This window comes from Spermophilus citellus, assembly GCF_964194105.1.
Source record: "Spermophilus citellus genome assembly, chromosome: 6".
NCBI lineage: Eukaryota > Metazoa > Chordata > Mammalia > Rodentia > Sciuridae > Spermophilus > Spermophilus citellus.
Window position 1 is genome coordinate 107,877,237 of NC_138187.1, and position 576,716 is coordinate 108,453,952.

The 576,716-nt window shown below is 38.0% G+C and overlaps 6 protein-coding genes across 11 annotated transcripts; 4 read left to right on the top strand and 2 right to left on the bottom strand.

Moving 5' to 3' along the window:
• The first annotated feature begins 59,008 nt into the window (after positions 1-59,008).
• Positions 59,009-80,391, top strand: SPMIP3 (sperm microtubule inner protein 3). The gene is made up of 4 exons (XM_081297305.1): positions 59,009-59,072; positions 68,627-68,722; positions 73,566-73,738; positions 80,278-80,391. Exons 1-4 carry the CDS (start codon positions 59,017-59,019, stop codon positions 80,382-80,384), a joined length of 432 nt encoding a protein of 143 aa, XP_081153431.1. The 5' UTR covers positions 59,009-59,016; the 3' UTR covers positions 80,385-80,391.
• Positions 80,392-88,543: 8,152 nt separating this feature from the next.
• On the bottom strand, positions 88,544-132,627 carry ADSS2 (adenylosuccinate synthase 2). Of its 4 annotated transcripts, XM_081298077.1 has the most exons (13): positions 132,220-132,616; positions 122,453-122,555; positions 121,297-121,365; positions 119,227-119,277; positions 114,056-114,122; positions 113,724-113,831; positions 112,747-112,828; positions 110,792-110,918; positions 109,502-109,656; positions 108,856-108,980; positions 107,522-107,619; positions 91,486-91,635; positions 88,544-89,646 (listed from the first exon to the last, which is right to left on the bottom strand). In XM_081298077.1, the coding sequence occupies exons 1-13, from the start codon at positions 132,400-132,402 to the stop codon at positions 89,594-89,596; spliced, it is 1,371 nt and encodes a 456-aa protein (XP_081154203.1). In that variant the 5' UTR covers positions 132,403-132,616; the 3' UTR covers positions 88,544-89,593. The 4 variants fall into 4 exon arrangements, 2 of the variants coding, with proteins under 2 accessions (XP_081154203.1, XP_081154204.1); XR_014022512.1 differs by lacking the exons at positions 88,544-89,646; positions 91,486-91,635 and adding an exon at positions 108,018-108,156 and having other exon boundaries at positions 107,523-107,619; positions 132,220-132,627; XR_014022513.1 differs by lacking the exons at positions 88,544-89,646; positions 91,486-91,635 and adding an exon at positions 108,041-108,156 and having other exon boundaries at positions 107,526-107,619; positions 132,220-132,627.
• A 1,793-nt stretch (positions 132,628-134,420) lies between these two features.
• Positions 134,421-329,028, top strand: CATSPERE (catsper channel auxiliary subunit epsilon; the record flags this gene model as incomplete). The annotated part of the gene is made up of 19 exons (XM_081298205.1): positions 134,421-134,485; positions 168,159-168,228; positions 170,027-170,097; positions 174,265-174,367; positions 221,222-221,331; positions 232,291-232,783; positions 245,242-245,722; positions 259,281-259,723; positions 274,763-274,821; positions 277,915-277,990; positions 280,815-280,867; positions 289,953-290,003; positions 291,335-291,368; positions 291,438-291,517; positions 299,764-299,863; positions 305,589-305,675; positions 315,424-315,581; positions 324,464-324,517; positions 328,875-329,028. The coding sequence occupies 19 exons, from the start codon at positions 134,421-134,423 to the stop codon at positions 329,026-329,028; spliced, it is 2,742 nt and encodes a 913-aa protein (XP_081154331.1).
• A 7,529-nt stretch (positions 329,029-336,557) lies between these two features.
• On the top strand, positions 336,558-386,432 carry DESI2 (desumoylating isopeptidase 2). Of its 2 annotated transcripts, XM_081299895.1 has the most exons (6): positions 336,558-336,989; positions 340,223-340,283; positions 366,847-366,919; positions 370,061-370,154; positions 371,936-372,077; positions 383,741-386,432. In XM_081299895.1, exons 3-6 carry the CDS (start codon positions 366,853-366,855, stop codon positions 383,972-383,974), a joined length of 537 nt encoding a protein of 178 aa, XP_081156021.1. In that variant the 5' UTR covers positions 336,558-336,989; positions 340,223-340,283; positions 366,847-366,852; the 3' UTR covers positions 383,975-386,432. The 2 variants fall into 2 exon arrangements, with proteins under 2 accessions (XP_081156021.1, XP_081156020.1); XM_081299894.1 differs by lacking the exon at positions 340,223-340,283.
• Positions 386,433-488,487: 102,055 nt separating this feature from the next.
• COX20 (cytochrome c oxidase assembly factor COX20) lies at positions 488,488-492,566 on the top strand. The gene is made up of 4 exons (XM_081298081.1): positions 488,488-488,649; positions 491,626-491,740; positions 491,832-491,895; positions 492,316-492,566. The coding sequence occupies exons 1-4, from the start codon at positions 488,608-488,610 to the stop codon at positions 492,455-492,457; spliced, it is 363 nt and encodes a 120-aa protein (XP_081154207.1). The 5' UTR covers positions 488,488-488,607; the 3' UTR covers positions 492,458-492,566.
• Positions 492,567-498,540: 5,974 nt separating this feature from the next.
• HNRNPU (heterogeneous nuclear ribonucleoprotein U) lies at positions 498,541-510,345 on the bottom strand. Of its 2 annotated transcripts, none has more exons than XM_081298080.1 (14): positions 509,354-510,345; positions 508,321-508,432; positions 508,160-508,233; positions 506,105-506,244; positions 505,698-505,797; positions 505,233-505,345; positions 504,572-504,835; positions 504,246-504,365; positions 503,590-503,718; positions 503,319-503,487; positions 502,781-503,035; positions 502,326-502,510; positions 501,889-501,960; positions 498,541-501,459 (listed from the first exon to the last, which is right to left on the bottom strand). In XM_081298080.1, the coding sequence occupies exons 1-14, from the start codon at positions 509,979-509,981 to the stop codon at positions 501,406-501,408; spliced, it is 2,415 nt and encodes an 804-aa protein (XP_081154206.1). In that variant the 5' UTR covers positions 509,982-510,345; the 3' UTR covers positions 498,541-501,405. The 2 variants fall into 2 exon arrangements, with proteins under 2 accessions (XP_081154206.1, XP_081154205.1); XM_081298079.1 differs by having other exon boundaries at positions 509,297-510,343.
• Positions 510,346-576,716: the final 66,371 nt, after the last annotated feature.

Consider the following 576,716-nt stretch of genomic DNA (forward strand, 5'->3'; position numbering starts at 1 on the left):
TCATGCATTTTAACATTTGCCTGCTCCAGTCAATGTAGGCTGTTGCTGTCTTAAAACGTAGCCTCTTATTCCCTCTTCAGAACACTCTTTGGGTTTTACCCAAATCTCCATCTCTTAAACTACAATTCCTAAGACTGCCCCCCCAAAAAAATAAGGCTCTTATGTATTTTATAGACTTGATATTGATTATTGATAGACTTAATTAAATTTTATTGTAAATACTCCCAGTGTAATAATCTCTTCAGGTTTATCTTGCTATTTCTCCCTTCCCCAATTTTTTTTTCTTCTCTGTGATGCTGCGAATTAAACCCAGGGCTTCACACATGCTAGGCAAGTGCTCTACCACTGAGCTACAACCTTAGTTCTCTACCAATGTTCTTAAAGGTAGAAAGGAAGATCAGGTGGTGAGTCCAACACAGGCCCCTGCCATTTTATTTTTGGGTGGTTTGTTTAGCAAATAAAAATAAAGGTGCTGAAGGTTAAATTTGAATGTCAAATAAGCAACAAATAATTATTAGCATAGGTATATCCGAAATATTATGCCATTCTGTATTTATCTGGCAACTGTATTGTATTTTCAAGTGAACACTGGTTACGCAAAGTGACTTGCAAGGTGAGGAGGACCAGCAATGTGGCTGTCAATAACCATATCAGAAAGGCTCAGAGAGTAGGGCCAGTGGTGCATGCCTGTAATCCCAGCAGCTGGGCTCGGGAGGCTGAGGCAGGAGTTCAAAGCCAGCCTCAGCAAAAGCTAGGCACTAAGCAACTCAGTGAGACCCTTTCTCTAAATAAAATACAAAATAGGGCTGGGGATGTGGCTCAGTGGTTGAGTGCCCCTGAGTTCAATCCCTGGTACCAAAAAAAGGGGGGAGGGGGACTCATTGAGCCCAAAGACCATAGAAGGAGAAGTAACAAAGAGGAAGCTAAAACTGAGTTAGTCACCCAAAATTGGACTGCCCAATTAAATAAAAATAAATTTAAAATGGAGTTTACATGCCAAAATAGACCAATAGAATTGTCTTGGCAGTCAACTAAGACAAAGTGCAAATGACCGCTTACAATGAGCAAGTCCTCATTTGTATCCCAAAGGAGTAGGAGTGAGCCATGATAGAGTCACCATGTTGATTTCTAATGAGAAATGGATAATGTTAATATGAACTTGTGGTTTTAGAATTTTAAAAGGATGAATAAGCCTCCACTGTGACTAATTTACTCTCTTTGGTGAGATCTGGCGGAAGGATCCATTGGCCATGGTCAAAAAAAAGCAAAAATAAGACACACTTCAACAATGCTTTGTAGGTCCTGATGTACCCACTAGACCATTCCAAGGTACGAGTGCTCATGGTCTCTCAGGGCAACAAATAATGTCTCAACATGGTAATAAGGAGAACTTGTCCTATAAAAGTGTAAAGGGATAAATAGATGAGGATGGTGGGAACACAAGGTTAAGAGAATAATTCTATAAAATGAGCCCACCGTACTGACTCCCCACATGCTTTCTTTGCCAAAAAACAATCTGCCTGCAGTCCTGTCTGGCCCAAGGAGACAGGATACATCATATTCCTCAGCAAACTGAGGCAGGGGGGCGAAGGCATGGCAGTAGTGTAGGTAATGAATGAAGGGGATCCATAGGATGAGGGCTGGTTATCAAAGAAAAAACAACAGGCTGGTAACAGCTAACACTTCCAGGGATCACACTTCCCAACATAAGCAATTACCCCCTGTGCTGCTCCTTCCTGCCCTTAGGCATATATGTGGACAAGAAACAGAAGGGGGGTCAATTCCGAGGACTATTAAAGAGTAAGACACACCCATACCCACAGGCACCTAGATTTGGGCCCCCTTCTCTACAGATAAGTCTATTAACTCTGTCTCTTTCTTAAATAAAACTTGCTTTCTACTTTTGTCTAAGTGTTTCTTCAGAGTTTAATCTTCAACACCAGAGCAATGAGGACCTGATCCTGATCTCCAAGACCGGTATCAAAAGTACAATAATAAAACAGTATACAACAATTTCAGGATGAGAGACTGGGGACACAGCTCAGGAGTAGAGTGCTTACCTAACAGGAGTGAAGCCCTGGATTCCATTCCTAATCTGCAAAATAAAACAAAACGAATTTTTTTTAAGTTTTTAGGATTAACAGATTTAATAATATTAAAAGTCTCTCTCACTTTCTGTGATATAATCATATAATAAAATAAAAGCATATCATGTTATAAATAATAGTGGGACATTTGGCTCACTGAAGAAAATAATTAGTTAACCCACCTTCTTTTTGAGAATTAACATAGCTGTCTTTTCACTTGGTCATCTAAACCAAGCAGCTATCCTTCTCACAAAAGTGAACTTCAAAGTGACATGTGGGTCCCGATAGTAACTCCTAGGAGCTCTGTAGTCCTCCAGTCTTTCTTTCTGGCTCAGTACTTTCTGGCTTTAGGACTGATGCTTCTCCAGCAGGGTCCTGATTCAGTGAGGTGGGTAGATAAAAGCACTACAAAAGAAATATTAAGAGCTGGCAGGATGGTGCAGGCCTGTAGTTCCAGGCACCCGAGGTAGGAGGCTCCACTGAGCCTAGGAGTTGGAGGCCAACCTGGGCAATACAGAGACTCCATCTCTAAATATATAAATAACTATCATTATTTGTTGAGGACATGATTCTATACTTAGAAGGTCCAAAAAAAAACTCCCAGAAAACTTGTAGAATTATTAAATGAATTCAGCAAAGTAGCAGGATTTAAAATCAATACCCATAAATCAAATGCATTTCTATATATCAGTCATGAATCCTCTGTAAAAGAAATTAGGAAAACTACCCCATTCACAATAGCCTCTAAAAAATAAAATAAAATTATTGGGAATCAACTTAACAAAAGAGGTAAGACTCTGTAATTTTCTATAATGAAAACTACAGAACACTAAAGAAAGAAATTGAAGAAGACCTTAGAAGATGGAAAGATCTCCCATGCTCTTGGATAGGCAAAATTAATATTGTCAAAATGGCCATACTGTCCAAAGCACTATACAGATTCAATGCAATTCCAATCAATATCCCAATGTTATTCCTTATAGAAATAGAAAAAGCAATCATGAAATTTATCTGGAAAAATAAGAGACCCAGAATAGCCAAAGCAATCCTTAGCAAGAAGATTGCAGTAGAAGACTTCACAATACTAGGCCTTAAACTATACTACAAAGCTATAGTAACAAGAATAGCATGGTATAAGCACCAAAATAGACTCATAGACCAAAGGTACAGAATAAAAGACACAGAGACAAACCCACATAAAACAGTTACCTCATACTAGACAAAGGCTCCAAAAACATACATTGGGGAAAAGATATCCTCTTTAACAAATGGTGCTGGGAAAACTGGAAATCCATATGCAGCAAAATGAAACTAAACCCCTATCTCTCACCATGTCCAAAATCAACTCAAAGTTGAATTAGACCAGAGACCCTGTGCCTAATAGAAGAAAAAGTAGGCCCTAATCTCCATCATGTGGGATTAGGCCCCAACTTCCTTAGTACAAAAATTAAAATCAAGAATCAATAAATGTGAAGGAATCAAACTAAAACTTTTCTTCACGGCCAAAAGAAACAGTCTGTGAGGTGAACAGAGAGCCTATACCCTAGAAGCAAATTTTTACCCCTCACACATCAGATAGAGCACTAATCTCTAGGGTATAGAAAGAATTCAAAAAGTGATGCCACCTGCTTCACTCTTCCTGCTAAGGATTTCTTTATTCTGGGTCTCTTATTTTTCCAGATGAATTTCATGATTGCTTTTTCTATTTCTATGAGGAATGCCATTGGGATTTTGATCGAAATTGCATTAAATCTGTATAGTGCTTTTGGTAGTATGGTCATTTTGATATACTATGGTCATTAATTCTGCCTATCCAAGAGCAAGGTAGATCTTTCCATCTTCTAAGGTCTTCTTTGATTTCTTTCTTTAGGGTTCTGTAGTTTTCATTATATAGATCTTTCACCTCTTTCATTAAGTTGATTCTCAAGTATCTTATTTTTTTTGAGATTATTGTAAATGGGGTAGTTTTCCTCATTTTCTTTTCAAAGGATCTGTCACTGATATACAGAAATGCCTTTCATTTATGGGTGTTGATTTTATATCCTGCTACTTACGAAGTAGAAGGTAAGAAATAATTAAAATTAGAGTTGAAATCAATGAAATCGAAACAAAATAAACAATTCAAAAAAACAAAAGTTGGTTTTTTGAAAAAAATAAATAAAATTGACAGACCCTTAGCCATGCTAATGAAGAGGAGAGAGAAAACTCAAATTACCAGCATACATGATGAAAAAGGTAAGTAATATCACAACAGACAATATAGAAATATAGAGGATAATTAGAAATTATTTTGAAAACTTATATTCCAATAAAATGGAAGACATTGAAGGCATCAACAAATTTCTTACGTCATACAATCTGCTCACATTGAATCAGGAAGATATACACAATTTAAACAAACCAACATCAAGTGATGAAATAGAAGATACCATCAGAAGTCTACCAACCAAGAAAAGCCCAGGATCACATGGATACACAGCCAAGTTCCACAAGACATTTAAACAAGAACTAATACCAATACTCTTCAATTTATTTCAGAAAATAGAAAAAGAGGCAGCACTTCCAAACTCATTCTATGAGGACAATATCACCCTGATCCCCAAACCAGGCAAAGACACATCAAAGAAACAAAACTTCAGACCAATATTTTTTTTTTATTTTTGTTAGCCTTTTTTTAAATTTTTTTAATTTTTTTAATTGTTGGTTGTTCAAAACATTACATAGTTCTTGACATATCATATTTCACACTTTGATTCAAGTGGATTATGAACTCCCATTGTTACCCAGTATACAGATTGCAGAATCACATCAGTTACACTTCCATTGATTTACATATTGCCATACTAGTGTCTGTTGTATTCTGCTGCCTTTCCTATCCTCTACTATCCCCCCTCCCCTCCCCTCCCTTCCCCTCTTCTCTCTCTACCCCCTCTACTGTAATTCATTTCTCCCCCTTGTATTATTTTCCCCCTTTCCCCTCACTTCCTCTTGTATGTAATTTTGTATACCCCTGAGGGTCTCCTTCCATTTCCATGCAATTTCCCTTCTCTCTCGCTTTCCCTCCCACCTCTCATCCCTGTTTAATGTTAATCTTCTTCTCATGCTCTTCGTCCCTACTCTGTTCTTAGTTACTCTCCTTATATCAAAGAAGACATTTGGCATTTGTTTTTTAGGGATTGGCTGGCTTCACTTAGCACAATCTGCTCTAATGCCATCCATTTCCCTCCAAATTCTATGATTTTGTCATTTTTTAATGCAGAGTAATACTCCATTGTGTATAAATGCAACATTTTTTTATCCATTTATCTATTGAAGGGCATCCAGGTTGGTTCCACAGTCTTGCTATTGTGAATTGTGCTGCTATGAACATCGATGTAACAGTGTCCCTGTAGCATGCTTATTTTAGGTCTTTAGGGAATAGACCAAGAAGGGGAATAGCTGGGTCAAATGGTGGTTCCATTCCCAACTTTCAAGAAATCTCCATACTGCTTTCCAAATTGGCTGCACCAATTTGCAGTCCCACCAACAATGAACAAGTGTACCCTTTTCCCCACATCCTCGCCAGCACTTGTTTGACTTCCTAATGGCCTCCAATCTTACTGGAGTGAGATGGTATCTTAGGGTGGTTTTGATTTGCATTTCCCTGACTGCTAGCGATGTTGAGCATTTTTTCACGTACTTGTTGATTGATTGTATGTCCTCCTCTAAGAAGTGTCTGTTCAGGTCCTTGGCCCATTTGTTGATTGGGTTATTTGTTATCTTATTTTCTAATTTTTTGAGTTTTTTGTATACTCTGGATATTAGGGCTCTATCTGAAGTGTAAGGAGTAAGATTTGTTCCCAGGATGTAGGCTCCCTATTTACCTCTCTTATTGTTTCTTTTGCTGAGAAAAAACTTTTTAGTTTGAGTAAGTCTCATTTGTTGATTCTAGTTATTAACTCTTGTGCTATGGGTGTCCTATTGAGGAATTTGGAGCCCGACCCCACAGTATGTAGATCGTAGCCAACTTTTTCTTCTATCAGACGCCGTGTCTCTGATTTGATATCAAGCCCCTTGATCCATTTTGAGTTAACTTTTGTGCATGGCGAGAGAAAGGGATTCAGTTTCATTTTGTTGCATATGGATTTCCAGTTTTCCCAGCACCATTTGTTGAAGATGCTATCCTTCCTCCATTGCATGCTTTTAGCCCCTTTATCAAATATAAGATAGTTGTAGTTGTGTGGATTGGTTTCTGTGTCCTCTATTCTGTACCATTGGTCCACCGCCTGTTTTGGTACCAGTACCATGCTGTTTTTGTTACTATTGCTCTGTAGTATAGTTTGAAGTCTGGTATCGCTATACTGCCTGATTCACACTTCCTGCTTAGCATTGTTTTTGCTATTCTGGGTCTTTTATTTTTCCATATGAATTTCATGATTGCTTTCTCTATTTCTACAAGAAATGCCATTGGGATTTTGATTGGCATTGCATTAAACCTATAGAGAACTTTTGGTAATATCGCCATTTTGATGATGTTAGTTCTGCCTATCCATGAACAGGGTATATTTTTCCATCTTCTAAGATCTTCTTCTATTTCTCTCTTTAGGGTTCTGTAGTTTTCATTGTATAAGTCTTTCACCTCTTTTGTTAGGTTGATTCCCAAGTATTTTATTTTTTTTGATGATATTGTGAATGGAGTGGTTGTCCTCATTTCCATTTCAGAGGATTTGTCACTGATATACAGGAATGCCTTTGATTTATGTGTGTTGATTTTATATCCTGCCACTTTGCTGAATTCATTTATTAGCTCTAATAGTTTCTTTGTAGACCCTTTTGGGTCTGCTAGGTATAGAATCATGTCATCTACAAATAGTGATAATTTAAGTTCTTCTTTTCCTATTTTTATGCCTTTAATTTCTTTTGTCTGTCTAATTGCTCTGGCCAGTGTTTCGAGAACTATGTTGAACAGAAGTGGTGAAAGAGGGCATCCCTGTCTTGTTCCAGATTTTAGAGGGAATGCCTTCAATTTTCCTCCATTCAGAATGATGCTAGCCTGAGGCTTAGCATAGATTGCTCTTATAATGTTGAGGTATGTTCCTGTTATCCCTAGTTTTTCTAGAGTTTTGAACATAAAGGGATGCTGTACTTTGTCGAATGCTTTTTCTGCATCTATCAAGATGATCATATGGTTCTTATTTTTAAGTCTATTGATGTGGTGAATAACATTTATTGATTTCCGTATATTGAACCATCCTTGCATCCCAGGGATGAATCCTACTTGATCATGGTGCACAATTTTTTTGATGTGTTTTTGTATTCGATTCGCCAGAATTTTATTGATGATTTTTGCATCTAGGTTCATTAGAGAGATTGGTCTGTAGTTTTCTTTCTTTGAAGTGTCTTTGTCTGGTTTAGGAATCAGGGTGATGTTGGCCTCATAGAATGAATTTGGAAGTTCTCCCTCTTTTTCTATTTCCTGAAATAGCTTGGAAAGTATTGGTATTAGTTCCTCTTTAAAGGTTTTGTAAAACTCTGCTGTATACCCATCCGGTCCTGGGCTTTTCTTAGTTGGTAGTCTTTTGATGGTTTCTTCTATTTCCTCAACTGATATTGGTCTGTTTAGGTTGTCTATATCCTCCCGACTCAATCTGGGCACATCATATGACTTAAGAAATTTATCAATGCCTTCACTATCTTCTATTTTATTGAAGTATAAGGATTCGAAATAATTTCTGATTATCTTCTGTATTTCTGAAGTGTCTGTTGTGATGTTGCCTTTTTCATCCCGTATGCTAGTAATTTGAGTTCTCTCTCATGTTCTCTTCGTTAGCATGGCTACGGGTCTGTCGATTTTATTTATTTTTTCAAAGAACCAACTTTTAGTTTTGTCAATTTTTTCAATTGTTTCTTTTGTTTCAATTTCATTAATTTCAGCTCTGATTTTAATTATTTCTTGCCTTCTACTTCTTTTGCTGTTGCTTTGCTCTTCTTTTTCTAGGATTTTGAGATGAAGTATGAGATCATTTATTTGTTGGTTTTTTCTTTTTTAAAGGAATGAACTCCAAGCAATGAATTTTCCTCTTAGAACTGCTTTCAATGTGTCCCATAGATTTCGATATGTTGTGTCTGTGTTTTCATTTATCTCTAAGAATTTTTTAATTTCCTCCTTGATGTCTTCTATAACCCATTGATCATTCAGTAACCTATTGTTCATTCTCCAAGTGATACATGATTTTTCCTTCCTTCTTTTATCGTTGATTTTCAGTTTCATTCCATTATGGTCACATAAGATGCATGGTATTATCTCTACTCCTTTATATTGTCTAAGAGTTGCCCTGTGACATAATATATGATCTATTTTTGAGAAGGATCCATGTGCTGCTGAGAAAAAAGTGTAACTGCTTGATGTTGGGTGGTATATTCTATATATGTCAATTAAGTCTAGGTTATTAATTGTGTTATTGAGTTCTATAGTTTCCTTATTCAACTTTTGTTTGGAAGATCTGTCCAGTGGTGAGAGAGGTGTGTTGAAATCTCCCATGATTATTGTATGGTGGCCTATTAGACTCTTGAACTTGAGAAGAGTTTGCTTGATGAACATAGCTGCACCGTTGTTTGGGGCATATATATTTATGATTGTTATGTCTTGTTGGGGTATGGTTCCCTTGAGCAGTATGTAGTGTCCCTCTGTATCCCTTTCGATTAACTTTGGCTTGAAATCTATTTTATTTGATATGAGTATGGACACTCCTGCTTGTTTCCGAAGTCCATATGAGTGATATGATTTTTCCCAACCTTTCACCTTCAGTCTATGTATATCTTTTCCTATCAAATGCATCTCCTGTAGGCAGCATATTGTTGGGTCTTGTTTTGTGATCCATTCTACTAGCCATGTCTCTTAATTGGTGAGTTTAAGCCATTAACATTTAGGGTTATTATTGAGATATGGTTTGTTCTTCCAGCCATATTTGTTTATTTATGTTACTAAACATGGTTTGTTTTCCTCTTTGGTTATTTTCCCCCCTTTACTGTCCTACCTCCCACTGTTGGTTTTCATTGTTATTTTCCATTTCCTCTTCCTGTAATGTTTTGCCAAGGATGTTTTGAAGAGATGGTTTTCTAGCTGCAAATTCTTTTAACTTTTGTTTATCGTGGAAGGTTTTAATTTCATCTTCCATCCTGAAGCTTAATTTCACCGGATACACGATTCTTGGTTGGAATCCATTTTCTTTCAGTGTTTGAAATATGTTATTCCAGGATCTTCTAGCTTTCAGAGTCTGTGTTGAAAGATCAGCTGTTATCCTGATTGGTTTACCCCTAAATGTAATCTGCTTCCTTTCTCTTGTAGCTTTTAAAATTCTCTCCTTATTCTGCATGCTGGGCATCTTCATTATAATGTGTCTAGGTGTGGATCTCTTATGATTTTGCACATTCGGTGTCCTGTAGGCTTCTAGGATTTGGGATTCTGTCACATTCTTCAAGTCTGGGAAGTTTTCTCATATTATTTCATTGAATAGTTGCTCATTCCTTTGGTTTGGACCTCTATACCTTCCTGTATCCCAATGACTCTTAAGTTTGGTCTCTTTATGTTATCCCATATTTCTTGGATGTTCTGCTCATGGTTCCTTAACAGTCTTGCTGAGCTGTCTATGTTCTTTTCAAGTTGAAATACTTTGTCTTCATTGTCTGATGTTCTATCTTCTAAGTGTTCTACTCTGCTGGTAGTATTCTCAATTGAGTTTTTAAGTTGGTTTATTGCTTCCTGCATTTCTAGGTTTTCTGTTTGTTTGTTTTTTATTACCTCTATCTCCCTGTATAGTTGATCTTTTGCTTCTTGGATTTGTTTATGTAATTCATTGTCGAAGTGATCTTTCATTGTCTGATTTTGCTGTCTAATGTCTTCCTTGAGACTCCAGATCGTCTGAAGCATGTATATCCTGAATTCTTTATCTGACATTCCATCTGCTGCAGCTATTACCTCTTCTAAAGTTGAGTTGACCTGCATTGCTTGTGGTCCTTTCTTTCCTTGTCTTTTCATACTGCTCGAGTTTCTTTCTGCTTGGTGAAACTGTTGTGTTTTTGAAATTTTCCCCCTATATATTTATATTGCTCTTGTATAGTTAAAAAGTCTCCCTTGCAGTGCGGGCAGTGGCTGTGCTCCTCCTCCAATTGGGGAAATGTGTCTACCACGCTGGCGGGCCGCTGGATCTGTTCTGCCGGTCAGTCGCAGGTCTGCCTACCTTGTAGGCATGGGCCGCGGCTCTGCTCTGCACCTCCTCCAGTTGGTGTGACGTGTCTACCATGCCCGTGGACCCCTGGGCCTGTTCCGACGGTCGGTCACAGGTCTGCCTACCTTGCAGGCGCGGGAGGCGGCTCTGCTCTGCCCCTACTCCAATTGGGATGACATGACTTCCACGCCGGCGGGCCTCTGGGCCTGTCCCCGGCGCAGGCAGCGGCTGCTCTGCTCTGCCCCTACTCCATTTGGTGTGACGTGTGTACCATGCTGGCAGGCCGCTGGGCCTGTTCCTCCGGTCGGTTGCAGGTCTGCCTACCTTGTGGGCACGGGCGGCAGCTCTGCTCTACCCCTAGTCCAAATGGGGTGACGTGTCTGCCGCGCCGGTAGGCCGCTGGGCCTGTTCTGCCAGTCAGTCACAGGCCTGCCTACCTTGCGGGCGCGGGTTGCGGCTCTGCTCTGCCCCTACTCCAATTGGGGTGACGTGACTATCATGCCGCTGGGCCTGTTCTGGGAGTGGGCGAAGGCTCTGCTGTGCCCCTCCTCCAATTGGTGTGACATGTCTACCACGCCCGCGGACCGCTGGTCCTGTTCTGCCGGTCGGTTGCAGGTCTGCCTACCTTGCGGGCGCGGGTGGCGGCTCTGCTCTGCCCCTACTCCAATTGGTGTGACGTGTCTACCATGCCGGCAGGCTGCTGGGCCTGTTCCGCAGGTCGGTCTCAGGCCTGCCTACCTTGCGGGCTCGGGCAGCGGCTCTGCTCGGCCCCTACTGCAGTTGGGGTGAAGTGATACCACGCCGGCAGGTCGCTAGGCCTGTTCCGGGCGCAGGTGGCGGCTCTGCTCTGCCCCTACTCCAATTGGTGTGACGTGTCTACTACGCCGGCAGGCCGCTGGGCCTGTTCCGCTGGTCGGTCGCAGGTCTGCCTACCTTGCGGGCTCGGGCAGCGGCTGTGCTCGGCCCCTACTGCAGTTGCAGACCAATATTTCTAATGAACATAGATGCAAAAATTCTCAATAAAATTCTGGCAAATAGAATACAAAAACATATCAAAAAGACTGTGCACCATGATTAAGTGGGATTCATCCCAGGGATGCAAGGTTGGTTCAACATACAGAAATCAATAAATGTAATTCACCACTCAATAGACTCAAAGATAAGAATCATATGATTATCTCAATAGATGCAGAAAAAGATTTGACAAAAATACAGCACTACTTCATGTTGAAAACACTAGAAAAACTAGGGATATCTCAACATCATAAAGGAACATATCTCAATATCATAAAGGCTATCCACACTAAGTCTCAGGCCAACATCATTCTAAATGGAGAAAAATTGAAGGCATTCCCTTTAAAAACTACCACAAGACAGGGATGCCCTCTCTTACCATTTCTATTCAACATAATTCTTGAAACACTGTCCAGAGCAATTAGACAGATGAAAGAAATTAAAGGGATATGTTTAGGAAAAGAAGAACTTAAATTAGCTCTATTTGCTGATGATATGATTCTTTTTATACTAGAAGATCCTCTGATTAGCTTTTCCTTTAGTGTAATACCTCCCTCTGCTGATTTTCATCATTGTTTTTTATTTCCTCTTCATGGAATATTTTGCTGAGGATGTTCTGTAGTGCAGGCTTTCAAGTTGTAAATTCTTTTAGCTTTTGTTTATCATGAAAGGTTTTTATTTCATCATCAAATCTAAAGCTTAGTTTTGCTGGGTATAAGATTTTTGGTTGGCATCCATTTTCTTTCAAGCTTGATATATGTTGTTCCACGATTTCCTGGCTTTGAGGGTCTGTGTTAAAAAATATGCTGAGATACCAATTGAACTCCCCCTATATGTGATCTTATTACTCCCTCTTGTGACTCTTAAGATTTCTATCCTTATTCTGTGTGCTAGGCATTTTCATTCTAATGTGCCTTGGTGTAGATCTGTGGTAATTTTGTACATTTGGTGTCCTGTATTCGGTTTTACAATTCGTTCTTCATGCTTGGGAAATTTTCTGATATTATCTCATTGAAGAGATTGTGTTTTCCTTTGGTTTGAAACTCTGTGCCTTCTTCTGTCCAATAACTGTTATATTTGGTCTTTTGAGGCTGTCCCATAATTATTGGATGTTCTGTTCATGGTTTCTTACTATCTTCACTGTGTGATCAGTTGATTTTCCAGATTGTATACTTTGTCTTCATTATCTGACGTTCTTTCTTCCAAGTGATCTGGTCTGTTGGTTATGCTTTCTACTGATTTTTTAAATTGGTTTATTGTATCCTTCATTTTAAGGATTTCTGACTGATTTTTTGTTTTTGTTTTTTACAGAGTCTCTCTCTCTCTCTCTCTCTCTCTCTCTCTCTCTCTCTCTCTCTCTCAGTAATCTTTTGCTACCTGTATTTCTTCTCTTATCTCATTGTTGGAGTGATCAATTTTTCTCTGTATTTGCTCATTTAGGTCATTCTTTAATTTACAGATTATTTTAATTATGAACCTTCTAAACTCCTTCTCTGACATTTCATCAACTTCACTGTCCATGGTTTGTTATTATAGTGTCCTGGTTTGTTTGGGGCATTTTCCTCCCTTTTTTTTTTCATGTTGTCTATATGTCTTCCTTTCTTGCAGTGTGGATCTGAGATATTACAGTTTCTACCCTATATTCTTGTAGTACCCATGCGGACTATCTGTACATCACCTTCTAAATGTTGGGCTTTTAGACCCTGCTGGTGTCCCTCAATGTATGCTACTGCATCTAAAGGTGTGTGTGTGTGGGGGGGGCAATAGCCCAGGTAACTCGACCTAATAGTTAAGGTGCTCCAAGATGGAAGCAATGTCTTATAGAGATGGGGCTAAAAGGTTGAGCCTCACACTCTCTTTAGGATGCCTGCTCTGAGATGCAGCTGCTTCTAAGGACCTGTCTGTTGTCAAAAAGTTAGGGGTTACTGTGATGACTGAGTGACTCAAGATGGAAGTGGGTTAGGCTTAGGTTCCCAGGTGGTGGGGGGAATGAACTGTGGGAGCTAAACTGTGGGACCAATCTAGATGACCTTCAATAGAAGAATGGATAAAGAAACTGTGGCATATATACACAATGGAATATTACTCAACATTAAAAAAGAATAAAATCATGGCGTTTTCAGGTAAATGGAAATGGATGCAGTTGGAGAATATCATGTTAAGCAAAGTAAGACAATATTTCATATCAAATATTCTCTCTGGTAAGTGGATGCTGATTCATAATTGTGGGGAGGGGCATGGGAGGAACTTCAACTGGGCAAAGGAAAGGAGGAGGAATGAGGGCAGGAAAGATAGTGAAATCAGATGGACATCATTACCCTAGGTACATGTATGACTGCACATATGGTGCGACACTATATCATGTACAACCAGAGAAATGAAAAGTTGTGCTACAATTGTATACAATGAATCAAAATGCATTCTGCTGTCATATATACCTAATTAAAATAAATAAATAATTTTTAAAAATAAATAAGTAGATGTAGTGAAGTTCAGCCTACATGTCCTCAGAAAATTTATACTTGCCTTTCTAGGCCGGTATATAAGCCAAGTAAATTCAAATGTATCAAGGGTTTACCTGATTTCTAAATTCCTGGAAAGGTTCATTTGTGCCCCAACTCTAGATGTGATCTGACAATATTCTAATGGGAAAAAAAACTACATAGAACTATTTTTTAAAAAAGCGTTTCTTACTCCTCACCTTTTATTGTTTGCAAATCTTTACCTTACTGTGAGATTTAATCATAGACATTCAATACAGAGAAAATTATAAGGTCTGATTCACAGGAAGAAACTCTGTGACCTTCATAGATCATTGCTGTTTGCTTAGCTCCTGTCTCTTTTAACACCAGGGAAGGGTTGATGGACCATCTACGATTCCATGATCACTGAGATTGCCCTGTTTGATGGCCCAGTCTACATTCCAGGAAGGAATATCAATCTCTTTATTTTAAAAGTGTCAAGTATAGGGTTATAGCTCACTAGTAAAGCATTTCTCTGGCATCCATGAGGCCCTGAGATGGATCACAGAATTGCAAAAATACAAAACAAAAACATATTAATAAAATAGTGTCATTATCATTAGCATCTCTATGTAATTAATGTTCCTGGGTCTGGAAAAACTAAAAAAATATTAACAGAGAGGATTTTGAACTTCCTCTTCCTTCTCTGGATTTTCTCTGTCCTCAGGCCTGTTTGGACTTTTTGGATTTTAGGAGCAACTAAGAAAGACCCGAGGCAATGTTTACAAAACCACAGCTTTCATATCAATAATCAGAGATGAATAATCTCCCACGTGAGTCTCTCCCTTCTTCCTCTCACACTGAGGCCCACTGAACTGGTTTGCCCAGTTTTGGGAATTTTAGTAAATCTTTATTAACTTTTGAGAATGTATTCAAAGAGTGGTGCCGCAGAACAGACTGGAAACAGTACAAAGCTACCTCCAAGTGTGGAGAACATTCAGTTGTTCAAACTCTGGCAAACAGAATAATATCTGAAAGTGAACACTTCAAAAAAATCATGCATCAGAGATGACTAGAGGTCATTTATTTTATTGATACATTTCCTTGGTGGCTTAAAAAACAAAGTTTGTTTTCTGGCTGGAGAACATACCGCAGCTATGACTCAATTTTGACTCAAAGCTCCCTAACCAGTCTTCTTTCAGGACAGGAAAAAAAAAGAAAAAGAGAAAAGAAAACAATTCAGGCTGGTTAATGAGGAGTCCTGTTGAGCCAGCTTCCCTGCACCATGGAAAATGTGACTTTAACGTTTTCCTCTAAGAAAAAGAAAATTTCTTTTGGAGACATTTTAAGAAAGTCTCAAAGCTAAGCAAATTAGGCTCCTTGTGCCTCAGTTTCCACAACTATAAAAAATTAGAAGAATTGAAAATAGGGGCGTGTGAATGTAGCTCAGTGGTAGAGGGCAAGCTTAAGTGTGCAGGGCTTTGGGTTCAATTCCCAGCACCAAAAAAGAATGAAAAGATGAGAATTAACTATTTTAATATACATGAGGCAAGAGGATAGTATCTGGAATGACACAATTGCTCCAACAATCTTTGCCATAATTATAATTATTATTATTATCAGTAGTATTAGTATTTTATTAAAAAGCTTGCCAAAGTCTCTCTTTCTGGTCTCACTTTGACCCCAACATATCAGCCACATTATATGCCCCACATATAGTGTTAAGAGCTAAATTGTGCCCTCTGTCACTCATACTTTTTTTTAATTTAATTTTTTTATTTTTTTATTGGTTGTTCAAAACATTACAAAGCTCTTGACATATCATATTTCATACTTTAGATTCAAGTGGGTTATGAACTCCCATTTTTACCCCGTATACAGATTGCAGAATCACATCGGTTACACATCCACATTTTTACATACTGCCATATTAGTGACTGTTGTATTCTGCTACCTTTCCTATCCCCTACTATCCCCCCTCCCCTCCCCTCCCATCTTCTCTCTCTATCCCATCTGCTGTAATTTAATTCTCTCCCTTGTCACTCCAATACTTTAAAATGTGAACTGATTTGGAAATGGGGTTGTTGCAGAAGGAATCAATTAAAATGAGATCAGTAGGGTGGACCTCTAATGCAATATGACTGGTATATTTATAAAAAATGGGAAATTTGGACCCAACAATACCCACAAAGAGAAAACCATGGGAAGATATAAAGGAAGAGGAAGGCAGAGATCAGGGTGACACTTATACAAACTAAGGAATGCTGAAGATGGCCAGCAGCCACCAGAAGCTAAGAGAGAATCATGGGACAGCTTGTCCCTCACAGCGCTCAGGAGGGTCCAGCCTTGCTGATACCTTGATATCAAACTCCAGTCTCCAGAACGGTGAAACAATAAATATCCATTGTTTAAGTTACTCTACCTGTGGCATTTTGTTACTGTAGCCCTAGCAAACAAATACATGGTACTTGGCTTAAATTTTCCCACCGCTATATTTCTACCAGTGCTAGAACCTTTAACTGGAAAAATCTCTTCCATAGAGAAGAAAAATCAAATGCCAGTGAAAAATCAATCCAAATTTAAAATGCAAATTCGCCTGCTCAGATATCTTAGATGAGAATTAACTCATTTGGGGCAGAGGGTGTGACATATACTTAGCATGAGCAAGGCCCTAGGTTCAATCCCCAGCACCAAAACCAAATAAGTAGACTTAAACATAGAAAGAATGGACCTACTTCCTATTGTTCTCTATGGGGCTCCCTCCGGCCAGTTGTCTACAAACCACTCTCCATGTTATCAAAAGCTTGTTCCTTGTCCAGTACAATAACAAAGACATGGTGTTGAGAAAAGGGAAAACGTTTTATTTCTTTGCTAGCAAAGGAGAAACACGGGGGACTTCTATCCCAAAGGCTGTTTCTTGCCCATCAACAGGAACAGGGAACTTTTATAGAGGTGACTCCAAGTCTACATTCCACGTGTTCTCTGTCTGGAGTTGTAATTCACTTGTTAGTTTGGGAGGTAGTCATTTCTGAGATCTTCTCATGCCATCCCTAAAATCTGGATCACTTTGTTCCTATGGCGAGTGTGCCCTCAGGGACAGATTACTCTTCCTAGGAAGGGAGAGAAAGGCAACCTTTTTCCCCCTGAGATTAGGGAGGGGGAGAGATTATGGAGGAGCAGGGAGAGAGGAAAAGAAAGAAACATGTCCATTTTAAGAATACACTGCAGTGGCAGAGAAGCAAGGATTATATTCAGAGCATAAAGCAGACCACTGTTACATCCACACCCCAAAGGACAAGTTTAATCACACTATTATGTGCTAGAGAACGTGGAAAACACATCACTTTCTTAATCCTCACAACAGTCAAGTGAAACTATTTCCTCTTGATAAATGAATGAACTACTGAGCACTTCTGGAACTTTCCCAAGTTTCACAGTTAAGTGATAAAACTGTTAGCAGTTACACAGGTACTATAAGGGACAATCTCCCATACTGGTAGGCTTGAAAGGGAGCTGCTACCCTTTAAATGACTGTTAATGGTCCTTCTTAGTTGGGGTCTTTTGTCTGTTTCAAATAAGACCCTCCAGAGAACCTTACAAGATTGTTCATTATAATACTACATTTGTTCATTATAATACTAAATTCTCCACCCAGAAATGTTCCCATCTGCCATTTTTTTTAAAGAACATATGATGTATAACCTTGAACAGAGCATGCTCAGAATGTGTCTGCTTCTGCATGTGATCATGAGTGTTTCCTACATGAATATATAAGTTTCCCCAATTATAGTCCCTTGCTTTCTTTTTGGGGAGGCCCCACTTTGAGAATCCTCTCCACTGCGCACCTTACTTGTCATAAGTAACAAACCTCTCTGCACTTTTATCTCTTGGTTGTATTCATTGGCTTTCATTTGCCAAGGGAGCAAACCCATTGCATTTGGTTACAAAGCCAGGATTCAAATCCATCTTGGCTCCAAAACCCAATGAAGTACTACATTGTGTTACCCCTTTAGTCATTCTTCAGGGACTTCAAAATAAAATCTAAACTCTTTAATGTGACAGAGGTCTTCCATGATCTAGCTCCTGGCTCTGTTTTATTCTTTTCCCTCTTCCATGTTTCCTCCAGACTGAATACCCATTTGCCTCTGCACAGGCTGCTTGCTCTCTCTGCAATGTGCATTCTACCTCTCCTGCCAGCCTCCTTTTATCAACATGGCTTATGTGCACTGAGCTATTATTTGGTGGAAGGTATATTAATTATCCCATTTATTCATCATTATAACATCAAAGGTAAAATAAATTTCCCACTGACTTAAGTGATAAGTCAAAGCAGGCTTGTGTGATTAAGTTTTTGCCCAATTACTTAAATATATATATTTTTTTAAATTTTAAGATATGTTGGGACCCAGAAAAGGATGCCCCAAAGACCAGCATTTTGACATACTCAGTAGCTTTAAAATCTATGTCAGAGTCAAGCTCACTCTATCCTTATCTGGTTTCTCCCCACTAAGCTCAGGGAGGGTCTCTCTCTCTGTGTCTCTGCCTCTCTCTGCCTCTCTCTCTCTCTCTCTCTCTCTCTCTCTCTCTCTCTCTCTCTCTCTCTCTCTCTCTTTCTCTCTCCACCTCTCCCTCCCTCCCTCCCTCTCTCTGTCTCTACCTCTGAAATTCCCTTATCTGACTTAGAAAGATAGCTTCTTCTAAAAGAAAGGCAACTGGCCTATCCTCCTCCCTAGAAATTTTATTAAATAACCAGGAAAGATTGCCACATGAGAAAGAGACCGAAAGTCTCCAAGCCCAGCACCCCCACCCCCACAAGGCAGGCTTTTCATCTATCTTACTGAGGACTGTGCGGGGGAAATTAACTAAGAGGCCTTATCTACATAATAAAAACAATTTTTGTTCACCCCTGTGTTCCTCCCCTCAACCTTCTCAGAACTTATCCCAAGATACCCGTCCTCTCCCTATCCACACCCTTCTTCCTTTCTGTCAGTCTGGAAGTTATTTCAGCCTCTTCCATCTGGCTCTTGGAGAGATCATATTTCCTGTATGAGTCTCCTACTGGGATCTTTCTTTATGTGTGTTAATAAATGTAGGTGTCTTGTTCTCTGATTAATCCGCCTTTTGTGAATTTATTTTAGAGAAGCTTTGGAGGGTGAAGAGAAGACTTTTCTTTTGCCCCTATAGGTATTACACACACACACACACACACACACACACAGAGAGAGAGAGAGAGAGAGAGAGATTGGCATCTGTAGATTGTTTTTAAAATAACATACTCTTAAGATGGAGAAGATCCCTTTTTTCCTTTCTGTTTTTAAACTTAAAACTTTATTTATTTATTTATTTATTCATTTAATTTTTTTAAGGCAGGATCTTGCTATGTTAAATTTAAGTCTGGCCTTAAATTCCTGGACGCAAGCAACCCTCCTGCCTCCTCCTCCGGTAGCTAGAAATCCCCTTCTGTTTCCTAGTTTCCTAAGAGTTTTCATTTTGAAAAGTCACATGTTTTCTCTGCCTTTGAAGATGACCCAAATGATTATATGATTTTTCTCCTTTATTCAATTGATAGTGACGTACATACATTTATTTTTAGGTATTCATCAATTCTATATTATCCAGGATAAATACCACTTGGTCATGATGTCTTATGCATTTTTATATATTGCTGCATTCAATCTGGTAATATATTTTGAGGATTTTTATGACTGGGTTCATAAGAAGGATTGTTCTGATGTTATCTTTTTATCTCTTGGTCTGGTTTTGAAATTGGGATAACCCTTGCTTCATAAAATAACTTGGAAAGTATTTCTTCATCTATTTTCTGAGTTTGTGCAAGATTGATAGCATTACTATCTTAAGTATTTTAATAAAAAGAAAAAAGAAAGAATTCACCAGTGAAGCAATCGAGACCTAGAATTTTCACTGTAGAAAGATTTTAAATTACAAATTCAATTTTTCAATTGAAAATTTGCTGTTCAAGTTTTCTATTTTTTCTTTGGTCAGTTTTGGTAATTTGTGTTTTTTAAAGACCTCGTTCATTTCATCTAGGTTATCAAATTTTTCAGCATAAATTTTTTTAATAATATCCTCTTATTTATTTTTTTGATCTCAGTAGGACCCGTAATGATTTCTCATGTTTCATTTCTGACATTGGGGATTTATTTATTTTTTTCTTCACCTGTCTGGCCAGGGGGTTATCACTTTTATGAATCTTTTTAAAGGCTTTGTCAAATTTCTCTATTTTCCCCTCTACTAATTTAAGCTTTGGTTTTTAAAATTTCCTTCTTTCAGCTTACTTTGGGTTAAATTTGTTTTTATTTTTCTAATTTCTGGGCTCATAATTCAGAGCATTGATTTGAAGCCTTTCTCCTTTTCTATTATAGACATTTCAAGCGCTATATTTCCCATGAAGTACTACCTTAGCTTCCTCTTGCATATTTTGATGTGTAATATATTCATTTTCTTTCAGTTCAGAATATTTTACAATTTATCCTATAATTTCTTCTTTGATCTAATGATTATTTATGAGTATATTGTTGAATTTTCAAGCATTCCATTTCATTGGTTTGTAATTAATTTTACTGGTGAGCAGATAGCATATTTAGTTTAATTTCAATATTTTGAATATTATTCTGGTTATTTGTCCTCTAGAATATGAACTATCTTGCTGTGGCAGTCAGCTTTACATTGCTGTGACAAAATATCTGAGAGAAAATAAAATGAGGAAACATTTGTTTTGGTTCACAATTTCAAAGATTTCAGTCCACGATTGGCTGACTCCACTGTGTTTGAACTTGTACACAGCAAAATATCCTAGCAGGGAGAATGTAATACAGCAAAACTTCTCACCTTTTGCAGACACACACAGAGAGAGGAAGCAGCCAGGAACAAAATATACCTTTCAAGGGGACACCACCTAAAACCTACTTTCTCCAAATAGACTCCACCTCCCAATAGCCCATTAAGCTATGAATCCACAAATGTATGGATCCGCTCATGAAATCAGATCCCTCATGATGTAATTACCTACCAAAAGCGCCACCTCTGAACACTACTGCATTGGAGACCATACCTTCAAAACAGGAGTTGTGAGGGGGACTTTTAAGATTCAAACCATAACACTTACTAACATAACATTTGCACTTGAATTTATATTCTGTCACTATTTGGTTTAGTGTTCTAGCAATATCAGTTAAGGTAGTTTAGAGTATTGTTTGGATCATCTATCTCATTGATTTTTTTTTTTTTTTTGGTCTGATTCTATTAACTGCAAAGCAAAAGGCATTAAAATCTCTAACAATGACTTCAAAAAATTTTACTTATCTTTTTTAATTCTGTTGATTTTTGCTTTCTACGTGTAAAACTCTCTTACTTAGAGCCTACAGACTTGCATCAATTAATTAACTCTTTTATCAATATAAAGGTCCCTCTCTATCCCTGGTAATACATTATGGTTTTTTTTATCTAACTTAACTGATATAAATATAGCTATTTCAGTCTTCTCATACTAACTGTTGGCATGGTATATCTTTGTATGTGCTTCTGCTTTTCTATTTGTCTATTTATAGTTAAAGGAAGTTCTCTCTAAGTAGCATATAGTTGAATCTATTTTCTCTCTGAGATTTTGGGAAATAGACACTTGGTCTTTGTCTCTATTTCTTTGCACACAATTTCTACAATTCTTGGGATCTCCAAAGTGATGTGTCTTTTATATGCTAGTGGAATTGACCAATGGCTAGAGGATCCTGTAGAACCTGAGGATGGAGGCTAGTTGCCAGGGGACTCAACCATGTGATTAGAACCCTCACTCCACATCCACATCTACCACTCCAGTCTCTCAGGAGGAGAGAAGGGCTAAAGGATGAGCTGAACTCCCATGGTCAATGATGTAATCAATCATGCCCAATACAATTTCTATAAAAATTCATAAGTATTGGATTTGGAGACCTCTCTTTTAGCTAAACTTATAGAAGTTCCTGGAGGGTGGAGTACATGGATAGGCCATGGAGCTCTGTGCCCATTCTACTTATCTGGCCTTATGCATATCTTCCATCTGGATAGTATATTTATTCTTTGTTATATCCTTTATATTAAAACAGTAAATGTATGTAAGTGGTTTAGCTAAGTTGGTGAGCTGTCCTAGAAAATTAATCAGACAGGAGTTGGGAGTGTAGAAATTTTAATTTATAGTTGACTGATCAGATGTTGCTCAATCCAAACTCAGAAACGGTAAAACTTAAAAGGACTTAAATTGAGTCCTTAGGAATTGCAATTCAAGACACACAGGTTCGGGCTGGGGATGTGGCTCACCTGGCATGCGTGCGGCCTGGGTTCGATCCTCAGCACCACATACAAATAAAGATGTTGTGTCTGCCGAAAACTAAAAATAAGTATTTTAAAAAATAAAAAAGACACACAGGTTCACATAACTCTTAATCAGTATTCTTAAGAAAGCAGGAAAAATGGAAAGTTATATGGACAATTGAATGTTGAAGACATGGGGTACATGACAAATAGAAGATAAAGAAGAGAATGTATAAACACAATGGAAATGTCCATAAAACAAAAGTCTGATGACATCATGATATTCATCTTGAGCCTCTGGAAACGTCAATCTTGTGGATTCCAGTTGCCTGTAATCAAAGGGCAGAGGTGACCCAAGTTGACATTCCTAGGCAGCAACTGGAATCATGCATAAATCCTGCTCCTTTAATAGCCTCCAGACTCTGTTTTGAAAAGCTCTTTCAAGATTGTTTTCAGTGTAATTTTCCTATCATTTTCACAGTGACAACTTTCTACTCATGAATGGTGTCTGATGTGGGGGGCAATCTGATGGGACTGAGTCCTCAACCTTCAGGATCTCATGATACCTACAAGTAAATAGCCTCAGATTTGAATGACAGGATACCCAGCTAGTGTCCACTGAAGGATTTACCAGAGAATTGGTTGCCAGTGGGAATAAATACACACACACACACATTTTGATGACCAGAGGTGACTACTAAATTGCCAGTCTCGATTTTTTTGTGGTTTGAGGCCATTATTCTAATGGATATAATGCTGTTGATGAAAGCTTTGTTTTGGGATTTTTTCCTTAATCTTTATTTCACATTGAATGTGTTTGTTGCATTTAAATTCTGGATATAATACCAGATAGAAATTTTAATATTTTATGTTAAAATAGGGATTACTTAAAAACAAGTACTGCAATAACTAAGGCAGTTGATCTGAACTCTGAGAAGGCTACACAGTGATTAATGGATGGGCAGAGTATACAGAATGGATATGCTGGACAAAGGCGTGATTCATATCCCAAGTGTAACTGAGGAGGATGGAGTAAGTGTTCTTCACACTACTCAGAATGGCATACAATTTGAAACTTGTGAATTGTTTATTTCTGAACATTTCATTTAATGTTTTTAAACCCTGATTTACCATGAGTAACTAAAACTGTGGAAAGTTAAAAAAAAAAAAAAAAGAAAAGATAAGGGGGGATTACTAAATTTCATGAAATTCTGATTATATTTTGATTGTCTGAATGGAATTTTAGATGTATTATGCCTTTTGTGTGTGTGTGTGGTTAGCATTTTTTTTTGTGTGTGTGTGTGTGTTCTTTTACAGTTAGTATGTACTGTTTTATGTAAAATACAGATCTCTTACAATTATATAGAACCTTACAATTCCTAGGACCTTTTAGGTGAGTTCTCAATGTACAGATTGGTGGCAGAGAAGCTACCAAGAACCTACACTCAAACCACAAGGAAAAACATTTGTTACCATTTAATGAAATTGTGTGGCTTCAAGCCACCAGGCCTAGGCACCTCTCCTCCCCACTCCTAACACCCTTAATTGTCTCAGCTTTTCTGCAAAAGAATTTGACCTTCACAATGACAGCCTGCTTTGGGAACTTTCCCTCCCTCAGAACTGTGTAGTAGCCCAACTGTACCTCATCAGTGATAGGAGCGCCCCAGCCTTTATCCATGTCTTCCTTGTTACTGGAAGCCAAGCCTGGATGCCATCTAGCTGGATTGGCCACCCACCCATGTAAGAAATAAGCAAACCATGTGAAAAGGAAAAATGAATTTTATGCAGTTTGATCAAACTGGGAAGAAGCAGCTAGATTGTTTCTCTGTGGGTCCTACAGAAGTTGTCATAATTTAAAGAAACAAAAGCCAGGTGATAGATGTATGTAGATTTAGCTAGGATGCACTAGCCAGAGTACAGCTCAGGTCAGGGGTGTTTTTTTTTTTTTTTTTTTTCTTTTTTTCTTCTCAGCATGAAGCAACTCAGGAGCTCTCTGTTTCATATTCATTGACCAATGTCTGTAATTTCTCAAGATTGACAGTTAAGCAAACTCTGGTTCCTCCTTAAATGGTAATGCCTCATACCAACTTCTTCAAAGAAACTTAGGTGGTATTTGTCAAAACTGATTCTGTGGTGATGCACACCATCAGCATTACCCCAGCCTCTGGTAGGCTTCCCATGCTTGCTGACAGAGTCCTGGCCCTGGCTCACCTGGTTACAAAGTTTCCAGGCCTTCCTCAGTCTGCATAGCATGTTGCAACTGAGATTGCAACTGAGAGCTGTATATAGATTTTTAAATCCCACAAGACAATATGTTTCTTGCTGTTATCAGGCATATAATTTATAAGCAAATTTAGAGGGAAAGGCAAAAAGAAAAATAGGATTTTCATTTGTTTGCTTTTTGCATTTTCCAAGTATTTACCTTTCCAAGGTTCCTCTTTCATTCCCAAGGATCCACATTTTTCTCTGGTACTATTTCCCATTAAGTTAAAGAATTTCTTGTAGAAAATGTCTATTGGTGATGAAATCTCTGTTATTATTATTTTAAACCTCTATTTCACTTTGGTTTTTGAAGAATATTTTTGCTGGATATATTCTGGGTCCAAAGTTTTTATTTCAGCATTTTAATGGTATAGGTCCACTTTATTTTAGCCCTCAGAGTTTTTTTATGAGAAATCTGATATTAATCAAATCATTTCTCTGTATCACATATCATTTTTCTTTTGTGTCTTTGAAAATTTGCTCTTATCTTTGGCTTTCAACAGTTTAGGATGTAGCTAGGTTTGGGCTTCTTTGTGTCTATTAGTTTTGTGGGGGTTGGGGGGAGTTGTATTTGTTTTGAATCTTGTAGTTGCAAATTTGTATCTTTCATGAAATTTGGGGAATCTCAGCTGTTATTTCTTTAAAATGTTTTCCCTATCTTTTTCCTTTCCTTCTGATATTCCCATTACATCTATGTTGGATCATTTAATGGATCCCCAAGGATCTGTTTGCTTATTTATTTTTAAATCTTCCTGTTTTATATTTTGGATTATTTCTATTTTCTATCTTCATGTTCATTTACTCTTTCTTTTGTCTTGTCCATTTTGATGATAAATTTATTCAGTGAATTTTTAGATCAGAAATTTTATATTTCAGTTTAGATTTTCCATCTTGTTCTTCATTGTTTCTATATTTTTTGCTGAGATTTCTGTTTTTTCTACTAAAAATTTTTGTTCATTAAAACATGTTGCTTGTTTCATTTATGTGATAGTTATAATGGAATTTCAAAATCCTTGTCTATTCATTTGACTTTTTTTTTTTTTTTTTTTTTTTGTATTAGGGATTTAACCCAGGGATACTTAGCCACTAAGCTACATCCCCAGCCTACCCTCCTCCTCCCACCACCACCTTTTTGTTGTTGTTATTGTTGCTGTTATTTTGAGACAGGGTCTAGCTAAGGCTGGCTTTGAACTTGAGATACTCCTGACTCAGCCTCCTGAACTGCCAATTTTTTTTTTTTATATATATCAGGGCATGACTTGATTGATTGTATCTTGGGCATTATGAATGTTAAGTTGTAGAGATTCTGGATTTTACTTCTTATTTTCCTCTGATGAGTATTATTTCCTTTGTTTTATTTATTTTATTCTTGGCTGCCTTCAATTGCAAACTTAGTCTTTGAGTAGCAGCTCTGGTCTCTGTTTATATCTTTGGCTCTAACTGAGCTACTTTGAGTCTGTTCCATTCATTCCTGCTTCAGCAGTCAGTCAGAGATATAAATAGACTGATTTAGCAGAACCTCTCTATGGCTTTTCCTGAGAGCCTTTCCAGGATTCTCCACCCCTATCCCACTCTATTTAGCAGATACTATTTTCTGATAGCTGCTCTTTGTATTCTTTTGATTTCCTAGACCAGCTGCTGTTTTATTTTCCCAGCCCCATGAGGGTCCTAAACTCTGCTCCTAGCCTGCTCTCAGTTAACTTGTCTACCCTATTCACCAGAGTCTGACTGCTTCTGTTACTCTCTTTCTCCAGTACTTTCTGGTAGTTGGAGAATTTTTGTTTAGTTTTGTTGTTTTTATGCCCAGGTTTTGCCATTGTTTTCTGCATGGAGAATCACTTAATGGAGTGTTAGTTATTGCATTTAAATGCAGAGTTGACTATCCTTACTTATGGTCATTTTTCAGATCCCAGGGATATTAACTTTCCATTACTGTGTTGCCTGAGAAAATCAACTTATAGAGAGAAAAGGGTCATTTTGACTGATAGTTTTAGAGGTTTCAATCCAGGGCTGATTTGCCCAGTGCTTTGGGGCCTGTGGCAAAGCAGTACTTTATGGTGGGGAGCACATAATGGAACAAGTTGTTCACCTCATGATAGCTGGGAAATTATCCAACCCCCAATGACCTGAATATTTCCCATCTCTTAAATGTTCTACCACATCAAAATATAAGCTGGGGTTAAGCCTTTAACACATGGCGGATTTTCCAGATCCTAACTATAGTACCAGGCACTCTGGGATGCACTTGCTGACTTTCAGGCCTGAGGTAACTCAACTTTCTATTTGCCATGCTAGTTCCCTGTGCTTTCCTATTGTGAATAAGAAAGTTTACGTTTTCAAAACATATACTGACTAATGGGGAAAGAAAGACTAGAAAATCAGGCATCTACCATGACAATTATGACATGTGATCCAACCTTTACCGGTCATGGAAAGCTTTCTAGAGGACAGAAATAATATGGGTAAACCAGGCAGAGAGAACTTATTCATGTGCCTATCTCCCTTTTATTCTTTATTGATTTTTAAAAAAATAAATGACAGTGGAATGCGTTACAATTCTTATTACATGTATATAGCACAATTTTTCATATCTCTGGTTGTATACAAAGTATGTTGACACCAATTTGTGTCTTCATACATGTACTTTGGATGATGATGTCTATCACATTCCACCATCATTGCTAACCCCCTGCCCCCTCCCTTTCCCTGCCACCCCTCTGCCCTATCTAGAATTCATCTATTTCTCCCGTGCTCCCCCCCTCCCTACCCCTCTATGAGTCAGCCTTCTTATATCAGAGAAAACATTTGGCACTTATTTTTTGAGGGATTGGCTAACTTCACTTAGCATTATCTTCTCCAGTGCCATCCATTTACTTGCAAATGCCATGATTTTATTTTCTTTCAATGCTGCCTACCTACCTTTTTAGATTCTGAATTCCTTGAAGCCAAGGTCCATGTTTTATTCATAATTCTATTCCCAATACTTAATAATTATTTACATAAGTGAATGAAGAAAACTTAACAACTGAAAAGTGAAAGAAAGGGCACATTAAGTTGATGAAATAAAGGCACTTAAACTGTACACTGTGTTCAGAGAACTACAATTAGTCTGGTGTGTGTGTAATATGGTGACTATGGAAAGATGGAGTAGATGATACAGTAGCCAGCTGATTGAAGACCATACATGTTTGGTCCTACAGACAGCAAAAGATGCACAAAAAGAGGTTAAAAGGAAAGTAGCAAGTCAGTTAACAGGATCAGCTGTCTCCAAGTATCTATTGCTTAGGAGAGAGACCTTGAGCAAGTAATTTCCACAGTGCATTTTCCTAATTTCGACAACTGCAGCTAAAATGTATTTTTAAAATAAAGCATTTTTAGCTTCACAAATAAAGAGTCAATTATCTCTCTGTGTCTATTTAAATGCTTGAAGTCCCAGGATAGTGACATTTCTCTGCTTGACTGATGAGGACCACACCTGTTCTCTACAGTTACCTCTCCCAGGGTACCAAGACAACTTCCACCACAACCCAGTCCTTTAAGTCCTGGTAATCAGCTGGGAGTGCTGCATGCAGAGGTAGAGAGATGGTTATGAACCAGCTGAGGGTCCTCATCTGTGGAAAGGGCGGGATTCTCCTGGGTATTCTGTCATTGCCAAAGAGACAGTGTAGGACCCTAGAAGAAAATAGCAGGAAAGGACAGGGCTATTTACAAGTCTCAGCCAGGTGAGCTTTCCTTGATATTTGAAGCCTCATGTCTTCAGATGTTGAGGGCCTACTTAACATACCACCTGGAAGGAATTCTGCTTATGGAGTTTTACTACTAAATCAAAATTTTAAATTTTATCACTGAATAATTGACCTGGGAACTGATTTTACAGCAAGGAAAACACTAGAAAAACAGAATGTGATTAAAGAAGTGGATGGGGGAGCAATTTGTTTCTCTTTGATGCATTTGAGTCATTTTTAAAACTTTTAAGTTACAGGGTTGAACACTGATGGCTGATTGTATAAATTTAACTGTACGCTCTGATCAGCTTACTCATTGTACTAGAGGTCAAAAAAGTTCCCTTCACAAATACGTTTTTTCTTGAAAAATAGAAAGTCCTGGTGACACTGGCCTCATTTTTCCACAAAAGCATTGTTAGGGTTTGGATCTGGAATGTGTCCCCATAATCCACCAGCTCCCCACCCCCATCAAAGCTCATGTGGCAGAGTTAAGAGGTGAAATAGTTAGACTGTGAGGACTAGAACCTCGCAGGTGGATTAATCATTTTGATGGATTAATAATTTACTACTGGGTGGTAACTTTAGGCAGGTGGGATGTGGATGGAGGAAGTGGGTATCAAGAGGCGTGCCCTGGGGAACCCTATCTGTCCCTGGTCCCTTCCTCTCCTATTCTTTCCTTCTCTCTGCTTCCTACCTGCCATGAGTAGCAGATTTCCTCTGCCACATCTGTCCACCATGATGTTTCTGCCTTGGAGCCAACCAACCATGGACTGAATCCTCTGAAACCCTAAGTCAAAAGAAATCTTTACTCCCCTAAGTTGTTGATGTCAGTATTTTGGTTACAGCAATTAAAAGCTGACTAACAAAGTACCAATAGTTTAGAGTGGAGCAGCTGACCCCTTTTGTGGGGTTAAATGAACTCCAATCCCTAAAGCATATCTTTGTTCTAGTCACTGACAACTTCCACTCAGTTATGCACATCTGCCTGGCTCCTCAAGTAAGTGAGTTTTCTGACCCCATTTCAAAGATTCCTTAAATCAGGGTAGAGGGGTAGGGAAGAAAAAGTAGAAGGGTGGGTAGACACGATCAATTCACAATATATGCTTGTATGAAAAATATCACAGTGAACCCCATTAATTTGTACAATATGTCAATTATTATAATAAAAATGATTCCTTAATTTTTTTTCCAACAATCTTCTCTTTCCTCTCCATCTCTTTCTAGCTCTTTTGCTCACAGTAGGTAAAGTGGTTTTCCTGTCCCAAGAAACTTGTCAATTTATTTTATAAAACATCTCAGACAGAGCCTTGACAGCTATCACTGACTTTCACATACAATATGAAAAAGTAGAAGACCAAAGGTCTTTTGGCTCTGTAAAAACTTTCAGTTTATGTTCTGACCACTGTGTACATGGCATCTCAATCTTGAGGTGAATGATTTTGCCACACATTCCCTGCTACAATGGGTTGCCTTACCACAGACCCAAAAGCCATGGGGCCAATCAACTATGACTAAGACGTCTGAAACTCTGAGCCAAAATAAGCTTCTCTTTACAAGATGATTGGCTCAGGTATTTTGTTACAGTGATGGAAAAACTGACTAACACAATTTTCTCATTTAACCACATGGTGTCCTCATTATATCCACCTCTACTTTCTGTGATTCTATGGGCAAGGGGGCTTTTCTTAATACAACTCAATGGAAGAATAATGGACAGATACCCTAAACTGTTCAATGTTAACTTCAGGTAACTGCAGCCTGTAAACATTTGCTGTTTCTGTGCTTAATCTTGGTATAAGAAGTGTACAAGATGTAGAGTCTGCCTTCCCTGAATTTATGGTTTTCTTTCTGCAAATGATGAATAAGAGACAATTATTTTAAGATACTGGGGAGTACCTATATAATCACCCTATTTTCCTGTTTCTGTCTTCCATTCTCTGCACCATCACCCCCTTATGCTGTTTGGTCTTCTGTTTCCTTCTTTTGGGAAATTACTAGCAACTCTCTGAGAGAGTGCCCTGCATCACATCTCCTGACTGGGCACTCTGCTGCCAGTCATTAGACAAGTGGAGCCCCCACAATTAAGTTGGTCATAAATGAAGACACTAAATGTTTGCTCCCCCAAAGATCACTCAAAGCTGAGATCACATTAAAGCCAAGTGCCTGACATCTGTTTCTTCCTTCCTTCCCACTGATGTTGGTCAATGGAGTGAACAAGAGGACAAGGGAAGGCATACACATTAGTGCCTGCTATTGTTCCTGCTGAGATTCATGAGTAAATTTAATCTCAATACAACAGTGTTGGGAGATGTGGCCGTTGGAAGGAAGCTGAGTCATGACACTCCACCCTTATGAATGGGCCATATAAAATGACTAAACAGAGAGAGTTTGTCCCTTTTTTGCCCTTCCATCTTTTGCCATGTGAGGACACAGTAATCTTCCATCACCTTGATACCATCACCTTGATCTTGGAATTCCTGACCTCTAGAACTATGTGAGATAAATTTCTGGTTTTGTTTTTTATAATATAAATTACCCTGTCTCAAGTATTCTATTTTTCTAGCATAAAACAGACTAAGACAGGGTCCAAAGCAGGGCCCAAATCTGTCTTTATAACACAGGTCACCAAGTAACTCTCAGTTGGATCAAACTCTTATGTGAAGATATTTACAGGCATAAACTTTAGTTTCATGTAACTTTATCTCTGCATTAATGTATCATATTGAAGATTAATATCTTTTCAAAAGAAAGATCAAAGTTCAATCAAAGTTTCAAACGAACTAGACCAAGTAGGGACTTGCAAGCACAGAGCTGCACCTCTCATTTAGTGCTCTCATCAAAACCATTGCAATATCTCTGCAGGCTACCAAGACAGTGAGTCCAAGGACTTGCCAAGAGCTTGCCAAGACAAAGTCCACCCTGGAGCCACACTGCCAGTGTCCTGGATCCTGGAGCCACCCTGCCCTACAGCTCAGCATCCCTCCTCGCCCCATAGATGAGTCATTTAGTCTCATGAACAGTTCTTAATATTCATGCTGTCCAGGAGGCCTCTGACAGTCTCCAACTCCACTTTCAGGGTCTCCCCATGAAGTCTTTGGTCCTGGTTGTCCAGCACTAGTGTGGTCCCTGGTGATGATAACGAGGCATCATCTTGTTCTTAAGTGTCCCTCTCTTAACATGTGCTTTTAGTTCTTTTCAAAAACTCCTGGACTTTCTTTTTTTATGGTAACCGCCCCCCACCCCCCACCCCGCCGCCCCAGTGCCTCCCATGCCTCCTAGATCTGAGGCTCTGCCCAGTTACTTTCCAGGGAAGAGAAGGTTATGCTCTAATATTTGCCAAGTGCCTTTAATGCACCAGTTGTTATTCCAGGCCATGGGCTGTGTGTCATCCCTTTATATCCTTATAGTAGTTGTACAAGGTTGATACAACCTTGTACATATAAAGATGAAGATGGAGGACATTGGTGCTACTGAAGCTCAGAAATGTCAAGGACATTTCTCAAGTTCACCTGTCTGGGAAGCAGAAGGGGAGGAGGAAGGTTTGAAGCCTACTTAGTCTTAGTCTTGAGAGCTTTGTTATCACCTTGGAGCCTCCCAAGGCCTGAAGCACAGCTCCAAATCACAACTGAATCTGGGCCTTTACCTGCCAATCACCTTCTCTGCCACTCAGTGACTGTTTTAGGGAATGTTGGGAATCACACTCAGGGCCTTGTACACACTAAGCTCCACACCCCAGCTCCTGCTCAGTGACTTCTGAATGCTGCACATCCTGGATTTGCCATGACTGTGTCCTCTCCCCTGGTAAGGGTCCTTCATTTACATTTCACATTTTTAAAATATTTTTTTTAGTTGTAGACAGACACAATACCTTTATTTTTATATATTTATTTTTATGTGGTGCTGAGGATGGAACCCAAGGCCCCACGCATGCAGAGGAAGTGCTCCACCACTGAGCTACAACCCCAGCCACATTTTTATCCAGCATTTAGAGAAAAAGTAAACTCTGGGTCACACCAAAAAATTAACTTGGCCCAAACAGCTTCTTCTGCAACTCTGAAAAAGTTTTTCTGAGCCTTGGTTTCCTCTAGTGTAAAGTGAGATGATAAAACCTACCTCACTGGGTGGTGGTACAGAAGCAAATCTAATCACCCCTTTGAAAATCCTCAGATTACAAGCTTGTTTCTTGGTCCATGAGCCTGGACTCATTGTTGAAAACTCTTTGTTTTAAAGCTGAGTTAAAAAAAAAAAAAAAAAAAAAAAAGAACAACAACAAAACAAAACTGAGATGACACTTGCAGAGGGTTTCACAGATGATGTTGCTATTGAAATCAGTAAATTGCATTGTCTACAAAATAGGATATAATAATGTCACTCTGACACTTATTACAAATGCAGTCATTAGGCAACAAAAGCAATGGAAAATCATAGCTGTTCTGTAAGCACAGCTCACAACAATGCCTCCTCTCAGGAGGGGCCCCTGCGACCACCGCTGAAGATTTTCTTCAGGCCCCATCAATGTTTTCCGTTGTTTAAAGACACACATTAATTTAAAGTCTCCTCCCATTCTCTCTGTAAATTACAGCATTCAGAAGAAGTGGCAGCTGCTGTAATTAAGACACAGTTAATTGCCTATCTCCTTAATTGCAATGATAGGATTTTGACAGTTTGGTAAATAAGAATTGTTTGGTTTCCTCTGGCAACTTCAGCCTCTGTTAAACTCTCCCCTGCAAGTGCTGAGTCACCCACTTCTGGGACAAAGGGCTGCAGGCCAGCAGAGAATGAATGGGAGGGGAACCCCCAGTGGCCAGGGGTGGGGTGTTGATGATTTACCTGCAGTCTCTTCTCTCGGTAGGAACCTCCCCAGCATTGACTATTCCACTGCCGGATGAAATCCTCCCAGGAGTTTTCTCCCACAGTCATCAGTCATTGCATGAACCTACACGACAGGAAACCACAGAAGCAGGATGCTTGAGTTGTGGGGGATGATTTCCTCCTGCTAATGGGCATAGGAGGACAGGATGATGTCAAAGGAGGAAACAGAAGCACCGAGAAATTGAACACATTCAAAGTCAGGGAGCTACGGCCTGAAAAGCCAGGACTCCAATCCAGGTCTCCTGACCCACTGTATAGTCCCACTAGTCTCAAAGACTCCAGAGGCTCTGGAGTCACCAGGAAGTGAATTCAGAGCTATGTGAATCACCTTTCTCTTATTGTAACAAAGTAACTGAGATAAGCAACTAACAAAGAGGAAAGGTTTATTTTATTTTATTTTATTTTAAAGAGAGAGAGAAGAGAGAATTTTTTAATATTTATTTTTCAGTTTTTTCGGTGGACACAACATCTTTATTTTATTTTTATGTGGTGGTGAGGATGAACCCAGCACCCCGCACGTGCCAGGCGAGCGTGTTACCGCTTGAGCCACATCCCCAGCCTGGAAAGGTTTATTTTGGCTTGCTGTTTTGGAAGTTTCTGTCCACGGTCAGTTAGCCCCATTGCTTTTAGACCTGTGGTGAGGCAGCACGTCATGAGAGGAGCATGTATTGAAGGAAAAAAGCTTTCATCTTCTGACCAGGATGTAAAAGACAGAGGAAGAGACCACAGTCCCTCTGTTCCCTTCAAGGGCACGCCCTAATGACCTAAGACCTCTCGCCAGGCCTCCCTTCTTAAAGTTTCTACTGCCTCCCAGTAGTGCCAAGCTTAGGACCTAGCCTTTACCACATGGGTCTTTGCGGGACACTTATCCAAATTATGACAAGAGCTTACCTTGACCTTGACTGATTGTGTACCTATGGGTCAGATATCAAATAATTCCTGGCCTCAGTTGCTTCTGTTACAAACTGGATTCTGCATTACCTTCCTCCTAACATTGTGACAACTCAGAAAAATAACCCTACAACGTATTTAAACAACACATTAGGCTTGTGGCAAATCTCAATAGATGGAAGTTATATAGCAAGTATGAATTTTGTTCTAGAACTGACTTAAATAATATTTTTACATTGCTCTAATTCCTATAAGCTTAAATTTATGTGGATTACGGCAGTCCACATTCCAGGTCCCTGCTTCAGGCATGTATCTAGGGCCTTATACATTCCAATGACACCATATCAAGGAGTCAGGATCCAAGAAAACATCATGCGAAAAACTGGATCTAGTTTCCCATTCCTCCAGGAGGTCAGAAATATTAGCATGTGCCTACTATCCTATAGGGTTCTGGGGACAAAAAAAAAAAAAGAGAGAGAGAGAGAGAGAAGAAAAACAAACATTTCCACACTACAATGGTATATGTACTCATATCCTATCAAGGTTATGATCAGCACTAAATCATGACTAAACACTGGTGTGTTGTGGAATCATGCTATTTAGTCCATTCTGCTTCCAAAAGGGCACATGAGACTTGGGAACTAAAAGAAAAGATGTCAGTGACAACAACATCTCCCCTTTCCTTAGTGCCACTCTTTTTTTTTTAAACTATTTCTCTTATTCTTCCATAAGCACAAAGTGAAGGAACTACTTGTATAAAATAATTAACATTTCTTTCAGGGCTGGGGATGTGGCTCAAGCGGTAGCGCGCTCGCCTGGCATGCGTGCGGCCCAGGTTCGATCCTCAGCACCACATACCAACAAAGATGTTGTGTCCGCCGAGAACTAAAAAATAAATATTAAAAAATTCTCATTCTCTCTCTCTCTCTCTCTTAAAAAACAAACAACAACAACAACAAAAAAAAAACCCACATTTCTTTCAATGAACAAATGTGTGAGGTGGTGGGGGAGTAGGTAGGTAGAAAAATCCTGCCTAAAAACGGGACTGCCTTTAAGATCCGTGGATCTTTTCCTGCTAGAAACATACATGAGTTTGGCTCTGCAAAAATAGGCTTGAACACAAGAGAGGCTTACTGCTCTTTCATCTAAACAGTCAAGACTTGGTTTGGTGGTTCCACAATCATCAGGAATCCAACCTTCTTCAAACTTACTATTTTACCGTCCTACACATATGGCTTCCATCTCTTGTGTTGGGTGGATATGGCGATACTATGTCCACCCAACACAAAGGAGAAGACCATGCCTCCTGGAGACAGCATAAAGCACCCAGTTGCATGTTCTTGGTCATACTTAAATACATAGTGTAATGCCAGATTCGTGGGACCCCAATAGACCTCCAGGAGCCGAATCAGATGCAATCACACAAGAGTCTTTATTGCAAGCTCAAGCCTGGACTCACAACCGTTCCCCACACAGGGGTCCCAGGGAGTGAGTCCTGGTCCTTGGTCCAGTGAGATTTTATAGGTTTTGGGGGGACACTCTATGCATCACAACATCACACTGCAAATCATTCCATACCACGGGAAAATCAAACAACAACTCTTAACATTGATTAGCACATTCACTGGTAGGAACAAGTTGGGTAGGGGTGATTGGTTAGTACAAGAGGGGGATTCCTTTGAACTGATTGGTTTAGGCCATGAGGAGTGTACGTGCTGAACTACATGGTTTCCCAACATGTTATCAACCACCATAAACTCCTGGGGGGTCATCTGGTATCCCAGGTATTTCCCTGTCTCATGCTGATTGGTGGTTGCTAGGGGGTTGCTATGGGTCTTCACCTAGCCTGAGTCAGGGACACCTGGCACCACAGATCTCTATTGTTATTTGCAGACAAACAACTCAGCAGGGTGGGTATGTGCTGAGGAGTGCTCTGTGGGTTTTTTCCCAGGACAAGGATCATGCCCCCTTCCTTAGGACAGGCCTTGAGGTAGAAGCTGATTTCTCAAAAATGGAGTCACATCAGTTTCTCAATAGGAACACTTAGATGTGACAAATATGAAAACCTGGTTACCCAGCCTACTTATGCTCGTGCAGTCTTCACTGAGTACGATGATGCTCACTTGAGCAGACAGAAGCTGCTGGGAGCCATCATCCCAGCTTCCGACTGCGCAGCTTCCAACCAGCCTGGGGCTTCGTCGGCAACCCAGCAATACACAAACGCTGATTATTCTAAAAAGGCAAAAAAAATACTTCTTAATTTCTAAGAACCTATTGCATTTTGCCTCCTGTGAACCTAATTCCTCAGAGCCTAGAATCTGTGCTAGATCAGGTTCCTTGCTCAAAAGTAAAACTTTCCCACAATTTTACCTTCCCAAGAGACTGAAGGTAAATCATAGTGCATTATCTGTACTCTCTTTATATTCTTTTTTCTTGAACAAATGAAAAGGCTTTATTTGAGTCAATCCTGTGCTCAGTTAAAAATCAAGAGTTCTATAAAGACAGAATGGATATTTGAGGGCAAACTGCAGTCTCAATTACACCCATAATTGGTTTTGAAAGTGGAATATAAAGTAAAAAATGACATAAAAATATAATCACACTCCTGCTGCCTCCCCAACCCCCAATTTGTTTAAATTTGGGGAAGGCTTTGGATTTATTGTGAGTTTGAGACAATTTTATTCAGATCCTAAGGGGCCACATAAGGAAGTGACAAATGGGTCAAGGGCCCTAGGCCATATGCAAATGTCACTATCCAGCTAGCAAAGCAGCACAGGTGGCCCTTGGCTGGCAGGACAACATGTGCTTCTTTAACTCCTAAACTTCAGTCCAGTAAAGAGCACCTGGACTTGGAGTCAGGAGTTCTGAGCTGAATTAGGAATCAGAACTCAGGTAACCAGTAAGTGATTGATTTTGTGCAGGTGCCAGGGATAAATAATAACAGTAATTCATGCCTAATGAGATGTCACCCTGTACCAGGCATTCGCTAAGCCATTGATTCTGCATTTCCTATAATAATTCTCTGATACAGATAACAATCATTTTTCAAATGAGAAAGTTGGGGCTTTGAGACTGTTTTTGTCAGCTTTTGCTTTGCTATGACCTAAATACTTTTGATTTCAGAAGCCTCAGTCCACAGACAGCCACCAACTCCATTGCTCTGGGCCCAAGGTGAGGTAGCACACCATGGGGGAAGGGCATGGCAGAGAAAAGATGCTCAGCCCATGACAGGGTCAGGAAGCAGAGAGAAAGGGGAAGGAAGGAGTCACAGGAAGAACAACCCTTCCAGGGAGAGCCCACTGTGACCCACCTCCTCCAGCCACCCCCACCTGCCTGGAGTTACTAAAACTATGATGGTCTGATTAGGTTAAACTTCTCGTAACTAATCATTTTACCTTGAATATTCCTGCATTAACAGGAGCTTTGGGGTACATCTTATATCCAAATCGTTAACAGAGTGAGGAATGACCAATGGAATCAGTACAGTTGCACAGCAGGACTTTGAACCTAGGGCTTTGTGGTCCTTAACTCTGAGTTCTTGCTCTTAACTAACTTATGCTGCTTCTCACAAAGAAGAGAAGATATACTTTCTGGCCTTAAAAACATCAGGTGTAACTTGGCAGACACACGGGTAGACAGTGCATAGTGACCACTACTGCAGGAGAAAAAAGCACAGAGTCAGGCAGATACCTGAGATAATAAAAAGGAAGAAAGGTCTATTTTGACTCACATTTTCAAAGGTTTCAGTGCATGGTTTGTTGGCCCTGTCACTTTGGGGCCTGTAGTGAGGTAGTAATCATGGTAGAGAATATACAGTAAAGGCAGTTGCTCACCTCATGGTATAAGGGGACAAATAGATGAGGATGGTGGGAACACAAAGTTAAGAGAATAATTCTATCAAATGAGCCCAATATACTGACTCCCCACATGCTTTCTTTGCTCAAAAGCAACCTGTTTGCAGCTCTGCCTGGCCTAAGGGAACAAGAAACCACCTTCCTCAACAAACTGAGGCAGGGAGCTAAGGCCTGGCAGTTGGTATAGGTAATGAATGATAGGGGTTGAGAAAAGAGGGCTGGTTATCAAAGAAAGGAAATGGGTTGCTAACAGCTAACCTCCAAGGGATTGCACTTCCTGGACACAAGCAATTATCCCCAACATGGAGAAGAAAGCAGGGATTCAAAGGGGGCTTCTGGGGTCTATAAAAGAGCAAGATACTCCCACTTCCATGGACACACGGCTCTGGACACCCTTCTCCCTGGAGAAGCCTGCTGCTTCTTATCTCTGTCCCTCTCTTAAACAAAACTTGCTTTCTATGCTTGCCTTGGTGTTTCTCAGGCATTTATTCTTCTAGGGGAGTCAGGAGCGGGGCAAGACCTGATCCTGATCTCCAAGACCATAACAATGACAGTCAAGAAGCAGAGAAAGAGAGAGAGAAAAGGGAGCTGGAGTCACAATATGCCTTTTGAGGGCACATCCCCAGTGACCAAACTTCTTCCTATTGGGCACTACCTCCCCATAACATCATAGCCCTCACATGAGCCTTTGGAGGACTTTCAAGATCCAAAATCTAGCAGGAGGGGAGGCTCTATAGACAAAAGAATGAACAAACATGAGTCAGGCGGATGAGGGTGGGGAGAGTTCCAGACCAAGGAAACAGCACAAGTAATGGCACAACCTTCCTTGCCCAGTGGTTGCTAGGCTCCAGACATTGTGTTGTCAATCAGGAAGAAAAGAAGCAGTGGGTGGAAAAAATGTCTCCTATGTCAGCAAGGAAAATATTCCTCAGCAACTCCCTAGCAGATTTCCCTTATATCCCTTTGTCAAGTCACAAGGCGGCTCTGAGTGAGATGCAAGGAAAGGCAGAGAAGTGAGCCTACAGGGACAAGGAAGGGCATGGTCAGGCGTGGCTGAGATCAGCTGCAGTCATCCAGCATGTCTGGGGCCCATTGCAACCTACACGAATTGGGGTTGTGTTCACAGAGAAGAAATGGGAAATGCATGTGTTGGGGACATGGGGGTGGAGTAACCAACAATCTCAGCCCACAGTCTTTTGCACCCATGAAAGCAAGAGGCAATAAAGGAGAGAGTGAATTGGGAACAGCCCAGTGAGACTATTAAGAGGTGAAATTAAAATTCCTTATTTAGCTACTAGAGGCAAGGATTGAGGGAGGAAGATCCTCAGGGGATTCTCAAAATTTATGGCTTGGGATGTCTGTGATTTAAGTAATCAGCAGGCAGAGAGACGCTAATGAGATGCATAAAGTGATTTTGTGACTTAGGAGGCATTCTATTGTTTGGGGATTCTTCAGAGACTTTCCTGCCTCTTGACTTTGGCAGTATCAAACAAATAAAGCAAGCTAACACCTTTGTGTATAAGCCTCCTAAAATAGTAAATTGTCTTCATCGCTTAAATAGAAAGCAGCTGGTGTGGCTGCCTGATATTATTTTCTCAGTGGCTTTGTCCAGACTGTGTGAACCGGACCTTGCTGCACAGGCTGTCCTAGAATCCCAGTAACATTAATGGTGTATGTATTCAGGGAACCATGAACCCCTGCTTTCAGGGCCCCAAGACCTGCTCAGTACCTGCCCTACTAAGGCTCAGTAATTTTCATCCTTTCTTCAATGCTATTGTCTACTCGAAGAAGTAGTCCTCTGAGAAATTAATATTTCATCAAGTTAATAACAATTATTTTGAAAACTTAAAGCCAAGAGAACTTTATCCAAGGTCTTGGGGTAGGTCTTAAAAAAGTACACCATATACCACAACATCCCATTTTGGCAAGTACCCATGCCAAAAATGGTTACTTAGTATAGGAAATGAGAAAAACAACATCACTGTGAGACTTTCTCCAAAATGACTCATGTGGACTTCCAAAAGAAGTCATCATCATGAAAAGCAAACAAAAGAATGAGGGGACTTGAATAGACCAGAAAGGTAGAAAGAGAGGAAGGAAGTGGGGGAAGAAAGTGAGGGAGGGAGGGAAGAGAAGGGAAGGAAGGAAAAAGAAGATAAGATTTGGATCAATTGGGAAAATTCAAATTTGAACTGTATATGAGATGTACTCTAGGTTTACATACTGGGCTTAATAGAAAATGCCTGAATCCTTAGGAAACACATGCTAAAATGCTTAGGATTAACTGCCATGATGTCTAGTTTCAAAAGGTTCAGGAAAAAAATTAAATAATATGAGGGGCTAGGAATGTAGCTCAGTGTTACAGTGCATGCAAGAGACGTTGGGTTTGATCCCCGGCACACACACAAACTTACATGACATGAAAAAGACTGGTGAAGCTAGATGAAAGGTACACAGATGTTCACTGTCCTGTTCTTTCAAACTTTCTGTAAGTTTGAAATCTTCTATATAAAATGTTTGGGGAGAGTATGTAAGATACAGCTGTCCTGAAGGTCAGATTCATGTCCATGAGTCAGAGTGAGGCATCCATGTCCATGAGTCAGAGTGAGGCATCCTAGTCTGAATAGGTTTTGAGGTTCATCTCTGTCCTCGATAATTATAATGAACATTTGCAAACCAACCAAGGTGCAGTCACAGGCGTTATCCCTCAGAATCCTAATGTGAATGAGCCCTTTTGTGGTAGGTTTTATTGCCCTGTTTTGTAACCAAGGTACAAAACTGCAATTTTCGCCTATGGGTTTTGTTTGTTTGTTTGTTTTAGTTTTAGTTGTTGTTTTTATTCTGGGGAATAAACCCACAGCCTTGTGCTCAAAGCCCTCCGCTACTAAGCTACACCCCCAGCTTCGGCCTGTGTTTGCCTCCTAGTCTTGTTCTGTGGTTACCTTAGGTTTTCCTGTATTTTCCCTTCTGGCCAGTATAGTCATGAGAACCTGGCAGGTCCTCCTGAAACACTATGTATTATTTGCCAGATAAAAAGAAAAAATTTAAATGTCATTAAAAGTATTATATTAGATAGTTCTGATAAATTTAGATTTTTAGTGAAGATTTCAGGACACCAGCAACTTGAAAATAATGTTTAAATCACTGGGAAGAAATTTGTTCTTGGTCCCTCCACCCTCCCACCAAAAGCCTTCTCCTTAGTCACCATCTCTCTCATCCCCTCCCCCACTCTAGACACACACAATGTGACATGCTCCAGTGTAAACATTGCAACATTTGGGAGTCAAGCTGCATTGGGGCTGCCTGGCTTAGGTGGCAAGAGGAAATGAGGAAGGAAGAGGTAGTAACAGTTTCACCCTGAGATGATCCATTCTGTAAACCAAGTCCTAGCACTCTAGGGTCATGCAGAAAGAGGTGGCAGCTGCCTTCATTGAACATGAGGTTGAAGGAATAGGAATGCCCTCCTAGGAAGGTATGTAAGGGTTGGAATTAGAGAAATAATTTGATCATAACTGGGAAAGAGTTCGTGTGTGTGTGTGTGTGTGTGTGTGTGTACACGTGCATGCATGTGCAGGTGTTGCTGGGAATGGAACCCACAGCTTCCTGCATGCTGAGCATGTGCTTTACCACTGAGCTACATTCCCAGCCCCAAACAGCCATCTTTTTCATTTTAGCTTTCAATATGGGATGAGGGAGAGTCGGTCGTATTTCAAGGACTTAGAATAGATTAATTTATACATTTCTGCCTCATTTTTATAATGAGCTGAGCTTGTATATTTAGCAAAGCAGGGAAGGGGAAAGATCATAAACATTTTCAGAGCTGGATTTACAAATCACCATTGTAAAGGTTATTTGATGGAAGTGTGTCTAAACAACAGCAACATTGCAACATTTGACTGGAGACTGCGAATGCAAGGATTGTGGTTCTTGTGAAGAGAGAGTTCTTGGCCTTAGGGTTGGTCTCTTGGATTATACTCCCTGAGAAACACACTGAGATGGAAATTGGAGGTGGTCTACTGGGATTTGGCCATGTAGCAACACATGTGAGAAAGGGAAGGAAACAGGATTGGGTGAAGGTATAAGTAGAATTGTGAGTCGTTTGCAAGGAATGGTTCAGCCAATCCCATGAGGGCTCCAAAGCAAGAATGGAACTCCAGAGAAATCCCAAATTTGGGAAAGAAGGCTGCACTTTTTATTTTTAATTTTTAATGTTTCTTTCATGGCGTTGGGGGTGGAGCCCTGGGTCTTGTGCATGGTAAGCACGTGCTCTAACACTGAGCTACCCCTCCGGTCCCAAGGATGCACTTTTGGATCCCCATACTAATCTGTTATTGGTTGTGGGCAGCCCAGCAATGGTATATAATCTTACATGATGCAAATTCTTGGGGAGCAACTGAACCATGATCTGAGAATAGGTGATACACTCAACTGAGAGAAGATCCGTCACTCATCTATTCTGCTGCTGAAGAATGCATTTTCAGTCTGGGTCAAGACCCCATCCAAGTTCATCTATTGCTCTCTTTTCTCATAATTCTTCAGTCTCCTTTAATCTAGGAGAGTTTCTCAGAATTCCCTTATCTTCTTTGCTTTCTCTTATCTTTCTTAATTTTACTATTTTTAAAGTTCAGGCCAGTTATGTTGTAAAATATTTGAACTTTTCTAATATTTTCTTGTTTATATGTTCTTTTTAGTTATACATAATAGTAGAATATACTTTCACATATTTATGCAACCATGGGGTTCATCTTATTCTAAGTAGGATCCCAGTCTTGTGGTTGTACGTGATGTGGAGATTCACTGTGGTTTATTTACATATATATATGTAGGAAAATTATGTCAGAATCATTCCACTGTCTTTCCTATTCCTGTCCCCTCCTCCATTCCCTTCATTCCCCTTTGTCTAATGTACTGAAGTTCCATTCTTCCCCTCCTTCCTACCCTTGTTGTTTCTTAGCATCCACATATCAGAGAGAACATCCAACCTTTGGTTTTCTGAGATTGGCTTATTTTGCTTAGCCTAATAGTCTCCAGCCAGATATGGTGGCACACTCCTGTAATCCCAGTAACTTGGGAAGCTGAGGCAGAAGGATCACAAGTTTAAAGCCAGTCTTAGCAACTAAGTGAAGCCCTAAGCAACTTATTGAGACCCTGTCCCCAAATTAAACAAAAAGGGCTGGGGATGTGGCTCATTTGTTAAACACCCCTGGGTTCAATCCCCACTACAAAAAAAAAAAAATACTCTCTAAACCAATTGATTTTCTGGCAAATGTCATAATTTCATTCTTCTTTAAGGGTAAGTAATATTCCATTGTGTACATATACCATATTTTCTTTTTTTTTTTTACAATTTTTTTTCTATATTTATCTATTTATTTTTTATTTTTTATTGTTGGTTGTTCAAAACATTACATAGTTCTTGACATATCATATTTCACACTTTGATTCAAGTGGGTTCTGAACTCCCATTTTTACCCCATATACAGATGGCAGAATCACATCAGTTACACTTCCATTGATTTACATATTGCCATACTAGTGTCTATTGTATTCTGCTGCCTTTCCTATCCTCTACTATCCCCCCTCCCCTCCCCTCCTCTCCTCTCTTCTCTCTCTACCCCCTCTACTGTAATTCATTTCTCCCCCTTGTATTATTTTTCCCCCTTTCCCCTCACTTCCTCTTGTATGTAATTTTATATACCCCTGAGGGTCTCCTTCCATTTCCATGCAATTTCCCTTCTCTCTCGCTTTCCCTCCCACCTCTCATCCCTGTTTAATGTTAATTTTCTTCTCATGCTCTTCGTCCCTACTCTGTTCTTAGTTACTCTCCTTATATCAAAGAAGACATTTGGCATTTGTTTTTTAGGGATTGGCTAGCTTCACTTAGCATAATCTGCTCTAATGCCATCCATTTCCCTCCAAATTCTATGATTTTGTCATTTTTTAATGCAGAGTAATACTCCATTGTGTATAAATGCCACGTTTTTTTTTTTTTATCCATTCGTCTATTGAAGGGCATCTAGGTTGCTTCCACAGTCTTGCTATTGTGAACTGTGCTGCTATGAACATCGATGTAGCACTGTCCCTGTAGTATGCTCTTTTTCGGTCTTTAGGGAATAGAACGAGAAGGGGAATAGCTAGGTCAAATGGTGGTTCCATTCCCAGCTTTCCAAGAAATCTCCATACTGCTTTCCAAATTGGCCGCAGCAATTTGCAGTCCCACCAGAAATGTACAAGTGTACCCTTTTCCCCACATCCTCGCCAGCACTTGTTGTTGTTTGACTTCCTAATGACTGCCAATCTTACTGGGGTGAGATGGTATCTTAGGGTGGTTTTGATTTGCATTTCTCTGACTGCTAGAGATGGTGAGCATTTTTTCATGTACTTGTTGATTGATTGTATGTCCTCCTCTGAGAAGTGTCTGTTCAGGTCCTTGGCCCATTTGTTGATTGGGTTATTTGTTATCTTATTGTCTAATTTTTTGAGTTCTTTGTATACTCTGGATATTAGGGCTCTATCTGAAGTGTGAGGAGTAAAGATTTGTTCCCAGGATGTAGGCTCCCTATTACCTCTCTTATTGTTTCTTTTGCTGAGAAAAAACTTTTTAGTTTAAGTAAGTCCCATTTGTTGATTCTAGTTATTAACTCTTGTGCTATGGGTGTCCTATTGAGGAATTTGGAGCCCGACCCCACAGTATGTAGATCGTAGCCAACTTTTTCTTCTATCAGATGCCGTGTCTCTGATTTGATATCAAGCTCCTTGATCCATTTTGAGTTAACTTTTGTGCATGGCGAGAGAAAGGGATTCAGTTTCATTTTGTTGCATATGGATTTCCAGTTTTCCCAGCACCATTTGTTGAAGATGCTATCCTTCCTCCATTGCATGCTTTTAGCCCCTTTATCAAATATAAGATAGTTGTAGTTGTGTGGATTGGTTTCTGTGTCCTCTATTCTGTACCATTGGTCCACCCGCCTGTTTTGGTACCAGTACCATGCTGTTTTTGTTACTATTGCTCTGTAGTATAGTTTGAAGTCTGGTATCGCTATACTGCCTGATTCACACTTCCTGCTTAGCATTGTTTTTGCTATTCTGGGTCTTTTATTTTTCCATATGAATTTCATGATTGCTTTCTCTATTTCTACAAGAAATGCCATTGGGATTTTGATTGGCATTGCATTAAACCTATAGAGAACTTTTGGTAATATCGCCATTTTGATGATGTTAGTTCTGCCTATCCATGAACAGGGTATATTTTTCCATCTTCTAAGATCTTCTTCTATTTCTCTCTTTAGGGTTCTGTAGTTTTCATTGTATAAGTCTTTCACCTCTTTTGTTAGGTTGATTCCCAAGTATTTTTTTTTGAGGATATTGTGAATGGAGTGGTTGTCCTCATTTCCATTTCAGAGGATTTGTCACTGATATACAGGAATGCCTTTGATTTATGCGTGTTGATTTTATATCCTGCCACTTTGCTGAATTCATTTATTACCTCTAATAGTCTCTTTGTAGACACTTTTGGGTCTGCTAGGTATAGAATCATGTCATCTGCAAATAGTGATAATTTGAGTTCTTCTTTTCCTATTTTTATGCCTTTAATTTCTTTCGTCTGTCTAATTGCTCTGGCCAGTGTTTCGAGAACTATGTTGAACAGAAGTGGTGAGAGAGGGCATCCCTGTCTTGTTCCAGATTTTAGAGGGAATGCCTTCAATTTTTCTCCATTCAGAATGATGCTAGCCTGAGGCTTAGCATAGATTGCTTTTACAATATTGAGGTATGTTCCTGTTATCCCTAGTTTTTCTAGAGTTTTGAACATAAAGGGATGCTGTACTTTGTCGAATGCTTTTTCTGCATCTATCGAGATGATCATATGGTTCTTATTTTTAAGTCTATTGATGTGGTGAATAACATTTATTGATTTCTGTATATTGAACCATCCTTGCATCCCAGGGATGAATCCTACTTGATCATGGTGCACAATTTTTTTGATGTGTTTTTGTATTCGATTCGCCATAATTTTATTGAGGATTTTTGCATCTAGGTTCATTAGAGAGATTGGTCTGTAGTTTTCTTTCTTGGAAGTGTCTTTGTCTGGTTTAGGAATCAGGGTGATGTTGGCCTCGTAGAATGAATTTGGAAGTTCTCCCTCTTTTTCTATTTCCTGAAATAGCTTGAAAAGTATTGGTATTAGTTCCTCTTTAAAGGTTTTGTAAAACTCTGCTGTATACCCATCCGGTCCTGGGCTTTTCTTAGTTGGTAGTCTTTTGATGGTTTCTTCTATTTCCTCAACTGATATTGGTCTGTTTAGGTTGTCTATATCCTCCTGACTCAATCTGGGCAGATCATATGACTTCAGAAATTTATCGATGCCTTCACTATCTTCTATTTTATTGGAGTATAAGGATTCAAAATAATTTCTGATTATCTTCTGTATTTCTGAAGTGTCTGTTGTGATATTGCCTTTTTCATCCCATATGCTAGTAATTTGAGTTCTCTCTCTTCTTCTCTTCATTAGCATGGCTAAGGGTCTGTCGATTTTATTTATTTTTTCAAAGAACCAACTTTTAGTTTTGTCAATTTTTTCAATTGTTTCTTTTGTTTCGATTTCATTAATTTCAGCTCTGATTTTAACTATTTCTTGCCTTCTACTTCTTTTGCTGTTGTTTTGCTCTTCTTTTTCTAGGATTTTGAGATGAAGTATGAGATCATTTATTTGTTGGTTTTTTCTTTTTTTAAAGAATGAACTCCAAGCAATGAATTTTCCTCTTAGAACTGCTTTCAATGTGTCCCATAGATTTCGATATGTTGTGTCTGTGTTTTCATTTATCTCTAAGAATTTTTTTAATTTCCTCCTTGATGTCTTCTATAACCCATTGATCATTCAGTAACCTATTGTTCATTCTCCAAGTGATGCATGATTTTTCCTTCCTTATTTTGTCATTGATTTTCAGTTTCATTTCATCCCTGGGCCTGTTCGGGGTGCGGGCGGCGGCTCTGCTCTGCCCCTACTCCAATTGGGGTAATGTGACTACCACCCCACATTTTCTTTATCTATTCATCTGTTGAAGGGCCCCTAAATTGGTGCCATAGAAAGATATTGTGAATTAAGCTATTAAAAACATTGATGTGGCTGCCTCTGTATATGCTTGGGTTTTTAATATACCTTTATTTTTAATTTATTTTTTTACGTGGTGCTGAAGATGAAACCTAACGCCTCCCACATGCTAGGCAAGTGCTCTACTACTGAGCCATAACTCCAGCCTATATATGCTGGTTTTAAGTCCTGTGGGTATATACTGAGGAGTGGGATAACTGGGTTAAATGGTGGTTCCATTCCACGTTTTCTGAGGAATCGCCATACTGCTTTCCAGAGTTGTACCAATTTGCAGTCCCACCAGCAATGTATGAGAGAACCTTTCCCCCCACATCCTTGCCAACATTTATATTTACTTGTATTCTTGATTGTTGCCATACTGATTGGAGTGAGATGGAATCTCAGTGTAGTTTTAATTTGCATTTCTCTAATTGCTAGAGATGTTGAACATTTTTTTCATACATACTAATTTTTTCTTAGGATGGAATTCAGGTTATAGTACTTTGACTCAAAATTTCTTTCCTCTCTTAACAGCCCTTCTCCTGCAGCTTATGTTGTTCTGTGATCTAATTATTGCTGGGTCACCAGAGAGAAGATGGGGCTCAGATGAAGGCAAATCGGTAGAATAAATAGTAGATCTGAGTCAATCAGTTAAGGCAATGGATCCCCCACGAATAAAAGGCTTCTCTAAGTAATGTGGAAAGCACAGTCTGCTCCATAGAAATGGATTTCCCTTTAGAAACATTCTAAACATCCAGTCTACTCCTTTGTCCTAGAAAGGGAGGAAAGGGAAAGCCAGATGTACCTGAGTGAAGGTTACAGAAAATTTCAAACTCAAGGACCAAAAGGGCACAACCAATCAGAATGTCACAGACCTAACCAACAGCCTTCATGGTTTCCCAAAAGTTGATTAGCATAACTATTGAGCAATGCCCCTACCCAGCAGCCACAAGACCCCTTAGACTAATGCACTTCCCACAATCAGGACCCCCTCACATGGTAAGAGCCCTGTTTCATTTCTTCTAGCCTGAATAAATCATTCTCTTTCCCACTTACTCTCCATTGTCCACGGAATTCATCTTTCCAGTTCATGAGACAAGAATCTAGAAAGGAATCTCTGGCAGAGCTGCTACTCATCAGTAACAGTAGCAGGTGTGGCCTGCCGTGGAGCTGAAAGTTCTCTAACATGAATGGAACCTGCTCACAATGATTTGATTTAACAGCAGAAAACCCAATTTCAAAGGGGACTAGATATCCCTGTCAAGCCATTGAACAAGGAAGGAGTAACAACCCTAAACACAGAGGAAGTGGACCAAATCTGCAGGCCTGGAGAATAGGGGGGAATCTGAGCTTTCAGACTCTCAGGGGCATTGACTCCTCTCTCCTCATTCCAAATCTTAGGTTACTGCTTTTTTTTTTCCCCCAACCATGGCCTTTACATTGACTTGGCAGATCTGCAGAGTCCTTTGCCAGGGCTCCACTACCATTAATTTAACTATGATCCTCATCTTTTTCTGCCCTCCAGGTTCAGGCAACACAAGTCTCTCTATATGCTGCAAAGGAGGTCCTCTTCTTTCACACTTTGCCTGAATTAATGATTATGTTCTCTATCTCACTGCAAAGGTTCATTTGGATTCATTGAGAGCCATCCAATTTCATTGCTCTCATTACTTCTCCAGCCTCTCAAATGCCTGAACAACTATTCCTGCCAGTTCTCTTCTACTGCTGTTCTGTCCTTTTGTAACATAGAAGAAGGCTTTCCCAGTTGCTCCAGGGACTGGGAGTGTAGCCCACTGATAGAGCACTTGCCTAGCATGCATGTGTGGTCCTGAGTTTGATCCCTAGCACTGCAAAGCAAATGAACAAAAATAAACCCACAATTGCTCCTATTCTACCTCTCACTAGTGTTGAAGACCTTCCTGGTAGCCTGCCGTTGAGGAATGGAATTTTAAAACTCATTTTAAAGTCATTCAAATCAGTTTCACTGAGAAACAGAGGTGGTTTTTAGGAACTATCTCCATAATGAAAGGAAATGAGTAAAATTGAGTAGAGGGAGAAATTGAACTGAGATGGAGTGAAGGTCTTCCTCAGTCAGGTGATTACACAGGGAGCTTTGAAGCTAAGATTACCTTTCACAGTTGATCTGAACCCAGGCAAGGGGACTGGATCTGGGTGTCTTCATATTGACAAGTCATTGGATGTGGACTACCTACAGGTGGGAGCATAAACCGTGGACCCAGTGTTCTTTGGCCAAGAGAAACAGTGAGTTATTAAAAGCAACATATACTAAGCAGATGTGGAAATAGCTCAGACCTGAAGAGTAGGATCATGGCCCAGAAATATATATTTAGGTTTTTAAAAATTAATACTGAAATGCTTTTGGCTTAGTAAATATTTCTTTCCAAGCACAGTTTCAGTTGTTAATAAGTTTCATTTGCTATCAAAGAATGCTTCAAAGGAGGTTGTAGTTTCTTTTTGTTGTTGTTGTTCCTGTCAGTGAGATGAGATTGAATCTAGAAGCTACCAATTATTTTGGGAAAAATTTTCCAACAATTCAGAGTAGTTTCTACCAGGTGGTTTTCCTTTCCCTAGGGTTGCAATTTAAAAAAAAAATAGGTTGCAATTAAAAAAAAAACCCACATTTTTAAAATATTCCCTATAGACACATTAGTCTTTATTTATACTTAAGGTGCATTTGGGATAAATTAAATGAAATAACATGATTTATAGAAATAATTTTTTAAAATATTTCCTCTATTTCAGTTATGGGCTTTACTCTTTAATGGCTCATAAATTTCAGTATATCATCTGGCCATGGGTTTCATCTGCTGGCTGTATACCCTATATTCTTTCATCCAGTTAAGCCCTGATACTCTTTTTAGTATTTTGTTTTGGCTGTATCCTCTTTTCCATCTAGTCAATAAAACTAGCACTACCATAAAAATTTTAAAAATTTTTAAAAATAGTAGGATCATGGCAGAGCACCACCTTCTCCACTACAGGGATCCCTGCACTTTATGGCTATAGGGCTCATCTGTTTTGAAATGTTATCATCAGGCTATCAGACTATATTTATAAGTGTTTCCAGATTGAAAATTTTCATATTAACTTTAATGTTCCTAGTTATGTTTTCTTTATTATCTGAATCATGAGAACATGCATTATTTTTCAAAAAATATTTAGATAAGGAATGTGCAGATAAGGAATGTCTCTGAGCTCTCTGATGTCACCAGGGAAGAACTATGACATTTCAGTGGAGAGAAGATGATCCCCAAACAGAGGTTGTCAGTGGATCCTGGGGAAGAGAACCTTAAGGATCATGCTTCCAAACTTGAAAATTCTGAATAGGAAAAAAGCCCTGGCTACTTTCCTGGATGCTGGTCAGAATGACCTGGCCATATTTTGCCTTTTGAGAGTGTCAAATGACAGATGACATGGTAGAAAGATAGTCTGAGAGCCTCATGATCACATTTTACAGGACTATTCCATTAACATTCTTCTAAAGAAGCATTAGCTTGCCATTTACAACATCCAGGAAGAGGTTTGGAGGATATTTTAAAGCTGAAGATAATGGAGAACTATGTATTAGAGATAGTTGTCATTGAGCTTGTCACAAGTTTGAAGAAATTTGTGTCAATTAGTATCTTCATGCAAAAGCAGCACCCCCCCCCTTGTTCCAAGGAACTTCTGATGACCATTTCACACAATCTCTTATACTCTGTAGGTAAGTCATGATTTTTATTTAACACTTTAAATAATTTAACATCTCCTTATGTTATATACACACGTGGGTATATAACATGTATAATATGATCTCAGTTTTCTAAAATCACTTCTGTCTTTAAAATCATCTCACTCTTTTGTTGTTATTGTTTTGTTTTTTGAGATACTGAGAATTGAACAGGACCCTGTCTACTTGAGGCACGTGCTCCACCATTGAGCTACATACCTATCCCTTTTTTCTATTTTATTAAAGACAGGGTCTCACTGAGTTGCTTAGGGCCTCATTAAGTTGCTGGGATTGGGTTTGAACTTGTGATCCTCCTGCCATAGCCTCCCGAGTCACGGGATTGCAGACAAGCCACACCAGCTTGCTATCTCACTCTTAATGTCAATTTTTTTATATTTCTAGCAGGACCCTGAATTGAGGTTCACTAATTCTTGACGATGATAATTTCTGACTAGTGAAATTTGTGTTCATTTTAAAACTTTTCTTCTATCTATTTTTCTTTTGTATTGCCAGGTGTATTCTCACAAAGCAGAGGGGGATTTATTTGTTTGCTTCCTCTATTTAAAAAATGTGAGTTATTATTCTTAAAATGAAAAATTAACATTTTAATGAGATGTTATTCATCCTGGGCTTCAGTGTTAAACAGAACTGGATTAAAAGCCTAGGTTCATTACTGTCTGGTTGTATGATGTTAGGCAAGGTCCTTAGCTTCTCTTGACCTTTATTCCAAATGGAGATACTTACCTCCCAAGGTCATCATAGGGACTGAGACTGTAGGAGTCAAACAGCAGAAACAGTGCCTGGCACACTGAGGGTGCTTACTCAAAAAAGAGAACCAATTTATCATTTCTGTTTGTGTGGACCAGTATGTTGCTTCTGTTCTTAGATTTAAATGTTCCCTAGCTTATCTGCCTCAACAAAATGCCGTGTCACTGGGACTCTGGTATTAAATTATTCTGGGTCTGTTTATCTAGGTTAAGCTTCCAGTGGGAGCCCAGCCTCGATCTGGTCTGTCCTAAGTGCCATCTGGATCTGATGGAAATATTTTACTTCTTACTTGCCAACTGTATTCAATTGAAAGGTGCCCATATCTCCAGGTCAGCCTATTATAGAGAATTCCAGGGTTTTTTTTTTTTTTTTTTGCTTGGCTTTTGTTTTTGTTACAGGTTGGTCTAAATGAATACTTTTGCCCTTCTGTTCTCAGGTTGTGATTTGCTGATCTACATAGTAATGCTATTGTAATGCTTCATGGATTGGTTAAAATTATATTTTTAAACGATTAAAGCTTCCTTTTATGCCTTCAATAGCAGCAGTATGGAGCCTAATCTAGTCTTAGACCAGACAGAGCTGGACTCCTTTGTCCTTGTGCCAACCCCACTCCCTCAATTCTCGCTTGTGGAAGGCAGAATCACCAGTACAGCACTGCCCAGATCCTTGACCTTGTGAGGTCCTTGGAACAATCTTTATAGAATAGAAAGCTTTAGAGATTAAAGAGTCTGGGGTTATTTGCCTGTATGACTTCTCCCTTTACATAATGTTTGCCCTTTCTTTCAATGTGCAGCTAGGCTCCCCATAGAGACCAAAAATCTCTACTTTTTATAAGCCTGAGTGAGCTCTGAAAGGCATTGCCTAGCAAAACTTTCTAACCCACAGTGCATCACAATACTCTTTGAATGATGTAAAGGGATCAAGTCCTACAACTCTGCAGTATGCCTTTGCAGTCTTTCCAATATGAGGAGGCAGCTGAAATAACTGCTACCCTCAGAAGACTGCTATTAAAAACAAGGAGGTCCCTACCCACTGCAGCCCAAGCAGGTAACAATGACATGGTTGCTACTGTCTATGCCTCTCTCTCCTCTGACATGGTGGTTGCCTTACTAAATAGCTGATAGCATTTTGAAGGTTCTAGAGACAGGCACTCACAACTTTAAAAAAAAAAAAACCTTTATGGCAAACTTTTATATAAAGCCTAGAAATTATTTTAGAAAATGAATATTTATCCCTCTCAACTTAGAGTCATTTTAACAGTTTAAGCTCGACATATTGATTTATTTTTAAAGAAATGGAGTATCTTGCTCTCTATGATGCAAGAAAAGTTTTAAAAACCAACAGATGACCAGGTAACTGAGTTGACTTATTAATTGGTTCTTTCATTTATTCTCTCATTCCAAAGTATGTGTCAAGCACTACTCAGATGGAGAACACTTTGCAAGACAATGAGATAGGAGAAGGATAAGGAGAACAAAGAGAGTAGTTGCCAGAACGATATGCTTTAATTTTATGTTTACCAATGTGACTCTATGATGAATGTATGACTTCATCTCCACTAGACTGTAAGCAATATAACAGCAGAACCATGCTTGTCTTGCTAAAAATCCCCCCCCCCCGCTCCCGCCAATGCGTAGCACTATCAGGAAAAGATAGATTATTAAGAAATATTTGTTGAATCAATGAGTCAGTTGTAAGGCAGTGGAAGGAACTTAGGTTTTATAGTCAGACAGAATTGGTTGTGACTTTAAGCATGTAATTTAACATTTCTCACAAATTAAGAATAATAACTTGCAGGACTTTTGCAAAGACTGAGTGAAATCACATATGTGAAAAGTCTGTTAGGTGGTGCTTTCTCCTCCCTTTCTACTAGAAGGTGGTTGTTCTTTCTCAAAACTGCATTAGTTATTTTATTTCTCCTGCATTTCCAAATAGACAAGATAAGCTTGTCTGTGTCTGCAAAATTAAATCCTGCTGGTACATTGATAAAATAAACCTGATAATTTGAGAGAATTGTTTTCTTTGCCCTGTTTGGTCTTCCAATTCATGAACATAGTATATCACTCAGGTCTTCTTTGATTTTTTAAAAATAAGTCGTTGATTGACATTAACTTATTTATTTGTTTGTTTATATGTGGTGCTGAGAATCAAACCCAGTGCCTCACGCACGCCAGGAAAGTGCGATACTGCTGAGCCATAGCCCCAGCCCCAAGTCTTCTTTGATTTAATTCACTCACTTTTTGTAGTTTTCAGCATACAGATCCTGTACCTGCCTTATAGATTTTTACACAATATTCCAATCTCCTGAGTGATTATAAACTATTATGTTTTAAATTTTGGGTGTAATTTTTTTTATTCATAGTGCAGTATAAAAATGATTTTTACTATATTACAGGAGTTTACTCTAGGTTTCTTGAGATTTTCTGCATAGACAACAACATTATTTGCAAATATAAATAGTTTTCTTCCTTTTCCATCTATATTCTTTTCTTTTCTTTCCTTATTTAAATGGCTAGAAATTCCAGCATTTTGTTAAATAGGAGTGATGAGAGTAAACATTCTTATTTTTTCCCACTTTTTGAAAGAAACTATTCCAGTCTTTCACCATTAAGTATGAGGTTAACTGTAGGTTTCTATACATGTTCTTTATTAAGTTAAGAAAGTTTCCTCATAGTTTGTTCTCAGATTTTGCTGTGAATGGGCAGATTTTTAGTATTTTTTACTGTTATTTATATTGTAGAAATCTTACTTAATCAATAATATGTCATACAATACCAAAAAGTTGCTGAGAAAGTTGACAAAATACATCTTATATGTTGGTTTCCACAGTGACCATGTGAAACATTAAACTTTAAGAAAGTGTGTTGCATTGTACATTTTTAAATTTATTGACCCTAGTTCATCTTCTGAACACTAGCATAAATAAAAGTTTCTAAAATTAAATTTTAATTTCTGTGCACTGGGAATGATATCTTCTTGCCCTCATGCACTTCACTTTCTAACAAGGTAGCAGGACAATAAAAACAACATACATAAGTAAATATTCAGTATGGCAGAAAATCCCAAGTGCTTTGGAGAAAAATAAAGCATATAGCAGGAATAAGGAATCCCAGGGGTAAGGGTAGAGATAGGTCTCATTTTAAATAAGGTCATGAGGGTGGGGTATAGGTCAGTGGTTGAGCAGGTGCTTAGCATGTATGAGGCCCTGGGTTCCATAACTAGCACCAAATAAATAATAAGTAATAAGGTGATATATGACCTCACCAAACAGCATAAAAGAACATTAAATATTAGAATTAAGAACATGCTGTAGCAATGTGGGAAAATTTTTCATTATATATTGTTAAATTAAAAACAATATAAAGTAGAAAATCTTCTGTGATTTCAACTATATAGATATGTGTGTGTGTGTGTGTGTATATATATATATATATATATATATATATATATATATATATATATATGCACATACAGAATATAAAAAGCATGAGAGTAGCCATTATTGGGTAGAATTATGGATTGTTTTACTGTTCTTTAGTAACATTATGTTCTCAGGACATATTATGTTTTGTAATTTATTATGTCTTAAAAAAGAAAAATGTTTTAAGGTTTCTATTAGTCAGCTTTCCACTACTATAAAAAAAAATACCTGAGATAATCAACTTATAAACAGAGAAGACCTAGTTTGGCTCACATTTGTGGAGGTTCCAGTACATGACTGGCTCTGCTTTGGGCCTGTGGTGGGAACACTTGGCAGAGCAAAATTTTTTGACTCTTTGGCTGAGAAAGAACAAGAGAGAAGAAGAAGGGTTCAGGGCCCAAATATCCCCTTCAGGGACATGCTCCCAATAACTTGAAGTCCTCCCATAAGCCCCACCTCTGAAGGCTCTACCCTCTCCCAGGACCACCAAGCTGTGGACCAAGTCTCTAACACATGGGTCTCAGGGAACATTCTACATCCAAACCACAGCAGTTTCTTAGGGTTAATTTGAAATCAAATAAAAGGTAAGGGATGGAAGATTAAGCTTGAATTTGCATCTGCTCTGGAAGAATTTTACATGAGGCACATCTAAGAAAAAAAAAAAAAACAGTTTTCTTGGCAGCACTGGAGATCAAACACAGGACCCTGCACATGCTAGGCAACAGCTCTACTACTGAGCTACATTCCCAGCCCCACAAAATCTTTGAAGGTGACTAAGTAAAAGCTGTAAAGATTTGCAGGTGAAACAGAGAGTTCCCAAACTTCCTCATGATGAGGCTAGAAAGTTTAAAAACTAAATCCTGGCCCTAAAAGGCGCCAAGGAGGTCAAAACTGACATATGCTCTGGCTAAGCACAGCCTGAGTAAATCCACACATGCACATCTCCTGGCTTTTGTTACTCAAAATTGCAATGGCTTCTACAAGATTGGCAGAGAGACAATAGCTACTTCTCCCAAGTTTGCTTAAACTGCATTAAATACATATTTTCTTTTTACATTATTAATTATTTCATTTGTGGGCTGGCAGCTGCATCTGGCCAACCAGGATCCAGGCAGAGTCTCTGGCTTTGCTGCCAGTAACAAAGGACAGGAGAGTTACATTTTTCTCGGTTCTGAGTACAGCTGTGGAACAGGCTGTGGATATGGCACTGATAAATTAACTACAAGTTCATGCTTGAGAAATCACATTCAGATTTGGTGGCTATATTTTTTTAAGATTGACTAAAACAAAATGTATTGATACCTCTTATTACCATCTACATTTTCTTATGTGTTTAAGAGATGCAGAATGTCATGCCACAGTCTGGCTGGGCACAATTCACGAGCCACTTATCAAGCAGGAACGAACTTTATTTTTAGAACACACGCCCACCACATGAGTTCTTCAGGAATTCCCTCAGAGCCCAACTGCCACCTCAGGCACTCCCTACGAATATCTCCTCCAATCTCTTCCCGCTCTTGAGGCCGATTGGCTGGGTTGCATAGGCAGAGCCAAAAGAGTCCTCCAATGAGCAGCTCTGAGATCTGAAAGGGCCAGGAAACAGCCCGATGAGCATCACCGCAGAGGAGCCAATCAGCTGGTTGCTGGGGCACTTCAGCTGTGGCTCTCAACAATGTCAGATCTATAACTACAATCAGACAAGGGTCTCTGATTATTCTGAGCATTTCATCTGAGACTCAGATTGTCAATGGGTTCCTCCAAAACTGACTGTATGGCATGGCCAAAGCATGGCAACCTACAATGCTGATTCAGAATTTCTAGGCCCTGAGCAATCCCTGTATCATCAAAGGCAATATCAGTGCTGTCTTTGGAGCACAGATATTAGGTTTTCTCTAGCATATCACTTCTAATGAAGTAAAACCTCACAAAGCTTTCTGTTTGTACCAAATTACACAAGAACTCAATTGTGTATAACCAAACTTTCTTTTGTTCTCTCTTCTTTTTTTTAAAAAAAAACTAATCACAGCAGTGCTAAAGGTTAAAAATACATTATATAATGAATAGGCTCCTATGGATAGCCAACTATTCTGTTAGAATGTAATGTCATTGTAAATTTCCAAGTTGCCTTGAAAATGATCCTCAGAGGTGAAATAAATCAGCTTGCTGGCTGGTAGGCAGTGAGTTAAGTTTTGACTATAAAAAGCAGGAGCGGGAGACATCACACACTTTTTTTTTTTCCCTAGTCCTTCCTCCTGGTTTCTTTTCTCTTAGCTTCTTTTGAACAGTCCTACTTTTATTTTGGCTGATGGTCTCAGTGCTCTGGATTGTTTAAATATAACACAGTTGTTAAGATTAATGTTTCTGGAGCCAAAAGATTCTAATCCTGGTTTCCCTGTAAACTGGTACAGGCTACTTTACTTCTTAGTACCTGTTTCCTCGTGAGTAAAATAGTTTCACTGCTTTGCAGGGTTGCTGGGAGGCTAATGGGAGCTAATGCATGCTATTCAACACATAATGTACACTCTAAATAGAAACTCATATTTTCCTTTCTTAAAGGTGCTTTTAAGGTTACAGAACACTCACACACATTATTGCCTCATTTAATCCTTGGAGAGGTTCTGTAATCAATATGCATAACCAGGAAATGACTTGCCACAAGAGTCTCAGTCCAATGTTCTTCTGCTGTGCTGGTTGCCATATTTATGTAAATCAGAGCCCAGCTGTCTTCATATATAGAAAACGTACCATATACATAGAGCGCAAAATAAGGCACAGAAGATACTCCATAAAGAGCATGGCTTTCTCATATCTTTGTCCTCCTCCCCAGTTTCCCTTCCTATTATGGATTTGTGTGTGTGTGTGTGTGTGTGTGTGTGTGTGTGTGTGTGTGTGAATATTTAATTACAGTTGTGTGCTCGTGGTAAGCTATTCTCTGGTAAATAATCAGACATAATATGAAATGTTAGACAAGAAACAATACATGTTTAAGTCTGAGATCAGAATGGGAAATAGAATGGAGCTTAAAATAGAGAATGAAGAGTTTGCAAAATCATTGGGTAGGGCCTCCAAGAATCTTCTAGAACAATTCCACAAAAATCAGGAAGCTGCTTATAGAACAATCAAGTTCAAGAATCCACTCCCAATGCCACTACCATACTACTACAGCTCCCTCTGCACACCCATGAATCTGGTGTTTGAACAGTGGAATGCGGTTCAGTCACTGTCTTTGTAGCAACGGTATCTGGACATCCCCAAAGCTAGAGATTAGACACTGGATTTCTGCTGCAGAAAACCATCATATCTTTATAGCCTTTATTTTTTTAACTTATTTTTTAGTTGTAGATGGACAAAATACCTTTATTTTATTTATTTTTATGTGGTGCTGAGGATCAAAACCAGTGCCTCACATGTGCTTAGGAAAGCACTTTACCACTGAGCTACAATGCCAGCCACTATTGCCTTTCTTGCCAATGGGTCAAAGCAGCAAGATATTTTCTCTGCCTCTTTTTCTTTTCCCAAGTCCATGCAAACACATCTGATTGAAGGACAAAAATTCACATTCAGAATTTTAGCTGTAGAGACTCTTGGAAAGGTTGTGCTTATTTGTAAGCTTGTGCAGCAGGAAGGCCCACTAAGAAGTGAGAAAGGAGACTGTGCCCAACTAACATTCGAGAACAGGGTTTTTTTGTTTGTTTGTTTTTAAAGAAAAGCATACCTGTACTTATTCACTTATACTTTCCACTTCTTTTTTGCTTCTTTACTAGTCTTCTTTTGTTTTCTTCCCTAAAAGAGGATATGGATAGACCTTCTACTGTGTCAATGTTATTACAATTTTTCTTTCCAGATGGACTTTATGGTGTTAGATAGCTGTGTTATTCAGCTTTCCAACACTGTAACAAAATACCTGAGATAATCAATTTATAAGGGATAAGGTTTATTTTGGCTCATAGTTTGAGAGGCTTCAGTCCGTGGCCACTTGACTCTGTTGCTTTGGGCCTGTAGTAGCATAGTTCATCATGGCAGGAGTGCATAGTGAAGGCCTGTCTACCTCACTGCAGCCAGGAAACAAAGAGAGAAAGAGGAAGGGGCCATGTTTCCAATAACACCTACAAGGGCAGGCACCCAATGACCTAACTTCCTGCCATTAGGACCTATGTCCTAAAGGTTCTACTACCTTCCAATAGCACCAAAGGCTGGAAAACCTTCAACATATTGGTCTTTGGGGAACATTCCAGATCCAAACACTAGTAATAGCTTATACCTGGAAATGTGTATAAACTGACAATATTAAATTTCATTCTATATATATTTTTTTCAGATTCCCATCCATCATGACTGCCATACGACTACGTGAATTTGTTGACCGTCGCCCAGGGATTCCACCCAGGTAATGATCTTACAGATGCACAGCCTTCCAGAGCTGAGGCAAGGCCAGCAGGCACCTAGTGCTTTTGCCTAACATGTGTGAGGTCCTGGGTTCAATCCCCAGTACCACAAAAAGTAAAAAGCTATTAGGATCTGTCACCCTGCTGCTCCCTTATTGAGAAACAACTGCTGCCAGAGAAATCTTCTTTGGATTTAGGGAAAGTGGTTAAAAAAAAAAAAGAAAAGAAAAAGAAAAAGAAAAGAAAAAAAAAAGAAATCCCATACAATCTGCAGAATCCAAGTAAATAGGTAGCTCCAAATTTCCAAGAGATCAGGAGGATTTTGGTTTTTCTCTGGGGAAGGGCTTTTAAAAAGTTGGAATGACCCAAATTTTGGATGGGAGCCTTTTATTCTGCTTGAGGTAAATTGAACCACCCCTGTGCTTCTGCAATATGGGAGCTGACTGCACAGATGGAAACCAAGGAGCAATTTCACTCCTTCTCCAAGATCATCTCTAGCACAGGAATAAAAAGCCCTATACATGTTTTATTGTGCCGAATTCATCTTGCTGAGAGGTATTGGATAACAATCTGTAAATCCTAACCCCACTGTCTTTCACCTTCTACCGAGATTTGTAATTCAGGACTCTGGGGGAGCAACACAGTGAGACTTTCGGGTCAGCTTCATTGGCTTCATGGATTTGAGCAACCTTTATGTTTACTTTAGTGTTTAATTATTTTAACAATGTTTGGTCAATAGAGAAGTCCTTTGAACTCATAAATTACCAAAGGAGGGGTGAATGGAATTCTCTTAAGAATCCTCTTTTCAGAAAAAGTACAGGTCCCTGAAATCTACCTGAGGAGGAAACAGGGTAGAGAGGAACAGGGACTGGTTCTAGTATTTTCTGATTCCTCCCTCCCCACAAGTCCTTGGTCTTTTTGTGGGTAGGTAAGACTGTTTTGTCTCCTGTGGGGCCCATTTAGCTGTGGTCTTGTCTCCTGGAGAAAATGGAAACAAATCTTTGTTGGTTTCTAATGCTTGGTGTTTCATGGAGCCAAATCAGTCACTGGGTCTGGAGGAGCCTGGAGGTTTGGGGGAACAGAGCGCAGCAAGCCCTGGGGCCCACCGGACTGTGTTCAGCTCACTTGTGCTTATTATCAGAGCCACAAGAGGGGAGGCATGATCCAATAGCTCCATCTCTTCTTGCACCCGGTATAGCTGGTGCCCCACCTTTCTCCTGCAGTGATTACTGGGGGCCACGTCTATGCCTACCTTATGCCTTATCAAAAACTATAGGCCCAATCCCTCAGCAAGATACATCAATTCTATGTCCAGGAGGACAGATCTCTCATCAGAATGCCTTGTATCCCTGTGACAGAACACCTGAGATATACAACTTATAAAGAGGAAAGATTTATTTGAGCTCACAGTCTTAGAGGTTTCAATCCAGGTTGGTTGGCCCTGTGCTTTGGGCCTGCGGCAGCACCATACATCATGGCTGGAGCATATGGCAGAGAAAGCTACTCACCTCATGGTGGCCAGGAAGAAGACAGAGGGCCCTTCAAAGGCACAATCCCTATGAACTAACTTGCTCCACTGAGGCCCCACCTCCTAAAAGTTCTACCATCTTCCAATAGCACTATGAGCTGGTTTTATGGTTTGGATATGAAATGTCTCCTAAAGGCTTCTGTATTGAAAATAGCCATGTTCAGAGGTGGGGATTTTAAGGAAGTGAGTGGATTATCAGACTTTGACCTCATCCTCGGAATTAACCATTGATGGATTCGTGATTCATTGACAGTGAGAGGTGGTGGAACCTTTAGGAGTGGGACTTTTGTTGGAGAATGTAGGTCACTGGGACATGCCCTGAAGGGTTTTTCTCTTCCCTGACTTCTTCCCACCTTCTCCCTGCTTCATGGCTGCCATGAGGCGAAAAGCTTTGCTCTGCCATGCCCTTCCATCATGATGTTTCTGCCTTGAGTTAGTCGACCATGGACTGAAACTCTGAAAACAATGAGCCAAAATAAATCTTTTCTCTTACAAGTTGGTTTTTTCCAGGTATTTGTCACAGCAACAAATCTGACAAACACAGCTGGATACCAAAACTTTGAACACATGGGCCTTTGGGAGACACTCCAGATCCAAATTTCATCAGTTTGACTCCAGCTCACTGCCTTGACATGGGCTAGAATACCACTGCCTCTCTGCTTATCTATGACAACTCCCACTCTTCTTCTTCAACAATCTGTTCCCCAGAATGAGCTTCATAAAATGTTAATTGGATCACAGCCCTACCTTGAATAAAATGGCTCAACCTACTGCATTTATCATAAAATCTAAACTTATTGCTGTGGCCTACAAGAAAATACCCCTGCCTATCTCTTCTTCAATCTTCTCCAGGAGGCCATGCTTCTTTCATACCTGGGGGCTTCAGATAGCATCTTCCTTCTGCCTAGACTGTTCCCTTCCCCCACCCTTTCATCCAGCATGTCTCAGGGGTGTTGCCAACTGGTCAGACAGCCATTGCTTGGCCCCTCTGGCTAGAAGAGACCTTCTTCCTCTGCCTACCTCTCCACTTCTGTTATTCCCTACCTCACACCCTTTTTCTTTATTATCGCTATCACAACTTCTGATTACTTTACTTCCTTCCTTTCTCACCACTGGAAGAATAATACTCATACAGCTCCTATTGTGTGCCAGACATTATTCTGAGTACATATTATCTCATATAATTTTTGCAACAACTGTGAATTCCAGATGAGGAAATTGAAACATCATGTGAGTAAGTGATTGTCCCAAGGTCCCATAGTACTTGGCAGTGATGGGCCTTATACCCACTGGTTTGGCTCCACCATTGTTTCTTGTCTTCACTGCAATTTGCGACATCTCCAGATTAGCCCCACTGGTGTGGGGTTTGCTTACCTTTGTCTGAAATCCACTATCATAACCTCTGCTCAGCAGATAGCCACATATGGTAGGCCCCCTGTGTACAGTTCTTGAATAAACTAAAATGAATGAATGAGAAAACTATTCTGTCCTTGTCCTTTATTTGTGGTTTGGCTTCCTGTGACTGGCAGAACCTAGACCTGCCCTTCTGCTCTTCTGCATAGCATTCATCCAACTCATCTTTAAATGCCTAACCTCGAGGACTATACCATACCAGGAGAAACCGAATTGTAAAGCAGTAGAGGCACCTAATAAAAATAAATATTAAATGGCTCACAAGTAATTTGGACCACATATGATTCTCATTAAAAGAATAGTGTTAAATGCAACTGTTAACTGGGACTAAATCCAAGCCACGGGCTGGAGAGTTGTCATTCAGGGGCAGGGCTGTTTGTGGCATTGGTTTTTGGAGTTCAGGATGTTCCTGAAAAGATCATTTCAAGTGCATTACATTTAGTGTGGTGCAGAAGATAAAAGATAGCAACATTGTGTCATATTTAAATGGATTTTTAAAATATTTATTGGGTTGTGGGGGTAGCTCAGTCATTAGAGCATGGGCTGAGGCCCTGGGTTCAATACCTAGCCAAAAAAAATTTTTTTTTTTAATTGGAGCAGTCTCTCAGATGTTGGGTCAGCTTATCCTGCATAGGAAGATAGCAATACCTAACATAGAATATTATACTCACCAAGTACAAATATCTCATTTACTCTCATGTAATCCTTAATGGAAATGATAGTTATTGTGCCTATTTTATTAGTGAGAAATCTGAGGCTCCTCCTTTCCTTAAAGAGATAATATGGAGCCAGAAGAGACTGAGAGGCAATAGGATAGACTGCTGGTCTCCCAATCCCTGCCTTAATCCCATTTTCTGTGTTAGCTTGGCCTTAGCTGAATTACTTATTCCCTCTAAGCCTTAGTTTCCCAACTTGTTATAGTACTCACCACACTGTTTATGTTTAGTTAGCTGCCTGAATGCGGTTTTCATTACCAGATGGGGAACTTTGGGTGAACAGAACATGTCTACCATCACTGTATCCCTAGTACCCAGCATACTGGAGACACATTAGAGTTTGCATAAGTACTTTTTATTAAATTGGAATAACAGCCCATCTGACACTGCTATGTCTTTATTGGTTTTCCTTTCTTTTTGCTACATCATAGTACTTGCTGTCTATCCATAAGTAGGAGAATCACCAAGTTCATACAGAAATAGTGACCAACTCTTTTGGATGAAAGGATGAACATCCTTTCATCGTGCACACACACAGATGACTCTCTGGGTGTGACATGGGGTTTAGGGAACTGAGTTTGATTCATGGCTTTGGCATTTACTAGGGTGATATTTAGAAAGTTCACTTAACCTCCCTGAGCCTCTTTTTACTCTTAAAACACAGAAAGTTAATAATATTTACCTTGCAAGGTCACTGTGAGAATTAACATGAGATCATCTCTGTAAAAGTGCTTTATAAAGCATAGGCACAGCCCAGGTGCAAAGACTTCTCTTTACAGAGTCACAGTGACTCAGGCAACCTCACGCTGTGGTCCAGCCTCTGGAGGGATGAGCACCTCTGTCCTTGCCTGTGCGTATTGAATTTTGTCTGAGACTAAACCCAGATCCTGCTCCAGTTACAGTCACCCTCCCAGGGAATAGGTTTGCTCTTCTGCGGACTGAACACATCATCTCAAAGAGCCATGCTGTCGGGACTTATAAATAATACACGATGGTATTGGACTCGGCTGGACTGCCTGCACCCACCCTAGGCAAAGGAAAGTGCTTTCCACAGCTAATTCAAAAATCTTGAAAGCCAAGTCAATAGGAGTTGGTCTGGGCAGAGCCCTGGGCAAGGCTCCAAGCCAAGTCTGGAAAGTTGGTTCATGCACTCACTTAGATCCATCGATTTTTGCCTCAGATCTAACCTCTAGAGGACAGGCTAGGTACTGCCCCCGCTAAGCATTTCTCCTTAGGAGGTAAAAGTTTTCCTTCAAAATACTGGTATTTACATTTATCAATTGGTAGCTGTTGTGTTTGAGATGAAAGTCATATGGAGTAGCTTGGAAAACTGACCCAAAGAGATTGAGGCAAAGTGTACCATCCTTTCTCAAATCTCTCCACCTCTCCACCCTGCCTGCCCTCCCTCCAATAGCCACCTCATAACACGCACTTTCCCACTCTCTCCACTCCAACTGAGACCTACCAAGAGACACACCCAAGGGACCGCAGGAATGTTACTTGGTGCTGGGGGAGGCTTCTCAATTCTCACAACAGCTTTACACACTGCTCCTAGGGAGCAGCACTTAGTTCGTTAGCCTGTATTTCGCTGGCATTTGCTGATGCATGCCAGCAAAGAACCCACAGGCAAAACACAACCTACTGCAAAAGCAGAATGTGAGAGACCACAGTGCCCCTTTGGAACCTCAGCAGATTCTTCACAAACTCCAAGGTGTTGCTTGGATGAGCACTTAAGAAAGCTTTGTCTCGACTCCCATGCATTCAGAAATGCCATTTGTTCCCTATTTGTGTGCCAACTTCTCTTTCCTCGTATGACTTAATCCCTTGCCGTTATTTACTATTCAGGGTTCAGTCATATTATCCCAGCCACTGGGCAGGCCCAGACAGCCTGTGGTTTTTCTGAAAATCAGAACTCCCTGAGGTCCTGTTTGCATAGACAAAGACACAGACACAGCTGCCCTGCTCAGCACTTGTCCTTCAAACTTGACAGGCCCACTCTGGTCCCCTGTTATAGCTTGGATCTTCAGTGTTCCCCAAAGGCCCAAGAGTTAATGACTTGTTCCTCAGTCTGTGACACATACTGAGAGGTGTTGGAACATTTAGGAGGTGGGGTCTAGTGGGAGGAGGTTAGGTCACTGAGGGAATGTCCTTGAAGGAGATATTTGTACCCTGGTCCCTCCTCTTTCTTCTCCTTCCTTCCACCCACCACAAAGTGAGCAGCTTTGCTCCCACTACGTTTCCATCATGATCTGCTATGTTGCCTCAGATCCCAAAGCCATGGAACCACCTGATCATGGACTGAAACCTCCAAAACTATGAGCCAAAATAAACCATTCTTCTTTTTAAGTTAATTTATCTCAGGTATTTGTTACAGCATTGAAAAGCTGACTAACACACTCCCCTGCACACTCTACTTACCAAACTCTGTCTGTCTCTTGGCCTCTATAATTCCCCTCTCCTGGAGTATCTTCCCAGTCCTATTTTCCTGTCCAAACCCTAGACACCTCTTCCTCCTTGATGCCCCATTGGCCTTTCATTTGGGTCACTATTTCAGCATGTAAAGAAGATTTTTGAGAACCAGGACTGCTTCTTAGCTTTGTATTTGCAGACCCTAACAGAGCTCAGGTACCTTATCTTCATTCAGTAAATGTTGACTAAACCTAAGGCATAGCTTGCATGCATCATCCAATATATGTTTAGTGAGCTTAATTTATGCAAGCCATGTGCTACTTTCAACTGACTCTCCTTTTGTATGAATTCTCATGGCATCTACAGAGTGCTCAGAATTTGTGGAGGGTTCAAAAAGACCCCACATATCCAGGCATCACAAACTCTATAATTACATTTTCCCAATGATGGACACTTTCCTACATTCCTCCTCCAGGGGAAATGACAATGTTCTTCTCAATTCCTTGTCTCAGATACTTCTCTTTTTATCCTTAATCCCACCCCCTAAAATATCCCCAATCAGTCCTCTCTCTCCCCCTCCTTCCACATTTCTTTTTTTTTAATTTTTATTCTCTTTTTTTTAATTGACAGAAAACACTGTGTGTTTTTATCTTGTACCACACTATGTTGTGAAGTACACATACATTGTGGAATAGCTAAATTTAGGTAATTAAAAAAATGCACTTCCTCGGTTACCATTTTTGTGTGGTAGCACATAACGTCACTCTCTTGACATTTATTAATCCATCATCTCCATACACATTTCCAACACATTGTTCAGAATTCCATCATATCCTAATAGTCTTTCTACTTCTATTCAGAGTGTTCTCAAATTTGAGAGCTTTTCTGGAAGTTCTAGCAGGGGAATGCAGCTACTCAAATGCCTTTGACTGAAGAACGGTCCTCTTCTGGGAAGGTCCTCCTCTTTGAGTACACTGCTTCAAGAGGGACACACATGGAGAGGTGAGGGAGGAAGGGGACACCCACTTAGCTAGCCAGATCAGGTGAATCAACCCTGGCAATCAGTGGGGTGACAGATGTTACAGCCAGATTGCCTTCACTTCCAAGCATTCTCAATTTGTTAGCACCACTGCCATCAGAGAAAATCTTTCTGTACCATGTCATTAATCTTTTTAAAAAATATTACAAAGACTCTTGACATCAGGTGATTCTCAAACTTTCAGACACAATACTTACTTTCTTTGAAAACAAGTTTATTCAGTATGAAAATGCTGTCTTGAGCACTAATCTCCAGGATATATATAGAACTCAAAAAACTTAAACAAATAACCCAATCAACAAATGGGCTAAGGAACTGAACAAACACTTCACAGAGGAAGAAATACAATCGATCAACAAACATGAAAAAATGTTCATCATCTCTAGAAATTAGAGAAATGCAGATCAAAACTACTCTAAGATTTCATCAATCTCTAGTCATAATGGCGTTTATCAAGAACACAAGCAACAATAAGTATTGGCGAGGATGTGGGGGAAAAGGCATATTCATACATTGCTGATGGGACTGCAAATTGGTGTAACCACTCAGAAAACTTGGAATGGATCCACCATTTGACCCAACTATCCCACTCCTTGGTTTATATCCAAAGGACTTAAAATCAGCATACTGCAGTGGCACAGCCACATCAATGTTTACAGTAGCTTAATTTACAATAGTTAAACTATGGAATCAACCTAGATGCCTTTCAAGAGATTAATGGATGAAGAAAATGTGGTACATACACACAATGGAATATTACTCAGCCTCAAAGAAGAATGAAATTATGGCATGTGCAGGTAAATGAATGGAACTAGAGAATACTATGCTAAATGAAATAAGCCAATCCCCCCAAACCAAAAGCTGAATGTTTTTTTCTGATAAGTGGATGCTGATTCTTAGAGGGGTGGGGGGGTGGGGATAGGGAAGAATGAAGGAACTTTGATTTGTGTAGAGGGGAGTAAGGGGAGGGGTGGGATTGTGGGGATGAGAAGGAAAATAGAATTGAGATAGGCATTATTATCCAATATACATGTATATTTACACTACTGGAGTGACTCTGCACCATGTACAACCAGAGGAATGAGAAATTGTGCTCCACTTGTGTACAATATGTCAAAATGAATTCTATTGTAAAATAAATTAATTATTTAATTTAAAAAGAAAATGCTGTCTTGAATGTTGCTTCTATAATTCAACTCTGCATAATAAAGAGTTGGTGAAGAAGTTTTCTTCACACTGGTTGAAGAAATTTCAATTAGAAAAATAACTGGGACAACACTGTCTTTTTATAACAAATATTTTGCAATGTCTTGGTATATTTTTGAAATAAAATCCATTAATAATATAATGTACCTATACATAATTTTAAAATATCAATATAGTATTTTAACTATAAAAGGAAATGTAATTTATTATAAAATAAGATACATTTCAGAATATAAACCTGAGCACCATGACCCCTCTAGCCTAGTCTTCCCTGACACCACTTGTATTAGTCAGCTTTCTGTTACTATAACAAAACAATTGAGATAACTAATTTATAAAGAAAAAACTTATTTTAGCTCATTGTTTTGGAGGGTCCAGTCTAATATGGGGCAGACCTGTTGCTTTGGGCCTCTGGTAGGTGTACCAGATGGTAATGGCAAAGGAGTGTGTAGTGTAGCACACTGCTTACCTCATGGCTAGGAAGCAAAAGAGAGGTGAAAGGAAAGAGATAGAGGTCACACTTCCCATAACCTAGGGACCCCACCTCCTGGAGACCAAGGCTTTAATCCATGGACCTTTGGGGAACATTTAACATCCAAACCGCAGCATCACTATATTCTGGTTGGCAAAATCATCTCATGTTCACACTCCCCACCAGCCCTCACCCCATTAGCTCATGTTTATGCTTCAAAACTTCCTCACAACCAGTGCCTCCAGGTGGGGTAGAGTCCCTCATCCAGGCTTATGAGCACCTCATGCTTTGATGTCACAGTGCTGCTCTATTTATAGCTCCTTTATTGTTTTTTTTAACTTAGGAAAATATACAAATTTATCAAAAGTAGAAAAAATAGTATAATGAGTCCATTTGTTTCCTTATTTCTATAATTATCAACATTTGTCCTACATATTTTATATATCCTTTTCTTTTTCCTAATATTTTGAACCTAATACCTGACATCTGAAGTATTTCCTTATGAATCCTGAAAATAAATTTCACTTTTTTTTTTTAACTGATCTTGGAGGTTGTGGCGAGGGGAAGGGAGGCCTGCAGGTGCCATGAACTCAGGTATGGTGGAAGGAGTTCGTTATGTCAGACACTGTCAGGAAATTTTGCAGGTTTTAGTTGCCAGAAACAGGGGACCAAATCCAAATGTATTTCTATCATATAACTGCCAATGTTCTTCCTTTAAAGAACTCATTGTAACAACTGCTTTTTTTAAAATCAATTCTTTTCCTTCTCCATAGTAACTTCATTGTTCACAGAGGAAAGGATCTCCGAGGCTACTACCATGGGCAACTGGCAAGAGTTCATTATGATGAAAGTGTGAAGAAAACACCCAGGTGAGACACATCCTAAGTATTAATTTCCAAGAATGTCACCAAAGCTAAAATGATTTTTATGGGTGACATGATCTTAATAATGGTAACAATAATAACAAGTATTACTTCATGGTAGAAAAGATTTAGAAGGAAATACACCAACTATCAAAAAAGTTGGGTTTTGGGGCTGGGATTGTGACTCAGTGGTAGAGTGCTCGCCTAGCATGCACGAGGCACTGGGTTCAATCCTCAGCACCACATAAATGTAAAATAAAGATATTGTGTCCACCTACAACTTTAAAATAAATAAATTTTTTTTGAAAGTTGGGTTTTGTTGTTGTTGGGAGTGGGTGGGGAGGTCTTTTCTTTCTTTTTTTCTTTTTACACTGGGGATCATCAAACCCAAGGCCTCACTCATGCTAATATGAGCTCTATTACTGAGCTACACTCGTCTTTTTAAATCAGTGGTAAGATTGATAGTATTTTGTATTTTACTTTTTAATCTTTTTTTATTTTCCAAATTTTTTTATTTCTTTGATTTTTATTTTTTTGATTTGTGTGTGTGTAGTGAGGAGGTTACTTGTGGCACTTTATCAGTGCACTGCACCTCAGCGCTTTTTATTTTTTACTTTGAGACAGGGTCTCAAAATTGCTAAGGCTGGCTTTGAGCTCATGATCCTCCTGCCTCAGCCTCCTAAGTCTCTGGGAAAACAGGCATGTGCCACCACATCCAGCTTTCAATGTTTTTTCTAATGAGCACACGTTGTTTTTACAATCAACAATAAACAAAGAATTTTATTAAATCATTATTAAAAATCCCATGTCTTTAGGATTTCCAATTGGCCAAATAACTGAAACTTACTGAGATTCAGTTTCTTTCTCAGTAAAGTTACGAATTTGACCTAAATGTTTTCTGCCCTTCTAGGTCTGGTTTTCATAAAAAGAAAAAACTAAATCAGAGGTACTTTGATATCTCTCTCTCTCTCTCTCTCTCTCTCTCTCTCTCTCTCTCTCTCTCTCAGCTTAGGGAAGCAGGAAACTATAAAGGCAGCAATTTGAGTAACTTATGAACTGTTTGATCTTAGGCAATCTTCATTCCTTCTCAGTATTAACTGCCTTAATCTGCTAAACAAAATAATGGATATAAAATTCCATAACACATTAAGCACTCAACATACGATTACTATTACCCCAAGTTCATCATCTAGTATATGGTACAGATTTCTCCTCTCCCAGTTGACTTTGGTGTAGCCAAACTCCAATTATTTTCCATGCAGAGAGAAAAGAGCCATGGCACCCATACTTTGGAGCAGCATATAGTCTATATTTATATGATGATCAAACTGGAAGTAACTTTGAGGTCATCCTGGTCCAATTAGATGAATGAAAAATAGCAAGAGAAGTGACATCTTGCCTGAGGTCACACAGTATAAATGTTATACTTGAATTTACCCCTATTTCCCCATTCCCAGTTCAAGGCTCTTAGTTCTAACTCATATAATTATAGTCAACTGTACTTTTGTTTTCTGTTATTGTTTTGTTTTGTTTTTGAGACAGGGACTCACTCTGTTGCTGAGGATGGCCTTGAACTGCTGGGCTCAAGGGATCCTTCTGCTTTTGCTTCCCAAGTAGCTTGGGTTACAGGCATGCCACTCATTACAGCAACATCCTCTACTAGGGTACTGACAAGAAGGGAAACAGGACCCAGAGCCAGAGCTGTGCAAGCCACAGGGGCACCCTCTGAGTTTGTTCTTTGTGCAATCTGACAATGTCCTTGCTCTGCTCACCACCACACCACCACCAAAACCCGTCTGACTAATGCCCAAACATCAGTCCTACCAGGGCATGGCTCTATGAAAGGAACCTGATTTTACTTGGCTCTTACAAGACTTGTGCCTGCCAAAGTTCAGCATTAAGATGCAAATGTCAATCTATAAGTTTATTAAGTGTCTAGTGAAGAATAAGAATAAAAAGTAAAAATCTAAACAAAATGCTACCAAAACAGGAAATACTGTGGTTCTTAAGACCATTCTTAGGTACATTTTGGAGGGAGCATTTGGGGGAGGGGGATTTTTAAAACAAGAAAGTTATTATTCATGTCCAATTTTGTTCCAAGGTGAAAAAAAATCCTAAAAATAGAATGGACTGTTTCATGAATTGGCAGGTCAGTCTATGCACAGGAGCCATGCTTTACTTCCATTGTTGCATATGTGCTGCCTGAAGCAAGTATCTAAATCTAGTTATTGTAATTGTGGTGTCACCTGATAGTTGTCTAATGGCTTACCTTCCCCAAATATCTTCCTCCACCAACGTGGCCTTTTAGATTATAGTCTTTTGAGTGAAAGTCAGAAGGGTGCTGTTGTGTTATTTGAAAAGGTAGAATGTTCTAGTTCTTGAGAAAGACTCCAGGCAAAGGTGGAGGCAAGCTGGCAGTTCATCAGGAGTAGATCTAGGGGGTGGTCCCCAGGATCAGAACCCCCAATGGCACAGAAGTGACCAGACTGACAGCAATGGTCACACAGAACCCAAGCCCACAGGAAACTGATACAGACACCAGACAGCTAATGTTCTCATTGACAGCAGGGACAGCAGGAGACTCATTCCATAGGAAAAGGAGTACTACCATCCACCACTTAAAGCACCCACTTCACAAGGCCAAATACCTATTAAGCATGAAAGAAGAACAAGCAGAGGTGGGTGGGTGTTCCTGATGCTTCTCCAAGCCCATCCACAACAGATCACTCTCACCCATTCAACACGTTTCCCACGGCACGGTGAGATTCTTACTCTTGCCTTTTTTTAAACTTCAGACAGCGTCACTCCATTTCCACCTTGCAATCAAGTTTTTACACAATCAGGAAAAGATTATGAATTTTTTGTTTTTATGCTGAGGATGGAAGCCAAGGCCTCATGCACACTAGGCAAGTGTTTTACCACTGACCTACACCTTCTGAACCCCAACATTTTTATTATTATTGAGTAGTTTTGATCACCTCTTTGTATGATGTGGTCACAGTAAATGATATAAGACTATCCTACTCAATCCTGATTGAATTTAGATGTTCCAAAATAACAGTCAACATTTAATACTTTACATCTATAGCAGCACACCTCACTTATTTTTAGCATATATAAATACATACTATAATATATCATATAAATTATATATATGGTGTGTGTGTGTGTGTGTGTGTGTGTGTGTGTGTGTGTGTGCGTGCGCGCCTGGCACAGTGATGATGCACACCTAACAATTTCAGTTACTTAAGAGGCTGAGGTAGGAGCATTGCAAGTTCAAGACCAGCCTGGGCAACTTAGCAAGACTTTGTCTCGAAGTAACATTTAAAAAGAGCTAGACATGTACTTTAGTAGTAGGGCATTTGTCTACATGAGTGAGTCCCCAGGGTTCAATCCCTAGAATCATACACACACACACACACACACACACACACACACACACATACACATACACAAAAAATATTTAATAGAATATTTAAAAGATACTGATGGCAAGCTGTCTGTGTGGTACACACTTGTAATTTCAGTGTCTCAGGAAGCTGAGGCAGGAGGATTCCAAGTTCAAGGCCAGCCTCAGCAATTTAGCGAGATCCTGACTCAAAATAAAAAATAAAACAGATTGGCTATGTAGCTCAGTGGTAAAGCACCTCTGGATTCAATACTCAAAAATAAAAAATAAGGAGGAGGAAGAGGAAGACATTGATAATAAAAAATTGAAAATTACCAATAATGGTATCACCCAGAGCTAATCATGCAGATCCGCACCAAAATAGGATGAGACAGGGTTGGGAATGGTATTGTGGAACCTTTTTTCTTTCATAATAGCTTTATTGGAGTAATTTATATGCCATACAACTCATCCATTTAAAATGCATAACTCAAATCAAAACCTTTGTTTAAATTTAATAATATATTGTGGACGTTTTCCATCTCAAAATTATAATTCTACTGCATTAGTTTTCGTGGTGGTATGGCATTCTCTATATATGTCTATCTTAGTGACTAAATAATTCCCTATTTTTCTTTTTAAAAATATATCCTCATTTGTAATTGACAGTAGTCGAACATGTTTATGGGAACCATGTGATATTTCAATACATGTCTACAATGTGTGATGGTCAGATCAGGGTGATTGGCACCTCTATCCCTTCAGCTGATTCCTTTTTTTTTTCCACCTGAAAGTTCTTCTCTCTCTATCATTATAAAAACACTTTGTAAGCATTCTTAGAACTAAGTCTTTGTTAACATTCCTAATTGCTAGAATTGTTGAGACAAAATATAAGTTTATTTTCAAGGTCTTAATACCTATCACCAAAGTTGTAGGTGAATGTATACTTACATTCATATCTGAAATACTCTACTGATAATGAAGGTTCCCATGAGGGTACCCGAAGGTATTTTGCCATTACATTTTGATTATTGTTTACTTTTGACTTTGGAGAGTGTTTATAATAGAGGTACAAGAAGGTTGTGATTAATTTGAGGCCTATTAAACACCAAGATGCACCACTGTGCTGATCCACCTAAAAGAATTCATTGGTTTCTTGAAGGACCCAAACATGCATAGAAAAATTACAATGGGCAAAGGCAGAGTGGGGGGTCTATCTGGCCCACAGGACACAGCTGTGGGTGGGCGGAGTCAGTGGAGGTTTTAATGCAGGTTCCCTTCTGTGACCTGCACTGGGGAGGAGGAGAAGGAAGGATGCTTAAAGGGAAACTGAAAGCCCTGCACTATCTGTTGCAATTTTGGCAGGCCCAACATCACTTCAGGGAGTGGGCTGTGGCTGATGAGAAAATGGACCTCTTTTCTTCCAGTGGGTACTCATCAACTATTTCTCTTTACATTTAGACCACTCATAGACTTGGCAATTCCAACCGAGAGAAAAACTCCGTATCAGCCTCAATTAGACCAACAAACGCTCATTCGATATATTTGTTTTAAAAGTCGTTCGAAGCCTGTCGACTCGTGGTATAAGGAAACCACTTACCAGAGAAGCTATTCTCTGCCATTTTACGACATTGGTGAGTCAGGTCAAGTGATCTTGACCACTGAGTTAACCCTGCCTGGGCCACAGATCAGCACATTCCCTGGACTTGCTGACTCAGAGAGCCCGTTTAGGACCCGGCTGGGGGCAGGGATATGTATGTGAGGGTCTGGATGCAAAAAGAAGTTAGAGGGGTGCCGAGGGTCCCTCCTTTCCTCCTTTCCTGGCTCCCTGCATCTGGGACTTCAGGGATGAAAATCTGCAAGTGTCCTTCTTAGGAAGCAGACTCCAGTCTGAGCCCTGAGTCCCTGTCCCACCACAAATTGTGAGTGGGCCTAAACACATTGTTGAGGGAACTTCTTTTTCTTTCTCTATTTTAAATGATGTTATGACAATTACTTGACATATATGGAGGCATGGTTCAAAAATTCCCAACTCCCCTCACTGTATTTCTCTGTTTCAGCAGGTGGGCAGAGGGATCCTGAGCGTGTACAATGATGCCAGCTTAATATTATTGACATAGTCATTAGTGCTTTGGGTTTTTGTTTGTTAAATGAATTATCTCATTTGGAAGACTTTGTAAATGAACAAACCCCAACATTTTGGGGGCTCTTACATGGTGTCAAGGACATACTTAGTCCTACGGCAAGCTCTCTGAGGTGTTACCATCCCATTTTACAGTAAGTTGCAGGGACCATTCATTAACTAGCCCCAAACCACATAGCCAGGAGGTGAGATCAGCAGGATTCAGGACCCAGAGCATTTCACTCCCAAATGTGGCCAACTGTGAAGCTATAGTGCTTCTGTCACAGCTGAGTGTCACCTGCATGAGTTACTATTTAACAATTTTCTTTAAAGAGAGTCACATGAGAAATGGTGGGAGAAAAAGGATTTAGCCTTCCCTCACTCCTCCCAGAGTGATCTGGAATAAGCTGGAAGGGCAGAGAGATGGCCCCAGCTGGGTCCCAGGTCCCCAAGGAACAGCCAACAGTAGCATCAGGAGGAGTGGGAACCAGGCAGAGACAGGCCAGTCTTGGGAGAATTGAGCCAGGGACTAGGTGGCAATAGATGAAGCTAGGATAGGGCCAGCGATTGACAAGAGGTTACAAGCAGGGCAAAGCTGGGTTCTGAAAGCAGGAGAAGGTTGGAGTCTGAGAAGGGAGGGAAGTGAGAGCCAAGAAGAAAGATAGGGGCTGAGATGAAGGTCATTTAGAGAAGGAGGGGCAGGGAGGGAGTGAAGAGTGGTTGGGGTGGGGGTGGCAGAGCCCCCTTGAGGAGGTTGTGGTAAAGGAAAGTAGGGGGGCTAGGGGTATAGCTTAGGGCTGAAGAAAGTGTGAAGCCTGGGAGGTGAGGAGGGGTGGAGAGAAGAGGTGGTCAGGATGTGCCAGTAGGACTCCTGCCCTACAGACTGACTGTAAAAGTGCAAAATCTGTTGCATGAGGGAATCCGGTGGATTTCCAAAACAAGAGAAAACTGGACCCTTGCCAGGCATGGTGGTGCACACTTGTAATCCCAGCTGCTCCAGAGGCTGAGGCAGGAGGATTGCAAGTTCAAAGCCAGCCTCAGCAAAGGCGAGACACTAAGCAAGAACCTGTTTCTCAATAAAAATACAAAAAAAAAAAAAAAAAAAGAGAGAGAGAAGGGGGCTGGGGATGTGGCTCAGTGGTCAAGTGCCCCTGGGTTCAATGCCTGGTACCAAAAACAAAAAACAAAAAAACAAAAACTGGACCCTTGTTATAATTCTTCTGCTAGGAGGAAACCTCATTAGATAGATACAAAAGGTATTCTCCCTCACTTATTTCAGAAGACAGTTTTTAATTCTTTCCAAATCTACAAAACCAAATGAATGTTCAGCAGAACAATTAAATGTTTACCATCTGCTCGGTACCTTGTCCTCTGCTAGATAAATAGAAAATCCAGGCAATGATCTCAGCCACAGGGACCTTACAGTCCAATAGGGAAGAGGACCTCAATCTTTTAGAGAATGACCGAATACCAACTAAAGAAGTAGGAGTCCAAAGATGAGTTTACTGGAGCCTCACTACAGCCAGTTTCAGCTAGGAAAGCAGCATGCATGAACGGGGCCTGAGTTGGGCTGTGTGATGGGTCTGTTGGGATGGGCCACCAGGGACAGTGGATGCTGTGGTGAGATTTGTTGGGACTGGGGGAGGATGTTGGCCTGACTAGGGCAAGGGAGAAGACTTTTCCCTGGAAGCCTAGGGAAAATCAAATTTGGACAATCAGAGTCATAGTCAGCCGAGTGACCCAGTTCTGCTCAGGACAGGGTAGAGAAGGCAGGTGCTACAGACAAGAAGAGCAGCCAAGAAGCTGTTACAGTGGTGCCACGTGTGATGGTGTGAAGTGGGGCACAGGATTTAGGCATCATAGTGCCGCAGGCCTGGCACCTTCTAGCTGTGTGGTGTTGGGCTAGATACTCAACTTCTCTGAACCTTTTTGCTCCTCAGTAAAATGGAGACTCGAAGTCTATCTTTAAGATAGTTGTTAGGATTTAAAATATCTCATGCCTGGAACTGTGCTAAGTGACATTCATGTATGCTCATCATTAACATTAGTTGTAAATGTCTCCATGAAGTAGGTATATTAGAGATCTTAATCACCTGCTAAAAGTTGGGCACAGTGGTGCACGCCTGTAATCCCTGCAACTCAGGAGGCTGAGGCAGGAGGATCGTGAGTTCAAAGCCAGTCTCAGCAACTTAGCAAGATGCAAAACAACTCAGTGATACCCTGTCTTCAAATAAAATACAAAATAGGGCTGGGGATGTGGCTCTGTGGTCGAGTGCCCCTGAGTTCCATCCCCAGGACCAAAAAGAAAAAAACAACCTACTAGAGCAAGTAACTGTTGTCGGTTCAGGTCAAACCTAGATATGTCACACTCCAAAGACAGTGCTCGTAAATTGAGCTGGGAAGGTTTGAGTAGAAATGGAGTGAGGATTTATATGGCAGAGCACTGGAAGTGAGGAAAGGTGGTGCCAATAAAGAATGTGCAAGAGAGGAACTAAAGATCACTCCACAGTGTTTCTGCAAGATTATTGGTACCTCTGATAGAAATAGTGGTTTGAGGCAAATATGATCAAGTTGGGGTCTGTAGACAATTGAAAATATGGTGCTAGAAAGTGCAGGCTAGGCAACAGAAGATGAAGAACAGCTTTGGATATCCCCTACTTAGTGAGGTTTGAAGCCTGACTTACTCCAGTGTCATTTATATTGAAATATTCACTGCTCTGTTCATTGAGTCAGTGATTGAATGCATATTAGTTGTCTATTACTGAGGAACAAATCATTCCAAGACTTTGTGGGTTAAAACATGAATGATGATTTTTTTAAAAATGTCTTAGGGGTTTCCATGGGTTGGGAATTCCAAAACTGCTCAGGTGGGCAATGGTGGCTGAGGCTCTTGAGATTTCAGTCAGAAGTCAGTGTGGCTGCAGTCTCAGCTGAAGGCTTGATGGCTGGAGGATCCAACCCAAGGTCGTTTAGTGACAGCATTGTACTTTTCCATGTGGGCCTCTCCATGGGGTTGCTTGAGTGTGCTGATGGCGTGGAAGTCAGCTTCCTTTAGAATGAGTGATTCAAGACTGAGGTGGCAAAATGCAATGGCTTTTATAACCTAGGCTCAAAAGTCATACTCTGTCACCTCTGATTTATCCTATTAGTCACATACAGCCACCACTAAGGTCGGGTGGGAGAGGCACAGATATCCTCAGAAGCTGGCAAACACAGTGTGACTATTGTGCACCAATTATAAACGAGACACTGTGCTATCCTGGGGATACAGTGACCACAATAGACAGGACACCTGCTTCCAGAGAGCTGGCATTCTGCTGGAGGACACAGGACATAGCCAGATACACTTTTTTTAAAGTTATAGATTTTGGTAGAGCTATAAGGGAAATTAGCAGGGTGATGAGCACAGTTGAAGGAAGTTCCTTTAAATAGAGCTGTCAGGGAAAACGCGACATAATTTTAGCTGAGCCCTGAAAAATAAGAATGAGTCATATAAAGAACACTTCAGGCAAAGGGAACAGTAAAAGCCAGATCCTGAAAGCTGGAAAAGTCTTTCAGATTTGTGGAACAGAAAGAAGGCCATTGTAGTTTGGTGGGTAGTGAGTTAGGGGTTAGAATAATAAGGTGATTGAATTTTATTTCAAGAGCGATGGAATGTCATCAAAGGATTTTGAAGAGTGATATATTATTTAAATTTGGGGGAGGATGGTCCTGGGGATGAAGCCTTGTGTGTGCTAGGCATGCATTCTTCCCTCACCCCTTCTATTCTGGAGAGATCACTCTGGGTGCTGTTAAGACAATGGAAAGAGACAAAAGGGAGGGTATGCAGACCACTGAGGAAGCTATTTAGTGGTTTAGACCAGATATGATGATGGCTCATAGCAGCAGAGAAGATGAAAAGGAATAAATGGACTCTACAGAGACGTGGAGGTGACATTAGATTGGACTGGTAACAGATTTGATGTTAGGCACATTTTTATTTATTCATACTTATTCCTTCAGTAAATAATTTGAGAGCCTATGTGAATGCCAGTTGGTATGCTATTTTCACAATATAATGTGAGCTGAAAACAGACACAAGTTTTCTACACTCAGGGAGATTTAGTAGAACTAGCATGGAAGTAGCCATAGGTTCTACCCTCCATAAATGCTGGGAAGCAGTTTATGGGATGCTATAATGGCATACAGCAGACAGGAGGTTTCCCTGGGGAAATGAGCCAAGAGCTGAAGGATAAGCTAACTAGGCAAGAAGGGAAACACATTCACAGAAAGTAGTTTGTGCAAAGGCCCTGTGTTGGGATGGAACATGACATGTTTGAAGAATTAAAAAAAATAAAGAGATCTGGGGACATAGCTCAGTGATGAGTGTGTGCTTAGCACATACAAGGCCATAGGTTCAATCCTCAGCAGAATAAGAAAGACTTTACTGGCCATATTCAGGTTTGGGGTCTTTAGCCTCAGAATGGGACACAGTTGAAAAGTTTTAAAAAGAATAGAGATAATGATGAAATTTTCATTTTGAAAAGATTACCCTAACCATGAAGAAGAAAAGGAGAGGTAGGGAAGGGAATGGAGTAGGCCAAAGATTGGTTATGGAGAGCCAATTGTTGTGATTTGGTTGAGGTTCTTAATCTTGGCTATATCACTTGAAGAGTTTTCAAAATATCCAGATGCCCAGACTATACCCACTATTACTGAAATCAGAATCTCCCAGTAGGGGGTGGTTGGGGTGACCTAGGCATTAATAGCTTTTAAAACTCTCCAGATAATTCCATTGTGTAGCCAAGTTTGGGAACCAATGATTCAGGCAACTGGTGATGGGTTGTATCGGTACAAAGACTGAGATGGATTTGAGAGATACTTAGATGGAAACTGTTTTATAAACAACAGGCAGGCAAAAGGTTGGTACATAAGAGGCCTAAGAGAAGAACATTACAGTCAGAGCACTGGTAGAGAAAAGAGCAGAGACTGAATCAAACATATTCAGATCAAGGCACAAACTCCTTCAGGAGTTTTGGGGAAGGGCTTTTCACAGAATAAGAGAAAGCAAGATTAAGTTGTTTATCTAGTCCTCGGGTTGTTGAGCTTCACCATTAGGCCAGTCTTTGTGATTAGATTCTTTTTACATTTATTTATTTATTTATTTTTTGCAGTCATGGGGTTCAATCTGCATGTCTTGCACATTCTAGACAAGTCTTCTACCATTGAGCCACACCCCCAGCCCTGTGATTAGATTTTTCAGGGCTGAAATCATGTGTAGATTAGTAATCTCTTGCATTTCATGTTCCCTTCTCTGAGGTTTCTAATTTGGCAAATTGTTTAGGAACAGAATAAATATAGACTATGCATGATAGGTCATGTTTATTGCTTTAAAAAATCTTCCTCCATTAAAATTCTTTCTCAACACACATCATTTATTTACTTAGGAAACACTTATTAAGCACTGACTATGTGCAGGCCACATTGGAGGATATAGAGCAGGCTGTTCTCAGAACTTACAGCTTGGTAGGAGGAGGCATCCCTCAGAAGAAAGTTGTCCCTGAATTACTAACCCTGGTACCAAATAATTAAAGATCATTCTTCCAAACTAAAAATAAATGCTTTTAATAGCTGCGTGACTCTTAGGTTCTTTGACCCTCAATTTTCTCACCTGCAAAAAGGATAAAAATAATATCTACCTACTAGAATTGAGATATATGTATAAAGAATTTAGCATTGTGTTAACAGCAGCAGTTTGATACAAAGTGGTTCCCAGATAATGTAGTACTAAAAGGCTTGGGGGGGGGGGTCTAGAATTAGGCTGTCAAAATGCAAATTTGTGTGATTTATTCATTTTATTTACATTTTGGTATAAAAGTAGGCTTCTTAACTGGAGACTGAGCCAAAGAAATATCTTCTGGCTAACTAAGTCCCTTTTTCCATATTTTAAATACAGCCCTTTGCCTTACATGCCATAAATTATTATGTTATTATGCACAATTGCTAAAATAACAGTGTGTTAAAATTAAGGAGTAATCTTATAATAAATCATTAATTTGTTTTAAATTCCAGGTTGGGACCAGAAATTAGCCACCATTTCACTGAATCCTAGACCACTGAATTCAGTGCCAGAGTTCTACTGTTATGAAGACAACAGTGGCTTCGAAAGATACTTTTAAACTAAAATAACCTTGGCCTTGGAACAAAATAACTTCCAACATTCTTAGAAGACTCTTGAAATAAACTGATGGTAGAACTATTTTTAATTTAAGTGTGTATACAACAGCTCTAAGCCTAAAACATTTACATGTTACAAATTCTTTTCAGATTAAGTTGATCACCCTACAACTGGGAATCAAGATCCAGCCTTAAGAAAATGTGTCATGGGTTAAGGGTACATAGCTCAAAGCACTTGGCTAGTTTGAGTAAGCTCTGGGTTTGATCCCTAGCAACACAGAAAAAGGAAAAAAGGGAGGGAGGAGGGAGAGGGAGAAAGCAGGGGAGGGAGAAGAGAAAGAGAAAGAAAAAAAAGACAACTTGTCATATGACTAATACCAGTCATTGATGATGCAGACAAACCATCTTATAATGGTAATATTTGGGACTAGGTGAGAACATATAGTAATTGCATCTGCTCAATATCATTGTTGAGGGTTGGGGGAGAACCTGGAGTATATAGCTAAGTAGGAAAACAACTGAAGGGGCTCTAGATGAAGAAATCCAGGAAAAGCACAGGTCTGCAGTAAGAGGCAGAGAGTGTTTGAAAAGAAGACTGTCTTTGTATACAAGTTTTAACATCCCTATGGCAGCAAGAAGAAAGCTTGGTGTAAATATGCATCAATTCCACAGGCAAAAAGCCAGAGGGTCTTCTTTAAAGAAATGATCTCAGAGAAAAGAATCTTACATTCTGACCACTAGGGAATTCTCCAGCATACTAATTGGCTTCCTACTCAATCATCCTGGAGTAAAGCCTAGGGTTAATAAACTTCTTCCAAGAACAGTTCCATATAGCTTTCCACTGCCTTAGTTCTTGACACTGTCCGCCAAGCCATCACTAAGCGGTCTGAAAAAATAATGCAACATGAAAGACAAAGACCCAGGGGGCTTGGGTCGTGGCTCAGCGGTAGAGTGCTCGCTGTGGTAGAGGGCTCACCTCGCATGTGCGAGACCCTGGGTTCGATCCTCAGCACCACATAAAAAATAAATGAATAAAGTAAGAGTATTGTGTCCAACTACAACTAAAAAATTAAAAAAAAAAAAAGAAAGACAAAGACCCAATTAAAAAGAAGAAATGACATCAGATGAAAGAGAATTCAGGAGACACAAAAGAACATAAAATAAATAACAAAACAGCTGAAGTTAGGGTTCTCCAGAGAAACTGAATGATTTATTTATTTATTAATTTATGGCTCATGAGATGATCTATCATCTGCAAGTTGGAGGCTCATAAAGCTCATCTGCAAGGTGGAGGGGCTGGGGCTGTAGCTCAGTGGCAGAGCTCTTGCCTTGCACCTGTGAGGCACTGGGTTCGATCCTTAGCACCACATAAAAATAAATACAATAAAGGCATGCTATCCATCTACAACTACAAAAATTAAAAAAAAAAAAAGATTTGATGAAATGGTTCCAATCCAAGACCAATGATGTAAGTTCTGGTCCAACTTTGAAGGCTAAGAATTAGAAACCCTGTTATCAAAGGTCAGGAAAGAACCTCTTTCAAGCAGAGAGCAAATTCATCCTTCTATTCCCCTTTTAGTTCTGTTCAGGCTTCAACAGACCCAACGACATCCTCCCATGTTGGTGAGGGCAATCTTCCTTGCGCAGTCTACTAATTCAAATACTAATCTCTTCCAGAAATACCCTCACAGATAAAACACAGAAATAATGGACTGAGAATTCCCTAGCCCAGTCAACACACTAAAATTAACTATTACATGTCCACCCACCCCTTGTCAACTTGGCACTCATAAAACATCTTCTTAGACCATAACCTCCAAATGAAGACCAGTAACAAGTTCATAATTCTGCTTAACATAATAAACTAACGTAATCTCGCCTTTAAACACCTTTGCTTTCTGAGGTTTCAGTTATCTAGGGTAAACCTCAGCCAGAAAATATTAATGGGAAAATCTAGAAATAACTCATAAATTTCAAATTGCATGTCATTCTGAGCATCATGATGAGAAATCATGCCATCATGCTCGGTCCTGCTTGGATGAGTATCATTCCTTTGTCCAATATATCCAAGTTATATATACCTGTATGTGTGTATACAGTCACATGGCAGCTAGCTTATTAGTTTGACCATCACAGTATTGTGATGCTGTGTATAGGGTTTAGTTCTATGTGTGATTTCAGACATCCAGTAGGGGTTTTGAAATACATCTCCTGAGAATAAGGTGGGACTACTATATCCTGTGTCCAACCAAAAACAAAAGCACTACTCCCAATGTTTACCACATGGAAGAGGAGAAAAAGTCCTTGAATGAAGTTTACTCTTCTCCCGATATCTGGAAACTTAAAATTATCATGAAAAATTAACCAATATTCATAGTATTTGTATTATGCTACATAAGGGAATAAGAAAACAGATATTTTGCTTAACATAAGTATAGATACAATCATATTTATTAAAAAATAATATGCTCATGACAATTACAGTCCTCATTTGGTCATGTAGTTGTACTGCTATTTATAACTGCCTTCTACAACACATTCTGTATTCCCTTTCCTTTCAGCAAGCAATTCAGTCATGTTTCTTTGCTCAGCTGGATAGTCCAAATTTTCATTCCTGAAGGGTCTGGGTCATTAGTAGTACTACCTAGATGCTGGATGGGTGGCTGTAGGTTTCCATTGACCTCGAAGAGTAAACTAAGAATTGTTCCTAACGCTCTTTCTTCCCTCCATTGTTGAGCAGTAGTCCAATTCCCCTGTGATAATCTAGATCAATCAACCCCAACCAACACCATCTCTTCATAGCATATTGATTCAGAGGCACAAGGAGCCCAAAGTGGCCAGGTGGCAGTCTTAACTTCCATTTCAATGGAATTATTGTGTCTCCTGGTGGAAGTATTCCTCCCTTTAGAATACAGACCTCTAGGCCAGCAGAACATAAATCGTGGGAACAGGAAGCAAACATTTTGTAATGGATCTCTAGGTGTAAAAATGAGTGATCCCACTCCCACTTTCAACCCTTGACTCCTGAATCTGTAAATCCTAGCTACTAGAGAATTAGAACCATATTTTAGGCATGGATTGAGTATCTGCATCCTTCTGGAGAACTTTGTCCCAAACCTACAAGGTTTGCCACCCAGCTAGTACTTCAATCAATTTTTTCAAAAGGTCATTTCACTGTGTTAACACAACAGTTGTTTGAGGATGAGGGAGAACATGGTAATGCCAGTGAATTCCGAGAGTGTAAGCCCAAAGCTATGCTTCTTTTGCTGTGATGCTGAGTTCCTTGATCAGAAGTAATGCTGAGTGGAATACTGTGATGATGGATAAGGTATTCAGTAAGTACACAGATGGTAAATTTGGCAGAAGTGTTGCATGCCAGAAAGGCAAATCTGGATCCAGGAAAAAACACTGCCTCTTCCATGATAGAAATATATCAATTGTAATCAATCTGCCACCAGGGAGCTTGATGATCACCCCAAAGAACTACGCCATATTGGGGGTTCAGAGTTGGGTTTTGCTGCTGGCAGATTGGGCACCCATCAGTGGCCAGTCAGGGTGATCTTGGTGAGTGGAAGTCCATGTTGCTGAGTGTATGTGTAAAATGCATAACCTTCATCCCTGCCGCAATGGCTGCTTTGTTCATACACCCTCTGGGCAATGACAAAGTTTGCAAGGGAAAGAAGCTAAGTGGTTTCCGAAGAATGGACCACCCAATTCACTTATTATTAAATCATTCCTCTAATGAGGTCATCTTTTGATGAGCATTCACATGCAACACAAATGTCTCCACATTTTTTGCCCATATAGGAAGATTTATCAGTATACATATCTCCTCTTCCAAAAGTTTTTGTCATTAATTTTCCAATTGTCTTCCTTCCAACTCCCTCAATAACTAGCCAAACCGCTGGCTACAGCTCATAAATCTGTATATAATTGCATGCCTGGCCATTTCTCTTTGTAAGCAAAGAACATAACCAGATGTCTGAAGTTCTGATCACTGAGGTTTCCCTTCACCACTGTCCTTCAGGGTTGTCCGAGAAGGGCTGTAGTACTAGAGCTGTCTACATTCAGGTGGTGATCATATGTCATGGAGAACCTTCTGTAAACTAGGCCCAAGTGTTTCCCTGTCAACTGATCCTAGGCAATTCCCCATGAGGCCATAGATACAGGCTAGAAGAGAAGGCAGGGTAGCGGAGAAGAAGGGGTACAATAGACATTTGGGCCACCACTTTAACTTATTTGTGCTCTTCACAGGCACAATTCCTAACAGGCCCCAATTCTGTATGTACCATTTCCATTAATGTATTGTTGTACATGCCCCATGTAATTGCTTAGAGGATCAGGTAACAGTTCTTGATAGAGAGCTTGGGTTGCATTCTAACTGGTGGCCCAAGGTCATGTTCAGTCTCTACTGAGGTTCAGTAGCAGCCAATATCTGTCTCACAAAAGGACAATAGTTATCTGAAGATGAAGGCAAGGCCTGGCTCCAAAATTCTAGAGACCTGTGTTGTGATTCACCTATATGGACCTGCCAAAAGCTCTAGGTAGATCACCACCTACCACTGTCACATTTGCTGGATCATGTAGCAGCTTGCACAGCAGCCTGGTCCATTGTAGAGCCTTCTCTTATCCTGGGACCCATTCAAAACTATCAGTTTTTCAGGCAAATGGCCTGGAATAACACACCTAAATGAGGAATATGTTGCCTCCCAAATCCAAGGCATTGTGCCTCTTCATTGGTTGCAGAAGGTGTCAGATTCAACAATTTGAAAGGTGAAGGCCCCACACCACTAGATGCCTAGAAATTTCACTGAGGTAGAAGGCCTCTAAATTTTTGTTAGATTCATTTTTCACTTTGATATGTAAATGTCTTACCATTTAAATCTAGAGTGTTTGGTAACCCTTGCTAATCAGCTTAGGTTTGGTACTTCTGCTAATCAGATTAGAAGAACAGCATTATGTCATCGACATAACAGACCAGTGTGATTCTTTTTGTTTTGCAGCGCTCAAGAGTTGATCAGGGCCTCAGGCAGGTGCTCTACCACTAAGCTATATCCCCAGTCCTGGATCAGTGTGATATCTAGCAGAAGGGAAAGGTGATTAAAATCCCTGCAAACTAAACTATGACATGGGGTAAAGTTGATATGCCCCTTAGGTAGGGCAGTGAAGGCATACTGTTGGTCTTGCCTACTGAAAGCAAACTGATGGTCCTTAATAGGGATGGGGAAAAAAGCCTCCACACCCCAGTTCAATGGCTGCATATTATCTAATGAGGGATGTGTTAATTTATTTAAGTAATGAAATGATATTGGGTACAGCAGCTGAAAATGAGTAACCACCTGATCAAGCTTATGACAATTCACTGTCATTATCAGAGGTCTATCTGTTTTCTGCACAGGCCAATCAGGAAACATGTGGTTGTGGTGGGAATCACTACTCAGGTGTCTTTCAAGTCCTCAACTGTGGCACTAATCCTTTCTCCAAGAATGCAATATGCTTTTGATTTATAATTTTCCCAGGCAGAAGCAGTTCTACTGGCTTCTGCCATAATAGTCTTCAATCCACATGTCAGGGTACCAATATAGTTTTTCAAGCTGCCAAGTATTATTTCAATTAGCTGTTCTAGGGGGCACAGGGGGGAACAACCACATCATTGGTTTAGGAATGCACTCTGAACCACACTTGAGAGAAAACACTGCTGATCCCCTGATCCATATAAGCTCCTACTGTAACTGGAGAATCAGTGATGTTTTGGATCTCTTGGGCTCAATGTCAGTTCAGAACTAGAAGTCTCCCAAAAGATAAATTATTTCTCTTTCCCCCAAGGCACAATTACATTATAGTAAGAGCCCACAAGAACCCTTTGGGAAAGGTTAGGAGAAAGACTAATAGTATATTTTTGTTGGTGTACCAGGGTCCTTACCTAAGGGGACCGGGAATCCTCCTTTTAAAAAAAAAAAATTTTTTTTTTTTAGTTGTAGTTGGACACAATACCTTTATTTATTTTTATGTGGTGCTGAGGATCAAACCCAGGGCCTCGAACATGCTAGGCAAGTGCTCTACCATTAAGCCACAACCCCAGCCCCTGGAATCCCTTTTACTCAACCTATTTGTAACTTTGGATATGAAGTATACTGTTTGTAGGAAGCATGTAAGTTGGTTCACATTTTTGTTTTTGTTTTTTAATTCCTTCCAACACTTTTTGCCTTTTGATTATATTTAATCCATTTATATTTACAGTAACTGCAAATAATGAAAAATTCCTCCCGTTATTCTGTATGTCTTATACCTTTTTTCATTTCTTATCTCTTCCGTTTTCGCCTTCTTTTGTATTGTTTTTTTTTTGGTGGCATTCTGTTTTAATTCACTCATTTCCTTTGGTATATGTTTTCTTGATATGTTCTTACTGGGGGATTACATATAAATACTCTAAATTTTATGAAAACATGGTGTTAATACCAACTTAGATTCAATGACATACAACTCTGCTCCTCTCCTATTCAGTTCTGAACCTGGCCTTTTGTTGTCATTGTCAAAAATTATATTTTTATACCATGTACCCTGTAACAAATTTTAATTTTAATGTATCTGTCTTTTTAAATTATATAAAGAAAAAATGGAATTATAAACAAAAAACACATTAATACGAGCTCTTAATAGTTACCTTTACTGGAGGTCTTCATTTCTTTCTATTGATAGAGGAAAAAATGGACCCTTTTTCATGTTTTGATCCACTTATTCCCCACCACCACCCCACCTCTGGATTATCTTATATCGTTTTACTCATTTTTCTACTTCTTATCATTTTCTTATTTGTGACACTGAATATTAAAGGCATATATTGAAATACTTCTAAGTTTTTTGTATCTCAGGCTTTTAAAACATTTTACCCCTATGTATTTGTTCTTTCTCATGACAATGCTACATATTTCAATTATATCAGCTTTATGATGATTTACCAACTGGTGAAGGAAAAACTTCCTCTCTCATGTTACCTTTTCATATACGTCTTAGAAATTCTTGCATTTCTATTCAAATATCAATTAATTATTAATTGATGAATATATCAATTAATATCATTTATACTAAATAGCCTGTCAACTATTGAAATATCTTATTCTATCATGAATTTTAAAATTTGGAGTATATGTTACAGCATTTTTTCCTGTGCATTTGGACCTATAGTACTCTTCTTTCATATGAAACATGTTTTGGTTGTCCAGCCTTGTGTTCCTTGAACTTGCTACCTACTTTACTAGCACATTGCTCATTTTGTTTAGTTGCTCAAACTGTTCAAGTTCTTTCCAGCTTCTTGGCCTTTGCACATTATGTCCCTTTGACTATTAATCTAGCTGATCTGTTTAAATACTCACTAACGCTTTCTCTGACCCTTTCCACATTTAAAGGTGTTCATTCACTGCATCCTATATTTTTCCACTATGGCATATAATATCATTCATCGATACATGTTTATTTAACATGCTGTTCTCACTATAATTAATTTCAGGAAGGCATACTTTACGATCCCTGCTGCATAGCATATCTAACACCTAGCAGAATCTGGTACAAAGGTGCACATGTGCATAAACACACAGTATTCAATAATAAATTGTTATTAGTGCCTTAAACAATTAACAGATAGCTTACTTTAGAAGAAAAACAGAATTACCCAAATTGGCTGAAAAAAAATCAGTAAAAAAGATCAATAGGAATTTTTTGGTCAAAAATAAAATAAGCCTACTTCTGACTTGGGAAGAAAAATGGGTTCTTTATATTTGCTTCTGAACTTTTATCAAAAATGTTTCAATGATGCAATGCTTGTAATAATGTGGACTTTAAAAGCCCTTTCAATTTCCACTAGAATAAGCAATTTATTATACATTATTATTTTTACATGTTATTATTGATCTGTATAATCATTTGTATTATTCTTTATCATCCAAGAGCTACTTTCGAAATTTTTTTTCAAACCAAATATTAATAAAAATACATATAGTGAAGATAACCATTTAGATTCTTCCAAAATTTCTGTTTTTGATCTCTTCCTTCCTTTCCCCCACACTCTACAGGGATAAAACTCCTTCCTATATACAAAGATTATGAGAACAAAAACACAATACACAAAGCATACTAGAAATATTTGATTCTTTTTAATCAGCTATTGATGGTATAATAAAATAAAGTGGCACCTAATTTAAACATTTATAGTTCATTGAAGGATAATCTACAACACAGTATGCTAAGCCTAATTGCCAAAATAACATTTTTTTTATTCAAGAAAGGAGAAATGAAGGCATGATCAAAATTATGGCCAACAATCTGGGTTCATTTAGACACTTGTAGATGCGTTTGTACGTATATTTGTAGGCACGATGTTGAAAAATCAATCCAACTAGACTTAGAAATAATGATATGTTAAAAAAAAAAAAAAAGGAAAGATACATTTCAGTTAATGTCTAAAACTCAAGAAAAATACCCACCAAATATCACAACATATCTTTTAATGACCACTTTTTTTTTAACATTAAGATTGCTGTTTTGGGGGAACATTTTTTCTCTTTGAATATTTAATTAAATGTTCAATGTATTAAATAATTTACAGAGAGAAATAAGTTGTATATTCTGTACAAATTAAAGGACCCATGAATAAGCTCCCTCCCCCTGCCAATAGCTCAACTTTGCAATGATTTCAGCAGAAAATGAACAGTTCACAATTTAAACTGAACTTATAGCATTTATAGCATTGCAAAAGTTTACAGAATCCTATCTCTTCATCCTTTTTTCTAACTGCAAAGATTACAATGACAGAATTGAACGATCAGAATGTAAAAATATTTGTGCAAAACTGCATTAATTGTTCTTACCATGGTAAAACCTAAGAACATACAATGACAATAATGAAGAAAAACTACATTTAAAGTAACTTCTTTAGATTTCAAACAACATGAATTTACTATTACTAAACACTGAAAGAAAACGTGGCACCATGAGCAGCAGGAGCAACAAATGATTCGGCAATTATGCCAGCTCAGGAGAGCCGACACTGGAATATGCCAAAGTCAATCTCCACAATAGCCATTCTTCCTAAAAGACTGGAAACAATGGTAGGGCTTAAAACTCACATCAATGTCTTTATTCTTGAATTTGCAGGTCATAAAGAAATATTTAAGAAAGTTTTCCCCCTCTCTCTCAAGGAGTGTTTCTGGAATCCTTAAAACAGTTGAATCATGGATTCTCTGGATTTACCTACACCAATCCATTTAACTGGCGGGGGAAAAAGAAACACAATAAAAGAATATCATCAATTTATTTGTAATATTAAGTCTTTGTGATTAGGAGATAGGTAGCCTCCTCGCCTTTTCTCAGACACACCATTTAATATTTCCCTATGTGCCTTTCATTGTCTGTCATTTCTGTTGAAGACTGTGTCCATTTCATTTTTTTTTTTTAAAGAGAGAGTGAGAGAGGAGAGAGAGAATTTTTAATATTTATTTTTTAGTTTTTGGCGGACACAACATCTTTGTTTGTATGTGGTGCTGAGGATCGAAACCAGGCCGCACGCTTGCCAGGCGAGTGCGCTACCGCTTGAGCCACATCCCCAGCCCGACTGTGTCCATTTCTAAACAGGATGCACAGTCAAGATCCAACACAGAGCAGTTTGTCTTACCATTCCATTTTAACTGCATATTTACAATTTCTTAATTTCCAATGACTGGGATAGTGAAATATTGGCCCAAAGCAGCAAAAACATAAAAAACTTTTAATCAAGTCCCTGATAACTGCAAAAGATAAGACCTTCCATAAATGTACTAAGTGGATACCTGAAGCGCCACTATAAATTTTACGTATCAGAAAAGGTAGAAATATCTAGGCGAACACAATTCGAATCTGCACAGCCTTAGGCACTGCCTACAGCACCAGTCTAGGGAATTATACTACATGAATTTAGGTTATTTGCAGAATTATTGGTTTCCATAATGTACTTTAAAAAATTTTTTTATTTGTTTTAATTAGTTATACATAACAGTAGAATGCATTTTGACACACTGTACACAAATGGAGCACAACTTCTTTTTCCTCTGGCTGTGTGTGGTGCAGAATCACATCAGTAGTACAATCATACATGTATAGTAAATAGGGTAACAATGTTTGTCTCATTCTACCATCCTTTCCATCCTCACAGCCCCAACCCTCTCCTCACTTCCCTCTGCACAATCCAAAGTTCTTTCATTCTTCCCTCTTCCCTGTCTCCCATAATGTACTTTTAGGATAAAACTTTATGGTATTTTTAAGAGGTCATTGTTAAACTTACTGCTATTCATATTTCAAAAACTGCTGAATATGCTTACTAAATTTGACATCAAGCTAGAAAGAGCTACTAGCAATTTGGAAAACAAAAGTCATATTTAAAATGAACCATAAGTACAAATGAAGCACAATACCAAATTCAAAAGAAGTATATCATAGATTGTATATGGAAGATACCCACTACTTACTTTACTTTCTCACATCTCAAATTTACATCAATGTAAATTAAAAAATGAAATGAAAAAGCAATCTGTTAAAAGACTTCACATAACTTCATTATGCCTAACTACCTGGCCATCTTACATTTATTTCTAATAAAGAAGTTTACTCCATTCTTTATTCTTGTTTTTCACTTCTTTCTAAATGAGATTTCCTCTTTTCTTGTATCTATTATTTCCTAATGTCTATTCAAGATATACCCAACTCTCAAGGGTAGTTTAAAAATTTAAAAAACTATAAATTAAAAAAACTATAAATCATTGTTGGTGATAAGTGAAAATATGGAATAAACTTTAATAATAGAGAGAAATGACAAGAATGAATGTCAGAGGGTAAAATAACAGAATGAGATTAAATGACAATCTGGATCTGTCATCCAGAAAGGGTAAGGTAATCTATTATCTTCCACTTAAAGATGAATATTGTATTTATTCTTAAAAATATATATATCTTCCTGAGCATTTATGCAAATCATGAGCACTCTTCAAAGTAATATAATCTTTTATTTTATTTCAAAGGTAGGCAGGTTAAGATAAAAGTAAAGAAAAGATATTTGTTCATAAAATGTTTCTTTACCTGGAATTTGAAGCTCATCTTCAATAAATCGAACATAATTTTGTGCATTAACAGGTAGTTCTTTAAAAGTCCGTGCATTTGATATGTCTGTATTCCATCCTGGGAGAGTCTTATATTGAACTTCAACTTTATTTAAGACTTCTTGGTTTGCTAAAAATAAAGGAGTATATTTGTCCATGATACACAGTACCTATTGTCAAACAACTTTTTGACAAGACATTCCACAGACATTTATCAAAATCCTTGAAGTCTCAGATGTGTTTCTGAATTTAAAATTTTTGATGTTTTATAAAGGTAATGTAACAGTACACAGACCATCAGGGGTAGTATTCTATAATCAAACATTTCTGCAGCAACATATGAATACTCACTATATGTGGACAGAGTTCAAATCAGGTTTTGCTTCAAATGAGTTTTGGTACCAAACTTCCATTTAGAGCATTCTGAAATTCTATTCTCTCAATTGTAAATTATGAATCAATATAATAACAGCAACCTTAAAGAAAAAGGCTTGCATATCTGAAATCTTCTGAGAAATCCTGTTGTTCTGATTGAAATTTTCTTCATTATTCCATGTAACCATTTTCTCTATATCCCATACTAGAAACAACATGCAACATGAGTAATGACAGCAGTTTCTTTGACTAAAAACTGGCTAGTGGGTGCCATGGCACACCATCCAGATTTCCTTCTTGAGGACTGAACCCTATAGGCCTGATGACCACCCACAGCTCAGAGTTTCCCTGCTCCGCTGAAGGGAACTGTTCCCCTGGGAAAGGTCATATACAGTGACTTGTCATTGATGTGGGAATACAAAGAACCTTGTCCTTTCTTAAATTTGGTCCAATTTTGAAGGGTAATTTTAGCTTCAGAGTTCCCCAAGAGATCAGCTGAGGACTTCTTTTGTTGTTGTTGTTGTTACTTATTTGTCTAAAAATTTTTTTTTTTTTTAGAGAGAGAGTGGAGAGAGAGAGAGAGAGAGAGAGAGAGAGAATTTTTAATATTTATTTTTTAGTTCTCGGCGGACATAACATCTTTGTTGGTATGTGGTGCTGAGGATCGAACCCGGGCCGCACGCATGCGAGGCGAGCGCGCTACCGCTTGAGCCACATCCCCAGCCCTGTCTAAAAATTTTTACAATTTATTTTATTTTATTTTATTTTATTTTATTTTTTACCAAGTGGTAATTGTGACTGAAAGAAAAAAATGTGCAGACGGGCCTCAATCAGAGAACTTCTGTGTTTCCTCTAAGCTTTACACATCAACTTTTCATAACTTCACCAACATAAAATCAGAGACTATTCCCTATACTTCTCTTGGATTTACTGAGTCACAAAACAGTGAAGTGCTAACTGTGTATCAGTGACTAGACTAGGTAGTGAAAATTCCAAATGTTAAAAAATGTCTATTACAGAGAATGCTTGACATATACACAAAAATAATACAGAATGCTTTTAATACATCTCCATGTGCTACAATTACCAGCCACCCACATCCAGCTGCCATACCCACATGCCAGCACCGCCTTCTCTGACTCCCATGATATTTTCAATCAGAATCATCTTTAATAGATAATGTTCACCAAAATATAAGAAGTCCTTTTAATAACCACCACATTATCACTTCCCCCAAATCAAAATCCTTAAAACAAACAAGAGTGAGGAATCATATTTGAATTAAAGATGGCTCTTTCAAGAAATTGATAGCCTAGTGGAACAGATGGATAAGAAAATCAGTGATGATACCACAGTAGAGAATCATATGCCCAGGTATGTTATCTGAATTATTCATTCTATGGAGATGAATTATTCTATGGCAGGAGAGAAAGGGACAAAGAGCAAGAAAGGAGAAGTACAAGGAGAAAGAGAATATATGAAGACAGTAGAAAAGAAAGGGAGGAAGGGAGGAAGAAAAAGAAGAAAAAAGAGAAAATGAATGAAGAGAAAAGGGAAAAAATAGCAACTTAAATAGCAGGAAGCATTCTTCTCTTTTGTCAATGAGCATGACTAACGAAATTTCCACGAGAGAGAACCTGCATTGCTTAACATGATAATCTCTAGTTCCATCCATTTTCTTGCGAATGACAGGATTTCATTTTCCTTTATAGGTGAATAACACTCCATTGTGTATGTATGAATATAAATACACACACACACACACACACACACACACACACACACACTAACCCTGTGTCAAATTAAGAGCTGACAAAGATTTTCTCCCATTCTGCAAGCTGTCTCTTCACTTTGTTGTTTGTTATGCAGAAGCTTTTCAATTTGCTGTAATCCCATCTGTCATTTTGTAATTTTTTACTTTTGGAGTCCTACCCAGAAAAATCATTGCCTGTACCAACATTTTAGGGTATTTCCCCTGTTTTCCTCTAGTAGTTTCAGAGTTTCAGGTATTATGTTAAGGTTTTTTTTTTTTTTATTTATCTTGACTTTTGTACAGACTGAGACAGGCTCCAGTTTCAATATTCTACATGTGGACATACAGTCTTGCCAGCACAATGTGTATATTTTCGTTAATGTGTATATTTTGGGTATCTCTGATGAGAATCAATTGACAGCATGTTATGGTTTAAGATATGAGGTATTCCCCCAAAGCTTATGTTAGACAATGCAATAAAGTTTAGAGGTGAAATGATTTGGTTATGAGACAGCCTTAACCTATATAAGTCATTAATCCACTTAAATGGCCTAACTGGCTGGTAACTGTGGGCAGGTATGGGTATGGCTGGAGCAGGCAGGTCATTGGGAGCATGACTCACAGCAGTGAAAAAGGTGACTAAAACACTAGATGTATTTATTTCTAGGTTCTTTTTTCTGTTTCACTGGTTTGCGTCTGTTTTAATGGTAATACCATGTTGGTTTTATTACTATTACTCTGTAGTATGTATTAAAATCATCCCCAGCTTTGTTCTCTTGTCTTCAAGGCTTCTATGTGAATTTCAGAATTTTTTTCTAGTTCTGTGAAAAATGTCATAGGTATTCTGATAGAGATTGCAATGAATCTGTAGTATGGACATTTTAAATAATATTGAGTCTTCCAGACCATGAACAAGCATTTTCACCTTTCAGTTTCTTTAATTTCTTTCCCCGACATTTTGTTTTTCACTTCCTTAATTAAGTCTATTCCTAGGTATTTTATTTATGTATTTATTTGTATGGCTATTGTGCATAGGATTATTTTCATTTATTTCTTTTTCAGCAAATTATTTGGATCTTTTCTCCACCTCTTTCCCATTCTACCTCTCTATCTGTCTACCTAAAGGCTTGTCAATTTTATCTATCTTTTCAAAGAAATTCACTTTGTTGTTAGATACTATAATTTGTTATTTCTGCTCTGATCTTAGTATTGCTTTTGCTGTATCCTCCAAGTCTTGGTATGTTGTATTTCCATTTTTGTTTGTTTCAAGGAATTTTTAAATTTTTCTGACTTCCTCATGGAGCAACTATTCATTCAAAAGACTGTAGTTCAGTCTCTCCTTATTGATTTCTAGTTTCATTCTACTGTGATAAGATACAGAATATGACTTGTTTTTGAATTTGTTGAGATTTGTTGGTACCTCTATTCAGTCATTTTGTTTGCCCTCCAAATATATCTCAGCTGATGACTTTTTATGGCCTAATATATGGTCTATTCTAGGGGAAGTTCATGTGCTAATGAAAAAAATATGAGTATCTTGCAGCTATTGAATGGAATGTTCTATAAGTCTTTTATGTCCATTTAACCTATAGGGTAGTCTAACTCTGATGTTTATTGATTTTTTTTTACCCCTGGATGATCTATCCATTAGTGAGAGTAGAGTACTGAAATCCCCAACTATTATGATACTGGAGCTAGCCTTTCTCCCACTTTAGGTCTAATAGTATTTGTTTTATGAAATGAGTGCATTCAAATTTATAATCATTTTATGTTCTTGAATTGAAACCTGATCATTATATAGTGACTTTCTCTGTCTCTTCTTAGTATTACTGTCTTAGGTCTATTTTGTCAGTACAGTATAGCTATTCCTGCTTGTTTTTGGATTCTATTTGTTTGGAATATCAGTTTTACATTCTTTCACTCTGTGTCCTTACTGGCAATTTGAGTTTCTTGTAGGCAACATGTTGGTTGAGTCTTGATTTTTAATCCATTCAACCCATTCAACCATATGTATCTTTTAACTAGAACATTAAGACCACTTATATTCAGAGTTTATTAATGAACGTATGAACTTTTGCTGGTCATTTTGACTTTCTCAGTTCTTTTGAATATTCTTTTCATTCCTTCTCTCTGATCCGCTCCATGTCACAACACCCATTGCCCACTGTGTAGCACTTTCAGCAGGTTTATGTGGAAGTCACTCCACCAGGTCAGGTCTAGTTTGTGAGGCGACCACCTGATGAACCAGTGCCCTACAATGTATGTGGGGTTCTAGAGATGGGGATACGAAGGGTTTTTGAAATCTCAGAGCAGTCCAAATTCAGGCAATAGTTCCCTTCAAAGCCAGACTACCATGCAGATTTCAGATTTCCTATCTATTTGGGCTGTAACCCTGCAGGGGTCAAGAAACTTTCCAATAGCCAGAACTGCTAGTTTCTGCACTGAGTATGCTGGGACTCTCTTTGACCTTTACCCCTATAGAGGGGAGATTCACACATTCCCTAGCTGTGGAGCCTGGGCAGTAGGTGATGGGATGTTTTGTTTCTCTTGATATCCTGCTGTGTTAGGTCTCTGAATTTTAAAAGGTTTCCATTTTTCTAATAGTGTCTTCCATAGTTACTCATCTCCATATGCAGTTACACGCCTGCTACTTTGGTTCTTCTTTGTGAGGAAGGAGCACGTGAGTGCTTGGTACCTCTATTCAGTCATTTTGCTTGCCCTCCAAATATATCTCAGCTGATGACTTTTTATGCAACTTAACTGCAATTCAACTCCTCCCTCTGTCTAATCCTGCTTCTCTCACAGATGTTCTCAGAGCACTTTCGAACCAGTGTGCAAATCTTTAAAGCAGAGTCTGTTTCCTAGGAAACTCAATCTAAGACAATTGGAACTCAATCTAACACAGCTGGTGCTAGTAGTCTGAGAAAAAGGCTCTAAAATGGGAACTTAGAGCTGGATCATGGCCAGCTGTCTGGCAGTGACAACCATTAGTGATGGCAGGTAGAGTATGGTAGGCACCTTCCGTCATGTTGTAGTAGTACATTTGCTAAAATAAAGCTTTCATGGGAAATGAACTAATGCCATCCAAGTAGAAAGTAAAGCAATGACAATAACTGAGGCATTAATAAATAAGCACAATGGAAATGGATGGCTCCTGATGAATGCCTTTCATGAACTGGAATTGTTTAAAACAAACTGAAAGTCAAGAAGGCATTCCTGGTATCATTTAGAAAATCTTATCTCCTATAGCACAGAGCAGAAAAAGAGAGGGTCAGGCTCCCAACTCACACAAATAAAACTCCAGGGAATGTTGTATTCACAAATCTAGCAAGTCTGCTATGGAAAAGACTGAGACCTATTTGGTAAAAGTGAGATTCAAAGATTTTGAATGGGATATAAGGGTTGATGGAGTTGAAATCCTCAGGAACTACAGAATGTCCCACTATTTCGTACTAAAAGGCTAAGGCCTCCTCTTGTTCGAAGATGATGCAGAGGCCTATGCCTTGCAAAGCATATGCATGCCTCTGTTCTATCTTTACTTTGCCTCCTCGTCAGTCCATAATAGCCAGGGCCAACTCCCCACAGAACTGGGCCAAGAAAATACTTGGGAGGAAAGGGGACTATACTCTAAAAGTTCTGCAGTTTTAAGCCAATATTTACCAATAGGAACTAAGAGAGTATTTTATGGAACTACATTCTAAGGATGAGTGTGCCAGATCAAGGGAAGAAGCAAGTAGAACATAAAGTTGAATTAAGAGATTACATTGGTATGGAGTACTCTTACATGATGCATGACACAAAAATGATGAAAACATACTACTGGGAATATCCTGGAAAGTTTAGATAAAGTGATGAACTAGACCAAGTAGATATGTCAGAATTGTTGTAGTAGATGGTAGAAGAATGAATAAGAGACTCTGTGAGGCTTCAATTTCTAGCTATGATTGAAATATACAGTTCCAGACTAGCTCTCAAAATATATGACAACTCCTAGTGGAACAATAAACAGAAACTATAGTGCCTGAGATAAAGGAAACTCACAAGCAAGTCCTGAAATCACTCAATTCTTTCCCTTGGGACAATTTCCTAACCACTGTTTAGAATATTGGAGTCACCAGAAAATGGAAGCTCCACTGACCTGAGGAGGTAGATATCAGATATCAGGAAAGCAGAAGCAACTGGAATCAGCAGGGTGAGGCATCAAAGAGGGAGCTACAGAGGAAGGGACCCCCTCAAAGTCCATGAGAGAGAATCCCTTAACAGTGTGACCACTGTTGACAGTAGCAACTATAAAGTTTAGGGCAAGTCAAAGATTCTATAGATCAAGTAATACCAGTAGAGAGGAAGGAACAGGGTACAATGGAGCTCCAGTACTGCTGGATTTTGACAAAAATTCATTATTACATCTTATGAATTTCCTGACATCTGGCTGAGACACCAGAAAGGCTGTTCTTAAGAATAAAAACCAGGGATTCGCACGGCCTGCCCCGCGACTACAGAAGGCGGGACGCCGCAGAGAAGCGATTAATTAGCAAGCAGGGAGGAAAGTGGCTGCCATTTGGTGGAACCTCGCCGGCCAAGCCTGCACTGACCCCCGGGCTGAGTACGGGATTTCAGACGGGGAAGGAAGCGATACAGTCCCGTCCCCCACAACGGAAACTCCTCCAAGGCAATCAGCGGCCACCATCTTGGAGAGCTGAAGTATCCACCGCCACTCTCCGACAGACTGCAACAATAAGACAGGTCTGTGTCTCCTAGGCTCTCCTAGGCTTTCCGGGGGAGGGAGTATCAGAGTGAGCCCACATAAAGACTAGGGGAAAACTAGAGACACCTGACCTTCAACTCCCCCTCCCATCAGCAGCCAAAATGAAACCTGTCTAGCCAGCGCTGGGGGAGGGGCAAGCAGAAAAAAACAAATGATAGAGTGCCAGGGATCTCAATAGGCAATTGTGTGACCCCGGGGATCCGGGCTGACGGATTCGCCCGGCCTGCCCCACAGCTACAGAAGGCGGGACACCGCAGAGAAGCGATTAATTAGCAAGCAGGGAGGAAAGTGGCTGCCATTCGGTGGAACCCCGCCAGCCAAGCCCGCACTGACCCCCGGGCTGAGTACGGGATTTCAGAGGGGGAAGGAAGCAGTACAGTTCTATCCCCCACAACGGGAACAAAACAATAGAGTGCCGGGGTCCCCAATAGACACCCTCCACACCCAACAAACGGCAGGTCCAGAGTACAGTTTGAACTGGTGAGAGCCATCACTCAGGGGAAATCTGGTCTAGCAGGAGAAACCAAGACTAGCAGGAGAAACTAGGGGACTAGAGGCCAGGCCCTCACGACTGGGCGGCTGGAAACCGCAGGCCCGCCGGCGACAGTTCACCCACTGCCCGCGTAACTGGGCGGTAGGAGAACGCCCGCCCGCCGGCTACCGACCGCAGGACGGGGTGCCTAGAGATTGCCCGCCCACCGGCGACAGCCGGCCCACTGCCCGCGCGACTGGGTGGCTGAAGTCCACTTCCCCGCCGGCGACCGATCACCAGCCCACTGCCTGAGATACTGGGCGGCTGGAGACTGCCCGCCTGCCTCAACGGGGAGCTGAAACCAAACAGAGACAGTCCAGTCACACAGCCCCATTAGGACACCCCAGCAAGGAGCCTGGGGCCCGTCATAGCAGAGTAGTGACGTCACTGGAGCTCGGCCGTCGGAATTCCTTCCCAGCAGAATCCACGTTAGCAGGCACAGTTAAACAACACAAAGAAGAAACAACAGAGTAATACAGAACCAAAACAAATCTATAGAAGAGAGCAGAAACACGGCAATCAAATAGAGCTGGAAAGTAACGTGGACAACATGAGAAAACAAGGGAAAAAAGGAGTACAAACAATACAGGACAATTTAATTCTACAGGAGGACATAGAAACATCAGAAGCAGGGATAGTGAATGAACTCAAGGCCTACCTAACTCGAATGGAAAGGAATATTAGGGAAGACATGAGACAGCAACTCCAAGCAATAAAAGTATATTTTGAAAACGAATTAAACAAACAAATTCAAATGGCAAAGAACGAGTTCTACCAGGAGATAGAGATCTTAAAAAAATCAAACAATAATCCTAGAATTGCAGGAAAATATAAACCAAATTAAAAACTCAAACGAGAATATTACAAACAGACTTGATCAAGTAGAAGTCAGAACATCAGATAATGAAGACAAGGTTTATCAACTTGAAAAGAATATAGTCAACACAGAAAAGATGCTTAAATCCCATGAGCAATCTATTCAAGAGATACGGGATGTCATAAAAAAACCAAATTTGAGGGTCATCGGGATAGAAGAAGGCACAGAGACTCAAACCAAAGGAATGGACAGCATATTAAATGAAATAATTCTAGAAAACGTCCCAGAGATGAAAGATGAAATGGATTGCCAAATCCTGGAAGCCTACAGGACCCCAAACATTCAAAACCATAATAGACCAACTCCAAGACATATAATTATGAAGACAGCCAACGTACAGAACAAGGAGAGAATATTAAAAGCTGCGAGAGAAAAGAGGCAGATTACATTCAGGGGTAAACCAATTAGGTTAACAACTGATTTCTCATCACAGACTTTGAAAGCGAGAAGATCCTGGAACAATGTATTTCAAACGCTGAAAAATAATGGATTCCAACCAAGAATACTGTATCCAGCAAAATTAAGCTTCAGATTTGACAATGAAATTAAAATCTTTCATGATAAACAAAAGCTAAAAGAATTCGCAGCAAGAAAACCAGCACTGCAAAGCATTTTGAGCAAAATACTACAAGAGGAGGAATTGAAAAATAGTGCCCAAAACTAACAGCAGGAGGTGTCTCAATAAAGGGGGGAGGAAAATAACCAAAAAGTAAAACCAGCCAAACTAAAATAAATAAATAAAGAAGCATGACTGGAAGTACAAATCATATCTCAATTGTAACCTTAAATGTTAATGGCCTAAACTCACCAATCAAGAGACATAGGCTAGTAACCTGGATCAAAAAAACAAATCCAACAATATGCTGCCTTCAAGAGACTCATATGATAGGAAAAGACATACACAGGCTGAAGGTAAAAGGTTGGGAAAAATCATACCACTCACATGGCCCTCGGAAGCAAGCAGGAGTGGCCATACTCATATCGAATAAAATCAACTTTAAACCTAAGTTAATCAAGAAGGATAAAGAAGGACACTATATCCTGTTAAAAGGAACCATCCACCAACAAGACATAACAATTATCAATTTGTATGCACCAAACAATGGAGCTGCAACGTATATAAAACAAACTCTCCTCAAGTTCAAGAGTCAAATAGACCACAACACAATAATTATGGGTGACTTCAACACACCGCTCTCGCCATTAGACAGATCCTCTAGACAAAAACTGAATAAAGAAACTATAGAACTCAACAGCAAAATCAATAACCTAGACTTAACCGACATATATAGAATATATCAACCATCATCAAGTGGATACACGTTCTTCTCAGCAGCACATGGATCCTACTCAAAGATAGACCATATATTATGCCATAAGGCAATGCTTAGTAAGTATAAAGGCGTGGAGATAATACCATGCACCATATCTGATCACAATGGAATGAAATTGGAAATCAATGATAAAAGAAGGAAGGGAAAATCCTACATCACATGGAAAATGAACAATATGTTACTGAATGATCAATGGGTTACAGAAGACATAAAGGAGGAGATGAAAAAATTCTTAGAGACAAATGATAATACAGACACAACATACCGGAATCTATGGGACACAATGAAAGCAATTTTAAGAGGAAAATTCTCAATAAAATTCTGGCGAATCGAATACAAAAACATATCAAAAAACTTGTGCACCATGATCAAGTAGGATTCATCCCTGGGATGCAAGGCTGGTTCAATATACGGAAATCAATAAATGCTATTCACCACATCAACAGACTTAAAGACAAGAACCATATGATCATCTCGATAGATGCAGAAAAAGCATTTGACAAAGCACAGCATCCCTTTATGTTCAAAACACTAGAAAAACTAGGGATAACAGGAACTTACCTCAACATTGTAAAAGCTATATATGCTAAACCTCAGGCTAGCATCATCCTAAACGGAGAAAAACTGAAGGCATTTCCTCTAAAATCTGGAACAAGACAGGGATGCCCTCTATCACCACTTCTATTCAATTTAGTTCTCGAAGTACTAGCCAGAGCAATTAGACAAAAGAAATTAAAGGCATAAAAATAGGAAAAGAAGAAATTAAATTATCGCTATTTGCGGATGACATGATAATATACCTGTAACAGACCCAAAAGGGTCTACAAAGAAGCTGCTAGAGTTAATAAATGAATTCAGCAAAGTAGCAGGATATAAAATCAACACGCATAAATCAAAGGCATTCCTGTATATCAGCAACAAAACCTCTGAAATGGAAATAAGGAAAACCACTCCATTCACAATATCCTCAAAGAAAATAAGATACTTGGGAATCAACCTAACAAAAGAGGTGAAAGATCTATACAATGAAAACTACAGAACCCTAAAGAAAGAGATAGAAGAAGATCTCAGAAGATGGAAAAATGTACCCTGTTCATGGATAGGCAGAACTAACATCATCAAAATGGCGATATTACCCAAAGTTCTCTACAGGTTTAATGCGATGCCAATCAAAATCCCAACGGCATTTCTTGTTGAAATAGATAAAGCAATCATGAAATTCATATGGAAAGACAAAAGACCCAGAATAGCAAAAGCAATTCTAAGCAGGAAGAGTGAATCTGGAGGTATAGCGATACCAGAGTTCAAACTGTACTACAAAGCAATAGTAACAAAAACAGCGTGGTACTGGTACCAAAACAGGCAGGTGGACCAATGGTACAGAATAGAGGACACAGAGACTAATCCACAAAGTTACAACTATCTTATATTTGATAAAGGAGCTAAAAACATGCAATGGAGGAAGGATAGCATCTTCAACAAATGGTGCTGGGAAAACTGGAAATCCATATGCAACAAAATGAAACTGAATCCCCTCCTCTTGCCATCCACAAAAGTTAACTCAAAATGGATCAAGGAGCTTGATATCAAATCAGAGATTCTGCGTCTGATAGAAGAAAAAGTTGGCTCCGATCTACATATTGTGGGGTTAGGCTCCAAATTCCTTAATAGGACGCCCATAGCCCAAGAGTTAATAACAAGAATCAACAAATGGGACTTACTTAAACTAAAAAGTTTTTTCTCAGCAAGAGAAACAATAAAAGAGGTAGAGAGCCTACATCATGGGAACAAATTTTTACCCCTCACACCTCAGATAGAGCCCTAATATCCAGAATGTACAAAGAACTCAAAAAATTAAACAATAAGATAACAAACAACCCAATCAACAAATGGGCCAAGGACCTGAACAGACACTTCTCAGAGGAGGACATACAATCAATCAACAAGTACATGAAAAAATGCTCACCATCTCTAGCAATCAGAGAAATGCAAATCAAAACCACCCTAAGATACCATCTCACTCCAGTAAGATTGGCAGCCATTATGAAGTCAAACAACAATAAGTGTTGGCGGGGATGTGAGGAAAAGGGTACACTTGTACACTGCTGGTGGGACTGCATAATGGTGAGGCCAATTTGGAAAGCAGTATGGAGATTCCTGGGAAAGCTGGGAATGGATCCACCATTCGACCCAGCTATCGCCCTTCTCGGACTATTCCCTGAGGACCTTAAAAGAGCGCACTATAGGGATACGGCCACATCAATGATTATAGCGGCACAATTCACAATAGCTAGACTGTGGAACCAACCTAGATGCCTTTCAATAGATGAATGGATAAAAAAAAATGTGGCATCTATACACAATGGAGTATTATGCAGCACTAAGAAATGACAAAATCATAGAATTTGCAGGGAAATGGATGGCATTAGAGCAGATTATGCTAAGTGAAGCTAGCCAAGCCCTAAAAAACAAATGCCAAATGTCTTCTTTGATATAAAGAGAGCAACTAAGAACAGAACAGGAAGGAAGAGCATGAGGAAAAGACTAATAGTAAACAAAGACGAATGGGGGGAGAGAAAGGGAGAGAGAAGGGAAAGCATATGGAAATGGTAGGAGACCTTCAATGATACACAAAATTATAAGAGGTTGTGAGGGGCAAGGGGGAGGGGGGAAAAAGGGGAGAGAATTGAACAACAGCAGAGGAGGTAGAGAGGGAAGATGGGAGGGGAGGGGAGGGGAGGGGGGATAGTAGGGGATAGGAAAGGTAGCAGAATACAACAGTCACTAATATGCCATTATGTAATAATGTGAGTATGTAACAGTTGTGATTCTGCAATCTGTATTTGGGGTAAAAATGGGAGTTCAAAACCCAATTGAGTCTAATGTATGAAAGATGATATATCATGAGCTCTGTAATGTTTTGAACAATCAATAAAAAAAAATAAAAAATAAATATTAAAAAATAAATATTTTTTTTTTAAAAAAAAGAATAAAAACCATACCCTTGAGTAAAACCCACTATAAACACCCCCACACTTAAGCCTAAAACCAACCAAACTCTGCCAAGATCCACAGTGGAGACAGAATTTGAAGAATGACTCATGCCAGGCGAGAGAGGTTTGGGGAACATCCTGGATTTCTTATCCTGGACTAATAAAGCATAAAACCAGGCTATACAAGTTCAAGATGATCAGTCATCAATTCATTGTCCCCTAAAACAAGAATCTATACTATTTAGAGGAATGTGACAATCTAAATCTCTGATCTACAATTAAGGAAAAGAACAGTCAAGGGAAAACAAACTCAAAACAGTCCAGATGTTAGACCAACAGGGAAAAAAAAGTAGCTAATATAAATTATAACAATTCAGTTATTATATATGAACAGATGAGAAAAGTAGAGAAGAGAATGTATAGAACACCAAACAGAAATTATAAAAATGAAAACTCATTGGACGAGTTTAAAAGCATATTACAGAAGGGAAGAAGAAAAAGTGAACTTGAAGACAGATCAGTATAAGCTATCTAATCTGAAGAACAAAGAGAAATAAGAACAATGAACCCCAAGGGTTGGGGGATGTTACGTCTAATATACACATAACTCAAGTCCCAAAAGGGACTTGAGACCAGAAACCCCACCAGAGGACAAAATAATACAAAAGTGTCTAAAAGGAATCTTTTTTTACAGTGAAAGAATTGCTCTGGTAAAAAGAACGACAATATTATTACAAAGCTCAGTGATGACTGTCCTCTAATCCCTAGGGCTGATGGAAGGGGAGGCTATTATATGACTGAGACATCTGACAGCAGTAGCATGACAGGATCCCCCAAAATTAAAAGTCAGTTAGTAGTACCCACCCTTCAGAAAAAAGTGGGCTTAATTATCTTTATGAATAGCATTCAGAGATAAGGAGTTAGAAGACAGACTGGTAGTCAAAAAGGGTCATAGTCTATAAATGACACTTTAATTTCAAAATGAAGAATGGATTATTGAGGAACTGAAGGCAGTGCTCTAATAAACAAAAAAATAATAACAGCTTGACTAAACTGAACATGAACCAGTTTTCACATCTGGCTATCGATGTCTGAAAGGCTAAGTTTCCAGAAGGCCTGCATGACTCTGAAAAACAGGTAAGTATACCTAGTAACGATAACCCACCATTCATTGAGGAAAGGGGAACACTCAGTCATTTTGAGGACTATTAAACACAAGGTTCAAGTTGACACTGACCCCTATTATATGCCTTCATGGGGTGGGATTATAAATGGAATCTTGGCCCAAGTCCAGCTCATCACAAGTTCACTGGGTCCACAGATTCACCCACTGATCATTTCTCCAGTCACCAAATATAAAATTGGAACAAACATTTGGTAGGTGCCAGTACCCCATATTGATTTCTTGGTCTATTATAATGGAAAAAAAAAAAAAGTCTTCAAAAAATGCACTACACCACGTAAGCCACATAGACCAGTAGATGTGTTAGCTGTCAGTGATGACTATAAATCTAGAATTAATAGCAGAGGAGGAAAATATTCAATAGCAACTGCTCACCATACATTTTCTCAAGCTTTAACTGATTTATTTGTCCATTTACTATGAGTGAAGTCCTAGGGAACACTAAGAGATGCCAAGTACCATTCAGGTGCCAAACATTCTTACCACATTGTGTGACATCAGCCCTATCTCCTCTTGATAATTAATTACCCCTTCTAGTGACTCCTTTCATTACTTGATTTTTGGAATATGAAATCCAGTCAGATAAAGATTAAAGCTTATTGATACTGACTTTTTACTTTCCTACTGTGATGGCCCAGTAGGGGATAATTTATACTACTAATCTTTCTCTTGTACATTTCCTTAGGAAAGACACCCAACAAAAACCTACAGAAACTCTTCCCAAATAGTGGTGAACTTACCTTGCAGTGTTAAGTAAATCCAATCAGCACAAGAGTGAACTGTATTGTGATGTGGTATACAGAATATTGCCTTTCAGACAGATAATGCCCTGCTGCTAGAAGGGAGTACTGTGTGCCAATGATTTATAGCCCAGTCCCTCACCCAGGGACTGCCCTTAGACAAAGAGAGCTACTTCACCCATTGAACAGCCCTCAATGGCTGGCTGCTAAGAGGTACAAAGTTCTTTCAAGTACAACTTGAAGGGCCCCCCTAGCTCTACAGCTCCTCTTAAGATCAGCCACACTACATTTAATTACTCTTTTTGTCCCCTTCACAGATGATACTGCTGAAATATTCTCCAATACACTTCTTGAATGCAAATTTGACCAAGAACCTGAGTGTTCTGGAGGAATCTGACCCAACTCAGCTAACTCAGTTTTAAAAAGAACTTGTAAAATTGACAAGCTTCATCTGTTTTGTCAGTTTTTAATATTTTAATTAGAAGAGTCTGCTGCTCTGTTAGATCTTACCACATCATTACATCTGTATTCTCCATGGTGCTCGAGTTTAATAACCCTTGAAATAACTGTGTAAGTAGAAACAACAACCAGGACCTAACATTTATTGGAACAACTAGTTTTCCAAATGAACTGTATTCTACAATGTTAACAGATACTGTTTTTTCCATAAGCAAACTGAAAAAATAATACAAATTTATTTTCTAACTTATAGCTCTCCTGACTTCCCAAAGAACCAAATCATAAAACCTTCCAACCTACCAAGTCTCATATAGCCAGTCAATATTCCTTCATTAGGCATGATTAAACTATTCTATTTCTGGAAGCTCTAAAACATTTTTCAACTGTATAAATCCCGTGACTAAAGATATACCTCAAAAAATACACTGCCTCAAGAAGGAAGTCACCCTGTTACCATTCACTTTAAACACAGAACAGAATATCACTCATAGGGTTCAGGAAGAGTTAATGCAGTGAAAGCCAGCTTACCACAACAAGCAGGGAACTTTTCTCTTACCCCACTATTCCCAAGGAAGAGAGGAATGCCTCCATGGAAATTTACATATTTACTTACTTACTTTCTTTTTTTTTAAGAAATAGGATCTTACTATGTTGCCAGGCTGGGCTCAACTCCTGGGCTCCAAGCAGCTGGAACTATGGGCATGCACCACCATGCTCAGTTTATATTGTGGAAGTTACTTTCAAAACAGGAAGGAATAGACTTAGGAGCAGCATGGTCCAGAAATGTCCTCTTTCTCTCTTTATTTTGAGCACATGCTTATTGTGACTAGCACCCAAATGAAGAGCAGTTATAAATCACATGCCAATAGTAAATATATTGGCACTACTCATAAAGGTCATATCAAGCCTATGGCTATACACCATGAATTACACAGAACAGCTTTAAAAAACTGCTCTATTACATTCACCTTATGATGTTCTTTAGACAGCCTAAAAAAAGAGTACCTGGGAAATGAGGTATGATTTCACCATCTAGTTTGTAAGCAACTCCAACTTTGATTTCCATAAACATGTCCAAAATATCCAACTTCGTAAGGGCCAACCTAATTTCAGAAGAAAACACAATATTAAAATAGAAAACTCTTAAAGTCCCTAAAGTCTAATTTGGTTGATACAGGAGTAAAGGAAAATTCATGCAAAGCTCAAAGTTCCAAAGCATTTCTGAAAACTTGTTAGGATTATATTTTAAAGCGTGCCACACATAAAACAACTAGAAAATGACATACTGATGCATATTTTTTATATAGGCAACTAAGTTACTTTCTAGAAATTACAATAGATTTTTACTGTGACTCCACACACCCTTACTCAGCTTTCTTATGACCAATCAACAACACATTTGTGGGAGGGCTGCCTGAAGTTAAGAATGCATTCTGTGGCCATGGAACACATGGATATCATAAAATATAAGTACTTTTACACACATGCCATTATCCCTCACTTTTTCACTCTGGTTACCATCACCTCCACCCTTCTGGTCAGAAAATGCCAAAGAGTGAGGAAACCACATCAAGGACTTCTTCATGATACATCAAAAATTCCCAGTAAACTGACTGGAAAACAGGTTTTTAAAGGAAAATCTGTGGAAATTAGATAGAACACTGCATTTGGGATTCTTATCCACAAGCTATTTTTTTTTTTTAATCTTATTCTGTTGTTGTTGTTTTTTTTTTTTTTTGCTAGAAATTCAGCCTAATTAATGTGGATATGAACACATTTATTTACATATTTATGTATATATGTTAATAACTTTTACTAAGCATTTTCAATGAGCCAGTGCACTATACATTCTCACTACATTTCTTACCGCATTTTCAAAACACCCCATGACACAGGTAATAGTATACCTCCATTTTAAAGATGATAAACAACTATAGTACAGAAAGATTAACTCACCAAGTCACACAAGCATGATACCTGGATCTGAGATTTGAATCCAGGAAGTCAGACATTTGTATAGGCACACTGTGCTTATTCTACGTACCTATACATCCTTCCACCTACTTATGTCTTCCTCTCTATACAAAGATGTGAGACCATCATGATTCTTTTCTATCAACCTTAGATATCTACCAAGTTAGCTTGGGGTCCCTGTCTTTATATATCCTTCCACTATTTTTTGGTCCACTTCTACCTGGAACTATCATTTCAGTTTGGAGAATAAAGAGTGAAATTTTTCTATTAAGATACTACCCCAAATTTATGCTCCACAAAATTAAACCTGTGGTCATGAACTGTCCTATTATTTCCTGAAACAAATGTTTCTGAAGACAACTCACGCAGTAAATCCATTGATCATATGAGCATATTTGAGTAAAACAAGGTCCAACCATCCACATCTTCTTTTCCTTCCTGTAGTCACACCAAACTCCCTACCCCTTGTTTGTAATAATTCTCCAATTTCCTAGAAAATGGAAATTAAAACCTATGAATTAGGATATTAATATTATAAATGAATTGTATTAGAGTTTATATAACAAGATAAAGTCTCTTTGTGATAAACACCTTACAGAAAATACTTAAGCTAAAGGTAGAATTACAGAAAAATAGTACGTTTTACCTGAGGTAGACTCTAGTTGGAATAGATTCACTTTTTGTTCTTTAGTATTTTTTAAGCCAATATTTCTTATGATGTTATATAGATAAAAATGAAAATTGGTAAGATTTTCAAAAAAGAAAACTAAAATGCTATTAAAAATGAGTCATTAGTTTTTATTAAAATACACAAATCCAGCAGAACATTCCAAGAACCACTGAATTTGATGTTTTCATGAAAACTGTAAGGCAAACATATCTAATAATCCTTGTAAATGAACTGCAAGGCACAGGAGATAAGAACTTATTAAGAAAAACAATAACAAAAACCAAAGCATGACTTTTTCTTCCCATATTTTTTGAACTGAATTTACTGGGAAATAGGCTTACATTGTCTTGCTCTGTAGGAAAGGCACCAATACCAACTCTTGTGGTATAAGCTTTCACAACTCCATACACTTCACCAACATTTTGAGGTGGCATACCCAAACCTGTACAAACACCTCCAACAGTACAGTTTGAAGAAGTTACAAAAGGGTAAGTCCCTAAAAAAAGAAACAAACATCAAGATACACAAATGTATATATACAATTTAAAACAGAATTATTATTAAAATTCTTCATTTTCGTATATTCTATTTAACCAACGGACTTGATCATAACTGATGCTGACCTCTCTCAAACCTTAATGTTTCATTTTTGACTCTTTGTAATGAGATAAAATTGTAGGTGGTTAGAACTTTAACTAAAATGCTTATACTGGAGAGGATTCATGAGTGAGTGCATGCAGTTGCTGAATCAACTCTGTATGATAGGTATTCACTTAATGTATTGCAAAAGAATTTAATGCAAAAACACATCTACATATTTGAAGAGTCTCCTGTTATTTTAAAACAAATGACTCCCTGACATGAATATTTAAGATGCAGCAGCAACCTGGAGTGGTAGCAACATACTAAGAATTGTGTGGTATTCAACATTTCCCAAGCTTTTAATCTTTATTCAAGGAATAATCCCTGAACTACAAGATAAAATTTAAGAATGGTGAACTTTTCTCTCCCTTCAAACTTAACTCTTTGCCAATTAGACACCAGTTTCTTTCTTGATTGACTAGCCACATGATAGTATCAAAATCATGTACCTACTATATCAAAATACTTTCTTTGGTTTTCTTAAAGTCAATGAAATATCAGTTAAAGCTGAAAACAATAATAATAATCATGAGAGATTATGTTTAGGTGCAACTACCAACAAACTAATGGGGCAGGAGGTTGAAGATATTAAATATTAACCTTTGAGGATGGAGGAAATACTCTGAATCCATCTTACAAAGTCTCATGCACAGGAAGTGAGTCAGTGTAAGCAGGCTTTCACAGATCTTAGAATGCACAAATGTATACTTATTTTTAAAAAGGCTGAAATTCATAACTTATGGAACCCAAATCTATTGAATCCAAATGATTTCCTTTTTTTCTAAATCAGTATAAAACTTAACATTATGTGTTGTGTTTTCAATAATATTTCTTTTAAAAAATTTTGGCATAAATTGACAAACTTTCGTAATTCCTGAATACCACAAGCTAACAGTATCACTTTGAAACTCCTTAATGCTAATATTAATTATTTATATCTTAAGCACGTTAGGCTTAGTCAAGCTGCCTATGAATTATATCTCACTTACCAAAATCAATATCTAACAATGCTGCATTTGCACCTTCTACCAAGATTTTCTTTGGTGGTCCATGTAGGGCCTCATATAGGAAATAAACTCCATCTCTCACCATTGGTTTAATCCTTTCCATATAACCCTATGTACAAAGACAAAAACCAATTTCCATGTATACTAATACACTTACAATTAACCAGTATAAGTATAAATTACTTGACTGTATGATAATGAAAACTGACAAATGAAAAGACAAAGAGGCTGGTGACAGTGCTCATCTTATTGCAAAATTTGGATTAGCTTTGGTCTCTCATGTTGATTCACTAGGACCAGAAAAGAGACATTAGATCAAGAACAATTATATAGGACTGGCATATGTTTCAGTGGCAGAGTGCTTGCTGTTTGCTTAGCACAGGTTCTATGCCTAGCACCACCACCAAAAAAAAAAAAAAAAAAAACCAACCTTCTACATTAACCTCATTGTAAATAATGAAAATCTTCCAAGTAACAAAGAATTCGTGCTTCATAAACCAGCTTTCAGGAAAAATTTTGAACTGATCTTTTAAATTTTATAAGATACTTTAAGAGCTGCATTTATAATCCATGTAACCAGGAATTTTGAAATATGCTTCAGAGTAATTATCAAAATGTGGTGAGGGCCACAAGTTATATTGCCAAGCATGCAAATATTAATAGCTGATTGCTATTATTCTTTTTCATTGTATTCTATTACCGTAAAATATCTACACAATATTAATATCAAATATTATTTTATGTATAAGCATTACAAAGAATCTTCAAAACATTTAAAATTTTAGAAATACTATTTAAATTCAGAATTCAGGTAAAAATGTAATATAAACAAGAACTTCCCCTAAGTTCTATAGTGTAAATGCACTAAAACCTAGTTTCAACTATGGAAACATGTGAGTATGTTAAACCCACTGATAAATGTATGGCCTCTCCTTGGCTCTAGTCTAATTCCTTATTTATTTCTGTTTTCAGTTCTTTTTGTATGGCTAAAATGACCATTCTATTCTTCACGCCCCTTATTCCTTATAGACCTGGTTTAATATAACTTTGCCTATAAAAATTTTCTTACCCAATTTTATTTATTATTCTTCATCTACCTTACATTCACACAGAAGATTTGTAAAATGGAAATGAAAGGTCATACCCATACTATAGTGCATAAATATTTCCAAGCTGTTAAAGAAAATGAAGGTCTTTTAAAATTTTGGGTTTTTTTTCTTGGAAACCAATGAGTGAACAGATCAATGTCTATGACTATTCTGGAATACCATACTGTTTGTAGATTCCTGTTCAGTTCTAGAAGTGAGGTTGATACTTTAGAGAAGTAAAAATCAGAAACACAGGAAACATGTGAAATTTATCAATGAATATGGAGGAACAGAAAGACGGAAAGGTAGAATCCTATACTGATGATCAATTTTAGGCATCACTGACACCTAACATTTATCCAATGTGGGCCTCATCTTTGGCCAATTACCTTATTTGTCTCTTAGGAATACAGAGTGCTAAAGAAATTGATCCTATGAGCTATCAAGCCTAAAATGGGTTGGTTAACTTTGAAAATTATCATCCCACACTTGTCACTTTGCTGAACTATACTCTAATTGCTGAGTGGTTTTTATATAATGCAAATCTAGGCTTCCTTCTGCTCAAAGTTATCAGAGAGCTTTCCATTATCTCCAGGATCAAAGTTAAATTTCTTACCATGCATATAAGATCTAGATCTATGATCTTTCTGGTCCCTAACTTAAGTTAACCTTCCTACATTACTCTTGTTCCCCTCCCAATATTTTGTGTAAGCCAAACAGGCTGTCCCCAAGACAAACTGGTAAATATCCTTTATCAGTTCTTACACAAAACTGTAATGAATGCAAGACCTAGAGGCTAATTTGGCAAACAAGCATTAAAAGGACATTAAAGAGGTCAGAAAATATTACCTTGAGTTTTTGTAATTCACCTTCAATGTCTATTTCCAAAGTAGGATATATAGATTTGTACTGGTTAGCTAGAACCTTGAACCTGAGAAATACAGGTTAAATCAATCTTTTAGCTCTTATAAAAATGTTTCAAATAATATCATTCAATTTAAATGATTTCTGTAGATTATAAGTGGTCTTATCAGCACATTAATCCTAACACTGATATGTGTATAAAGAGGGAAAAAGAATAGTGGGAATGAAATCTGTAAACACAAAAGACTTAAATCTGTATTATACTGAATAAAAACAGAAGGAAATGGTTTACATGATGTTTGTAAAAGAGGCAGACATTAGCAATTTGTCTCTTAAGAGCCTTCTTAGGTATCTTCCCTGTACAAACAAATATAAACTTAATAGAAAAAAGATGTAGCACATTATTATAGCCTTGATGTCACATATTAAACACAACCTATCACTGAGTTACTGTATAGCTGTTTGATGATTATCAGGTTTCCCATGAAGATTTTTCTATACAGAGTATGTGTCAATGTGGCATTTCTATTTTTCAAGGTGCACTTGGTACATAATAATTTACCAGGACCTGAGAGGCTAATTATTTCTGGGTGGGAGGACACATGGAATTTTTGATATGAAAATCCAAAGATCAAGACTGTAGATCATGGTGATTTACATCAAAGTACTGCTACACCCACTAAAAACATTGTTTCTCAGCAAACCATCCCATTATCCAATCCTTAAATAGAATTCTTATGTTGTCTTCTTGAGATACTACTGATGTCATTAGCATATTGTTTTTCATGAAATAAATCTGAAATTAATGACCAATTAGCATGCAAAACAAATAATGCCGGTACTTCATATAATAGTCATAATAAAGCCAACCATCATTATTGAACTAGAACACCGATTATACCATTTTGTAACCAAGGTTTTGAAAATTCTAAATATCCACTTGTGAAACACAAGTTAGTTACCTCTCAGAGAAGCCTTCAAAGTCAGAAACAAGATCGCACATCCGAAGTCCACTCCGAGCAGCTTTGGAAGAATAAACTGGGCCAATGCCCTTTTTTGTGGTACCCAAACTTAAAAACAAATTAAAACAAGCTTTGAGTTAGATAAGAAAGATACATAGGTCTTATGGCCAAATCATCACAAGGAATGAAGTTACATATGAGTATTTATTTATGTTATTTCCTGTGAGTTTATTTTTATAATTCTATTGAAAGGGCATTCCAATATTTTTTGAAAGTTCTGTCCTAGAATTTAAACATAAAGGTGCTCGAATGGTAAAAAAAAAATATCATACTTTTTTCCTGCTTGTTCTTGTCTCTGTTGTTCCTGGATACCATCAGCTGCTTGATGAAAATCAAATACTGAAGAGAAATAAAACAAAACCATGGCTGTTATTGAAACAAAAATAATATACAAAAATAAAACATACTGCATTTCAAATTACTGTAGTTATAATAGGTCTCATTTCATAATGCCTATATAAATTGTAAAAAGTGATAATGGTAGGGATAAAGATTATAATGCCAACTGGCACATTAATATGAAAATATGCCTCTGATTGATTGCAGTCTACATGATTTCAAAAATGAGTCATTAAGAAGCTAATTTTGGAACACCCTACCCTATAATTCTATAAACTCAGTTTACAAAGATATCCTTTTTTCTTCAAGTTCTAGACTCCAGAAATCTAGGAATCATTCAACACCTCCTTCTTCCTCACTAGTGCCAAGCTTCCATTACCTTTCACTAAAAGTAGACTAATGTGTGTATCTATTCTCACTCTTGGATATCTCTAACCCAAATTCTTTAATCTACCAAAACCATTTTTCCAAGACATAAAAATAACATCAACACTCCCTTGCCCTTAAAAAAACTCAATGGCTTTGACGCTCTGCCACTTTCTTTGCCCTCTGGTCACAATGGCATACTTTGCAGTCTTAGACTAAAAGGTATATGCTTCTCCTGCAAAGAATTCACCTCTTCCTACATCTACACTAATTTGTTTCCCCTACCAATCGTCTTCAGTATTTGGACAATGTTAGTTTAGCTTGCTGGTTAATTTCCTGTCCCAAAAAGTTCTCAAATATTTACTGACTGAATGAATAGCTGGTTTATAGATGAGGCAGGCCCAGAATTTGTCTATAAACTTCTAACCAAAGTTTCTTGGGTTATGTTTTATTTTTAAATATGGGAATATAATCTATAGACCACAAAACTCACCCATTTTTAAGCATACAATTCAATGAATTTTAGTATAAATAACTATGGTTTCTTTTCACCAATGATACTATCATTTCCAAATAAGTAGAAATGAGTGTAGGTTTTTAACAGAATGACTGATAGAAGTTTCTTAAAATTAGTGGCATTTAAAAAAACAACAACAAAAAAACTATTTAAAAGTTTTAGAAGACTAACATTGTAATTAGAAATAGTGAAACTCAAAAAGCTTGATAAAACCTAGCCTAAAACCACCTTCTGACTAACCATGTAAATTAATCATCCCTAATTTCTTCCGTTTAAGGTAACTGTCAAGGCAGTATTCTCCCCTACTTGACAAGGTTTATAACCACCCTTTTAACCTCATAACAGGTTTCTCTGGTGGGGGAGTTCTGACATTTCGTACAGTAGTTAAGTTACATTAAAGATGCTAAATTTATATTGTGTGATTTTAAATTATCCAGTAAATCAAGATTACTCTCAGTGCCACAGAAGTAATAACAACATCCTTAAAATCACACTAGTATACTATGTACCAGAAGACATCTATAAATATATTCATAGCACCATTTGCCCAATATTGGAAACAAATTTTCATCATGGTACTGTGGGTAATTGTGGTATAGCCATATAATGGGATACTATACAGCAATGAAAAACTTCTTTGTGTAACAATAAAGATAAAAACTCACAAAATGTTTGTGGAAGCCAAGGGATTGCATACTATAGAATTTTATATAAAGTTCAGATAAAACCAATCTATGAGAACATTAACCAAAACAGCTAATATACTAAAACATAAACATTTCTCAGCAAATTTTAAAAGACTGGAATCATACAGAGTATATCTTTTGTTCACAACAAGTATATTAGAAATAAATAACAGAAATCAGGAAAATCTTCAATATTTAGTAACATAAATATGGTCAATAACTCATGGGTCAAAAAATGAAATGAATGAAAATGAATATGCAGAATGTCCAAATTTGTGGAACATAGCTAAAGTAATGTTAGAGGGTCATATACAATTTTAAAAGCTTGTATTAGAAAAGAAACATCTAAAATCAATGATCTAAGCTTCTAAAGAGACTAGGAAAAGAGCAAATCAAAGAAAAAATGGAAAGAATTAAAACTAATGAAATAGAAAACAGAAAAAAATCAACAAAACCAAATGTTTATTTTTAAAAAATCAAAAGTGATAAAATGGAAAAAGCTCTAGTTAGACTAACAAGATAAAGATGGAGAAAATACAAATGACTAATACCAGAAAGAGGCATATTACTAAGAGTCTACAAAAGTTCAAAGGCTAACTTTTGGGGAAAAAAAAAAAAATGGAAGGCACTAAAAGAAAACTCCAGACAAATGGAAAGAAAGAAAAGAAAAAAGTACATTTTGACAAAGTGGGGTAAGGTATCTGAGTTAGTTGCTGAGCATCAATATGAATAAAACATAAAAATTCTTTCCCACATGGTCACAACCAGGGAATAATGCCCAGAAGATAAATGACTTGCCAGGGGACATACAATTAATATTTGGATCCAAATCCCCCAAATTACTAAGTTCATAGTTCCCTCTCTTATACTGTGCTTCATATTATCTAACACATTTTATACAAGCTTAATCTCATGACATTATGGAAACTTTTTTTTAAAAAGTCTTGGAAATCATTTAGAGTTTAGGGAACTGTCCTTTCAGTCACATGAGAGGGAAGAATCACTGAAGCAAAGATTAACGTGGTTTCATAGCAATGATTCTCAGCCAATTTTCCAGTTAGCTATTTGACTTTTTTTAAATGATAGTATTTATTCCTCTTCACCATTATAGAATCGATCATATTAACATATGTAGATTTTATTATACAGAACTATATAAATAATTGTATTAACATGCTTATTTCATACAGCCTGTTTAATAATATGCATTTTAATGCATTCTATGTACTATTATCCATATTACTACCAACAACTGAATTTTAGTTAGCTCATCTTCTCTAGGACCACTTCTCCATTAGAAATTATTCCATTTAAGAACAAAAATAAATGGAAAAGAAAAAATCATTATTAAAGAAACATAATAAAATTATGATCAGAAATTAAAAATAGTGATTCACATTGGTAGTGGTCTATTCTTGTCACTCTGAGCATTTTGACCCTTTTGCATATCTACTGTCTTTTCTTTTTGGTAGTCTAAAGCAGTTAAGTGACTTGATTAGCCACTGTGCTATACCTAAGCAAACTGTCAGTGAAGGACCCAAAGCATTTACATGAAAAAGGAAAATGGAGACACTGGGCAGAAACACAGTTTTATCTCTTAACACTTTGCTCTTTCCAACAGACTAATAGTATCAGAGCATTCATATTTACATACAGCCAAACTATATCATATGTACACTGAGATTAAATGTTACTCAAAGGGCAGTTATTAGTTATTACCTATTTTAAAATCCTAAATTGTGGTATACTGATTAAGATAAAAAAATTTTCATAGCAGATCACAGAGAACCACTGGAAAGTTTTGAAGATAAGTAGTCGTTTTCATCATCTAACATAATGGCTTACTTTATAAATAATGTAGGGGCAATGGATAACAAAATGGCTACATATAAAAATAATGAAGGCGGAAGTTAAAGATGACTTGTGCTAACATAATCAAATAAGTTTAATGAGTAGTTGAGTATAAAAAGACAAAAATATCACAAAAGTACTTCATAAAAAAATTTTTTCCTTATGTATCTGAGACAGTAAGAAAAAATTTATTTCTTTGTATATCAGAATACATAAAAGTTTAAAATAAAAGTTCTAACATAAGCCAATAAATAAAATATATTGTTAAAAATCAGATTCTGAAAATGGACACCATAAATGACAGATTTACAACCTCCTTCCTCTGAGAAGCAAGCAAAATAATACCTTTGTCTTTATCCAAATTACATGCTATTATGGTCTATAAAGCTTGTTCTTTCTTTGTTATCTTGGTTATACACCTAAGTTATCAATTACTCTGGAAATACTAAAGGTTTCCTTTAAATCCAAGTATTACTGATGATTAATATTTTCATAGTTTAAACATTGTCAGTTGAGATAACTACTACTCACAAGCATACTTTCATTTTTAGAAAATACCAGTTTTCCTACAGTTCATCTAGTTACACTAACAGCTCTCAAAATCTTGAGTACAGAACAAGAATAACCATTCTACTCATAGATAACATACAGGATAATTATATTAATGTAAAAATGTTTTGCTATTCTAACACAAAATTGTTCTTTTCAGAGTTTTATATTAAGAAGCCTACAGCAAACACTGTAATGCAAAATAGAACATTTTTACATAATACAGTATGTTAATTCAGCACAGTATACTTCAAACAAGCTATTTTATTGGGTTAATAAGATTATGGACAGGATTCAAGTCTGTGGCTGTTATACGAAGATATCATTATTTGACTTTTGCACTTGTCTGAGAAATACTGTAAGAACCTCAATGAAAGCTGCCTTTTAAGTAGAGGTCAATGGTAAAATTTTAGCAGCTACTGCCTCAGGATACATACATATTTAAATACAGTTTGAGTTCAGATCTATCATAGAAGTTTCTCTGTGTTGATTATTGTCTCTTAACTATGTCACTGCTAATTAACAATTCTATTAATTTAGAAATAACAGGGAAGAAAACCCCAAATTTATTAGTGGTGCTTAAAATTAATTTTAGACTTGAGTTTGCTGTAATTAATGGAGGAAGACTAGTCTGGATGAAAAGCAGTAATACTGTAGGCACAGAGTCACTCTAAAGATTTGCCAAGGGGAAGATGTATTTTTACTCAAGTATTAATATGTACAAATAACTAAGTATTCCTTAGTTTTTTGTTGTTGTTGTTTTTTACATAATATCTTTATTTTTATGAGGTGCTGAAGATAGAACCCAGTCTTCATGCATGCTAAGCAAGCACTCTACCACTGAGCCACAACCGCAGCCCAGGCTTAGTTTTTAATAGAATTAAAGATGTCCCGTGAAATACTGCTTATGTATTCATTTGCTTGGCTAAACCTGTCTACATGTTTATTTTAGCCTAGCCCTTGTCAAAAGAAAAAAAGAAAAAAAAAAATCAGTAAAATCTGGTATATTTGGATCAATTACGATCCATCTTTCTTAGGTTAAATAAAACATTAGAGACAAAATTAGGTACTAAATGCTTTCATTTTATAAATCCAGGGGAAAAATAGTTATAAATAAATGTTATGTCCTCCTTACCAATATGAGCTCTGTCAGATATGATAAGCCTCTTTTCCCAGCCTTCTAGACCTAAAAGGGGAGAAAAGATACATTTTATCAAGCATTTTGGGTAACAGTTTTGTTTTGTTTTTTTTAATCTTAATTTCTTTATAAACAGAAGGTCTAAAACTGTTTTCTTTTGGGTATTTTCTTCTGCATACGAAAATCATGTGTAACAAGTTTTCTCACCTCACTCATTCAATATATAAACTCATTTACTCTTATCTCTTCAAATGTTTTGCTCTACAAAACTCTAGTTCCAATTCAGTTATATTCACATAAAATACTTCCAGGAACCCCAAAAGCAAATGATAAGAAAATATTTTGATGGACATGGGGGTGGGAGATAGGTACTTAGCAAGGGAAGAAATAGAGAAGGGAATTAATTTTAAGAATAGCACCCTTACCCAAAAAACATTTAATAAAAGTGTGACTAAACAAAATAATGGAACTTTCTAATTGTTCTAAAGTACTGTCAATTATTGAACTGAATTATAACTAAATATATGCATATTCCCCACTTAACTATGGATATTTGAGAGCAGGGGTTGTGAGATTTCATGGCAAAGGGCTCTTCATCCAATGTTTATATTTAAAAAAGGGGGGAGGGAGGACAACACTGTTGGATGACTGGATAAACAAATCCAAACAGATGATTTTCTTTAAAGGCAGTATATTGGTAGGCTATATATGTATCCTAAAGATAAACCACCAAGTTCCAAACATTTTCAAAATTATTATTTGATACTACGAATAAGTTGTATGGGTTGAGGGTATAGTTCAGTCATAGAACATTTGTCTAGTACATGAAAGGCCCTGGGTTCAATTCCCAACGCCATAAAAAATTAAATTTAAAAAATAATAAAAATTAGTTGCTTCTTTTGATAATATCCAAGATTTGTTTTGAAAGTTTATTCTGTGTAGATAAAGGATAAGAACCACCTTCTCCGGGCTGGAATTGTGGCTCAGTGGTAGAGCACTTGCCTGGCATGTGTGAAGCCCTGGGTTCAGTGCTCAGCACTGCATATAAATGAATAAATTAATTAAATAAAAGATCCATTTACAACAACAACAACCAAAAAAAAAGAACCTTCTTCTCAGTAAGTAATGTGCTAAAAGGTAAACCTCCTTTACAGTTGTTTTTGACATGTAAATATGCATTGTAAAGCTAGTTTAGGGAATGTCTTAAGAAAAATGTTACAAAGAAGCCCAGGAAAGGATTCAGCATGGTGAAATAGGCCAGAAGGAAAAAAGAGAGTAGGAAAAAATTTTAAAAGGACAAAAAGAAGGGCAGAGACCAGCATCGGAACCCCAAGTTGACCAATTTAGAAAGCCCAGACTAGGACAGTTTTTGTGAAGAGGCAGGAAAAAACAAAAGATGGAAACAAGACAGGGTTCTGTAAGGTTCAATCCAGTTTTTAAGAACACTTGAGAAGGACTGCTGCTTTTAAACCTGAATAATAAACTTCAACAACAATAATCAAAGTATTTTAAGTTTAAGGTCATCTAAAGGGAAACTCTACTAATGATTTTCCTTAATCATGCATTATTATTAAATTCCCTTCATACCTCAAGGAGTTTGCTAAGTTGATCAGTAAAGGGTAAAAATTCAAGGGTATTTCTTTAAAGGCAATGGGAATGGGTATAGTGCACAAAAGAAGCATTCCCTTCGTTTGAAGGGAAAAAAAAACCCTTTCATCTTGGGGTTGCAGCAACCAGGGAGAGCTCCATAACTAGGAAACAAGAATGAAAGTAAGTAACTCATGAACTTACTAGAACTGTGCCATGAACATACAGTGATTCTAGATATCTTAACATAAAGTTTGCAGGTGAGCAATGTGTCAACAAATCAGGACCTACACAAGGGCATTATGTTTGGTCCTTTTGTTTGTTTAAAATACTAATTATATTGAATAGAATTTAGTAACTGACACCAAAAAAAATTGTTACTATAATTTTACGACAGAAATGTTAAGTTTGTCTGGCATGAGATCCTAATAAACCTGTACAAAAAATAACAGGTTATCAGTCATACTCATTCTTTCCTACCTTTTCCTTTTTGAACATTTTTCTCTGCTTCTTCAAACAATCCAGGTAGATGAATTACCACACCATTTCCTAGAGGAAAACAAATAATCCTGGACCTTAAACATCTATAATTATAGTGTATAAAATATTAAAATATAGACAGCTATAATAACCATTTATCTACAATAATAGAAGAATTAAGATACTTTAATTAATAAGGCATTCTAACTTATCAAGGAGTTACCACAGAAATATTAATACATTTTATACAGTCATATAATGTAAACACATGTATAATATAACACACACAATTAGAATATAAAAACATATAATTAGAATATAAAAGTACTATAATTACAATCAATGTAAGTTAAAAATTTCTTTAAAACAAAGTGAAAGGTCTGGGGTTGTAGCTCAGTGGCAGAGCACTTGCCTACTAGCATGTGTGAGGCACTAGGTTCGATCCTTAGCAGCACTACCAAAGTGAAGGGTCTGGGGTTGTAGCTCAGTGGCAGAGCACTTGCCTACTAGTATGTGTGAGGCACTAAGTTCGATCCTTAGCAGCATTACCACATAAAAACAAATAAAAGTTAAACAAAGTGAAATGTGTTATTTTGAATAAAACTAGTTATGTAGTTTTGGTCATGGTAGACTCTAGACCAATGTCTTTCAAATTGGAAAATCACACTCTACTTAAATGGTCATGAAATCAATTTAGTATTGAACAGCCTTTAAAAAATTTTTTAAAGTAGAAAAGAAAATACATTGTATCACTTGTCACAGAGTTCAGAATTAAATTCTACTTATGGTGAGTCACAGTTTAAAGTGTTTAGAAAAGAGACTCGGTGATCGAATTCTTCTATAGAATTAAGAAACTGCCAAGGATCACAGATGCATGCAATATAACTACTTCAGAAAGTATTCCTGCTAAAGGATCTGAAAGAGTTACAAAGAGCCAAAGCCAGTGTATTCCAGAGGGTACCATGGTCAGTAAACCATATGGTGAGAAATAAAATCAGTTTTGATAACTAAATATGAATAGCGAAGGCTAGGGATATAGCTAAGTTGGTAGAGTGCTTGCCTTGCATGCACAAGGCTTGGTTCAATCCCCAGCACCACACACACAAAAAAAAGAGTAGCATTATCAATTCCCATACATTTCAGTTTAAATACTTACCAATGAATGCTGTGACATTTGGATTAATTATCCCACTGGGTAAAAGATGAAAATCATATTCCACAGAATCTACAACAACTGTATGGCCAGCATTATTTCCTCCCTGAAATATAAAAGAAAATTGAGCCTGGTAATAAATATAATATATTTCCTTTCAAAGTGAATTAATGAATTCCTGCTTGAATGTCAATATCACTTAATTAAAGAAGCTCAAATATTTGTCAACTATACTGCCTTCATTAAAGACTTTAAAATAGTTTGCTTTTTTTCTTCCCCACTATAGTACATGTGAGTGATTGCCCTAAAAGGATCTAGAAATTGGAGAATACAGGTTTCTGGAAGACAGGGAAGTCTTTGTAAAAAGGGGCGGGGGAGACAAGTGAAAAAGTACACAAAACAATTTGTTCATTAGTCTCTTTGGCATTATGCAGGGTGTGTGGCAATCTAACTAATTATCCATGATATTTTATTTATACAAAAAATATCTCTAAGATAAAAAGGAATAGTCTAGCCAGACCTGGTGGTGCATGCCTATAATCTCAGTGACTAAGGTAGGCACATCATAAGTTTGAGGCTAGCCTCAGCAATTTATAGAGACTCCATCTCAACATAAAAAATAAAAAGGGGTGGAGATATACCTCAGTGGTAGAGTGCCCCTGGTTCGATCCCCAGTACCAGGGGGAAAACAAGTTACCCTAACTTGATGTAAATATTTATATAACTCCCACTGTCCTTAAAATATGTTAAGCAAGCAAATTTGTGATCTGAAATTTGTATTCTTATATGGATTTAACAACTAGGATGTTGGATGTTTCCCAAGTAACTCCCCCAAATATTGTTATCCGAAGATTCTAATGAGTAAATCAGCCTTCTGCATCTAGTTTAGTGACAGACAGATCCCTAGAACTTTAGATAACATAATAAATGGAGTCAAGGAATCTTTTATGTTCAGAACCACAGTACAAAGCCATGATGAAATTTCCACTTTATGAAGCTTTTGCCTACATAATCAATAAAAAACAAAATGTCAAATTACAAAATTAGGTCCAAGGAAGACTGAAAATATGAGTGATCAGATAATTTTTCTGTTATAAAGCATGAAAAAATACTTAGAAAGTTTTAAAAGTAAATAGCAAACTAGGACCATGAAAAACAACCTTAACAACACTGCTGTTGTGACACGTAAAAAGAAAAGTCAAAAAGAATGACTAACTTGATTACAAGACTACTTTCAAAAACATGAGTGTTTACTTTTTATGAAATCATCATAGAAAGTGAATTCACAAATACACCAGAAAAACAGGTCCAATTCAAACAATCTTCAGAAAGCAAATGCTTATTTACACTGTTTTTCATTGTTTAAGTAAAGAACCTGCTTGAAGACCAATATACCTCATATACATCAAAAAATATACATCAAAAAAAAAAAAATCCAACAACACACTTGACGGTTTGTGGCTGTGTAGTCTACAAGATGGCAGGTGGAGAGCAAAACAAAGAAGACAGAGCAGGTTTTTTGTTTTTTGTTTTTTTTAGTTGTTGATAGATCTTTTATTTTATTTACTTATATGTGGTTCTCAAATCGAACCCAGTGCCTCACGCATGCCAGGCAAGTGAGCTACCACTGAGCCAAAGCCCCAGCCCAGAGCAGGTATTTTTAAGCAACATCTCTTTCACATGATATCAAAAGGATACAGATGAATGTTTTTTGCTTTTTTTTTTTAAACAGAAATGACCACATATGATAGATTCCAAAAGATGCAGAAGCATGAATAACAAAATAGGAAGTCTTCTCATACACCTGAGTCTTCTCATACACCTGTTACAAGACAACCAGTTAACACAAGTTTTTGGTGTCCCTTCTGAGATACTTTGATATATATATATATATATATATATATATATATATATATATATATATATATATATATAACACACACATACACACACATATCCATATATACAAAGGATAGTAAACAATATACACCTGAACAGCTTGCTCTTTTTTTTATAAATAACTAAAGTAAAGTTATTTTTATAAATAACTTTAGCTTAATTCCTTTAAGTTTGTACAAGTTAATACATAGTTAATTTCAGGTTGGAAAAGTTCAGCTATAAAAGACTAAAAATTACACTCTGGTGTAAGGCTTGCTCACTCAAATATTAACCAACATTTTTCAATAACCAATACCACATTAAGGATCATTTTATGGTTTAAATATCACTTAAAATATTTAACTGAATATGGTAATATGATTAAGTATGTTCAGAATAACCCTAGATCATTCTATTAACGACTTGGGAGAAAATATAAGAGCTTATTTACAACTGGTACTAGTGCCCTGTGGGGAAGTTGGGGCATGAAAAATTAATCTTGAAATACATACTATGTATAGAAAGGGTATTGAGATGAAGTAGTAGGAGCAACTCATAAGGAGTTTCTTGATGAGGTAATCTATGTAGTAATAAATTTCAGTACATTGTCATAATTGCAAAATTGACCTTGGGTGCTCAGGCCAATTGACCTCAAAGATTGGCTACGTTGGTCCAAGGAGAGGTCACATCCATTAGCAGATAACAAAACAAAGAGGTTCCAAACATGAACACCATTGCTGACCACCACCTTAAGCTCCCAACCACAAATTACAATGGCAAAAGGAGCTGCTTCTCACCTGGGCAACTCTATGAAATGTGTGTCAGGATGAGCAACAACAAGGACATGCTTGTTTAATCATGTTTAAGGATTCTTGTAACACTGGGGAGGCCAGATTGTACTTCATAAAAAGACAGAGATAGTTTGCTGCTGTCTTGCTTATTTAAGAGTTGTATTCCTCCCCTCTCATTCCAAATTTTCCCTAAACCAAACTTGGTAAGTTATACCAACAAAAGCACTAATAATATATTAACAATTATATGTAAAACAATTATATGTAATTATCTCTTGCTGCTTTGCTAAATTCCTATAACTCTTACAATCCCAGACACTCACAGAGCATTTAACAAATATTTTATTATAGTTACATGTTCTATACTAAAAAAACAATTTTAATTAACTCATCACAATCACAAAACATACCCTAATATGGATATTTATTTCACCAATTCTCTTGTATTACTATTCATGCATTAAGATTAAATGTTCAAGAACCTAGTTTTAATCCCCAGCACAAAAAATAAAATTTAAAAAAAAAGACAACCACATAAAGATTAAATATTTTTAAGCTTCTCAATGACCAAGAAAAAAAAAATGTATCCCAGGGTACAGCCATGTGAAATAAACTGGAAATTATGAGAAAAATAAAAGCAAAAGGCAGAACTAAAAGTCTATGTTCTCAAAGCTGAAAAGCAGTTTCTGATAAAACTTTTAGCTTTCAAAATTAATACACAGCTAATTTTCATTATTTTAATTAGAGTGAAAATCATAAAAAAAAAAGAACTTAACTCCAAATATTCTTTCCCCCAGAAAAGCATTAAGGATCTATGGGTGTATTATACTACTGAAAAATAATTTCCAAATCTAATAACAACCCAGAACAAATACTTCCTCATATCTATCTTTCTTGATGAAATTAACGCCAGGTCAGCTAAAACTGTTGAACAAAGTTTTCCCCTCCTCTTCCCCCTTAATTTGCAAACATTTAATCATCCCCCTTTCCTCAGTGATTGATGCAGACAGAGAAATCTGATCCAACCTGAGCCAAAGAGATCCTCTCCCTGGGGAATTTGATTCTTATTAGCAAAGAAAGTGAGGTAAAATGCCAGTCACCTAATAGAAACATCCCAAAGAGAAAGGCTACCAGTTCTGGCCTCCTAAGATCCCAGGAATAGCCTTGGTCTCTAGTCACCCTAAGTCCTGGCTTTGCTGCTAGCACTTCATCAAACAAATCTCCATCTTGCTTAAGATAAACTCTTTCCACTGTTTGCAAACAAAAAACCCACGATTCACAAAAATAAACTCATTACAACATAGTATGTGTATACTTGGTTCTCTTGAGCTCACATTTTGTACTAGTGATGACTGGAAATAAATGATTAAGTGCTAATTAATTATTGTTAACATTTTATGCTGTGAAGGACAATATTTTAAAACATGGTACTGTAGGATCCAGGGATAACTGTACCTAGTTATTGTGTAAACTGTTGTCAGTTTTTCAATGCATGCCCCTTTCTTCCTAATTTGATTTAACATTTAAGTCAGAAGACAAATATTTTAGAATTTCTTTGTGGCTCCTCAGAACCACAAGGAGGTCAACAAGCTCAATCTTAGACCAAGAGTTCTAACCAGGAAATGCTGATATGTATATAAGTTTCTAATTACAAAGTTTCATGGATCTAGGAAGGAAATGAAATTAGCATGTAAAGATGACTCTTTTGATTTTTAATTTCATTTGCTACTAGGCCTTTAGCCTCCCCCAAATCTCTCCCCTCTTCATACCAAGAGTGTTCAGGCTGTGAAAGAGGAGATGAAGGCAATGAACAACTTTTCAGTGTTATAAACTAAAAACAATGGCATCTTTTACAGCAACAGTACAGGCCCAAGTGTCAAGAGCTAACAATTTCATGCACAAGGTCCACAGGCATTTCTCAGGCCACTTAGGCTTCTAAAATCCTCTGTATATCTTCCCTTTGTCCTTTTTTCTCTGAATACATGAATAGCATACTGTAATCATAGAGCTCCAAATAAACCTCAATCAAGAAGTCAAAAAGTTAACCATTATGGGTTACAGCAGAGAGCAGAAATGCTTCTTACCCCTGAGCTATCTCAGAAGCTAAAAAAGGGTGCTATTTCTTGTCTAGAATCTTCGAGTTTCTTAATAACCTAACATTTTTTGAGCCAATACTTATCACCTATGATGTTTTCTTGGTAAAGTTTAAGATCTGGACCTCCCCCTTTCCAGATGAAACATTTCACTATTCACCAAAACCAAAGTAACTGTCAACTCACAACAATAAAGGACCTAAAAACAAGAATGACTCTGCTTTTTTATGAAAGCATTCATATAACTGCAATTAGGTTATGATTGCAAAGTAGATCAGGTTAAGTTACTACCAGTAAGTTGATCAAATTAAACTATTGAGCAGTAACCAGACACACTGGACGAGAAGCGAAAACATATACAGGTATCTGGATTTCTTTTCAGAAAGACAGACACCCAAGTACACTGTGTAATTATCCTTGAAAGGCTTAAAGATATCCTCTTTATATTACTATGGTTACCTTCCAGTTTCATACACACACAAATGTCACACAAATGATGACACTCTCCAAGGTGCTTTATAAGTTAATCTGCCAATTATGAAACAACTTCTCACAATGAAAATGGAAAAGGGCATTGCCTTGAAAGGTCTTAGGTTCCTAATAAAGAAACTTTAGACTATAGGTACCAAATTCTATGTACTCACTAAATCATGATCATGGATGAGAGAATGGACATATACAGCAAAAAAGAAAAAAATATATAAATCTATAATGTTATACAGTTTTTTGTAAATACTTCATAAAACTCTTTCAATCATTATATTCATGAAGGCATTTTCTTAAAAACACTTGAAATTGAAGTACTTTTCTAAGTCAAAAGATTACCAAAAAAAAAAAAAAAAAAAAAAAAACCCAACACTTCCTTTAAAAGGATTTTAAAAGCCTGACATAAAATCTCATTTTTAGAAATTTCATGGGGCCTCTTATACTTTTTAAATAATTTTATTACATTGAAATAAATATAATTAGCCACTCCATCCTGGAGTCATCTAGCCATAGGAATTCGCCTTCATTCACTATTCCTTTCTCACTAGGCAATACTTAATAATGTCTCTTTTTCTATTGATAAAAGCATTCTAATAACCATCAATCTTAACTTACCAATAAGTAGCTTATCCTCATTAATCTTTGATGTCAAAATCTGACATTTTTCCCAAAAGATAATATAGCTAAATTCGGTACCCAGTTCTAGTAAGCAAGCTGTTAGGTACCTATCAACTTACGGGTTCACTTTAAGTTTGTTCTAGGCAACAGCTTTTCCTAATGATACTTTATCCAACCAACCCACTCATTTCCATCAAAATGAAAGAAACTATACTTTAAATCAGATACTGACATGGCCTCATATAATTTAAAAATTCACACCTAGATGATGGTATATCTTATATACTAATGCAATAGATTTAAATAGGGAACAACATTCTCATTGAATGACCAAATTTTGAGAGAATTATTAATTCTTTGAAATTATGGGTTTGTAAGATAACTTTAGCTGTACAAATGTTCAAGACATTATATAATACTGAAGTTACTTCCTTTTAAATTTATCTTTTCTGATTATTTCAAGAAGAAAATCTGTGTTATGTCTTTTATACTTCTTTATTACTTACTAATAACTGGTTTCAGAGCCTTTTACAAGCACCAGTATCTAGTTACAAATTAGAAACATTTTCTTATCTTGTTTATTTTTATAGTAAGCTTTCATATGTAGCAAGTGACAGGATACATTCCCTTAAAACTAACATAGTTAATACTTTATATTACTTTAAAACACTGGGGGTGGGGAATATAAAGAAAAAGATGACTGTTTTAGCTTTCCCTGATCACAAGCAACTGCATGCCTATCTGTAACCAAGAACACCAAGCTTTTTTTCTCTAAGAACAATAAATAAGCACTTGCTTAAGGCCTGGTAAAAATGTTACAGTTTAAAAAAATCTCTGTAGTTTCTACTCAATAAACAAAGTATAATATTTAATTCCAGAGAATCGGGAGAGTGGTGGATAACAGACTTCCTAACAAAACTACTTTTGTACTGCCAAAAAGAAGCCTTTCAGTTTCCATATTTTAACCCCTTGAAAAACCTATACCAGTTCGTTTTCCATCCCTACCCTAGCAATACTTGTTTACATAGCAGTGATCCACTAAACTGTGAGCTCCTTCTGGGCACAATCTTGGCCTTTTTCAGCTTTTCACTCCAGGGATAAGTGGTCTCTTGTAGATACTCAAGATGCATTTGTTGGATGAATGATCATAGTATGGAGTTGGTCCTATACTTAATCCCTCTCTTTTTCTTAAAAGACATATTAACTGACAAAGGGCATCAGTAGTGATCATCCTTTGTTCCAAGTCCTTATTTATGGACCTAGAGTACCTATAAAGTTATAAGTAACTTCCCATAAATCCTGAATCTGAAGACACAAACCTTAAGAGCTATAACAATGAAAATACCATTAGCATTGCATCTATCTTTCCAAAAGGGCATTTTATATATTCAAGTGTATAGTTTAAGAAAATGTCATTTTTTTCTTTTTAAAACTGGGTAAAATTCCTTATTTTATGATTTTATGTTGAAAATATGGACAACCATGCACACCTGTAATCTCAGTGGCTGGGAGACTGAGGCAGGAGGATGGAGAGTTCAAAGCTAGCCTCAGCAACTTAGCAAGGTACTTAGCAACTCAGCAAGACCCTGTCTCTAAATAAAGTATTTAAAAAGACTAGGGATGTGGCTTAGAGGTTAAATGCTTCTGGGTTCAATCCCTGATTAAAAAAGAAAGAAAATATGGACACACTTTTATGTGTCCTCTGGAGGAACAATGCTATATAAATTTGAGTTGGTGGCATAAATGACGAGAAAAAATTTAAATTCTAACAACATTTTCAATAACACACAAAATTGACACAAACAAAGCAATCAATCTAAGCTAACATAGACTTTTCCAAGTTCTCCATAATGCTTATTAAGAAGTTCAAGATTCCATATTCTTCAATTTTATAACCTAGGAGAACTTCATTAAGTAGATGCCAGGTTACTAGGGCTGACCAAATAATGTAAAGTTACCAAGGTGAATCACAAAAGAGATATGCTTAAGTCTATTCCTTACTAGTGGCTAGCCAGACACTTAATAAGAATCCTACTGATGAGCTCTTAAATGGAACAAGAATATAAAGATTACACAGGAAAGTAGTCAACAAAAAGATAACAAGTGAAGGAAGTCCTCCTAGCAAACTTATTTCTTTCTCCACTATCTTCAACTAATATTTTGAAGGCAAACATGGCTCCTGCTCAATCACTTTTCTAGACTTTCCAAGGGCATTAGATCATATTGATCTATGGCCTCCCTTTAAGACTACTTTCTCAGTTACACAGTAACACCTCTAGTCTACAAACTAATTCTAATAACTTTCAAAGGAATATTAAAATTGAGAATATTTTAGAACAATGCTATCATTATTAAATTTCTCAAATCTTAGAATAAGTAACGTAGCTCAACCTGAATGTATTATTTTCAAATAAAGGGGATGTCTGAGTAGAAGACAACAGGCCTCTCCTACCCAACAAGAGTTAGGTCTAAGTCCCCTCCACCCCCACCCCCTGCATGGCCAGATCTAATTTTAAGGGAAAAAAAAAAAAAAAAAGATAAAGGTCAGGCTTTTTGGAGTAGCCCCTAAGGTCACAGAGGCATCAATTCAATGCCAACACCTTTAGTAACAGCATTAAGTTTGTATGCTGTCAGAAATGCAGAGGGAGAGAAGGCTGGAAGGGAGGTAGAGTTGGTGGTAAAGTGGTACAGTTGACAAAACTCATATATTAGCCAAGAAATGGGCAGGGTAGATTCTGCATGCAAAAACAAAAACCGCAAAGTCAGAGAATACTTACATTTAGCTTTTTTACATACCTGTAATTTGTTTCTGAATGCACAAGTGGTATTCAATTTTAGGCAGAAAACTTCCAGTCAAGCAGGCCCAATACTAACTTATTAGAAAATCTACACCATGGCATCATCGCATTGTGTATTTACCTTCAAGAGCTATTCTTGCAACCTCCACAAACTGCAGTTAACTTCAAATACTACATTTGGTTTTGAACGTGGAGATTGCTCATCTATTTGGAATTTTGAACCTGAAGGTTACCTAAGAGCCTTTACAAAGGCCTTGCCTCTAGGCTGCTTCAAAGCAAACAGCAAATAGGAAGAAAGCTCACCCTGAAAACCACGTGTCTCCTGGTAGGAAGTACACAACCACTACATTTCCCGAAAGTGAACTTTCTATGTAACGGTAACAACTTAGATATTTCTAAATATCCGATTTGACATCCATGCATATACTTAAGGCTTCAGTCTTTTTACAAGAGCGGGGATTTCTTCCTTTAGAACCAGTGAGCAAAAATAATCTCCCCTTAATATTAATTAATGGGGTACGGAGTAAAAAATTGTTTAAACAAACAAAGCCAGGATACTTTAACAGTCCCAATGACCCCAGGTGGGTTCTGATGTCAACAAAGTACACCGGAGGAGGCAAACCTCTTCACGCCTAGGGCCTGCAGGTGGGGCAGTATTGATTCTGGATTTCAGGGCATTTCGGAATAATCACTCCCACTTGGCTGCCCAGGGTGGGTGGGTGATGGGTAGGTTCTGCGGCCGCGCCAGGTTCTCACCCGGTCCCCACACGGAGTCCGGAACAGGCCTCGGCGGTGCCTTCTCAAATTCCGACCGTATCCCACCTCTCCCCCGACCTAGTCCTGAGGCTCAGCACCGGTCCCCAAACTGAAAACAGCAACTCCCCAGGCATCGCGCATCTCTCAGACTCCCCATCGACCCGTATTTTCCTCCAAAGCCACCCAATGTGTCCAGGTCAGGGGTCCCTGACCTCCCGCCATTTCTCCACATCGCCGCAGCACACAGCAAAAGGAGAGAACCTCAAGGTGACACCTCATTTGGGCCAGCGGATCCGGGTTCTGGGCCCGAGCTCCCCGGCCCGACTTCCTTTAGAGCCAAATCGCCTCACCTGGCAGCGGCATACGATGTCGGCGTCCTGCGCCAACAGATCCACCACCTTTCCTTTGCCCTCGTCGCCCCACTGCGCGCCGAGCACTACGGTCACTCGGTTCCCTCCGGGCCGCGCCCTGGGACGGCCGCAGTCACCGTTGGGCAAAGAGGAAGCCGCTGGGTTGTTCTCGACGAACGACATGGCTCGGGTGAGGCGAAGCGAGCCCGAAAGAGAAACGGCGGGCGAAGAGTGCGCGAAATGAACTGCTCGGCTGCCGCCAGCCACATGCGGAGGAAGAAGAAGCCAGAGGCCGGCCCCGCCCCCGCCCCCGCCCCCGCCGGGCCACCACCCTCCAGCCAGGCCCCGCCCCGCTCTCTGCCACCGCCTGCTCACAGGGGGAACAGGACTGCCCCGCGCAGGCCAGGCTCTGCAGCACCGCCCGCAGGAACTGGCCTGGCGGCGGCAACCGCAGCCACCCGGGACCCAGGCCACGCCTCTTCCGCGTCCCGGAACGGCGCTTCAAGGCGAAAGGGGCAGGCGCAAGGGAAAGGGGCGGAGCTTCCAGTGCGCTTTCCGCCTACCCGCCCTTCCTCTCTCTTTCAAACTGCAGAGGCGCGAGGGGGGTCTGCTCAGCGTCGGACTACGACTCCCGGCATGCAACACTCTGCACTCCAGCTAGGTTGTCTGGTGCCGTGTTGTCTGAGGTCTGCAGGTTTCAGTATCTGAAAGCTGTTTTCTGTTGCTTTTTTTTTTTTTAAGATGTTTTTGTTGAGTGAGGGTGTAAAAATTACAGAGAGGGGAATTTCGAGATACAAACTGTATGGAATTGGGCTGTTTACGTTTAGAATTGAAAATTAAAGTTTTAGAAGAGCAGAGATGGAGAGGGATCAAAAAGGGCAAACTCAAAAAGTAAAAGCAACAGAGGTGGAGGACATTAGACCGGGAAATTCAAGGAACAAATAGAGTCCTAACCCTTCTCATTTTACACATTATAATAGAGGCTTAGAGAAGAGGAGTGAATTACCTACATCATAGAGTATGTGCAGATACTGTAAAGCATTTGGGTTTTTTAATGCCAATTATATAAGGGAGATAATACTATCTTATTTTATAGGGCTTACTTTTTTTTTCCTTTTTTTCTTGCAGTGTTGCAAGATCAAACCCTGGGTCTAATACATGCTAAGCAACTACACCCCTGGCTCATCTTATAAGGTTTAAAAACCAGTTAAGTAACTTGATCCAGTGAGGCTTGAATTGGTACCTGGACAGCTGAGTCTGGACTCAAGTCTTTACTGGGTATTCCACGCTCTTAATGTTTCCGTTGTGGCTAGATTCAAGTATGACTACTTTTGATCTAATGCTTTTCCAACTACACAAATTAACGAAAACATCTAATTTTGATTAAAAATTGCTTCAGAATAAATGTGGGACTAGAGTGTAGTATCTGCCAAATCGCATGTATTGTCTGTTCTCTAATGGTCCTTAGAACCCATGTTAGTATTTTACTATGTACTTTCAAAGCATTGCCAATAAACATTGAACGCCTACAACAAACTAAGACTCCTGGGTACTAATTCCTAGGACGAATAAAGATGCAGTTGCAGCCCTCAAGGATTCAGAATATTTGGTCTGCCGATAAGTAAATTATAATCTTGTAAAATAACAGGTGTTTATCTCAGCTTTATCACAAAATTACAAACCCTTCATAAACAAAAATGCAGTCATATTCCTTTGTTCTTAAGTGTCCGAGGTTGTGTTGAGCATATAGTAGGTACTCAATAAGCACAGGTGACTATTCATTTCTATTCAATTTTTAAAACATTTATGCTATGTCTACTTGGAAAGTACGGTTAGGTATGTATTTGCTATGGCAATTGGTTACATACAGTCACGCGAATATTTGGGCTAAAAGATACGCTAACTTAAGTTTCATCTTCATTCACTCAACTCTTGATTTTTCGAAGTGGTTTTGCTATCCGCTTTCCTGAAACCTAGTTCTCTTTTCCGAACATCAGCTAACTTTCAGGGCGGCACCGGGAAGCCCAGGTGACTGCGCGCTTTGCACGCGCACTGGCCCTCGCCGCTCCACACAGCTCTTCTGTCCAGCTACGCCAGGCGGCAACCGTGCCTGCAACCAGCCGCGTGGCCGATGGCCCCCGGGAGCGCGCGTGGCTAGGCCGGCTCGGCGGAGGCGGTTGGGTTGAGGTGCAGCTGGCGCCATGTCGGCACGGGGAGTGGCAGTGCTGCTGTCGTGGCTGAGCTGCTGTGTCTCAGCCCTGTGGAGGTAGAGAGATGCCAGTTTCCGGCGGGCTGACCGGGTCGGGGTCTCCTTGGGGGTTCCAGCGGGCGGGGGCCCAGCGTCCGGGGCCACTGGCCCTGGTTCTCCACCGCTTGGTTACCCAGCTCGCGCAACACGCGTACCAGCATCCAGCCGCGCCCACCTGAGCGTTTTCGGTGAATAAGGGGACGCCCTCAGCACTTGACTACTCTCTTCCAGTTCCCGCAGTTCGATGATGACACTTTTATGTTGCTGTGCTCTGGACAGCTGAGTCCCTTCAAATTTTTTTTTAATGTATTTGCATTTCCGTGCCAAGGATTGAACTCCAATGACCCCCCACCACACACACACACACACACACACACACACACACACATGAATTATTTCCCTATTGCACCTTTCTTCTGCCAGAAAGGAGAGAAGGAGAACCAAAGTCACCAGCAGAGACTAGCTGGGAAGGAGGTGTTGTTCTAGGATAAGTAGGTAGTTGATGGCTCATATTAGGTTGTTGAAGTGGAGTGATTTGTGAGAGTTTTATAAAATATAAACATTGTACAAGTGTCAGGAAGTGTAATTCCTGGGTAAAGTGAGTTGATCTGAAGAATGAAAATGTTATAATGTTCTGAGAAATCCTTAATGCAAGTTTAATTTTTGTTCAGTATTTGCTAATTGCTGTGTTGAAAAGGTATCGAAATATTTTAGATAAATTTCAACATAGGTTAAAATTGGGATGATTAACCAGAAAATCACATTTCTTAAATATCCCATTTTTGCTCTAAAAATAATCATTACCCTCTGGTATTAACTACCAATATCAATAAGAAATCAAAACATTGTAGATGTTTTCTTACAATGAGGACCAGGGTTCCCCTTCCCTCCAAGGGGAACAGACTCATTGGACAGATATAGGGGTCAAATTAAAAGTTAAGAGTAGCTTTAACAGGGGTTCACTTGATGCTTTGACTATAACCCTTGTGGCTTTGAGACTTACACATTTTTTTTCTTTTTCCCAATCTTTTCCCTAAACTTCTCCTCCCTGGTCTTCTTTTCCCTAAACTTCTCCTCCTCAATCTCATTTTCTCCGAATCGCCTCTAAAAGCCTCCATGTTCCTGTGGATAGGCAGAATTACTGCCTTTGGGAAAGGAGTACCCTGTGTTTCTCCTTTGCTAGCAAAGCAATAAACCTTCTTTTTCTTCGCCTCAAGACCTTGTCTTCGTTTATTGCATTGGTGTGGAGGACTAGGACTGAGCTTTTAGTTACATAGCCATTGGAAGGGGTCAATGAAATAGAGCAAAAAATGTATTCTGACAGAACTTTGTAAGCCTTTTCTTCCCTACAAAATAATAAAACATCTTGTAAGTGAAGGGAGAGTGGAGAACGAGAGACAGGTAAGCAAGAAATGAAAGATGGAGATGAGGCAGAAATACACACCAGAGTTTGTCAGAGCTGAAAAATAAAGTCCATCTCTCTATAGCCAAGAGAGGCAAAACAGGCTTGGCTTCCCGGACTTTTATGGGGCAGGCTCAGGAATCAGAGATGGGCAGGTCCTAATGTGGGCAGTTAGGGTTTGGGTTGGTATAAGGGAGTAATGAGCCTTTCTCAGAAACGCCCTTGGGCGAGAAAGTGAAACTTTTTCCTTAAAATGTCAGCAGTCACTTAAGATGGCCATTCAGATGCTAAGCAAGGACCTTATATTCCCCCCCCCCTTTTTTTGTTTTTTATTGGCCCCCTTAGGGAACAGGGACATAGGTTAATCTTCTGTAGCTGTTTCCTGCTGGGAAGGGGTGATGTTTTGAGTTCCTCATTAGGGGCACAGGATGTCATTGGATTGATGAAGGAGGTTGAGTAGTGGTGGAATGCTGGCCCCAGCAGACCAATTTTGGTGAGGGATTGGTATTCCTGTAACAAAAGCTGGTTTATAGTTTGGTTAGATTTTTGGATCTGGTCTTAAACAAATCTTATGATGCAGGAGGCAAGCATTAACAGAAAGCCTATGACAAGGAGAGGGGTCAGGAAAGGAAGTGCCCACTGGAGAAGGGGGTTACTTAGCTGAGTACTTAGCAGTACTTAGCAGAGGAGAGGTGTTGTTTCTGACATTCAAGGTACTGTTGGAGCTCTTTTATCTTGTCCTTTAGGTGAGGAGTTCCTTTAGGTGATGGGGAGCCAGGATGGTGAGTGGGCCCCAAAGGTGAATTTCTTTGACTCATTAATAAGTAGAGAAGCTGCAATCAACATTCGTAGGCAAGGGGCCCATCCCTGAACAGTAGGGTCAAGACCCTTCAATAGATAGGCCCCAGCATGTGTCCGAGGACCCCTAGAGCAAATCCTTGCTTTTCAGCCACATAAATGTGAAATGGGCATGCGAGATCATGGCGATGGAGAGCAGGGATCTGGAGGAAGACCTGCTGGAGCCTAGTGAAGGGTTTTATAATAACAGAGTGCAATAGGGGTTCAGAGTGGGCCCTAGGGAGCATCATATAGAATAGTTAGGAATCCAAGCTCTGAGGAATCCTGCCATACCTAGAAAGGAGAGGATTTCTTCCTTAGGAGAGGGCATTGGTATATTAGCAATCAGGCCCTTTCTATGATCCGTAATGGCTTTGTGTATAGGGGTCAGGAGGAAGCCTAGGTATGTTACTATTGCCAAGGAAAGCTGTACCTTGGACCAAGAAACTCTATAGCCATGGACAGAAAGGAAGTTAAGTTTACAGGTGTCCTGATGACTGACCTCAAAGAAGGGACTGCAAAGAAGGACATCATCAACATAGACTAAGTGAAATTTATGGAATGCTAGGTCCTTAGCCAAGGCCTGTCTGAAGATATGAGAGCTGGTCTCAGAACCCTTGGGGGAGAACTGGCCATGTTAGCTCAGTGGAGTTATGTGACTCAGGGTCTATCATGTAAAGGCAAAAATGTCTTGAGAGTCAGAATGGAGAGGAGGCATCTTTCAGGTCTAGCACTGAGAAGTAAGAGGTCCTGGAAGGAATGGTGAAGAGAAGGGTATAAGGATTGGTTACCACAGGATGGATTGGGACAACCACAGAGCTGATAGAATGGAGATCTTAGACCACGCAGTAGGAACCATTGTGCTTTTTTACTGCCAAGATGGAAGTGTTAACAAGGGGAATGAGTAGCTCTAAGGAATCCCTTTCACAAGAGGTCTTGAATGATAGGCTGTAAGCCTGGGAGATTTTGTCAGGAAAGCTGGTATTGTGATTGGGCCAGAAAATGGAGGGGGTTTTCAAGACGGATGCGAATGGGCTCATGATGTGAGGCGATAGAAGGACTTGAAACATCCCAGACAGTAGGGTCCACCTTGGAAATGGGTAATGGGAAGGCACTGGCAGGCAGAATAGGGGATAGTCCTAAGGTAAGGGTGAGGATCAGGGGAGCAGTAGGCGAGTATGGATGGAAGCGCATATGAGGGGAGAAGGAAAGCGTAGCCCCCAACTTTGTATTTCCCTTCCCACAAGGAGAACAGGGCACTGTGGAATGACCAAAAAGGAGTGGGTAAAAATTAGAGAGCCAAAAGCGCAAATAAGGCTAGGTGTGTGTCTCTGAGGGTTGGTAAGGTTTACCATCTACTCTTACAGTAGAGGTCATAGAATGAGTAGTAGGCCCCCAGGACTTCTTGAGGACTGAATATGTATCCCAACCATCTAAGAGGAAGGAGACAGGCCTACCTGAAATACACAGAGTTACCCTGGGTTCCTGTGGAGTTATGGTAGTGGTTAGGTGATGGGAACCTGGGCCTTGTCAGTCCTCTGTGGCCAGTCCTAAGAGTTGGAAAGGGGAACCAGAAGGGCCAGATGGCTGTTGGCCCCTATGGGCTTGGGGATAGTCAATGGCCCAGTGTCCCTCCTGATGGCATTTAAGACAAGAGCCCAGAGACTTGTGAAGCTTGGGATATGTACAAGCCCAGTGACCCAGGATCTGGGTGGATCTGAGGGACCCTTCCACAGGCCAGTGGAACCAGGAACAGATGCTGAGGCTAAACAGACAGCCTGAGCGAGCATCTGATATCTCTGCTTCCAGGCCTTTTTGTCTCTCCTATTATACACCTTAAAGGCCACTCCCAGAACCTCAGCTTAGGAGTTAGGGGCCTCCTCTTGAGGTGTCTTAGTTTGGCCTTAATATTGGGGAAACTCTGGGAGAAAAGGTAGGTCATTAGAAGTTGTCTCCCATCTGGAGTCTCAGGGTCCAGATTAGTATATTGTCATAAAGCCTTGGTCAGGAGGTCTAAAAATACTGAAGGGTTTTCATTCTTTTCTTGGATGATTTCCTGGAGCTATTCATAATTGATAGCCTTATGGGTTGCCTTTCTACTAGTCACTCCTCCAGACAAATTATAATCCCAGTTGGGGTCCTGATCAGGGACTGCTTCAGTGCCAATCAGGTGGGCAGGGGAGGTCTGATTACCTCATCAGCATAATTTCTAGCTTGCTCCCAAATCTGCCTGTGCTCCTCCAGTAGTAATCAGATGGGCAGGTTAGGTCTGATTACCTTATCAGCATAATTTCTAGCTTGATCCCAAACTTGGCAGCACTCCTCAGGCAGGAGGGTGGTAGATAAGATCATATGGACATCGTGGAAGGTTAAACCCTATGATTGAGTCAGATATTAAAACTCTTTGATATATGTAGTGGGACTTGAAGTATAGGACCCAAGCCACTTTTGTATCTGTGAAAGATCTGACAAAGAGAAAGGCGCAAGAACCCAAATTACACCATCTACCCCAGCCACCTCATGTAGAGGACACAGAAATGCGGGTTGGGCAGTGGCAGCCCATGAGTGTGTGGGAGGAGGAGAAAAGGGCAGAGGGGCCAAGGGGACAGTTGCTGTGGCAGCTTCATCTGAAAGAGAATTGTGGTATGGTGGGGGCTTATCTGCTGGGTTGAAGGAGGAGGAGTCCTGGGTAGGATCTTCTGTACCTTTGGAAGCTGGTGTAGGGCAGGTGAGAGCTAAAAGGACTTGTGCGGGAGAGCAAGAGTTACAGAGAGAGGGCTTAGAACATAGAGAGGAGAAGGCCTGAATATATGATATCTCTTTCTATTTTCCCAAATGCTCACAATAGTTGAAAAGATCCCTGATAATATTGGGATCTAGAGAGCCATTAAGTGGCCATTTAGAGTCCTTATCCAAAGGATATTGAGGCCAGATCTGATTTCACAAGCAGATAAGTTTGGTGGAGTTTAGATCCAGGGTGAGAGTGAGAGACTCTAGGTTAGCCAGGAGGCAATCTAGGGGACTATGGGAGAAAATAAATGAGGAGCTGCCCATGGTGAGATGAAGGAGATGAGTTTAGAGGTGAGACGTCCCCCAGTCTCTAGTATCACCTAGTCAAGAGGACAGTTACACTCAAGGGGCTCTCACCACTGCTGGGTAGGCGTCGGGGCAGGAACCTGGGCGCCAGGATTACATAGAAGGGGCAGAAGCCATAGAGATTAACCCAAGGCTAAGAGGTTGTCTCACTAGGAACAACACCCAATCACTCTCAGTGGTTTTTTTCTCAAAACCCATGACCCAAATAAAAGACCACCTATAAACTTGGTCAACAGTAGGGATCAGCCATAGCTGTGAAAGCTGGGGCAGCTGTGGCTGGGGGTGCCCTCGACCACACAGTAACCCTGGGAATGCTAGTCGTTCAACAGTCATTTCCAGGGACCTGTAGGTCATTTAGGTCTACCAGAGACGGGTCTTACCTGCAATGTCTGGTGATGGGTGCAGAGAGGGCATTCAGCAGAATGGAGGGCTTGGTCCCATGATAGAATTCAGACTGGGGCCTGGGGACTCTCAGTGGCCCCCAAAGAGGGGAGTGGGCACACCAGGGAAACTGATCCTAGGTTTTGGCACCAAAATGAAGGAAAAGTGAGGAATGAGAGACAGGTAAATAAGAAATGAAAGATGGAGACCAGGCAGAGATACACACAAGAGTGTCAGAGCTGAAAAATAAAGGCCATCTCTCTATACGGAGAGAGGCAAAACAGTCTTGGCTTCCGGGACTTTTATGATAAGGGCAGGCTCAGAATCAGAGCTGGGCAGGTCCTAAGGTGGGCAGTTAGAGTTTGGGTTGCTATGAGGGAGTGGTGAGCCTTTCTCAGAAACACCCCTGGGCAGGAAAGTGAAACTTTTTCCTTAAAATGTCAGCAGTCACTTAAGATGGCCATCCAGATGCTAAGCAAGGATCTTATATTCCCCCCTTTTTTGTAGTGAGGTTTGAATGCAGTGATACATTTACAGCTCAGCCCATTACAAACAGTGGCTCAGTAAATAATGATAGTTGAAATTATTAAAGATGGCCTATGAACTGAGAGAGTTTTAAAATTTTTTTTAAATTTTTTCATTGTTGATGGATCTTTATTTATTTACTTATTTGTATGTGGTGCTGAGAATTGAACTCAGTGCCTCATGCATGCTAGGCAAGCACACTACCACTGAGCCACAACCCCAGCCCAAAAAGTCACCAAACATTTCTGTAAAGCACCAGATAGTAAATATTTTAGGTGTTTTCCAGCAATACCATCTGTGTTACAACTGCTCAGAGCTCTGCCGTAATAGGGGACGAGACACACTTATAGTAAACACATGGGTGGCTGCTTGTCAGTAAAAAAAGTCTTTACAAAAATGTGGAATTTGGCTCCCAAGGTATAGTTTGCCAACTCTTATCTAAATTCTTGATTGAAGGGAACACTAAAGTTAAAGTAGATTTTAGTGAAAACAAAAATGTTATTCTTTTATCATGGAAGTCCTGAATTTTATCTCTTAATAAGGTGTTCTTTTAAAGGATAAAATTTGGGGTCTAGGGATGTCGCTTCGCAGTAGTCAACTTGCCTAACATGCACTTGGCCCTGGGTTCAACCGCCAGCACATAGATAAATGAAGGAATTAGCACTTAGAATAAATAGAAGGTATTAGATGGAACTTCAATAGCACTTAGATTACATTAGCACTTAGATAAATAAAGTAATTCTCTTTACTAATGTAACGGGTGTTCACTTGATGCTTTGACTATATCCCTTGTCGCTTTGAAACTTACATGTTTTTTTTTCTTTTTCCCAATCTTCTTTTTTTTTTTAAAAAAAAAAAGGGGGGGGGAGAGAGAGAGAGAATTTTTTTTAAGTATTTATTTTTCAGTTTTTTCGGTGGACACAACATCTTTATTTTTTTTTTAATGTGGTGCTGAGGATCGAACCCAGCACCCCGCGCATGCCAGGCGAGCGCGTTACTGCTTGAACCACATCCCCAGCCCCCCAATCTTCTTTTCCCTAATCTTCTCCCTGATCTTTTTCCCCCTGAACTTCTCTTCCCTCATTTTCTTTTTCCTAACCTTCTCCTTCCTGATCTTCTCCCTCCTGATCTCTCTAATCTCATTTTCTCTGAATCACCTCTTTAAAAACCCCCTATTCCCAATGATGGCAGAATCCCAGACTCTGGGACAGGAGCCCCCTGTGTTTCTCCTTTGGTAGCAAAGCAATAGGACATTTTCCTTTTCCTCAAGACCTTGTCTTCCTTATTGGATTGCCATCGGAGACAAAGACGGAGCTTTCTTTACACTAAGAGAATTAACATTTTGTTTTTGACATTACAGTTTGTTAGATAAAATTCATGGGAGACCATTGGTTTGGACTGAGCTCCTGCATTAGGCTCAACAGAACTAACCAAAATGGATTCATTCATTCATGCTGAATTTTCGGGTCACCTAAGTTGTTATTGACCTGAGAAATCAGGAGAGAATAGTCAAATTACCAAATGAGTCAGTTCCAGTCAGCATGCCACTCCCTCTGTTTTAATCCTTATAAAAAAGTAACAAGGCTGGGTGAGATGGCACACACCTGGAATCCCAGCAATCAGGAGGCTGAGGCAAGAGGATGGAAAGTTCAAAGCCAGCCTCAGCGAGGCCCTAAGCAATTTAGTGAGACCCTGTCTCAAAATAAAATATTAAAAACGCTGGGGATGTGGCATAGTGGTTAAGCAGCCCTGGGTTCAATCCCTGGTATAAAAAAAAAAAGTAACAAGAAGTAACTTGATGTTAACCTGTTATTTTTCTATTGTTCTATTCCCCAGTTCCCATTTTACAAGTAAATTTAAAATTACCAATCCTTTTTTTTTTTTTGTTATTCCTGCTTTCTTCAACTCTTTTCTCTCTGTAAAATCAATTTTGTCTGCTCTGTTGGAACACTTATACAACTTTATGGAATAAAGGATTGCAATTTTGTTTTTTGACAAATTCTTAGTCCCAATGGAGTTGGTTTTCTAAATGATAAAAGATGGTGATGCAATTTCTTCTTTTTTTTTTCATATAAATCCAGACCCAGGTAAATTTGTTATTGTGTTCTCTTCCATTTGGTCAGTTTGCCTGTAGCTGCACCAGTAACACCTGTCTTAATTATTATAGCTTCATTATAAATCATGATATCTCACATAGGGTAAGTCTCCACTCCCAGAAGTGTTCTGATCATTTTCAGACCTTTACACGACCCCATCAATTTTACAGTTAGTTTATTAAGTACCATGAAGAATTCTTAGGATTTGGATTATAATGACTCAAAATGACATCATTATGAATATTAACGCTTCCTGTCCAGGAACATTATGTCATCTTGATTTAGATCTTTTGCAGAAATGGGTTGTATTTTCTTTCACTGTCACTGGGGATTGAACCCAAGGTCTCATATATATAAAATGCATGCTCTACCACTGAGCTAAACCCTCAGCCTGCCTTTTTAATCCTGTGCTTTTAGTTTATTTTTCTTATTGCATTGTCTAGGACCTCTAATTCGATGTTGAGTGAAAATGGTGATTGTGGCATTTTTCATCCCAGGTTTTTAAGGGAATGGTACCAGTGTTTCCTTATTTAGGGTATTGTTTGTGCTAAGTGTTCTGCAGATATTCTATCATTGTTAAGGCAATTTCTTGGCATTTCTGATTTGATTTTTTTAAATTATTGATTTATATGCATTCTTATCATTTTTCATCTCTTAAAACAATTGTATGTTTCCTTTTTAATATGTGTGGTGAGTTCATCTGTAGACTTTTCTAATAGAACCATATTTGCATACACAGTATAAATTTAACATGATTTAGTTTATAAGCTTTTCATGCCTTGTTGTATTCAATTTTCAAACACTCTCTTCAGGGTATTTGTATCTATATCTGTGTATTTTTGTTTGTTTATAAGATGAGTCAGAGGATGTTACCTTTTTTTCCTTGGAAGAGTTCATACAAGTCTAGGATACTTGAAAGTTGTTTTGTTTTGTTTTGTTTTTTAAGACATGGTCTTGCTAAATTGTCCAAGCTGGCCTTGAACTTGCAATCCTTTTGCTCAGCCTTCCTAGTAACTGGAATTATAAGCATGTACCCAGTCATTCCATGAAATTTTGATAAAACACTTAGCTAGTATTTTAGGTAAATTTTTGAACTACTGCTTTATATCTTTTAATACTATGCAACTATTTAGGCCTTTTATTTCTTCTGGAAAAAATAAAAATAAAGATATCAAAATTCTCATTCCACATAATTTTTCAAAGCTCTTATGCAGTGTGTTTTAGTTTTAATATTTGCTTAATATGTGTCTGTAATTGTAGTCCCTTTTCATTAAAATTATTTAATTTTACCCATTTTTTTGCCCTTGTTATAAACTTGTCTGTGTTCCTCATATTTGTATTTTTGTTTCTTTTCATATTTTTATCTTGTCTGTTTTCTTTGGGCATACTCTGATACTCTTATCTCTAACATCTGAAGTTAGACTTTAATGTAATAGTTTTTAGTCTTTACTCTTTTCTAATACGATATTTAAAGATATTAAATTATCTTAGACCACTGCTTTGCTGTATTCCATAAGAACCAATATCTATTTTTTTTATTATTATTCATTTCTAGGGAGCTTTAACTTTCATTATCATCTCTTCTATAACCCTCGAATTACTTAACCTTTTTAAATTCCAAATATGCAAGAATTTTGACTTACCTTTTGTTAATAATTTCTCTGTGTTGATTATGTTATATAATCAGAGAATATGGTTTAGCTGAAACCTGTTCTGATAAATTTTTTGGTGCTTTGGACCAAATAACTGATCAATTTTTACAAATATTCTAAATGTGCTTGAAAAGAATATACTTTTTCTAGTGGTACAGTAGGTCTATAATGATTATAATGATTTTGGACCTTGTCTCAAAGTCTTTCGTCTTATATTAACATACTTCACAGTATATTTAGTGGGGTTGGACTGGGACTTTCTGTGGGAATCCTGTGCTTCTTGTAATTGTCCTACATGAAGGGTTTAGCACATTTCTATCAGATGTCTAAGAGCATGACCTACCCAAGACCATTCTGGATAAGTATAGTAGAATTAAGGGATTCAAGAGAATATAGTTTTCCCAAATGCCATATTCTATAGGCTGGATAGAGAAAAAAGTGAAGTTAGGAAGGGACTTAACTATTAAAGAAAGAATGCTCTTTGATGTTTTTTTTTTTGTGTGTGTGTGTGTGTGTGTGTGTGTGTGTGTGTGTGTGTTGCTGGGGATTAAGCCCAGGGCTTTGTGCATGCTAGGCAAGTGCTCTACCATTGACCGATAACCCCAGCTCCTTCTTCTTGATTTTGAAGAGCTGAAAGAATGGGAATACACTGGAGAGAACAGGAAAGATATATTCTTGTGATCCAAGAGTGAAATGGCAGTGCCTTTTTCATTAAAAAAGATAGCACATGGTCCATCTGCGTACTCCATATCTATGTGCCTCTCAGATCTATTTCCAACAACAATACATTTAATATTTGACATAATTAAGAAAGCAAGGATGAGAGACATCATAGCTGTCTTGGTCTAAATAAGATAAATGTGGCATTTCTTTTCTTTTTTGTTAGTACTAGGGATTGAACCAAGCACCTTGCACATTCTAGACAAATATTCTACCATTGAGCTACATCCTAGTCCATCCCCTTTATTTTATTTTATTGGACAGGGTTTCAATATGTAGCCCAGCTGGCCTTGAGTTTGCAATCCTCTGTCTCAGCCTCCTCAGTAGCTAGGATTATAGGTATTCATACCCTGCTGAAATATGCCTCTTTAGATGCAGTTTCCTCCCTTGTATTCCCAGCCCCAGTATAAATTGGAAGCTGATGAAAGTAGGGAAAAGAGCCTGCTCAGAAAAGGTAGTTTTATCATTTTACCCACCAGGTTTCATTCACAAATTAAATTGTAGACTTTAACCTTAAAAACTAAAATCCAAAATCTTCCACTCGTATTTTTCTCCCTCCTGAGGTTTTTGTCTCATTATGTAATGAAAAGGATATTATAATAAGTTCATAAGAAGTGGGAGGTTGTTCCTACTTACTAGGAAAAAAAAACTTGCTAGTTATATTTTATTTTAATTTATAGGAATAAGTAACAATACATGAACATATCTTCTTATTTGATCTATATGTTTGTTAGTCAGCTTTTGCTGCTGTAACAAAGCACCTAAGAAAATTTAACTTAGGAGAGAAAAGGTTTTTTTTGGCTCATGGTTTCAGAGGTTTCAGTGCATAATCAGCTGGCTCCATAGCTTTGGGCCTGAGGCAAGGCAGAACATCATGTGGGAAGGGCCTGGCAGAGGATAGCTACTCACCTCATGGCAGCCAGGAAGCAGAGAGAAAGAGAAAAGAAGGGGCAAGGGACAAGATATACCCTTCCAAGGGCATGCCCTTGATGACCTACTTTCTCCAACTAGGCCCCCACCTCATATAGTTTTCACCACCTCCAAATAGTCTCCTCAAATTAATTAATACATCAATGGATTGATGCACTAATGAAATCAGACCCCACATGATCCAATCACCTCTCCCCAAAGGTTCTACATCTGAACTTTGCTGCACTGGGAACCAAACCTTCAACATAGAAGCATTCGGGTAACATTCCAGATCCAAACTAACATCCATCTATCTATCTATCTATCTATCTATACATACATACATACATACATACATACATACATACACATACACACTATGTTTGATTATACTGATGACTAAGATTTATTGAAAATAAGAATTTGGAGCATTAGTAAGGCTTGTTTAATTCTGGTAAAGGAGTTACATAATAATATCCTAGCAACTTTCCTGCTGCACACACACACACACACACACACACACACTGTCTCTGACTTAAAATTTTAAGGATGGAGAAATTACAAAGGCAATTAAGTATACAGTGTAGACATGAAGTATATTATTGAAGTGAATGGAAAGTGAAGGAATTTTAAGGTGCTGCTTTATGATAGTCACTGACCACATATGACTTTTGAGTACCTAAAATTTAGTCAAAATTGAAATGTGTTGTAAGTATAATACACAAGATTTCAAAGATTTAGTACAAAAAGGAATGTAAAATAACTCACTAATCATTATTTAGTACTGATTACATGTTGAAAAAAATACATTTTTCATTTAAAAAAAATTGTAGTTGTAGATGGACAGCATGCCTTTATTTTATTTGTTTATTTTTATGTGGTGCTAAGGATCAAACCCAGTGCCTCATGCATGCTAACTAAACACTCCGCCACTGAGCTATGGTTCAAATCCTGAATAAATGTATTATTAAAATTAATTTCATCTGTTTCTTCTGTGCTTTTACTGTAGCTACTAGAAAATTTTTAATTACATGTGCATAAACAGCTTGCATTATATTCCTATTGGACAGTGCTGTTTTAGATGCATTAGAAAGATGAAAAAAATTGAAGTAGCCTAAACTCAATCATAAACAATAGTCACAGAAATTTGCTGTTCAATGTCCTAAATGAGAAAAACTGCTTTTCCAACATTGCAATCCTTATTGTTTTCATTTTAACTTAGTTTATAAGTAAAGGAGTTAGAGTTAATAATTTTCAACAGTGTTTTTTAATATATATTTTTTTTTTGGTGTAGATGGACACAACACAATGCCTTTATTCTTTTATGTGGTGCTGAGGATTGAACCCAGTCCCGCCCGTGCGGTAGAGTGAATGCTCTACCGCTGAGCCACAATCCCAGCCCTCAACAGTTTTTACGCTACAAAAAATATGTAAAGAGTATTTACTTACCATTTCTTTTTAATGTCTTTAGGTACTGAGCAATGTAAAAAGGTTAGTAGAGCTCATTGATTACCTCCACTTTAGCTCTGAGTTCAATTTGCAGGAAGGGGTTTGGGTGGAAAGGTAAAGTTCGTGGCAGCCCATACTCTGACCATGTAGAGAACCCCTCCTATTTGGAGGAGAAAATAGTGTTAATGTTTATATTTGGCCTTTTCCTCTACAGGTATTACAGTATCAGCCCACACTACTTCGTTTTTAATACTAGAAGTGCTGTAAGTATTGACTCTTTAAAATTACAGTTAATTATGAATGTAATTCATTCCTCTATTGTGATGTATGTAAGAAATAATAAAAATAAATAAATAAATAAAACTACAGTTGAGTATTAAATATTTTTGAACCTTCAAACAGAGAGTAGAGTTAATCAAACTGTTTTCTAGCTAACCATCACTTTTATTTTTATTTAATTTCTTTCATCCTATTTATCACCCTAAAATAGGTCTCTTCTCCAATATATGTCCTTAAATATGTGTGCCCTTAAATAATATGTAGCAAAATAGACAGTGTTTTGTGTGTTTTTTATGATTTAATATTCACAAAATGATGTTATGATACAGACAGTATATTGTCCAAACTATTGAGAATAAAAGAGAACGCTACTAATAATTATTCAATAGGCATAACCTTACAACAAGTGTAAACTAGAACTATCTAGACTAATATAGATGTGGGGGTGACCCCAGCTTTAGACCTCATTCTCTATATTACTTTTTTCTTTCAATTCTACACTTTGTCTAGTTCATTTCTTTTTAATGCTGCCTAATTACTAGTATATATCAATTATATTTTATTTATATATTTCCTTAATGATGGCCAAATAGCTTTCTACCACCATAAACAACACAGTGATAAATGCTTTATAAATTATAAGAGTCCTTTTACATATCTACACAAAAATTTTTCTACTGTATGTAGCCAAGAGAGGAGTTGATAGGCCACAGGGAATACAGATTCCTAATTTAACTAACTTCTACAGGATTATTTACAGAATGGAACTTATGCTGTCACTCAATGTACTTCACCAAAAAATTAGTATGATTAAATTTTCTATTTTTTACTCCTCCCATTACTACACAATAGTAGCTTATTGATGGTATTTCAATTCTATGATGACTTGTGATTTAGAACACATCGTCACATATTTATGTAGGGCTCTCCTTCTATGAATTATCTGTTTATATCCTTTGCCCACCTTCCATTCAATTTTCTGCCTTTTTCTTGTTGATTTACAGAGTGCTGTCTGCATCCTACTCTATATTTTAATGTTGGTTTCAAACACTTCAGTTACCTCTAACTAACCATTAACTTTGTCCATGAATACTTTATTGGGAGAGGGGGGTGATTTTTGATAATCCAAGTACCTTTCCTCCCATTTTGCTTTGGTGATATAAACTTTGGGGGTTGTCTTTATCTAAGAAAAACCCTTGTTCACCTTGAGTTGTGAATATTTTTCTCATACATTTTCTTTTATATCCCTTACATTTTTACATTTAAAATACATGTCATAAATCCATCTGGAATCCACCTTCTACATAATATTATAGGCATTCACATAAATACTTTTTCCATATAGTGAACCAGAATTTATTAAACAACTTACTGTTTCCCTATTGTTTTTCTGGTGTTCTCTTTGTTCTATATAAAGATAGCTTGGTTTTTTTTTTAACATTTATTGGCATTTTTTCATTGGTATATTTATGTAATGTTTTGAAATGTAACTTTATCGAATACTTAAATCTCCAGGGACACCAACTGTGTGATCTCCATTATCTTCCACTGCCGCAGTCTTGGCTGGGCAAAGAATCACGAGCCACTCAAGCAGGAACAAAACTTTATTTTTGAAAAAGCCGCCAATACTCCGTAGGTTCCGGCAAGCCAAACCCGGTCCTCCCATGCGGGCGTCTACCGGCACTGGCCGGCCCCGGAACTGGCCCCCCCCCCCGGACCTCCCCCGGAATTCCCTCCTACTATCCTTCCCCAACCAATGGGAACTCTCCAGGAGTCCCGTAACATGAGTCCCGTAGCAGGCCAAGGTGAACAGCAGGAGTCCAATTTCCATATGAATGTAAATCTTAACATAATCATATCATCTCAGTGGCTAGCTGGCCTCACTTTACAACCAAAGGTGCCATGCATCATATTATTTGCTTGTGGCTCCTAGCATCTGCCCCCTTCTGTTTAATTAAGCAACAAGCAATGTGGCTAGGGACCGTGTTTGGTAGGTTGTCCAATTCAACATATGGTTCTTACCCGTCATGGGAGAATTGACCTTTAGGCATCAGCTTCCTGTCTTAGGTTGAATCCACTGCAATCAGATCAACCCGTCACTGACTACCGGTCCAGCATTCAACCATGCTTATGGATAGGCCTATGCACCAGTGGGGGCGTGAGGTTCTTGCCTCACCTCTGTTGGCCCCCAAATTTTGCCTTGGTGCCAGTGGGGGGGTGAGGTTCTTTGCCTCACCTCTGTTGGCCCCCAAATTTTAGACCATCACTAGTAGAAGGGGGGAGGATACAGAAATGCCACGACACCAAGCCAATTGATGGCTCCTTTGGAAAAATTGCGTCACTGGTGACACCATCAGCAAAGATATGCCAGCAGTACCACAATTCGGTGCACCAGATGATATTTCACAATGCATGCAACTGATATATAGTCCAGGCAAGTTCTGCAAGCAGTTCAAATTGAAGGAGTCTATCAATATGTCCATTTCCTCCCAAAGTAAATCAAGTCCTTGATTGAGCATTACTTGTTGAGTTATATTCATTGATGCATCAGTTTATACAGTTTACTGTGATAGCTATCATAGAAGCTGTAGTTTGGTTTTATCTTAGTCTTCACCAGAATTGGGATGGAGATGGAAATTCTGGCAATGATGCTAAAGAGACATTATCCTGAACAGAATTATTAAATATAATGAAAAGGAAAGGTGAAAGTAAACAAACAGATCTGTTAAACTCCTTTAAAAGCAATCCTTAACAGCTGTTTACCTAATTTAAATTAGTAAACAAACAGATCTGTTAACCATGTTTAAAAACAATCATTAACAGCTGTTCACCTAATTTAAATTAAACCATATAAATCACGTGAATAAAGAAAAAATTCGGATCCATTTTTTCATGAGCGCTCCTCATATAAGAAATATGGACATACACACATACAGACATACAACACAAAACAGAAGTGTGCACACAACATACAACACATAAGACAATAGTAAATAAAGGCCTTGTAGCTATACCTAGGTGAAATCTCCATTGTAATGTTTAAAAACTCCACAGTCAAAAAATAAAACACAGTCAAAAAATAAAACTGATCAGAAAAACATTAACCTAGGTTTGTATGAGCTCAAAAATAAAATAGAACTTTATGATGTGGGAAAAATGCAATAATAAAATAGATATTGAAAAAAACACCTTGGTTAATCACTATCACAGATGTAAGAATAGTCAAGCTGGAGCTCTGGATATCAGCTGTTATGGATTTGAGTCAAATCATCTTCTTTTTCTGTAGAAATTGTTTTAGTTAATCTCTCTGGAATCCAAATCGGTTGCTGTTCCTCCTGTGGAAAAACACAGACACAGCCCCGATTCCAGACTATCACTGGATCCGGGCCTTTCCATTGTCCTGTTAGAATATCTTTCCAAAGTACCTTAGGCTTATGTTCATTTTTTGGGTACAAATGTCTTTCCGCAGCACTAAGTCCCGATGAATCCAAATTTAAAAAGTTTAGAGTAAAAAGGGTTATTTTAAGTTTATCTTTGGGGGATATATACCCCTTTCCAATTCCCTCCTTTTGTTTTAATAAGTACATTTTAATAGTTTGATGAGCTCTTTCAACTATGCCTTGTCCTTGTGGATTGTATGGAATTCCTGTTATGTGAGTAATGCCAAATGATGAGCAAAATTGTTTAAAAGAGGTGGAAGTATAACCAGGACCATTGTCCGTTTTTAACTGTTTTGGAACGTCCACAGTGGCAAAATTTTGTAAGCAATGAGCTATAACATCTTTAGTTTTTTCTCCGGCATGAAGGGAGCCCATCAAAAATCCAGAAGAAGTATCAACTGTAACATGTAAATATTTTAATTTTCCAAATTCTGGCAAGTGTGTGACGTCCATCTGCCAAATATGGTTAGGTATCAGTCCTCTAGGATTGACTCCAAGGTTAATTTGTGGTAAAAATGCCACACAATTTTGACATTGTTTTATTATATGTCTGGCTTGTTCTTTAGTTATTTTAAAACGCTTTTGTAAAGTATTAGCATTGACATGGAACCTTTTATAAAAATTTATAGCTTCTTCTATTGTGGAGAAAATATGTATGTCATGTGTAGATTTATCTGCTAGTTCATTGCCCAAACTAAGGGCTCCAGGCAATCCTGTATGTGCCCTGATATGACCTATAAAGAATGGATCTTTTTGGTCCCAGATTAGACTTTGTATAGCGGAAAACAAAGAGAAAACAGTAGAAGAAGGTGAAATCCTACCAGCATCTTCAAGGGATACTATAGCATTAACTACATACTGACTATCAGAAAATAAATTAAATACAGAATCTTTAAACATCATAAAAGCTTGTAATACTGCATTAAGCTCTACCTTTTGAGTTGATTGTTTGGGTACTAAAAATGTAAGAGTTTGATCAGGAGTAACTATTGCTGCTGTACCATTGTTTGACCCATCAGTGAATATATTTGGAGCATTTATGATAGGGGTTTTTCTTGTCATTTTTGGAAAAACTACAGGATGCTTAGACCAAAAAGACAACAAAGGATTAGATGGTAAGTGATTATCAAATGAAACACTAGTTTTACACATGATTATTGCCCAAGTATTTAACTCATTAGCTAACTCATCAATTTGATCCATAGTATATGGAGTAATAATTTTATTGGGAGAAATCCCAAACAATCCCTTTGCTGCTTTTATTCCTTTGAGTATTAATTGTCCTACAGCCTCAGGATATCTAGTAAGAATAGTGTTAGGAGAATAAGATAAATGTATCCACAATAATGGACCTTCTTGCCAAAATACTCCTGTAGGAATATTTTTTGTTGGTAGTACAATAAATAATAAAGGCAAACTTATATCAATTCTATCCAAATGCATATTTTCCATATATGTTTCAATGATTTTTAATGTTTTTCTTGCTTCAGGCGTTAACATGCGGGGTGAATTTGGATCTGATGGACCTTTTAGAATATCAAATAAAGGTCCTAACTCTCCTGTTGGTATGCCTAGATAAGGCCTTATCCAATTTATGTCTCCCAATAACTTTTGAAAGTCATTAAGTGATTTGAGTTGATCTACTCGTATTTGAATTTTTGGTGGACGGACCATGGTTGAGGATAATAGAACTCCTAAATAATTAATTGGAAGATTTAATTGTACTTTATCTATTGCTATCTCTAGATTATAATTTTTCAATAAGTTTGTAAGTGTGGCATAACATTCTAGTAATGTGTTTTTATCTTTATGTGCCAATAACACATCATCCATATAGTGAAATATTTGTAGTTCAGGATTTTGATTTCTAAGTGGCTGGATTGCTTTATTAACATAAATTTGACACACAGTTGGGCTGTTAGCCATCCCTTGAGGGAGTACTTTCCATTCATATCTCTGATCAGGACCTTCATGATTCAGTGCAGGGATAGTAAATGCAAAATGTGGACTATCCTCGGGATGAACTGGAATTGAAAAGAAACAATCTTTAATATCTATAGCTAAAACATGCCAGGTTTTTGGTAAAGCAGACAATTGAGGAATCCCTGATTGAGCAGGTCCCATAATAACCATCTCATTATTAATGGCTCTTAAATCTTGTAATAATCTCCATTTACCAGATTTCTTTTTAATGACAAAAATGGGAGTATTATGGGGGGATACGGAAGGTTGTATATGTCCTTCCGCTAATTGTTGTCTGACCAAGTCATGGGCTACTTGTATCTTTTCTTTAGTCAGGGGCCACTGAGGAACCCACACTGGTCTTTCTGATTTCCAAGTAACTTTGATTGTCTCAGTGGCCCTTCTGAAAACCCAATGCATGTCTAATTATTTCTTGATCTATTTGAATAGGTGCTGTCATACCTTGTTCTTGTTCTCTTAATCTTTTTTCTTTCCTAAAGCCTTGTTTAGCCCTAGTAGTGGGCGCGTTAGGATTGATGTTATTTGTTAATGTCAATCCTAATTGATCTAGGACATCTCGTCCCCATAAATTTACGGGAAGATGATCTAATACATAGGGCTCTATAGTTCCTTCACATCCTTCAGGATCCCTCCAATCTAATACCATAGCACTTCTATGGGGATTTGTTGCCACACCTAGGCCTCGAAGCGTTTGAGTGGCTTGTTGTAATAGCCAATGTTTTGGCCATTCTTGACGAGATATGATGCTGAGGTCAGCTCCTGTGTCCAGCAGCCCATTAAAGTCATGTCCTTGAATATTTAATTTTAGCATTGGGCGAGAATCTAAATTTAAAGACAGCATAGCCCAATCTACACCTGTGGAGCCTAATCCCTTGGAACCTCTTTCTACATTACAACTGGAAAATTTATCATGCAGGCTGGGTATTATTAATAACTGTGCTATTCTATCTCCTGGTGAAATTACTGATATACCTCTTGGAGAACTAGCTATAATTTTTATTTCACCCTCATAATCGGGATCAATTACCCCTGGACTTATCATAAGTCCTTTTAGTGTAGAAGAACTGCATCCCAATAATAAGCCTACTGTTCCCTGGGGAAGAGGTCCTTTTACTCCTGTGGGAATGATTTGAACTCCCATCTCTGGAGTTAGTACTGCTCTGGCAGAGGCGCAGATGTCCAACCCTGCGCTCCCTCTAGTTTGTCTGATGAGGGATTTAATGGATAATGCGTCCTGGGCACTACCTTGATGGTGCTGCTGGGTTCCTCCATTGCCCCATATATTTGTGGTTTTGGGCCCCGGCGCATTGGGCCCTTTAGTCCGTTTTTTGGCAATGGAGCCTGATACCTTTCTCCACGATATTGTGGGTAAACACTTGGTCCTTGTCCGTTTTTTGATAATGGAATACCCTCTATGGTGGTTTGAGAACGGCATTCATTAGCCCAATGTTTCCCTCTATGGCATCGTGGGCAAATACCCGGTATTCTATTCCTTTGATACCCAGTTTTGTTAAACCCTCCTCTTATGGGGCAACTCCTTTTAAAATGTCCTGTTTGATTACAATTATAGCATGTTTTTGGCCTGGCATCTAAAGCCTGTTGTACTGCTGCTAAGACTTGCCCTTGTTCATTAATGTCTCTACATAATTTAATATATGTGTTTAAATCTTCATGTCTCCATGGTCTAATGACCTCTCTGCAGCAACGATTTGCTTGGTCATAAGCCAGTTGTTTTATAAATGGCATTACCTGTTCTGTATTTCCAAATATCCTAGAGGCTGTCTGGATAAGTCTATCTACAAATTCAGCGTAAGGTTCATTAGTTCCTTGTATTACCTTAGATAATTGACCTTGTAAGTCTCCATGCCCCTGTAAAGTTTTCCATACCCTAACTGCATCTACAGCAATTTGTGCGTATACGCCAGGGTCATATTCAATTTGCTGTCTTTGACCCTCATAAGGTCCCTTTCCCAATAGCATATCTATATTTCTTTGAGGGTACCCGGCTTCTGCATTTCGCCTAGCTGTCTCCATGCAAAATTCCTCATTGGCAACCTTCCATAACAAATATTGTCCTCCGTTTAGCACAGATCGACACATGGTAGCCCAATCTGCTGGTGTCATGTCCAAGTTGGTAATAGATTCGACCATGCTTACCGTGAAGGGAGCTTGCGGCCCATAGGTTGTTACAGCCTCCTTTAATTGCTTTACTGTTTTGAAATCTAAAGCACGGTGAATTTGTTGCCCTCCTGCCTGCTCAAGTACAGGGCATGCTAATCTTTGGGGTCCTGCCTCAGAATTCCGTCCATCAACTACGGGAGTTGAGGGCCGCTCAGTTGTAGATGGAGCTGTTGGTTGAATTACGCCCTCTGGTGATAGAACGGAGTTAGTAGCAACCTCCTGTTGTAATTCACCACCTGATGGCTGTTTTTCCTCTAAGCTTTCTTTCTTTAAATTTTCCTCTGTCTGACTAGCTTGAGAGACCTTCTCTTTTGCTTGACCTAGCGTTTTTTCTACCATAGTTTGGACCTCTAACAATTTACTTAACAGTTTTTCAGTTTGTTTTTTACTAGATTCTAGTCTACTATAAAGGTAACGTAACCCAATAAGATAGGATAAAACAAAGCCGAAGCAGAATGAAACAAAAACGGAGCAGAGAATGGTTATATCAATTTTCTCTTTCTGAGGGCCGAATAACTTCAAACCTTGAGCCAACCATTTTTCCAAGTTCGCCTGAGAAAATTCTAGGGCTAGGGAGCTTGAAATAAAAACAAAATAAATCAAAACAAGAACACATTGTTTTTTGAAATGGTCACCCATTCTGTCGCCTTCCCTCAGGGGCAAGCAATTTTACTCACCTCTAGGTTTCAGGCGTTCCCCGCACGGGCCACCAAATGCCACAGTCTTGGCTGGGCACAGAATCACGAGCCACTCAAGCAGGAACAAAACTTTATTTTTGAAAAAGCCGCCAATACTCCGTAGGCGCCGGCAAGCCAAACCCGGTCCTCCCATGCGGGCGTCTACCGGCAGTGGCCGGCCCCGGAACCGGGGGGCCCCACAGACCTCCCCCGGAATTCCCTCCTACTATCCTTCCCCAACCAATGGGAACTCTCCAGGAGTCCAGTAACATGAGTCCCGTAGCAGGCCAAGGTGAACAGCAGGAGTCCAATTTCCATATGAATGTAAATTTTAACATAATCATATCATCTCCGTGGCTAGCTGGCATCACTTTACAACCAAAGGTGCCATGCATCATATTATTTGCTTGTGGCTCCTAGCATTCCACTTCTGTAATTTTCTTTATTCAAATTTACTTTTCCATTTCATTTTGCTTACTTTTTCCACCTTTTCTTCCTGCCCCTGTCTGTTTTCAGCAGGGTCCAGTCTGCTTTTAATTGTGAATTTCATAGTCCTGGGTTTTATTTTCTTTTCCATTTTTTAAAAGCTCTTCCAACTTCCTGTCTGTCTATCTCCTTCCCTCCCACCCTCCATTTAATGATTTTATTTTATGTTTTTTTTCTTTTTTTATTGTTGGTTGTTCAAAACATTACATAGTTCTTGATATATCATATTTCACACATTGATTCAAGTGGGTTATGAACTCTCATTTTTACCCCGTATACAGATTGCAGAATCACATCAGTTACACTTCCATTGATTTACATATTGCCATACTAGTGTCTGTTGTATTCTGCTGCCTTTCCTATACTCTACTATCCCCCCTCCCCCTCCCATCCCCTCCCCTCTTCTCTCTCTACCCCCTCTACTGTAATTGATTTCTACCCTTGTATTATTTTTCCCTTTCCCCTCACTTCCTCTTGTATGTAATTTTGTATACCCCTGAGGGTCTCCTACCATTTCCATGCAATTTCCCTTCTCTCTCTTCTCTTCTCCATCTCTCATCCCTGTTTAACGTTAATCTTCCTCTCATGCTCTTCATCCCTACTCTGTTCTTAGTTACTCTCCTTATATCAGGGAAGACATTTGGCATTTGTTTTTTAGGGATTGCTATCTTCACTTAGCATAATCTGCTCTAATGCCATCCATTTCCCTGCAAATTCTATGATTTTGTCATTTTTTAATGCAGAGTAATACTCCATTGTGTATAAATGCCACATTTTTTTTATACATGTATCTATTGAAGGGCATCTAGGTTGCTTCCACAGTCTTGCTATTGTGAATTGTGCTGCTATGAACATCGATGTAGCAGTGTCCCTGTAGTATGCTCTTTTTAGGTCTTTAGGGAATAGACCGAGAAGGGGAATAGCTGGGTCAAATGGTGGTTCCATTCCCAGCTTTCCAAGAAATCTCCATACTGCTTTCCAAATTGACTGCACCAATTTGCAGTCCCACCAACAATGTACAAGTGTACCCTTTTCCCCACATCCTCGCCAGCACTTGTTGTTGTTGGACTTCATAATGGCTGCCAATCTTACTGGAGTGAGATGGTATCTTAGGGTGGTTTTGATTTGCATTTCTCTGACTGCTAGAGATGGTGAGCATTTTTTCATGTACTTGTTGATTGATTGTATGTCCTCCTCTGAGAAGTGTCTGTTCAGGTCCTTGGCCCATTTGTTGATTGGGTTATTTGTTATCTTATTGTCTAATTTTTTTGAGTTCTTTGTATGCTCTGAATATTAGGGCTCTATCTGAAGTGTGAGGAGTAAAGATTTGTTCCCAGGATGTAGGCTCCCTATTTACCTCTCTTATTGTTTCTTGTGCTGAGAAAAAACTTTTTAGTTTGAGTAAGTCTCATTTGTTGATTCTAGTTATTAACTCTTGTGCTATGGGTGTCCTATTGAGGAATTTGGAGCCCGACCCCACAGTATGTAGATCATAGCCAACTTTTTCTTCTATCAGATGCCATGTTTCTGATTTGATATCAAGCCCCTTGATCCATTTTGAGTTAACTTTTGTGCATGGCGAGAGAAAGGGATTCAGTTTCATTTTGTTGCATATGCATTTCCAGTTTTCCCAGCACCATTTGTTGAAGATGCTATCCTTCCTCCATTGCATGCTTTTAGCCCCTTTATCAAATATAAGATAGTTGTAGTTTTGTGGATTGGTTACTGTGTCCTCTATTCTGTACCATTGGTCCACCCGCCTGTTTTGGTACCAGTACCATGCTGTTTTTGTTACTATTGCTCTGTAGTATAGTTTGAAGTCTGGTATCGCTATACCGCCTGATTCACACTTCCTGCTTAGCATTGTTTTTGCTATTCTGGATCTTTTATTTTTCCATATGAATTTCATGATTGCTTTCTCTATTTCTACAAGAAATGCCATTGGGATTTTGATTGGCATTGCATTAAACCTATAGAGAACTTTTGGTAATATCGCCATTTTGATGATGTTAGTTCTGCCTATCCATGAACAGGGTATATTTTTCCATCTTCTAAGATCTTCTTCTATTTCTCTCTTTAGGGTTCTGTAGCTTTCATTGTATAAGTCTTTCACCTCTTTTGTTAGGTTGATTCCCAAGTATTTTATTTTTTTGAGGATATTGTGAATGGAGTGTTTTTCCTCATTTCCATTTCAGAGGATTTGTCACTGATATACAGGAATGCCTTTGATTTATGTGTGTTGATTTTATATCCTGCCACTTTGCTGAATTCATTTATTAGCTCTAATATTTCTTTGTAGACCCTTTTGGGTCTGCTAGGTATAGAATCTTGTCATCTGCAAATAGTGATAATTTAAGTTCTTCTTTTCCTATTTTTATGCCTTTAATTTCTTTCATCTGTCTAATTGCTCTGGCCAGTGTTTCAAGAACTATGTTGAACAGAAGTGGTGAGAGAGGGCATCCCTGTCTTCTTCCAGATTTTAGAGGGAATGCCTTCAATTTTTCTCCATTCAGAATGATGCTAGCCTGAGGCTTAGCATAGATTGCTTTTACAATGTTGAGGTATGTTCCTGTTATCCCTAGTTTTTCTAGAGTTTTGAACATAAAGGGATGCTGTACTTTGTCGAATGCTTTTTCTGCATCTATCGAGATGATCATATGGTTCTTATTTTTAAGTCTATTGATGTGATGAATAACATTTATTGATTTCCGTATATTGAACCATCCTTGCATCCCAGGGATGAATCCTACTTGATCATAGTGCACAATTTTTTTGATATGTTTTTGAATCCGATTCACCAGAATTTTATTGAGGATTTTTGCATCTAGGTTCATTAGAGATATTGGTCTGTAGTTTTCTTTCTTTGAAGTGTCTTTGTCTGGTTTAGGAATCAGGGTGATGTTGGCCTCGTAGAATGAATTTGGAAGTTCTCCCTCTTTTTCTATTTCCTGAAATAGCTTGAAATCTATTGGTATTAGTTCCTCTTTAAAGGTTTTGTAAAACTCTGCTGTATACCCATCCGGTCCTGGGCTTTTCTTAGTTGGTAGTCTTTGATGGTTTCTTCTATTTCCTCAATTGATATTGGTCTGTTTAGGTTGTCTATATCCTCCTGACTCAATATGGGCAGATCATATGACTTAATAATTTATCGATGCCTTCACTATCTTCTATTTTATTGGCGTATAAGGATTCAAAATAATTTCTGATTATCTTCTGTATTTCTAAAGTGTCTGTTGTGATATTGCCTTTTTCATCCCGTATGCTAGTAATTTGAGTTCTCTCTCTTCTTCTCTTCGTTAGCATGGCTAAGGGTCTGTCGATTTTATTTATTTTTTCAAAGAACCAACTCTTAATTTTGTCAATTTTTTCAGTTGTTTCTTTTGTTTCGATTTCATTAATTTCAGGTCTGATTTTAACTATTTCTTGCCTTCTACTTCTTTTGCTGTTGTTTTGCTCTTCTTTTTCTAGGATTTTGAGATGAAGTATGAGATCATTTATTCGTTGTTTTTTTCTTTTTTTAAAGAATGAACTCCAAGCAATGAATTTTCCTCTTAGAACTGCTTTCAATGTGTCCCATAGATTTCGATATGTTGTGTCTGTGTTTTCATTTATCTCTAAGAATTTTTTAATTTCCTCCTTGATGTCTTCTATTACCCATTGATCATTCAGTAACCTATTGTTCATTCTCCAAGTGATGCATGATTTTTCCTTCCTTATTTTGTCATTGATTTTCAGTTTCATTCCATTATGATCAGATAAGATGCATGGTATTATCTCTACTTCTTTATATTGTCTAAGAGTTGCCCTGTGACATAATATATGATCTATTTTTGAGAAGGATCCATGTGCTGCTGAGAAAAAAGTGTAACTGCTTGATGTTGGGTGGTATATTCTATATATGTCAATTAAGTCTAGGTTATTAATTGTGTTATTGAGTTCTATAGTTTCCTTATTCAACTTTTGTTTGGAAGATCTGTCCAGTGGTGAGAGAGATGTGTTGAAGTCTCCCATGATTATTGTATGGTGGTCTATTAGACTCTTGAACTTGAGAAGAGTTTGCTTGTTGAACATAGCTGCACCGTTGTTTGGGGCATATATATTTATGATAGTTATGTCTTGTTGGTGTATGGTTCCCTTGAGCAATATGTAGTGTCCCTCTTTATCCCTTTCGATTAACTTTGGCTTGAAATCTATTTTATTTGATATGAGTATGGACACTCCTGCTTGTTTCCAAAGTCCATATGAGTGATATGATTTTTCCCTACCTTTCACCTTCAGTCTATGTATGTCTTTTCCTATCAAATGCGTCTCCTGTAGGCAGCATATTGTTGGGTCTTGTTTTGTGATCCATTCAACTAGCCTGTGTCTCTTAATTGGTGAGTTTAAGCCATTAACATTTAGGGTTATTATTGAGATATGGGTTGTTCTTCCAGCCATATTTGTTTATTTACGTTACTAAACATGGTTTGGTTTCCTCTTTCATTATTTTCCCCCCTTTACTGTCCTACCTCCCACTGTTGGTTTTCATTGTTATTTTCCATTTCCTCTTCCTGTAATGTTTTGCCAAGGATGTTTTGAAGAGATGGTTTTCTAGCTGCAAATTCTTTTAACTTTTGTTTATCATGGAAGGTTTTAATTTCATCTTCCATCCTGAAGCTTAATTTCGCTGGATACACGATTCTTGGTTGGAACCCATTTTCTTTCAGTGTTTGAAATATGTTATTCCAGGATCTCCTAGCTTTCAGAGTCTGTGTTGAAAGATCAGATGTTATCCTGATTGGTTTACCCCTAAATGTAATCTGCTTCCTTTCTCTTGTAGCTTTTAAAATTCTCTCCTTATTCTGTATGCTGGGCATCTTCATTATAATGTGTCTAGGTGTGGATCTCTTATGATTTTGCACATTCGGCGTCCTGTAGGCTTCTAGGATTTGGGATTCTGTCACATTCTTCAAGTCTGGGAAGTTTTCTCGTATTATTTCATTGAATAGTTGCTCATTCCTTTGGTTTGCACCTCTATACCTTCCTGTATCCCAATGACTCTTAAGTTTGGTCTCTTTATGTTTTCCCATATTTTTTGGATGTTCTGCTCATGCTTCCTTAACAGTCTTGCTGAGCTGTCTATGTTCTTTTCAAATTGAAATACTTTGTCTTCATTGTCTGATGTTCTATCTTCTAAGTGTTCTACTCTGCTGGTAGTATTCTCAATTGAGTTTTTAAGTTGGTTTATTGCTTCCTGCATTTCTAGGTTTTCTGTTTGTTTGTTTTTTATTACCTCTATCTCCCTGTATAGTTGATCTTTTGCTTCTTGGATTTGTTTATGTAATTCATTGTCGAAGTGATCTTTCATTGTCTGATTTTGCTGTCTAATGTCTTCCTTGAGACTCCAGATCATCTGAAGCATGGATATCCTGAATTCTTTATCTGACATTCCATCTGCTGCAGCTATTACCTCTTCTAAAGTTGAGTTGACCTGCATTGCTTGTGGTCCTTTCTTACCTTGTCTTTTCATATTGCTCGCGTTTCTTTCTGCTTGGTGAAACTGTTGTGTTTTTGAAATTTTCCCCCTATATGTTTGTATTGCTCTTGTATAGTTGAAAAGTCTCCCTTGCAGGGGCGGGTGGCGGCTCTGCTCTGCCCCTACTCCAATTGGGGAAATGTGTCTACCACACTGGCGGCCCACTGGGTCTGTTCTGCCGGTCGGTCTCAGGTCTGCCTACCTTGCAGGCGTGGGCGGAGGCTCTGCTCTGCCCTTACTCCAATTGGGGTGACGTGTCTACCACATCGGCGAGTCGCTCGGCCTGTTCCGGGCGTGGCCGGCGGCTCTGCTCTGCCCCTAGTCCAATTGGGTTGACGTGACTACCACACCGGCGGGCCTCTGGGCCTGTTCCAGGCACGGGCGGCAGCTCTGCTCTGCCCCTACTCCAATTGAGGTGACATGTCTACCATGCAGGCAGGCCGCTGGGCCTCTTCCTCAGGTCGGTCGCAGGTCTGCCTACCTTGCGGGCGCGGGCGCGGGCGGTGGCTCTGCTCTTCCCCTACTCCAAATGGGGTGACGTGTCTGCCGCACCGGCAGGCCGCTGGGCCTGTTCCTCTGGTCGGTCACAGGCCTGCCTACCTTGCGGGCGCGGGTGGAGGCTCTGCTCTGCCCCTACTCTAATTGGGGTGACGTGACTACCACGCTGTCTGGCCGCTGAGCCTGTTCCGGGTGCGGGCGAAAGCTCTGCTCTGCCTCTACTCCAATTGGGGTGACATGTCTACCACGCCCACGGACTGCTGGGCATGTTCTGCCTGTCGGTCGCAGGTCTGTCTACCTTGCAGGCTCGGGGGCGGCTCTGCTCTGCCCCTACTCCATTGGGGTGACGTGACTACCACGCCAGCGGGTCATTGGGCCTGTTCCCGATGCGGGCGATGGCTATGCTCAGCCCCTACTCCAAATGGGGTGACGTGACTGCCACGCCGGTGGGTCTCTGGGCCTTTTCTGGGCGCGGGCGGCCGCTCTGCTCTGCCCTTACTCCAATTTGGGTGACGTGACTACCACGCCGGCGGGTTGCTGGGCCTGTTTTGCGCGTGGGTGGCGGCTCTGTTCTGCCCCTACTCCAATTGGGGTGACATGACTACCACGCTGGCGGGTCGCTGGGCCTTTTCCGGGCGCAGGCGGTGGCTGTGCTCTGCCCCTCTGGTTTGATGACAAAGTGAGAGAGACTCGGGTGTATGTGACTCACTTTCTTTACCAGGAGACCAACTATTTCTGTCGCCGCTGGTATCGATGAAGTTATCCGATAGCTTGGTTTTAAAACTCTCATCTGACTCAGTGCCAATTCTATACCCTCTTACTCTATAGCTTGTTACTGAATCTTCATACCTGTTAATGTGAATGATTTGATTTGTTCTTCCATGAGACTGATTTGGATATTTCTGTCTCTTTGCATTTTTATGTAAATTTTAGAGTAACACACACACAAATATGTTTAGATTTTCATTGGGTTTGCTTTTGGGAAGAATTGATAATTGGTTATAATGGGAATCGGCATCATTATAATATAGAATCTTCCAACTGATGGAGAATGATGCCCTCCAGAGTTGTCCTGTTCGTCTTATTCCTAACTTTAGTAAATTTCTCTAATTTGTCCCAGTTAAACATAATGCTCACTTTTGAGCAGCTATATATATATATGCTTAAATATTATATACATTAATTTATAATTAATTTATAAATTAATTTATAATTAAATAAATTTTATATATATATATATATATATAATTAAATTAACAAGGTATCTACTAACTCCTAATTTATGAAATATTTGTAGCAAAAAAATAGTTACTATAAATAGTGACGTGTATTATAGTGAACTTTTTAATATCTTCATGATCTACAGAAATAACCATATGAACTTTTCTCCTTAGGTAAATTAACATAATAAATCATGGTAATATATTTACTTATATTGCATCATCCATTATAGTATTATTGCATTTCAGAAAAAACTTTCCCTTGGTACCAGCGTATTATTATTTTAATATGCTTCCAGATTCCATTGTTATCATTTTATTGAATATTCTTTTAATAGTATTTACCAGAGATTACTCCATAGCAGTGATGCCATTGAAATTGTGGAAATTTTTTTCTTGTGTGAGTCTATCCCATCTTTTGCAGGATAACTTGCTTCTCTTGTTCTCAAACACAAAATGACAGGAAAAGTCCCAGTCATTGTGTAACCTAACACACTCCTCCATATTTCCGAATACTGGCGAGGCAAAGCAGAATTCAGTTAGTGTGCAAATTGTAGCATACTGTTTAGTACCTACTTGGAATTGTCAGTGCCTGTGCTGTACAATTTGTTAAATACTTGTAATTGTTTTCCCTGCCTTCAAGAGGGAGTATGTAGCAGTCAAGGATTAATGTGGACAGCAGCAAGCACTCTTTTTGCAGGCAGAAACTGATGAATGGATAGATAAAATGTGGAAGAGCTATGTAATGAAATATTATTGATTAATAAAAATGAAGTGCTGACACGTGCTCCATCATAGATGAATCTTAAAATCTTTTTACTAAGAGAAATAAGTCAGTTACAAAGAACTACTACACATTGCATTATTTCGTTTGTATGAAATGTCTAGAATAGGAAAATCTATAGACAGTCACTTGGTGATTACCTAGGGCTGGGAGTTAGGGGTTGGGTGGTAACCTCAACCCAGTATCACCAAATAGCTCTTGGTATTCAAATTTCCAATTGTTTTGCAAATTTCATTTTTGCTTGCTTATGTATATCTGGATCCAGATAAAGGATATACACCATGCATAGTTTGTATATATCCTTAGGTCCTTTTATAAACAGGCAAATTTATTGAAATTTTATACAGAATAACATTTATTTATGTTAAGCTTAGAGTTCGATGAGTTTTGGAATGCCTACGATTGCATAATCACAACAATAATAAAGGTACAGAATGTTTACATCTCCCCCAGAAGTTCCCTCAGGCCCTTTGCAGTGAGGCCACAGCCTCTCCCACCCCAGCTACTGGCAATCACTGTCTTCCTGTTCCTGTAGTTTTCCCTTTTCTAGATCATCAAACATAGATGAAATTGTATAATAGTCTTTTTTGAGTCAGTTTTCTTTTCACTTAGCCTAGTGCTTTCAGATTCATTCATAATGTTACATAAGAGTACTTCATTCCTTTTTAATGTTGAGTAATATTCCTTTGCATTTGTGGGTCACTAATTTAGGCCTTTTTCCCTAAGATTTAGCTTGTCTGCTTTCTCTTTGCTTCCTTATACTGATTTCACCTGAATCTGCTGAATTTTGGTCACTTATTTCAACCAACTTTTGGGATATCAAGAGATACCTTGTCATTGAGTTTTCTAATTGATGCTGTCCAGTGATTTTCTTGGTGGTATCCTAATTGTCCTTTCTATGTTTATAGGGAAGTTTGAGTATATTGAAAAAACACATCACCACTGTCCTTTCTCAATGTTCTTTCCATTGTTTCTTTCCTTCTTCTCCTCTTTCTCCTCCTCCTCTTCTTTCTTCTTCTTCTGGTAGTGCTGGGTGCTCTACCACTGAGCTATATTTCCAGTCCCTTTTTATTTTTTTATTTTGAGACAGGGTCTCACTAAGTTGCTGAGACTGGCCTCAAACTTGTGATCCTCCTGCCTTATCCTCCTAAGTAACTGGAATTATACTTGTGTGCTACCACACCCAGTTTCCCTGGTTTTCTAACTTCCTATTTTTTCTTATTCCTTTCATTTTTGACATTTTCTTTCTTGTTGTTTCTTAAATTTTCATCTTACACTGAAAACTGAGTTTATTCACTTTCAAACTATCTTATTTCTTCTGAATACTTTCAAGGCTATACGTCTCCTCCTGGAGACTCCTTATACTCACATATCACAAGTTTTGATAATATCAAATGTGTTTATTTATAAATATTTTGTAAATTATTGTTATGTCTTCTTCCATGAATCATTTAGAAATACAGGGTTTTTTTATTGTTGTTTTTGTTTTTGTTTTGTCTTTGGTTTGGTTTGTTGTTCTTTTAAGATAACAAATATCCTGGGATATTTTTCTGGCTAACTTTATGAGAAATTTTCATTAATATAAAAAGGCATGGTATATGAGAAAATGATTCATTGAGATTATTTAAGACCTTCTTTTATAAATATGATCAATTTGGTAAATGCTCTATGTGAAATTGAAAAGTATGTGCACATTTTATCTTGGTTAATTTTAGGAATGTATATATTTTAAACATACGTATCATGGCCCTTGTTAATGATGTTTTTCTAGTCTGTGAGTATCTTTTTTTTCAGTTTATCTATAGTTTGAGGAAAATATATTAAAAACCTACCACTATACTAATGACTAAATTTTTCTCTTAGTAATTCTATCAAATTTTGTCTTATATATTTCAAAATTATTTTCTATTTTCTGATTGATTTTTCTCTTTTTTTCTTATACATTGCCATTAAATCTGTAACATCAAGTCTATGAAACAGTTTATCCCATATTACAAATTAGGAAACAATATTGACATACGCATGTGTGCATAATTTTTGTGTAATAAAGATAAGAGGGTGACCTAGGGTTCCAACTCTAGCTAAACACTACCATACCAATGCTGAGCCTAAGACTAACAATGCCAGAAAGTATATCGCTATATTTCAGGAGGTGAAAGAAAGAATTTGTGAAAGAAAGAATCTATAAACAAAAGAACTGAAAGGCAAGGTACCTAAACCGGTCAGGATTACTCCAGGAGAACTGGGCTGGAATGAAGTAATGACACAAAGACAGACAAACACCTTTTTCTTTGGGTTCTGCAATGGCCTCTCTGACCCAACTCCCACCAAGGAGGCAAGGCAGGCAAGAAAGAGAGGGAGCACCTCGAACCGGGGTTGTACTAATGGGGGGAGCTAATCCATAGAACATTCTACCCAAAAAAAGGGCAGAAGGGTAGGATTACAACCAACAGATGGGTGTAATTCAACCCCATCCAGTAACACTCACTCCCAGAGCTATACCTGTCTTATCTGAGCGGAGGTAAAGACCAGTTGCATTGCAGGGTGCAATACCAGTCCAGTACCTCTTTACTTAGAACTTAAAGGGGTGTACATAGCTCCTGAACAGGGTGGCCTCCGGCAGCAAGGTGAAAAATAGCTGCAGAAATAAGGAGAAGGTGACCAGTGAAGTTATTATGGTCATTGATGATATGTAAATAACAGGACCTCAGAATGAAATGAGATTTGTTTTTTTAAGTAAAGGATTATGTCTTTCTTACCCTTTTTTAATCCCCAGAATCTGTCAGTCTGCTCCTAGCTGCTTAATAAGTAAAATAAAATTAAGTGTACTAGGGATGGGAATATAGCTCCATAATAAAGTACTTAGCATAAGCCAGGTCCTGGGTTCAATCCCGAATACCCACTCCCAAGTTAAAAGTTTATAGACTTAGGGGAAAAGTCCTACTGAAAAGTCCCAGGAAGTTACTTTTCCTTTGTCATATTACTTTGTACAATTTTAAAGCAATTGAATTTTAGTTATTCTATCTTTAAATAACAAGGTCTGAGAATACAATCAAACACTGAGGTGTGAACATTTTGAAGCTCATTTTTCATTTGAACTCTGTAATTTTCTTTACAGATTAAGTTAGAGTATGAAGGAACAAATTTTTCTGAGTGGAATGTGCCAGAAGATTGTCAGGTTGAAAATAACAAGTAAGACTTTTACTGTGAATGTAAATTCATATATGTATTTACACTTTAAAAAGCATTCATAGCCACAGTGTGGCATGTGCCTGTAATCCCAGCAACTCAGGAGGCTGAGGCAGGAGAATTTCCAGCTCAAGATCAGCCTTGGCAATTTAGCAAGACTCTGTCTCAGCCTTGGCAATTTAGCAAGACTCTGTCTCAAAAAAAAAAAAAAAAAAGAGAGAGAGAGAGAGAGAGAGAGAGAAAATTTGCTATATTTAAAATTTTCTCTTAGCATTCAATTGAAGATTTTAGGGTTAAAAAAACAGTGAGGCAATTTTTATTCAACTTGTTTGCATCTGTTATTTCTTCTTTCCTATTCTTTTTAAACACTAGATCACCTGTGACAGAACTGCGTTGTACTTCTCCTGGTTCTTATATTATACAACCAATTGTTACAGGCCCAGTAAGTTGATTTTAATGATAACTTATTGACACTTGAATAATCATTCCTATTTTGTTTTATTTTTCTTTTGAGTTTTTCAACCAAATTTGTCTGTTTTAAATAATATTAAATAAGAGAAAAACTTAAAAATTATTGTTGGTATGTCATTAATTTTTAGATATATCTCATGTCAAATAATAAGTTATGAAATGGTATCTGATTTTACCTTGTTTATGGGCATAGGAATTAAACAAGGGTCTCAGGCCTGCTAGGCAAGTGCTGTCCCACTGAGCTACATTCCCAACACCTACATTAGCCTTTTTTATTAATAACAATTATAAAGTCCATAGGCAGCACCTTAAGATAACAGTACTCTCAGACGAATGAGTCTTATGTCATGCACTCTTGTGGCAATACCCAGGATTGAAAGGAATTTCTAGCAGACTTGTTTAATATTCTACTGCATTTTCTTTAATTCAAGAAAGCATATGAAAATGCAAATGAATGAGAATGATGTTGAGTCTTCTCTAGTTTACCAAGTAAAATGTTTATAAAGTAAAGCATTATAAGGCATTGGCACTTTAATGATTAGTAACAAAGTACTGGCCACATATCTGACAGCTGATGTGCCCACACAAGTATATCTGAATCTATTGCTATCTGAAGAGAATCCTTGTGACAAAAACCTGCTTTTACTTTGGGATTTAAGACTTCTCTTTAATTAATTAACTTTCTTTTTGAGATACAAATAGACAGAATGCTGTGGGAGTGGCCAGATGAATATTTATTCATTTTTAAATCCCTAGAGAGTGAAAAATATTTGTATTTGTCTTTTTTGAGTCTTTAAGTAAATGTACCAGTTTTAAGAACACAATTCATGAAGAAGTAAAGGGCTCCTCTCCCTTTTATGTTGTAAGCCCATATGTTTTAGTCAGCTTTTATATCACTGTGACCAAAACACCCAACAAGAATAACTTAGAAAAAGGTCAAGTTTATTTGAGGCTTGCAGTTTCAGAGATCTCAGTCCATAGGAGGATAGCCCCATTGCCCTGGGCCGACAGAGTCAGAACATCATGGGGGAAGGGTGCAACTGAGGGAAGATGCTCTCCTCATGGCAGCAAGGAAGCAAAGAGAAAGAGAAGGGGCCCCGGGGAAGATGGGGAAGATGCACCCTTCCAGTGCATACCCACCCACTCCAGCCACGCCCCACCTGCTTCGAGTTCCATTCAAACTTGAATGGGCAGATGAGGTCACAGCTATCATAATCTAATCATTTCATCTCTAAATACTGCTAGGAGACCTCTCAGAGCACCAAATAAATGTACAATGTTGTGTAACAATATGCATACACCCATTCATGTAGGAAGATCTGTGTCATTTATGTGTCTGAGTGTCATTTGATTCTGTAACCCAGCTAAGGAGATATATCAAACTTTTGAAATGTACTCAAAAGCACTGAGTTTTGACAACCAAAAGCATTTCCAGGTATTGTAAAATGTCCCCTGGGGAGTAAAATCACCTGAGAACTTTTGAACCAAGAAATTAATTGAATTATATATCAATAAGAAAGAAAAATACAATAATAATAATGTCTTTTAATTTGTCATTCATGATAGTAAATTCTTAATTACAGGGAGTAACTAGAGAATTGAGCTAGAATCATATGTATATTTATCCTGTTCTGAAATTTACTTATTCACCTTTATCTGTTCTTAGAGAAGTAATTTAGTTCCTCTATGACTTTTATGCCAATGTTCATAAGTGTATTTATTTTAAAGTTAACTTAGTACATTCTAGTTTCTTCTACATTTTCTTTTAGGAAAAAGAAGAAAAACGCTATTTGACAGTGGATTCTTCTAATATTTGTTTTCTGTGGTATTATAAAGTTATGTAAGTAATGCCATTTGAAATACAAAGAATTAATGCTTTTAGAGTATTCAGCTTCAGTGTTTAATTAATCACAATTGCATTGCCTCTATTATGGTTTTCATACAAACTTTTATCTACCCACACCTTGGTTGCCAAAGTAATACTGAACAACAAATAATGAAAATACCAACAGTAACCACTATTTGAACACAACTATGTCTACATGTTCATACTTACGTACATTGTCTTTCTCAACTTTTATAATAACCATAAAATGGTTATTGCAAGCACTATTTTCTTTAACTGATAAGAAAACATAAGATAAGTTAAATGATTTGAACAAAAATACAAAACTATATATCTAACAAAAAGGCTCTCTTTGTCTTGTGTAACTCTTAAAATTATTTTTTAGGGGGCACTTGGGATTGAACTCAGGGGCACTCAACACTGAGCCACATCCCCAGCCCTATTTTGTATTTTATTTGGAGCCAGAGTTTCACTGAGTTGTTTAGCACTCACTATTGCTGAGGCTGCTTTTAAATACTCGATCCTCCTGTCTCAGCCTGTCAGGCTACTGGGATTACAGGCATATGCCACCACACTTGGCCTTCAAATTAATTTTAATGTGAGTGAATGAATATAACTAAGAAAGCGAAGCATGTACGAATACATAATTAGGGCTGGGGATGTGGCTCAAGCGGACGCCCGCTCACCTGGCATGTGTGGGGCACTGGGTTGGATCCTCAGCACCACATTAAAAATAAAATAAAGATGTTGTGTCCTAAAAAATATATATTAAAAACTTCTCTCTCTCTCTCTCTCTCTCTCTCTCTCTCTCTCTCTCTCTTTCTCTAAAAAAAGAATACATAATTAACTGTATTGTAAAATTAATCATTAAGTTAAAAAAGTGTTCATAAATCAGAACATAGTCAAGGCACTATCACAAGCAGTCTTGCATCCCTTTGATGAACCCCACTTGATCATGGTGCACTATCTTTTTAATATGTTTTTGTATGTGATTTGCCTATATTAAGAATTTTTGCTTCTATGTTCATCAGGGATATTGGTCTGAAATTTTCTTTCCTTGATGTGTCTTTTTCTGGTTTTGGTATCAGAATGACACTAGCTTTCTAGAATGAGTTTGGAAGGGTTTTCCTTCTTTCCTTCCTTCCTTCCTTCCTTCCTTCCTTCCTTCCTTCCTTCCTTCCTTCCTTCCTTCCTTTCTTCCTTTTTGTTTTGTTTTGTTTTTTGATACTGGGGATTGAACTCTCAGGGGCAAATGGCCACTGAGTCACATCCCTAGGCCTATTTTATATTTTATTTAGAGACAGGGTCTGACTAAGTTGCTTGGTACCTCGCTTTTGCTGAGGATGGCTTTAAACTTGCAATCCTCTTGCCTCAGCCTCCTGAACCGTTGGTTTACCGGCATATACCACTGTGCCTGGTGGTTCCCTCCTTTACTATTTTATGGGACAATTTGAAGAGGATTGGTGTTAGTTCTTCTTTGAAGATCTGGTAGAACTAAGCCGAGAACCTGTTTGGTTCCAGGCTTTCCTTTATTGGTAAGCTTTTGATGGCATCTTCTATTTTATTGCTTGAAACTGGTAAAATTTTCTATGTCCTCTTGATTCAATTTGGGTAGGTCATATGTCACTAGAAATTTGTTGATTTCTTCAGATTTTCTATTGTATTAGAGTATAATAGTTTCTGTTTATCATCTGTATTTCAGTAGTGTCCATCATGATATTTACTTTTTCATCATGAATTTTAATAATTTGAGTTTTCACTCTTTTTCTCTTTATAGGCTTGGTGAAGTTTTATCAACTTTATTTATTTTTTCAAAGAATCAACTTTTTTGTTTTGTCCATGTTTAAGTGTTTTTCTTTTTGCTTTAATTTCATTGATAGCAGCTGATTTTAAGTATTTTCTGTCTCCTACTTCTTTTGGTGTTGATTTGTTCTTTTTTTCCTAGTAAAATGAATGCAAAAATTGTTGCAGCTCTTTCTGTACATGGGAATTTTACTTCTGGCTCCTAATACGCTCCCAGGACTTTGAGATTGTAATGTTAGGTTATTTATTTGTTGACTTTCTATCTTTTTTAGTGAATGAGCTCAGTGCATTGAACTTTCCTCTTAGAACTGCCTTCAAAGTGTCGCAGAGATTTTAATATGTTGTACTGCTATTTACCTCTAAATAATTTTTTATTTCATTCCTAATTTTTCTGCTATCCATTGGTCATTTTCTGCTATCCATTGGTCATTCTTAAGTGTTCAGGTGGTAGAGTAGATTATATTTTTTATTTTATATTGATTTTTAATTTCATTCCATTATGATCTGATAGAATGCAAGGTATTATTTTGTATTTGCTTAGAGTTGCTCTGTGGCCTGAGATATGGTCTATTTTAGAGTAGGATCTGTGTGCTGTGGAGAAGAAAGTGTATTCAGTCATTGGTGGATGAAATATTCAATACATATTAGTTAAGTCTAAATTATTAATTGTATTTTTTTAGTTCTATAGATTTTTCATTTAGTTTTTGTTTGGTGGATCTAACCAGTGGTGAGAGCAGTGTGTTAAACTCACCCAGTATTATTGTGTTGTGGTCTATTGGTATGTCATGCAGTGTGGATTTTCCAGGCCTGTACTGCAGGCCAAACTAGGGTTTTCCCAGGAATTGGCTCCCTCACCTGCCAGGCCTGCCACTGTAGTGGCAAAACTGTTCTTTCCTCTTCCCTCTGCACATAGCTGGTAGAGATGGAGCTTCTTTCCCTCAGAAGACAAGGATATTGCGCAGCAAGTCTTGATCTCTAAACTTTCCATACCCAGACATGCCTCAGGCCTCCTAAAAGTGCAGAATCCTTTAATTCCCTTTTCTCTCCTCTTTACTCACAGAGGGACCACTCTGGCTGGTACCTCCAGCCATGACAGCAGCGGTGGCACTGAGGATGTCTTCCTCATCCAATCTCTTAGGTCCCTGATCTGCTTTGAGCTTCCAGCATTAAATTCAAGTAAAGTTCTTCCCCATTTTTTTCCCATTCACCTAGCTTTCTGAGGAGCTGCCAGTCTGCTTTCTTGGTTGCACGCCGTGAAGCAACCAGGAAAGCAACCTTCTCTATTCCACCATCATGAAAATCCCCTACTCTTCAGTTTTCTTGTAATGCCTGGTTTTTGTATTAAGATGATATTGGCCTCATAGAATGATTTAGAAAGTATTCCCTCTACTTCTATTTTCTGAAAAAGATTATAGATAATTGGTGTAATTTTCCCATTGTTTGATACAGTTTTCCAGAGAACTAATTTATACCTGGAATTTTTTTTGTTTAAATTTTTAAGGTAATTAGTTATTGATTCAAAATTTTTAGTAGATATATTATTCACATGACTTTCTTCTGTGAGTTTTGGCAGATGGTGTCTTTCAGGGAATTAGTGTATTTCATCAAATTTATGGGCAAGTTGTTAAGGGTATTTCTCACTTTTGCTGAGGCTGGCTTTGAACTCAGAATCCTCCTGCCTCAGCCTCCCAAGCCACTAGCTATGTGTCATATTTTTTTACACCACTACTAAAATGTTTTAGTTATTATACCTTGGTGGTATATTTTGTGATCAGGTATTGTGATGCCCTCTGCTTTTTTCTTTTTGCTCAAAATAACTTTGAATACTAGGGGTCTTTTGTGGGTTTTCTATGAATTTTAGGATTGTTTTTATATTTCTGTGAACAATGCCATTGGTATTTTAATGGGAATTGCATTGTTTATGTAAATTGCTTTGGGTAATATGGACATTTGGACTATCAATTCTTCCTATCCATAAAGATGGAATGTCTTTATATCTTGTGTGTTTGTGTCCTCTTCAATTTCTTTCAGCAACGTTTTGTAATTTTCATTGTAGATATCATGCATTTGTGTCTAAAACTCTTTAACTCCTAAAACTCTATGACCCAGAAGCAAACACCATTCCATACTATTCTGCCGCTTCTGTATCTCTTCATCCTGATGCCAAATGAAAGTATAGGATCTTTTCCAAAAACAGGGGAAAACACTGTTTAAAGTATTAAATGTAGATCTTATTCTTCAATAGTCACTTTTATTACCTGTCATGATTTTCTTTTATTTGCAATATAATGTCATGTTGCTTGGACATGGTAATACTCATGGGACCAGTGCAGACCTTTTACTCACCTGGTGATTCAGCATGGGCATGGCCCACCAGCTGCCAGCTTCCTACCAGTTTCTCCTCTCCATAGATCCATATATCATACCCAGAACAATGGTGGCATCTGAAAAATCAAGCCAGGTATGACATAATGAGAGCCCCTAAGATTAGCACAACCTCTGCACTGAAATATGCTAGATACCTGAATTGGAGGTGCCCAAGAAGCTCACTCCTGCAATGATGAGGGCTCCATCAGCCACTACATGGTACTACCAGCCAGAAATGGGACAGCTGCTTCCATGTCTTAATCCAGGATGCTGCAGAGAACATATCCCTTGTACTAATCATTCCCACACCAGATGTGCCCAGAGTTCACGCATCTAGACCCTTACCAAAGTCAAAAGTAAAAGCAAGTTTGGGGAGGGAGACAAGAGGGAAGAAGAGGATGGCCAGTCAGGACCCAAAATGCCAAAGCATGGAGGAATGAGTGTCACAGAAGCTGTCCCAAAGAGGCAGAGAGGCAGCAGGAGGTAGGACTGTGAATGAGCCAAAGCTCTAAAACCCCAACTCATGCTCCATTGTTCTGTCATACTTATTTAGAAAATACAAGTTTAAAGATGAATTTACTAAAATTCCAAGACAAACAATGCAGAGCACAGGGTCCTTCTGAGCACTGTGTCTTTTTTGGGGGGGCTCTTTAAACCCACTGACTCTGTTTGCCCACAAACCAGAATTCCTGGAACAAGTATCATGTTAGCATCTTAACTTTCTTGCTTTCTTTACCCACCCCCACCTCAGGGTTAGAATACAGAATAGAAAGGAAGAATAATTCAGGGGGTCATTCTTGTCTGTCATCTTTCATAATTTCACTGAAATTTTTGGTTTTTTGTTGTTGTTGCTGTTGTTTTGTTTTATTTTGTTTTTTGTTTTGGGGGGTTTGTTTTTTGTTTGTTTTTATTTTTGGGTTTTTTTTTTGTTTTTTTTGTTTGGTTTGGTTTGGTACCAGGGATTGAACCCAGGGGTGCTTAACCACCGAGCCACATTCCCAGCCCTTTTTTAAATTTTGAGACCAGGTCTTGATGAGTGGCTTAGAGTCTCACTAAGTTGCTGAGGCTGAAAAGTTTCTGAAATTGTGATCCTCCTGCCTCAGCCTCCTAAGCAGCTGGAATTACAAGCAGTGCTCCCAGCTTCACTGTGAAGCTTTATCACTCTGTTTCACTACTGTCTACCTACCTATTTAAATTGCTTTAGCAAAGTCAACGAAGTCAATTGCCAAGGTTAATAGGACTTTTTTTCCCCTTACTGTTTGACTTCTATACCACATCTAATATTGCATTCATTTCTTCTTGAAACTCTTTCATTCCTTCATTCATTCTATACCACTATTTTTATTTCTATGTTAATTCTTTCCCAGTCTCCACCCCCATTCCCATTACCCTTTGGTGTTTTTTTTATCATCTGTTCTTAAATGTCAGGTTAATCCAGGATTCTCTCCTTTGCTTTCCTCTCTCTCTACACTTGAGATCTGTGTACCAACTCAAGAAAACCAAGCAGACTGATACAGATACAGCAGAATGCAGCTGTTTTTCCTCTCACGGTAGGAATAAGATTGTTCAGTTAATCATCCACCGATACTGACTCCCTCTCTACAAGGTTACGAAGCTACTTTTATTACCTACATATTTCTCTTTCTGCCTTCAAATTTTCCTTTCCAGATGCACTGGTAATTCATTCAGCGGCCAACTTCTTTCTTCCTGCACCTTTGACAAGTAGCATTGCACAAAGCAGATCATATCAGTTCTGGAGCCAGGGATCTTTTTAATCAACCTTGAACTTTGTTGAGTCCTGGGCACAGTACACTGGCCAAGATTTATAGTACTTATTTTCAGTAATTCTCTACCATATTTGGCTAGATATATGAACTATTATGATCGTTATACAGTCTCAGAAACTAACTGCAGGGGCTGGGGTCATAGCACTTGCCTACCACGTGAGGCACTGTGTTTGATCCTCAGCACCTCATACATACATAAATAAATTATGTCCATCTATAACTAAAAAAAATTAAAAAGAAACTAACTGAATACTGGTTTGCTGATTCTGAAATATTTTCATTTTTGTTTTATTCATAATAAGATATTTGGTACTGTGTCATGTTCAGAAAATGGAAGAGGTATATTGAATTTCAAAGATTATATGATAAAAATAGACACAGATTACTTTTAAGTGAAAAAACACTTCTTAAAAAGCATACAACTAAGTATACAAATGAATATTGTTCCTTTAGGACTGATGAGTGACATAAATTACAACATGAATGTGAAATAAAAATATCAAAATTTTAATGAAGATTAACCATGCAATTTTGATTACATGAACTTGTAATATTGTTAAGAAAACATACAGATTAAAGCTCCTTAGTCTTATGCAATGACAAATGGGTCACTTAATACATTGATAAACAAATAGATATATGTAGGGGCTTTTTTTGTTTGTTTGTTGGCTTGTTATATTTAGCCTGTTTATATATTTGCAATGGCATATAAATAGAATATTCAAAGGTTTAGAAACATGTATTGGAAGTAGAACATCCAAGTTAATATTAAATATGCTGTTTACTAACATATGTTCCTTTTTCCCAACAGTAATTTATTTCATAATTTAACCCAGGTAAAAGATTTTTTTAATGTTTTATATCTATAATATATTGCTAATATATTGTTTCCTTCTTATCTTTCAAATCTATCAAATGAGAAATTTTCCAAAGTGATTTTGTGATAAACTTTGCTTATAGCAGTGGTAAATAATGTATGTTTTGAGTACTCTTAGAGGGTACCATAAGACCAGTTTTAGAGGGTCCCTAAGGTCTACCCTTTTCCAACTATGTATCTGTGTGAAGGTGGGTTTTTTTTCTAATATACTTCCAGCAAAACAATATATACTAAACAGCAAAAGCTGAGATAGTCATCCAGTTATCTTCTACTAGTATCAATAATAGATTTCAAAAATATTAAATAGCTATGTTTCTTTATTTTGGAAAATACAAGTATTTTTTCATAAAAAAATGTTAGCTTCAATTATAATAGGCTTATCAGAGTTTTAAAAATTAGTCTTTAAATATTCTCTTTTTAAATTTGTAACATGGTATATGCTGATAAATCAAACACACAGAAAACAAAAGTGTTGCAGTGCCGCAGTCTTGGCTGGGCACAGAATCACGAGCCACCACACAGCTTTGTAGATTCAAACAGCAATTCTTTATTCCCGAACTCACACCGGCCTCCACACACGTTCTGGGGCAATCCCAGTTCTGCTGCCACCCAATTCACCTACTCCACGAGGCTTATTTCCCAAAAATGCCCTCTGAATCTCACGAGAGTTCAACAGGAGCTTAGGCAGCAGGAACGCCCTAATTCCAGCAGCAATAATCCTCAACATCGAACTTCCCTAAAATCCAAGGTCTTAAACTGGGAACGCCTTAAACTTGTCTTAAACCGGGAACGCCCTAAACCCAAGGACTGGGATACTTCCTCAAACTGCAGGATACACCCTAATCCTGGATCCACCCTCGTCCTTGGGCAGGGTCACCTAACATGCAATGTCAACAGCGAAATTAACATGGGGTACGCTGGCAAGGAAATTTCCTACTTGGTAATGGCCCTCAGCATCTCCCCCCTTCTGATTAATTAAACAACAAGCAATGTGGCTTAAGGACCGTGCCTGGTAGGTTGTCCAATTCAACATATGGTTCTTACCCGTCATGGGAAAACTGACCTTTAGGCGTCAGCCTCCTGTCTTAGGTTGAATCCACTGTAATCAGATCAACCCGTCACTGACTACCGGTCCAGCATTCAGCCATGCTTGTGGAAAGGCCTATGCACCAGTGGGGGGGTGAGGTTTCTTGCCTCACCTCTGTTGGCCCCCAAATATCCTTGGTGCCAGTGGGGGGGTGAGGTTCTTGCCTCACCTCTGTTGGCCCCCAAATTTTAGACCATCACTAGTAGAAGGGAGGAGGATACAGAAATGCCACGACACCAAGCCAATTGACGGCTCCTTTGGAAAAATTGCGTCACTGGTGACACCATCAGCAAAGATATGCCAGCATTACCACAATTAACATGGGGTGAGCTTGGCAAGGAAATTGCATCACTGGTGACACCATCAGCAAAGATATGCCAGCAGTACCACAATTCGCTGCATCAGATGATATTTCACAATGCATGCAACTGATATATAGTCCAGGCAAGTTCTGCAGGCAGTTCAAATCGGAGGAGTCTATCAATATGTCCATTTCCTCCCAAAGTAAATCGAGTCCTTGATTGAGCATTACTTGTTGAGTTAATTTCATTGATGCATCAGTTTATGCAGTTTACTGTGATGGCTATCATAGAAGCTGTAGTTTGGTTTTATCTTAGTCTTCACCGGCACTGGGATGGAGATGGAAATTCTGGCAATGATGCTAAAGAGACATTATCCTGAACAGAATTATTAAATATAATGAAAAGGAAAGGTGAAAGTAAACAAACAGATCTGTTAACCTCCTAAAAAACAATCCTTAACAGCTGTTTACCTAATTTAAATTAGTAAGCAAACAGATCTGTTAACCACCTTTAAAAACAATCCTTAACAGCTGTTTACCTAATTAAAATTAAAGCATTTAAATCACGTGAATAAAAAAAAAATTCGGATCCATTTTTTCATGAGCGCTCCTTATATATGAAATATGGACATACACACATACAGACATACAACACAAAACAGAAATGTGCACACATAACATACAACACAAAGACAATAAAGGCCTTGTAGTTTTACCTAGGTGAAATCTCCATTGCAATGTTTAAAAACTCCACAGTCAAAAAATAAAACACAGTCAAAAAATAAAACTGATCAGAAAAACATTAACCTAGGTTTGTATGAGCTCAAAAATAAAATAGAACTTTACGATGTGGGAAAAATGCAATAATAAAATAGATATTGAAAAAAAACACCTTGGTTAATCACTGTCGCAGATGTAAGAATAGCCAAGCTGGAGCTCTGGATATCAGCTGTTATGGATTTGAGTCAAATCATCTTCTTTTTCTGTAGAAATTGTTTTAGTTAATCTCTCTGGAATCCAAATCGGCTGCTGTTCTCCCTGCGGAAAAACACAGACGGAACCCCGATTCCAGACAATAACTGGATCAGGACCTTTCCATTGTCCTGTTAGAACATCTTTCCAAAGTACCTTAGGCTTATGTACATTTTTCGGATACATATGTCTTTCCGCAGCACTAAGTCCTGATGAATCCAAATTTAAAAAGTTTAGAGTAAAAAGGGTTATTTTAAGTTTATCTTTGGGGGATATATACCCCTTACCAATTCCCTCTTTTTGCTTTAATAGGTACGTTTTAATAGTTTGATGAGCTCTTTCAACTATACCTTGTCCCTGTGGATTGTATGGGATTCCTGTTATATGAGTAATACCGAATGATGAGCAAAATTGTTTAAAAGAGGCAGATGTATAACCAGGACCGTTATCAGTTTTTAACTGTTTAGGAACACCCACAGTGGCAAAATTTTGTAAGCAATGAGCTATAACATCTTTAGTTTTTTCTCCGGCATGAAGGGAGCCCATCAAAAATCCAGAAGAAGTATCAACTGTAACATGTAAATATTTTAATTTTCCAAATTCTGGCAAGTGTGTGACGTCCATCTGCCAAATATGGTTAGGTATCAGTCCTCTAGGATTGACTCCAAAATTAACTTGTGGTAGAAAGGTCACACAATTTTGACATTGTTTTATTATATGCCTGGCTTGTTCCTTAGTTATTTTAAAACGCTTTTGTAAAGTATTAGCATTAACATGAAACCTTTTATGAAAATTTGTAGCTTCTTCTAATGTAGAGAAAATATGTACATCATGTGTAGTTTTATCTGCTAAATCATTGCCCAAACTAAGGGCTCCAGGCAATCCTGTATGTGCCCTAATATGTCCTATAAAGAATGGATCTTTTCTGTCCCATATTAGACTTTGTATAGTGGAAAAGAAAGAAAAAACAGTAGAGGAAGGGGAAATCCTACCAGCATCTTCAAGGGAATTAATAGCATTAACTATATATTGACTATCAGAAAATAAATTAAATACAGAATCTTTGAACATCACAAAAGCTTGTAAAACTGCATTAAGCTCTACCTTTTGAGCTGATTGTTTGGGTACTAAAAATGTAAAAGTTTGATCAGGGGTAACTACAGCTGCTGTACCATTATTAGACCCATCAGTGAATATATTTGGAGCATTCATGATAGGTGTTTTCCTTGTCATTTTAGGAAAAATTACAGGATGCTTAGACCAAAAAGACAACAAAGGATTCGATGGCAAATGATTATCAAATGAAACATTAGATTTACACATGATTATTGCCCAAGTATTTAGCTCATTAGCTAACTCATCAATTTGATCCATAGTATATGGAGTAATAATTTTATTGGGAGAAATTCCAAACACTCCCTTTGCTGCTCTTATTCCTTTGAGTATTAATTGTCCTACAGCCTCAGGATACCTAGTAAGAATAGTGTTAGGAGAATAAGATAAATGTATCCACAATAATGGACCTTCTTGCCAAAATACTCCTGTAGGAATATTTTTTGTTGGTAGTACAATAAATAATAAAGGCAAACTTATATCAATTCTATCTAAATGCATATTTTCCATATAAGTTTCAATAATTTTTAATGCCTTTCTAGCTTTAGGAGTTAACATTCGGGGTGAATTAGGATCTGATGGACCCTTTAGAATATCAAATAAAGGTCCCAACTCTCCTGTTGGTATGCCTAGATAAGGCCTTAACCAATTTATGTCTCCCAATAACTTTTGAAAATCGTTGAGTGATTTGAGTTGATCTACTCGTATTTGAATTTTCGGTGGACGGACCATGGTTGAGGATAATAGAACTCCTAAATAATTAATTGGAAAATTTAATTGTACTTTATCTATTCCTATCTCTAGATTATAATTTTTTAATAAGTTCATAAGTGTGGCATAACATTCCAGCAATATGTTTTTATCTTTATGTGCTAATAATACATCATCCATATAGTGAAATATTTTTAGTTCAGGATTTTGATTTCTAAGTGGCTGGATTGCTTTATTTACATAGATTTGACACATAGTTGGACTGTTAGCCATACCTTGAGGGAGTACTTTCCACTCATATCTCTCATCAGGACCTTCATGATTTAATGCAGGGATAGTAAATGCAAAACGTGGACTATCCTCGGGATGAATTGGAATCGAAAAAAAACAATCTTTAATATCTATAGATAAAACATGCCACGTTTTTGGTAAAGCAGACAATTGAGGAATCCCTGATTGAGCAGGTCCCATAATAACCATCTCATTATTAATGGCTCTTAAATCTTGCAATAATCTCCATTTACCCGATTTCTTTTTGATGACAAAAATGGGAGTATTATGGGGAGATACGGAAGGTTGTAAATGTCCTTCCGCTAATTGTTGTTTGACCAGATCATGGGCTACTTGTATCTTTTCTTTAGTCAAGGGCCACTGAGGAACCCACACTGGTCTTTCTGATTTCCAAGTAATTTTGATTGTCTCAGTGGCCCTTTCTGAAAATCCAACCCATGTCTGTCTGTTCCTTAATCTAATTGAATTGGTGCTGCTAAACCTTGTTCTTGTTTTCCTAATCTTTTTTCTTTCTTAACACCTTGTCTAGCCCTAGTAGTGGGCGCATTAGAATTGATGTTATTTGTTAACATCAAACCTAGTTGATCCAGGACATCTCGTCCCCATAGATTAATAGGAAGGTGATCCAAAACATATGGTTGTATAGTTCCTTCACATCCTTCAGGATCCTTCCAATCTAATACCATAGAACTTCTATGGGGATTAGTAGCCACTCCTAGGCCTCGAAGCGTTTGAGTGGCTTGTTGTAATGGCCAATGTTTTGGCCATTCTCGACGAGATATAATGCTAAGGTCAGCACCTGTGTCCAGTAGCCCATTAAACTCGTGCCCTTGAATATTTAGTTTTAGCATCGGGCGAGAATCTAAATTTAAAGACAACATAGCCCAGTCTACACCTGTGGAGCCTAATCCCTTAGAACCTCTTTCTACATTATGACTAGAGAACTTATTATGTAGGCTGGGTATTATTAACAACTGTGCTATTCTATCTCCAGGTGAAATTACTGATATACCTCCTGGAGAACTAGCTATAATTTTTATTTCACCTACATAATCGGGATCAATTACCCCAGGACTTATCATAAGTCCTTTTAATGTAGATGAACTACGTCCCAATAATAAGCCTACTGTTCCTTGGGGAAGAGGTCCTTTTACTCCTGTAGGAATGATTTGAACTCCCATCTCTGGAGTTAATACTGCTCTGGCAGAGGCGCAGATGTCCAACCCTGCGCTCCCTCGGGTTTGTCTGATGAGGGATTTAATGGACAATTTGTCCTGGGCACCACCCTGATGGTGTTGCTGGGTTCCTCCACTGCCCCGTATATTTGTGGTTTTGGGCCCCGGAGCATTGGGCCCCTCACTCCGTTTTTTGGCAATGAAGCCTGATGCCTTTCTCCACGATATTGTGGGTAAATACCTGATCCTTGTCTGTTTTTTGATAACGGAGTACCTTCTATGGTGGTTTGAGAACGGCATTCATTAGCCCAATGTCTCCCTCTACGGCATCGTGGGCAAATACCCGGTATTCTATTCCTTTGATTTCTAGTTTTGTTAAAACCTCCTCTTATAGGGCAACTCCTTTTAAAATGTCCTGTTTGTTCGCAATTATAGCATGTTTCTGGCCTGGCATCTAAAGCCTGTTGTACTGCAGCTGCCAAGACTTGCCCTTGTTCATTAATATCTCTACATAGTTTAATATATGTATTTAAGTCTTCATGTCTCCATGGTCTAATAACCTCTCTGCAGCAACGATTCGCTTGGTCATAAGCAAGTTGTTTTATTAATGGCATTGCTTGATCTGTATCCCCAAAAATTTTGGCGGCTGTTTGAATAAGCCTATCTACAAAGTCAGCGTAAGGTTCATTAGGTCTCTGTATTACCTTAGATAGCTGACCTTGTGAATCTCCATGTCCTTGTAAAGTCTTCCATGCCCTAACTGCGTCTACAGCAATTTGTGCATATACAGCAGGATCATATTCAATTTGTTGCCGTTGACCCTCATAAGGTCCTTTTCCTAAAAGCATTTCTAGATTTCTTTGAGGGTAACCAGCTGCTGCATTTCGCCTAGCTGTCTCCGTGCAAAATTCCTCATTGGCAACTTTCCATAACAAATATTGTCCTCCATTTAGCACAGATTTACACATGCTAGCCCAATCTGCTGGCGTCATGTCCAAGTTAATAATGGATTCGACCATGCTTACCGTGAAGGGAGCTTGGGGACCGTAGGTTGTTACAGCCTCCTTTAACTGCTTCACTGTTTTAAAATCTAAAGCACGGTGAATTCGCTGCCCTCCTACCTGTTCAAGTACAGGGCATGCTAATCTTTGAGGTCCTGTCTCAGGATCCCACTTATCAACTACGGGGTTTGAGGGCCACTCAGCTGTTTCCATCGGTGGGGCTGTTGGTTGAATTACGCCCTCTGGTAATAAAACAGAGTTAGTAACAGCCTCTTGTTGTGGCCTTTTTCCTAATAACCCCTTTTCCTTTACATTTTCTTCCTCTGTCTGACTAGCTCGAGAGACCTTCTCTTTTGCTTGATCTAAAATGTCTTTCTCCATGGTCTGAATCTCTAACACTTTGCTTAACACCTTTTCGGTTTCTATTTTACTAATTTCTAATCTTCTATAAAGATAACGCAACCCAATAAGATAACACAGAACAAAACCGCAACTGAATGCAACAAAAACTGAATAAAAATTCGCTGTATCAATTTTCTCTTTCTCTGGGCTGACAAACTTCAAACCTTCAGCCATCCATTTTTCCCAGTTTGCCTGAGAAATTTCTAGGGACAGGCAGCTTGAAACAAAAACGAAATAAATCAAAACAAGAACACATTGTTTTTTAAAATAGTCACCCATTCTCTCGCCTTCCCTCAGGGGCGAGCAATTTCACTTACCTCCAAGTTTCAGACGTTCCGCGTACGGGCCACCAAATGCCGCAGTCTTGGCTGGGCACAGAATCACGAGCCACCACACAGCTTTGTAGATTCAAACAGCAATTCTTTATTCCCGAACTCACACCGGCCTCCACACACGTTCTGGGGCAATCCCAGTTCTGCTGCCACCCAATTCACCTACTCCACGAGGCTTATTTCCCAAAAATGCCCTCTGAATCTCACGAGAGTTCAACAGGAGCTTAGGCAGCAGGAACGCCCTAATTCCAGCAGCAATAATCCTCAACATCGAACTTCCCTAAAATCCAAGGTCTTAAACTGGGAACGCCTTAAACTTGTCTTAAACCGGGAACGCCCTAAACCCAAGGACTGGGATACTTCCTCAAACTGCAGGATACACCCTAATCCTGGATCCACCCTCGTCCTTGGGCAGGGTCACCTAACATGCAATGTCAACAGCGAAATTAACATGGGGTACGCTGGCAAGGAAATTTCCTACTTGGTAATGGCCCTCAGCATTGCAGGATTCTCAACTATTTTTAAGAGTACAAAGGGTGCTGTAGCTTAGTAGTAGAGCCACTTGCCAAGCAAGTGTGAGGCCTGGGTTCAATCCCCAGCACCAAAACAAAAAACAAAAAAAGATTATAGAGAAAGAAGGAGTCATGAGATCAAAAATATTTTAAACTCTGGAATAGAGAATGATTCAAAATATAAGTACAATGGAGAGATACAGTCAAAATTTTAGAAATTGAAATAGGGTGATAATATTTAGAAATTTAAAGTTAATTTTTTTATTTTTTAATATTTATTTTTTAGCTGTAATTGGACACAATATATTTATTTATTTTTTTAAATTTTTTTATTGGTTGTTCACAACATTACAAAGCTCTTGACATATCATATTTCATACATTAGATTGAAGTGGGTTATGAACTCCCAATTTTACCCCAAATGCAGATTGCAGAATCACGTCGGTTACACATCCACAATTTTACATAATGCCCTATTAGTTGTATTCTGCTACCTTTCCTATCCCCTACTATCCCCCCTCCCCTTCCCTCACATCTTCTCTCTCTACCCCATCTACTGTAATTCATTTCTCTCCTTGTTTATTTTCCCATTCCCCTCACAACCTCTTATATGTAATTTTGTATAGCAAAAGTTAATATTTTAATTTTCTAAAAGCAATGATTTGCTGGAAAGAGGAGATAATAAAAAGGTAATGAACTCCCTATAGCAGATACAGATGGTTGAGTAAGCAGGTGTGTCCCTCGGTACTCCTACCCCAAATCCCATTGATGTCATTGCACTGATTTTTAAGCCTATACTCATAACAATGTTCAAAAGCAAGAAAGAATACTAGTGTTGAATACAGAAGTTTAAGATAGAAAACAGAGAGGAACTTTCAAAAGAGGAATCTATGTTGCAGATCCAAATAATATGTCATTGAGAATACATAGAATTGCCTGGAGAAAGAATATGTATGTTTGTATAAGGGCTAGTAAACATGTACAGACCTTTACATTGATACAGATGCAAATGGGTGTATAGAACTTAAAAGGATGGATGTCCTGGTTTTATAGCCCAAGAGATTTAAAATCCTAGAACCCAGAAATAAATGCAAAAATGAGTTTGCAAATAGTAAAATATAGAGCTCAGGCAAAAGTGATTGAAAAATCTATTTCCCTAACTAAGAATATGCAGGATTCTCAGAGAAAATGGGTGTACAGAACTTAAAAGGAAGAAAAGGCATCTCTCCTGGTTGTTCAAAATAATTAAGGTACCCAAAGCTAGAGCTCTGAGACTGAATCCTGAGCTGAGAACAAAATACAAGCCCTCCTGCATAAGGAATGATATTTTAATGTGTATATCAGAACAAGAAGTGAAACCTCTGGACCATAAGAGAAAGCGGAACTGAAACTAATTTCCTTATAAGCAGTTGGGATTTACAAAAGGCTAGTAAAATGGAGCCTGATAAGCTCTACTGATTGGCTTAGATTAACTACAAATAATTGATACTTCTCTTTGGGCTATAAATAGACAAGGCATTGTCATAACTATACAAAATCCAGAAATTGAAAGCTAATCCATTAAAATGTCTTAAGCTGACAAAGAGTGTGTCTAAAAATCAAAAGTCAATACAGCATACTGGATACAGTTGAAAAGAGTAGAGAATTAGTGATTTGAAATGGGAATCATGCAGAATACAGCACCTAAAAGGTGAAAAGATAGAAAGTACCTAAAGAAAATTTGAGGCATAGAGAATAGGTTGAGACACGTCATCATACATAAAATAGGAATTTCAAAAAAGGAAGAAAGGAATTGGAGACAGTACTGAGAGAGATAAGGCTAGTAACATGTACAGACCTTTACATTGATACAGGTGCAAATGGGTGTACAGAACTTAAAAGGAAGAAAAGGCATCTCCTGGTTGTTGGAAATAATTAAGGTACTCAAAGCTCGAGTTCTGAGACCGAATCCTGAGCTGAGAACAAAATACAAGCCCTCCTGCATAAGGAGTGACATTTTAATGTGTATATCAGAATAGGAAGTGGAGAATAGTAATGGAGAATCTTCCACAACTGAAAATATGATTTCTAAGAATGAAAAACTAAAATGCTCAATGCAACAGATAAAATTGAGCATATAAACTATATAATATGCAAGTAAATCTAATCTAAATAAGCCTTGAGAAAACATTTAATATCTTTTCAAAGCAAACCACTAGTCAACAAAACAATGGAAAATAGAGGGGGATTTTAGGTTGAAGCTATCTAGGCACTTATAAACCCACATGATAATTATATTGATTAACTTTAGCCTATATTAAATATGCATGTAAAAATTTAAGGCTGTGCATTAAAGTAATAGAAATAAATACACAAAGCCCAACATAGTGGCACATATCTGTAATCCTAGCTATTCAGGAGGGTGAGGCAGGAAGATCACGTTTGAGGCTAGCCTAAGTAAATTTTGAGACCCTATCTCAAAAATAAAATAAATAGAGCTGGGAATTGTAGTTCATTAGTAGAGGACAAGGCCCCAAGTTAAATCCCCCGAACAATAAGAAATGGAGAAAAGAAAAAAATTATACAATTCCTAAAAAATAATGCTCTGGAAGAAGTAAGAAAACATCATCAATCCAAGAGAAGGCAATAAAAAAGAAAAATGAACTGAAGGGAAATTAAAAAAAAAAACAAACAGGAACACTAAATAAAATTTAAGAAATCATCTTAATTAAATCACTAATCAATAATCAATGTGATTGAATTAAACACACCTTGTAAATGACAAAAATCTTTATGTATCTGATTTTTGTAAAACTTACATGAAGATTAACAAAAGTTGGACAGAAAAGAACAGAAACATGTTAATACTGTTAAAACTGGATGACAATATGAATATGAAACAGATATATGGGTATAGCTCAGTGATTAAGTGCTTTGTAAGTATGTGGGAGGCTCTAGGTTCATTTCCTAGCAACACACATACACGATCACACAATAAATAGGTATAAATAAGGGAATTACTTCATGAAAAAGGAAATCTAAAAAGTAGGTAAATAATTTAATTCATATTTTATTCACCTAAAAATAGAGTTTCACCCAATCATAAAGATGAAAGTTCCCCTAATTCATTTTCAGACTTCAACACAACTTCAATAACAAAAGTAAGTAATGAAAAGGGAGGAAGGAAGAGAGAGAAAAAAGAAAGAAACTGGATAAATACACTTATATATATATGAACAAAAATTCTACAGAAAATATTAATAAATGGAATCCAGCAATGTAACAAAAGAATAACTTGAAAAGCACCAGTATCTGCCAAGAATGCAACATTGATACCACATCAGAAAAATTGACAATTCATTACATCAACATAATAAGAAAATAAATGATCACATTAATAAATTAATTAATAAATTCCTAATGAAAACACTAAATTAAATAGTTATACAAAGCCTAATAAAAAATTTACTTCCCAGATAGTTACCAATGATTATTATAAATTGTGAAATACTTATAATTCAATTAAAATCAGGAAATGGATATACTTACTAGCATTGTTATTTAATATCTCAACAAATTAGGAACCAATAGGAATTTCCTTACATGATAACTGCCATCTGTGATTACCTGTAACAAATCTAAGATGATTGAAACATTGTCTTCGAAGATTGGGAAAAAGGCAAGGATTTTCTTCTCACCAATTTATTCAGCATCGTAGTGGAAACTATTCAGTACAACAAAGCAATAAAAATATACGTTTATGCAGATTGGTAAAGGAAGTAAAACTGTCTTTATTTGTATATGATCTGTCTACATATGCAGAAAATTCTAAGACATCTATCAAAACACAAAACAAACAAAAAAACCCTACTAAAATTTAAAAGCAAGTTTCAGATCGTTGCAGGGTTCAAAATCAATGTACAAAAATCAATGGTATTTTTATATACTAGCCATAAACCATGGAAAATAACATTTTAAAATACCACGTATGTTAGCATCAAAATACGTTAAATACTTTGAGAAATTTTAGCAATGTATGTTTCTGATCTGTTGACTGAAAAATATGAAACATTACTAGGAAAAATTATGGAAGACTTAAATAAATGTTTATAGATCTTAGGACAGAGACTCAATGTTATTAAATGTCAGTTCTCTCCTCAAATTCATTTATAGAGTCAATGCAATCCTAAACAAAATCCACCAAAAGTTTTCTTGTAGAAAATGATGAACGGATTAAAATGTTTATATGGAAAAGCAGAGGGTTTGGACTAGCCAAAAAAAAAAAAAATCTTTAGGGAATAACAATGTTGGAGGGTTTCACCTCATTTCAATAATCAGATAGAGGTAATGGCATAAGGTTAAATAAATGTATTAATGGAATAGAAAAGGAATTATAGAACTATACATACATGGTCAATTGATTTTTTTAAGTTATAGCAAAATGTGTACAAAATAAAATTTACCATGGGAGAGGGTGCTCTTTTTCCCTCTATCCTTCTGTTCTCAGCTGGATTCTCCATATTTAAAAAAAAGAAAGAAAGAAAAGAAGAAAGAAAGAAAGGAAGGAAGGAAGGAAGGAAGGAAGGAAGGAAGGAAGGAAGGAAGGAAGGAAAGATAGATAGATTACCATAAGTTTCACATAACAAGTGAGACTTCATAAGGTAATGAGAAGTCCCAAAGGAACTATTAAATTTAAATGATTTTATCATTGGTTTGATGAAAAGTGAGGAATTATGCAGAAATTCGATAAGGCCAAGGGTAGGATCTAAGGGTCATAAACTCGGGGAGATGTAGTAAGTTTGTTTGTTCATATTCTTCTCAATGTCCTTTCATCTTCAGAGGCAGGAAGAGTAACTCTCACATGAACATCTTACAACATGCTTTAGGGGAAGGACAGACAGTTCTTGCACTTGTCTTTTCTCAAATTCCTTCAGCTTGAAATATTTTATATGCCAAGGTAGTGTATTTTCAAGCAGCATATCCCAAACCCAATCACCATCAGATCTCTCTTTTTTTAAATTGCTTTTATTTTTTAAATATATGACAGTGGAATGAATCTCAATTCTTATTACACATATATAACACATTTTTTTCATATCTCTGTTTGTATATAAAGTATGTTCACACCAATTCATGTCTTCATACATGTACTTTGGATAATGATGTCCATCACAATCCACCATCATTGCTAACCCCCTGACCCCTCCTTTCTCCACCCACTCCTCTTCCCTATCTAGAGTTCATCTATTCCTCCCATCCTCCCTCTCCCTACCCCACTATGAGTCAGTCACCTTATATCAGAGAGAACATCTGCCATTTGTTTTTTGGGGATTAGCTAACTTCACCAGATCCCTTTTTTAAGTATATAGTTTAGTAGTTTTGAGTACATACACATCATTGTACAACCAACATCCAGAACTCCTGCAAAATGAAAAATATCATCAAATAACAATTCAGTACTCCCCTCTCCCCAGTACCTGGCAACCACCATTCTATGTCTATGAATTTGACTACTCTCGGTACTTCATATAAGTAGAATTATATACTATTTGGTTTTTGTGGGTTGCCTATTTTACTTAGCATTGGATGTTAATTCATAGCATATGTATGGTATGCTCATCCTTATTGCATGTTTCATAATTTCCTTACTTTTTTTTTACTTTTTATTATTATTTTTTTTATTGTTGGTCATTCAAAACATTACATAGTTCTTAATATATCATATTTCACAGTTTGATTCAAGTGGGTTATGAACTCCCATTTTTACCCCGTATACAGATTGCTGTATCACATCAGTTACACTTCCATTGATTTACATATTGCCATTCTAGAGTCTGATGTATTCTGCTGTCTATCCTATTCTCTACTATTCCCCCTTCCCCTCCCCTCCCCACCCCTCCCCTTTTCTCTCTCTACCCCCTCTACTGTAAATCATTTCTTCCACTTGTATTATTCTTCTCTTACCCCTCATTTCCTCTTATATGTAATTTTGTATAACCCTGAGGAACACCTTCCATTTCCATGCGATTTCCCTTCTCACTCCCTTTCCCTCCCACCTCTCATCCCTGTTTAATGTTAATCTTCTTCTCAAGCTCTTCGTCCCTACCCTGTCCTTGGATACTCCCCTTATATCAAAGAAGTCATTTGGCATTTGTTTTTTAAGGATTGGCTAGCTTCACTTAGCATAATCTGCTCTAATGCCATCCATTTCCCTCCAAATTCTATGATTTTGTCATTTTTTAATGCAGAGTAATACTCCATTGTGTATAAATGCCACATTTTTTTTTATCCATTCATCTATTGAAGGGCATCTAGGTTGGTTCCACAATCTTGCTATCGTGAATTGTGCTGCTATGAACATCGATGTAGCAGTGTCCCTGTAGCATGCTCATTTTAGGTCTTTAGGGAATAGACCGAGAAGGGGAATAGCTGGGTCAAATGGTGGTTCCATTCCCAGCTTTCCAAGAAATCTCCATACTGCTTTCCAAATTGGCTGCACCAATTTGCAGTCCCACCAACAATGAACAAGTGTACCCTTTTCCCCACATCCTCTCCAGCACTTGTTGTTGTTGGACTTCATAATGGCTGCCAATCTTACTGGAGTGAGATGGTATCTTAGGGTGGTTTTGATTTGCATTTCTCTGACTGCTAGCGATGGTGAGCATTTTTTCATGTACTTATTGATTGATTGTATGTCCTCCTCTGAGAAGTGTCTGTTCAGGTCCTTGGCCCATTTGTTGATTGGGTTATTTGTTATCTTATTGTCTAATTTTTTTTAGTTCTTTGTATACTCTGGATATTAGGGCTCTATCTGAAGTGTGTGGAGTAAAGATTTGTTCCCAGGATGTAGGCTCCCTGTTTATCTCTCTTATTGTTTCTTTTGCTGAGAAAAAACTTTTTAGTTTGAGTAAGTCCCATTTGTTGATTCTAGTTATTAACTCTTGCGCTATGGGTGTCCTATTGAGGAATTTGGAGCCCGACCCCACAGTATGTAGATCATAGCCAACTTTTTCTTCTATCAGACGCCGTGTCTCTGATTTAATATCAAGCTCCTTGATCCATTTTGAGTTAACTTTTGTGCATGACGAGAGAAAGGGATTCAGATAATAAAATTTTAGGCCAGAGCAATTAGACAGACGAAAGAAATTAAAGGCATAAAAATAGGAAAAGAAGAACTTAAATTATCACTATTTACAGATGACATGATTCTATACCTAGCAGACCCAAAAGGGTCTACAAAGAAACTATTAGAGCTAATAAATGAATTCAGCAAAGTGGCAGGATATAAAATCAACACGCATAAATCAAATGCATTCCTGTATATCAGCGACAAATCCTCTGAAACGGAAATGAGGACAACTACTCCATTCACAATATCCCCACAAAAAATAAAATACTTGGGAATCAACCTAACAAAAGAGGTGAAAGATTTATACAATGAAAACTACAGAACCCTAAAGAGAGATATAGAAGAAGACCTCAGAAGATGGAAAAATATACCCTGTTCATGGATAGGCAGAACTAACATCATCAAAATGGCGATATTACCAAAAGTTATCTATAAGTTCAATGCAATGCCAATCAAAATTCCAACAGCATTTCTTGTAGAAATAGATAAAACAATCATGAAATTCATATGGAATAATAAAAGACCCAGAATAGCAAAAACAATGCTAAGCAGGAAGTGTGAATCAGGTGGTATAGCGATACCAGACTTCAAACTATACTACAGAGCAATAGTAACAAAAACAGCATGGTACTGGTACCAAAACAGGCGGGTGGACCAATGGTACAGAATAGAGGACACAGTAACCAATCCACAAAACTACAACTATCTTATATTTGATAAAGGGGCTAAAAGCATGCAATGGAGGAAGGATAGCATCTTCAACAAATGGTGCTGGGAAAACTGGAAATCCATTTGCATCAAAATGAAACTGAATTCCTTACTTTTTAAGAAAGGAAATATTCTAATATTTCTAAATAATATTCTGTTGGAGGTTAATACCAATTTTCCTTATCCATTCATCCATTGAGGGTTACTAGGTTTGCTTCCATATTGCACTTATTATGAATAATGCCGATATGAACATATGTGTACAAATACCACCTTAAGAACTTATTTCCAATTCTGTTGAGTATAAATCCTGAAATGAAATTTGTTGGGTCATAAGGTAACTTTATTTTTAATTATTTTAGTAAGTAGTCAACTGATTTTTTAAGTCTCATTTTAATTACTGGGTGGAGAAGTGGCAATGATAATTTTTTTTAAACAACTGACACATCTGTAAAGAAAAGGAACCTCAAACTTCTGCCTGCCGCAGTCTAGCTGGACACAAATCACGAGCCACTCAAGCAGGAACAAACTTTGTTTCCGAACTCATGCAAACACCATCCACGCAGTCCTTCCAGGAACACCACACACCAACCGGAACTCCCTCCACCGGAACTTCACCAACCAACGTGAATTCTCCAGGATTCCCCACGAGAACTCCAAAATAGTGGGCACCTGAGGCAGCAGGAGCCTCCTATTGCCGGAGGTCAGGGGTCTATATACGATTGAATACACAGCCTGTTTCAATGCAGCATCATCCAGTCACAGCAATTATACACAGCTTAACTTAATTGGCATCATCTTAATGGCTCCCCTCTCAACCATTACTTCTGGCAAAATGCCAGGGGCCATTCCAACTAGGCTGTGACTCTCAACATCTGCCAACACAAAATTGGCTTGAAATGGATCATGTACCTAGTTGTAGGAAAAAAAAAATATAAAAATTCTTGAAGAAAAGTTAGGAGAAATCAAATCACCAACTTTTGGAGAAGGAAAAGACTTCTGAAGGCATAGAAATCATCGAACTTGTATCCAGGGGGATTCAGCTCAGAGATACAGAGGAGAGTACAACTCACTTTGCCTTCAGTCTGGAAGCTCATACAACTACCTAAAAAGGGTTATGAAATGAAATGAATGGGCATGATTACATTCAGGGACTGACCCTTGGAAAGGTATAGTAGTGGGCAGTGGATGCCTGAGAACTGCTGTACCTCATCCACCCATGGTGGCTGGTTACTTCACCCTATGAGTAGAATTCTCAGGAAGCCCCTTGAGATCCAAACACCCAGCAGAGATCACAACTGTCCAGCCCTTGGGGTGTGTTTATCTAAAGTCTCCAGAATAGATACTACCCGATAAAGTTCCAAAAAAGTTCTGATTAGAGCCAGGATTTCCTTTTTAAAACACTACATCAGTCCCATCCTGGGTGTTCATCAATGAAGTCTACCCAGAGAAAACTCCAATAGATGGTCCTTCTCATTGTATAGGTGAGCAGGGAAGCTGGGAACCCTTTCAACAAGTTTCAGTTCTATGCCACTCCATCCAGAAATTTGGCAAGCAACACAAAAGAAGGAAGAGTTTAATGATCCTAACCCTGGTTCTGAGGGATGCTTAACCCAAGAATAAATGAAAATAAAGGAAGTCTGGCATAAGCAATGAAATTTATCCTTATCTCATTTTGACAACCTCAGTGGAGAAAATCATATTATATTAAGAATATTTTTTAAGAGAGAGAGAGAGAGATAGAGAATTTTTTTAATATTTATTTTTTAGTTTTCAGTGGACACAACATCTTTATTTTTTTTTTATTATTATTTTTATGTGGTGCTGAGGATCGAATCCAGCACCCTGCACATGCCAGGCGAGTGCGCTACCGTTTGAGCCACATCCCCAGCCCAAGAATTTTTTTTGTTCTTATATTTGCTTATTTGTTTGTGTATATACATATAAAGATGCTTAGTTTTCCTTTTTATCATCGCTCCTTTTTGTTGTCCATTTTATTTTGCTTTTTGAGTGTTAGTAGGTTTTTTGTGCTTCTGTTTTTTTGTTTGTTTGTTTGTTTGTTACTTTCACTCCTATCTTTTTCCTCTTAATAGCTAAGTCTTTCTTATTCTCTCTTTATTTTTCCTCCTTCCTTATACCTTTACTTGTTACCTATCTTCTGCTTTCTCTCTTTTCAACTCTTCAATATTCTGAATTTTATTTTGTGTTCCTTCCCCCATCCTTTCTTCTTAGTAAACTGTATTTTACTACATTTTAAAACTATTTAGTTTATATAAATTCAGCCCCCACCATTCATGTTGCAATAATTAGTATTGTAGACCTCATAGTTGACATGGTATTTACTTTAATGCTAGATCAATTTTTTTGGTTTTTGTTCATTTCTGAACCCAGTATTTCTGGTTTTGTGGTGCTTGGTGTCATGGATGCCATATTTGGCCCCTGCTTATCTATTTCAATGCTTGTCTATTGCTCACTGCTGTTGTTGCTATAGTTTATTCCCCCTTTTCTGTGAGGTGCTGGGAAACTAGGATGATACTAAAAGTTCATGGGATACATACTTTGCTGCTAAGCTACACAGAACACCTCACTCCCCACACAACCTAATGCTGCTCAAACTCCAGCAATATTTAAAACAAAAAATAAGAAAGACAAAAACCCCAAGCCAATGACCAGGCCCAAGTCGGAATGGTTAGAGAGGGGCCTCAGTTCCCAGTCATGGACATTCTCTGTTACAGCAACAGCAAAGAAAAATAACACAAAGACTGTGGATACCGCACCTATGAGGGCCCTCAAATTATGTTGCTCCCAAACCCTAAGAACATACAGAGTTATCAATTCTAGAAGATCAATTACAGAAACTGTACCCCATATGCCTTGCTCTATACAGCACAATTGCCTGACCTACTAGAAGGACCCCATTTTGTGAGATCTGTAGAGAAAGTGGGATCTGCAAGATGTAACACAGTATACACTGTATCCAAGTACATTTATCACTAAATAAATTGTTTCCCCTGGGGCAGGGAAACAATACTATGAAATCCACTGGAAATACATTCAACAATTCACAATAAGCTAGTGTCTCAAAAAACTTTTCCAAGAGAAAACTGTGCCCTAAGAGGGCCCTTGCATAAAAATGGAAGACTATCCCAGTAGGCACAAATTTTAACAAAGGAATATAAGAAATATTAAAAAACAGGTAGCATTCATAATTCACCAGCAACTTACTGCATACATATTGAAGTTGATGAAATACTGGATAAATAATTCAAAAGACTAATTATAATAAAGATTAATGACTCCAAAAAAACACATTTTAGAACAAAAAGAAAGTCTTAGAAATACAAAAAAAATTATAGATAATTCCTTGCATCCTATCAGATCACAATGCAATGAAATTAGAAATCAATAACAACAACAAAAAGGGGCTGGGAATGTGGCTCAAGCGGTAGCGCGCTCGCCTGGCATGCGTGCGACCCGGGTTCGATCCTCAGCACCACATACCAACAAAGATGTTGTGTCTGCCGAGAACTAAAAAAAAATATATTAAAAATTCTCTCTCCTCTCTCTCTCTCTCTCTCTCTCTCTCTCTCTCTCTCTCTCTCACTCTCCTCTCTCACTCTCTCTTTAAAAAAAACAACAACAACAAAAAAAACCACTTTAACACATAGAGAGTAAGTAATACACCTTTGAATGAGGACTGGATCATAGAGGAAATCAGGGGAAACAAAACATTATTTGAAACAAGTACGAACAGAGATACAATGTACCAAAAGCTTTGGGACAGTATGAAGGCAGTTCTAAGAGGAAAGTTTATACCATTGAAAGCCTACATTTAAAAATATATATATTCAGAAAGATCCTAAGTATACAATCTAATGTTACTCCTCAAGGCCCTAGAAAAGCAAAATCAACACAAAGGATCAATGAAACAAAGAGTTGGTTCTTTGAAAAGATAACATTGATAAGCCATTAGTCAAACTAACCAAAAGAGAGAAAAAACTAAATCAACAAAATTAGAGATGAAAAAAAAAAGAAAAATCAACAGAGATACCTCTAAAATTCAGAGAATTATTAGGAACTATTTTGAAAATTTATACTCCAATAAGCTGTAAAACCTAGAAGAAATTGACACATTTATAGACACATATGACCTACCCAAAGTGAACTAAGAGAATATAGAAAATTTAAACGACCAATCTCAAGCAATGGGATTAAAGTAGTATAGAAAACCTTCCCACAAGGGAAAATGCCAGGACCAGATGGATTCTCAGTTGAGTTCTCCCAAACCTTTAAAGAACTGATGCCAACATTCCTCAAATTATTCCATAAAAGAAAAAGGGAGGGGCTGTGGTTGTGGCTTAGTGGTAGACAGCTTACCTAGTATGTGTGAGTCACTGGGTTTGACTCTCAGCACCACATTTAAAAAATGAAGATATTGTGTCCATTTACAACTAAAAATATTGAGGGGGGGGGGTAATGCTACCAAATTTATTAGCTACTATCACCCGATAACAAAACCAAAGACACACCAAAGGAAAGAAACTGAAGACCAATGTGTGTGTGATGAACATAGATGCAAAAATCCTTCATAAAATATTAGTAATCCAAGTTCAAAAACACATTAAGAAGATAATATAACATAATCAAGTTGGTTTCATCCAAGGGATTCAAGTGGGTTCAACATGGAAATCAATAAATATAACTCATCAAATGTAAATAGAATTAAGAACAAGAATCACATGTTCATCTCAATAGATGCAGAAAAAAAGCCTTCAACAAAATACAGCACGCAGTTGGAAATACTAAGGAAAATAGGGATAAAAAGAAACTGCCTCAACATCATAATGGCTACATGCAACAAATCCAAAGCCAACATTATACTGAATGGAAAAATCCTGAGAGCATTGGTTTTTTATTCATTTCTGAACCGAATATTTCTGTTTTTGTGGTGCTTGGTGCTTGGTGTCATGGATGCCATATATCAGGGACAAGAGCAGGTTGTACATTCTCTCCTATTTAATATAGTTATTGAAATTCTAGCCAGAGCAACCAGGCAAGAGAAGGAAATTAAAGGGATACAAAGAGGAAAACAAGAAGTCAAATTATCTCTGTTTATGACATGATTCTATAACTAGAAAAAAAACTCTGCCAGAAGACTTGTACAGCTGATAAACAAGTTTAACAATGTGACAGAACATAGCTCAATATACATGAATTCAATAGTTTTTCTATACCCCTATAATGAATCTGATGATCAAGAAATCAGAAAAATAATTCCATTCACAATGACCTCAAAAAAATACTAGGGAATAAATCTAACCATGGAGATGAACGACCTCTACAATGAAAACTACAGAACACTGAAGAAATAGAATATGACCTTAGAAGACAGAAAGACCTCCCATGTCCTTGGACAGGCAGAATCAATATTGTAAAAATGGCCATAGTACCCAAAACAATATACAGTTTCAATGTAATTCCTATCAAAATACCAATGGCATTCTTCACAAAACTAGAAAAATCAGCCCCAAAGTTCATAAGGAAGAATAAAAGAACCAGAATAGACAAAGAAATACTGAGCAACAAGAGAAAAACTGGAAGGCTTACCATGTATGGTCTTTAGAGGCAAAAACATGATGGTATTAACATCAAAAAGATATGAGAACCAATGCAATAGAAGACAGAAACCTATATAGATACGATCATCTGATACTTGACAAAGGTGCCAAAAACATGTTGGAGGAAAGGTAGTCTTTTAAACAAATGGTGTTAGGAAAACACCATTTCACCCTTATGTGAAAGACTTAAACTAGATCCCTATCTTTGGTCTGGTACAAAAGTCAACTCAGAGTGGATCAAAGACCTATGAATTAGACCAGAAACTTTGCAACTTCTGCTAGAAGGAAACATAGGCTCAACACTTGAACATGTTGGTACTGTGACAAATCAACTTTTTAAACAAGACCACTACAACTCAAGAAATAAAACAAAGAATCAATAAATGGGATGCTGTCAAATTAAAAAGTTCTGCACAGCAAAGGAAACAATTAAGTGCATGAAAAGAGAGCTTACAAACTGGGGGAAAATCTTTGCCAGCTATTCTTCACACAGGGGATTATTATACAAAAACTATGAAAAACTCAAGAAATTTAGCACCAAACAAATAAATAACCCAAACAATAAATGGGCAAATGATGTTAACAGAAATCTCTCAAAAGGATAAATACAAATATATTTTAAAATGTTCAACATCCCTGGCAGTCACAGAAATACAAATCAAAACTACATTGAGATTTTTTTCTCAGTGCAGTTAGAATGGCAGTCATCAAGAATACAGATAATAACAAATGCTGCTAAAGATGTTGGGGGAACTGTACATTCAAACATTGTTGGTGGTACTGCAAATTAGTACAACCACTTTGGAAGGCAGTATGGAGTATTTCTCAAAAGACTTGACGTGAAAACATCCTATGACCCAGCTATCCCCACTCCTTGGTTTTCATGCAAAATAACTAAAATCAGCATACTATAGTGATACAGGCACACCAATGTTTATAACAGTGCAATTCACAATAGCCAAGTTATGGAAGTAGCCCAGGTACCCATCAGCAGAGGAACAGTTAAAGAAAATGTGACATAAATACATAATTGAATTTTACTCAGCCCTTAAAGAATGAAATTGTTGTTTACTGGGAATTGAATGGAACTGGAAAATGTCATGCTAAAAAGTGAAATAAGCCAAACTTCGAAAGTCAAGGATCTAATATTTTCTCTCATATATAGAAACTAGAGCAAAATAAGGGGACAAAAAGTAGAGGGGGTTATCCCATGAAAATAGAAGGGAGGACAGAAGAGGAACAAACTTGAGCCATAGAAGCCACTGCTGAGATGAGGTAAATCCAGTTGAACTTTTGCCTACCATGTGAGCTGGTTTATCTGATTTGAACCTGGTACAATTCCCACGGCAAATTATATCAATCTACTTGTCAATCTCTCATGTTGAATTTACTGAGTAAAGTATAAGAGATCCATATGAAAACTCTTCAGAACTCTTCTTTATTGATATATGTGTTCTACCACATAAACATATGAGGGAAATTCATAAATACAATGTCATCTTAATAAAAACTGCGTTAGTTCAGAACTTGACAGGTGTGTTTTAGTCAGCTTTTTTGTTGCTGTGACCAAAAGGCCTTGCAAAAGGTGGAAAAGTTTTATTTGGGGGTTCACAGTTTTAGACGTCTCAGTCCTAGGCATTAATTCCATTCCCCAGGGCTGGAGGTGAAACAAAAGATCATGGTGGAAGAGTGTGGTAGAACATCACAGAACATCACACCAGGAAGTAGAGAAAGACAGCTCCCCTCACCATGGACAAAACACAAAGCTGGAAGGCATGCCCCCAGGGGCCCACCTCCTCCAGCCACATCCTACCTGCCTACAGTCCTCACCAAAGTAATCCCTATCAGCAAATGAATGCGATGATTAAGTTAAGGCTATTATAACCCAATAATTTCACCTCTAAACCTTCTTGTAGTGACTCACACATGAACTTTTGGGAGACACCTAATATCAAAACCATAACAAGATGCTTCCAGAGTTCCTATGGATAACCAAAATCAAACAAATAGTTTCCAGAAAAATTTAATAAGAAGAAAAGGGAGAGGGTACAGGTTATACCAGGAAATAAATATATCATGAAGCCTCTGTATTTATAAACTGTGAGATACTGACTCTTGGCAAGGAAATCAAGATCAATGGAAAGCATAGCAATCTAGAAATAACCAAAATACATTTCAGTCTTTAATAAACAATTACATATAAGATGACTAGTCCATCTTCTTCGCAAATTAGTGGGGAAGAGATAGACTAGTCAACACAGGTGGTAAGATCATGGAATAGCCATTTAAAAAAAAAAGATTCTAATCAGACCTTACATGATACATCAAAATAAATTTGAAATGGGTTAAATATGTAAATATACTGAAACCAGTAACAACCAAAGAAAACAGATGAATTATCTTATAATCAAGAATTGGAGACCTTTTAAACTATACCACAAATTTGAGAAAAAAATATGGTAATTTTTACTCCATAAAATTAAAAGACAAATAAATGATAGATAACATACTAAAAAATTATCATAAGTCAGGAGAAAATGAAATATAGGTGGAAAAATACAACCTAAATCATTAAAAAAATTAATTCTTAATATGGAAATAAATTTTCACAAAATTTTTTTTAGTAGTTAGAAATGTAATTTTTTTAAAATATTTTTGTGGGGGGTACCAAGGATTGAACTCAAGGACACTCATCCACTACTGACCTACATCCCCAGCCATATTTTGTATTTTATTTAGAGACAGGGTCTCACTGAATTGCTTAGCGCCTTGCTTTTGCTGAGGCTGCATTTGAACTTGTGATCCTCCTCTCTCAGCCTCCCAAGTCGCTGGGATTACAGGCATACACCAATAGCTCAGCCAGAAATGTAATTTTTAAAAGCAAAAATCAAAACAAAAACCTTATAGTCTCAAATTGCTCACCATTCTATTCCCTTTTTATATCTTATATAGTGCTATTTGAGAAAACTAAAGTCCATTTTGTGTGTGTGTGTGTGTGTGTGTGTGTGCATGCGCGCGCGCACATATGCCTGAAAATTTTATTTGGCTTTTAAAATTTCCTTTCTTTTTCGTGAAATCTTTTTTTCTTTTCTTACTTTTTTGTGTTTCATATCAATTTAAACATAGATTCTTTTAAATCACATATTCTTAAGGTACTGATTCTTCTGTTTACCATACTTGCTTACTTGTGATAACAATTTTGATTGTCAGCTCAGCTTTAATAAGGGTATGATTTTTCTTTAGTTGATTTCTTTTTTTTATTAGTTGATTTTAGTTTTTAAATACATGACAGTGGAATGCATTACAATTCTTATTACACATATAGAGCATAATTTTTTATATCTCTGTATATATGTTCACACCACTTCATGTCTTCATACATGTACTTTGGATACTGATGTCTATCACGTTCCACCATCATTGCTAACCCCCTGCCCCATCTCTTCCCTTCCCACCCCTCTGCCCTATCTAGAGTTTGTCTATTCCTCCTATGCTCCCCAGCCCTACCCCACTGAGTCAGCCACCTTGTATCAGAGAAAACATTTGGCATTTGTCTTTTGGGGATTGGCTAACTTCACATCTTATCCAACTCCATCCATTTACTTGCAAATGCCATGATTTTATTCTCTTTTATTTCTGACTACTATTCCATTGTGTATATATGCCACATTTTTTAATCCATTCACCTACTGAAGGGCATCTAGGTTGGTTCCACAGTTTAGGTGTTGTGAATTGTGCTGCTATAAACATTGATGTGGCTGTGTCCCTATAGTATGCTGTTTTTACGTCCTTTGGGTATAGACCGAGGAGAGGGACAGCTGGGTCAAATTATGGTTCCATTCCCAGTTTTCTAAGGAATCTCCATATTGCTTCCATATTGGCTGCATAAATTTGCAGTCCCACCAGCAATGTATGAGTGTACCTTTTCCCCCACATCCTCATCAACACTTACTGCTGTTTGTCTTCATATTAGCTGCCATTCTGACTGGAGTGAGATGAAATCTTAGAGTAGTTTTGATTTGCATTTCTCTAATTGCTAGAGATAATGAACATTTTTTCATGTATTTGTTGATTGACTGTACATTCTCTTCTGAGAAGTGTCCTTGGCTGATTTATTGATTGGGTTATTTATTTATTTTTTTTTGTGCTTAGCTTTTTGAGTTCTTTATATACCCTAGAGATTAGTGCTCTATCTGATGTGTGAGAGGTAATAATTTGCTCCCAAAATGTAGGCTCTTTATTCACCTCACAGATTACTTCTTTTGCTGAGAAGAAACTTTTTAATTTGAGTCCATACTATTTATTGATTTTTGGTTTTAATTCTTGCACCATAGGAGTGTTATTAAGGAAGTCGGACCTAATCCCAAATGATGAAGATTAGGGCCTACTTTTTCTTCTATTAGACTCAGAGTCTCTGGTTTTATTCCTAGATCTTTGATCCACTTTGAATTGAGTCTTGTGCATGGTGAGAGATAGGGGTTTAATTTCATTTTGTTGCATATGGATTTCCAGTTTTCCCAGCACCATTTGTTGAAGATGCTATCTTTTCTCCAATCATGTTTTTGGTGACTTTGTCTAATATAAGATAATTGTAATTTTGTGGGTTAGTCTCTGTGTCCTCTATTCTGTACCATGGGTCTACCAGTCTGTTTTGGTGTCAATACCATTCTGTTTTTGTTACTATTGCTCTGTAATATAGTTTAATATCTGGTTTAGTGATGCCACCTGCTTCATTCTTCCTGCTAAGGATTTCTTTATTCTGGGTCTCTTATTTTTCCAGATGAATTTCATGATTGCTTTTCTATTTCTATGAGGAATGCCATTGGGATTTTGATGGGAATTGAATCAAATCTGTAAAGCGTTTTTGGTAGTATGGTCATTTTGATAATATTAATTCTGCCTATCCAAGAGCAAGGTAGATCTTTCCATCTTCTAAGGACTTCTTAGATTTCTTTCTTTAGGATTCTGTAGTTTTCATTGTATAGATCTTTCACCTCTTTCTTTAAGTTGATTCCCAAGTTTTTGTTTTGTTTTGTTTTGTTTTAGGCTATTGTAAATGGGGTAGTTTTCCTCATTTTATTCTCAGAGGATTTGTCACTGATATACAGAAATGCCTTTGATTTATGGGTGTTGATTTTATATCCTGCTATTTTGCTGAATTCATTTACTAGTTCTAGAAGTTTTCTGGTGGAGCTTTTTGGGTCTTCTAGGTATAGAATCATAGTGTCAGCAAATAGTGCTAATTTAAGTTCTTTTCTTCCTATATGTATCCCTTTAATTTCTTTTGTCTGTCTAATTGCTCTGGCCAGTGTTTCAAGAACTATGTTAAATAGAAGTGGTGAAAGAGGGGATCCCTGTCTTTTTCCAGTTTTTAGAGGGAATGCCTTCAATTTTTCTCCATTTAGAACGATGTTGGCCAGAGGCTTAGCGTAGCTAGCCTTTACAATGTTGAAATATGTTCCTGTTATCCCTAGTTTATCTAGTGTTTTCAACATGAAGGGGTGCTGTATTTTGTCAAATGCTTTTTCTGCATCTATTGAAATGATCATATGACTTTTATATTTGAATCTATTGATGTGATAAATTACATATATTGATTTCCATATGTTGAACCAACCTTGCATCCCTGGGATGAATCCCACTTGATTGTGGTGCATGATCTTTTTGATATGTTTTTGTATTTAACTTGCCAGAATTTTATTGAGAATTTTTGCATCTATGTTCATTAGAGATATTGGTCTGAAGTTTTCTTTCTTTGATGTGTCTTTGCCTGGTTTTGGAATCAGGGTGATATTGGCCTCATAGAATGAGTTTGGAAATGCTCCCTCTTTTTCTATTTCCTGAAATAAATTGAAGAGTATTGGTATTAGTTCTTCTTGAAAGGTCTTGTAGAACTCAGTTGTGTATCCATCCGATCCTGGGCTTTTCTTGATTGGTAAGCTTCTGATGGTGTCTTCTATGTCATCACTTGATATTGGTCTGTTTAAATTGTGTATGTCTTCCTGATTCAATCTGGGCAGAAATTTGTCAATGCTTTCAATATCTTCTATTTTATTGAAGTATAAGTTTTCAATATAATTTCTAATTATCCTCTGTATTTTTGTATTGTCTGTTGTGATATTACCTTTTTCATCACGTATGCTGGTAATTTGATTTTTCTCTCTCCTTCTCTTCATTAGCATGGCTAAGGGTCTGTCAATTTTATTTATTTTTTCAAAGAACCAACTTTTTATTTTGTCAATTTTTTCAATTGTTTCTTTTGTTTAGATTTCATTGATCTCAGCTCTAATTTTAATTATTTCTTGCCATCTACTGCTTTTGCTGATGATTTGTTCTTCTTTTTCTAGGGCTTTGAGATGTAGTGTGAGGTCATTTATTTGTTGACTTTTTCTTCTTTTAAGGAATAACTCCATGCAATGAATTTTCCTCTTAGTACTGCTTTCATAGTGTCCCAGAGATTTCTATATGTTGTGTATATGTTCTCATTTGCCTCTAAGAATTTTTTAATCTCCTCCTTGATGTATTCATAACCCATTGTTCATTCAGTATCATATTGTTTAGTCTCCAGGTGATGGAGAAATTTTTATTTTTTATTTTTTCATTGATTTCCTATTTCATTCCATTATGATCTGATAAAATGTGTGGTAGTATCTCTACTTTGTTGTATTTTCTAAGAGTTGCTTTGTGGCATATTATATGGTCTATTTTAGAGAAGGATCCATGTGCTGCTGAGAATAAAGTGTATCTGCTTGATGAAGGTTGAAATACTCTATATATGTCAGTTAAGTCCAAGTTATTGATTGTATTATTGAGTTCTATAGTTTCTTTATTAAACTTTTGTTTGGAAGATCTACCCAGTGGTGAGAGAGGTGTGCTAAAGTCACCCAAGATTATTGTGTTGTGGTCAATTTGACTCTTGAACTTGAGAAGAATTTGTTTGATGAACATAGCTGCACCATTGTTTGAGGCATATATATTTATGATTATTATGTCTTATTGGTGTATGATTCCCTTGAGCAGTATGTAATGTCCATCTTTGTCCCTTTTGATTAATTTTGGCTTTAAGTCTACTTTATTTGATATGAGGATGGAAATCCCTGCTTGCTTCCGCAGTCCATGTGAGTGGTATGATTTTTCCCAACCTTTCACCTTCAGTCTGTGTATGTCTTTTCCTATCAGATGAGTCTCCTGTAGGCAGCATATTATTGGGTCATTTTTTAAAAATCCAGTCTGATAGCCTATGCCTTTTTATCAGTGAGTTTAAGCCATGAATATTCAGGGTTATTATTGAGACATGGTTTGTATGTCCAGCCATATTTCTTTATTTTTGTTATTTAACTTGACTTGATTTTCTTCTTTGATTAGTTTTTCCTTTAGGGTACTACCTCCCTCCACTGGTTTTCATTGTTGTTTTTCGTTTCTTCTTCATGGAATATTTTGCCAAGGATGTTTTCTAGCTATAAATTCTTTTTAACTTTTGTTTATTATGGAAGGTCTTTATTTCATCTTCAAATCTGAAGTGTAATTTTGCTGGATATAAGATTCTTGGTTGCCACCCATTTTCTTTCAGAGCTTGATATATGTTGTTCCAGGATCTTCTCTAGCTTTCAGGGTCTGAAAAATCTGTGCTGAAAAATCTGCCATTATCCTAATTGGTTTTCCCCTATATGTAATTTGATTCCTTTCTCTTGTGGCTTTTAAAATTCTTTCCTTATTTTTTATGTTGGGCATTTTAATTATAATGTGCCTTGGTGTGGATCTGTTGTGATTTTGTACATTCTGAATCCTATAAACTTCTTGAATTTAGATTTCCAATTCATTTTTCATGTTTGGAAAATTTTCTGATATTTCATTGAATAGATTGTTCATTCCTTTGGTTTGGATCTCTATGCCTTCCTGTATCCCAATAACTCTTAAATTTTTATGCTTTTTATGCTATCCCATATTTCTTGAATGTTCTGCTCGTGGTTTCTTACCATTATCATTGTGTGTCTATGTTCTTTTCAAGATTATATATTTTATCATCATTGTCTGATGTCCTATCTTCCAAGTGGTTTACTCTGTTGGTGATGCTTTCATTTAAGCTTTTGATTTGGTTTATTGTTTCTTTCATTTCAAGGATTTCTGTTTGGATTTTTTTTAGAACTTCTATCTCCCTGTTGAGGTGATCTTTTGCTTCCTGTATTTGTTTATGTAGCTCCTTGTCAAAGTGATCTTTCACTGCTTGTATTTGCTTTCTTATATCTTCCTTGAGTTCACAGGACATTTTAACCATGTACATCCTGAACTCCTTCTCTGTTATTTCCTCTGTTGTGGCTGCCAATGATTCTAATGATGTGGTAACTTGGTTTGTTTGGGGCACTTTCTTCCCTTGTCTTTTCATGTTGCTTGTTTGTCTTCCTTTCCAGCTCTGTGGGTTTGGGATGTTATTGTTTTTACCCTATAGGCTTGCAGTGCTCTCGTAGGAATCCAAGACCCCTCCTCTGTGGGGAAGGACAATGTTAACAGATCCCAATATCAACAATATACCACCTATAACAATTTGTTGTTATTAAGACGTTTACAGTTTAGTCTCAATAAAGAGGGTTAGTAGCAAGAGAATAGACAGGAAGTAATTTAGGGTAGGCAGGTACATGGGAAGACAGTAGAGTGCATAAAACAAACATACATATGTATTTACAAAAATACAGGATGTTAAAATGGTAAAATCTGGAGAGCAAAGAAAATGAAAGAAGAAAAAGGGGAAAGGGGCATACACAACACCTCTATATTATATTATTCAGATGTCTTAGTCCGTAAAATTCTATTTCATGCAAACTTATTGGTTTCACATATGTTGGGGGTGTGAGGACCGGAGAATAAAGGGGTAGAAGAGAAAAAAAAAAACTCTGAAGGAAGAAATCAGGGTTGTTGCTAGTTTTAGAGATCCATATCTTTCCTTCCTGCTTCTCTTCTCATCCAATAGGTGGGGTTATCTGTTGTAAGCTGGTGTCTCTGCCATCAGGCTGGTGGAGGTAACCAGGGTGGGAAGGCTGGTCCTGGTGTAGGGTGACTGGAAGCGGGAGTGGTACCTGCCAGTCCCTGCAGGAAGACTGCACCTCCTGCACCTCACGGGTCTCTTTTGGGGACTGCTTGTATGACTTGAGCACCCGGTACTATCTCCCTATCTTGCCTGGAGATTTCCCAATTCCTGGTCTCTCTGTTAGGCTCCAGACTTTAGCCCCATCTCCCTCTCCCTTAGCAATTCCCAATTGAGTAACCTCTCACACCGGGACTCCTGTGGGCAGCACTCTGGTCACAATGCACACCTGTGTTGGGCAGCTACTGTGTTGGGTTACCACCACTGGGGAGAGAGGAAGGTTGAAAACCTGGTACCTGGCTGCTGGAGATTCGATCTGGGAGCTGCCTCCACCTAATATGGCAAGAATGTTGAGCCAAGATGGAAGCGGTCTGCTTTCAATGCCGGGGTATCTGATGAGGTGGGGGGAGCCAGGCAATGGCATTGTGCTGTGGGTAGGTAGCAGCTGAGTGACCTGCATGGGAGCAGAGCAAAGCCTTGGAGATCTGCAGATGTGTTGATCTGCTAAGGAGCTCGGGAGCCCTGCGTTAGCTAGAATTTTGGACTTGAGCATTGGGAACCAGGGGTCCTGCTCTAATGCTGAGGCCCAGAGCCCTGCACGGGGTCACAGTGCTGGTGATTTCTTCAGAGAGCAGCTGTATGGGGGTCCCCTAACACTCTCAGAGATGCAGTATTCCAACTAGGTGAGATCTGGATCACAGAGTGACACAGAATGCTGCCTCCCTCTGGCCCATCAAATTTCACCACCCACAAATAAATTTTTTAAAATTAACAATCTAGGGCTTGGGATGTGGCTCAAGCGGTGGCGCACTTGTCTGGCATGCACGGGGCTCTGGGTTCCATCCTCAGCACCACATTAAAATAAAGATATTGTGTCCACCTAAAAAAAAAATCTAAAAAATAAATATTAAAAAAATAAATATTAAAGTTAACAACCTAATAAAAAACAGGAAAAGGAAATAAAAGTGAAACATCTATGGTTTCTTCATGATTTAGAATAAAAATTAATGAAAATTTAACAAGAATATGTAAAGCTGAAAAATTAATGACAGTGTGTAAAGAAAAATTAATGATAACATGTAAAAATCTCTAAAATATAATTAAGTGAAAAAAATATATAAGGTTCAAAAATGTGTATTTAGTAAGCTAGCATTTGTATCAAATGGAGGAAAAATTATTTACTATTCACAAAAATTATGGGAAATGAGTAATGGAGTACAGGGTAATAGAAACTGCTTTTGCTACATATTTTAATATAATTCATTTTTAACTATGCAAATAAATTATCTAGTTAATAAAAAATAAACAATTAGATGTCTATTGAAATGGCCAGACTGTGCCAAGTGACAAAATAAGTTATAATTAACATGTATAGAATGTTTTTTTTTAAAGTGTGTTAGTATTAGGAATTGCTGTGTCTATGGGTATAAAGAAAGATATATAAACATTTGTATAAAACTTTAACATTAGTTACTTAAGGATGTAAAGGGATATTTTTAACCCTTCATAGGTCTTTGACTTGTTTCAGTGATTAAATGCTGCTTTGGATTTTTTTAAAAATGGAATAATTCAATTTTTTAATAAATGAAAATATTTTTGGATTATTTTGCCACAACTAAAAACTAATTGTGTACAAAATATAAATAAATACAAAAACATTTTCTTTTCTAGAAGGTCATAATATGGGTATATGATCCAGAAAATTCAGACTCTGAGGAAGTACAACTCATTGCAAGTGAACCCTCACTGGTAGGTGGAAAGATTTTTGTCATTATTCCTGCTTTCTTTTTTTTTTTTTTTTTTTGGTATAGAGATTGAACCCAGGGTTCTTAACTACTGAGTTAAGAACATACCCAGTCCTTTTTATTAATTTATTTTTTAAATTTTGAGACAGGATCTCACTAAGTTGCTTAGGTCCTCACTTAGTTGTTGAGGCTGGCTTTGAACTTGAGATCCTTGTGCTGCAGTCTCCCGAGCCACTGGGATTACAGGCATGCACCACCACACCTGGCTGTGCTTTTACTTTCATCTTTCTGTATCCTTATATTTTCAACATATGTCCTATAAGCACCATAAATTTTTTTTATGGTTTTATCTTGACCAACATTAAGTATTAATAATTAGATCATTAAGTCCAGTTACATTTAATATAGTTACTGATATATTCTTAGTTTTTGCTTTAAATTTTGTTCTCCCTATTTTATTTTCTTTCTTTTGTTGCCTGTTGGCAGTTTTTAATCTCTCAACACTTCATCATTTCACTGTCTTAGGAAATTGTCTTTCATCCTGTGACTCCTTCAAAAGCGTTTTAGCCTAGGTTCAAGAAAAGTGTAACAGAGAAGGAAAGAAATATAGTTACTGTTCTAGGGTTGTAGCTCAATGATAGAGTGCTTGCCTACTATGTATGAGGCACTGGATTCAACCTTAAGCACCACAAAAAAAATAATTAATTAATTAATTAAAAATATTGTGTTCATCTACAACTAAAAAAATTTTAAATATACTTATTAAATTTTTTTGGTGTTTTGTTTTGTTTTGTTTTGTTTTGGTATGTGTGTGGTACAGGAGATTTAACCCAGGACCTTGCACATTCTAGCAAGCGCTGTAGCCTCCAGCCTCCTGGAAATCTAGTTTTTAAGTTGTCAGTACAGTAGGACATCAGAGCAGAGTCTCACCAAGTCCCTCCAAGGAGTTATGCAGAATGTATCTTAAAATTATTCACCAAACGAACAGAATACACCTGGGCATTAGCTTCACAAAGTAACAGAAAAACCCCCATTCTCCATTGGTCAAAGGTTGTTGCCAAAGCAATGGCTAGATTAAAAAGTGGGAGTAGAAGAAGCAGGTTACAAAAGGTAAATAAGTAATAATCCAATATTTTTTCTTCCAGCTACTTTAAAATATTTGTCTTTTGTTTTCTTCAGTTTTATTATGCTGTGTCTAAATGTAAATTTTATTGATTCTTTTTAGTCATATAAAACATTAGGATACATTTTGACATAATCAGAATATTGTGAAATACATTTGCTGTAATTCAGTCCTTAGCCATTCCACCTCCCCCATTCTCTCTGTTCCCCTCCCTGTATAATACTGATCTCTCTACAATTTATTTATAGTATTTTTAAAAATTAGTATCTTAAGGATATAATTGATGTTGGAATTCATTGTCCTATATTCATGCATTCATTTACAAAGTTTGGTTAGATTCATTCCACCATCCCCTGCCACCCCATGCCTCCTTCTCCCCCTTAATTCCCTTCATCTATTCTACTGATCCTCCTCTATTTTGATGAAATTCTCTCTCCATTTTTTTTCTTTTTCCTCTCTCTTCTCCTGCCCCTTATTTTGGATTATCTTCTGCATATCAGAGAAGACATTCAATCTTTGACTTTTGGGGATTGGCTTATTTCACTTAGCATGATAGTCTTCAGTTCCATTCATTTACCAGCAAATGCCATCATTTTATTCTTTATGATGGAGTACTACCCCATTGTGTGTGTGTGTGTGTGTGTGTGTGTGTATCACATTTACTTTATCCATTCTTCTGTTGAAGGGCACCTAGGTTGTTAGGTTGGTTCAATAGCTTGATTATTGCAAATTGTACTATTGTAAATATTGATGTGTCACTATAGTATATTGATTTTAAATCTTTTGGATATATACTGAATATTGGGATAGCTGGATCATATAGTGGTTCCATTCCTAGTTGTTTTTTTGTTTTTGTTTTTGAGGAATCTCCATACTGCTTTCCAGAGTGGTTGTACTAATTTGCAGTTCCACCAGCAATGTATAAGTATACCTTTTCCCCCACATCCTCACCAACATGTATTATTATCTGTAGTCTTTAAAAAAGAAAAAAAGATTTTTTCCCCACACTGGTGTTTTTGTTATAGCAATTCTTTATTTTTTAAGTTATTTTATTTATTTATTTTTATGTGATGCTAAGGATCAAACCCAGTGCCTCTCACATGCTAGGCAAGCACTCTGCTACTAAGCTGCAGCCCCGGCCCCTATTATTTGTGTTCTTGATAATTGTCATTCTGACTGGAGTGAGGTAAAAATCTCAATGGAGTTTTGATTTGAATTTCCTTAATAGAAGACTTTTTCCAATATTGGTTGACTATTTGTGTTTCTTTTAAAAAAAAATAGAAACAGTACTACTTTATTAAAATACTGAATTTATTTCACATGTATATTTTTGTCTCCCCACCATTTCCATGTCCAACCACCATTACTACTATGTCCTATCATAACATTCCATACATACTTAAAAACCAAGCAAAGGGTGGAGTTCTATCTTGAAAAACTAAACAGGCATTTTGCACAACACATTCTTGGCAAGGGAACCTGGACAACATTTGTCAAACACAATAGGGAAAGTTCTCACTTTGCATTATAAAAAGGACAGCCAGATACCAACTGTTTACAGAAATGAAATAAGACAGAAAGTTTTTACAAACTGTTTAAACTATTTTCTTTTTTTTTAAGAGAGTGAGAGAGAATTTTTAATATTTATTTTTTAGTTCTCGGCAGACACAACATCTTTGTTTGTATGTGGTGCTGAGGATCGAACCCAGGCTGCGCGCCTGCCAGGTGGGCACACTACCGCTTGAGCCACATCCCCAGCCCCTAACTATTTTCTTAATGAGACTTCCTCCACTGCCAGAGATCTTGAATAGCCTACGGGTTAGTCATCTGGAAGCAATTTTTCACATCATTGATGAACTTGGCTTCCACTTTGGAAAGAGAACCACCTTTCTCTATACTTGCTTGCATTTTTGCTTTAATGTCTTCTACAGAACTAGTGCCTTTTGGTGTTTTAGGAGTTTGGTTTTTTTTCTTTTTTTTTTTTTTTTAAGGATCTTGGTGTTGATGATTTTGAGTCTTTTCCACTCTGCTTTTATATCTGTGCATTTTTGACTGGAGTATCTCATAGATTTCTTCAATGGAGCTTTTTCTTCAGTTTCCTCATCATCAAAATTTTCTTCTTCTTCTTCTTCTTCTTCTTCTTCTTCTTCTTCTTCTTCTTCTTCAGCAGCAAGCTTTGCTTTTTTTCTGTGGAACCTTGCTACCACCTTGAGGGGCAAATCTCTTTCCAGATACACTTAAGAGTTTTATATCCTCCTCCTCTTCATGTTCTGTCTTTCTCCACAGCTATTAAGTATTGTCCACTAATATGCACAGGCCCTAGACTGCACTTCAACCTTAAGACCACATGATTTCAAAGCCCAAATTTCCTTTGCCCATTTTTTGATTGGGTTATTTGGGGATATTTTTAGGGGGGTATGAATTGGTTATGAGTTTTTCAGTTTTATTTTCATTATGCTGTGTCTAAAAGTAAATTTTTTTGAAAAAAAAAATATTCTTCCTGGAATTATTTGACTGTGAGAATCTGGTTTGGACTCTTCTGATCTTAGCCATATATTTTCAAGGTCTCAATTTTTTTTCTCCTTTCCTCTAGTATTCCAAACAATAAACATGTTAGGGTTTTTTTTTACATATTTTTTACATATTTTTGTGGGATGGATTTTTTCATTTCATTACATGGGATTCCATTTCAATGTATATTAGACTATCTGACTTATCTGCTATATCTTTTACCATCTTCTTTCCATATTCTTTTTTAAACTCTCTGTGCCACATTTCGCATAGAGATTTCTTTCAACAAACCTCCAGGTCACTAATTCTTTCTACTCTGATATCAAACCAACTCATTGACCTCTTTATATCAATTATTGTAGACATTTTATTTGATTGTTTAACAAATCTTCTATTTTACTTTTATAGTTTTCTATTCCCTGTAGATAGGCAAAGACATCAACAGACTGAAGGTGAAAGGATGGGGGAAAAAAACATATCATTCACGTGAATCTCATGAATAAACAGGTGTTTCTATCCTCAAATCACATAAAGTAGACTTCAGGCCAAAGTTAATCTTAAAGGACAAAGAAGGATGTTTTATACTTCTTCAGGGAATCATACATCGATGAGACATAACAATCATATACATTCATGCCCCAAACAATGGAGCATCTATATACATCAAAAAAGCCCTTGTAATTTCAAGAATCAAATAAACCACAACACGATAATACTGTGTGACTTTAACATATCTTTCTCATCACTGGATAGATCCTCCAAACAACAACTAAATAAAGAAACTATATAACTAAAAAAATACAATTAATAATTTGTAGTTAACTGACATATATAGAATATTTCATCCATCAATGACTGAATACACTTTCTTCTCAGTAGCACATGAATCCTTCTCTAAAATAGACCATATCTTAGGCCACAAATCAACTCTTAGCAATATGAAAAAAATAGAGATAATACCTTGCATTGTATCATCTATGAAGCTTGTATCACTTTAATACCAAAACTAAAAAAAGATACATCAAGGAAAGGAAACTTCAGACCAATATCTCTGATCAATGATAAAATAAAAATAGAAGCTATTCTAACACCTAGATACTAAAGAATACACTATTGGAGGACAAATGTATAGCAAAATAAATCAGGAATGAAATAAAAAAAATACAAAGAGAAAGAGAAAACTCAAATTACTAAAATTCCTTCTGCAAAAGAAAATATCATGAAGGACACTACTAAGATAGAGATGATAATTAGAAACCATTTTGAAAGTTTATACTCTAATAAAATAGAAAATCTTGAAGACATCAACAAATTTCTAAAGACATATGACCTACCCAAATTGAATCAAAAGGACTTAGAAAACTTAAACAGATTAATTTCAAGCCATGAAATAGAGATGCTATTAAAAGCCTACCAACAAAGAAAAACCCAGAACTGACGGATTCTCAGCCCAGTTCTACCAGACCTTCAAAGAAGAACACACAACAATCCTCTTCAAATTATTCCATGAGACAGAAAAGGAGGGAACCCTTCCAAACTCATTCTATGAAGCTTGCATCACTCTGATACCAAAACTAAAAAAAGACACATCAATCATGAACACACATTTGTTCATCAATATCCCTGATGAACAAAGACACAAGTTGCATCCCAAAATATATTTAAAAAATAGTGCACCACGATCAAGTGGGGTTCACCCAGAGATGCAAGGTTGGTTCAACATACAGAAATCAATAAATGTAATTCATCACATTAATAGACTTAAAGACAAGAATCACATGATTATCTCAAGAGATGCAGAAAAAGCATTTCACAAAATACAGCATCCATTTATGTTCAAAACATAGAAAAAACTAGGGATAGTAGGAACATGCCTCAACATTGTAAAAGCTATATATGCCAAACCCAAGACCAACATCATTCTAAATGGAGAAAATTTTAAAGTTTTTCCTCTAAAAACTAGAACAAGACAGGGGATGCCCTCTTTCACCACTTCTATTCAACGTAGTCCTGGAAACTTTAGCCAGAGCAATTAAACAGAAGAAAGAAATTAAAGGGATTCAAGTGGGAAAAGAAGAACTCAGACACCCTATTTGCTGAGAACTTGATTCTATATTTAGAAGACCCAAGAAACTTTATCAGAAAAATTCTAGAACTCATAAATGAATTCAGCAAAGTAGCAATATATAAAATTATCACCCATAAAACAGTTGCATTCCTATACACCGGTGATGAATCAACTGAAAGAGAATAGGAAAACTATCCTATTCACAATAGCCTCAAAAAATTGGGGAATCAATCTAACAAAAGAGGTAAAAGACCTCTACAATGAAAACCATAGAACACTGAGGAAAGAAATTGAAGAAGACCTTAGAAGATGGAAAGATCTCCCATGTTCTTGGATAGGCAGAATTAATATTGTCAAAATGGCCATACTACCAAAAGCACTATACAGATTTAATGCAGTTCCTACTACAATTCCAATGATATTCTTCACAGAAATAGAAATGCAGCCATGAAATTCATTTGGAAAAATAAGAGCTCCAGAATAGCCAAAGCAATCCTTAGTGAGAAAAGTGAAGCAAGAGATATCACAATGCTATCCCTTAAATTATATCACAGAGCTATAGTTTTAAAAAAAGTATGATATTGGCAACAAAACAGACATGAAGACCAATGGAACAGAATAGAAGACCCAGAGACAAACCCACGTAAATACAGTTATCTCATACTAGACAAAGGTACCATAAACATACATTGGAGAAAAGATAGTCTCTTCAACAAATGGTGCTGGGAAAACTGGAAATCCATATGTAGCAAAATGAAATCAAGCCCTCTCTCTCACCCTGCACAGAACTCAAAGTAAATCAAGAACCTAGGCATTAGACCAGAGAGTATGCACCCACCAGGAGAAAAAGTAGGCCCAAATCTCCATTATATTGGCTTAGGAACCAAATTCCTCAACCAGACTCCTAAAGCCCAAGAAGCAAAATCAAGAATCAATAAATGAGATGTTATCAAACTAAAAAGCTTCTTCATAGAAAAGGAAACAATCAAGAATGTGAAGAGCCTTCAGAATGGGAGAAAATCTTTGCCACCTGTGCCTCAGAGCATTAATCTCCAGAATATATAAAGAACTCAAAAAACTTAACACAAAAAAACTCCATCAAATAATGGGCCAAGGAACTGGCCCATTCTTCTTCACAGAAGAAATACAGTCGACCAACAAATATATGAATAAATATTCATCAACTCTTGCAATTAAAGAAATGCAGATTAAAACTACAATGAGATTTCATCTCATTTCAGTCAGGATGGAAATGATCAAGAATCCAAGTAACAATAAATGTTGGCAAGGATGTGGGAGAAAAGGTACACTCATACCTTATTGGTAGGACTGCAAATTGGTGCAACCAATCTGAAAAGCAGTATGGAGACTCCTCAGAAAACTTAGAATGGAACCACCATTTGACCCAGTTACCCACTCCTCGGTTTATACCCAAAGGACTTAAAAATCAGTACACTAGGGGCTGGGGATGTGGCTCAAACAGTAGTATGCTCGCCTGGCATGCGTGTGGCCCAGGTTCGATCCTCAGCACCACATACAAACAAAGATGTTGTGTCCACCAAAAATTAAAAGAATAAATATTAAAAAATTCTCTCTCTCTCTCTCTCTCTCTCTCTCTCTCTCTCTCTCTCTCTCAAAAAAATCAGTACACTACAGTAACACAGACACATCAATGTTTATAGCAGCTCAATTCACAATAGCTGAACTATGTAACCAAACTACATGCCCTTCAACATATAAATAGATAAAGAAAATGTGGTATATATACACAATGGAATATTACTCAGCCATAAAGAATAATGAAATTATGGCATTTGTCAGTAAGTGGATAGAGGATATCATGCTGGGTGAAATAAACTAATCCCCCCAAAAATCCAAGGCCAAATGTTTTTTCTCATCTGCAGATACTAATTTACAATAGTGGTGGGGGTTATGGAAGAATAGAAGTACTTTGCATTAGACAAAGGAAATTGAAGGGAAAGGAGGTGCAATGGGAATAGGAAAGATAACTGAATGAATTGGATATTACTATATTATGTGCATATATGATTATATGACCAATGTCTATACTCATATAAAACCAAAAAATGAGAAGTTATATTCCATTTATATATGATGTATCAAAAAGCATTCTATTGTCATGTATAATTTAAAAGAACAAATAAAAAAAATTAAAAGAGTTTTATTCTCTCACAATTCTGGAGGCTACAAGTCCATGATCTGATTCTAACAGCTTAAATTTTTGGTGAGGGATTTCATCCTGGCCTGTAGAGAATTATTATAAGTAAAATAATACAATATGTGCCTTTTTGTGACTGATTACTTCATTTAGTGTAATATATTGAAGATTCATCCATGGCATACAATGTTTCAGAATTTCCTTAATTTTTGAGGCTGAATAATATTACATTGTGTTATATGCTATGTCCCTGTAGGATTTCCCCAAAACAATAACATTTTGAAAGTGGCTTTTTAACTCTGCATCTATCTAAGTTTCTGTGTTTATCAATAGTTCAGTCCTTACATGTAAAAACTAGGACTATAAAACCCTTAGAAGTAAAAAGTGAAACATTTCATGACATTAGATTTGGCAGTGATTTCTTGGCTATTACACAAATGGCACAAGCAACAAAAGAAAAAATAGCCTTAGCCCAAGTTAAAATCTTTCATGCACTAAAGGACACTATCAGCAGAGTAAAAAGACAATGAAAGAAAATATTAGTAAATCATTCATCTGATATTATTATCCAGAATGTGTTGATAACAGTCAAAACTCAACCACAACAAAAAGAAACTTAATAATGAGCAAAGGAATTGAACACACATTTCTCCAACGACTATATAAATGACAAATAAAGGCATTAAAATATGCTTAATATTAATTAAGCATAATGCTTAATATTATTCCTAACTAATCATTAGGAAATTTTAAATCCAAACCATGATGAGATATTACCTTATACCCATTGGGGTGGCTATTATAATATCCCCCAAACAAAATAATCCCAGAAAGTGTTGGAGGGGCTATAGAAAAACTGGAATATTTGTGCACTGTTGGTGGGACTATAGGATGGTTGCAGGTACTATGGAAACAAGTATTTTAGTATCTCAAAAAAAATTAAAAATGTAGTTACTATTGGGTCCAGCAATTCCATTTTGGGGTATACATCCAATGCTTTGAAAGCAGAAACATGAGGAGATATTTGTACACTTCTGCTCAAGGCATCATTCTCAATACCTGAACGCAGGAAACAGCCCAAATGTCCATCGATGATGGATAAACAAAGGATTGCACAGAATACAATTTAGTGAGAACTTATGACAGAAGCATGGTCAAGGGTAGTGGCAAGCCCAGGGGATCCTTACAATTTGGGGTCTGAGGAAGTAGGCTTATTTTGTGGTCAGGACAAAAGCGACTTTCATCCAAGTCAGAATACATTGTTTATCTCAAGCTAATATCAAGGATTTAAGTCTTTTCTGGCACTGTGGGCTCTACTTTCTGGTCAAAAGTTCGACATACTACTCTAATTGTTTTTTTGTTGGTTGGTTGGTAGGTTGGTTTTTTTGTAGTAAACTGGGAAACCATGCAGGGGAAATCAATCAGGGTTCCTCAGTGGCAATTATGGCAATTATGATTCTAAATGGCTATAGTTAGATCAAGCAAGACACATGTAGTATATAATTACATTTATTTTGGAAGTGACAAAATTGTAAAAGTGGAAAACAGATAACTGGTGTCCAGTGGTTACGTTTTATAGGCAGTTATGGCCCTTAAGTGGTAACATAAACGGGTTTCTACTTTGTGACACATTCAGTTCTGTGTTCTGGTGGTAGTAATGGCCACACGAATCTACACATGTGTTAAAATTTCACAGAACTATGCAAAAAAGAAAAAGGGTGCCTGTAAAATTTGGTGAAATATAAATAAGTTTGGTATCTAGGTTAAGAGACTTGTAGCAACATCAATTTTGTTATGTTGACAACAAACTAGGAGTATATAAATTATTGTCACTGGGGAAAGTTGGGGAAAACTTTTTGTGAATCAAAGTATTTTCAAAAAATCAATTAAAAATCCTATATAAAATATCTTCATTATTTGCTCATTGTACTAAGAATGAAAGCCAAAATGTTTTCCAAATGTGCAGAGCTTAGCATGATGTTGTCCCTGCCTATCTTTTCTCTAACCTTTCTACTTACTAGTCATCCCCTTCTGCGACACTCCTTATGTCTAGAATGCTTCTGTCATAGCTGTAAGAGAGCTGTTCTCTCCTCTGAATGAGGCAACACTTTTTCCTTTGTTCATTCAATGAACGTTTATAAATGCAGGCTTGAGAGGCAAAGCCTTAAGGCAGCAATTCAGGTTTGGACATTGGTTTGAAGTGCTTGTGAGACAGTGAAATGTCAAGGTTGCCATTATGATTTCAATCTATTATGTCCCCCAAAACTTCCTGTGTTTAGAGGTGGGGGATTTGGGGAAATGATTGGATCATGAAGGCTCTGATCTCATCATAGATGAATTCTTTGATGCCTGAACAGACTACATGGAAGTGGGTACAGGTTGAGGATGTAGGTCACAGGGGGCGTGCCCTGAAAGGGCTTTTCTCTAGTCCCTTTCCCCCCACACACACACTCCTTGTGGCTGCCATGAGTTGAAAGTTTCCCTCTGCCATGCCCTTTGCCATGAAAGTCTGCTTCACTTCAGGGGCAAAGCCATGGAGCCTGCTGGACATGGACTGACTCTTCTGAAACCATGAGCCAAAATAAATCTTTCTTTCTCTAAGTTATTCTTCTTGGACATTTTGGTCACAGAAAGTGAAAAGCTAACAAAGTTAAGAATCTAATTAGATGCTTGGATATAGAGCTAGGTATAAAACTTGGTATCTGAGCTATACAATTTGAGGAGTTGTTCAAAAATTATATGGTACTTGAAGCTTTGTGAGTGCATGAGATCTCCTAGGAAAAGGATGTAATAAGAGAAGAAAGGAGGATCTAAGGCTGAATGCTGTGTTTCAAATGGAGAAATCAGTCCAGTGTATCAAATGCTGCTGAAAAATCAGGTAAAATGAAGCAAGCTAGGTTTATTATATTTAATAACATGTACAATCATCACATATTGATAAAAATACTTTAAAAATAATAATACAAGCATTAGCAATACTGTGGTGAAACGGTCTGTTACGGATTACTAGTAATAAAATGGATTAAGATAATTGTTTTAGAAATTATTCTGTAACATGTATCAAGAGTTTTAAAATGTTTTTAACTTGGTCTAGTAATCATATTTCCAAGCATCTTTTCAAAAACAATAATCCTATTTATGGGAAAAAATATATATAGTATTTTTTCTGTATTTATGAAATTATCTTTAATAACCATGAATTAACTTTTTAATGGAAAAATAAGTTTTAAAGTTTGTTTACATAACAAACTCTTTCTTGGTCTTTTGTTCTGAAATTTTCTTGTGTTATTTTATTTCCAAATTATTCTCTGCCTCATTAAGAATGCTATAACAGTTGCATAAAATGTAGCTTTATAAAATCCTGAAAAATAAATAAGATTCACAGAAAACAATTAAAATATCTATCATTCATTAAGTGTTTTCTAGGAAAACCTACATTTCTCTATCAGATTTATTAAATGTATATTATTTAAGGGGCCTTCCTGGACCATACCATTTCTTTATTCCCAGTAGTTAGATTCTCCTATTTGATGGCCCCATATCCTGTGACCCTATTGACACTCATCATGGCAATCTCAAATTCTCTTTGTGGGTGGTTGACATATTTCTATGAAATTAAACAAGAGCAGTATTAGAGGATTAGGGCAAAAAGAAGCTATAAAATTGTAGACTTGCTCTCATTATCTGAGATTTTATTCAAGGAATTCTCATAATGAAACAATTGCCTTTATTTCAAATATGCTGCATTGGGAATAATTCTGGTTCAATTCAACTTCTATTTATATCTCATGAGAAAAAGAGGGAAGGAGCATGTCAGACCTATCTGAATTTTAAGAGAATTTTTCTTAGTTTCCAGATATCATTTGAAACCTGCCTTAAAAGAGTATGTCATTATGAAGTAGGCTCCTATAGAAAAAATTCTAAGACTGATTCTAGAAACTTCATTATGTAGTTCATAGTGATAAAAACAAAGGGTTATATATTTAAGGATCGCCATAGTGTCAGTTCATGAAGGATTCTGATAATTCATGATTTTTTTGATATGTTGGAAACTGTATTACGACTTATAATTCATAAATTTATAATGGGGAGTAAGCTAAATGGTTTTAAAAAGCTAGATATTGAAAGTATGGTAAATTTAGAAATGTAAAGAATGTCTAAACTAACAAATTCAATATATCGTGATGTAATTTACAATATTTTTGGTTATAAAAAGACTAAAAGAGAAATTTTATTTTGTTTTTACAGAATTCTATAATACTAAGCAGGCAGTTGGCCACTTTGGGACAGAGGCCCACCATATATACAGTTTTGAAGAGAAAGGCTTATTTTTCATATGAAAACCAGAAGATAAAGGGGTATTTTATTTTTTTTAATTCCAAATATACAATTCAGGTTTAATTTAAAAAAAAAAATCAGAAACTTTTAAAAGACTTAAAAACCCTGGTGGAATTTTATGTACTATATCTTCTAAGTAATATCCAAAGAGACTTCTTTTATGATAGAAAAAAAATTGTGTGATAATCAGGACTAATTACCAACTCACAAAATGCCAAGCCAAACTCTTGGGTGATAGTTTCACAATTTGTTAAAACCTAAACTTCAATCCAAAAGCCTTATTGGGGGTGGTGGCAAATCCTGGCAATATTTCTTAAACGTTTTCTTCTAGTTTCTGAGAGTGAGCCACAATGGTAGAATGGTGTTATGGTTTGGATATAAGTTGTCCCTGAAAAAACTCATGTTAGGCAATGTAGGAATATTGAGAGTTGAAATGATTAGATTATGAGAGCTATAACCTCATCAATGGATTTGTCCACTTGATGGATTAATGATTTGAAAGGACCACACTACTGGGTGGTAACTATAACCAGGTGACACATGGATGGAGGAAGTAGGGCACCGGGGTCATGGCTTTGGAGATATATACTTTGTCCCTAGTTCCTCCCACTCTCTGCTTCCTGGCTATCATGAGCTGGGGAGCTTTCCTCCACCATGCCCTTCTACCATGATGTTCTACTTTCAGGCCCAGAGCAATGGAGTCTGCAAACCACAGACTGGACCTCAGAAAATGTGAGCCCAAAATAACCTCTTCATTCTTTAAGTTGTTCTTATTAGGTACTTTGGTCACAGCAATGAAAAGCTGACTAACATATATGGATGTTATAATCACCACTACCACCACTGCACACACATTTGCATGTGCACACACACATAAACACACTAAAAATTCTACCCGAGAAGTAGCATCTATTGTTACTGTTAAACTTAGTAACAAGATGTGGATGGCCTTTCTTAATCCATTGAGCCACCTGGATACAGGGTAAGGTTCTTATAACTAAAGGATATAGGTTACTGCCTTTGAAGAACTTACAGTAGTGAGACAAGCAAACAGAGATGTTATGATAGAAGTGAGCCTAGGGTGGAGTGGGACACATAGAGGGTATACCAACTCAGGCTTGGAGGAGAGGAAATTGGGGAGGGCTTTCCTAAAAGGATAACATTTGCATTATTGAAAAGAAATGTTAGCAAATTGGGAGAACATTCCAGGTAGGGGGAGGGAGTGAGATATGCCCAGGTTTCTAACTGAGACCTGAGAAACATGTGCATTCTAGTAGACACATAAAAGTGAAATTCATGGGTACCATAAGATGTAACATTCCAGGGGATAAAATATCTTTAAAACGATCATCTGAAGCTTAAATTCCTTCTGACTTGATAAAACTTGGAAAGTAGGGAGGTAGAAAAAAACAGTCCCTATAAAATCAAACTAGAGGCCTTTTATGATTAATCAGGAAGGTTATAGATGCCATTTGTTTCTTTTCTATTTTAAAAAGCTTTATTGAACTATAATTTATGTCCTCCCTTTAAAACTATAAGAATGGTTCAAATCAATTCAATGGTATCAGTACATTTACAGAGTTATGCATCTATCATCACTATCTAATTGTAGAATGTCTTTATCAAGTCAAAAAGAAACCCCATTTCCTCATTCCCATTAGATTAGTAGCACTATTAATCTATTTTCTGTTTCTACAGATTTGCCTATTCTGGGTATTTCCATATCAAGAGAATCATACAATATACAGTATTTGTAACTGGCTTTTATTTCAGCTAGCATCATGTTTTCAGGCTCTGTACATGTTGTAGTACTTTATCAATATTCCATTCCATTTTATGACAAATAACATTGTATTATATGGATATGTCACAATAGATTTATTCACTCTTCATTTGTGGAGCTATTATGAAGAATGCTGCTATGAACATTTATGTACCAGCCTTTGTGTGACCATACATTTTCATTCCTCTTAGGAGTAAAATTTTTGGGTCAAATGGTATCTTCATGGAAACTGCCAGACAGTTTTCTAAAGTTGCTGTATCATTTCACAGTTCTATTAGCAGTATATGAGGATTCCAATTTCTCTACATCCTCACCAACTCTTGTTTTTTGACTGTCTTTTAAACTATAGCTACTGCACTTGGTGTGAAATAGTATTTCATTGTAGGTCTGTAGTTCTCTCATAACTTATGATATTGAGCATCTTTTCATATGCTTATTTTTTCATTTATATGTCCTTTTTTCAACTCCTTTCCCATGCTATAGTCTGGTTGTCTTTTTATTATCGAGTTATAAGAATTCTTTATGTATTCTAAATGCAAGTCAGATACACAATTTACAAATATTTTCCCTTTTTCAGGTTGTCTTTTAATGCTTTCTCGTGATATCCTTGAAGCCCAAAAGTTTTTAATTTTTGTGAAGTTCAGTTTATCTATTTTTATCTTTAGTTCCTTGTACCTTTGGTGTCACATCAAAAGAAACCATTGCCAAATCTAAAGTTAGAGATTTACTAGTATTTTCTTCTGAGTCTTAGCTTATATGTTTAGGTCTTTGATTTATTTTGAGTTCATTTTTGTGGTGTGAGATAACAATCCAAATTAATTAGAAATCTAAAGATGTAGTTGTCCCAGCACAATTTGTTGAAAGACTATTTTTCCCCATTGTCTTGTTTGGGCACTCTTTGTTGAAAAGTCAAGTTATAAGCTGGGCATTGTGGTGAATACATGTAATACTGGCTACTCGGGAGGATGAGGCAGAAGGATCACAAGTTTGAAGCCCACTTGGATAACTCAGCGAGTTCCTGTCTGAAAAAAAAAATTTTTTTAAAGAGTCACAGATGAAGCTCAGTGGGAGAGCACTTGCCTAGATTGCACAAGGCCCTGGGCTCATTCTCAGTAACAACAACAACAACAACAACAACAACAACAACAAAGCCATTTATTCCAGGATTTTTCCATTTTATTCTATTGCCCTGTATGTTTTTACTGATACCACCAGTTATCAGTGACAAGTCCTGCTTCCTCACATGTTGAAGTATAACATTAAAGAAGCACCCAGAGGCAAGCATATAAAGCAGGGTTTATTTAAAAAGGGGTAACCAAGACTTCTTCTGGGAGAAGTAACCTGCTATCACAAGAAGTGAGAGCTTTCTTCCTTTTTTATATGCCCTAGGATCCTTTTGTTCTCCTGCTCTTTACCCCTTATCTCTCTCCTTCCTGCATAGGTGACCAGGCCCAGGAGATGCTGGACGGAATGGCCAAAAGATGAGAAGCAGACGGGCGGGAGGGGCTAAGCAGGAAGGGGGCCCAGGTTGCATTAATTACCAACTTTTATAACTCTCTGTAGGGAGTAACAATCCGTGGGACAGGTTACCTTAGCAACAGGTTGGAGCCAGGGCAGGTTTTCTTGATACGGGTAGAGGAAGGGCTCTGAAGGCATTAACATTTTAATCCCTCTCCAACTTCCCAGATCCAAATTGGCCTCCCGCATCTGACCCGATTTACTTATCTAAACTGACTACCTCTTTTATTTCTGGCTTCAATACTTATGCCAACACCACTTTTTTTTTTTTTTTCAGTTTATTAGTGGGTTTTAAAATCAGGAAGTGTCAATCCTCCATCCTTGTTCTTCTTCAAGACTATTTTGACTCTTCGGGGTCTCTTGAGGTTTATAAAAAATTTTAGGATCAGCTTGTCAATTTATGCAAAGAAGTCATCTGGGATTTGTAAGGAATTATATTGAAAAACTGATCAATTTGGGGTGTATGTTATCATAACAATACTAAGTCTTCCCACTCATGAATATAAGCTGTCTTTCTGTTTATTCAAATCTTTTTTCAACAACATTGTGTAGTTTTCAGAGTATAAGTTTTATGCTTCTTTTGTTAAATTCTTATTTTTTATGTAGTTGCAAATGGAATGGATTTGTTCATTCCTGGATTGTTTATTGCTAATATACAAAAATATGATTGAATTTTTCTACATCAATATTGTATCCTGAAAACTTGCTGAACTTGTTTATTAGTTCTAACCAGTTTTGTGCACTCTTCAGTATTTTCTTTATACAAAATTATGTCATGTGGGAATAAAGATAGTTTTACTTCTTCCTTTCCAAGCTAAAGGTTGTTTCTCTTTTTTCTTTACTGATTGCCATGGCTAAGAACTCTACTACACATATTGAATACAAATAATCTTGTGAAGGCAAATAATTTTGTTCCCAATATTAGAAGGCAAATATTCAGTTATTTGTGGGGTTTTTTTTTTTTTGGAAATATTATTTAACTTTTTAGAGTTTCTGGGCACAATGAATTCTCCAAAAATAAGCAGTGTTTAAGAAACATGTAGCGGGGCTGGGGATGTGGCTCAAGCAGTAGCATGCTCACCTGGCATGCGTGCGGCCCGGGTTGGATCCTCAGCACCACATACCAACAAAGATGTTGTGTCCGCCGAGAACTAAAAAATAAATATTAAAGAAAGAATTCTCTCTCTCTCTCACTCTCTCTCCTCTCTCACTCTCTCTTTAAAAAAAAAAAAAAAAAAAAAAAGAAAGAAAGAAACATGTGGCTACAATTTTTTTTCCATTTGTATTTTCTCTCACCAGTATGTATCCCCAGGTGCTGAGTATTGCTGAATAAATTTTACAGGCATTGTCACATTGTCAATTTTCACATTTCAAAATTTTCTCTATGCTATGGTTATTGTGGTGAGGATTAAATGTTGTCCCTTTCTTAGAGTAATGGTACAATGGTCTCATTTGTAGAGCTTCTCTCCAGTGTGTTTTCTCTGATGCCTAGTAATATATGATATATAATTTAAAATGTTTCTACATTCTCTACATTTAGTTGTCTTCTTTCCAGAATAAGCAGCCTAGTGGTGAAAAGAATTGATTTCTTATTAAAAGCTTTGCTGCATTGTTTCAATTTGTAGGGGTTCTTTTCTGTATACATTCTGTTGTTAATAAGGTTTAGTCTTTCTTTTTTTTTTTAATGCTTATTTTTTAGTTGTAGTTGGACACAATACCTTTATTTCACTTATTTATTTTTATGTGGTGCTGAGGATCGAACCCAGGATCTCAAACCTGCAAGGCTAGCACTCTACCACGGAACCACAACCCCAGCCCCAAGGTTTAGTCTTTCTTTAAAAGTATTATTACTTTATTCACATTTCAAATTCACCAGGATGTCTTCTGCTGTGGTGAATAAAGTTTTATTTTTTATTAAAAGCTTTTCCACATTATTCACTTTTATAGGGCTATTCTCCATTGTGAGTTCTATTTTGTTTTATTGCTAAAAGCTTTGCCACATTCCTTATATTTGTAAGGTTTCTCTCCATTGTAAATTCTTCTGTGGCAAATAAGGTGTAATATTTGAGTAAAAACTTTGTCACACACTTTGCATTTTTGAGGCTTTTCTCCAGTGTGAGTTCTGTTGTGGCAAAAAAAGGTGTGATTTTTGACTGAATGCTTTGCCACATTCTTTAAATTTGTAAGGCTTCTCTCTAGTGTGAGTTCTGCTGTTTCAAATAAAGCCTGATTTTTGAGTAAAAGCTTTGCCACATTCTTTACATTTGTTGGGCATCACTCCACTGTGATTTCTGCTCTGGCGAATAAGGTTTCATGTGTCACCAAAGCTTTGCCATATTCTGTACATTTGTAGGGCTTCTCTCCATGTGAGTTCTGCTGTGGTAAATAAGGTCTGATTTTTGACCAAAAGCTTTGCCACAATCTTTACATTTGTAGGGCTTCTCTCCAGTGTGAGTTCTGCTGTGGAGAAGAAGGTATGATTTTCGACAAAAAGCTCTGCCACATTCTTTACATTAATAGGGCTACTCTCCAGTGTGAGTTCTCCTGTGGCAAATTAGGAGTGATTTTTGACCGAAAGCTTTGCCACATTCTTTACATTTGTAAGGCTTCTCTCCAGTGTGAGTGTGAGTTCTGATGTCACAAGTAAGGTATGATTTTTGACCGAAAGCTTTGCCACATTCTTTACATTTGTAGGGCTTCTCTCCAGTGTGAGTTCTGTTGTGGCAAATAAGGTGTGATTTTTGACCAAAAGCTTTGCCACATTCTTTACATTTGTAGGGCTTCTCTCCAGTGTGTGTTCTGCTGTGGTAAATAAGGTATGATTTTTGACCAAAAGCTTTGCCACAATCTTTACATTTGTAGGGCTTCTCTCCAGTGTGAGTTCTTTTGTGGCGAATAAGGTTTGGTTTTTTTCATAGATTCACTTTACTATTAGGTTGAGAAAGTTCTCTTCTATTCCTAGTTTTTTAGTATTTTTATCATTAAGTAGGATTCATCCATGAAGCCATCTGGACCTGGGCTTTATTTGTGGGTAGTTTTTTAAATTATTAACAATTAAATTTCTTAACTTGCTGTAGGTCTGTTCAGATCATTGATTTCTTCTTGAATCAATTTTCAATACTTTGTATCTTCCTAGAAATTTGTCCATTCATCTGATTTATTCCCTTACAATTCTCTTTTATTTCTATAATTTTATTAGTTATATTTTTTTTTTCATTCCTGATTTGAGTGATTTAAATCTTCATTTTCTGACAGACAAGTTAAACATTATTCAATCTTGTTGATCATTTCAAAGAACCAACACTAGCTTTCACTGATTTTCTTTATTTTCTTTATTCTTTATTTCATTAATTTAAGCACTAATCCTTGTTATTCCTTTCCTTCCATTTTTTATAGGCTTAGTTTGCCCTATTTATTCAGTTTCTTGAGGTGGAAAATTAGGTTGCCAATTTTTGTCTCTCTCTTTTTTTTTTAATTCTACTGTCTTTCTAATTCCTAGCCCCTCCCTTCCCTTCATTCCCCTTTCTCTAATCCACTGAATTTCTATTCTTCCCTCTTATCCCCCCTTGTTGTGTGTTAGAATCCACATATCAGAGAGAACATTTGACCTTTGTTTTTGGGGGACCAGCTTATTTCACTTAGCATGATAGTTTCCAGATAGGCACTTACAACTCTAAATTTCTCTTTGTGTGCTGCGTTAGCTGCATCCCATACCTTGTGGTATGTTATGTCTTCACTTTCATTCATATTAAAGTATTTTCTGATTAACCTTGTGATTCCTTCCTGGACCCATTGGTTATTTAAGTATACATGGTTTAATTTTTGCATACATGGGAGTTTTCCAAGTTTACTTTTTATTGATTTATAATTTCACTTCTTCATAGTTGTTTAGTCAGCTATTTCACTGCTGTGACTAAAAGACCCAACCAGCACAACTGTATGGGGAGGACAAGTTTATTTTGGGGCTCAGGGTTTCAGAGGTTTCAATTCAAAGACAACCACCTCTATTCCTCCAGGGTCAAGGTGTGGCAGAACATCATGACAGAAGAGTGTGGCAGAGGGAAGCAGCTCACATGATGATCAGAACCAGAATAATAGGTCTTCACTTGCCAGATAAATATATACTTCACAGCCACACCCCCAGCAAACTACCTCCTATAGCCACATCACACTAGATAATCCCATCAGGGATTAATGCACTGATTAAGTGAAAGCTATCATTTCTCCTCCAATCAGTCATTTCTCTTCCAAATCTTCTTACATTATATCACATGTGAACTTCTGGGGGAGACCTCACATCCAACCCATAACAGTAAATAAAATACTTTTAAATTTATTGAGACAATGTTCCCTGTATACTTACGAAGAATCTGTGTTCTGCTATTTTTTATTGGAGTATTCTACAAATATCTGTTAGTACTAGTTGATTATTTATAGAGTTGTTCAAGTCTTCTGTTACCTTGTAAGATCTGTTACTAGTTGTTCTATCCATTACTGAAAAGCAGCTCAGGACCTGACACCAGGAAACAGAGGGTGTGGGGGGAAAAAGAGAAAGAGAGGAAGTGTTTCCCTCACTACAGCAAAATACAAACCCCAAAGGCATACACTTAGTGACCTACCTCCTCCAGCCACACCCTACTTGCCTACAGTTAATCCCTATCAGAGGATTAATACACTAATTAGGTAATGCTCTCAAAACTCAGTCATCTCACCTCTAAACTTACTTGCATTTTCTCACACATGAGCTTTTGAGGGACACTACCTCATATCTAAACCATAACTCAAATATATATATATATATATATATATATATATATATATATATATATTCCTTGTTTTCTTTCCTCTTATTATGTTATCATATAATTTAAAATTTATTTATTGACTTTGTCTGAATTTAAGTGTTGTTAGTTTTATGCCATATTTTTATGCCATAAATTGTAAGATATCAGAAAAAAAAACTATCACTAAATGACTTTACTCCCTTTTCTGGGGAAGGCAATAGTGCAGTTTTGGTTGATAAACATCGATGGATACTTGCATCATGTTAGATAGTATCATCAACTTGTTGGCTTTATTTAGAAATTAAGTATGATATACAGAGATACTTATGCTACCAAGTTGATAAGGGATGGACTTACGATCGTTAATTTTTTGTGTTAACTTGATGGTTAAGGGATGCCCAGATTACTGGTAAAGTATTATTTTTGGATGTATCTGTAAAAATGTTTCTGGAAAAGATTAGCATTTTAGTTGGTGGACTGCATAAAGAGCATCACTCTCACCAGTGTGATTTGAGCATTGGGCAATCCCCTGAAGTCCTGAATAGAACAAAGGGGTAGAGCAAGAGTGACTTTACTCTCTGCTTGAATTGGACTTCCATCTTCTCCTGCACTCACACATGAGCTCCCCTAATTCTCAAATCTCAAGACTTGGACCAGAATTTTTATCATTTGCACCCCAGTTCATGAGTCTCTGGTATCAGACCAGGATTTACACCATTGATTTATGTGGTTCTCATGACCTTTGAGCTTGGACTAGAACTACTGTAGTCTTACAGCTGGCACATCATGGGGCTTCTTACCTTCTATAATCATATGAGCAAGTCCTTTATAATAAGTCCATTTGTATGTATCTCTCTATATCCCATTATTTCTAATTTTCTGAAGACCTCTTGACTATTGTGAATAGCATCTTCACAAAAATATGATAAGATGTATTTGTAAAAGAATATTAGAGTGTTAACACATAGGAAACTAAAGAGAAAGTTGGAAAGTGTACAGTCACAATAAAAAAGTCAAAAATTTGAAAACAAAACCATAAGTATGGAAAAGTGAAAGGGAAACTATGCTCTTGATAAGTCTTTGGGACTAAGTCTTTCCTAGGCTTGTGGATAATCAATTGTTCACTCAAATAAAAGAGTGTCAAACCTAGTTGTAATGCAATGACATATATGAGATTATTATCATAATCAGTAGACAGTCTTAACATTTAAGAAATCACAATTGGAACCAATGTTAGAGCCAGAGTGATGTGGCTTTCAGAAAGCAGAAACTGTACTGAGTTTCATGGTGACATGGTTTAGAGCACAAGAGGTTTGATAGCAACCTTAGGACTACCCTAATATGGAGTCCAATCAACTTACCAGGACCTCATTCTGAGTGGACAGAAGGCCATCATTACCAACTTAAATATGTATCCATTGAGGAAATGAAACTCAAGAAGTACTTAACTAAAAATATTCCACATCCTGAGATTGGTTATTTGGATTCCCTTTTGAAACTCTCCTAGAGATTCTCATCACTTCTACGGTCTGTGTCAGAATGTTTATTTTCACAAATCACTTTGTGTCCACTTTAAAAGATAGATTTATCCATATCAAATTTCAGATTACCCAGGAGAAGTAAAATATCCTAAAAACTTATAAAAAGATAAGATTTAAGTAATAACAAAAAAATCAATCTGTCATCTGACTTCCTCATTAGTAATTTGGAATAGAAAAGGCCTGGTCAAAAAATGCCTTCTCCCCACCCTGCTATCCATCAGGTGTGTAAAAGAAAGATACTTTCAGATACTCAGGGTCTCAAAAATTATATATGTTCACGGAGGGAGGTTGGGAGGGCAAAGGGAGGTATTGAGAAGTAAATTTAATCAAATTATATGTGTGTGTGTGTGTGTGTGTGTGTGTGTGTGTGTGTATATATATATATATATATATATATATATGCCACTAGGAAACTATTTTGTATAATTTATACAATAAAAAGTATGAATTTTTTTAAAAAATGTATATTTACACACTGATTCACAAAAGGTACTGAAGAATGTACTTAGCTAAACAAGAAAAATCAAGCATTATCCAATAAATAATGGCTTTGACCCCAAGAGTTATAACGGAAAATACCAGGAGAGAAGTACAAGATTACATCTGCATTTACCACATGGAAGTTATTGTGGAACACTATTTCAATTATCTATTGGAAAACAGAAAAACTAAACTTTTGTGTGTGGAGTAGGAGGTGGTACTCAAGCCCATCTAGGCAGAGTACTTGTCTAGTACTCTGCCACTGAGCTACACCCCAGACCCTAAACAAAAATTGAAATTTTTAAAATAAATAATTATTAACTCTAGGAAAAATTATATATGTAATATCTATGTGGAAGAAAATATAATCATAGTATAGTTTATTATACTATAATTATTACTATTTACATATATATAAATATTTACATATCTGTACTATGGTCATTAATACCCAAGTATTGATGACCATATAAAGACTCCACTTATTTAACTAATCATTGTGGTATAATTTGAGAGATGAGAAGAAAAGACCTATAGGTAGGCATGATATACAAGAAATAAATCTTTATCTTCCATATCAGAAGGCAATAGATAATGTATAAAGATTACATGTTAATAAAGAGCAGTATAAGAATATTTAGGAATATGGAAACATATTGCAGAAGAAAGAGCTTTAAGACTCAAGATCATTTTCCTTTGGGACAAAAATGCAGAATGAGAAGAAATGGAGCAGTGGTCGAATTTTAGTATTATTTGCCTTATCTAGATTTCTATTGATAAATATTAAAAAAAATTAAAGATGATACTCTGCAAGATGGATGAGAGGAGAGAGAGATAATTTTATTCTTAATTTTTTCATTTTTCTCTTCTTAGGCTGTGGTATATTAATTTGCCAATGGCTGCAGATGATATAATAAAGGAAATTAAAGGAAACGAAGTGACTTTTCAAGACTGCTTTGTTGCAGATCTTCCTTTTCTGCTGACTGTTCCTTTAATGACCATACCCGAGGATCCTGGCTTTTTACCAATCTCTTCGCCAGCTGGGAGTCAGTTAAAGTATTCCTGGCTTGCTTGTGTTCCTTCATTTATTGTGGTGGTAGCTGACATGGAGACCTTTCAAACCAACGATTCATTCCACACTTGGAACAGAGTCAGAGTACCTCCAGAGGTTCTGAGTAATAATGAAAGGCACAGCGTGGAGCAGGTGAACCTTTCACATGATGGGATATTTTTTCTGATAAATGGTGTTCTTTACCTGAAAAGTCTTAAAACATTTACAAAACTAGGAAGAAATGAAGAACTTCCTGAAGGTGAAATTATTGGCATTACATCAAGAAGATGGTGTTGGATCAAGTTTATATTTAAGGTTAGTGAAAGATTTCATGTATATATTATACATAGACATTTAGATATATGTACCATACCATTTATTAAGTGATATATCAGAAACTATAGTACCTACACTGGATTTCACACAATGATATTTTTTCTAAGACTGTGTAAACAGCTATATCTTTCTGATGTAGCTATATCTTAGCAGCCTCTTTATAACAAAGATGTGCTTCCAACAACAAAGAATAAAAATGATCTTGTATATTGTTATACAGAGTAGTTCAGTTGTATTATGAGGGCTTTTTTACTTTGATATGGGCAAAAGACACTCCAAAAAAATTTCCCCAAAGACTGTGTACTATAAAAAATGAACCAAATCTTCCGTTTATGACAATGTAGTGAATAAGATACACTGAAGCTTTCTCACTACAAAACACTTAAAATGCTATCCCCAAAATTTAAATATTCTTTTAAATACATTGTTGGGCTTATAGGGAAGTAAGAGAAATCCTCAGTGGTCCTGGAGCACTAATCCAGAGGAACAAGCAAACTCCAAAATCTCAGCTTCCACTAAGGACTGACCCCAGATAATGATAACTCAGGTGCCAGGAGACAAAATCCTCTGGCCTGACAAAGTAGGAAATCTAATAATAACATTTTTCATAAAATAAGGATCTTCAAAGAGTTCCAACTCACATTCACATTGGAGCCCAAATTTATAGTGCCTATTTGGAGAAGGAGGAGAAGGAGAAGGAGAAGAAAAAAGAAAAGAGAAGAGAAAGAAAGATTAAGCCAAATATCAAACAAAAGCAAACACAAATCCTTTTTGGAAGGATAAATCCTGAAGTCAGTGATATGAGTACCAGAAATAAACAGGATTATTAACTGTTGATTATATTAACTAGCATGTGTGTTGGATAAAAACAGGCTATAAGCAATATGTCCATGATGTAATGTGAACTGCAAAATTTAAGATAAACTGCAGAACTTAGATAGACTTAAGTTAGTGATGCAAGAATCTACAACCTGGGCATACACTCTAGGCCTCACCCAGTTACAGTTGCGAGCAAAATCGAACTAGGACTTAAAAACCCAGACTTTTGGGGGCCGGCAGAACTAAAAGGACCTGAACAGATAGACTGAGACATCCGTTGCTGTTGTTCCCCCTTGCACCAGACTCCTCCAGCCGGGATCAAGTTCCAGCAACCTGGACTTAAGACACGTCAAAGGTGAGTATCTGGGACCTTCGGGTGTAGAAGCAGTTAGGAATTAGAATTAGGATGTGTGTCTGAAATGTGATGAGCATTAATAAAATAGATTTGGTTGAATCTAACTGTGCCTCAAACTGAGTCTGTAGAAACCTCTCATGATAGTTAGGCTTAAAAAGATGTCCACAAATAATGTCCTGACAAAATTGAACTCACAGCTGGGTGAGGTGGCCCACACCTGTAACTCCAACAGCTCCAGAGGCTGAGGCAGGAGGATCGTGAGTTCAAAGCCAGCCTCAGCAAAATCGAGGCACTAAACAATTCCGTGAGACCCTGATCCTGAATAAAATACAAAACTAGGGCTGGGGATGTGTTTCAGTGGCCTAGTGCCCCTGAATTCAATCCCTAGTCCCCCCGTCCAAAGAAAACTTTACAGTTTTATTGTAAATGAGCAATTATATAAACTCATGGGATACACAATGTTTGATTTATAAATACTGTGTAGAATAATGAAATCAAGCTGTTATCATATCACCTTTAATACTTAATTTTTGTTGTTGTTGTTGTTATTGTTGTTATAAGCACATTTCTTACCACATTTGAAATGTACAAAACTATTTACCATGGTGGGCAATATGCTTCAAAAATAAACAAAAACCAATATTTTCCTGTGTGAGTTTTATTTGTTTGATTGTTTGTTTGTTTGCATATCATCCTCCCATTCCCTCTACTGGCCAGGCTCTGTAATCACTACTCTACTCCCTGCTTCTATGAATTCAATTGTTTTAGATTCTACATATATTTGGGAAGAGGTAGTATTTGTTTTTCGGTGCCTGAGTTGTTTCACTAGGTATAATATCCTCAAATTCCATCCATGTTTTCCCAAATAATGAATTCCTTTATTTGTAAGGCTGAATATTATATATATATATATATATATATATATATATATATATATATATATATATATATATAACGTTTTCTCTGTTCATTTGATGATGTTCAATTAGATTGATTCCACATCTTGAATATTGTAAATAATGCTGCAGAGAACATGGGAATGCAGATATCTCTGATAAACTGACACACAGACCAATGGAACAAAATAGAAGGCCCCAAATCCACTCATAGTTAATCTATTTGTAAAAGGAAGCCAAGAACATATACTGGAGAAAAGATAGCCTCTTCATAGGATGTTGATAAAACTGGATACCTTCAGAAGAATGAAATTTTACCTCTTTCATCACATGCAAAAGTGAAAAACGAATTAAAGACTTCAATGTAAAACCCAATAAAATGGGGAAAAGTCTGTGACATTGGTCTGGTCATTAATTTTTTTAAATAAGACCTCAAAAGCACACATACAATGGCAAAAATAGACAAATGGGATACATACAACTAAAAAGTTTCTGCACAGCAAAGCAAACAATCAACAGAGTGAAGAGACAACCTACAGAATGGGAGATAATATTTTAAAACTATATATCTAATAAAGGGTTAATATCAAAATATTGAATGAAATCAAACAACTCAATAGGGGGAAAAAACCCCAGTTTTTAAATGGGCAAAAGATCTGAACCAACATTTTTCAAAAGATGTACAAATGCCCAACAGATACATGAAAAAAAAACTTAAAACTAGTCATCAGAGAAGTACAAATCAAAACCACAATGAGATATCACTTTACTTCAGTTACAATGAATAGTATCAAAAAAGCAAAAGAAATAAGTTTTGATGACAAAGTAGAGAAAAGAGAACCCTATACACTGTTTTTGGGAATGTAAATTAGCATAGCTATTATGGAAACCAGTATGAAGTTTCCTCAAAAAAATTAAAAATGGAGCTACTATAGCAATTTCCCTAATGGCTATTTTTCCAAAAGAAATGAAATAAGTAACATATTTGCACTCCCACGTTTATCACTGTACTATTCACATGTTTTCTATGGTCTAGATACAGTTTAAGTGTATCCCCTCAAAGTTTCATGTGTTGGAAGTTTGGTCCTGGGTATGGCAATTTGAAGAGGTATAATTTTTAAGAGGTAAGTTCTAATGAGACATCTTTAGGTCATTGGGTGAGCTGCCCTTGGCAGGAATAAGGTAGTCTCCAAGGACCTCTGAGCTCTTGGGAGAACAAGTTGTTATAAAAACCCAAGCCTAACTCCAATAATTCCCTGCTTTTCCATTTGGTGATGTGAACTCTCACTCCTATTGCTCCCACCGTGATGCAATCTGCCATGATGTGATACATCCGAAAGGGCCTCCACCAGAGCTAAGCCAATACCAGTGCCATGCTTTTTGAACCTACAGAAGTGAGTTAAATAATTCACTCTCTCCAAGTATCTGGCTCAAATATTTTGTTATATGATGGAAAATGGACTATAATGGTGTTCATCAACACATAAATGGATAAAAATTATCTAGTGTATATACACAAATGTGTATTCTTCAGACATAAAAAAATAATGAAATCCTATCATTTACAACAATATAGATGAATCTGGAGGATTTTATGCTAAGTAAAATAAACCAGTCTCAGAAAGACAAATACTGCATATCACTCATACGTGGAATATAAAAGTGTTTATCTTGTAGAAATTGAGAAAAGAATCTGGGTTACCAGAGGCTGAGAGTGGAACTGGGGAGAGGTTGGTCAATAGATACAATGTTATAGTTAGAGAAGAAGAAAAAGTTCTGGTGTTGTATTACACAGCAGGGTGACTATAATTAACAATAATGTATTATACAGTTCAAAATAGCTAAAAGAGAGTATTTTGAATGTTTTCATCACTAAGAAGTGATAAATGTTCAAGATGATGAATATGCTAATGCTAATTAGCATCACACAGAGTGCTAATAGCTATGCATATGTGGGGAAACTGTCCAAGCCTAGATTTGATCATTACACATTATACTTATTTTTACTTGTTATACTTATTATACTTACATTAAAACATCACAGTTGTACCCCATAAGTTTGTATAATTATCATGTCAATCAAAAATAAAGCTTTAAAATTTTCAGATTAAAACCTCAAATCTTCTGAAAAAAGAAATATTATTAAGCCTTTAAAATGAAGGAAATCCTTCTATTTGCAACATTGTGAAAGAACTTAGAGGATATTATTCTAGAAAAATAAGACACAAAAGGAAAAAATACTAGATGAATACACTTATGTGAAGGATCTAAAAATAGGAAGACTCAACTTCATGGTCCCTACAGCATAGAAGTAAAAGAAGGGATAACACTAATTAAAATAAAGATAATAGCTATAATAATATAATATAATAGCTATAATAATATAATAATAATTTTAAAACATGAAATATTACCAGTGATAAAGGTCATTTCCTATTAATAATAGGGTCAATTTATCAAAAGCATAAAATCATCAATATTTATGAACCTAGTATCAGAGCTTCAGAATACATTGAGCAAAAAGTAATGAAACATCAAGAAATAGATAAAATCCATAAGTTTAGTTGTATATCTCAATATCTCTTCAATAATTGATAGAAGAAATAGAAAATCAGTAAGTCTGTTGATGAATTAAACACTCTCAACCATCTATGTCAAATTGGTATTTATAGAACACACTGCCCAACAACAGCACAAAATTCTTTCCAAATAAACATGGAACATTTACCCAACATAGGTCATGTTCTGTGCCGTAAAACAAACCTTGGTATAAAATTAGTCATTTCATACAAACTACAGTGAACTTAGAAACCACAACAAAAAGATGTCTGCAATATACAAATATTAGGAATTCCAAATATTAGGAAACTAAATAACCTACTTTAAAATAATCTATGAATCAAAGACAATTCAAAAGCAATTAAAAAATATTAACTGAAAGGAAATGGAAACAGAACATATCAAAACTTATGGGATGCAATTAAAGATGTACCAAGAGGAAAATTTATAATGTATTAGAAGGAATGTCTCAATTTTTCCACTTCCACAGTAAGGAACTGGAAAAAAGAAGGGCAAGTTGAAGATAATAAAAAGAGTAATGTAAACAATAAAAACCAGTGGATAAATAATGCTATGGAAAACTGTAGTAAAAAAATCAATGAAATAAAAAACTGGTTCTATGCAAATGTCAATAAAACTAATGATAACTCTTTAGCTAGATTGATAAGGATAAAAAGAAAGAAAACACAAATTATCAATATCACATTTGTAAGCAGTGATATCACTACAAATTCTATTGCTATTAAACAGATGATATATTCTGAACAACTTTTAATAAAAATTAATTAAAACAATTAATTCAAAACAAATGAAATGGACAAATTTCTTGAATGACACAAATTACTAAATCTTACTCAAAAAGAAAAAAAAATAACATGAATAAGCTGTGTCAATTAAAGAAACTGAACTTGTTATTAAAAAAAAAATTCCCCACAAAGAAAACTCTAAGCCAAGGAAATTTCACAGGTGAATCCTACCATATATTTTTAAAATAAATACTACCAGTTCTCAGCAGCCTTTCAGAATACTAAAAAGGAAAAAAATAATTTCCAACTCATTCTGTGAGGTCAGCGCTATGTGATACCAAACCAAAAATAATACATTATAAAAGTGTAAAACAGATTCATCTCTCTCATAAACAACAATTAAAAACTTTTAAACAAAATATTAGAAAATCAAATACATTTTATTTTATTTATTGGTTATTTTTAGTAAATTCTAAGGTTATGAGAATCTGCATAAGGCCTATAATTGTTGAATAAAGTCTCCACATACCTAAAAAAAAAAAGGAAAGAAAGACATTCAGCAATGTATAAAAAGGAATATATGTCATGACCAAGTAGGGTTTATCCTAGGAATGAAAGGATGATTTAGGATGGAAATTAATCAACCCAATTTACCATATTTGCAGATTAAAAAAGAAAAGCCATATGATCATCTTAATAGATGCACATAGAAACATTTAACAAACTGAACTGATTTTTTTTAAAAAGCAAATGAGGAATAAAGGGACCTTCCTCAAAGGACATTTAAGAAAATCTTATGCTAATATGATACATCAAGGCAACGTATATTTAGCCCATGTAGATTTAATGTAATTTTTGCTATGTTTGCCATTTTTGTATTTATATTCTAGTAATCCCATTGGTTCTTTGTTTCTTTCTTTCCTTGTTTGTTTAAAATAAGGAACAAGGCAAGAATGTCTGCTCGTATTGCTTGTATTCAATATTGTACTAGAGGTTCCAGAAAATACAATAGTTAAGAAAATCAAAGGTGTATCTAGATTGGAAAGGAAAAGGTAAAACTATATTTACAAAATTTTTATTAGTTGTAGAAGACTTAATGGAATCTATTTTTAAAAAACCTACCAGACATCTACAAGAATGGGGTCCTAATTAGAATATTATATATTCCATGCTTGTATAATTGTATCAAAATGGATTCTACTGTCATGTATAACTAAAAAGAACCAATTAAAAAAAAACCTATCAGTACTAATAAAAGTTTATGTCAAGATTACAGGATGTAAGATGCACACTCTAAAAATCAATTACATTTCTATATGAATAATCATAGGTGAAATCTTGCTTAAAAATGCTGAAATACTGCTTGAAAATTGTTGAGATTTTAAAATATAAAATATTATGGAAAAAAGCAACAAAGGATTTTCAAACTTGTACATTAAATAGTACAAAACATTACTGAATTTTTAAAAAGACAAATAAATGGAGTAATATATCATGTTAATGGGCAGAAAGACTTAATACTGATAAGATAAATTATTGAGAAATCCAGAAAAACACCCATTAAAATCCTAATGGGATTTTTATAGAAATTGGGAATATGATTTGAAAGTTCATATAAGAATTCAAAGTAGAAAAAAGTTAAAGTGTTTAGAAATAGGTCCCACTAAAAATGTACGAAATCTTGGCTAAGATAAAAATAAAATATTATGAAAATAATAAAGAAGACCTAAATAAATGGATAGCTATATCATGTTCATGGGTAGGGCATACAACATTGTAAAATTTTTAATTCTTTCAAATTTATTTATGAATTACGTTACTTTGTGGAACTCAGCAATCTGATTCTAAAATATATATGAGAAAATAAAGAGCTGAGGGTTGGGAAGTATTTTTTCCATCACATAGCAAGGTTTATTTAAAATGTATAATAATTAAGGCATTATAAAATATTTATAGCAGCTTTTTTCATAGTAGTTCCATACTGCACCAAAGTTTGGTGTGTCTTTTCTTTTATTATTTAAACTCCTTTCATGGGTATAAAATGATATTTCGTTTTTGTCTTAATTTTATTTAATAAAGCCGACTTTACTTGCTTGCTTTATTTTTTCAGTGCTAGGGATTAAACCCAGGAATTGCACACTCTAGAAAGCCCTCTGCTACTGAGATACATTCCCAAGCCCTAGATTTCTTTTATATAGTTATTAAAAGGTACATGGTTTTCTACTCTTTTACTGTCACCCTGTATGTGCCTTTATATTTAATGCATGTTTCCTTACACATCACATATAGATTTTGCTTTTTTTTTGGTCTGAGTAACAACATCTGCCTTTAAATACTTTTAGTCTACTTAGATTTAATGTAACTGTTGTATGGTTGAGTTTAAGTCTATTTTGGCATTGGTTTTCTATTAATCCCATTTGGTTTGAGTTCCTTTGTTTCTTCTTTCTCACCTCATTGTGGATGAATCATGCACGTTTTGGTATTTCTATATTGCCTTCTTGTTATCAAAACTACTTTTTAATGGCTGTATTTGGATTTACAGTAAGCATACTTAATTATTAGAGTCTAATTTCAAACAATATACTACTTCATATCAGTGTAAGACCTTACAAGTATATAAACCCTTTTATACCTTCATCCATTCTTTGTACTCTTGTTTCAAATTTTACCCATAACTATGCTTAAAGTCCCACTATATGTCATTGATATTCTACTTTAAGTAGTCAATTGTCATAAAGATAGGTAGATATAGATATGAACTGATAACAAAATAAAGCATTTTATCTATACCCTGCTGGGTGTGTATTCTTGTTTTCTGCACATCCAGAGGTCCTCACGGTTCCGTTTTCCTTTACCTTCAAGCTTTAAAATTTCTTAAATTGAAAGTTCTCTCAGCATTGTTTGTTTGCTGTTGCTGTGGGGTTTTGTTTTGTTTTGTTTTGTTTTTCTGAGACAAGGTCTCACCCAAGCTGGTTTTGAACTCCTGGGTTCAAGCATTCCTTGTGCCTCTGCCTCCCAAGTCCTGGGACTACAGATGTGCACCATCTACCCAAATTCCATTTGTCTGTATAAAGGTGGTTTTCACTCTCATTTTTTAATATAAAATGATAGGATCATAGGTGATTTTTTTGGTTTGTTTTTGTTTTTAAAACAACTTGTAAAAATGTCATTCTATTATTTTATGGCCTCTATCCTTTTTTGGTAAGAAACCAGTTTTTATTTGTATCATTTTTCTCAAGTATATGATGTTTCTTTTTCCATCTAGCTGTTTTTATGATTACTCTCTTTCTTTGGTGTGAAGCTGCTTCATGATGATCCTCAAATATGCTTTCATTTTTATTTATCCTATTTAACATTCTATTGAGCTTTCAAATTTCATTGATTTTGGGATGTCCTTGACCATTAGCATTTCAAGTCTTTTTACACCCCATCCTCTTTTTCCTCTCCTAAGATTTCCAAAACACATTTGTGGGGCCATTTCATATTATTCCATAGATCTCAGACAACCTGTTAATTATTTACTATTTTTTAAATTTTGGTTTCATATACAGGCTATTTGTTAATCTTTCTTTGAGTTCACTGCTCTTTTCCTATACTTCTTCCAGTTTTCTCTTAAATCCATATGATAATTTTTTATTCCTGATATTTTTTATTTCAAAATTTTACTTTTTAAATTTTTGGTTGATTGTTTGCTCTCATTTTCAAATCTTGACTGAAATGCTCCAAGTCTTCTCTTATGTTGCCCATCTTTTCTGTTAGATCCTTCATCACTTTTGCCATATTTATTTTCTCTTTAGCTGTGCTTGGAATCTTAGCACTGATAAGATTCCAGACATCTCTTCATGGTTTATAACTGAACCACCAACTTTCTAAGCCCTGAGACAATTATCTGTACTTTATATGCTAGTTTGTAGGTTTTTTGCTTCCTGGATAATTATTGTTCCTTTCTAATCTGCTTCTGTTTGTCGTGCATTGTGGAGATATTCTCATTCTTCTTTCTTTCCTCCCTCCCTCCTTCTCTAATCTTGGCAAGGATATATGCTACGTGAAGGCCAGTCACCTCTCAGAGGGAGAGTTACTCTCAGCTTATCCCAATCCCAGCCATAGAGCTGAGCATCCAGATGAAGATGGGTTCCTCTCAACTTTCCTGTCTTGCTGCCTGCCTGCTCCCTACCTGCAGAGAGAGTCACTGCCCTGTATTTGGGTGAGGTCATGAATGCCTCGGGAGGATCTCTCAGCTCCCCTACCTTTTCTGATGTCCTTGGAAAGAGTGTCTGAATGAAAACTCACTCCATGACTGAGGCTCCTTGGCATTCTCATCTATCATGTGTTTAGCATGTTCCCATTCCTCTACCAAGAATGAGAATAGCCCTGGGCATGGTGGCACATGCCTGTAATCCCAGCAGTTTGGGAGGCTGAGGCAGGAGGACTGCAAGTTCAAAGCCAGCCTCAGCAACAGTGAGATGCTAAGCAACTCAGTGAGAACCTGTCTCTAAGTAAAATACAAAATAAGGCTGGGGATGTGGTTCAGTGGTGGAGTGCCCCTGAATTCAATCCCCAGTTTGATAAAAAAAAAAAAAAAAAAAAAAAAGAGTGAGAATGACAACGGCTCTTTTCTGTGAAACACTCATTATTTTGGCTCTATTTCCTCTTTTAAGGGTTTCATACACTCATTTCCAAAAACATACTCTATACTTTAAAAGGAATGTTCATTTTGTAAAGTGATATTTTAACCCAAATTATCTTTTCCTTTGATCCCCAGATTGACATCTGCCTAGATTTTGTTTCAGTACAGGCTATTACATTAAAGTAATATACTTCATGTACTTTAATTAAAATTAGGCAGACAAGAGATGCTCAAAAGACTCCTTTGGGTTGTCATAAACAAAGAGATTACATTTTAAATAGAAATTCCTAAGAATTAGAGGTAGACGGGGTGATGAGACAGGGACCTTGGTTCTGTGGTGAAATGAGGTCCAACAAATTTCAGATTCTGAATGCCCCTTCCCTCTTACTGCCTGTGTCCATAAAAGGATAGTACTTGAAAGAACGAACAAGGCTTATCATGGGAGCAAATGCCCGTTTATTGAGGAACAGCTCTGCATATTTATAGAGCCAGGGGTGGTTTGACTGTTGGCATGCTTTTTGATTGGAGGGTAAGGATCAGGTGAGCCAGCAGGGCTAGTCTGATTGGTTAGTAGGATCAGGTGAGCCAGCAGGGCTCTAATTAGTGGGTAAGGATCAGGTGAGCCAGCAGGGCTCACCATTGGACGGCTCTTCTTGGGGGATGGGGAAGTTAGTCTTTGGAGCCGGGGCGACTCCCAACAGTACTGAATAGTCTAAGGTTTTAATTTCTCCCTTCTATCTGATATCCAAGGAATCTAGAATTCAAAAATTGAGGTGTTCTTATATTTTGACTTAAATAAACATCAAGGTCAAAGGGGCCCCCCTAGCCAGATGATGCATTAAAGATTTTGTATTAAAGAATGAAAAGGAAATTGGGAGGGTTTCAAGATGGCAGAATAGAGAAGGTGACCTTCCTGGTTGCTCTGTGGCATGAAACCAAGAAAGCAGACAGGCAGCTTCTCTGCAAGGTGGGTGAACAAAAAACGGCAGGGGATGGGGCTTTACTGAAATTTAATACTGGACAAAGCAGACTGGGGACTCAGGAGATTGGATATAATAAAATAAAGAAGAAACCCCAGCACCACACCACTGCCATGGCCAGAGCAGTCCCTTCATGAGCAGAGTGGAAGGATAAGGGAATTAAAGGAACCTGTATTTTTAGGAGGAATAAGGCGTATTTGGTTACAGAGTGTTTAGAGATCAAAGGCACTGGCTGACAAACTGAAAGTCACACAAGTCATATTGTACAATATCCTTGTATGGGAAAGAAGCCACGTATCTCACAACAGCATGCAGAGGACAGAGGCGGAAAAAATTTTCATCTCTAGCAATTAGAGAAACCCAAATTAAAACTACACTGAGATTTCATCTCACTCCAGTCAGAATGGCAAATATTAAGAACCCAATTAACAATAAATGTCAGAAAAGTTATGAGGAAGAAAGGTATACTCATACATTGTTAGTGGGACTGCAAATTGGTGCAACCACTCTGGAAAGCAGTATGTAGTTTCCTTGGAAAACTTGGAATGGAACCACCATTTGACCTTGTTATCCCACTCCTCAGCATGTACCCAAAGGACTTAAAATCATAATAGCCAAGCTATAAAGTCAACCTAGGTGCCCTTCAAACAGATGAATGGATAAAGAAAATATATAATGGAATATTACTCAGCTGTTAAGAAGAATGAAATTATGGCATTTGCCAGTAAATTGAAGGATCTGGAGAATATGCTAAGTGAAATAAGACAATCCCAAAAAAACAAAAGGCCAAATGTTCTCTCTGATATATGGATGCTAACACACATGGAGGGAGGATAGAAGAAATGATGGGAGGGGAGAGGGGATGGGAACAGGAAAGACAGTAGAATGAATTGGAATTATATTTCCTATTTTTCATATATATATTACCAGTGTAATTCCACATCATGTACAACCACAAGAATGGGAAGTTATATTACCTGTATGTATAATATGTCAATATATATTCTACTGTCCTATATAACAAAAGAACAAATAAAAATTAAAAGAAAAACTAGTTAAAAGGGAATTCATGCTTATTAATTGGATAGAAACAGCATATGGAAGAATAAATCTAATGGACAAGTTTTTATGATTTTATGTAATGTGATGTATTTTTATTAAATAAAATGTGATACATTTTAATTTAATGTACTTCTCTGCCTGAAGTATTGTTACAAAATATACTAAAACAAAACTGAGCTTGATAATTACTACCTTTCACTTTGTCAATTTATGTTTTGGTGCTGGGGATTGAACCCATGTTTTCATGCATGCTAAGTACCCTCTCTACGACTGAGCTATACCCTCAGCCCCCTACCTTTTATTTTTAAATGTAGTAAACTAGAACATAGGAATTGTTAGACTTATCCCTAAAACTGAAGATTTTTCTAATCGTTTTCAATTTTGTTTTCACAGACTAAAGGGAAAAAAAGTGATATAGCGATCTGGACAAAAAATGAAATTTACCTTGGATATTCTCCAGATAGATATATGAAACTGACAACTACTACAGACCTGAAAGCTCTTTTAAATCTCCCACCAACCTGTACTCTGACAATACACAATCTTGAATATACAGGGCACCCTCTGGAAATTGCCGTGTTTGTAAATTACTGCAGCACAACATGCACTGCCAATAAGAAGATTTACTTAGTGACGTATAATGAAGATTCAAAAGAGTGGGTGTACCAAGACTTTATGTTAGATGTTCCCATTGACACTTTTTTAATTCCACGTTTTCTATTTTCAGCAATGCCAAATTTAATACTATGGGATAAATATAGTATATACTATTATTATCAAAATTTCACCAATGCCGGAATTATAGAAACAAATGCAGGGGTTAAAAACCTATCAACATTATCAGATGACAGCATTATTCATGATATTTTTTTAGGTAAGTTATTCTCAATTCTTTCTGAAATTATTCTAGATTTTATTACAAACATCTTCCTTATGAAGATGTGGCAATTTTAAATGTTCCTGTATGATGTGGTACTTTGGATGGCAAATGGTGCACTTTTTACCATCTAAAAATGAATAGATTTTAAATTCAACGGTTGTTGATGATGTGTTCACATAGCAGAACAGCAAACTCAGGTTCTTTCTTTCAGAGTTTCATTTTGGTCCATCAGAAGATACTAACTAAGCAATTTATATTAGGTATTGTCCGTGTGGGAGGTACCATTGTGCTGCCTTAATTGCCTGGGATCCTTTAAGACAATACCACAAAGGAGGTTGTGTAAAACAATAGAAATGTATTGTTTCATAGTTCTGGAGGCTGGAAGTCAGAAATCAAGGCTCAAGCTGCCCCGTGCCCTCTGAATCCTATAGGGGAATCTTTCTTTGCTTCTTCCTAGTTTCTGGTCCTTGCTCGCCCTTGTCTTGAAACTGTCATTCCAATCTCTGCCTTGTCATCATAGAGCCCTCTCCCTACTTGTCTCTGTCCTCATATGGCCACCAGTCACATTGGATTAGGGGCCTGCCCTACTTTAGTGAGACTTTATCTTTACCATGTCTGTAATGATCCTATTTCCAAGTAAGATCACATTCTGAAGTGGTCCTAGAGGTTAGAACTTCAACATATCTTTTTGGAGGAACATAGTTCAACCCATAAACAAGCATAGTTGATTTAGGTGGACCTGAATTCAAATCCATGAACAAGTCATTTAAGTCATTTAACCTATCTAAGCGGCAGTTTCCTAATCTATCATATATGGGACTTTTGTGTTTAGATAGAGGATTGTACAAATATGCCTTGAGAAATACTGCCAGACTTCAATTAATAGTATCCATGATTTTACTTGTCCAAGGTGGAAATGAAAATACCACCTTAATTTGTACTCTTTCTTGACCCCATGTTACTCTTCAACTGGCTAATTTTCTGTTTCCCTTTTCTTTAAAAAGTATTGCCTAGTTTCATTTTTTCTCTTTCCTCTCATTCCCTCTTGAATCTGCTCTGATCAAACGGTTCCTAGAAACTGTTCTACCCAAGTTTTTTAAAATTTATTTATTTATTTATTTTACAGTAGAATGCACTTTGACATATTGTACACAAATGGAGCACAACTTCTCATTCCTCTGGTTGTACATGGTTCAGAGTCACTCCACTAGTGTAATCATACATGTAAATAGGGTAATAATGTCTCTTTCTACTGTCCTTCCCATCCCCACAACCCTACCCCTCCATTAACTCCCCTCTACACAAACCAAATTTCCTTCATTCTTCCCTATTCCCCTGCCCCACTATGGATCAGCATCCGTTTATCAGAGAAAACATTTGGCTTTTGGTTTGGAGGGATTGGCTCACTTCACATAGCATGATATTCTCTAGTTCCATTCATTTACCTGTGCAGGCCATAATTTCATTCTTCTTTAAAGCTGATTAATATTTTATTGGGTATAGGTACCACATTTTCTTTACCCATACCTCTGTTGAAGGGCATCTAGGTTGTTTCCATAGTTAGATATTGTGAATTGAGCTGCTATAAACACTGATGTGGCTGCGTCACTGTAGTATGCTGATTTTAAGTCCTTTGGGTATAAACCTAAGAGTGGGACAGCTGGGTCAAATGGTGGATTCATTTTTGAGGAATCTCCATACTGCTTTCCAAAGTGGTTACACCAATTTGCAGCCCCACCAGCAATGTTTGAGTGTACCTTTTTCCCCACATCCTTACCAAAACTTATTATTACTTGTATTCTTGATAATTGCCATTCTGACTGGAGTGAGATGAAATCTTAGAGTAGTTTTGATTTGCATTTCTCAAATTACGAGAGATGATGAACATTTTTTCATGTTTGTGGATTGGTTGTATTTCTGGTTCTGCAAAGTGTCTGTTCAGTTCCTTAGCCCATTTATTGATTGGTTTTTTGTTTTTTGTTTTTGTTTTTTGGGGGTTTTTTTTTAATGTTAAGTTTTTTTTAGTTCTTTATAGATCCTGGAGATTAGTACTCTGTCTGAGGTGCATATGGTAAAGATTTTTTTCCTATTCTGTAGGCTCTCTCACCATGTTATTGATTGTTTCCTTTATTGAGAAGAAGCTTTTTAGTTTGAATCCATCCCATTTGTTGATTCTTGATTTTATTTTTTGTGCTTTAGGAATCTTGTTCAGGAACTCAGGTCCTAAGCCAACATGATGAAGATTTGGGCCTACTTTTTCTTCTATTAGGTGCAGGGTCTCTGTTCTAATGTCTAAGTCTTTGATCCACTTTGATTGATTTTCATTCAGGATGAGAGATAGATGTTCAATTTCATTTTACATATGGATTTCCAGTTTTTCCAGCAGCATTTATTGAAGAGGTTATATATTCTCTAATGTATGTTTTTGGCACCTTTGTCTAGTATGAGATAACCATATTTATGTGGGTTTGTCTCTGTGTCTTTTACTCTGTACCATTGGTCTACATGTCTATTTTGGTACCAATACCATGCCATTTTTGTTACTATTGCTTTGTAATATAGTTTAAGGTCTGGTTTTGTGATGCCTCCTGCTTTACTCTTCTTGCTAAGGACTGCCTTGACTATTCTGGGTCTCTTATTTTTCCAAATGAATTTCATGATTGCTTTTTCTAGCTCTATGAAGAATGTCATTGGGATTTTTATAGGAATTGAATTAAATCCATTGAACAGTTTTGGTAGTAAGGCCATTTTGACTATATTAATTCTGCCTATCCAAGAGCATGGGAGATCTTTCCATTTTCTGAGGTCTTCTTTAATTTCTTTATTTAATGTTCTGTAGTTTTCGTTGTAGAGGTCTTCCACCTCTTTTGTTAGATTGATTCCCAAGTATTTTATTTATTTTTTTAGGCTATTGTGAATGGGTGTTTTTTCTAATTTCTCTTGCAGTGGATTCATTGCTAATATATAGAAATGCATTTGGTTTATGGGTATTAATTTTATATCCTGCTACTTTGCTAAGTTCATTTATGAGTTCTAGAAATTTTCTGGTGGATTTTTTTGGATCTTCTAAATATAGAATCATGTCATCAGCAAATAATGATAGTTTGAGTTCTCCTCTTCCTGTGCATATTCTTTTAATTTCTTTTGTCTGTCTGTTTGCTCTGGCTAGAGTTTCAAGGACTATGTTGAATAGAAGTGGTGAAAGAGGACACCCCTGTCTTGTTCTAGTTTTTAGAGGGAATGCTTTTAATTTTTCTCCATTTAGAATAGTATAGACCTTGGGCTTATCATAGAGATAGTAGAACTAGAGATAGCTTTTACAATGTTTGGGTATGTTTCTACTATCTCTAGTTTTTCTAGTGTTTTGAACATGAAGAGGTGCTGTACTTAATCAAATGCTTTCTTATCATTTATTGACATAATCATATGATTCTAGTCTTTTAGTCTATTGATGTGATGAATTACATTTATTGATTTCCATATGTTGACCCAATATTGCATCCCATTTGATCTGAAGTTTTCTTTCTTTGATATATCTGTCTGGTTTTGGAATCAGGGTGAATCAACCTCATCGAATGAGTTTGATAGGGTTCCCTCCTTTTCTATTTCATGGAATAATTTGAGGAGTATTGGTATTAATTTTTCTTTTTTTGTTTACTTATTTTTTTATTGGTTGTTCACAACATTACAAAGCTCTTGACATATGATATTTCATACATTAGATTCAAGTGGGCTATGAACTCCCAATTTTTACCCCAAATGCAGATTGCAGAATCACGTCGGTTACACACCCACAATTTTACATAATGCCCTATTAGTAATTGTTGTATTCTGATACCTTTCCTATCCTCTACTATCCCCCCTCCCCTTCCCTCCCATCTTCTCTCTCTACCCCATCTACTGTAATTCATTTCTCTCCTTGTTTATTTTCCCATTCCCCTCACAACCTCTTATATGTAATTTTGTATAGCAATGAGGGTCTCCCTCCATTTCCATGCAATTTCCCTTTTCTCTTCCTTTCCTTCCCATCGAATGTCTCTGTTTAATGTTAATCTTTTTTTCCTGCTCTTCCTCCCTGCTCTGTTCATAGTTGCTCTCATTATATCAAAGAAGACATTTGGTATTTGTTTTTTAGGGATTGGCTAGCTTCACTAAGCATAATTTGCTCTAGTGCCATCCATTTCCCTGCAAATTCCATGATTTTGTCATTTTTTAGTGCTGCGTAATACTCAATGGTGTATAAATGCCACATTTTTTTATCCATTCATCTATTGAAGGGCATCTGGGTTGGTTCCACAGTCTAGCTATTGTGAATTGTGCTGCTATGAACATCGATATGGCAGTATCCCTGTAGTACGCTCTTTTAAGGTCTTCAGGGAATAGTGGTATTAATTTTTCTTTAAAGGTCTTATAGAACTCAGCTGAGAATATATCTGGTCCCAGACTTTTTTTGGTTGGTAATTTTTTGACAGTGTCTTCTATTTCCTTGCTTGAATTGATCTGTTCAAATTGTGTATGTCCTCCTGATTCAGTTTAGGTAGATCATATGCCTCTGGAAATTTGACTGTGTCTTCAAGATTTTCTATTTTATTGGAGTATAAATTTTCAAAATAGTTTCTAATTATCTTCTGTATTTCAACAGTGTCTGTTATGATATTTCTTTTTCATCATGAATTTTAGTAATTTGAGTTTTCTCTCTCCTTTTCATTAGGGTGGTTAAGGGTTTATCAATTTTATTTATTTTTTTCAAAGAACCAGCTTTTTATTTTGTCAATTTTTTAATTGTTTCTTTTGTTTCAATTTTATTGATTTCAGCCCTGATTTTAATTATTTCCTGTCTTCCACTACTTTTGGTATTGGTTTGTTTTAGAACTTTGAGATGTAATGTCAGTTCACTTATTTGTTGCCTTCTTATTCTTTTAATTAACAAGCTCAATGCAATGAACTTTCCTCTTAACATAGTCTTCATACTGTCCCAGAGATTTTGATATGTTGTATCAGAGTTCTCATTTACCTCTAAGAATTTTTTTTATCTCCTTCCTGATATCTTCTGTTATCTGTGCATTATTCACTAATGTATTTTTTAGTATCCAGGTGTTGGAGTAGTTTCTATTTTTTATTTTACCATTAATTTCCAATTTCATTCCATTATGGTCAGAAAGAATGCAAGGTAGTATCTCTATTTTTTAATATTTGCTAAGACTTGCTTTTTGGCATAACATATGGTCTATTTTAGAGAAAGATCCATGTGCTTCTGAGAAAAAGGTATATTCACTTGTTAATGGATAAAATATTCTTTATATGTCTGTTAAGTTATTGGTTGTATTATTGAGTTATATGGTTTCTTTGTTTAGTTTTTGTTTGGAAGATCTGTCCAGTAGTGAGAGAAGTATGTTAAAGTCACCCAGTGTTATTGTGTGGTGGTCCATTTGATTCTTGAAATTGAGAAGGTCTTGTTTGATATACATAGATTCTCCATTGTTTGGGGTATAGATATTTATGATTCTTATGTCTTGTTGATGTACGATTCCCTTAAGCAGTATGAAATGACTATCTTTGGTTTGAATTCCACTTTATCTGATATGAGGATGGAAACTGCTTGTTTCTGCAGTCTATGTGAGTGGTATGTTTTTTCCCAACCTTTCACCTTCAGTCTGTGGATGTATTTTCCTATGAGATGAGTCTCTTGAAGGCAGCATATTGTTCGATCTTTTTTTAAAAGCCAATCTGCCAGTCTATGTCTTTTAATTGATACGAGTTTAGTCCATTAACATTCAGGGTTATTACTCAAATATGGTTTGTATTCCCAGTTATTTTGATTTATTTTTGGTTTTGAATTTGACTTTCTCTTTTGATTGGATTTTTCTCTCATTTCGGATTTTCATTGTTGTTTTTCATTTCCTCCTTATGGAATATTTTGCTGAGAATGTTCTGTAGTATAGGCTTGCTAGTGGTAAATTGGCTTTTTGTTATTATTGTTGTTTGTTTGTTTCTTTGTTTTAGATATTCAATTTTTAGTTTGTAGTTGGACACAATACCTTTATTTATTTATTTATTTTTTTTTTTTTTATGTGATGCTGAGGATTGAACCCAGGGCCTTGCACGTGCTAGGAGAGCACTATACCCCTGAGCCACAACCCCAGCCCATGATAATTTGTTTTAACTTTTGTTTATCATGGAAGGTTTTTATTTCATCATTAAATCCGAAGCTTAATTTTGCTGGATGTAACATTCTTGGTTGGCATCCATTTTATTTCAGTGTTTGGTATATGTTGTTCCAGGATCTCCTAGCTTTGAGGGTGTGGATTGAGAAAACTGCTAAAATTCGAATATATGTAATCTGAAACTTTTTTCTTGTGGCTTTTAAAATTCTATCCTTATTCTGTATGCTAGGCATTTTCATTATTATGTGCCTTGGTTTGGATCTGTTGTAGTTTTGTACATTTGGTGTCCTATAAGCCTCTCGTTTGAGAAATTTTCTGATATTATTTCATTGAAGAGATTGTGCATTCCTTTGGTTTGTATTTTTATGCCTTCCTCTAACCCATTAATTTTTAGATTTGGTCTTTTCATGTTATCCCATAATCCTTGGACATTCTGTTCATGGTTTCTTATCATCTTCATTGCGTGGACAACTTTATTTTCAAGATTATATATTTTGTCTTCATTGCCTGAGGTTCTGTCTTCCAAGTGATTTAATCTGTTGGTGATGCTTTCTATTGATTTTTAAATTTAGTTTATTGTTTTCTGTATTTTAATGATTTCTGTTTAATATTTTTTCAGAGTCTCTATCTCTTTCTTGAAGTTATTTTTCCTCTTTATTTGCTCTCTTTGTTGGAGTGATCAATTATTGCCTGTATTTGCTCTCTAATCTCTTTGTTGGATTGCCTGTAACGCCTCTCTTATATTTTTCTGTGTTTCACAGATCATTTTAATTATGTGCATTTTGAACTCCTTTTCTGACATTTCATCTACTGTACTGTCAATAGATTCTATTATTGTAGCATTTCGGTTTGTTTGGGGCATTTTCTTCCTTTGTTTTTGTCATGTTGTTCATGTGTCTTCCTCTCTAGTAGTGTGGATCTGAGGTAGTATGGTTTCTACGCTCTAATCTTATAGTGTTCCTGCAGGTTACCAATACCTCACCTCCAGTGTAACCAGGACTGCAGGGACCTTGGTGATGGTCTTCCAGGTCCTGGCTATTGTCCTAGACAGAAGCATTGACCCATGTTTTTCAAAAACCTCTATGTTGCTCTTCCAGAGGTAAGTTTGCAGTCATCTTGCATGACCTGTCAGCAGCATTTGAAACAGCTCAGTATGGCCTTTTCTTTTTTTTCACTTGACTTCTAGGAAATAATTGGGGTTCTTTTGTGTGTGATGTTGGTGGAAGAGTCTTCCTTCTACTTCACTGGTTATTTCTCCTCAGCCTCTTTTTTATCCTGGTCATCATGATTCCTAAATGGAGAAGCATCTTTAGAGTTTGGTCTTCAGATGTCTGAGCTATGTTTACATTCACTTTTTGCCCTGCAGCTGGGACCCCAACCTGATCTCCTTACTTCTCTTTCTAATTGCCTCCTGATACCTTTGCTTAGATGACAAATGGGCATCTCAAACTTCACATATCCAAAAATGAGTTCTTGACCCCTCATCCCAACTTCAGCCTGCTCCTTTTACTGTCCTCCTCATCCAGCAAATGGCAGTTATATTTTTTCAGTCCTATAGGCCACAAATCTTGACCTCATCCTTGAATTCTCCTCCTTCTCATCCCAAAGCCAATCCATTGGTGAATCCTGTTGGATTTATCTAAAAGGTGTTGTTGTTTGTTTGTTTTAAATATTTAATTTGAAAACTAACCATTTTTTTTTTGCTGCTCCCAGTCCAATCCCCATCCTTTCTAGCCCATATATGCAGTAGATTTTATGAAGTCTCTATTACCATTTGTTATGATTTGTATCTAGAATGTGTGTGTGTGTGTGTGTGTGTCCCGTCCCGTCCCCCCAATCTTCCCCCCTCCAGCAAGATCAAGCAATATCTAGAATGTTGCAAGTATAGACCCCCCTGTAGCAAGTTTCAAACCAAGTGGATTTGTTGACAGCTAAATGGAATACTGAGAAGTGTAACCTACTTGGAAGAAGGAGGTCCCCCAGGGCATGCCCTGAAGGAGTTAATCCTCTCCTTAGCTCCTCCCCACTCCCCAATTCCTGACTACCATGAACTGAGAAGTTCTGCCATCCCTTCTGCCATGGTGTTTCTATCTTGGAGTCGTCAACCATGGATTGAATTCTCTAAAACCATGAGCTAAAATAAATCTTTCTTCCTTTAAATTTTCTTCTCAAGTATTTTGGTCACAGCAATAAAAGCTGACTAACACAGAAATTTATATCAAGAAGTAGGGTCATTGCTGTGACTATACCTGACCATGTAGTATATTTTGGAACTAGTTTATGGGAGGAGTTTGAAAAATTTTGCAGATGGAGGCTGGAGAAGCCTTATAATGTTGTAAGCAGAGCTTAATGGACTATTCTGATGTAATCTTGGAAGATCAGAATGCCAACAGGAATGTGGACAGTAAAGATTGTGTTCATGAAGTTTCATATGGAAAGGAAGACTCTATTAGGACTAGAGGCCATTTATTTTACACTTTGGCAAAGAAGTTGTCTACATTTTATCCATATCCTGAGACTTTGTGTAAGACCAAATTTTCAAAGTGATGAACAATTAATCTGGCTGAGAAATTTTCAAGGCATCACAGCATTCAGGTGGTGGGGTGGGTATTTCTGAAAACTTTTAACCAGGTTTCCTGTGAGGATTAGGAGCAAAAAGCAGAAGAGAAGGATTTGAAAAATTTGCAGTATGGCCAGAAAAAAAAATGCACATAAAATTGGGGCCAAGAAAGATGTGATTGTTGAAGAGATTAGCCCACTGAAGAGACACCAAGGACTTTTCAAAGAGACAATAGAAAAGATGCCTTGAGGGAATTTCAAGAATCAACACGAATCCTCCCACCCCTGCCCCATATCATAGGCTCAAGGGCATAAAACAGAAAACTCATTTGAAAGGTTTTGTTTTAAGAGATAACACAGGGATGCATAGAAAATTATTTCCCCAGGATTTGTTTCATCAGAGGCTAGTGGAGCCATGGTTCAAAGGGTACTGGATACTGTTTGAGCTGGTGGTAGACCTTTGCATCATCCACATAGTGTTGATTTTGCAAAAATGCAAAATACTGGAATTATGGACCATGGAGGCCTCCACCAAGATTTCAAAGGAAGGTCTGGGAGACCAAGCAATGTGTGTCAGGATTGGCATCCCTATAAGAAGTCCCAGAGAGGATTGATTCATGAAGCTGTGAAAGTAAAGTCAAAGCTGCAGTGGAGATACCAGGAATTAAGAGATACCAGGAATGTGAAATATCTACTGAAGAAAGCTTCAGGAAATGAGCAGAGCCAGGTCAAGAGAAGCCATGAGGGCTGCAAATAGCAAAGCCATAAATGTGGGGTTGCCTCATATCTTTGGATCCCACATCTCACTATGTAAAGGAAAATTTCTAAGCTGATTCGAAGCTGCAAAGCCTGAGTTAAAGTGTAAAAGACCGGGCATTGTAAAGTTTCCAAGCTGCAGGGCTTGGGTTAAAAAGTGAAAGACTAGGTATTGTTAAAATTCCCCTGCTACCCCCAAAACCTGTAATCCCTGTAGCTGTTAGGACAATACCCGAACTGCCCAGTAAATATTCCTCCTGATCCTCTGGTTGTTTAATAGCTAAGGGCTCTGAGTAGCTCGGCACGTAGGCATCCAGGCCCCAAAACCAATCAGTTTGAATGTGTACCCCGCTTAGAAGTGACCAATCACCCCTGCCCAGCCTGTTCCCGCCACTGAATGTACTAATCATGTCTCAGAGTTGTTGTTCAAGTTTCCCACGCCTCATGATGATTTGTTCTGATGTATGCAAAGCCCCCGCCCTCTCCAAAAAGTGTACTTAAGCTCTGCTTGACCTCTGCTCTGGGCTCTGGGCTGCTCTATCTTCCTGAGTGAGCCTGGAACCTCAGCATGCTGAATTAATAAATCCCCTTTGCCAATTGCATGAAGTCAGTCTCTTGTGTGGTCTCTTCCTCTGGCGCTTTGCCGGACCCTTACAACTACTATGTGCCCCAGATGCTGGATACAGAGATATGAGACTTGTTTGTCCTGCTGGGTTTCAGCCTTGATTTGGTCTCATCTCTCCTTTCTATGTCCCTGGGAATGTTTGCTCTGTGCCATTGTATGTTGGATTTATGTAGCTTGCTTTAGGAACTCACAGTTAAGAGTTTGCCTTGAGTCTCAGAGGAGACTTTGGATTAGGATTTTTTGTTAGGTCGGTGGTGGCGACTTAGTGGCAACTTAGAACAAAGCATCCCCTGCCGGAAAAGAACATCAATCAGATGCCGGCGGAAATGCCTGTCAATCAGCCAGATCTTCTGACTAACGCCTGTCAATCAGCAGGACTCCCTGGCCAATCCTGGAGTTCAGCCAATTCCCCTGACCAACTCCAAGGGGGCAAGGGACTCTAAGAACACCTTTTCCTGTCCCAAGCCCTTCCCTTCCTGCTGTAAGCCCCATAAAAGTCCAGTCCGGTTGAGCTTCCACGCGGTTTCTCCTCAGACCCTTCCCCGTCCCCTCTGTGGGTCTGATCGAGCCTGGGAGTGATATCTCAATAAAGCCTGTTCAGCGGCCCTTTTAAATCTGCCTCCTTTGGTCGCTGCCTGCCCCGCCTGATCTGACATTTTTGAGAATACAGGAATTATTAAGTTTACAGGGATTCTTGGAGATGGACTGAATGCACTTTGCATTGTAAGATAGGCATGAGCCTTTGGGGGATCACAGCAAAATGTTACAGTTTTGATGAGAAATGTCCCCCAAAGTCTCATGTTGTAAGCATAGACCCCAGTGCAGCAAGTTTCAGAGGTGAGTCTTTTAGACAATGATTGGATCATGAGAGCTCCTGAATAACTGAATACAATATCAGAGAGTATAACCAATTGAAGGAAGTAAACTATTGTGGGCTCACCCTGGGTAGGTTTATCTTCTCCCCAGCTCCTTCCCCCACCCACCCACCCTACTTCCCCCACTTTCCAACTGCCACAAGCTGAGCAGATTTCCTCCTCCATGCCATCCTGCCATGATGTTTCTGCCTTGGAACTAGCTGACCATGGACCGAATCCCCTAAAATTATGAACCAAAATAAATCTTTCCTCCTCTAAGTTGTTCTTGTCAGGTATTTTCATCACAGTGGTGAATACTGTCTCTTGCATCCCCATCCTCCACCAAATTATAGTCCATCCAAACCAGAGTGAGACTCTAAAGTATATGTTAAATCATTTTACTCCTCTGCTTAAAACTCTTACTAAGGGTGGGGTTGTAGCTCAGTGGTAGAGCACTTGCCTAGCATGTGTGAGGCACTGGGTTCAATTCTCAGCACCGCATATAAATAAATAAAGTCCATTGACAATTAAGAAAATTTAAAAAAAAAACCCTCTTGCTAGGCTTCCTATTTCACTCAATAAATCCAAAACTCTTACCATGGTCTGAAAATCTGTAAGTGATCTGATCCCTGGACTCAGAAGCTGTTGTCATTATCAGTTCTCCATATCTGCTTTCTCTTTATAATTTTGGTGATCTGTGGCTGCTTCTTAAATGGAATAACTAGGGTATTTGTTTTTAGTCTTTTTCTGCCTTCATTTAAAGCTATAAACAAGAAGAAAGCTATGACTTCACTATAAATTCTTCATCCCATCAGAATTTACATATAGTATTCTTATTGTCATTTTCTTCTAAACATTCTTAATTTTCTTTGGTTATTTAATAATATTTTTAAGTCAGCAGTGTGATCTGCAAAAGGAAATGTGCTATGAACACTTATAGGAAAAGCCTTTAATCAAGATTTATGGGATCAGAAAATAAGGTGTGGAGGAACTGAGTTCTAAATTGAAACAAGGGGTAGAGCATAGATACTAGGAAAATGGAGTTACTGACTGAATGAGGGATTGAGGGAGCATTCCAAACTGAGAACACAGCACATGAAAAAAGGACTGTTGGCAGAAAGAACATGTCTGATTTGTTGAACTGAAATTAATTCAATGTGAGTAATAAAGCATGGGGCAAAAAGTGGCAAGAGAAAAACCTTGCTGCATAAATAGGGACCAAGGCTAGGGGTGTGCCTCAGTGGTAGAGGCATGTTTAGCATACATGAAGATCTGGGTATAATCCCTACCATTGAAAATTAGAGAGACCATATTGGTAAGCAATTTGGATAATAAATATATTCTTAAAACCATATATGGTTTTATTTTATGAGGTTTTAAATATTAGCTATCATTACAGTGTATGTATTCTACAATTACTTTTTCATTCAACAAAGAGTATATCATGTCATTCTCCCACATTGCATCTATTTCTGATTAGGTAACTTTGATCAGGACATAATTTATGGCAATGTATTAAAATGTTAATTACTTAGTTTCCAAATGTAAGGTGCATAGGCACAACATATCCCTGATCCTATGGACCCATCCATCTTCCTCCTGTCAACCAGTCATCTCTGGTGTCCTCTGAAAACACCTCTAGAGGCATACCTAAAAGAAGATATTCCCCTAAAGGGTATACAAGAGAATGTCACATCTTGAAAGAAAAAACAGTCCAACTATTCTTTTACTTACCCATATGGCAACAAAACCAAAGAGGGTAAGACACTCACACTCCATGACCTGCTCTGTCCTATGCACAACACTCTATTAAGGGAGGGAAAGTTGGTTATTACCTGCTATGAGTGAACCTCTAGAGGAGGGCTTTGCTTTATACCATTCCTACTCACTCTCACTCCTATTCCTTTACTCTAATTATATTAGTCTGCTAGGGTTGCCAACAAAATACTGTAGGCTAGGTGGCTTGAACAATAGAAATTTATTTTCTCACATCTCTGTCAGTCAGAGATCAAGGTAGTGTCAGGACTAGATTCCTGTGAGACCTCTATTCTGGCTTGCAAACAGCCACTTCCTCACTGTGTCCTCACATAGATTTTCTTCTCTGTGGGCACAGAGAGAGATCCCAGGGTACTCTTCCTCTTACAAGGACCTGTGTCCTTGTAAGGGACTTCATTTAATCTTAATTACCACCTTAAAGGACCTACCTCCAAATATAGTCATAATAGGGATTAAGGCTTCAACATATGAATTTAAGGGAAACCCAAATCAGTCTATAACATAATCCTTCCTAATAATACTATTCTTGCCATGGTCTTACTATTACTTGATACATTTAATTCCACATCTTTTTCCCCTATGTAAATGATGCATATTATCACATATCTGGAGATACAGTACATATAAGGAGAAAATGGTTTCTAGAAGTAGGAAAGAAGTTCTCTAATGCAATGTCAAGTTATGATTCATGATTCCACTCTCTAATTTTCTCAAAGTATATGAAGAGTCATTATGAAAAAAATATTTAATTAAAAGTACATTTAAATAAAACAGTCTTATATTTGCTTAGAATAAAAAAACTTGTCTCTTTTTTTCAGATTATTATGGAAACATTGTGGTAAAAATGGAAAACAATATAATGTTTTATTTCAAGATTAATATTAGAAAAGCAGTAAAGCTACATTCATGGACACCTAAAACGACAAAATCATTATTGTTGATTGGTACATCTACTCAAGTATGTCTTGCATATGTTCTTGATGATGGCACAGTACAATTAAAAGAATATCCCTTAGATCTGGAAGTAAAAAGTGTAACTCACCTTGAAAAAGATAACTGCCCATACAGGGCATTTCATAATAATATTTCCCATATGTTTTACTTTCTGGACAAGGGAAGTGTCCTGTCCATTTGGGCTCAAATAGTTTATCCAGAAAACTTTGGTCTACATATTATAATGGAACAATATGGCCCAAAAATATTAGAATGGAAACAAAGCATTAATTATGAAATTGCCTTAGGACACTGCTCTAAAAGTCTGGTAAGTAAATATTTTAATTTTCTTTATTTGATTGTAATAAATACAAATGTATAATATTAACATTTTTACACATAGATTTTTATTCTAGATTTAGCTGGGGAAATGTTGAAACATATATATGTTTTTTAATAAATTACAATGTGATAAATCATCAATTCCTGAACCACAGTTTTTACTTTCAATATTTAAGGCCTCGCCACCTAAAAACATCCTTTTCAAAACTCTTTTTTGTCACTTATATGTTCATTTCTGGCTTAGTCATTTTTAGGTGAATATCTGAGACTGGGTAAGTCATAAAGAATACAAATTTATGTACCTCTCAGTTCTAGAGGCTCCAAAGCTGCAAAGCATGGAGCTGGCATCTGGTGAGGATTTCTTCTGCATCATAACATGGTGGAGGGCAACACATGGCAAGACAGAGCTAGCTCAACTCTCTTCTTGTAAAGTTACTAATTTCATCATGGAGGTCTCATCATCATGAGCTCATCTAATCTTAATTACTTCCCAAAGGTCTCACCTCCAAATTACATTATTGTGAATTGGGGGATTATATTTCTAACAAACAAGCTTTTAGGAGACACACTTAAACCAAAGCTTGCCCTGCCCCAGCTCTTTTTGTAGAGTTCTGTTATGTATTATAGTATAACAACCACCTTAAAACTAATGGCTTCCAATAACAACCAGTTCAATTCTGTAGGTCAGTCATTAGGCTCTGAGTAGCTGAGCTGTTCTGCTTGTTTCATCTGGGCCCACTCATGTGGCTCTAGTCATCTGGTTGTTCATCTAGGACCGGATGATCAAAGACAGCCTTATTGACATGTCATGTGATTGGTGTTAGTACTAACATGTTAGTCTAAAGAGGCCTCAGTCCCCTGCTCCACACAGTTTCTCAGTCCTGGCTCCTTTATGTGGCAGTCTCAAGGCAATGTGCAAAGACAAGCAAAAGGTATAAGAACTCCTGGGGTCTAGGTTTGACCACATTCTATTGGTCAAAGCAAGTCACAAAGCCAGCTCTAATTCACAAGATGGGGAAATAGAATCTACCTCTTATACAGTAATAACAATATTACACTGTAAAGAAATGTGTACACAGGAATGGGGGGAATTATTACAGTCATCTTTGGAAATAATCTACCATCATAGGTATCAATATACTGTATATATTATTTTATATACTGCTTTTCCAATTAATGTTATAACATGAACAGGTGACATCTTCAGTTTCTTCGCAAGCACTGTATAACAGTGGCAGTTTTTGTTCCCTATTCCTTTTTTTTAGACACAGCTTCTTCAAGCATATACATTTATGCTTTATATATATATATATATATATATATATATATATATATATATATATATATATTTTAGTTGTAGATGGGCACAATACCTTTATTTTATTTAGTTTGGTTTTCGTGTGGTGCTGAGAATTGAGCCCAGTGCCTCACATTTGCTAGATAAGCGCTCACTCTACCACTGAGAGACATCTCCAGCCCCAATAGTGGACATCTTATGTAATACAATGGAATGGAAAATGTTTCGTTAATTCCAAAGTCAGTTAAAGCAGGGAATCATTGTGTGTGTGTGTGTGTGCGTGTGTGTGTGTGTGTATAATGTCATACACACACACACACCTCACACATAAACATTTCATGTTACCTGAAATAAATGAATGCACATTAGTCTATTTTTAATAGAGGACCAAAATCTTTTCTTTGAACTCAGTCTTTTTGAAGTTCCTCGTCTCTTTTCTTACATTACTCGTAATGCATATCTGTGAGTTCCTATTTCAGTTTCTTTGATAAAAAGAAAATTTCAAAAGCATGTAAAGATACTCACAAAGAAGTGAAAGTTGTAGACTTTTATAATTTTTCCCACTCTTCCACCGTCAGCTCTTGTTCTTTTTTTTTTTTATTGGTTGTTCACAACATTACAAAGCTCTTGAACATATGATATTTCATACATTAGATTGAAGTGGGTAATGAACCCCCAATTTTACCCAAAATGCAGATTGCAGAATCACGTCGGTTACACATCCACAATTTTACATAATGTCCTATTCGTAATTGTTGTATTCTGCTACCTTTCCTATCCCCTACTATCCTCCCTCCCCTCCCCTCCCATCCTCTCTCTCTACCCCATCTACTATAATTCATTTCTCTCTTTGTTTATTTTCCCATTCCCCTCACAACCTCTTATATGTAATTTTGTATAGCAATGAGGGTCTCCCTTCATTATGCAATATTCCTTTTCTCTCCCTTTCCCTCCCATCTTATGTCTCTGTTTAAAGTTAATCTTTTCTTCCTGCTCTTCCTCCCTGCTCTGTTCTTAGTTGCTCTCATTATATCAAAGAAGACATTTGGTATTTGTTTTTTAGGGATTGGCTAGCTTCACTAAGCATAATCTGCTCTAGTGCCATCCATTTCTCTGCAAATTCTATGATTTTGTCATTTTTATTGCTGCATAGTACTCCATTGTGTATAGATGCCACATTTTTTTAACCATTCATCTACTGAAGGGCATCTGGGTTGGTTCCACAGTCTAGCTATTGTGAATTGTGCTGCTATGAACATCGATGTGGCAGTATCCCTGTAGCATGCTCTTTTAAGGTCTTCAGGGAATAGTACGAGAAGGGCAATAGCAGAGTCAAATGGTGGTTCCATTCCCAGCTTTCCCAGGAATCTCCAAACTGCTTTCCAAATTGGCCGCACCAATTTGCAGTCCCACCAGCAATGTACAAGTGTACCCTTTTCTCCACATCCTCTCCAGCACTTGTTGTTTGACTTCATAGTGGCTGCCAATCTTACTGGAGTGAGATGGTATCTTAGGGTGGTTTTGATTTGCATTTCTCTGACTACTAGAGATGGTGAGCATTTTTTCATGTACTTGTTGATTGATTGTATGTCCTCCTCTGAGAAGTGTCTGTTGAGGTCCTTGGCCCATTTGTTGATTGGGTTATTTGTTATCTTATTGTTTAATTTTTTGAGTTCTTTGTATACTCTGGATATTAGGGCTCTATCTGAAGTGTGAGGAGTAAAAATTTGTTCCCAGGATGTAGGCTCCCTGTTTACCTCTCTTATTGTTTCTCTTGCTGAGAAAAATGTTTTTAGTTTAAGTAAGTGCCATTTGTTGATTCTTGTTTTTAACTCTTGTGCTATGGGTGTCCTATTAAGGAATTTGGAGCCCGACCCCACAATATGTAGATCGGAGCCAACTTTTTCTTCTATCAGATGCAGAGTCTCTGATTTGATATCAAGCTCCTTGATCCATTTTGAGTTAACTTTTGTGCATGGCGAGAGAAAGGGATTCAGTTTCATTTTGTTGCATATGGATTTCCAGTTTTCCCAACACCATTTGTTGAAGATACAATCCTTCCTCCATTGCATGCTTTTAGCCCCCTTATCAAATATAAGATAGTTGTAACTTTGTGGATTAGTCTCTGTGTCCTCTATTCTATACCATTGGTTTTGGTACCAGTACCATGCTGTTTTTGTCACTATTGCTCTGTAATATAGTTTGAAATCTGGTATCGCTATACCGCCTGATTCACACTTCCTGTTGAGAATTGCTTTTGCTATTCTGGGTCTTTTATTTTTCCATATGAATTTCATGATTGCTTTATCTATTTCTACAAGAAATGCCATTGGGATTTTGATTGGCATTGCATTAAACCTATAGAGAACTTTTGGTAATATCGCCATTTTGATAATGTTAGTTCTGCCTATCTATGAACAGGGTATATTTTTCCATCTTCTAAGATCTTCTTCTACTTCTCTCTTTAGGGTTCTGTAGTTTTCATTGTATAAATCTTTCACCTCTTTTGTTAGGTTGATTCCCAAGTATTTTATTTTTTTTTGAGGATATTGTGAATGGAGTGTTTTTCCTCATTTCCGTTTCAGAAGTTTTGTTGCTGATATACAGAAATGCCTTTGATTTATGCGTGTTGATTTTATATCCTGCCACTTTGCTGAATTCATTTATTAGTTCTAGTAGTTTTTTTATAGACCTTTTTGGGTCTTCTAGGTATAGAATCATGTCATCTGCAAATAGTGATAATTTAAGTTCTTCTTTTCCTATTTTTATGCCTTTAATTTCTTTCATCTGTCTAATTGCTCTGGCCAGTGTTTCAAGAACTATATTGAATAGAAGTGGTGATAGAGGGCATCCCTGTCTTGTTACAGATTTTAGAGGGAATGCCTTTAACTTTTGTCCATTCAGAATGATGCTAGCCTGAGGCTTAGCATAGATAGCTTTTACAATGTCAAGGTAAGTTCCTGTTATCTCTAGTTTTTCTAATGTTTTGAACATAAAGGGATGCTGTACTTTGTTGAATGCTTTTTCTGCATCTATCGAGATGATCATATGGTTCTTATCTTTAAGTCTATTGATGTGGTGAATAACATTTATTGATTTCCGTATATTGAACCATCCTTGCATCCCAGGGATGAATCCTACTTGATCATGGTGCACAATTTTTTTGATGTGTTTTTGTATTCGATTCGCCAGAATTTATTGAGGATTTTTGCATCTAGGTTCATTAGAGATATTGGTCTGTAGTTTTCTTTCTTTGGGGTGTCTTTGCCTGGTTTCGGAATCAGGGTGATGTTGGCCTCATAGAATGAATTTGGAAGTTCTCCCTCTTTTTCTATTTCCTGAAATAACTTGAAAAGTATTGGTATTAATTCTTCTTTAAAGGTTTTGTAAAACTTCGCTGTATACCCATCCGGTCCAGGGCTTTTCTTGGTTGGTAGTCTTTTGATTGCTTCTTCTAGTTCATCTATTGATATTGGTCTGTTCAAATTGTGTGTATCCTCCTGACTCAGTCTGGGCAAATCATATGATTTAAGAAATTTATCGATGTCTTCACTATCTTCTATTTTATTGGAATATAGGTTTTCAAGATAATTTCTAATTGTCTTCTGTATTTCTGTAGCATCTGTTGTGATATTGCCTTTTTCATCCCGTATGTTAGTAATTTGAGTTCTCTCTCTTCTTCTCTTCGTTAGCATGGCTAAAGGTCTGTCGATCTTATTTATTTTTTCGAAGAACCAACTTTTAGTTTTGTTAATTTTTTCAATAGTTTCTTTTGTTTCCATTTCATTGATTTCTGCTCTGATTTTAATTATTTCTTGCCTTCTGCTACATTTGCTGTAGTTTTGCTCTTCCTTTTCTAGGGCTTTGAGAGGAAGTGTGAGGTCATTTATTTGTTGGTTTTTTTCTTTTTTTGAGGAATGACCCCAGGCGATGAATTTTCCTCTTAAAACTGCTTTCATTGTGTCCCATAGATTCCAATATGTTGTGTCTGTATTTTCATTTATCTCTAAGAATTTTTTGATTTCCTCCTTTATGTCTTCTGTAACCCATTGATCATTCAGTAACATATTGTTCATTTTCCATGTGATGTAGGATTTTTCCTTCCTTCTTTTATCATTGATTTCCAGTTTCATTTCATTATGATCAGATAAAATGCATGGTATTATCTCCACCCCTTTATATTTACTGAGGGTTGCCCTATGGCATAATATATGGTCTATTTTTGAGAAGGATCCATGTGCTGCTGAGAAAAAAGTATATCCATTTGATGATGGTTGATATATTCTATATATGTCAGTTAAGTCTAGGTTATTGATTGTGATATTGAGTTCTATAGTTTCTTTATTCAACTTTTGTTTGGAGGATCTGTCCAATGGTGAGAGAGGTGTGTTGAAGTCACCCATAATTATTGTGTTGTGGTCTATTTGATTCTTGAACTTGAGGAGAATTTGTTTTATGAATGTCGCAGCACCATTATTTGGTGCATAAATATTGATAATTGTTATGTCTTGTTGGTGAATGGTTCCTTTTAACAGTATATAATGTCCTTCTTTATCCCTTTTGATTAACTTAGTCTTGAAGTCGATTTTATTCGATATGAGGATGGCCACCCCTGCTTGCTTACGAGGACCGTGTGCATGGTATATTTTTTCCGATCCTTTCATCTTCAGCCTGTGTATGTCTTTTCCAATCAGATGTGTCTCCTGGAGGCAGCATATTGTTGGATTTGTTTTTTTAATCCATGATACCAGCCTATGTCGCTTTATTGGAGAGTTTAAGCCATTAACATTCAGAGTTACTATTGATATATGGTTTGTACTTCCATCCATGTTTGATTATTTATCCATTTTTTTAAAAATTTAGTTTGTTTCTCCATGATTATCTTTCCCCTCGCCCTCTGTCTTTACCGAGGCACTTCCCACTGATGGTTTTGGTTATTGTTTTTCATTTCTTCCTTGTGTAGTGTTTTGCTCAAAATGCTTTGCAATGCTGGTTTTCTGGCTGCAAATTCTTTTAACTTTTGTTTATCATGAAAGATTTTTATTTTGTTGTCATACCTGAAGCTTAATTTTGCTGGATACAGAATTCTTGGTTGGCATCCATTGTCTTTCAGTGTTTGAAATACATTGTTCCATGACCTTCTTGCTTTCAGTATCTGTGATGAAAAATCTATTGTTAACCTTATTGGTTTACCCCTGAATGTAATCTGTCTCCTTTCTCTTGTAGCTTTTAATATTTTCTCTTTGTTCTGTATATTGGATATCTTCATAACAATGTGTCTTGGCGTTGGTCTACTGTGATTTTGTGTGCTCGGTGTCCTGTATGTATCTTCAATTTGTATATCCGTTTCCTTTTTTATTTCTGGAAAGTTTTCTGTAATTATTTCATTCAGCAGGTTACTCATTCCCTTGGTTTGAATCTGTGTACCTTCTTCTATCCCAATAACTCGTAAGTTTGGTTTTTTTATGTTATCCCATAACTCTTGGATGTTTTTCTCGTGATTTTTTACCAGGCTTTCTGAGTTGGCTAGACTCTTTTCAAGATGATATATTTTGTCTTCATTATCTGACGTTCTGGTTTCTACTTGCTCCACTCTGTTAGTGATACTCTCAATTGAGTTTTTAATTTGGTTTATCGTTTCCTTCATTTCTAAAATTATTGTTTGATTATTTTTTATAATCTCTATCTCCTGATAAAGATGCTTAACTTCTTCTTTTATCTGTTTATGTAATTCATTCTCAATGTGTTCTTTCGCTGCTTGAATTTTCTGTCTTGTATCCTCTTTAAGGTTCCATTCCATCTGTCTAAGGTGTTCCTTGAGTTCTTTATATGACCATTTTTCTGATGACTCTAAGTCCTCCTGAATATTTAGGCTGTCCTGCATTATTTGTACTCCTTTTCTTCCTTGCTTTTTGAAGCTGCTCATGTTACTTCTTGTTCTGTTTGACTGCTGAGTTACTGTTTACTCCTATAAATTTATTTGATGCTTGGGAGGAAAGGTATTAGAAGGGAAGGGAAGAAGTCACTAAAGAGAATGAGAGTAAGCAGGTAGAATTCAAGGAAGGGGGGATAAGATAATTGAAAAGAAATGAAAAGACAAAAGAAGAAAAAAATAGGAAATAAAAAAAGAAAAAAATTTTTGTAAAAAAAAAATTTAAAAAAACAACAAGAAAGAAAAATGAAAGAAAAACCCAAATCAAAAAAAAGAGAAAAGAAAAAAAACACACACAAAAAAAAATTAATAAATGCAGTCTTAGAGTTTGATTAACTTCTCTTCCAGTAGGTGGCGCTGTGCCCACCAGGCCAAGTTTCTCCTGTCAATACGCGGGAACCAATCACTGTGCAGCAGCTCCTCCCAGACTGGGCGAGTCTCCAATCCTGAGTGCCTAGGGCCTCCTCTTGTGTCTAGTCACTTCCCACTTTTCCTCTAGCCAGGCCCCTCTCACGGGTGCAGCTCACCACAATACTGGCTTCACGCCAGGTCTGCTGCTTCCGGGAGCCCTGTTTTCATGAACGACTGGGCACACTCTTCCAGTTTGCCATTCCCTCAGACCCTAAGTTTGTAGAGCTTGGGGCTGAGAATCCTCAGTGAATTTTACTTGCCCTCCGGTAGCCACGCCCCCGGTAGCTGGTGCAAGAGACCTCAGCTGTCAGCCCTGGTGGGAGCGGTAGTTCCGCACCGTGGGTCCCGCGCCACCTCTGATTCCCTCTGTCTGGCTATGCGCTCACGGGAGAGCTGGGAGGGGCCCTTACGGGAGAGCTGGGAGGGACTCTTAAGGTTTCCCGATGTGTGGAGAGGGAAGGCTAGGGAATTACACACCTGTAGCCGCAGGTTTCAATGAAGTTATCTCCTCCGCCGCAGTCTGATGACGTCAGTTCTCTGCCATGGTGGTATCTCTTGCAAATGGTGACAGTTGGTTTCCCTTTGCCGGGTGACCAATGCAACGGGTGGGTCCTGACTGTCTCTCCCAAGCCCCGTTTCAAACCTGTGGCCACTACCTATGAAGGCTCAGTAGGCATTTACCTCCGTAGGATCAGAAGGGCTGACCAGTTGTTTCAGCTGGATGGATTAGTGCTGAGTCACAGCTGTTTGTCTGCGGGAAGCAGGCGAACGGGAGCTTGAATTCAGCCGATCCGGGCTCAGTGTGTGTTCTGAGAGGCCCAGACTGTTCGCCCCAGATCCACGTCAGCTCAGCATTGCCTAGTGATCCTGAGCAAACAGATTTAGGTTGTTTACGACTCCCTATGCCTGCACAGCTGAAGAGGTCAGAGACTTGATCTCTCCGCGCCCGCCGCCATGTTGGAATCAGCTCTTGTTCTTACCTAATCTAGCCATTGCTTCAGTGACTTGCTTTATCAAACTCTTCCAGAGAAATCAATTTAGTTCCCCAGGGAAACACTCTACTTTCATTTTATTTTATACTCATTTAATCCATTTTCTTCAGAGTTTGGTATATGTTGTTCCACGATCTCCTGGGTTTGAAAGTCTGGGTTGAAAAATCTACTGAGATATGAATTGGTCTCCCCCTGTATGGGATCTGATTCCTCTCTTTTGCAGCTTTTAAGATTCTATCCTTATTCTGTATGCTAGGCATTTTCATTATAATGTGCATTGGTATAGATCTGTTGTAATTTTGTACATTTGGTGTCCTGAAAGCCTCTTGTATTTGGTTTTCCAATTCGTTCTTCATGCTTGGGAAATTTTCTAATATTATCTCATTGAAGAGATTGTACATTCCTTTGTTTTGAAACTCTGTGCCTTCCTCTATCCCAATAACTCTTTGATTTGGTCTTTTGATGCTGTCCCATAATTCTAGTTGTTCTGTGATGGTTTCTAACTTTCTTCACTGTGTGATCAACTTTATTTTCCAGATTGTATACTTTGTCTTCATTATCTAATGTTTTTTTCTTCCAAGTGATCTAGTCTGTTGGTTATGCTTTCTATTGAGTTTTTTATTTGGTTTATTGTAGCCTTCATTTCAATGATTTCTGACTGTTATTTTTTTCAAAGTCTCTATGTCTTTTTTAAAAATATTTTTTATAGTAGATGACACAATATTTTATTTTTATGTGGTGCTGAGGATTGAACCCATTGCCTCACACATGCTAGGCAAGCACTCTCCAACTGAACTACAAAGCCAGCCTTCTATCTCTTTCTGGAAGTAATCTTTTGCTACCTGTATTTGCTCACTTATCTCTTTTTTGGAGTGATCAATTTTTGCCTGGATTTGCTCATTTAGGTCATTCTTTAATTCACAGATCATTTTAATTATGAACCTTCTGAACCCCTTCTCTGACATTTCATCAACTTCGCTGTCCATGGGTTCTGTTATTATAGTGTCCTGGTTTGTTTAGGGCACTTTCCTCCCTTATTTTTTCATGTTGTCTATGTGTCTTCCTTTCTTGCAGTATGGATCTAAAATATTACAGTTTCTACCCTATATTCTTTTTATTTTTATGTGGTGCTGAGGATTGAACCCAGGGCCTCACATGTGCTAGGCAAGCATTCTACTGCTGAGCCACAACCCTAGCTCTCTTCTTGTAGTAGCTGTGCAGATTGTCTATACCTCACCTTGATGTTGGGCTTCCAGACCCTGCTGGTGTCCCTCAATGTATGCTACTGAATCTAAAGGTGGTGGCAGCCATAGCCAAGGTAACTTGAGATAATAGTTGAAGGGCCCCAAGATGGAAGATGGAAGCAATGTCTTACAGAGATGGGGCTGAAAGGGTGGACCTCACACTATCTTTTGGATGCCTGCTCAGAGATGCACCTGCTTCTAGACCCTGTTGTCCAAAAGTTAGGGGTTACGGTGTGGGGAAGGCTATGGCGGTGACTGCAGTGTCCCAAGCTGCAAGTGTTTTAGGCTTAGGCTCGCAGGTGGGAGGGGGGAAGGTACTTGGACCTACCCTGGATCTGGGTCCTATGCAAGTTGGTATGGGCAGATCTGGGCTGCTGGGCTTGACCTCCCGCAGTAGTCCGCTGGTTTGAAGAGGTGGTTCTGTGCCGCAGGCTGGGCTCAGGTAGGTGCCTGCAGGTGGAGGGGTGGACCCAGGCCTAATGTGAGCCTGGGTCCTGCGCAGGCTGGTGTGGGCGGACCTGGGCTTGGCCTGGCTTCCCACCATAGTCTGCTGGTCTGAAGAGGTAGTCCTGTGCCTCCGATGGGTGTATGCCCCACTGGTGGAGGGGATGGACCTGGACCTACTGTAAATCCTGGGTCCCGCGCAGGCTGGTGTCTTGACTATTTGTTTTCTATCTGTCCCCTTTGTTCTTTCTTTTTCCACTTTTTCTGCATTCTTTTTTTTATTTAATATTTTTATAATTCCATTATATTTTATGTGAGACATTTTAGCTATTGCTATTTGTTTTGTTGGTTGGTTGCTTTAGAATTTATGGTACATCTTCACTTACTTTCTGTCTACCTTCCAAACCAGCATATCACTTCATGTATAGTTTAAAAGCTTTGTAATGGTATACTTCCATTTTTTCAAGTCCTGTGTGCTATTGATGTCATAATGTATGAATATTTTCAGTGTTTATTGATGTCATACATTTGACTTCTACATATTTTATGAACTTCACAGTGCATTACTGTTATTTCTGCTTTACATAGTCAATTGTCTTTTCATAGAGACTTAATTAACAAAAAGCATTTTATATTGATGCATGAATTTGTTTTTTCAGACAGGGCCTCCCTGAGTTGCTGAGGTTGGCCTCAAACTTGCAGTCCTCCTGCCTCAGCCTTCCAAGTCACTGGGATTATAGGCATGCACCACTGTACCTGGTTAAAATTTAAAAATCTCCTTTAATTTTAACCTTTCTTTTGTCTTATATTTTAGATATATTCCCTATAAGTATCACATATTTGTGTTTTTTAATTTTTTTCTATTTTTATCCAATCTGAAATATTTGACTTTTATCCATAGTATTTAATCTATTTACATTCATTGCAATAAATGCCATATTTGGTGATTTGCCTTCCACTTATTTTATATTCTTTTTTTTCAATCTTTTTACATACCTTTTATCATTTCATTTTCCTCCTACTTCTATTTTAGCAGTTACATACTCTATATTTATAATCAGGTTTCCTTGGAAATTTTGACATAAATATTTAATTTATACAAGTCCAAATTTAAATATTTTACTCTTTCCCATACTCATGTTATCATAGTCATAGATTTTTAATCCTATTTTATTTTTATACTAGTAGATAATTTTATTATAATTTTATACAGCAGTGTGTATTTACCCTATCTTCAAAAAAAAAAATTGTGCCCCCATCCTGTATTTCTTTTCTTTTGCTTTAGGTACATAGCGAGCAGCTATTTGTGATTAAATACTCAATATTTTTTTGTCTGAAGACATATTCATTCTTGAAAAACATTTTTATGGCTATAGAGCACATTAAAAATATCATTTTTTTTTGGCCTGCATTGTTACTGTTGAGATATCACTTGTAATCTTAACTTTCATCCCTCAGAGAGCTTTTAAAATTTTGTTCTTTGCTTTCTGTAGCTTTACTGTAATGTGTATAGATTTGAGTTTCTGTACTTTTACACTGCTTAGAATTTCTTGGGCTACTTTAATATGTAGATCATCATTTTCATCAGATAGCTTGTCATATACTGTCTGTACCTCTTTCTCCTTCTTCTTCTCTTCTATAATATCAGTTAGTCATGTTAAACTTCCTCAATCAATTTCCCATGAGCCTTTAACTCTCTTTCTATATTGTTCATCCTTTCCTCTCTCTAGAATGTATTCCTATAGTTTCTTCTGATCAGTCTCCCACTTTAGAGCTTTTTTTTGTTGCTGCTGTTTTACTTAATTTTGGTTATGCCTAATCTGCTGCCAAAATTATATTTGACATTTAAAAAATTATTTTTTTATTAAAATTATAGTTGCGTACTCAATTTGATTGATTATTTTTAACTATTAAAAGATCTATTTATTGTTTTAAAATAAATACACTGACACATTTTATAGTTTCTTCAACAGTGGAGATATTTTCTTTTTCTTTTTTTTTTAATATCTTGATTTTATTTACTTATTTTTATGTGGTGCTGAGGATCGAACCCAGGGCCTTGCACATGCTAGGCAAGCACTCTATCACTAAGCCATAACCCCAGCCCCAGTCCAGATATTTTCAATTTTGTCATTTATTTCTGCAAAACCATTTCTTCATTATTTTTAAGTAGAGGATTGCATTCATAGAATATATTTTTAAATAGTACCATAATGTAGATATATTTTATTATGTAAAATAATATGCATATATGTAGGTTGAATTGCCAACCCAAATTTGAGCATAATTTTTCTCCTTTTTTTTTCTTCTTCTTCTGTGAAGAGCCTGTTTAGTTCCTTTGCCCATTTATCAATTGGGTTCTTTGTTTTTTTGTTATTGGGGGGGTTGATTTGGGGTGTGTGTGTGTGTGTGTGTGTGTGTGTGTGTGTGTGTTAAGTTTTTTGAGTTCTTTATATATCCTGGAGATTAATGCTGTATCTGAGATGCAGACGGCAAAGATATTTTCCCATTCTGTAGGCTCTCTCCTCATGCTCTTCGTTATTTCCTTTGCTATGAAGAAACTTTTTAGTTTGATAACATCCCATTTATTGGTTCTTAATTTTGCTTCCTGTGCTTTAGGATTCTTATTGAGGAATTTGGTTCCTAAGCTGATATGATGGAGCTTTGGGCCTACTTTTTCTTCTAGTAGATGCATGGTCTCTGGTCTAATGCCTAGATACTGGATCCACCTTGAGTCAAGTTTTGTGATTTAATTTCATTAGGGGTTTAATTTCATTTTGCTACATATGGATTTCCAGTTTTCTCAGCATCATTTGTTGAAAGGACTATCTTTTCTCCAATGTATGTTTATGATGCCTTTGTGTGGTACAAGATAACTATATTTATGTGAGTTTGTCTCTGTATCTTCTAGTCTGTTCCATTGGTCTTCTTGTCTGTTTTGTTAGCAATACCATGTTGTTTTATTACTATAGCTTTGTAGTGTAATTTAAGGGATGGTGTTATAATGCCTCTCACTTCACTTATGTTACTGAGGATTGCTTTGGCTATTCTGGGCCTCTTATTTTTCCAGGTGAATTTTGTGGCTGCTTTCTATTTCTATGAAGAACTACATTGGAATTTTAATAGGAACTGCATTAAATCTGTATAGTGCTTTTGAAAATATGGCCATTTTGACAATGTTAATTCTGCCTATCCAAGAACATAGGAGATCTTTCCATCTTCTAAGGTCTTCTTCAATTTCTTTCTTTAGTTTCTATAGTTTTCATTGTACAGGTTTGTTAGATTGATTTCCAAATTTTTTTTAGGTTATTGTGAATGGGATAGTTTTCCTAATTTCTCCTTCAGTTGACTTATCAGTGATTTATAGGAATACAGTTGATTTATGGGTGTTAATTTTATAACCTGCTACTTTACTGAATTTATTTATGAGTTCTAGAAGTTTTCTGATAAGAGTTTTGGGGGGTCTTCTAAATATGGAATTATGTTCTTAGCAAATAGGGGTAGTTTGAGTTCTTCTTTTCCTATTTGTATCCCTTTAATTTCTTTCTTCTGTTTAATTGCTCTGGGTAGAGTTTCCAGGACTATGTTGAATAGAAGTGGTGAAAGAGGGTATCCATGTCTTCTTCCAGTTTTGAGAGGGAATGCCTTCAGTTTTTCTCCATTTAGAATAATGTTAGCCTTGGGTTTAGCATATATAACTTTTACACTGTTGAGGCATGTTCCTACTGTTCCTAGTTTTTCCTAGTGTTTTGAGCATGAATGGATGCTGTATTTTGTGAAATGCTCTTTATGCATCCCTTGAGATAATCATGTGATTCTTATCTTTAAGTCTATTGATGTGGTGAATTACATTTATTGATTTCCATATATTGTACCAACATTGCACCCTGTTGAGCATAATTTAAATGACAAGAATAATCGAAGCTTGGAAACTATAGCTACATTTCACTAAAGACAACATAAAATTTTTGGTGCCTAATTATAAGCAAGAGCATTTTTGTAAGGTTACTTACAAAAAAGCAATACAGGGATATAACTATTTCCCTTAATATACTTTATAAATGTATGGCTTATTATTTTTTGCCTCTACTATAATGTATATTCTGTAAATGTTTTTTTTTTTTTAATGCTGAGCCAACAGCAACCTTATGGAATGCTAAAGATTGAAATGAAACATAATCCAGAGGGAAGAAAACAGGAAAAATATATGCAAAAGGCAGATTAACATTGTAAAAACTACTCAAAAACAACAGAGGAAATTATCAGGCAAATAATTACACGGCAAACTACAGACAGGATAAACAACCAAATCAAAGAAGAAATGCTTCAGAGACAAGATTATTAAAAAACAGATGAAAAATTAAAGTCTTCTAAGCTCCAGAAATGAATGAAAAATAAAAATAAGAGAAAATTCAAATGAGGGGGGGGATAGAAGATATATAAATAAAAAACTAAGATAATAAAAAATTTAAAGGGAAAATAACAAAAATGTAACTAAGTTGATTAAGGTGTACCTAATTAGAATTTGTGAAGTGGAAAAGAAATTTTAAAGAATGCTAAGTATATCATTTTCCTTTTTTAAAGAAAGATTTAAATATATCTTGAAAGAATATATTGTCATACACAGATGTGGAGACAAAATGCTACTAAAGTAGAATCCTAATCCCTAATTCTGCTTTACATAAACTTAAATTTTCTTTTTTAGGCAATAGCCTTTTCTCAGAGTGTAAATTATGAGGCAGTAGATGATTACCACAAGCTCCAGTAAGTATGACTTTTTAAAGAACTTTTAGACATATTACTTGGATTATAGGTATTACTTTATTTAAATGACCTTATATCCTTTAAAATACCAAATTTCCTTTAAAAGTATATATATATATATATATATATATATATATATAAAATTAGTATTTAGCTGCATGAAAATATGGAACACTCCTTGTAGTTCAATGGAAGGTTCTCATTTGCCCTAGTGAAATGAATAAAACAGACTTGCATTAGTCAACTTTCTATTTGTAACAAAATACCTGAGGCAATTAACTCACAAAAAGAAAAGATATATTTCAGCTCATTGTACTGGAGGTTCAAGTCTGTGATTGAATGACCTCATCGCTTTTGAGACTCTAGCTTGCAGTATATCATGGCAGGAGCATGTGGTAGGACAAGCCTTTTAACACATGAGCAAGGCAACAAAGAAATCAGGGTACCCCCTTGAAAGATGCCCCTCATGTCCTAGGGATCTCCAAAAAAGGTTGACTTTCTAAAGGTCCACTACCTCCAAATATTGTCTTTTTGGGAACCAAGCCTGTTAACATACGGTCCTTTGAGAGATATGTTATGGTTTGGATGTGCTGTACTCACATGTGAGACAGTGAAAGAAGGTTCAGAGGAGTATTGATTGGGTTGTAAGAATCTTAACCCAATCAGTGGTTTAATGCCCTTATTGATAGGGATTCACTGAGTGGTAATTGAAGGGATAGGGTGTGGCTGGAGGAGGTGGGAATTGGGGTGAGACTTTGGGTATATATTTATATCTGGCAAGTGGGCTCTTTCTGCTTCCTGATCACCACATAAGCCACTTCCCTCTGCCACACTCTTCCACCATGATGTTTCTGTCTCACCTGGAGCCCTGAGGAATGGAGGCAGCTGTCAATGAATTGAGACCTCTGAAACCATGAGCCCTCAAATAAATGCTTCCTCTGCTACAATTGTGCTGGTCAGGTCATTTAGTCACAGAGGCGAAAAAGCTAAATGAAACAGGATACTTAACCAAACTATAGCAAGGTTATTTTTTAGTTCAGTAACTTCTAAGCATGTTTATCATTAATTCCCATCTCAAAATCTCTTTATACTATCCTCAAGCAAAAACTGGAACTCTAATTATCACAAAGTCTTTTTAATTATAAATGAAGTCAGATAAAACACCATCTTTGACTCTTATACAAGGTAGTCAAAGCACTTAATGTCTGGAGAATGACAACCAATTTGGAATTCTATGTGTAATAATCAGCTTTTTCATGACTATAACAAAATACCTGACACAGGTTACTTATGAAGAAGAGGTTTCTTTAGCTCACAGTTTTGAAAGCTGAAAGTCCAAATAGCATAGAGCAGGCTTGGCAAGAGCCGCTCATGCCTGTATCACTCCACAGCAGATAGCAATGGTAGGAGTGCATGCAGGAGCAAAGAGATTATATATTGAACAACAATCAGAGAAAGCTGGCAGGGTAGGAGGACCAGGCTTCTATTTATAACAATCCTTTCTGGAAAGCTAACAAGGGTTCACATGAGATTTTCTGCATGCCACCAGTGACTAAGGACTTCCCACCAGGCCCCACCTCTTAAAAGTTCCACAGTGCCTTCCAATATTGCTCACAGACTAATCACATGAAACTTTGGGGGAAGAAGAACAATTAAACAGCCATATCCAATTCCTGAAAATACTGTACTGAAAATGACCAAATTAAATAAATAAATAATTCATACTAAATAATTATTTATAATTATTATATAATTCCAATCAAGTTTTTAAAAATAGTTTTAGCAAAACAATTTCTAAATCTAAAAAAAAAAGGTAAAAGTATATCCAAAGCATAGCACTGCATGAAGGTATTTTATAATTATCATTATGACCTGACTGTGTTTTTTAGAAAAATAGAATTTTTTCCCTAGGAAAAAGTCAGTTTTCTTTATTTCACTACTACTCCAATTGAGTTTGAGTCCCTGCTGTATACCCAGCACTCCCCAGGTATTCAAAATACATGGTAAACAAGGATGAAGTACTGGTATCACTGGAACATATCTCCAGTGGCAGAAGACAAACAGAAAGTCATCAAATAAATTAGGTAATTCCTATAATTTTTTTATTTATATAATTTATTATAAATAAAAGAAAATACTGATAAATGATAATACTGATAAATGTTATTATAAAGAAAAGAAAACAAAATAGTGAGATAATAACTTGGAAGGATAAGAAGAAAATGCTCTCTTAGACCCAGTATTCAGTAGAGGCTTAATTTATTACTTGCCCTTTTCCCCACTGGACTTTTCTTTTTATCCTTCAAATGTTTTTGGTTCTGTGAATTATGAGAATTAGATTCCAAGAGAATGCACATCAAACTGCCCAGGATATTTTGTTCTATTTTGTTTTTTCATTATTATTATTATTATTATTATTATTATTATTATTATTTCGGAATGTAAACCCTTAGCAGGGGGTAAGATATGAACCAATCTTTCAAAATGTCATTTTCTTTCATTTATGAGCCCTCACATTTGGCCTGAACACCAAAAGATTCATGTGTACTTGATTTTCAGATAAGACATATATCTGACGTCCCTTTGTATTAGTCAGATCCTACTAGGCAACTTAATGTGATTCAGAAAGCTAAGTACTCTTTTTTTTGTCACAAAGGTGTTATCAGTTCAAGGGAAAACATATATAGAGGCTAGAGGAGGAATTGCTGCAGTGGCTACCATCTTGTAATATCATCAAAAGCAGGCAGGTCAAGATGTCACCCACATAACCCAAATGTCCAGTGACATTCATGAAATAAGGGATGGGGATTTGAAGTGCTGACAGGATTCTCATTTGTTTCCCATTGTACCAACCATCTGGTGACTATAACATGGGTTACACCAAGAGATGGGAGCCACTTCATGACATGACCACATTTCAGAGCTGCCTGCACAGAAGCAGCCACCAGTTACCCCTGGCACCACCCTCCAGGCTGTAAGGAGGTTCAGTCACATCATGTACATGAGACTTTGCATTTGCTATACAGAAAGACAGAGTCATGTTACCACATTCGTGATTCTTAATAATTTGCATGGATTGATTGTTTTTCTTAGAGAGGAGAACATGGGTATTGTGCTTATTCAACTTCGACCTAGTGAATATGCAAAAACGTGCCCAATAGCCCAAAAGGTAAGTGACAAAGGTTGAAGATCAAAAACTTTACTTCAAAAATGTGTAGGTGGTAAACTAAGTAATACAATAAGTCATACATATTACCTCCATAATGATACCACTCCCCTCTACTTAGCAACATTTTGCAATGTTTCACTATGAAGGCAGCATTATTTTATTTTATCTTTTTAAATTTTGGCACACTTTTTTTTTAGTTGTAGTTGGACACAATACCTTTATTTTGTTTATTATTTTAATGTGTTGCTGAGGATGGAATCCAGTACCTCACATGTGTTAGGTAAGTACTCTATGGTTAAACCTTATTTTACTTTAAAAGCAAAAACACAATTTCTGCTTTCTATGAGTTTATCATCTAATGTAGGAAATATTAACATACACAAAAGTATAGAATTATTTGTTTTTGAAGTTTTGTAGATAAACTATGTAAAGGATAACTGAAATTAATGGGAATAAATAAAGTTGGGTATGGTTTGTCAAAGAAGTCTGCCCGTCATGTCCATATTTATCTTGCATTTAATCATTCAATGAAATTCAAGTATTTCTTCATTCAAAAACATCTATTATATACCTGTATTCTGTGTTTCAATTTGTATGCTAGGTAATAGGAGTTACAAAGATGAAAATATAGAGTGCATTCCCTAGAGGTAGAGAATATGGCGTAACAGTTATCAAATAGCCCATGGGAAAGAGAACAATTTTGATTGGGAAGGGAAAGGTCAAAAGAAACCAATACATAAATGACTAAAATGACCATCGAGAGGGGCTAGGGTAGTTACTCAGTGGTAGAGCATTTGCCTAGCACATGAGAGGGTTCGATCCTTAGCAACACATAAAAATAAATGAATAAAATAAAGGTATTGTGTCCATCTACAACTAAAAAAAAATTTTTAAATGACCATTGAGAATAAATTAAAACAACAGGACAAGGCAGAGCCATAATTATTATGAGGTTAAATATAAACGTCTCTCAGTTGAAGGATACTAATAAAAGTCATGACTCCCTGACTGAAACATTGGCAGTTCTTCGGTTCTTATGAGTAAATCCAAAGAACACAGCACTCATCCACTTTATTCTCAAATCTTGCTGTCTTTTTAAGCTTTTTTTTTTTTTTCTTGGTACTGGGTATTGAACCCAGGATCATTGAGCTGCATCTCAGTCTTTTATTTTTTATTTTGAAATGGGGTCTCACTACTTAACCTGTATATTACTTTTTAAGCAACATAAATCTAAACATTTACTATTTGGGTAAGTCATTTGGCATTTTGAATGGTTTCTAAGGACATTTACCTAATGATAGAAAGTAAATAGTCTTTCGACTTTAAATATAATGTGTACCAGCTGTTGGGTACAACCTCTCTTCTCAGCAAAGCCTCACAAAAATTCTGATTTTCATATTCATTCTACTCTGCTCTTTCTGGAAAAAGATCAAATTTGTTAAAAGGAGATGTGAACTATTGGTACTAACAGTAGGGGTGAATTTGGGCATAAGTGCAATACATCAGGGCCTAGTGGGTGGTGCATACCTGTAAGTCCCAGCTACTTGGGAGGTTGTAGGACAATCACTTGAGTTCAAGAGACTAGCCTGGACAACATAGTGAAGCACTGTCTCAACACACACACACACACACACACACACTCCCCTCCTCCTCTCTCATCACATCAGACTCCAGTAGGGTTTTATTTGTTTGTTTTAATATTACCTTTTCCATATCAAATACCTTCTTTGAGCATTTTCAGTCTATGAAACAAGGCATCATGGTACAGCATGTCTACATGATGCCAATGTTGGATTTTTACACTTGCTTTTCTCCACAGAATCCCAAAGTTTACTTACAGGAAACATAGGTTATGTTAACAAAGCATCTCACAATCCTGTGGCAGGCACTATATTAATTTTTTTATGTATTATGCTATAGTATCCACAAGTAGTTTGTTTCAAAAATGAAAGAGTGAAAATGGGCATTTCTTTAAAAAAAGCAGTTATGAATATGTTTAAGATAAATATCCACAGAACTAGGTGGGGTTCATTAATAGTTGGCCTTTTGGCTCTGCTCCTTTGGATACAGAGTAGTGCTACTTAAATCAGGAATAACCAAGTTACATGTTGCTACTCAATACCCTGAGAGGTAAATTTCTGGTTTACCAAAGTGAAAAGAATGTCAAATTAGTAGGCAGTTCAATTATAGAAACCTGGTAGCTGAGTCAAAGTGCAAGCTGAAAGTGTGGAGTTGATAGTCTTGGTTGTAGAACTGCATGTAAAAGAAGAGATGGGATCAGCTCCCTGAGATACTAACATAAGAAAGTAGAGAACCAACTTTTGGGCTTTCTGAGCAATAAAGATGAAAAAAAAAAAAAAAAACAGTGATCAAAGAAAAAGAAGGAAAACAGCACAGACCAGTATATAACAGACCAATTAAAAGGTTATTAACAGGTTGAGCATCCCAAACTTAAAACCTTAAAATCTAAAATGTTCCAAAATCCAAAACTTTCTGAATGCTAACATGACAACTAGGAACAGAAAAATCCACACCAGATCTCACATGATTGGTCCAATCAAAATGCAGGCATAATAAGAGCATTTTATAAAATCACTTCATGGTTAGACTTGGATCCCAACCCCCAAGATATTTTATGTTCATCCAACTATTCCAAAATCCATAAAGTCAGAGAACCAAAGCACTTACAGTGACAAGTATTCTAGCTAAGGAGTACTCAACCTGTATTCCAAATTTAAAATGTAACTGCTTTTAGTGGTGGTGATATCTCAGATCATGTAAATCAGAACAACTGAACTCACTACCTAACTTACTTCATTTTTAGGTGTTCCAAATAGCTGTTGGCTGCGATAATAATAAATTCATTGCAGTGAAAGGGCAAGTATATTTTCATTTGACCTGTCTTACTCTTTTAAGTTTTAAAGCAAATGGTGTACTGAATCGATAATTACTAGTGATAATATTAGCCTAATGACTGTCTATAATAAAATCTAAAGTAACACTGACATTGGTCTCCAGTTCCAATTGGTTTGAACTTATTTTCAAGTCAAATATTATATTTGAATCATACTCAAAAGGAAAAGAATTAATCTTTGTCTTTATTACCAGCATTTCTTCCCTTTTAATAAGCCAGTTTCTATCTTTTACCCCTACTTCTCTTGGCTCTTCAGTCCACAGCACATTTCCAGTTTTTACTTCACTTTTTTTAGGGAGTTGCTTACATCAATACCAGAGAAGCTCAGCTTCCCACACCAGGAAACTTTTTTAGAGCCAATTGAACAGAACCACCAGTATTGTTCCTATAGAGAATCTCAAGGAATGGATTTTGTTGACCTCACTATGGTTCACAATGAGACACGCTGTATTTTGTGTCTTCCATTATCATAGCTTTTTCTTTCACATGGGAGAAAATTAAGGTCAGTATGCACAAATATGAATGAAGTCAAACATATCATGGAGGCAACAATTTGTTGTGATTCCTTTCCTTTGGTTAGGAGTGGAGGATCATTGACTCTTACGTGAGTTTTTATGAAATTACATGCTTTCAACCAAAATGAATGTCGACTCTTCCATCATTCTAATAATCACTTGATTTTTTACTGAATTGTAGTAATGACTTACTGGATTGATAATTAGAAATTCCTATCTCATTGAGTATTTCCTAAATCTGCATGTCTTAATACCTTTGCAACCATAATTTCTTTCCCAGGAAACACAAAAAGGCTAATTGATTTAGATACCCTTTACCCTCCTCAGTTCTGGTGTGGTATGTATCTTTGATCCTCAGAATATGGTGCATGGACCAGCATTGACATCACCTGAACATCATTTAGAAATGCAGCAGTTCAGCCTTTATTCAGACTGTGGGTCACTACCTGTATTTTAGAAAAATATCCAGAAAAATAGTAGAGGAGTATTATAGTTCAAGAATAACTGCTATAAGCAGTGTATTACTAAAATCAATTTCTATACCATCACATGCAGAATTCCCTCTCAGACCCTTGATCTCCTTCTGCAGTGAAATGTAAAGCAGCTTGAACCAATCTATATCTGGGAGGATCCATATAGTAATTGTCAACCTTGATTGTTCATCAGAATCACCTAGAGAGTAGTTTTCTACCCACTGCCAGCACTGATTTTATTTCATGAAAACTCTGGTGCCCATTCAGGGACAGTCTCTGCTGTGCACATGACTGTATACATGCTCCTCCCCCAGACTTAGACACTTCCATTCCTATAAGTAGCTTTGGCAGAGCTCAGAAGTATTCATGGGTATAACCTTTTTTCTTTCAAAAAACAGATGTTGGATTTGGCAAGATGGTGGGTCAGAGGAACCCACAATATTGTAGCAGGATCCCCAAGATTGAATTAAAATAGCAGTTCTGCAGCAGCAAAGTGAGGTAGAAGACTGTAGGAAAACACTGGTAGGCAACCCAAAGTGCTGGGTGAAAAGCAAAGAAATTAGTTTCCAGAACAGAACAAGAATTAATAAAAGCCGCATAGTGGCAGCATCCAGCAAGCAGTGGTGCAGTGGGGGAGGGGAAGCTCCCCTTCCACAAGATGAAAGAAATTCTTCCACTGAGTTTAAGAAAAACAGGCACCACAGCTGTCCAGCACATTCTCAATCCAAGCAGAAAACAAATTCAGAAATGGTGAACTGAATAGGCACTGGGGAAAACCCTGGCACTCCCCAGCAGAGACAGTTAAAGCAGAAGTTGCAACAGCTTAAAAAGTCTCTTTTTCGGACCTCCCATGCAGCAGATTAGAATCCCTGAAATCTACCTTTGCTTTTCATATTTCACTCTCTAATTTTTTTCTCTTTCTTTATTTTACATGTTCATGGTACACTTGCTTTTTGAATACCCAATCATACAGTCATTAAGGCTCTACTGTTCATGGTAAGCCATGAATAAGTCTGGGCATAGGATACAGACTAGAGAGAAACTCAGGGCAGCGACAGCAGCTGCCAGTCTTTAGGTCTGCAGAGTGGAGAAGAGCATTTGAAAATAGTAGTCTGAGCTCTGGAATAAAGAGCATGGCTGAACTGAGACTGATCCGAGTCAGATGGAAAGCAGTGACCCCCACACCACCTCCCCCAAGCTCAGATAGGGCTGGAGGATAAACTGACACACCCCACACACCTCCTCCCAGCACGTGGACTGAAGTACTCAGAATGAGGGACATAACACAACCCAAATTGGTCTACAGGTGGAGCAGATGAGAGGGCTGGTTTATATCTCTGACAGATTGTCATTCCCACCACCAGACACAATAACAAAGCCATTCTGAGGGGAAAATCTGCTTTGAAGTATCCACTATCTCATATTGACCAGCAAGAAGAGGGTGGAATTCAGCATACAGATAATAAGTTTGGCTAGTTTAGGTCAGAGAAAAAAAAAAAAAAAAAGCATGGTATCTATATCTTACAAAATTCCTCATAGTTAGGAGATTCTAAAATCAAAACTGCAACTTGATCTGTTAAGATTGGTCTCCTAATCAGAATATACCAGAATACTGGACCAAAGGACTTTATATCTAAAGCTCCAACAAGAAGAAAACTGGATCTATTGGAGTGGCACCCCCTCCTTCACAGAAAATCTTAATTAAGCTTCTTCAGAGACCCTCATCATAATTGTCCTTAGACTATCAGCAAGAATTTCTGCAAAAAAGTTCAAATGTGGTTAGGCTTCCTATTTCATGTTGCTTGATCTTGCAATAACTAAATTTGGCTGTGGCCCCAGAGGAGATCAGCACTCCAGATTCTGAGCACCCCTTACTAGTTTTTCACAACATTGGTAGGCTACCTACTGTCATCAATTTTCTAATCTAACACGAGGTATGATTTGATTGTTTGTAAAAGTTTACAACAGGGAAGTGTGTTTGTGTTTACAAAAGCAGAATGTGTAAGGGAGACTGTGGAGACCTCCAGCCTTGGGCTTGGAGCCTTCACAAGGGCATTTACACTTCAAAGGAAAGTAGTTAGATCCTAGGGAAAGTCCTTTACAATCTAAAAGGTAAGAGTGAATGGTGCTAATTAGGTTCCTTGAAAACCAGCTATGGGGTGAGGGGAACCCTCTTTTTCCCAAGCACTAATTTTTGCAGAGAGTGTCCTTGGTTTATTTTTGTATTCAGGCCTGGGTTAGTTACCCACTACAGTAAAAAAAAAAAAAAAAAAAAAAAAAAAAAAAAAAAAAAAACTACTTTTATTTATGAAGGGAGGGAAATCGAGGAAGAGAGCTGGGTAAGCTAGAAATGAAAGATGGAGACCAGGCAGAGATACACATGAGAGTTTATTTGTCAGAACTGACAAATAAAGAACGCCTCTCTATAGGAGAGAGAGGCAAAACAGGCTTGAGTTCTGGGACTTTTATGGGGAGGCTCAGGAATCAGAGTCAGGTGGGTCCTAATGTGGTAGTTAAGGGTTGGATTGGTATGAGGGAGTGGTGAGCCCTTCTCAGAAACACCCTTGGGTGGGAAAGAGAAACTTTTTCCTTAAGATGGCCATCCAGATGCTAAGCAAGGATCTTATAATGTAGACTTCTGCAAATTGCGAGCCTCTGAACCCCACCACACCCCCCCCCCCCCCCGCCACACACACACACACACTAGGTATGAAGTTCTAAAAATTTCTGGTGTAGAGGGATGAATTGATTTAGGTGAAAACTCCCCCCTCTGGACCAGCTGCAGTCAATAAACCTGCTTCCTGCTGGTTCCTCGGTGTTCAGCCTCATCTGTCCTACATCACTATCTATGACAGAGATTATATTAACTGCTTGATAGTAACTGATTCCACAGTGACTTCCACATCTTATGTATTATCAAAGTTCTAATTTTATGTATTTTGTCAATTAACTGGATTCCCTCTCATACCCGCTTTTTTTCCTTCTTTTCCTTTTTCTTTAGACCTTCCTCCAATTCAGTTTTGTATACTACCATTAATGCTTAATCCTCTCAATCTGTTCTAAATTATTTCTCTCCCACTTTTCTCCCTGGTCAATGGAGTTGTAGATATCATTAGTAACAATTTTTATAGCATATGTTGATATATGATTTACTCTTAAATTAAAAAGTGGAATTGGTGGTTGAAAATAGCACTTTATGCTGATCAGATGTGTTGAAGTGAAAATGTACACTAAGCCTGGGACTTAAGATAAAGAGATAACTGTTCACAAAGGGACCCCCCCCCCATACAAAAGAAGAGGAACACATCTCAACAGATGTGCAAATATAGGACCTCAGAAAACATGCCTCCAAAAATTTATAATGTTCCCCCCTCAATAACTGAATTCACAGATGTTAATGTGGATAAAATGCCAAAGAATTCAAAAAGTTGATAGTTAAAATTATCATTGAATAAAAGAAGATTTAAGAAATAAACTAAAAAAGAAAATACATAAAGTGGAAGAGAAATTCAATAAAAAGATAGAAATTCTGAAAAAGAACCAAACAGAAATCCTAGAAATGAAAGACTCAATAAATCAAGAAAACAAAAAGTTTAAAGTCTCACAATAGATTAGATCATGTCGAAGACAGAATTTCAGGTATTAAAGACAAGGTATAGGGGCTGGAGTTGTGGCTCAGCAGTAGAGCACTCGTCTAGCATGTTCAAGGCTCTGGGTTGGATCCTCAGCACCACATAAAAATAAATAACATAAAGATATTGTGTCCAACTACAACTAATATATATATATATATATATATATATATATATATATATATATATATATATTTTTTTTTTTTTAAAGACAAGATATATGAACTTCAACATTCAATTGGCAATAAAGAAAATAATAATCTTTTATTAGAACATATAAGAACTCTGGGACAACATTCTGAGAACAAATTTAAGAACTACTGGAATCAAAAAGGAATCTGATACAGGCTTATGGCCTGGATAACCTTTCCAGGGAAATGATAATAACAGAAAAATTTCCAAACTTTGAGAATGAAGTGAACACATAGACACAAGAAACATTCAGAAGCTCAAGTAGACAAGATCAAAAAAGAACCTCTCTAGGACACATTATAATTAAAATGCCTAACATACAGAGAACAAGGATAGAATTTTTAAACTCATCAAGAGAAAAACAACAGGTCACATTTAGAACCCTAAAGCAAGCAGGAGTAAGTGGCAACTCTACAATCAGAATCTGATTTCTCAGCACAAACTCTAAAAATCCAGAAGGGCTTGTTACACATCAATCCAAAGCCTGAAAGAATATAACTACTGACCAAGATTGCTATATCCAGTAAAGCTGTCCTTCAGAATTGAAATAAAAACCTTCCAAGATAAGCATAAACTAAAAGAGTTCATGACTACTAAGCAAGCACTTCAAAATAAAATTAAAAAACACTTGAAAATATTACACAGCAAGGAAATTAAAAACAAATTCCTGAGATTACAAATGAGAAACAGGACTGAATTAAACATTAGAAATAAATCAAAATGGCAGTAATTAATAAACAACTCTCTATAACACTGAATATAAATTATCTTACCTCTCTAATTAAGGCATCGACTGACAGAGTAGATTAAGAAAATAAGACTACATATTATTTGCAAGAGATTCATCTTAGAAACAAAGACAGTCACAGGCTGAAAGTGAAAGAATAGAAAATGATATTTAGAACCCCAAAGCGAGCAGGAGTAAGTGGCAAGTCTAATATCCAAGAAAGCAAACTTAAAGACTCAAGTTAATCAGAGGAGACAAAGGTACAATCCAAGAAGAAGATATAATAATGGTAAATATTTATGCCCCGAATTTCAGTGCACCTCATGACATAAAACAAACACTACTCAACATAAAGACTCAGATAGACCCCAATACAAAAATACTGAATGATTTCAACACATCTCTTTCATCAGTAGATAGGTAATCCAGATATAAAAATCACTAAACTCTACCAATTTTATGTAGGCCAATGGAATAGAAGACCCAGAGACAAACCCACATATGTACAGTTATCTGATGACAAAGTTACCAAAAACATACACTGGAGAAAAGAAAGTCTTTTTTAACAAATGGTTCTGGGGAAATTGGATATCCATATGTAGAAGAAAGAAACTAGATCTCTATCCTCTCACCTTACACAAAAGTTAATTCAAAGTGAATTAAAGACCTAGGAATAACACCAGAAACTTCAACTGCTAGAAGACAATATAGGGTCAACATTCCAACAAATAGGCACAGGCAACACCTTTCTTAGTAAACATCCTAAAGCTCAGGAAATAAAACCAAGAATTAATAAATGGGATTGTATCAATTTAAAAAGCTTCTGCACAACAAAGGAAATAAGAGTCTGAAGAGCGAAACTACCAAATGGGAAAAAATCTTTGCCAACTATTCTGCTGACAGAGAATATATAAACAACTCAAAAGCTTAACATCTAAAACCCAAATAAACCAATTAATTAATGGACAAATGAATCAACTGATATTTCTCAAAAAAAAATAGACAAATGACCAACAAATATATGAAAATATTTTCAACATCTTTAGCAATTAGGGAAACTCAAATCTAAACTACACTGTGATTTCGTCTCATTCCAATCAGAATGGCAATTATCAAGAACTCAAATAATAAACATTGGCAAGGATGTGAGGAAAAAGGAACCCTTATAAAAAGAGGTGGGACTGTAAATTAGTACCACTATGGAAATCAGAATGAAGTTTCCTCAAAAGACTAGGAACGGAACTACCATATGACCCAGGTATCTCACTCCTTGGTATTTATTCAAAAGAATTAAAGTCAGCAATACATGGATACCCATGTTCATCACAATTCATGATGGCCAAGTCATGGATACAGCCTTAGGTGTCTGTTAACAGATGAATGGATTTTTTAAATGTGGTGATAACACACACACACACAGCCATAAAGAAGAACAAAATTATGTCATTTATAGGAAAATGGGTGAAACTAGAGAATACCATCTTAAATAAAATAAATCAGATTCAGAAAGTCAAGGATCACGTATTTTTTCTAATATGTGGAAGCTAAAAAGAAGGGAGAGAAAGGGCATCTTGTGAAAATAGAATAGAGAGCAGTAGAGAGGATGGGGTTTAGAGGAAGGGAAGAGGAAAGGGAAAGAAGAGTTGCTATATGCAGGTGCAAATATATCACAATGAAGCCTGCTACTCGATATAGTTCTTTAACAAAAATATATTTTTAAAAAACAGATGTTGATGACAAGTCTGGAGAAGACTGCAAAAAGGAGACGGGGGAGAAGTCATCTGGGTTTCAGGACCTTACTCTGGATCTTTTAGTCAATGATCCACTGCTCCAGAACCTAAAAGTAGCTTGAGTATCTTAGGTTGTAGGCAGCCTACACCTTCATAATTACCAAGGGAGACCAGGGCTTTCTAGGGTCCAAGGTACTTCAGAAGATCTGTCAATGAAGGAAAGTATTTCCAATTTGGGTTCAGAGTGAGTGGTGGTCAAGATCTCCAGTGTCTATCTAAAAATGGTGGTGACTAGTGTTCCTTCAAAGTTACATTGGAAGCAGCCAGCTAAAGTGATCAGATGTATAATCATTATAGCCCTCTGTCCACATGAACCCTAAACAGAAATTTTGTGCATCCTTGAAATAAGTTCTAATCTACACAATGGGGTCTCTGGTAGCAACTAGAAATCTCTGTTTAAAAGAAAAAAATGTGAAATAAAACAGTTCAAAGAATTTATCATTTTGATAGATTTTCTAGGAATTTATTTTTATTATTCCGTGTATGTGTGTTTTAGCATAGTAACTGTTTATTGTGATAAAATTCACATAACAGCATGTGACGTTGATCATTTTAACCAATTTAAAAATGTACAATTCAGTGGAATTAATTATCATCATGATGTTGTATGGTTTACACCACTCTAGTTCCAAAATATTTTCATCATCCCAAAAGGAAACTCAGTACCCAGTAAACAGTGACTTTTATTCTCTTCCCCCATCCCCTGGTGACCATCAATCTGTATGAATTTGCCTAATCTGTATGCTTCATATAAAGGCAGTATATTATATGTTATATAAAATATGACCTTTTGTGCCTGGCTTCTTTTCCTTAGCATTTTTTGAGGTTCAGTTGCTTTCATGGTTGACTAACACTCCCATGTATTGGTATACCTTATATTGTTTTTCCATTCGTCAGTTCATAGACATTCAGAATGTTTCCACCTTTTGGCTTTTGTAAATAGTACAACTGTTAACATTTGTGAACAAGTTTTTTGTTTGAACATCTGTTTTCAATTAGATTGGGTATGTACCTAGAAGTGGAATTGTTGGGTGGTATGTTTAACTTATTGAGGAACCACCTAATTCTTTTCACAATGACTGCGCCTTTTTACATTGCTGCCAGCAATGTATGAGGGTTCTAATTTCTCCACATCCTCTAAGACTTGTTGTTTTCTGTTTGGATTTTTTTTCCTCGTTTTTAAATAGATAAAATTGTATGCATTTAGTGTATGCAACATGATGTTTTGAAGTACGTTTGTGGAATAGCTAAATTTAATTAACATAGGCATTACCTCAAATAGTTTTCATTTTATGATGAAAACACTTTATATCCATTCTCTTAGCATTTTTCAAGAATATAATAAGTTATTAAATATACCCACCATGTTGTACAATAGCTCTCTTGAACTTATTTCCCCTAACTAAAAGTTTCTATCCTTTAATCAATCTCTCTCCAACACTCCCCGACATTCTATAAATGTTTAATAAACATGTATCAAATATAAATAGTAAGTCAGTAGATTTCATGTTCTAGTGTCTTCAGAAACAATGTGAGGCTGGCTGTTTGTTTTTTAGTAGAAATTCTAGGGCCACACACTAACCCCAGAAATTCTAATTCAGTAAATGATGATTTTATGACACTCTTCAGTTTGAGAATCACTGAGTTAAATCATTAAATGCTTGTGCAAATATATAAGGAATGATATTACAACTTTGTTGTTTTCTTTTCTTTTTTTAGATTTCTGAACAAAGAATGTATTCACCATGATTTTTCTTATGTGATTGACAAGTAAGGAACATTAGCATTGAGGTTTTTATTAATGTTATAATAGTAGTTTATAATCAGTACTTATTCATTGAATCCCTGTTAATATCTATGTGTTTGGCTTTATACTTTATAGTCATTTTCAGTATTAAGCCAAACATGTAGACAATATAACTAACCTCTGAAATGTACAAGAGAAAGATTTAGTCATAATCTCCTCCTTCAATTTATTTCGATAAACAAAGCAAGCCTCATATTTAGTCTCTAGTTTCAAAATCATTCCCTCTAGTTTAAGGAAGATACAGAAGATTATTTTTTTCTAACATCATTTTTCTCTAATTCTAGTAAAGGATTTACCAGGAAAGTCCTGACACCAAATAGTCTAGTGACTGAACTTTTATACTATATTTTGTATTTAATTTTACATATTTTAATAATGTTATTTATTGAAGACATAACTAAACAAAATATTTTACTTTTGTAAAATGAAGATCTTTGTAAAAATAATCTTTAAATATATACAGGTCTATCAAAAGTATAGAAGTCCACAGCCTCTAACATACTTATAGGAATCTTTTAGAAGTTATGAAATTTGGGGTTGGGTGTGGTGGCGCATTCTTATAATCCCAGTGACTTGGGAGCCTGAGACAGGCAGATCACAAGTTCCAGGCCAGCATGGTCAACTTAGTAAGAACCTGTCTCAAAATAAAAAATAAAAAAAGACCAAGGATGTGGCTGAAGTAGAAGGGATGAGGAGAAAATGTGTAGTAGTTGGTGAAGGCACCACCTTACAATGTCTATGTGGCAGCTGGACCTGACAAGTAAGAATATGAAATAGGTTATATCCACCATGGCAGGAATTTCTTGAGTCTCTCTCCTGGAGCATGGTTTAGATACATAGAACAAGTGAGAAGTTACAAGTGATTCAAGTTAGAGACTGACAAGACAGAAAATATGTGAGAGAATATGGTTTTAAAGGAATAAACTCTTGAGTTCATGAAAGGGGAGGAGAACTGCAACGGAATAGAGCAAAGAACATGGACTTGATAATCATGCAACTTCTTAGTAGTAAGGCAAGATTTGTAGCCTTGAACAAGTTTTGTACAACTTCTGAGAATGATGCCATACACACAAATGAAAAACAATAATTCATACCTTTTGTTGTTACAAGAATATGTTAATATATGTAGAAAGTATCTGAAACATAATTAAGCACCCAACAGTTTATGCTTATGTTTACCTATTTGACTTTCATGACATCTTCTTACCTAAGCAAAGTGTTGGTCTTACTTTTTTATGTTTTAAAAAAGGAGAGAGAAATAAATAGTGAAGAATGTCATTTTTTTTTTTTGCAGGTCATATCTGAGAGATAAACCACCTAAAAACTTGGTAAGAAAATTGTAATTTTTGTCAGTGAGTCAAATATATACAATAACTAAAGTACTCTTCCTTTTCTAGAAAATAAGCTATAACTGGTCACAATATGGTTGCCCATTGAGACTTGATTCCAGAGAAGAGTTTCAACCTTTCATTCAATTGTAAGTTTATCATTAGAATTTTTAACATATTTTATAATTTCAAAATAGAAGTTTGAAAACAAGAGTAATTACTCTTGCACGTAATAATAAACTTTTTTGAGTACTCAGTTCATGCAAGACTTGGTTTTCAGTATTAATTATATGAAGTTGGACAAACGGCTTCTGCATGTTGAGAGAGGTTACAGTTTAGCCACTGTGACATAAGAGGGTAAGAACTGAGAGCCCTCTCAGGCATGCAGCAACCCTCCCTTTATCCTCTCCAAATGTCTCCCCAGGCAACCCCTGCCTGGATACTGCCTTATGAAGGTGACATGACTTCTCTTCTCATAAGCTTATAATAAGTGGAAGTTTGTAAGGAAAGAATTTTGAGTACTCATATTGAGGAGATCTCAAAAATATCATTGCTAACTTTACTCGTGTGTGTGTGTGTGTGTGTGTGTGTGTGTATGTATGAACTGAACTCAAGGCATGGTGTATGCTAAGCACATACTCTACCACTTATCTGTAGCCACTGCCCCTGATTTGGTTCTTTTATTCTTGATTTATGACTATAAAAGTTAAACAGATTATTACAAAATTTAAAATACAGAAAAATGTAAGAAGTAAATGACGGCGTTTCTAAATGTTCTGTTATTATAAACAAAATTATGTTGAATTTTTGTTTATGTACATGGATATTTGGACACTAGTCCAGTTATGCCATTAGGATAAGCTATCAGAAGTGAAGTCCCTGGATCTAAAACATCAAAAGTCTAGTGACAGCTTTCAGATTTGGAGGACCACTTAGGCCAAAGACAATGTGAATCTCTCAGGGTGGATAGGTGTAGAAGTAATGAATCCGGTGCTCCAATTTAGTTTTGTTATCAGAGCTCTCCCCAGTTAGGATCCAGAAGGCCTCTGCTAGCATGTTGCACCCCCATTTCCATCTTCCTGCCCCCAAATTGCCACCCATAGCTCTTCTAAGTTTCTAACCTGTGCTCTTTCTCTCTCACATCACAGTCCTATAATCCGGTCAAAATTCTCTGTACTCTCAGGCTAAACTGTCATCTTCCTTTGTTTGGTTCTCCTAAACATATAATCATACCACTGCTTTTCCTGGGCACCTAAGGCACTCTTTTTCCTACTGAGGCCTGGATTTTGTTCTTGCTTACATAATGCTTAATCCCTCAGGAGTAAAAATTTTAAATCTGGATGTTCTCTCCCACTACAGTACACTCTTTGGGTCAGTTCATCACAATTACATACCTATTTTTTACCAAGTACTGTGCCAAGCACCCTTGAAAGACATACAGGATTTCTACCCTCAGAATTAAAGAGTCTGATAAGTAGACAAACATATGAGTTGGTATGCTAAGCAGAATGATAGAAAGGGATGTGGCATGGGTGTTGGTATTGAAACTCAAAAGAAAAGAATCTAACCCTGCTATTGTGGGAGATGGGTTCTGGAAAATGTTCTAGAAAATTTACATTTCAGCTGAATCACTGCGTCTTAAAGTTAGCTGAGCCAAGGGAGGAAAGAGGAGAAATGGGAAGGATAATATAAATTCCACTAGGTAAGCCTTTCAAGCAAAAGTGGTATTTTAGGGAAGAAAATTTATTGTTCAACAAGTATGATGCTGTTGGAACATAAAGTGTCAGCATAAGAGGCTGGTGAGCAATTCCAGTAAATTTCTATCAGGATATTTTAGAGAATTTGACAATCAGACCCTAAATTTTTTATGGAAAAAAAAAGGCCTAAAATAGTCAAATATCTTACAGAATTCAAGTTCTAGAAACGGCAGAGTGATCTTATTTAACATAACCTCTGCCCAGTGATAATTACATGCTGTGATGTAATTATGATGGAGGGCAAAAACTGGTAGGGATATTATCCTTGAAAGAAGATTTTCCTGAGGTTACTTCCCACTTTTCGACAGGATTGAGAGAATATGGCTTTAACAGAAAGTGACAGTCCTAGTGGACTCAAGAGATAGAAACTGAAGTTTAGGACTGCCAAAGTAGCTATAATTTTAGATGAAAAATCTTAGAAAGGAGAGTCATTTCAAGGGAGAAACGAGACTTTTGAACTGTGCATGTATGGGGAATGGCTCCTCGGAACCAAGCACAAAATAACTGTTTGGAGGTAGAGATGATAACAACTGTCAGATGCTGGGAAAGAACTACTAAAGTTTCAAATCCTAACACCTTGGAGTGGGAAACACCTTGGGCTTTCCATTGACAACAGAAGAGCCACACCTGATAATTAAGCCAAGGACAAAATGCTAAGAGTAAAACAAAACAAAACAAAACAAAAATTTTAAAGTCCTAACAAGGCTTTAAAGTAAATTTCATTAGGATCAAAGAAATCCACCAGTTAATTTGTATTGCTCCCAAAACAGAAATACAACTCTTTAAAGAAAATAATAAAATCCAGCATCTCATGAATAATTTTTAATGTTCTACTCAAAATAAAAAATTACCAATCATCCAAAGAAGCAAAAAAAAAAAAAATGACCCATAATCACTAGAAAAGTCAATAGCAGCAGACCAGAGATGACCCAGACACTGACTGACATTTAGTAGAACAGGACTTTAAAACAGCAATTATAAATATATTAAAGAATTCAGAGGAAAAGTACAGAGTATGGCCTAACAGATGGGGAATGTCAGCAAAAAAAATTGCTAACTAACTAAATAAATAAATAAAAGAAACAAATTAGAATGTTAGGATTTAAAAATACAGAATTTGAAATTTAAAAATAAAAGTTTTAAAGCAAATTGAGCAAAGCAGGTAAAAATATTGACGAAACTAAAGGGAGCTCAATGGAAATTATTCAAAATGAACCACAGGGGGAAAAAAGTTTAATTAAGTGCCTCCACAGACTATGGACAATATCAGACAGTTGGCCTTAAATATTTTTAGAAGGAGGAAAATAAGAAAGAATAAATTTTTAAGAAATATTGGCTGAAAATTGCCCAAATCTAGTGGAAAGTATTAGCCCACAGGTGCCAGAAACTCAGTAGACCCCACACAGGATAATATGAAGACCACACAAAGGTACATCAGACAAAATGATGAAAGGTAAAGATAAAATCATTAGAATCTGCTGGAAAATCATTCAAGAAAACACTGATAAGAAGGATAACCAACTTTTTGTCTAAAATAGGGCCATGTGACAAAAGAATGGCACTTTTAAGTGCTGATGGAAAAAAAAGAATTATTAAGTTAACTATCAAGTTAAACATAGAATTACCATATGATCCAACAAATCCACTTTGGGGTATCTAACCCAAGTAATGAAAGACAAGATCTCAAATAGATATTTGTACATCAAAATAGCAGCATTATTGACTCTAGTTCATTTTTTGGAAGCAACCCCAAGTGTCCATCAATAGATGAATGGATAAGCAAAATATGATACACAGATAGCCTCTGACCTATGAGAATTTGACTTAAAATTTTTAACTTTGTAATGGTACAAAAGTAATATGTATTCAGTGACTGTACCTCCAATTTTGAATTTCAGTCTTTTCCCAGGGTAAAGAAAGCCATTCCATTTTTCACTTTCAGTACAGTAATTAATAAATTGCATGAGATATTCAATGCTTTATTATAAAATGGGATTTATTTTGATGATTTTGCCCAACTCTAAGCTAATGTAAGTATTCAAAGCACATTCAAGTTAGGCTAGGCTAAGCTATTATGTTCAGTAGATTAGGCATCTTAAATGCATTTATGTATTTTCAACTTACCATAGGCTTATTGGGACATAACATCAAAAGTCGAGGAAGATCTATATACACACAATAGGATATTATTTGGCATTAAAAGGGAAGAAAACTCTGACATATACTGAAACAAAATCTTTTTTGTTGTTGTTCTTTTTAGATTTACATAACAGTAAAGAGTATTTTGACATTCTATACATACAGGGAATATAACTTCCCCTTCCTGTGGTTTTATATAATGTGGAGTTACACAGGTTGTGTATTCATATATGAATATAGGAAAGTTATGTTTGATTCATTCTACTGTCTTTCTACTCCCATCCCCTCTCCCTTCCCTTCATTTCCCATGTCTAATCCGGTGAACTTCTACTCTTCCCTCCCCCACACCTCATTGTGTGTTAGCATCCCCATATCAGAGAGAACTGAAATTCAGCCTTTGGTTTGAGTGGATTGGCTTATTTCACTTAGCATGATAGTCTCCAGTTCCATCCATTTATCAGCAACTGCCATGATTTCATTTATCTTTATGATGAAGTAATATTCCATATACCACATTTTCTTTATCCATTCATCTGTTGAAGGGCACCTAGTTTGGTTCCATAGCTTGGCTACTGTGAATTGAGCTGCTATAAATATTGACATGGCAGCCTTACATCAATATTTTGCTGATTTTAAGTTCTCTGGTTATATATTGAGGAGTGGGATAACTGGGTCAAATGTTGGTTCCTTTCCAAGTTTTCTGAGGAAACTGCATTCTGCTTTCCAGAGTGGTTGTACCAATTTTCAGTCCCACCAGCAATGTCTGAGTGTAACTTTTTCCCCACATCCTGCCAACATTTATTTTTGGTATGGAAGATTATTAGCGTCTCATTGGGGTGGGTGCTGAGAAAAACAGAAAATAAGAGACTAGAAATTTCAAAGGCTGTACCCCAAAGCCTAATATTGAATGGAGAAGAGTAGACAAAATGTAATATCATTTGTGTATGTTTTCAAATCCAAAATGTAATACTACATAGGATTTATGGGTCCCTGCGTGTAAGTAAAGCAGAAAACATGGGTAGAAATGAGATGTAATGATTTTTACATTATTTTCTGTTTTTCTGCATATTTGAAATATTTTCATAATTAAAACGTGCTATAGGAGCAAGGCCCATGAAAAAACTGAGGAAATAGGATCAAAAGCCAAAAATCAAGGTTAAAAGGGGAAGAACTCATCCTTTAAGACTTGCGGTGGGAGATAGTAAAAATGAATGTAAAAACTGACTGGTTTGGAGATAAGAATGCAGGAGTTGAGAAAGATCATGTCCTATAGCCTCAGCTTCCTCATATAACGTAGAAAGGAGAGTCCTCTACAAACTGAGAAAGGGGAGGCATTGAGGAGGGGCCTTGAGGAAGATGTCAAAGGTTACTAAGGATACTATGAGAAGGGGCTAAGGAAAGACCAGTCAAAAGATTACAGGAGAGCATCCAAGGCACAGTTGAGGTAAGATCTCTTGAATGGGTCCAATCCCCATGGATGCTGACTTTCTAAAGAAGTCATATTATAACAACCAAGGTTTGGTTTAGATGTTGATTACAAGAGGAAGAAGAAGACATGAGTGAATTTAGGAAGCTGGTCAGAGAGGGGGTCAGATAACCTGAGATCCTGACTGAGTAAGGAGCAGGGGACAAGAGTGTTAGAGGGAACTGCCACTCGAGGAAGGGAGGCTTGGGAAACTAGCAGTCTCTAAGAGGTCAAGGACACATGGATGATGGAAGAAGTTGAAGTTGAGGATAGACCATTGGAGCAGCACTATTTTGGAGTTGCAGTAGCACTTTTTTCTAAAGGCAACTTATTCGTGTCTCTGCTACTCAAAATAACTTGATAGAGCTTTTGGCTTCCAATTCTCCTAGGATAATCAACCAAATATTAGAGGCCAACTACTGTCAGATTAATAAAGCTTAGTGTCCAGATATATTGAATTACAGCAAAACATAGATGCAAACAGAGTATTCAACCAGGTATTCGTCAGACATAGATTCAGGTGCTAATTAATTAATTAGCTTTGAGAATCAGTGGAACTGTGACCACTGGGAAATTATTAGTCCACAGGCTAAGAGAGAATGGCTCAGGAACAAGGTTGGGCAGAATTTTACAGATAAAAGGATAATAAATTTACCATTAAATGCTAATAAGATTCGAAACAAGTCCTGGGAATGTGACCCCACTGGGAACATAAATTATCCCAGTTGGATCATACATCCAGCTTGAAGGATAGAGGTGATAGGGGGTATGCGGTGTAGATTGCTTGGCTCGCATTTGAGAGTTCCTGGAAGGTTTTTTTTTTTTTTTTATTGCTAGGAACAGGCTAACCCTAGGTAATCCCTCCAGTGTCAGCAAAGTCCAAGATGTTAAAGCATCCAAATACAGAAAATAAAAGACATAGTGAATATAATGGGATATCCACAAAGTTTGTGTCTAATGAATGTAAATCAACAACAAGGTTTCTTCAATACCAAAAGAGGAACTACCATAGTGAAAAAATTATCAATTGTCAGAAATAAGCCCAAACTGTGCATTTCTGAATTTTTCAGGTTTCATTAGTATTCTATTTTACACTAATGAACATTAATGAACAGAAACAATACTTACATTGGCAAGTACTTTTGTCATGTATTCTCAAAAATGAAATAAATAAAACATTATCAAAGATCATTATAAACCCAGAAATTATGGCTCATGCAATGCATCATTATTGCCACTAGATGACACTATAGCTCATTGCTCTTGTGAGAGTTGGCAGTTAACATGGTCCAAATCGATTTTTATTTATTTATTTATTTATTTATTTATTTATTTATTTATTTATTTATTTATTTATTTAATGGACACAATACCTTTATTTTGTTCATTTATTTTTATGTGGTGCCAAGGATCAAACCCAGTGCTTAACATGTTCGAGGCAAGAGCTTTATCACTAAGCCACAGCCACAGCCCTTCTTGTTTTTTTTAAGTAAAACATGGCTTTGCAACCAGTTCGTAATGTCAAGAACCTCATGATTTTCAGAAGATAAAACAAAAATCCTTCTCCTCAAAAGCTGCTAGAATTAAAACTTTGCTAACCCTGACCCAACTCTGAAACTACAAAAGTGTGTGTGTGTGTGTGTGTGTGTGTGTGTGTGTGTGTGTGTCCATAGGTTTTTTTCTGGAAAGACTCCAGAGCTTAGAGTTTCAGAATTCTCTGTGACCCTCCTCTGACACCAAGAAGTCAAGCACCAATACGCAGTTCCTAGCTAGTCATGCCTGTTTGAGTACTGACCTTCTGAATTAATCTCTTTATGATTTCTCAAAACTAATTAATATGGAAATAAAAAAAAACAGCTTCTTAGATATCACTTTTTGACACTTAAACTTTTTTCACCCAATTTGTGAGAATAGGTCAATAACTGCTTCTTATAACCAGGCTTGAATGATAGCCATTTATAGCAGATCTGAAAGCCAGCCACAACAACTACAAGATGATTTGGACAGGGGAAAAAGGAGACACTGTTAAGGACGTATTATTTTCTGTGAATTGCACAGAACTGTCAAATGAGAAATTATGTCAAAAAGTGAGGCAACACTGCAAAATTTGGTAGCCTAGAAGAAAGTGCCTGAGACCAACATCCTAAGTGAAAATTCCATCCAAAGGGTAAGGGGACAATTTCCTTCAGAAATATGAGCAATAACTGATGGAGAAAGAAGTCATATAACTATTTTTACAGTCACCAGTTCTAGTATGCAAAGGTATGGCTTTATCAATAATTTCACCTTAGCTTTGTTCTTGAGCCCCTATATTTACATGGTAGTAAGGGGGAAAAAAATCTTTGAAAACCACATCTCTTTGAAAACTCAGAGTCTCAGGGAAATATTCTAAGCCCAGCTGGGCTTGTGTACCCAGACCCGGAATTAGGGAAGGCGTATCCTGCTCATGTAGAGCTGTGCTGGTGTCTACTGCTGGTAGAGACTAGCCCCACTCAGGGGGTAACCTTGCTGAGCCTTTGAGACTCAGTCATACCGTCCAGCTGGTTTCTCCTGGGAAATATACAACATCTCAGTGCTCATAGTCTTTCTGTGATTTCATTCTCTAATGTGTAATAGGCAACTGTCAATTTTTTTTTAATTAAATGACCTCAGGGATATTTGCCTTGCTCTCCCCTCCATTCCTCACCTCCCGTCTTAGGCAGCAGGCCTCAGCTACCCTTGTCAACATATGGTACTTACTAAAGCAAAAGGAACTTGTAGCTACAATTTTATATTAATTTATTGTTAGGGTTTTTATCTTGAATAATACCTGTGATTTCATTCGTCTGTTAAAATAGACCTATATAGCAGGCACTAGTATTTGACAGATAAGAAAAACTGAGGCTTCAAGAGTTTAAGTAACTTTCCCAGGATCACAAAGCTAATAAGTGATAAAGACAGGATTCAAACTTGTGCCCATTGGACTTGAAAGCCAGGACTCCTAACTCCTCTATTTCACACTAATTATTGTTTTTGTCTTTGATCTTTCTTTTAGATTTGATGATAATGGCTTTATTGAAGATATCCAAGTAAATTTCATATTGTGGGAAATCCATGGCAGGCATGACTATAGTTTTACTAAAACTATGAAGCAGGTATGATATCTTTGAATTTAAACAGGATTTAGCATGTAATTAGACATGTCTTTCTATTTTAAATCCATATGTAAAAGATCTAAAGAAATAGAACCAGGATGCAGTGGGTCAAAAAAAATCACTTCTATATTAAATTCATCGACAACTAAAATTTTATTTATGAAATGTATTGTCATATAAAACACATATAAGGGAGTGAGGGAAAAATGATGTTTATACAAGAGTGATGCAATTATATATGAGTATTTTCTTTTCTCTCCAAACTCTATTTAATGTTTAATGGATCAAACTTCGGCTGTGGGATGTTTGTCACATTTGTGCTAAATCAAATGGAGAATCTCAGGCTTCAAATTTCTTAACTTCTTTGCATCAATTGCCCCTTCTGACCTTGGTTTCAATGTCTTTCCATCTCCTATCCTCCATGACCAGTTAATCTCAGCCTTCTCTGTGAATTTCCCTTATTTTATCCTTTCAATTTGTAGGGACATGGCAGAGAGGCCTTACAACTCCCACTCACCATACTTTATCTCCCTGAATGGGTCTTTTAGCCCTTGAAGGTCTCTCATCATGAAGGAACCCCTCCAGAAGTTATCAGCATTGATTCCTAAGATTGGCCAGAGATATCAGGCTCAAACAAAACCAGGAATGACTCCTTCCAAACTGGTCTTCTTCTCCACCAAACACTTTAATATCCAAGAGGTACAACTTACCTACATGGCAGCCAAGAGAACTGAGCTCCACTTGCCACTTCCCAGAATACTGTAAGAACTTATTGTCTTGCAGTATGTAACCAAATAAATCCGTTTAACCACACATTCCTCCTATACTGTTCAACACCCAACATGTCATACCTTCTACCTTACTTCCTCCTCAGAGTCTCATCCTTAAACTGCTGTAATCTTCTATTACCTTGGCTCAGAATCCCATTACTCTCTTCCTTCTCAAATCTTTTCATTATACCTTAGGGTTAAGTGCTCTTCCATCCTTCTTCAGTAGAATCTCCTGAGAGAATATCCCTTTGCTCTCTCTTACCCCATATATTTAAATGTGAGGTGTGGAGCTGATGCTCTCCCTAACTCATGGTATCATTGGTTTATCATTATATTTCCAGTTTGTTTGAGGCTCCCACCAACCAGTTGACATCTGTCCTACCTCTGCTTGCTGTTGTCATATACTCAGAACTTATTTTTTCTCATGCCCTGAAAACAATTATAGTTGATTTCTGAATTCTGTCATCCATCACACAAGGGTATTGCTGGAAAGTTTTCTAAACAGGGACTACACTTCCCAGATCCATTTGCATTTAAATGATGACATAAGAGAGGTTCTCATGACTTAAATATGTGCAGAAATTATGTGTGTTGTTTCCAGATGAAATAATTAAGAAGGAATTCCATTAACCTTTGTGTTTCCAATCTTATCTCATAACAGTATGTTACAACAATAATTAAGGATAGGATAGATCAGAGCGTTATAAAAATAATCCAGTGGAGGAACTTCAAGGAGCCACTAGATTAAAAAAAAAAAAAAAAGCCTAGGTTCCCAATTCACAACCATCTAACCAGAGACATCTGCATTGGGCTATGCATAATAAAAATAAATTAAACTTTTAATGTGTAAACTCTGAGGGTTGGGGTTTATTATTGGCAGCACCACAGAGATAGCTCCTCCTATTAAAATAGCACCTAAATTTAAACACTCCAGCCTCTGACTTCAACCCCCAATTCTTTAGCTCTTTCATTGTTATTCCCAATGATCCTAAGTCTTTTACTTTTTCCTCACATAAACTAGACATAACTATATTGTACCTTCTGCCTTCCTTTCCCATTTTTCTTCCCTTCTTTTTCTATCCAGTTTGAGCTGCATAGTTTCATTCTCCTGCTCCTGTCTTGCCAATGCCTATATCTCACTTCCTCAAGAGTTATTCCTGGACATTGTCATAACAACTTAAAATAGCCATCTTTCTGCCTTATCCTAACCTATATCTGACTGCTGATCACTTACAGGTCTCAAAGATCCATCTGTACACTCATGTTATAATGGTACTGTATATAAGAGCCAAAAAGTGAAACATACCCCAAATATCCATTAGTTGAAAAGAAGATAAGCAAAATGTAAACTGCACATGCAGTGAAATACTATTCAGCCTTAGAAGGAAGGAAATTCTCACACATGCTACAAGTTCAATGAATCTTAAAAACATAATGCTAAGTGAAACAAACAGTCACAAAAAGACAAATACCACACATACTACCTGATTTCACTTATATTTAGAGTAGTCAAAAGTTACAAAGACAGAAAGTAAAGTGGTGGTTGCCAAGTGCTACAGGGAGGTGGAAATGAGGACTTATTGTTTAATTAGTATAGAGTTTTATTTTTGCCACTGAACTGTACACTTAAAAATGAAAGCAGTAAGTTCTGTTATGTGTATTTTGCCACAAAATGAAATAATTGGAAAAAAGTTTGATTACCATAAGGCATTCTTAGAAATATTTTATGTTGGGAGAAAATGTAGTAACATATTTAAGACACCAAAAGAAAGTACATTTAGCCAAGGATTTTATATTAAGCAAAAGTGATCTACACTATAAAGGTCACAGACTAAATATAATTAACATGTAAGAAACTCAGGAAATATTACTCCAATTAGCCCTTCCTGAGGAAGTTACTAAATAATAAGCTTCAGATAACCAAAATTACTGTTGATTCAAAGATATTCTAAGAACTAGAGAAAAGTATTAAATATTTACATTCCAACGTATAAACAGCACTATTCACAATAGCCAAATAGTAGAAATAATCCAATGCCATCAACAGAAAATGTGACATACACACACACACACACACACACACACACACACACACACAAATGAAATATGGTCTCACCTTTAAAAAAAGAGAAAATTTCATATACACTACAATGTAGATGAACCTTGAGAACATCATGCTAAATGAAACAAGCCAGTCATAGAACAGATAATGTATGATCCAATTTGTACAAGGAATTATTTCTTTTCTTTTTTTTAAATTTGTTTTAATTAGTTATACATGACAGTACAATGACCTTGACATATCATACATTTTGTACAAGGTATTATCAGTAGTCAAAAATCATAGAGACAGAAAATAGAATGGTGGTTGCCAGCCACCATGGGGAGCAAGGAATGAAGACTTGTTTAAATTGTATAGTTTCAGTTTTGCAAGATGAAAAGAATTCTGGAGCTAGATGGTTAGAATAACAATATGAATGTACTTAATGCCACTGAATTGAATGCTTAAAAATTGTGAAAATGATAAATGATATATATTTTACCACAATAAAATGAAAATTTAATTATTTTGATTAAAAATGTGATAAAAGACATTTTTAGACAAAAATTGAGAAAATTTGTGATGAACAGACTTGCACTTAGGCTTACATCAGATTTGCACCAGACTTCTACCAGGGTGCTATTCAAAATAAAAATAAGATTCAGCTCACTGGGAATCTATATAACAATTATAATTGAGACGTATAATTTTTATTTATATTTATAATTATATTAATTTAAAACATATAAATAGAAAATTGAGATAACTAGAAATTAACAAATCCACAAACATCATAGGAAATTTTAACCCAACTCCCTCAGTAACTATTGCATCATGGGAGACAAAATTTTAAATAGAGGAGATTTGAACAACATGCTTAACAAACTTGGCCTAATAGACTAAAACACTGTACCAACTATTTCAGAATACATATTCTTTCTCAGCACCCACAAATCATTTATAAAAATTAACCATATGTCCTCTTTAAAGTAAATCTCAAGAAATTTAATGAGATTGATATTACATAGTATATATTCTGACTAGAAATCAATAACAAAAAAGAATTAGAAATTTCCATACATATGAAATAAACCAGACATCAAAAAATACATGGAAATTGAAAATGTCTGGGAGTTAATGATAATGAAAATAGCAAATATCAAAACTCACTGGATTTATCTACAGTCATGTGCAAGGGAAAATGGATAGGCTTATGTGTGTGTATTAGAAATGAAAATCTGAAAAATTAAACAGTCACATCAAGAAGTTAGAAAAACATTAGAAAGTTAAGCTCAAAAAAAGTAAAAGAAAAAAAATAATAAAGTTAAAAACACAAATTAAGCTGGGCATGGTGGTACACACCTGTAATCCCAGCAGCTCAGGAGGCTAAGCAACTTAGCAATGCAGTAGGCAACTCAGTGAAACCCTGTCTCCATATAAAAATATAAAAAGGGCTGCAGATGTAGCTCAGTGGTTAAGCACACCTGGGTTCAATTCCTAGTACCAAAAGAAAAAAAAAGGGAAAAACCCCAAATTAATAAAATAGATACAAATATAAGATAAAGTAGTCACAAAGACAAAAATTGATTCTTTAAACAAACTAATAAAATTAACTCACCAACGAAAATGGAGAAAAGATTATAAATAGCTAATATAAGGAGTAAAATGAAAATTCTACAAATTTTATAAACATTAAAAATGTATTAGAGGTTATTATAAACATTTATGTCAACAAATCTTACAAGAACAAGTAGATAAAATAGACAAATGCCTTAAAAATACAACCTACTAAAATATCTTCTGTTACAAGAATAAAAAAATAGAAAACTCCAAGCCTATAAGTCTTTTCTGATGAAATCTATCAAACATTTAAGGAAAAATTTCTTCAGTTTTATTTTCAGTGGCATCACAATATATTTTCCAGAGAATGGGAGCTGGAGATGATTTTCCAATTCATTTTGTGAAACCACAAGGAGTTGCTAAGAATCTTAAAATAAGAGAGAATTATGGGTCAGTCTGACTCATAAACACGCATACAAAACACCAAAGCAAAACATTAGTAAATCAAACCCAGAAATATATCAAAGAATAATACATCCAGACCAAATGTTATTTATTTCACAAATGAATGAATGGATGGTATATCATCTGAAAATGGATTTGGTATATCAAATTCAATGTATTAACAGCATAAAGAAGAAAGAGCATAAGATCATTGTAATATTTGATGAAAAGTTAGGCAATTAAGAATTTATTATCTACACATAACATTATTTTTACAACAAAGCTTATAAAATGAATAATAACTTTCTTAACCTAATAAAATTTAGATTAAAAAAATTATAGCAGGGCTGGGGTTGTGGCTCAGTGGTAGAGCGCTTGCCTCAAATGTGTGAGGCACTGGGTTCAATTCTCAGCACCTCATATAAATAAAAAATAAAGGCCCATCAACAACTAAAATGAATAAAATAAATAAAATTTTTTAAAAAATATAGCAAACATTATATTAATGGTGAAAATGAAATGCCTCCCTCTGAAATCAGGAACGAAACTAGGGTGGCTATGCCACCATTTTTATATAACATTGTTCCTGGAAATCTTTGTAATATGGTAAAGGATAAGCAGCAAAGAATAAATAAAACTTATAAGAATTGGAAAGGAGGGAGAAAACTGTCACATTCACAGGTAGCACAGAGATTCATGTGAAACACTCAGAATTAACAAGTGAGTTTAAGAAATTCCTCCAACTCAAGGATACTAAAGTCAGTTGTTCCTTTGTACATCAGCAAGCAAATACATAATGAAAGTTTTTAAAAACATAAAATTTTCAGTGGCATCACAATATATTAGATACTTAGGAATAAATTGACAATGAAAACTTTAAAATATCCATATATATGTCATCTTTTGACAGAGTGGTTGTTTAAATGAAGCACAGACTTGGAAGACAATGACAGAGCTTAACAAGGACGTCCCATTAGAAGATGTGTGGGGACCAGAGGTAAGAAAAACATCTATCTGGAAATCACAAATTTGCCCTTAACAAAATCTTTGTGGAAACACTTTGGATTTTAATTTGCTTTGAATCTATTTTTCTCTTATTTTAAAAACACTCTGATTTGTTTTATCTTCTGTCGATTCTGTATTGCATGCCTATAATCCCAGCTACTTGGGAGGCTGAGGCAGGAGGATTGTGAGTTCAAAGCCAGCTTCAGCAAAAGCGAGGCACTAAGCAACTCAGTGAGACTCTGTCTCTAAATAAAATACAAAATAGGGCTGGGGATGTGGCTCAGTGGTCTGGTGCCCCTGCATTCAATCCCCGGTACCCACACCCCCAAAAAAGACAACCTACCTCCTTTACCTGTCTCCCACCACCACTGCCATGCTGGGGATCAGTTATTTTTTTATTTAAAAATCAAGTAGTCAACAAGGACTTACTTGGATACCCTACTGAAATCAATCCCATGACAGCCTATGTTTCCCTCCCCTATTTTCTTTAATATGATGAATATTTACAACTCTCTGACACATTTGTCAAGTTGAGGCTCAGATCCAAGAGGGAAGGTTTGGAACTCCCACAGCTGAAAGAAGATACAAGGTACAGTTGGGATAGCAGACATGCTTTATTCAGAGACAGCAGCATCCCCTACCAGCTCCCATTCCCCTGAGCCATTTCCATAGGCCTCTTTTAATATGCATGCCAGACAAAGAAGGCACATTGCCAATAGGTTACAAAAGTACTCAGAAGCAAATGTTTATGTCCTTGACTATGTACTAAAACATAGCCTTCCAGAAGTGAGGGCCATCTTGGGCCTGCCATATAATACACCCATTTAATATTCCTTGCCATACAATCTATATGTGTATGTCTTCTGCAATTATCTCTTAGAAAGTAGAACCCTGCTTCCTATAGGACACAACAAAAATATGAGCTGCACTTAGAAATACTAACAACCATTACCAGTTTCATCCCATATTGAGGTGACAATGCAAGTCTTTCCCAGGCACATCCAACCATCAAGGGACATAATCTGGACTCACCAGGGTACTTTGGCAATAGAACTCACAGGCATTTTAATGCATACCCAGCAGGCAGAGATGTGTGCTATTCTGGCGTAGGCATGTGTCCAGTTCCCAATAGTATTGGCAAGAACATACCTATGGACAAAAGGACAAAGTTACAGGTACTAATATAGATAAATCATGTCCTTCAGGGAGAATTCATGCCAGTTTTCAGTTCCAGGAAAGCACAAATGCTGCCTGAGGTGGCTTTGCTGGGCAGGTGTTACCACACTTATACAGCTTTGTCCTGAACTTCAACAGGTTCTATGTGCACCAGCACTGGGGAATCCTTAATTGGCCAAAGGAAAATTTTTAAAAAATGCCCTTTAAAATCTATGTCTCATCTGTGGGACCTGGCCAAGTCATATGTGCGGGGCAGGGGGCATTCATTAATCACCCATGGTGTCACAAGATCACACCCAACCCCTTTTCCTATGGGGCTAACGGGGCTATCCAACAAAGTGGGGGAGCTTTATTGTCCAGGACCATATCCAATTCACAATTTACCCCCTATTCAATCCAATGGGAGCAGGTAAAAGAACATCCCCTGCCTCCCAAACCCAGGCTTAAGTATAACATCCTTTGTTGTCACCTGGACCTGTATTAGGGTCACTGTGTGGTGTAAACAAAGCCTCCACAGGATTGGTCCCCCTCATCAGGGATGCTCATTCAGAGCTCACACAATTGTGAAGAGAGACTATACCTGCCCCTTCATAAAAGGTGGGTTGACTGAACTCCTATGTCCTCGCTTAAGCAGACAATCATGTCTTTCTATCATGATTCAGTCTGTGGGTGATATGGGACAGGAAGCTTCCATTAAATCTGTAACTGAGTTGCCCATTACTTTATATCCTGACCCATGAAATGGGTACCTTGATCACTCTCTATTGTGATAGGCCAGTCTTACAAGGTCATTAACATTGTCAGGGCACAAATCATAGTAAGCTAATTCATTTGGCTACTAAGTCAGGCAAGCAATAAGCCTGTGGCTAAACCAACTGCTGTCAAGGCAAACATGGCCTCCTCTGACTTCAATAAATGGCTGATGTAGTCAGCCTGCCATCATGTCAAGGAGACACATCCATGCATTACCTGGCCATTTGCAGCTCCAAAGCATCAAGGGTGTGGATGTTCCTAAGCACAAACCACATGCCTGGCAAGCTTCCACCAGAGCGTTCCACATTAAAAGCAGGCCCCATTGTTTGACTACATTCCACATGTTTATCACATCTGCATGCTATAAGTGATGGTACAACCAAGCCACTAGGTCAATGGGAAGTACCCATTCTAACCACTGTACTTTAGCTAAAACATCTGCTTCATCATTCCCCAGGATACTTAGGGGGCCAATAACATGCTCTATAGCCCCTTGTGTGTTCCTGGTGGCCTAGATCCCAGAGCTCTTACCATAGAACTTGCCCCCATTACACAGCATAGTTGTCAGTACCTATCACTATGGGGGATACTTCATTTGTTACCATCATCCAGACAGAATGTAGCTAACTAAGCTCACTGGCTATTTTGTCCTGTACTGGTATTAAACCAGATAGTATCTGTCTTTGGCTCCACAGCCACCATTGCCCACACAGACAGTTTTCCATGGCTGGAGCTATCAGTGTACTGATCACTAGACAGGATAGGTGCCTTACCTCCAAATTATGGAGGTTTCTGGTTCTACCTAAGTGACAGGCCCTAGCACCTCTTGAAGTCTTTTGTTCCTGCTGGCTCCTAGCTTATCTGGGCTCTCTTGGCCCCTCTAAATGCCTCTTTGGCATTTACTATTTTATAACCTCTGCTGCAAGGAGAATTTCTAACCTCCCATTTTTAAGGCACTACACATAATGTGCCTAAATCTCACAGGCATAGTAACAAAGCAGCCAGGGGCTCTCCTGATCTCTGCCCAAATTATTTTCCTAAGTCCACCAACTCTGCTTGACAGGCAGAAATACGGTGAACTTGGTTCCCCGGGCCAGCCCTACCAGTGGCTGCCCATGGGAGCCATTGGCTGCTGCTGTTTTCATTTTATGCATTACCACGGGCTGTGCTTACAGGTGTTAGGCCCCCTCCTCCTCGTCTTCTTAGTCTTCTTACTCAGTCAGTATGAAGAAAGCTGGGGGGTATTTTCAAAGTACTGAGATCCTCCTCCAGGGACCACACTCCAGTTTTCAAGGCCTCTTCTTTATCTTGTAGCTCCCTACTTTTGGCAGTCTCTCATAAAGCTGCATAAGTTTTTGCTTTCAGGGTTATAAGAAACATCCATGGCCCCAACAGTCATCTGTGTGGCTCCTTAGGCCATTTCTCCATCCAGTCTACACCACCACTGCCACCTTTCTCCTTGGCCAGGGGCCAGATCTTGGGCTTCACCAGTCCTTACACAGCCCACTCTGCTGGGTCCATGTTCATCACAGGGCAATCAGAAAAACTTAATCCACTTGTCTTCTGATTGCTTGCTTACAGACAAGAGCTAACTGCTTGTAAAACCTTCTCTACGCTCACAGGGAACCCATCCACCATATCCCAACTCTCCGCAGGACTCCATACTAATAGAACTGTGGCAACCAAGTGCTACACGCTGTTCAGGAGCCACAGGTTCCTCTGTCTGAGAGAGTTGATGCATCTCTCACCAGCAGAAGATCCTGCTGACTATGCCAGTTGTCTGGTTGAGGCTCAGACCTGAAAAGGAAAGTCTGGGGCTCCAGCAGTTGAAAAAGGAGTCTAGGCACAGTTGGGTTGGTAGACATGCTTTATTCAGAGGTGCCTCTAGTCAGCATCCCATCCCCAGCCATTTCCAAAAGCCTTTTTCATGTGCAGGCCAGACAAAGATGGCATAACAGTTTACAGTGAGCACCTGCTCACAAGCAAATGTGTATGACCTTGAGTACATATGCTGAATCAGAGTATTCATGACCTTGGCTACATACTAAAAACAGCCTGTAGGAAGCCTCAACGAGGGATCCTATAGCCATCTTGGACCTGCCCTACAACATTATACAGCCTACTTTTGTATCTTACTATCTGGCCCCCCAACAAAAAGGTTAGCTCCAAGAAGGAAAGGAATTTTGTTTACACTGCTGTATCTCAGCATCTATCCCATTACAGGTGCTCAATACATATTTATAAATCTAATGAATTAACTATAGATCATCTTTTCATTGCAAAGATTTCATTCTACTCAAACATCATAAGCAACTAAACTAGTAATGGAACCAATTCAAACAAAACTTATCCTCCTGACTTTTGATTGAAAGGTTTCCAGAGGTATGAAACTGATGGATGTAAATGATACTTTCTCTATCCTCAAAATTCTCACAATGGGCACCTAAACATTCTAAGATTTTGTGAAAATAGCATACTCCGTGGAAGCAATGAACCAGCTGGGTAATTAACAGTCATGGAGTTTGCCTCAATCAGCATGAAATGGTGCTTGTCTCTCAAACTTTAGTATATATCAGAATCATCCGGAGGACTTATTAAAGTAGATTGCTTGGTCCCCTCCCCAGATTTTCTGATTCAGCAGTAGGAGGTGGGTCCCAAATTATTTGCATTTCTAACAAGTTCCCAGGTGATACTAATGTTCTGGGAACTAATTAAAGAAAACATTGAAATAGTAGTTTACAATCTAGAAAGATTTTGGAGGGCCCAGTCCAGGCCCTAAATGTTCAGTTCTGCTGTGTGAAAAATAAAGTTCACCTCAAAAAGGATGAATTCAGTGTGTGTATGTGTGTGTGTGTGTGTGTGTGTGTTTGTGTGTATTACAGAAAGCAGGTACATGCAAAGACTAGTTCCATGCTGGTGAACAAGGTTACTCTAACTGAAGGGTATCACTGTATATTAAGTCAACAGGGCGATCAGGGGTGCTTTTTCCTTAAATGTATGCCTAAAATGAAATAGAGAACCTTACAATTTTTGAGGCTTCACTGACTGCTACACAGTCCTGCTTCTGCAAGAATAGATGACACTTGCATAAAAGTAGCCCTAGGGATTGCGAATTCTCAGAGGAGAGTGCAATGGGTTTGCAAACTGAGACCCATAAACAAAAATGTCATTTTCACAGATTCTTCCAAGTTAATGTTGGAGATTAAGAAGTAAAGGGAGAAAATATGTTCAGAGTTGCTGGCTACAAACATATAATACAGGATGGATCTTGAGTTTTGACCATGGCTGAAAATAATAGACTGAGAAGTCATTGGCTAGGAATGGAGTGCAATTCACAAGACAAGGGGACATTGATTAAGTGAGATTTCAAATGAAAAAGAAGGGGGAAATGACAATAACTTGGAGCAAGAAGAATCTAATAATATAATGGGATATCAGGTGTGACACAAAAAAAGTAGTAGGTATCAGTATCCCATTATTAAATAACACAGTAGGGAATTAGAAACCATATAGATTCTGGGATGTCTATATGCAAAAAAAAAAATACATGTAATGATACAAGGTAAGTTAAGTCCTTATCAGCAATGCTTAGTTAGGATTATGTATGTCTAGTTCATGATCTTAATTTAGCAAGGGTCACATATTCTTTCAGTAATGTTCATGGGCTCCTATTTTGACCAAATTGGTAAAACAAGAAGTTTGATAGTCTAATGTTGACCCAGAAGAACCCTTCATCAAAAAATATAAACTGTTTTGTATTTTTCCAGTTAATAGACACCAGAAAATAATGAGACCTTCACTTATTTTTCATTAATCTATACCCAACATTATTTTAAAAATGCGCTAGAGATTGCAATGGTAGAAATGTAGACAAAGGTAAGAAATGGTAAAAGATGTATTTTTTTAAATAATTATCTTTGCATTTTATCAAGACATAATAATACTTCATTAAATTGAACAAAATTAAGAATTTTAGCAGTGACACTTAGGATTAAAATAATTATAAAATGACCCACCTATATAAAAGAAAGTGACCTGCTAGGAAGGGAAGCAGAGGAATTTCCAGTGTGATTGCAATACCCACCTCTAAAAAGGAATTCACAAACCAGAGGGTAAATACATAAGTGTATGAAAAGAGGGAGCTATACAAGGGATTGCTGTAAATACCAGAGAATCATAGTCTATGTTCCTAGCTACCTTCAAAACTTAGCAGAGTTAAAAATAGAATATTATATCCACAATATCATTGTATGGATGAATGTCAAAATATAGGCAAAATAAGAAAAAAAAAGAAATAAATGCCACCAGGTAAATCCAGTAAGTGTTACTTATTCAAAGTTTATAATAATAATACATGATAAAATAACATGACCCAGGATAGATGAAAGTGCAAACTTTCTGACCCCAAAAGATTTACGAGGCACATGGTTGTTCTCTGAATGAGAATCATCTCAGTTCTTGTAGAAACACAGCAGTCTTTCTTTGGGTGCAATCTTTTTTTTTTTTTTTTTTTTTTTTTTTTTTTTGAGAGAGAGAGAGAATTTCAATATTTATTTTTCAGTTTTCGGCGGACACAACATCTTTGTTTGTATGTGGTGCTGAGGATCGAACCCGGTCCGCAAGCATGCCAGGCAAGCATGCTACCACTTGAGCCACATCCCCAGCCCTGGGTGCAATCTTAAGTACATAAAAGGCTGGAACCATTTCACATATAAGCTAGTCTGTAATAGCAGTTACCTGCTATTCGCCCATCTTCATGGCAAACCCATAGATTGACACCCTTTTCAATCTTTATCTAAACCTTAGAACAATTAATCATGATTTGTACCCATTGAGGCTCCTGATTCTAGGGCCCCACACCCAAATCTGGTCTTTCATCAAAGTAAAGATTCACTAGCTTATTTGCAGCATCCCTTCAAAAATTCCTCCCTGGGTGGTTAGTTCTGGTAATTGGTATTCCAGGCACTCAGTGACAATTAACTCCTCACCCCAGCTCAGCACAGGTTGTTCAGGCTGTGTTCTCAGAGCTTCTGCAGTTCACACTACCCTGTGCAGAAGCCAACTCGTAGAGTCTGCTTCCTTAGTGTTTCCTTCCAGGAAAAATTACCACCAGACAGGGTGGGTTATGGCACAAAACATTTGGATTCTTTACAATGACTCTTAGCTAAAACCAGACAATATATAACAGATCTGTTTTATCCAAAAATTTCTTGACAGTATAGCTCAATACAAATCTCTTGTGCACAACCTGGTTCTGTCCCCTTGTGATCTCATCCTTTGTTTATCATGCAAATATCTTCCAAGATTTTCCCAGACCTTTCTCAAAGTGGAAGTAGAACATATGCGTTCTCTGCCCCTGATTGCTGTTTATTTCATCTGATCTTTCATATCACAATATCATTAACATGAAGAGGGAAACTACAGCCAAGACAACCAGCCAGTGGTATATGCACAGCTGAGCATCAGCTGGACCTTCTGCTCCATTTAATCAAACTGTTCTTGGCTCAATTCATACTTGTCATTACTGGAATATAAATGGTAAGCAATCTTCTCAACATCACCCTGATAGCCTGTGCGTTTACTTTTAACTCAGTGACTTAACCCGTTGCATTCTTGCATGAAATGCATTTTAGTCTCAAATTTCATTACTTCAAACAATTCTTTCAACCTGGTTAGGGCACTTCCACTGGGATGAATTACCTCTAAACATTACTCCCATTGCATCTCCTCATTTTTAATTCAAATTCCTGTGCTACCCAATTCCAGCGAAGTCCTAGGGGTAAGAATATGTGCCTGTCAGCTTCTATAATGAAAGGTAAGGAATTGGAATTACCCTCCCACTTTAGTGACATCCAAAAGGAATCAATGTTCTATTGATAATGACTGTGGGCAGACAAAGGGGGGGGCAAATATCCATAAATGCTACTCTCAGGAAGAGGTGATGCTAGAATTCTCATTTAATTAAAGTTGTACTGTTAAATTAGCTACAGACCCTTGATAACAATTTTATTTCCTTGAAAAAAATGAAGAATAATTGATTATTAGAATGGAGGTAACAATAAGTAGGATAAAGTATCCATATCCTCATAGTTTCATGATATCCAGGGAAGTAAGAATAGACATAATCAGAATTGTACCTCACACTTGAATAAAGCAGTTTCCTTTTTTTTTTTTTTCTGAGAAAACTCTCCAGGAGGCATAGTTGATAGAAAGGTCTCCAGAGAAACTAGGGCTTGGTTGCCTAGCATACCAAATAGCCATGAACAAATAGCACTCAGAGAAAGTTTCTGAGTGGATGGATAGAGCCAACCTAAGACACCTAAGACACTGCAGACCTAGCTCTTGAATATTTAAAAACAAAATAAAACACTTTAACAGCATTTCAAATTAAGGATCAACAAATATGCCACCTACTGTGTGCCAGCCTAGAGATAAAGCAGTAAGTTTCACTCCAGAGCTTATCATTAACACCATCTAATCATAACATGGAGTTGCCATGGGGAAGTTCTTTTGAGACTGTGTAAGAGCAGACTGATCAGTTGACTGGGAAATTATTCATTGAAGAGAAATACTTTAAGAAGAGTAGAAAAAAAAGAAAAAGACCATTCTCTTAGTACATTTTGTGCTGTTATAACTGAGTAATTAATATAAAGAAAAATTTATTGGCTCACACTTCTGAAGACTGGGAGGTCTAAGGGCATAGCGTTAACATCCTGCAAGGGCTTTCTTATAGCATCAAAGGTGGAAGGTTCAGGGTGAGGGGGCAAAGAAGAGGTCAAGGTCAAGAAAGACAGTGAGCAAGAGGCATCCAAACTCATTCTTATAAAAGGAATCCACTCCCAGGATAACAAAAACAATCCCACCGTAATTACATTAATCCATTCATGAGCCAGGTACCCCCATGACCCAAACACCTCCCATTATCCCTACCTCCCAACACCTTTGCATTAGGGGATCAGGTTTCCAACTTTGGGATACACATTCAAACTAAAGTTTCTTGTTTCCTTCAAACAAGAAGTTTCCAGAGAGCAGGAGTGGTAGAAGAGAAGAACTTTATGTAGGTTTTGAAAGTACACAGGACCCAAAGGGATTCAGAAGCAGTCAGACATGGATGGTGGATGCCTGTAATCTCAGCTACTGAGAAGGCTTAGGCTGGAGGATGCAAATTTGAGGCCAGCTTAGGCAAATTGGCAAAATAAAATTTAAGAAAACAAGGGCTGGGAGTGTAGCTCAGAGGTAGAGCATAGCCTAGGGTGCATGAGGCACTAGGTATAATCCCTAGCACCATAAAATAAAACAAAACAAAAAGAATGCAGAAACAAGGATATACATTATAGGTTGTTTCATGTGTGCTTTGAAAAGGGAAGCCAGGAATGGGGGTGGGGGGAGTACTGTTTTTAGTGTCTATCTTGAGACCCACATACCCCCCAGAGAGAGACACTAATAATAATGGGAATAAATAGAAGTCCCAAAGGAGGATAAGAACCCAAGGATGTAACAACTCCACTATTGTGTCTTTGCAAATTAGTTTCTATCCCAAATTAGAATCTTTGGAGGATTTTATGCTTTGTTGATTTATTTGTATTTTTAAATACAAAATAATTATAGCATTTGCTCTTACTAAGTTTCCCTTTTCACAAGTTTTTCCCAATGTAGCCTCTAAAAATGCTACAGAGCATTGCAATGGTAGAATAGAAGAGACTAGCCATTACACCTCTAAATAATTATTCAAGATAAATATATTAGAATATAATTTTGTTCGTTAAAGTCAGAAAATGTTCTTAGGATTTTGGTCTTTGTATCTTGTTCAGAACTATAGGACCTGTTTTTCTTATGCTGTTGGAAAACCAGGAGACTTAAGTCAACCATATGAGATTATCAACAGTTCTAATAATAATCACATATATTGGCCCAATGGCCACTCTGGAATGTATATATTTCGTGTGAAGATCCTGGACCCAAACTACAGGTGAATATAAATGTTTTATTGCAATAGTTTTAGTATTGGTTCCTCAAAATTAATTTTTTGTTTTCTTGATTTAATTTGATGCCATCTACAGATTCAATTGTTGTTATTCTTGCTAGTTCTATATTTGCCTTTTCATTTTGTAGCAATCTCATTCAACATCCTATGGGGGTAGGAGATTTTGTGTTAAACGTTAACTAAATGACTCCATTTAAAATTACATTCTGGGGGCTGGGATTGTGGCTCAGTGTTAGCACACTTGCCTAGCATGAGTGAGGCCCTGAGTTCGATTCTCAGCATCACATATAAATAAATAAAGGTCCATCAATAACTGATAACAATGTTTGAAATAAAATAAAATTACATTATGAGTACTTTACTGTGTCTCATTGCCACAATAGATCCAAACATAAGATAGATGCAAACCTAGCCTTCAAGGTGCTAATACTTAGGCTGCTTAGGGAAGCAAGTGTGAGTGTACCCATGCAAACCAAATGAGGTGAAATCAGAGAAAATTCATGAGAAATTTTCTAATATAATCATTTGTATTGTTAACAGGCATAATAGTAATTCAGAAATGGGAAAAAATAATGTTATTTTGAGCAGTAAAAGAAAATTTTCTGGAGAACATGGAACAGGTTTTGGATAAGTAGCCCTTATCCAAATTGCTTGGGACCAGAAGTGTTTCATATTTCTGGTTTTTTGGGGGGTTTGCTTTTTTTTGAGAAAATATTAGTGATAACACCCAAGTTTAACTAGGAAAGTAACTTATATTTCACATATACCTCTGCACATAAGCTGAACTATAATTTTATACAATGCTTGTATTGGGCCAGTGTTAGATTTTTGTTGGGTTTTTTTTGTTGTTGTTGTTGTTGTTGTTGTTAGTTTTGTTTTAATGAATAATGGTTTGTTGTAAAGGATATTACAAAGGATACAGATGAAGAACTCACAGGGCAAGGCATGTAGGAACAGGTGTAGAGTTTCCATGCTGTCTGGGTGTACCACCCTCCAGGAACCTCCACATGTTTGAAAGCTCTCTTTACTCTTTCGGGGGCTTTTACAAAGGCTTCATTACATAGGCATTATTGATTAAATTCTTAGTTATTGGTGATCAACTTAACCTACAGTTCTTCTCCCTTCCTGGAGAATGGAAGGGGGACAGATTAGAAGTCCCAACCCTCTAATTTGGCCTTGGTCTTTCTGTTAAGAACACTCATCCTGAAACTACCCAGGGTCTGCCAGCCATCAATCAACCCCTTAGCATATCAAAAGACAACTTATAATTTTGAAGATTCCAAGGATTTCAGGAGTTGTATGCCAGGTCATGGGGGGAAGAATACATTGGGATATTATTTCACAATATCACAGCCTACCCTCTAGTCTTCAAACAGGAATTCCTTACATCAAAAGAACATACAACTTGAAAAACAATGCTGCATTACTAAAACCCCTATCATATTGTATGAATAAATCTCCCAGAGTAAAACTACTCATGTTTACAGGCTTCTAGTCCAACTTACTGAGTTCCAAAAACAAGAGTGGTCTTAACAAACATAAAGCTTCATCCCTTCAGGCATCTGGTGTAATTGAACTAAGAGATAATGCCATCTCTTGCTCTGAATCTCTTTCAGAGTGTTCATATAATACTGGATTTCTCTCGTTACATAACCCATTTATTCGTTTTCTTACTCTCAACTACTAATCTTCCTTCTTTCCATTAATACTCTAATTTTCCACCTGTGGAAACAAAATCAGGTTTGTGCTTATCTAGACTTTAGGCAGCAATTGTAAAGGATTTAAAAAAAAAAAAACTAGTCTAACCTAGCTTGACTTTGACCCATCATATGAAATCAGGTGTGGACTTTTCCACTGTGGTATCATGACAGAGCTCAAAAAGTTTCAGATTTTGGAGCACTTCGGATTTGGGTTTTTGAAAATAGGGATGCTGACTCTGTAGAATTTACATTGACAATGGACTAAAATAGACACTTCAGGTGAAAGAAATTACATTAATAATGAAATGAAGCTAACTGTACATTATCTTCAATTCACAGAGTCATAAAGTCATGTGAAAAGTTTCCTGAGTGAAAGGAAGGTAGAAAGCAAAAAGGGGGACAATTTTAAGGCAATTCATAATGTTTAAGTAAATTTCAACCCATGTCCAAGGGAGTTTCTTTAGTTTCTTCACTAGGGGAAATTCTGGAGAATTTAGCCTGGAAATAGAATAAAGAATGGTGCAGAAGGAGAATAAACTTCAATCATATAAATGAAAAAAAGTTATATTAACAAGGCAAGAGTTAAAGGAAGGCCTAGTGACAGGAAGTATGGAAGAAAAAATTAGGGTGTCATGCATTAGAAAATGAGTGATTATCTTGACCTAATGTGGGAAATGAAGGAAAAATAAAGAATCTATATGGTTTCAAGTTTTCTAGACAGGTGATTAAATAATGGTCTATTCTTTGACCATTAAGGTAATGGGTATTATTTATCTTTTGGGGAGGTATTGAAATAAGTGTTCTGACTTTGAATTTGAGGAGTGTGTTAGGTTTTTATCTCTGTGACCAAAATACCCAAACAAGAACAACTTAGAGGAGGAAAAGTTTTTTTATCGACCATGGTTTCAGAGGTCTCAGTTCGTAGCTGGCTGACTCCATTACTCTGGATCTGAGATGAGATGAAGTATCCTGGCAAGAAGGGCATGGCAGAGGAAAGCTGTTCAGGAAGCAGAGAGAGGGCAGAGGAGCCAGGCACAAGACATGAACCACAAAGTCATATCCGAATGACCCATTTCCTCCAGCCCTACCCACCTGCCTACAGTTGCCACCCAGTTAGTCCCTTTAAATTATTAATCTATCAAATGGATTAATCCACTGATTAGGTTACAGCTCTCATGATCTAACAATTTCACCTTCTTCATTAACACAGGAGTTTTGGGGGACACCTCATATCCAAACCATAACAAAAGGGCAATGTACTATGTAAGGAAAGTTATCCTATAAATAGTTTAAAATTCTAATTTGAGCCTGGAGTTGGTGGGGGGGAAGAGCTGATGACAAAACGTTGAAAATACAAACATGGTTATCTTCTATAGTGATTCCATGAACACATGTGAGTTAACAGATCATAAAGAGAGAAGAATTTGAGGAGATACACATGCTTAAGGAATTGAGGGTAATAAGAAAAGGGACAGAGCAGTATGCTGTTCAAATAAAAGAAAAATTTGTAGAGAAAAAATTTGAAAGTTAATAGGAAAACACAGTAAATTGGGTATTCAGATGCAATTCTCTCTGTCTTACAGTTTGGGTAGAGACCCCAAAGTCAATTCTTCCCATATTCTAAAGTCATAATCACCAAGGCAGGACTTTACAAGAGAGTGTTCCCAAACTGGTTCCTTCCCCCAGTAACCTGCAATATATTTGAAAGACTGGGAGTTCATAAGAAAGGCTAGTAAGGTGGTAGAGGTGCAGCGGGCGACCCTCTGGACCCTTGCAGACATGGCGCTGCAAGAGGCGCGGTGCGCGCTTGCTGCAGCCTGGAGCAGCCCCTGTGCCCGCTGCACTCTGCCCGCCAGCGGCCGTGGCGGGTGAGGGTGGCGCTATGCGGGCGCTGAGCACATGACCCACTCTGCTCTCCGTGCGAAAATTCACAGAGAAACATGAATGGATAACTACAGGGAATGATATTGGAATACTGGGAATCAGCAATTTTGCACAGGAAGCTCTGGGAGATGTTGTTTACTGTAGTCTGCCTGAAGTTGGGACAAAATTGAAAAAACAAGATGAGTTTGGTGCTTTGGAAAGTGTGAAAGCTGCCAGTGAACTCTATTCTCCTCTCTCAGGAGAAGTAACTGAAATTAATGAGGCACTTGCAGAAAACCCAGGGTTTGTGAACAAATCTTGCTATGAAGATGATTAGCTGATAAAGATGACACCGAGTGACCCTTCAGAACTAGATGACCTAGTAAGCAAAGAAGCTTATGAGAAATACATAAAATCTATTGAGTGGAAATGGCACCCTAAAGAAACCAGTGTTTATAACTTCTGCAGTTGTCTTAAATTAGTGGTGGATAGAACACTTAAAAAACTACTCTCAACACTGCTACTGGAAGAAGATACCCCTTAACTTCCCAATGACTGCAGATAAACACAATATGCATCTTTTTTATAATTCCTTATTATTTTTAGAGTAGGAATTAGACTGATATCAGAATTCATGAAATTATCTGTGGCAAAAACTACTTATAAAAAGTATGTAACTCAAGGATAATCTTGTTATAAGCCTAATATTATATTGTAACTTGCTTTCACCCATCCCTGGATTTGGGTCAATATACTTAATGATCTTCCTTTGGAAAAAAAAAAAACTGGGCATGGAAGAAAGTGTGTGTTGTATAGTGTCAGAAGAACAATACTGTCTTAATTTTATAATGTACTGCATTTACTGGTGTTACTCTTATACACTGAAACAACAGCTTTCAACAAAATAAGAAATAAAATATTCAACTTCATTTAAAAAAGAAAGAAAGAAAGAAAAGCTAGTAGAATTTCTCTGGAGAGAGTTTTCTGAGTGCTGTGCCTCCTTCCTGCATGTGGGTACTCTCCACAAGTAAAAGAGGCCTCAGAGAACCACATGGGGAAGCTAACTGGGTCTCTTGGTTTGTGAATAGGGAAACAAGGACTACTTTTAACTATGATCTAGAAAATTTGAAGACTGTAGGCTGCTTACAGGTACACTGACAATAGGCTAAAGAGTGATGTGATGGACAGAAATAGGGCCAAAGTGGGGAGGGGGAGTGTTCACTTTCAATGGATTCAAATATGCACACCATTAAAGGAAATTAGATTTTGCTAGGTATGCTGGTGTACACATGAAGTCCCAGCTATTCTGAAAGCTGAGGCAGAAGGATCACTGAACCCAGGAGTTTGAGACCAGCCTGGGCAACTTAATGAGGCCCTGTCTGAAAAAAAGGGAAATTAGGCCGGGCGCGATGGCGCAAGACTGTAAATCCAGCAGCTCGGGAGGCTGAGACAGGAGGATCACGAGTTCAAAGCCAGCCTAGGCAAGGCACTAAGCAACTCAGTGAGACCCTGTCTCTAATAAAATACAAAATTGGGCTGGGGATGTGGCTCAGTGGTTGAATGCCCCTGAGTTCAATCCCTGGTCCCCCCACCAAAAAAAAAAAAAAAAGAAAGAAAGAAAAGAAAAAGAAAAAAAGGGAAACTATACTTGAGCTCTCATGAAAGGCACCACCCCTGCCTACATAAAGGGTTAGGTGACCCCAAAAGAATATGTGTGGGGAAAAAAACATAGGAGTCCATGATTGGTGGGTGATTGGTAAATACAGAAGGCATCACCTGACTCCCAGAACTTTAGGTGACACTTCTCAGTTACAAGATAAAAATATCTGAAGAACCCAGTCTATGTGTTAAAAGTTGGAATGCTAGCTCTCTCTCTCCTCAAAAGAAAAACCTAATATTGAGCATTCAATACCTAAGTACTTTTGGCCAAGAAAATAGTCACATAAAATTTTTTTTTTTTTTATTGATTATTTATCGCATTACATAGTTCATGATATATCATCTTTCATACATTAGACTCAAATTGTGCTTTGAACTCCCATTTTCACCCCAAATACAGATTGCAGAATCACATCTGTTACATATTCGCATTTTTACATAATGCCATATTAGTGACTGTTGTATTCTGCTACCTTTCCTATCCCCTACTATCCCCCCTCCCCTCCCCTCCCCTCCCATCTTCCCTCTCTACCTCCCCTGCTGTTGTTCAATTCTCTCCCTTTTTTTTTTCCCTCCCCCTTGCCCCTCATAACCTCTTATAATTTTATGTATCCTTGAAGGTCTCCTACCATTTCCATATGCTTTCCCTTCTCTCTCCGTTTCTCTCCCCCGATTCGTCTTTGTTTACTGTAGTCTTTTCCTCATGCTCTTTCTTCATGTTCTGTTCTTAGTTTTTCTCTTTATATCAAAGCAGACATTTGGCATTTGTTTTTTAGGGCTTGGCTAGCTTCGCTTAGCATAATCTGCTCTAATGCCATCCATTTCCCTGCAAATTCTATGATTTTGTCATTTCTTAGTGCTGCATAATACTCCATTGTGTATAGATGCCACATTTTTTTTATCCATTCATCAATTGAAGGGCATCTAGGTTGGTTCCACAGTCTAGCTATTGTGAATTGTGCCGCTATAATCATTGATGTGGCCGTATCCCTATAGTGCGCTCTTTTAAGGTCCTCAGGGAATAGTCCGAGAAGTGCGATAGCTGGGTCAAATGGTGGTTCCATTCCCAGCTTTCCCAGGAATCTCCATACTGCTTTCCAAATTGGCCTCACCATTTTGCAGTCCCACCAGCAGTGTACAAGTGTACCCTTTTCCCCACATCCCCGCCAACACTTGTTGTTGTTTGACTTCATAGTGGCTGCCAATCTTACTGGAGTGAGATGGTATCTTAGGGTGGTTTTGATTTGCATTTCTCTGATTGCTAGAGATGGTGAGCATTTTTTCATGTACTTGTTGATTGATTGTATGTCCTCCTCTGAGAAGTGTCTGTTGAGGTCCTTGGCCCATTTGTTAATTGGGTTATTTGTTATCTTATTGTTTAATTTTTTGAGTTCTTTGTACATTCTGGATATTAGGGCTCTATCGGAGGTGTGGGGGGTAAAGATTTGTTCCCAGGATGTAGGCTCTCTATTTACCTCTTTTATTGTTTCTCTTGCTGAGAAAAAACTTTTTAGTTTAATTAAGTCCCATTTGTTTATTCTTGTTGTTAACTCTTGGGCTATGGGTGTCCTATTGAGGAATTTGGAGCCTGACCCCACAATTTGTAGATCGTAGCCAACTTTTTCTTCTATCAGACGCAGTGTCTCTGATTTGATACCTAGCTCCCTGATCCATTTTGAGTTAACTTTTGTGCATGGCGAGAGAAAGGGATTCAATTTCATTTTGTTGCATATGGATTTCCAATTTTCCCAGCACCATTTGTTGAAGATGCTATCCTTCCTCCATTGCATGCTTTTAGCCCCTTTATCAAATATAAGATAGTTGTAACTTTGTGGATTAGTCTCTGTGTCTTCTATTCTGTACCATTGGTCTACCCACCTGTTTTGGTACCAGTACCATGCTGTTTTTGTTACTATTGCTTTGTAGTACAGTTTGACCTCTGGTATCGCTATGCCTCCATATTCACACTTCCTGCTTAGAATTGCTTTTGCTATTCTGGGTCTTTTGTTTTTCCATATGAATTTCATGATTGCTTTGTCTATTTCTACAAGAAATGCCATTGGGATTTTGATTGGCATCGCATTAAACCTGTAGAGAAGTTTGGGTAATATCGCCATTTTGACGATGTTAGTTCTGCCTATCCATGAACAGGGTAGTCACATAAAATTTTGATCCTCTCCTTCTATGTGTGTCTAACCTCTAGAAGGTTTGAAAAATGGTGAGTGGGAGATCAAGTTTAGTGATAAAAACAAAATGAATGATCATACCTCTCTGTTCAATGGTACCTCTTGAGTGTGATTCAGGCCCAATCTTTGGGAAGGAAGAAGTTTTTAAATGTTTGGAGACTAAAGCTATGTAAGTAGACTGGGATAGACTTTTCATCACCTGGAAATTAATATTACCTGGAAATTTAGAGCATTTATTCATATCTGAAATCTATACTATCAAAAGCACTATACAAATGCAATGCAATTCCCATCAAAAGTCCAATGACATTCCTCATACATAGAAAAAGCAGTCATGTAATTCATTAGGAAAAATAAGAGGCCCAGAATAGACAAAGTAATCCTTAGCAAGAAAAGTGAAGCAGGAAGCATCACAATAGCAGCCCTTAAATTATACTATAGAGCTACAGTAAAAAAAAAAAAAAAAAAAAAAACCAGCATGATATTGGCACCAAAGCAGGAAAACCAACAGGATAGAATAGAAGATACAGAGAAAAACCCACGTAAATAGTTATCTCATACTTGACAAAGGTGCCAAAATATACTTTGGAGAAAAGATAGCCTCTTTAACAAATGATGCTGGGAAAATTGGGAATCCATATGTAGTAGAATGAAACTTAACCCCTGTTTCTTACCCTGTACAAAATTCAAAGTGAATCAAAGAACTAGGAATTAAACCAGAAATCCTGCACTGCTAGAAGAAAATGTAGGCCCAACCCTCCAACATATCTGCTCAGGAACTGACTACCTTAGCAAGACTCCTAAAGCACAAGAAATAAAATCAAAAATCAATAAATGAGACATAATATGAAATTAAAACCTTCTTCACAGCAAAGAAAACAAGAGCATGAAGAAAGAGCCTACACAATGGGAGAAAATCGTTGCCACCTGCCCCTCAGATAGGGCATTAATTTCCAAGATACATAAAGAACTCAAAAAACTGCCAGGACAGTGGCACACACCTGTAATCCCAGCAGTTCAGGAGGCTGAGACAGGATTAGACAAAAGAGAATGAAGGGAAGGGAAGAGGGATGGAAAAAAGAAAGACAGTGGAATGAATCTGACATAACTTTCCAATATACAAATATGAATTTAACACAGTGAATCTCAACATTGTGCACATCCACAAGAATTAATTTAAAAATAAAAACTATGAGTAAATGGCAGAAAGATCAATAGAGGAAAGGGAATGGGGATGGAGAGGGAAGAGGAAGACGAGATAATGGGGTCTGAATTAGAAAAAAGATATATTCCATGCTTTTATAATTATGTCAAAATGAATTCTACTGTCATATATAACTAAAAATATTTAAAAAGAATAGGACACCTTAACTAAGATTATGTTACTGTAGAGATGTAGAGGAAGTTTTAAATATATTGCATTTAATTTACTCTTTAATGTTATTTTTCTGATTTGCAGTTTCTGTAATCTAATGGCTATATTTGCAATAGAGACCTATGGCATCATTCCCAGGTAAGGAGAGGCTTTAGTGAAGGAATTTCTAAAATATATGAGTAGTGGCTAAAAAGGAAAGGCACCCCAATATTCCCCAAAACAGAGCCTGAGCAATCACTTATCAGGGTCCCCAGCTTAAAATCCTATTATCCAAAATATCATATGACATGTAATTGAACCTAATCCTAAAAACAAACCCACAAACAAAAGACTCAAATGAAGTGTTTATAAATCTATATTTAGATTTTTTTTTTTTTTGGTTCTCTGTGAAATTTATCTTCCCAAGTGACAGGCTTGCTATTTTCCTAAAGCACTAATATCTCTGCCTTTACATGATCTTCTAAAAACAATATGTATGTACTATGGGTACAACAGGAAGGAGTTCCTGAAAAATCCTATTACTACACCCAGTATCCCCTGCCTTCCTATTAGACATGTCCCTCGACTCCACCTACTTGGTAGGTGGTAAAATATTGCAGTGGAGACAGTGCACTGACCATCATTCTGATGCATCCAGGAAACAACTAGTAAAGGCATGTGCCTGGTCTCAGTTCCAGTTCCCTTAGAGGACACTTAGAAAAAGTCATAATATATAAGTTAGGACATTAAATGACATTGCTTCTGTCCTGGGTCTGGTATTGTAGGGGGTTGTTTTCTTTTGTGGTTTTTTTTGTTGTTGTTGTTGTTGTTGTTGTTGTTGTTTGTTTGTGGTTTTTTTTTTTTTTGGTAAAATGTTAATTAAAAGTAGAAGACAGATTCTGGGGTTATATCTCAGCGACAGAGCGCTTGCCTAGCATGTGCAAGGCCCTGGGTTCAATTCCCAGCACGCACGCGTGCGCACACACACACACACACACACACACACACACAAAAGGTAGAAGCTATTTATGGCCTATTTTCAGTATTACTGATGATTCAGTGTTTCATGGTCATGGAAGGTTAATGGTATGAATAATCTGTAGATAAGATAAAGCAAGTGTCATTTCTAACTTAACTTTGGGAAACATACATAACTGCTTCACAATGACTTCTCTTCCTCATTACATTGGCATGTTTGATTTAGCTGAATAGAGGGTGGTAGTGTTCACCTAAGTACCCACTAACATAAGAAGGAGCCAAGGGAGGAAAGGAAGAGAGGAGAAAGAATAAAGTTAACCCATTTGCCCCAGCTCTCACCCACAAGCAGCTGAATTCCAGCAGCCAAAGCATACCAGTGTGGCATTGGGAGTGGTCCACTAATTTAGTAACTATAGTTTAGCCTCTGTTAACACCTGGACCCTACAGGATACCAGAGACAGATAGGGGCCAGCTGGGGGTGAACATCTTCCAGTAAAAGAGCCCTTTCTGTGAGCAGTTTTCCCAATTTTTCCATTCTATCCTCTGAAATTGCCACCACTGAACTAGTCTCAACTGTCCTGAGTCCTCCCTCTATCCCCTTAGGTGAAACCAGCCTTCTCCTGAGGATACTGCTTCACCTCCAGCCGTTCTTTGTAATGCTATTTTCTTACACTCTCTTTGTACCTCAGGGAATAATTATCCTTGAGGTTCAGGGCCTCTGCTGTAGCCCTAGCTCATTGTTTATGTCCTCCCTAAATTCTCCTTCATTCATCAATAACTGGCCCTGTCACACTGATTTCCTCTCCATAATGAACCCCACCATCAGTGTCTACATTACCAATCCTGCTCAACATCATGGCCTTTCCTCATGCTTGGTGACCTCCTCCTCTACTGCACCGCAGTTGTCTGCTCCCATAGTCCCACTCTAGACACTGTTATTACTGGTAACTCTTCTGTTTCCTAAAGCATCATTCCAGGAATCACATTTTGGACATGTCCAAAAGTGAATTCATGATCTTACCACACACTCTCCTACTCAATTATCTGTCCCACCTTACAACTGATCCATCTGGGTCATCACACACAGTCCTGTGGATTGTCCTTGTGCAGCTCCAGGAGGGTTAATTCATATAACCTACCGTGTTGATTGTGCACTCTGGAGTTCAACAAGGTGGCAACCCTGTTTTCCAATTTTCCCTCTTCCAGGAAATAGTATATCTGACTATGTAAGCTTACAAGTCAAAAACAAAAATGATAAACCTAACATTCATATTAAAACCACCATTAGCTCCCACTCATTTAATCTCCTAAGTAGGCCTTGAATAGATCCACTTCTTACTAACCATCACCACTACCCCAATCCAAACTACCATTATTTCTGAAATGGACTTCTAACCAAACTCTCCTTATTCACTCCTACTTTTTTCTAGTTCTTTCTCGTCTTTGGAGCCAGAGTAATATTTTCAAAATGGTAATTGTAGTAACTTTGAACACATTAAGTTTCTTTGTATAGAAGTAAAATTCCTTCATATGGTCTAGAAGGCCTCACATGATCTACCCACTAACTACTTCTCCTTATCTTGGATCATGCACTTACTTAGCTCCAGACCCACCAAACTTCTCTCAGTCCCTAGCTTCTCTGAACTCTGTCCCATAGCAGGAACTTTCCACATGTTATTCCCTGTGTCTGGAATCTCTTCATTTCCTTCTTTATTATTCAACTTTACCAACTTCTGTTTATTCTTCAGATTTGGGGGATAATTATCTTTTTCCCAAAAAGGCACTCTGGATTCCATTTACCACATTAAATCCTACTACAATGAGATTTCACTGCACTATATATCTCTCCTTCTTAGTTCTTTATCACAGTTGCAGTTTTAGATTTATTTTCTCCTTGATCATTTGATTATGTCCCCACTAGAAGAGACATGGGGCCCATGTCTATTTTTCCTCATCATTGTCCTGCCAGCAACTTGTACAATGCCTGAAAGGTATCAGATGGTTGTTATATTATTTTGTTAAAGAAAAAAAATACATTCTCTAGAGCCCAATAATGTTTACAGTCACAGATGAGAATGATCAGACTAAGGCAACTATGGGAACTTACAGAAACTGTAACACTGATAATGATAATTATGGTTTAAAAGGGAACCATAACCTCAGATACTAGGACACCAAATAGAAAGCAAATCTACCCTGAAGGGAGGCACCCATGCAGAGTCCTGAGTGAAGAGGCACATGTACGGCACCCACCAAGAGTAACATTTAATAAATGATGTATTCACTCACACGCGCGCGCGCGCACACACACACACACACACACACACACACACCCCTATCTGGCTGACTTTCAGGTACCTTAAATTCAAAATTCCCCAAAGTAAACCAGCCATATTCACACACACAAGAAAGACTCTAAGCTGGACATGGTAGAATGTACCTATGGCCCCAGCTACTCAGGAGGCTGAGGCAAGAGGATCCCTTGGTCCAGGAGTTTGAGACCAGCCTCAGGAACATAGCAAGACCCAATTTTTTGACGGGGGTGGGGGGGTGGAGAGAAGAAGGAGGAGGAGAAAAATGTTCTTCCATTTGAATCCTCTATTTGTGGATTGTGATGCATCCCTTTGATAAGCTATCCTGAAACTTGGGCAACATCCTTTATTCATGTTTCTCAAACACCACATCTTAAACCATCATGGAAATCAATCCAACTTAACTGCCAAACATATGTCCACTTCTCTCCATTCCTTCAGCCACTAATTAAGACCCATATCATAACTGAATTATTACAGATATCTCAGAACTGGTTTTCCTGTCTCTGCACTCAGGCTTCCCTTTTATCCATTCTTCACACTACTATCAGAATCATCTTTTTAAAATGTCAATCCTATGTCATACCCCCTGAAGTTCCCTTTTGCCTTTCCACTAAAATCCACGCTCTCTAGCCTGATGTAAACTGTCTTTCTCATCTGACCCCTGCCTACCACCTATCTCTAACTACTCTACCCAGCACCTGAGTTCCAGAAAATTGAGTTATCCAGAATGTTCCAGGAGTGGTCTCAAGGTTTCCTCACACTTTCATGGCCTTCCGTATGCTTCTCCCTTTGCTTGCAATGCTTACTTCACTCCCAGGTTTCATCCACCCCTACCCACATGTTCCAGGGTTCCCTCCACTAGAGGACCTTCTGTGAGGCATGGCTCCCACAGAACTGCATGCTCTGCTTTATCATACTGATCACATTATTTTCCTCCCTGGTCAGCCTCAAATTTATTTATTTTTGTGTGGTGCAGAGGATTGAGCCCAGTGCCTCACACACGCTAGGCAAGCCCGCTACCACTGAACTATAACCCCAGGCCCAGCCTCAAAACACTTTAATACCTTGAGGATAGACACTATGTCTTATTGATCTTTGTTCTCAGTCATTGGCATAGTAATTAGGTATTCAGAAACTATTTGACTGAGTAAATTAACAATGAAAGTGTGAACAATGACTTCTAACAATGACTTCTAATGATTTTTGTTGTTATTGTTTTTCAGCCCAAGCTTCTATCTGGTTGCATCTATACTCTTTGTCCTGATGCTACTGTTTTTCACGATTCTAGTTCTGAGCTACTTCCAGTATATGAGGGTTTATAGATACTATATTTATAAACCACTTAACAAACCACCAGGAAAACAAAAGAAAAATTAGTTTATTCTGAATATGTATATGAGGAAAGAATGTATGTGTGTGCGTGTATGTATACACACATATATATGGCTATATTGAGAGTGTATGTTTAACCAAAAATACTAAATAGAAGCCCAAAATATTATCAAACTCAAAACCCAAAAAGTGTTCTTAAATTACCCATAAACAGAAATATTTTTATATATAGTATATTATTAAATTTAAATATTTAATGTGTATTAATTTGAAAGATATTCTATATACTCTTATAGGGCATTTAAAAAATTAAGTTTGGCTATTATAATCCTAAGTATAAATTAAATATTTGTAAAAATGAAAATGTCAAATATTATTTTGCATGAAACTTTATATGATTGTAATTAATGTAATATAATGTAATGAAGGACTTAATAAAAGTGTGTGAATTTAAGAAATCTTTCTTAAGCAGATTTCAGAAGTTTTCCTCATAGTAGATTCATATATGAAATGTAAAAGTATTATATTGAAAACGAGGTAGCTGACACTCTAAGTTTTATTTCTAAGTTTTAACATTTAAGTTCAATGCTTAACATAAACTTCTTAATTTGTCCAAATATTATTGTATTTGTATTTGTATTTGTTAGGGTTCAACCACAGAAGCATAACCAGAAGGAGGTGTGTGTGTGTGTGTGTGTGTGTGTGTGTGTGTGTATGCAAAGAGATTTATTGAAAAATAATTGGCTATGTGATTGTCTGAAATCTGCAGCATAGGCAATCAGGAATAGATCACAGGCAAGATGAAACTCCAAAGGCAAAGACCTGTCCACAGATCTACAGATTAGGAATAGGAATAAGATAGGGATACCTGCTACTCCTTTCTGTTTTGAAAGTTCTGACATTATCATAATGAGTCTAAACACTGGTGGGGAGAGAAAGATAAAAATTCTTTTTAAATAACAAGATTATATGCCTAAGAAAACCAAAATTCAAGTTTTTCCAGACTTGCAGATTGCTGAGAAACTATTGAGAGACATAGCAGTAAATAGCTAGGCAGAGGAACCAGGTGTCTCAGTAGTAGCTTATAAAGATTATCATCAGTAATGGAAGGGAAGACATAATTGAACAATAAACTAAAGACCTGGGCATCACAGGGCTTCAGAAATGTTTGAACACAGCCAAGGCATGTTATGGGAAGGTTGGAAGCCCTGATATGGAAAACCTGTGATCCTAAAGCATCACTAAAACATTTAGTGTTAGCTCTCCTCTGCAGGTCAGGAATAACCGCAGAAGAGGTAGTCACAGAACTGTGTCATTAATATTCATGGGCAGGTAGGTAAGAGATGCCTGGTAGTGATGCTATACTTTCAGAAAGCCTACATTACCATAAAGACATGAGCAGCCATGGGGACTGCTCAACTCGTAGGGAGTAAAGACAAGAGAATGAGGTGTTGTTAGAACAAAAATTGTTGGTTATTCTATAAGGTTATTGATTAACATCTATTTTTTAAAAAAGATATGGAAGAGGAGACCCAGGGAAGTTGTCCCAATAAAAATTCATGGTCCCTTGCAAAGTATCCCAGACCTGAGTAAAAGTTCAGATCCAAAACTCATTGACTGAAGAGGTGGCAGGGGCCTTATGCAACACTGTGGCAAATGGAGGCACCTGAAAAGTCTCCCAAAAAACTATGACCATTTATTCAGGTGACTGTATTGGGGAAAGGGAATAACCAGACATTTTTGATGACTATTATACACATGTCTGAGTTGATAATACTCAGAGGCCCTAAGTGTCATCACTTTCTCCTTTAGAGTTAGGGCCTATGAGAGCCACAGTGGCTTCTCTCCTACAAGAGTCATTGTCTCAGTCTTCAACTGCACAGTTGGAATTGATATACCTAGAAGTTGGAGTAAAGCCCCCATGGGGACTCTGGTCTATGAAGTAGGAGCAATCACAGTGGAGAAGACCAAATGGAAATCTCTATTCTGCCCACACACACACACACACACACACACACAGCTTGACAAAATGAGAAAATCATTATTATTTTCCAGGGGCTAGGGAGAGGAAGGTAGCAGAAATTAATGGTACAATTAGAGACCTAAAAGATACAAGGTTGTTGGTCTCTGACATATCTTTATACTTGCCAGTCTTGACCCTTACAGAAAATGGGTAAATCGTGGAGAATACCATCAACTCCCACAGATTTAATCAAGTAGTAGCACCAATTGCAACTGGTATGCCAGATGTGGTAAACACTGCTAGGGCATGTTTGTCAGACTCCAGGTATATGCTATGCAACTGTCAACTTGGAAAATGTGTTATTTTCCATCCCAATGAGAGAAGAGTATCAGAAATAGTTCATATTCCCAGACAATATTAAATTATCTGCCCATTTGCTAGAATTCTAAAGTATACATCCTCATATAGATGATGTTAAGACAGCAAACCAAGTTCATGTTTGACCTGATCATCACATTAGGGTTGCAATGATGTTGTAGGCCCAGGTCATGTTGCACCAATTAAGAATGAAGCAGTTGGGCTGGGGTTGTGGCTGAGCGGTAGAGTGCTTGCCCAGCATGTATGAAGCCCTGGATTCAATTCTCAGCACCACATGAAAACAAATAAATAAAATAAAAGTACTGTGTCCAACTACAACTAAAAACTAAATATTTTTTTAAAAAATGAAGCAGGGGGATGGGATTGTGGCTCAGCCGTAGAGCGCTCACCTAGCAAGTGTGAGGCCCTGGGTTCGATCTTTTGCACCACAAAAAAATAAATTTCAATGAAGATTATCTCCATCTTATCACCAATATGAAATAATTTTCCTGGAGAAGCATAAAATTGGCCAATGAGCTATGCTGAATTCTTACCACATAACCAGGAAAAATTATATGCCTTGGGTGAAGCCATCACCTGCTCCAGATATGGTATAACAGTATTGGCCTGGGTAACTTCCACAATTATTATTATCAAAGACCTTGCTAATAATATACACTTGCATTTAGACAAACTTGTATAATTACCAATGGCTTAAAAAAATCACCCTATAACTAAAGACATCTAATACAAAGAATATCATTATCCTTTGAATTTTCCAATTCTGTTATCTCCTCAGCTGGCAATTTTGAAATGGAAAAATCAACTAAGAGCTATTGGAGAATTCCCCCCAGCGCCACCTTTTAACACTGGCTAGCTGGCAACCTGAGCTGGGTTCACAAGAGCTGGCTGCACCAATAACTTAAGAAAATGGCAAAAGAAGCATGCAACACACAGAAATTCCTTTTGCTTGCAGGAATCAGGGATGGTTCTCAACTTTAAGGGTCCGTTGGAAAGAGACAGCTTGCACCTGGATTCTTTATTTTTATAGAAGACAGGGGAGCTCACAAAGGGAGGTTCAATGGAATGTTCTTTCCAAATAAGGCAAGGGGCCAGGTTTCAGGGGATTGAGTCTAGCCTTGTGATGTCTTAGGTCAGCAGATTGACATCTTGGAAGGCCACACCCATCTCAGGTGCTGTGTGGGATCAAAGGCAGAGCTAGCGTGGGGTGCGGGGGGAACCATGTTGCACAGCCCAGTCAGGGAAGCATGCGCTCAAATGCTCACAGCTCTCACACACAGCCCATGGCTAGCTCATGACAGGACTACATGTCCAACCAAAGTACTCAGTGTAGTCAACCAATGACAACTGATCTAGCAGAGAATGAGCCAGGGGGTCTGGGAGAGGAACTGAGGAACCTTCCTCACGATGGATCCAAAAGACCAGCAGTACTCTGAAACACATAAGCCATTCTTCACTTTATTAATTTAGTGGAGGTAACAGAGTTTTATATAGCCATCTGTAATAGCCAGCTTCCAAGATGGGCTCCAATAATCACTGCCTCCTGGTATTCACATCCTTGTGTAGCCTCCTCTCACATTGCTCCAGAGTTGTTTAACATGACCAATAGCATGAAGCAGAAGTGATGGATAAGATTGTAAGACACTGTGGTTTCCTTCTTGGTCATGCCTCTGCTTTTTTTGCATCAATTGCTCTGAAAGTAATAGCTACCATGGCATGAGCAGCCCTACCAAGAGGCCCATGTAGTGATACTAAAGCTTCCTGCCTATTATGATATGGGTAATCCTGGAAGCTGATCCTCAGGCCCCAGTCAAGTCATGAAATGATCATAGCTGCACCAATATGATGGACTACATACAACTCCACCAGAGACTGAAGTTAGTTGAAAAATACTCACTTAAACTGTTCTGGATTCCTGGACCCTAGCAACCATGAAATAATTAGTGTTTGTTTTAAAATGCTGTGTTTAGAGTTAATTTGGTACACAATAAAAACAAAGCTTTAAATTTTATTTTCCTTTATCATGGCTTGGACACCTTATAAGTTACCAATTTTTTCCATTTCAAAATTGCATGTGACTGTGTGTTTAAGCACCCCTAGGTTTAATCCCTGGTACCAAAAAAAAAAAAAAAAAAAAAAAAAAAAAAGTCACACCATAACTAAAGACATCTAAGACAAAGAACATCATTCTCTCCTGAGTTTTCCAGCTCTGCCTTCTCCTCAGATAGCTGACAATTTTGAGGGACTTCCTGTTTTCTATCCTGTCAGCATGAATTCAGCCAGGCTTCTTCATTATAGCAGTAGCAGTTGATCAGTTGCAGTGGTTAGTTTCTAGCTTGATGTTTTAAAATTTTTTCAGGAGCAGCATCATTATGCCTCTTGAGAAATACCAGCAGTTCTCCTCTTCAGAACTTTGAATTCCAAATGCAAAAATGTTTAAATTCTAACCTCTTTCCTTTGTTCTTTCAGGCTCTGATACCTTAGTGATCCCTTTTTGTCTTTTTAGCTCTCCAATATCCAACTTATAACTTTATATTTTCCTTTTATAATCAGTCTTCTGACATCTCAAATATCTTCCTATTATGCTCTATTACTGCTCATCTCCTTCAATTTAAATTATAAATTTATGAGGGACAATATATATTCATAATACATTATCTTCCATAGGATTATAAGCTTCCTGAGGATAGTAAAATTTCTGTTTTATCATGGATGAAATAGTGATACACAATGGCTGACACATAATTTTATACTTGTTCAGTGACTGAACAATGAACAATGAATGATTTCTCTTACTGTAGATCAATACCTCTTCTAATTTTTATGCCCCTTTTTTCATCTCTCTCTACGTAATCTTGCCTCGAAATTCATTGAGAAAATCAAAGTAAACCAGAAAATAACATCTCCATTTCCCACATCCAATATTCCTAGCCTGCCTTTCTTCATCCTTCTATTCCATCACTATGCACCTGCATGTGACTTCTATGTTGTCACTATGGATGAAGCATCCCTCCTACCAAAGGCCAGCTCCTCCCATTAGCTCCCTAGCTCCCTCCCCCTTTGTTGCCCTTGAAAATCTCCTTCCTCCTAAATAATAATTTCTTTCTCTTTACATATAAATGTGCTCTGAGTACCTTCCATCTTTAAAATACCTTCTTTCAACTACACTGCCCTATCTAGCTATTGCCCCAAGTTTTAGAGTTGTCTCCATTAATTTGCTTCTCAAATCATTTCATTAAATCCCAGTCCTCCATGATTCTGCTCACCAGGCTATTTATCTCTATATTGCTGAGTCCCAATCTTGTGACTACTTCATTACTATGTTCTTTCCGATTTCCTTCCTGTCCCCATGGCTCCTCTTCCACCTTTTCTTGGCCTCTAAATGGTAAAGGGTCCTAGAGCTTTGTCCTTGGAGATCTTATTTCTTTCTATTTACATATATCCAGTCCTAAGTCTTCAAAGTCTATTTATAATGGCCATGACAATACTTTGTTTATGCAAATGCATCTTTGACATGGATATCTAAAAGACATCTCTAAATTAATATGACCAAACCATAACTCCCCCCCAACCATGTTTCCACATATTATAAATGGCATTCCCATCTACCCAGATGCTCAAGGCAAACATCTAAAAATTCTCAAAGTCTCTTCCCAACTCAGCAGCCAACTCATTAGCAAGTTCCATAGACTGTACCTCCAAAATATTTGAATTCTAATTTTCTCAGTCTCCTCCACTATTAGCAACATCTAAGCCACCTTCTGAATGCACTTCTGGAATAGCTTATTAATTGGTTGAACCAATTAGCTTTTCCCACATAACCACTTCCCAAACATTGCAATTTAAAAGATTTCCCACATTCTTTGGGGCATTGTGGGTGTTTCATATGGTTGCATGTGCTCAGCTAAAGCAGGATGGACTCAGATAGCCTTACATATTTCACTGGTTTGATATCAGCTGGTGGGTAATGACTATGTAACCTGCATCATGAGGTGGTGATCAGCTAGAAGGCAAGCCCCAATTCAAAAGTGCTTTTCAAGTCTCTGTTGCATCATATTAATTAATGGACCAAAGCATGTCATATGCCAGCCCAGAATCAGGGGAGACACCAAAAGTCTTGTAATTTGGGACATTGGTTATTTTTACAATCTACCACACTGATCTCCTCTTTGCCTCTAAAACACAGCAACCCAAGTAATCTTAAAAATACACTCCTTTCACCCCCTTATCCAATCTCTCCTAAATCTTCACTTTAAATCAAATCCTATCATGAATTTAAAAACCCTTTCAGGATCTGGTTTCTGACTACCCATCCAATTTATTTCATACCATAGCTTTCTTGCCCATTAGCTTTGGGTCACAAAGGTCTCTTGTTTCCTTGAATACAGAAAATACTTTAATACCTTAGGTCTTTGTATTTCTGTTTCCCTTGACTGATATACTTTTTCCTCTGAATATGTGCGGGGCTGATTTTGTCATTAAGATTTCATCTGAGAACTCACTACAAAGTCCTTCCCCCGTGCAGCCAGTCTAAGATCATTCTCTATCATTTTAATTTTCTACAAAGCACTGATACTTTGCTTGTGCTCCCACCCCCTCCTGTTTAATCACTGCATTCCTCAGAGCCTTACAACACTGTGTGACATATGTCAGGCACACAACAAACATTTGCTGAATGAATGTACAAGCGCCTTCTGTTTCCTAGGATTCTGCTAATCTACGAGTGCAGTACTATTCCCATTGGTCAGAAGAGTCTCACAAAACGTAAATTCCACCCTGAGAATTAACTGGATACGTGTCACACCCCACCCTACACCAGCAAATTGCCTCCTCTATTTCTTCACTCCTGCCCTGGGCGGGGGGAGGTGTTCGGAGGAATTTGGAAATTTTAGGATCATCACTTTAGTCTTTTGTCACATTCCGTTGACTTCATCAGACTCAATGCGACGTTAGCAGGGGCAGAGGTAGCGCTTGAGAGCTTTAAGGCAGCAGAGTTCACCGCTTGTCAAGGACGAACAGCAAAAAGGATCCGAAAGCAGATCCAAAGCAGTGCGTGCTGGAATCTGTAGTTTCCCAGGGAGATCTGCTGAGGCTCGGGACCCAGAAGCATGCTGGGAGTTGTAGTCGAGACTGTAAAGACTCCGCCTCTGTGCTTTCAGTAGCGAAGGGGGCATCCCGCTCTGCATGCTGGGAATTGTAGTCTCTGTGGGACCTCGCGCCTCCAGGGTGGAGAGGCTTCGAGGCTTGCCGCCATTTTAGGTCCCAAGGTGCAGCGACCAAGAACTAGAGCGCAGGCGGGCTCAGCCCCGGCGCCGGGCCGGCCCCGCCTCCGGGGCGCCTGGCGCCCGCCCCTCTCTCAAGCCCCGCCTTTCCCCACGTGTCTGTCGCCGAGGGGAGGTGCCTGAGCCCGAGCGGGCCGCCACCGGCCCGGCCCGTTCCTCGCACAAGAGTCGGCGGCGCCCGGGAGCGGCCCGGCTGCCCGATGCTTCAGCCCTGGCTGCGGCGGGCCGGGCTGTACGTTTAGTGCCCGGCGCAGGCCCCCTGAAGCTCCCGCGGGGGTGGGAGCGGCCTCCGCCCCGCGGAGACTGAGCGGCTCGAGGACGAGGCGGCGGCCGCGGGGAGGATGGGGGCTAACCAGTTAGTGGTGCTCAACGTGTACGACATGGTGAGTGCTGCCCCTGGCGGCCCCGGCCCAGCCTGGCGTCCTCTCGCGGGTCGGGTTCGGACCCCGGCCCCGGGTGCTTCCTCTCTGGCATCCCCGCCTCCAGCTTAGTTTTCAGGTTGGGGGGAGGGGAGAGTAGTAATATTTTCTAATCCTTGTATTAGTCGACGCTCCTGTTAGTGCTGCCCGGTCAGCCGAGGGCTTCTGCCCAGGCGCGGGAGGCTTAAACCGCTCGCTTCCTCTCGGCTTCCCTGGCCCTGGGCCCGACCCCTGGGCGTTTGAGCAGTGTCCTTTCCGCAAAGCTTCCGTCGTGGTTCCGACCTTTGTGCCACCTCCTGGCCGGCGGGATGCCCCAGTCCCGCGGTCTTGATCCGCCAGCGCATCCCGCTCCTCTGCTTCTGCGGAACCGTACATTCTAAATGCTCTCAAGTCTTCAAAAACTCCCGAGCCCCTCTAAGTCCAGAAAGTCGCAGCCAGCTGTCGACATCCCTGGTAGCTTCTCCCCAGGGGTGAACCAACACATCCTTGCCTCCAAGGCAACCTTATTAAAATTAATGAGGCTAAAATTTATCAAGAAAATAGCCCGGCTGAATTATTTAGAGATCACAGTGGGGCTCCTTTCCTAGATTCTGAAGACCACTTTCCAGGTGATGCAACAGGTGGATGACGTGACCACAGGAGAGGGAAGGGAAGAACTTGTTTATTAGGTTATCCAAGTTTGAAGTACTGTGAGCGTACAGACTTGAATGCAAGGACTGGTTCGCCTGATCATTGCTATTGAAGTACCTCCAGAAAAAGCATCCGGTAGACAATTATCTTTCCAGTTGGATGCATGCTTGGGTTTGTTGGCTTGCCTTTGGTTACTTAGTTTTTGTTTGTAAAGAATTACCTCCGCCAGCACCGTATAAAATTTCTTGTAAGTGGACTGACAGATGAAAAATTTCCCGTCATTATTTTTGTTGGCTTAAAGATCCAGAAAAGCAGAAACTCTGCAGTCGAGTCTTGATTCTTATTTACAGACCTAAACATTTTATTCTCTCATGTTCTTGTGTTTCGAATGTAATATAGAAAGGGATTCTGCATGCCACATCTGGGAAGTATGTCAGCGGGGCATAAGGTTTACCTCTTTAAGCCTGGAGGTGAAAAATAGTGGGTTAACATACTAAGAAAAGTGAAGCGTGATAAGAAAATTAAAGAATAATCAAAAGATCCTAAAAGCATGGCACTTTGTAAGGTCTATAGCCTGTTGTTGCTTAAGAAATAAGTTTTCAGATTTAAACGTCTTGTGTTATCTGGATACCTTTCTTTATTAAAACATTATATTAATCTTCTTTATTTTAGTGCTCCCCATCTGAATTTGTTAATTTTTTATTCATAAATACTATAGCAACTTGACCCTTTAGTATATATTCTACTCTTGAGAATATATCTTGAGATATGTCTTATTTTTTTGTAAACAGTTCATTCAGTGGTCAGAGACCACTGTTTCAGAGCCTAAATTCTGTGAACTTAGAGGGAGTATTGCTTTTTAAATAAAATTGATTATACTTTCCTTAGCATATATTGGGGTATTCTGAGAATCAGGAAAACAATAGCTAATTGTGGTAAACTGGGAAAGGCTAAAGAGTATATCCAAGTCAATATTTTTTAGGGGAAAAGTGTTCCGAACAATGTTAAAATATCAACTTAATTTACAAAACTTTATTCCTCCATCACTTTTGTAAAGTAGGTAGATAAACAGGAAGCAGGCAGAGAAAAGGGTGAGTTGGCCAGATAACTAAAAATAGGATCTAGAATTTCCAGACTATAATCTTGATGCATTATTTTCTCTACTGAATAATTCTGGTGATTATTTTTTTATATATTGCTTTTTCTATCAATTGGAAGAGACACTTAGAATGAATCAGAATGATAGTTGAATTATTTGATTTTAAGAAAACCTGCCCTTGTATGTTCCTCTCAGGGATTTTGGTCTATTGAGTTTTTTATTTCACTAATTCAGCAACTTATCATTACTTATTTAATTTTGACCCTGAAGAAGCCACAGGATGAATTAGTTATTCATTCTTCTTTAAGGAGTTTTGAATATCATAAGGGTGCCACAATAATAATAACAATTTAAGACACACCAACCTGATTTTGATAAGAGCAAAGGATGGTTATAGGATCAGAGGATACTGATAGATAGGTGGAGTGAAACTTGCTGAAGGGTTGGTAGGATCTCCAGGGGCAGAGAACAATCAGAATGAACAAAATGGCAAGAAAAGGAAAGCACAGGCTGAATTTGGGAAATATTATTTGATCCAGTGTAACTAGAGTCAGTTTGGGATGCATGAAAGAAGACAAGCTGAAAGTTACACAAGAACTTCATTAGATGGTGGACTTGAGTGAAGGGCTGAGGGAGCTCTGTGAGCCAGGAAAAACCATTTTAAGGTTTTCCTGGATCAGTTCTGTTTTAGAATGAAGACCAATGGGTTGAGGTACAAATTTCTGTCTGTTATATTCATTTTCCTCAAATCTGTTTTCGTTTTTGATATAGTTTTGTTTGATGCCAAGGGCAAATTACTTACATCTTTGGATATAATTCCTATTCCTCATTGTGCATCAACCATCTGTTCCAAACTTAACATGAAAAGTTAACCATTGGTTTGCAGATATAATCATAGTTTATAGGGACCTGTTGCTGTGTAGCCTCATGCCTTTTTGTCAGATTGGAACCTGCTTCAGCTATATTTTTCCTGTACACTAGAGAGGATGTCTGTGGGTCAGACCTTTCTTCTATAGCCTCCACATGTAAATGGTTGTGTTGGGGTCACCTGTATTAACTTCCTTCTCATGGTAGAAGAGTATAATCCTCAAAAGATTACTTAATCATGCATAGTGCTGCTAAATTATTACTTGTTCTGTTCTCAGTGATTATATTTTTGTGTACTTTGGAATAATCTACCATTAATAAAATACATCCTGGAGTTATTTTCTGAGTCTTGGGAATGAGGTTATTCACCTATTCCCAATTTAGTAGCATACATAGCAAAGCAAGTGATTCAGATTAGTTTCAATTACTGGGACAAATCTCAGGTATAGTTGCTTTAACTTAAAGTCTTCATTTCTCATAGATTAGGATTTTGTGCATTTCATATTATCCTGGCAACAAGTGAATTTCTTAAAAATACGCAGGAGTTTGGTAATGTTTTTAAATTCATTCTATTAACAAGTTTCCTCCTGTTTTTAAATAGTACCTATACATCTTCAGAATCTTAAAAGAATAGAAAAGAAAACACTCTCTAGGACTTTCAGGTAAGGACATTTTTACCTGGACTCCATTCTTTCAGCCTGCATGTCTCCATTAAGCTGCTCCAAGAGAGTGTGAGGTTATGTAGACATGATAGGTCTGATTTCTCATATATCCATAACTAAATTCAGACTTTGGAGCAAGTTCCAGATTCATACATGTAAATATTTTCATTACCTAAGTGATTCCACAATATCTCCAAATCTACATGGTCAGGAACAATCTTCTTCCCTCCTTTCCATACCTCATACTCTTGCTTCTCACCTCAGGCCACCCCCGCAAAACACTTCCACTTTTGTTGTAATTTTATCTCGATAACTAGCACTTTGGTTTACTCAGTTTCCCAAATCAGAAACTTGGGAGTAAATCTAAATTTCTCTTTGTTACCAACCCTTCACAGTCAGCAGGCCTGGGCTCTTTTAGTTTGGTTGATTACTTGGCATATCGTGGGTAATCTGTGATCAGGAAATCATTGCAATTGTGGAAACTGGGAAAGGCTAGAGAGTATACTTAAGCCAATATTTTTTAAGAGAAGAAAAGTTCTGAATGACATTAAAATATCACCTACTTAACAAAGCGTTATTCTTCTGATCACTTGTGTAAAGTAACAAAATTTTACAATCAGTGGCTTAAACCAGAAGTATGCTTAAACCCAGAGATAAATTGCCCCAGGGTTATTTCAGTAGTTCAGTTATGTCATTAAGAGCCAAGATTTTCCATACTTCTACTCATGGATAACTATACTTATTGGTCCTTGTCCTTGGTTTGTCCCCTCATTGTTGTAAAATTATTACTGTAACACTGAACATGGTATCTTCATTCCACAGCACAATGTAAAGGAAGATAGAAAGGTGGGGCCTTTCTCTACATGTACCTCTCTCCTTTAACAGAAAGGAAAAGCCTTTGTCAGAATCATCCTTCCCCAAGAAATTGTCCAAAGTTTAGTCACATGTAACTTCTCAAGCGAGTGAATATCTGGCTTTTCTGGCCTGTATGGTAAGTTGCAAGGAAGGAAGGAAGAAAGACTGTTGGAAATGACAGTAAGGATGTCTGTCACATATTTTACTTTATGAATATTCTTTAAATTGGTTATTCAAGTTTCACTGTTGCTTATCAAGTTCAGGCCCTTGTTATTGCTTTTTGTATAATGATGGCCTTCTGACTAGTTTCAATCTCTGGTATTGCTTTTTTTTTTTTTTTTTTAATTTATCTTCCATTCTGTTACCAAAGCAGCCTTTCTGAAACACAAATGATTGTGCTATTCCTCTGCTTAAAATTCACCTATAAAATAAAATTTAATGCTTTTTATGTTGGGCCCCTACCTGACAGTTAAAGGCCCATCTTCTCCCCCTGTGTGTGTGTGTGTGTGTGTGTGTGTGTGTATATATATATATATATATATATATACACACACACACACACGCGCGCGCACACACACACACACACACACACACTCTGTGCTCTCACAATGAAAGTTTTTATTTATCCAAAAAGGATATCTTATGCCACTTCACACCTTGGTGTCTTGACACTGCTAGTCCTCTTGTCTGGAAATGTCTTGGTCCAGCATTGATGAGCTGTACCTCCTGCTCCTTCTGGCTATGGCTACATTGATCAGACTTGGGTGTATTTCTGTGCCCTAGTTGTCCTTTCTGCATGTCTCAATTGCTGCATGTATTATAATCCTGAGCATCCTATTATGCTATAAATTCCTTGATAACATCATGATTACCACCAGAATAATATGGAATAATGCTTGTCCTTAGAAGATGTTCTATAAATATTTGCCAAATAAATGGAAATTTAATTAGCCATTTTTTTATCAGAATTGATAGTACTTAAATGGCATGAAAAAAATCACATGATCCTCCTCTTTATGCCAAATACTTATTTGTGGGGTGTTTTGATTTGGTTTGTTTTTTTTAATTGATTAATTTATTCTAATTAGGTATATATGCAGCAGTATTATTTTGATTCATTGTACACAATTGTAGCACAACTTTTAGTTTCCCTGGTTGTACACTATGAAGGGTTGCATCATATGTGCAGTCACACATGTACCTCAAATAATGATGTCCATCTCATTCCACCATGCTCCCATGCCCCCTTCCTTCCCTTTAATCCCCTTTGCCCAATCCCCCCATCATGGATCAGCATCTACTTGTCAGAGAAAATATTTGGCCTTTGGTTTTTTGGGATTGGCTTACTTAGCTTAGCATAATATTTTCCAACTCTATCCATTTACCTGTAAATGCCATAATTTTATTCTCTTTCAATGTTGAGTAATATTTCATTGTGTACCTATATCACAGTTTATTTATCCATTCATCTATTGAAGGGCATCTAGATTGGTTCCACAGTTAACCTATTGTGAATTGAGCTGCTATAAATTGATATGGCTGCATTACTATAGTATGCTATTTTTAAGTCATTTGGATATAGACCAAGGAGTGGGATATCTGGGTCAAATGGTGGTTCCATTCCAAGTTTTCTGAGGAATCTCCATACTGCTTTCCAATTTGCAGTCCTACCAGCAATATGTGAATATGCCTTTTCCCCCACATCCTTGCAAATTCTTATTGTTTGTATTCTTGATAACTGCCATTCTGACTGGTATGAGATGAAATGTTAGAGTAGTTTTGATTTGCATTTCTCTTATTACTAGAGATATTGAACATTTTTTTCATATATTTGTTGATAGATTGTATATCTTCTTCTGAGAAGTATCTGTTCAACTCCTTAGCCCTTTATTGATTGGGTTGTTTGTTTTTTGGTGTTAAGTTTTTTGAGTTCTTTATATATCCTGGAGATTAGTGCTCTATCTGATGTGCATGTAGCAAAAATTTGCTCCCAAAATTTAGGCTCTCTATTCACTTCGATGTTTCTTTTGCTGAGAACCTTTTTAGTTTGAAGCCATCACATTTATTGATTCTTGATTTTATTTCTTATGATTTAGGTATCTTGTTAAGCGAGTTGGGGACCTAAACCAACATGATAAAGATTTAGGCCTACTTTTTTCTCTATTAGGCACAGGGTCTCTGGTCTAATGCCTAGGTCTTTGATCCACTTTGAGTTGAGTTTTGTGTATGGTGAGCTATAGGGATTTAGTTTCATTTTGCTGCATAGGGCTTTCCAGTTTTCCCAGCACCATTTGTTGAAGAGGCTATCTTTTCTCCAGTGTATGTTTTTGGTGCCTTTGTCTAGTATGAGATAACTGTATTTATGTGGGTTTGTCTCTGTGTCTTCTATTCTGTACCATTGGTCTACATGCCTATTTTGGTGCCAATATCATGCTGTTTTTGTTACTTTAGCTTTGTATTATAGTTTAAGGTCTGATATTGTGATATGTCGCCTGCTTTACTTTTCTTGCTAAGGATTGCTGTGGCAATTCTGGGTCTCTTATTTTTCCAGGTGAATTTCGTGATTGCTTTTTCTATTTTTATGAGGAATGACGTTGGGATTTTAATTGGAATCACATTGAATCTGTATAGCGCTTTGGATAGTATGGCCATTTTGACAATATTAATTTTGCCTATCCAAGAGCATGAGAGATGTTTACATCTTCTAAGGTCTTCAATTTCTTTCTTTAATGTTCTGTAGTTTTCATTGTAGAAGTCTTTCACCTCTTTTGTTAAATTGATTCCCAAGTGTTTTATTTATGTATTTATTTATTTATTTATTTATTTATTGAGGCTAATATGAATGGGGTAGTTTTCCTAATTTCTCTTTCAGAGGATTCATCATTGATGAGTAGAAATGCATTTAATTTATGGGTATTGATTTTTATATCCTTCTACTTTGCTGAATTCATTTATTCTAGAAGTTTTCTGGTAGAATTTTTTTATTCTCGAAGTATAGAATCATGTCTTGTTAAGGAAGTTGGGGCCTAATCCTATGTGATGAAGATTTGGGCCTACTTTTTCCTCTATCAGGCACAGGGTCTCTGGTCTAATGCCTAGATCTTTGGTAATAATGATAGTTTGAGTTCTTCTTTTCCTGTTCTTATCCCTTTAATTTCTTTTGTTGTCTAATTGCTCTGGCTAGAGTTGCAAGGATTATGTTGAATGGTTTTAGGTATTTTTTTTTTTAACCCTTGTATCTTTTCTTAGTATACTGCTAGACTTTAGCTTTGATTATGGGAATGGAGGACCAAATGAAATATTTGACAAAACATTTTGGTGGATTAAAAAACATCAATGGAAGTGGCACATACCTCTAATCCCAGCAACTCTGGAGGCTGAGGCAGGGGGATCACAAGTGTGAGGCTAGCCTGGACAACTTAGCAAGACTGTGTCTCAAAATAAAAAGGTCTGGGTATGGAGCTCCATGGTAGAGCACCCCTGACTTCAGTACCCCGTACCACCAAAGGATGAGGGGTGGACTGAGGAAAAGGAAATGTTTTTAATCTGTTTATATTTTGAAGTTAGATCCTACTTAAAAGGTAACCTTTCTAAAAAATATATTGTTCTTGAATTTTAGCATAGATTAGTTCCTAGGAACTAGTCTTAATTTTCTTGTAGCAAGTATGTTTCTTGGACCAGTGCCATTTCCCATCACTTGCCATAGAAACAGTTACCAATTAGTCTAGCTAAGCAAAAAGGACAATAAGAAATCTGCCTGCTCTGCCTTCCTCTCATATTCATGGCATTATCATTTTTCTTTTATTCTTTCTTTTTTGTAGTTTAGTATATGAGAAAAGGCTTTCAGTCTCCTTTTTTTTTCCTTCTGCTACAGTTAAATTGACAGGAACTTAAGAGATTTAAGACAACACAAATTTGTTTAGCTCACACTTCTTCTATAAGAAGTTCAGGTAGGCTAGATTGGTTTTTCTGTTTCAGACTTCACAGACCAAAATCAAGGTGTTAGACCTTTGCTGCTTCTAAGCTTCTTCAAAACGTTAATAGAAGTCAGTTGCTTTTAGTTTTAAGTCTTGGGTTCCATTCCTTGATGGCTGTCAGCTGATGAAGTGGCTCTGTCTTCAAACCAGCAATGGCATATTGAATCCTCACACTTCAAGTATCTGTGACTTTTTCTGCCATATCTCTTCTACCTGCAGCCAGAGAAAGTACTCTGTTTTAAAGGGCTTATGGTAATAAATGGGACACACCCCAATACTTCATTTTAATTTACCTATTTTTAAAAATTAATTATATTTGCAAAGTCATTTTGCCATGTAATGTGACATATTCACAGATATGGATGTACTTTGGAGTCAGTCTTTCTACCATTCCAGATATGAAAGGTATATTATAAAACCAAAAATTTTAGTGTTCCCTTTTAGCAGTTACTTGACTTGGTAGAGGATAAATATTAACTAGTAACTTAAAATAGAAAATGCAAAGTATTGAAAAAGTATAAAAACTTTTATGATTGGCAGCTACTCAGATGTTAATAGGGTCCAAGCCTATGAGTAACTAAAGCATCAGTGGTATAGTGTATGTCATGTTTATGATGATGAATAAAATTAACAAAATAGAACTTTTAAAACTTGAAAATTCAGTGCCTCTAAAATACTAAAGAGAGCCTTTTGTTTAGGTTAACTCTTTAATAGGTTTTCTTAAGACTCAACATTATACTTTCCATTTGCTGACTGTCAAAGATTATTTAAATTCATAGGAACATTATTGTTCAAGTGTCTTCAGCCAATTGGTAAATGGGATGTAAAGGGAAGACCTCCAAAACAATTTTATTAAACTAAAAGAAAAGTAGAATAACAATAAAAAGAAACGAGGAAATGGAATACATGAAAATAATTTCAACTCCGCATTCCACCCTTTCTTTTAACCCCTGATACCTACCATTTTACTTTGGCTCTCTATAAATTTAACTAGGTACCTCATATAAGTGGAATCATGCAGTATTTGCCCTTTTGTGACTGGCTTATTTTACTTAGCATAATGTCCTCAGATCCATCAGTGTCATAGCATGTGTCAGAATTTTGTTCTTTTTTAAGGTCAAATAGTTTTTCATTATATGTATGTACCACATTTTGTTTATCCATTCATCCATTGATGTTACTTCCTTCTGCCTTTTGGATATGGTTAATAATTCTGCTATGAATATGGGTATACAAATATCTATTTGGATATATGCTCAGAAGTCTGTAGGTTTTTAAAAATTGAACTTGGGCTAAACCAATAATTAATTTGAGAGGCTTTGGCATTTTTATATCTTATTTCTTTTCCTCCCCGTTGATGAAAATGGGATTTTTGTTTTGAAATTTTAATCCAGAAAATACATGCAAAGAGTTAAACAAGTTTAATGCAAGCTCTCCTATCTAAGCCACCTGTTAATAAAATAAAACTAATAAATAAGAAAAATACATGGTATATTAAGAAGCAATAAGTGCTGATGAGGAAACTGGGCAGGAAAAAAAGAGAGACAATGTAGGTAAGGCTAATATAGTTGTAATTTATCCTGCAGTTTTAAATAGAGTCAGAAGGACCTGACCAACAGGAAAGAAAGACAAAAGAGTGCAGCATGTGGGTACCTAGGAAAAGAGCATTCTGTCAGGGGAAAGTGAGCTCAGAGGTACTCAGTCAGGTCACATGGTGCCTTGTAAGTATAAATGTACACAAGAAATAAAAGTTTTTAGAGGAATTTCTGACTTGTATTCCCAAGTAGATTCATGAGGATCATTGAAAAAAGGGCAAACAGTACCAAAGAGGGAAACAATCATAAATTAGATTTAGTAGATTCCACAAACAAAACGAACAAAAAAAATGCTCAATTTAAAACTAGTGGTAGTCTGTGAACAGCTATTCAGAACCAAAGAGAAACAGGATTTTAAAAGTTTCTTAGAACTCTGAGTAGAGGATGAAAAGGATTAAGCACTAGGCAGAATTTTTTAAGTTAGGAAAAGTAACTAAGACCTGATTTAATTTTCAAATTTCTAGAATAAAACAAAAAAAGTTTATAAATACACAATGGCAAAAAAAAGTTATTATAAAGGGATTAAAACCAATCCAATTTTAGATTTCTTTTTCATGGTACCACAGCCTCAAAGTCTCTTGATTATATTGACCAAACCTTGAGTGAGTGGGAAAATAAAAGCAATGAACAACCCTGCAGAGGCAAAGGTTAGTCAACAAGTGATTCTTGTTGGTATTAGAAAATTATATTTGAGTATATGTGTACATTTTTTTCACTAAAATATAAGTGTTGTTGTGATAAAATCAGACCAAGAAAGAGCATAGAAAACATTTTCATATGACAGAGAAAAATATAAAATGAAGGCAAGTAGGACCAAGCATTTAAATTATGAAATAACAATAATAAATTTAAATTCCCTATTAGATTGGACAATTATATTTATACTGTGTTAGTCTGCTTTTTGTTGCTGTGACAAAAACCTGAGAAAAATAACTTAAAGGAAGATGATTAATTTTGATTCACAGTTTTAGAGGTGTCAGTCCATGATTGACTGGCTGCAAGGGAAAAAGATCATAGTGGAAGGGGGCAGGTAAGAAAAGCTATCAGCTCATGGCAGCCAGGAAGCCCACACAGACTGAGGAGAAGCAGCAAGCACATTGAGCATACATGGGAGGAGCCAGGGATAAGATATTGTCCCCAAATTCATACCTACAGTGACCTATTTCCTTCAACCATGCTCTGCGTGCTTGCAGTTTCCACCATTTCCACCACCTCCAGTAGTCTGTTCAGCTATCAGTGTATTAATGCGCTAATGCAGTCAGAGCCCTCATGATTAGCTCTCTTCCTTAAAGCCCCACCTCTGAATATTGCTGCATTGGGGTCCAGCCTCGAACACATGAGCTTTTGGTGTACAAACCACAAGTATCCTCTGCATTACAGAAGTTTTAAAATATATATGATCAAAACTCTTGGCCTTTTATGAGCTTTTAGCTTCTTGTCATCCGTAGGAAGATTATCTCTTATATAAAATTACAGAAATAATTTGTTTCCAAGTAGAACACCAATTATCCCAACAGTATACTGAATAATCCACACCTCCCTATATTAATTTGAGGCACAACTACATTTCTCCTATATTAATTACTGTGGATATATAGATCTATTTCAAGACTTTCTGTATTCTTTATTAGGTTAGTTGCCTCTTCCTGCACTATTATTAGATGTTTAATTGCAGTAATCTTCTACAGTGTTTTGGTATCTGTTTATGTCAGTTTCTCTTACTTCCTTTCAGAATTGTCTTTATTTTTCTCATATTCACTTTTTCAAATTGAATTTAGAAGCAGTTTGTGGGGAGAAAAAGTGTAATAATAAGTGTAATGATACTACAGTTAGGAATAATTTGAGGGAATGAATTGATAGAATTATCGTATTGAGTTGTCCTGTAATAAGAGTTAACATTTTTTAATGTTTTCTGTTTGCCAGCCATTGTACTAGGATATTCCCTAATATTTTTATTCCTTTTTAAGACGATGAAACTGAGACTTAGCTGAAAAACCTGCTCTTGACACTAAAACTGTACTCTTAACCACTATATTATATTTCTCCTTCCTCATATCATCCCATCTCTCAAGAAAGTATTATGAGGGGATAGGGATGTAGCTCAGTGGTGGAGTGCTTACCTGACATGCATGAAGCCCTAGGTTCAATACCCAGCACCTCAAAAAAAGAAAAGGGGAGAGTGCCTTTATTTGTCCTACCCTCACATCCTTTGAAATAATTTCTGTAGCACTCTTTGGAACTCATGGATAGACAGTGCAAAAACAGGTAAGTCCTACATATCCTAAACCTTTTCTATGAATATTTCTGCTATAGTTGATGTAAGTGTCAACTTGTCTAGGGCATGTTACCCATGTCTGATGTTGCTGTGGAGGTATTTTTTTTTTTTTTGTATATGATTAACATTTAAGTAAGTAGACTTTGAGTAAAGCAAATAATCTTCCATTATATGGGTCTCATCCAATCAGTTGAAGGTCTTAATAGAAAAGACTGAGTTCCCCCAAGAAGGAATTCTGCCGTCAGATAAGTTGCAGTATCAACTCTTCCCTACAGATTGGAGACTTGCCAGTCCCCATAGTCATGTGAGCCAGTTCCTTAAAATAGTGACACCCTTATTTTCCCCACTTTATCTGGGTTAGATTCTAGGTCTACCATTATAATCAGTCCTTCTATCATATACTTATCTAGCAACTCTAATTAAAAGCAACTGTCCATTCTACACCTCAGCAGCTGGATGCAGCTAGAGAAAAACATACAAGCAATCCTAACTGATCTCACTTTAAAATTGTGACCACAAATCCTAAGAGGGCACTAAATGCTATCTGGCAATGCTTCTTTATTCCTGTGGTCAATTGACATTCCCACTCTCCAAAGCAACTGCAATATTTTTCGTACCCTCTTCTCATTTCTTATACCTAGCTTACTTTCAGAGATGACCTCAAAGTTTATTTCTTTGAAGAAGGAAAAAAAAAAGATAAATGAGAATTTTCTCATGCTTTCACCACCACTGTTTTATTATAATCTCCCTTTCCTCCTATGATATGGAATGAATTGTCCATGTTCCATGTGGGTGAAACCTTCCAGGAAGGTATCATAGATTCCATATCTTGCATATCTATGCAAGCATTTCTCAGAATTGTTAGCACTCTTATCTGCCTTATCAGTTTTTCTTTTCTAGTATATCATCCCATTGGCAAGTGAATATACTGTAGTATTTTCCAGTCCTCATCCCTTTAAACAGAATTAGTGGTATACTTTAGCATTACCTTTACTTACTATCCCCATATTGTAACATGCTTACATGGAGGTTTGTCTTTTTAAATCAACTTCTTCAAAAATGTTGAAAAAAGTTAAATGTTAGTCTTTATTTTAAAAAGACTAACAAAAAAGAGAAAGACCTGTGTTGTTTCAATTCCATCTTTCCTAACCTGTTGTTCTTTATCTGTGGACACCAAACGATAACATAGTAACAGACTTTGAAGTTTCTCACTCTGACCTTGAGGCAGATACTTACTGTTCTTTTTCTCCCTAGAAGCATAGTAATTGCTTTAAAAATGTTTGTTGCACTTGCTTGACTTTCCCTAGAACTTGTCATCCTGAAACAATTCCTTCCCCTACTGTGTCTTTCTGTTAGTCCCTTGCTGCTTCTGGGAGGCTGCTGTAGAAATCTGCTGATGGGGATCATCAGTGGCAAATCTTCCCCGCCCCCCCTTTCTGGCTGACTCCTCACGGCTGGAAGCCTGCCCCTCTCTACTATAGTGTTTACATGTTTACTTTTTTTTTTTTTTTTTTTTTTTTTTTTTTGAGATTAGGTCTCTCCATGATCCCCCAGCTGGTCTCAAACTCCTGGGCTCAAGTAGTCCTCTTACCTCAGCCTCCCAAGCACATCACCACTAGCCTCTGCTGTTGTAATAAATCTTCTTACCCTGTCAGGTAGCAGATGATAGCCCTTAACCATCTGCATGGGTTTAGAGTAAGAGAACTAAAGAGGAATAAGGACTGAGGAAGGGATAGCAAGAGGCTATAGATGACCTTCTCATTCGTCAGATTTGCCCTCTGTTATCTGTTACAAGAGATGTGGTATAATACAATTCTTAGTGGTATAACCTGGAATCAGGATGCATAAATTTTTATCCTACCTTCTGCTTTATAGCTGTGTGACCTTGGGAAAGTTAAATAGGAATAACAATTGTTTCTAACTCATAGGGTTATTGTAAGGATCATGTGAGTTAATTTAAGTAAAATACATGGAATGATAATTGACACATGATAAGCACTAGAAAGTGTTAGCTCTTGTTATCACTAGTGTTATTTACAGGATTATATAAAATAAGGGAGCTTCCATTTATATGCTTTAAACAGTTGCAACACTTAGTAACTTGATGTTTAGAATTTTCTCGTTTAAAGGAGTGTTACACAACAGAGAATACTGCTACTCAGAATGAAGTGGTAAAATTAGGGTTTTATGTTTGACATTAACTCTGAAATCTCCATAATGTATGTAAAGTTAGGGTTACTTGGGATTTATAATTCTTTTGAATATTTGTGGATCTTGCAAAAACAAAACAAAAAGCATCCTGAGATTGGTTCATGTATACCGTGATATAATTTCTAGCTCTTCATTCAATAGTAAGTTAAAAGAACAACAGGTAATGTATTTAACATCTTTATTCTGTCTCAATATAATCTTTGTATTCTAATTTACTGAATAGAGTAAAAAGAGTTGTGCAGTTGAAGTTCTAGTTTCCAGAAGGAACATATCTTCTAGATTTTCCTTCTCCTTTAAATTTGGAATTAAGTTACTGGAGTAGAGTTTCTACATTATTAAATTAGTGATAAAGTGAGCAGGTTATATGATATTTAGACAAATAGTAGGTGATAGCAATTTCTTTTTATTTCTGTGGTACATGAGGGGCCACCAATAATTTTGCATTTTAGGGAAGATGATGAATTAACTTCCATCTAATGTTGTTCGGGATATTTCTAGATCATATAAAGAAAATTAGGGTCATTTAAGGATTTCTATTAGAAAGTACAGCTGTATTATAGAAAATCAGTAAGAAAAAGCTAAGACTCCTGAGCTGTATTGTGACCACTCATTATGTGACCTTGAGTAAGCTGTCCAAATATCCCTAGCATAATTTATATATTTTACATTGCCAAAAAAAAAAAGTAAAACTACCTTTTAGAATGACATCCCGAAAATAAGTTGTCAGTTTACTGTATGTGTACATGTTTCTACTTTGTTACCAAATTGTGATTATTTATATTCTTAATGAGATCCTTATGGAAAAAGACTAACTTAATGATCCTTGTGTCTCCACTCTCTCTCTGATACAATGTAGGAGGTATGTGTATATTTTGCTGAATCAAAGTTGCTTTGTTTATAACTTTGCTGGTAAGTAGACCTTTAAAATGAGATTTAAACTAAGATGCAGTATAGAGGACTCTTGTAGAACTGTTGTTTCTCAATTTTATCCTGAATCAACTAAGAAATATATTTTATATCACACACCCATTGTACATACTCATAACTAAAACCACATGTTTAGAGAATGCCTTCTTGTTTGTCCTCAAGTTCTGTTCTGTTATGTTTCTTTCATTTAAAATAATGCTGGTGCAGCCCACTGAAATAATTTCAGGATTCACTGATAAGTTGTGACCTGCAGTTTAAAAGATACTGCTCAAGAAGGTGAGCTCCATGAAAACAGGGACATTTTGTCATTTTCACTTTGTATTAGTGCTTGGTACATAGTAAGTATTCATTAAATATATGTTGAATGGGTCAAAAAGGGAGTTTTCTTTTCCATAGGTCACATTTAAGGACAAGGGGACTCAGGGTGCTCTCCAGTGGTAGAGCATATGGTTAGCAGGCACATGACCCTATGTTGGATTCCTAGCACCACAAAAAGAGAGAGAGAGAGAGAGAGAGAGAGAGAGAGAAAGGACGACAAGGGGAAAATATTATGTCCTTCTTGCTAATTTCAAATCATTAGTATTTGAGTGGTCTACTAAGTATAATACAAAACATTAAGCAATAAGGAGGATACAGAATTTAAATAAGGCTATCTCCAGCCTTCTGCAGTTTTCCACCTAATCCAAAGGATTAGGCCTTTAAAGAAATTTCGAGATTTTATCAAAAGATTTTACATCAACCATAGACACAACCAACATGAGAAAGAGTTTCCAAGAACTTGATTGACAATATCCTGCCCCACCTATTTCTCATTACTAGTAGAGTCAAATTGTGAATTCCATCAAATAGATTTAGTCTTAAAAATATTCAAGGGACACTTGATTTGCTGTTAACTAGATTTTTTTTTTATTTTAGTTTTTTGCAGTAGTGGAGTTTGAACCCATTGGTTCTCTACCACTGAGCTACATCCCCACTTCTTTTTGTTTTTAATTTTAGGATCTTGTTAAGTTGCCTGGGCTGGCCTCAACTTGTGGTCCTCCTGCCTCCTGAATCACTGGATCACAGTCCGTACAACTGCACCTGGCTTCATTAGACCATTTAAAATCTGTTTTTTAACAGTTTACAATGATCCTGGGTCTAGTTTATTATAGGTCCTAAAAATTAGATTCTTTGACAAATATAATTAGTTTTTAAAAATTAATTTGCCTAATGGTAAAGAGAAGGAAACTCTACCCAAAATATACAGGAGCCCACTTCCTTAATTTTAGCCTATCATGTAAACATAATGTGTCATTTTGTGTACTTCCCCTCATGAATTCAGGACAAGAGCTTTGGCACTATTAAGAGTCAAAGTTTAAAAAGTAAAAAAAAAAAAAAAATTAAAGACTCAAAGTTAAGTACAATTCTTAAGAAGACTGACTTCAAATTTGTCATCAGACTTGGGTCTTGAGAATAAAATAGGGTGCAGGCTGAATAATTATTCTAAAACAGGTGTAAATGGGGTTAGTCCCAGCAAATAAGGGATTATGAGATTATATATATATATATATATATATATATATATATATATATACACACACACACACACACACACACACACACATATACACAACACACACATTTGTAGTCTCAAAAGGAAAAAAGAAACATCAGAGAACATTTGCAAAACTTAAAATAACATCAACTAAAAATTTACTGCAAATAATTTAGAATGCCTTCTCATGTGTCCTCAAGTTCTGTTGAAAGTGTTCTGTCCCCTAAGTACCTTTTCAAAGATCAAACACTTGCTTTAACCTACTTAGTATATAACATAAACACTGGTTCTAGTATTTTGGGGGAAATAAATCATACTTTTTACTTATTCAGATTATTTAATACTGCCTTTTATATGAAATTAGGCCTAGGCCCTAAGTGGTTAGTATTTTAAGTTCCACACTAGGAAGACAGCATCATTATCACTTTCAAACTGGAAGCATAACATTTTTATAAATTGATAAATCATTGACTAAAATGAAATTTAGTGAAAGTTCTCTATCCAAAAATAACATGATAGTAATATAGCACAATCAATTTGCTTTTGTACACAGTGCTTTAAAAAAAAAAAAAAAAAAGAATAGGAATATTTAGGCCATTTTTTTCCATTGAGGCAAGACAGAGCCCAAAAGCAATTGTACTAATTTATGTTTTTCTTGCTTTCCCACATATTTTCCCCATGAAGAGTTTCCTTTTTTTTTCCTATTAGATTAATAGTTTGGTAGAATACCTTTTTAAAACCTTCTAGACTTCAGTGACACTGGTTGGTATTCGAGGAGATGAAGTGTGTATGAGAGATCCTTCCTTGGTCCCCTTCTAAGTACTTTACCATCTCTACTGACTTCAAGAAGTAAGTACAGTACTGTAAGATTGTAGGACCAAAATGAGATGAGGTTCTCCAGCCTTTACTCATGTTCCTCACAGATACAGGCATCCTATAAACAACTGCCTTAAAAAGTCCTTGTACTCAAATTTGTACTTCTCAAGAATAAAATAATTTTAAAGTAGACTCAAATTAACTCCACCATTATTTGCCATTCAATCAATGAGTCACCATTCTTGGTAATATGACATCAGCTCCCAGAGATTCTCAAAAATTCTGAAACTTCACAGATAACCAAACTGTTTATGTACACATGCATGCAACTTTTCCCAATATGTAGAGCAGAAACATTAGAGATGGATCATATTGTCAATAAATACATGTTTGCTACATCTAACATACTAATGTTTACCTTGGGTCAAGCACTCTTTCTAAGTACTTTATATATGTTAATTCAGTTAATCCTACAACAGTCCTCTGAGGTAGACTCTACTTATCCATGGATTAAAAATTAGATTTTAGACATTTCTTTTTTTGGAAGGGGACTGGTAAACAGTATGCTGTGGCGTTTGTAGGCCTGGGACTAAAGTCTCAAAAAGAATTTTATTCTAACTCCAAGTCCTGGAGCCAGAACACCTTGGCTCAAATTGTGGTTTCACCATTTACTAGGCGTGTGATCTGAAGAGATTTATAGTAGGTTGCATGCCTGCTGTATGGATTTTCTCAGATATTTTATGAGTATATTCTTTTACTTTACAAACAAGATCACTATAAGGGAAGTAGCCAGCTTCCCCTCTCTATTTCCTTCATTATCACATTTTCTTTAGAGTCCTAGGCTCTACTGATTAAATGTTTAACCCAAAAGACAGATTGAGTACCTTAAAAAAGTTATCAAACATGTAAAAACTACGGCAAGTTCAATGCTTATATTCATGTTCATTATAATATTAGATAATTTTTTAATCCAAGCAATAATCTTTGAGATTAATTCAAACGTTGTAGAAGAAATGCCCTTGTGATCTAAACAGGAGTGGAGAAACACTGTGGACTTCCCAGTTTGAGCACCAGGGGAACAGATCCTTAGATTAAACTGACCCGTATGATAACCTCAGCTCAAATGGTTGAGATAGGTGGTTAACATGGGATATTGTGGTGACTCCTTTGTTGTTTAGTGGTTTGAGAGAGACTATTTTGTGGTAGCCTCTGGCGCTGGTTCACTGTTTTTCCTTTGGTATGATGTTCAGAAGGGTTTGAGAAGAGTCAAACTGTAAACTAACTTTCATATGAAGATGTATGATTTCTCTTATTATATCTGAGGGTTTATATAGTTGTCAGTACTGGGTAAATATGTACATAGAACCTCTGTTAGTGGATCTGCCCCTAATGTTCTGGTTTTTGCACAGCACTGCCTTTTTTTTTTTTAATGCTTCTTTATTTAAATAACCTCAAATTCTAAACCACTTAGAATTCTACTTTAGAGAACATTGCATTTCACTGCATGCAAAAGGAGAAACCAAGGTATAATCTGCAGTCCTGGGTTACTTCTCCCCACTGTGAGGCAGTTAATGTCTGTACAATGGTTTGGCAAAGCTGCTATGCCAGAGTGCCTCTTTGTGGCCAGACATATGCCAAATGAGTGGGCTGTGAACATTAGCACAGCCAGACAGCGCTGCCTTTGTGTAACCAATTTCTTCTGCAAGGCTGGTCCTTGATATTTCATGTAACTCTCACCCTTATTGTCATTATATATAACTCTTCATCCTATCTTCTACAGTTGTTTCAGAGCAATAGTCCTTAAAATAATCTATTAAACACTAATTGTACTCTTAAACTTGGACCACCACACTCTAGGAATAAAAGTGGTCATTCCCTAGAAGTTAGCTTCTAGGCCTGTTGTTCTACCCCAGGGTTGCAAATGGCCTGAGAATACTGATTACTGATCCCAAAAAAAGAACTTGGAAGACTTAACATTATATTTTTATTTTGTACATTTTATTACTCCTCAGCAACAGACCAGGATAGAGTGGAGGGCTGCACTATACCTCCAAACAGCAGGAAAGTATATAAGATATTGTTGCGTGCACACTGCGCAGGTAGATTTCTTCAGAGGTTTTATATTTTACTTTATAAAAAACGTCACTCTGTTTAGATCCTCACCCAAAGATTGGAGATGGGGGAAATTGGCCAGCTTCCCCTTTCCATTTCCTTCATTATGACATTGTTTAGAGACCTTCTTATCTCACTGCAAGTTTTCCTGGTCACTGATTAGTGTTTAATGCAACAACTGTATTTGGATAAAATATCCTAGATTATTTGTTTTTCCCCAAGTCTGTATTTTTAAACTTTTGACATCTGTTACTATTGAGACAACAAAATAAAAGACACATCCAACACAAATTAACAGGAATCTTGCTAACATCCAGTCATAGCTACTTCAGTTTGTTTGTTTTTAGTGGATACATGTTCTTGGCCATGATTTCATTTTGCATATTTATAATATTTTCATATTTTCTGTTAGAAAAAATTGTAGTTTGTAAAATGAAGTTAAGCAGATTGGTGTTACATGGTGTTCTACAAAAACATGAATTTCCACATAGCAAATATGAGATGGCTCTTTGAGCTTTTTAGGGAAACAATTGCTCAAGAAGTGCTATGTGAAATGTTTTGATAAAGTAAAATAATTCATGAAATGACAAAGAATGGAAACAAGTTAGAGCATCATTGGAAAGCACTACTACTAATTTTCACAAATTTTAACGGTATAGCAATTACTTCAGTGTGAATAACTAGCAACAGTCATTATCCTGGGGGAGTTCTACAACTGGAATCATTCAATAAAAGCTTGGTCTTCATATGTTTTTTGTTTACTTAAAATAGGTGCCATCCATATTGTCTACATAGCCTTGGCAGGACTTAGAAGCATGCTGACCTTGAATTAAACTCATGTCTTCTGCAGGCAACCTGCCCGGTGTATAAAGATTGAGCCTTCCAGGCGTGTTCTCTAATAATAGATCTAGGAAGCCCTAACAGGAGTAGAAACATTTGGAGGGCATATCTTTATGTGACCAATTCTCCCTGAAGGGCTTACTCTTTTTTCTTAATCTGTCACATCAAATAAAAGCATCTGATTTACTCACTTCACAATGTAAATTCTAAAAATTTCTTCAGAAATGTGCTGCTATTCATGTATGAAAATGTGGCACACCAGAATATATATTTGGAATTGTTTTTTCCTGCAATTGTTGAAGTGTTACTTTTTATTATATCCTGTTTTCCTTGTAACTAAAAGCAAAGGTTGAAGGCACCTAGTTAGAATTGGAGATGCAGTTTATAAGAAGTAATCTATCTAAAGGTCTTTGACTGGGAATAGAGAATTCAAGAACCAACTTGTGGTTTATCTTTCATTGTGTTTTTAAAATGTTTTAGGGTACCTAGTACTTTTGGTTTTTCACCTTTATTTTTTTTCCTTGAGAGTTCCATGTCCATAATCTGCATATAGACATACATTGCTTAACAAGGGAATACACAATTAATTGCCTGTTTGTATTATCAGGCATTTTTGTTGTGCAGACATCATAGAGTATACTTACACAAACCTAAATGGTTCAAGTCAGTCACTCAGTCACTGGCCTGTCTTTTGGAGGTTAAGGTGGAACCTAGGGCCTTATGTCTGCTACAAATTAAGCAAGAGATGTATGAGACTCCTGTCCATGTAACAGAGGATCTGATTTTTTATAGTAAACCTTTTTTCTTTGAAAAGTAGTAAACCCGGACTGGGGTTATAGCTCTGTGGTAGGGTGCTCACCTCACATGTGGAAGTCACTGGGTTCGATCCTCTGCACCACATAAAAATAAAATAAGGTATTGTGTCCATCTACAACTTAAAAAAATTTAAAAAAGGAGTACACCCTAATATAATAGTAAAGAGTATAGTATAATAAAAATGTAAGCCAGTAACATAAGCCAGAGTCATTTATCATCATTTATTTACTATGTAATAATTATATGTACTATACTTAAATACAGCCAGCAACTCAGGTTTGTTTATACCAGCATCACAACAAGCATGTGAATAATCTGTTGCACTGTGACCTTAATATGGTTATGATGTCACTTGGCAATGGGAATTTTTCAGCTCTCATAAAATCTTATGGGATCACTATTATATATGAGGTCTGTCTTTGAAGCATCGTTATGCAGCACATGACTGTCCCCCTCATAGTAAAGTTTACGTTGGAATGCATCTTGTAATAAGAACAAGGAAATGGAAACTTTTTTCTTCATGACTTTCTTGGTTCCCATTTTGCTGAAAGTAGAAAAACCTAATTATGATGCCAAATTACTTTGTTTTTTTAAGAATAAAGAATGTATTGTATAGGAAGGAAATTGTATCTTTGAAGGGACTTAGGATATACACAAAATACTTTTTGTTTAGTGAAATATATAGTTTGCCAGTTATAAAGCAAAAATGAAAATTAGTAAATCCTTTACTTCAATAAACTAATGTTGTTTTTTATTAACTTCTTTATTAGTTCATATAGCATTCATATACCAGTGGATTTTAGTATATTCAGAATTGTAGAGCCATTATCACCAGAATTTTAGAAAATTTTCATCACCCAGGAAGAAAAATGCATACCCATTAGCAGTCACTCCTTGTATCTCCCTCTCCTGCCCCACAAACTTTCAGTCATAAGTAACCACAAATCTGTATTGATTTATCTATTTGGGGTATTTCATATACATAGAATTACAGTATGTGGTCTTTGATAATTGGCTCCTTTACCTAGCTTAATGTTTTCAAGATTCATTCATATTGTAGTATACATCAATACTTCATTTTATTGAGAAATGGTACTGTATTGTATAGATGTGTCACATTTATTATTTCCACTTTTGGACTGTTATAAATAAATGTTGTTGTAAACATTGGTTGCAAATTTTCATGTGACTATTTATTTTCATTTCTCTTGCATATATACAAAGAAGTAAAATTGCTAGGTGACATGGTAATTCTAAGTACGGTTTTTTAACAAACTGCCAAACCATTTTCCAAAGCAACTGTACCATCTTACATTCCAACCAGTACAGTGTAAGGGTTCTCATTTCTTAACATCCTTGCTAACATTCTTTTATTACTTGCCTTTTAAAAAATTATACTCTTCTGAATGCGTGTGAAATGATACCTAATTGTATTTTTGATTTGGGCGTCTTCTTTGGAGAAATGCTTTTTTAGATCTTTTGCCCATTTTATTTTAGCAGTCCCTTATCAGAGAGATGATTTGTCAATGTTTTCTCTCAATTTGTGCATACCTTTTCACTTTTTGTTTGTTTTGTACTAGAGATTTAATCCAGGGGCACTCTACCACTGAGTTACACTCCCAACCCTTTATTATTTTATTTTTAGACAGGATCTAACTAAGTTGCTGACGCTGGCCTTGAATTTACAATCCTCCTGCCTTAACCTCCCCAGTCACTGGGAATATGGGTATGCGCTGTCAACGCGCCTAGGTTGCCTTTTCACTTTCTTGATAGCAACATTGAAAAAAAGTAAATTTTGCTGGCTTCCAGTTTAACTACTTTTTCTTTTGTTGCTTGTGCTTTTAGTTCCAGAGCTAAGAAGCCACTGCATAATCCAGTATCATGAGGATATGCTTATGTTTCTTCTGTTTTAGTTTTTACATTTAGGCCTTTGATCCATTTTTAGTTAATTTTTGTATATTGTGTTAGGGTAGGACTCCAACTTCATTCACTTGATGTAGGTATCCAATTCTCCCAGTTCCATTTGTTGAAAAGACTGTTCTCCCACCCACTGAATTGTCTTGGTAACCTTGATAAAGATAATCTATAAATGTAAGGATTTATTTCTGAACTGTGAATTCCATTCTGTTGATCTATATGCCTCTCTCCATGTCAATAACATACTGTCTTGATTACTATAATTCTGTGCCAAGTTTTAAAATCAGAAAGTGAGAGTTTCCAGTATTTTCAAGATTATTTGGCTATTCTCAGTCCTTTGAATTTTCACATGAATTTTAAGATTAGTTTGTTAATTTCTGGGGGAAAAAAAAAGACAGCTGGGATTTTGATAAAGATGGCAGTGAATCGTCAGCTCATTTGGGGGAATATTGCCAGTATTAAGCCTTCTGGTACATGCACATAGGTTATTTTTCCATTTAATTCTTTAATTTCTTTCGATAATGTTTTATAGTTTTGGGGTACAAGTTATATAAATTTATCCAACTTTGGTTTTTGATACAACTATAAATGGAATAACTTTGTTAATTTTACTTTTGGGTTATTTGCTAATATATAGAAATAGTTTGATTTTTTTTAAAGAGGGAGAGAGAGAGAGAATTTAATATTTATTTTTTAGCTTTCGGCGGACACAACATCTTTATTTGTATGTGGTGCTGAGGATCGAACCCAGCGCCACACGCATGCCAGGCGAGTGCGCTACCGCTTGAGCCACATCCCCAGCCCTGATTTTTTAATATTGATCTTGTGTTACAACCTTGTTGAACTTGTTTTATTACTTGTGCTACAACCTTGTTGAACTTGTTTTATTAGTTTTAATAGTTTTTCAGTGGAGATCCTTTTTTTTTTTTGTACATAAGATGTCATCTGCAAAGATAATAAAATTTTACTTCTTTTTTCCCATCCTCTGCCTTTTACTTTTTCTTTTCTAATTGCTCTGGCTAGAATCGCCAGCACATATCTAATAAACTTGGCAAGAACAGGCATCCTTCCTAATCTTAAAAGGAAAGTATTCAGTGTTTCACTGTTAAGTATGATGTTCTGCATCTGTTGAGATGTGGGCTATTACATTGGTTGATTTTTTTTTTTAATGTTAAATCCTTCATTCTTGGGATAAATCCCATTTGTCAAATCCAGGTTTGATTTGCTAGCATTTTGCTGAATGTTTTAAAATCTGTTTTTATAAGAGTTATTTGTGTTGTGATATCTTTGCTTCAATATCAACTTAATGTTGGCTTCAGAATGAATTGTGAAGCATTCACTTCTATATTTTAGAAGTTTGTGAAGAAATGGTATTCATTCTTATTAATCTGATAGAATTTGCCAATGAAATCATCTGGTCCTGGCCTTTTCTTTATGGGTAGTTTTTAAATTACTAGCTCATTTTTCTCATTTGAAGTCTTTTCAGATTTTCTGTTTCTTCTCAATTTACTTTTGGTAGTTTGTGTCTTTCCAGGAAATTTGCCCATTTTGTTCATTATATAATTTCTTGGCATACCATTGTTTATAGTATTCCTTATAATCCTTTATATTTATTAGGCTAGTAGAGCCATCTCTTCATAGAGATGGTTAATTCCAACCAGTAAGTAGATAGTTACTTTAACCTCACAAAGAAATTACCTCTTGGGCTGAGGTTGTAGCTCAGTGGTAGAGTGCTTGCCTAGCAAGTGTGAGACATTGGGTTCAATTCTCAGCACCACATACAAATAAATAAAATAAAGGTACATTGACAACTAAAAATATTAAAAAAAAAATTACCTCTTAAAATTTAGAGGCCTTGCTAGAGATAGAAAATTCAAAGAAAATGTGAAAAACAAAGAACTATTATTGCTACTAGTGAATAAGTAACATTATTAATTTCTGCCTAGCCCAGAGTATTGAAAGAGCCATCAAAAAAGAAAAATCTAGATGTGGGCAGTGTACATCATAGGTCTTTAATTCTACCCAAAGGATTATCTGGGTTAAAAATACTTTCTTAACAACTTGTAGGCTTTCTATAACCTTGGACAAAATAGTTGGCCTGATTGTGCAACTTTCTATCTGAAAATGGAGAAAATACTACTACTTGCAAAGCTATTCATTTCTTATTGTACTTTTATTGTACTGTACTTTATTGTACAGTTCATTTTTTTAATTGTACGGACTCAGCAATTCTTTAGGAACTTTATATAGGCCAGAGCTAATTATAGTAAATTTGAAAGTACTGACCAAATTTAGGGATGATACCTTCTTTCTTGTGCATAAGTTTCTTCCATTTAACAGAAAGATGTGTCAACACATACCATTTTTTTAGAATGCAGAGTCCTTTTTTTTCTTTTATGCAGTCCTGAGAATTGAACCCAGAACCCCACACTCACAACAAAAGTGCTCTACCACTGAGTTGTATTCTTCCAACCTGAATGTGAGGTCTTGAATGCAAGGAAATTTCCAACTGAAGTCGTACAGTACCCAGGCAACATTTAGGGAATTCTAAGCGTAGGATCCCTGAGAAGAGAATAGAGGAAACTAATTTGTAAAAAAGAAGAAAATAAAAATTTTGTGAGTTCACGGTCCCCATTCTGACAAGAGCGTTTCCATCTAATCAACTCTTGCCAAAAGTCACCATTTTTTCCCATGAAAATCTTTAAAAAAACATTTTAGATTCCCTGTATCCCTGTATAGAAATATGTTATAAAGCACTTTTAGAAGCTGTATACTGCTTAACTAAAAGATTGTTAAAATTAAGTGATTCTGAACAGTAAATGAAAATGGAGTTTGAAACCTTTCAATTATTGCATGCAAGCCATTATGTATATATCTCTTTTAGGGGGAAATATTCTGTATTTGAAGAAGCACATATGAAAAAAAGAGGAAAAGCTACTTTAAAATAGAGCTGTCTCCTCCCAGAACAAAAATCCTGTTAGTGCTATTGTTAAGGAAGGCAGTAGCAAAGTATTGGTTGCAAGGTGTATAAACAAAGGGATTTCTCCATGGTGGGGGCTGGAGGGATTTGAGTCCTAGAAGCTGACTGCCAAGGAAACCACTGACAAGAGGGAACCAGGCTAATTCTTTGTGGTATTTTCTGCTCTTTTAATTTGAAATGGGGGAGAAAATAAGAAGATGGTTGAGAAACTTAGAAAGTTATCTCTTCTATTTTAAGGAAGCAAAGGACTAGATCATTCTCAATAGTCTCCCCCTTTTTATTTTGAAAAATTTTAACCTACAGAAGTGAAAGAAAAGCACAACCTATATGCCTTTCACTTTGATGGATTAGTGTTTAACATTTTGTTGTATTCGTTTTCTTATACATAGACATAGAAGGGAGTCATATAGAAAGTAAGTCACAAACACAGTAATTCTCTAACTACTTTAGCATGTGTTTTCTGAGAAGACAATCTATGCCTAAACACAGTACTTTTATCACACCCAGGAAATTTTTAATTACTGCAATATTATCTACTATGTAGCTTATATTCTTCTTTCCCCCAGTTGTCCCAATAATGGCCTCCTTAGTTTGCTTTTTTTTTTTTTTTTAATATAGGATCCAGTCAAAGTTCATTCATTGCATTTAGTTGTCTTATAGTCACCAGGCTAGGTCTGATGGTGCATGCCTGTAATCCCAGCAACTCACTCAGGAGGCTGAGGCAGAAGGATTGCAAGTTTGAGGCCATCCTCAACAATTTAGAGAAGCCCAAAGCAACTTAGCAAGACCCTATCTCAAAAATAAAAAATAAAAATTTAAGGACTGGGAGTATGACTCAGTGGTTAAGCACTGCTGGGTTCAATCCTGGACACTGAAGAAAAAAAAAAAAAACGTAAAAAAAGAATAGGGGCTGGGGATGTGGCTCAAGCGGTAGCGTGCTCACCTGGCATGCGCACGGCGCTGGGTTCGATCCTCAGCACCACATAAAAATAAAGAGGTTGTGTCTGCCAAAAACTAAAAAATAAATATTAAAAAATTCTCTCTCTCTCTCTCTCTCTCTCTCTCTCTCTCTAATAAAAAAAAAAAAAAAAAAAAAAAAGAATAGCCACCGTTCTTCTGCCTGAAAGGACCAGGCCATTTTTCTTATAGAATGTCCCACTATGTCCAGACTTACCTGATTTTTTCATTATGATTATATTCTATTTAGCACATTTGACAAGAAAACTAACAGAGGAAATGCTATAGCCTTTGGGTTTTCATCACATCTGGAGGCATATGGCATCAGTTTGTCCAACTACTGACTATAACCAGTTTAGTCATTTGGATAAAGTGATATGCACCATATTTTTCCATTGCAAAGGTATGCATTCTCCTTGTAATTTAGGGAAAATGGGAGGAAAAGGATACTTTGAATCCATGTGAATATCATTTATCCACCACCCTTCTTCCAATAGTTTTATCATCCACGATCTATTCACTGAGGGCCGCAAAATGATGATTACCAAATTCTCTGCCCTTACATCTATGTTTAATCATTTAATTAACTGACTTTTTTTTCTTTTCTTTCTTTTTTGGTACTGGGGATTAAACCTGGGCACTCTCCCACTGAGCAACACCCCCAGCCCTTTCTATTTTTTTATTTTGAGACAGGATCTCACTAAACTGGTGGTACATGTTTACTGGTGAGATTGCTGAGATTACAGGAGTACACCACTGTGCCCAGCTTTTTGTGGATCTTTATTTTTCAACATCCATATATATTATTACTTTATTCCTTCTAGTAATTGTATGATAGTCTGACATTTAGATTATTTCTACTTTCTTAGTATTATAGGCAACTACAGTTAATATTCTAGAAGATGTCTTTGCATGTTGATCTATAGACTAGATCCCAAGAAGTGAAATGGTTAAATAGCCCTTACTGATTTGCACTTGTGCAAGGTCTTCCTCATGTCTTTACCAACACCATTAACATTTTTGATGTTTTTCTGTTTACTAATAAGATTGTTACTTCGTTTTGGTTGACTACTAATTTCTTCTAAGATTGCTCACATCTGTAGGAGTTATTTTTCTAGTTGAGGTTTTATTTACAGGTAATTTGGCTGTCTGAACTTTTACTGCCCAAATTCTGGTATTAAATATGTTTGGGTAAATGTTTTATGAAATTTCTTGCTATATGCATTAGTGATATACTCCCTTTAAAATTGCTTTGATTCACTTTCCTAACTTGCTTTTCAAATTCTGACTGTCTAAAATTAGGAATCCAGTAGGTTCACATAGGGAAGAACACTTTGAAGTCTCATATTAATGTTTGTTACATGTATTAAATTTTTCCCCTTCTATGTTTTGATATTATATGTATAGTTTTACACAATAAAAAGTTGTGCATTTTATATTAAATGTCTTTTGATGTTTTTCCCTATAAGTTCTAGGTTTTTTCGCTTTATTTAGGTTGGCCTTTCTTATCTAGCATTTTTTTCTAATCTTTTATTCTAGTGTATGGTTATTTGTAGACACACTAGAATCTTTTGGATACATGAAGTTCATTTTTACTCATCAATTTTGTCAACACATTTTTAATAATTTATCCTTTGTCATTAATTTTAAATGCTGTATTATACACCATGTTTTTATATATATACAAGGATTGTTTGAGGATGTTCTTGCAATAGACCATATTGTTGAAGTGAATATTTTGATATCTAGTTGGGAAAGTCCCTTATTGTTTGTCAAATATTACTAATCATGTAATTTTATTCCCATTTAAAAGGGGGAAAATCAACTTTTCCATTTATGCTTCCTCCAACAATATGAGAATGCATAGTTTTCCAGGCCTGGGAGAAACTTGCTAGAATATAGAGCCAAGGTTAAGTAAGACTTGAATAAACTTAGATAACACATCTTTAATTTTTATATCTGTTAAACCAGGAGAAATCAAATAGGTTTTTAATATTGTTGAAGTGTTACCCTCTTGTTTAATGAGCTGTTAACTACTACCCCTTCTAGTTTTAATCCTCTCTGGTAATTTGGAATCGTATTACCTATATACATTTCCTTTCCCCTTCCAGCTTCCTAGCATTTCTTTTTCCTCTTCCCCTACCCAATCCATCCAGTTTTCTGTCTAGAGAAATCTCATTTGTTCCTAAAGACCCAGTTTGGATAGTGCCTTTTCTAGGAAGTTTTTCTTTATGCCAATGATAGGAAGATTGTTCTAACCTCTGTGCTTCATATTATTTATTCCTGTTCTTTATCAATGTCAAAGTTTAGGCCAGATCAGGATATATGACACATGCCATAAAATGATTGTTGAAAAGAATAAAATATCCCTGCCTTCAGAGAGCTCACTAGAGAATGAAACTAAAAGCTTAGAATTAAAGAAAAATAGATAACAAAAGCAGACATTATATATATTTTTTTAAAAAGCACTGACAGATGAGGTTTTATGTAAAATTTTTGCCAACCTGACCAGGTTTATATTTTATTGCTTATGTCCGAAGCTTTAGATAATGTGGTTTGAACACAGGAAGGCCTTCCAGATGAGATGTGGCACAAACCTTAAAGACATGCATGGGTCCAAATGAGTTGTTATCGTGGGAGTTTCAGAGTTGTAAAGGAAAACATTAAGAAGTGAGATTACATGCTTCTTATAATGTGTAGTTGAGTTGTAAGTGAATGGATATTTGGAATCTTTTCTGTTTTTTTTCTTAGTACTGGATGAATGAATACACCTCATCTATTGGAATTGGAGTTTTTCATTCAGGAATTGAAGTATATGGAAGAGGTACGTGTACACACAGTTTAAATACTTTTCTGAATATTTTGTCCTTTAAAAAATTGCAAAATTGGGCTGGGGATGTGGCTCAAGCGGTAGCGCGCTCGCCTGGCATGCGTGCGGCCCGGGTTCGATTCTCAGCACCACATACCAACAAAGATGTTGTGTCCACCGAGAACTAAAAAATAAATATTAAAAATTCTCTCTCTCTCTCTCTCTCTCTCTCTCCCTCTCACTCTATCTTAAAAAAAAAAAAAATTGCAAAATCATGATTATAACTTTTTTCTTTTTTTTTAAACCACTCCCATATGTTATTGCAGAAAGTGAAGTGAGGGTGGAGGGAAAATCCCCATATTTGTTTGTACTGTTTTGGAAAATTTTCCAAAATAGAATGTATCTAGGGAGAAAGTTCTCAAAATACAGAGGTGTACATTCATTTTATCATCTTTTATTCTAAATACTATGTGTTAACAAAATACTTCCCTTTTGAGATCATTTTACTATGATAGTTTGTTTTGCTCTAATGTATATTGTTAAGAGTCCCTAAGAAACTTTGCATTATGAAAACAATCATTTTGTCTGGAACAAAGTGTTGTGTTAGACAGTGTCAAATTTGAAATACCAATTTCCTGAGGGAATTTCAGTAATAAATTTGGTTTTGTAAACCTATAAATACACATCTATAAAGTCTAAAGACTTTGCTGAGCAAATCCTGCTTTAGATTACATCTAGATTTTGCTCAAGAATGATGGCCTTTGTCATAAACTCAGCCTTTTTCATTCTTGTTACCTTTATTATGCTTCATTATGATAAACATGACAGGAGTTATTTAAACCAAGCAGCTGTGTTTTCAACAGCTTTTTTCTTTGTTCTGGTTCCCACTCTCGGTAAAAGATGATCTATTCCTGATCAGGTTGTAACTGGTAACTAGTAATGATCTGTCCTTAAGATAGATCACATTGCCCACTTCATGAGGGTTATGATAATATACCAGTTTGAAGCATAAACTTAATCTACAGCAGAAATGCCCGTATTTACATCAGCGAAACAGTCTTAATAAACTCTTAAGAATGTTATTGTGGCTTTCTCAGAGTTACTCCTGAGATTACATGTCAGCTTTAGCTAAAATAAATAATGACCCATTTTCTTAAATGTACCAATCCTTTTGTTTTTTGTTTTGTTTTTTTGATGGTGAGGATGGAACTCGACCTGGTGCATGCTGAGCAGGTGCTCTAGCACACAGCTATATCCCCAGCCCTGCCCCCTTTTTTATTCCACATTAGCTGCCTCTAGATACAGTTTAGCATATTAAATCTGAGCTATAAAGATCTTCTGTTTAAGCTCCATTTTATTTGAAAGGCTGCACCTACCAAATAATCCCAAGAAACAATGAGATGGGCTGAGGTTGTAGCTCCGTGGTAGAGTGCTCGCCCTGCACATGGAAGGTACTGGGTTCAATCCTCAGCACCACATAAAAATAAAGGTATTGTGTGCATCTAAAACTAAAAAAAAAAAAAGAAACAATGAGATGTTTGGGCTGAAAGTTTTAATGATTAGAGTATTGCTATAGGTGCTATCATGGTGTGTGCATTTGTTCTCTTGATTTGTGTGGCTTTCACCAAAATTGTACTTGTATTCCTTCTTGACTGAAATTTGGTTCATATGCTACAGTTAAAGTGCCATCAAGTTTTGAACCACATGAACTACTGTGCAGTAGTTGATGGCATGTAGCATTTTCTGTTTTTCAGATGAAGTAACTGAGGCTCAAACCTGCTGAAAGTCATATGCTAACAAGTAGGATTTGAAAATTTGAACCCAAATGTTCTTATATGCTGGGCCATTGTTCTGTTACTTGCATAATTATTGTTCCTCTTCATAAAATGATTTAGGAATAATTAGAAGCATGATTCAAAACATGTCCATGTAAACATAGCAAAACTATGACCAAATATATTCTTGAAAGTGGATGATTGCTTCTTTTATAAAAGAATAAGTGGATCTTTGTCTTTCCTTACTATAATTGAAAGAGTTAAATCTAGATGTGATTTTTCTTATGTCCAATCTGATTATCTACAATATCTCTATAAAATTCTATCATTAAAAAGTGTGAAATTTGGGGCTGGGGTTGTGGCTCAGCAGTAGAGCACACACCTAGCATATGCAGGGCCGTGGGTTCAATCCTGAGCACCACATAAAAATAATAAATAAATAAAGATATTGTGATCAACTACAACTAAAAAATAAATATTTTTAAAAATGTGAAATTTATATTTCAGAATTAAATACTAAATACTTTCTCATCTACGTAATTTTTTTTCTGAAAGATCTAAATCCAGAGTATACTTAGTATCTGCCTTGTTCTTTCCTATGCTTTGTTCTAAGACCTTTTAAGATTATATTTAATAAATCTTAAGTGATTAGATTAATTTAAATATTGTTTGGAATTCTTTGTATCTACTAAGACTTAACCACTTAAAAATCTGCCTGAGAAAATAGAACTGTGGTCAGAAATTTTTCCTCCTTTCTGATTTGAAACTATTCTCTGCTTTTGTTCTAGAGGAGAATTTATATCTGATGAGGTGGTCATACATGCAGTGTACTCCTAGCTAAAAGATTATTGTGCAGAGTGTGACTGTATGAGGGGTGGGTGTATATGTTAATTTTGATAGCTTATTTTTGGAACAAGGGAAATTAAATTCACTGTTTTAGGTTTGATGTTTCACCTTTACTCCAGCATAAATCCAGTGTTGATCCCAGGAACCATGAAAACTCATGCCATTAGACAGTTTCTCCACTCAAGTGTAAGTTTGAAAAGTGACAAAACACTGAGCTGACCATCTACTTAGTTTGGCATGATGCTTTTGCAGAGAGACTGTTCACTTTTGAGTTTTGGTCACTCCTTTTTTGTGAGTACAAAGTAAATATAATAGTCAAGATTACCTTTGAGTATCTTTTATTATTCAAGTTTCAGATCTTTGTGACAACTGTTTCTCTACTAGTAATAGTTAAATGAGATGATCATGAAAGCATTTAATAAACTGAAAAATATTTAGATGTTATCATTATCCTCATCATTGATTAAAGCTAATTGAGCATTCTGGTTAAATTTTATGTGATAAATACTAAAAATCATGAGTTTTCTCTTTGCAGAATTTGCTTATGGTGGCCATCCATATCCTTTTTCTGGAATATTTGAAATTTCCCCAGGAAATGCTTCTGAACTAGGAGAAACATTTAAATTTAAGTAAGTAGGGAGGATAATTTTCATTACACTGTCTTAGGAACCAAAGCTTGTTCTTTAGGCATATAGAATTCATTCTGTAAAATTGAAACCTAAAAAGTTAAAATGTTTGTTTTATTTGCTGACATAATATATGTGTATGTATTTATTTAAGTTGTTTTGCAAAGGTGAAAATTAGTCAAGTAAAGTGTCTAAAATAAACTTCTGTTGGTTTTCTTCAGGACCTATATAGGTTATTCTGTCTGATTTTTAAATATTTGTGTCTTTGTATAACCCAGGTTCTGCCTCAGAAAACTCCTACCCAATTATCAGTCCCCATCTCCCAAAACGGGAAAAGTTTTATTGTGACCTAAATTTATCATTATTTAAAATACCTTCATCTTCCCAATGAAAGTAACACTATACATTTGAAATAACTAAACATCTGATTAGCCTGGAAACTATAATTAAGATACAGGTGTCACATATAATGATAAACCTCAAACATGTGGATGTCTGTAATCCCATCAGCTCAGGAGCCTGAGTAGAAGGATGCCAAGTTCAAAGCCAGCCTCTGCAACTTAGCAAGGCCCTAAGCAACTTAGTGAAACTCTGTTTCTAAATATAAAATGGAATGGGAATGTGACTTAAGTGGTTAAGCGCCCCTGGGTTCAAGCCCCACTTAAAAAAAAAAAAATGTGTGTGGATATAAGTGTTCTCCAGAGCCTTACAAGTGATAAACAGCAATGAAAATCTAAATACTAATAATCAAATTTCTATTTCTTAATTAAAGAGAAATAATTTGTACTAATATTTAGAATCTTAGTTTCAAGAACCTTTAAAGAAACTTGTGGACCAACTACAGTAATCCCAGTGACTCAGGCAGCTAAGGCAGGAGTTCAAAACCAGCCTCAGCAAGTTTGTGAGGCTCTAAGCAACCTAGCAAGACCCTGACTCAAATTTTTAAAAAGGACAGGGATGTGGCTCAGTGGTTCAATCCTGGTACCCAAGGAAAAGAAAAGAAACTTGTGGGCCTATGATAGTTAACTTGCCAAGTGAAAAATAATGACAAAATGAGGTTATAACATAGAGAAGTTCAGTACAGGGCTTACTGCAAAGTTGTAACTCTGAGCTTACCACTGAATCAAACCATTTAGGTATAGAAGTGCTATAATGTATCTTGAATCCATTCCTTAGGTCTCCTTTAAGCAAAACTGCTTGATAATAAAACAACTTTCTAATTATTTTCAGCCTTCTTTGACACCTACCTTGTATCTGACTAAAATTCTGCCTTTTATTGAATGAATAATGTCTATTGCATTTTCCAGGGTAGTACTTTCTGGTTATTTTTGTTTCATATTTTTTATAATGCTTTTAAAAACGTAGTCAGGTTTGAGAGTTCATCTCACTGCATAGTGGCAGCAGATAAGTTAAAAGATTATTTCTAAGTGAAAATATGGCCAGCCCTTTGCTGATGAGTATAATTAAGCAAGAATATTTTTAGCATGGAACTCGTTCTCTAATGACATACATTGTTTCATAAAGAAGACAACTTGTATATTTGTATAATATAGAAAACAGTGTACTTACAAGCTTGTTGCAGAAAAGTTGGAGCTAAAACAATTGAAATTTTAAAAATATTTCATTTACCTTTAGTCTTATTGATCCTGATTTATTACTTCAATCATAACATTCCTGGAAATAAACAAGCTTTTAAATATGCTTATAAATAACTGAACCTCACACAGCTATGTTCTCTTTTTCTTCCATTTTTTCATTTTTATCTTTTCTTTCTGTTCTTTAAGAGAAGCTGTTGTTTTAGGGAGCACTGACTTCCTAGAAGATGATATAGAAAAAATTGTAGAAGAACTGGGAAAAGAATATAAAGGCAATGCATATCATTTGATGCATAAAAACTGCAATCACTTTTCTTCAGCTTTATCAGAGGTAAATTAAATTTTATTCTAAAAGTTCTTTGGATAAATAATAATAAAATAATATACTTGCTGTTCCACTATATTCAGTCTTGTTTCATTTCTTTTTCTGATTATCCTTGTTGTATGAAAAATAGTATTTGTATTTCTTTCTCTTGTATGATCTTTTCTGAGTTGGCAACTTCCGAGTTAGTACATCTTTAAATGGTAATTCTTTTCATTCCCTTACCATCAGGACAGGGTACAAGTAGTTGTCTCTTATTCTTACTCATTTTATTGCAATATCATGTTAATGTTCCTTGGAAGTGACGCATATCCAAGAAAAACAACTTTAAAATGGGAAAGGTTTATTTTGGCTCATGGTTTCAGTCCATGGTAGGTCAGCCGTTTTGGTTTTGGGCCTATGGCAGCATAGCACATCATGACAGGGAACATGTAGTGGATTGAGCTGTTTATCTCATAGTGGCCAGAAAGCAGAGAGAGAAAAAGAGGGCCAGGTCCTATGTCCTCTTCAAGAACATACCCCCAATTATCTGATAACATACTACTAGGACCCACATCTTAAAAGATTCTGCCACATCCCAATAGCACCTCACACTGGTGACCAAGCACATGAACCTTTGGATATTTAAGATCCAAACATATCTTACCTGAAATTTTCACTTTAAAAAAAGAAATGCTGGCCAGATGCAGCGGCACCCTATAATCCCAGAGGCTGAGACAGGGAGAGTCACGAGTTCAAAGCCAGCTTTAGCAACAGCGAGGTGCCAAGCAACTCAGTGAGACCCTGTCTCTAAATGAAATACAAAATAGATCTGAAATGTGGCTCACATCCCCAGGGTCAATTGCCTCTGAGTTCAATCCCCAGTACTTTAAAAAAAAAAAAAAAAAAAAATGCCGGGCTAGAGTTGTAGCTCATGGATAATGTGCTTGCCTGGCATGTGTGAGGCACTGGGTTCGATCCTTAGCACCACATAATAAATAAGTAAATAAATAAATAAATAAAACAAAGGTTTTGTGGCCATCTACAACTAAAAAATAAATGATAAAAAGAAATGCCTAGACTTCTGTTTCTTAGCTACTAGGGTTTTGCTGAATTTCACTTGCCAAGTGAAGAATAAATTTTAAAATGAGGTTATAATATAGAAATTCAGTATAGGGCTTAAAATTTTGCTAAATTTTAGTTGCCAACATGAATTTTTTTCCTGGCTCTTATTAATAAGAATTCATTTCTCCTATCTTGATTTTATTCTGCAAACCTATGATAGGCACTTGCCTTTCCAATCCTTGAATCCCAAGCAGAAGACCAAAACTATATAAAATTAAAGGACCATAAAGAGAAGGTGGAGGGAAGGAATAAAGAAGATTATAAAATAAGATCTAGAGAATTAAATAGCACTTGAGATGGCACCCCAACTTTATCTCTCAGATCATTACAGCGACAGCATCAAGGTAACACAGAAATTGTGGAAGGTGTAAAGGAGAAAATGAGCTGCTATTTCAGTGACCCTCTCTACTGAAATGCTTGGCTCCTGGCCTTTTTCACTTCCCTCATGGCTTCTATAGCATTGCTTTCGAAGAGGGCTATAGGGATCTGTAACTGTGCAAGCCAAAGTATGTGTCATTAGCTAGCAGTGTTACCCATGACTTTGAAACATGTGGTATCCTTGCCCCACTATGAATGTACTAATCCAGGTCTTATTTTAACAAAATCCTCAGATGACTCACATGAAAATAAAAGTTTGAGAAGCACTACCAATAGTCTAGTACTTGTATTAATACCGTAGAGGTGACCTAGTTGATTTTCAGGAAAGGGAGGGCAGGTGGATCTGAGCTGCTTTTTTTCGCCTTCCCAGTACTGGGGATTGAACCCAAAGGTAATTTATCACTGAACTACATTCTCAGTCTTTATTTTAAGACAAGATTTCATTAAGCTGCTGAGGCTGGCCTCAAACTTAAAATCCTCCTGTCTCAGCCTCCGTAGTCACATCACAGTTGTAAGGTTTTTTTACTTCAGATATTACATTTTTAGGGAATTCATTCAAAGATTCATAGGATGTTAAAATGGGCAGAGATAATAGCATCTAATCCAGTGTTCTCCTTTTATAGGCAAGGAAATGGGTTCCAATTAGAAAAAGATGTATCAAAGATTGTTATGAAGAACTCATTAGATCCTGACTTCTTATTCAAGTGCTTGTTAAGCTTTATTATTACTTCCTCTGATTCTGATTTGTTCTCTCCCCAAAATAAATTGGTAACTTTATTGAACACCTATACTACCACCTCAGCCAGCCCTGACATGCCCCTGAAACCGTGTTAAGGTTGGGAGCCATTGTTTTAGGCCACAGTTTTCATGTTTTCTTCTTTATGAATGCTAAATTGTTAAAGAAACTAAGACCCGGAAGTTAAGTGATTTAACCAAGGCCACCCAACTTGTTTCTGGCCGTGCTGAAATTAGAATTCAAATGGGAAGAGATATAAGAAGCTATTTTAGTGAACCCCATATAAATGGAAGCAAACAAATTTAATATTAGGGCCTTTAAAGACAGGTAATAAAACTGTTGTGCTTTTACATTATTAACAACATAGTTGAGGAGGTGTGTGTCATATAACCAGTTGCAGAGAGACAAAATCATCGACAATTATATTTGATTGTTTATATGTATACTTTTAGGTAGACGTTCCAAAAATTCTAAGCATGATCACCATTTAAATACAATGTTAGCAGTAAAGGTACTTTCTGTCCACAGGGATTAGCAAACTATTATGGCCTGCTACCCAATACCAGCCTGCCATTTATGTTTGTGCAGCCTATGAACTAAGGTGGTTTTTACATTTTTCAGTTATTGACAGATCAAAACAGGGATATTCACATAATGACACATATAGAATATGTGAAGTTCAAATTTCAGTATCTATAAAGTTAACTGAAATACAACCATGTTCATTCATTTCCCTGTTACCTTTACAGCTCTCATGCTGAAATGGGAATTGAGTAGTTACAACAAAGACTTTATGGCATTAAATGTAGAACATGTATTGTTTGGGCCTTTACAAAAAAGTTTGCCAACCTTTAGTCAATAACTGAGATCCATTTGAATCTGATTTAGATTGGCTTAAACATAGAGAAAACATTTTATCTCCCAAAACACGAAGTACAGAATACGACAGGCTTCCTGTCAATACGGTCACTGTCTCAATTTTAATGTGACAAGAGGCCCCTAATGTCTTTCCACCTCTTGAAACTGCAATCCTTAGACCACTGACTGCTCTCAGGCTGTGGCTCCCCTTATAGTTTTCAGATAGCTGTAGTAATATTAGGCACAACATCCAGAGAATGAAAAAAAACTGTCTCTTCCTTCGGTTTTCTCTCAGAAACAGTGAAACCCCCCCCCCCCACCCTGTTTATCCTCCTCTTCCAAAAACAGGCCATATTTCCTGAAATGGGGGCAAATGGCCAATTCTAAAATAGTCATTAGCATTACCATAACTAAATGCCACTGGCCTAATCTAAATATTTTACTTTTAAATATATATAAAAGTAGGATAGTATAATAATGAGTCCTATATGCCTGTTACTGCTTCAAAAATTATTACTTATGGCTAACTTTGTTTCATCTATGAGCTCCCCACTCCAGAATACCAGGACCAACCTCAGATTTTGAGAAAAATCCCAAATATTGTTTTATTTCAGTTATAAATATTCACTCATAGCTCTCTAAAAGATGATTATTTTTAACATCAAAATGTTATTGGACCTAAAAAAAAAAAAACAATGTCATTCCTTAATACTATCCAATTATACAATGTTCAAATTTCCCCAGTTGTCATGATTTTTTAATAGTTAAGTTTGAATCAGAATCTAAACAAAGTTCATTCAACTGCACTGTGAATGAGGTATATTCCACATAGAAAAAACAGGATAGATCTTTGTTTCTTTTTCTTTACTTATTAGTTTTCAAAAAATAAGTTGGGAAGGGGAGGGAAAGAAGTACCAGGGACTGAAATGGAACAAATTTTATTCCGTGCATGTGTGATTATGTCAGAATGAACCCCATATTTTCTGTAACTATAATGCACTAATAAAAAATAATAAATTAAAAAGGAAAAAAAAAGTCAGTTTCTATGCAGGAGTGAGTTAACATCCCAGACTACTGTCTTTAGAAAGGCCTGCCTATAATGTTGACCCCCCACTCCCCAGTCTGGAAACTTGGATTTCAGGAGGGTTCTCAGTTTCTAGAACTGGTGGAAGTGACTTCACTGCACCTAAGCTATTTATACAAATCACTTGGTTTATGGTATATACTTGCTTTTTATCTAGGAATCTAGAATTTTGTTACCAGGTTGGCAAAGTATATGACCAGGACCCTACAAAAACCTTAGGCACTAGTCTGGAGGAGGGAACAAAAAACCAAACATATCACCTGGGGTGATGGTGCACACCTATAATTCCAGCTACTCAAGAGACTGAGGCAGAAAGATCGAAAGTTCTGGGCCTGCCTCAGCAACTTAGAAAGACTTAGGGTAGAGTATTCAATCCCCAATACCAGAAAAAGAACTAGCAACATGTTCCATCAGCCTAGCTGCTGCTGAGATCCACATGCACACCCACCAACACAATTTCATGTAGAATTTCCCAAAGCAGCTATGTTAAACCTGTAAATACTAAATTTACTGTTAGGGGTTTGAATACATTTGCAATGGAAAAAAAAAAACGGTAGGGAAGTTTTTGTTTGTTTTTTAATGGTTTTGTATTTTGTGGTTTATTGAATCATGAATATATGATAGAAATTGAGGTAAAATGTTTCATGCTTATAATTTTATAAGTGCTAGAGGGATTTTCTCACCAAGGAATATTGCAAAGCAAAAGTGTTAGTAGGACAACTTCCTTGTTTGCTGCTCTAGGAAGTTAAATCCTTTGAGTATTAAAAGCAAAAAATGTCTGCATGACCCATGATTTTTACTGGATGGGGGGGGGGGGATTCTTTTGTTGTTGTTTTGTTTTGTTTGCCTATTGGAGCAACTGGGAAAAGAAAGAACATGAAAATAGAGACACTCTCCAGATGTAAATATTATTATTAAAAGTTTTTAAAAGCAGTTTTCAGTTGTTAATAAACTTATAAAATCTAATGGTGATTGGCCATCCCAGAGTGCCTATGATGTGCCTGTGTTTTAGTAGATTTTAGAAAGGGCTTAGGAAAACCTTATTTAATCACTTGAACTTAGAAACTTGGCTGTGTAGCCCTCTCACATCTTTTGGCAGCTTTTTTGTTTGTTTGGTATCCTGAATTCACAGATCCTAATTGCCTAGACTTGTTTCTTAAACTAAAACCTGACATTGATTGTTATATTGTTTGGGCCTCAGCACAAGCTGAGTTAAACTGAAAGGTACAGGCTCAGGGAACAAGACTTCTATTTGGAAATCACTGTAGATTTAGAACACCCTTCTGTGAGGCTCTAACCTATAAAAACATGAATGTTGGCTGAATCATCTGGGCCATTTGCAGGTGTCCATAGGAAAGGCCTTCCCTGGTGAAATCAAGCTGTTAATTAGCTGGGTATTTCTAGTACAGGGACTAATTGCCTTTCTGACTTTTGATTATTGCCCAAAGTTACAAGGAATAGGGAAATCCCACATCACCAGAACTGTGACCCCTGCACCCACTCCTCACATGGATGTTTCACTGCAGTCTAATCTAAGGACTTTCTAGATTAATTGCTGTGTACTGATAGCTAGCTTTCTTCCTTCACCTCTACCTTTCTCCTGGTACACATACCTTAGTAAGATGATTACTAAATGTAACTCCCCCAGAAACAGAATAATCTTCTATTGGCTATTCAGTAAATATATTTATCAGGAAGAAAGTGGAGCAGACGATTCTATAAACCCATTTTGAAATTTTCTGAAAATTCAGGATTTAATTCTGACCCATCCCTAATGGGTCAGAATGATAGATACATCTTTTCTGATTATGGTACATAAAAATATTTTCCTACAAAAGCTTTTACCTCTTTAATATGTCCCTTTCAGACAAAAGGTCTCAATGAAAGTAAAGAGACCATTTTTAAGATGTGAGGTTATAATTGTTCAATGAGACGTACTGATTTTTGTAACAACATCAAAAAACCAAAACCCTGGTACCTGAGGAGGCTCTAAGGAAGAAGACTTGTCTTTTAATACTGAGTCTTTGTCTTTCAATATGCTTCTTCCTAAAGAAAACCTTTCCATGCTGCCTTTATAAATTCTACATGACTTGGAATTCATACAGACTGCTGACCCTGTGCACACACCTTGCTGCTGACTGCAAGACAGCAGGGTGGCTTCAGCTCCTGCACTTCCCACACAACACCTACACATGTCATCCACACTCTGAATCTAACAGATGGATCTGGAACTCACTGCCTTTGAGTAGTCCATCTGAAAAAAAAAAAAAAAATTCAACCTGTTTTTCTATCTGAAACAAAGACTCAACCAATTTTTCAACTTGATTGGAAACCTAGAGGCTTCTCCAGGCTTTACCCCATGTTCCTTTTCCTTGCTAATTTTGTTTTATGTTCTTTTATATCCTTTCACTGTAAATGAAAATACAACTACATACCGAGTCTTAACGTATCTTAGCATATCATATACTCTTAGCATATCATCAAAACTAAAGGTAGTTTTTAGGAACAGTTCCCTCCCTAGAATTCTCCAAAGGTTACCAATTTTATTCTTGACCCATCTTTGATCAATGGGATCCTCTTTGAGAAGGCTCCTGGTTTGTTCTAAATAATCTTTGATTACCTTTTTGTTTCCTAGTATAACAAGATATTCCAGGCTTATTTCTGATAAGAAATACTTAGAAACTTTAATCTGCTCATTACTACTAAATTGCTAGTAGATTCTAGATTTCTTTTTTCCCCTAGTAGATAGAAGTAGGACTTTTTGTAGATTCATGGTAATGTTTTTACCACAAATTCAGGCCATAGGGCTTTAACTTAACCTTATCAGTATAATGTCTGTGTGTTCTCTATCTCAAGTCAAAAAATCCAAGTTGTCAGCAACAAGAACATAATTACTCATTTTGTTTTATCTTTCCATACCTAAAGCAGCTTTAGAATAATAGCATCACCACTGCAGTCAACAACAATATCATTACTAGAAAGTTGTAGGTTTGGGGAGTTTATTCAGTCCTTAAGAGTATAACTTATTTAAAGACATACAAATTTGTGTTTCACAGTAAATTAGAATCATTTCTCTATTTAGTTTTACCACCAACTCAACTCAGTAATGAATTAATCTCCTTTGTTCTGTTACCCCTTTGTTTTTTTTGCAGATCAAACCCAAGATTTACACATGCTAGCCAAGTGCTTTACCACTGAGCTGCAGATTTATCTGTTTATCTTTTTTTTTAAGAAATAGGGTTTTAAAATTTAATTTTGTTTTATATAAATTCTTTCCATGGTTCCAATGTCAGATCTAAAAAATGTGGTAGTATATTCATGGAAATCTAACTTCCATTTCACTCCCCTGTACCCTTCTTTGACTTCCAGAACTTTAATTTATGGTATTTTTTTTAATTTGTCACATTTTAATCTACCAAGTTTCTGTAATTTGTTAAAGCAGCCATAGGGTGCTAGTACAAATGTCAGTACCTGGAAGTATAGGGTGCTATAATAACAAATACCTAAAAACATACAAATAATTTTAGAATTATTAAGGGAGATATAAAGGCTGGAGTTTGAAGTGTTTGACAGAAAAAAAGCCTAGCCTAGATTAACCTTGTATAGACTATTAATAGAAACATGGATATTAAAGGTGCTGCTAGTCAAGGCTCAGAAGGAAATGAGGAACATGCTATTGAAAACTGGACAAAAGGGTATCCTTGATACATGGTGGCAGAAAGCTTAACTGAATTTTTCCTTATAGTTGTATGAAAAGCAGAACTTGTTAGCAGTAAACTTGGATATTTAGCTGAGATTTCCAAGCAAAGTATAGAAGTGCCACCAATTTTCTTTTTTTTAATATTTTTTAGTTGTAGATGGACACAGTACTTATTTATTTAGTTATTTTTATGTGGTGCTGAGGATTGAACCCCAGTGCCTCACATATGCGAGGCAAGTACTCTGCCACTGAGCCACAATCCCAGCCCCCTACTTTCTTCTTAATGCTTATATTAAACCATGAAAAGATTGATAAGTTGGGAAAACTGTTACGCAAAAAAAAGGAATCATTACTTGATGATTGGGGAATCCTCATCCTATGCAGATTGCAAAAGATGCTAAAATCTAGAACTTTACTGTTAGGAAAGCATGCTATAGAAAGAAGTCTAAGGTTATACTAAACTGCCTTTCCAGCTGCTACAGGGATTAAATGTATGATTCATGGATCCTTTCAACCATCTCAGCAGAAACCAAAAATAGCGATGAATTATCCAGAAAAGATCTGCGAAGGGATTCTCTTGTCTAATGGAGGCAATCCCATGACAAACAGGAGGTCTGCTGGGCACAGTGGCACATGCCTGTAATCCCAGCAGCTCAGGAGGCCAAGGCAGGAGGATTACATGTACAAAGCCAGCCTCAACAATTTAGCAAGGCCCTGAACAACTTAGTGATCTCAAAATAATTAATTAATTAGTTAATTAAGTAGGTCTGGGGGCTACTGGTGGCTCAGTGGTTAAGACCCCTGGGTTCAATCCCTGGTACTCCCATCGCGTCCACCCCACCCCACCCAAAAACAACAACACACAAGAGACCTATTACATTTATATTAACAGGAACACTGGCAGCTTGGACTGAAAGTATAGAGGGAGGACAAAATGAAAACAAGAGTCGAGACTCTGAAAATTCTAGACATAAAATAGACCAGAGAAAGTTTGACTCCAGGGACAGGATCAGGGGCCCAAAGGGCAGAGTGAGAAACCTATGGAGGTTACACAGTTGGACTTCAAAATTATTTGGACAAATGACTCCTTTCTTCCTTTCCTTTTCTCTCTTTTTGATTTAGAATGTCAATTATTGTTATTCTGTCCCAACATTATATTTTGGGAGCATCATATTCACAGTTTTCTCCACTTTTTTTTTTTTTTTTTTTTTTTTTAGCAGTACAGCAATACCCCATTTTCCAAGGGAGATACATTCCCAGAGCCCCAGTGCATGCCTGGAACCACAAATAGTACCAAATCCTCTACTAGTTTTCCATGTGATCAAGTTTGGTTTATACATTAGGCATAGTAAGGGATTAACAATACTAATAAAATAGAACAGTTGGGATAGTATACTATAAGTTAGGTAAACATGGTCTCAAGACATATGTTAATATTTTCAGACCTCAGTTGACCACAGGTAACTGAAACTGTGGAAAGTAAAACTATGGATAAGGAAGGACTCCTAAACAGCCTAGATTCATTCTGCAACAGAGAAATTTCTCATTTCTTTTCTCAGCTGAATAGTCCTATGTGGATATACCACAATTTATTCAACCAATTCCCATTAATGTTACTTGGGTTATTTTAGTCTTTTTCTATTGCAGAGAGTGCTATAATGAATATCTTATGCATAACTCTTTATTTTTGCCAGTATATCTCTGAAATGGATTCCTAGAAAAGAGGTTTCTGGATTGAAACTTAAAAGCAAAAGTGGTCATGTTGTTTAAAACAAATACTTTTTGAATCCTAGCCATAGTAAGAAGTAAATTTTATATTATGACTCAGTTTATACATATAATATCAGTTTCATCACTATCAACAACAGTTTTTGTTTTGTTTTAAAAATTCAGGTTGTAATGCTAAGTGACCTACTAATAGATCTGGACCCAAAGCTTTCAAAACTTGACCCAAGTGTTGTCACTTTTTTTTTTTTAAAGAGCCAGATAGTAAATATTTTAGGCTTATAGATGAACTGTTGTTCATGGTCTCAACTCTGCCTCTGCCTTAATAGTCCAAGAATCATAGGCAGTACCTAAATGAGTTAGACATGGCTATTCCAATAAAATTTCATCTAGAAAATAGGTGGCTGTATATTATGTAACTATTTCAGGCTAATCAAGCCAAAGATTGGGATGAAGTCAGCTTTGCCTGTAACACATGGAAAAATATGAAAGAATAAAATTCACACTCAAAAAGAAGAATGATGAGGGAAATGACTTAAACAGCAGTGGCTAACACATTAAATATTTTTAGTCACAAATTGATTAATCTCAAAGTATGTAGATATCCCTAAATACCTTTCACGTTTACCACTGCTTTTAAGAATAGACAGATGTCACAAGGCCCTGGTTTCAATTCCTAACACCACATAAAAAAAAAAAGAGTAGATAAGGCTAGGATTGTGGCTCATTGATAAAGCCCTTGCCTAGCATGTGTGAGGCACTGGGTTCCATTTTTAGCACCACGTATAAATAAATTAATAAACAAAATAAAGTTCCATCAACAATTTAAAAAAAATTTTTTTTAAAAAAGAGTAGACAGGAATGGTATCATATAAGGTTGTTGCCCCTTTTCTCCCAGATCTAGTCCGTGTACACATTCTTCAGACATTTTAAATACTGTCTGCCTCTCTGTACTCTCAGGCACTGGGATGGGTGTTAAATAATCAAAAATTAGCAGAACACACTCCCTTCCCTCAAGTGAAATTATCTCACTTTTCCTATTCAAAATACCTGTAGTGACCATTAAGGGGTACAGCTAAATCTCTGGTGGGGTGGTGGGGTAATGTTGCATAATTACTGATGCCCATCTTTTTTCTAAGTTTTAACTCATTTTTGGACATAGGTATTTTGAAACTCCTTTGCAAGGTCATTAACTAAAGATACACAGATATTTAAGATGGCAATTTCAGATCACATGATCATAATCTTTGGCATGACTGGAGGCAAAAGCACCAAAGTGGAAGTGGAACCAGGGACTCAGTTAGGGTTGTGTGCAAGAGGGAGAGGATAATAAAAGTAAATTTAGCATTATAAAAAACCTAGCTTACTGTTTGAAGTGAGGGGAAAGGGCTCAGGTGCACTGAAGACAAGAGAAAGATGATAAATGGGCAAAGAGATGTAGCAGATCATCAGTTGAAAGGGATTCCTCCTGGCACTAGAGCCTTAAGACAAGCTTGGCCAAATTTCCATGGCTTGTTCTGACCATATATTCACTGGGGATATTTCTTTATGGAATAGTATGAGCTTCTTTCAAACAAGTGGATCAGGCACAGAAGTAAAGTTTCTGGGGAAAATGGGGTGAATACAGAATGGAGGAATGTAGTAAAGAATCTATGAAAAAGGAAAATTGACAGGAAAATACCCAAGATTAACTCTTCCAACTGCCTGGGGCTTTAATTGCTCTAATAATATCTTGTATTAACGAGTGTCTCTTCTGTGTTGTTCAAAGTACTTTTACATGTGTCTCAGAGAAGTTCAAGAATCAAAGAAAGGAAGCAGCCCAGTGGAATTAACTAGATTTTACAGGCGTAAAAAGTAAGCAGCTTGACAAGGCTCTTCAGAAAGGAAGGAGTGGAATTGACAGAAGGGACCCCAGGCTCCTGAGTTAAGGAGCTGCTTCTCATCAAAAGCCAGGAGTGACAGCACTGAAGGCTGGTCTGCAGTGGCTTTTCTGTACATTCACCTTCTTCCTCTCCTCTCCTTCCTTGGCTGTTGACCAGATAACCTTGACCTCTCTTACCTAATACAGAACTCTTTCTCCTCGGTAGATTCTTTGTGGGAAAGAGATTCCGCGCTGGATCAATCGACTTGCCTACTTCAGCTCCTGTATACCCTTTCTACAGAGTTGCCTCCCAAAGGAGTGGCTCACTCCTGCAGCCCTGCAGTCTAGTGTCAGCCAAGAGCTCCAGGATGAACTGGAAGAAGCAGAAGATGCTGCAGCATCTGCTGCCATGGCAAGTGCTACAGCAGGCTCCAGACCCGGGCGCCACACTAAACTATAAATGTCTCCAAAGTCACACCTTCAAAACTGTCACTGGCAGTTGAATATCACTAGAGAAAAGTAAACAGAGTAAGCATCCTTTGGATATTTCGTATGCAAAGATGGCTCTCCCCCAAATCCCAGTTTTTCAGCTCAGGATTATATTTGTAATCAAAAACAAATCACTTGGCGCAGGAGGGAGAACTTTGTATGAAGCTGCCCTCGGTTTTTTTTACCCACTTGTAAATTTGGAGTTACTTCTTGTTTTATACAAGCTCTGTTAAGTTATGTTTACAGTATTTTGTATTGCTGTTTACAAATCTTGCATGGACTTCTGCCACCATGAAAGAAGAAAATCTTCGTCTTCAAAAATTAGGCAGGTAATCTTTGTACACTTCCTGATAAATACCAGAGCTACAGCATAAATTTTAGGCACACAAAAAGGTACTTACACAATTATAGTTACCATCACCTGCTTAAGAATTGTCTTTTAGACTTGTTTTTGTTTTATTAACATTTTTGGCACCAGGATGCAGAGAACCAAACTGGCCTGATATGAAGGAGCACATACAGCCCCGAGGGCTCGGGACCCTGGGTCAGTTCCTTTTTACACTCCTCCCACTCTGAGTAGCACAGCTCCCAAGGTGCCCATGAAACCATTGGTTTCATCCCAAATATCCATCCACCTGGGCAGGGTGGAGTTCTTGTGTCTGTCTGGCTTTGATGCCTCTGATTCTATAATTAAGATGTTTTTGTTGAAGATAGTCTTCTTGTAACTGACAAGTGTTTTTGCACATGTGTTGGGGGAGGGGCTTCACTTTCATTTTAATACATTATAATTTCCTCCCCACACAGGTTTTTGTTGATGGGGTAGGAATATCCTAAGTGGTAGCCATCGAGTAGCAGTTTGAGTTAACATTCAACTGCTCTTAACTATTCAGGCTGCCTTTTATACTAGACCTTGAAAACTAGAATCTAAAGAAACACACCCCAAAAAAAGGTAATTCTTTGATATTTCATACTTTTTTATGTACTATATCAGAAAGGGTATGTCAGAGTTTGTTAGTTTGTCTTGGGAGTAGTTTCACCTCATAATAGAATGCCTGTTCTCATTGACCTCTTTCTAAAACCATATTTGTATGTCTCAAATTTATCTATGTTCTTTCAAATGTCTGTCTCTTACCTAACATACTCTAAGAATGAAACTGTTGCCACAGACAAATCCTCATAGCAAGGAAGAGCTGTCTGCTCGAGTCTACTCCCAGTTTGACCCTTGGATGTAAGAAGCAAGTCATTACATGTCAAATTCAATTTTTCTGCCTTAAGAATGAATGTCCTAGGTAAAATATTGGATGTAGTATATAAATGATCCAAGGCAGTGACTTCAGCTTTATATATATTGTTAGTTTTGAAGTTATTTACATTTATTTAAACTTTCAGATTCGATTATTTACTATTGCTCTATGTGACGATACATAGCTTTCAGTAAACTACATTTTTAACTTTTAAATAAGCTAATTTTGATTGATTTTTTATCAACTTAAGCACACCCTCTTAATAGGGAAAATAAACCTTGGGTTATAAGCATTGGCCTGAGGAAAATGAAGCCACTCTACTTTTTGACTGTTCTGTTTCCAGAGAGGAAAGTCTTTACAAATTACTCTCAGTAATTTAAGCACCTCTTTCAAAGATGTGATAGAAAGAAGAAGTATATGATCTTTATGAAGTGTTGACTTGAAAAAACATTAAAGCTCTAACAGGAAGTTGTTCACTGAAAGTACCAAAACCCATGTTAGTAGGAAATGTTTGATGCAGTTGGCTTGGGATTTTTATAACAATGTGGATTACAGTTTTCTAATCTATTCAAATGTACATGTTTTAAACCTGGGTACTGACCCACAGGACTAGGCATTAGTTGGATACCTCTTGGTGAACAGACAGAAACATCCCATCTGTGTTTATCCATATTTCAGCAACACAGCACACAAATGAATTTATTGTTATTTTGTTGTATTTACTTTCATCTGCATCTGCAGCATTTGGAGTTTAAAAATAGTATAAAGGGTCATTGTAGAAATAATTAGTGGTCTTGGGCCACACTATCAGCAGATAAAATTCTGGACCTGAGGTTCCTTGCAATCTAATTGTACTTGAGTTTGAGAGAAAAAAATATATGTTACTTCAGAAAATCTCTCAAGGTCCTTCTCTACAGTTCAAATTGAGAATGAATTTAATTAATTTAACCCACTTTTCCTCACCCTTAGAGGAAACAAATCTTGTTCTCAATCTGATCTCTAAGAAGAAATCTCATGTCAAAAATCTAGTTATTAATATACATGCAATCAGTTTAGTGGAATATACTTTTTGTTGTAACCAAGTGAAACATATCTCTCCTGGTGGGTTAGACGGTAATAATAGTATTAGGTCAAAAGTTTCTGGTTTCTGCTGTTTGTTTTAAATACCCTAGGGGTTCTTTAACCCTAAGAAGGGAGCATCAGCTTTGGAAAGTGTGACTTGTGGAAGTGTAGAAGGCTGTGTACAATCCTAGAGCGCCTCCACTTGACGCCTGAACTCCAGCCAACTATTGCTCTGACCCACAGCAATAGCATAAGTTACCCATCACCAGCATTTGTACAGAGCAGGGAATTCTGGTTTTAGTCAATTGATAGCATTGTGTGTATGGGGAGATTCAGCACCACAGACAGCTGCAGGACTATTTCCATGGCTTCTTCCATCACGAAACGGGTAGAAACACATTCGCTGCTTCAGGGTTCTAATCTGTATGTCTTATGGCTCCATTTCTGTAAAATACCCTTTAATTTTGATACATGCTATATTTTCATTAAATGACTAAGTTTAAAAGATTTCAGATTTATTCAACAAGTTGGCCATCTGCCATTGTATCCTCTTTTCTTCAGTATGTTTTAAGAATGCAGCTCAATTGTTAGACTTTAATTGTCTACTCGGTCCATACACATACATCTTTACTATCAAAAGGTGTTACAGCTGTCAAAGAATCTTCATAGACCTGAAGATAATTTCTTGTGAAGTTGAATGCAAACGTACTGTCATTCATAGTGTTTATATAAAATACCAGGAATCTTCACTTTTGCTACCTTGATATAGCATTGGGCTATCATGTTACAACATTGAAATACATCAATTTATTAAAAAATACTTTTATAAGAAATGTTTTATTGTGCTTTCTTACTTACAGGAGACTACACTGTTGTGTATTTGTGTTGGGGGTGGAGTGGGAGGTTATTTCTAAAATCCAAGAACCCTATCTACAGGAACATGGCCGCCCCCTCTCCATCATGTTTTCCTACTATATTTATTCACATATATTCCTCTTGCTCTCCCTCAAGCCCAAGGGGCCAGCACCCTAACTCTAAAAGAGCACATAGCCATGCCTGCTCACAAGCCACAGATGCCTGCTCAGACTTCTTGAGGAGTAGAGGCAAGTGGGTAGGCTGGGACTCCCCAAGAACACAAGGAGAGACCTACAGAGGAAGAGCCCTACACACTCACCCATCTTAAAGTAGCAATTGAATAGGAGCCTGGGTGACTGAGTTCCTTATTTCCCATGAACCTGTTGTGCTTGGCCCCTCCAACCTGACTCTCTTCCTTTCTCCCCCACTGACTTTTGTACTAGCTGTCTCCACTAATTTAAAAACTTCCTTTGAACTAAGTATTGTTAAGTAAACAAATAGCAGTCTTTTGTGGTCTGTCAATGCTCATCCACTCTTTGCTATGTAAGAATGAGTTACAATTCATCAATTCTCCCCTCAGGAAGAAGAACTAAAGGGGACCTGTCACCCTAGTCTAATATAGTTTTTTAAAAGACTGCAATAAGGTTACCAACTCAGATCTGGTAAAGCAACTTCAGTATCTTGCCTTCAGAAATGATGTCAAGAATACTGGGGAACAGCAGCCTTCCCCTGCCCCCATTATTATCTGTTTCTGAAGTTGTTCTTATCACCCAGGTATTAACTTTGTTCAAACCTTGCAGAAGTGTGTACTAGTAAAAATTAATGACTTCTTGCTATACTTTGCAAAAGGTAAGTTGGTGACAAACAACTACTTATTTCTTTATAGATTCAAAATCCAGAGAAATATGAAACCTTCTCAAGTCTGTCCACTTTAATATATTCCTCAAAGGAAGAGTCTTTCCAAAGAGGATCATAAACTACACTGGCAATTTGAATAGTTACCCTCCTGTCAAGGCCAAAGGGAACATGAAAGAAATATTAGGAGCCTCCTCTCAACCAGGTCAGGGAGTCAATTCATTTTCCAGAGACCCTATGAGCCCACCAGTACTCTACAGCCTTGTCCTGATCTGGGAAGGTTTCAAGGTCCCAATAAGAATTTACCCACTCCTATACTGTTGGATGGAGTAGGTAGGGCTGCCATCTTTAAGATCCGGGACACCTGACCCCCTTTTTCAGGAACCGTTGCATGGTTCTACATACATTCACTCCAACCCCCTTAGCACCCCTTATTGGGGAAGTCATTGGCTGCCATATTGTTTCTACCACATCCCAAACTCCCAGGTGGTCCGTGGGATTTATTACCTGGAAAATCTTCAGGTGCAGAAGCCATAGCTATACATTAGGCTGTCCTTAGCACCTTATAAACATGTAGACTCAGGAATAAAATTATCAGTCACAAAGCTAGACTTCTCAAGTGGCATGAGTGAGGCCTGCTTTACTCACTCTGCACTGGAAGAATACTGCTCCATAGGAATGAAGAACAAATTAGGAAAAGTAATTTTGGTCTAGGTGCAAATGAATATCCAAACAATTTGGAACTTTTGGACTGCAAAGCTAGAATAATGTCTTAAAGAGAAGCAGGCCTTCCATGCTTGCTCTAAAGTTAGAAGAAAATTAATGTCTTTCTCTTCTGCCAGATCAGTGAGTGAGTGCCACAGAAATGCCTTGGCATTGCCCCCTGGCAGGCAGTTGATAATCCACAAAAGGCTGATGTCCCCACAAATATAGAAAGGTCATCATCTCAAGTTTAGAAACAGCTGGTTTTGAGGACAAAGGAGGAAAAAAAGTTGTCTGTACTGTATTGTGCTATCTATGTGCTTGGGGCTTTGCTGGGTCCTTCATATCATTAATTGGCACAACAGCTTCTGACATTATCCCTGCTTTACACAAAGAAAGTTGGAGATTATTAGTGCAAGACCCTCTAGATGGCATAGAAAAGAGTCCATATTTAAACCTAGCAATTCTTTTTTAAAATATTTTTTAGTTGTACACAATACCTTTATTTATTTTGTTTTTATGTGGTGCTGAGAATCAAACCCAGGTTCTCGCACGTGCTAGGCGAGCACTCTACCTCTGAGCCACAACCCTAGCCCCTAAATCTAGCAATTCTAAAGCTTTATATTCAAGCATACTACTCTCGAAATGGAGACTGGCTCACTGCAAGCCTAGTGAATTCGAATCAGCATCTTAGCAAGATCCCTGAGTGACTTGTGTGTACATAATCCAAGCAGTGCTGCTTTGTTCCATAAGACTTGATTCTATATGGCTTAAGCCTGCTCTGCCCAGAGAGAATTTCCTGGATGAAGTGACTGTCAGGCAGTTTGGACAGGAGAATGTCTGAAGGACCTGATAGTTGGTTCCTCTCCATATTTCAGTAGAAGTGTGGTTAAATTCTCTAAATCTCTACTGGGTTTAACTCAACCCATAAAAAATTCTTAAAGAAGTAACAACCCCAATAAACAAAGCATTAACTTGAACCCTCTTGAGTTGCTACAAGAAATAGTTACTGGTCCCTGACCCACGCTCTAAGGTTTCTGGACTATTGTTTCAATTGATAGCCACCTTCCTTCCTGTGAAAGACGTCATGTACCCAATCCTCTTTACCTCAGTCAACACTGAAGAGCCTGAGGGAGGCCTGCTTTACTCACTCTGCACTGCAAGAGTACTACTCCATAGGAATGAAGAACAAGTTAGGAAAAGTAATTTTGGTCTGGGTGCAAATGACTATCCAAACAGGCCATCCGGCCCTGGACCCTTGTGCCCACCTATTCTGTACATGCCCTCATCTGGCCAGCACTCTATTCATTCTTTACTGTCCCATTGTCCACTGTGCCCCAGAAGCTAAATCCGCGACAGGCAATACCCCCACTGATCATCACTTTTTTAAATGCTTCAAAAACATTCTGCTGTATCTGAAACCTGGCTATCCTTCAAGCAGTGCTCTCCCTCGGCACCTGTGCCCTCCGTCTCCATTGCTGCTTCCATAGCATTGCCCTCTCCCTCAAAATCTCCAGGCCCACTGAAACCGTGCTGTCCCATTCTGCCAGCTCCTTCTCCCACTCCTCCCACTGTCACCTGCTGCTCCCCGACTTCCTGCTCTTATGCCTTCTTCTCCAGCCTTTTTCTGTCACCATTCCTCAGTGACTGCATTCACACAGATCCCAACCCTCTAGCTTGGTGTTTCTCAATGGGGCTCTCAGATGGCAGGACAGTTTGTAGTAGGCAGTCCTGCACATGACAAGACTTCTTGACTTCTCTACACCCTGTCCCTCAGTTACCAGCATTTCACTCCCTCCACAGTCATTGCCACAGTGAATGTCCCCTTGCACCCCTTTCACACATCCCCAGGGGGAGGCAGTCCTGTCCTCAGTTGAGAACCCCTGTCAATGTCCCAGTCTATCTTCTCAAGTGGTGCACTGAAAATTTCAACTAGTCATGTTCTAAACCACTTCCGAAATTTTAGTTTCAAGCATTTTGCTCCACTAATTTCCTAGTTCGCCCCAGCACCCTACGCTGGTCTTTGTTTGACCTTATCAAGATCCCAAATTCATTAAATCCAGCACTTTACTAACATCGCCTCTCTCCCCACCCCCATTATTTTTCTTCTCCCCCAGCCTCAATTTCATGACCAATGTGTAAGTCACATTTTTGTCACTGACTAAAATACCTGGTAAGAACATAGTAGAGGAGGAAATGTTTACTTTGGCTTACGGTTTCAGAGGTCTCAGTCCGTGTCAGCCAGTTCCACTGCTCTGAGCCCAAGGTGAGGCAGAACATCATCATGAAAGCGTGTGAAGGAGGAAAGCTATCAGTCATGGCAGCTGGGAAGCCAAAAGAGAGACAGGAGAGAGAGGAAGGAGCTGGGACAAGATCCTTCCAGGGCTTCCTTCTACTTCCTCCATTGTTGAGAGCCACAGCCGAGTCGGAATGGTCCCTGGCATTTTGCCAGAAGTAATGGTTGAGAGGTGATGCCAGCGAGCCATTAAGATGATGATAATTAAGTTAAGCTGTGTATAATTGCTGTGACTGGATGATGCTGGATTGAAACAGGCTGTGTATTCAGTTGTATATTAGACCCCTGCTGGCCGGCAATAGGGCTCCTGCTGCCTCCCGCACCCGCTACTTTTGAGTTCTGTGGAGTTCCCGTTGAGTTCCGGTTGAGCTCTCGGGGATTCCTGGAGAGATCACGTTGGTTGGTGGAGTTCCGGTGGAGGGAGTTCCGGTTGGTGTGTGGTGTTCCTGGAAGGGCCGCGTTGGTGGTGTTCACGGGAGTTCGGAAATAAATTCTGTTCCTGCTTGAGTGGCTCGTGATTTGTGCCCAGCCAAACTGCGGCACTCCATCTGGGCCCATCTCCCACTATATCATTCAGCTATCGGTGGGTTCATCCACTGACGAGGGACGAACCCTCGTGATCCCATCACTGACTCAAAGCCCCACCTCTGAACCTTGGTGCACTAGGGACCAAGTTTTCAATATGTAAACTTCTGAGGAACATTGCAGTCCAAACTACAACAGTCAATAATCAAATCATTTCCTCCTCAGGACCCTCCATTTACATCAAAACCCCTTTGTAAAGTATAATGGCAGGCTCTGTGTCTAAGGCTGATGTGCTGAAAGTTGCTAGAGGGAAATCACACAACGGGGCTGACTGGCTTAATTTGAACAAGCCTCAAATGGGCACTCAACACTCACCATGGTTTACTCCAGCTCCCTGGTAGGGCTGCCTTCCCACTCCCCTGGATGTCACTCAGACCTCTCTCTCGAAGTCTCACCCATGTTCCACACATAACTTTTAGTTGAGAACCTCACTTTATACCTCCATAAAAATATAGAGATAATTTGGGCAGTTGACCTTCAGTCTCCCAATCTACAAATTCACCAGATTGTACCTCGAGTCACTAGGCATGTTTCCATGGGAGAAGCTTCCGACTGCTGTCAAGCCAGCCCCTTCCTGCCCCTGGATCCCCTCTCCTCCAGGCCTTGGTTCCAACAGTTATTTCTTCTGTCCTTTGAACATCTGATTTCTTCTCTCCACTAGATCACTCCTATCAGCATTAAACATGTTATATGGTAAAGCATTTGCCTAGCAGGACCTTGACCATTAGCACCCCCCCACACACACACACACACACACAAATACAGAATGTGGGCTGGGGTTGTGACTCAGTGGTAGAGTGCTCGCCTAGCATGTGTGAGGCACTGGGTTCAATCCTCAGCACCACATTAAAAAGAAAATTAAAGGTATTGTGTTATTGTGTTCACCTACAACTAAAAAATAAATTTAAAAAATATAGAATGTGTATGTACAATTTCACAATGATAAAATGAGCACTACTCAGAATGTTATGAGCTAACCAAATTTAGCAGGACTGTAGAGTGCACCTAAGGCCCTCTCCAGGGACTTCCTCTTCCCTCCACCGGAAGGATGACCCCTATCCTGAAGTTTGTGTTAGTCATTCCCTTCCCACATACGCATGCCTAGATAATAAATGAATATTTTTGAGCTTTATACAAATGGAATCATATTGTATATATTCTCCCATGATTTGAAAATTCTTTATTTTTGTAATTCATGCATATGAGTATTGTGATAGTAGGAGCAAATGTGACTCCATTTTGTTTTATGACTTCATCCTGTAAAACAACCATGTCAAGTAGAAGAATCATGACTGGAGCAAGATGTTCTTTTCCTTTTGCTATAGAAACCTTTAAGAACACGGAACTACCTAATGGGGTATTGTTTCTGTAACTAGGGTAACGGGGCTCTGTTTCTGTAACTGGGGTGACTGGGCTAACTGTGATTGGTTAGGCTTCCCTCCGCTTGACTGCACTGTCCTGCTTTTGTAATCTGGCTTGCTTGCATTGGCTAGACCCCCTGAACATACCTTTTGCAGTTTTCAGGCTTATAAGGAGTGCCCTTGCAATTGTTCGGGGCTGATCAGGGGAACGGTTTTATGTTCTGGTCAGCCGCCACTGGTGTGCTTCAATAAAGCCTTGATTCGATTATACGTGAGTGGTCTGGAAGTCAGTTTATGAAACCCTGGGACCAAGCTTTAACTATAACAGTATGATAATTGTAATTCATTTTCACTGTTATATCATATTCTGTTGTATAAATACTCCACAATTTTTTTAAGAGAGAGTGAGGGGGGGGGAGAGAGAGAGAGAATTTTAATATTTATTTTTTAGTTTTCCGCGGACACAACATCTTTGTATGTGGTGCTGAGGATCGAACCTGGGCCGCACGCATGCCAGGCCAGCGCGCTACCGCTTGAGCCACATCCCCAGCCCCACTCCACAATTTTTATTTATATGTTTTACCTCTAATGGACATTTGGACTGTTGTCATTTTTATCCCAATGATGAGCAGTAGTTTTATAAACATTATACTGTATGTCTCCTGCTACAGATGTGAGGATCTTTCTAGGAAATGGAGCTGCTAGGGTGGGAAATATGCATGTTCAACTTTATTAATGTAGAAAAACAATATACTCTCATGACACTTCTATTAAATAAAATCCCATTCAGTCCTCTAGCTGCTAACCAAACAGAGCTCCAAAGCTAGTTATTCCCCTGTAATGTCATATAATGAAATTTCTCAGTCTTGCCTTAAAAATGTTTTCATAATTAACTAAAAGAATCAAAGAGATGAAAACCATGCCAACCTCCCACACAGCCACTGGGAAAGATAACATTCAACAACAATGAGCAGTCTTTAAAAATCTGAATGTCTTGTTTTTCAATGTAGAGTGGACACCCAGGTGAATGTTTGTTATTATTGTCAACTCTACCTGAACAACAGAGTCTGTTTAGCCTCCTAAAACTTTAGGAAATAAAAGTAACAAATAAAAAATAATTGTGAATATCACCTCCAAAAGGAACCTCCACTTGACTGCTTATCTTCTGTGATAATTCACTGCCTTGGTTATAACATTGTAAATGACATCTGGATATTTCTGAAAGTTAAACCTACTTGCAAGCCTTCTCTCACAGATCAGAAGAGGGCTGCACACTTTTCTTCCACACACATGATGTAAAAATCAAAGCCCTTGACACTCTACAAGATGTATTATTTATCACATCATCTGAGAACCTGTGTTTCATCTGATCCACACTAGGTAATCTAATCGTTTTTCAAAGTAGCTGTAACACTCCCACCAGCAAATTTTAGTTCCCATTACTCCATAACCTCACCACCTGATATTGGCTGAGTCTTTAATATTTGCCAATCTGGTAAGCATAAGTTGGCATCTAGCTGTGCTTTTGATTTACATTTTCCTGCTTATTAATAAGGCTGCAAGTCTGGGCCACTTAAATGTTTTCTGTGAAATGTCTCTCCTGTCTTCTAATAGATTATTTATCTTTTTTGTACACATTTGTAGGAATTCTTTACTGGCTACCACTCTTTAACAATTCTGTACCTACAAATACCTTCTTCCCAATTTTGAGGCTTGTATTTTTAGTGTCTTTAAGGTGTTTTGATAAACAGAAGTTTCATTTAAAGTAGTCAAAAATATCAATATTTTCTCTATGAGAAATAACTTGTATCTTAAGAAATCTCTCTCTGGGGAAACTGAGGCAGGAAGATCACCAGTTCAAGGCCAGCCTGGGAAACTTAGCAAGACCCCGTCTCAAGATAAAAATTAAAAAGGGGTAGGGATGTGGCTCAATGGTAAAGTGCCCCTGGGTTCAATCCCCAGTACCTAAAAGAGAAAAGAGAGAGAGAGAGAAATCTATCTCCTTCTAAGTCATAAGTCTCCTATAATTTCTTCTAAATATTTAAATGTTTTATTTTGGATTTAAGTCTCAAATCTGATCAAAATTGGTGGGGACAGGGGGTAGGTATCTAACCTACTCGTTTTTTTCCATATGGATAACTATTTGTCCTAACATAATGCACTGAAGTCTGTACTTTACCCACTAATCTAAATTTCTACTTTTCCATTAGTCAGATTTCCGTGTATGTGTGACTGTTTTCAGAGCTGTCTGTACTCCTTCTGATCTATTTACTATCTCCAGATCACTGACACACTATCATTAATTTCTAAAGCTTTATAAATGTCAATATGATGCAAGAAATGATAGTGCACACCTGTAGTCCCAGCTACTCCAGAGCTTGAGGCACTAGGATCGTGAGTTCAAGGCCAGCCTGGGCAACTAAGCAAATCCCTGTCTCAAAACAAAAAAACGTCTCGACATATCGTAGATCAAGTCCCCTAAATTTCTTCAGGGTGCCTTTGACATTCTTGGCCTTTTATTCTCCCATACAATTTATTTATTTGTTTGTTTGTTTGTTTGTTTGTTTGTTTATTTAATATATGACAGCGGAATGCATTACAATTCATATTACACATATGCATACAAATTTTGAATCAGCTTTTCAAGCTAAACACACACCCTATTAGAACTGCATTGAATGTATAGATCAACTTGCAAACAATCAACTTCTTCATGGTATCACATCTTTATCCAACAATATGATACATATTGGTATCACTCCACATAAACTGATTTTCATGTGCATGTGTGGTGATGGGGTTCAAACTGAGGGCCATGCACATGCTAGGCAAGCACTCCACCACTGAGCTACACCCCCAGCCCAGGAAACTGATATTTAATGTCTTTTAATAAAGTTTTATAAGTTTCTCTATAAAGAGCTTTCATGTATTTTATTAGCTTTATCTCTAGGTCTCTTGTATTTTTTGTTGCTAATGTAAATAGTACATTTGATTTCTTAGTTATATTTTCCTAGCTGTTCCTTATCTGTAAAAGTGCAGTCGATATTGTTTTCTTTAAAAAAAAAAATAGTCCAGATCTAGGTCTATAGAAAAGTTGAGCAGATAGTACAGAGTTCTTATATGCCACCTCTCCCCCACACACAATTTCCACCATTAACATCTAGCATGAACCAATATTAATACGTTATATTTTACTAACATCCATAGTTTACATTAAACTATTTGTGCTATGAAGTGCTATAGATTTTGCTAAATATATAGCGTATTTACCATCACAGTAAGATACAGAACAGTTTCACAGCCCTAAAAATGCCCTCTGCTCCACCCATTCATCCCTCCTCTACTCCCAATCTCTGGCAACCACTGATGTTTTTACTCTTTATACAGGTTTGCTTTTCCTACAAGATCACATTGTTGAAATCATACAGTGTATAGATTTTCCATAGTGGCTTTCTTGGAGCAATAGGCATTTTAAAGTTCCCCCATGTTTATTTCTGCCTTGGTAACTCATTTCTCTTTATCACTGTTTGATATTCCATTGTATGGATGTGCCACAGGTTGTTTTCTCCAGCCACCTGTGGAAGGACATCAAGCCACTATCAACGTTTATTTGCAAGTTTATGTTTATGTATGTCTTCAACTTATTTGGATAAACACCAAGGAGTTCAGTTGCCAGTTCATGTGGGTCTAAGGTAAAGGCACAGTCAGCCCTCCGCACTCACAGGTTCTATATCCATGGACTTTACTAACTACTGATGGAAAAAAAAGTTTTTAAATTATATTTGTGCTCAACATGTGTAGACTTTTTTTTTCTTGTCATTATTCCCTAAACAATAGAGCATAACAACTGTTTTAGTCATATTTTTCACTTAAGCAACCAAAAGACTTGACAAGAACATTTAAAGGAGGAAAAGTTTATTGGGGCTCAGGGTTTCAGAGGTCCCAGGCCATAGATGGCTGGCTCCATTCGTTAGATCTCAAGTGAGGCAGAAAATCATGGCAGAAGAATGTGGAAGAAAGTGGCCCAGGACATCACACCAGGAGGCAGAAAGAGACTAAGCTCTGCTCACCCCAGGGACCCACCTCCTCTACCACACCCTAGCAGCCTACAGTCACCACTCAGTTAATCCCTGTCAGAGGATTAATGTATTGATTGGGTTACGACTCTCATAACCCAATCATTTCACAATGTATGCATTGTCTCATACATGAGCTTGGATTAGGTAGAGATAACAACATATAGAGGAAGATGTACATAGCTTAATTGCAAGTACTCTAACATTTTCTATGAGGGACTAAGCATCCACAGATTTTGGTATCCTGGGATTTCAGTGTCCTAGAAGCAATCCATCATGGATACAAAAGGACAGTGGTATGTTTAGTTCTGTTAGAAATTGCCAAACTGACTTCCAGTAAGGCTGTACTACTTTGAATTCCTACTAGCAATCAATGAAAGTTCTTGCTACCCCACATCCTCACCAGCATTTAGTGGTTGTTTTGTATTTTAGACATATTCCTAGATGTGTAGTGTTTTATTTTACAATTCCCTAAGTACACATGATATTGAGCATCTTTTCATATGCTTGTCTTTTGTAAATCTTCTTTAATGAGTTGTCTGTTCAGATGTTTTGACAACTTTTTAATTTGGACTGTTTCAGTTCTTTATACATTTGATACAAGTCCTTTACCAGATACATGTTTTGCAAATATTTCTCTCAGTCTGTGGCTGCAGTTGACTTTTATAAATAGTTTTCATCCAACAATCTTGCTAAACTCTGTTAGTTTAGTAATCCGAGATTCTCTGGAGTTTTCTATTTAATTTTATCATCTGCAAATAAGGGCAGTGCTATTTCAATCCCTATACCTTTTTAAAAAATTTATGTATTTTTCTATTCATTATTATTTTAATCTATGCCTTGAGTTAAGACCTCTAAAACAATACTGGCTTCATCTTAAAAGGGGAACATTTTCAACATTCAACTTTTTGTCAATTTTTTTGACATTTTGAAGCTCTGTTGTTGGGTACTTACACATTTAGAATTTTATCTTCTTGATAAAGTGACCCTTTCATTATTATGAAAATCTACATGTTTATCTCTGATTATATTCCTTGATCTTAATTCTATTTATATATATATATATATATATATATATATATATATATATATATATATATATAGCCACACCAGCTTCATTTCTTTTTTTTTTTTTCATTCTTTATTTTCAATCTATGAGGGCCACTGTATGTTAACGGGGTATTTTTGTGTACAACACATTTGAATATTGTATTTTTATTCCAGTCTGACCATCTCTGCCCTTTAGTTGCAGTCTTTAGACATTTACATTGAATGTAGTTACCAATATAGTTGAATCTAAATATATCATACTTGATATTTATGGTCCTATATTTCCTTTGTTCTTCTTTTCCTGTCTTATTTTTGGTTAATTCAATATTTTTTATTGGTTCCTTAACAGTAGAATCCATTTTGACATAATTATAAAAGCATAAAATACGTGGGTACAGTGGCGCAGGAGGATCTCAAGTTCAAACCCAGCCTAAGCAACAGCAAGGCACTAAGCAACTCAGTGAGACCCTGTCTCTAAATAAAATACAATATAGGACTGGGGATGTGGCTCAGTGGTCAAGTGCCCCTGAGTTCAATCCTCAATACCCACCCCCAAAAGCATAAAATGTATCTTATTCTAATTCAGTCCTCACTACCTGTCCTTCCCTTGCCCTCCCCCACCCCTTCTCCTTGCTCTCTACTGATCGTTCTGCCATTTACTCAGTTATTTTTTAATTAATTTTCACAACGGTGAGATTCACTGTGGTATATCCATATACGTACATAGGAAAGTTAGGTCAGATTCATTCCACTGTCTTTCCTTTGTCTATCCTTCCTCTCCTCCTTTCATTCCCCTTTTGTCTGCTCCATTGAACTTCTTCAATGCATTTTAGTCTTCCATTGCATCTACTTTATTAGCTAAAAGTCTCTTTGTCTTAGTGGTTGCCCGTGTTTTTCAGTGTACATCTTTAGCTTATCACTGTGCTTTCAAACACTCTCATACACTTCATGGATACTTCAGGTCCTCTCCCCCAGTCTTTATGCCATTTTTATACATTTGACTTCTACGTAGGTTAGAAGCCACACAGTGCTTTTCTTTGTTTGGGCTCTAGTCAACCATCTTTTAAAGACATTTTCAAATTTTCAAGCAAATTTTGTTTAAAAAACAAAAAATATGTCCTTCCTACCTTCCCACATATTTACCATGTCCAGTGTTCTCTATTCCAGTTCTTTTTCTGCCCAGTTCCACTCTGCCCCCCTCCCCTCTCCTGGAAACTCCAGTTTCAAATAAATCAGAGTGTTTGATACCACCTCAAAATTCATGGCTCACTGATGCTCTCTTTCTTTTTCTCAATCTCTTTTTTTTCTTTGTGTATGGATACTTTCTATTACTTGTCACAATGATGACTGATAAATTCTTCTGCATGTTTCATCTTGTATAAATTCCATCCAATGAAACTAAAAGAACAAATAAATTTTTTTAAATCCCATACAATTAATTTTTTATTTAAGACAGTATAGATTTTTGTCTCTGAAATTCTTCCATTTTCTTCCCATTCTGTTCCTGTTTTCTTTTGAATCTTTGAGCATATTTACAATAATCATCTTGAAATTATTTTTTTTAATATTTATTTTTCAAGTTTTCGGTGGACACAACATCTTTATTTTATTTTTATGTGGTGCTGAGGATTGAACCCAGCATCCTGCACATGCCAGGCGAGCGCGTTACTGTTTGAGCCACATCCCCAGCCCTTGAAATTCTTATTTGCTAATTCTATCACACTTTTCATTTCTGGATCTATTTTTACAACTGATTCCTTTTCTGATTATGGGCCATGTTTTCCTGCTTATTGACATATATACTGATATTTGATTGGATGGGGTATGTGTGTGTGTATGTGTGTGTGTTGGTACCAGGGATTGAACCCAGGGGTGCTTAACCGCTGAGCCACATTCCCAGCACTTTTTTAAAATATTTTATATTGAGACAGGGTCTCACTAAGTTGTTTAGGGCCTCACTTTTGAGGCTGGCTTTGAATTTCTAATCCTCCTGCCTCAGCCTCCTGAGCCATGGGATTATAAGTATGTGCTAGAGCACCCAGCTGAAAGCTATATATTACAGAGGATCTGTTGGGATGTTTTCTGGTTGTCAGTTAAATTTTTGTAGACCAGCTTTATCCTAAGACCTTTTTTTTTTTTTTGAGGGGGGTACTAGAAATTGAATCCAGAGGTGCTCTGCCATTGAGCTACATCCCCAGCCCGCCCTTCCTTCCTTCCTTCCTTCCTTCCTTCCTTCCTTCCTTCCTTCCTTCCTTCCTTCCTTCCTTCCTTCCTTCCTTCCTTCCTTCCTTTTTTTGAGATAGGGTTTTGTTCAATTGTGGAGGTGGCCTCAAACTTGGATCATGAATAACTGGGATTATAGGCCTGCATTGTGCCCCAGTCCTTCTTCAGGTTTTCAAAGCTTTATTGAAGCAGGTTCACAGTAGCCTTTGCCCTAAGGGCTGGTTTAGCCTGCTGTTCAGATATGACCCTTCAGAGGTTACTGTTGAAAGCACCGGAGGACGATTAGCAAGGCCTTTCTAGTCTGGCTGTTCAGAACTTAAAACTTTCAGCTCATTCTCTGCCTGGAGTCACCAAGCTTCACCCTACTCCTTTGTCCCGTAGTATTAGCAGTCTCAGGGGGACTCCTTATGAGACTGTTGCTCCTCTATTTTCATGTGGCTTTCTCAAGTTGTCTGGGATTTGCCTCACAATTTGTAGCATTCTCTGCCTTCCTGAGGTTGGTTCTCTACTGTCACTTCAATAATACCACCAATCTCTGCTTGGGTCCCTTCTCCTTGCACATGGGCCAGAATGCACTTGGCAGGAGTCCAAGACAAATATAGGGTTCACCTCACATTTCCTCCCCTCTCTCAGGGATCACAGTCCTGCACTGAGTAATTTTCCAACGTCTGAAAACAGGTTTTCACAGACTATGACCCATGTGTTAGTTGTTTACAACAGGAGAGCAAGTTAGGACTCACTATTCCATAATGTCCTGAATCAGAAGTCTCTTTTAATGTCTTATATGGTGAATCATATTATTTGATTTTCTAAATAATTTATTTTCATCTCACATTTCTTGCGTACCTGACATAAATCCAATTTCCAACTTGGTCACAATCTCTTTATTCACATAGTACCACTTTAAGACACATGGAGGTGTTTACAGATATTCTATAGTCTGAGTGAAACTGGCCTGTAATTTTCTTTGTCTAATTTTGGATTTAAGATTGTGCTAGCCTTATAAAATTAATTAGGGGAGAAGCATTTTCTAGAAAAGCATGTGTATGACTGGAATGTGTTCCTTAAATTTAGTTTTGTAGAACCAGACTGTCCAGCTGACTAAACCTGATGGGTTTGTGTGTGTGTGTGTGTGTGTGTGTGTGTGTGTTTGGTGGTAGTGTGCTGGGCATTGAACCCAGAGCCTTGTGCATGCAAGGCAAGAACTCTACCAACTGACTCAATTTCATTAATAATTATGAGATTATTCAGACATTCAATTTGTTTCTTAAGCATTTTTTTATTTTTTATTTTTTTAGTTGTAGATGGACATAGTACCTTTTATTTTATTTCTTTGTATGTGCTGCTGAGGATAGAACCCAGTGCCTCACACGTGCTAGGCCCTTTGCCACTGAGCTACACCTCAGCCCCTCTCAAGTATATTTTTATAAGTTACATTGTGTAGGAATACATCCATTTTACCTTATTTTTCAAATACAGACTGAGAATCTATTCTGAAAATCTGAAACCCAAAATTTGACACATTGCTCAAAATATGTCAGAGTTGGAAGCATTGTGGATTTGGGATTTGGAGCATAGGGCTGCTCAACCAGTAAAGTCTATGCAAATAGTCCAAATTCAAAACCCTCCAAAATATGAAACGCTTCTGGTCTCACGCATTTTGGATAAGAGATACTCAACATATTGAATAAAACTAACAATATTCTTTTGTTACCACTTTAATTTCTGCTAGATATATAGTTATATCCTATTTTCACAATTTATTTATATTATTTATATTCACAATGTATTTGTGTTTGTGTGCACACATGCTCTCTGTTGCTCTCTCCTGACAGAGTTTGGTTGGTTTTACTAGGGTTTTTTTTTCCCAAAATAATTAGCGTTTGGTTTTATTTGCACTCTATTGTTAGATTATTTTCTTTCTTTTTTTAAATATTTTAGTTAGACACAATACCTTTAATCATTTATTTATTTTTCTGTGGTGCTGAGGATCGAACCCAGCGACTCGCACATGCTAGGTGAGCACTCTATCGCTGAGCCACAACCCCAGCCTAATAGATTATTTTCTTTGTCATTAATGTTTAATTGACTTTTCATTTAGTCATAACATAGCCCAATAATGTCGATTACATACCAATTCTTGAAAATTGTTAAGATTTATGAGCCAGGTACAGTGAGACATTCCTGTAATCCCAGTGACTCAGAAGACCAAGATAGGAGGGTCACAAGTTCGAAGCCAGCTTCAGCAACTTAGAGAGGCCCTAAGCAATTTAGCGAGACCCTGTCACAAAATTAAAAATGAAAAGGGGCTGGGGCTCAGTGGTTAAGTGCCCTATTCAATCCTTATACCAAATATGTATATATACAATCTACACACACACACACATATTCTTAAGTGTTCCACATATGTTTACTCCCAATTGTTGGGTACATTTTCCTCTAGGATGTCAATTAGATAGGGTTTGTTAATTGTACTGGTCAAATCTGTAAATTTACTGAATTTTTTCACCTACTCAGTTAATTACTAGAAGAAATGTCTTTAAGATCCCCCATTATTTTGATGGTTTTTTTAAATTTCTCCACCTTTTTCTGCCAGATTTTGCTTTATATATTTGGAAATGTTATTAAGCACCATGCATACTTAGAATTTTTATAATTTTCTGGTGAAATACACCCTTTATCAATATGCAGATTGTTTCTACATAATACTCTGTTTATTTCTTATGAAGTTTCTTTGCTTGACCGTCTACACTGGCAGATGCAGTAGCACACACCTGTAATCCCAGCTACTCAGGAGACTGAGGCAGGATGACCATGAGTTTGAGACCACCCTGGACAATTTAGTGAGACCCTGTCTCAAAATACAATTAAAAAGCCTGGGGATGTAGCTCAGTAGTAGAGCACTTTCTTAGCATGCACAAGACCCTGGGTTCAGTCTCCAACCTCTTCTCCCAAAACGCGCACACACACACACACACACACACACACACACACACACACACACACCAGGCTTCTTTTGGGGTAGTATTTGCCTGGTGTTGGGAGTTGCCATATAGGAGCTGGGCACCCCCTAGCTTTGAGCAATGGAAATGTGAGAGTGGCTTCCCTGACTAAGAAGCATGTAAATCCACATCTCTGCTCAGCAGGGGAGCAAAGCTTTGGGAGTGGGCACTACCCAGTTGGAGTGGGCTGGCCCTTATAACATTACCCCTCTGCCTTATATGGATGGAATGTTCTTTCAAACAGCTACCCCCAATAAAACTAGGGTTTGAGGTGTGCTCTTTCTTTACAACGGATCCCTAAGGTCACAGAGCCATCCTAGATTTTGAAAAGGTAATTCTGTGTGCTTGTGTGCTGTCTTCGACGTTTTCTAAAGTTATTGGAGTAGTCAGATTTTGTGAAACGAGCATGGATCGCCAGCTCAGATAGTTGGCGGTAACCTGGCACATCCTTTTCAATACTTTGACTTTCATCTCTCCCATGTTCCCCTTTATAGAAGTGTCTCATGAAGTTCGATTGTCCGGTTTTGTTTTTCCTGAATCTTTGTCTTTTAGCAAAGTTTAATACATTTTTTGTGATGACATATAATTTATTATATTTCATCCTTTTATTTTGTGCTTTTTTATTTCCCCCAGTTTTTAAAGTTTCCCCCTTTCTTTGTTCTCCTCTGCTTTACCAGGTTTCTGTTGAAAAATCAACCATCAGTGTAATTAATTGCTTTTCCTCTGTAGGCAATTGATTTACTCATTCATTCTTTGTATCCATGAGCATATACTCCATGCCAGCCACTCTTCCAGCTGTAGATCACAAACAGAAAAAAGTAAAACCCCTGTCTGCATGGAGTTGACATTCTATTGGTGGTGGCCACTTTCTGGCTGACAGATCTTTGGTGTCCTGCAGCATCACTACAGTGTGTCTAGGTAGAGAGTTCTCTTTCCAAATCTGAAGAGCAATGTCTTTCAACATTTCTGGAAAATCCTCAGCTATAATTCCTTTGAATATTTCTTCTTATCTCTTCTTAGAATTCTAACTAGACTTCTGTTTGAACCCTATTCTCTGTATCACTTAACTTTTTTTTAAGAGAATGAGAGAGAGAGAGAGAGAGAGAGAGAGAGAGAGAGAGAGAGAGAGAGAGAATTTTTTAATATTTATTTTTTAGTTTTCGGTGGACACAACATCTTTGTTGGTATGTGGTGCTGAGGATCGAACCCGGGCCGCACGCATGCCAGGCGAGCGCGCTACCGCTTGAGCCACATCCCCAGCCCTTCTCTGTATCTCTTAACTTTTTAAATATTTTCCTACTTCTTTAGCTCTCTGTTCTTCACTCGGGTTATTTTACTTGAGTCTATCTTTGGGTTTACTATCTCTATTTTTAGTTGGTTCCAATATGCCACTTAATCCATTGAGTTTTTTTTTTTTAATTTTTTTTTTTTTTTTTTTTTTTTTTTTTTTTTTTTGGTTTTCGGCAGACACAACATCTTTGTTGGTATGTGGTGCTGAGGATCGAACCCGGGCCGCACGCATGCCAGATGAGCGCGCTACCGCTTGAGCCACATCCCCAGCCCCTCCATTGAGTTTTTAATTTCAGTTATTAGGTTTTCATTCAGGGATTTCTATTTGGTCCTTCCACAAATAGAAATGCTTTGATCATTCTTTATCATCCTGCTTATATTTTCAATCTCTTTAATTTTTTTCTTTAATCATAGTAAATATTTTTTTATTCCCTATATAACCATTTAAGTGTTTAAAATCTCTCTGTGCTTGTTGCTGTCGGCCCTTCCTTCATTCTCTTTCATAGCTCCTGATTTGTTTGTGTAGTTTATAATCTTTTTTTTTCCTTTTCAAACCCAGGAACTTGCACATACTAAGCACATACTCTACCAAAAAGCCATACACTACACATACACTACCAAAAGCCACACACCCCCAACCCTGTATTTTTTTAATTTTTAAGGTAAGTTTATGCTTGTTTATTTGTATCAGGGATTGAACCCAGGAGCACTCTACCACTGAGCTAAGTTCCCAATCCTTGATATTTTTTGAGACAGGATCTCACTGAGTTGTGGAGACTGGCTTTGAGCTTGAGATCCTCCTGCCACAACCTCCCAAGTCACTGGGATTACAGGCATGCACCACCATGCTTAGCTAAGTTTGTTTCCTTTTACCTGTAGAGACTCTTTCAGGCCAAGAAGAAACTGTGCTGCTCCCCTAGAGCATTTGTATGCAGTTCTGTCAGTTGCCTGTGGGAACAACCCATTCAGGATCACTTTAATTAAGTTCTCCACCTGTTGTTGTTGTTTTTTTTTTAATTCACATTGCTGCATTAGATACAAAAGTATCACAGGGTGGCCAGCACCTGCCAGGGCAGTTTCCTGATCAGGAAGTAATAAGCCACCTGAAAAAAAAATGAAAGTCTGAAATATTTAGTAAATATTTAGACAGAGCCAGAATTTAGATTTAAAAGAGAAAGCAGAGCTCCTGATAGATTCTCCAGTCCCTGGAGGAGTTGGAACAGAACCAACTAGAAAATTACTCCAATCCTTTATTTAAGGGAGAGTGCATCAAAGGCAGGGATAAGTTTTCAGAGGGTGGAGTCTTGCTTCGTGGTATTTTGATTGGCATCTTGGCAAGCCACACCAATCTCTGAGAAGCTGTGTGGCTATGTGGCTCCAGAAGCTCACCCCATCTCTGGTGCTGGGAAAAACCCTTGGCAGAGTTAGGTAGGACATCATATGTACTGGGTGATCTCAAACCAGCATGAGTGATGCTGTGAGTTCCCAGATACCAGACTTTCCTACCCAATGGCTTCCATGTCAATTGGGTTCATGCACATTTCACAGATGGCTTCCATCACAAAACTATTTAGAAATATGAAGACTCAGGGAGCAGAGGTAAAGGTAAGAAGGGAGGAATAGAAAAATTTAAGAAGTAGTTTTTTTTAAAGGCATTTTATTATGATTATAAAAAGAAAAAAATTATATCTTCAAATATAGTTAATAAAGTATCTGAGGCATTCATAGATCATGACCCAGCCACTACTTCCTCAAAGTTAATTCTGAACCTATAGTAACAAAATTTGGGGGTAATATTATCTACAGGTGCAGATCATTTGGGAGGAAGTGGCAATGTCATCCTCTGGTATAAAGAAAGATCCATTTCCCTCCTGCAGACACAGAGAAAAGAGGGAGGAGGAAGGGACACCTACTCCACCAGCCACTGTGGCTAACCCACACATGTTGCCATTTCCCACTTCTCAGCTTTTCATCTGTAACACGGGCATGATAATGACATCTCACTCAAAGGGCCATGGTGAACATCCAATTGACTTAAGTTACAAAAGTGCTAGGACCTCCTGATGCCTAGTAAGTGTCAGGTACTAGTGCCAACCAGTGTTGTGAATGTTGTACGACCTGGAATAAAGCTTCTCAAACTGGGGTCCCCATGTTCTTTAAAGAAGCACTGCTGCTTTTGTGTGATCATAATCCAGAAAATTGTGTTATGTGATATCATGATATAACAAAAAATGTACATTTGGCTTCTGCTTTCTGGTCCCTGACACAGTACTCCTAAGACTGTTGTGATTTTTTGGAGTGATAGGAATATCTGACCCAGAGCCCTAGGAGTTTCCTAGCAGGATAGGAGCATCTTTCATTCTACTGAAGCAAATCTTGGTGGACTCCTACATGCCTCAGGACGGGGCTGGTTCCCAGAGAAACTCCCTATAAGATCAGAGAATTAGAACTTTCAATCCCATCCCCAATTTCTGGGGAAAAGAGAGAGCTGAAGATTGAGTTGGTCACCAATGGCCATGGATAGAGTCTTTGATGCCTATGTAATGAATCCTCCATGAATATCCAAAAGGACAGGTCTCGGATTGCTGAACACAAGTTGGTTCCTGGAAGGTGGTATGCCCAGAGAGGGCATGGAACTCTGCACCTCTTCTCCCATACCTTACCTCTGCATCTCTTCCGTCTGGCTGTTCATGTGTATCCTTTGTAATATATTTCATAATAAACCAGAGAACATAAGTGTTTCCTTGAGTCCAGGTAGGGAGTCATAGAAACTGAATATATGACCCCAAGCACAAGCTGCAGCCTAGGGCTTGCAATTGTCATCTGAATTGAGAGACAGTCTTGTGGGACTGAGCCCTGAACCCCTACTATCCCCAGGTAGATAATATCAGAATTGAGTTGAATTAGAGGATTCCCAGCTAGTATTTGCCAGAGAATCACTTAGCAGTCTCAGAGTGTGGAGTGGAGAGGAGAGAGTAGGAAAAACAATTCAATGATCAAGTAGGATTCATCCCTGGGATGCAAGGATGGTTCAATATACGGAAATCAATAAATGTTATTCACCACATCAATAGACTTAAAGATAAGAACCATATGATCATATCGATAGATGCAGAGAAAGCATTCGACAAAGTACAGCATCCCTTTATGTTCAAAACATTAGAAAAACTAGGGATAACAGGAACTTACCTCGACATTGTAAAAGCTATCTATGCTAAGCCTCAGGCTAGCATCATTCTGAATGGAGAAAAGTTGAAGGCATTCTCTCTAAAATCTGGAACAAGACAGGGATGCCCTCTCTCACCACTTCTATTTAATTTAGTCCTTGAAATACTAGCCAGAGCAATTAGACAGACAAAAGAAATTAAAGGCATAAAAATAGGAAAAGAAGAACTTAAATTATCACTATTTGCAGACGACATGATTCTATACCTAGAAGACCCAAAAGGGTCTACAAAAAAACTACTAGAACTAATAAATAAATTCAGCAAAGTGGCAGGATATAAAATCAACACTCATAAATCAAAGGCATTTCTCTATATCAGCGACAAAACTTCTGAAACGGAAATGAGGAAAAACACTCCATTCACAATATCCTCAAAAAAATAAAATACTTGGGAATCAACCTAACAAAAGAGGTGAAAAATTTATACAATGAAAACTACAGAACCCTAAAGAGAGAAGTAGAAGAAGATCTTAGAAGATGGAAAAATATACCCTGTTCATGGATAGGCAGAACTAACATCATCAAAATGGCAATATTACCAAAAGCTCTCTATAGGTATAATGCAATGCCAATCAAAATCCCAATGGCATTTCTTATAGAAATAGATAAAGCAATTATGAAATTCATATGGAAAAATAAAAGACCCAGAATAGCAAAAGCAATTCTAAGCAGAAAGTGTGAATCAGGCGGTATAGCGATACCAGATTTCAAACAATATTACAGAGCAATAGTGACAAAAACAGCATGGTACTGGTACCAAAACAGGCAGGTGGACCAATGGTTTAGAATAGAGGACATAGAGACTAATCCACAAAGTTACAACTATCTTATATTTGATAAATGGGCTAAAAGCATGCAATGGAGGAAGGATAGCATCTTCAACAAATGGTGTTGGGAAAACTGGAAATCCATATGCAACAAAATGAAACTGAATCCCTTTCTCTCGCCATGCACAAAAGTTAACTCAAAATGGATCAAGGAGCTTGATATCAAATCAGAGACTCTGCCTCTGATAGAAGAAAAAGTTGGCTCCGATCTACATATTGTGGGGTCGGCCTCCAAATTCCTTAATAGGACACCCATAGCACAAGAGTTAATAACAAGAATCAACAAATGGGACTTACTTAAACTGAAAAGTTTTTTCTCAGCAAGAGAAACAATAAGAGAGGTAAATAGGGAGCCTACATCCTGGGAACAAATTTTTACTCCTCACACTTCAGATAGAGCCCTAATATCCAGAGTATACAAAGAACTCAAAAAATTAGACAATAAGATAACAAATAACCCAATCAACAAATGGGCCAAGGACCTGAACAGACACTTCTCAGAGGAGGATATACAATCAATCAACAAGTACATGAAAAAATGCTCACCATCTCTAGCAGTCAGGGAAATGCAAATCAAAACCACCCTAAGATACCATCTCACTCCAGTAAGATTGGCAGCCATTATGAAGTCAAACAACAACAAGTGCTGGCGAGGATGTGGGGAAAAGGGTACTCTTGTACATTGCTGGTGGGACTGCAAACAGGTGCGGCCAATTTGGAAAGCAGTATGGAGATTCCTGGGAAAGCTGGGAATGGAACCACCATTTGACCCAGCTATTGCCCTTCTTGGACTATTCCCTGAAGACCTTAAAAGAGCGTACTACAGGGATACTGCCACATCAATGTTCATAGCAGCACAATTCACAATTGCTAGACTATGGAACCAACCCAGATGCCCTTCAATAGATAAATGGATAAAAAAATGTGGCGTTAATACACCATGGAGTATTACGCAGCACTAAAAAATGACAAAATCATGGAATTTGCACGGAAATGGATGGCACTAGAGCAGATTATGCTTAGTGAAGCTAGCCAATCCCTAAAAAACAAATACCAAATGTCTTCTTTGATATAATGAGAGCAACTAAGAACAGAGCAGGGAGGAAGAGCAGGAAGAAAAGATTAACATTAAACAGAGACATGAGGTGGGAGGGAAAGGGAGAGAAAAGGGAAATTGCATGGAAATGGAGGGAGACCCTCATTGTTATACAAAATTACATATAAGAGGTTGTGAGGGGAATGGGAAAATAAACAAGGAGAGAAATGAATTACAGTAGATGGGGTAGAGAGAGAAGATGTGAGGGAAGGGGAGGGGGGATAGTAGGGGATAGGAAAGGTAGCAGAATACAACAGTTACTAATAGGGCATTATGTATAAATGTGGATGTGTAACCGATGTGATTCTGCAATCTGCATTTGGGGTAAAATTGGGGGTTCATAACCCACTTGAATCTAATGTATGAAATATGATATATCAAGAGCTTTGTAATGTTGTGAACAACCAATAAAAAAGGAAAAACAATTCAGGTTTTTTTCATATAATTATTTCATAAGATTATTTCATATAATTATTTGTTATTTGTGTTCATTCAAATTGCAGCAAATAAGTGTAATAACACAGGTTACTTTGTATTCATTGAAAGTCCTTGATCATCAATGCCCTTGATTAGTAAAATGGAAAAAATAAACCTTAGTAGAATATTTTTAAATATGAAAGAGCAAATGAATAAAAACAGCCAGGTAGATTTAAAGGCTTTGAAGTAGGGGCCACAGGAGAAAATATTTAAAGTAACTCTTGGTGATAGTTCCATTGAGAATCAGGAGGTTCAGGTTAGTGGATCTGTCCCTGTCACAACCATGGGTAGAAAGTCTACCACACACCAGGACTCTAATCCTCCTGACAACTTAGTGAGGGATTCTATTACTCCATTTCACATGTGACCTTGCAGAGCACAGTTCTTGTCCAAAGTTCTGTGTCCACCTGGCCACCTCCAGATCACAATGCTCACTGGCCCCAAAGGATTCATTTCTACTTATTTTACTGCAATTTGAGAGATTTCCCATCCTCAGACTTGTGCTTTCTCCTCATAAATGGATGTCCTTATGACAAGCTCTGGCCCATCTTATAGGAAAAAACAGTCAAAGTCTATTGACAAGAAGGATTTACCTTAAGGAAAGAAAGAACCAGGTCAACTGATTGGAGCCATCTCATCACAAAGTCATGAAAAGTTAATTTCTGTTTTACCATAAATTACTGAGATTTCTAAATTTGTTTGGAATTGCTGCCCATGCTCTGAACTTATCCATGCCTGGCTCTCCTTGACCAGATAACAACCCTCTCTAAAAACCTTAGTGGCACCTCATAAATCCTGGCTCCCCCTGAGCAGATAACAACCCTCTCTGAAACCTCAGCAGCACCTCATAAATTCTGATGTTGGGATCTAAATTTACTCCTTACCTTGAAATATCATCCACGCAGATCATTAGTCTGCTATCTGCCCTTGTATTATGTTTGCCATAACCCTGTTAGCTGTAAGTTCCCAAGACACCCCCACTGTAACTTTTTGTGCTATAAAAACCTTCTCTTCCCTGAGAGCTGAGCTGATCTCTAGCCTAGTTTTGGGAGAGACAGTTGCTGGTGGCCAGCTCTTGTGTACACAATACAAACTTGCTTTAATTTGATTTAAAATTGGAGTCAATGTTCTTTTATTTGAATCGTGGTTCAATACAACCAGTTTGACTTAGCAACTTAATGAGACCCCCCCAGCAACCAGACCCTATCTCAAAAATTTAAAATATATTAAATAAAATCAAATAAATATCTGGGGATGTGGCTCAGTTGTAAAGCATCTGGATTCAATTTCCAATGCAAGAAAGAAAAGCACAATCAAGGAGACATTTGTACACTCACCATATTTATAGCAACATTGTTCACAAGAGCCAAAAGGTGGAAGCAATCCATGTGTCCATCAATATATTTAAAATGGAAAAGTATCAACCTTGAAAAGGAAATTCTAACATGTTATAAGATGGATGAACATTGGGCACATTATGCTGAATTAAATAAGCCAATCAGAAAAAGTCAAATATTGTACAATTTCACTCACAAGTCATCTATAGGAGTCAAATTCACAGAAGACAGGAAGTAGAATGTTGGGTGCAGGGGCTGAAGCGGGAGTAGAGCTATTTAACAGGTGTGAAGCTTGAGTTTGGGAAGTCGAAGAGTTCTGGAGGTGGGTGGTGGGGACAGTGCTAAGGGCTGGGAGAGTGGCTCAGTGGTAGAGTGCTTGCCTAGCACACACAGGCCCTGGGTTCACAAAACACAGCCAAAACAGTGTGAAGGAACACAATGCCATTGCCCTGCATGCTTAAAATTGACTAAGATGGTGAATTTTACGTTACATGTATTTTACCACAACTAAAAATATTTATTGGTGCATTATAATTGTACAAAACAGTGGAATTCATTGTGATATTTTCCTACATACACATAATTTGGTAATTCATTGCCCAGTACCTTTCCTTCCCCTGTTCCCTCCCCTAAACTTCATTCCCATCTTCTGTTGGTCTTCCTTCTATAAAAATATATTTTTAAAAAATGATCCAAGTTACATAGTAGTTACCAGGAGTATAGTGTTATATAAAGTCAAGTCTACTTATACCTGTAAAATCAAATTTGGAGGATATCTTAAACTTTGCCTCTCTTCCCTGGTGGCAGAAGGCTGCCTCACTGCTGGGACCTGGTCCCATGTCCATACCCAGGCGCACATGGCAGAGCAACCAGGTTGACCTAAGGGAAGAACCAAGGCTCCCCCTCATCAGTGGTGACACAGATGGATCACCTCCCTTCCTTTCTCTTCAGAGGACAGTGCCCTAACTCACAACGGTTATTTCTTGAATTCTCTTCTCCAAGAAGAACCCTCAGCATCATGGAGCTTCCCCTATTATTCCCACTCCCACATGAGTTGCCCCAACTGCTGGCAGTCACCACCCTCATTTCAGGGTACCCGAAATGCTGATGTCCTTCTCTCTGGAGACAGTAAGGGGGTGAAGTGGGACAGGCCTCCCTCATCAACCCCTTCTTTGGGTCCCCAAGACCACCACACCAGACTATGTGGGTCCTATGGTCAGGTAGGAGGTAGAATCCTGCTAAGTCAGGGCTCTTTTATTTATACACAGAGGCTCATGGCATCTATTTAATAAAGTACAGATAGCACTTTCTTTTTTTTCCTTTAAGATGAAAAATCTAAGCCATATTGAAAAGGGAAGTAATTCTTCACATACCAACTTGCCTCACTTTGTCTCTGGAGTCAATGTGCTTCCAAAACTGTATACCCTGACACAATGTCTTTCCTGCTCTAAGTGTAATAGAGAGAGCTTCCTTCTCAATTGGCAAGTGGCAGCTCTGTTACTTGAGAAAAAGCTCTGATGTTGATGACATTCTCCCTTCAGGAAAGGGAGCTTTCCACAGGGAAGAACGCCTATCATTTTCCCCAGAATTCTGTCATTTCTTGATTCATGCAATAGGCACACCTACCATGCACAGGTAACTCAGACATAAAATTTTCTACTTACAAGGCTTTCCAGCATTGCAGCATTCTTGATCTATAAATTGCACTGGACTTAAAATAAAAAAATACATCTAAATCCCTGCAACCTCTCTCAGCAGTGTAGTTCTTGTTTTAAAATACAGTAACTCTCTCTCTCCTGCTAAATTCACAAGATTATGTTCACCTGAGAGTTAGAAAGAACATGGATGTAATGTTGTCACTGTTAAAGATTTATTGTTGGGACTTGGGATGCAGAGCACTAACCTAGCATGCTTGAGTCCTGGGCTCCACCCAGCAATATATATACATACTGTTAAATAGAAAGTGAGAAGTGACAAAGCAGGACAGAAAGGCACAGGATGCAGAATTGATAAGGATATCCTCCCTCCACTCTAGGTGCCTACCTCAGGGCTTAAACACAATGACAACCATGAATTTTATTAATACAAACTGGACATGTCTATCAGGGTCCCTGCCTGACCCAACAGCCTATTCTAACAAAAACTATGCAGCCCCCAACCCACCCTCACTGCCTTTCAATTTTTTTTAAATTTTTAAGTGATATATAAAAATTGTACCTGTTATAAGGTATATCATGTGATGTTTCCATACATGAATACATTGTTTAATCTTTAAATATATATTCTCAAAATTTTTTAAAACTATATCCTCAAGCTTATATCATTTCTTTAGGGTAAAATCATTTCTCTAGTTTTTTTTAAATACACAGTACATGATCATTGCCTGTAGTCACACTATTGCACTGTGTACACCAAAATTTCTTACTCCTATCTCACTGTCACTTGGCACCCTTTGATCAACCTCTCCCCAACTTTTTCAAAGAAGCAATTTTATGCATCTTTTACTTATTTTTTAAATTTTGGAATTCCATGTTTATTCTTTTTTTCTTTATTTTTATTGGTTCTTTTTAGTGATACATGATACTAGAATTCATTCAGATATCATTATACAAGCATGTAGTATATCTTATTGTAATTAGGACTCCATTCTTATGGATGCTGGTGGGACTGCAAATTGGTACAACCACTTTGGAAAGCACTACGGAGATTCCTCAAAAAACTAAGAATGGAACCACCATCTAGGCATCTTTTAACCAGTGGCTCAGACCAAAAATATGGTCCTGATCTAAAGGCAGCTAAATTCCAAGCTAGCTGTCTACCCATGAAGTAACCTGGCTTCACCAGCAGGAATGGTGATAATTATCTAAGGCCCTGAGACCAAGTACTTCAGATCTAGCCAGGAGAATACAGAGTGACTGGCTATGCACAACATAGTCCACACACAGCCCACACATGGCTCATGACAACTGGCTATACACAATGAGAAAGGAAGAGGGCAGACCTGAACGTGGGTTACCAGAAGACTCAATTGAGTCAGTGGGAAGAGCCCATTCCAGAGCTGCCTCAGGGCCTGTCTTCTGGCTCTATTTCCAGTACAGGATTTCCTTACAACCAGCACTTCTGCCTTTAAAGTGGCTTGAAGCTTAGTGGGAATCTAAGACTAGATACAAAAATCTCTGAAAAATTCAACCTGACTTACCTCCTCTGGCCATGAGATATGTTTCTGGAATATCTACACTCAACCAAAAATGGCTAAATAATGAGGCACTGCATTGAAAAAATATTTTTAATTGACTTTCTGCTAAAAAGAAGATGGGTATAGGAGAAAGAACAAGTTGCATGCTGATACTATCCCTGGAAGATGGAAATACTGACAATTCCTAGAATTGAGAGAGTAGGGAGAGGAAAAGGGAACAACAGCAGGTACTCAGTCCCAACAGCCTGATGCAGCCTCTGCACCCAAAATCCATGTTTCTGCTGAACTGGGGCTTCAGTGGGAGACAATTAACAGTGTAACAAACCAGAGCTAGTAGAAGCCACCATTTCTGAGAGGGATCCATTATAATCAATAGGAGGAACTGATGGAAGGCTGGCAGCAGTACCAAAAATGTAAAGCTTTATGTGGATAGCTAATAGGGAACCAGGAAGTCAGAGGACATACATCAAGTTACCATCGTAGGCCAGGCATGGTTCTGCACACCTGAAATCCCAGTGACTAGGCTGACACAGGAAGATAGAAAGTTCAAGACTAACATGGACAACTTATCAAGACCCTGTCTCAAAACAAAAAGGGCTGGAAACATAGCACAGTGGTAGCATCCCTGAGTTCAATCCCTAGAACAACAACAAAAAAGTTACCATAATAGGATAATAGGTCCTCTCAATAAGTTAAGCATTATGTTATGGGGTGTGTGTGTGTGTGTGTGTGTGTGTGTGTATGTATGTGTGTTAGATGAATCCACACAGACTGAGACTTGGTCTTGGCCAATTTCTTTACTCAGGGAAGAGGAAGTACTATGAAGTCCCTGAAATAGTCAAAATTAAAAGGCACAGGTGTATTCAAATCAAGTGTCAGAGAATTAGCTGTGATTTAGTTTGGCTTTTTCCTTTCAGAAAGAAATAAATCCAGAAAATATTAAATAGTTGGAATTTGTTACATATTATTCAATAACACTTCCTTTCTGTTACTTGAGGATTTAGAATTTGGTATTTTTCTAGCGGTCTCTTCTTTTGGGGCCTCTTAGATTCAACATCTCTAACAGAGGATTCAATTAATCAAGCTATTGCCTATAGAATATTTTTGTTTTCTTTCTTGTTTGTTTTTTGGTACTGGGGATTGAACCCAGGACCTCCTACATGCGAGGTAAGCATGCTAACTCTGAGCTACATCTTCAGCCCCCAGAACAGTTTTTAATTCAGGCATCACAATATTCCTGGCCTAATCAGCTATAGGTAAGATAATAGGATTGGGTTCTTTATAAGAATGGGATTTAATGGCTTTTCTGATAAAAATGTCTTTCCCTATCACTGCCTTATAGAATAATTTAGGCTATCTGGACAATAGCAAAAAATAACAGAAATGCAAAAGACACTACTCAACCCCAAGTCACAGAATTACAAAGAATTCTTCCCTTTAGGGCTTTGGTTCATGGACCCAGATTTCCAGCCTATGCCTTTTTTTTTCTCTCTTCTATTTTCTTTTTATTTTCTGTATTTCTCAGTTTTCTAGGTTTCTTGTCCAGAAAGCTCCTGTTAAACAAAAAAAAAAAAAAAAAAAATTATTTGAGGCTAAGCTCATGCACTAGGCTCCAAAGGCCAGACCAAAAATAAAAACAGAGTAACTTATTCTAAAATTCAGTGCCACCAAACCAAAACTATCACTTGACCTTTTGAAAAAACAGGAGAAATAATAGCCCAAATTTCCCAAACAGGTCTATTTCAATCAAGCATGATAATGAAGTTCCCCCTGCTTTAATTCTTATTAAAAAAAAATAACCTGATGTTAACCAATTTTTTTAAAGTTTTATCTCTCTTCTCTAACAACCAGAGTAACCTTGAAATGACCAATCTTCTTTCTGCTCTTTCTTTCTTCAGTTCTTTTCTATATATAAAACCAAATTTCTTTGCTGAGTTCATGGGAACACTTATTCTGTTTTATGGAATGAAGTGTTGTCTGATTCCAGTATAGAAAATAAAGCCAATTAAGTTCTTTAAACATGTTGTAATTTTGTCGTTGACACACCCCTACAACTGCACTCACCCCTCCACAGTGTAGGATCCAGCATCATGATCCTCCCATTCCCCAAAGACTGACTCCCTAGGTCAAGGGGGTCGACCCCTGCTGGGAAGGCTTCAGGAACTCCAAGGCCACTGGACACTGGTAGCAGCAACATGAGGCAGAAAATTTCTCAGCCCGTTGATCAGCCTGATTAGCCTGCTAGCACAAAGGGCAGTCCAGGTCAGGTAAGGGCAGTAAGAAGGAAGGTAGGTGTGGATTGGGAGCAGCCCCAGCAACGATCGTTTAACAGCTTAATAAATACTTCTAAGGCATACAGCCCTTTCAGGGTACTTAGCACACTTTCACTTCTAAGATTTTACTTTCATCCTGACAGGTGTTTGGAGAGCCGGAGTATCATTAGCAGGTTTTTGTTGATGAGGAAAAGGAAGACATTAAAAGATGCACCCATGTCTCCTGGAGTCCTCTCCTTTTGCTTTTATCTCTATTTTTAGCCCACCCCCACCCCACTCCCATATACACCACCATTCCACCCAAAGCCCAGGTTCTGATGTTCTTTTAGTGGTTTCCTGCTTCCTATATGCCTGTAAACAAAGATAAAAGAATTAGCTCACATAGATAAGGGTTGAGGAGCTCCTAGATCTACATTAAAAAGAAAAAAAGACCTGAGGGCACTGCAGGGACTGAAAACTACTGCTCCCACCCTCTTCCCTCGAGTGTTTAGAAAAAAAATCTGGGCCTATTCACTGAGCTCCGTCCCTTCTGGCAATAACTGACCTACCACACGCCACAGGAGGGTCCTGGTAGCGCCCACTGCCTCCCGGACCTCCACTGCCTGGAGGCGCTCAGATGGGAAGAAGGGCGGAATGGGGCGGAGGCCAGTTCACCTCATCCCAGACAACGCGACACCCTGGGTTCCTCGTGCGGTCCCCAATGATCCACGTTCTTTCGTTCATACGGAGTTGGGTTTATTTTCATTTCTTGCTTTTGTTTTACAAAACAAAACCAACCCTTAGGTCTGCGGCCCGGCCGCGGCCTAGTCACGGTTCTGCGCGCGATCCAGCACCAGCAGCGGGATCTCCTCCAGCCTCTCGGGCCGCTCCCTGCGCCGCAGGTAGCGCCGCCTCCACGACGCCAGCCTCTGGAGCAGCCTCTGCAGGCTCGGGTGGCCCCACAGGCCGCGCTCTGAGGTCGCCTTGCCCGGCCGCGCGTACTTGCTCTTCTTCCTGCGCGGGCCGCGCGCCGCTGAGATCCGGAAAAGCCGCCGCCAGCACCAGCATCCGGAGCAGGCGCCGCCGTCGCTGGAGGATGCACGCCGCCCCGTCGCCTCGGCCTCCCCGCGCTGCGGGCCGCTCCGCTTGGGGCGCACTATCTTCTGCAGCAGCTCGTGTTGCAGGCCGCCGCGCAGAGGGCCGCTGGGACCCTCGTCCGCCATGCTGGGCCTAGACCTCTCCGCGGAGCGCGCTGGCCGGGCGGCCAGGGCCCAAGTCTCTGGAGCTGACGAGCTGGGCAACTCTGCGGTGGCCTGGGGCACAAAAGGGCCCTTTGCCTCCTCTTCCAAGGCCTCCCGACGGGTTGTGCCCCGTGGCCGCTCCCTCAGGTTTAGGTTACCAAGGAGACTGGAACAGTGACCCCACAATGCCCAGCAAAGGCCAACCCCGGCCCAGGCCTGGGACCCACCCTCAGCCACCGGAGAAGGAGTCACCAGAATCTGGACACCCAAATAATGCCCCAGGCCACACGTAAGTGGGCAGTGTTCAATGTCAAGTGACTTTCAGACTTGGCCTAGGTAGGCAGAAGGGTCTTGGACGTTCCTAGGGGTCGATCTCCCCTTTGCTAACGTACTAAGCATCGACTGCAGAGGTGGCTGCAATAGCGTCTTCATCAAGACTTGAACTTCAGGCCCAGGCTTGCACTGCCCCAGAGAGATAGATAGATAGATATTCAGATACTCCGTACTTGGTTTGTTCACTAACAGGGAAGTCGAATTTCAGGCTAAATCCCCAAACCTGATTTTCTTCATCTGGCCTCACCCACCTAAGATCTCTTCCTTGTAGGATTGTGATTTTTCAAATTATTTTTTCCTGATTACAAGTATAAGATTTTGTGGAAATTTTGAAAAACACTCACACAAAGAAGAAAGAAAACACCTTTTTTCTTCTTTATATACTTTTTTTTTCAACACAGGGCCTCCTGCATGCTAATCACCAGTTCTACCAATTGAGGTACACCCAGCCAATGTACCATCTTTGCACTTGACAATTTTCTCAAGTTCAAAGTTAAAATAATGATAGCTACTATGTGTCATGCTTATTATATGTTAAATATTCTACTTACCATTTTGCCTAATGTTTCTCCCTAATTTTGTAGCCCACTGACAAGTGAGCAGGCCCTGGCACAAGTCTTCCTGAGCTTGAATTCTGGCTCCAACAGTTACTAGATTTAATGTTAGACAAGTTACTTAAACTGTCAGTGCCTCAGTTTATTCAGCTATAAAACTGAAATACTCTACTTCAGAGGGTTGTTGTGATGATTAAATGAGATAATATGTGCAAAGTAATAGCATATGTTTAGCACATAGTAATATATTATTATGCAATCCTCACAACACAAGTGAAGTGGTTCTCAAGTAAAGTAATAGTCCCAATTGGCCAATTGGGAAAACTGAAGCCTAAAGAGAGTAAATTATTCACCTGAGAGAGTATAACTTGTCAGTTAATGATGAGGTTCAGAATGTCGTCCCAAAATATGCCCCTGAGTTTTCAGACACCTGTCAGCATCCACAGCTGCTCAGACTAGTCCTAGAGGACCCTGTGTCCAAGGTTTCCAGATAAAATACAGGATGCACAGTTGAATCTGAATGTCAAACAATACATACTGTTTTAGTATAGCTATATCTCAAATATTGCATAGGCATTTATCTTGGTCAATTTTCTGTTGCTCAAATAGAATGAGAAATTCATAAGGATAGAGGTTCATTTTTGCTTAAGGTTCTGAGGACCAGGAAGTCCAAGAGCATCACATAAGCATCTACTCAGCTTCTGGTGAGGATCCCATGCTGCTTCAACTGATGGAAGAAATCAGAAGGGCAAGTGGCACTTGCAAATGACAGATAATGCAAGAGGAAACCTCGTGTTAGACACAGGAGAAAGGAATTAATCCCTCTTGATGACCTAATCACCTCTTAAGGCCCTACCTCCCAACACCACCACAATGGCAAATCTCAAAGCCAGGTCTCCAGCTCTATCTGAGATTGCCCAGACTTTCACTGTTAGACTGGGGACACAGTGGGCTGCAAGCATCAGCAGATGTACAAGCCTGGCAGGAGGTACGCAGAGAGTACCCACAGAAGGAGTAGTTTTGGCTTAGAGAAACCTGAACACTGTGCCAAGGAAGTGCCTTCTGGTGTCTTGAGAATGGAGTGATCTAGGACTGAGAGAGGGTTATGAGACAAAATAAACTAGGAGGCAAATTACATATGTAATGCAATATTTTATTTATATATATACACACTCACCTGAAATTCAAATTTAAGCCCCCCGAGAGAAGATGGTGGCGGGAAGGGAGTGAGCCGCTCCATGCCCCGCACCGTCGCGCCTGCAGTGTGTGCTGCCACGTCTTAAAAGAAAAAGTAAAGATTGTTAAAGGAGATCTGTCGACAAAGACTAAGCACCGTGTCAAGAAAGGGGCCTAGGTGGAGTGAGTCCGTCACGACTCCAGCGCAAGCAGTAAGGCTGCAGTCCCCGAGCTGCCCGGCTCTCTCAGCCCCTTTTCCCTCTCCTCTCCGCCTTTCCGCCTTGCTTCTCTCCCTCCGTCTCTCCTCCCACGCTCACTCCCTGAATCTGGATCTCAATTTCTTTCCCTCGCTCTTCCCGCTCTCTCGCATGCCCAGTCACCAGGCCCGCGTGGGCCCGCGGCGCTGCCTCCCCTCCCCCAGCCCGCACCCCCTCCCCGGGTGTCCCGAGGGCCGCAGCTGGGCCGCTGCCGCCCCCGCCGCTTCCTGCCGAGCACGTTAGAGCAGACTCTTCACCGCGCGAGTGAGCCGCCGACCCACCAAGCAAAATGGAACAGCTGATGAGTGACAATTTAAAATCTAAGTGATCCAACATGGCAGCGGACGCGGAGAGATCAAGTCTCTAACCCCTTCAGCTGCACGGGCATAGGGAGAAGTAAACTGTCAAAATGCTGTTTGCTCAGGACCAATAGGCAATATTGAGCTGACGTGGATCCGGGGCGAACAGTCTGGGCTTCTCAGAACACACCGAGCCCGGATCAGCTCCATTCAAGCTCCGGTTCGCCTGCTTCTCATAACTCAGCACTAACGATCCCGCTGAAATAACTAGTCGGCCTGCCTGAACTTACAGAGGTAAAAGCCAACCGAGCACGATAGCCAGACCGAGGGAATCAGGAGTGACGCGGGACTAGCTGCGCAGAACTCCCGGCTACCGCTCCCACCTGTGCTAATAACTGAGGTCCCTTGCACCAGCTACCAGGGGAGTTGCTACCGGAGGGCAAACAAATTCGCTGGCGGTTCTCAGCCCCAAGCTCTACAAACTTAGGGTCTGAGGGAGGCAAACAGGGAGAGTGTGCCCAGGCATCCATGGAAACAGGGCTCCCAGGAGCAGCAGACCTGGCGTGTAGCCAGTATTGTGGTGAGTGTCTCAGGTGAGCGGGGCCTGGCTTGAGGAAACACAAGAGAAGGCCCTAGGCACTCAGGATTGGAGACGCGCACAGTCTGGGAGGAAGAGCTGCTGCACAGTGATTGGATCCCACCTATCGAGAAGAGAAGCTTGGCCCAGTGGGCACAGCTCCACCTACTGGAAGAGAAGTTAATCGAGCTCTATGACTGCATTTATTATTTTTTTTTCTTTTATTTTATTTTCATTTTTTTGTTGTTGTTCTTTAACTTTTTTATTAAAGTTTTCAATTTTTTTAATTCTTTTTATTTTATTATTATTACTATTATTTTTTAAACTTTAATTTCCATTTTTTTATTATCATAATTTTTTTTAATTTTTGTTTTTTCTTTTTTTCTGTCTTTCTTCATTTTCAATTTTTTTCCTTTTGTCTTTTCATTTCTTTTCAATTTTCTTATTCCCCCTTCCTTGAATTCTACGTGCCTACACTCATTCTCTTTAGTGACTTCTTCCCTTCCCTTCTAATATCTTTCCTCCCAAGCATCAAATAAATTTATAAGAGTAAACAGTGACTCAGCAAACAGAATAAGAAGTAACATGAGCAGCATAAAAAAGCAAGGAAGAAAAGGAGTACAAACAATGAAGGACAGCCTAAATATTCAGGAGGACCTAGAGTCATCAGAAAAATGGCAATATAAAGAACTCAAGGAATACCTTAGACAGATGGAAAGGAACCTTAAAGAGGATACAAGACAGCAAATCCAAACAGCGAAAGATCACATTGAAAATGAATTACATAAACAGATAAAAGAAGTTAAGCATCTTTATCAGGAGATAGAGATTATTAAAAAATTAAACAATAATTCTAGAAATGAAGGAAACGATAAACCAAATTAAAAACTCAATCGAGAGTATCACTAACAGAGTGGAGCAAGTAGAAGCCAGAACATCAGATAATGAAGACAAAATATATCATCTTGAAAAGAGTCTAGCCAACTCAGATAGCCTGGTAAAAAATAACGAGAAAAACATCCAAGAGATTTGGGATAACCTAAAAAAACCAAACTTACAAGTCATCGGGATAGAGGAAGGTACAGAGATTCATACCAAGGGAATGAGTAACCTGCTGAATGAAATAATTACAGAAAACTTTCCAGAAATAAAAAAGGAAACAGATATACAAATTGTAGATGCATACAGGACACCGAGTACACAAAATCACAGTAGACCAACGCCAAGACACATTGTTATGAAGATATCCAATATACAGAACAAAGAGAAAATATTAAAAGCTACGAGAGAAAGGAGGCAGATTACATTTAGGGGTAAACCAATAAGGTTAACAACGGATTTTTCATCACAGAGGCTGAAAGCGAGAAGATCCTGGAACAAAGTATTTCAAACACTGAAAGACAATGGATGCCAACCAAGAATTCTGTATCCAGCAAAATTAAGCTTCAGGTACGACAATGAAATAAAAATCTTTCATGATAAACAAAAGCTAAAAGAATTTGTAGCCAGAAAACCAGCATTGCAAAGCGTCTTAAGCAAAACACTACACAAGGAAGAAATGAAAAACAATAACCAAAACCATCAGTGGGAAGTGCCTCGGTAAAGACAAAGGATGGGGGGAAAGCTAATCATGGAGAAACAAACTAAATTAGAAAAAAAAAGATAAATAATCAAACATGGCTGGAAGTACAAACCATATATCAATAGTAACTCTAAACGTTAATAGCTTAAACTCTCCAATAAAACGACATAGGCTGGTAACATGGATTAAAAAAACAAATCCAACAATATGCTGCCTCCAGGAGACACGTCTGATTGGAAAAGACATACACAGGCTGAAGGTGAAAGGTTGGGAAAAAATATACCACGCACACAGTCCTCATAAGCAAGCAGGGGTGGCTATCCTCATATTGAATAAAATCGACAAGACTAAGTTAATCAAAAGGGATAAGGAAGGACATTATATATTGTTATATATTCACCAACAAGACATAACAATTATCAATATTTATGCACCAAATAATGGTGCTGCGACGTTCATAAAACAAACTCTCCTCAAGTTCAAGAATCAAATAGACCACAACACAATAATTATGGGTGACTTCAACACACCTCTCTCACCATTGGACAGATCCTCCAAACAAAAGTTGAATAAAGAAACTATTGGCCTCAATATCACAATCAATAACCTAGACTTAACTGACATATATAGAATATATCAACCATCATCAAGTGGATATACTTTTTTCTCAGCAGCACATGGATCCTTCTCAAAAATAGACCATATATTATGCCATAGGACAACCCTCAGTAAATATAAAGGGGTGGAGATAATACCATGCATTTTATCTGATCGTAATGGAATGAAACTGGAAATCAATGATAAAAGAAGGAAGGAAAAATCCTACATCACATGGAAAATGAACAATATGTTACTGAATGATCAATGGGTTACAGAAGACATAAAGGAGGAAATCAAAAAGTTCTTAGAGATAAATGAAAATACAGACACAACATATCAGAATCTATGGGACACAATGAAAGCAGTTTTAAGAGGGAAATTCATCACCTGGAGATCATTCCTCAAAAAAAGGAAAAACCAACAAATAAATGAGCTCACACTTCATCTCAAAGCCCTAGAAAAGGAAGAGCAAAACAACAGCAAATGTAGCAGAAGGCAAGAAATAATTAAAATCAGAGCAGAAATCAATGAAATTGAAACAAAAGAAACTATTGAAAAAATTAACAAAACTAAAAGTTGGTTCTTCGAAAAAATAAATAAGATCGACAGACCCTTAGCCATGCTAACGAAGAGAAGAAGAGAGAGAACTCAAATTACTAACATACGGGATGAAAAAGGCAATATCACAACAGATGCTACAGAAATACAGAAGACAATTAGAAATTATTTTGAAAACCTATATTCCAATAAAATAGAAGATAGTGAAAACATTGATAAATTTCTTAGGTCATATGATTTGCCCAGACTGAGTCAGGAGGATACACACAATTTAAACAGACCAGTATCAATGGATGAAATAGAAGAAGCAATCAAAAGACTACCAACCAAGAAAAGCCCAGGACCGGATGGGTACACAGCGGAGTTTTACAAAAACTTTAAAGAAGAATTAATACCAATACTTTTCAAGTTATTTCAGGAAATAGAAAAAGAGGGAGAACTTCCAAATTCATTCTATGAGGCCAACATCACCCTGATTCCGAAACCAGACAAAGGCACCTCAAAGAAAGAAAACTACAGACCAATATCTCTGATGAACCTAGATTCAAAAATCCTCAATAAAATTCTGGCGAATCAGATACAAAGGCACATCAAAAAAATTGTGCACCATGATCAAGTAGGATTCATCCCTGGGATGCAAGGATGGTTCAATATACGAAAATCAATAAATGTTACTCACCACATCAATAGACTTAAAGATAAGAACCATATGATCATCTCGATAGACGCAGAAAAAGCATTCAACAAAGTACAGCATCCCTTTATGTTCAAAACATTAGAAAAACTAGGGATAACAGGAACTTACCTCGACATTGTAAAAGCTATATATGCTAAGCCTCAGGCTAGCATCATTCTGAATGGAGAAAAACTGAAAGCATTCCCTCTAAAATCTGGAACAAGACAGGGATGCCCGCTATCACCGCTTCTATTCAATATAGTTCTCGAAACACTGGCCAGAGCAATTAGACAGATGAAAAAAATTAAAGGCATAAAAATAGGAAAAGAAGAACTTAAATTATCACTATTTGCAGACGACATGATTCTATACCTAGAAGACCCAAAAGGGTCTACAAAAAAACTACTAGAACTAATAAATAAATTCAGCAAAGTGGCAGGATATAAAATCAACACTCATAAATCAAAGGCATTTCTGTATATCAGCGACAAAACTTCTGAAACGGAAATGAGGAAAAACACTCCATTCACAATATCCTCAAAAAAATAAAATACTTGGGAATCAACCTAACAAAAGAGGTGAAAGATTTATACAATGAAAACTACAGAACCCTAAAGAGAGAAGTAGAAGAAGATCTTAGAAGATGGAAAAATATACCCTGTTCATGGATAGGCAGAACTAACATCATCAAAATGGCAATATTACCAAAAGCTCTCTATAGGTATAATGCAATGCCAATCAAAATCCCAATGGCATTTCTTGTAGAAATAGATAAAGCAATTATGAAATTCATATGGAAAAATAAAAGACCCAGAATAGCAAAAGCAATTCTAAGCAGAAAGTGTGAATCAGGCGGTATAGCGATACCAGATTTCAAACTATATTACAGAGCAATAGTAACAAAAACAGCATGGTACTGGTACCAAAACAGGCGGGTGGACCAATGGTACAGAATAGAGGACACAGAGACTAATCCACAAAGCTACAACTATCTTATATTTGACAAAGGAGCTAAAAGCATGCAATGGAGGAAGGATAGCATCTTCAACAAATGGTGTTGGGAAAACTGGAAATCCATATGCAACAAAATGAAACTGAATCCCCTCCTCTCGCCATGCACAAAAGTTAACTCAAAATGGATCAAGGAGCTTGATATCAAATCAGAGACTCTGTGTCTGATAGAAGGAAAAAGTTGGCTCCAATCTACATACTGTGGGGTCGGGCTCCAAATTCCTTAATAGGACACCCATAGCACAAGAGTTAATAACAAGAATCAACAAATGGGACTTACTTAAACTGAAAAGTTTTTTCTCAGCAAGAGAAACAATAAGAGAGGTAAATAGGGAGCCTACATCCTGGGAACAAATGTTTACTCCTCACACTTCAGATAGAGCCCTAATATCCAGAGTATACAAAGAACTCAAAAAATTAGACAATAAGATAACAAATAACCCAATCAACAAATGGGCCAAGGACCTGAACAGACACTTCACAGAGGAGGACATACAATCAATCAACAAGTACATGAAAAAATGCTCACCATCTCTAGCAGTCAGGGAAATGCAAATCAAAACCACCCTAAGATACCATCTCACTCCAGTAAGATTGGCAGCCATTATGAAGTCAAACAACAACAAGTGCTGGCGAGGATGTGGGGAAAAGGGTACTCTTGTACATTGCTGGTGGGACTGCAAACGGGTGCGGCCAATTTGGAAAGCAGTATGGAGATTCCTGGGAAAGCTGGTAATGGAACCACCATTTGACCCAGCTATTGCCCTTCTTGGACTATTCCCTGAAGACCTTAAAAGAGCACACTACAGGGATACTCCCACATCGATGTTCATAGCAGCACAATTCACAATTGCTAGACTGTGGAACCAACCCAGATGCCCTTCAATAGATGAATGGATAAAAAAATGTGGCATTTATACACCATGGAGTATTACGCAGCACTAAAAAATGACAAAATCATGGAATTTGCACGGAAATGGATGGCACTAGAGCAGATTATGCTTAGTGAAGCTAGCCAATCCCTAAAAAACAAATACCAAATGTCTTCTTTGATATAATGAGAGCAACTAAGAACAGAGCAGGGAGGAAGAGCAGGAAGAAAAGATTAACATTAGACAGAGACATGAGGTGGGAGGGAAAGGGAGAGAAAAGGGAAATTGCATGGAAATGGAGGGAGACCCTCATTGTTATACAAAATTACATATAAGAGGTTGTGAGGGGAATGGGATAATAAACAAGGAGAGAAATGAATTACAGTAGATGGGGTAGAGAGAGAAGATGGGAGGGGAGGGGAGGGGGGATAGTAGAGGATAGGAAAGGTAGCAGAATACAACAGTCACTAATATGGCAGTATGTAAAAATGTGGATGTGTAACCGATGTGATTCTGCAATCTGTATTTGGGGTAAAAATGGGAGTTCATAACCCAATTGATTCTAATGTATGAAGTATGATATGTCAAGAGCTTTGTAATGTTGTGAACAACCAATTAAAAAAAGAAAACTCAAATTTAACTGGACATCAAGTATTTTTGTTTGTGATCCTACCAACATTATGGGGAGCTTCAATGTGTGAAAGCACTTGGGGGAGTTTTCCTCCAGGTTCCTTGGAAGATCACCTGGACTAAAAGCTGTCCAGAAGTCGGAGAACTCTCCACATCCCCTAATTCTTAGCAGAAACAAATTTCCCAGCCCACCTTGTCCCAACCAAAGAACCCAAAATAGCACCAGAGACCTAGAGTCTTGAAAGTTGAGAAGAACTTTCTCTATAAAATAATGGTGATGGGAACCCCATTCTCCCTTCTCAGAATTTTAAGCAGATTTGAACATGGCACCCCCAAATCCAGAAAAAGAAGCAGGATAGTATAATCAAGAGCATAAGTTTCGGGATCATACCGACCTGTTCTAAATTAACCAGTGATAGAGTGAGTCATGGACCCTCTGTAAACTTCAGTTGTTTCATCAGAGAATGGGATTGCTATTCCCACTTACAGTATTATAGTGAGGAGCAAAAAAGACCAAGCACACACAGGTTTAAAACAGTGCCTGGCACAAGGCAAATGCTGGACAGATGGTGGTCACTGTGGCTATGGAATACTCTCCATTTTTGCCTGCTCGAATCTCCTATCCCAAACAGTCCCCAGCCCATTTAGGGTCTCATGAGTCCCAGCAGTGCCTGGAGCTAATGACAAGCTCTGTGATCTGAAACTCCTGGAAACTCTCCCAGGAAACTTGGAATGCAGAGATAAGTGACAGAAGAAAACAGATGGCTTCCGGCTTTTTGTGGTCTGAATGGTGAAAGATCAGTGAGCTCCGTGGGAGAAAGCCCACTGCCAATGGGATCTGATTCAGGAGACGGCCTTCCCCACCTCTGCAGGCAATCCCTGCCCCTGTCTCAGGCACCTGCTGACCCTTCTATCAGGTACAGCAGCAACAGTCATGCCATGGGATTAGGAGATTCAGTCAGTGCTGGGTCCCAGCAAGATGGGGTCAGTGACATCATTCCTATATGAACAGGGACACATTTGTAAGCAGAGACATGAGGTGAGAGAGGAGAGCACCTGCAGTGATACCTGCCATTACTCAGATAACTGGGCCAGAAGAGGAGCATGGACCTGAAACAAAAGAGAACAGATTTTTGCCTCTGCTCTTTACAGATATTGCCTTCATTCTAGTATACAGACTTTGCAAGGGGAACATTTTATAATTGCTCTTTGTTATAAGAATCTGTCTTCTTCAGAAATTTTCAGATAAAATGTTGAGGAAATTAATGTGTCCTAGAAAAGGCTTGGTTACTATATTAGGAAAGTGAATTCTGTATCCAAGGGCATTGGTAACTATATTCTTAAATGTTTGTTTGTTATTGTAGTGATCTTGAGGGAACCAGATCCCTCCCTTTTACTGCATAGGTAGATACTTTCATCAGTATTTCAAGGTTACTGAAATGTCAGTAGTTTAACCTTCATGTCAGCAGAGACTTCCTCTGGAATACGCTAGTATGGCCTGTGGAAATCCAACACATTTCCAAAGAAAGAAATCTAAAGATTTATGCAAATCCTGTTCTCCTAATCCCTTTTTTATATGTACTTCTCTCTTTGCCCCACTCCACTCTAACATTCTCAAAATCCCTCCTATATAAAGCACAAAACATTTTGAAATTAGTAGACTTTAACGGAGGCTAGAAGGGAGGGAAAAGAATGGATGAGAGCCCTCACAATACAAAAATACCAACAACTTCCAGAAAAACACTAAAAATCACAGTTCTCGAGGTGTCCTTTCCCTCCCTCCCCCTCCCTCCTCTCTCTCTCTCTCTCTCTCTCTCTCTCTCTCTCTCTCTCTCTCTCTGGAGCCTTGGCGAACTTCCCTGATCAAACCCCAGACTTTCTCACTCTCCCTGGCTCCTTTCAACTTTGGCACTCTCCTCTGCCTCCTATTCTCTTTTCTTCTTGTTATGGTTTGGATAAACATCTCATAAAGGCCCATGTGTAAAGGGCTTTGGAGGTGGTGGATCCTTTAAGAGATGGAGCCTAGTGGGAAGAAGTCAGGTCACTGGGGATATGCCCTTGAAGGGGGTATTGGAACCATAGCACCTTCCCCTTTTTTGTCTTCACTTCCTAGCTGCCATAAGGTGAGCAGTCTCTTCCATCACATACTCCTGGTAAAAAGTACTGTTCTACTATAGGTCCAAAGCAATGGGAACAAATGACCATGGACTGGAACCTCTGACACTGTGAGCCAAAATAGCCTTTCCTCCTTATAAACTGGTTATCAACAGTATTTTGTTGCAGTATCAGGAAGCTGACATTCTCTTTTTTTTTCTTTTTTCCTTTTTTTGCAGTGCTGGGGATGGAACCCAGAACCATGTGCCCACTAGGCAAACACTCTACCAGTGACTATAGCCCTGAGAACTTTTTATTTTTATTTTGAGACAAGATCTCATTAAGTTGCCAAGGATAATATTGAACGATGATCCTCTGCCTCATTTCTCAAGTAGCTGGGATTACAGGAGTGTGCCATTGAACCTGGTCGCACTCCTTCTTTTAAGAAGGAAAATATATATTCCCTCCCCTTCTTCATGGCAAAGGAGTTTTCCCATTTCACTGATTATCTTGACACTTGTAGACAACTGACTCCAGGAGTTTGCCCATCTCAAGCATGCTTCATGTTTTCTTTGCAATAAATATTTCTACCTAACAAATTCTCTTTTAATTCTTTATGTTTTATTGTTGTAATATACATGTTTTCTGTTGCAATGACAAAATTCCTGAGACTTTGTTATTTAAAGAATAGAAGAATTGGTGCTGGGGTTGTGGCTCAATGGTAGAGCACTTGCCTGGCATGTGTGAGGCTCTGAGTTTGATCTTCAGCTCCATATAAAAATAAATAAATGAAATAAAGGTATTGGGTCCATCTACAACAAGAAAGAAAGAATAGAAGAATTTCAGGATTCTGGAAGCTGAGAAGTTCAAGAACATGGTGCCAGCATCAGATTAGCATCTGGTGAAGGCCTTGTGCTGCATCATAATATGGCAGAGGGCATTGCATGGATCAGCAGAATAAGTAAAGCAGAGAAAGCTCACTTTTATAAAAACATGACTCCTGTGATAGTCTATTAATCCTTGAATGGATTAACCTGTTTGATTGACTCAATCACCTCCCAAAGGTTTAACTTTCCAAATACCATTAATGTATGACTTTGGAGGGGGTAGAGAGTGTGGCTCAGTGGTATTGCACTTGTCTGGCATGTCTGAGGCACCACATAAAAATAAATAAATGAAGTAAAAATATGTATCCATCTACAGCTAAAATATATATATATGATTTTGGGAATTAAGATTCCAACACAAGAAATTTGGGGGAACACAAATTTAGAACACACTCAAACTATAGCAGTAGACCTTTGCAGGACTATTTCCCTGTAAGGTCAGGTGGTAGGTGGATAAGTGGGGAGAAATTCTTGAGTGGGCATCATCAGTATCATCAGCATTACCACCACCACCACCATCAGTGTTGCTACCATTCATTGACAGCATTAAATGGAGAATCTCATTTCAGCCTTACAGCAAGTCTGTGACTGAGTTAGCTTCCAGCACTGTGACAAAATGATAAGAGCAACTTAAAGAAAGAATAGTTTGTTTGGGCTTATGGTTTTAGAGGTTTCAGTTCATGATCTTTGGTCCTATTGCTATAAGTCTGTGATGAGGCAGTACATACATCACGGCAGAAGGATATGGAAGAGCAAAGCTGTTCACCTCATGGCAGCTGGGAAGGAGAGAGAGAGAGAGAGAGAGAAACAATATACCCTTCAAGGACAGGTCCACCTCCTCTGACTAGGCGCCATCTCCTAATATTCCATTCAGTTATGAACTCATTGATAGACTAATCCATGAATGAGGGCTAGAGGCATAATTCAGTGATAGAGCACTTGCCTAACAAATGGGAGCTCTGGATTTCATCCCCAGGAAAGAAAGAAAGAAAGAAAGAAAGAAAGAAAGAGAGAGAGAGAGAGAGAGAGAGAGAGAGAGAGAGAGAGAGAAGGGAGGGAGGGAGAGAGGGAGGGAGGGAAAAAGAAAAAAACCTAACCTATAGATGAGGTTAGCCCCCTCATCATCCAATCACTTCCCAAAAGCCCTACCTCTGAACACCATTGCACTGGGGGACATTTGAAATACATGAGCCTTTGGGGGACATTTGAAATCCAAACTATAACAATGGCATAGACTGCAACAGATGCCCATTTCATAGATGAGGACACTAAGCTATGAATTGCCACTGAATGTTTTACAACTAAGCAAAGATGACAGACTAGGCCAAGATAAGTCCTCCCTTATGAATCAGTTGAGGGTTTGACTTGTCCTCCCAGATGAAAAGCCAGAAATTCCCAGGGAGGGGAAGAGGGATGTCAGGATGATTTGAATCAGGCAAAAATATGGGATTTTTATGAGGAAAGTTCTTGTATTGTTCTTAGGGAAGGGCAAGATGTTGTCTTGTGTTGGGAAAAGGAAGGCTCTGGCCACATGGAGATAGGTAGCTGGAAGGAAGGAAACCCACACAAAGCTGTATCAGGTTCCTGGAAATAGAAAATAGCTCTTAAACCAGGATGTGCAAAGAATACTCCTCTGTTAGCTTACTAATCATATTAGCTATTGTAGGGTCAATAACTGGTTTGTGAACATGATGTTATACACTCTGGGTTCTTTTCTGTAGCTTATTATTTTTTATTTTTCTTTTGATGTCCATAATGTTCTTTAAATGATGCCAGCTACTTCATTTATAGTAAGGAAGACATAAAAAGGGAGGACTTTTCTATAGCTATGGACACAAATATTTAAATGGGAACTGTAGGTAACTTGTATCCAGATAAAGTAATGGCAGAGAGAATCCACAGAGAATTTCTTTCTTTTTTTTAATATTCATTTTTTAGTTGTACATAATACCTTTGTTTATTTACTTATTTTTATGTGGTGCTGAGGATAGAACCCAGGGCCTCGCGCATGCTAGGCACACGCTCTACCTTTGAGCCACAACTCCAGCCCGAGAATTTCTTTTTTTAAAAGGAAAAACTCATTGAGAAAGAGGTAGCCACACTCCTCTGCCCTATGGCCTCTGTTCTCCTATTCAAGACTTCAAGGTTATACAACCCATATAATGAATAGGTCTTGTTGGGATCACCAATTTAAATAAATGGACTGTAAAGGGGAAATTTTTGAACAGGGAGTTGGTATAGATTGCACCAAGGAACTATTCTTGTTTGTTGGTTTGGGAGTGGTCAACACTGAGATGTATTTTTCAGAGATGCAGCAAAACAGTAGTTGTTCGCTAGTGATCAAAATTCCAATGTCTCTGCCTCTCCGGCATAGCTTTGTGAACCTAGGGCTCCAGCCCTCTAGTCCTCATGCTCCAGATGGTTCTTATGGTGGGAAACCTGGGATCAGTGTGCCAACATGCTTGAATCCTTGGTGAGGACCGTCCTCCTGGTTCTCAGATGGTTGCCTTCTCATTGTAACTTCACATGGCAGAGCACGTGAGGGGGACAGGAAACCATCTTTCTTGTGTTTCTTCGGAATTATGGCAGCTGAGAAGTTCCATGACAGGTCATCTACAGGCTGGGATGCTAGTAGCATGGCTAGTATTATTGTTAATTTTGGAATAATGTCATTATAACTTTCCCCAAGAAAAGCATACTGAAGAATTTAAACATGAAACATCACAATGTCTAGAATTATAACTATTCAGGGCAAAAAGGAAAAGGGATGAATAGATGAACCAAGCCTGACAGAATGCTAATGATGGTTGAAGCTGAGGTGATGTTAAGCATATTTGGAGACTTTCCAAAAACAAGAGAGTTTGGAGAGCAAAAAGAGTCTATCCTTATGTCCACCTAGTGCAGAGTGAAGGGGAAATAGACACATTTATCCCAGTGATTTGACATAAGGTTGAAACTACCTACCTTAACTTTGAGCCATTTCAGGAGAAAGAGATTTGCCTAGGCTATTAACCTAAGTCAATTTGCCACCTAATTTGGCAGAATCTGCAGCCCACAGGAAATTCCAAGAGGCAAAATTTCAGAAGAGGAATAGTATCCTCCACATTTTACCACAGGAGGGCCACAGGTTACGAGGGCTGAGCCAGCCTACTTCCAGAAACCCAGCAAATGACAAAATAAAAATTATTATTATAAAGTCACATTACTTTCTCTTGGTGTCTCATTTTCCACATCTTGTGGGGGGATTGGGGGGAGTGACATAACAACCGAAATGGGAATAAACAAATTTGCTCTCTTCCAAGGACAGCAGCAAATCTCCCAGTCATAGCCATGATTCCAAAGCAGCAAACTGGAAAATGATACCCAGTCACATGACAGCCCAGCTGCCTCCCCCGTGGCCATTGGTGCCTTTTGGGACAGTTAGGTCAAAGTCTTTGCTGCCAAAGTCAAGTGGGCCATTTGCTGCACGGGTTTGTCAGCAACCCCTGAGCTGTCTGCACAGAATGTCTAGGTGATCCCAATAAGATAAGAGACTCCATTCCAACTGCTTTGTTGAAAGAAATTTGGCCAAAGGATGCATTTAATTTGGCAAATGTTTTATTTGAGAGAACCTGAAACATTTGTTTCAGTCAACAAATTCCATATTGAATAAGCGACAGTCAACACAACTTCAAAAGAAAATATTTGGGTGGATACTTCGTATTGTTTCTGTAAAGAAACAAAGGCTTCTGTCTCTGTGTTTTAGATGGTGGCCCCTAAAATGCTAGGGCCAGCTGGATTTTCAGGAGTCTCCCACCTGTGGAGGTGTAGAGAGGCAAGAGACTCTGGAGGACACCTTCTTACCACTTCTTTTGCCTCTAAAAGCCCTGTTCTCTCAGCTGAGGAGGTGAGTGACTTGAAACTACTGCAGACCTCCGTAGACCAACAGTCCCCCAGCAGGAGGGAGTCAGTTTGGTTCTTATGCAACCCATTCTCCCTCCTCAAAGATTTGTTCCACGTCCTCAGCCTTCATCTAAATAACCTGCTTCTCCCAGACTAGAGGACAGAACCCAAACTGCAACAGAGAAATTTTCTGTCTCAGAAACCAGGAATTAGGATATAGACAAGTAGAAATGCAGAAGCTGGGGGTCATGTTGATTCAAAGGTGAGGACACTTTCGCACTCACCATTAGACCCCCCATTATAGCCAACCTTCACACATGTGGGGGTAACTAGAATAGAATAACAGAGATTTTCATCCCTTAAATGTACTCAAAACCTTTTCAAGCAAAAAATATTCATCATGTTGGGTAGAACAGACGGAGGGGTTTATATGTGTGTGTGTGTGTGTGTGTGTGTGTGTGTGTGTGTGTGTGTAAAACAATTTTCAAGGTCATATAATTATATACTAGAAATTTAACTGGAATTTAGCTTTGTCAAATCAAAGGCAGCTTATACTCTATGAATGAGATTTTTCTTCCTCCCTTGGAATGCCACATATACAACTGACCCTCTATATCCATGGCTTAGATCCATGGTTTCCATCTCCTGTGGATTTAAATTTTTTCCTGATTGCATCTGAACTGAACATGTACAGACTTCTTTTCTTGGCATTACTCCCTAAATAATCCAGTGTAACCACTATTCACATGTACATTGTATAAGGCATCATAAGTAATCTAGAAATAACTTAGAGTATATGGAAGGATATAAATAACTGATAGAAATAAACAAATAACTGATAGAAGCTATATGCAAATACTGTGCCATTTTACATAAGGGTTTTGAGCATTCATGCAGGGGTCCTGGAACCAATCCCCTGAGGATACTGAGGGACTACGGTATTTGGTCTCAACCACTAAAGATAAGATATGAGTTAAAATGCTTGACAGTGTCATGTGCTAAGCAGCACTGTAACCTGAAAGATCTAGAGGATCATTAAAATAGCTAGCATTCAGCAGAAAATCTCCAGCCCTTGAAATCACTGTGCCCAGCAGACCTTCACAATTTTGTATATTTTAAGTGATGGATGTTATTTTCATCTCTATTTTTAGCTTTCCAATCCTGCAAAAGCATTTGCAAGAACAGAGAAAACCTCCGTGATAGAATCTATTAAGTGTGAACTGCTCACCTGATATTTCAGTGACAGGGTTGGTACAGTTTCTAGGATTGCACTTTCTTTTTTCTGGAAGGCAACAAAATTGATTTTTAAATTTTTTACTTCATAGTAGAATACGTAGCACTCTTTGTAACTGGAACATTCCTCGAGGTCTGCAATTAAATCATTAACACTTAGTCTTTTTATAGGTCTGATCTTGTTGAGACAACCAAAAAAAAAATAGAATTTAGTTTTCCTGAACATCCAAACTTTAAAAACACCACAGAATCATGTTTGTAACAAGGTTCAAGTTGGCAACTTAGATTTCTTTAAGTACTACATTTGTCTTAGTATCTCTATGTAATGTGATTGAATCTGTCTTACTACTGGGCAAATCACTTGAGAATTTCCATAAATTCAGATGTCCCAAGCTGAATTAATCCTCTTCTATTTCAGCCACATCAACACAGATAATCAGTCTATAGAAGTCAACCACTGTTTCAGGGAAATTAAAATAGCAATTAGAAGGTTAACTGAGAGGCAAAATGAATTGGGTGATATTATTAGTCAGTGTCCTGTCACTACAACAAAATAACTGAGATAATATAATCAACATATAAAGAGGAAAGGTTTTTGTTGGCTCACAATTTTGGAGTTCCAGCCCATGATCAACTGGCCCTGTAGCTTTGTGGCAAGACAGTAAGAATATCATAGCAAAGCGGGTAGCAGAGCAAAACCACTCTCCTCGCGGCCAGAAAGTAAGGAGAGAAAAGACTGAGATTCCCCAATTCTCTTCAAGGGCATTCCCTCAATCATCTAAAGATCCTCTACAAGGCTGAACTTCCTAAGGGTTCCTCTTCTTCTCAACAGTGTCACCCTAAGGGTCAAGCTTTTAACATATGAGCCGTTGGGGACATTTAAGATCTAAACTATAGCAGAGAGTCAAATGAAATATTTTCCCCAGACTGAAGTAGGCTCAGAGAAATGTATCTCTTCCATTATGATATACCTCTCTGGAGGCCGTGCTACCTCCCCAGATCCTAAAGTGCAAACAGAGTTAGTAATTTCACACTACATATTGAGGATTCATTCTGCAGAGTTCTTCCTGAGTTTCTCCAAATTCCCAGGTGGTTGTCTCCATCACATGTGACCTCTGGGCTACTCTGATGTGGCTTAACTAAGAAAGTTGGGGCCCTGACAAAGCCACAAACCACACCTGTACCCAACCACTATCTCGGGGTAAGCCAATAACATGGGCACCAGAGAAACTGGTCCCAGCAGCAGGTCAGAGGGGTTGTCCCCACACCAAGGCATGGCACAAGTTCCCAAACCCACAGAAGCAGCACATGGGGTTCACTTTCAAGGCCAGGTTCTGCCATGAGCCATGAACACGTTTCTTCCCTTTTCTGAGCCTCAGCTTCTTCATTTGTAAAACAGGGGTTATTTTATCAACTTCAGAGGTGTGAGAATTAAATTACAAGTATGAAAGTACTTTGTTAGCTGTAGATTGTACGAATTCATGAGGAAACTGAGGCTCATCATGAAATTTTTTGCACCAAGCACATGCCCTTTAAATAGGAAATAAATAAATATTTTAAGCCAAGGAGGGTTGTTACAACTCTTCCAAAGTGTGCTGATCCCCCTGATGTGGGGCGGGAAGAGTGCCTTCTGACTACTCTTTAGGGTGGAGATTCCGAAGGGTGGTCTTTTTTTTTTTTTTTTTAAAGAGAGAGTGAGAGAGGAGAGAGAGAATTGTTTAATATTTATTTATTTTTTTTTAGTTCTCGACGGACACAACATCTTTGTTTCTATGTGGTGCTGAGGATCGAACCCGGGCCGCACGCATGCCAGGCGAGCGCGCTACCGCTTGAGCCACATCCCCAGCCCCTGAAGGGTGGTCTTTTGAGGTATGTGACAGCAAGAAGCTTACCTTAGCCTTATATCGGCATTGCACAGATGCTTTCTTTTCCTTTAAAAAAAAAAGTAATAATCTCATTGGGTTTCAGTCTCCAGGCAACCATACTCCATTGAGTCCCATGTTTTGACAGTTCTTTGATGAGTGAGTCATATTTACAGTGTATTGCAGAAACTCCATGCAAAGGAACACAGTTTAGATCAAATTGATGAGAACTTAGTGGGTTTCTTAACCTTCTTTGGTAGTCTGGTGAAGTCTACAGACCTTCTCACCACTATTATGTTGCCCAGGCTGGCATTGAACTCCTGGGCTCAAAGGAACCTCCTGCCTCAGCTTCCTGAGTATCTGGGGCTATAAGCACATGTCACTACATCTGCCTATATGCCTCTTTTAAGGATGCTTCTATATTAATTAAAAGTAAAATACATAGAATTAGAAGGGAAAAAAACATTTGTTTTAAATTTTTGTATTTAATTAACACATTAAATAACAAGATTGTCATCGGGTGTAATATAACTATGGGTATTATAAAGGAGCAATGAGTGCAAAGGATAATTCAGGGTATTAAAAAAAAATAATGCGACAGAAACATCTGTGATGTCTACCAGTGACAAAGTCACAGAGACTGATAATGCTAGAAGTTAGTACATTTCCTAAGTCTGTGGACCTCCTGAAATCCATCCCTGCTTCCTGGTTAAAAATCCCTTTCTTACCCTAGGTACATGGATGACTTCACACAGGGTGCAATGCTACATCATGTACAACCAGAGAAATGAAAAGTTGTGCTGCAGGTGTGTACAATGAATCAAAATGCATTCTGCTGTCATATATACCTAACTCAAATAAATTAATTCATTATTTTTAAAATCCCTTTCTTAGGCTGGAGACGTGGCTCAGTAGTGGATGGAGTGCTTGCCTAGCATGCATAGGCCCGGGTTTCAATCCCCAGCACTGTAAAATTTTAAAATCCCAGCACAAGCAGCATACACCTGTAGTCTCAGCTCTGTGGAAGGCTGAGTCAGGGGGATCCCTTGAGCCCAGGAGTTCAAGATCAAACCAGAAAGGAAGAAAGAGAGAAGGAAGAAGGGAGGGAGGTGAATCCTTTCTTTAGAGCAAACAACTGTAGGTTCTCCATAACACAGAGAGGATTTCCTTCCCAGTATGACACAGGCTCAAGTCACTTATTTATTCTCAGTATTACCAGGAGCCCTTCAGCCCTTGTCTAGGCAGAGCTTCAGGGGGCCATACGGCTGGTGGTGTGTAGAGGTCATGGTAGGAATGAACCCAGAAGATAACAATAGGAGGGCAAGAGAGGAACTCAGAGGAAAAGGTGAATACCTCAATGAAGAAGCACATTAAACAATTAAACACACCCAGGGCCCACCTCACTAAGGTCGTGCCCCTTTTCTTCGTTCCTGCAACCTACTGGACATTGAGTTTGACAATGCCTCCTTTTCTCTCAGGTTTGCCTTTTAATCTCCCTGCTTGCTATAGTTTGGATCTGCAGTGTCTCCCCAATGCCCATGTAACGAGAAGCTTTGTCCCCAACATGGCACTATTGGGAGGTAGTGGAACCTTTCAGAAATGGGGCCTAGTGGGAGGTCTTCCGTCACAGTGACCGTGTCTGCGACTGAGGCAGAGGCACCCATGCCCCGTCTCCCTCCCCTTCTTCCACTTCCCAGAGGTGAGGTGTGAGGCGAATGGCTTTGTTCTGTCACCTATTCCTGCCATGACAAGCTGCCACATGCCCCAGGCAAAAGAAGCAATTGATCATGTCCCCTCCAAAACTTCAAACAAACTTCCAAAACTGTGAGCCAAAACAAAACTTTTCTCTCTAATTAGCTGATTTGCCTCAGATACTTGTTAAGTAATGACTGTCATTCTTGGAACATGTCCCTTTTCTTCATTCCTGCAGTCAACTGAAGGTCGAGTGTGACAATGCTTCTCTTTTTCCCCAAACTCGGCTTGTCATCTGCAGAGGTTCCTCCTAATCCATCTGCTTGGGTGATGGGCTGTGGCAGCCTCCCTGTCCCTCCAGGGAATCATGCACAGCTGTCCCAAGGCCTCCAGATGTAGTTTCCTGCCTGTACTTTTCTGCTCAGAGAACCTCCTCAGGAAACCTCCATTATCGCTGGCCCCAAGGTCCACATCTCTCTGGCTTTTGGTGTCCTTCCTAATTTCACCCCATCATTCCGGCTAAGTGTATCCTCACAGTACTCAGCAAGTGTCCTCCTGGTAGACACTCATACATGCTGACTCCATGTCCTGACCCTAAACTGCTCCCCTCCCACCACTCAGCCAAATCAAACCCAGCCCCTCCTAAAAGAAATCCTCCCTCACCTCAGCCCTCTCAAACCTCCACTCCCACCCTTTGCTGCTGACTCCAGATGCCCATCTCTCAACCCCTGGCATGGACATTACCACAAACAGCTTGGCATCAAAGCATTTCCCAAGGACTTCATGCAGATTAATTGTCTCTCCCTTCAGACTCTAAATGCCTTGAGAATAGGAAATCTTCTCCCCACTACCACCACCACCTTCCCCAGGTGCTAAGGCTTGAACCCAGGGTATGCTCTGTACACATTGGTTGAGTGTTTCCACACCATGCTAAGCCCCAAGGATGTAGTATTGTGACAGGCAGTCTTGTCCTTATGGATCATGGACTTTTTTGTTGTTGTTTTTCTTTTGTGGTGCTGGAGATTGAACCCAAGGCCTCACTAAGCACTGACCTGTACCCCCAGCCCAGGAATCATATCTTATATTTTTCCCTATGTCTAATGTTGAGTATATAGAAATCATGTCATCAGTTATGATATAAAAGATGAAGAAATTTTTATTTCATAGGTCTCTCCGGGAAAGTGTTGTATGTGTTAGCAGAAACACTTGGGTGAAGCCTGCTGTGGTGGCATACACCTGTAATCCCAGTGACTAGGGAGGCTGAGGCAGGAGGATTGCAATTCAAAGGTCAACCTCAGCAACTTACTGAGACACTAAGCAACTTAATGAGACCCTGTCTTAAAATAAAAAATAAAAAGGGCTGGGGATATAGCTTAGTGGTAAAGCACCCTGAGGTTCAATCCCCAGTAGGAAAGGAAACAAAGAAAGAGAGGGAGAGAGAGAGGGAGGGAGGGTGGAACGAAGAAAAAAAGATAGACTTGGATGAGCTTATAAGCGTGAGGATAAGCAGGCACCGTGGTGTATGCCTATAATCCCAAGGGCTCGGGAAGCTGAGGCAGGAGGATTGTGAGTTCAAAGCCAGCCTCAGCAATTTAGTGAGGCCCTAAGCAACTCAGAGAGACCCTGTCTCTAAATAAAATACAAAAAGCGCTGAGGATGTAGCTCAGTGGTGAAGCACCCCTAGGTTCAATCCCTGGTACCAAAAAAAAAAAAAAAAGAGGAAGGATAAGAGTGAGACCTTTCAGGGTATTCTTGTTTCTAACCAGGAAAATAATTTATAGGGCTTCTAAGAAAAAGAGAAAGCAAAAAGGGAATGAGGATTAGACAAGATTACTGTGCACGATATTACAATGAGCCACCCTTACCCCAAACCTTCAGTGAAATTCTATTAAAACTCACAAACACCTGGCATAGGTGGTTTTCTGGTGGGAACCAGTGAAGAGGCCAAGTTCTGTGTCAAGGATAGTGTGAGGTTTTGAGATATTATAAGAATGCAGGGACAGATGGACAGGGAGGTCTTGGCTGGCATTTGGATTGTAATTCAGTAAATGATTGATTGGTTGATTAGTGTGGGGAATTATCATGGAAATGCCTGGGGTAGCCTAGCAGCCCCAGATGTATTTCCTTCCTGCCTCCTCCACCCGACTCCTATTTGAGGAAGGATTAAACTGAAGCTGGGCTTTGCAGGATGACAGGGAGTCACAAAGTCTTTATTTGATAAAACTCATTTCACATTTGTTATTATAAGTAGGTTAGTCATCCACTCCCTAGGTGTACCTCTGGCTATTAGCTTGGATTCAGGGTGCCGCTCCAGGTATATTCAGGGTGCTTGTAGAATCTGGCATTCCCTGGTTCAGTCATTTGTAATCATCCTCATTTGTGAAGGTGTAGATTCTGTCATCTCAACTCAGCTTGATTGAAAAATGGAATGTGTGGTCCTATAGAGACTTTGATTTTCAGCAATATTATAATCCTAGGAAAATAAATATTTCATTTATAAGACATGCCAGATACCAGCTAAGTACTCCAGATACCATAGATGCAGTGGGAGGCCATCCTCGCACATGATTTGAGTGACCTCCCTGGCTGGGTGAGAGGCGCTTAGACACAGCTGTGTTAGAGCCTTCCCCACCCTTCTCCAGGTCCGAGGGCTTGTTCGTGCAGAGGAGTGCCTGGCCACTGACCTGAAGACCCAATCATCACCCCTTACCTTGAGATGCTGCCCCCCTCATCCTTCATGGATGGGATTTTCCCTGGAATTTTTTTGTTCCCCTATAAAAGTCCACTTCCTGGCGTGCTCTCCCTCTCTCTCTAGTCTCTTCTGTAAACCTCGCTACTGCATTAGGTGGCTGGAGGTGGGAGCTAGGAGCAGCCGTCCCGGAGCTGGTATTAAAAGTAATTAGAGTCTTGTCTCTTTAATTTAAAACTCCCTAGCAATTAATTATGAACCGAACCTTCTTTCATGAAGCCAGCACTGGTCAGGTGGCAGAAGATGCTCTGTTCAATGTCTGTTAATTTGCACAGACTTTGTTCATTACATTAAATAAAAATACAGTCATGTGCCACATATTGTCATTCAACAAAGGACCACAGATATGATGGTGGTTCCATGAGATTACAATATAACTATGAAAATTCGCAGTGATATTGTAGCTGTTTTCTCATGATGGCACAAAACATTACTCACACATTTGTGTTATGATGGATGTGTAAACAAGCCCACAGGGCTGCCAGAGTACATAAAATTGTGTGCAGTAAATAACACTTGATAATAAGCAACTACATTATTGGTTTTTGTATTCCCTATACTATACCTTTTATTGTTATTTTGGAATGTACTGCTTTTACTTATTTAAAAAAATGTTTACATAAAACAGCCTGCCGTGTTACACCAGCAGCAACCTTGTGATCAACTCATCTTTTGGATATATCAAGAGGCTACATTAAGCCATGCATGATGTCACATGCTCATAATCCCATTGACTTGGGAGGCTGAGACAGGAGGATCGCAGGTTTAACACCAAACTCAGCAACTTAATGAAACCCTTAGCAACTTAGTGAGAACTTGTCTGAAAATTTTTTAAAAGCCTGAGGATGTAGCTCAGTGGTAAAGTACCCCTGGGTGTAATCCCCAGAACCAAAAGAAAAGAGGCCACATCAATTGACCTGTACCATCCAGGTTTGTGTGAGTACCTTCTAGCATGTTCATCATTAAGTGACTCCTGGCTGTATTGCAAAAGCAAGGAGGTATATATGAAAGTTCTCCAAAGGGACAGAACCAACAAGGCATGGATATAGATGTAGATATAGCTATAGAAAAAGATTTATTATAAGCAATTCATTCATGCAATTATGGAGGCTAAAAAGTACCAAGATCTGTAGTTGGAAAGTTGGAGACCTAGAAGAGCTGATGGTGTTTTCCAGTCCAAAAGGCAGTAAGCTCAAGACCCAGAAAGAGCTGATATTTTAGTCCAAACCCAAAGGCAGTGGGGGGTGGGGGTGGGGCGACAGGGGACCTACATCCCAGTGCTCAGACAGTTAGCCAGGAGGATTCTCTTTTGCCCCCAGGAGGGTCTGCTGTCTGTTCTACACAGGCCTTCAACAGCTAGAAGTGACCCACCCACACTGGGGAGGCAATCTGCTTAATCAGTCTACAGATTCAAATATTCTCATCCAGAAACACCATTACAGATACACCAGAATAATGTTTCATCAAATATCTGGGCATCCTGTATCCAAATCAAGTGGACACATAAAATTAACAATTGCAAGGGCAACACAGTATTACAATTACATGAAAAGAGCCTGCAGAATGGGAGAAAAACCTTCTCCACCTGCACCTCGGAGCATTAATCTCCAGGACATATAAAGAACTCAAAAAACTTAACACCCCCCCAAAAAAAACCCCAAATAACCCAATCAAAGGAAATAAACAGACACTTCAAAGAAGAAGAAATATGATTGGTCAACAAATATATGAAAAAATGTTTAACTTCTCTAGCAGTTAGAGATATGCAAATTAAAAGTGCACTGAGACTCCATCTCACTCCAGTCAGAATGGCAATTATCAAGAATTCAAGTAACAATAAATGTTGGCGAGGATGTGGGGGAAAAGGTACACTCACACATTGCTGGTGGGACTGCAAATTGGTGAAACCACTCTGGAAAGCAATATAGAGATTACTCAGAAAACTTGGAATGGAACCACCATTTGACCCAGTTATCCCACTCCTTAGTTTATACCCAAAAGATTTAAAATCAGCACACTACAGTGATGCAACCTCATCAATGTTTAGAGCAGCTCAATTCACAATAGCTAAACAGAGAATCAGTCTAGGTGCCCTTCAATAAATGAATAGATAAAGAAAATATGGTACATTTACACAATGGAATACTACTCAACCATAAAGAGAAATGAAATTATGGAGTTTGAGAGCAAATGGATGGAAATGGAGACTATCATGCATGCTAAGTGAAATAAGCCCATCCCAAAGAATCCAAGGCCAAATGTCTTCTCTGATGTGTAGATGCTATATCACAATAAATGGGGGGTGGGGGAGATTAGAAGTACTTTGGATTAGACAAAGAGGAATATAGGGAAGGGAGGGGGAATGGGAATAGGAAAGACAGTAGAATTAATCAGACATTACTTTCCTATGTGCATAGTTGAATACACAACCAATGTAATTCCACATCATGTACAAACAGGAGAATAGGAAGTTATACTCCTTATATGTCAAAATAAATTCTATTGTCATGTGTAATTAATAAGAACAAAAATTTAAAAAAAAAAAAAAAGAAGCAACATGAATCTTTTTTGTATCAAAGTCAGGAAAGTGGCTACCCTGAAGGGAAAGTAGAGGGTCTGGAAGGGGCTTCTAGTTAGTGGTATTGTCTTGTTTCCTGCTTTCGCATTGGTTACACAGGTGTGTCTGCATTGTGAAAACTTATTGAGCTGCACAATTGGGATTATATCCTTTTCTGAGTTTATTGAAAACCCACAATATTTTATGTTTTACATGAAATATTTAATATGTTTTAGAGAGGAGTAAGCACTTGGTTTATTAAAAACTTCTGTTGAAATCTCTTAGAAGACAGTGCTACCATAAATTTCTTCCAAGAAACTAAGGTTTTCTTGGCAAGTGCCCTTCAGCTTCTCAGAATTCCTGCATAGGGAATCAAATCAAATGGCTTCTGCACTGGTTCCATTAAATTAAAACCCAGTTTGGTTTCAGGGCACCTCTTTTGCTTCCAGGAGTCCCTTACAGGAAGGACAATGGCAAGTGTCCAGGCTGTGGACACTCACATCACTGTCAAAAGACAGGAGTCCAGGCCAACCACAATAGAAGCTGCAACTGGGAAATCTAGGAAGAGCTGACCCAGTGGAGGTGACATCATGTGAGGACCTTGCAATCGAGCTTTCCCATTTTTGTTGCTGCCCATTTGCAGTCTCCTTCCAAATGTTGTTCTTGGAAATTTCCAGGTAGAGAGAAATTGATTCAGGGCCTGATTCATATCTGACACTGGGGGAGAGCCACAACCCAAAAGGGCTCTTTGAATATTTTTTTGAAATTGTGTTGTTCAAAGGAATTTTTTTTCCCCTTCCAAGTGCATGTTCTTCAAGACCCAAATCCATAGGTACCCAGTGAAATAGAAATTGACTGGTTAGGTTAATCAAGACAGAATGCCAATCTAAATGATTGAGGCTCCAAATTAAAATTTTGGCCTGCATTGAATATCTTCTTAAAACCCTTCCAATTAAGCTTATCCATTTGTTTGGTGGAATATTTATTTAGGTGTCATGTCATAAGTTGGAAAGAGGTCAGACTGGTCAGTCTTCTACTGAGTGACCTTTGGCATGTCATTTAACCTTTTTGAGGCTGTTTCCTCAAACTTGCCATATCTTAGAATGGATTTCAAATGCTTATATGCAAAGTGAATAACGGACTGTATTTCCTTGGATAAGTATACATTCATTCTCTTCCTCCTCCTCATATGTTTGAAGTCAATTTAAATCTGGCCTAATGAAGTCAAGACAGTTGAACTAAAAATGTGCATGAATTCCTTCATTCTTCAGGAAGTTCACAGTTTACATTCAACAGGAGACATACAGAGAATCTTACAAGGTTCAAATCACTAACAGGTTTTGAATCTACCAGATTAGAATATGTATGAGTACAAAAGCTTAAGTCTTCAACAAAATGGAATAGATGAAATGTGCTTTAAAGTAATTTAATATGATTGGCTTAATGTATTATATTTGTTTGATCCTTTTGGTAACATGAAAAGAGTGGGAGGAAAATAGTGTATTGTGTTTCAATGAATTGGCTGATTTTTTAAATTGATAGAGTTAGGAGTACAGCTTGGTGGTAGAGTACTTGCCTAGCAAGTGCAGGGTCCTAGGATCAATGCCAGGGGAAAAAAATCTTGTTTTTTCAATACTAGAAGAAAAACCTGATAGATATAATTCAAAATAACAAATATAATTTTAAAATATATAAGAAATATATTTTAGAATTACTATTAACAATAATGAAATCTTTGGAGATGAGGGCTCATATCAATTTTGATTTTTTCCTAGCCTTAGAAAAATTAATTTCTTACATAGTAGTTTATAAAGCATAATCACAAAAGTACTGAAGTTGGTGCTGTGGGTATAGCTCAACTGGTAGAGAACTTACCACTTACATAGCATGCACGTGGCCCTGGGCTCCATCTCTAACACCAGGAGGGAAAAAAGGTACTAAGGTTGACAAGCATCTGAAGAAAGCAAGGAGATTTTTTTTCTTTGCAAGGGGTGAGAAACTTTCTCTTCCTGAAATTATTGTGTCAAATAAACCCAAAGTATCAGCTGAAATAAAAAATAATTATGCAATCTCTCTCCTTCATCTTATTTCCTTTTTAAGGAATATAAACTATTAGTAATATATTAGAGAGAATTGTAACATGTGAGTCATAGTCTGTGAATCATGGCAACACATCAAAAGACTCTGATAGGAAAAACAGAATTATATTCCTTTTCCTGCACTAAAAAAAAATACCCACCCTCCCACAGAGGTTAAACAAAAAACATGGTTTTTCAGCAATGAACTTTAACTTCTTTTCTTTATTTCTTCCCATTTTGATTTTTATGGGAATCTGGTCTAGAATGGCTGGCTCCTCTAAGAATTACACTATTAAATAGAGTCCCTTCCCACCCCACTCTCTCTCATCTTTCTTGAACTCATTTGTACCTACCATGATAACAAAAAGTAATAAGTACCATACTTTAGAGCTTTACAGTTTACAAAGCACTTTCATAAATATCTCATTTAAGCATTTTAGCCACTTCAAAAAATATATAAATAATTTTCATTTCTACACACCAGGAAACTCAGGCTCAAAAGAGGTTAAACTATGACCCATTCATCTAAACTCTAACACCCCATTGTACCCCGTCAAGTAAATCAAATCCCTGGACAGCTTGATGCTCACCAGTCGGCTTGGCAGACAGAGGGAGAAAGGGATGGGAAAACACACACACACACATACACACACACACACACACACACACACACACATACACAGACAGTGAGAGCACAGGTTTTTTTTTTTTTCCTGGCAAAGAAACTTAAAGAGATGATCACATACTGCAGAAAACAACACACCCAACTCCCCAGAAGAGCTAGGAGCTGCGTAAGTCTGCAGTTCCCAGGGAGGGACAGCCATGGAAGACACTGGTTATTTTAGTAAGTTTTTCATCACTGTGACCAAAAGACCTGATAAGAACAATTAGAGGAGGGAAGGTTTATTTGGCGCTCACAGTTTCAGAGGTATCAGTCCTTAGACAGCCGACTCCATTGCTTTGGGCTTGAGATGAAGCAGAACATCATGGCAGAAAAGTGTGGCAGAGGAAAGTGGTTCAGGACATGGTAAGCAGGAAGCACAGAGAGTTCTGCTCATCAGGGACAAATATAAACCTCAAAGTGGCCTACTTCCTCTAGTCACTCCCCACTTGCCTCCAGTTACTGTTCAGTTAATCCTGTCAATGGATTAATGCACCGATTAGATTAAAGCTTTCATGACCCGATTATTTCACCTCTAAACTGTTTTTGTTTTTGTTTTTGGGTACCAGGGGCACTTAATCCTGATCCATGTCCCCAGCCCTTTTTTATTTTTTATTTTGAGACAGGGTCTCAGTAAGTTGTTTAGGCCCTCGCTAAATTACTGAGACTGGCTTTGAACTTGAGATCCTCCTATCTCAGCCTCCCAAGCCACTAGGATTACAGGCATGCACCATGGGGCCCAACTTACCTTAAAACCTTCTTGTATTCTCTTACACATGAGCTTTTGGGTGGGGGGACACCTCATATCTAAACCATAACACTCTTGCAAAGTGAAGCTCACCTCAGCCATCCTTACAGAGTAGGGTGGGGCTGTCCCTGTCTATTCCTGTCCTCAAAGGGCACACAGGCATGCTTCCCTCCCCAGCCTTGTCTGTCTATAGGGAACAGAATAAATACCTCTGTGCTTCCACCTGCAAGTTACCAGTGCTAAACAAAGTCCCATGAAGTCAAATAAAGGGAAAATTCATTTGCCAGGCACAGTGTCCTTCAGCAGGCCCTGGCCTCAAGACTGGCTATGGCTTCAAGGTTGCACACTCACACAAAATATCTGATTGAGTAGAGCAATCATTCCATATTGCTGATGACTGTACAGTGGGAGATAGAATTAAACAGTCAAAATTCAAAGTTCAATGTGAAACAAGATTCTTTGTTCTTCTCCCTTCTCATCCTTTATGTCCCCATGGAGCCCCTTCCCCGAGCAAAGCTGCAGCACCTGTACCTGGACAACATAATGCTTACTAGATGCTCTGTGAGGACCAAGGGTCCAGTCTGATCTACAGGAGCACTGGCCAGCTTGGCCTGGGCAGCCTGGACCTCCTCCCCTCCTTCCTCAGCCGCCTTTGGAGTCATGCCTTTAACCTTAAATTCAAATCATTACCAACACCTGCAGCTCCTCCATACCCCACTTTGGGTTTTTTGTTGTGTTTTATTTTTTGGTTCCGGGAAATAAACCCTGGGCCTGGCGTATGCTAGGAAAGCCCTCTGCTGCTGGCCCCATGCCCACTCTGGAGCCACTCTCGGTCCATATCCTCTGTCTATCTCACTCCCCCAGGACCCCAATTCCAACAACTCTATGACCCCCTGAGACCCACAGTCCTATAGAGTAGATCCCTCACCATCTCGTGTCCCCCAGCATCTTCATGTCCTCTCCTCCCTTCTTGTATACTTTACTCCACAGCCAATCTCCACGAGCACTCGTTGGTGGATACCCTTGACTCCCTTGTCCCTTTCTCACTTTGAGGTTCTCTCCCAGTGACACTACAATCCTGGTTAAATCTGTCTCTCCATCTGTTCTGTCCTGTATCTCATGGTGGTTAGAGAAAAACAAAAAACACCCAATTCCACTCTCTCTAGTGTTTCTGTTCTCTCCCCAAAACTGGAAAACAGCCCCCAACCTTCCCTCTCAGTGGCCACATCTCTTACCTCACCAAGAACAACAAAGAGATGATCATAAAGGGACTACATGCTCCCACCACCACTTCCATGCATCTCTAAGCATCTGTGTCCCTGGCCCTGGCCAACTCTGCTGGGCAAGTGCCCTGCCCTGCCAAAGCCAATCCTGTCATGGGATAGCAGCCCCCAAACCCCATGATTCCAGCAGCTCTGTCTTCTGACTCTTGCACCTTCACATTCACTCTTTCTATTGAATTAGTCATATCAACTTATGAGCATACTATGCTCCCATCTTAGAAAGAAAAAGTCTTCCCTCTCCAACTACTACTCTTTTCCTCTTTTTTTTGAAAAAAAAATTAAATCAAAAGTATTGGACTCTGTGACAAATCCTCTGAAATGGAAATGAGGAAAACTACCCCATTCACAATATCCTCAAAACAAAATAAAATACTTGGGAATCAACTTAACAAAAGAGGTGAAAGATCTATACAATGAAAACTATAGAACCTTAAAGAGAGAATTAGAAGAAGACCTTAGAAGATGGAAAGATATACCTTGCTCATGGATAGGCAGAATTAATATTATTAAAATGGCCATATTACCAAAAGCACTTTACAGATTCAATGCGATTCTGATCAAAATCCCATTGGCATTCCTTACAGAAATAGAAAAAGCAATTATGAAATTCATCTGGAAAAATAAGAGACCCAGAATAGCTAAAGCAATTCTAAGCAGGCAGAGTAAAATTGGTGGTATCGATATACCAGATCTTAAACTATACTACAGAGCAATAGTAACAAAGAAACAGCATGGTCCTGGCACCAAAACAGGCTGGTGGACCAATGATATAGAATAGAAGACACAGAGAACAACCCACAAAATTACAACTACCTTATATTAGACAAAGGTGCTAAAAGCATGCAATGGAGAAAGGATAGCATCTTCAACAAATGGTGCTGGGAAAACTGGAAATCCATATGCAACAAAATGAAATTGAATCCTTATCTCTCACCATGCACAAAAGTTAACTCAAAATGGATCAAGGATCTAGGAATCAAACCAGAGACTCTGCGCCTAATAGAAAAAAAAGTTGGCCCTAATTTCCATCACATGGAGACCCCAATTTCCTTAATAAGACACCTATAGCACAAGAATTAAAAACAAGAATCAACAAATGGGATGAATTCAAACTAAAAATTTTTTTCTCAGCAAAAGAAATAATAAGTGAGGTGAATAGGGAGCCTACATCCTGGGAACAAATTTTTACCCCTTACACATCAGATAGAGCTCTAATCGCTAGGGTATACAAAGAACTCAAAAAAATTAAACACCAAAAAAAACAAATAACCCAATCAACAAATGGGCCAAGGACCTGAACAGACACTTCTCAGAAGAGGATGTAAAATCAATCAACAAATACACGAAAAAATGCTCATCATCTCTAGCAATCAGAGAAATGCAAATTAAAACTACTCTAAGATACCATCTCACTCCAATAAGAATGGCAGCCATTATGAAGTCAAACAACAACAAGCGCTGGCGAGGATGTGGGGAAAAAGGTACACTCATACATTGCTGGTGGGACTGCAAATTGGTGCAGCCAATTTGGAAAGCAGTATGGAGATTCCTTGGGAAGCTGGGAATGGAACCACCATTTGACCCAGCTGTCCCTCTTCTTGGTCTATACCCAAAGGACCTAAAAACAGCATACTACAGGGACACAGCCACATCAATGTTTATAGCAGCACAATTCAAAATAGCTAGACTATGGAGCCAACCTAGATGCCCTCCAATGGATGAATAGATTTTTAAAAATGTGGCATTTATACACAATGGAATATTACTCAGCACTAAAAAATAACAAGATCATGGCATTTGCAGGGAAATGGATGTCATTAGAGCATATTATGCTAAGTGAAGTTAGCCAATCCCAAAAAAGCAAATACCGAATGTCTTCTCTGATATAAGGGGGTGACTCAAAGTGCGGTAGGGAGGAAGAGCATGGGAAGAAGATTACCTCTAGATAGGGAAGAGAGGTGGGAGGGAAAAGGAGGGAGAAGGGGAATTGCATGGAAGATGGAAGGAGACCTTCATAGTTATACAAAATACATGTATGAAGATGTGAGAAAAAAAAGAGAGAATAGCATCACCATAGATTGGGTAGAGAGAAGTGATGGGAGGGGAGAGGAGGGAATGGGAGAAAGGAAGGATAGTAGAATGAAATAGACATTATTATTGCTGTGGTTATATATGTGACTGCATGACCAATGTGATTCTGCAACCTGTACACTCAGAAAAATGAGAAATTATATCCCATCTGATTCAAATGTATGATATGTCAAGGTCATTGTACTGTCATGTGTAACTAATTAAAACAAATAAAAAATTAAAAAAAAAAGATTAGGCTGGAGGTATAGCTCAGTGGTAGAGCACTTGCCTAGCACTGCAAAAAATAAGTATTATCAGAAGCAGTAATTTCATTGTTGGAAGAAGGTACATTCATTCTTTGAGTTCAGAATGAGTCTTGGCAATTTGACCTCTATATAAATGATGATTTGAATTTACAAAGTATCAAATACACACAGCAGTATAGCAAGAAGATTAAGTGGTAGAAATAATTACTCAACAAGTAATAGGACCATCATTTCAAAGATTTTCTATACATAAAGAATTAGAAAATATTGTAGGATTTTACAACGCAGAGAATCAATACTAGTTTGTTACTATTATGCTGCTTTCCTCTTCATTAGGAGCAGACCCATGAAATGACCTGTCAATTTACCTGTCCATTCTGTGAACCATCGAAGGCAGAAAACTCTGCCAGTGCCAACACTATAATAAGCTGCTGTAGCACAGCACAAATCCCTAATGTTTATTTCATTTGCCATTTTAGGGTCTTCCTTTTGTATTTTGAGATTAATCAATCTGTCCTTCTGTGGTTTTTCCTGGAGACAAATGAACAAAGTGCAAGATAGCCAACCAGAGCCAAAAACACCAAGCAAGACTTGAAGCCGTTCTGAAACTTTTTGCTGAGCCAGCAAACGGAGAATACTGTCTGGACCTGGGAGCCACTTAAGGTAAGCAGGTAGTTATATCTTCATGATGTGGCCATGCTTTCTAGTGCCATCCTGGCCGGGGCTCAGCTTCTCTCCTGAGCCCCCTCCACTGACAGAGGGATTGGGGCTGGAGTTCAGTGTAAAACATCTGCCTACTGAGCCCTGGTGCATCCCCACCACCCAAAGAACAAACACCTTTAAAGAATGCTCTCCCTCTGCCACCTCCAATTTCTCTCCCTTATTCTTGCTTGAATTTACCACAACCAGGATTTTGCCTGCAACACTCTACTAAAGAGTTCTTCTCAAGGTCACCAGAGAATGCCATGGTTACCTCTTCTTGCTCGACACGTGTCTTGACACAACTGTGTCCTTTCCTTCTTGAACTGCTTTCTTCTTGTGACTTCCAGAACACCCTTCTCCTGGCTCCCATCCTACCTTCCTAGCCACACTTTCTCAAGCTTTTTGTTGGTTCTTTTTAATATCCTTGATCTCTAAACAGCAGTGTGCTCCAGGTCTCAACATTTGGATGTTTTCTCTTTCATATCTATATTCAATTCTAAGGAAATTCTCATCTTTTGAATACTATGTGTATGGCAGGTGTATATGTAGATGACATGTTTGATGATGATTCCCAAATATTTATTTTCAGCAAGAACTTTTCCACTGAGCTCCACACCCATATATCCAACTGCTACCCCACCTTTACTTGACTGATTCCTGGGCATCTCGGGCTTGGCTGAACTTCCAATTCTTTTTTTTTTTTAATATTTATTTTTTAGTTATAGGTGGACACAATATCCTTATTTTTTATGTGGTGCTGAGGATGGAATCCAGTGCTTCACGCATGTCAGGTGAGCTCTCTACCTCTGAGCCACAACCCCAGCCTGAGTTTCCATTTCTCTAGTCACCAGCCCTTTGGTCGTCTTCCTCTTTTTAGTTCAAGAAAACTCTGTTCTTCTAGTTTCTCAGATCAAAGACATTGATACAGGCCTTGATTCTTTTCCACTCACCCCAACACATACAGTTCATTAGTAAATCTTGTTGCCTATTCCATCAAAATGTGTTCAAAACCCACTTGCTTTTTTTCTGTTATTTTAAATGTTTTTGATTAACATGTGTTATGGTTTAGGTATGAGGCGTTCCCCCAAAGCTTATGTATGAGACAATGCAAGAAAGTCTGAGAAGTGAAAGGATTGGGTTTTGAGAGCCTTAACCTTTACTGCACTAATCCTCTGATAGAAAGTAACTGGGCGGTACCGGTAGGCAGCTAGGGGGTGGCTGGAGGAGGTGGGTCATTGGGAGTGTGCCTCTGGGGTCTATATTTTGTCTGTGGTGAGAGAAGCCCTTCTCTCTGCTCTTGGTGGCCATGGCCTCAGCTGTTCTCCCCTACCACCCTCTTCTGTCATGATGTGCTGCCACACCTCAGGCACAGAACAATGAAGCCTGCTGCCTAGAGACTAAGACCTCTGAAACTGTGAACCCCAAATAAACTTTTACTACTCTATAATTGTCAGGTCTTTTGGTCCTGGCAATGAAAAAGCTAACTAAAACAACATGTAGTACCTGTACATTCTTTTTTTTTTTTATTGGTTGTTCACAACATTACAAAGCTCTTGACATATCATACTTCATACATTAGACTGAAGTGGGTTATGAACCCCCAATTTTACCCCAAATGCAGATTGCAGAGTCACATCGGTTACACATCCACAATTTTACATAATGCCCTATTAGTAATTGTTGTATTCTGCTACCTTTCCTATCCCCTACTATCCCCCCTCCCCTCCCCTCCCAACTTCTCTCTCTACCCCATCTACTGTAATTCATTTCTCTCCTTGTTTATTTTCCCATTCCCCTCACAACCTCTTGTATGTAATTTTGTATAGCAATGAGGGTCTCCCTTCATTTCCATGCAATTTCCCTTTTCTCACCCTTTCCCTCCCATCTCATGTCTATGTTTAATGTTAATCTTTATGGGATACAGTGTGATCTTTCAACGTGTGTATAGCATATAAAATCAGGGTGGTTAACATTTCCATCTCCTTATCATTTCTTCATGGTTGGAGCTATTGAGATCCTCTCTCCTAGTTCTTGATAAAATATATAATATGTAGGCAAAGGCCCTGGGTTTAATTCCAGAACTGCAAAAAAAAAATGAATAATACTAGGTTATTGTGGACTAGTCAGCTCACAGTGCTGTGGAACACCAGAACTTATTCCTTCTGTGTTTTGGTACTCATTACCCAACCTCCTTCTATTCCCTCTTCTCCCCTCCCTTCCCAGCCTCTAGCAATCACTGTTGTACATTTAGATCAACTTTTTTTTCACTCTCATATATGAGAGAGAACCTGCTGTGTCTGGCTTATTTCACCTAACACAATGTCCTCCAGTTCCATCCATTTTGCTGTAAATGAAAAAAAAAAAATCACGGGGCTGGTGTTGTGTCTCAGTGGTAGAGTGCTTGCCTAGCATATGTGAGGCCCTGGGTTTGAGTCTCAACACCACATATAAATAATTTTTTTAAAAAAAAGGTCTATTGACAACTAAAAAAATGTATATTAAAAAACTCACAATTTTATAGAGGAATAGTGTTTGTATCTTTATGCTGTTGCTGGTTTCATTTCATTTGGATATACAACCAGGAGAGGGTGCACTCTGAATTACATGGTACACTTATTTTTAGTTGCTTTTTTTTTTGGTCAAGGAGGTGTTTGGGTTCTTGTTTTTTGTGGTGCTGGAGATAAAGCCTAGGATTTCCTGCATGCTAAGGAGTGCTCTACTACTAAGCTACACCCCCAGTCCCTATTTTTAGGTTTGTTTGTTTGTTTTAAGAAACCTTATACTATATTTCCTGTAATGGCTGTATTAATTTCCTTTCATCAAAAGTGCATCCGAACGCCCCTTTCTCCACAATCTCACCAGCATTTGTTATTTTTGTCATTTTGATAACAGCCATTCTAAATGGGGAGAGACAAAAATCTCATTTTTGATTTGTATTTCTCTGTTGATTATTTACATTTCTCTGTTGATTATTTACATTTCTCTGTTGATCATATTTTCATATATTTGTCAGCCATTTGTATTTCTTCTTTTGAGAAATATCTATTCAGATCACTTGCCCATTTTTTAAACTGGATTTTTTTTTCCAGTACTGGGGATTAAACCAGGGGCATTAGGCATTGTACCACTGAACTGAGCTACATTCACAGTCCTTTATTTATTTGTTTGTTTATTTATTTATTTTTCTTGAGACAGGTCTTGCTAACTTGTCAACCCTCCAACTTGTGATCTTCCTGCTGCCTCAGCCTCCCAGGCCGCTGAGATTACAAGTGTGTGCCACAATGGCTAGCTGGATTGTTTATTCTTCCTCCTTCTTCTTCATGGTAGTTTTAATTTTTTTTAACTTTCTTATACATTTGAATATTTTTTAGTTATAGTTGGACACAATATATTTATTTTTATGTGGTGCTGAGGATTGAACCCAGGGCCTCACACCTGCTGGCGAGCGCTCTACCGCTGAGCCACAGCCCTGGCCCCATACATTTGAATATTAATTCTTTGTCTGATGAATAATTTGCAAATATTTTCTCCCATTCCACTGGTTGTCTCTTCACTCTGTTCAATGTTTCCTTGGCTGTGCAGAAGCTTCTCTGTTTGATGTATTCCATTTGTCTGTGCGTTGGGGATCTTATCCAAAAAAAAATTATTGGCAATAGTAATGTCTTAAAGTGTTTCCCTATGTTTTTGTCTCGTATCAAAACTCAATTACTTTTTATCTCCCACACTGCCACCACTGTCATCACTCACCTGGGTCGTTGCAATCGCCTAACAGGTCTTGCGGCTGTGTCTTTGTCCCTTTTCAATCTACTCTCACCACAGGTCTCAGAATGATCTGGTTAAACTCTTGTCACTCCACTGCTCAAAACCTTTCCTGTGCATTTCCATTTCATTTAGAGAAAAGCCATGGACATCGACACAGGCCAGCAGTCTCCACCTGACCTTGCCCCTTAGCTCTCTTCCCTGGTCTACTGCTCTCTCCCCTTCTGCTGCAGCCATGCTGGCCTCCCTGACCACTCACAGGCATTTGCTTCTGGACTGATACTTCTTACCCCCTTGGCCTGGGTTCCCGACACAACCCATTTTTCCCCCAGCACAGATGATTCTACCTAGGGGCACCACTAAGCCCCATCCCAGCCTTTTTTATTTTTAATTTTGAGACAGTGCCTCTTTAAGTTGCTGAGTCTGGCTCTGAACTTGAGATCCTCCTGCCTCAGTTTCCTGAGTCACTGGGATCACAGGTATGCACCACAGTGCCTAAATCAAGATTTTACTGATGACAATACCATTTTATTAATACTGTGTATTTCATGAGACTACTGATGGATTAAATGAAGCAGTCTGTGACTTTGTACAGTGCCTGACCCATAGCAGTCTTTGGGGGATTAGGAAAGTTACAGGAATTACAGGTGTTGGCTAGGAAATAATATTATTTATGGTCAAAAAGCAGCTTGTTTGTTACTGAAAGGATGCAGACTCATTGCTCACAATCTCCATAGATGCTACAACAGGGAGAAATATGATTTAACTACAACAGGGAAGGGTCAAGTCTAACCTATAGAGCATTTGTCCAATTAGGAAGAGTAACCATGGATGCAGGCTTATCCAAAGACACAGTCACATCTCACTGATTCAGATCTTTAAAGAAAGGTATATCCTGGTTTATCACAGACTCCTAATGCCTGGTGAAAGAAACCTCACAAGATGAGAAAAGCTAAAAGTGGAGAAAGTAAATGCTCTTCTGCATCATAAACCAACCTTGCAAACATTATTTCTAGCAAATGAGCTGATAAAATCCTGGGATTTCAGCAATTATTTTTAAAAGTCTTTAAAATGTCTGGAATACTGATTAACAATAGGGAAGGGTCAAGTCCAACCTAGGGAGCATTTTTCCAATTAGGAGGAGTAACCATGGAGGTAGCCTTATCCAAAGACACTGTCACATCTCAATGATACAGATCTTTAAAGAATGGTGTATCTTGGGTTTATTACAGACTCTCTGGAATTTTCTGGATTGTAAATCCAGGACAGGCATACAGCCACTACAATGGCACCTCCACAAAGGTACTGCAAACTCCATAATGAAATAGGGCAGCTGACCAAATCTCTGTGAACTAACAGGGCTAACACTGCAATTGCAAAATATTGCAAGCTCCATACTTCATTTTTTAATACTCGTCTCTGCCCCCCTACTTTTTTACATCCATATTTTGAGTTTTCAGTTTCTTGGCTTATTCTCACCTCCCCACCCCCAATGCTCACTGATGGAATTCAAGTCTTTAGCCTCAAAAACTACAGGCTCTTCTTGCCGCAGTCTGGCTGGGCACAATTCACGAACCACTTATCAAACAGAAACAAACTTTATTTTTAGAACACACACACACACACACACACACACACACCATGCCACACCACAGGAGCTCTTCAGGAATTCCCTCAGAGCCCAACTGCCACCACCGGCTTCCCACAAGCCTCTCAACCCCCCCCCCCCCCCCACACACACACACACACACACACTCCTGCTCTTGAGACTGATTGGCTGGGTCGCATGGGCGGAGCCAAAAAAAGTCCCCCAATGAGCAGCTCCGTGGTCTGAAAGGGCAGGGAAACAGCCCAATGAGCATCAAGGGCAGAGGAGCCAATCAGCTGACAACTAGAAGTTTGCTGGGGCCGCTGTGAGCCAATCATCAGCTGGCAGCTGGAAGGTTGCTCGGGCCCCTTCCGCTGTGGCTCTCAACACTTCTAATGCCTGGTGAAAGAAATCGCAAAAGACAAGGTGAAAGCAGAGAAAGTAAATGCTTTTCTGCATCATAAACCACCCTTGCAAATATTATTTCCAGCAAAAGAGCTGATAAAATCCTGGGATTTCATCAATTGTTTTAAAAAGTCTTTAAAATGTCTGGAATACTGATTAACTCATTTAATTTATTCCTTGGTTATAATACCATTAAAATTTCCATCTCACTTTCTAAACACTTGTGAGTCTTGTGTTCAGCAAGATTACTTTCCCCACCCCCCATCCCCATCCCCCATACACAAGGAGGTAAAATAAAACTCTGGACTATCCTGGATTTTTAGTTAAGAGTTCGAGAGTCTGTATCTCACTTGAATCAATACCAGGAAAAGATTGGGATAACCAGATTCTTGGCTTTGCCTCACAGGTCAGTGATTCTCAACCCTGGCTACATATTAGAATCTCCTGGTGGTGATTAGGTAGATTTGTGATTAGAATCACCCAGGAAATTTGAACTGGCCCCAGTCTGAACCAATTAAAATTAAATCAGAATTTTTAAGGATGGGACCCAGGTACCAGTGTTTTATTAGAAGACACCCAGGGCTGTTTCTCCCTCTGGAGATGTCCCACATTCTCTCTCGAATGTGTATCTGCTTTCCTAAATAAGTCTGTTTCTGAAAGAAAAAGAAAAAAAAAAAAACACAGGTATGGCAGGGGGTGTGACTCAGTGACAAAACATGTGTTTAGTATGGACAAGGCCCTGGGTTCAATACTGAACACCCCCTCAAAAAAGATACTCAGATGATTCTAATTTGCTGCCAGGGCTGAGAACTACCTGTGTGCCCAATCTGACATTTCCAAGCAATTGGAACTGAGTGTCACCATTTCCTTTATCAGGGCAAAGACAAAAGGCTCCATTGGCAAGAAAGAGACTATTAGATTAATTCAAACTCTTACATTATTGTAAGAAATAATTACATTATTTCAAGCCACTTGAAACTATAATTCTTCTTAATATTATTTCTATATTCCCTTTTTTGGTGTTAAATTTTTGTTTAATCAAATCCTATTTTTAGAAAACAATTTAAAACTTCAGATTTTTCATTTAAACACTCTGAACTTCCTTTGCAATGAGACTTTTGTTTGGTATTTAAAATTGGTTAAAGTAATTGACATTCTTTCTTTATAAAAGCAAATGCAAAAAAAGGCTTTTTTTTTCCTCCCCATGATGCTGAGGATGGAACTCAGGGGTCATTCATGCTGGGCAACACTCCACCCCTGATCCTCAGCTTACTCCTCCATCCTCAGTTACTTTATTTAGATCTATTAAACTTTTAAAGATAATACTGCCTTTTATTGCAGCACTTTCCCCAGGAGCAGAGGTATCTGTGACGTGGGTGGCCTTCAGAGTCTGTTTCTATTTTCTATATAGAGCTATGCTGTCCAACACTTTAGCCATTGGCCACACATGACTCTTTAAATTAATTCAAATTAAATTAAAAATTAAGTCTCTCAGTATGACTAGCCACATTTCAAGCTCTCAGCAGCCACATGTGGTCAGTGGCAACTATATTAGATGGTGCATATATAAAACATTGCCATTACTGCAGAAAGTAATGGCACTAGATGGAAGAGCATGGCCTAATTTGCACAACTACACATTGCTTTACTCCTGGACGTCAATGGAAAACAGAGGGCCAACATACCACCTGTCTGTGGAAGGCTCTATTGCAGGGGAGCAGAGTGCTGTACAGAGCGTGGTACTTAAGGTGGAAACAACTGTTTTAGAGGGTGACTCCCCTAGTTACTAGCTGTGCAAACTCTTAGGACCTGAGGAATAAATGAGGTGATGATGGAAGTGAAGGACCTTTCTTTTTCCCCAAGTGCTAGTAATGTTATTCTATGAATCTGTCAGATAAAAAGTCCACCTCTCTGTCAGTGTGCAGATTGCAATATGATCAGTAGAGCTGCAGAGATTGGCCAGGAAAACAAACTGTTACAATGGACAATAAGAAAAAAAGCATAGCTGACCCTCTAATCTCTCCTCATAACTAAATGCTACTGCTCTTGATGACCCAGCACGGACCAGGCATGGTGGCACACACCTGTAATCCCAGCTACTCAAGAGGCTGAGGCAGGAGGATCACAAATTTGAGGCCAGCCTGGGCAACTTAGTGAGACCGTGACTGTCTCAAGTAAACAAGTAAATAAAAAAAACGAATGGGCTGGGGTGTATCCCTAGGTTCAATCTCTAACAGAGCAAAAAAAAAAAAAAAAAAAAAAAAAAAAAGAACGTGGTGCAGTTGATGGATATTTAACTTAACTGCTTTGTGCCATGTGTTAAAATTCAGTGACACTGATCTGAATTCTGTTTGTCCATCAAGCTGGATGCAGAGAAGTCCACTGCTCACCAAAACAATTGTCAGTGCCAGAAAATTACCACCTTTGGTATATTCCTTGCTGCTCTGCTGAAGAGCAAGATTCCCAAATAGTGAAGGGGTAGGTGCCACCTGATCTGCTCTGCCCTGTCTTCCTCCCGCGGGCAACACAACTCTGAGCCCCACTGCTTGCTCTGCTCCTGGGTAGCCCAGGAAAGCAGGTACACAGGCTGACAGACCATTGCTCAGGAAATCCACCCTCCAGGCTTGGGCCCTCTGCCCACACATCACAGCAGCAAGTCCTGTGCAGAAGGCTTCAAAATGAGAGAGGAGACATTCCCTAGCCCTTCCCATTACAATCACAGAGGGTTTCTGCTCCCTGTCAGCAGAAAACCCAGCCAACTTTGCATACCTCTGTACCTGTGTGTGTTCACGTGCATTTTTGAGACTGCTACATTTTGATTTAATAGTCTTTCAAAGGTTCAGGTATTAAAGATTTGGTCCCTAGCTTGGATCGATTGGTGGTGGTGGTGGGGGGGAACCTTTAAGAGGTAGGGCCCAGTCAGAGGTCTCTGGGGGCCCTTGAAGGAGGTAGTAAGACTACCAGTTCCTCCTCTTCCTCCATTTTTCTCTCCCTGCTATAAAGAAGGCAGTTTTACCACAGGCTACCACCCAATGTGCTGCCCCACTACAGATCCCAAAGAAATGGAGCCAGTGATTGTGAACTGAACCCTCCAAACTGTGACCCAAATCAACCTTTTCTCTTATGAAGCTGATAATCTCAAGTACTTGTTGTGGTGATAGAAAGCTGACTAGCACCATTGCTCTGATCCTACATCTTTCCTGCAAGTTAAGAATGCCCTTTCTATAAAAAGTTTTAAAAATGTCCAAACTGTCAGAGAAAAGGAGCTTGGTCCTGTGCAAACTGTTGGATGGCAGGGATTAGCAAAGACTGTTGAAAAAGAAGACTGAGAGATGGCTGAAGGCCATCACAGATGGAGAGACCCTCAAAAAGGAACTATGTGGGGCAGGAGGCTTTGGGGTTTACAAGTGTGAGACCTTCTACTTGATGAAAGACAATTCAAATTTCTCCTCCACAGAAGCATTAATTAGAAGATCTTGGAAGAAAAACTGATACTGCCACTTTAATAAAAGCCAATAGATTATTAAAAGTTCTGCTCAGCCAGAAGCCCAAACCTCTGTCCGTAATTGAAAACATGGACCAATCAAGGTGATAAAAACAGCTCTAAAAATTGGCCATAAGCGCAATCAAGCAAGAAGAAAGAAATAAATGGCATCTGATTGTAGGAAAAAGCAAAATTATCTCTACTGGAGGATGACATCATCTTGCAGATAGAAAGTCTTCAGGAATCTACTAAAATAACTGTTAGACAAAAATCAATTGTATTTCTATACACTAACAAAGAACAGTATAAACATGAAATTAAGAAAACAATTCCACACCCGAGGTTGATGAGCGTCTCTAACTAGCCCAGACCTTTCTGCCTCACAATCTACCTTCTACTCACAACCAATGAGTGAGTAGAATTTTGATTAGCTGAATTATATGTCAGTGTGTGAAAAGAGCCTACCACTTAAAGTCGCCCTTCTGTTAACTATGATTTTTACTGGAGCATCACTCGGTAATTTGTCTTTTGTGCTGACACAGGTCTTCATCAATTCATTTTGTTGAAAATACAGAACACCTGCAGTAGAACACTTTTCTCTGAATTTGTAACTAAAAATCAAAATTCTCTTCCCAGAAATACTGAAATGTCTTTCTTTCTTTCTTTTTTTTTTTTTCTTTTTGGTACCAGGGATTGAATCCAGGGGTGCTTTATCACTGAGCCATGTCCCCCCACACACTTGAAAATGGTTATAGGGCTGGAGATGTAACTTAGCAGTAGAATGCTGCCTAGTACACTCAAGGCTCTGGGTTCAATCCCCAATACCACAAACACACACACAAAGACACACACCCAGGACTATAATGATAAATGTTACACTGTGTGTCTTTTAACACAACTGAAAGTAAAAATAAGCAGGGAATGATGATAATCCCAAGCAACCCAGGAGGCTGAGGCAAAAGGATCAAAAGTTTGAGGCCAGCCTGTGCAATTTAACAAGACCCTCAGCAACTTAGCAAGACCCTGTCTCAAAATAAAAATAAATAAATAAAAAGGGCTGGGAATGTGGCTCAGTGGTAAAATATCCCTGGGTTCAATCCCCCGTACCAAGAAAAAATAAATAAAGTAAAAAATAAGTAGGTAAATAATGAAACTCACTTGAAAAATGTACTACCAACTGCATTCTGGTTCAATCCACAGTACTGTGAAACAAAACAAAAACACAAAAGAATTCCAACAAATCAATAAGAAGCTATAAAAAGGACTGGGACTAAAACATAATTGCTGGGCTGGGGGTATAGTTCAGTGGTAGAGAATCTGAATGGCCCTGGAGTCCATTCCCAGCACTGTAAAAACAAAAACAAACAAGCAAATATATATATAAAATATATGTATATTAATGAGTATATTTAATAAGACTAATGAATATATTTAATAAAATACATTTAATCTATTATTTATATACTTATTAGTATGCTTCATATATAAATAAATATACTAATAAATCAATATAACAAAATGACCATTTAAAGCAAAATATTTTTTGCCTCTAACAGCCATTTTATACTACCTCATCATTTTGTGAGTCTGGAATTCAGGCAGGGCCATCTGGCAATGCTGCTGCATGTGGTACTGACTGAGCTCCCTCAGTGGCATTCATTCAGCTGGTACACGGGCTGATCTGAGAGGCCAAGGCAGCTTCTCTCACATGCCTGGCATTGTGACAAGGACAGTGGGAAGGCTGGACTCAGCTGTCCACAATGAGCCTACACGTGGCTTCTTCAGCACTGTCGCCTCAGAGTCTGTTGTGGTCGTCTAGGGCTCCCAGAGTGTTCCAAAAGACAGACAGGAAGGGAGAGCTGTGTTTCTTAAGTCCTAGACCCAGAAACTGACACGGCACATTCAACATATTTTTTTTTCCGTACCTAGGATTGAACCCAGGGGTACTTAGCAACTGAGACACATTCCCAGCCCTTTTTAATTTTTATTTTGAAACAGAGTCTCACTAAGTTACATAGGACCTTGCTAAGTTGCTGAGACTGACTTTGAACTTGAAGTTCTCCTGCCTCAAACTCCGAAGTCGATGGGAGTACAGGCATGTGCCACTGCATCCAGCTTCCACTGTATTTTATTGGTCAAAACAGGCAAAGCCTCCACAAATTCAAGGAGAGGGGATATGGCCTTCCCTTCTCAGTGGGAGAATTATTAAAGAATTAGTGACTCTTCAATCTTCTCCAGGGCTGGGGATGTGGCTCAAGCGGTAGCACGCTCGCCTGGCATGCGTGCAGCCCGGTTCGATCCTCAGCACCACATACCAACAAAGATGTTGTGTCCGCCGAGAACTGAAAAATAAATATTAAAAATTCTCTCTCTTTAAAAAAAAAATCTTCTCCAAATATAGATAAATCTCTAACTTTGAAAAAAAAAGTACTAACAGATTGTCTCCATGGGGTTCCCTTTTATGAAATTATACAGCACAAGTTGGAGTGCCATATACCTGTCTGCCCAGCTAACTCAGGAGACTGAGGAAGGGGGATCACTTGAGCCCAGGAGTTTGAGGACCCCTTCTCAAAAATAAAAAATAAAAATAAATGAGAACAAAGAATTACTAGGGCTGGGAATGTAGTTCAGTGGTAGAGCATTTGTCTAGCACACACAAGGCCTGAGTTCAATCCTCAGTACAGGGGGTGGGGAGACTTTTAGGATTACATGAACATAGAAAGGAAACTAAGGGAACAGTGAGTATGAGATTTAGAAGAGTAGTTTCCTAAATTGAGGGGAAGGGAGAGGGAAGCTGGGGAGCAGCAAGGCAATGTCAGGAACCCAGCTTTGGTGTTGGGAGGTGTTTTCATAGATGTTAAGTCATAAATAAACTAATGTGTGTATGAGGAAGAGTCTTGCATGGACCAATGGCTAAAGTATGCCAAGAACACAGGTCTGTTAAACCATGTCTGGTTGCTTGCTGCTTTCTTTGTTTTTGTGATGCTAGGGTGGAACCAGGGCCCCCGGCACACTGGCGGGCATTGCTTACCACTGAGCTACACCCCCATCCTTATCATTAAACATTAGAATATATTATTTTCACAACAAATTTAAAAATAAAAAAGAAGCTATAATTGTTTACAGTTCATCTTTGCCTTCTCCTGGGAGTGCATGCTCACCAAGAGGGGTATCTGTGACTGCAATCTAAACCCACTCAGCAGGAACCATGGCTACTTCTAAGACCACTGTGACCTCTAAGAGGGTACTGAGTCAACACAATTTGAGTGGGGAAGACACAGCAAACGCAATACCATTTACCTATTATGTGTCAGCAGTGGGCATGGGACCTCAGGAAACTAGTAAGAAACCAGAGATCCAGCTGGACAGCTTGTTTCTGGGGACTGGTTTGTTACAGAGTCAGATTTATCCGAGGTAGTAATAAAATAAGCCATTGAGGATAGGACAGCCAGCCAGACACACAAACTGTGTGAGTTTCTTCTCTTCTTCCCCACTCAATCCATTTTTTCAATGTCTACAGAATGAGCAAAACAGGAGGGGTCCACTGAGAACATGTGCTCCTCTTCAGTCAGCCTCCTCAAACACTTCCTGCCTATGCCTGCTAGGGTCTCCCTGCACCTGACCCTCCCCCTTGGAATGCTTCCCCTCCTATTTAATACCTCTACACCTGTGAGCTTCCCCTTCATCCTGCCCACATGGCTCCCTCCTTTCTGTGATAATTTCTTACAGCCAGCTGGGGACACTGTGATGCCCCAACCCAGTCTCCCTGCTCTGGGACTTAGCAGCTGAGAGTCTCCTAAACCAAGGTAAAAAATTCCCAAGGAAAGGTAGCTCTGTCCTTACAAAGATGGTGCTTGACACAGTTAACATGCACCCTAGACTTCTAGAAAAGGGGTTTCCAGGTCAAAAGTTTAGAGATCAGGCAAGCTGGGCTTCTGTTTTGACATTTGGCCCAAATCTGCTAATTGGTTTTGGTTTGATCTTCATCTTTGAAAAACAAATAGAACTTCCTTGTCATTTATGTCTATGATATCCATAAACTGGGGACTGATCAATGATCCCATGACCCTTCATCTAGCAATAATACTCAAGGCATTTCAATTGAATATTACTATTTCAATATTCACCCATTTTCTGGGGCGGCCCACAATCCTGACTGATTTATGTGGCAGTATAAAGGTTCCGCCATCTCGACCCAACTCTGAAGGGTCATTCTAGTTCCAGAGCTCCCTGTTAGGTTGGCCAAGGCCATCATGGACCTATGTCACAGCTTGGCTTCTTCCTCTGCCCACCCTAGCTTCTGTCCCCTTCCTCCATAGTTGGTGACCCCAAGGGCACTATTTAAACATCCTGCATGTCAAATTCCATCTCAGAGGCTGCAACAGACCTTAAAATCAGAAGTCACTTGGTCCTCAACCCTAAACTGCCTTGCAGACCTTAATTACCCAGGGTGTTCTTATCTCCACAAGTAGACTGGTCCAAACTGTCTCCTACCTCTCTGTATCTAGACGCCCACACTCTATCTCAGGACTCTTCCTAATTAAACTCAAATAGTTCAGGAATCCAAAAGAAACGTTTCAAGGGCTTTAAAATTTTTTATATGAATAGCATTTGAAAATCACAATGGGGACTCTGCTTGGCAAAAAATATCATGGCAAAGAAAGCCAAGCATCCGCCTTCCTGGTGAGGTGGGGAGACATTCCCCTTTCTACAGTAGCTATTTCAGTTGTCTTCTCATAACATGACCTCTTCACCTTTCAGATTTTCATCATGCTCTTGGGATGTTTCAAGTTCCATGATACACTTTCTTAAAATTAGTCAAAATACCAATTCTTGTAGCATTTAGTAAATTAGGAAATTCACCAATGGAAGAAATCCGTAAGTGTGCTATGGCGACACCTGGTGGTAAAATATGCAATAACACCATGAGCCTTCTGCTATGGCTGATTGCTGGTTTATCCCTAGAAAAAAATTAAATAACATAAAAATTTTTAAAAACATTCCAAAGTTAGAAACAACAACTAGAGGACATATGCATTGACATTTGTGTGCATGGTGTTTCTGTTTGGCCTTGTGCATTAAGGATGGAAATGATCCAAGACACAATCAACGAAGATGAGAATGTAGTTCTGCTAATCACCCCCCTTCTGAGCTCATAAAAGGTATTTAACCACTCTGGACCTCAGCTTTCTCATCTATAAAATAGGAATATTTAGTTCATTAAATAATATAAGTTAAAAGTGTTTTGTTAAAGGTATGCATGAGTGTTATGTTTTACAAAAGTTCACTGTTATTATAACAGAGATAATCGGTAAAAGTTTAGCTCAGTGGTAGAGCGCTTACCTACTATGCATGAGGCACTGGATTTGATCCTCAGCACTGCATATAAATAAATAAAATAAAGGTCCATTGACAACTTTAAAAAAGTATTTTAAAACATAATAATAAAAAATTTTAGCTCTCAGCCACAAATTTCATTTCAATGAATTTTAATATTGGCCAAAGATGAGACAGCATTAGTCTGTACTTTGTACCTTACAAGTCTCTTTTACTCAGGGATTAACTGCTTTAAATTACAAGGTACCCAATCCAGTGGCTCTCAACCAGGGGTAATTTTGTCCCCAGGGAATATTTGGCATTATCTAAAATCATTTTTGGTTGTCACCAACCAACATTTAGTGGTTAGAGGCCAGGGATGTGGCTAAATTCTATTAGGCATAGACATTACCCCCACAAAAAAGAACTGTGCAGTCCCAAATATCAGTGCTGAGGTCAAGAAACCCAAGTCTAGAGTAATAGAAGAAAGAAGTCAGGGCTGGGATTGTGGCTCAGCGGTAGTGCGCTCCCCTAGCATGGGCAGGACCCGGGTTCGATCCTTAGCACCACATAAAAATAAAGGCATTGTGTTGTGTCCATCTACACCTAAAAAATAAGTAAATAAGTATCTAAAAAAAAGAAAGAAAGAAGTCAGCCTTCTTGTTCCTTCCTACATTTCTCACCACCACAGCCAACATAGGATCATGGATCATAAGTGTGACATTGTCCAATAAACACAGGCAGGCAAATTCACAGTCTGCAGTTTGAATTTAATTAAGTAGATCTCATTTTTAATTAAGTACTTCTTTTAATTAAGTACATCTCATTTTTCCTTAGAGATGGGGCCTCTGTTGCCGAGACTGGTCTCCAACTCCTGGGATCAAGCCATTCTGCCATCTCAGCCTCCCTGTGAGCCAGAACACCAGGCACACCACCAGCCTCCACAGATGCCAACATTTTTCAAATAGTTTGATCTGGTGTAAGTTGAATCCAAGGATGCAGAATTCATGAATGGGGGTGGAGGACTATACACATAATCTCCCCAAAATAGGTCCAGGAACAACCTTCTGTTTGAGAAAAAAAAAAAATTCTTTTCCTCAAAAGGCCTAGAAAACAAAACAATGACTAACACAGGAGCCGTGGAAGTCTTTAGAATCCAGATTATTGTCCTGAAATGCCATCACCTTCAAAGAAACCAAGACTTCCTGAAGAAATGACTCATACCTGGTTTAGGGCAGAAAAATATACTGGTTAACCCTTGTCATGTCATCTTGTCATAGCCTGTCTTCCTGGTGGAAGATCCCTGCAGTCATGTAAAAAGGATTCAGGAGCCCACAGAAAGGGGCATCCATTTGCCCAAGATGGGGCTGTCATTCCAAGGGATTGAAAATATGTAAGTATCTTTAAATCTGTAAATTCTAATTATATGTATCTTGCAATTTAAATCAGCATATTTGGAGAATGGTAGGGAAGCAATTCTTTTTTTTTTTAATTTATTTTTTATATGGTGCCTGGGAATCGAACCCAGTGCCTTGTGCATGCTAGGCAAGTGCTCTACCACTGAGCCACAACCCCGGCCCCAGGGAAGCAATTCTTTATCTTGAAAAATGGTAAATAATAGAAAAGAATCAAGCATCCCAAATCAGAGAATGTATAAAAGCACTTCAAGTAGTTAGGGTATAGTAAGTGCTCATTAAATAAATGTTATATATTTCAAATTTTTGTGGTTTTCAAATAAAAGAGAGATTGCTAATAAAACATTTTTAAAAAGCACTTTTCCAGCCTTTCTATGAGTATTGCACCACTCAATAACCAAATGGCAGATGAGAGGAGACATCACTTTATAAAAAAGTGATGCAACTAATAAATAAAAAAGAATAACACTAGACTATTACCATTTCATAATTCCAAGTGAATACATAAATTTAGGTATTGGGCATCCATAGTTGCTAATATTAAAAAAAAGTTAATCAGATGTTTTGTGCTTCCTGATTCAAGATCAGATATTGACCTATAATCTTGCCAAAGGAATTGAACATAAGCCTTATCAAACCTTGGGGTCCAATTACTGAACCGTAGGAATCTGGAAACACACTGACCTGCACCAAGAGTATTTGGTCAGCAACATCCAGACTATGGGAAATCTCACACATCAAAGGATTTGATTTTTCAACAGATAAGGACGAAAGAGGATTGAGGGGAAAGTTATTGATTCACAGATTTAAAATCATATCAGTTTTTTTGGTGCTGGGGATGGAACCCAGGTTCTAGCAAATGTCCTGCTATTGAATTCCACCCCAGCCCTCGAGTTTTTAAGTGGACAACTATATAGATCCAAGTGTTCATTTGGATGAAAAAAAAATACAAATAAGTGATTATCTTAGTGGTTCCTTGAGGGGTGGGAGGAGGATATGTTTGGGTGGGACATATGGAGGGTCTTTTTAGTGGCTGGCAACATTGCCTTTCATGAGCTGGATGGTAATTAAAAAGGCATTTTCCTATGATTCATTAAGCTGTGCATTTTGTTTAGTGCAATTCTCTGTATCTGTATTTGAGCTAGTTTTAAACAAAAGTTTAAAAATAATATAAGAGAACTACCTATTATCTTTAGGAGAAATGCAGGCCTAAAATAATTCCCATAAGAATAACACAAGTTAGCCTGAAGGCGGGACTTTTCTGACCCTTTCACAGACCAGAATCTGGAACTCAGGAAGATGAGGATAATTCCCCCAACCATAAAATCTGTAAGAAAAGATTACAATTAAACTGATCAGCATGGGCCAAAGTGACCTAGTGTGGTCATGGTAGCAAGGACTTGAAAGTCTGATGTCATTCTTCTGTCAGTCAAAAGTCAAGTGGTGGACCTGAGTGGGAGTCTCTGGAAACTTCCCTGGGACCCCCAATAATACTGAAGGACAGAAAAGGCATGCTGTCCCCTTTCCTCTCTGAGAGGACTCACTTTCTCTCTTTAGAGCATTCCCTTACCCTCTTTCCATCCCTTCCAATATACTCGTGCATTTTGCTCTGAAATAATAATAGTATAAGAAAAACAGTTGGCAAAAATCTATGAAATCTTCTCACAGCTACACAAACAGTGGGTTTTTTTAAACTGGTTTTACACCTACCTTTTCAATTAATATTCTAATAAGAAGTACTTGTATTGGCCACCAGAGAGCGCAATTTGCTGCCCACTGCATGTGTGCTCCTGCTGATCAAAGGAGGATTTTCAATCCTTATGTGATGCCATCTACTAGCAGCATAAAGCAAGATTATTCATTGCCCTTTGTCAAGATCTTCATAAGTGAGTGCCAATACTGGCAAATTTTATTTGTTATATATGCTTCCAAAGCAAACTGGCAAATTTTGTATGGAAAGTTGGATGGAACATGTAAATACAATGTAGTAACTGAAAATACTATAGCTTTCTCCTTCTTTAAAATAAGTTTTGGTCCTGGGAATGTAGCTTACTGGTAGAGCAAGTGCTGAGCATACATGAGTCCCTGGATTCCATCCCTGATACCAAAATAAATAAATACATAAAAATAAGTTCTAACTTATTTAATAAGTGATAATAAAATTTCATAAACCATCATTTTAAAAAACCCTCTGGACTTAAAATGTGGAAAATGGAAGGTAGAAAGTGTAAAAAGTGGTCTTATAATAAGACAGTGTAGCCCACTACTGTGGAGCTATTCAGATTCTCTCCTCAAACATGTCACTCTGCACAGTGGATGGCCAGACTTTGAGGAAGACTAACAGATGTTCTTTGAAGAGCCCAGGTTTGGAGCAATAGTGAGATCACAGGGCTGGGGTTATGGCTCAGCAGTAGAGTGCTCACTTAGCACATGCGAGGCCCTGCGTTCGATCCTCAGTACCACATAAAAATAAATAAAATAAAGGCATTGTGTCCAACTACAACTAAAAAAATATTTTTTGTTTTAACAGTTAATTTTAATTTTTTTATTTATTTTTGCATTACAATTCTTAATACACCATTATACCATAATTTATCATATCTCTGATTTTATATATAAGATATGTTGACACCAGCTATTCCTCTTCTTGGACTATACCCAAAGGACCTAAAAACAGCATACTACAGGGACACAGCCACATCAATGTTTATAGCAGCAAAAATAAATATTTTTTTTTTTAATAATGAGACCAGCTGTGACTGCTAATGTAAGTACCATCATTCCTTACAGGTGGTGTGGGGGTGGGTGAATGTTCCCAGAATTGTACTTATATCACTTAGACTAAGTTTGATAGATATGTATCCTAGGTGAGAAAGAGGCTTTCCACAGGCATGGTGGTGCAAACCTGTAATTCCAGCAACTCAGAAGTCTGAGGCAGGAGGGTTGCAAGTTCAAGGCCAGCCTCTGCAATTTAGCAAGACCATGTCTCAAAATAAAAAGGGGGCTGGGGATGTAGCTCAGTGGTTAAAGTCCCTGGGTTCAATCCCCAGTATGGGGGAGGGGGAGGTGCCTCTCCTATAGGTTACCTTTTCTCAAATGGGAAGAACAGGCAATACAAATCTTCCTGCTAATAAATTATGGGTCTCAGATGCTTTGTTTTGCTAGAAACAAATAAGAAGATTGTGAATTGTTCACAGGCTGAGAAAAATATATCTTAATGTGTTAAGTCAGCTTTCTGTCAGTGTGACAAAATACCTGGGATAATCAAAAAGAAGAAAGATTTATTTTGGCTCAAGTTTCGGAGCTTCCAATCCATGGTTGGGTTGGTCCTGTTGCTTTGGGGCCTATGTCGAGGTAGCACCTCATGGAGGAGGTGTGTGATAGAGCAAAGCAATTAACTCATGGCAACTGTGAAGCAAAGAGATGAGGAAGAGACTGGCCCCCATGACCTGAAGACCTCCCAGTAGGCCCTGCCTCCCATTAATACCACAGGCTGGACAAGCCTTTGGGGGACATTTAATATTCAAACTATAGCAGATGAGTTTTAAAATTTTTCCACAAGTCTGCAATCTTAAACTTTAGCTTTCCTTATTATTTTATTTTGCAAGCCCTAAGTGTGATACCATGTCCATGTGAATACATGTGTGTACATTAGTTAAAGTAAATTAACATTACTCACCCTGGTTATTTTTTGGAATTTCACATATTCATTCATGAGAGACTCCCTGGAATTCCCTCCATCAGTGCAGAGGTGGAATGCTGACTGATTGTGAAGGAAGCAAGGAGGAGTAATCGGAACCACTTTTGGAGGGTCTCAGCTAAAGAATCTCCTTCGCTGTACACATCATACCACACCTCCAGAGCCAAAATCCAGGCTGTCGCATTCAAAGATATTCCCAGGGGTTTTGGGAATGCATTTTGTTCTGGGCCTGCCACTGATTCAAGTTCCTCACGGTTTCCTCAACTTCTAAACCTCTTCCTCCTCTGACAGACTCACTCCCAGAGTCTCACTCCTGTGTCAGGATACCTCCACCTCCAATGCACATGCAGTAGTTAGGCAAAAGGGCTCTGGTCTTCTAGAGAATTGAGTTAAAGTCCCAATTCAGCCTCTTTCATGTAACTTCAGACAAATTTTTTAACCTAAGCATCTGTTTTCTTTTCTATTAAACATGGATGATGAACATAACAATGCTGGCTTCCTTATATTGTTGAGAGTTAGTTGAGAAAAGGTGTGTAAAGTTCAGTGTCATTCCTGGCCAGTAATGCTAAAAGGTAGCTCTGACCTTTTCTCTAGATTTTAGTAACACTATTTCTTTCGATGTGTTAAGTGGCATCATGGGAGACAGCACTGTACACATGTTAAGGAAATCACAGAGAAATTAGATTCTTAATAAATGCTGATAAACAAATGGGTGAAGGAGAGAATGTGATGGTCATGTCTCCATGATGGTGATTATAGAAATAATTAAATACAAGCTCCTAGAAGAGAGAAACCATTTTTTTAACCCTTTTACGGAGCCCTCCATGTCTAACTGATGTCTCAAATATAGATCATGGTAATGTAATAACTTAGTTATTTATTAATAACAATTACTATTAATTGCCTCATATTTATGATCCCCCTGCCTTAGCCTCCCAAGTAAAAAGTAAATCTTTAATGAAGTATACATACAGAAAAGTGTACAAATCACAACTGTGCAAATAGGTCATTTTTTTTTTTTTTTACAAAGTGAATATGCCTATGTCACCAACACCATGTAATAACATACTGATGCCCAGTGCTGTTTTGCCCTTTCCCATTCAACTCCTCGGTCATATATCTGCCTGGTTTTGAACTTAATAAAAATGGTAACCTACAGAGTAGAGATGGTTTTTCTTTTTGTGCCTGGGATCAAACCTAGGCCACACACAAAGTAGGCAAGCACTCTACCACGGAGCCACGCCCCCAACCCAGTATGCACTTTTATGTTTATTTATTTATTTTTTTTGCTTACATTTTTATGTCTAAGATTCACCCACATTGTCACATTAAGTTCTAGAGTTAACTGTCGTACATGTGTATACGGTTATCATTGACAACATGGCAGAATGAAAAAGAATATGGGTTTTAGACAGACATAATTGTGATTAGATTCTGAATTTTCAACTGACAATTGTGTGACTTGGGGAGTCACTTAACCTCTTTGAGAATCTGTTTTGTCTTTAAGATAGTAATAAAGTTATCCACCTCTCAGGGCAGTAGAGGTGGTTTCACATTGTGGGGGTGGGCGCGTGTCTGCAAAGGCCTCAGCACAGTGCCTGGGACAAGTGAGCACTCGGGAAAGGTGAGTTTACACATGCCCTCATTGCATTTTAGGGGCAGAAGAAGAGAACAGGTGAAAAAGAAGAAGTCTCTTCTCTCCTGGATGATTTACTCAACGTATTTATTCAAACACATCTCCTAGAAATGTTTTTATTATAAAAATAGCAAAGGGTAGAGAAAAATTAATTTCAAAATGTTTGATCAATTGAAACAAATGAATCTAACTGCATATTCAGTTGGTAGCATAGTCAGAGAAAAACTAAAACACAGTATGGATTACACACCCCTAGTAAGCAAGGTATACTCTACGGGGAAAAAAGCAGACGGTAGGTAGCTAGCTAGCTAGGTAGATAGATAGATAAACAGATATAGACACAGAGATAAATAGATACATAGATATGAATAAAGCAAATAATGAACCAAGGTTTTCAGCATAAAAGAGACAGAAGTATAAAATCCAGAAAAGTAAAAACCCTGAAACCCACTAATATGCATTGTACTTTATTTAGTAGACTATTGAAAAGACCAAGAAGCAGAAACCAAAAAAAAAAAAAAAAAAAAAAAAAGAACATAAGAAACAATAAATGTTGGCAGGATGGGTGAGAAAGGTACTCTCATACATTGCTGGTGGGACTACAAATTGGTGCAACCACTCTGGAAAGCAGTATAGAGATTCCTCAGAAAACTTAGAATGGAACTACCATTTGATCCAGTTATCCCACTCCTCGGCATATACCCAAAGGACTTAAAATCAGAATACTATAGCAATACAGCCACATCAATGTTCACAGCAGCTCAATTCACAATAGCTAAGATGTGGAACCAACCTAGGTTCCATTCAACAGATGAATGGATAAAGAAAATGTGCTATATATACACAATGGAATATCACTCAGCCATAAAGAATGAAATTGTGGGGGCTGGGCTCCGTTGGTAGAATGCACCTCCTGAGTTCAATCACAGAAATGAAAGAAAGAGAGAGAGAGAGAGAGAGAGAGAGAGAGAGAGAGAGAAAGAATGAATGAATGAATGAATGAATGAATGAATGAATTATGGCATTTGTCAGTAAATGATGGAACTGGACACTATCGTGCTAAGTCAAATAAGCCAACCCCTGAAAAACCAAAAGCTGGATGTTCTGTCTGATATGCACATGCCAACTCACAATGGTGGTGCGGGGTAGAGGTTCATCAGATTGGACAGGGAGCAATGGGGGAAAAGAGAAGGAATGGGAATGGGAAAGACAGTAGAATGAATCAGACATAACTTTCCTATGTTCATATATGAATACACGACCAGTGTAACTGCATATAATGTACAACCACAAGAATAGTAATTTATACTCCATGTATGTATGATATCTCAAAGAACATTCTACTGTCATGTATAACTAAAAAAAAAAAAAAAAACATAATTTTTTTTAAAGGGCTAGGGAGCGGCTGGAGTTGTACACTTGCCTAGCATGTGTGAGGCACTGGATTCAATCCTTAGCACCATATAAAAATCAACAAAGACATTCTGTCCATTTTTGAACAACTACAAAAAAAAAATTTAAAAGGACGGGGGTGGTTGGGGATGTGGCTCAGTGGTTCAGCACCCCTGGGTTCAATCCCTGGTATAAATAAATAAATAAAGTATTATAAAAAAAGAAAGAGAGAAAGACCAAGAAGATATTGCACAATGAATATTCCTAGTATTAGCACTGCATATATCCTAATTTGAATATTACTATGAATTCATGATTTAAAAGTACTTTTTCTTTTTGCCTCTGCCCACCTGAAAAAGACTAAAATCAATAGCACCCTGGTATTGGAGAACTTTCCTAGCGCACAGTTCTTGGTTTCTAAATACTGTATACACTAGTAAAAATCTAGGACTATGGAGAAATGGTAGAGTCCAAGTTCACAGCAGAAAACGAACAAGATGTTAGGGACATTGTATGTGTCAGAAAGTAAGGAAACTGATTATCAAAGACCTCTGGAATCTTATCAAACATACAGGAACCAATGTGAGGCCAAAATTAGAACTATTTGAATGTCAAAAAAGAATGACTACAGGGCCAGGTGATATAACTCAGTGGCCCTAAGTTCCATGCCAGTATCCGGAGTGAGGGGTGAGTACAACAGAAACAACAAAATTATAAAAATTATTAAAAATCCAAGCATTCATAGTAATATAACCCCACCCCCAGAAAAACCCTCATTGCTTTTCTCTGGAAGCTGCTAAAGTGACAACATGTTATGCTGAAAACTGACAAATGAAGGGAGAGAATCAAGCATTTATCCTCTCTTCCTAAACTTCAGGTTTGAGGAAGGGGAGCTCTTCTTTACAGAATTCTAGTTAGCAAAACCAGAAGGAATGGTAGTAACTAATGAAATAATGGATTTAAGCAATAGTCATCAACAGCAGAATCATCAAGGTAAAATGTCAATGAGGAACTTTGTGATGGAGGATCAGGCTGACACCAGGAGTCTGCGAAGGCCCTTATACCTACCCATCACCCTCGGAAAAAACAGAAAGTACGCGGCACACTCTGAAGTATTCTCCCCAAGAAAATTAAATCTGAATCTAATTGGGCCTCTAGAGCTTCTTACCGAGAAATAAAAAGAGTGGAGGAGCAAGTTAAATGACACAACAGAAATCAATCAGCCAAATCCAATGTAGGGGAAATTCTATATGCAAATGACCTGAGGTCTTCAACAAATAAATAACATGGGGAAAATGGAAGTTAAGGAGAGTGATTAATATAGACTTATAAGTGGTAGAGAGCTTTCCTAACACTTGAGAGGCCCTGGATTCAATCAGCGCAATAAAAAATAAAAATTAAAAAATATAAGAAATTGAAACAAAAGATAGTTCGTTATTTGCATCATTATTTGAACAAAAGAATTGTAAAAGATATACTTTTGAGATTTCAGGGAAATGTGAACATGGATTGGTTCTAGTTGATATTATCAATAATTTTATTAGGTGTGACAATGCCATTGAAGTTATTTTCTTGAAATGCCCTCTCTCTCAAAGATAGCTACCAAAGTATTTTCCCCAAAAATGATACAATGTCTGTGATTTGCTTTGAAATACTCTAGTAAAATAAGAATGGAGGAAGATAGAGTTAATAAAATAAGCATTTTGTATTGATTGTTGAAGCTACCTGAAGGAGACATGAAAGTTCATTATGTTGTTCCCTGAATTTAGAGGAATATTTGAAAATTTCAAAAAAAAAAATTATCCAGAATTTAAATGTCTGGCACTGGTATAAATCACATGAAAATCTCATTGATTTTGGCTAATGGAAATGAAGGCCAAGCTCTTTTTAAATTACATTTCTACTTTTATTTCTTTTTATTTATTTATTTTTGGGTGCTGAGATTAAACCAAGGACCTCATGAGTGCTAAGCACTTACTCTACCACTGAACTACACACCCACAACTACTATTTTTCTAAATTTAGAATAGTTATGTTTTGTTTTAACAGATAATATTTTATTATTATAAGTTCATAAAGGTACTTGGATTTGGAAATTTTATATAACTTGCAAGTAAATTATCAATTATTGTATCCAGATATTAGATGTAAGCCTTTTCATTGTCAAAGTTTCAGCTAGGGTGTAAACGTTAAATAGTAAACAACAGGTGCCAAGCTACTCCATTCTGTCCACTGAGACACTGCTGAGAGCCATAGCCAAGTAGGAATGATGCATGGCATTTTGCTTTGAAAGGTGACCCTGCTCAGGGATTAGGGTGGCTCCAGGTTTAGGGTGGATCCTGCTGGATTAGGGTGGCTCTGGGTTTAGGGTGGATCCTGCTGGGAATAGGGCATATCCTGCTGCCTCAGGCGCCCACTCCTTGAGTTCTCGCGGGGTTCTGAGAGTATTTGGTACGCAGAGCCCGGTGGAGGTAGTGTATTTTCCCAGAACGTGCGTGTAGAGTGCCGGTGAGAGTTCGGGAATAAAGAGTTGCTGTTGGAATCTACAAGGCTTGTGTGGTGGCTCGGTTATTTTGTGCCCAGCTAGACTGCGGCATTGAATAACCTGGGGGTGACGAACAACTTGTGTACGTTGATACAGTAGGAGTAAGAGCCGTTTATTGTAGGACAACAGAGGTATTTATACATTCCACACAGCTTATCTTAATTAACATAAACTAGATACAGCAGTCAACCAATAAGAAATCTCCACACTTAATGGCTCGCTGGCGCCACCTCACAAACCATTCCCCCTGGCAAAATACCAGGCGCCATCCTGACTTGTTTACAGACTCTAACAAGACACTACTGACTATACCATCTCTGGTGCCATATGTGGACCCCACAATAGGTCACCGCCTGGAGCCACCTAAGACTCCATCTAAGAGCACTGTCTAGACTAGCACAGGGACCCCATGAGAGCTGGGGGATCAGATGGTGTGTTGATCACCATCCCAGACCACCATTTTCAGATTCCAATCAGGATGGCCATGCGAAATAGTGTTTTTTTCTCTTAACTCTATGCCTCTGTATCCAAGGGATTCAAATCATTCAAATGTCAAAAAGATTTTTAAAAATCATTTGTGAGCTGGGCATGGTGGCACATGCCTGTGAAACTCAGGAGGCTGAGGCAGGAGGATCAAGTTCAAAACCAGGCCTTGGCAATTTAACAAGGCTCTAAGCAATGTAGGGAGAGCCTGTCTCAAAATAAAATCTAAAAAGGGCTTGGATGTGGCTCAGTGGTTATGCACCCCTAGGTTCAATCCCCAGTACCAAAAAATAAAAAATAAATAATAAAAATAAAAATAAATTTAAAAATAAAAATAAAAATTGCATTTGTGGAGCCAGGTGTAGTAGAATACACCCATAATCCAAGCAACTTGGGAGGCTGAGACAGGACAATTGCAAGTTCAAGGGCAGCCTCAGCAACTCAGCAAGGCTCTAAGCAACTTAGTGAGGAGGAGGCAGAAGGATCAACTGAAGCAGGAGGATCAAGTTCAAAGCTAGGGCTTGGCAATTTAATAGAAGATTTAAAAGGGAGCCTATCTCAAAATAAAAATAAAAATGAAAAAAGGGCTGGGAATGTAGCTTGGTGGTAAAGTTCCTGGGTTCAATCCCCAACGCAAAAAAAAAAAAAAAAAAAAAAAAATTGCATTTGTGCTGTACATGTACAGACTTTTTCTTTCTTGTCACTATTCCCTAAATAAAAATCATTTACATAGTGTTATGGTTTGAATCTTAAATATCCCCCCCAAAAGTTCATGTGTTGACAGTTTGCTCCCTAATTAGCAGTTCTCCCTCTCTCCCTTTATTTTTTTTCTCTCTCTCTTCCTCCTCCCCTCCTTTCTGGCAGCCCTGATGTGAGCATGTGAACACTTTTCTCTACCATGCATTTCCACCATTATGTTCCAATCGACCGAAACTGTGAGTCAAAATAAGCATTTCCTCCCTTTAATTTGTTTATTTCAGGTATTTTGTCCAGCACAGAAAGCTGACTAATGAGCATAGTATTCACATTGTACTAGGTATTATACATAGTCTAGAAATGATTTAAAATATATGTGAGAATGTGTATGCATTACATGTAAATATTACACCATTTTATATAAAGGACTTAAGCATCAGAAGGTTTTGGTCTTTCAGGTAAAGGGTAGTTCTGGAAACAATTACCCCAGATGCCAAAGGATAACTGTGTTTTGTTGGGCCTAACCCCAAAAGCTCAGAAGAAGCTGCTAGTTTCCAAATGTGACATAGGCCCAAGCTTGGAAAGATGGCAAATATAGAATTTAAATAAAGCTGGAGTTTTGAGGTAATTCTCTATGAAACTAAACATTTTCTGAGATGAGGCTATTTAAATGACAGAAACTAAAAAAGCTACGGGACATGTTCATTTTATCCAGGAGAAAAAGAATGGGTCCACAGAATGAGATTTAACAATTAAGATTTCTTTTATACTTAACTACCAACTTTTTCAATAGATCACTTATTTTTGAAAGCTTAGAGAGTCAGGGATAAATGGCCTGGATAAGATAAAAGAATTAGGTAAGACCAGGTACCCAGGGCCTACAAAAATGAAAAGCAACCAAAAGGTTTTCAGTGGTGGATTACATGATAGAATTTGTGGGGATATACTGGGGATTGAACCCCAGGGCCTCATGCATGCTAAACAGTGCTCTACCATAGAGGTATAACCCCAGCCCCTGTGATAGGATCTTTTTTAAGTTGTAGTTGGACACAATACATTCATTTATTCATTCATTTATATATGTATGTATGTATGTATTTTACGTGGTGCTGAGTATTGAACCCAGGGCCTCGAACGTGATAGGTGAGCGCTCTACTGCTGAGTCACAACCCCAGCCCCCTGTGATAGGATTTTAATGTTGTGGCTGCAGTAAGGCAAAGGTTTACAGTGGGATGAACTGAGGGTGGAAGCAGGAAACCACTTAGGAAACTGCTGTAATCCAACAAAAGGTAATGCTGTTGGCATTAGTGAAGATGAAAAGAAGTTAGGCTTAAATAAACCTAAAAATCTAAATAGATGAATTCAATAATGAAATTTGTAGAAGCTTGTTGGTGATTAGCAATGGGAAGAAGTGATGGGGAGAGACAAGGAGAAAAAATAGAAATGATTCCTAGGTTTCTGGACTGAGAACCTGAGTGGGCATTGTGCCTTTTAATAAGAAATAAAATGGCAGAGGAGGAGGTGCAGTGGGGAAGATGACAAACTCAGTTTCAACTTTGTCAAGCTGAAGTACCTGTAAGAGACGTAGGGAGAGTTGTTTAGAGTCCAGAAAAAAGGAAAGAGTGCCAGGCTTCTGCTGGAAGCACAGCCTTGGAAAGAGAGAGGCCAGCTGGGCAGTGTGTGAAGTGAGACCAGAGCCCTGCAAAGTCCCAAAGAAAATGGAGGGCTAATCCATGAGAAAAGGGTAACAAAGAAATTTTCAGAATTGGAGAACAACCAAGAAGAGTAAGAATAAAAAATGGTGCCACCAAAGTTTGAGGAGAAAAGTGTTTCAAGGGAGGAATGACTCATACTGTTCAATGTTGATCATTCAAAAATAATCTGGGGGGGGGGGCTAGGGTTGGGGCTCAGTGGTAGAGCACTTCCTAGCACAGGTGAGGTCCTGGGTTCAATCCTCAGCACCACTTAATTAATTAGTTAATTAATTAAAGGTTGAATTTTTAAAAAGACTGAAACATGACTTTTGAGTTCTTATATTTTTGAAAAATATAGTGAAATATTTGGGTAGGATATCTGGAATTTCCTTCCAAATAATCCTGGAATGTGGTGAGAGGAAGCAGTTGGAGCTAACAAGATTGGCCATCCTGGTGATTGTGAGAACCTGTGAGCAGAGATTACTTGAGAGTTCACTGCTCTTCTTTCTCCTATGCAGTTGTTCAAAATGTCCCAGAATGGAAAATTTTTATTATTCTCCCATAATACAAAGCGGTCTGTGGATTTATCCCCACAGAGATCACCTTTGCCAGTTTGGGTAGACTATGAATACAGAAGTCATACTGAATGGAGTAAGGAGTAAATAGAGATTAGGCAAGAACCAATGAATATAGACAATAAAAAAACTTGTTCAAGAAATTTATCTGTGGGGCTGGGGATGTGGCTCAGTGGTAAAGCACTTGCCTAGCACGTGAGGGCCTGGTTCCATCCCCAGCATCACAAGAAGAACAAAAAACTACAGTGTTACAAATATACAATTGGACCAGGCATGGTAGTACACATCAATAATCCCAGCAACTCCGGAGACTGAGACAAGAGGATTACAAGGTCAAGGCCAGCCTCAGAAATTGAGCAAGGCCCTAAGCAACTTGGTGTGACCCTGTCTCAAAATAAAAAATATAAAGGACTGGGGATGTAGATCAATGGTAAATTGCCCCTGGGTTAAATCTCCAGTACAAAAAAAAAAAAAAAAAACAGGGCTATAATGGGGGTTGACAGCCAGATTCTCATTGGGGGGTTCTTCTTCCTGCCCAGGAGAATCTAAGCCACCCTAAAAGTGTCAAATAATTAGTGAATAACAAAATACAAATACTCAGAAATATATTTACAAAAGGCGAAGCCCCTGATAGATCTAGTCCACATGGATTCTGAAACTAGACGAAGAAAAGATGGCTCCAGTGGTTTATTTAAGGGGGTACATCAAAGGAAGGAATAAGATTTCAAGGATGGAGTATTACTTTGTGATGTCTTGCAGTCAGCAGATTGATTGATATCTTGGCAGGTCACACCCATCTCAAGTGCTGTGTGGGCCACAGCAGAGTGGGATAGAAATTCACATTGTCCCTGGGCAATTAACCATAGGAAATTTCCACTGGTCATTCCCAGACACCAGATGTCTCCATCCACTAGGCTTCCATGTGTGGTGACCCACATGCAACTCATGAATAGATCCTGACAGGGCTAGGGTTGTAGCTTAGTGGTAGAGTGCTTGCCTGGCACAGAGGAGGCACTGGGTTCTATCCTCAGCACAACATAAAAATAAATAAATAAAGGTATGTGTCCATCTACAACTTCATATATAAAAAATTAAAAAACAAAAACAAACATACAATAGGGTTTCATTATTCACAGTTATGTTCTATAAAGTTGTTACAAACAGATTTAAAAAATACTGAACCACTGCTCACAGAAGTTCTTGTGAGCTTCTGGTCACAACACTGGTCAACCAGTCAATACATAAAAACACCTTATTTAACATTCATTGTTGGTTCATTAACATTAAACTCACAGTCAACAGTGCTATAATTCATGCTTTAACATATTTCTCTGTAAGGCACAGCATAGCCTTTCTAACATATAGGAACACTAGGTGCCATTTCAGCTTGGGGCCATTTTAAACAGCAAAAGCACCACCAAAAGCACAAAAATGGGGGGGGGGGAGGAATAGTAGTAAAAAGATCAAAAGGACCAGAAAAAGGATACTTGTTTGTAGTATTAGAACTAAGTATGAGAAGGCCAAGCATTGCCTTTTCAGCTTCAGCTGAGAAGGTACAAATCGGGTAGCTCAAATTGTTGCTACTCTGTGCATATCTGCAAAGGATCATAAAAGTGTGCTGAGTATTGATTTGGAAATATTAAACACATTTTAGTGAGTAGGCAAATTCACAAGACAGAATCTGAAAATGATCAGAATAGACTGTACATACTTGAAATAAGAAGAAAGGCAATGTGGAGGGGGCCCCAGGAACGTTCATATTAACTCTCCTACATAAGCCAGTAGACAAGAACCTAGTCACTCTAGTTTTCCTGCTTGAGAAGGGAGAAGATGAGATTATGTGAGGTGTACATTCCCTCCCAGATGTAGCATTCAATGACACATTTAATCATCCTCCTATAAATGTGGAATGTACTACTTCACCTTGACTTCATGTGAGACTGTGTTGATTATAGGGCCAACTTAGTGACTACAGGCAAATTCTTATCTTTCTGCACCTTAATTTTTATTTTCTTTTATTTATTTGATATCAGGGATTGAATCCAGGAGTGCTTAACCACTGAAGTAAGTCACCAGCCACCAGCCCTTTTATTTTTATTTTGACACAGCATATTGCTAAATTGCTGAGGCTAGTCTCTAAATTGGGATCCTCCTGTCTCAGCCGCCCAAGTCACTCAGATTACAGACATGTACCACCATGCCTGGCTTCAATTTTTTTCTTTACCAAATGAAAACATCTAACCTGTAGAACTGCAGGGGGGCGGTGGGGGGGAGGTGTGGAATGAAATGAAGTCATCATTATGCACAGTGCCTAAAACATAGTGAACACTAAAATATTAATCTTTTCCTGTAAATGTATAAACCCTGATTATTAATACAAAATTTGTTCTACTGTATAATGGAAAAATTGACTATTTAATAACTTTGTAATTTCATAAAGTCTAAGAATGCTAAATGACAAGTATGCTTATCAGTCCCTATTGGTTTCTAAACTGGTAATAAAATATGTCCAGTTTGTTCCAGAGTGATCTGTTCCAGAGTGATCTGCCAATTAGTAAATTAACTGTGGCCAGCTCACCAGAGCAGGTAGTTAAAGTTTCCAGGCTTGTTCATTCACTGATTCATTCATCCATTTATCCCACCAATACTTATGGAGAACCTAATATGTGTCAGACACTATTCTAGGTCCTGGAAAAAAAGCAAAGCATGAAAATAATCAACTCCTTGCACTAAAAGAGCTTATGACCAAGCATCTGTGGAAGGGAAACAATAAACCAATATCTATGGGTGTTAATTTTATATCCTGCTACTTTGCTGAACTTATTTACTAGTTCTAGAAGTTTTCTGGTGAAATCTTTAGGGTCTTCTAGGTATAGAATCATATCATCGGCAAATAGTGCCAATTTGAGTTCTTCTTTTCCTATGTGTATCCTTTCGTCTAATTGCTCTGGCCAGTGTTTCAAGAATTATGTTAAATAGAAGTGGTGGAGGAGGGCATCCCTGTCTTGTTCCAGTTTTTAGAGGGAATGCCTTCAATTTTTCTCCATTTAGAATGGTGTTGGCCTGGATATAGAGAAAAAGGTACACTCATATACTGCCGGTGGGACTGCAAACTGGTGTAGCCAATATGGAAAGCAGTACAGAGTTTTCTTGGAAAATTGGGAATGGAACCACCATTTGACCCAGCTATTCCTCTCCTCGGTCTCTACCCAAAAGACTTAAAAAACCACATACTACAGGGACACAGACGCATCAACGTTATAGCAGCACAATTCACAATAGCTAAACTGTGGAACCAACCTAGATGCCCTTCAATAGATGAATGGATTAAGAAAATGTGGCATATATACACATGGAAAATTAATCAGCAAAAGAGAATAAAGTCATGGCATTTGCAGGTAAATGGAGTTAGAGAAGATAATGCTAAGTGAAGTTAGCCAATCTCAAAAAGACAAATGCCAAATGTTTTCTTTGATATAAGGAAGCTGATTTATAGTGGGATAGGGAACAGGAGCATGGGAGGAATAGATGAACTCTAGATAGGGCAGAGGGGTTGGAGAGGAAGGGAGGGGGCATGGGGTTATTAATGATGGTAGAATGTGATGATCATTATTATCCAAAGCACATGTATGAAGACACAAATTGGTGTGAATACACTTTGTATACAACCAAGAGATATGAAAAATTGTGCTCTATATGTGTAATAAGAACTGTAATGCATTCCACTGTCATATATAAACAAAAAAAGTAAAAAAAAAAAAAGAATTCACCTCTAAATTATATAAGAATAAAAATCATTAGGTAAGGTTCATTTTTCTATGCAAAAAAAAAAAAAAGAAAAAAGAAAAAAAAACATCTAATGCAATATCTGGGGACAATCAAGAAGGAAAATAGGTCAACCTAAAGCTGAGGCCAGAAAGATGGAACTGGGATATGACTTCATGCCTTCCTTTGACATGCAAAAGAGGCAGGGCCCTAATATACATCACTGATCCCAGTGCTGGAAAAAAAAAATCAACTTTGTATCAGATGTGTGTTGAAAATAAAAGGCAAAAATATGGTTCCAGCTCTCAAAAGAGCTGGGAGATAACAAATACTTGGCAAGGTAACATAAATTCAAACCAAAAATAAACTCCAAGTGAGCATTTCAAGTAAGTAGGATAGGAGTTGAGACAATAATTAACTGAACATTTAGCTAATGCTTAGCACTCAACCGAACACATTTATTTTTAAAATTTACTTGCAGTACTGGGGATTAATCTAGGGGCCTCATGAACACCAGGCAAGTGTTCTACCACTGAGCTACAACCCCAGCCCTCTACTGAACAATTTATAACATTTGATCCTCACAATAACTATATAAAGGGAATTATTACTATCCTCATTTTATAGCTGGAAGCATAAGAGATGAAGAGAAGGGATAATCTTAAACTAGGATTGTTTGGGAGGACTCATGGAGGAGACAGCGTGTGTTGAGGGTAGGGGAGGATTTAGATGGTGCAGAAGGAGGTAGCAGTGTGCAGAGGAAATGGACAGCAGGGAATGTGTGTCAATCACCCATGGCAGAGGCAGTTTTCAGAAAATTTGTAGCTGATCAAAAACTTGTAGCCAATTCAAAAAGCTATTTAAAAAACAAAGAGACACAAGATAAGTAGAAAAAATAAGAAATTTTTAAAAAGACTGCTTAATAAAGACCAAAAATTGGTCTTTTAAGAAAAGGGGGAAAAAAAGAAAAAGAAAATTATGAATGAGAAAGGGAGTATATAATAATTATTTTCAGAACTATGAGAGTATTTTTTTTATTATGGGACTCAAAAAGGTTTATGTAAGCAGGATGCCTTTCAGATTAGTGAAAAAAAAATTGAAACTTTCTATTAAAAATATCGATGTGGCTCAAGTGGTAGTGTGTTTGCCTGGCATGCGTGCCACCCGGGTTAGATCCTCAGCACCACATACAAACAAAGATGTTGTGTCCACCGAAAACTAAAAAATAAATATTAAAGATATTCTCTCTCTCTCTTTAAAAAAAAAATATCAATCAGAAGAAAACTGGTTAAAGGATTACTAAGCAGCCAGTAAAATTAATAAATCTATGTAGGTCCCTTACACAAAAACATATTACAAGATTGAATGGCAAAGGGGACAGTGGAGAATGGAGAATGGGATAGACAGCAGAATACATCAGTCACTAGAAAGGCAATTTGTAAAGCAATGGAAATGTAACTGATGTGACACAGCAATCTGTATACGGGGTAAAAATGGGAGTTCATAACCCACTTGAATCAATCTGTGAAATATGGTATGTTAAGAACTATGTAATGTTATGAACAACCAACAATAAAATAATTTAAAAAAATAAAATAAAAAAAAATAAATCATGAAAAAAAAAAAAAAAAGATTGAATGGCAAGAGGTAAATTATAGAACGCAAATGACAGTGCAGTGCCACCTCAGTATATATCATATGTAGATGTATGGGACATAGCAGACTTTTTACCCCATATATTCCAGTGTTTCTTTTGTTTTGTTTGCAGTGCTGGAGATGGAACTCAGGGCCTCATGTATGCTAGGTAAGTGCTCTACCACTGAATTAATTATACCCTTGACTCCTACAGTATTGAGTTAACTGCAAAATATATGCATTCATGTAATAATTTTGAGGGGGAGGGGTACTGAGGATTGAACCCAGGGGCACTTTATCACTGAGCAACATCCCCAACCCTTTTTAACTTTTTTATTTTGAGACAGGGTCTCACTAAATTGCTAAGGCAGGCTTTCAACTTGCAATCTTCCTGCCTCAGCCTCCTGAGCCACTGTGATTACAGCCTTGTGCCACCATGTCAGGCTCATGTAATAATTTTTAATTGAGAAAAAGGAAGAGAGCTGGGAAAAATACATCAAACTTAGTTGATTATGTTTGAGAAGGATAGCAAAAGAGATTTTTACTTTTCACTTTATATATGTACATATATAAAATGTTAAACATGCAAATTACCATGAAATTATTTTAACATAAAATACATATGAAAATATTTTCAAAGACTAATGAAATGGATCTCCACTAAATATACTGGCATTTCTTTTCCAGTCACAATGAAAAATAAAGCAGGATGACTTAATGGTATTTTACCTGGTACTTTTCCAGTTCTCCTTCCTTTACAACATAATTAGAAATCACTTCAAAAGAATTCCTCATTCATTTATGGAATATTACTACCTTAAATATTACCTTCCGGACCAAGAGTTCAAAGAATAGTGTATAAAAAATTTTAGCAGAGAATCCAAAGCTGGCAAGGATATCACCGACGGGTTTACTTTTTTCCATGCCCTAATAATTATTACAGCAGTATGTAATTTCTAACTGTCCAGGTTCCTAATTCTTTTAAAAATAAACCTGTCACACATAAACACATAAATATAAATCATATTGTGTGTGGGTTTTTTCTTTTTCTGAGATTGTGCGTTTCACGTGATTGACGAAAAGTATTCAATGAGATTTAAAAAAAAAAAAAAAACGAAAGCGCTCAGTTCATGATGGTTAAATCACCATCTCTAACACAATTGGGCGCTATGTGCCAGGCTGCAGCATAATTGGAAGCAGCGTGTCTCTGCACAATGACAAATCTGAATATTTTCCCCGGAATAGTACACTTTCAAAAGAAAAACTCGAGCCATTTCAAACGCCAAGTCGAGAAATATAAAGGTACTTAGATAATGGAGGCACAAGGTCAAGTAGAAAAATTTAACACAAAAAAGGAACCGGACTGACTGCCGAACAACTGGCCGGACCGTGCCTTACACAGGACTGCACGTCAGGTCGCAGCCAGGTCTCACGTCAGGTCGCAGTCGTAGGAAGGGTAACTTGGAACATCAAAAATTCACATCGCAGGCATTTTTCTCCTTGGACGTGACAGTGCTTCATCCTCCCCGGCCTTGCTTCCACCCACCCACGGCTGGTGGACACCAACGTCCTGACTAGGATGAAAGCGAGCTGTTCCCTCCATTTTGTCCCCAGTCTCCTTTAAGCAAACAGAGCAGTGCTATTTTTAAAGACAATAAGTAATAAAACCAAGAAGAGGTGGTGTGGGGGTGGGGGCGTCGGAGCACAATTGCTGGAGGGAGGCACGAGGGACTAAATGGCTGCTAGCGTAGAGAGCAGCAGCCGGTGGTACTGAGGGCTTGTTCTGGGCCCGGAAGAACAAAGGACACGTAGGGGACGAAGGCCGACGAACTAGCGAAAGGCGACTTCCGGGCCAGGGACCCGGACTGGGAGCGCGTGGGGCTCAGCCAACCCCTGCCAGGGCAAAGCCGCGGCGGCGCGCGCGCGCTCCCTCCGCCGCGAACCGCCCTCGACGCGTGCCCGGCGCCCGGGTGCCTGAGAAAACGCGCGCGCCCGGGGACGGTTAAAAATGGCGGTTAGGCGGGGGGGCGGGAAGAGGGCCGCGTCGCTCACCCAGGATTCCAAGCCTCCCCCACCCTGCCTGGAAGCCGGGAGCCGGAGGTGGTTCGCTAGCCCGCCGCCTTCCACGCTGCCAGCCCTTCGAGCTGGTTGCTGGACATGGAAGATAGCGTAATCCATCCGATTGAACAAAAAAGGTGGCAGCCGAGGCGACAGCACGGCCTCTGCGTAGCATTAAGAACATTCCCTAAAATGGCGGCCGGCGCGCGGGGGCGGGCGGGAGCCAGCGGGCGGGGCGGGGGCGCGGCTGGCCTGGCTTCCGCTCCTGAGGCCTTGGGCGGACGCAAGGTGGGGCTGGAGGAGCCAACTGGTCCCCATGGCGGCCGTGCCGGAGCAGGGCGAGTCCGGGAAGGGGAAGGTAACGCGGGGATGGTGGGGCGCACGATCTCAAACGGGAGAGTGGGGCGGGAAGCGCGTAAGGACCCGGCGTCCTGAGTTTCCTAGGCTTGGAGCACGGGTCCCCGATTTCTCCACCGGGCGAATGCAAGAAACCATCGTAACTATTACTAGTCCTCTCCCGCGCTTCCTAATCGAGGGGGAAGCGATCGGCAATATTAATGATTTGCAGTTTGTTATGAAACAGCCAACACTGAATCCTTTGACAAAATTTTGCTGACGAGGACATTACATTGAATTTTGCTTGTTGCGAGATGAAAATCTCCGAGGACAGGTACCTTGCCTTAAATGTGGCATTCTACACATTAAACAGATTCCGTAAATGTTAAGGAATGAAAATTTGGCTATATTCCGGTTATGTCCAGAGCAGAAAGGTCAGATGAAGGGGGCAGCGGGGGGATTCCCATTAGCTTTCTCTGGACCAAATGGCAGAGTGCAACGTAGTGGTGTAACTAATAGCCTGCCTAACCGACATCCCTGTTTCTTGGCGCTCTCCCCTATTTAGTCCACTTCCACGGTTGTTTTTGCAAGAGCTTCCCGTAGTATAAAAACTATACAGTTTCAGCCTATTTAAAATCCAGTCCTAATCGCCCATTTCTTTCAGGGTAAAATCCAAATTCTTGGTGTAGTAAAGCTGAATTAGGTTCTCTGTAGCCTTCGAACGGTCTCACGAGACTCCCCAAAAGCAGACTGAGGTGTTTCCCTATCTGGCATTTTGTGCGTAGCTTCACCATTACAGTATTTTTGGGAGTGTTTCAAAAAGTTGACGGGTCTCCGACTTTTTGATCTCCCTAGTAGCTTGTGTTAAAAGGTATGCACCACCATGCCTTGCTGACTGATGTACACAGGTAATGAAGGGAGAAAGTGGTAAGTATGGACCTATTTATTTGACTCACGAATAGCAAAACAAGTTGTAGAAGGTGGCTATAGACCTTAACCTCAATATCTGGAAACTGAACTCAGGGTTGCTTAACCATTGAAACACATCCCAACCCCTCTGTATCTTGGAACAGTCTGTAAAATTGCTGAAGCTGGCTTTGAACTTGCCATCTTGCCTGACACCCAGCCACAGAATGCATAAGATTTTCAGAGACTTGGAAAATACTTTTCTTAGTCTTTTGCTTTCATTTATCAAAGGGTTAAAAAGGGAGTTTTGTGCAGCAGAATGACACGGGCCTTGGGGTCAGACTTCCCCATCACATTTACCTGAAGCCACATTTCCACGTTGTGATATTATGGGCCTGCCAGTAATGACCCCTGTCCCTAAATTACCGATTAGTTAGATTTGAGCTCAAGTTCACAGTATTGACACTTTAGACCAGTTTTGTTGAGGGTGGAGCTCAAGAACTCACGTTTCTCAGAATCAGCTTTGGCTCACTTAATTTTAAAATACCATTTTAACTCTAACTTTCAAGCCAAGATTATTCCATTATGGACATGGCTGTAATTCCAGCAGCTCAGGAAGCTGAGACAGGAGTATCCCAACTTCAAGGTCAGCCTGGGCAACTTGGTGAGACCCTGTCTCAGAAGATCAAAAGGGTTGGGGATATGGCTTAAGAGTTCAATCCCTGATATCAAAAAGGGGCACCCCTTATGCTCCATGGTCCAACCCCAAATCTGAATCCAAGTATGAGGGCTTAAAAGTTCAAGGTACCTACTAACTTATTTGGCAGGTAAAATTTAGCACATTTAGTAAAAAACTGAACAAATTCTAGAAATATTTGCCACAAAAAGGAATCCAAATAGGTGGCAATGGGGAGGGACGCTTGAGAACCTGTGCTTTAAGTTGGATGGGTATTAGAAACTGCTGCTTTATAATTGTTACCACACATTATCAGCAATGCGCCCCCCCCCCAATCTTAATCTAATTCCTAGAGGAGTAGGCTTGTTTGAGGGTAACACACGTTCTGGAGTCCAGCATTCCCTATCAATATAAACAAGTCTCTTTTTATGTGAAAATTCACTGCAGACAGATCATGTATTCATGTGAGAGTAGAGGGAAACAGGAGGCAAAGGGGGGTAAAAAAGGACAATCATCAACAGTGCGCAATTTTTACTTTAATATGAACCAAGGCATTTTGTCTTTTCCAGTAGATTTGAGCCAAAGCAGCAAACATGGATGGAAATACAATTGAGTTATCATGTATCATGACTTCGACTCCTGTCCTTTCCTTTATTATTTCATCCTACAGAATCTTCCCACAATGGCCCCACACCATATGAACCTATTTTTTAAAGTCATGTGAAATGGACAGTGGCTGGCTTCCTTTAAAAAAAGCAATGTTACTGAAAACTATCATTTCTCATTTTGTAAGACTTTTTTGGGGGGTGGCACTGGGTTCTGAAACTCTAGATTTGTTTATAAGAAATGTCAGTTAAATTTAAATGTCTTGTCTCTCCCAAAAGCCCTAAATGACATAATTAAATTAAGAGTGACAGACATCCCAGTTAAATATAAAACCAATGAATGGAAGAAAGCATTATGGAGACAAAAATTCAGCTCTCCAGATTCCCAATTTGTCCCATCACACCAAGATGATGTGATAGTACAGGCCCAGTGTACTCCTATGTTCCTATTAACATGAAAGGTTGTTCTAACAATTGATATTCTTTTAGTTAGCAAGTCTTGCTGTTTCCCAAGTTACATTGCTTTTATACTCAGTGATAAAAAGTTTAATAATCTCATTTTAAGAGCTCATAATACAATGTACACTCGTGTTTCCTAAACAGCCAATTGCTGAGGGCCTTCTGGCCAAATTTTCAAGGTTTTCAAATTAAGACATAATCAAAGGCAATGTAAACTGATTCAAGTTGCTGAATAACACATACTCTAGTTTAATCCCTTTATAACAATACTATTCACATTATAATCTTGCCAGGTCACCCTGGACTAATACATTTTCTTGTTCAATCTAGGTTCTTTTCTATTTTATCCTAGCCCTTTAAGCTCCTAGGAATTTTAGATGTTGAAAACATTCCCTGTGCACGGGATTCGATATTATATGGTTCATTTGGATCTGTTGTGGCTGGACTTGGACATTTTTTGTTAACTAGTGAGTATATTTATTTCTCTGTATAAAAACATTTCTATAAGGCATGCATGTATGATGATTATATTCTAGTGGTGATGCTTATTTTTGACAGGTAGAATTAGAAGATCATGTGATGTTGGAGTGGGAGGATTTATCTTGGTGACTTTAGGATGCTGGTATGTTTACTAAATATTCGTGAAATTCCATGATTTTAATAGGTTACCTAAAATTCAAATGCACACTCTTCAGAGAAATATCGAAGATTCCAGAAGTCATTGAAGACTCTTTATTTTTAAGGGAAATCTGCCTTACAAAACAAATCTGCCTTTGCAAAAAGCAATCTGTTAACTATCATCGTTTGTTGAATGCCTGAACAGATTTAATAAGGCCTCAACTATTCCCAGTGGTTTCTCGTCCCTTATTCTTCATAAGTATGAATATGTGTACAACTAGTATTCTGACTCCAAACTACCCAAAAACACTCCAAATTAGACTATTTGTAATTTTGTCTTGGGTAGTCACCTGTAAGCATTTTGAAATTGTGTTATGTGTTATATATAGTTAAATTCCTACAGAAATTTATCTTTTCTTACAAGGTTTCCCTGTAGGTATAATCATGCAAAGCAAAGAATCCAGGAAAGAATTGCCAGAGAAGGAATTAAAAACCAGATTTTATATGAAAGCACCCACCTTGATCCTCAAAGAAAACAAATCAGCAGCAGCAGCAGCAGCAACTGAACAACTCTGAGCATAAAAATTCAAAACATCTCCCTCAAGTCAGTGTGAGCATTGGGACCAGCCACATATTATGTACAATAAAACTCAAATAAATTATGTGTAAATTGCAGTCTTTTTCTTTACTTGTATGAAAACTTCCAATATAATCTGGCCCTTACCTACTGCCAACATGGTATTCCTAGGTAATGTGTCATATATATATTATATAGTAGGTGTAGTGGGTATTATCACCTCTAAAACAGAATTTATTGGCAGTGTGTAAGTAACAAATTTAATGACACTAAGTAATAGAATCTTGGGTTACAGACTTGCCTAAAAAAACAAAACTCCCGATCTGATCTCTCAACTGCTCATCACAATGCATACAGGGCTTTCACTTCTAAGTGAAATTTTTTAATTTAAGCACACATTATATATGAAAATATTTCAGTTAAAAAAGCTGGTGTGGAAAAAGAATAGCAGAATCATACATTTTAGACAATCCGGTTAAAATCAGTGACCATTAAAAATCTACCCCCCAATATTTACTTATCCAGGAGAAAACTCCCTTTCTTATGGAATTAAGCTATTTATTTTTGGTGTCAACATTACTTAAAAAAATCTGTTAAGATGGATATAGTACATCTGTAGTCATAGCTATTCAGAAGACTTAAGCAGAAAAAACAAGCCCAGGAATTTAAGACCAGCCTGCTCAACATGGCAAGACCCTGTCGGGAGGAAAAATACCTATTTAAATGACAGTTTCTTTAAATACAAAAGAAACATGGGGGTGGCTTGGAGGGGGAGACACCAGTGAACTCAGATGCCTTTAAAGTATTAGTTATCTTGTTCTACATTCTTTTTCAAAGGAAAGGTGTAATTACTCTAGTTCTGTTCAGAAAGATTTCCCCCCTCCCTCCCCACCTTGTGGCTATCACGGTTACAGTGGTTAGGGTGCAGAGGCTATGTGATGTCAAACACATTCTAAGGAGGACCTGGATAATTAATAAAGGAAAGTTACTGGAAAGGAGCTTGTAAAATCTGACCACTTCAATGCCTTTCTGATCTACCTCCATAAATCTGGCACAAACCAACATTCTACATTATTTGAACTGGCCATGACCAAATTGTTAAAAATTCAGTGATGAGTTCCCCATGTTTTTAAGATGAGCACTAATCAATAATCTGATATTTAGAAACTGGGTGGGCAGCTATTTATGCTCACAGCTTCAGTTTACTAACATATATAACCTGTATAATTGGGCTGCTGGATTAAGTCAAGTCCTAGTTCTATCATACTTCGATTACATCTTACCCTGAATGAGAAACCTCTCGATTGGTAAAATTTCCAATGACTTCACCATTAAATAAGGTCAGTTCATTTTCACAGCAGAATGCCTGCACAAACTGGAGACCTGGATTAAAAACAAAGTTATATTTAATTTAGTTGAATTACTTTCAAAATGCCATTACATAACATTTACATGATCATTGTTCTTCTTGAACTACTAAAATGTAACAAAATGGTCCTGACACTTCTACTTCAATGATCTTAAAATCCTAACTGAAGTTTTGCCAAATCTGTCAAACTGACCATTACAAATTAATCCATGCCTCTAATCAGTAAATGAACTACTAAGTGTTCACCAATAGGTATGATTCAAGATTTATAGCGGATCCACTTTCACACACTGCAAATTTTATTAAACTCAAAACAACCTACCTTCCACGCCCACTTGGGAGCTTCCAGTGCACCTCCATTGCTCCGAAATTCCAAAATTTCATACTAGGTGATATAGCAGTGGGTACCAGCTAAATAGCTGATTAAAATAGAATTACAGTTATTAGTTTTGAAAATTTTTCATGGCTTATCTATTATACTTGCTTTGATACTTTCTAAGATGTGATTTAGGTGTTTACCCCTTCCCTCACCCCTCCTTTTGGCTGGACTGCTTGCTTTTCCATCTCAGTAAAAGGACCTCAGGGCTTTTAAATTTATTTTAAGTTTTTCTCTGAACTTGTGATTTATATTGAGTTCGGCAACAAGAAATCTTGACTACTCTAGAACCATTGTTGTATTTGCAAGCATCTCTTTAGTCTACGTACCTCTAACTCCATCGCTGGTTTCCCTTTGCTTCGATTACATAATGCGAGGAGGTCTATATAATAAATTCAGGATTCCTGTTTATGCACTTTTCAGCAAAGAGCTAGGGATCAAATAGGGTTTGAATCCTTCTATTCCCAGATAAAAATCTGTGACAGGGGTAAACTCACCCCTTTAAGTCATGTTAAAATATACACTATTCTTTGGGTAAAGAAGACCTTAATGAGGAAAGTAGAAAAATTAAAAACAATTGCTACAATTCTGTTTTATAATGGTCCTCTAGAATGAAATAACTTTTGGAAGCAACTTAAAAATTAGTCCAGTAATTAGCAGTTCAATGTGTCAATATATCCACTACCACCCAAATACTGGTATTTTTACACAGCTTATTATGTACATTAAGTTCCATTTTTTAAATGCTTTAAAACTTTTTCTTAGTAAGGCAAAGCTGCTGGAACAAGAAAAATTACATTATGAGGACATTTTTTCAGAATTCCATTTTGAAGCTTATAATGTGAGCACTACAATGTGTTTCAAATATTTGAGTGCTTTTCAACCATTGCATTCACTTTATTCTTCTATTTTTCTAGAATAAGGATGACAATGAGTAGTCATATCAAGATTATCAGATTATATTAATAGACGAAAGATTTCTTTTGTTCACTTTAAGTGTAGGTCAACCTAAAAAGTGGCATCTCTTCCACCATGTTTTTAGAAATTAAATTCTAATAAACCAGCTATCATATGGCACCCCCTTAGGGGATCTCTAAGTAATCATTCTCTGCATATACTGATTTCTTAAAGGATGAATTTCCATAGTAATGTTTCTTGCACTATACCATGAAGTCATGTGAAATAAAACGTGCCTTACCACATAAATTCAAAGCTCATTTTTGAAAAAAGTTTATTTTTTTTATAGTTTTGTTTTTCCTCATGTAAACAGAAACGGTCATGAAACCTTGAGGTGCCTGCTCTTTAGAAGCCATTAGGTCAACTTTTTAGAGTAGAGCTGTTTTGCATTGAGCAAATCCTGATAGTGACATTGTTATCAGACCTGTATCCAAGTCCTCTCATTTCACCTAAAGACATTTTTCTGGAGAACATAGTGAAGAAAAATAATTTCCTCTAAGCTTATCAAGAGTTTAATAGCTTCAGACTTACAACAGTATATTATATACTCTGGACTGGCATAATGAAAACTCATAGCAAGTCTTCCCAATTTCTTCATCTTAAGTTCTAAATTTAGTTTTCTAAGCTGATTTTACATTTTGAAATATGAATTTATATCACTTAATTATCCAAAAAGGACCTCAAATCTGTTTTCCTAAAACTAGTATATTTGTGTATTTAGTATAAAATGAACAAAGATTTGGGGAATCTAAGGACAGAAAAGTATCCTAAACTTACTTCACATTTGAACTCTGGAAATAACCTGCTGCAACTAGGGAGAATGTCATATAAAAAGTTTAACAGAAGGAAGACTTGGGTCTCTGCATGTATTCCTGTAAACCTATGCAAGAGGACCATCAACTGCAAAGAGAATACCAAGTATTTCACTTCAGGTATTCAAGGGAGAAACTAGGAAATGTTATAACCTGTACATCAAGGTTACCAATTACTCTTCCCCATCTTTTAATAAGTTTTATTTAAGGTTGATCCCAGAATCCTAACACAACAACTGTTAAATATACAAGCATCAATTAATTTGGAATACCTATTAGAATCACTGGAACACATTTAGTTGGGCCCTTTTACTCTTCCACACAGCACATTCACATGGACAGACTAAGGAAAAGGAGATGAAATTTAAATCAGCATTTTTTTCTTTATTATACTTTTCCAAAATAAAAAATAAAGTACGTTGGAACCTTTTATTATTGTACTTGTCCATGACTGTCTCTTCACTAGGTACCTTTAGAAACTGCCAAATAATTTCTGATCATTAAGTATTAATTTCGTCTTCTCTGTAGGCTTTAACACTATTTACATCACACTTTTGTATATTCTAGCCATCTTTGTTAGTGGTGGTTTCATTTAAATTTTTTGGATAATATCCATTTGTAGCAATGCTTCAAGTGCTTGCCACATACATTTTATTAGGCAAAACTGATTCTATTTCCCATAGTACAATGAAATGGGACTGTCAAGAAAAAAAAAAAAACACACTACAAAAAAAAAAGTAACTCGGTACATATCAGATGCTTTTAGCTTTTTAGCCTGCAATCCCTGAGTAACTTTCAGTACTGCATATTATCAAGCAGAACATGCTCGTGATTATGCCATCACCAAGCATGGTGATTTTAACAGTGCAACATAGGAACCAAGCCTTTATAAGACATTTTTCCAGAGGCTAGCCTCATCTGTCATTACCTCATCTCTTTCAACTACAGTATATTTTCTTGTACCCACAGATTAAGATGTTAAAAAGCCAAAACCCCATGCCTCAAATGTATGCTGAATCTTGGCATGAAAAAGAAACCTTAGGTTTATATTCTAAAGGAAATTAGGCTATTATAAAGTAATGCCTTAAGTTCCTTGCTCTAACAACTAAGTTATGCTAAAAGCTCACCTAACCAAGCAAGGATTACTGATGCCCTAACCTATCACTTATCTTCAGTGCTATTTTATCAACAATGGGAACCCCAAAAGATACAAAGGGGTTTTATGATTAATTCAAGGTTAGCTTTATTAATATAATCCTTTCAATCTCCAACCTATATAGATCTAAATAAATACATTCCTAGAGAAATGAGTCAAACTTAAATCACCTATATTTTTAGCCAAGGAGCAAAGATGTGAAAATGTTCTTAATGTTAAGTGCCAAACTTCTGTTATTTCCCGCCTAAGTTCTTATTTCCCATGGTCCTGTTTTGCACAATCTCAGACTGATGTGTTAACACCAAATAAACTAGTATATACTTAGCAAAAGGATAGCTGATGACCTCTAGCTTTAATGTTTGTCTACCCAATATTAAGGGATGAATATTACTTCAGAAACTACTATAGTTCACTTCTAAGTTCTCAAAGGGCTTATTTTTAATACCAAGGTTAAAACAAAGGTGACTCCAGCACTAGTTTGATGCATAGTGTAGTGTTTTTATGTTTCTCTTACAAAGGTACCTGTTAATAGTGTTAGTATTAAGCAAAAAAACCTGAGTATTAAAAAGTTTAAAAAAAAAGCAGTAGCCTGGCTAAATCTATTTTTTTAATATAAAAACTTGGGAGGAATGACAACTGTGCCTCTCCCCAATCCAAGCTAAAAGTCATCCACATATGAAGAGTACTGTAGTTCTACTGAACATTTTAGGTAAACTTAGGCAATTCATAATTTAATTAGTTTTTATTGCCAATAGAAATTACTAACGGTTTCTTTATAATTTATGCTTAGGTGAGTTCCAGTGCATAGGTATTATAATGTATTGCCAACCCTTAACATATATATATCCTTGCTTTTATTACTAAAAACATTAAAACTTGGTTTAAGTTTTTCAAGATCTACCTCAATCTCAGTTGCAGAATTTTGGACTTTTAGACTCAAACCATCTCAAAAGCTTTAGAGGGGAAAAAAAAAACTCCAGAAACAATATTGCATTATCTTCCCAGAGGAAACATCTGATAGGAGACTAGGGAGTGACTAATTGAATTATTCTTGGGTACAAGTTTCATTCTCTTTTTAGAAAACAAGATTTTAGTTATATATGGGAAGGAAACTATGGAAAAGTTGTTTAAAGCTCATTCTAGTTTTGACAAAAAAAATTCTCAGTTCTACAATTAAGTCTTTATCCAAGTGAATGCCAATAAGCTTAAAAGGTGCTATACTTTTTTGTGCAATGGAGCCAATTAAACAAGGTCCTGAGATAAAAAGGTATTAAGTTTACAGAACTTTATAGACAATGTTATCCAATTCACCTAACTGAACAAATTTTTAAAGTGTATCCATGAATACAAAATACCCAGATGAAAAAAATTCTCAAACTACTACTAGCTACGTTTCTTTAAAAAAAAAAAAAAATTGCTTTCAAATTTTTTAAGACTGCTCCCTTGTCATTTGCCGTTGAAGTCTTCCATTATAGGATTTTATTTTGCTGTCTGGACACAAGGCCACTAAAGCTGTAAGTTGGTCACTGCCCTTGTAAAGGTCAGAGCCAGAGCCCTTCAAAGGCTAGACACAATTATATAACCTACCAAGGAAATCTATGCTGACAGTTATTTTCTATCTTGCATTATTGGTGTTTCTTTTTCCCTATAAATGTCTATATTTATATGAACATTTTTTTAAGGGTTCTGGGATGGAACCTAGGACCCTGCACATGTAAGACAAGTGCTCTATTCCACTGAGCTGTTTCCCCACCCCCCGCATTTTTGGCTCAACACATTACATTCTAAGAGCTGCAAAACTTGCTACATAAAAGCACTCCTTGAACCAAAAGCAAGGTCAAGCTTTCCCCCAAGTCAGGATTTGTTCAGAACTAAGTGTTGTTTGAGGTTTTTTATTTTTTGTATTGCCATGGGTTGGGGGCAGGAACTAGGAGGGGTGAAGGACAAAGTCTTATATCTGCCAAAACTTGACATTTCTTGAAATTAACTTACCTATTTTCCTCCCCTTTGCTTGCCTAGTTGGTACATCCCCTTTTCTAAATTTAACTACTAAGATTATTTTTCATACAAGTATAAACAACCCTAATCATAAAACTGCTTCTTAGAAGTTTAACACATATCCAGACAGCATTTTTTTCTCCCATCTGTCCCCACTCCTTGCTAATCTGGGAGCTATGGTGGCCTGCCTAGTATTATCTGACCATTTTTTCCTGCTGCGGTTATTAATTTAGGCAATTTAACTACAAGGTATACTCAAGACTTTTTGAAAGGCACAAATAAACTGTAGGACACCTAAACTGATGAGCATTAAAGTTGGAATCTTCCTCATTGATTAGGTATATGCAATCTTCCTTCACAATGTATATTGAAAAGTTAACTCGTGCCAGTGATTGCTAGCAGTAATTGCTAAACATACAAAAACCTACTTCATATTGTTAAAATATCTCTATTGTGATCAAACCTTTATCCCAAAAATTTCAAGTGAACCTACATCACCATCTAAAAATTAACTTGTACCAAAAAAATTCCTAGGACTATGAAATGAAGTTTAAAAATCTGATTTTACAGTAGCTAAAACAAAATCCTAAACACTCAAATATAGCAAACCTGAACTTACCAGAAACAGCCTAAAACACAAAAATAAAAAATAAAACTACACTGAAGTCAAATTTTAGTTCTACAGTTTGACTCCTGATTCCTCACTTCACAGTGAGGGTCCTTTAGAAGATTAAGTGTTCTGTGCAAACCCAATAAAATTACAATTAGGGGATCTAATGTTATCACATAGCTACAGTTAAGTTAGCAGTGTTGTGTAGTAGTGAAATCAACAACTGGCTTACATGATGGCTTCTAAAAGCATCTGTTCCTGGAGTTTCATGTATCATAAATATGTATATAAAATTATCAGTTGAGGACAGCCGTTAGCATTTCATAAAGATGATACAGTGAGCGTTAACTTCTCCCAGCCAGTACCTTTTCCCCTCATTAAATGTTAAAAGCCGTCTGGGGGGGAGGGGAAGGGAAGAATTCAAACTTTACTTCATATTATCAATCATCAGTACACATTTAAGTTTTTAAAACCTAAATGTTCCAAGTACAGAGTAAAGAATAAGCTGTCCAGAAAGCACACACTTAAAATTTCTCCTCTTGGGAGTTGTATAAAGGGATTTTGAACCTTGATGGCGAGAATCCCAAAACAAGAGTAAAATGAATTCTTTTTATTGCAAACAAACGTCTAAATTAATTTCTCCACCCACTTTCTTTAGAAAGAAAAAGAAATCAGCAGGCTAAGGAGATACCCATTCAAGAACTGACATGATTAAAAATTAAGATATAAATGGGTGACTCACAATTTCATTAGCTTACAAAGATGGTGGAGTTAACTACTACAAGCACACTAGTTATACAGTATTTTGTGGGAGAAGGGCATACAGACATAGCTAACTTCATATAGATCCCATTAGACAACTGGATTTACAACAAGTTTTTTAATAAGAAATGGGCAAAGCCAGCTTTCTTTTCAGAATCAAAATGCAGAACAAATGGAAAAATTATGGTATTTAACCTTCACAAGTTTGAGCCTCCACAAATAATGCAACCAAGTTTTACATTTTTAACAGCCCTTCTACATACACTCCAGCTTCTCCATGTTGGTTCCAAGTTTTAGCTTCATTCCCAATTATGCCAATTCCATTGTCATTTAAACTGAAAAAGCCTTCCCAGTCTTTGTTGGAAATTACTATTTAGCTTATCCCCTCCACTACTACCCAGCAAACTAGAGAGAGGATGGAGTGTAATATTGAGCAGTACAGAGTCTTAATGCAATTCATGAGGACCACTTAGTCCTTACATGAATCTGGTTGCTAACATTTCTATTATATTGTGACAATGACTCCCGACTGTTATTCTCTGTGAGAAATAGGGGAGTAAATTCTTAATAAAAGACACCAGGTACAAAGCAACATTTTACTTTTGTTGTGATAAAAAAAAAAAGTCACATTTTACAGATAAAATGTAGAACCCTGAAATACTGACACATTCTCTTATCGTGCACAATGCTGAGGTTCTCTTACGATTCACTTTAAAACTGCAATTAAAAATGTACAAAAAAGAAAAGAAAAAAAAATCAACCCACAAAGCTTCTAAAAAAGGAACCCGCAGGCACTTCCTCTTGTGGAATGTTTAAAAAGTTAGCCTACTAAAGAAAACAGTCGACTTCTTGTGAAGGTTTTGGAGAAATATGTATCAGTTCGTTTTATTTGGGTATTCAATAATATCCTTGGTGATAATGCTGACTCCATGGCTTCTGACCCCAGAATTGCTGTAAGAGAAAATTTTTTTTTTAAAGAAAAAACATCAATAAGCCACTCAAATTGCTTTTAGGAAATGACAATGAATCTAATTCAGAGTAAATGCTGGAAATAAATTATACTTGTCATACCTCTGATTTCTATCAAACCAGATTTAGTTTTATTATCCCATTATTTATCAATACACATTACAAAAAGAAACACATCATGACTTGGTTAGTTTACACAATTAATGCTAGCAAAGAACTGTATATTAAAATATTACTTCGTTAAAAATAGTAAGTTATGGCAAACTCAAAATCTATTTATGGACTACAACACAATTCATACCTTGCCTTATTAAGGTTTACAAACACTTCAATCCCTGGACAAGATCTTTTTGAGACTGATTTTTACTCAAAATACAATTAATGTACATAATCATGTAAGAAATTACTTACACCCTGCTGCCACTGGTTGTAGCCCTGAGATTGATTTTTATAGCCACGATTGTTTCCTCGTCCTCTGAAGTTCTACAAAAAGGAAAAAAATCTTTTAAGAAGTCTTAACCCAAGAATTTATCATGCCTGCAGGGATCCTGATTGGGAAGTGGGAGTGGGCAGAAATGGACAACTTGCTAGACATTTGGGGAAATAGCCCTAGGTACCCTTCTGCAAGTTTCTCATAGATTTTTAAATCTTTGTAAAAATTCACCTTTTTTTGCTACTTAGTGTACCTGAAAAGCCAATAAATGAATTCGTTTTACCATTACTATATTAAATTTTTTCTCACATCAATGCAAACACACCATTTTCCATAGTTGCTTATTGAGGTTCCTCAACATTAGCCTATAATTTTACAGACTAAATTACAGACATCAGTGCCGCTTTATCATTACCTGGTTATAGTTCCCTCTGTTGGGCATTCCACCTCTGTTGTAGTTCCCTCTGTTTGAGTAGCCACCTCGGCCAGGAAAAACAGGGCCACGAGGGTATGGATAGCCAATTCCACCACTTCCACCGCCACCACCACCTCTCTGTGGCATATTGCCCCGCCTATTATATCCACCACGATTCCCAGGAGCTAAAAGCAAAGAAGTAGGTACCCAGTTAGGCCTCTTCTGGCCCATTTCTTATTTTAGTTATAAATAAATATTTTAAGATAAAAGCATTAAAAGATAATTTTAAGCATTTACACAACCTAGTTTTGTTTAGAATCAAATCACACTAAATTAGTTACTTTGATGGCAGCATAGATCAATGAGAAACAAACTTCTGTTTAAGTTACAGACCCAAGTTACAAGATTCTCCCATTTCAATCTTGAATTAAACACAATATTCAAATTTAACTTACCTCCCCCTCTGAAGTTTCCACCACGCATATTGAATCCTCCACGTCCTCTATGGCCACCACCTCTGTTAAACTGGTTCTTGCCACTCTTGTTTTTATTGCTCTTCTTTGAGCCAGTGTTTTGTTTCTTTTCTGGTGGAAGTGCCTTTTTGCTTTCTTCCTTATACTGTTCCAGAAGTTTTTGGGCTTCTTCCTTCTGAAGTTCAACATAGGTTATTTCATCAAAGCACTCGGCCACCTCTGGCAGAGTAAAGTTACCTGCCAAGAATAAAATCAAATTAAGTCAGAAACTCATGGCAAGTATCCATAATCCTAGAACTTTCTATTCCTGAATAGCTTAAAATTTTTATCAGATTACTATATCTACTCATGGTTTAGTGGTTTAATGAATTTTCTAAAAATTATTACAATGAGCCAAACACATTTATATTCCCAAGAGTTAATGGCAATTCCTCAAACAAAAGTACTTGCAAAATATTAATTTTTCAGATACAGATCACAAAACGAAACAAGACAGGAACAATAAAATTGAATTCCACACCTTTCATTTTAAGGACTGCATGTTCTGGTAGATCTTTTCCCTCTACTTCTGCTTTCTTCTGTGTTCTCTGCTTGTAGTCTTCATCTTTTGGACAAACTACAACAGCTTTTCGTTGGAAACCTGCAAACAGGCACATTTTTCTCCTCTGGGCAGCAGCAGATACATTTGTCTTGTAAAGGAAAAAAATAATAAGTTTATAACCTTAAACATTAATTCCATACCAAACCAAGTATCAGTAAACATTTTTTTCAACTTCTAAGCTACAACTCACCTGATCCAGAATGAAATTTCGTTTCTTGCGGGCAGCAATCTCGATAAACTTTCCAAGACACTGTGGAGCTCTCTGCAACAGTGTGTTCAGTTTTCCAGTATCTGCCATTTGTTTTTTAAAACCTGCCACCTATTTTTAAAATTTAAAATTTTATTTGAATTTGTGAATCAAGCCATGTGTGTTTAATACCAGCTTAGATCTATATGGGAAGCAACAAGTAACACTTTATAATTTAAATGTTTGAACACTGTACTTCCCTTATTGCTATCAATAAGTAGAACTTTTTATCATATTGTAAGACCACTGAATTCTTTTCATTGCTAAAAAATTAAAAAAAAAAATCTATGAAAAAGATGACTAAGCCTATCAACTAGAATGCAATTTGCCTTACAGATTGAGAGCTAATGGAAGTAACCCAATAATTGTTTTGCCCAACTCCCTAAGATATTAACAAAATACATTTTAAAAAGGGGGAATATCTTCAATGTCTTCTTAAATAAGTATTAAGGTTTTGTTTTTTTTTTAAGTGCTAGGGATTGACAATAACCAAAGCCTTGCACATTCTTGGCAAGGACTCTCACTGAACTGTGTGGTCCACTATCCCCCTTTTTGGACCTCCTTTAAATGCTGAAATCAGAACCAACATTTTTACTTACCATCATTTTATCCATAATGGTATTTGTTCCAAGAATGTTGTATTTACCAGGATTTTCAGCTGCATGTTTAGTAACCCAGGTAGTTTTTCCAGCTCCTGGCAAGCCAATCATCATAACCACCTGCAAGTGGAAAAAATTTCATTTTTAAATACATCCAAATTTTTTAGACATCAAGATTTGTTCATGGAAGGTTTACTATTATCTATAAAGGCAAAAGAAAAATCATTGGCTGAGAGCAATAGGTATAACATGAAAGCAAATAAAACACTTTTGTCAAACAAAAGCAATCTTCAAATGCTACATTTACAAAAAATAAAATGACTCACTTCACAATCTTTCTTCTCTTCAGGCCCCTTTGGTCCTCTAACTCGATCCTCTAGGGGGACATTCTGGATAAAAGTATAGTCTTCAGGTATTGGAAAATATGGCTTTTCCTTCTGACCAAAATTAAATTCAACTGCACAGTTATGGCAGAGAACATGCGGAAAGAGTGGTCGTCCAGCAAGAACTTCCTTACTAATTTTGAAGGCAACGCCAAGATCTTGTCCATTCTTGGCATAGGAGAGCTCTACTTCATCGTTTTCAAAGTTCTGTTAAATAGAAGAAAAAAAATTTACCAGTTTGAATCTGCTTCCTATAATCTTTCAAAAAAAAAATATCAAAATTCAAATAAGGAGTAAGCTTACCCTTAGAAAATTTTTATAGGTTAAACGCTAAGACTTTTTGAACATTAGAATGAAACACAGAATCAAAAACATTGCCCCAGATGACGGATTAGATATTTCAGGCCAACTTTATGTTTAATAATTTGTCAAAATGCTTCCTTAAAAATTTCCCTTACCTTTCCAGTTTTCAACTTCTACTAGTCTTTAACCCAAAACCAGTGCATGCATTTTTATCATACTAACAGCTGCTCCAGACCTTAATTTTTTTTAGAATTTCTAAACGATAATTTCACTTACATAGCGAATTTTAGCAATAACTTACAGCAAAACATGTAATAACATCATTTTCATCAAACTTCTCTCCATAATCTTCTGTCTCACAGTTGCATGTTTTAATTCCTTTTAGAGAATACCCATACGAAAATTCTTCTTCACCTAAGAAAATAACTTGCATGAAACTGGTGTTTTTTTAAACAGTCCAAAGCCCCACTGTTTTTATTACTTAACAGGAAGAGTACAAATAACCTAACAATCTTCAACTTATCTACCAGATGTAGAATTGAATATAAATATACAAATAAAACTGAGTAATGGATAAAATTTAACCATGTCCTACATTTTTTAAAAATCACTGATAAAAGCTAAAATTCAGCTTGTCTACTACATGCTAGCATCACCCATTTGTAAAATACTAACAGAATGGATAACTATAGTTAGAAAGCCTTCTAAATCTTTAACTGAAATCAGACTCTAATCAGAGCCCTCAGTACTCAAATGGAAACTTTACCAAGCAACATTCCACTTGTAGTCAGTGACCAGCCAATTCGAACTTCATGAATGTCAATATCTTTTGTATATAAATGCCTTACAGGAATCTTCTCTGTAACCTGAAAAGTGAAATCATTAAACCAAACTGTAAATCAAAAAAGATAAACTCCTGAATCCTGACTTCTCTCACTTGGGTAGAAGACACCCAATTCTCCTTCTTTCCCTACTCCCTATCCTTTATTTATAAGAACTTTAAAAGTGAGCACTTTTTAACTCAGAGCAAAAAAGGTTTCAATTAGCTAAGAGTTTTTTAAAAAATTTGTACTTTAAAATTTAGCTAGTTTTTAAAAAAAATCCTTGGTAGCTTTTTCATGTATGATTTAAAAAGCCAAGATGGTGGGGGGCACACCACAAAATTGCATTTACCTTCATCTCAAAGCAGACTTTGCCTTTTGACACACCATAAGATGCCCTTCCTCCAGCCCAAAGAAAAGCAAAACTCTCCATAGTAAGAGAAGAAGCACTGAGGCGATCTCTTGATATTTTAAAATGTAGATCACAATTATCTGTAATTATATAAAATACCAATTATTCCTTTGACATCTAATATATGTATTTCTGCTATGTAGACAAAATTTGGTTAAGTTTTTACAAGTATTTTAATGCTGCATAAAAGATTTTATATATCATGCTGTTCCAACTTTCAATTTAAACCCCACTCCCACCAAGTCACTTGTCAATTATGTACTAGAATAAACTTCCTATTAAATTAACCAAGGCTTAATGTGTTTTAAGCAAAATTGAGACAATGTGACGATACATACCTGCTCTGCTCTTTACCTTGATTTAGAGGCAAGCAGTAGAGGATAGCAGGAAATCAAAGTGAAGCATGCCAGAACCAGGTAGAATTTACCAGTGCCACAATAAAACTGAAGGGAGGCCACGGCCAATGTTTTAAAGTAAAGAGTATGAGCTGTTGATCCTGCACTTTGTAACTTAACACCCGGGTTCCAGGTCCTTAATTCTTTTCTACAACTTGTGCATCAGACAGCCTGAACCCACTAACCTGGTCATCTAAAGGTTTACTACAGCATTTTAGGTCCCCTTGCAGGAGCTTTCCAGTTATAACAATTGGAGATTAACCACTTCCTGGATTATCCAAATCGTCTTTTACCTAGCTATCTTTGGGTCACTAGCTCATTAACATGTATTTTCTCAAGAGTTCTCCCTTGACAAGACAACTAACCTCAATTTAGAAAGCAGTTTTATTTAGTTTTAATTGATCAGAGTTTAATCTGTTTAGAATTCTCCTTAAATAAGCTTTGTTCCTAAAATTTCTGATCATCATTGATATATAATTAAACAAATTTGTGTCTACACCCATTATCACCCTTAATAAACTGATACTCCTGGTAATAGGCAATAAAAACCCAATTCCTATGCAATGACATTACCCCTTCTGAATCACTGCTTCAGCACCTTGCCAATTCCTACCAATTTTGTATTTAAGCAACTGAATTTGACATAAAACTTTCAATTCAACTACTTTGCAGACTCAACTACCTGTAAGGGGTATTCAAAAAGAAATCAAGTTTCACACTTAACACAATCCACAATCAAGGAAACATGAAAAATCTAAGCTTCAACTCCTCTTAGCTACCAGAACAGGTTATTTACCTTACCTCCTCCTCCTCCTCAAGAATTTATTTCTACCCTTCATTCTATTAATCTCAAAGAGTTGTGCATTCTGACCAAACACTAAATCAATATAATTCTTTTTTATAATTAAAAAATGCAAGTCTGACAGCCAAGGCCCACTTAAGAGGTTTGCAATACTTCCTCATACTCAATTGCAGCCCAACTGGGTAAAGTAGCAGTATTTACAGCGCTGCCATTGATACCATTCGCTGCTGAAGAAAGCTAGTGGCCCAGTGATAGCCCACTGCTGCTGCCCCAGGTCTTTGGAAGAAATCAACTTATGTTAAAGCAGCAGCTACTGAACTGGAATTGAGAACAAAAGAGCAGTTATTGAAAAAGTAATATTACAATCTTTTAGAATAGGGAATATACTTGTGTGCTAATGGGAAAAGTCATTAGTAAATATTTAACAAACCCAAATAGCTCACTTAATATAATTCCACACACAAAAGAAATTATCGTAGAAGCCTTATAAGGACAGTGATAAGTAGTTTTTACAATTTTGTTAGTCAAAAATTGACATTAAGAATGAGTTTAAGTCATAAAATGTTATCAAATTGCTAAAACCTATTAAATTATCAATGAAAGTGCAGTCGTACTAAACATTAAATACTACCAGAATCCAAAATAAAAACCATTATCTTCCTGCCTTTTGAAAACACTAACCTAAGCTTCTTCACTTAAGTTCAACATTAAGTTTTGTAACATTTTGGAACCAAAAAAACCACTGTATTCAATAACTGGGGGGGGGGGAGGGGGGATAAGAGTTTCAGCTTCACTTACAAGTATCAAGACAAACCACTGTGTCATCGAAGTGCTCATCTTCTTCTTCAACAGGTGGCTGAGGAGACTTGGCTCTGAAAGACAGAATTGTCTCCTGATATAGCTTTTCCTAGCATAGCATGAAGAATGGGTACAAGCAAAACTAGGTTCGTATCCTGTACCTGCTGTACTTGTTTTCTTCAATGTACTCAAAATATCCTCGGCCATGATCTTCTCGAGGTCTCTTAACACCTCTCTTTTTATCTCCGCCTTTCTGTTCTGTTTTGCCGTCTCCTATAACACACAACACTCTTTGAGATGCCAAGTGGCCAAAATATTTCTTAAAAATAGAATCAACACAATACAAAATAACCCACCACCTTTTCTGTTTCAAGGCGCAAAAGTCCTCGACTTCACCCTGTTATTTTTTTTAGGACCTTTTAATCGACGAACCAAATGTGAATTCAAAGAACAATCAGCTTGGAAATGGACTGGAGATTAGTGACGCAGTCTAAAGACGTTACTAATTTTACCAGTCTAATAGACAATTCGAGAAAGCCAAAGAAAAAGCGCGGCCCAAGCCCGGAGCCCACGTGCATCCCGACGAGAGTTCAGGAAGGGGGGAGGGGCCAAGCGGGGCTCGCGCGGCCCGCCCTCCCCTCCCCCACTCTACCCGGGCCCGCGCGCCCCGCCGCCGCATTGTACTGATCTTCCGCCCCACTCTCCGCGCCCGGCTCCTCCCGCCGGAAGTGACGTCACGCCGAGCCCCTGCGCTCCTTGCACAATACCGCGGCGAAGAGCCGCCAAAGCGCGCCCGCCCCGGGACTTCGGGCCTCTCCCCTCCCCCCGAGACATGTGCCCGCACCTCGCGCACGCAGCGCGGCGGCGCCACCGCGGGCCGACGGGGCTTCCCCCCCCTCCAGCGGCAGCTGCAGCTCCCCCCCGGCTCCCGAGCCACATAATGGAGGCTCTGCCACCACCGTCACACCGAGCCCGAGGCTTCTCGCTTAATCCGGGATTCCCCATGCCCCTCCCCCACCGCGCAGCAGCCCCCGCCCGGGGCTCCCTCCCCCCCCTGCGGGGCTCCGGCTGGCCTGGGGCACGGTCCCCACCCCACGCGGGCCTCCCGCCGCGCGCAACGTACAACGCAGCACTCACCCGCCGCCGGAGCCCCGGGGCGACCGCCGCCTCCGCCGCCTTCCGCCTTCTTCTTACCTCCCGCCTGCTGCTGGCCCTGCCTCGCCCCGGGCGGCGCCACCGTCACCGCGAACAGCGAGGTGGGGCCGCTGCTCTTCCCCGCGGCCTCCTTGGCGGCCCCGCGCTGCTGTGGGGGCTGTTGCTGCGGCGTCGCCGGCGGTTGAGGCTGCTGCTGCTCCCCGTGCCCGTTCTCGTCGCCCGCGCCCTCCTCCTCGTCTCCGAGCTCGTCCTCCCCTTCCTGGAAACCTTGATCGTCGCCGTTCTCGTCTTCCGAGGCGGCCTCCTCCTCCTCCATCGGGCCCGAGTCGGCCGCCCCCGCGGCCCCGTTCTCCTCCCCTAGCTCCATCTGGTCGCCGTCCAGCGCGGCAATCCCTTCTTCCTCCTCTTCCTCCTCCTCGTCGCCGCCGGCCGCGGCCTCCTGCTCGAGGCCTGCTCCCGAGCGCCCGGCGGAATCCCCGCCCAGGTCTAGGCTGCCGTTCCCGGGCTCCATGGCGGGGCGGCCGCCGGCCTCCTCGTCGTCCAGAGCGGCCTGGAGTCGATCCATGAGCTCGGCCTTGAGGCCCTTGTCGGAAAGGCGCCGCTTCTTGAGCTCCTCTTTCAGCTCCGACACCTTCAGCTTTTTAACATTAACAGGCGAGGAACTCATGGTGAGGGCCCCGATTCACCGATAGGTGCTGGTTCAACCTCGGCTCCGCTCCCTCGGCCACTGGTGGCGGCGGCTGCTCCTCGGCCCGGGCGGCAGCTGCGGCTGGAGATGGGTTCGTGCTGCAGAGCGGACCCGCCTGGTTGTCGAACGGCGCCAAATCCTTTCACCGAGTTCGCGAGGGAGACGCGGAGACTCGCCTGGCGCGAGCGAGCACGCAACGTCCTCTCGCAGGGGCGGCGCCGCGCACGTAATATAGCCGCCCCGCCCCCTACGTGACGAGACTCTGCGCCGGAGGAGAGCCGGAGCGCGCCCGCGCCCGGCCCCGCCCCTTCCCAGCCCTATTTCCCCGCCCTCACGCCGAGCCCGTCTGAGAGCGCGGCGCGGGCCGTTCAGTGCGCTTCCAATTGGGACCCAGCAAATGGAGGAAAAGGAAACCGCCTTTCGGTTAAACCGATCCACTGCAAAAACTATTGGCCTTTCTTGTTCTTTAGTGGCAATACACCTTTTGCTCCTTGCTTTTCCTGCCAGGAGTCCGCTTTCTCCAAAAGCTTTCAGTCCTCAACTTGGCATTTCAACTCGAATCCTCACCTTCCATCTTAGATTTGCTTTTTTGTCTATTTTTCCAGCTATTCGTTTGATCTCCTTAAAAAGTCCACTTCTGACGTGCGTAACACAAATTGGCAATTATTTTACGCAGGGAGTTTTTTTTTTTTGTTTGCTTATTTAATATTCGGCTTAATTTTTCAAGTCCTGCCTTGTGAATTGTATTTTAAATTCAGGAAGGGCGAGGGCAAAGCCTTTCTTTTGTTTCTTCCACAACCCCTGGTGCAAGGCCTGAGAAATAGAGATTTGTTGTACCACTTAACTCCATACTGCATGGTATACATTATGAGCCTTTTCATGGCAGCTATTCTCAGTTATTAATAGCCTTTAAATAAGCTTTAGATAGCATCTCTTGAGTTTTCTCTACCAAATGACGCACGCCTACTATAAGACGTTCTCTCCAGCTTTTTACCTGGTAGTCTGGTTAGGAGGTCCCAGCAGCCAACAATAAAGGTGTGACCCAGCTACGCTATATACTTTTTATATTCTTTTCCTATTCTTAGAAATACTCTTAACCAAATCATGCTAAAACTCAGAGTTTGTTAAAAAAAAAAAAAGCGATTTAGTCTAAAGAACAGAAACTGTCATTCTCAAAAAGAAATCTATGACGTTGCTGAATTTTAGAAGTTAAATTTAATCTTTAATATATAAAAGCTGTGGTATGTTCTTGAAGTTTTAGGAAGGGGGCCAGAATTTAGATTTGTGATTGAAGTTAATGTCTTAAACCTCAAAGAATCTACTTAGTGACTAGCTAGTGTCTCAGGAGTTCAGTTACACCAGGGGTTTAGTGATCTAGCTGGCACCATAATACTGTGCCCCACTGCTTACTTGAAATTTCGAAGTGTAAAAATGTTAAATTTCTCCTATTGGCTAATACGATTTAGCTGATTAATAAATTTTATTTTACTTACAAAATCATTTTTGTACTGGGATTAAAGGGGCACTTTACCATCGAGCTACTTTTGCCAGTTCTTTTTATTTTTATTTTGAGACAGGGTCTCACGAAGTTACCCAGATTGGCCTTAAACTTGTAATCCTCCTGCCTCTGCCTCCTGAATTGCTGGGATTACAAGCATGTGCCATGGTGCCCAGCAGTTTTTATTTTATAGTTTCTGTTTGATAGTTTTTAAGAAGCATCATATCTTAACATGCAGTCATGTATAAAGATGAACTATTAATACTTGTAAAATGATTCAAATTGAAATTAACAAACTGTGTACAGTACTGATAATTCTTAAGTTAATGAGGGTTGCCCCCAAAATGGTGCCAAAACCTATTTTACCCTTTGGTTATAATGTCTTTGATACTCATGAACAAACTATTATTTGCTCTTTGTTCAAAAACAGGAAGAGAGCTATGGGGGGCTTACATGTTCACAAACTGGATAATCCCTTAATGAATCAGATTTAAATATTATTAAATATTATTATTGTGATGGTTCTTTAAATGTGCAAATGTCCTTAGTCATTATTTACATTTTTAAACATTAGGGATATGGAAACAACTTTCATGTAGCTGGGAAGAAAACTAAACTATGAAAGAGGTTTACGTATCCAAGTGTAATCGATTTATAACAGCCATCCTTAGAATATTAAATCAGTCATAATATAGCTTTTGATGCACATGAAAGTTTCCATGGCTTTATCTCCAAGAGCTTTGCAGACTTTTAGAGCTTAATGGGATCAGATAATCTACTGCCTTCTTATGGTACAACCCAGGAAGCTGAGACCCACACTCCCAACCTATGCTCCTTCTGTTCCATTGGGTTGCTCTAAACAATATTTAAAGAAAAGGTTTTTCTAAATGCTCCAAGAACCATCATCTCACTGTCTGTCCTCTTTAAAAAAAAAAAGTGCCATTCCATGTTTTATCTTGCCACCTAAAAGTTCAAATAGTGATCTAATTTAGTAATTATTTTTGCTTCATATATATATATATGTGTGTGTGTGTGTATGTGTGTGTATGTATGTGTGTGTATGTGTATATATATATATATATATATATATATATATATATATACTTTTAAAATATTTATTTATTTATAGTTGTAGTTGGACACAATACTTTTATTTTATTTATTTTTATGTGGTGCTGAGAATCGAACCCAGGGCCTTGCACATGCTAGGCAAGCGCTCTACCTCTGAGCCACAACCCCAGCCCCCCAATATATACATATATTTATACATACACACACACACACACACACACATACTTTTTAAAGATTGATTTTTTGTGTGTGTGTGCTGCTAAGGATGAAATCCAGGGGCTCTAAAATGATAAGCATGTGCTCTCCCACTGAGTTATACCCGCAGCCCTGCTTCTTATTTATTTGTTTGTTTGTTTTATTGCAATACTGGGGATCAAACCCAGGGCCTCCTGTGTGCTAAGCAAGCACACCACCATTGAGCTACACACCCCCAGCCTCCTGTTTCTTATATTTTTAATGCTGCCATCATAGCTTTGCTCTACAGAGACCACTAAAAGTTCAGGTTACTTCCCCTAAATCTATGAGATCCTACAAGGAACTTTAAACTCCCCTTTTTTTGAAATCCTAGAGACTGCAGTGAATACAGAGTGGGAGACATGACAAATTAATTCTCAATAACAAGAAGTGATTAACAAATTGTCCATGAATAATAGAGCTTTGTGAGATAATTACAAAGCAAGTTCTGTATGTAATACATATATTTTGATGTTGAAGCAAAGTATACTTTGTCACATAATTCACTCAATTCACTCAGCAAATATTTTTTGAGCACCTTCTTCATGACAGCACAAGTAGTCTATTAGGAATGTAACAGTAAACTATGACATTATGCCTTTACTCTCTTAGACTTAATAAACAAAATAGAGATGATGACACACACTACCAGAAAAAATAAGCAGAGGAGAGGTAGAGCAAGCCAAGGGGACAGGTGGTGATGGTGGTGGTGGTAAGTTTTTCAGTTATACATGGGGTATCCAGGTGAACCTAAGAAATAAGGTAACATTTTACTGTTATACAGGATATATAAATGGGAGAGATCTGCTATACCACATAGTGTCTACAGTTAAAAATAAGATACTATACACTTAAATTTTTTCTATGAGGGCTGGGGATGCAGCTCAGTGGTAGAGTGCTTGCCTAGCATGCAAGAGGCCCTGCATTCCGGCACTACACACACACACACACACACAGAACCATAAATTTATTAAGAGTGTAGACCTTAGTTAAATGTTTTACCCCCAAAAAAAGAAAAACAAACAGATAAACATGAGAAAACCATTAGAAGTCCTGGAGCTCTTCATTGTTCCTATTATGGTGGTGGTAATTAATATAAGCATTCGAAAATGCCCAAACTCACCAAATTGCATACATTAATTAGGTGCCCTTTTTTTTAATGTTTACTTTTTAGTTTTTGGCGGACACAACATCTTTGTTTGTATGTGGTGCTGAGGATCGAACCTGGGCCACACGCATGCCAGGCGAGCACGCTACCACTTGAGCCACATCCCCAGTCCCAAGGTGCCCTTTTTTATATACCAGTTGTACCTCAATAAAACAGAGGTATAGACAAAAAGAAACTAGGAAACATTTGAGCAAATACCTAGAACAGGGATGGCAGAGGATCAGCAGATGCAGGGCCCTGAGAGGGAGGATAGAAGAGATAGGGAGAAAGGGGAAGAGAGAGAGAGTGGTTGCCATACTTCTGGTAGTTTCCCAAAGACTTTGGCTTTTGCCTCCTGCTGTGGACTGAATGTTTGTGTCCCCACAAAATTTGTATGCTGAAACCTAATCCTCTATGTGATAGTATTAGAAGGTGGGGCCTTCCTTTGGAGTTAACTGGGTTGTGAAAACAGGGCTTTCGTGACTAGGATTAGTACCCTTGTAAAGGGTCCAAAAGACCAGTTTACTTCTACCAAGTGAGGACACGGCAAAAAGTTAACTTCTATAAGATATGGGCCCTGAGGAGATACCAAATCTGCTAATGCATTAATGTTAGACTTCTCAAATTCTAGAAGTGAGAAAGACATGTCCCTGTTTACAAGTTAATGAATTCATTACTTATATATGTATTGTGTGTGTGTGTGTGTGTGTGTGTGTGTGTGTGTATTTTTTGGTAGCACTGGAGATTGAACACAGGGTCTTGTGTATGCTGGGCAAGTGCTCTACTACTAAGCTACATGACTCACCATATTTTGTTATAGCAGTGCAAATGGACTAAAATATCTCCCGTAGAAGGAAGACATTTAAAGGGTTATTAGCAGAGGAATGATATGAACTGACAGGAATGGTAAATTAGATGGACTCAATGATGATATTCCATTTGACTATTTTTTTGATAGTATAATCAAGCCCAATCTAAACTAATGAAAGAAACATGAAATATGCTGAGATACATTTTCCAATGTATTTTACAAAAAAATAAAAGAAGTTAAAGGACCTTCAAATTATTAGGTATTAAAAGTAGACACTTTTACACAAACGGGAAAGCCCACTTGAAAGGGAGGATGCAATAAGATTTGATTAAAGGCATAATCTTTAAACCAGGCATGGTGATGTACACCAGTATTCCTTGCTATTTGGAGACTGAGGCAAGAGGATTGATTTTAAGTCCATGGCCAACCTTAGCAACTTAGTGAGATTATGTCTTTAAAAAAAAATTGCCAAATGAAGACATAACATTCACTAAAACTCATACATACGCTTGAAATCCCAGCGGCTTGGGAGGCTGAGACAGGAGGATCCCAAGTTCAAAGCCAGGCTCAGCAAAAAGGAAGGCGCTAAGCAACTCATTGAGACTCTATTTCTAAATAAAATACAAAATGGGGCTGGGGATGTGGCTCAGTGATTAAGTGCCCCTGAGTTCAATCCCTGGTACCTCTCCCCCCACCAAAAAAAAAAAAAAAAAGAACCTCATGCAAAGGAAGCAACCATTCTATGTACAACATCTAGTACACTCACCATTATCCACACCTGACAAGCTGTTGACCTCCTTGTGGCAAGCACTGGGTGATACTACTGCCCTTGCACCTATTGCTGCTGCATCATCATCATCATCATCATCATCATCATCATCATCATCATCGTTTTGCAGTACTGAAGATGAAACCCAGGGCCTTGTTCATACTCAGCAGCCACTCTACTATTGAGCTACACCCCCAACCTTATGCATTATTTTCAAATTGTCTAGTTTATGCTACTATCTCTCCCATTAGAAGATAAACTTCTTGAAAATAGGCTTATACTTCCCTGGCCTCCATTTCCTCATAGCTACTCAGTTTATGTTTCTTGAGGCCAAATGAACCATTTTTCCTTTTCTTTGATCTTACTAACCTCCCAACTCCCAACTCTTGTTTTAGCAAATATGCTGTGATGCTTGACCCAAAGTGAATAAGCAAAAAAGTTTCATAAACCACCAGCCATGGAGGGAAAAATGACTACTATGTTCAGAATGCTGTGGGGAAGCATGTAAGCTCATGAATGAACCAGCACTTGTGCATCTCAATAAGCTAGGCTGAACTAAAGTTAAAAAAAAAAAAAAAAAAAAAAAAAAAAAAAACAGCACAGGAAGGCTTTTTCCTCAAAACAATTTTATTGTAAGAAGAGTGCCTTTGGAGTCAGACACAGCAGTTCATGTGTGTAATCCCAGCTACACAGGAGGCTGAGGCAGGAGAATTGAAAGTTCAGCCTAGGCACTTTGGTGAGACCCTGTCTCAAAATAAATAATAAAAAAGGGCTGAGGAAGTAACATACTCGTAGAACACCCATGGGCTCAATCCTCAGTATTGGGGAAAAAAATAATAAAATAGTGCATTTGAGCTAGTGGTGTAGCTCAGTGGTAGAGCACTTGCCTAGCATACACAAGGCCCTGGATTCCATTGGTAAATGGCACTATTCTTTTTTCCAGCACTGGGAAAAAAGAATAGTGCCATTTACCAAATTTAATAGCATCTCTTTTAAAAATCCCCAATATGAAGAAGTAGCAAACTGAGTGATAGGGAGTTTATAAACTATACTCTAGTACAGGTATACGGGCCTGGCCAGTATCACAGCATCTCATAGTGAAAGAAAATCTATAGACCATCCTGAGATACATGGTCAAGAAAAATATGCAAGACTGAACTGATTATGACTTCATAAGCTTTCACGTTCTAACTATGCCACAATTGTGTGGCTCTCTCTCTCTCTCGTCTAGTGAGGAGATCCACAGAACAGGGTAGAGGAGAGTGTGGCTGTGGGGTCGCTAATCAAGACCTCCGGAGACCAAGCAGGAAGCAGATCTGATTTTATTGCGCAGTTACCATGTATATATACTCAGGCAGTAGCTAAGCAGATTACAGGCAGCCACCAATGCAATTTCTGCTAACTGTCCTTGCAGCGACCAATCAAGGAGTGGGCCAGAGCAAGTGCAGGGACTGCAACACATGGCCTCATTCCCAGGGCTGTGCTTATGGGGTAAGCATCCTGTCACTCACGCCTAGCACAAGGGGAGTGGCCTGCTACTCAGATGCCATGTATGCAGTACTCCATGAATTTGTCCCCCCACACAATCATCTCTCTTAGAGCTGGTCTGAGTTCCTTGGAGCAAGAGCAAGACAGACTTAATTTGTGCAGCACCTGGGCAATGTCTTCACCCAGAGCTCAGCACTGTGCTGGGGAACAAGATGGATACTCAGTAATGAAAAGTAGCTTTTAAACCCCTGTGAACTGCACCACAAACCAAGATGCCTGCTGAACAATACTTAATTTTAAGAAAGAAGTCTTGGAGCCCAAAGTGTAGATCAGTGGTAGAGCGTGTACTTTAGTACATGTGAAGCCTGGGTTCAATCCCTAGAACTAAAGGGGAACAAAAAAAAAAATCTCAAAATCAAATAAAATCCCTGACAGTAAGCTTTAGTTACCAAACCTTTTGATACGTTGCCCAAACTGGTCTGGTCTCAAACTTCTGGAATCATGCAATCTTCCTGCCTCAACCTCGGAGTAGTTGGGACTACAAGCATGTGCCACCTTACCCAGCTAGAACCTTGTTGACATAATACCAGGCAAAGAAATAAATAAATTACAGTTGCCTTACAAAGCTCTGCTCTGCATATGGTTATCATAATTGTGGGCACCATTAATGAAGACCATAAAATTTTATCAGGAGTCCTGATAGAGCTATTAAACCAATTTCTTATAGTTCAAGTACTCTCCTCCCTACATTGACAATATATTGTGCAATTGCTTACATCTAGTGAAGCAGGACTGTGTCAAAAAGTGATTTCATACTCATGTTGAGAATAGCAATAATCAAGGACATAATCTCTCTATATATATTTTAATGTTTCCTAATCCATTTCCTTGTTAGAAAGTAGCAACACAAAATTAGAGATTTAATAATCCTCCACAATCCCTACAATTGCAATGTGCCAGATGCTAAATAAATATTATTTTCCTTTATTTAGGAGGTGGTATTAGACTACAAAGAAAGTCTTCCAACTGCAGGATCTAGCAGACAGATGACTGTGATCTGGAAAAGTACACAGTGATGGCAAACATAAGAGACTATGGACCACTGCTGACCAATACAGTAGCCACTAACAATGTGTAGCTATTTAAATTTAAGTTGACTAAAATATAACCCAATTCTTCAGCCACACTAACCACATTTTAAGAGCTTCTATGGCCACTGGTCTCATAATGGATATTGCAGAATAGAATATTTCCATCACACAAAAAGTTATTTGGGACAGCACTGTTTTAGACTGTTTTGAAAGTACAACTTACACAAAGGAAGTCTAGCTGTAACTCAGTAAACAGACAAAATGGAAAGTTGAATCCCAAGTTGACTGGGAAAAGACAGATTGATAGACAAATATCTGGGGAACTCTGTGTGTGTGTGTGTTTACATAGTCAACCCCCAATTCATTCATTTACCCATATAACAAGCATTTATTGATTATCTGCTATGTACCAAGTACAATACTATGTATAGAGAAAAAAGATATGAACAACACAGTCACTGGCCTCTAGAAACTTGCAGTTCAGAGAGAAAGACATGCTATATAACTAAGGTGCTATGAGACACTAGTACAACTACATGCAGAGCCAGACATCTCCATCAATTGCTGAACCATTATCTGCAGGTTTCTCATGCTATAGGTTTGTACACATGCTTGCCCACACACAACTATTCATGCATGCAAAAATAAAACAACCCCCCCCACACACACACTTAAGAAGCCAGTTGCATGACACTTCTAAGTAAACAATAATTAGCAAAGATTGTCTTATATTCATTATTCTATATACAGAGCTGCCTATCATTTGCAGCCTTCTGCCAGCTAGTAATTAAATAAGTCCTTCATCAAAAGCTGTCAGTGGGGGCTGGGGATGTGGCTCAGTGGTAGAGCGTTTGCCTAGCAAGTGTGAGGCCCTGGGTTCGATCCTCAACACCATATAAAAATAAATAAATAAAGATATTGTGTCCAACTAAAAAATAAATACTTAAAAAAAAAAGTTGTCAGTGGTGGTGGAGTTAGGCTGGGGATGTAGCTCAGTGGTAGCATGTTTGCAGGCCCTAAAGTTCAAATTTCAACACATTAAATTTTATTTTTTAATTTGAAAAGCTGGCAGGTTATAGGGAAGCAGGCAGGTTAAGCAGGAAGTTCCTCCACACTGTCCTAAATGCCAAGATACCTCGTATATTCTGGGCCTATGTAACTTTTTCCTGCTTTCATTCTGCTTCATCCAGGTATACTTTATGTATTCTGTCTTTTAAATGTGGCATAGTTTTGCTCCAATCTATTTATTTGTGATATTAACTGCTAGTAAATGAGTGCCTGGTGTGTACCATTCACTATGCCAGGCATTTTATACAAAATACTTCTAATTCTTATAGCAATCTTGCAAGGTAGGAATTATTAGTGCCAATTTATAGATATGGGAACTGAGAATCAGAGGGGTTAAGGAACTCGACCAAGGGGCTGGGGATGTGGCTCAAGTGGTAGCACGCTCGCCTGGCATGCGTGTGGCCCAGGTTCGATCCTCAGCACCACATACAAACAAAGATGTTGTGTCCGCCGAGAACTAAAAAATAAATAATAAAAAAAATTTAAAAAAGGAACTTAACCAAGACTGGTAAATTGTGAAGCTGAGATATCAAATCAGGTCTACCTACCTCTCATGCACAAACTCTTCTTTCTGCACCAAAAAGATTAAATCATTAAAGTTAAATATGGTGTGCTCTGTTCCAGTAAGATCTTATGTATAGGAGTAAGAGACAGGGAAACCAATAATTACACTACAAGAATAATATGTGATATGAGAGAGGTATGTATTTGGAACAGAAAATGGAACAAAGGGTTTGTTGGGGGCAAAGGCACTTGAGCTGAGGCTTCAAAGAGTGGGCAGGACTGAGAGAGAGAAGGGCATTCTAGGCAATAGGAACAGTCTCTGAAAACACACAGAGCTGAGAATCATTCATGTGGTTGAAGTGTGAAATGATATAAATTTGCAGGGGCCTGAGCAGGGGTAGAAATGGGTATAGTGGAACAAATAAATAGGCAAATCAAGAAGAATCTGGGCAAGCTAAGTAGTTGGAGTTTCATCTACTGATAAAGAGGTGGGAGTGGGGGCATTAAAACATTTTAAGCTGAGAAGTGGCATGATCAGGTCTGAATTTTAGAAAATCGTGTAGGCATCACAGTGTTGAAAACTCATACACCTACACGTTGTAGGCAAAAAACATAAATGAAGAGGAACGGGGTAATAAAAACTGTAGTCGCGATGATGCATGGCAATTGACACTTGGCCTCAGGTCATGAACACCAGAGAAAGTGATAGAAATTTTGGAGAACTAGAGCATGGGCTCCTATTTAAAGGAGGTAATCACTTATGGCCATTAGAAAACAGGACCCTTCATGGGTTTTTTCCCATTTTTTTAAGGAAAATAGGAAAATTTCGTTTTTATGTCACATCTCTTTAAATTTAGATAGGACCAACAGTATTAGATCTTAAAACCAAACAAACAAAAAAAAATCATACCTTTGGCAATGTATTTGGAAGCCCTGGGTAAAGGGTTTGAAGGGGACACAGACTGAAAGACCAGTTAGGAAATTAATATTTAAATAGTTAAGAAGTGATGAAGGCCACAGCAACTCAGGTCAAATTGATTGATTATATCTTAAGAAGAACAAAGAGGCTGTGAAGAAAGATTACTTGGGGCTGGGGATGTGGCTCAAGCGGTAGCGAGCTCGCCTGGCATGCGTGCGGCCGGGGTTCGAGCCTCAGCACCACATACAAACAAAGATGTTGTGTCCGCCGAGAACTAAAAAATAAATATTAAAAATTCTCTCTCTCTCTCTCTCTTCTCTCTCACTCTCTCTTTAAAAAAAAAAAAAAGAAAGAAAGATTACTTAAAACTTTTTTGGGTTTTAGCAAGAAGTAATGATTCTGTATTTTCTACCAGCTATCTCCCTGGGTTCCTGCCTAGCTGTATCACCTATTAATAACATATATTGTAAATATAAATAATATCTCATAATCTCATCCTCAAATGGTTCTGTGCACAATGGAGCACACCTATAATCCCAGCAGCTTGGGAGGCTGAGGCAGGAAGATGGAGTTCAAAGCCAGCCTCAGCAATTTATCCAGGCCTTAAGCAACTTAGCAAGATCCTGTTTCTAAATAAAATATAAAAGAGGGATAGGGATGTGGCTCAGTGATTAAGCACCCCTGGGTTCAATCCCCTGTATCAAAAAAAAAAAAAAAAAAGAAAGAAAAGAAAAAAGAAAAAATAATAATTCCTAGGATTTCCTTACACCTCAGTGATATTTGTTTGGATTTTGACAAGACCATCTGATCTTAGAAAATATAACCAAAAACCAGTTGGGTTAATTCTCCACAGTAGAATGAAGATAGAATATGCTGTCAGAGTGGGCACAGTCATTACTAAGCGAAAGGGCCACACAATGCCCATCTTTTTATCTCTTTGGATAAGTGAACATGAAGTCATTCAACCTTGAACCAGTTCCTTTCATCCCTTCACCCATAAAAATGATCCATTCAGATTATAAAGTGCATAAATAAAAAACAGAAGCAAAGTCAACCTTAGCAAGGTGTGTAATGCCTGCCTGGAAATTTGCTTCCATTTCCCCTACATCTTCATACTGTTGAAACAGGGTCAAACTGAACACCAGGGAGAGTTCTGAAGTGAAATGGAATCACAAAGGGAAGTGTGTTACCTGAAAGAAGGAAGGCAGATTCCCCTTTGGGTAGTTTCACCTGTCCAGGGGTAGGACAGTTCCAGGACCACAAGCAAGGGGGCAAGGAGAGAACGCATGAGAATTTTAGAACTTTTTTGGTTTTTAGCAAGAAGTAATGATTCTGTATTTTCTAGCAGCTATTTCCATGGGTTCCTGCCTAGCTGTGTCACCTGTTAATAACATATATTGCAAATATAAATAATATCTCATAATCTCATTCTCAAATGGTTCTGAGATTGTGTGAGGCCAGGCTTCTTCTGTTTTAAGATTCAGTCGAGGGCTGGGGATGTGGCTCAAGCGGTAGCGCGCTCTCCTGGCATGCGTGTGGCCCGGGTTCGATCCTCAGCACCACATACCAACAAAGATGTTGTGTCCGCCGAGAACTAAAAAAAAATAAATATTAAAAATTCTCTCTCTCTCTCTCCTCTCTCACTCTCTCTTAAAAAAAAAAAAAAAGATTCAGTCGAGGTGCCACTTCCTCCAGGAAGATTTTCCTTATCCCCCCTCTACTCCCCTGTCTGGATTAGGTGGGCCTCTTCTGAGCTTTCAAAATCTCCGCTGATATCCTTGCCTTTTGGTTTAATAATTATCCGTTTCTATGTCTCTCTCACTGACTGACTTTCTCAAAGGGGGAATGCTGGATGACTAGTTTGTTTGGTGTCCTAGGTGAGCCCCTGTGTATCTAACAGGTCTCAGCAAATGGCTGTCTACACCCATTACCTGCCAGGTAACCTGAGGCAAACTTGCTTTACTTTTTCAACCTCAGCTTTTTAATCTATAAAATGAGAATTACTGCTGTCCCTGAGGGGTAAGAATCAGATATGTGAACATTCTAAACTATAAAAATGCCTAGCAATTCATCTAATTATTACCTGCTCATCAAACGGGCATTTGGGAAAAGGGCTGAAAGTTCTTTTCTACCCATCTCAATTTGAAATTGAATGATAACATAGTACTTATTAAAAGGCTTTACAATTTAAGTTTGGTAACTCTAGGAATAAGTTGACCATAGTTGTTGTTTCATAAACTACACCTTATTTCCATCAGAAGGCAAGACCACACTCAGCTCATCTTTTTCTTGGAATTTTACAGTCGTATCTAAACAAATGATCTTGAGAAGTTCTTGACTCTGGAATGCTTATCTTGAGCACAGGGTTCAAAGCCAAAATTCCTGCAAAAGAAAAAAGATAGCTGGGTTCCTTATTCATAGTATTTTGCAGAAGCACTGTAATTACTATAGATAATCTTAAGAAAGAGAGAGAGAGAGAGAGAAAGAGAGAAAGAAAGAAAGAAAGAAAGAAAGAAAGAAAGAAAGAAAGAAAGAAAGAAAGAAAGAAAGAAAGAAAGAAAAGCGATAAGGCTCAAAAAAATGAGAATAGTGTGTTGAGGGGGGGCAGTGGAGCGCTGGGTTCGGAGCGCTGGGTTCGATCCTCAGCATCACATAAAAATAAAATAAAGGTATTGTGTCCAACTACAACTAAAACAAAAAAATTTTTAATGAGTATAGTGCTTTAAAATATGAAGATAATGTCACCAATTACCCATCAAGCAGGGACCTTTTTTTTTTTTTAAGAGAGAGAGAGAGACAGATAGAAAGAGAGAGAGAGAAATTTTTTTAATATTTATTTTTTAGTTCTCGGCGGACACAACATCTTTGTATGTGGTGCTGAGGATCGAACCCGGGCCGCACGCATGCCAGACGAGCGCGCTACCGCTTGAGCCACATCCGGGACCATTTTCTTTATAGTAAAGGGGATGGATTTGCGTGGCCACCCACTCTTGCTTGGGACTACTCCCCTGATCCCTGGCTCTGGGCTGTGAGCTGCAGAGTGTCAAGGGTGTATTTAACTGATCCTCGTCTTCCCCTCCAGAAACTGAACTTCCAAACTTGGCCTTTATCACATAAACACTGGGGCAGCCCAGTTATCCCTACAACAGAAGAGTTTACAGCAAATTCTCTCCCAAATTATGATGGATAATATCGCCTAGGCAAGCTAATTAAGCACTCTGTAAATAGAATCGTAATTTAAGCCTGTCCAGAAGGAACTGAGGGAATTTGCCGCCCTGCCCCCAGGGAGGATATGAATCAACAAGTTGAGAGAGAGAGAGGCCAGTGAGGCTTACAGTTTTAGGCTTGCACTTTTCATCTATCAGAGACGTGGTATGATTTTTTTTTTTTTCCTGACGTGAGAAAGGTTTGATGGGACTCATTTGCAGTGGTTTTCTCTTTGTCAGGTCTTCGGAGTCGGGTGATACCATTTACTCCGAGACATGTGAATTCCCAAAATGGGGAACTGCAAATATAAATACAGAAGGATTTTGCGACATAAATAGTTGTGATCTTTCTATTGTGGATGGCCGCACTTGCTATCAGCATGATAATAGAGAGCCCCAGAAAAAAATGAATCAGTCATTCAGAAGGCGCCAGGGTGATTGATCTTTTTGGTGTCCCTGCTTCCTGATCTAAGTGGCTTTTCACTGTGTTCGGCACACGGCACTGACTGGGTGGGGGTTGGGGGGGTCTGCTAGGTTTCCAGTCTTATCTCTAACTTCTCTGTGCTTCCTCGGCCCTGAGGGAACCCATCTGTTCCCAGTTCCTGCCGAGCTGTCCTTATTGCTGGAAATCTCTTCCCTCCCGGACTCCCTTCTCTCCCTCCTCCACCTTTTGTCCCTCCCTCCCCCACAGTGCTGGGGATGAAACCCAGCGCCTCCCTTGAGCTTGGCAAGCTGTCTACCACTGAGCTGCACCGTGCACCTCCAGCCCAGGAAATACTCCATCCACGGACTCGACTCATCCCTCAGATCTCAGTGTAACTCTTACTGCCCTGACCAAGTTGTGTCCTCCAAACCGAGTATTCCTCTTCCTCAGCAGCCCCCACCTGCCTTTCCCTAGTGCTTAATACACTGGAATTGTTGGGAAAGTCTACCTGCTCATAGGAGTCTTATCAGTGCAAAATGATTGCTACGTGGGAACAGTTAGAGGTGAAGTTAGCACTTCTCGTTTGTCTCTCTCCCTAGATCGGTACCCTCAGGCAGACATTCTTGTTCTTTCCAGACCTCCCACAATGACACCAGGTTGAATCATAGGTGCTCAATAAACGCTTATAGTGTTTTTTGTTTTGTTTTGATTGTGTGCGTGCGCGCCAGGGCCTCACGCATGCCAGGCAAGCATTCTATCACTGACTCACACTCCCGGCCCAATAAATACATGCTGAATGAAAGAATATAAAAATTTTTGTTGAATGGGGAGTTATGGTTTAATGGGTACAAAGTTTCCATTTGGGAGGATGATAAAGTTCTGCAGAGGGATGGTGGTGGCCAGTTGCACAATACATGAATGTACTTGATGCCACTGAAATGTGCGCTTAAATTTTTTAAATGATAAATTTTGTTATGCATATTTTACACAAAATTTTTTAAAAGTGCTAATTTGAGAGGTGAGCATGCTCAAGGCTCTGAGTTTGATCCCCAGCACCATAAAAAACAGGGGGAAAGTGATGATTAAACATAGAAACACTTTTGAATCAGAACCTACTCAAATCTAATATTTCAACTCAATAACTATTTGTAGAGTACCTGGTATGGGTAAAACAAAAAGGTGCACTCTTGAACTTACCTACTAGTATAAAAATAGGGCTGGGGATGTGGCTCAAGCTGTAGCGTGCTTGCCTGGCATAAAAATAAGACATTGGGCTGGAAATGTAGCTCAGTGGTAGTGTACTTGCCTAGCTTGCACAGGCCCTGAGTTCTATCCCCAGCACTAAGGAAAAAAAAAAGAAATTGTTAAAAAAAGTGGCTCAGTGGCAGAGCCTAGCATGTATGAGACACTGGGTTCAATCCTCAGCACCACATATAAACAAATAAATAAATGTACATCAACAACCAAAAAATATTTTTAAAAAAGTTAATCAGAGTAATAAAGAATATTCCTTTTGTTGTTGTTGTTATCAGAAATTGAACCCAGGGGTGCTTAACCACTGAGCCACATCCCCAACCCTTTTTAATATTTTATTTAGAGACAGGTCTCACTAAGTTACTGAAGCTGACCTTTTATTTAGAGACAGGTCTCAGCTAAGTTACTGAAGCTGACCTCAAACATGCAATCCTCCTACCTCAGCCTCCCAGATCGCTGGGATTACAGACATGTGCCACAGTGCCCAGCTGAGATTGGTCAAATGGAGGAAAGACCTTGAACCCTGGTTTTCAATGGATAGGGAACATGAAAAGAGATGGAGAGTGACAATAGTTGGGTAAAAAGTTGGAGATATTTTTGGTCTCCATATGTCTGATGCCTTAGACATCCAGAAGGATGTCTCATTAGAATAATAATGCAACATAGCATAGAGGTTAAGAGCAGGCTCTACAACTAGGCTGCTGAAGGAAGAATCCTGATTTCTTTACTAGCTTTGTGAACTCAGGCAGGTTTCCTAACCTCTCTATGTCTCAGTTTCCTTGCCTATAAAAATAAGACATGTTGAGTATTAAATAGATTAATACTTGCAAAGCTAATATTGCAATACTTGCAAAACAATGCCAAACTCCTATTAAGTATTGTATCAGTGTTTGGCAAACAAATAAACCTGCAAATGTAGTTAGCTCATATCTTAGCACGCTATAGTTTACAAATCAACTTTGATATACATTACCTCAAAAAATTCTCACAATTCTGAGGTAGGAATCATTACCTCCATTTTACATTTCATGAAATAAAGTTTACTGGTGCCAGGGGTGTAGCTCAATCCCCAGCACCAAAAAGGAAAGGAAGGGAGGGAGGAAAAAGGAGGGAGACAGAGAAAAAGAGAGAAGTGAGGAAAAGAAGAGAGGAAAAGACCGGAAGAAAAGGAAGGAGGGAGGGACGGAGGGAGGGAGGGAAAAGAAAATTTCCTAACTTTGCTAAGTTTATGACTTTGGGACAAAGTGGATCATAAAGAAAAATGAATGTTTCATCTTTTATTTCTATACCTTCTTCAAGGGAAAGAGGTCAACACTTTTTTTTCCTGTTTCCATGGTAAAAAGCAAAGTGGTTAATCTGTAATTGTTATTTGATCACTGATAGTAAGTAGAACATCTTCCACTGAAGTACAATATAGTTTGTACATGTGTTTTTTATGATATGTGGCATATTGCATGTTTTTCTCTTAAGAATGTTTATGTATTGATAAATCTTTTATTGCTAAAGACATTTAGGGAACAATATTATGTTCATACAGATCAGTTTTAATGGTAGCTATTACACATACACTCCAGTTTCTTAGACAAAGTTCAGACGGAAGCTCACTGTAGATTCTGGATTGAGTCTTCTCCATCTTTCCAGAAACTACCCTGCATCTGGAGTTATGTAAGAAGTTTGTTTTCTGCTTTGCAGTTATTGGTATTTCCTATTTTAAATAGGATAGTATGCAGTAATTTTCAGGATAGCTGGATGAACCAGAGAGACAGACTTAACTTCCTCCTTGGGTCCTGGGGTTCTAGAAACTGCAGAAGTATCCATATAGACTTAGGAGCTAGGAGCTGGACTGTCTGGGATGAATCCCAGCTGTCAATTTTTTAGATGTGTGATGTTATTCAAGAAGATAAGTCTCTCTCTGTGCCCTCATTTACAACATGGAAATGATGACTTTGTTGGGTTGGTGGGAAGATTACATGAGTTAATGCATGGGAAGCACCTAGAACAGGCATGGCTCATGGCAAGCATTCAGTAAACATTAGTTAATAGCATCATGTTCTATTTGTGTAACTCTCATCATTCTCTTCTCAAGTCAATAGCTTTCAGATATTTTTGCCGGTGACCTTCAGTACAAAATACTTCCTATATCACAGTCCAGTACATATACACATAAAACTAAATTGAGGTTTCACAAAACATTCATACTCTTACTTCGTGCATTGTATCCTCTTAATTTCTATGTCCCTTTTTAAAAAAAAATGGTGGGGTGCCCTATTGAATTGATTTCACAACCCACTAAATGTACCAGTTTGAAAAACTCTGCTCTATGATACCCATGAGAAACAGAATAATGTACCCCTAAGATATTTATAGTCTAATTTCATAGAACCTATGGATATGCTACCTTACATGGCAAAAGGGGCTTTGCAGATGGGATTCATCATTCATTACTGACTATGAGATGTAAAGATTCTCCTAGACTATCCAGGTGGGTCTAGTCTAATCACATAAATCCTTAAAGTTGTTTTGTTGTTGTAGCTTTGTTTTGTTTTTGCAGTGCTAGGACCCACACATGCCAGGGTCTCACACACGCTAGCCAAGCACTCCACCACTGAGCCACATCCTCAGCCCAAATGAATCCTTAAAAATGGAGAACCAGCCAGGTGCAGTGCACACAAGTAATCTCAGTGGCTTGGAGGCTGAGGTAGGAGGATCCCAAGTTCAAAGCCAGACTTCAGCGAGGCACTTAGCAACTCAGTGAGACCTTGTCTGTATATAAAATATATTTTTAAAAAGGGCTGAGGATGTTACTCAGTAGTTATGCACCCCTGGATTCAATCCTCAGTGCCAAAAAAAAAAAAAAAATAGTGGAGAACCATAAAGATGTATAATCCCTGCCCACTCCCCACCCCCTGCCCAAAAAAGGTCAAGGAATAAAAATAAGAAAAATTCCATATGCCATTACTGGCTTTGAACATGGAGGAAGAAAGCCAGGGTCCCAGGATATGCTCATCCTTTAAAAACTGGAAATCTAAGAAAACAGATTCTTCATTTGAGCCTTCAGAGAAAAAACATAGCTCTGCAGCAGTCTGATTTTAGCCCAGTCAGACACATATCAGATTTCTGACCCCCAGAACTGTAAGAGAACAAATTGTATTATTTAAGGCTCTAGATTTATGGTTATTCATTATAGCAGCAATAGAAAGCTAACACATTACCCGAGCCAGAAACCTTGACTTTATCATTGATGTTCCCTACCCCACACACTCAATAAGTTACCTAGTCCTTTTACCTTTGTGTATCTCAGGAAAAATCCATATGTTTTCCCAATTTTCATGGTGCTTGCCCTCATTCAGGTCCTATTTATCTGTCTTGAATTGCAAAAGTTTCCAACTACTTCTAATTTCTGGACTTCCTTCTGTCCCTCCTCTTCTTCTCTGTGATTTTCAGTTTACTTTCTAAACTGCCAATATCATTACCTCTTGTGCTTTTGATGCTTCATCATACTTACTGAATAAACTCTGAAGTTTTTAGAGTGACAGTCAAACTCTTCCAATGACCAGTTCAAATGTATGAGGACATATTTCCTTGCTGCCATTTTCCCTATTCTGGCCCCTGTGGTTTGGTCCGCAAAGTCAGATAAGGCACACAATTAAATTTCATTGTAGCCGAGGAAATTTCAGATTACAAACTAGGTAATGCCGTAAAACAGTGTGTTATTAGTCTGCTAGGAGCACAGTAACACAACACCACATATGGGGCCGCTTACACAACAGAATTTTATTTCTTCATTGTTCTAGAGTCTGAAAGTCTAAGAGCAATATGGTGGCAGAGTTAGGTTTTCCCAAGGTCTTTCTCCTTGGCTTGTAGATGGCTGTCATCTCACTGCATCCTTAGATGGTCTTCTTCTCTGTACCTTCATGTCTCTCTTTGTGTGTCCAAATTTCCTCTTCCTAGGAGAATGCCAATCAGATTGGATTAGGTCCCACCCATATGACTGCATTTGACCTTAATTAGCTCTTATTTATTTATTTGATACTGGAGATTGAACCAAGAAGTGCTTTACCATTAAGCCACATTTCCAGCTCTTTTTTTATTCTGAGACAAGTTCTCACTCAGTGGTTTAGGACCTCACTAAATTGCTGAGGTTGGCCTGGCATTTGCTAATCTGCGTCAGCCTCCCAAATCACAGGGATTATAGGTGTATACCACCATGCCTGGCCTTAATCTTTAAAGGTCCTGTCTCCAAATAATGTTTCCATGTTAGTAAGATTTTTGTTACTATAACAAATACCTGAGATAATCAATTTCTAAAGAGAAAAGGTTTATTTTGGCTTATAGTTTTAGAGGGTTCAAGTCATGATTGGTTGACCTTGTTGTTCTGGGGCTATGGTACCACATCATGGTGGAAGCATATGGCAGAAGTGCATGGCAGAGCAAAACTGCTCACCTCATGGCTGGAAAATGAAAAAGAGAAAGAGGAAGTGGCTGGGGTCCCACTATTCCTGTCAAAGGCATACCCATAATGACCTGAAGAACCCCCATTAGGCCCCATCTCTAAAGGTTCCACCACCTCCCAAGAGTACCAAGCTGGAAAACAAATCTTTAATACATAGGTTGGGGGGACAAGATTTAATACATGGGGGAACACAAAATATAGCAGTCACATTCTCTGAACCTTGATTTTAGGATGTCAACATGAGTTTTGGAGGAACATAATACAGCCCTAACAAAGTCATATCACTTTCAATACTCAGCTTTGCAGAGATTCTGAGTTCCAACAAATTCCTCCTAGAAACACCTCAAAGCCCCTGTTATCCTTCTCTCTGGGTACTATATGTCCATTTTCTCATCTCAAGGCTGGGCTCTATATTGCAGCCCTAATTCAGTGGCTAGAGGAATTACATCTTTTCAGCCACGAATGGGAACATTCAGCCTTTGTTCTGAGGTTAGAACTGCTCCACCTGTTGCCGCTATCCTAAACCAACTCAGCTTCCCTAGCACTGCCAAAGGAGTTCTCTTTCCTTTCCCTTCTTTGTGATATTTCTGACTTGGACTCTTTTGAAGATCATTCTGAGCCTAATAACTCAGAATTTCTGAGTTATTAGGTTCCACTCTTGTTTGCCTCTCTGCTCCCCACCTCACAAACCTTATCTCATTTTGTTTCTTTCCTTCCTTTCTCTTTCTTTTAATAGGACCTCACTATGTCACTAGGCTGGCATGTAACCTGAGGTTACAGGCACGTGCCTTTTTGCCTGACTTTTGCCCTTGTTTTCTTTAAAAGCAGCTTTTAGCCAGATGCACACTGGGAGCAACTCCCAGCAACTCAGGAGGCTGAGGCAGAAGGATCACAAGTTCAAGGCCAGCATGCACAACTTAGTGAGACTCCGTCTCAAAATAAAATAAAAAGGATTTGGATGTAGGTCCGAGGTAGAACACCTGGGATTCAATCCCCAGAGCAGCAAAAATAAATGAATAAATTAAAAGCAGATTATAGAAATAATTGACTTTTTGCTAAATGGTACTAAAATCTCACCTCAGAGCTTCAATCCAGGTTTCCAGATACCTTATCTTTTTTTTTAAATTTTTTTTTATGACAGAGAGAGAGAGAATTTTTTAATATTTATTTTTAGTTTTTGGTGGACACAACATCTTTATTTTATTTTTATGTAGTGTTGAGGATCGAACCCAGCGCCTGTGCATGCCAGGTGAGCATGCTACTGCTTGAGCCACATCCCCAGCCCAATCTTTTTTTTTTTCTTATTTATTTTTATTTATTTATAACAGCAGAACACATTACAATTCTTAATTACATATATACAGCTCAATTTTTCATATCTCTGGTTGTATACATAGTATGCTCACACCAATTTGTGTCTTCATACATGTACTTTGGATAATAATGATCATCACATTCAACTATCATTAATTACCCCAAGTCCCCTCCCTTCTCTTCCAACCCCGCTGCCCTATCTAGAGTTCATCTATTCCTCCCAAGCTCCCTCTCCCTATCCCACTATGGGGATATAGATCAGTTGGTAGAGTGCTTGTGGGAGGCCAACCTTATGGTTTACACTCCCCAGCTGGGTGCTGAGGCGCTCAGTCACAGAAATGGGTGTGTCTTGCTACAGCCCCATGGGTGAAGCTATGCTCACCTGTTCCTTTGTAATATAACCCCTTGCCCTGTTTAGGATAGAATCTTCCATGGAAGTGCCTTGTGTGTGTCCCCTCCTCTTACTGTGCCCTTGGGTGTGGCCTACCCAGGTGTCAGTCAACCTGCTGACAGTGGACATCGTGAAGATAGACTCAGCCCCCTGAAACCTGACCCTTCGCCTCATTTGAATAGCTTTTCCTCAATGAAAGGGGTCAGCGCATGCTCTTGCTCTCTCTCTCTTTCTGCGGACACTTAAGGTCAGAGGAGCCGTCACAGCAACCCCAAAGAAAAAGGTATTTGTGTCTCTTGTGTGGTTATTTCGTGCAGCCCAGTTAGCCCAGTTTAACTAGAGTGACCCATGAGCCTTTTAGTCTCGAGAACAGAAACCCAGCAAGTGCTTGTCTTGTATGCATAAGGCCCTGGGTTCAATCCCCAGAATCAGACACAAACAAAAAAGGAGGGAAACTGCCTTTGGAGAAGATAAAATTGCCAGATATTTTTCTTTTCTTCTTTTCTCTTTTTTTGGGGGGGTGGAGTGGAGGGTTGCTGGAGATTGTACCTAGGGCTTTGCACTTGCTAGGCATAGAGCTATTTCTCCAGCCCCTTAAAGATCATTTTCAGTGAAATAAGCAGGATCAACTTCTGTTCAACATTTTAGCTATTCAGTTTGGGGACTCTTTTTCTTCTTCCTCCTGCTTCAATTTACATCTCATGTTTTTTTGCCTGGTGCATTCTATGCTCCATTGACCATGTACAAATTTGAATAATATACTTGGCCCACCCAGGAGCTATGTCCTGGTCCTTGGCTGTGGTCTGGGAGTAGTGGTAGCTGCTCCATAGGTGTGAGTGGCAGAGTAATACAACTTGCAGGCAATGGCAACAGACTAGAGGAAAAGATTTAGAGACTGGTGGTTCATGTCTTGGGCTATCACAGGTGTAAGTTCAATGTCCTCTCCTGGTGATTTGTGCAGGTGGATGTGTAAAGAATGGGCAAAGGGAGCATTCCTGATCATGGCCATTATCTTGTTCGAAAGAGTTTGGTTTTTGCTTTGTGTTTTAATTTGGCTATTGTGTATATATTTCAAGTGGTTATTGAAAAGTCCCATCCTAAGACTGAATGCTCCTAAGCTCAAGTCTAGTTCCAGTCTACCACAGGAAAAGCCAAATTCACTTCTCAGGTACCCTGTTGAGATTTGATGATTTACAAAGCTAATACTAATATTCAGGCTAGCAGGTAAAGCTAAAAATGCTAAAGTTGGGGAGCCAGCCCATAGTGTTAACTATTGAGATAGGCTGTCATATACATGACAGTGACTCCCTTAGTTATTGGATTAACAGTAAAGAAAAAGAGCTCTGAGTTAAGGTAAATGGATCTGGTTTAATCCTAAACCCTACCTCAAGCATGCTCTTGAAATATCTGCCAGCATTTTTCTCATTTGCCAAACGGTAGTAAGATTCTCTATACCCACTTCATTTTTATTTTCATAAGAATAGTACATACATATTGTTTAAATAGTCAAATAGTACTATAAGACTTATTTGCAAAAAAAAAAAACAAAACAAAACAAATGCTGAATGTCTTCTCTGATATAAGGGGGGTGACTTAAAATGGGGAAGAGAGGAAGAGCATGGGAAGAAGATTACCTCTACATAGGGAAGAGGGGTGGGAGGGAAATGGAGGGATAAAGGGAATTGTATGGATGGTGGAAGGAGACCCTCGTTGTTATACAAAATACATGTATGAAGATGTGAGAAAAAAAATAGCGTTACCCTAGATTAGGTACAGAGAAGTGGAGGGAGGGGAGGGGAGTGGTTGGGGAGATAAGAAGGATAGTAGAATGAAACAGACATTATTATTACTGTGTGTGCATATATGTGAATGCATGACCAATATGATTCTGCAACCTGTATACTCAGAAAAATGAGATATTACATTCCATCTGATTCAAATGTATATATGTCAAGGTCATTGTACTGTCATGTATAATTAAAACAAACAAACAAACAAACAAACAAAGCAATTCCCTGCCTGTGATGGATTGTTGCACTTTCTATAGGTGGCTGCAGTGATAGCTCCTATCTCAATGCTCTTCTTTGAGTGAGATCATGACACTTCATAGAATTGGTGGTGTCTATATTTCCTCTTCTTCAACCTGGATGTATTTTTGTAAATGCTTAGGTTATTTAAAGTATAGCACACATGATGCTGTGCTATTCAAGAGTTCTTCAGAGAAACAGAATCAATAAAAGATTATCTATCTATATATCTAAAGAGATGCATTTTAAATATTAGCTCACATGATCATGGGAGATGAGATGTCCCACAATCTGCCATCTGCAAGCTAGAGACCCAGGAAGGCAGCTGGTATAGATTAAAGGCCTGAGGGCAAAGAGTTAGTTACTGGTGTAGATTCAGTTTGAATCAGAAGGCCTAAGAATCAGGTGCACTGAGGGCAAGAGAAGATCCCACTTCAAGCAGACAGGCAGAGAGAGTAAATCCTCCCTTCTTCCTCTACCTTTTTGGAAGGCAGCTATGCTCAATGCCTCCCCTTCCTCCACCTTTCTTTTGTATTTGGGTTCTAAGTGGACTGGACAAGTACTACTACTACCAACAACACATTGAGGAGGGCAGTCTGCTTTACTCCATGTGCTGATTCCAATGCTAATCTTTTCCAGAAACCCCCAGAAATAACGTGAAACAAATATCTAGGCATACTGTGCTCCAGTCCTGCTGATACATAAAATTAACCCTCAGAGGTGCCATGTGACGTCTTGTTCCTGGGACCTCAGCTGCCATGCTAACAGTCCAACTGCCTTGAGGTCGCTAAGCTATGTAAAAGCACCAATTAGCCTACTAGGGGGGACCACATAAAGAAACCCCGAGACTACACAAAGAAGAAAAGGTGACTGGCCAGGACCCAGATGCTCCAGCCCCTCTTGCTGTCCAAGCTCCAGATCCATTTCCTGAAACCAAAAGCAACGACCTGAGAGACCTCCATCCAGAACTGCCCAGCAGAACCCTTCCTGAAATCTTGACCCATTGAAATTGAGAGGTTATAAATCAAATGATTGTTCTTGTTTAAAGCCACCAAGTTTGGGAGTGAGTGGTCCCACAACAATAGTAACCACAATACTCCTTCACTGTTAAGTAATACATTCCCATTACATTCACCTTATTATACTGTTTAATTTCTCATTTGTTCAATTTCCCGTGTCATTGTTACTGTTTCTTTCTACATTCTACATCTGAATTGCAAAATCCTTTGCATAAGATTTTCTTTTTTTAATATTTATTTTTTTTTAGTTATAGGTGGACACAATATCTTTATTTTACATTTATGTGGTGCTGAGGATCGAACCCAGTGGCTCATGCATGCTAGGTGAGCACTCTACCACTGAGCCACAACCCCCCAGCCCTTGCATAAGATTTTCTACATGGTCAAACACAACAAGAAGCCTACCTACCAGTTTCCTTTTTTCCTCAGACCTCCTACTGGGGCTATCTGGTCTGTTTTCTTTTCGGGACTGGTTGCTCTCTAGGTGCAGCTGCTGTCCCGAGACTCCTTTCCCCTCCCTCCTATGATCCATCTCCTTTTTTCTCACTCTGCAATCATCTTTCTATTCCTTAGGTTACTCCTTCATTTTGGGGGAACATTGTCTCAGTGGCTCCAGAGGAAACATACCCTGGAAACGAAAATGCCCATATTCTATTCTATCATTTGGTTACTAGTTTGATGAGGACTGGGGTTGTGGTGCAGTGGTAGAGCACTTGCCTAGCACATGTGAGACACTGGGTTCGATCCTCAGCACCACATTAAAAAAATAAACAAACAAAATAAAGTCATTTTTTTTTTAAATAATTCTAGGTTGAAAAGTTATTTTTTTCCCTCCAATATTGAGTACCTTGTTTCATTATCTGATAGTTTCTAATGCTGTCCTTGAGAATTCCATTGCCATTCTGATTCCAGAACCTGCACTTTGGCCCTCCATATCCATAAGTTCTGCACGTACAGATTCAACCAACCACAGATTGAAAACATTTTTAAAAAATTGTACTGAATGCATGCTGATTTTTTTCTTGTAATTAATCCCTAACTACAGTATAATAACTTTTTTTTGCATGTACATTATATTAGGTATTGTAAGTAATCTAGAGATGATTCAAAATATACAGAAGCACATTGGAATATTACTCAGCCATAAAGAAGAATGAAATTACAGCATTTGCCAGTAAATGGATAGAACTGGAGACTATTATGCTAAGTGAAATAAGCCAATCCCCAAAATCCAAATACTGAATGTTGTCTCTGATATGGGGATGCACATAATAAGGGGTGGGAGAAGAATATAATTTCACTGGATTAGACAAAAGGAAGTAAAAGTGGAGATGGGAATAGAAAAGACAGTAGAATGAATCAGACATAACTTTCCTATGTTATATATGAATACATGTACAACCACAAGAATGAGAAGTTATACTCCATGTATGTATAATATGCAAAAATACACTCTGTTGTCATGTATATCTAAAAAGAACAAATTAAAAAAAATAAAAAATAAAGTATACAGAAGGTTGCTTGTAGGTTTTATGTAAATACCATACCATAAGAGATTTGAGTCTGTAAATTTTAGCACCCTCGGTGATCCTGCAATCAATCCTCCACAGATACCAAGGGATAACGGTACATATGAGATTTTTCCCACTTCTATCCAGACTTTTAGTATTTTTCTTCTGTCTCTGGTGTCCTGAAATATTATGCAGATATGACTTAGCTAGATATTCTTTTTATTCATTTATCTGGGCAGGCCCTTTGAACCCAGAGGCCTGGTCACTGGGAAATTTATATTTCTTTGATAATTTTTCTCCTCCCCATTCTATTTCTAAAATTCCTACTTAGCATTAGCTATAGACTACCTGGATTAATCCTTTAGTTTTTAAATTCTTTTCTCTCTTACTTCCCATTTTTCTGTTATAGAAGATTTACTTATTAAAAAATGTCTGTCATTTTATTTCCTCTCTCTGAAGATACCAATTTCACTTATTTCTGCTAATTTTTTTTTATCCATTTTCTGCATTGTCTTTCTTTTCTTCACTCTTTCCCCCTGCTTGCTTACTCTAATTTCTATCTTTCCTATGGGAGGCCTCACTCAAATGTCCAGCAATCTCTGGAGGATTGTTCACAGTAAACAGTAACTCATTACAAAGCTGGAAGGAAACACAAGTGAGATGTAGCCATGTTGAGCTTCACTCCAGAGTCACAGGGAGACCCCTCCCCAGGTAACCAGTCAGTATTTTAGCAGAACGATTTCTCCAAGAAAGACTGACTCATTCTTCTCCCTGAAGGCAGGATGGGGTTATTGCACACCTGGATTGTGGCCCCCTGGGAGCAGGTGGGGATGGATCCACATGCTCTTTCACATAACTCGCTTTCAGTCTCCCAGAATGCCATCTCTCCCTGAGTCTGCACTGCTACAGTTAATTGCTCCAGAATCAACTTGTGGACCTCGTGGCCAAGCAAGGGCTGGGGTAGTGTAGAGAGTAGTTTTCACCTGGCTTTGTGGAGACAAGAGGAAGGGGAACTTAAAAACCCTTCAAACCAGTTTCGATTTCCATCTCCACTCAGCAGAACCTGGTCTCTCCCAGCTCTAAGCCTTTCCAGGATTCTGAAAATACATCTGTACTCTCCTTTGATCTGGTGTGGCTAATCCCCTCTCTGTATGAGTCACATGCTTCATCTGATTTTCATAGTCACAAAGTGTATGCCTTACCTCTCATCTATTATTATATCATTTTCTGTTCTCTTTGACCAATTTCTCTTTTCTTTCCTGTCATTTTAGTAGAGCTTCAAGAGGCCATCCACAGGCCTGAGTGTAAAAATAAACATGTGTGCTGACTATGTCTCATTTATTTATTTATTTATTTTGTGTGTGTGGTGCTGGAACCCCTGTAAAATATAAATTTTAAAGTCATAAATGTGGTTTGTTCTCTTTGATCCCTAAGATATTTGGTTAGATTTTCCTCTTGCTACTTTTATTTGGGGGGGGGGGGCTAGGCTTGAAGTCCTGGGCCCAAGCAATCCTCCTGCCTCAGCTCCTTCCCTGACTGTTAGCTGAGACCACACCTGGCACCCTCTTGGGGCTTTTGACAAAATGAGAACTTCAGCAATGGCAGCCATTCATCTAGCAGTAATCCTTAAGATTTTAATCAAGGTGAAAATAAAGCCAGGTGTGGTGTCTCTTGCCTCTAACCTTAGCAGCTCTGGAAGTTGAAGCAGGAGGATTGCAAATTGAAAGTCAGCCTCGGAAATTTAGTGAGGCTGTAAACAACCTAGTGAGATCCTGTCTCAAAATAAAAAATAAGAAACGGCTGGGGATGTGGCTTGGTGGTTAAGTGCCCTTGTGCTTAACCTTGGGTTCAATCCCTGATACCAAAAAAAAAAAAAAAGAGAAAGAAAGAAGAAAGTAAGTTCAAGGCCAATCTGAGCAACTCAGTGAGACCCTGTCTAAAAATAAAAAGGGCTGGGGATATAGTTCCATGGGTAAAAAACACCTAGGTTCAATCCCCACTAGTGCAAAAAAAAAAAAAAAAAAGAAAATAAATAAAATGTTCCCAATTATATGTGTTATACAATAGAAGTTGAAAATAGAATATTAGTTAGAAAGCTAAATGAACTATGTCTCAATAGGAGTTCTGGCCACAGACTCTTAGATTTGACTCAGGGCATCTTCTTCCTGGGAGGGACCTACCCAAAACCCCCAGGTGGGTAGGTGGGATCCTGGGGCCCCTGTGCACAGAGCACTCACAGTATTGCCCACTCCATGGAAACTGCTTGTTTCTTGCTCCTCTGAGCGTAGACTGTCTTATTTATCTTTCTATTGCCAGAACCAGCAGGGCGCCAGGTATTCAGTAGTTCCTAAATGTTTGATAAAGTGCAAAGCTGCAGACAACCACACTCACATTTTAGTTTGTTTGTTTATTTATTTATTAATAGGGTCTCACTAGTTGCCCAGGCTGGCCTCTAACTTGCGATCCTCCTGCCTTAGCCTCCCAAGAAGCAAGGACGATAAGCATGCACCACTAAGTCCAGCTCTCCACTTTAAATATTAAGAAAATAAAAATTAGAATTTTTTCCCCTCCCCTTTAAAGACAAAGGAGAAAACTGAGGATCTGTCTGACAGATTGCTTCATCTTTTCATGCAATGGGAGACGAAAGATAGATAGAGAAATAAAGCTACAGTCCTGGCAGCACCAGGCAGCCCAGACACAAGTGTTAAGCACAAAGGGGGAGGCAGCAGCGTGGATCCTGGCAGCTCTAGTGTTCCATGAAAAACACCTGCTCTGTTGGCAGCCAGGAAGGAGAGACCCAGAATAGCACAGGCTCACCCACTCACAAAAACACAGGAGCTCCCCTGTACTGTAGGCAAAGGAGGGAATGTCAGGAGACAGGCCTGGAGAAGCTCACTTGGAAAATTTACCCAAGCCCATCAAAAAGGACTTGAATTTCCTCTGTAATGGGAAGAGAATGAAATTCAACACCTTGTCTCAGAGGCCAGCTCTGGGCTCAGGAGGTAAGAATGCAAACTCACAGGAAGCATATATGCATGCTAGAGACTCGGGACTAGCCACCCATGAGCACCGAGGAAGGTTCCCTTGGCCACACTGTGATGGAACTGTTGAGGAATAGGCCATCACCTGGGCTTGGGAGGCTCCACAGCAAGCATGGCACTCAGCTCCAGGTGAATGGGGCAAGCTTTGGAGGTGACAGTATTGAGAGCAAAGATAGCAGCAATCAAAGCAAGCAAGCAAGCAAGCAAGGATGCCTATAAATAAGGAAATAAGGGGACAGAGGTGAGACCTGAGCCATGAAGACCACTTTATTAACCAACATGAATGATTCTCCTGTGTCTTCAACATTAGTGTATAAAAAAAAAAATAGTCCCTTGAGAAGTTCCTTAAGGAAAATGACCTATGGTCACAGAAGTCTGGGAAATGCTGCCTATTATAAGCCTCCTTAGGGATTCAAATGAACATTGGCCTCTGAGAGACCCTGAGGAACTCTTCATGGAAGGAGAAAACAAAAACAAAAACAGTCTCAAGGTTTCTCAAACACTTTCCTTCAAGTCAGGCCTATTAACATCTGCTGAGCTAGTGTTTCCTGGACCATAAAATGGTGACCCCTGTTCTACCCCAGGCATTGACACTTGACCTTTGCCTTTAGTAATGACATGGCTTTCAGAATTTTATAGTGAGAGATTTAGTTATAATTATACATGTTCGGTGATAAATGTTAGTTGTGAATTTTTAAATCTCCTTTTCTTAAATAACACACCAGTGGAAAACCCATCACGTTTCTTAAATACTAATTTGTTTTTCCAATTAGCTTTATTTTTAAAAAGAGCTTTGTTTTTATCGGTAGTTTGGACAGGATTAAGTAGAAAATATTAGAAAGTTCCCATGACCCTTCACCAGCATCCCCCAACCACAATGTTACAAGTGTTGTAGTGGCTGAACCTGCATTGGCATGTCGTTATGACCCAAGTTCATAGTTGCATTAGGACTCACACTTGATGTTTACATTCTATGGCTTTGAACCAGTGGATAGCAGCATATATCCACCATTTTGAATCACGGAGAATAATTCCGCTGCTGTAAAAATTCTTTGTGCTTCACCTCTTCATCCCTCCCTCCCCCAAAGTCCTTGTTGTTGTTCTTATTGTTAAATTTTACTGTATTTATGAGTAAAAGGGAGGGAGAGAGAGAGACATAGAGGAGAAAGAGAGTTTCACTCTTCCACTCCCATGGCTGTTAAATTACTGGCTCAGGGCCTGGGGTTGTGGCTCAGCGGTAGAGCGCTTGCCATTGAGTAGGTAACTTACAAGCAACAAAAACTTCTTTTCTCATAGTACTGAATGAAGGCTGGGAATCCAAGGTGAAGGCCCTGGCAGATTCCGTGTCAATGAGGGTCCAATTCTTCTTTCACAGAGGTACTTTCTCACTATGTCCTCACGTGGTGGAAGAGACTTGGGGAACTCAGGAATCTCTTTTATAAGGGCACTAATCCTATTCATGAGGACTCTACCCTCTTGGTTTAGTCACCTCCTAAATGACCCACTTCCTAAAACTATCACCTTTCTGGGTTAGAATTTCAACATATGAATTTGGGCAGGGGATACAAACATTCAGAACGTAGCATTCCTGTGGCCACTTTGGGTCTCGGCTTTAGTGTTGCCTCCTTACCCCCAGTGTTCAGGTATCTCTGTTATATTCTGCTATAGTTCCTCATTCCTATACTTAATTACAAGTCTTCAACACTCTGTAGACTTGTAACCAACTAATCATTAGTGACAACCTAATTTTTGTCTCCTTCACCTCCATGTACTTGTTATAGAATGTTTCCAGCACCCAAGAGTACCTGGCACAGACTAGGTGCTCATAAATCATCTGGCTGTCTGGATGAGGTAGGGCATTCTTATTTGGGTTTCCGGTTTTGATTTTGGCTAAACATGGGGCAAAAGTAGATACTCTCTTCATTAACTCAGCTTGTGTTTATCTAGTTTCTGAGTCCAGATTCCTAATTTTTCTCTTTGTTCTCATTTTCAACTTTTCCCAAGGATCTTCCTTCAGATCGGTCTCTGAACACCCACCCTTTAAAATTTTTTTCAATCATACTTCTATTTCCCATCCCGATTTCTGTTTTCTTTCTTCCCAAGGCTATTTGAGCTAAATCTGATTCATTTTACTTAATATTCTCGTTGACAGTGGCAGCACAGTATTTCACCACATGGAGGTACCATGGTGGATTATGTAAGCATTCTCTGTTGAGGGCATTTATGTTGTTTCCAACTTTCCGAGGGGGGAATACCACAATAAGGATCTTCATGACATACATTTTTCCACATCTCATTCTTCTCTCAGGATACATTCCAAGGAATAGAACTGCTAAGTGAAAAGGTATGCACATGTTTTAAGACTAAGAGCATATTTCATCCAGATTTGTCCCATTATATTTCAGCTTGCTTCCCACATTCAACTCAGCGTTCATGAGAATTATCCTACCCGACTCTAGGCCCACCCTTTATTTTTTCTGTGTCTGCTCCTTTTCTGGCTTCATCTATTAACTTCCTGTTTCTTACTGCTTGCCATTTGGCAACCACATTGCTTGATTTCCATGCCTCTGTTCTCACTGATGGATTTGTACATTGAATAAATATTTATTGAGCCCCCACTATGTGCCAGAAACTGTGCTTGGCAAAGTGAAGTACACAAACAACCAAATCATAGCAAAATGTGGTCAGTGCTCTGAAAGATACAAAGGGAATACAAAACATAAGAAATGGGGGTATTGTTGATAATTCTGATAATTATTAGGAAAGTTCTTTCTGAAAAGATGAAACCTGAAGACTAAGAAGAACCAACTGTGGTCAGTGATGTTGCTTAGTGAGCACTTGCATAGCATGCATAAGACCCTGGGCTCCATCACCCCAGCACTGCAAAAGAAAGAAAAAAAGAGAAAGAAAAAGAAAAGAAAGAAAGAAACTGGCCAGCCAATAAGTACATGAAAAAATTTCAACATTATTAGTCATTAGGGAAACATAAATCAGAAGCTCAATGAGATACCACTTCACATTTACCAGGATGACTATAATTAAATAAAAGGGGGTAGGGAGGAAAATAAGTGTTGGCAAAGATGTGAAATGCTTATGGGAATGCAAAATGGTGCAACTGCTGTGGGGACAACTAGGCAGAGCCTCAAAAAGTTGAGCCTCGGGGCCGGGGATGTGGCTCAAGTGGTAGCGCGCTCACCTAGCATTCGTGAGGCACTGGGTGCGATCCTCAGCACCACATAAAAATTAGATAAAGATATTGTGTTCACCTATAACTAAAAAATAAAAATAAAATAAAGATATTGTGTCCACCTAAAACTAAAATAAAATAAAATTTAAAAAGTTGAGTCTAGGTTTACCATACAATGCAGCACTTTGTTTTTAAGTGTCTATTGAAGAGAATTGAAAACATACACAAAAATTTGTACACAAATATTTATACCACCATTATACATAAAAGTCAAAAAGCAGAAACAACTCTAATGTTCACTGACTAATGGACAGATAAAAAGGGTGGTATTTCTAAAAATGGAATATTATTTAACCATAAATAGGAATAAGGGATTGGTATATGCTATAACAGGAGTAGACCCTGGAATCATTGTGCTCAGTGAAAGAAGCCAGATATAAAAGTCCACATATTGTGATTTCCTTTATATGAAATATCCAAAAGACGCAAATCTGCAAAGACAGAAATGAATTAGTAGTTGACACAGAGTAGGAGAAGGGGAGAAAGAGAAGTGGCTGCTTTTAATAGATATGGAGTTTAGAGATGGGTGATGAGAATGTTCTGGAATTAATAGTGATGCTTGCCCAACATTGTGAATATGCATTTTAAAAGCACTTAAAATTGTGAATTTTGTTATGTGAATATCTTTGGGGGGAATACTGAGAATTGAGCCCAGTGGCACTCTACTACTAAGCTACAGTCATAACCCTTTGTATTTTTAATCTTGAGATAGGGTCTCACTGAGTTGCCAAAGCTGGCCTCAAACTTCAATACTCCTGCCTCAGCCTCTTGAGTCACTGGGATTACAGGCATGTACCATCATGCCTAATTATGTGAATTATTTTTTATTGAGCTGAAATTCACTTGATGTAAAGGCTGGAATTGTGGCTCAGTGGCAGAGTGCTTGCCTTGCACATGTGAGGCCCTGGGTTAGATCCTCAGCACCACATAAAAAAATAAACAAATAAAAATAATGTACTGATATATTTTAAAAAATTCACTTGATGTAAAATTAACCAGTTTTAACGGTACAGTTCAGTCACATTCAGTGGCATTTAGTACATTCACAAGAAATATTAAGGAAGACTACATTCATATACAATGTATGGGAAGGAGGTCAGCCTTCCAGTTGCCATTTTTCTCATTTACTCAAAGAACCTTTCCAGGAAGTGTATTAAGAAAAATTACTGCCAGGATCTTCATTTTGCTCAGATGGGCAAAAACTGTGATTATCCATTTGGAATTATTTTATGCTGTTATGAACTAAATGATCTTCTGGATATCTAAAGTAGGGGGAGGTGGTTGTATTAGTCAGCTTCCATCACTGTAATGAAATATCTGAGGTAAGGAATTTATAAAAAGGAAAATTGTATTTCAGCTCACAGTTTTGGAGTTCCAGTCCATGACTGATTGGCTCTGTAGTTTTTGGCCTATGGTGGGGCAGCACATCATGGTGAGAGCCGGTGGAGGAACAAAATCATTCACAATATGCACTGGAGAGCAAAAAGAGAAAGAGGAAGGGGCCAGGGTTTCACAGTTCACTTTGAGGTCATGTGTCCAATGCCCTAAAGACCTCCCACCAGGCTCCACCTCTTAAAGGTTCCACAACTTTCCAATTCACATGAGGACATATGGATCTTTGAAGTAAATTCACCACCCAAACTATAGCAGTCACCATCAATCAGAATCAGCATAATAAGTCTAGAGGGACAAGATTCTTATAACCAAGCTGAGGTGAGAGTGGGTGAAGAGCAAGACCAACGCAAGGAACAGGTGTTATCAAATACCAGAATTCACAGGTGCACATACATTGATATTTATACAACTTTACGCTTTCTCTTAATATGCTCACACTTCCAACACTACCTAATACTACATTTTCTATTATGGTCTCCTAATTAAGACAGTTTCTTTGCAATCAGAGACCATTCTTCTTGTGCATTCTAATAATTCACCCTCTGCTTGAAATAAGATGATAAATAACTTGTACACAATGAAAAATGAGGTTGTTTATTCATCCTTTCATTCCTTTAGCCAACCCTCCATGCAGGAAAGTAATACTGAGCTGCAACTATATAGGAGACACATTTAATAAATAGGAAAATGCTGCCAGGCTTGGTAGTAAATGCCTGTAATCCCAGCGACTCAGGAGGCTAAGACAGGAGGATCACAAGTTTGAGGCCAGCCTCAGCAATTTACAGAAGTTCTAGGTAACTAATGAGACTCTCAAAAAATAAAAAGGGACTAGGGATGTGGCTCAGTGGTTAAACACCCTGGATTCAATCCTGGGGAAAATAAATAAATAAATAAATACATACATACATACATACATACATACATACATACATACCTTGTTTGATTGCTTGGTTGAAGAATCACAACAGCAGCATCTGCACAGAAATCCAATATGACGGCCAGGCAGGAAGACTAAAAAGCAATCTCTTGCATGAGGTGGGAACAGAGGCATCCACTGTGAATTATTTGGAAAAATATAAAAGATAGGTCATTCTCTAGGAGAGAAAATGAGTCTGACAAGCTTCACCCCACCCTACCTCCAGTATTGAGAATTGAACCTAGGGGTGCTCTACCAGAGCAACATCCCCACCCCCTTTAAATTAATTTTATTATTTTTTTTTCATTTTGAGAAAGGGTCTCACTAAGTTGTCTAGGCTGGCCTTGAACTTGAGATCCTTCTGTCTCAGGCTCTTGAACTCAGGGGCACTCAACCACTGAGCCACACCCCCAGCTTTATTTTATGTTTTATTTAGAGACAGGGTCTCACCAAATTACTTAGCACCTCGCTTTTGCTGAGGATGACTTTGAATTCTCAATCCTCCTGTCTTAGCCTCCCGAGCCACTGGGATTACAGGTGTGCTTCACTGCACCTGGCTCTGACAAACTTTTATATTCATGTGAAGCTCTTCTAATACTTGAAAGGCAATTTGGGGAAATTATCATACTTCTGGGTGGTGACCTCTGTGTCACATAATCTGTAAATATATTTTTCAGATTGAATAGGATCTTAATTTTCAATAACAGGTTTTTAAACTGCAAGGTTAGTAAGTACTTTGGGTGAATAACAGGTCTGAAGAAACTATGCAATCTGTAATTTGCTGCCTCAAATGTGCACTATAGTTGCTATCAACTATTCCAGTTATAATCTGCATAGGATAAAAGTGTATGCCAGCTCAGTCATTTAAGATTTATTTTTGCTATGTTGTTCTTGTTTATTTGTTTGCTTTTTTATTGTAGGCAAGTTATTTTTGCTTCACTGTCCCTCAATTTCTGGATCTGTAATATGAGGATGACAAATGTAACTGAGGAATAGAATTGTTGACATTATCTGCGAAAATGCATATACAGTGCCTGAAGAACACTGGCTGGTGTAGAGTGAACACTTAACAAACGTTACCTTTTATTATCATTATTAAAATTCATACAAATTGACAATTCAAGTTTGCCATGACTATTTAGTGTTTTTAGTATTACCATGCTATTTTCAAAATTATCATAGGATAATATATCATTTTTTGGATGAATACCAAATTCTTCAAAGAAAGAGAAATTAGGATTTTTCAATGAGTTTGATTTCATGATAAACATTGAAACCAGTGAAAGGTTTGAAGTGACTAAATTTAATTCTTACAAGAATAACTTCTGATGGGAAAGCGGTGTTATTCTGGATCATGGAGAATGTGAAGGAAGTGTGGTGGATCTGCAGAGATCCAGAAAAATACCTTGCAAGTAGAGCCATGTAGAAATCACAGCAAGTAGGATATATGCAACTACTGTAACAGGGCTTTGCTTGATGCTTTGACTATATTCCTAGTGGCTTTGAACCTTACATGTTTCTTTCTGTCTTTTTCCCAATATTCTTTTCCCTAAACTTCTACCTGATCTTTTCCCTGATCTCCTTCATGATCTCTCCTCTTCTAATCTCATTTTCTCAGAATCACCTCTATAAAAGCCCCACCTGTTCTTGCAGATGGGCAGAATTACAGCCTTTGGAACAGGAATCCCCCATGTTTCTCCTTTTTTAGCAAAGCAATACACCTTCTTTTTCCTTTTACTCAATACTGAGTTCTCATTATTGGATTGGCACTGGGGAGAAGGACCGAGCTTTTGGCAACACTACCATGAAAGAAATAGAGATGAGGCATGGTGTAGGGGCACATGCCTGTAATCCTAACAGCTTGAGAGGCTGACACAGGAGGATCTAGAATTCAAAGCCAACCTCAGCAATTTAGTGAGGCCCTAAGCAATTTAGTGAGACCTTGACTCAAAAGTTAATCACTGAGCCACATCCCCAGCCCTTTTGCTTACATTTATTTTTTTTTACACCTCTGGATATTCCATCTGGATATTGTCATGTATTTACTCTCCCAGAATAATTCGGGAGTTGCTTTGCTAATTTCTAACGAGATATTTTTGGAGCTTGGTGTGGTGGCGCCTGCCTGTAATCCCAGAGGCTCGGGAGTCTGAGATAGGAGGATCAGGAGTTCAAAGCCATCCTTGGCAATGGTGAGGAACTTAGCAACTCAGTCAGACCCTGTCTCTAAATAAAATATAAAATAGTGCTGGGGGTGTGACTCAGTGGTTGAGTCCCCCTGAGTTCAATCCCTGATAACAAAAAAAAAAAAAAAAAAAGAAAGAAAGAAAAAGAAAAGAAAAAGAAAAATAAAGAGAAAAACTTTTGGATTTCTTGTTGAAATTGACTTAAGTGAGTTAATTAATTTGGAGAGAGATTGACAGTGATTTAGTATTAAATCTTTCCTCCTGGGAACAGGGCATGCCTCTCCATTTATTCAAATCTTTAGTGTACTTTGGGAGAAATTTTTACTTTTCTTCCTAAAGTTTCTTTACATTTCTCACTTTGTACTGTTTGAACATTTTTAAATCACATTTTGGAACTGGTTTATAGGAAATCTATTATTTATTTTAAAAAATTTTTAAATTTTATTTATTCTAATTTGTTATCTATGTCAGCAGAATGCAATTCAATCCATATTACATAAATAGAACACAATTTTTCATATCTTTGGATGTACACAAAATAGAGTCACACCATTCGTGGTTTTATACATTCACTTAGGGTAATGATGTCCATCTCATTCCACCATATTTCCTTCCCCCATGCTTCCTACCTCCTCCTCCCTCCCCTTTGCCCTATCTAAAGTTCCTCCATTCCTCCCATGCTGCCCCCCCCCATCCCCATTATGAATCAACATCCTTTTATAAAAGAAAACATTTGGCATTTGGTTTTTGGGGATTGGCTTACTTCACTTAGCATTATATTCTCCAACTCCATCTATTTACCTGCAAATGCCATGATTTTATTCTCTTTTAATGCTGAGTAATATTCCATTGTGTATATACCACACTTTCTTTACCCATTCATCTACTGAAGGTTATCTAGGTTGGTTCCAAATTTAGCTAATGTGATTGTGCTGCAATAAACATTGATGTGGCTGCATCACTGTAGTAGGATGTTTTTAAGTCCTTTGGGTATAAACCAAGGCGATTCCATTCCCAGTTTTCCAAGGAATCTTTATACTGCTTTCCACATTGGCTGCACCAATTTGCAGTCCCACCAGCAATGTATGAGTATTCCTTTTCCCCTACATCCTCGTATTAGTTATTTATTTTAAATTTATTTATTTGTTTTGAACCCAGGATGTTGCACATGCTCTGCAAGTGCTCTACCACTGAGCTACATTTCCAACCCTATATTTTAATATTGATTTTTATAACCAGGTGCTTTATGAATTATCTTAATCTTTTTTGCAGGAGGGGGATACCCTGGATTGAATTCAGGGGCACTCGACCACTGAACCACATCCTCAGCCCTATTTTGTTTTTTATTTAGAGACAGGGTCTCCTTGAGTTGCTTAGCACCTCACTTTCGCTGAGGCTGACTTTGAACTCTCCATCCTCCTGCTTCAGCCTCCCCCAAGCCTCTGGAATTATAGACGTGCACCAATTTTTTTCTTGGGCTATGTTTTGTTGGGTTTTGTTTGTTTGTTTGTTTGTTTGTTGTGGTGCTGGGGATTGAACCCAGTGTCTCATGCTTGCCTAGCAAGTGCTCCACCACTGAGTCACAACCCTAGCCCTATCATCATCTCTTTACATTGACTAAAACTATAGGAATGACACTGAATAATGGTAGTGATTGGGGAACACTTGACATTTCTGTTTTAGATTTTCAAATGAAGGTCTACAGGGTTTACCACAAAGTGCCATGTTAGTTGTTGATTTCAAGTAGAAAAATCTATGACAAGAAATGTTTGTTCTATTTTTCTTCTAATGGTTTTCCAATTTATTACTTGTTAGAATTCCTGCTTAAATCAAGGTGTTTCCATAAGATCCCACATATCTCATTTTAGTCAAAAGCCTATAGACCCAAATCAATTTAATATATATTAATTGGATTGTCAATTAGTACTGTCATAATTTGCACAATCATTAGGATCTGAAAATGTGAAGTCCATTTTTTAATAATATGGTAAAAATTAAAACCAAAAAAATATTTTTTATCCACAAGTAACACATGTAAGGCATTTTGTGAGATGCTCCAGAGTAGTGTTTCTTAAAGAAAGGTCCACAGTTCATTCAAGGCACTTATTAGAAGTACAGATGGATTGGCTTCTGAAAAATAAACGACAGAATAGAGACTGGGAAGCTGTACTTTCACTGAATTCCCTAGATGATTCTTAAGCACCTTTCAGTTGCAGTTTAAAACTTTTCCACGTTGGGTTTGGGGTGTAGTTCAGCAGGAGAGTATGTGTTTAGGATGCACAAGGCACCAAAAAAAAAAAAAAAAAAAAAGTTCAATAGAATAGTTCTTACTCTGGGATACATGTTTTGTTGGTGTTGTGCACCTGTGGGTCCCAGCAAGTTTGGAGGCTGAGGCTAATGCAGGAGGATTGCTTGAGCCCAAAAGTTTGAGGCCAGCCTGAACAACATGGAGAGACTCTGTCTCAAAATAAATAAATAATAAAAAATAAATGAAAAGCAAAATTAAAGTAAAACCCTAGCGCAGAGAATAAAAAAACAAGTAAAATACATGGAGCTTTCAAAAAAAAAAAGAGAGAGAGAGATATGAGTGTATTTGAACTTATCATCACAGAGTGACAGCTAAATTCATCATGCTATAGTGATTAAATTGGTTGATGCAATAGATGGGCCACAACTCATTCACTATCTTCATCTAGATGTGGTTCTGGCCATTTCTAGGAATCCCTTTAAGTCACTGGTTTTTCTCAACTTTGCCATCCAACCTCCAGGAAAAAGAAAAGAGGCTGAGCTTCCTGGACTTTCTTCAACTTCATGGAGACAGTAGCTCCACATTTATCTGTTATATATTTGAAGGGCTCAAGAATATTTTTAAGGAGAAATGTTTGAAGTTTTTTTTTTTCTATTTGGGGGATGGGACTCTGGGTCTTGCATATGTTAGGCAAGCACTTTACCACTGAGCTATACCCTGAAGCCAAGTTTGAAATTATTTATTTACAACCTTTAGGAATATCCTACTCTTACCTTAGAGTTTGATCATTTATGTTGGTGCATGTGACTCAAACTCAAAAATAACTGATTTGAAATTTTTTGACAAAACCTCTTTTACATTTTTCTTTTTTTTTTTTAAAGATAGAGTGAGAGAGAGAGAGGGAGAGGGAGAGAGAGAGAGAGAGAGAGAGAGAGAGAGAGAGAATTTTAATATTTATTTTTTAGTTTTTGGCGGACACAACATCTTTGTTTGTATGTGGTGCTGAGGATCGAACCCAGGCCACACGCATGCCAGGCGAGCACGCTACCGCTTGAGCCACATCCCCAGCCCAATTTTTCTTAATATATATGCCTCAAAATATGAAATTTCTGGTAGCTTCTTCTTTGTGACCCAGGAGGTAGCTGTGTACATTGAAGGATATCAACTGTCAAATTGTGGCTTTGGCAACACTGAAATCATGGCAGATCCAGAAACTGATGTCCAATTCTAGTTCACTGGTATTTTTTTTTTTTTAAACTGGGGCTGGGATTGTGGCTCAGCGGCAAAGTGCTTGCCTCACACATATGGGGCACTGGGTTTGATCTTCAGCACCACATAAAAATAAATCAATGAAATAAAGGTATTGTGTCCACCTATAATTACAAAAAATATTTAAACATTTTTAAATTAATTTTTTAAAATAAATAAATGACAGCGGAATGCATCAAAATTCTCAACTCATACATGCTCACTGGTAGAATGAATTATATACTGGCTACATATGGAGGCATTGCTTTGGCTGTCTTGTGCTTCAAGCTAAGGTCTAAAAATCTCCAGCTGTGAAAGCAACATAAATGGATTCTAATCTATGTGACCTCATCTGTTAAGTTCCCATCCCTGGAGAAGCAAATGTCAACTGATCAAGTAATAGTCAATTTGTACAATAAATTATGAACCTGGAAAAAAATGAAATTTCTTTTACAATAAAGACCATCATTTTGCTTATACTATGTAATTATTTTACAAACTGAATGGCATTCTATAGTTCTTTACTGTCATTATTATTAATTAGAAATTCTCTAAAGTGTGCTGGGGATGGAACCCAAGGTCTTGGGCATGCTAAATAAGCATTCTACCACTGAGCTACATTCCCAGTCCTAAAACTTGTGTTTATTTAGTTTAATTTTTATGTGGTGCTGGGGATCAAACCCAATGCCTCACACATTCTAGGCAAGCGCTCTACAATTGAGTCCCAGCCGCAGCCCCTAAAACTTGTATTTAAAAAGCTTTGGAAGAGAAAGAAGGCCAAGTGAGATAATGAAGGGGTGGTTAATGTAGTCTCTGCCCCACTGAAGGGAGTCCTAAGAAACTGGGGCCAGAACACTGGCAAAAGCTAGAGTTTTGGGCAGAACTCTCTAATCATCTGTTCGTTTTAGTGCATTACCTCTCCGCACTCTGTCTCGGTTCCTTCTTTGATGAATTAAAGGTGTTGTAGCGTAATTTCCAAGATTCCTTCTAGCTCTACAAGTTGACAACTTTTTTGTTTGTCAAAGATTCCAACAGATTTACATTAGTACCCAATGTGGTACCTCAGGCTATCTGTCATAACCAAGGAAAAAATTTGGCTAATTATCATACATAGAATAATGCCCTGAATTAATTTATTATAAAATTAATTCAACATAAAATTATCTACTTATGTATAATTGATAGCAAATTATTTTAAGGTAACCTAAACAAACAATTATATTTGCTTGTTTTTGAAAATCAGCATGATAAATTAACTTCCTGGGTTGGAAGTGTAGCTCAGTGGTAAAGCAAGAGCTTAGCTTGCATAAGGCCCTAATTCGATCCCTAGGACAGAAAAGAAAAATAAAAGAAAATATTACTGTGGACAAGGATGACACATTAAATCAAACCCAGTATCTCATTTTTTCACTGTAGGCTTTAGTTCTCTTATATATGTTTTTTTTTTTTTTCAAGACAAGTTTTCTTTTTCCAGATAGGACTTCCCTTTCCTCCCACAATCTCTATAGTAGAGCTGAAATTTTAAATGCTTTCTTTTTAGTTGTGCTCCACGATTTATCACCAGTGCCCACTGCTTATAACAAAAATGAATTAAGCTGAATCAGAAGCCTTTCATCTATTTAGCAAACAACCTCAGAGCACATCCTGTAGGCCTACCAGTGTACTAGGACATGGGAAACAAAAAAGGAGAGGGGGTGGCTCTGACCTTGAGAAGCTCACAGCCTTCTCAGTGTACTGGAGAAAGTGGAAACCATATCCAGCATATTGATGTCATGATAAGAATGCTCTTTAATGAATGATAATTTAGAATTTTTAAATGAAAATTCCCTAGTTGCTTGTGGAAATAGGTATTTGAAACTTTTAACAATTGTGTTGATTTGAAACAGAGCCCTAGCAACATCCCTTTGTGGTTGTCAAAACAAATTCAAAAACAAGATAATGAGTTCACTGAAGTAATTAATAATATTTTTGTATAAGCATCACTAATAAAAGCAGTAAAGACAAGTGTATGGAAAAGACAACTGCTATACATGATAAATCATATCCCCCAATTCTATTAGAGTATATTATAAAAAAGATCTGTTGGGGTAAGGCAACTGAGAGGGAGAACCAAATGCACGGGTAATATACAAAAGGAATTTTGTCTTACCTTTCCTTTCATCCCAGTCTATTCCTTGCTCAGAGGTTTCAGCACAGACTTTATTCCCATGAGATGAGGTCCCACAGGGTTGGGTAAAATAACATATCTAATTCTTCACAGCCAGACTCTTCCATTGCATTTGGACACTCCATGTGCCCTGTAAGCTCATACTTACTACATATGGATGATTCTCTTTGCTCTACTGTTCTTTCCCTTGTGTTGAAGAAACACTTGATAGTTTACCCTCATCTCCCAGCTTTGTCCCTCACTTTTGTGAATTAAAGTTAGAAACTGGTGTAAGGTTCTTTGGTTCCTGCTTTGTCGGTAAAGCTTTCAGTGGCAATATCTGTGATCACTGTTGTATTAAATGTCAGGCCTCAAATAATTATTCTGCCCAGAGCTGATGGTAAACTAGGAGAGTAATCTTTTACCTTTCATCCAACACAAGAAAGCATCCCTTCAAATTTAACACACAAGTCAAAGAGGCTCAGACTCAGTTCCCATGTGTATCCCACTCTATCAAAGATCCCAAACACCCTCCCCGCCCCCCCCCAAAAGAAAAAAACATTGAATTCACAGAACCCAGGTTAAACTCCATTATTAAGAAGGAATTCACCTCATTTCCATGAAAATAGCACGGAGAACCAAGAGTAAAGGCCAGAAATATGTTTTGGATCTTTTCTTACCAATTTGTCAGGTTATGGAAGAACTTAAAAGAGCAGAAAACAAAAGGTGTGAATTTTATTCTTTGGGATCAAATAATAATTTTTCAAAATTACTTAAAAAGAACTATTTGGTTATTCTTTTTTTTTTTTTTTGTATTGAAAAATGAAAAGGAAATGAAAGAATCCAGTGGACCTTGAAATCTTCCTATACGTTCACAGTTATCATTTATGTATTGTAATTTCATTCCGTGTAATTCATGGTTCTTTTCATATGATCTCTGAAATGAAAAAAAAAAGAGAGAGAAAGTATTCGTGTTCTTAAGTAGAAAGTGCAATAAATGACTCCAAAATGTATAATCTGTTAGGCAATCTTTGAGTTGTGGTTTCTGAAATATATGTAGTTATCTGTCAGAATGATATTCGAATCTGTGTGGCCTTATTCAGGAATGCAGAATTGGACGCTGATGGAGAGGAGGAAGCCTATGGGCTTGGATTTTGAGAGGTACGATTAAAAATATGCAAGCTTGAGGAAAACAGCGTGTTGGACTCGCCCTGCGTGTCCCGGGGACCGCCGGGCAGGTCCCAGGGAGGCAGTCAAGGACAGGCACCGCCCCACCCGACAACTGCGCAGACGCCCCGCCTGCAGCTGGGGCGGGCGCGCGCCCACCGCCGGGTCACGTGTGCGTGGGGGCTGTAGAGCCGCCTCCGCTCTTTTCCCACCAAAAGGGGCTCTTGGCTGATGATTCTGGTGTCAGACGCCCGTTTGCCTCTGAAACATCATTTTGTTTTCCCTTTCTTTTTTTTTTTTTTTGACTTTTTAATTTATTTTTTATATGTTTTACGTTCAGCTTTTTTTTATTGGTGCATTATGATTGTACATAGTAGTGGGATTCATTATGCCATATTAATATATACACATAACACTTGCTAAGTCTCCTTCCCTTGCCCTTCCCTCCTCCTTTCCCCTCATTTACTTGCTCTGCTCTACTGATCTCCCTTCTATTATTATTTTTATTGTTATTTTAATTAAGTAATGCATTTTCTTTATACATGTAAGCAGGACTCACTGTGGTGCATTCATACCTAGACATATAATTTGGTAGATTTTGTTCCTCAATACTTCCCCATGTCCTCTCCACCTCCCTCTCTCTCCATCTCCCTTTCCTGTACCCTATTGGTCTTCTATTTTTGTGAGATTCCCCTCCCTTTTAAATTTATCTATTTATCTATCTTCTGCATATGACAGAGAACATTTTATTTATTTATTTATTTATTTATTTATTTATTCATTCATTCATTCATTCATTCATTCTGGGCATTGAACCCTTGGGCCCTTTTTTATTTTAGTTTTAATCTTGAGATGGGGTTTCACCAAGTTGCTTAGGGCCTCCCTAAATTTCTGAGGCTGGTTTTTGAATTTGCAATCCTAATCTGCTGGGATTACAAATGTGGGCCACTGTACCTTTTGATTACTGATTGAAATTTTATTTTGTATATAAACCACATTTGTGTGTTTGGGAGGGAGATAGGGATTACTAGAGATTTAACCTCTGCTTATATGTGTAAGGAAAATGCATTACTTAATTAAAATAACAATAAAAATAATAATGCATGCTTTACCCTTTTTTATTTTTATTTTGAGACAGGATCCTAAATTTTTGAGGCTCGCCTTGAACTTGCGATTCTGCCTCAGCCTCTCAAGTCATTGAGATTGCAGGTATGTGTCACCATGCCAGGTGATATATCACATTTTCTTTATCTGTTTGTCTGTTGATGGACACCTAGGCTGATTCCATTACTTAGCTGTTGTGAATTGCACTGCTATAACAAACATGGGTATGTATGTATCACTATAGTATGCTGATTTTAGTTCTTTTGGATGAATACCAAGGAATGGTATAGTGGTATAGGGGATCATACAGTGTTTCCATTCCTAGTCTTTTGAGGAATCTTCATACCACTTTCCAAAGTAGTTGTACTACTTTGCATTCATTTATTGTTATGTGTATTCTTTTTCTGTGGATCACTGATCACTGAACCACATCCCCAGCCTTATTTAGTATTGTATTTAGAGACAGGGTCTCACTGAGTTGCTTAGTGCTTTGCTTTTACTGAGGCTGGCTTTGAATTTACAATCCTCCTGCCTCAGCCTCCTGAGCTACTGGGAGTATGGGTGTGTACCACCAAACGAGGCATATGTGTGTTCTTAATGATTGCATTCTAACTGCAGTGAAAGTTTGGTTTTAAATTGCATTTCCCTGATTGCTAAGGATGTTGAATTTTTTCATATATTTGTTGGTCATTCATATTTTTTCTTTATGAGAAATGTCTGCTTAGTTTATTTGTCCATTTATTGATTGGGTTTTTTTGGGGGGGTGTTAAGTTTTTTGAGTTTGTATATTCTGGATATTAATCCTTTAATCCCCTATTAGAAGAGTAGCTGGCAAAGATTTTCTCCCATTCTGTGGACTCTCTCTTCAACTTCTTAATTGTTTCCTTTGCTGTGCAGAAGCTTTTTAATTTGATGCCATCTCATTTATTGATTCTTGGCTTTATTTCTTGAACTTTAAGAGTCTTATTAGTGAAGTTAGTACCTGGGCCAACACAGTGGAGTGTTGACTCAGTTTTCTTCTAGCAGTTGTAGTGTTTCTGGTCTAATTTCTGGGTATTTAATCCACTTTGAGTTGATTTTTGTGCAGGGTGGGAGACAGGGTCTAGTTTGATTCTTCTACATATAGATATCCAGTTTTCCCAGCACCATTGATATCTTTTTTACTGTCTTTTTTTCCAACTCGTTTTTGGCAACTTTGTTAAGGATCGGATGGATGTCTGTATCTGTATTTGTCTCTGTCTTCTATTCTATTCTGTTGGTCTTTATGCCATTTCCGTGCTATGAATCATCATTTTCTTGAACACATGGATCTCATATTTGAAAGCCAGTTCATATGTGAAAACAGGTTCACCTTATAGATGAGGATTAAACAGATAGCCTCTTGGGCTGGAGGAGTAGCTCAGTGGTAGAGTGCTTGCCTAGTCCTCTGGAAGCTCTGGGTTCCATACCTGGGGTGGGGGGATGCCTAAAGCAACATCATGACCAAATAAACAAACAAATAAACCATGCTATCCCAAAGTCCAAAGCCCCATCTGTTCTGCAATTTTGACTTGTACTCAGAGCTATTCCTACCTCAGACTGATGGTTTATAACTGGGAGGGGGGGGGGAGCATTTGCTTACTGGGACTGTTTTGCCACACCCACCATTAAGAGATACCTAGACACGTAAAGATTTCTGATGGCCTTTTTATTTAGCATTTGCTCATTGTGGGGGGAAAAATAGTGCAAAGTATCTTTAAGCTGCTAGTTACAAGTAGAGGCTTGGTCAGGTTCAGAATTGATTTTTGGCCTGACTGCTTCATGGGCTGTGGACTTCCTAGTGTCACACCAGCTGCACATAATAACTGGTGGCCTCTTTTTCGGTGAAGTTGAGATGGATTAGCAGGTTCTGATACTGTCAATTTGGTATGTCCATTATAAACTTCCTCATCAGTTTTTCAGCTGTGGTTTTTGGCAATCATTGATAATCATGGCTTATATACTGATTTCATTACAGGTTGCAAAGTGGCAATGTTTTTTTTTTAAATATTTTTTAGTTGTCAATGGACCTTTATTTTATTTATGTATATGCAGTGCTGAGAATCAAACCCAGTGCCTCACACATGCTAGGCAAGCGCTCTACCACTGAGCCACAGCCCCAGACCACTGACAATGTTTTAATCTTTCCATTTCTTCTTCATTTATGAGCAGGATTTTTTTCTCATCAATTTTTTGGTTACCCCAAGATAGAGTACATACAGGAATAGATGTAACACAGAATAGATGCTCGATTCTTTATTTTTGAAATAAAAAGTTGTTTCCCTAGTATCCTCCAGAGGTGATCAATGAATCTATTTTTGGAGCTTTACTATGAACCATGAACATTTTGCTGCAGTTATTTATATACTTATTTTATTTGATGCTCAAAATATTGCATACATTCTCAGCCACTGTTCCTGTCTTCTGACATAACCCCCCTCCAAATCATTGACCACCTCCTTGTTCCTGATACAAAATCCAGGGCTCAGAGGAACATAATTAGTGGTGTCATGGGGAAGCAATCAGCAAAATAAAGAAGGTGAAAAACTCTACAGTACAAATCATTCACTTTCTTCAGTGATGATTTACAAGGTGGTGGGGGGTGGTAAATGGAGTGTGAAACTTATATCAAGAAAGACAGAAAATTGCATTGTCTGGTCTTTGTTTGGATCCTGATTTTTTAAATTGTTTTTTGGACACAGTCTCTACTTTGCCTAGGCTGATCTCAATTTCATAAACTCAAGTAATCCTTACCCCTCAGCCTCTCAGGTAGCTGGGAGTATAGGCATGTGCCACTGTGCCTACCTTTGATCCTGATACTTAAACAAAAAGATGGAGAAGGATGATGGTGATGGTTTCACAACTTAAAAACATATTTAATACTAGTGAGCTGTACTTAAAAATGCTTATGATGATAAATTTTATGTTTTGTATATTTTATTACAACAAAACCCAATTTATTTAAAAATAATTAGAAAAATCAAGGAAATTTGAACATTGATGATATAAGGCTTTTTAATGATATAAAGAATAACCATAAGTTCTTTTTAGATGTGGTGGTATGATTGTGGCTATGTTAATAAAAAAGATTATTAATGATCAGGACACTGTGACATATACCTGTAATCCTAGTGGCTTGGGAGGCTGAAGCAAAAGGATTGCAAGTTCAAAGCCAGTCTCAGAAGCTTAGTGGAGCCCTAAGCAACTCAGCAAGACCCTGTCTCTAAATAAAATATAAAAAATGGCTGGGGATGTGGCTTAGTTGTTGGATGCCCCTAGGTTCAATCCCTGGTATTAAAAAAAAAAAAAAAGATTATCAATGAGGTTGAGTTGTAGCTCAATGGTAGAGCACTTGCCTAGTGTTTGTGAGGCCCTGGGTTTAATAACCAGCACTACAATATATTTTATAACATATTTTACATACCTATACCAAAATGTTATTTACAGATTGAATTATATCTGAAATTTATTTCAAAATAATCTAGTTAGGGTAGGAAGAGAAAGTAGGTACGGCATGATGAGATAAAATAGTTGTAATAATTTGAAGTTGAGTGACCTTATCTGCCCATGGGGGTTCTCTAGGTTTCTCTCTCTGAGTTTATATATGTTTGAAAATTGCAAAAGAAGCTATTTAAAATTTATTTCAAAATACAGATTGCCCTAGAAGGAAGCTGAAGAGAAACTGATTGTGGTAGAACTACACTGAGTCCATAAATAAAGTCTTGCCTAATTCAGAAGTGTGCTAGCCACCTGCCAGCTGCAGAGGAGAGTTAAAGGAAAGGCCCTGTGACCAAGAAAGAAGGAAAATACTACTGTATACGCAGGCATGTGCTATGTGCCTTGCACACTGTTAACTCACTTAATTTACAATAACTTTGGGAGATTAGTGCTCTTATTATAGTACCCATTTAACAAATGGAAGAACTGAGATTCAGAGAGACTACTCAATGATAAGTGGTAGAACGAGGCTCTAAACCATGTGGTCTGGCTTTGGAGACCCGGTGTGTGTATATAGGGCTGGAGATTGAATCCAGAATCTTGCACATATTAGGCAAGTGCTCAAAAGCCAGCCTCAAAAGCTCTTATATCCGTGGGGATATAACCATTCAGTTATATCCTCAGCTAAAGTCTCTACTATTAGTAAGAGCCATATAAATACTTTTAATAGATGCCAACCCTGTTCTAAATACTGTAAGTTGATTCATTAATTTAATTCTAGGAACAATAACCTCACACAAAGATACTCTTGTGAGATCCATTTTACAGATGAGAACATTGTGATATCAATATGAAGAGCCTTGTGCAATCTAGGCAAGTACTCTACCACTGAACTACACTCCCAACCCTTACAAAAACAAATCGGGCATCTATAAAAGACAATCTCTGTAGAGATGTTGGAATATAGTGGTAAACAAGACTTTCTTTTTCTTTGCCTTTCCGTAACTTATGATCTTCTAGCCTGAAAATCTAAGAAACTGAATAGAAGATGAAGGGTTTAAACTCAGAAGTTCCTGCCACCGCAGGGGAATGTCCTTGTTGAACTGGAAAGAACCCTGGACCAGCAGCCCAAGAAGGGCTCTTTGGACCTAAAATTTTCAGAGGAAAAGCTCTGAAGGAAGTTGCCCATGGATCCTACTGCTTCACAACACAAACTTCCACCACTGGGGCCAGTGGGTCCATCTCCCAAGACACCATGCTTGCTCCTGCCCTAGAATTTTCTTTCTCTTCTACTGGATTCTGTTGAACACTTACCTTACCTCTGCTTCAACTCTCAGTAAGCTCCCCTTCTCTGAAATCTCAGGGCCTTTATTAGTCACATTAATCAATTTAATACTTAATTATATATACAGCTCAATTATGATCTAAAATTTTATTGTATATATCTTGCTTCTTCATTTAAATTGTAAATATTTGCAAGACAGAGACTAGGTTTTCTACTTTACTGATAATCTCCCAGTAACCCCAAACTATGGTGTGGGTGCTCACTAAATATTTATTAAATGAATAAATTATATTTCCAATATACATTATGTTTATATGGTAGTACATAGAACAATTAAGGGCTCACCAAAGGCAAATTATTTATAATCTTTATACCTTAGTTTTCTTATCTGAAAAATGGGGTTAATAGTTTCTAATTCAGGTAATGAAGAGTCGTTAGCAGGAGCCTGGCACACAGCAAATATTATTGTATGTTATAAAAATATATTTTTATTACTACTAATAACTGCCTAGTAAAGTAAGGCTATATTGAGTAAGCAGGGCATTTTTCCAATGTATGAAATCAAATGAAGTCACAATCCATTCTCTTCAAGCACTAAGACTGAATGTCCCTCTCTACAGAGACCATATCTGCTTAGTAAATGTGACATTTGTAGGTGCTCAAGGACCCCTGTTTTCTAGAAAGCTATATTCCTCTAGACTCATTGTAATATCTTCATCCCTCTGGATTCTTGGTGTTTAACTATATCACTTTTTGTTATATGCTCCCAAAGTAATATACCCCTGGCACATGGTAGGCACTTAATAAATTTATGTTCAATAATTCAGTAACTTACTTTTCATAGAAGTATATAGACCATCCACCTTCTATTAACTTTTAAAATTTTTTATTTGTTCTAATTAGTTATACATGATAGCAGAATGCATTTTGATTCATTGTACCCAAATAGAGCACAACTTTTCATTTCTCTGGTTGTACCCAATGTAGAGTCGCACCATATGTGCAGTCATACATGTACCTTGGGTAATGATGTCCAACTCATTCTACCATCTTTCCTACCCCCATGCCCTCTTCTTTCCCTCCTCCCCCCCACCTTTGCCCAATCAGTGTTCTTCCATCCCCCCCATCATTATGGGTCAGCATCCACTTATCAGAGAGAACATTCGGCCTTTGGTTTTGGGGATTGACTTACTTTGCTTAGCATGATATTCTCCAACTCCATCCATTTACCTGCAAATGCCATACAGTTTATCAAACCCTCCATCTGCTGATGACTGATCTCATCCATTACACCATGGTGCTTCCTCCTAGCCCCCCCACTGTGGTGCTTTTTAATATTGTTCTCAAAGGATAACCTTAACTTCAGTTCCTTTTGTTCCATCCACTAATAGGCTTTGGGATCACATAGAAGAAATAACATCCCAGATCAGGTGAATGATATTTTTTTAGAAGTTGAGGAAGACCAAGTAAATTGTTAACTGGAACAAGAATATAAGAAGATTGGGGGGGGTGCTGGTATTGTGGCTCAGCGGTAGAGCGCTCGCCTAGCACAGGTGGGTCCCGGGTTCGATTCTAAGCACCACATAAAAAAAATAAAGGCATTGTGTTGTGTCCATCTACAAAGAAGATTCATATTCTCTCTCTTTCTCTCTCTCTCTCTCTCTCCTCTTTAAAAAAAAGATGGGGTGCGGAATGTAGATAAGATTATAGAGGAAGAGTGAAAATGGATTGTGGAGAAACTGTATAGCTAAGTAAGAATTTGACTTGACACATTGGGCAATTGGAAAAGTCAGGGGATTGTTTACATATGTTATAAAAGCTTTTAAATTTAATTCTTGCACATTAAAGAGTTAAGGTTTGTATATTAGTTTAGAGTCATTTGAGAAATAATTAAAAATAGCAATCTCCTGCCCTACCCCCATTATTACTGCCCAAAGGAAATAGTGATCAACTTAAATAACCTCTTGGTTATTTGAAACTAACATTTTTACTTTCAGGAGGGTGATTCCCAACACCTTTCCCTCATCTTCCCAAAGTAGTCATAACATAATTTTTGTTGAATTGATATTCAGCATTTATGTCATTGTGAAAATATAAATAAAGTTCATAGCTAATTAAATTTTCTTTCCTGTGTAGGTTTTGGTTTTACTAATTTTCTTTAGCTCTTGATATTTAATGTTTTAAGTTTATGTATTTTAATGCTTTTTTTCCTGGTTAATAGTGGTCTCACTTTTTTACATCATTTGTTGTAAAATGATGTACTTAATCAACCAAAGGACTCCAATAAATGTATAAACCAATTGAAGACATTAAATACCCTATTGATTTTTTTTCTTGGACTTTGCTATAGTTTGGACCTTGGAGAGACTTGTGGGACACCAGTCTCTCCTCCCTCTCTCACTCTTTCTCTCTGTCTCCGGTAGCTGGTCATAAGATGAGCACTTTTGCTCTGCTATATGCTCTCCACCCTTATTATCCTGCACACCCAGCAGAGGCCAAAAAACCATGGTGCTGCCCAGTCATGGACTGGAACCTCTAAAACTATGAGCCAAAATAACCTTTTTCTCTCTATAAGTTGATTATCTCAGGTATTTTTATAGTGATGGAAAACTGACTAACACAGCCATTCCTGCTAGAGTCCTCATCCTTCAATTCTAACCAGGACTATTTGTTTTCTGAGGTGACTACACACAAGCATCTTGAAGTTTCACATCACCAGCAACTTGGAAATTTTCTCGACCTCTCTCTGTGCGGGATTTCCTATTTCCTGGATGTCAGGTTTTCCTGTCTTAGAATATTCCATCTTTTTGGTGGCATATGTCTTCTAGGAACTTGCTGGAAAAAGGGTGAAAAATGAAGTCTTTGCTGTGCAAGAGCAAAAATGTTTTTTATTTTTCTTCTTTATATAGGCTTGAGATGTGATTTTAGTTTGAAAATCCCATTTCCTCTGAATATTAAAGGCATCTCTCTGTTTCCTCTGTTGAAAAAAAAAAAAACTAATGCTGGTTTTATGTTGTCATAGAGCAATAGTATGTCATTCCAATTCTTGACCCTTTTTGTGTGACCTGTTTTATCTCTGGAAAGTTTTGGAGTCATCTCTAAAAATGGGGACAATTGGGACCAGGGGTGTAGCTCAGGGGTAGAGTGTGTGCTTAGCATTCACAAGGCCCTGGGTTCAATCCCCAGCATCTCCCCCCAAAATGGGGGGAGGAAAGAATTTAAAAATAAATGATAAATGAAGTACTAATAATTGGATTAGTACTTTAACTGTAAGGATTAAATCAATTAACATATCAAAAGTCTTAAGAATAGCTTCTGATACATATGAAATTTATATGTGTTTGCTGTTAGTTTTTCTCATTTCGGTAGGATTTGGGGAGAGATGGGATAAACCTATGTCCAAACTGCCATATAAAACAAGGATCACAGAGTTCAATATATTGTATTTTTTCTCATAGTATTTTTGTGGAAGCTATCTTCTTCCAAGACTGAAAAAAATAACCAAAAGGTGAAATGATTTCGTGAATCATCACTAAGGGATATTGATTAGGGCACTGTGCCAGCTAATTAAGTTGGTAAACAAGAATGAGGAAAGCAAGATGTTTGCTGCTGAGGCTTAACACTAACATTAAATTGTGTTCCCCAAAGACACTGGGCTCATTTCTACAGTATACCTGTTCTTATTTATCTCTGTGTCTCTGGCATATGGGCCATTATTTGATTCCTCATGGCAAAGGACACAAAGCCTCTGGCAATGTTCCTGACATGAAGTAACTAATGAATATTAGCTTTGCCTATGTATAATATACATCATCTACTTAGAAGCTTTGGTTTCATTCTAGCTGTCCAATGACCTTTGTTATGGAAAGAATTGTATGCAATTGCTAATTTCCCCAAGTATTATCACATTCATCATTATCATTTGATTCTTAAGGTACCCAAAATATCAAGTTCATTTTGAAGTCTACCTTTTAGTGGCTTACTTGTCCACGTTATCTAATTTCTTTTGTCATGCTTCTCAAAGAAATTGAGGATCACTTCAGGGGATAGTTGTAAGGATTAGATATAATAGTCTAAGTCCAGCACTCAATGTATATGTTAGCTGTTGTTACTGATCTGCAGCATTATGAACCCAAGATGATGATTAGACTAAACAGACTTAGAAGTCAAGTGAATTGCCTCATGAGTACAGTGTGTGGGTGGCAGACTGTGGCACAAAAATTTGTACTAACCATTCACGTTGCAGTTCATCAGAAATGATCTATACCTTGTTCACTGCTGCATCCTACTACCTGAATCAGTGACTGGCGAATGATAGATATTCACATACGTGATGAATAAATGCAGGTATACACAAAGTTTTAAACCTGGAAATGGCCCCAGAGATCATTTAGTAAAACAAATGGGGAAACTGAGACCCAGATACTTTTAGGTAAGCAGTGGCATGTTTTCTATTTGTTTTGTTTTGTTCCTTTGTGTCTATACAGTGCTTTTGAAATAGCAGCCAAATTAAGTTTATCCAAATATGAATAGAAAACCCAACTTAGTGGCTTAAATAAGATAGAGGATTTCTGTCTTGTATAAAAGAAAAAACAAAGATGGGCAATTTAAGGTGATGGATCCAGAGTCATTAGAAACATAGGCACCTATCTTTCTGCTCTACCACTGTTAACATATAGCTTCCAATTTCAATACTATGTTATTGTATAAAGTGGCTGCTAGGACTCACCGTCTGCAGTCTCTCAAGAAGAACAAAGATGGAGAGAGCAAAGGGGGAAATTTTTCCAGTTGAGTTAGCCCGCTGAAGATTACCTGGAAATCCAGTACAATTTCCCTTTATATCTAATTTTCCACTCAAGGTGCAAGTATGACTTGAAAAGATGTTCTTTTATCTGGGATCCTTGCTGCGCAGATTAAAAACAGAGGTATAAGGGGAAAAGTGGGGAATGAGTATTGGGTAGGCAGTCTCTGTAGGAATTTCCTACATTTTGTGAATTCAAAAATTTCAGTTAGAAATCTGATTTTTTTTGGCTTTTCAGGTAAAACCCAGAAGATGGAGTTGCAGTTTGGGACTGGGAGAAAGGAAGATTCAACTGGATTGGAAGGGAGAGTAGATTGAAATGGAGGAGCCCCATGAAAGTAGGGCTCAGGAGGGAACAGAGACTTCAGGTCCTGGGATTTGAGGAATAACTTGAAAGTTTGCATTTTAGTTTGATAAAATCAGTGCTTTGAGAGGAGGACAGATTAAATAAGGGAAGGCAAAAAGAACAAGTAAAGAGCTATTTCAGAGATTCAGGCATACAATGATGAGGTCCAGACTACTATATCAGTGGAAATATAATATGAGCCACATATGTTCTTTCAAATTTTCCAGGAATCACATTTAAAAAAGGAAAAATGAGCTGGGGGTGTAGCTCAGTGGTAGAGCCCTTGCCTAGCATGCTTGAGGTCCTGGGTTCTATCCCCAGCACCAAATAAGAAAAGAAACAAAACAGGAGAAACAAATTTTATTTTATTTTTGCCATGCTAGGGGTTGAACCCAGGGTTTTGTGCATTCTAAGGAAGCGCTCTACCACTGAGCTATGTCCCCAGCCCTTGAGTTTTAATAATATATTTTATTTACCCAGTCTATCTAAAATATCATCGTTTCATTATGTAATCAATATAAAAAGTGATCAATGAGATATTTTGCATTCTTGTTTTTGTACTGTCTTTGAAATCTAGTGTATATTTTACACCTATAGCACATTTCGATTCAGATGTTAAATTTTCATCAGACATAGGGGAGCTGTATTTAGCTTGCATAAAATTTATAATCAAAAAAGTAGATTCATGGGGCTGCAGTGTGGTTCAGTGGTAGAGCGGTTGCCTAGCACATGTGAGGCCCTGGGTTCGATCCTCAGCACCACATAAAAATAAATAAATAAAGGTATTGTGTCCAACTACAACAAAAAATAAATATTTAAAAAAGTAGATTCACACAACAAGTTATTCTACACATACTAAAAATTTTCTCAACAACTGAATAGAAGTATCTGTTTTTAAATTTAAGTTAAAAATTAAATTAAACATGCAGTTCCTTAGTCATACTCACCACATTTTGAGTGCACAATAGTCACAGGTGGCCAGTGGTTTCCATATTAGACAACACATTCCAGATAGGGAACGAAGACAGAAAGAAAGGTTCTAGTTTGAGACATATGGCTCATAAAAGGTGATCCTCAGTTGGGACATTTTGGACAAAACTGATATTATCACTGTCTTACAAAAACGTGGAATTATCTCATTTCTCACATTCCCTAGACTTGCCAGATCCTTTTGCATCTCCTGCCCCTTTGCCTGGATTGCACTCTTACTTCTTTTGCACCCGGAAAATATCAACCTACTTTTTTGAGCGTCCACTCAAGATAAATCTGCCCAGGTCCCTCAACCCTTCAGGCCTGGTTAATTGCCCCCAACTCTTCTCTCTTCTTTCATGTTTTTGTTTTTATTTGGTGCTGGGGATTGAGCCCCCTGGTGCTTTACCATTGATACACATCCCCAGATCCATTTATTTTATTCAGACAGGTTCTCTCTAAGTTGCTGAGGATCCCTCTAAGTTGCTGAGGCTGGTCTCTAACATATGATTCTTCTACCCCAGCCTCGGGAGTCACTGGATCACATGCGTGCATAACAGTATCCAGTTATTTCACATTTTCATAGATCTATAATTTCCTTGAGGTTGAGGACTATGTCTTAATTGTCTCTGGATCCCCACACATGGCATGCTACCTTATAGGTTCTCAGTGAAAGGTACTGAATGAAGAAGACCTTCAGTTTAGCCTGGACATTGCTTCTCTGTTGACATTTTATCAGCTACATTTAAAAAGTACCTGCTCAGCCTTCTTAAATTTTATATATATATATATATATATGGTTGATAGACCTTTATTTTATTTAATTATATGCAGTGCTGAGAATCGAACCCAGTGCCTCACCACATGCCAGGCAAGTGTGCTACAGCCCCTTAAATTAATTTTTGCTTTGTTTACTTAAATAGACAAATTCCATCAGACAAGACCTTCTCAACTGCAGTGTTCTAAGCCTCCATACATAAAATCTGCCTGGTGCAGGTTTGTGTAAAATATTCATCTTCTTTAGGCTCAATATCAGAGCATACTGCTGCTCTAGATTAAACATTCGAAATTGTGTGTGGGTCTTCTTGACTGTTACCATTTATGAGGACTGACACCATCATATAGCAGTTCTTGAATGACAATCACAGAGACTTCTCAAAATACATGGGTTATCTATATCTGTTGAACAAGGTGCTATAAAACAGAATGTCAGTGTCACAAGCACCTTCACTCTCCAGGTGATGTGGAATAGATCCCATTAGGTATGATTTACTTGGGCACAATCATGTTCATGGTGATGGACTAACTGGTCTTCAGTGCAACCAAATCCACACTGGTTACATGCTGTAGATGGCAGGAAAGAAAGTGAGGCTTAGGTTTTCTCAAGAAGTAGGGAGGCAGTTTGACAACATCTATGAAAATTTTAAGTATGAATTCCCTTTGATCTTAAAAGGGAATTTTAAAATGGCCTTTGTATTTTTGGTTGTTGTTGTTTTGAAAACTTGAAATAGTTCCTACATCCATCTGTATCAGATTGGTTAAGTAAAATGTGGTGTATCTGTACAATGTAATACTATACAGACACTGCAAAGAATTATCCACATATATTATCTATCTTTCTAACTATTTATGTCTCCATTATTTATTGCTGAATGAATAAAACAAATTAGAGAGCATACTATATGTTTTGATGTGGATATGAGATATTCCTCAAAAGCTCCTGGTTAATACCGGAATGTTCAAGTGTGATATGATTAAACTATGAGAGCTATAATCTAATCAGTAGATTGATCTATTAGATGGATTAATAATTTGAATGGTTTACTGGGTGGTAACTGTTGGCAGGTGGAGCATGGCTAGAGAAAGTGGGTCACTGTGGGCATATCTTGGGATTATATATTTTGTCCTTGGTTCCTCGAGCTTTTCTGTGCTTCCTGGCTTCCAACTTCCCTTCTCCACACCCTTCTGCCATGATGTTCTGCCTTATCTCAGGTCCAGAGCAGTGAATTTGGCTGACCATGGCTGAAACTCTGAAAGCATGAGCAAAAATAAACTTTTTCTCCTCTAATTTTGTTCTTCTTGTGTATTTTGGTCATAGCAACACAAAACTGACTAACATTATGTTAAAATAAATATGAAAGAACATTATATCAAAGCTTAATCATGATTATCTTTGAAATATTTAAAGAAAGAATGGACTTTCACTTACATTAACCTAAATTTCTTCATTGTTTGTGGTTGGTTGGTTCAACACGCATGTATCATATCTACAAATTTATTTATTTATTTTGTTACTGGGGATTGAACCAAGGGACACTCTACCACTTAGCTACATCCTCAACTCTGTTTACTTTTTGTTTTGAGACAAGGTCTCATTAAGTTGTCAAGGCTGACCTCAAACTTGCAATCCTTCTTCAGTCTCAGAGTAGCTGGGATTAAAGGCATGGGCCACCAGCATGGCTTGCACCTATTATTTTGAAAGTTATTTTTAAAAATATAAGAATATCAAAAAAGTTTTTTAAAAAAGGAAAATATCTCAGTAAAAACCCAGGTTTCTTTCTTTGTTTTTTAAGATGGACATAATACCTTTATTATATTTATTTATTATTTATTTATTTAATGTGGTGCTGAGGATTGAACCCAGTGCCTCACACATGCGAGGCAACTGAGCTACAACCCTAGCCTCCAGGTTTCTTATAAAATACTAATTGGAAGCAGTGGCAACTCAATGGCCTGGTCATTTTATTCTCTCCTCTGAAGCAGGAGTCTTTTGTACCCTATTTTAGTGTTGTGACCACTACTAGCTCTCAGGTTCAATTTCTAATGTCTTCTCTCTGATTCACATTCAAAATTTCCCAAGATCAAGATTGAGGTTAGGTTGGTTCATGCTATAGTTTGGATCTTCAATGGGCCCCAAAGCCCATGTTTTAGAGGCTTAGTCCCCAGTATGACATTATTGGGAGGTAGTGGAACCTTTAAGAGTGGGGCCTAGTGAGAGGTCGTGAGGTCACTGGGTAGTATGTTCCTATTTATAATATGTGATCTCACTGTGGTTCCCAGACTAGTCGCTAACTCCTGGGCTTCAGCAATGCTCCTGCATCAGCCTCCTGAGTTTCTAAGACTACAGGCACACATACAGCATGGGGACCCCAGTTCCCTTCTGACTGTTTTGCTCCCTGGCTATAAAGTAAGCAATTTTGCTCTACCAACCACTTCTGCTATAATATGAGGCATTGCCACAGGCAATGGGGCCAACTGGTCATGAACTGAAGCTTCCAACTGTGAGCCAAAATTAAACTTTTTGTAAGTTGATTATCTCCATTTTTTTAAAAAAAATAATAGCTAGAAGCTGACTAACACAGTTCATCATCAATCACTCAGGATTTCTCCTGCTGGGTAGGGTTATTATCCTAGGCCACCTTATGAGACAACATCTTCCTTTGTAGCTCACTTTGGTAGAGTTGTTTCACAGGTGTGGCCAAGGTTACTGAGTTACATGATACAAATCAAGGTGACACACACAAAGAGTACCTGCATCTCAGAAGGAGAATATGAGAAAGACACACATGTAGCATTAGCTGGACCATTTGCTATCCTGTCTTTGGTTTTATATATCTAATGAGAAAGAGGGAAAGCAGAACTATAATTCACCTAACAGTTGTTGCTATGCCATTAAAAAATGCAGCCAAGAACATCTTTTAAAGATATCCTGAACAGTGGAGAGGAAACTCCATCATTTATGTTTTCCAAGTGAGTTGGTTTGTCTTTCCCAGACCCAAGTTTGCACCATGAATGCTCAAGATCAACAAAGTGAATTCTAGGAGCAATTTTTCTGCAATATTTTAAGTTTTCTTTTCACTGAAAGATTGGTGAAAAATACACAAAACAAGACAGCTTAAAAGAACAGTGTGATTACTTTCTAAATGATGACAAAAGTCACAGTATTTGTAGGGATAAAAATGCAGCTGAAATTTTTATGGAATCTGAGATTCCTGTGATGCTGTCTTCTTGAACTATTTCAAAGTCTTGTCTGAGACTATTTTTAAGCATTAAAAGACAGGTCATTCAAGCCTTTTGGAATGGAGGAAAGAAAGCAAAGAATAGGTGAATGAAAAGTACTGTAGGAATGAGTACATTCTTCATTATATTGAGTTTAAAAGCAGATATCTTCAGGTCACTAGGAATATTGTTAGTTTATTCTTGCTGGCAAAAAGTTCACCTACCTTTGAAATCTTATATAAGAAGTATGTTTATTTGCAACTTTTCCTGTGGAAAAGTAGTACCAAGATGGACAGCAACCTATGACATCATTCATTTGTCTTTGCCTTAAAGTAGGAAGACCAATTTGCCAAGGTATGTCTGATTGAGTTGTTGGATCACTGAAATGTTATTATTGTGCAAAGTCTATCATATTCTCAGTGTACCCCTCTAAGTGTCTGATACTAAGTACTAGGATTTCACTTTACATTAAGCAAATAGATATTGAATATGTGTCTTATGCCCGGGGTGTCAGGCACCAGAATACTGAAGTAAGATATATTCCCTACCCTAAAGTTACTCATATTTAGTAGGGAAAGCAAGCTTGGTAACGACCAACTACAATAGAATCAATGTGTGCTTTTTAGAAATAGATGTTGTCTTCCACCTTAACCCTGCTAAAGGAAGGATTACCTTATTTTATCTATTCTAAAATGCAGATTAATGTATCTGAAATCAGGACACGTCTTACAATAGATGTTATCTCAATTATTATTGACAGCTCTCTCTCCTCCTCCTCTTTATAAAAATGGAGTACTGGGGGCTGGGGATGTGGCTCAAGCCGTAGCGCGCTCGCCTCGCATGCGTGCGGCCCGGGTTCGATCCTCAGCACCACATACCAACAAAGATGTTGTGTCCGCCGAGAACTAAAAATAAATATTAAAAATTCTCTCTCTCTCTCTCTCTTTCCCCTCTCTCACTCTCTCTTTAAAAAAAAAAAAAAAGGAGTACTGGGTACTGGTAGGAGCCCTTTATCCTTGAACTACATTTGAAGTCCTTTTTATTTTTATTTTAAAATTTGAGGAAGTTACTCTCTAAATTGCCCAGGCTGGTTTTGAACTTGCCATCTTCCTGCCTCAGCCTCCATACTAGCTGGGATTACAGGGGTACATCACTGTGCTTAGCTAAAAATGAGTAGGATTTTTTTCCAGGTGGAAAAACAATGTGTTTTGGTAGAATCCGTTACTTATAAGCTGATAGTCAGAAGACTGAAATCCTACTTTAGAAACTCTGTTTGTTGCTTACCAGTGGAAGTGTCATGGGAACAAATAATAGCTGACACAAATAAATGTCACATGAAATAACATGTGAATTGTGTGTCTGGCAATGATCTAAAAGCTTTAAACCTCAAAACAACCCTGGGAGATAAGATACTATTATTATCCCCGGTTATAAGGAACCTGTTGAGGTTGAATTAATTGCCCCTGGTTACACAGCAAATAAGTGGTGAATTAAAACTCAGGAGTCTGGCTACAACTTTTAAACACAGACATAAACATCTCCAATGAGCATTCACCAGAAAACCTGTCTTTGTGAATTGCAATGCCTTGCACAAATCTTAATTATTATTTTAGGCAAGGAAGAGGGCTTCTCATGTTAAGGGGTCAGTTATGAGAAAAGTCACATAATTTCAAACTATTCAGAAATTCCTTTATACTAAAGGTTTTTAGGGGAAGAAAGGTTGTGACAGGGCAAGAGTATCACTCTATGGAAGCTAGGAAGTTTTATTGATATCAGATTATTAAATGTAATATAGAGCATTTGGGATTTTGGAGTTAATCTACAGCTTATGGAGAATGTTAAATATTTTTGAGCTGAGGAATGACTCAGCCACATCTGTGATTTAGAAAAGATAGCAGCAGTAGGGAAGGTGGATTCAAGAGGAGCAAGACTAAAAGCAGAGAGGCCAGTTGGGAGGCTGACTCTTCTTTTACTTTCTCCTCCTCCTCTTCCTCCTCCTCCTCTTCTTTCTTCTTTTTTATGATATTGAGGATCAGACAAGGGCCTCATGCATGCCAAACAGGGTCTGCATTACTGATCTATGCTTCTAGCCCTCAGGAGACTGGCATTTGTGCAGGCCAGACAATAGAGGCCTGAAATTGGGCTGAAGTAGTGGGGATGAAGAGTAGGGGGTTCATGTCTAAAAGACACTTTAGTGCTGGGGATGTGGTTCAAGTGGTGGCGCGCTCGCCTGGCATGCGTGCGGCCCGGGTTCGATCCTCAGCACCACATACAACAAAGATGTTGTGTCCGCCGAAAAAACTAAAAAATAAATATTAAAATTCTTTCTCTCTCTCTCTCAAAAAAAAAAAATTAAAAAATTAAAAATAAAAAATATAAGACATTTTAAATGAAGATCCAAGTCATTGCAGATGTAGACAATGTACCTCTCAAAAAGCTCACGATGGAGGACATCATCAGAGGGCCAGTCAACCAACTGACACAGGCGTGGAGTACAGGGCAGGGATTTACAATCTGTGGACAGCCAGGTAAACCCACCTCACTCACTATGCATTCTATGGAGATTGTTGTGGTGGTTTTCATCAGCTATGTAGAGCCATGCTCTAATCATGACCATGTTGTCTTGTGCCTTTGAGAAGCTAGTTGGAATGGTCATAGGGATGTTGTGAATATTAGATGACCTGGAAGTTATGGAATGGGATAGCTAAGGATGGTGGAAAAGACCTTAATTTCCAGAAGTCTGATAAGAATAGCTTCCACTGACAGGCAACAGTAATTTAGTGTCCACTGTGCTCAGAAGAATGGGAAGAGCTACGATGGCATTTCTTTCCTCAGTCGGATGGAAGGTCAGAATGTGGACACTTGGAAAAGTACTCTAATAGAGTAACAATTAAATAAAAAGTGAACAGTGCAGTGCAAAGCAAGGGTGGGAACACTAGTGAGTATTTTAGCTGGGTAAGTTGGATGGAAGCTGAGCAGCCTTGGTGGATGCCCTTATCTATGCTTCTAGGCACAGGAGTAGGTTGGGGAAATGCAGATTCTTGATAGCTGCCTCAAGATCTGGTTCAATCCCCATATCCAAAAGCCCTGTGGCCAAAAAAAGCAAACAAAAAGAGTATCTGAAGTTGGGAGTGTAGTGTTTACAGCCCTATGACACTCTTCCTTACATTCCATTCTACCATCCCAGAGAAATAGCTGATCCCCCATGAACACCAAAGAGCCCCTCCTCCATCATCTGACCCCAGAGGGCAGTGAGATGGTGCCATTCTGTATCACTCTGAACCTGTTCATGTCCTGGGATTGCCTCATAGATCGTGAGGGAGTTTCTAGGGATGACTCCTTCCATAACGTGCCATGCAGCATCAGCTCGAATGTACCAGTTGGGCAGGTAGGAGCTGGGGAGGACAAGGACTCCAAGGGGAGTCAGCTTGGCATTACCAGTGCAATATCTAAGGCAGCTAACTTATAAAAAAAGAAATAGTTTGTTTAGCTCCTAGTTTTGGAAGTTCGAAGTCCATGATCAGGGTGGGTGGAGAGGATTGGTTTGGCCTCTAGTGAGGATGGCAGGTGATGGAACATCATAGCAGAAGCATGTGTAGGAGCATAATAGTCACATCTTGAACTGGAGCAGAGAGAGAGAAAATCTGGGGTTCAACAAACCCCCTCAAGGATGCCCCCCAATGACCCAAAGCCTCACTTCCTAAATGTTTCACCACTTCCCAATTGCGCCATGTTGGATGCCAAACTGCTCACTTGATGGTCAGGAAAAAAGAAGAAGAGGAAAGGGATGGGATCCCAAAATGCCCTTTGAGGGCACAACCACAAAGGCCTCACAAGGCCCCACCTTTCAAAGATTCAGCCACCTCCCAATATGCTATATTAGTTCTCAAAATAGCTATCACACCCCAAAATTAGTTGTTTAGACACTGGGGAGCTTAACATATGGGCCTTTACAGAACATTCAACATCCAAACTATAGCACATGTCCATACTCTGCCGGACATTCTAACCCCATGGGTTAGAAGAGGGAGTATCTTTATGGCATCCATAGTGGGACACTGGCTTCCCCTTAAGATTAAAAGATAGGTGGTAAAATTCTAATAGAAAACATATTTAAATGTTGTGTAGCCCAAAACCTGGACATATTATATTCACTGGGCAGGTTGAAATGGGTTATTGGTTGGACAAGGTCCAAAGATAAGTGAATAAGAATTAAGGAGGAAAAGGTAATTTTCAAATAGTTCTGCATCAAGATTTTAGTCTAGGGCTTGGGAGATAGCTCAGTTGGTAGAGGGCTTGCCTCATCTGTACAAGGCCCTGGGTTCAATCCCCAGCATCACAAAAGAAAAAAAATATATTTTAGTCTAAACATTTTTACCTTATGGTCAAAATGATTTTCAAATTTTAACATGATAGAATCACCTGAAAGGATTTTTATAATATAAAATGCTGGGCTCCATCTTCAGAATACACTGGGGTGGAGTCTAAGAGTTGTGTATTTTTAACAAGATCCCAGATAATGCTGATATGTCTGAGGTCCACACTCTGAGAATCACTAATCTAGTTTTCAGACCAACTCCTTTTTTTTTTTTTTTTTTTTTGGTACCGGGGATTGAATTTGGGGGCACTTAACCACTGAACCACAGCCCTTTTTTAAAGACAAGGTCTCACTGAGTTGCTTAGGGCCTCACTAATTTGCTGAGGCTGGCTTTGAACCCACAATCCTCCTGTCTCAGCCTCCTGAGCTGTTGGGATTACAGGTGTCTGCCACTGCGCCCGGCTTTGACCAACAACTCTTATGTGAAAGTTCAAGAGCAAGATAACTTCTGAGGATTCTCCAAAGGCTATGAATCCAGTACTATTCTGTAAACAAAATTTATTTTCCATATGTCATCTTAGTTCCCCAAAATAGCTATCACACATCCCAGATGAGTTTTCTAGATTAAAATTACATATTTAATCTCACTCATCACTCTAGTCACTTTCTTATGGATTCTCTACAGATTGTTACTATTCCTGTTAATACATGGAATCCAGAATTTGAAACATATTGCAGATGGAATCTGACGAGTGGAGAGCAAATACAAAGAATACCTTCCCTTTATATTTTCCCCTAATTGTCTATTAATTTCATTCAGTAACTATACTATTAGCCTCATTTTGAAGTGCTTATGCGCTTAAGTACAAAGATGGCTTATTTTCTCCTCTCCCCCCTTCTTCCTTCTTACCTCCCTTCCTTCCACACTTGAAGCCTTAATGTTCACTGTACAGTGTGTCATTGTACAATTGTTTGATTTAACATTTATCCTTGTTTTAGCCTTGACATTTGTATGTTGTGATTTTTGTTTTGTTTTGGTGTTGGAAATTGAACCCAGGGCCTTGGGCATGCTAATAAGCACATGCCTTACCCCTGAGCTACACCCCTAGTTCATGTTATAGTTTGTTTTTTCAATTTTTTAGTTGTCAGTGGACCTTTATTTTTTATTTACTTACATGCGGTGCTGAGTATCAAACCCAGTGACTCACATATGCTAAGCAAGTGTGCTACCACTGAGCCACAACCCCAGCCCCTCATGTTATGATTTTTTAATTTCAAATTTGTTGTTTGGTGTAATTATTGTGACTTCAAACTTTGTGACAGCCAAAAATATGATCATCACAGTACAATGTCTTCTTTCATTCATTTATTTGTTCAATAGTTATTTACAGGTATATAGTATTATAGTCACTGCTCTGATACCAAGCATTAATAAAATGTGGATTAGAACATGACCATAAATACATTGGCAGCTAATCAACACTTTTGAGAATATGGTTATTTTATCCATTATCACTTCACCATCTATTTTCACCTAGTTTTCCTGACTCCATTTTGTTGACAAATGACCTCAGGCTTCTGGCACGTACCTTGATGAAATGAGATGTCAAGCATCCCACCTTTTTCCAGACTAGAAGATTCTGTGTTTCAAACAACATTGTTGGCCATGATGTGAGCCATTTGAGTTGGGAGTGCATTTCAGCTTTGCATTTACTGCCGTGAACCTGCAGCAAGTCACTTTGATTCTCTTTTTTAAGATGGGTCTTGCTATGCTTGTTGTCCAGGCTGGCCTCAAATTTACAATCCTCCAGCCTCAACCTTCCAAATAGCTGGGAGTCACTTCAATTCTTAGGGTATCAGTCTCCTGATCTCTAATGAGGATAACAAACTCAATCTTGTAACGTAGTTATGAAGATTAGACACAATACATTTATTTAGCACATACTACTTTTTTTTTAAGTGGTACTGGGGATGAACCCATGGCCTTGTACACAGCAGGCTACACCCTTATAGTAATATAAGGTGTCCCCCGAAAGCTTCTGTTAATGCAGAAACATCCAGAGGTGAAATGATTAGATATGAGATATGTAACTTAGAGTGTCCATCTTAGTTTGAATGGACTGATTAGGTGTAACTGGAGGCAAGTGGGATGTGGCTGGAGGAGGAAGGTTACTGAGTGTGTGTCCTGGAAGGGTCCATTTTTCCTCCTTCCCTCTCTCTCTCTTGTTTCCTGGCCTTGCGATGAGCTGAGCAGCTTTCCTCCACTGGATCCTTCTCCTAGGATATAGGATATACTGCCTCACCTTGGGCCCTGAGTGATGGAGTCAGCCATCTAGGGACTGAGACTTCTGAATCTGTGAGCCCCAAAATAAACTTCTTCCTCTAAGCTGTTCTTGTTGGGTATTTTGGTCACAGTAATGCAAAGCCTCACTAAACAGTCCCCAGCCCCCAATACTACTTTTTAAACTTGCATATGAAAAAACATCAGGAGCTGGTGTGGTGGTGCATGACTGTAATCTCAGTGGCTCTGGAGGCCGAGACAAGAGGATCACAAGTTCAAAGCCAGCCTGGCAACGGTGAGTTGCTAAGCAATTCAGTGAGACCTTGTCTCTGAATAAAATACAAAAAAATAGGGCTGGGGATGTG

Bases quoted from the DNA above. Each gene is read 5' to 3' on its own strand.
- SPMIP3 (XM_081297305.1), top strand. From the start codon at position 59,017: ATGACTGCCATACGACTACGTGAATTTGTTGACCGTCGCCCAGGGATT. The intron at 68,723-73,565 runs GTGAGACACATC...CTTTACATTTAG, and splicing joins AGTGTGAAGAAAACACCCAG to ACCACTCATAGACTTGGCAA. The intron at 73,739-80,277 runs GTGAGTCAGGTC...TTTAAATTCCAG, and splicing joins TCTGCCATTTTACGACATTG to GTTGGGACCAGAAATTAGCC.
- COX20 (XM_081298081.1), top strand. From the start codon at position 488,608: ATGGCGGCCGTGCCGGAGCAGGGCGAGTCCGGGAAGGGGAAG. The intron at 491,741-491,831 runs GTGAGTATATTT...TATTTTTGACAG, and splicing joins TGGACATTTTTTGTTAACTA to GTAGAATTAGAAGATCATGT. The intron at 491,896-492,315 runs GTATGTTTACTA...TTTTCTTACAAG, and splicing joins TTGGTGACTTTAGGATGCTG to GTTTCCCTGTAGGTATAATC.
- ADSS2 (XM_081298077.1), bottom strand. From the start codon at position 132,402: ATGTCGTTCGTCGAGAACAACCCAGCGGCTTCCTCTTTGCCCAACGGT. The intron at 122,556-132,219 runs GTGAGGCGATTT...TTTATATTTCAG, and splicing joins ACATCGTATGCCGCTGCCAG to GGAGGAAATAATGCTGGCCA. The intron at 89,647-91,485 runs GTAAAGAAACAT...TTCCCCCGCCAG, and splicing joins AGATGAGCTTCAAATTCCAG to TTAAATGGATTGGTGTAGGT.
- HNRNPU (XM_081298079.1), bottom strand. From the start codon at position 509,981: ATGAGTTCCTCGCCTGTTAATGTTAAAAAGCTGAAGGTGTCGGAGCTG. The intron at 508,234-508,320 runs GTACAGGATACG...TCTGTCTTTCAG, and splicing joins GAAGAAAACAAGTACAGCAG to AGCCAAGTCTCCTCAGCCAC. The intron at 504,366-504,571 runs GTGAGTCATTTT...TTCCACTTGCAG, and splicing joins AAGAGAAGAAAGATTGTGAA to GTGGTTATGATGATTGGCTT.
- DESI2 (XM_081299894.1), top strand. From the start codon at position 336,948: ATGGGGGCTAACCAGTTAGTGGTGCTCAACGTGTACGACATG. The intron at 366,920-370,060 runs GTACGTGTACAC...TTCTCTTTGCAG, and splicing joins AATTGAAGTATATGGAAGAG to AATTTGCTTATGGTGGCCAT. The intron at 370,155-371,935 runs GTAAGTAGGGAG...CTGTTCTTTAAG, and splicing joins GGAGAAACATTTAAATTTAA to AGAAGCTGTTGTTTTAGGGA.